The sequence below is a fragment of the Zalophus californianus genome, chromosome 16, assembly GCF_009762305.2.
Source record: "Zalophus californianus isolate mZalCal1 chromosome 16, mZalCal1.pri.v2, whole genome shotgun sequence".
NCBI lineage: Eukaryota > Metazoa > Chordata > Mammalia > Carnivora > Otariidae > Zalophus > Zalophus californianus.
Window position 1 is genome coordinate 11,763,839 of NC_045610.1, and position 559,583 is coordinate 12,323,421.

The window sequence follows — 559,583 nt, forward strand, 5'->3', positions numbered from 1 at the left end:
CTGCTGCAGGAGGGCCCACGGCGCTCTGGGGAGCCCAGCAGATGTGGAGCGGGGTGGCTCAGAGCCCTGGGTCAGGTCCCATTCCTGTCCTGGATCCGACCACAGCAAGTCATGCAGCCTCTGCACCTAGGTCTCCTCGTCCGTAAATGTGGGTACTGATAGCACCTTCCCCGTGCAGGGCTGAGGCAAGCACTGAATTCGAGAGCCTAGCCTGGAGTTAACTGCCATCATGATGGCATCCTGTCTGCTCTGGGCAGGTGGTCTGGGTGACTGTGGGCAGCCCGGCCTGCTCCCATGGTCCTTTCTGGTCTCCGGGGCCCAGGCTTGCCCCTCGGCTATGGGGAGAGTGGCCCCAGTCAGCCAGGGCTGCCCCTTCTCCGGTGGCTGTGGGTCCCATCTCCCTCTCAGTGTCCCCTGCCTCAGCAGCACGCACGGAGGGGCTATCAGAGATCAAGTTTCTCACCCATGCATTCATTCCTCAATGTTGGTTGTGTATCTCGGGGCCAGCCACTGTGTTGGGTGCTAGGGGCCCCCACAGTTGAGTGGGACCAGCCACATTCTCTTGTGTTCGTGGAACTCCCTGGGTCACAGGGACACAGACTTGAAGCAAAGAGCCACCCTAAGGGGGACACTGCTAGCCATGAGCAGGGCTCTGGAGGCCAGGCCCACCACAAGCCAGGTGGGCGAACAGTGCATTGGAAGACCAGAAAGGTGCCCCTGAGTAGGTGACCCTGAGCCAAGATCTGAAGGATGAGAGGGAGTGACTCAAATGAAAGAGGGAATAGTGTTCCAGGCAGGTGGAACAGCATGTGCAAAGGCCAAGTGGTGAGAGGGGCAAAGGGATGCAGAGCATGTGGAGTGAGAAGCAGCCAGGATGGCAGGAGGCACCTGCCCCATGAGACCTGGAGGCTGGGGTGGGATTTTGGTCTCTATCCCTAAAGTAGTGGGGAGCCTCGGAAGGGTTTTAGGCTGTCAGGAGTGCCAAGACCACATATGCATTTTGAAAATAACAAAACCAACACTGGCAAGTTTTACTGTGGGCCAGGCTTGGTCCAGAATGCTTTGCTCTAGTATCTCACTAGATTCGCACGATAGGTAAGGTGGGCACTGCTCTTCCCATCGGGCCGGGGCAGGAGCTGTTTAGGCAGCATGTTGGGGACAGCTGGTGGGTGAGATTGATATGGGGGCGGGGTACTTGGAGGCGCTAAGCCACGAAAAGCAGGTGGCCACAGGGAATGACACGTCCAGGGGCTCATAATTTTTTCCGTGGACGAGGCGCACAGACAAAAGGCCGGATGAGGGTTGCCGTGAGCCTCTGAGTCAAGCAGAGAGGCCTCAGGAGAAACCAACCCTGCCATTTTGCTCGCAGACTTCCAGCCTCCAGAAAGGCGAGGGAATCAATTTCTATTGTCTAGGACCTCCAGTCCGCGATGCTTCGTTATGGCGGCACGAGCAGCAAACTAATACAGATTAGTTGGCAAATCAGTGGGACGGACCCAGGAGAGAGAGCGAGAAATTGAGAGAAACAGAGGGAGGCTGAGTCATCCACACAGTGTGAAGGTGTGAAGGTCAGAGGAGGTGGCCTGGACTCGGCCTCTCCATCATGGAGGTGTGGATGAGCCCGGAGCGTTTGGAGATGAGGAGTTTCCCAGCTGGGGTTCAAGGGGAGCAGAGGTGGTTAGAAGAGCTGCCGAGGGAGCACCTGAGGCAGGCCTTGCTGTGGGGAGACCCTCCCCAACAGACGGTACAAGCCCCCCAGCCCTGCTCCTGGGGCCAGGCCAGAGGGGATCTTGAGGGCAGATGAGCTTTAGTGGGAGGGATTCTTGCCAAAGGAGGTTTCTGAAATGAGGAGGCATGGAATCTAAGCAGAAGAGGAGGGACATGGAGAGAAACAACACAGATGTGAATGAATATTCATGCCCTGGGTTCCTTTGCCCCCGAGGCAAGCTGCAGGCTGGGCCCTCTGGGAATGCAGCCCTGTGGTCTGTGGATGGGCCTGAGTGAGGGCGTGGGTATCACTGACCTTCACGATCTTCTGAGCAGGAAGGGGCTTCGGATCAGCCTGGCTGGAAGGCTCAGGGAGGGTGAGCGGTGGCAACGGGGTGGCCGTCTGGGGTGGGGCCCAACGCTTGGCACTCACCCTGGTGGGGGGGGGAGGGGCAGGGACCTCAGGGGCTCTTAGAGGGGCTTCTCCAGCCCTAAGGACACTCCTCTGCAAGCCGTCAGTTCACACTGACCTGGGTGTGCACAGCATGTGGTTCCTTCGGCTCTCACTCGGGCCCAGACAGCATAACCATGCCAGCCACCCATCGAGAAAACCAAACGTTCAACACAGAGAAGCAGATTGCCCGGATCTACGGACACACAGACCTGGCCCAGGAAACAGCCCGTCCGTGGTAGGGAACACGGTGGCCCAGTGGCTGGAGACTCTTGGCAAAGCCTGCCCCAAACCCATACTGCCTGAGGACCTCTGGCCTCATCTCCCACCCTTTCCCAGCCAGCCTGGTGCACAGAATAGGCCTGGATCTGATGCTCTGTGAACACGGGGACCTTCCCTACCTGCAAGGCAAGAAGTGGCAGTGACCATCACCCAGACGGAAACCCTTACGTGGGACCTCACGGCTGGGCCTGGTGGCCGCGGGGAGAAGGGCTGAGGTAAGCCACAGAGCACTTGCCTGTCTTGGCATCCGACCTTCACTGAGAGGGGAACTGTGTGGGCATCATGCCCATTTTATGGATGAAGAAACCGAGGCCCAGGGAGTGCCTCACTGTGAGTTAGGGGGCAAGGCCCACTGCCCTCTCCCTTCTTCCCCTCCCTGCAACCCGGGGAGAGGTACTTGTGGCAGACCCCAAGGGCCCAGGGCTGGGCTCTCCTTACCTGGGTCCCGTGGCCTGCTCCCTGCCTGCATGCCGTCTAATGGGGGTCCTGTGGCTGGCCCCAGGAGCATGGCCAGCCCAGCAGAGCCGCTCAGTGTTGCGGGGAAGGGAGGCCCAGCCCACCACGCCGACCGCCTGGGGCCCCATGTATATTTAATGATGTCTATTATTCCTGTTTTGTCTCAGGAAAGGAGCCTGAGCAGCTGACAGAGGAGCCAGGAACAGCCTGGAAAGGGGGGCAGGGGGCCTGCTCCACAGCCCAGCTGGACCGGAAGACCCCCGGGGAAGCCCTCGCCGCCTCCTGCCAGCCCAGTGCCTGGGAGCCCCATAAAACCTGTTACGATTCACTCTCAAAAGGCCCACCTCCTCCAGGAAGCCTCCCCTGTGGCTCAGAAGCCCCAGCTGGGGTTCAAATCCCAGCTCTGCACTTACAAGCTGTAGAAGCCCAGGGCAAGTTGCTGTCCCTGGAGAACAGGCTGCTGGGATGGCCCTGCACCGACCCTGGCATGCAGGGGCTCAGTGACCACCTGCTGCCACTCCTTGGCACCACACCAAGGCCCGTCCAGCCCTGCCTGCTGAGGTAACAGATGATAGATCCGGCTACTTTGCTCTCACAGGGGAGCCTCCCTGCCACCCCGAAAGCCGCAAGGGCCTTCTGAGAATTCTGCCCACCTTGGCAGCCAGGCCTGGCCTCAGGAGGTGCCACATCTGGGGCCCACGGTCCCTGGCCAACCTTCCAGGGCAGAGACCACCCTGGAGGTCCCCCATATCTCCTTTGTACCCCAGACTTGGGCCTGCTCTCCGACAGCCCAGGCTCCAGCCATCCTCGGATCACCAGGCTCGTGGCTGGCCCTGACCCAGCCTGGCAACAGAGTTCAGCAAACTGACAGAACTGTCCTCAGTCTGAACAGGGATTGTTTCCACTCTTTATTGTAGAAAGGAGAGCCAAGACCAGGGGTTGGGGAAAAAGTACAGAAACCCAACACCAAAGCCACCACTCCAGGCGTCTGTGCAGGCCCCGGGTCCCGGGGTCGGTGCTGGGCAGGGGTGGCCCTGGGAGGGGGCAGTACATTAGGACTCCTCGGGCTGAGGAGGGCATGAACTGGGGCTTAAAGCCACCATGGAGCAGCCCTAGGGCGGGGCAGAGGCCTGGGAGGCCCCCTCCCTGAGTGTCAGACAGGCTGGGAGGAGCTGAAGGCCCAAGGTGCCCCAACAGAAACTAGAGCTTCCAGGGACCCGGGCAGGCTTGGCTCTGAGCCCCAGTACTGAGCAAGCCGTCTGCGTGAGGCCCTGGCTGCAGGGCAGGTGGGCAACCTGCCTCCTCAGTGCCTGAGGGGGGGGCCAGGGGTAGGGCGCAGGCCCAGGGTTCCAAACACAGAACCCCCACCCAAGGTGCCAGTCTCACAGCAAATGCCACCAGCCCAGCCCAAGTTCCCCAACCATGTCCCTCTGCCCCAGTACACTCTTCATCATCTGCCTACCGAAGAAACTTCCAGAAACAGCAGAGACTTGAGAGACCCCGTCCTGGGGGGTATGTATTTGTATGTATTTCCTGTCTGGGCTTTGGTGTGTCCAGCTGGGTCCGACTCCCCGGGGGAGACAGGGTGGGCAGGCAGGGGGCCCCGCAGGAGGCACTACTTCTTGACAATCTGGATGACGTCTTCGTGCTCCATGGTATGGGTCAGGCCCACCCGCTGCGGGCTGTACTTGGTGCTGGTGCCCTAGGCAGGGGACAAAGGGGCCACATCAGCCTCTGTCCTGAGCAGGGCCACGCCTGGTATAGCTATTACAGGAGGAAGGTGGGTGTGGCTGTACGTAAGTTGGGGGGGGTGTGAATGCTAGGGTCTGAAGTGGGGGCCCCAGCACTGGCAGACCGCCCGCAGACAGGAGGATGTCCCCAGGGGCCTGACCATCCCCGGATCCCAAAGTGGGAGAGGTCAGCAGGGGTCAGCACGCACGCCCCTGAACTGGGACACCGCACGGAGCAGCACGAACGCCGTGCTCCTGCCCAACCCGGGGGCGATGCTGGGCATGACCCCCGCCCATCTCCGGCCCAGAGACTCACCCACACCAGCGCGTACTTGAACTGGCTGGCGAGTGATCGGTGGATGCGGTGGCACTGGAGGGTGGGAGAGAGGAACAGTGAGAGGAATCTCTACCCGAGCCTACTGAGCTTGGCCACACACCCAAGCCCCAGGCAGGTGCCAAGAAGTAGCAATTCCCCAGGCAGACGCTCAGAGCTGTGGCCTGTGAACACCACTGGCTCGATCCAGTCTCATGTTCATGGCTGCAGGCTGTTCTGATGCTCCCACTTCCAGGCTGGCCCAAAGGTTGTGGTGCCCTTTAGAAATGTTCTCGAAACCTTGGGCGCCTGGATGGCTCAGTCGTTAAGTGTCTGCCTTCGGCTCAGGTCATGATCCCGGGGTCCTGGGATCAAGTCCCACATCGGGCTCCCTGCTCCGTGGGGAGCCTGCTTCTCCCTCTGCCTGCCGCCCCCCTGCTTGTGCTCCCTCTCTCTAATAAATAAATAAAATAAAATCCTTAAAAAAAAAATGTTCTCGAAGCCTTTAGAAGAAGATCTGGCTCTGGCTGTCAGCAGCCTTCCTGCCATCCTTCGGATGGGCAGGGGTGGTTTTCGGGACACCCCACCTCAGCCTGGAGTCACACCTGGTCACCGTCCTGGCCACGGCTGGCACCTGGGGCTGCCCGCCCAGGACATCATCCAGCCCCACCTCCGGAATCCCAGGGCTCCTAAAGGAAGCTGGAAGGAGGGGGCCTTGGAGGGGCGGGCAGCTGTTCCCCCTGGGATCAGGGGGGCAGGTGCAGTGGACGGGGGCCGGAGGGAAGGCCGTGTGGTGCTGCCTCTTCCCCCAGGTGCCCGCAAGCCTTATGGGTCCTGGCCAGAGCCCCGATGCCTCGGCCCCCGCTCCTGTGCGGATGCTGAGCCTGTGAGAACATTTCCCACCTGCTCTGGGCCTCCTCTGCCTTTCTCTGCACTTGTGTCTACCAGTGGGGGACAATGGAAGGTCATCCCAGGCCATCTTTTCTACGAGGGGAGAGAGCATACCGTTTGATGACGGCGACACTTCTGCTCCCCCGTGCCCACCGCGCCTCTCACTGCTGACAGCCCTGCGAGGCCCTCGCTGCTTTGGGGGCTTATGGCCCATGACCCTTTTGGAGGCAAGGCCTTCATCAGCTCTTACTGAATGCATACCAGGGCCGAGGCTGGGTGCATTACAGAGGCCCTGGGGCTGGGGCTCAGTTACGCCCAGAAAAGGAAACTGAGGCACAGGGAGGCTGACATAGTACGGGGGAACCAGGGTATGACCCTGAGTCTGCCTGGCTCCAGTGTCTACGTGGTTCCTTTACTTTGGGCCCCTGCTGTCGGCATCCAGGCAGGCCTTCTCATATACCTTGTGGCACCTGGGACAGTTGCATGTCCCAGGAGGGAGGCACCTGTGCGGAGAGCGAGCAGGGAGGAGGTGACCACTGAAGAGCAAGCCTCTCGCGGACAGAGTCCAGGCTCTGGAGCCGGGCCCCCCAAACCCCTCCCCACCCCCCTGGGCACTTCTCACCCTTAGGTCTAACCCCTCCTGCCTCTGGCCCTCCGTGCAGCTGATGGGAAACAGCCAGCATTCCCCACATTCGCTCCTGCCTCTGGGCCTTCGTACCTGCTATTCCCCCTGCCTAGAAAACCACTCTCCTGCCATCTCCCGCTTTTCTTCCTGGAGTGGCTGAAGTCCTATGTCCTCTTGGGCAAGCAGCCAGGGAGTGAGAGGGTAGAGGAAAGTACCCACAGGGGGTGTAGCGGAAACCCACAGAGGACCAGCACATGGGGGCCCCTGTACCAACAGCTGCTCAGTCCCCGGGACACACCTCTGCCACAGGTTTTGAAACAGGCTTTCAGGGACAGGGACTCCCCCACGGAGCTCCTTATGAGTCATCTAAGGGAGGTGGCTTCTGCCGGCCATGCCGGCCTTCAAGGCCGAACCCTGCCCGTTTGTATCCGGGCCCCTAGCTGGCGGGGGTCTCAGGCTGGGCTTGCTGAATGAATGAATGCGGGAGCATAGCCTGCCGGCCAGCCCACCACCCACCCACAGGACAGATCCTGAACAGAAATGAGCTAGACGGAAAACAAAACGCCCCAAAACCAAAGCCTTAAATTGTCTGTGTGACCTGGTACACCGTCCCAGGCTCTTGGGCTATCACCTGCTCCTGCAGGGCCCATATACCTTCGTAAAAAGTGGTGCAGGGTCACATTCTGGGACAGGTGACCTTTGAGCCTGCAACAAAACTCCAGATATGGAACCCACACTCCTCTCCCTGAGCCCACAGGCTCAGCCCAGCGCCCTTCTGCCTCAGGACCTTTGCATACCTCGCTGCCCTGCGTGGGAGGGTTTCCACCACCCCTAAATCTTCACAGTCAGATCCTCCTTGGTCTACAGGCCCAATCAGGTCCCCTCCCCTGAGACCATGTGGCCTCTCTGTGTAGACTCAGGGTCACTCCCCATTCCCTTACTTTGTTGCACTCCCCCTTAGGTGTGACCTCTTAGCTCTGCCATTGGGTGTTTGGCATCTGTTGCCCCTGAAGGACCCTTTCTGGCCGGAACCGGGGCTGTGTTGTTTACTGTTAATGCTCAGTAAATGTGTGTTGAGTGCAAAAAGCATTCAGAGCCATCTGGGGCTGGGGGCGGGGGCAGGATGTGGGAGCAGGGAGGGCTGCGGCGGGGGGGGGGGCTGACTGGGGGACAGGAAGCCAGGAGGGGCCAAGGGCATGGAGGCGGCTACTCTGAGCCATAGGCCGGCACACTGGGGAAACACAACTTGGAGTTAACAATACAGAAATGAATGCCCCAGGGCGGCAGCGTGTGACAGGATGCGGACGGAAGACCACCACTGGGGTGGGCGGTACACCCCTGCCTCTGGGGGAGGCCTGGGGGCTCGCTACGCAGCTGGGAATGGTGGCCGGGAGGCGACCCCAGGTCTAATTCCAGAGCCTGCCCACAGCCACTCTGCTACCACAGCGGGTCACCCACATCAGCGAAGGGCTGGCAGAGCCTTCGGCAAAACCCCGCAGCGGGCACGGAGACCTCCCTGACCCGCCGTCTGGACGCGTCTCGGCAACTCACCACATGCTCCACGGAGGCCCCTTTCCGGAGGATGATGGCATCCGTGAAGTCTGGCCTCTCTGCAAAGGTAGAGATTGGGGGTGGGGGGACACGGAGGCAACCAGTTATGGCCCCAAACTGCCCTGTGGTTGCCTTCCACCAGGGGACAGAGGCCCTTCCAGCCCCCAGCCTTGGCTTAGCCTTCTCCTCGCCATTCGGCACACCCTCCCTACAGATCCTTGTGCGGTGTTCTGCAACCTTGACTTTAACACAGGAAATCAACAGAAATCCACGTCCACGACTCAGGCGGCCTGCAACCCCATCAGCCACGAGAGCCCTAACTAAATGCAGCCACGCAGAGTCTCTGGACAGCACTGGCAAGACGTGACAGCTGCTGGTGACAAGTCAGGGGAAGCTGCACCTCCTCCCTTGCCGACAAGGTCAAGGCCCCGCAAACTGCCAGAACTCCGCCGCAAGGTCACAGGGTGTGAGACGTGTGCCACTGGGGGTGGGTGGGGGGGGGCATGGTGAAGGCTCCTCTGTATTCACGTGCTCAAGTGCTGACCCAGGGGGCGTGGGAGGGGGGTGATCACTATAGCCCGTGGGGAACCACGGGCCGGCCTCTAGCCCGCTGCCCTGCCCCCCACAGCCCCCCCCACCCCGGGGCATCCTCAAGACCAGCAGCCCCAAAGAGCGGCATTCTGTAAAGGCTCAGCCGAGGGCTCTAGCAGCCTGGGCCCGAGGGCACTGCCAGCTCTGAGATGGCAAAAGAGCTGCGGTCTGTACGGGACAAGCTGAGCCAGGGGCACTGGGACCTCTGGGTGCCACAGGCAGAGCCTGGCAGCCCCGCAGGGACGGCGACTCAGCCCAGGGCCACCCGCCGCCGAACTCACGTCCTCTCTTCTTGGTGTAGATGCAGGTCAGGGCCAGGTACTCCCAAAGCATCTCAAGCAAGTAGTCCAGGTTCAGCTTCATGCCGCAGCTGCCAGGGAGGAAGGCGGCCAGTCAGAGCAGCCCCCACGGGCTCAGAGACAAGGGCACTGGGGCCAGTGCGGCCCATCTGGCACCCATGGGGGACCAAGCCCACAGATCTGACGGCAGCTTGACACTTCAGCTGCCCACGCCTCTGGTCACAGCCACGGTCACGCCCAGAAGAGCTCGGCTGTCTTTCCTGGGGGTCTCCGCGGTGCTCTGGACGGGGGCTTCCCTCCTGCCAGCTGCTGGGAGGAGAGCGACGGGCACAGGGCAGCCCAGTGGGGATGTCAGTGATGGCGTGGCCCCTGGCTTCATCGTTTGCGGAGGCGAGACCTTGAGCGGGTACCCTGACCTCCGCTGACACGTTGTGAGCACAGCAGGTGAAGGTGTGGTGTGGAGGTGACCTCACGCCCAGAGGACCAGCCTGTCCTCGTGCAGCCCCTGAAGGGAGTCTGGGGCGCAGCAGCAGAGGAGGAACTGAGCTGTCCTTCGGGAAGGATGCCCACTCTCTGCCGCTCTTGGCAGTAGCCGGCAATGCCCGGGAGATGGTCCAGGACCCTTCCCCACCATTTGCACCAGTCACCCCACCTAGTCCCTCAGCATCCCGCTCCCCGTAAGCCTTGTCTGAGCTGCACCGCCAGCAGAGCAGAGCCCGAGGCTGCTCCAAAGGAGGAATTTGAAGGGATGGTGACTAGTGAACAAACAGCCCTCAGCCACACTGCAGGAGGCACCCCCAGGACCCACGCGTCCAAGCAGGGCCGGAGGGGCGGGGCCAGGATGGCCCCACCCACCTGACGACTTCGGTTCCCTTTACCGTCCACGCTGCCCGCGGTGCAGGCACGGAGGACGCTGAGGACACCGGGGAAGCCGCATCTTCCAGAGGACCAGGAGCAGCTGGCTCACACTCTTGGGCTTTCTGAGGCCTGCCTTTAATTACTAGGCTCTGTAGTCTCTTAGTGATTATCAACCATCTACATTGGTGGTACTATTTCCCTTCTGTTTTTTTTTTTAAGATTTATTTATTTATTTTGAGAGCATGAGAATGAGAGAGAGAGCGAGAGAGAGTACATGAGCACGGGGAGGGTCAGAGGGAGAAGCAGGCCCCTCGCCAAGCAGGGAGCCCGATGCGGGACTCAATCCCGGGACTCCAGGATCATGACCTGAGCTGAAGGCAGTTGCTCAACCAACTGAGCCACCCAGGCGCCCCTCCCTTCTGTTTTCTTAACCAGAGCCCACTGCACATCACCCACTCTGCCCAGGCCGATCCGGGGTAGGACCAGGTCAAATCCGTTACTGAGATGGTCTCCTCTGCCCCGGGCGCACATGGGAGGCTTGCCTGGCCCAAGGTGCCCGGAAGGCCTGACGAGCTCACATACACGAAGGATTCAGGGCAGCTGAGTGCTCACCTGATGACCACACTGTTGGGCTTCCGGGCCAGGCGGTCCACTTCCTCCATTGAGATCTGGTCGATTTTGTTATAAACCTGGGATTGAGACCAGGGAGGCAGGTGTTGGGGAAGGAATGGAACAAAGTAGTGCAGGAAATGGGTCCCCAAATGCCTCGGCTTGGCCCACAGTTCCTCCCTCTGCGGGCCTCGGCGCAATGCCAATGCCAATGTCCTCCCTTCCCTGCCGCCTCAAGGATGGGGAAAGGCTGCAGGGGCCTGGGGCCGCTGTCCACGCCCAGAAGGGAAGGCTGGACTAGAGCCCCGGTGTCAAGCTAGACAGGTCTGCGAGCCTCATGCAGCCCCCAGGGGAGAGGGGAGGCGAGGGTGGAGGCAGCCCCAGGCTCTTCCTGCTCCTCTGGGAAGCCTGCCTCGCATCCGGGTCAGCCCCTGGAGAGCTTCCCTCCTGCACGCGCACCCTGGGGGCCGGCGCCACTTACATACAGGCAGGGCATGTACACCCGGTTGCCCACAATCACATCAATGAACTCGTCTGGGGAGCAGTCTTCTCGGAAGAGCACCTCCGCATTGAAGATCTCTGAGGGGCTCGGATTAAGGGCCACTTGGGCACCAGTGGCTCCTCGTGTCCCCGTGCCAGAGGGGCCGGAAGGGCCACCCAAGAAACAGTGCCACAAGGGACCTCAGAGGGCATCTGCCTTGCAGATTTTACAAGATGGTAAAGTTTGGGGAGTGCCCTCATTTTTTTCTTTTTCTCCAAAAGGAACCAGAACATGTAAAGTTTCAATCAGTGGCTTCAATCTTCACAGTTAGGCAAGAAGAAAAATGTACTTGCCAGAATTCTCAGTGGAACCCCAGGCTTCAGTGCCAAGAGCACTGTCTGCAAGCACCGGTCTAACCCACCTTCCCCCATGCAAAGCTCTCCTCTGGAGGCCACTCTGCCTCTGCTTGCATACCTGTGGTGACAGGGGCCTCACGACCTTGCAGACAGCCTGTCCCATGGTTAGTTCTTCATATGCTGAGCTCCTCTACCTCTGGGGCTCTGCCCTGTCTTCCAGGGTCCTCCAGAGACTCACCTAGGCCCCCAACGTTACTTTAGCGGTGAACAGCCAGGCCCCTGGTTCTCCCTGAGGCTTCCCCAGGCCAGGAACCCTGTCCTTGGGGGCTGTTTCCCTCACCATCTCACCTTCCTTCCAGATGTGACTGGCTACCAGTGCCTAGAACCCGGCAGGGAGTCAGGAAGGCCCTGCTGAGTACACAGCTGTGGCCCAGCCAGCCTGCAGCCTGGTGAGCACAGAGGCGAAGGGGACAGGAAGTGCCCCATGTCACCGGGCTGTAGCCTTCCTGGTAGCTGCTCGGGTGGATCCAGGGTGGCTTGGGGTGTGGTCTGTTAGCATCCTGGGCCACAAGGCCTCCTGTCTCACGTTGCCCCTCCTTTGCTGCTTTTGGAAAGGATACTGTACTCATGCAGGATCAGCTGCACCAGCTTTTCTGAGCATTGGGTCAGCGTGACCGTTGAGTTGAAGGAGATGCCACCACCTTTCTTGGGCTGGAGAAGAGAGGAAGGGAGAGCTGCTCACAAAGGGGCAGCTGCAATCATCCCAAACCTGCCCAGGCCTGGAGAGGGGCCTCACCTTGAAGTAGATGTTGGGCTTGTGCTTGTTGAGGCGGATACCCACTGATTCCAGTTCCTTCTCCAGCAGAGACCTGAGTAGAGCCCCCATGAGCCTTCACAAGTGCCCAGAGGCAGGCCGGATGGCTTCCATGATCCACAGGAAGCCCCTGCCCAGCTGGAGAGAGACCAGTGCTCTCCTACCCACCACTAGGAACCCAGAATGTTCCTTCCCAACAAGCCAAAGCTGCAGAGGGGGAGCCTCTGGACCTTCTGGCCAGTCGGAGGGGAGACTGGCCGGGTCTGCGACTGGCACACAGAAGGAGGCCCGGTGTGCCCCTTAGCCAGCAGGTCAGGGCACGAATAAAGCTGCTGCTTGAGGCTGGGCTCCCGGTGGGTTCTGGGCAGCAACTGAGGCACCTCAGCCTCGGCAGGCAGGAGCCAGAGCCAGGACGGCCTGTGCCAGCTAGGGGCTGGTGGCCGAGGCTTCTGCCACCACGGCGCAGTCCTCAGCCTCCAGACGCCTCCATGCCAGATGCGAGCCTCTCTGGGAGGATGCTCCAGGCTGACCGCACGGGTTTAGCCTGTGGACAGGCCTGCTGCTGCTCCCATGTGGGAGAGGCCCCAGCAGCCCCTGGGTCACCCATCATGAGTTCAGGGACACAGCAGATGTAGCCACAGCATCCCACGAGCCCACCCAGGGACCTCCCCAGATGTATCAGTTCGCCCCCCGCCCCCTCCCCCCCCGCTGGCACACCACCCTGCGGACCTCTGCACTTCTCCCTTGGTGGCGTCCAGCATCATGATGACGACGTCAGCCGTGCGTGCCACAGCAATCACCTGCCGGCCACGGCCTTTCCCTGGACAGGTGGAAGAGATGGGGTCACACGGGGACAGAGGCACACCCTGCGTGACACACCCACCGCCCCCAGCCCACAGGGCCCCAGGCTCCTGTCCTTAACAGCTCCACCATGGTCTCTGGCACGTGCCAGCCCTGGGCTGGGATCTCCCCGGCGCTGTTGTTTAATCCACATTCTGTTTTACTCATGGAGACTTGTGGGGAGAAGGCAATCTGACATCGCCACCCTAGGAGAAGTAACATTCTCCCCCTGCCCCTACTGTGTGGCAGGCCTCATGAACATTTCCTCGCCTAATCCTCAAAACGATCCTGTATAGGCAGCATCACCACACCCATTTTACAGATGAGAAAACCGAGACCTTGTTTAGAGACACTCAATCACTTGCCTAAGGTCACAAAGCTACCATGGTGTGAGGATTTCCACGCATCTGCCCTTTCTGGAAACGGGCGCTATAACCCACCCCCCCTCCACAGGGCTGCAGAAAGGATCACACAGGACGCCACAGGAAGAGGAGCTCTAGGAACTGCCACATAAAGATCAGACGCTGTGGTTATGAGACCACCAGAGAAGCCAGGCACCTTGCCAAGGTCACAGCACTAGGATCTAGGTAGTATAGATTTCAGCCAGGACTGGCCTCCCTCTTTTGAGAAAGAGGGGCTTGGGCCTGGTGATCTTCATGGGCCAGCTACCTCCCGACACTCCCCGCACACTGCCCCCCACCGTGGCCAGACCACCTCCAGGCCCCACGATGCTAGCGGGGACAGCAGGTTCGTGGGGGACCATCGCCACTCCCCCTGCCCCGGTCCAAGCAGGCAGGACTTTGCCCCGATGACGGTGGGGTACAGGAGGGCACAGGGCAGAGATAGCAACTGGACCCGCAGGGAGGAGGCCCTGCTGCCCGGCCATGCCGGGGCTACAGAGCCAGAGAGGCGGGCGCCGACCCCAGCTCTGCCCCTTAGTCGGTCAACAGTCGTTCAGGGCAGACCCTTTACCTATCATCCCTGACGTCCCTCCCAGCTATGAAGAGGAAATGGTGACACTCGGTAACTCACAGGGCCAGCTGAGGATTGAGACCGCGGCTAGCACACAGCCCGGCGCTTGCCAGAGAACCATCTGTTGGTTCCCATCTCTGCGAGGCTGCGGGGCGCCCCCTGCGGGCCGCCCCCAGAAGCCATGGGCATGTTCCCATCTCAGAACACACAAAACCAAAACGACAAAGGATGGGGCTCCAGGACGAGCAGCACAGCTGATAGGTGTCCGCTCCCTGCAGGCTTCCCTGCGGGGCCGCGCTGGAACCCGTGGAGTGGAAGAGCGAATTCAAACCTGTCAGGCGAGCTATGTGATCTTGGGCAAGTCATTTCACCTCGAGGGGCCTCGGTTTCCTCGGCTTTCAGATGGGGCCAGCCACGACGGTACGAGGCCGGAGCAGTGTGAGAGGCTGCGAGCCTCCCCCTACCCGTCCAAGCCCTCAGCCATGTCTGATTTTAACAGTGAGGCCAGGACACCCAACACCCTCTGGAAGGGCGGGCCGGGATGCTGAGAGCCACCCTGTCTCCCACCCTCCTGTCCCCACCTCCTACCTTGTGCTGCACCCTCGATGATCCCAGGAAGGTCCAGGAGCTGGATATTGGCTCCTTTATACTAGGATGGGGAAGAGAAGTTCAGGAGAGGAGTCCCTGCAGGAAGGGCCTGCCTGACCCCAGGAGCCCTACAACAGTCTGCCCCGCAGGGGCTGTGGGAAACCCTGGGGTCAGCCTCCGGGGCCAGGCCTAAGCCTTGTCTTCTCACCGCTCCAGCCCCGCACAGACCCTCTCCCGCGAGCTGAGGAGCCGCCGGGGAGGGGCTCTCGAGGTGTTACGATCCCACCACGGTGGGATCTTCAGTGATGCGAAGAGCACTCCACAAAAACGTCCCTGCAGCACGGAGGCTCCAGGCCCCGGGACCCCAGCTGCCCCAGGCTCTGAAGCTTCAGGGGAGCCAGGGGGATCCGGCCAGCCAGCAACAAGTGACCCAAGCTGGGGTGGCGTGGGACAGCGGAGCACGACGGGGCGCCAGGGAGAGCTGCCATGGGCCGGCCCGACTCCCAGAACCAGTCAGGCATCTCTGGGGTCTCGGCAGCCAGAATCCTGAGGTGCCAGGGCTTTGGGGCAAAGCAGCTCAGTTCAGAGCCGTCTCCCTCCGCACAGACACCCACCCGCACACCACATCCCTCCACACCACTGCAAACCCGAGCACACACCCTTCCCCCTTCTGGAATCCAGCACACCCCAACTTACTTCGATGACCCCAGGGATACATGTCAGGGTGGTGAATTCATAGGACGCAGCTTCGCTGGCTGTGGAGGTCATCAGACTCAAGAAGGTGGACTAGGAGAAAAAGGAGCTCATTGCAGTGAGGAGTCTTGTCCCAGCCTCCTGGGAGGCTGCCCACAGGCCGGGAGCCTGCCGAATGCAGGCAGCACAGACTCCTCAGCCTCAGCGTGGGGACAGAAGACAGCCGGAAACGTCACCTCTGGCCCTGCCCAGGGTGGGTGGGGCACCAGAGGGCCAGTCCCTTCCTTGGAGGCCTCAAGGCCTGTCTCAGGTGGACACAGGGAACTGGTTTCTAAATCGGGGCCCCCTCCCTAGCTCCACCAAACCCGCCAGCCACTCCTGGGCCCCAGAGAACTTCAAGCAGGCAACAGCCCATGGCACTCAGAGCAGCTGCTCACCCAGGGAGGGGTGAGATGTGCAAGGGGACAGACGTGGTCTGAGACAGAGCCAGCTGGCAGGAGAAGGTGGTGTCAGGCAGGAAGGGGTGAGCTGGGAAGGATCTGGATGGGCAAGCTCATGCCACAGTGCACTGTGGGACCACAGCCGTGGCTTGGCTGGGGGTCTGAGAGACTGGGCTCCCCCGGGCAAGAAACTTCTTCCTCCGGAGCTTCCGAGTCCTTCGTATGCACGCTAGCCATCTGCTCGGTCCCCACTGTGGGGGGCTGCGTGGAGTGAAAGGAGATGAGAAGGCACACGGTACGCCAAGCCCAGAGTGTGGCGAGACCACAGCAATGGATGCAGTGGCCCAGAGGGCTGGCAAAGCAGTGGGCAGAGCCAGAGGGGGAAGAAACCCAGCCCTAGCCTCCTGCCCCGCCCCCCGCAGCCCAGTCAGCGGGGCATCGGGAACAAACACCCTGAGATGCAATTGTGACCAGGCCGCCTGGACCCTGCCTCTCCGGCAACCAGGAAGGCTGGGGGCACCTCTCACTCAAACTCTCACACCTCGAAAGAAACACTGGCCTCAAATCCAGAAACTCTCCGCCCTGGGGGCCTCTCAGAAACCTGAGGAGAGATAAAAACCTGGTGGGGCAGAGAGGTATGGGTAGGTGGGGTGGCCCTGAGAGCACTGGCTGCCAAGACCCTGAGTGACCATTGCTGCAGGCCCAAAGGAGGAAACTCCAACCCTGTCTGGCCTCTGCAGGGGGGGAGGCCTGGCCCTCCCATGGCTGGAGGGCCCAGATCCCCAGCAGGGCGGTGGGATCTGGCCACAGGGCCAGACCCTCAAGGGCGCAACCCTTGGTAAACAAAGCACTTCTCCCAGCCTGGGCTTGGAAAAGAAGCCCTTGGCAGGTTGGAAGTAAAATCCAGAACAGGCGAAAACTGATGATGTCCATAACAACGGCCCAAGAATTAAAGCCTAAAAATAGTTACCGGTCACGCTGTGGGACAGCTCTGACCCCAACATCTTTTGCTGGTCATTTAAGGGCAGCACATATGCACTTGTCCTGCCTTTCCAGGAACTCTTTCAGGCTAACCAAAGAGCCGACACCAATGAGAGAAAGCGCTACTCCCCAGAGGAACATCAGCTAATTAGTGAAGGAGGAGGAGGAGGAGAACTGGAAAATTGACATCATACTGCAGCTAACAAAACTCCCAGGCAAGGACAATTCACTGGCGTCAAGGTCACTAAGGAGATGCTGACAGGGCCTGATTTCCACGTGCCACGGTAGCAGCACCTTGCAGCGGACTTTCCAGTTGTCTGGGCTTGGGAGGGTAGGTAGGCTAACACGACCATGCAGAAGGGAGACAGGGCATCCCTCCCCCTAAGCCATTCTGGAGATGCAAACAGCAGTCAGGGGTTCTTTGGCATGGTACAAAATGAGGTCCACTCCAGCTCCTGTGTGGAACCTGGTCCCAAGTCCTGGGTTTCTACCTGACTCTAGGCTCACAGGAATACAACGAACAGACGAACAAGCTAAAGCACACCATGAGGAAGCAAGCGGAGAGCTCCAGAGCGTGGACTTTGTTGGACCACTGTCTGGTCTCTTCAGAATTAGGATCTTGACAAAAGGGACCGTTCTAGATTAGGGCAGGCGGAGAGATGACACCTACAGGGTCCTAGACAGCCTAGACCAGCCGCAAAGGTCACTTGGGGGTGAGTGCTGAAATCAGAATGCGGTCCAGGCGTTAGATCATTCCTAAATTACTGTTCATTTTGTTTGGTGTGATAGTTTGTGGCTAAGTAGGAATATATCCTTATTTTTTAGAGATACAAGCTTAAATATTTTGGGGTGAAAGGTCCTGAAGCATGATGTAATTTATTCTCAAATGGGTCAGTCAAAACAAAAACAAAACCCCATACACCCGCACACACACAAATCTGAAGAGATGGAGCAGTATGGCAAAATCGATGGATTCAGAGAGCGAGTACACTGTACTTGTTCTTTTACCTCTTCTATGTTTGGAAGTTCTAGTATACAGAATTGGGGAAAAATGAGAAAGGGCCAAAGAGACAGAGAGGGATCTGGAAACCCTGCCAGGACTGAAGACCATGAGGGGGTTCAGCCGGCAGAGGGCACACATGGGGACGGTCCCAGCTCTCCCGAGGGGCTCCTGCAGTGCGGGCATCAGCTCCTTCTGAGCAGGAGGCCCCTGCGCTGCTCCGTGTCCAGCTTTTGTCAAGTTGAGGGGTCATAAGCACCCCGTCACTACAGGGATCTGAGCACTGGCCAGGAAGCTGCGTGTCAAACGGGCACTCAGGTCTGACGCCGAGCGCTGCAAGGTGTCGGCTGGATGAACTGTTAGCGGTCCGGAGGAGGAAGGGCCACGGAGGGCAGTGGCTCGTTTCCAGCACCTGGCGTCACTTTCGCCTCCAGCAACTTTCCCCTGCTCATCCCACCTGGCTTGGATGGTAACTAAAAGGATGTTGTGTGTCCTGAGCCCACACAGACGGAGGGCAAGGGGACAGTGCATCCAGATGGGTATTGATGATAAAAGTCCAGCTGGGGTACGAGCGCTCCCAAAGAGTTAGAAGCACCTACAAGCCACCAGGAAGGAAGCCTTCTGCGGACCCTGACGCCGAGTCTGGGGTCTTCCTCTAACCTGTCCGTGGCCCAGCTCACTGCCCGGTGCTGACACAGCGTCCCGTGAGCAGATGCTCGGAGACATTCCTAACTGTCCTCACATGGAGTCAGCTAGAGCTTCTCCGGAGGGCAAATGGCAGTGCTGCTGGGCATTTTTAAAACCCACAACCTCGAGCCCCTGGGCTGACTTGGAGGAATGCGTCCTCCAGAAACAGCAGCTCCAGAACGGGCGATCGGCACGGGAGGGAAGGAGCAGACGGCTGATGACACTAGGACCACAGTGGGGGCTTCTAGGCAGGCATTACGAGGTGAGGGAACTCTAATGTATGAATGGGACAGACAGCCATGGAGAAGTAAACGTGCCAGTGGCCAGCGTAGCTATAATCCCACCTTCACTGTGTGTGTGTGTAAATAGAGAGCAGACTGATCCCCACCTCCTGTGATACACACACCCCTTATCCAGGCAAAGGGGAAAATAAAACCAGGGGCGCCTGGGTGGCTCAGTCAGTTAAGCGTCTGCCTTCGGCTCAGGTCATGATCCCAGGGTCCTGGGATCAAGCCCCACATTGGGCTCCCTGCTCAGCGGAGAGCCTGCTTCTCCCTCTCCCTCTGCTTGTTGCTCCCCCTGCTTGTGCTCTCTATCTCTCTCTCTGTCAAATAAAGAAATAAAATCTTAAAAATAAACAAAATAAATAAAAATAAAACCAAACCTGTACAAAACACAGCTATACCGCTCGGCCAACAATAAGCGCTCAAGAGGTGGTGGCTGCTACCAACTTCCCCTCACGCGTGGCCCAGAGTAATGGGCTTGACACGTTTTAGTTGAACTGGTTTAAAAGCTGCTCCACCAGCACCTGTCCAGGCCACCTGGTCATTGCTCCCTCAGCCTGTATCTGAGCAGCCTCTTCACTGGACAGAACTATCTTGGTCTCTGCCGTACCACCTGCGCCCGGCCCAGAGCCTGGCACAGGGTACGCACTCAGTAAACATTCGTACGTGATGGATGGGTCCGAGACTGAGTGGCAACACCTCTCCCCCACAGAGACAACGATGGTTGCCAAGGCAGGATGATAAAGGGGTGGGACCCGATCCTGGGGGAGGTTGGGTCTCCTCGGAGCCTGGAGCTAATTCAGAAAAGTAGCAAGAGGTGGCACTGGACAGTCGTGTTTGGAAGACAACCTGCTTCCTCCCCAGGGCCCATGCTGACCATCACTGACCTTACCCACAGAGGGAAATCCAATCAGTGCCACGCGGGCGTCACCCGACTTCATGACATCGAAACCCTCTCCTTTGGATGAGGCCGATTTGGACGGTTCCAGAAGCTGGGCCCGATACTTGGCAAGTTTTGCTTTCAGCAGGCCCAGGTGATACTCGGTGGCTACAGGACGTAAAGCAAGACGGAAGGTAAGTATCCAGGGTTTCCAAGCCCCATGGGTCAGGTGCGCCCCCACATACAACCAAATGCTGGCTGCAAACATCAGAACCAGATCAGGGAAGAAAACACCCCCCTGCTTAGAAGGTCCCCTTAGCCTCTCACTTCATTTAGGATAGAAGGTAGTCTCCTTATTGAGACTGTGCGATCCGAGGTCAGTGGTTCTCAACGGGGGGCGGGGGGGGGGGGCAGCGCAGCACCACTCCCTGGGGGATTCTGGGGGATGTTTTCTGTTGTCTGTGTGATGGCGAAGTCCCCATTGGCATTTATCAGGCAGGGACCAGGAAAGCCCACAGCCCTACAAAGTGTGAGTCAGTGAGGCACAACCATCAGCCCTCCTACGTTCCATATGACTTTTCACAGCCCTAAGACATCTGCAGAGGGAAAACCTGGGTTAGCATCACTGGAGCCTAGAGCCTCATTCTGTTTCACATAGAAACACAGGGCACTTTTTTTTTTTTTTTTTTTACAATGTCAATACACACTGAAATTTCCAGGAATGCAACTTCCGTGCATGTTAAGGAAAGATTCTAGCATGTGTTGTTGGAAACTTTACCTAGAGGTGCTCACCAGCTTGGGATCCCAGGCTATCACCAGTGATGCCTCTTGTAGGGTGCCTGAGTCACCAACACATCACACTGTGCGTGGGGCTGCCACATACCCAGTGATGCCACCGAGAGGTGCAACCATCTCACGCCCTCATTGTAACATCGCTGCAACCTGGCCATGCCCCAACATTTAAATATTGAAAAAAACACTATTTTAATTAAACTTTCTTTTTTCTCCTCCTTTGTATTCTGATTAGGGCATGGCATTGATTTTTCTCAAATTCTGTGTGTATAAAAGTTACGCTGTCGAAAGGGAGCTGCATTTCATGACAGTAAAGGGAGGTGTTACAAAATCTTCGCCACAAGAGCGGGCTGGGGCTAGGTAACCTGGTCCCTTGCTACTTCTCCGACATCTCCTTCTGCTCTGTTATGTACTACATTCCAGCCACAGTGGCTTTCTTGTTTCTTCAGGACAAGCTGCCACCATTCGTGCCCCAGGACCTTTGCATTTGCTATTCTTTCCGTTGCAACCTTATCTTCCCAGGGCTGGCTCCTTCTCAACATTCGAGGCTCAGCTCAAATGGCATCTCTTCAAAGAGGCCTCCCCTACCCAGCCGGAGGGGGCTGTGGGCAATGTCACGCCAAGGGAAGAACCAGGGCTGGAATCCCACCCGGCCATTCCTGGGCGTAACTTTGGAAAAATTATGTAATCTTCTTGTATATCAGTTTCTTAATCTGCAAAGCAGGGATGTTACCAGGAGAAACCACTCCACTGGATTTTCCTAAGGCTTACAGGAAGCACTAAGAACAATGACTAGCACACGGTAAGCACCCAATAACTGTTGGTTATTATTACGATCTACGGTAACCCCCACCCTTCCTCTTGGCTTCATGATCCTGTTTATTGTCTTCATGGCTTTGATCACCACTTGAAACTATCTTGTTTCTTTACTTCCCTCACTCAAATGGGGCAGGATCCCGGCTTCTGGTGGCACAGGGCAAGTACTCAGGAAATGTCTACCAAGTGAAGGAGTGAACTGATGGCAGTGACAAGTGGTCAAGAATGGGTTCAGCAAGCGTCAGGTTCATCTGATCTTTCCTGTCATCCCAGCTCGTAAGATTCTGAGCACCTCTGAAGGGAAGGACTAGGTCTTAATCCTTACATCATCTTTACATCCCCTCTTCTACCACTGCCAAAGGCTCCCTGCTACTCTCCTCAATCCTTGTAGATGATACTCCACAGGGCAGCCAGTGGGAACTTTTATTTTTTATTTTTTTTAAAGATTTTATTTATTTATTTGACAGAGATAGAGAGAGCACAAATAGGCAGAGAGGCAGGCAGAGGGAGAGAGAGAAGCAGGCTCTCCACTGAGCAGGGAGCCTGATGCGGGACTCGATCCCAGGACCCTGGGATCATGACCTGAGCTGAAGGCAGATGCTTAACCAACTGAGCCACCCAGGCGCCCAGGGGGAACTTTTAAAACAGAAATCAGAGGATGCCTGGGTGGCTCAGTCAGTTAAGCGGCTGCCTTCGGCTCAGGTCATGATCCCAGGATCTGGGATCAAGCCCCACGTCGGGCTCCCAGCTCGGTGGGGAGTCTGCTTCTCCCTCTTCCTGCCACTCCCCCTGCTTGTCCTCTCTCTCAAATAAGTAAATAAATAAAACAAAACAGAAATCAGACTATGTCTCTCCCCTGCTTAACACCCTCCACTAACTCCCACTGCCTGAGAACACAACTGCCACCTTCCCGTGACCTACAAGGCCCTCCATGATTGGCTCTTTCCTTTGCCATCACTGCACTCCAGCCCCAGACCTTCAGATCCCTGAACAAGCCAAGTCTGTTCCTGCCTCAGCGACGTCCCTTCCTCTGCCAGGTACAGTCTTGCCCCAGATCTTTGCATGGCTGGTTCCTTCTCATTCTGGTCTCAGCTCAGATGTCCCCACCTCATGGAGGTCTTCTCTACCTTATCATTCTACCTTAGTAGGCCCAGGTACCACCCCCCCACACTCTTGTTAGATCAACCTCATTTGTCTTCACAGCATTTATGGCTGGCTGAAACGATCTTGTTTATTTGGTTATTCGTTTAAAGACTATCCACTAGAAGGTCAGCTCCACGAGGGGAAGGATGTGCCTGCTGTCTCATGCCTAGAACATAGTAAGGGCTTGGGGAAGATTCACATAATGAATGAATGAATGAATGAGGTCCCCCAACTTCTCAGCCTCTAGAACTAAACAAGAGCCAAGGAAGGACAGACACTGAGACTAGCTACCTAGTATTCCCCGCTTCCTGCCTCTGCAACCCCACAGCAGGACTGCTTAGGCAACCGGCCTCACCCACCCGGGCCAATTACATCCCCCATTACTCCAGACCCTCCTTCTGATCTAGATTGTTCTAGATCTAGAACTGCCCCATAAACACACCACGCTCACCCAGACTGCCATGCTTTTGCCTCAGCAGTGCCCCTCACCGGGGGTGTCCTCCCCTTAACCAGTTCAAGTCCCACCTCCTCCTGGAAGCCTTCCTGGGTGTCATCATTTGTTTCTCCCCACTGCTCTTCTCCTGTGAGCTCCTCCAGCCCTTACAATCTGAACTCCAAATTTGATCCTTTATTATGTGCTATCTAAGCTGTGGGGGGGGGTACTTTTTTTTTTTAAGATTTTATTTATTTGACATAGAGAGACACAGCGAGAGAGGGAACACAAACAGGGAGAGCAGGAGAGGGAGAAGCAGCCTTCCCGCCGAGCAGGGAGCCTGACCCGGGGGCTCGATCCCAGGACTCTGGGATCCTGACCTGAGCCAAGGTAGATGCTTAACAACTGAGCCGCCCAGGCGCCCGGGGTTGGGGGGGGGGTTACTTTAAATACAGAGTGCTTACCATGTGCCTAGTACTTTGCACACACTATCTAGTTTAATTTAGCTGTGAGCTAAGATGAGATGGGGATTATGATCCCCATTTGCAGATGAGGACACTGAGGCTCAAAGAGGCGAAGTGACTTTCCAAGCTTTCACAGCAGGTACGGGTGGCGCTGGAGTTCAAACCCAGGCCCGCCAGGCTCGAGTCTTGATGGCCTCCGTTCCCGAGATGCTGGGTGAGGCTATACCCGTGAAAGGTCTCCTCCTGGGCTTTCCAGCACAAAAGGGGACCCGGGTTTGAAGCCCGACCATGCCTCTCTCTGGGTCACACGCTGGCTGCGCGCTGCGATTTCTCTATCGGGCACCTGGTCTGGCACCGAGCCGATCTCACAGCGACCGTCTGCAATCAGACCAGCGCGCTGGTACCAGGATCCCGCCTGGTCCTGCCTGCCTCCAGCGCGCTGCGAGACCTGGTCACGTCTCTGGCACTTCTCTGCTGCCTTCGAGCCCGATCCGCTCTATCGCTGGAGTTGTTCCCCCATTTTACAGACAGGAAAACTGAGGCGGGCAGAAAGGAAGGCCCCGCCGGGCCGGCCCTCACCCTTGTTCTTCTGCGTCCGAGCGATCTCCTTCTCGATCTCGGAGATCTTCTCCAGGATCCCCATGGTGGCGGCTGAACCCGGAGCACCGACAGACACTGCAGCGGCACCGGGAATTCCGCCCTCTCGGCGGCGGCAGAACTGCGTGCGCCCGGAAGCTCACGGAGAACAGCGTCCTCGTGCGCCCGGCGCTCCGGGATTCAGAGTCCGGACGGACGACGTCGAGCTGAGTGCCAGACACTATTGGTTCCGCCCGCTGGGCCGACGGGGCTGGGCCTCCCCCCGCCCCTCCCCGCTCTGGGCCGGGGCGGGGCCAGGATGGGCGGGACCGGGGCTGTGCCAGGATGGGCGGGGCCGGGGCGGGGCCATGCTGTACCCACCAGGGCGGAGCTGGGCCTGAGCTGAGCTTGGGAGACCCAGAGGGAATCCTGGGCAATGAACCCTGAACTTCGGGTTCCAAGCGCAGCTGACTCTGCAGGTGTCAAGAAGAGCTGAGTTGAAAGCCTGGTGGCTCTTATTTTGTGCAGAGGTTGAAAGCGGATCTCCATTACCGCATGGACGAAGTGTTCCAACTTAGCCTTACCACCTGCCGTCAGATGCCTCCTGATATGATGCATTATAAAGTAGACAGCATCTCCTACTGGAATTCTTGCCCCAAAATACTGTATCTGTGTTTAGACACGAGGAAACATCAGACAAATCTAGAAAGTGGTACATTTTATAAGTGGCCTGGACTCTTCACAATTGCCAAGGATGGGAAGGTGCGTTGGGAGGTGAGGCAGTGGGACTGTTCTAGATAAAAAGGTATTAAATATAATGTGTGGACTTCGCCTAGAATCTGGTTAACATTTTAAAAGCAGCTATAAAAAGACGTTCTTAAGACAACTGAGGAAAATTTGACTTTGGATAGGATATTAGATATTACCACATCATTGCTAGTTTTCTTGGGTGTGATTATGTAGGAGAATGTCTTTCATTCTCAGCGGATGTACCCGGTGGCATTTAGGGATTGTCTTAGTCTGCTTAGGCTGCCATAACAAAATACCACACACTGGATGGCTTGAACAACAGAACTTCGTTTTCTCACGTCTCTGGAGGCTGGAAGTCTGAGGTCAGGGGCCAGTATGGTTGGGTTCTTGGTGAGAGCCCTATTCCTGGATTGCAGACAGTTGCCTTCTCTCTGTGTCCTTACATGGCCTTTACTCAGTGCATGTACACAGAGAAAGAGAGAGAGAGCTCTCTGGTGTTTGTTCTTTTTTTTTTTTTTAATTTTTATTTATTTATTAGAGAGAGAGCAAGAGAGAGTATGAGTAGGGGGAGAGGGAGATGGAGAGAGAGAGGCAGAATTCCCCGCCTAGCAGGGATCCCCACGTGGGGCTCAGTCCCTGGATCCTGGGACTATGACCTGAACTGAAGGCAGCCGCTTAACAGACTGAGCCACTCAGGCGCCCCTCTGGTGTCTGTTCTTATAAGAGCACTGATCCCATTGTGACCTCATCTGACCCTACTAACCTTCCAAAGACATATCTCTAACTACCACCACACTGGGGGCTTAGGGCTTCAACATATGAATTTGGGGGGACATAAACATTCATTCCATCTCGGGGCTAAAGGACATGATGTTTGTATCTTACTCCAAGTAGTTCCAACCACGTATACATTTAAAGAAAGCATGCTAAAGTAGCCGTATGTTAACACTGTGTCGGTATGTATTGAATTATTCTTTCAACTCTTCTGTATGTTTTTAGTAAAAAGTTGGGGGGTAGAAAGTGGGTCCTTGGAAATGACCTGTGTTCAAATCTGAAGTTCCTAACAGTATGAGCTTGGTTAAATAACTTAACCTCTCCGAATCTGTTTCTGTATCTTAAAAATGGGAAAACACGGTTGCTAAGAAAATGTGCACCAGGCACATTGTTTGCCCATAAGTTCTCAAATACCAGGGCCATTGTAAGTGATTTTTCCTCTGTGGGTCTCACATCCTCCTCAGATCCCAACCACACTTATTGACTGTTTATTATGTACCAGGCTCTGAGCTAGAGAGGGGCTTTCCTAAGCTTTGAGCTTGCAGTTCTCATCCACCTTCTATAAAGAGAGATTACAAGCCACGCAAAGTGCCTGGCCTGACGGCTCAAGCTATTCAATGGCAGGGCTGAGAGTTGAGAGCAAAGCTTTCAATTCCAAGTCCAGTGCTTGCAAGGTGACATAACATGGTAGACTGTGGATAGGAATATCTATGTGTAAGGTTTTGGGGTTTTTTAAAGATTTTTATTTATTCATGAGAGACAGAGAGAAAGAGAGAGAGGCAGAGGGAGAAACAGGCTCCCCCCTGCTGAGCAGGGAGCCTGATGCGGGACTCGATCCCAGGACCCTGGGATCACAACCTGAGCCAAAGGCAGATGCTTAACCATCTGAGCCACTCAGGCGCCCTATGTGTAAGGTTTAAAGAAGATTCTGTGAAAGCCCTTTGGGACCTAGGGAGGCCCACACCAATGTGGAGGCCTGTAGGAGCCCTGGCCCAGGAGTGGGTCTCCAATACTTCTCTGCCTCCAGCTTCGACATGACGTGGCTCTCTAGGCTTCGTTTCCCACCATGCTTATGATGCCCACAGAGATGTATTTGCTTCCAGTTTACCCTTGGGGAAACACAAGTGTTCTGAACTATGACTCACCTCCCAAGAGTCTTGACATCTCTGTAGTTGTCACAATCCCCATGGGCCTCAGTTTCTTCCTAAATTACACGAGAATCATTCCTACTTCTGGGGTCAAGAGAGACAACCTGAATATCAGGTATTCTCTGGGCAACTGGCTTTTTCTGCTCTGGGTCCTCCAAACCCAAACGTGGCCATCCAAAGCTTGTTTGTTCATGTCACTTGAGGAATCTTTGAAATAGAGTTTACAGACTTCTAGAGAGGCCGCTACTAGAAATGTAGAAAAATTTGATTGCCTATTAAAAGATACTATCCACAGAGTAAAGGGGCAACCCATGAAATGGGAGAAAATATTTGCAAATCACATACCCGGATAAGCGGTTAATATCTAGAATGTAGAAAAAAGTCCTAAAAGTCAACAACAAAACAACCCAATTTTTAAAATGTACAAAGGACTTGAATAGACATTTCTCCAAAGAAGATCTACAGATGGTCAACAAGCACATGAGAAAATGCTCCACATCACTGGTCATTAGGGAAATGTAAATCAAAACCACGATAGGGGTGCCTGGGTGGCTCAGTCGGTTAAGCGTCTGCCTTCGGCTCAGGTCATGATCCGGGGGTCCTGGGGTCGAGCCCTGCATCGGCTCCCTGTTCAGAGGGGAGTCTGCTTCTCTCTCTCCCTCTGCCCCTCCCCCCTGCTTGTGCTCGCTGTCTCTCTCTCAAATGAATAAATAAAATCTTTAAAAAAAAATAGTATGGAGTTTCGTCAAAAAAATTAAAAATAGAATTACCATGTGCTGTATTGACTCCCCTTCTGGGTAGTAGATGTTAGCTATCTACCAGAAGAATTGAAAGTAGGATCTCAAAGACATAGTCGTACACCCATGTTCATAGCAGCATGATTCACAGTAGCCAAAAGGTAGAAGTAGTTCAAGTGTCCATTGACGAATGAATAAACAAAATGTGGTGTAGACATCCACTGAAGGGTTGTTTAGCCTTAAATACAAGGAAATTCTGACCTGTTAAGTGAAATAAGCCAGTCACAAAAGGACCAGTACTATATGATTCCACTTTGAGGTACCTAGAGTTGTCAGATTCATAACCACAGAAAGTAGATCAGAGGTTACCAGGGGCCAAGAGGGAGGGAGCGGGGAGAAGCTTTGTTTCATGAGTACAGAATTTCTCTTTGGGATGATGAGAAAGTTCCAGAGATGGGTGGTGGTGATGGTTGCCCAACATTGTGAATGTACTTAATGCCACTGAATTGTATATTTTAAAGTGGCCGAAGGGGTAAATTTTAGATTTTGTATATTTTACTTCAATAAAAAGAAGTCATTATATATGATAGCATAAAATAATTTGCCCCCCCCATGGAATAATTATAAGTCACGGGGAGGAAAGGTACAGCACGGGGAATATAGTCCATAGTATCGTAATAGTGTTGTATGGTGATGGATGGTAACTAGTGGTGAGCACAGAACAACGGATAGACTTGCCAAATCACCACGTTGTACACCTGAAATTAATGTAGTATTGTGTGTCAATTATGCTTCAATTAAAAATTAACTAAAATGGGGCACCTGGGTGGCTCAGATGGTTAAGCGTCTGCCTTCGGCTCAGGTCATGATCCCAGGGTCCTGGGATCGAGTCCCGCATCGGGCTCCCTGCTCCTTGGGAGCCTGCTTCTCCCTCTGCCTCTCTCTCTCTCTCTCTCTCTCTTTCTGTCATGAATGGATGAATAAAATCTTTTAAAAAAAATTAACTAAAATGGGGCGCCTGGGTGATTCCATCGGTTAAGCGTCTGCCTTCGGCACAGGTCATGATCTCAGGGTCCTGGGATCGAGCCCCAAGTCAGACTCTCTGCTCAGCAGGGAGGAGTTTGCTTCTCCTTCTCCCTCCCCTGCCCCCCCCATGCTCTCTCTCTCCCTCTCAAATAAATAAAATCTTTAAAAATAAACTTGTCCCTCACAAAATCCAAACCTTTCAACCACTTTCCCTTACCACGACTTCCTATTTATTTGCTGCTTTCCCTGGGCAGCAAACAACTCTCCAAGCTACCTATACTTGCTGTCTGCGTTCTCATCCCTTCTCTTCTGAACCTGCTCTGATCCCAATTTGCCACTACCATTCCCCGAAAGCTGCTCTCATCAGGGTCAGAAAAGTGACCTTCACATACCTGTGCCCCATGGTCAACCCTCAATGCCACGGACATAGCTGGTCCCTCCTCCAGAAGGCACCGTCATCACGTGACTTGAGGGACACCCGTTTGCTGGCTCGCCTCTGGCCTCGTTGGCTGTCCCTTCCGTCTCCAGTCTTCCTCTTGTGCATGAGCTTTTTGTGTTGGAGGGTCCCTCCCCTTTTGGGGAGCTCTTGGCATCTCATGGTTTTAAGCACCACATCCAGATGCTGACAGCTCTCACAGTTTTAACTCCAGTCCAGACCTTACCCTGAGTTTCTGATCCACACGCATCCATCACCAGTTGGAAGCCTAATGCATGTTTATTTAGACTTACCTCATCCAAAGCCGAACCCCAGCTCTTGCACCCCAGAATGACCCGTTGGTCACCCAGTTGATCTCCGTGTCCCCTCAGGCACCCAGTGAGGCCACCTTTCCCCTCTTGCAGTTGGGTGTGGCCACTGAACAGGTAGAAGAAATGGAAGACCCTTCTAGATCCGGCCCATGGAAGCCTGTCATTTGATCCTCTGCCCACCCAGGACAATTGCAGAAGGCACGGGTCAAAGATGGCACAGCCTTGGGGCACCTGGGTGGCTCAGTTGGTTAGGCTTCTGACTCTTGATTTTGGCTCAGGTCATGATCTCAGGGTCCTGGGATCGAGCCCTACGTCGGGCTCCGCGCTGCGGAGTCTGCTTCAGATTCTTTCCCTCTCCCTTTCCCTCTGCCCCTCCCCTCACTTGCTTGAACTCTCTCTCTCTCTCTCAAAGAAAAAAATAAAAAGATGGCACAGCCTCTGCTGGGCGCGACCCTGATGAGTGGTGGAGCAGAACCCACACCCCAACTTGTGCCAAGTGGACTTGTTGTGAATGAGTAACAAATGTCCATTAGGTCAAGCCACTGGGAGTTCAGGGTGTCCCTTTCTAGCAGCTGGAATACAAATACATAACTGTTGTGTTTTCTTAGATCCGTCCCTTTGGCGCTTCTCTCAACACAGGGCCAAGTATATTAACTATGTATTTTCTTATTTTATTCCTGATGCTCTGGCATTTGTGGCCTTGCTGACTGAGGACACACTGTCTCTCCCAGGGCCAGCCACTTCTTTTTTTTTTTTTTCCTTTAAAGATTTATTTATTTATTTTAGACGAAGAGGAGGGGCAGAGGAAGGGGGAGAGAGAGAGTCTCAAGCACAGGCCACACTGAGTCCAACGCCCCGTTCGTAAGATCCTGAGATCATGACCTGAGCCGAAATCAAGAGTCCAGTGCTTAACCCACTGAGCCACCCAGGCACCCCAGGGCCGGCCAATTCTTTTTTTTTTTTTTTAAAGATTATTTATTTATTTATTTAATTGACAGAGAGAGGGAGAGACAGCGAGAGAGGGAACACAAGCAGGGGGAGTGGGAAAGGGAGAAGCAGGCTTCCCGCCGAGCAGGGAGCCCGATGCGGGGCTCGATCCCAGGACCCTGGGATCATGACCTGAGCCGAAGGCAGTCGCTTAACCCACTGAGCCACCCAGGCGCCCCAGGGCCAGCCAATTCTTAAAGATAACAAAGAGCTCCCCATTTCCCAGTATGCGTTCATATGCAAACAACCCATACAGAGCCCCGGGCCTCCAGCCAACTCCTTATCAATGGCTCACACACCAAGCCAATATCCCTCTCCCTGATTACCCCAGGGCCAGGTAGCAGACAGCTAGCGACCGCCTCAGGCCCCAAAGACCACTGGAATTATTTAGCCAATCCTAAATTCTTTGCCAGGTCCTGACTAGCCATTCCCTCGGAAACCCCAACAAAGACTCTTGGCCTTGGCTTCCCTTCCCTCCTCCTGCCTCCTAGCCCAAACCTGGTGCTCCCCATGTGGCCCCGTGTAACCTGGCATGCCTTTTCCTCCTGGGAAATACAAGTAATAAAAGCCTTTCAATGGCATTGGCCTTTCTCTTGTCACTCAGTCACCTCTGTAGATTGAAATCCCACAGAGGGGGGCGCCTGGGTGGCTCCGTCGGTTAAGCGGCTGCCTTCGGCTCAGGTCATGATCCTGGGGTCCTGGGATCGAGCCCCACATCAGGGTCCTTGCTCAGTGGGGAGCCTGCTTCTCCCTCTGCCTGCTCTGCCTGCCACTCCCCCTGCTTGTGCTCTCTCTCGAACAAATAAATAAAGAAAGAAAACCCCACAGAGAGAGGTGCCTGGCTGGTTCAGGCGGAAGGGCTATGCGACTCTTGATTTCGGGGTCGCAAGTCCGAGCCCCACGTTGGGTGTAGAGATTACTAAAATAACTAAAACTTGAATAAAATGCAAAATAATAAAATTCCTCAGGGAAGAAATGATAAGGTGACTTCTTTTTTTTTTTTTTAAGATTTTATTTATTTGACAGAGAGAGACACAGCAAGAGAGGGAACACAAGCAGGGGGAGAGGGAGAGGGAGAAGCAGGCTTCCCGCCGAGCAGGGAACCTGATGCGGGGCTCCATCCCAGGACCCTGGGATCATGACCTGAGCCGAAGGCAGACGCTTAACCATCTGAGCCACCCAGGCGCCCAAATAAGGTGACTTCTGACTACACGGTGGCCACTCCATGCTTTGCAACACCTTGGAGTCACCCTGAACTGCTGTCTTGCTGTTACCATCAGCAAATCCTTTTGGCTCTACCGTCACAACCTACGCAGACGAAGACCTCTCCTCACTTCCCTGCTTTGGCACCACGGCCTCTCCCAGGGCTGCAGTGGCCTCTGCACCGCCGTTTCTGCTTGCACGCCTGCCCCTTCGGTCTGCCCGCCAGCCAGCAAAATCCTTTAAAACCGAAACCAGGTCATGTCCCTCCTCGGCTCCCAACCTCCAGCGACTCCTAAGAAAAAAAAGCCAGAATCCTTATCACGACGATGATCCACGAGGTCCCACAGGGGCTGACGCTCCTACACAGCCCCCACCCCTCCATGGCCATGCCCTTGTCACCTCTGTCCTCACCTCCTCTGGCTCAGCTCCTTGTTGTTTCTCTAGCACAGCTGGCTCACTCCCTGGGGACCCCTGCCCCCCAGGGAATGCTCATCCTCACGCATCTGCTTGGCTCACACTGGCCCCCTCCCAGGTCTTTGCTCAAATGTTACCTGCTCAATGGGGGCCAACCTGCCCATCTTTTAAACAACTGCAATCCACCACTTCCCCTGGCTGGCACTCCCAGTGCCGCCCCCCCCCCCCCCCGACCAAGGCTCAGCTTTTTCTTTTCTGTAAGGCTTATCATTTAATACCACATCTGACATTACGTGAGCTCTTTCTTATGCTGTTATGTATCCCTCCCCTCAAGAACGCAGGCCGTTCTTGGGATCTGTTGTGCAAGGATGCATCCCAGGCGCACAGAATGGTGGTTGGCACACAGCGAGGGCTCCGAAGTGTTTGCCCATGAATGAAGGCCCTGATGAAGGTAAGCCCTGACCTCCTAAGAAATGATACCATCGCCCCTTCTCCTTATTTTCTCAGAGCCTGAGCTTCTAGGTGGAGTGACATTTTCACTGGCTCTGCCGCACACAACAGGCTAGCATTTCCTATTCTTTTTTTTTTTAAATTTTTTAAAGATTTTATTCATTTATTTGAGAGAGCATGAGGAGGGGGAGGGTCAGAGGGAGAAGCAGACTCCCCGCTAGAGCCCGAGTGGGACTCGATCCTGGGACCCCGGGATCATGATCTGAGCAGAAGGCAGACGCTTCACTGACTGAGCCCCCCAGGCGCCCCTGGCATTTGCTATTCTGACGTCGTGACGCTAAACACTTTGTGTTGCCTCCACCCAGTAGGGACCATGCTCAGTAAACCCACACCTCGAGCCGGAAAGCCCTTCTCTCATTTCTGTGGGAAACCCAATCCTCCCTGCACACCGGAATCACCTGAGAACTTCAAGGCACTCGGCAGGTTGTGAGAGAACAGGTCTGGGGTGCTGCTGGGCAAAAGGACTGTAAGTGAATTGGGGGATTCTAAGGTGCAACCGGGGTTGAGAAGCAGCGCTCCAAGTCAGTGCCAGTTGGAGAAAGCGTGGAGAGAGGGGGCTATTCAATGAGCAAAAAGGGAGAGGAAAACGAGTACCAATGCTGCGAATGATGAGGCCAGGTGAAGAATCAGAAGGACCAAAAAAAAAAAAAAAAAGAAAAAAGAAAAGAAAAAGAAACGCAAAAATGAACTTGAATTTCAGCCTATGCTTCTCTACAAATGAAAATCCTTCCAAGTTTCGCTTGCTGTGCGCAAGTAGGGAGTTTCGATCTTTATAGATGTTTGGAAGAAAAACCTAGAAGAAAAAGCTGCTCAATTGCAATCCAATCTTCAGACACTTCTCTGTGTCACAGCCAGCTGCCTATTTCAGTCCTGGGCCATTTTAACGCTTTCCTCCTCGGGTGCAGTTGAGATTGATGCAGGCAGCGTTGATATTTCTAATTTCCCCTTTGTCCTGTCCTGCTGTGGGTTTCACGCTTCACACGGTCCACGCACTTTCCACCGTTCCAACGGATGGCTTAAAAGAAAAGCCAACTAAGGTTTCAACGTGGGGCTCTAACACTGAGATAAGAAAGAGGGTTTTGCCAGCTTTGGGGATCAGAATGCCAATTTCCACTCTATTGCAGTTCCTCGAGGCCCGGGAGTGTAGCGCGTTTCTGCATTGCCCCAACTTGGAATGGCACAGTGCACACGGCGTTTCTGCATTGCCCCAACTTAGAATGGCACAGTGCACACGGCAAGCCTCGGCAAATATTCCGTACTATTATTATCCGGCAAGAATGACGTGTGACATGTGTGGGGTGTTTCTACAGTTTCAAAAGTGCTTCCAGGAGCACCTCCCAGAACTCTCTGACCTACGTAGATTGTTCCTTCCGCCCTCCAGGCTCAGAGGGTTTGGCTGGTACATGGGAAGTCCCATGAGGACTTAAAGGGAGATCTGGGAGCGAGAACCCAGGCGTCCCACAGCTTTCTCCCCCTGCAAAACCACCAGTAAGTGGTGTCTTCAGTTGTATCAGTTCGGCCTTGTGAACAGCCTATTCCTTTCCTGACACACCTCGGGAGAAAGGAGTTTATTAGCACTGTTGCTCAAACAACGGGAGATCGGATGATACTTTATACACACGCTGGAACTTGGCCCCGACATGGATGTAAGTTCCCTTAGCATTTCCAACTCGCTCATCATTAAACCTTTTCAACACTGTAAACATTTTCTCAAAAATTCACAGGGCATTTCCAGCCGTGTTCCTTCCCTGCCTAGGGAGGTGGTTCAGAAACCTAACACGGTTAACAAGAGAACCAAGGTCCTGCCTGGCACACCAGTCAGGGTCCTGTGTCAAAATCAAAGTCAGGCTTTAACGGGCTGGGCTAGGGCCCTCGGCCACAGGGTGCAGAGAAGTCAAGGGCCTGAACTTGGCTGCAGGAGGCCGCTGGTGCAGCTGCTGGGGAGCCCGAGAGCTTTGGGGCTCGGGCATTTCCTCCGAGGACCGGTCCCCCCGTCCACATTGCCTGTGCCGGCACCCGACTGAGTAGCAGTGAACAGAGTTTTGTTTGTGAATTTTCTGTGTGGGAAGTAAAAGTATGGATCCTGAACACATGCAAAACAAAACAAAACACAAAAGCTTCCACATTTTTAAAGAAATCCAGAAATTTACAAAATGGAGCTCAAACGTCAGTGTGGAGAGGTGGATAGCACTGGAATGAGAAGGAATAAGGACATGGGGGGGCGTCTCTTCTAACAGAACAGTTTTGATTTAGAAATAGGACAAAGTCACTGCTTAAATACCTTTATTATTTTTTTAAAAATTATTTGGACATCGATAGCTCTGCAAAATACTTCTCCCATCCCAAACCCTCAAACCTTTTCCACATGTCCTCCCTAAAAGAACAAAATAGTCATACTTTGTGCCCATTCAAATCTAATTTTTAAAAACATGTAAGATTCAAAATCAAATATTTTTCCTTTCCCAGAACTTGTTAGTAATTTTAAACCACAATGCAATATACTTAATGGCATTTTTTTTTAAATTAGCTTATCAGACTATTTTATGAGAAAAAAAACAACACCCCTCAATTCAAGGCCTTAGAATATAAATTCCCTGTTTCTGAAAGCAAAAGACATTGAAAAGCCCCTTTGCTCCCCCGGAGTTTGTGATTTCCACATTGCCAACAGAACCAGCACACAGAGGGGACTTTCTACTTCATATTAGGCATTGCTTACTTTTGGACTGCAGCTGAAATGCTGTATAGTTTGAAAGGATGGGCGGGATCGTTCCAGCAAAGAAGAGAGACAAGGCTGGAAGCGCAGAATGGAAGCTTTCTGAGCAAAGAAGGGCTGGATCCCTAAGATCCCACCTCACGGCAGGTTGGTTTGGAGTGGAGGAAGACGGTAGAAAATCTGCAACCCGCACTGATTTCTTACCGGTGAATACAAGCGTCAACCAAAACTATTGCACATAGTACCAGAGGCACGTAAACCACTGAGGAGGGTCAGGAAAGGATCATCACAGATGGGGGATGAAAGAAAAGGGTTGATGTTGATTGTTTGGGAATTACTAAGAGGAGGTGGGCAGAATAATGCCTTTCCCTGTCCTCAGCCGGGCAGATTTTTATGCAAACAAATCTTCATCACAGATGCACCCGAAAGATCTAGCAAAGGTATCACTTCTTCATTTTCCCCAATATAACTGGTACACTTCATTACCTCGCTAAAAAAAAAAAAAAAAAAAAAAGGAAGGAAGAAATCCTACAATAGAACCTGGCCCATCTGGCTAGCTGAACAGCAGCAATGTTTGCAAATGTCCTTTCCTGCCCGCTCGACTCACCGACTGACCTCCAGAGCCACATGGACGGGGTCCTGATGAGCTCCAGGGGGGTGAGCTTGCCCCTTGGGTTCCGAGTGTGGCCACTAGGCTTCAAAGGGCTTGCAAAATGCAGATGAGACTGACGAGCTTGGTGTGAGAAGGGAACGGGTCGGGGGGGGGGGGGGGGGGGGGGGGGGGAGGGGGGGATGGATGGCTCGTGCAGCCCAGGGAAGCCAGCACGGTCGCCCACTGTCTCCTCTACTCACGTGACACCCACCAGCCACACGGCAGCCGTGTGAACGCGGTCTCCTCGGTACCGTGCCATCGGCTGGTGTGACCAGAGCAAGCCATCCGGATGGCTTGAAGTTTCAGAATAAAACACCGGGCTCAGCTCCGCCAATGGATGTGAATCCTTTTTCCACTGCAGTCACTGGGGCAACGTTCTGGGGGCTCCAAGACCCTGGCCTCCCTAGATGGGTCGGTCTCACCTCTGTCCAAAGCCTTAGGACTACACCGCCTCGGTGTCCTGGCGCCCTCTGACTAGTTTCCTGCGTCTCTCTCCTTTAAGGCTTCCCCGACATTCAGTCTCAGTCCTGTACAGTACATAGGTCGTCAAAAGGAAAGTCACTTTTTAAGAATACACCATGTCCCTAACGCTCATCTAGACCGAAGGGCCGCGCGTTTTCTTACACCGACCCTGGAAAGGCGGCTTTCAGCCTGTTTTGCTCCTGTGGGTTATAGATCTCTCCCTCCTGTATTCTGAGCAAGTCTCCTAAACCGCCAGCTGATGCGACACCCCAACTGATACCAACCTATTCAGCTTTTTAGAACGTTAAACAACAACAACAACCCCCCCCAAACTACACCCCGCCCACACACACCCACACACACACTTTGGCACATGAGCCTTGAGTTATTCGAGCGTGTTCACGTTCCCACCCCCTCCCCCGTCCCAACATTTCCGAGTCGCTGTTTCAGGAGAACGACGGGCCCCGTCTGCTTTTGATGGAGAAGGTCATCTCGGAGCACTGCTGTTGTGAGTAGCAAAAGGAGGAGATACAAATGCTAAACTGGCCCCAAAAACAGCTCTCAGGTTTAGCACTAGAATGGATGCAATGCTGCAAAACTTTTGTACCAGGATGACTAGTTTGAAACTGCTGGTTGATTAAATATACATTTACATATAGATATAGGTATAAAAATTACTAAGTCAACATTTGTTGTTTTCAATGTGAAAACGATAAAATGTAATTCTGAATAATTGTGCATTTGCCATAGGGTCCTTGTTAAAGGGACCATAAAAATAATTTTGTAATAAAAAAACTCTTTTTTTTTCTTTTTTTTCTTTTCTTTCTTTTTTTTTTTTTTTTTTTTTTAAGTTTAGTATTGCCCTCAAGTTCAAAAAGTTTGGAGCAAACGTGCTGAGTAAAGCAGGATTGGAATCTATTCCTGCCAGGGATCCGGAAGCCTTAAATTCAGTGATCCCCGATGGCGGGCCCAGGGAAACCTGCCAGCCACTGACTAACGTGGTGGGGCTGGGCAGCGCCAGGTGACCCCGTGAAGCAGCCTCTGCCTCCTGTTTCATTGGCGGATGCTGCTGCAGCGCCCTGATTCCCTGCACAGAGCTCGGGGTGGGGGGCACACATGTGCTGGGGCTCTGCCTTCTCTTGAGCTACCAGACTAAGCAACTGGGGATGGGGGAGGGGAGCGGCGCGCAAGGCTGGGGCCTGGGCAGAGACCACTGAGCACCAAGGCTGCGGGTGACTGGGGGGCGCTGACCTTCTACTTGGTTGGAGGTGGGGCTGGAGGGAGGAATGGGCCTTTCGGTGATACAGAAGTTAGCTGTGCAGCAAGGAAAAGTGCATTTAAGGTAGCTTAAAAACAGATTAAGACCAAACTGCCTCAGAGAGGGAGGAAGAACAGAGAACACTCCCTCCGCCTGCCCTGCTGGTTGGCCATGCTCCTTGGATTCTGTGGGTTAACATTCATGCCTTCTGATGCGAATCTGCTCATGAAGAAACAGGAACACACGTTCTCCTGGTTCTGGCAGGTACACAATTTTCTTGGCAAAGTTCTTTTTTTTTTTTTTTTTTTTTGCCAAGTTCAGTTTTATTTGGTTCCTGCTCTGAACCGCTGTCACCGGAATTCGTAGATGGGTGCGCTGTGTTCAGGAACATGAGTTAGGTTGAGGGACTGATACCTGCAGTGCGGGAAGAGAGAGAAAACGGGAGGTGGTCTAAGCAGCCTGAAAACCAAACAGAGGTGCAGAACCCCCTCCCCACCACCGGAGCGCCCAGCGAGCCCCAGGCTGGAACCGGATCGCGGGTGCATCTCAGACCTCTTCGGCTGCACCATGTTTGGTTCTCTTTCTAGTTCTTTGGTTAATCCTCCTGAGCTCTGTGTAAGAGGAGCTGCTTTTAGGGCTCGTGCTCTGACCATGAGGCAGTTATGGTACATCTTATGAAAGGAGAGGCAGAGTGAGCTCTGGGAGAAGATGCGACCGAAGCCCCGGGCCCTGGGCCTCACCCCTGCCCTCCACTCTGCCTCTCTATGACATCTAGCACCTCAGCTCCTCGGGGAACGTCAGGCTGGAACATCCTCAGGACTGCACGGGGAGCAGAGGCACACCCCACTTCTCACGGAATACAGAGACTTCCCAGCTAACCCCAAAGCTTATGTTACCATTCACCTTCATTTTCTCGCCTCCCTAGACATGGCTATGAGGCTTGAGAGCATCAGAGTTCTGAGGTATTTGTTTTTGCCCCGTTGGGAGGTGCTCTGAGGAGTTAAGCAGATGAAGGAGAAACAGAGGCGGGGACAATCCCCACACAGGGATGATAACCCCCCGGGGGACAATCAAGAGTTCATGGGGTAGATGCTAGCTCTCCCCTTACTTGTTTCACATGGGAGTGAGGAGGAGCACGGGAAAAAGCAGTTTATTTCTCAGCCCAAAAAAAATTTAAAAAAGAAAAATCAAGACAATGCATCAGCCATCAGAATATGCAAATCAAAACCATGAGACCCCACTTCATAACCACGAGGGTAGCTATAATTGTAAAGACATCATAACAAGCGTTGGAGAGGATGTGGAGAAACTGGAACCCTGGTGCATCACACACTTTGGCAGTTCCTTAAAAAGTCAGAGAATGACCATAGGACCCAGCAATTCCACTCCCGGGTATATGCCCGAAGGAATTGAAAGCAGAAACTCAAACAGATACTTATACAATCAGCAGCATTAATTACAATAGGCAGAAGGTAGAAATAACACATCAATTGATGAATGGATAAATAAAATGTGGTACAGCAGTCCCCCCTTATCTGTGGGGGATACGTTCAAGTACCCCCAGTGGATGCCAAAAACCGTGCATAGTACTGAACCCTATAGACGCTTTGTGCGTAAGCTTGTGATAAAGTGTAATTTATAAGTTAGGCACAGTAGGAGATGAACAATAGTAACTAATAATAAAACAGAATAGTTATAACAATATTCGGCAATAAAAGTTACGTGAATGTGGTCTCTCTCTGTCTCAAAAGACCTTCTTGTGCTGTAGTCACCCTTCCTGCTGTGAGGATGGGAGGTGAGAACACGCCTGCGTGAGGAGATGAGGTGAGGTGAGTGAGGCAGGCGTGTGACCAAGTGGTGGGCTACCACGGACTACCATCCGCTTCTGGACTACGGCCGACTGCGGGTAACTGAAACAGCGGAAGGCAAAACCGCAGATAAGGAGGGGCTACTGTACATCCATACGAAGGAAAATTATTCAGCAATAAAAATGAAGGGCTGATCCATGCTGCCACATGGCCGAACCTTCTGAGCATTAGGCTGAGGGTAAGAAAGCTGACACAAAGGAGCTTCATAGTGTGTGTGGTTCCCTTTATAGAAAATATCCAGAATAGGCACGTCTTTATAGAAGTCGGCTGGCTGCCTCGGGCCAAGAGGGCATGGGGCTCAGGGGAACGGGGTTTCTCGTGGTGGTGGGGGGAGCATTTTAAAATTGATTGGGGCGATGGCCGCACAACCGTGAATATTCAGGATGACCGAACTGCATGCTTTCAATGAGCGAATTGTATGGTATGTGAATTCTCTCAATAACGCTGTTATTTAAAAAAGCATATAACAGGTTTTAAAAACTCCTTTGAAAACAGAGCAATTACTGAAATCCTGGTAATTGTGGCTCTCAGGGGAGCGGACACTGTGCTGAGCCCAAGGGCGTTTATTTGCAGATGTCATTTTGCTGCCACTGAACAAGGAACTTGAGTCAAGCCAGGGAAGCATCACTCGCAAGTCACCGAACTACAAAACATCTGGAAGGGAATACGGTGTTTCTACGTTCAGAGAGGAAATCAGGTATTTTGTGATAGGGTTCCTTCTTCAGGTATAGCAAGGCGCTTGGAGCAGCAGTGACAGGGCAGGAGAGTCCCCAGAAAGGTGACAAAAGCTAGCGCTTGCAGTGGCACTCAGTCTTTCACCTCAGATGAAACACAGGGCAGGACCGTCAGCTCCCATGGGGGCCCCTGGTCACCAGACTGAGATCAAGAGTGCGTGGGGCCGGCATCTAAGGAATGTGACCACAAAAGTAGAAAGGCTGCTAACAGCAAAACTCACCCTGTCCATAGCTGGAGCTTACATTGCAGTTACTGATTAAATTTGGGAGGAAATATAAGAGCAGCCAAGATTGGGAGAAACACTGCTGATAATACAGAACTGCTTGAAAGCTTTGAGCAGTGAGTTCCTTTATTGAGCACTTTGGTTTCATCTTATTTACTCTGCTCTGTGGTTAGGGATAGGAGCCCCTCCATGGGCAGCTGAGATCATTCAAAGAGGCCCTCCACATGCAGATAGAGCATAAAAGCTACTCAGAGACAGGGGGAGAGGTTTTCTTTTGGATTCGGCAAGCGAAGGGAGAGCCCGGGCAGCAACCCGCCCCCTCCGCCTCCGGGGTGCCTTACCATTCTGAACTCCTATGGTAATAGTAGCCTTCTATGGAGGCTGCCGACTTCTGGAAGCAGATGTAATAGAACCCAGCAAAGGAGGCACCGCTGATGTCTTTGATCGTGTGATCTGGGACCAGGAACTGTTCCTGCACACAGACAGAGGAGGTCAGTAACAGACGGCGTGCTCCCGCCACATCTGGGGCTCCCCGTTAGCCTTCAGGTGGTTCTCGGGTTCCAGTGTCACATGGCCTTGCCCAGGCTTGCTGGACGATGGCGGACATCTGCGTTTCAACCCCATCTGTCAACAGCATTCTAGATACTAATGCAGTAGCCTGGGTCTTGAGCTCACTGAGATCGGCAATGAAGAGAAGGTTCTATGGTCCACACGTCTCAAAAGTGAATCGATACCTACCTACCTTTCAGAGCCCACAGACAGAACGACCCAGGAAGAGGAAGTTTCTGCTCCACCCCAGGAACTGGTGCTGGGTTCCTGATCACCTCTGCATTCTGAGGGCAGACCAAGCACCAACTGCCCCCATAACAGCCCCTCAAAAAGCTCGACACCTCATCCACAGCCATCAGAACGGTATTAATCTTGCTCGGGCACCTTGGGAAGAGGCGAACTTATGATCTCTGGCTACGGCCAAGCTGAAAGGCCACGTCTGGGCACCTACTCTTCCAGGAAGATGAGGTCAGTGGCCTCAGGGCCCCAAGAGGTCCACTGAGAGCCCACAGTGAGTCATGCTGAGAAGGTCTTTGGAGACCAAACAACTCCACTGTTTTGTTTTGTTTTGTTTTTTAAGACACTCTCCCCGTCCCTTTCTTCAACCTCTGAAATGCTAGTTTTTAAAAATTAATTTTAAAATTAGAACCTTGCAAGATACTTCCTTTAGTACTTTATTAGCCGGCACGTTTCCAAACACCAGGCGGCAAGCTCGCAAGGGTGGACTCAGCTTTTACTCTTTGCACCTGGCCAGCATCTCTGCAAAAAGTGACGACCCCCGCCCTGCCCCCCCAAATTATTAGCCGTACAAACTAAAGATTGGGAATAACTCCTCTAAATGATTTGCCTGCATGAAAGCTGGCAAGGTTTCAAGATAAAACAGCTTTTTCCTGCAGGCTGGGGACCAGGGGTTGGAAGTGGGTGTCTGTTCACAGCATGATGTCACAAACCCACTTCATGATTTTGCTAGCCTGCGGCTGGAACACAGTAAATACCAGGCTATCAAAAGAGGGAACACAAAAGCCTTGTCAGCCCAAAGCCAATCTCGCAAGTCCAGCCAGATGGAGTTCTCTGAGGGCTGGTGAGTGGAAAACCCAAATTCCATTCCTGGTCCCTCATTTCCTGCTGGAGGGAACCAGACAAGCTGAGATGGCACTGAAGCTTGGTGGCTAGGACGTGGTGAGGGAAGAGCCACTTAAGACGGGTTCTCTGTTGAGAGTAGGAAATGACGGAGCCCGACTCTGGTCCTCCCCTGAGTCCAGAGAACACCGGAGGTGACTCAACCTGGAGAGTCGATGGTGCTGAGGGCGACCACGCCGCCCCCGCCCCCAGTCATGAATTCATCTGCTAACCACCAAACGGTGTTACCAAAGACAAACCGTCTACCATGGCAGCAGTTGATCAGTGTGGCCTGGAGCCGTGCCTGCTTTTTATGAGCGTGTAAAGGCACTCCATGGAGACAAACTGTAATGAAGCACTGGACCCGGGGAGCAGATGGGGTGCTGGATACAATGCAGGCTCTGGCTGGGCTGGGACCTTACCTTCCACCTCATGAAGACATAATCCCCATTCTTCAGTTCTTCATAATCAAAGTCATCTGAATTAAATGATTTTGCATACTGATAAAAAGCCAGAAACTTGCCCTGAAAGCAAAAAAATTGAGCATGAGGACCGATCGACAGAGGGGAAGGCTGGGGTCACCACTGCCCTTCTGCGCCCAGCAGCAACCACCTTCTCAAAGGTCTGATGGCTGCTGGATGCGGCCCACAAGAGCAGCAAACGCTGAGGATCGGAGAAGGGAGCCTGAGGTCCCCACCAGTGAACTCGGGCCTGGCCTCCAGCCGAGGCACCATAGGGCTACGCCTGCCTAGTTAATGTGGTCCAGGAAAAGGCCCGGGGTTGGGAACGGATGATATTCCGGGAGGCTTTTCTCAGGACACCTTACCACAAGCAAAGCCAGGAAGGATTAGTGAGAAGATCTCTATAAGTGAATCAACACTAGGCATGCAGAACAACTTAGAGCCAGCACATCACCCCGAAGGGAGAGAGGGGTTTACTAAAGCGGGGTCCTCTGACACAGGAGCGTGGCTTGGGGCCAGCCAGTGAAGTGGAAACAGGAAATGGGTAACATATGATTAAGTCCTTTTAAAAAAGGAGACCAGAAATAGGTTACAAAACTGTGTTTCATGATCCTATTTTTGTAAAAAAAAAAAAAAGAAAGAAAGAAAGAAAGAAGGTTAATATCTGTTTTAACTTCGGATATTGTTATTACAGATGATCTTTTTCCCTTTGCTTTTCTGTTTACTCAAATATTTAAAAATAAGTGCATTATTTTATAAAAAATAAATAGAGTTTAGGATACAGAGGTGTTAACTCAGAATTTGTCACACGTTTATCTCTATTCTAACTGGATTAAGTATATAGAATCTTGACTTTAGGGTACCACCATGATACCAGCTTTAAATATCACTCAGGAAAACTTGAAGGTGAAAAACAATGTCTCCGATTCTAATTTATAAGCAGTCCTGATTTTATTGTACTTCACTTTACTGCTCTTTGCAGATACTGCATTTTTTAAAAAAGATTCATTTATTTATTTGGCAGGGTGGCAGAGGGAGAGGGAGAAAGAAACTCAAGCAGACTCCACGCTGAGCGTGGAACCCCATGCGGGGCTCGATCTCATGACCCTGAGATCATGACCTGAGCCGAAACCAAGAGTTGGATGCTTAACCAACTGAGCCACGTAGGCGCCCCCAGATAGTGCATTTTTTTTTTTATAAATTGAAGGTTCGTGGCAACCCTGTGTCGAGTAAGTCGACTGGCACAATTTTTCCAACAGCATTTGTTCACCTCGTGTCTCTGTGTCACATTTTGGTAATCCTCGCAACGTTTCAAACTTTTTCATTACTCTTATATCTGTTACGGTGATCTGTGATCAGTGATCTTTGATGTTACTAATGCCATTGTTTTGGGGCACCACAAACTGCCCCCATATAAGATAGGAAACTCCATCAATAAATGTCTGTGTTCTCACTGCTCCACTGACTGGCCATTCCCCCATCTCTCTCCTTCTCCTCAGGCCTCCCTCTTCCCTGAGACACAGCAATATTGAAATGAGGCCAATTAATAACCACACCATGGCCTCGGTGTGTTCAAGAGAAAGGAAGAGTCCCATGTCTCTCACTTGAAATCAAAAGCTAGAAATGATTGAGCTTAGTGAGGAAGACCTCTCAGAAGCTGAGAGAGGGCTGAAGGTAAGGCCTCCTGGCCCAGTGAGCCAAGTTGTGAATGCAAAGGAAAAGTTCCTGAAGGAAAGGAAAAGTGCCACTCCAGTGAACACATGAATGATAACAAAGCAGGCTTTGATGTGGAGAAAGGTTTAGTGGTCTGGAGAAAAGGTCAAACCGGCCCCAACATTCCCTTAAGCCAAAGCCTAACCCAGAGCAAGGCCCTGACTCCCTTTAATTCTGCGAAGGCTGAGAGGTGAGGAAGCTGCAGGAGAAGAGTCTGAAGCTAGGGAGGTTGGTTCAGGAGGATTGAGGAAGGAAGCCGTCTCCATAATGCAAATGTGCAGGGTGAAGTCGCAAGTGCTGATGTAGAAGCTGCAGCAAGTTCTCCAGAAGATTCTAGATCTTCATTAAGATAATGAATACGCTACACTAAACAACTACACTACACCAAATAACAGATTTTCAGTGTAGATGAAACCGCTTGGTATTGGATGAAGATGCCACCTAGAACTTCTATAGCTAGAGAGGAGCAGTCAACGCCTGGCTTCAAAGCTTCAAAGGTCAGGCTGACTCTCTTGCTAGGGAGCTCATGCAGCTGGGTGACTTTAAGTTGAAGCCAATGCTCATTCACCATTCTGAAAATCCTAGGACCCTTAAGAATTATGCTAGATGTACTCTGCCCGTGCTCTACAAATGGAACAAAGTCTGGATGACAACACATCTGTTTACAATATGATTTACTCAATATTTAAAGCCCAACATTGAGACTTCTCAGAAAAAAAGATTCCTTTCAAAATACTGTTTGGGGGGTGGGGGGATGGGGTAGCCAGGTGATGGATATTAAGGAGGGCACATGTTGTGATGAGCACTGGGTGTTATACACAACTAATGAATCACTGAATGCTACATCAAAAACTAATGATGTACTATACAGTAGCTAACGGAACATAATAAAAAAATATATTATTGTTCCGTAACAAGGCACCTGGTCACCCAAGAGCTCCGATGGAGATGGACAGTGAGATTTATGTTGTGTTCAGGCCTAACACAACATCTACTCTGCAGCCTGTGGATCAAAGAGTCATTTCAACTTCCAAGTCATCTTATTTAAGAAATACACTGCATAAGACTGTAGCTGCCATAGATAGTGACTCCTCTGATGGGTCTGGTCAAAGTAAACTGAAGACCTGGAAAGGATTCATCATTCTAGGTGCCATTAGCAATATTTGTGATTCGTGGGAGGAGGTCGAAGTATCAACATGAACAGGAGTTTGGAAGAAGTTGATTCCAACCCTATAGATGACTTTGAGGGGTTCAAGACTTCAGTGGAGGAAGTCACTGAAGATGTGGTGGAAACAGCAAGAGAACTAGAACCAAAGTGGAGCCTGAATATTATGCAGCCATCAAAAGGAATGAGATCTTGCCATTTGCAACGACGTGGATGGAACTGGAGGGTGTTATGCTGAGTGAAATAAGTCAATCAGAGAAAGACATGTATCATATGACCTCACTGATATGAGGAATTCTTAATCTCAGGAAACAAACGGAGGGTTGCTGGAGTGGTGGGGGGTGGGAGGGATGGGGTGGCTGGGTGATAGACATTGGGGAGGGTATGTGCTATGGTGAGCGCTGTGAATTGTGCAAGACTGTTGAATCACAGATCTGTACTTCTGAAACAAATAATGCAACATATGTTATGAAAAAAGAAAAAGAAGAAGATAACAGGAGGGGAAGAATGAAGGGGAGTAAGTCGGAGGGGGAGACGAACCATGAGAGACGATGGACTCTGAAAAACAAACTGAGGGTTCTAGAGGGGAGGGGGTAGGGGGATGGGTTAGCCTGGTGATGGGTATTAAAGAGGGCATATTCTGCGTGGAGCACTGCGTGTTATGCACAAACAATGAATCATGGAAGCCTACATCAAAAACTAATGATGTAATGTATGGCGATTAATATAACAATAAAAAAATTTTAAAAAAAGTGGAGCCTGAACATGGGACTGAATGGCTGCAATCTCATGATAAAACTTGAACGGATGAGGAGCTGCTTCTCATGGATGAGCCAAGAATGTGGTTTCTTGAGATAAAATCTACTCCTAGTGAAGATGCTGTGAGGACTGTTGAAATGACAACAAAGGATTTAGAAAATCACATGAACCTAGTTGATAAAGCAGCAGCAGGGTTTGAGAGGATGGACTCCAATTTGGAAAGAAGTTCTACTGGGGCCAAAATGCTATCAAACAGCACCTCGTGCTACAGAGAAATCGTTTGTGAAACAAAGAGCTGATCAATGTGGTCAACTTCATTGTTGTCTTATTTTGAGAAATTGCCACTGCCAAATGAACCTCCGGCAACCACCCCCCGAGATCAGTCAGCAGCCATCGACACTGAGGCAAGACCCTCCACCAGCAAAAAGATTAGGAGTTGCTGAAAGCTTAGAGGATGCTGAGCATTTTTTAGTTATAAAGTATTTTAAAATTAAGGTGTGTACGTTGTTGTTTTAGACCTAATGCTATTGCACCCTTCATAGACTACAGTATCACATAAACATAAGTTTTATATGCACTGGGAAACCAAAAAAATTCATTTGACTCACTTTATTGCAATATTCACTTTATTGTGGTGGTCTGGAACGGAAGCCACAATATCTCCGGGGCATGCCTGTATCAGGCACTGCGAGTTCCTGACAAACAGGGATCCCACAGGGGATTCTGGGACTCCGGAGTGGGCTGGGAAAGTTATGGGAACCTGAGTACTGCAAAGGGGACCGGACTGTTGAATGAGGAAGGGCCCAGAGGCCAAGCTCCTCATCCTACCGTATCAAGGGTGGCCTTCTTTGTCCTTCTGTCACTCAAAATCTTTCAATTCAGCCTAGCAAAGGAGAACCAGATATTTTCTGGTGTTCTGGTGGAAGTCTGGAACACTAACAGCTGGTTTCCAGGTATTTGATTTGCAGCAGACCTAGCTTAGAATTGACTTTTCATTGAGTCTCAAAGACCTTGCTTTTTTTGTAGAACCAATTTGAGATGGACAACCAAGTTGGATGGGAGACAGGCTGTGGTTCAGTACAAGAAGAGCTTTCCCACTGGGGCCATCCAAGAGAGAAAGGAGCCATCTTGTGAGGCTTCGAGCAGCATGGGAAGAGCCGGCATCGGGCAGGGCGGGACCAGATGGCAGCCGGGAGACCTCCAACTCTGCTCCCTGATGCCGGCACCACCGTGCCCCACTCGAGCTCCCCAACTGAGCAGCCTAAGAGACTCAGATCTTGTTCATTCCCTCGAAAGTCAAATGGCTGACTTTCGGTGTCTATTTGCAACAACAGCCAAAACATGTAGCTTACAAAAAATGGCTTTAAAAGCTCAAGTTTAAATTTAATTAATTAAATAATTTAAATTAAATTAATTGAAACTCAGCATCTGAAAGATGTTCCTTTCTTATGTCAAGTAGAAAACATTAACAAGCAAAGTGGCTAATCTACTGTAAGGTTAACTAGGACGAGGGTCTATAATAGGGAGTCCTGTCCAAGGACTATTGTGCCAGAATCAGGAGAGAGCTTGAACAGCCAGGTGAGAGGGGCAGTGGGAAGCAGGAGGAGTTCTAGAGGCTTCATTACTGATGCAATCACTTTGGGTGGGTTTAGAGGGTGAGCACATTAGACTTCTTCAATGTTAAACCAAAATTCATCGGGGCGCCTGGCTAGCTCAGTCGGTGGAGTGTGTGGCTCTTGATCTCAGGGCTGCAGGTTCGAGCCCCACGTTGGATATAGAGATTACTTAAAGATAAAATCTTAAAAAAAAACTAAAAACTAAAAAAATAATAATAAAATAAACCAAAATTCATCATCGCCATGGTCAACTAAGTCAGAAGGCTATTATGACAGGTTGAGTAATGGATTTTTGAAGACATACAGTTGTGTGAAAGCCAATGAAAAGACTTGAGGACAGTGACTCTAAGTTGTCTCAAAATGTTCACTACTGGTGAGTGAGAACACATCCCACACTTGACAGTTAAAAGTGGGGGAGCTGGAATTTTCAGTGGCATCCTGATGATGCTGAAGTTGAGACCATGCGTGTCAGTGTGGAGCTGGGTGAGAAGCTCCCCCGGGGCTCTCCCCATACGGAGATGCCGGCAGGAGAAGCAGCTTTCTGGAAACTGCATCTCCACCTCGTGCTAACCCTGAAAACAGAGGCCTCTGCGGTATGTTTCCCAGGGCTCCCCCGCAGACAGGAGATGAGAAGGAACAGTGGACAGGTGACAGAACAGGGGACAGTGATAAGACCCTGAGAGCTAAGTTCCTTGGCTTTCCAGCAGCGCCTGGGGGGCCCAGAGGAGACAAATATCTACTTACCCAGTGTTTCCGATCAACGTCTTCGTCTGCGTCCCACTTCCGCGTTAAGAAAGGGTGTTTTTTGCTGATTATTTCTCCTTCAAAAAAAGTCGTAAGGGTTGGATACTCCTATGGTAAAAATCCAAATATCAAAATAAGATGTCAAACGGGAGTTTTTACCTTTCTCAAAGGAAAAATCAACCTGGTTTTAACTTCTTCCTGGGACTCTGAAAAAATGATCACACTGCTAAGCAATGACCCAAACTGAGTTAGGTCCAGTGATCTGTTAATGGCTGCAGAGTCAATGTGAATTGAAGGTGCCCAGAAAGTCTCTTGGACTTTATGGAGTTTGCCGGAAGCAGAGAACCCTTCTTCGACTTCACTTGTTACATACTGATCACTCAGAAAAGAATTTAGACAAGTAAATTCTGGGTATTCTAGGATACAAAGCAGATAGTAACTGTAGATGTTACTTTCCAAGGAAAACACCCAAAAAGGCTCCCAAATCACAGCATTCACAGCTAAGTCTTCCCTTACGCCTGGCCTGGCCACTGGTTCTCAAACTAGCTCAGTCATTTGTCTCTTTTGTGCCCATTCTTCAAGTTTCCAGGGGTGGGTTTTTGGGTTTTTGTTTTTTTTTCTTCAGAATACCTTGGTATATTAGGATACATTTCTTATATGAACTAAGGCCATCTACACTAGGGAAAATATATGTAAATCACATCTACAATGGAAAATCAGAAACACATGGGGAAAAAATAACAGAAACACATGGGGAAAAAATAAGCTGTCATCCTAACTGGGTGCTTAGAATACTCTTGTCAATTTTATTTGCTATTTGTTCACCTGCTAATAAGGAGGCCCCAAAGATTTTGAAAGAAACTAATGGAAGAAAAAGTTAGCACTGTAAGAAGTCTACCATTTCTCTGCATTTATAAAAAACCAACCAACTAATAGACCAACTGGACAACCCCTCAGCCCAGCCTGCCAGCCCCTGGTGTTTCTTGGAAACGTGATAATGATGGTCCCTGGCCTGGCAAACTGTGGATTACAGCCCTAATGTCCCTGGGACCACAGAGGTACCACTTTCTGTTTCAGGCCCTATGTAGGCCCCTCTTATTCTGCATCAAACATTTACACATGTTTAAAGTAAATCTGTTTGGCTTTGCTCCGTCTCTCAGCTTGACCTGCCACGTAGCTGGGGACGCCCCTAGCAGATACTGCCATGCTGGTTCAGCAGCTTCCAGGAAACAGCACAACCACAGGCACTCCACTCTGGACTGGAGGGGCCTGCTTCACCACACACCACCGAGGCCATCCGTGGTCTTAACAGTGAACTCTAAAATATATAGCACCCTCCTCGACAAACCACAATCCCTTTCCCCAACTCAGGGTCTGGGTTCCTCGTACAGACATTTACATATACAGAGCGAAGAAATTAAAGGGGAGATTTCCTAAATGGAAACCTGATTTTAAAGGTACAAACTACGGGCGTCTGGCTGGCTCAGTCAGTAGAACGTGACTCTTGATCTCAGGGTCGTGAGTGTGAGCCCCACATTGGGTGTCGAGAGTACTTAAAAATAAATAAATAGGGGTGCCTGGGTGGCTCAGTCAGTTAAGTGTCTGCTCAGGTCAGGTGGAACCCCGCATCAGGCTCCCTACTCAGTGTGGAGCCTGCTTCTCCCTCTCTCTGTCCCTCCCCGTTCGTGCGTGCTCTCCCTCTCTCTCTCTCTCATAAATAGATAAAATCTTTTAAAAATAAATAAATAAATAAATAAATAAACAAAATAAAAGTATAAACTAAATTATGCTTATCTGTTTTAGGAAGAACTACTAAGAGAGAAAGTTCTGTATCAGTGAGTACCTGCCTTGAGATTTTAAATGGAAAGCTAGATGTATGGATTTTCTGAGGTTTGGGCTTTAACATTTTTTTTTAAAACTTCCACAAAAAAGACAGAAAAGAAGAAAATGATAAAGTGGTTCTCTTACAATACAAAGAAGATACTATGGCTCAAATCACAAGTTTTCCTAATGAATTGATTCTGCACTGAAAACGTTTCAGGCAATATATCAGGGTGACTGCAAGGTACCCCCAAGTTCTGAGAATTAAAATAAAAGAAATACTGCCTGATGAATGAGAGTCAATAGGTACAGAAGTTACCAAAAAGATGAAATATCTCTCAGGGCAGGACCAGGAAATTCAAGCACTTGACTATAGCCAGACTGGCGGTAATTTTTATTTACTTTTATTTTTATTTTTTTTAAAGATTTTATTTATTTATTTGAGAGAGAGAGAATGAGAGAGAGAGAGCACGAGAGGGAAGAGGGTCAGGGGGAGAAGCAGACTCCCTGCCGAGCAGGGAGCCCGATGTGGGACTCGATCCCGCGACTCCAGGATCCCATGACCCGAGCCGAAGGCAATCGCTTAACCGACTGAGCCACCCAGGCGCCCCCTGGCGGTAATTTTTAGAGCCAGAGGAAAAACTATCTGCAGGAGGGATATCAAGGCAACGAGCGAGAGAGGAAGAGACGTAGCCAGCAACCCCCACCCCCAAAGCAGGCAAAGGCTTCCTACAGTGGGTCTAGCTGTTCTCAGCCATTTCAGTTGTCCAAATCACTCCCCACACGGATTCCAGGCCCACCAAAAACTCTCCAGTGATGGGTCTGGCTTTCCATGTAGACCCACCTCCTGGGGGATTAACACCCGATTGGCTACTAAGTCAGAGGGAACTTCTGGAACATGCACGTACCTCATTTTAGAAATGAGTAAACGAGCACTCTTGTGTATACATCGGTTTCGGTGAGTTTGGTTAGTGTGACCTATCTCCTTGGTTCAGACAAGTCTAGCCCAACCTCAGCAGAAGCTTCCAAATCCGTCTAGTGAGTGCGTGGAGGGCCGGGCCATGACTCCCCGAAGGCTGGGCTCCTAGACCCTGTGCCAGCCACGGGGCCTCCCTAGAAATGTGCCCTCTCTCCACTGGTGGCTGGCTCAGAATTACAAAGAAAATGTTACCTGACACCCATTCTTCACAATTCTGGGATTTCATTTCCAGAAGGCACAGAAACTTTTTAAAAACTGTGTTCATTTGTGAATGTGAGGTAGCTAAGAGACAAAAATTACCTCCAATTTAATAGTTCATTTTCTTTATTGTAGGCACGAGGAAGACTAGGGCTAAAATCCAATCATTTAAATGATCTTATTTTATTTTTTTTTAAAGATTTTATTTATTTATTTGACAGACAGAGACAGAGCGAGAGAGGGAACACAAGCAGGGGGAGTGGGAGAGGGAGAGGCAGGCTTCCCGTGGAGCAGGGAGCCTGATGCGGGGCTCAATCCCAGGACCCTGGGACCATGACCTGAGCTGCAGGCAGACGCTTAACGACTGAGCCACCCAGGCGCCCCCGTTTCAGGATTCTTAATGCTACTTGCCGTTTCTGTGCACCTTCCTACGACCAGTGTGGCTGATTTCAGAGTCAGTGGTAGCATTCCACGTGCCAGATTCTGCTGGTTTCCTCATGAAGCCAACTGTTTATGTTCTGCCTTCAGTAGGTACATCTGGCTGCCTATGGGTTGAGCATATTCTGTGTATTTCCTGCTACCGTAAATTCAAAGGCTGAAATCCTTCATTCTGCTCTCATTTTCTACCCCTTCTCTACTGGATAAGTTTCTGGAGCCGAGGAACAGGTTACCTTTTCATCTCAACAACAAACTTCACAGACAATTCTCAACCTTCTAATAGGGAAGTTGGAGAACCAGAGTGAATCAAAGAGATGGAAACAATTGTTTCAAGACAGAGGATGTTCAGGGCCTTCGTTAGTATCCCTCAGTTTGTATCACATTGGAGTCCCCTCTTGCTCTTACATTGTTTCTTCCCCTCTAGACAAGCCCCCGGAGTAAACAGCGCAGGCTTATTTTATTCTGTTCTATTCTTTTTTTTTTTTAATTTTTAAATTTTTTTTAAAGATTTAATTTATTTATTTGAGAGAGAGAGAACGAGAGAGAGCACGAGAGGGAAGAGGGTCAGAGGGAGAAGCAGACTCCCCGCCGAGCAGGGAGCCCGATGTGGGACTCGACTCCGGGACTCCAGGATCATGACCCGAGCCGAAGGCAGTCGCTTAACCAACTGAGCCACCCAGGCGCCCTCTATTAGCCAAGTCTAGTTGATGCCACCATTACATGGGTTTCGGGCCAGTGTAGTGATTCGACAACGCTACACGTTGTGCTGTGTTCACCACAACGGTAGCAGAGAGGGTATTTTTCATTCTCATTTTACAGATGAAGAAAGAGAAAGAAAGCTCTTTCCTTGCTTTGCCCCGGCACCAGCAAGGGGCAAAGCAGGGACGTCCTTCCGGCCCTCTCTAAGCCTCAGTGGAGCCAGGCCATTGACACGGAGGAATGATCAGGTCAACAGGGCCCGGCAGCCAGGTCAGGCCCAGGCCCTCATGGAGGAGTTAGGCGGCCAGCTCCGTCCCCTCCTCCCTCTTCCTATTTGCTCACTAGCAGGGAAAGAAAGGATGCTCTTTCTTGCTTTCCATATTCCCAGAAGTTCTGAGATTTAAAAAGTTGGTTCAGAGAAAGGAAAACAGCCTACATTTTCCACAGCAGCTCCTTCAGCTAGGAACTAGATGATCACCTTTCATTGTTCCAGTGAGCTAAGGGGTTTAAGGGATGCCAAAGTCTTCAGTTCTGGACGGATTCATGCGTATCCCAGAAACCATTAAACTTATGACAATGGGTAGCCATATTCCTACTCTATTTTTTCCCCACCAAAGGATTAAAAAGAAAATCAACAGTGTTGGTAACATTGTGACTTATTTATAAACTTTAAAGTTTTGTGTATCCATACACTTTCCAACAGGGCACATCAAAACTACATGCTTTGTGTGTGAAATACAATAACAACACTTCTCAGGGCGCTGCAATCAGGCCTCACAATGCTCCTGGCCCTTCACACCCTGCGAATGCCAGGCATGCGGCCCACCATCTAGTTCTAGTTCTAGTTCATTTGAAGGAGTGCTTACCTCAGTAAGGCCTTTTATCTTCAGGTATCCACAAAGGTAAGAGTTCCCTGTGTCCACATGCTGGAAAGAAAGGACACACAATCTTGTTACAAATGGAGGAACCCCTGGGAGACAAGCTGGGGGTACTGTGGAAATCCACGCATCCTGAGGTCACAGGCCAGGCAGGCTAAGGGAGGCCTGGAGATTGGTGCCCGCCGGGCTTGGCCAGGGCTCACCGGCCTTTGAGAGCTTCGTGAGTCCTCCCTACCCACGGGCCTGTTCAGACGAAGCAAGTTGATCCCAGGACCTTCTCAACCTCCTTTAGCTGAGTATCTTGAGACCGAAGTGCCTTTCTGGAGCAGCGAGCTCGCTCAACACAGGCCTCCCGTGGGTCTCAGAAGTGTACTCCTCCCCTATATTTACACTAAGCACAATCCTGCATTAGTTCTTTATGAAATGGGCAGCACATTCAGGAAAGGCATCGTATGAAGACTGCCCGAGCAAAAATTTCAGTTATAAACCAAAATGCTGACCCTAGATCGGAATATATCGTTAAGTGTTCACTCTGCCCACTTCACAGACGAATGCCTATTTCTTGGTGAAGAGTTGGGAGGCTAAAATAAACAGGGGTAACAGGCATGGGAGATTTTGAGGCTGAGTATCCACCAATTATGGGCTGCTGAGACACTGCAGCGTGCCTACCCAACATCCAATTTCCTACTTTTCCATGCTGCCAGGGCCCAGATCCTGTTCTGGCACCCACCCTGGCCCCTACAAGACCTGGTCAGCCCTGATGGATCCAAGGCAGATGTGCGCCCCTGACCCCTTGTGAGTCATCGGTTTAGGGGTGAGTGACCCAGTTCTGACCAATCAGATATGTGTGTCAGTCTCCTGGGTGCCTCTGGGCAAGATGCTGGCTTTTGAGGAGGCCTTCTTTCTTCCCTTGGTGGTGGCAGGACTTGCACATGGTGCCCAGGCCCATGGCAGCCATCTAGAGACCAAGAGGACAAACAGGCCAGGAAATGCTAAGGATGGCAGCAGAGAAACATGGAAGGAAATGGGGCCCCTAAATGAGCCAGTCTGGAACCAAGCCACCTCCAAGCTTCTTGTAATCTGAGATGCTGGATTCACTCATTCTTTAAACTAATTTGAAGTAGGTATGGTTACTTGCAGCTGAGTGCACCTGGACTGATACATTTCACCCAAATCTACACAGATCGATCCTGAAGAGGCAGATTTTCAGATTTCATGATAAATTGGGCTCCCTTACAAAGCAGACCCCTGGAATGAAAGCAAACCCAAGTACCATGCTACTTCGGCATGTTGAGATTTTAACACGTTAAGTGAGGTCTCGTTTTAAGAGACTAGCAAAGTTTTGTGGTATTTATCAGATTCGGGGACTTAACTACTTTCATCTACACCATAAATCACTCAGGCAATCCTTAAAAACTGTAATAAACACAATCGGCCAGATGAGGTCAGCACCAAAGCAAACGGGCTTCAGTGAAGCTGAAATGCTCCCACAGTTTGGTGCTGGTGACAAAGGTAGTCCATGTAAAAACTGCCAAAACACTTAAAATATCCTCATCGGCTGGCCTTGGCGCTGGATGCGATCTTAAGTGGCTGATCTGCACTAACATGGTTCAGCAAAGAACTTTATTTAAAGGACACACAGCTCTAACCTGAGGCCTTAAATTTCATGTATGCAATTCTCACTGAATTCAATATAGTTTGGGGTTTCACAGCTGCTGGAAAGGGTATCAGGTGGCCAGGATACCTGCTAATAAGATTAAAAACTGAACTGGAAATTGGCTAACATTTTGCATAGATTATCACACGCTCAAGAATCAGACTTTCAATTTGGCCTCTGTTCAACCATGTGCCTCTCCCATTCTGCCCAAACTCATCTCCATGACGGTTGGTGAACTCAAATACACTACAATGCAGAGAACTTGAACTGAATGCCAGGCCAGCATCTCGATGAGAAAGATAGCAAGGCAAATGTTTAGCAAGAAAGTCTCACAGCACAGCTGTGTCCAACAGCTGCTCTTTCTAGTACCCCTTCACTGTGACCCTGGCCTTCACTTTGGTCTTGGCTCCCTGGATGGCAGAGGAGAAACAGAGTAGTTACAGTAACAATGGCAACAAGGAAAACCCAGCCAGAATCTCACAAAGGTTTGGGGAACTCTCTAAACTGGAAATTCCAAAAAAAAAAAAAAAAAAAAAAAAAAAGTGCTCCAGAAAGCCCACAGAAAGAGGTGCAACATCGTGAGTCATTAAGGAGATTCTAATCAAAACCACAATGAGATACCACTTCACACCCACTAGCATGACTGCGATCAAAAAGACAGGCAATAAGTTGCAAGTGTCCACAAGGCTGTGGAGAAACTGGACCCTCACACACAGTTGGTGGGAATGAAAAATGGGGTAGGTGCTTTGGAAATTGGTGTAGCAGTTGCTCAAAATGGTAAGGATAGAGCTGCCACAGGACCCAGGATTCCACTCCCAGGTATCTACCGAGGACGCATGAAGATGTGTCCACATAAAAGCTCATACAGGAATGTTCACGGCATCATTACTCAATAGCCCCAAAGTGGAAACCACCCAAATATTCACCGAGTGCTCAAAGGATCAACAAAATGCTATATATCCATACAATGGATTATTATGCAACAATAAAAAATAACGAAGCACGGCCACTCGCTATGACGTGGGCAAACCTTGAAAATGTGACGATCAGCGACAGAAGCTAGACATAAAAGGTCCCATATTGTATGACTCCATGTATATGAAATGGCCAGAATAAGCAAATCTTAGGGAAAATAAAATGAGTGGTTGCTGAGAGTTGGAGAGGGGTGACGACGAAGGGGTGGGGTTTCTCTCTGGGGTGATAAAAGGGTGCTAAAATTAGTTTGCAGTGATGCCTACCCAACTCTGTGACTATACTAAAAAATACTGACTTGTACACCTTCAGTGGGTGAATTGCATGGTAGGTGAATTATATTTCAATAAAGCTGTTAGGAAAAAAAGAAAGCAAGCAGCAAAGAAGGCTGAGTCCAAGAAACTGGTCCCAGCTGAAAAACCAGGGTGATGATGGGGCAATTCACATGCCACTGACTGTCTCAATGATGAACAAACAGCTCACCAATCCAGATGTAGGGCAGCATTCCTGCGCATGACCACGGCTTCCACCAGCAGACATCCTACTGAAGTTTCTGCCAGGCTTCTGCTCTGGGCTGCCCTGAGACCAGTCAGTCCTGCACCAACTCAATCACCACTTCAACTGGTTCACAAGGAAGTGGGCACCTGACAGGACGTCAGAAACAACACACCAACGACAGAATGGGGGAGTTGCTGAAGAAGCCAAAGACGACTTCTCTTTGACACTTAGCGACCCTGCCAGGAGTCCACTACCACATCAGAAACCGTCAAATTAAACAATGGGCACAAATTCGAGATCATTCCAAACATGACCCACACCAAGATCTCACTGCCAAAATTTTATGATGTTGCCCCCCACAAAAAAAGGAAAGAAAAAGCAAAAGCCTTTACCTTCACACTAAACTCTCACATTTTAAACAAAAGAGAAGAGGGATCACCACATTAGGCATATAATTATGAAGACTGAGTGAATCAGTCACAACAGTTTTCCAGTTATTATAAATACCACGGCTCATGAGAGAAAGTTAAGTTTACAGACCAAAGATACAATTAACGTGAAGATGCAGTTTTCCAAACCGAAAAAAGATGAAACTATTGATTCCCCCAAAACAGTGAGAAAAAAGAGGCCAACGATGCTCTGCTGTTAGCAGAAAGAAAATGTATCCCCATTGTCTTTTGGGTGGGAGACCTCGCTCAGAAGAGAGGCTGTTCAAGGTTTAACATTTTTGAAGAGCTGAGGGCACATAAGGGAAAGACAATCTTAGGTTCTGTCCTCACACATGGGAGAGGTAAGGTGGCACACTAGGTCCTCAAAACTTCTGTAAGGCCTTTCAAGGGGGCAGATGGGGAGGGGTTCTGGGGAACAGCCTAGGAGGTGGGGCATCAGGCTAAGGAAAAATAGGAGCAAAGGGAGGAGGAAAGTGGGTCCTGAGGCAGGCAAGGGTAGCTACACAGGAAGGTTTTGCAAGGAAGGGAGAGAGAAGTATGAACTACTGTTGATCACTGACTGGGGAAAAAAAATGTCAAGTGTGTTACTATTTGCACGAAGGGGGTGAGATGCAGAAGAGCCAGAGTAGGTAAAGCAGCAGCTCCAAAGCTATCAGGGGCTGGCAGCAGGTACATAGAAATCCAGGTCAAATGGGGGGGGGGGTGGGGGGTGGTACCCAGACAGCAAGAAAATACCTTGTGAGAGATAATACTGGGTGAGTTCGATTTCCCAGCACATGGGTATCAGAGACTGGGAGGAAGCCCTGGCAGTACAGATAAAAGTTAAGAACACAGAAAGAGGGTCCCCTGGAGCCAAGGAGGAGGAAGATGAAGGTATGGGTTGGGGAGGTAGGCTGGGGAGACTGGGAGGGGACTGGAGGTGGCCAGATAATGGAGGTAGGGAGCATGAGAAGCCTAGAGCAGGAGGCCTGGGGCTGGGGGCAGCTGGGTGCCTGGGCCAGGAAGAGACTGGGGCAGCTCCGGGTTGGGGGCGGGGGAGGGGGGCAGGAGGCAAGATCCCAACAGACTGGGAGGAGCTCCACCCAGCAGCACCCAGGATGTGAGTGCCTGGTCTTCAGAGTGTAAGTACCAAAGGCTAGGAATCAGTTGTGGGTTGAGGAGGTTCTCAGGGCTCAGGGGCTAATGGAGGGAGTGTGATCCCGGGTCGGAGGGGACTAACTAGGCTCTCCCAAGGAAGAAATCCTGGCAGGAGGGCCCCAGGGTTTGAGGATCCCTGGGACAGAGGAAACGGGAGGCGGGGGAGGACTGTCTCAGGTCTGGGATAATTTGACATGGGCCCAGCCACGGGTAGAGTCCCGAGTCAGGAGAAACCAAAGGAGAGTTCTTCAGGGTCTGAGAGGGACTGGAGGGAGAGCTGATCTCGGGGCGACAGGTCCTGGGGAGGAAGGACTCAGGTCTGAGGGTGGCCAGTCACGGGGGGCTTCCGGATCCCAGCCAGGCCGGTCACGGTCTGGGAGAGTGTTCAGGGTCGGCCAGGAGCTGCTCACGACAGGCTCCGGTGTGAGGGGCAGGTCAGGGTTGGGGCTTGGAGAGTGTGAGACACCAGCTGGGCAGGTCCCAGGGGGTGAAGCGCCTGGTGCAGGAGGCCCGGCGGCGAGGGCCTGGTCCGCGGCTGCGGGCTCGAGGAGCCGGCGGCGGGCACGGCCCGTGAGCGCCGCGAGGAGGCCCTCGGGCCCCGGCCCGGCCCGGCCCGGCGCTCACCTGCAGCACCACCTCTACGTCGTACGAGTTCCCCTTGCTCTTCTGGTGGCCGCGGAACTTGGAGCCGCTGTAGAGCAGGCTGGTGGCCACGCCGGGCTGCTGGGTGTTGATGGGCGGCGGCGGGATGAGCGAGGCCGCGGAGGCGGCCGAGGCACCGGCCGGCGGGGGACACTCGGTGCGGACCGGCATCGCGGGGTCCCCCGGAGCCAGGGCTGGGGGGAGGGGGGAGAGGAACCGCCGCCGCCGCGCGGGAGCCGAGGGGGGTGGCAGGGAGGGAGGGGCCGGGGCGCGCACGCGCGGGGTGGGGGCGGAGGGGGGACCACCCGCCTGCTGCCTGCGGACCAAGCGCTCCGGCTGCCACCGGGACCCCGGGACCTGCGAGCAGGGCCTCCCTGTCCTGAGCTGAGTCCCCCTCCCCACTTGCCCTCGCACACACACCACCTTTTCGATTGGCTCAGGCACGCCGGGGGGGGCGGGAACAGGCTCACGCGGCGCTTCCACTCATTGGCGGGCGGAGAAAACACGTGGCGGGGTGCGCGAGAGGCCCTCTGGGACTTGTAGTCTTCTTCCCGAGGCGCAGCGTGGAGGGGGCGGGGCGAGGTGCGTTTGTGATGCTGATCGAAGGGGGTGTGCGCAGGAGGCGCGCAGGAGCGACGGCGCGCCGCTGGTGTCATGCGGAAGATGGCGGCGTCCAGGGGAGGCTGAGGGCGCTGGGGAGGTAGAGGCAGGTTTCCGTACAGCCTGAGCGTGCGGCTTTGGGGATCCCTTCGCTCCGTTTCCTGCTCTCAGGTTTCGCGCCGGTCGTCCTCCCAGGCTCTCGGGCGCGATGTGGAGGAGCTGCCTCCGGCTGCGGCACGCCGGGCGCCGCCTCCTGAACCCGCCCCGGGGTGCCCTCACCGCCTCCGTGCGGCCGGGGCCAAACCCCCTGATCCCTGCCCGGGCCTACGCGCCCCCAACAGGTGAGGGAGGCCAGGGCACATTCTCTTTTGGCCAGGGCCCGAGCCGGGCTAAGGTGGGCTGAGGGGTTCGGCTGTGCAGGGCGGGGTAACCGAGGCAGGGCTCAAGCTCGTGAGGTTACGCAGTTCAATCGGGTCCCCCTGTGGATCGGGGAAAATAGAAGCCCAGGCAAGGGCAGACCACCCGAGGGCACACATCGCGTCACTGCGTGAGACGGTAGTTGCCATTTGGCACGTGCAGCTTTTCTCAAAGCTTATGGTTTTCTTTTCCAATAAGGAAAGCAGATGGCATTCTTGTTCTCAGACAGGGAAACTCGGGTTCTCGATCAGTACTACACCTAGGTCACAGAGCACACTCAGAAATTTGTGGAGGGCATCAGTCGGCCTGACCTTTTCCTGTGTCCCCATGGCTGGGCACAGAAGGGTCCTGGAACCGGGGCATTCAGTGGCCATTCAGTCTTCCATCCTGGCCAGTTTCTCTGCAGGTTTCCTGGCCCTCCCTCCCACTGTCCTACCACAATACCTGCCGTTTCTTCTCAGGAGTTGACCCTGGTGCCTCCTTTCTCTCATTCTGACTGATAAGGCCTAGAAGAAGGTAGTGACTCTTTCACTGATTCTGGGGAGAGTTTTAGGGTAAGAGTGGGAATGACTCTCTTAAATGAGTGAAGAGTAGTAACACTCTTTTCATTCAGTTTTTCTGTGCTGAGAGCTGGAGGCAGGGTGGTCTTCAAGGCAGGCATGGTCCTACCTAACTATCACTGTCATAGATCACTGCAGGTTATACTAGTCTCATTAAACAACAGCGTATAATATCCTGCAATAAGGGAAGTACAAAGAAGCTGTGAGAACATAAGGAAGCACGTGCTCCCATCTTGGAGGTTTTGAGGGTCAGGAAAGGGTCTTGAATGAAAGGACATTTCAGCTGAGTCTTGATAGATGAGTTGGAGTTCAGTGGAGAGGAGGAGGAAGAGTATTTGGCGGCCAGAACAAGTTCAGAGGTGACTGCAGGCTGTGAGGGACTTTGCTGTAACACTACTTACTTTAAAAAATCTAGAACTCTCCAGGTAGTTTGACATTGTGGCAGAAGTACAGATCTGGGGTCTAACGCTGGCTGAACCTCTGAGGTACTGTGTGATCTTGGGCGCCGGACTGCTTCCTTTGGGCCTCATTTTCCTTCATGAGTTGAAGGACTAGGTTGCCTCTGAGGGTCCTTCTGTTAAGTTTCATAATTTTATACAAATGGGGGAGAGAGCTGGATACAGCAAGTAGCCTGAGCTTTCACCTGTCAGGGTCCAAGTTGAAGGGCCTGAAAGTGGGCCATGAAGAGCCAGTAAAGAAGAAGAAGGAGGGGCATTTGTGATATTGTGAGTTATAAGAAGAAATATCCCGTTGACTCGTCGAACAACATAAGGGTTGGGGGCACCACTACCAGCCCCCCACATCGAAAATTCACATATAACTTTTGACTCCCCCAAAACTTAATTACTAATAACCTACTGTTGACCAGAAGTGTTACCGATAGCAGTCGAGTAACACACATTTTGTATGTTACATGTATTATATTCAATATTCTTAACGTAAGCTAGATAAAAGAAGATGTTATTGAGAAGATTAGAATCATAAGGAAAAGATCAGGAGGAAGAGAAAATAACATTTACCGTACTGTAAAAAATCCAGGTGTGAGTGGACCTGTGCAGTTCCAACCCACATTGTTCAAGGGTCAACTGTCTATATTTGTTCTCCCTTCAGTTCCTGGCACACATCTCTTAAAACCCTTGTAATTTACTAAGCAATAAGAGCTATGGAAGAGGCTTTTGTTATATTTGATCTTTTGTCCTAAAGTAGCTCCAGAGATATAAAGTTGAAAGCAGTATGTTATTCATAAGCTCCTTTCAACCACACCTGAGGTTATGTTAATGAGGTGGCTTTTGGAAAATACCTAAAGATGGGGGCTGGTTGCCAGGGGAACCAACCGCAAGATTAGAGGTTTGGTACTTTCAGTCCCACCCCCTGGCCCTTGGGGAGGGGAGAAGGGCTGGAGAGATGGACTTGATTGCTAATGGCCTGTGATTTAATCAACAATGCCTGTATAATGAAGCCTCCATAGAATCCCTGAACTGTGGGGTTCAGAGAGCTTCAGGGGTGGTGAACACTTGGAGATGCTGGAAGAATAGCATGCTCAGAGAAGGCATGGAAGCTCCACACCCTTTCCCCTAAACCTTGCCCTGTGCATCTCTTCATGTGGCTGATCCTGAGTTATATCCTTTTATAATGAGCTGGTAATCTAGTAAGTTAAATCTTTATCTAGAGTTCTATGAGCTGCTCTGGCAAATTCATCAAATCTGAGGAGGGGTCCTGGGAACCTCTGATGTATAGCCAGCGGTCAGAAGCATGGGAGACAACCTGGGCTTGCAGTTGGCATCTGAAGGAAGCGGGGAATGCAGTCTTGTGGGACTCATGAGTCCTTAACTTCTGGGATCCAATGCTATCTCCAGGCAGATAGTGTCAGAACTTCTTTGAATTGTAGGGCACCCAGCTGATGTCACAGAGTTGATTGGTGGCAAACCCCACAGGCATTTGGAGCAGAGAGGGTCTGTGTGAATCTGTAAAGGAAAACGAGAGTTTCCTTTACAACATCCCGGGAAGGTTCAACATGACCGAAGCGGACATGTATGGCGTTCACTGAAACTGGCACAGGCAGATTGTTCTTTTGGATTAGCGGTGCCATTTCCCATTATGGTGGCAAGTGATCTACCATCTCTGTTTCCTTTCTACTGCAGACTTTACTGGTTTAGGCTCTTGCAAGTAGCTGGCACATGAAAGAGAATAGGAATGAAAAAACGAGGCCCAGTGGGAGAGAGGTCCATGAGACCAGGCCTGTGAGTGCACTGCAAAGACATTACCACTTTGAGTCTTAGAAATGGTGCAATATTAAACCCAAGTGGGGGCCTTCTCCATGAAGACTCTGGCAAGCAGATTGAACTTGGCTCCTTAGGAATGGCCATGCCAGGGAAGGTTGTCAGGAGAGGAGGGGGCTGGGAAAGGATAACTGGGGTTTTAGAGGAGATTTTGCAGCAAGGAGGCCTGTGTGAGGGTATGTGGTGGTCCGGCTCTGTGCCAGTTGTCAGAGATCCATCAGCTGTTGAGAGGGGAAGGTGTTCTGGAGAGGCTGCATGCCTGGCTGAGTGCAACACCCAGTGAAGTCAAGGCTGAAAGTCTTGTCTCCTCTGTTTTCAAATTGTCACCTGGACAAGTCATTTAGCTTCTCACGGTCTACCACTTCAGAGGCATTACTTGGCCTGTCTTCATAGAATGGTTGTGTTGGGTTGAGGGAGATTCTGTAGATAAATCCCAGCCTGCCACCTGTTTTTTAAATAAAGTTTTATTGGAACACAGCCATGCCCATTCATTTTCGTATAATCTAAGGCTACTTTAACTACTGAGTTGACTGGTTGCAACAGAGACCATATGGCCTGCCAAGGCTAAAATATTTACTCTAGCTCTTTATGGAAGAAGTTGGCCAACCCCTCCCCAGGCTGGTAGAGCAATTTGGAAAAAAACTGTCTTTAGATAATTTAGCTCATTTACATTACTTGCTGTGGCAGATGCATTTGCCCTGAAGATTTTTTTAACAGCTTTATTGAGATTCAATTCACTTATAGTTCACTTATTTAAAATGTATAATTCAGTGGTTTTTAGTATACTCACAGAGTTGTACAACTATCAACAAAGTTCTAGAACACTTTTGTCACCCCAAAAGAAGCCCTGTACCCTCTAGCTATCATCTTCTTCCCTGCCTTTCCCATTCTCCCTAGACAACCACTATTTTACTTTCTGTCTGTATAGATTTCCCTAGTTTGGACATTTCATAAATGGAATGTGGTCTTTTCTGGCTGGCTTTTTTACATTTAGTCTATTTTCAAGGTTTATCCAAGTTGTAGCATTTATCAGTACTCCATTGTCTTTCATAGCTGAGTAATATTCCATTGTATGGCCTTATATCTTACTTATCCATTCATCCACTGATGAACATTTGGGTTGTTTCCCTCTTTTGGCTATTCTGAATGCTGCTTATAAACACTTGGCTATAAGTTTTTATGTGGGCATATGTTTTTTTTTGTTTGTGGTTTTTTGTTTGGGTATATGTTTTCATTTCTCATAGGTACAGATCTAAGAGTAGACTTGCTGGTCACATGGCAACTGTTTGACTTTTTGAGAACTGCCACACTCTTCCACGGTTTAACTGCCACGCTTTTTCAGTTTACATTTCCACCAGCAGTGTATGAAGGTCCCACTTTGTCCACATCCTTGCCAACACTAGTTATTATCTGTTTTTTTTTTTTTTTTATTTATAGCCATCCCAGTGGGTGTGAAATAGTTTCTCCTCGTTTTGTTTTGCGTTTCCCTGATGATGATGACGTCCAGCATCTTTTCATGTACTTATTTTGTATATTTTCTTTGGAGAAGTCTCTATTCAGATTCTTCGGCCAGTTTTTAATTGGGTTGTCTTTTTATCATTGAGTTGTAAGAGTTCTTAAATAGTTGGTCTGAAGAATTTTGATACCTGAAAACGGTTGGAGCCGCCCTAGGATTATGGATGGAGGGATGCCCTAAGTCAAATGTAGCTTTAAGGCTTAAGGACCGCCAGATGGCACTGTTTAAAAAGATAAAAGGTGTTGAGACCTCTGGCAGAGGGCACTTCCTCTGTTCTTGGTGCACTGTGGGAGTCGTAGTCCTGAGGCTTTGAGTCTTTCCAAAGCAAAGGCCCGGTGAAAATTGAGTCTGGTAGAAAGATCACTCACTAGTCTGTGAGGCCTGGGACAGGAGGAGGAATGTAGGGGAAGTGACACAGAAACACCCTGTTTCTTTATATGGATTGAAAAAACCCCATAGGAAAAAGGGACCTGCTGATGGACATTAATTTCCAATTCAGCACTACACATGAGTAGTTTTTTAAGTTCTCTGCTTAAATAGCCTGTTTTCTTGTGGCCAGCTTTTAATTCAACACTTTTTCACGTACCTATTTCTTTGTATCTGCATAATCCACACCTAAAAGGCACTGAGTGTGTTTTTGCCACTGAAACAGATGTTCTGTAAAGGGAGCGATTCATACTCAGAATAGACCGGAGTTCTGTGTGAGCTCAAAGGCTAGGCTGTTAATTTCATCTTTAAAGATGAGGTTCCTGTTGCTGTCAGTTCGTCCCGTGTTCACTGAGAACATGGGTGCTTCAGGGTTCCGGGTCTCATCATTTATTTTCTGTGACTCAAGGCCATTGAGGGCCCAGGTGAAGAACATTGTTGGGGGGGCGCCTGGGTGGCTCAGTTGGTTAAGCGACTGCCTTCGGCTCAGGTCATGATCCTGGAGTCCCAGGATCGAGTCCCACATCGGGCTCCCTGCTCAGCGGGGAGTCTGCTTCTCCCTCTGACCCTCTTCCCTCTCATGCTATCTCTTTCACTCTCTCTCAAATAAATAAATAAATAAAATCTTAAAAAAAAAAAAAAAAGAACATTGTTGGGGGTCATGGATTCCACCAAATGATTTTCTAGATCCTGGCTTTGTTTGCTTATGTGAATCCCTAACTTGGCTCCCTATGCCTCCACACTGTGACCTACCCAACCCCCTCCCCCAGATCTGGCACAGATCAGTCTTGTCCTTTCGTCCATGGTTTTAGTTCTCCAAACTCTCATGCGGCTGAGGCTGAGGACCTTCGTGTAAGCTGTTTCTTCTGCTAGAAATGCCTTCCACCCCCCCACCCCACCCCAAGAAACGAATCCATCCGTGCAGATTGGGTAACTCCTTCCTCACCATCAGGTCTCGGAGGAAATCTGACCGCTTGGAGGTCTTCCTTTATCCCATGATGAGATTAGGCTCTCCTGGTGTGTGTCTCCAGTGATCCTTGGCCTTTGGCCATCAGTGACTGTTTGGCTGGTTTAGTGTTTGGCTTCCCAGTAGACAGGAAGTGCCTGAGGGCAGGGCAAGCTTTGATTTCGATCCCCAAGACTTACCCCGCTTCCTGGAACAGGATTAGTACTCACCGAAGTTTGTTCCAAGGTGAGTTTGCCCCTCCACGTATCCACTGCATTCAGGAGAGCACCTGTCTAAAACACGCTGCACGGGGGGTGCCTGCCCTCTTCAGAGGCCCGGCAGCCTTTGTGCTCCTTTTGCCTGGAGCTGTCCTGTCTTTCTGCAGGGTTTACTGCTGTTACGAGCAATTTTGGTTGACCCAGCCTCGCCCTTCTATCCTTCCCACTCCCTTCCATTTTTTTCTTCTTAATCAGGCACAGAGGGGGACCTGGCCAGGACAGAGGAAGCAAGGCCTGACCACCAAAGCAGAGGGGAAAAAAAGACTTCCCTCATGGGAAACCTCGCCATCCTGGCAGCTTTAGGTTCAGCCCTTGCTGTCAGTTTCTGTCCGGAATCCAGGTCTCTTGGGCCCATCTCCCAGGGCTGTGTCCAGCCATGTGCTAGAATGCTCTCTGCTGGCACTTCCTGCTGATGAGGGCAGATCCTTCCCCCAGTGATGATGAATCAGCTTTCACAGCTCTTCCCACTTCCTGCCTGGTCTGGCTCTGGACATGTTGCCCAGCTCAGGCATTGGAGAACATACTGGATGTGGTCCGGGTGCCTCAATCCAGGCCTCCAGACCTACACAAGGAGGCCTCCAGATTCGTGTCTCATCCACTCTCTGAATGTGACCGGATGGCACGTGAACTTGGGGCATTCAAAAGCACCAGCATGGGGTAAACATTCCATTTTGGTGTTAAACGCGTGAGAGAATCGCTATTATGATTTCAGATAGAGGTGGCAATTCATGCCCTGATAATACAGCATCATCTTGGTGGCCAGATCCTATCACTTTTTTTTTTTAACTATTTAAACTACATAAAGACAGTGATTTTTGGCATTTTTATTTGTTGTTTGATCCCACATACCTAGAATGGTACCTGGCACATGGTAGACGTGCAATTTTTTTTGGTTGGTAAACAGTTTGGGCCTTTGTTGAGTAACACACAGCTGTGGAAATGCAATTTGGCGCCCTTTTTGGGAAAGCGTCAACGATAGAGCACGAGACTGATGAAAAAACTGATGTGATGTGGAAAACCGAAAAACACCACGTTTGGAGGCCAGACACCCTCCCTCCACCAACCCTCCCCCCCCCCCCCCCCCCCCCCGCACAAATGAAGTTTTCCTGATTTTCATTGTCTGTTTGACTTAATTTTAACTTAAGCGTGGTTTTTGTTCTTTGGGTTTTTTTTTTTCCTAAAGCATTCAAAGTGAATGAATCTCCTCCTCCCCATGCTGCATCAGTGTGTCCAACAAGTGACTTTAGTCAGGGACTCTGAAGGCTCTTAACCCCAGTGATTTTTGTGACAGAACGAACAAGCAAATGAGGCAAGGTTTTGTGTTTATTTATTTATTTTTAAAGATTTATTTATTTATTTGAGAGAACGAGAATGAGAGAGAGAGAGAGCACATGAGAGGGGGGAGGGTTAGAGGGAGAAGCAGGCTCCTCACTGAGCAGGGAGCGTGATGTGGGACTCGATCCCGGGACTCCAGGATCATGACCTGAGCTGAAGGCAGTCACTTAACCAACTGAGCCACCCAGGCGCCCCAAGGTTTTGTGTTTATTGCAAATGTTACAGCTAGGTTATGGTTTTTAGCTTCCAAAATGTGACCTATTTGTTCTTTATTAGTAAACGGAGTCTGCATAATTCCTTAGGAGGCACTCTTAGTTTTAAGAGGGGGGATTTGTTTACATTTTCTTTTTTTTTTAAGATTTTATTTATTTATTAATTTGAGAGAGAGAATGAGAGGGAGAGCATGAGAGAGGGGAGGGTCAGAGGGAGAAGCAGACTCCCCGCTGAGCAGGGAGGCCGATGTGGTACTCGATCCCGGGACTCCAGGATCATGACCTGAGCCGAAGGCAGTCGCTTAACCAACTGAGCCACCCAGGCGCCCTTGTTTACATTTTCATAGAAGGTTATATTCAAGTTATTTTCAGATCTAACAGGTCGCATATTCTCCCCACTTTTTAAAAAATTTTTAAAAAAGATTTTACTTATTTGAGAGAGAGCATGAGAGGGCAGAAGGTCAGAGGGAGAAGCAGACTCCCTGCCAAGCAGGGAGCCCGATGCGGGACTCGATCCTGTGACTCTGGGATCATGACCTGAGCCGAAGGCAGTTGCTTAACTGACTGAGCCACCCAGGCGCCCTATTTTCCCCTTTCTTAAAGGAACGTTTGGAGTTCCCGTTGAATACGCAGGCATGCTGGTTAATTAGGTTAATTAATTGGATAGAGAGGTTGAGAGATGCTCCTGGGATCTCTCCTCACTTCCTGTGTGCCACACACATGCACGCGCATGTCCATACCGCTTTTCCTCTTTTGCCGTCTTAGAGGCATCAGACTCTTGCCCAAAATAGGTCTCTGGCTTTATCGCATTCAGACACCATCTTTGGACTGGGGCACATTGTTCTGGCATGGGGGCAGTGCTGGCGGGGGTGGTGTGTGTGTGGGGGGCCTGCCTAGAAATTAAAGCAGAAGGTGCTAGAAGAATCTGTCGCATCAGATAGTTCGCGGCTTCGAGATGCTTTGCGATCAGACTGTCTGTCCCTGGGCTCGGGGGCTGGTGGGGGCCTGACCAGTGTGTCCCGTCCTTCCCTCATCCCTGGAGAGTGAATGCCCTCCTCCCCGCCCCCCCCCCCGCCCCAGCTTTAATCAGGAGCCGTTGATTACACCACGTAGAGTAGGGCAGACCTTGAATAGCGATATGAAAATCAAGCCAATCAATCAGCATTAGCAGTAATGACACAAGCCGGTCTTGTCACTTCCTGAGCCGTCTCGATGTTATTTTAAACTGCCTTTTTGAAAAATCTCTTTTACAGAAAGGAAGAGGTTTTATCAGAATGTCAGCATCACACAGGGTGAAGGTGAGTGTCTGAAATTTTGACTGCCTCTTTTTCTTTTTCTTTTCCTTTTTTTCCCCTGTGAATGGGTAGAAACATTTTTCATCTCTGGCCGGTTTCAGTGGTGAGATTACCCTTCGTGCTTTTGTTGGGGAGGTTTCTGTAAGCCCTCCATGAAGGGACTCACAGTTGTCTTTGTCTGCACTGATTCAAGTAGCTAAATATAGGAATGGTCACTTGATTCCACTTAACAATCCCTGAGAGCTTTTCATTTGATCTTTCAAGGTGGCTTTGAGATAAACCTGGACCACAGGAAGCTGAAAACTCCCCAAGCCAAGCTCTTTACTGTCCCCAGCGAGGCCTTGGCCATCGCGGTGGCCACTGAATGGGACTCCCAGCAGGACACCATCAAGTTCTACACCATGCACCTGGTAACAAGTTCCCGAACCTCTACCCCAATGCCCGCGGCTGGCTTCCTAGGGTAGCTGGCAAAAATCGAGACTCCTTTCCAAATTCGGATAAGGCCCTCGGGGGTGGACTTCTGCCACACTCACCTCCTTGAACGTGCTGACTGTTCCCCGCCTGGCCCCCTGTGGTTCCCGTGCTCAGAACACCATCCTGGATGACTGGTTCCTCCTCTGGTCTCAGGACAGGTGTCACCTTCCCTCGATGCCCAGCTCTCTTATTTTCTGTCACGCCACCTGCTCATTTATTTTGCCAGCACATATGCAATTGATAATTGTCCATTCGATGTTTGCACTCTCAGAGTCTGTCTCTTCCACTGCCTGGTGAGCCCAGAGGGGCAGGGCCATGTTTGTCTCACCAGTCCATAGCCAGCCCTGCGCTTGAGGCTCAGTTGGCACTCAGTGGGTATTGGTTGAGTGTAGGAACGCACGGGGCCAGGTGGGTGAGGTGGGACAGCTCCCCTTGGAGCGCGCCCTCCATCCACACATGGTGGCTCGCTGAGACGCTAGAACAGACCGGGACAGGGGCTGGCTAAACTCTTCAGGTCTGGGCTCTGCGGCTTCCAAACCGTCACCTTGGGCAAGCTACTGGCCCTTCTCAGCCCCGTGGTCCCCATCTGTGAAAGGTGATGAGGACGGGATGATGTGATGCTGGAACATCTTTGGTATGGTTCTTGGCACAGGGAGAACACTCAGTCAGCACGGGAAACGGTGCTGTTGTCCTGGTCATTCACGTGCTTGGCCTTGACTTACAGACCCAGGCGGGCGTCCTCAGCATCTTCACAGCCTGCCGTGGGGCTGGCCTGCTCCTTTGGCTATCTGAGGAAATGAGGGTGACACGGCTACAAACTAATTGTCCTAGTACCGAAGCCACCTAGCTGGGAAAGTCACCCTGCTTCTGGTTTGGCTCATTTGTTTCCCTGCTTCCTGAGGTGGTCAGGGAGCCAGCTTGGGGCTTCTCAGTCAGATCTGAGTTCTAGTAACTGACCTCTCTAGGCCTCAGTTTCTACATCTCTGAAATGGTTGTGATAGTAGTACCTACTCCAGAGGGTGTCATGAGGATTCATTGAAATATAGCAGAGCCTGGTAGTGGGATCGTGAGACCTGGGGGAGGTTTGTAACTCCTGGGGTGACTATGAGTCTCCCCTGGGCCCACGGGCTGTCACGCTGCGTTCGGCTCCGAGCCTGGCGGACAAAGGCGCTCAGTAGATGGGCTGCAGCTGAGGTTGTGGAGATACCAGGGGTCTAGGGCTTCCATTTGGCTCTGGCACTCCCTGGGTGGTGCTGTCTGGGTTCTCCGTGTTGCTCTGGGTCAGCAGCAGTATCCTTCTGGAGCGCAGTGCATTTGCCTGGGCCCAGCGGTGGTGACAGTGCTTCTTGCCTCTTGCTTCAGACCACACTGTGCAACACGTCTTTAGACAACCCTACCCAGCGGAACAAGGACCAGCTGATCCGGGCAGCTGTGAAGTTTCTGGACACTGACACCATCTGGTAATTGACATTTAGATGGGCCTTCCCCTGGGACTGAGCGGGCCCCCTGGGCTGTTTGCCTCATTTGCCCAGACCGTTATCAGCGGAAGGAGAGGCAGACCCTTCCTTTGCCAGGGCAGGGAGGTGGTCTGCCTGACATCACCACTTAGCTGCCCTGCGGATCCCTGGGGGGGAGGGCTCCTCAGGCTGCTGCCTTACAAGAGCACCGGGTGCTCCTCTCCTGCGGCCCAGCAGCTATCCCTGGGTCTGGGCTGGGGTGCGGGGGTAGCATATGCAGCTCTTGCAGGCTCCAGGACCAAGGGGGTCACTTTTCAACCCCCAGCGGGGCCTCCGATCCTGGACTTCCACCCATCCTCATGTAGGCATCCTTGTCGTCACTCATCCGCTTGGACACAGGGATGGTTGGTGGTTGATGTCAGGGGCTTCTTCCACTTCTGAATTCTCCCCTCGTGTCTAGGTTCTTTAGCTAACTGGCCAGTGGTGTTGAAGGAAAGTTCGAGAAACAGCAGACCTGGTCAAGCTGCACTCTCCTCTCAGCCGCCCATTTTCCTGTGCACTCATGACCTCTCTTCTCCCTGCTGCTCACACTGCACTGTGGCTTTCCCCGGTGCCCCCTCATCTTCTGGTCCCCAGGGGCCTTTCCCCTCAGCTCCCCACACCTGACTCCCATTTCTGTGTCTCTTGGTCGAAACAAGTGGGATAGCCTGGCACCAGGTGGGGACCCAAGCCAGCAGCTGCGTCGGGAGCCGTTCAGGCTCATGCAGTGTGCACAGGCAGTTTGTGGCCAAGGGGCGCAGTCTCTTAGAAGGATTAGGGGAGGTAGAGGTGCAGTGACTTGAGCTGGCGCAGCATCCTAGGGTCAGGTGGGTGTGGATCTGGGGGTGCAGTATTAGTGTTTAGAATCGCATTGACCTAGTGCTGCAAGCCTTGGCCTGTGAAGTAACAAGGGACGTTTAGGACAGTAGTTCTCAAACTCAAGCCTGTGGTAGAATCCCCTGGAGGGCTCGTTAAAACACAGATTGCTGGTCTCCACCCCCAGAGGTTCTGCTTTCCGTAGGTGTGGGGTGGGACCTGGGAACTGGCCTTTGTAGCAAGTTCCTAGGGGACTCTCTGTTGCTGGCCCCGAGGCTACCTTCTGAGAACTGCTGCTTTAGGGAAGGACTTGTAGAGCTTGGCCGGGGCGGGGGCAGTTGAGAAGTTTTATTTTACTCTTGCCTTTTAGGTTTTTCCATTGTCTGTCACTGAGTGAAGGAATTATACCTTTTTTATTAATGAAGGTGATTTTTGCAATGAATTAGCTACAGGGTGGAAGAGCCGGCGACGTTAGTCGAACTGCAAAAGAACGAGTGGGACCCAATCATGGAATGGGCCGAGAAGAGGTGAGATGCACAGCCCCGCAGGCTTGGGCAGGCTGGTGGGGTCAGGGGTCACACTGGACCGCTGAAGCCCTTAGCTGCTTGACTTTCTGAGTTCAGAGCACCCATGGGATTCAACAGCTCCCGGATGTTGAGGGATAGGGCCGGCCCCCTTGGAAAAAAATCCTCCTCAAATTAGCATCAGTCACCACGCACCAAGTGCGTGCTGCGTGGGGATGGAGCCCCAGCTCTGCCATGATTGGCTGTGTGATCTGGGGCTAGTGCCTTGAGCTCTCTGAGCTTCCTCGTCTGTGAGTGGGCCTCATCATCCCCACCCTTTAGCGTGTTGTGAGAGGTAAACTAAGTGATGACTAGCATCCTGCTTGGCACACGGTAAAGGCACAGATCTGGGCACTGATCATCTCTGTCATTGTCAAAATCGTTGTCCTTTTTTTAAACTGAATCCCAAAACAGTGTGTATGATATATACACACATGAGGACAAGTCTGGGAACACCGATCCTGTGGACGTAAGGCTTCTAGAAGTGGATGATACTCAGTATTTTTCCCTAGTGGAAAGATTCTTCTGTGCAAAATTGCACAAACTATTGATATGGTGGCGAAATAAACTCAATTTCATTTCATTCCAGGGGGGTTTGGGAGGGTTGCTGCCGTGGTACCACCTTGACCTCAGTATTCTGTAAGCTGATACAAGTAGTTTTTGGCATAACATTTTGCACAGAAGCGCTCTCCGCCTGTGTCATTTGTCCACGTTTCCCAAGTGCCCACAACGTGCCAGATATCCATTGGTTTTACAGTAAAACGCATAGCTGGTGCACTGAAGGACCAAATAAAATGTCACAACGACAATACTGCGTAAGAGCTGTGAAGATGCAGTGTCATTTCAGAGTCTAATGAAACGTAACACTAGTGTAGGTGCCTGGAGATCTCTGCCATGGGACAAAATTGTCCACTTTCTGTGGCACTCAAGATTCTCATCCTTGAGAGTTTACAAAACAGCTTGGCCATTTGCTGTGCTCCATTTGTACCATTAGAAATTTCAGCAAGAATATTTCTAAACCAATGGGAAAAATGAGTTACATAGGAAAGAAAATTACAAAAATTGCTTTTAGTGTATTACATTTTTCCTATTCTTTATGTAGTTACTGTTGCTCTTGAAAATGTGTCATTCTTAAAGCCAGCTCATGTTCCAGACCAAAAGCAAAGGCTTGTATGCAGTAGAGGCTTAATAAATATTTGAAAAAGTGATTGGATGGTATAAGACACATAAAAGATCATTGTAAGAAAACGTGGGGCGCCTGGCTGGCTCAGTCGGTAGAGCGTGTGACTCTTGATCTCAGGGTTGTGGGTTTGGGCCCCATGTTGAGTGTAGAGATGACTTAAAAATAAAATCTTTAAAAAAAAAAATCTTTAAAAAATATTATTGTAGGGAAAATAATTTTTTTTTAAGATTTTATTTATTTATTTGACAGAGAGAGACACAGCCAGAGAGGGAACAGAAGCAGGGGGAGTGGGAGAGGGAGAAGCAGGCTTCCCATGGTGCAAGGAGCCCGATGTAGGACTTGATCCCAGGACCCTGGGATCGTGACCCGAGCCGAAGGCAGATGCCCAATGACTGAGCCACCCAGGCACCCAGGAAAATAATTTTTAAGAGGGGGAGGGGCAGAGGGAGAGAGAATCTTTTTTTTTAATTTAAATTCAATTAATTAACATATAGTGTTTTGTTAGTTTCAGAGGTAGAGTTCAGTGATTTATCAGTCTTATATAACACCCAGTGCTCATTACGTCACGTGCCCTCCTTAACGCCCATCACCCAGTTACCCCATCCCCCCCCACATCCCTTCCAGCAACCCTCAGTTTCCTGTGATTAAGAGTCTCTTATGACAATAGCCAAACTGTGGAAAGAGCCAAGATGTCCGTCGACAGATGAATGGATAAAGAAGATGTGGTATATATACACAATGGAATATTATGCAGCCATCAAAAGGAATGAGAGCTTGCCATTTGCAACGATGTGGATGGAACTGGAGGGTGTTATGCTGAGTGAAATAGGTCAATCAGAGAAAGACATGTATCATATGACCTCACTGATATGAGGAATTCTTAATCTCAGGAAACAAACTGAGGGTTGCTGGAGTGGTGGGGGGTGGGAGGGATGGGGTGGCTGGGTGATAGACATTGGGGAGGGTATGTGCTATGGTGAGCGCTGTGAATTGTGCAAGACTTGAATCACAGATCTGTACCTCTGAAACAAATAATGCAATACATGTTAAGAAAAGAAAGATAGCAGGAGGGGAAGAATGAAGGGGAGTAAATCGGAGGGGGAGACGAACCATGAGAGACGATGGACTCTGAAAAACAAACTGAGGGTTCTAGAGGGGAGGGGGGTGGGGGGATGGGTTAGCCTGGTGATGGGTATTAAAGAGGGCACGTTCTGCGTGGAGCACTGGGTGTTATGCACAAACAATGAATCATGGAACACTACATCATAAACTAATGATGTATGGTGATTAACATAACTAACAAAATTTAAAGAAAAAAAAAGTCTTAATGGTTTGTCTTTCTCTCTGATTTCGTCTTTTATTTTTCCCTCTCTTCCCCTATAATCCTCTGTTTTGTTTCTTAAATTCCACATAGGAGTGAGATCATATGATAATTGTCTTTCTCTAATTGATTTATTTCACTTAGTATAATACTCTAGTTCTATCCACGTCATTGTAAATGGCAAGATTTTATTTTTTGATGGCTGAATAGTATTCCACTATATATATAAACCACATCTTCTTTATCCATTCATCTGTTGATGGACATCTGGGCTCTTGCCGTAGTTTGGCTATTATGGACATTGCTGCTATAAACATTGGGTGCAGGTGCCCCTTCGGATCACTACATTTGTATCTTTGGGGTACATACCCAGTAGTGCAATTGCTGGGTCGTAGGGTAGCTCTATTTTCAACTTTTTGAGGAACCTCCATACTATTTTCCAGAGTGGCTGCACCAGCTTGCATTCCCACCAACAGTATAAGAGAGTTCACCCTTCTCTGCATCCTCACCAAGAGGAGAGAGAGAATCTTAAGCAGGCTCCATGCCCAGTGCAGACCCCAAGGCAGGGCTCAATCTCACAACCCTAACATTGTGACCTGAGCTGAAATCAAGAGTCAGATGCTTAACTGACTGAGCCACCCAGGCACCCCAGGAAAATAACTCTTTTTTTTTTTAAGATTTTATTTATTTATTTGAGAGAGAGAGGCAGAGAAACAGCATGAGAGGGGAGAAGGTCAGAGGGAGAAGCAGGCTCCCCGCTGAGCCGGGAGCCTGATGTGGGACTCAATCCCAGGACTCCGGGATCATGACCTGAGCTGAAGGCAGTCGCTTAACCAACTGAGCCACCCAGGTGCCCCCAGGAAAATAACTTTTTAAAGAAATCTTTTTGTGGTCTCAAATATGAAAAGTTTTCTTAAAAGGTTTAAAAAGAAGGCACCCCATGCTTTTGATGGAGATTCTAGGCAAAGGAGTTAGAATTTCAGGCAGCTGTGTGGACTCTGGCTCTGCTCTGGGGAGGCCACTGGCCATCGTGATAGATGCTCCCAGAATCCCTAAGACTAGCCGTCACAGGGCACGTGCATGCTTAGCAGTTGAGGACTTTACTTCTGGGTGAAAGCTGGGCCACACAGCACCACAGGGACATGCCGAAGCCTTTTCCTTTCAGATACGACGTGGAGATCGGCTCCTCCACCAGCATAATGGGGCCCAGCATCCCAGCCAGGACTCGGGAGGTGCTCGTCAGCCACCTGGCATCTTACAACATGTGGGCCCTACAAGGTATGCGTGGTGTTTCCCATGGCCTGGGAGGGTGGCATGACGGATATAGGCATCACCAGAACACTTGAGGGGCTGGCTCTGATGCTAACTAACCCTTCCACTCAGTCCCAGGAGGACAGCAGGCTCCTACCCTTGCAGGGGATAGTTGGCTCTGCCTTCTTCTTCAGGCGTCTTGACTTCAAGTCTCATTGGCCTGGCTTGAGTCACATGCCCATCTGCCAACCAGTCCCTGGACCAGGGGCTGGAGTCCTCTGACATGTCCGGTTCAAGTCATGTGCCCCCCCCTTCCCCCCCTCCCCGGGCAGGAGCAGAAAAGGGATTACACCCCCAGTGGAAATCGGAGTACTCTTTGAGAAGAATGGGGAATGGATACAGAGCCGGCCAGAAAGCGCACATCCCCTGTGACCATCGGTCCCCCACCGAGCACTTCTGTACCTCTCCAGGGCTGCAGGGGCTCGCAAGGAGAAGGTCTGGCAACTGCCCTGTCTTGGCGTGGGGGTGCCCTGGATCCTGATGTGGCTTGTGTCCCTGCAGGGATTGAGTTTGTAGTGACCCAGCTCAAGTCCCTGGTGCTGACCTTGGGCCTGATGGACCTGCACCTGACCGTGGAGCAGGCCGTGCTGCTGTCCCGCCTGGAGGAGGAGTACCAGGTGAGGAGCGTCCGCGGCCCGAGTCCCCGCTTCTCCCCTCCCTGGTTCAGACTGAGGGAGGGGGTGGGGGTGGGGTGGGCTAGCTAGCCCATCAAAAATGTTTTTATGTAGATTTGGCCTTTTGTGACTTTCACGTACATCCAGAAACCAAAACTCAGGGCCCACAAAAGTATTGTCAAGAAGCAGTGATATAACAGTAGTAAGTGCCACCATGTTCCAACATGTTTAGCTCTCCCCTCATCGCCTCACCTCTTCTGAACAGCCTGGCCAGGTGGGAGCTGTTGTTATCCCCATTTTGCACAGGGGGAAACTGAGGTCCGGGGTCACACCCCTGGAAAATGCTGGAGCCAGGGTTTGGAGCCAGGTCTGGGCAACTCCAGACTGAGGCGGTCACGGCACTTGGCAGATAGGGGTTCATGGGCGGGTCAAGATTGTCTGCTTGCACAACTGCACGGTGGGCCCCACTGACACGAAGAGCCCAGGCGCCCTCGCACTGCGGGTCATCTGGATGGCAGAGCAACCAGGGGGCTGCTATTTGTACAGAAGCTTTCATTTAGTGGGTTTGAAATTAATACGGTTTTGCTACACTGTCATTTGCATTTTTTAACTCTGAGAATTATGGCGTTCTCTGCAGTCTTTTTACTGTTTTTTTCTCCAACCTCAGAAGGTTAATTGCTATTACAAATTGGCTCCTAGCATGATGAAAACTCTTTTGTAATGACATTATTTCCTGAGTCCATCTAGTCATCTGCTCAGAAAAATGCCAGGGGGAAAAACTGTTTCTCTACCGCGAAAGGGGCTTGCTAGAGACATGGAATGGGCAGGGGTGATTTGTTGGGGGTGGGGGGCCAAGAAACCCGCTCTTAGGTTCGAGCCGCCATAAAACAGGGACTTACCTGTTCCCTCAAAGTATAAAATGCTCCTCGGACGACATATTAACAGTCGTCCATGTGGGGACGGTGGCTTGTGTGACGTGGCAGATCCCAGGTGCCCGGATGGGCTGGGGCGGCTGGGCCTCTGGCCAGGGAGGGGGCACTGCAGCCCAGCCTGGTGAGGCAGCTCACAGAGGATGACATTTTGCAGGTGGCCTCACACCAGCCTCCCTGTGGGAGGAGGACGGCATGCGGGTGGCGCCCCCTCGGGGAAGATGCACATGTGGTTTTGGGGCCAGGCCCACCCGGCAGTCTGGGTGCTCACGGGCCCTGGGCCTGGACTGCACCCCTCCCAAGCTGTCTGCACCCCATCAGCATGGGTGCCTGCTCTGCCCACCAGGGGGTTCTCCCCTGCTGCCTCCCCTGCGTGGGTCTCCTGTTTTGGCAAGATTGGGGCCTGGGCCCCCGAGCCCGGCTATGGGGATGGAATGTGGCTCTGGCCGGGAGGCAGCTGGGCACCTGCCAGCCACGCAGCAGCCTGTCCTGTCCTCTGCTCAGATCCAGAAGTGGGGCAACATCGAGTGGGCCCACGAGTACGAGCTGCAGGAGCTGCGGGCACGCACGGCCGCCGGCACCCTGTTCGTCCACCTCTGTTCCGAGAGCACCACGGTGAAGCACAAACTCCTGCAGCAGTGAGGCCTGGCCGGGTGCGTCCCCCGGCCCGCGGGGCCCCTGCTCGGCGTCGCTCTGCCATGCCCCCCGGGACCCAGCGTGACTGTGGAGGTCAGCCCGCGCCCCGGCCGGGCGCCCCTGGCCCAGTTGGCAGCGAGCGAGCGGGACAAGCGAACGAGCGACTTCCTCTCAAGCTGGTTTTATTAAATACCTGTCTGCCCTGGGAACGCGTGGAGGCCTGTTCTCATTTGCGCCTCTGCTTTCCTCCATTCCTCTTGCTACGTCTGGGCTTCACCAAGGTCAGACGGCTTCCCTCCCACGACACGTCCTGCTCTCTGCTGCCCGTGGCCGGGAGCCTCACGCAGCTCTGTGCGGCCCTCAGCTGGGAGACGTTTTTCCCCTGGTTTTTTAATCAGTCTTTCGAAAGTGAGTCCTTTTTGTCCTACACTGGTTATTTCTATTTGTTCCTAGTATTTTAGAAGAAAGCATTTACTCTTGAAAATAGAAAGCATGCATTGTTTGTGGGTTAAAAGCCCAGGTGGGCAGGGCAAGGCCGGCTGACTTGTAAGTGTCCTGCTCAGGGAGCCCCGACTGTCCTTCCTACTTGGCCACTCGCCGCACCCTGGGTGCCCTGTGCGGTCTCCTGGGGCCACAGGCCAGGTGCTCTCCCTGAGGCCCTGACTGTACTCAGACGAGGTACCGTCACCTCCCCACTTCTCATTCCTGAGATGGAGCTCAGGCTGCAGAGGTGACATGGGAGGCCCAGCCTGTGCTCTTCACCTCTGGAGGGTCGTGTGGCCCCTGCGACCAACCTTAGAGACGCAGGGAGCCATGGCCTCCACCCTGATGGGCCGGCCCAGGTCCCACGGCTATGCCGGGGCTCCGGCCTCTCCCGTGTCCCTCCTCAACACACGGAGAAGAGAAGGACTCAGTCCACGTCAGCCTCGTCCGCCTGCCGCTGGAGGCCTGCCCTGGGCGCATCAGCAGAGATGGTGGGCACGCAGCTGACGTTAGGCCGTGGCCAAGGGTGTAGCAGCCACCTTGGAAGCTGCTCTGCGGCTGGCCAGCTGCAAGGCCAACTGATCATCTTGGACTTTTCCTCCTGCACGTGTGTGAATAGGAGTTCTGATGTTGTTTTTTTTTTAAAGAATGGAGAAAAGAAGGGGGTGCCTGGGTGGCTCAGTCGGTTAAGCAACTGACTCTTGGTTGCGGCTCAGGTCATGATCTCGGGTCATGAGATTGAGCCCCACATCGGTCTCTGTGTTCAGTGGGGGGGGGGGTCTGCTTTCTCTCCTTCTGCTTCTCCCCCCTGCTCATGCTCTCCCAAATCACTAAGTAAATCTTAAAAAAAAAAAAAAAAAAGAATGGAGAAAAGAGACATGGTCCTTTATTTTTCTCTACATTTGGAGGTTTCCCCAGGGGTGGGAGAAGAATGGTACTGGGGGGAAGGGTTGTGCTGTGGGTTGAGAGACTCCCAGTAACGCTTGTGAGGCGGTCAGGGAGACTTGTGTGGTGTGTGTGCGCACTGGGAGGGCCGATGACTGTGTTCTGAAGAACTGTCTGGGCTGGCGCAGCCCTAATCTATGACGTCACTGCATTCCAGGTTGTCCAGTTCGTTCTGCATGTGGTCGATGTACTGATTGATCTCCTTCACTCGCCTGCGGTTCCTCATGATCTCATCCTTGTGGATCTGAGGGGTGAAAGCAAAGCCCGAGGTCCTAAAGTCAGAGAATTTGCTGGTATTCTTTTACTGAGCACAGTTTGGGGAGAAGGAAGTTGTTCTTTGAAATTTGCGTAGTTGCATCCCTCATTTACTTTAAAGTCTCCGCGTTCTGCTCATCTCTTCGAGGGAGGAGTTAGGGTGGGTTAGCATGTGGGTTCTAAAGTCTGTCTTCAGTGTGGAATTCTACCATCCTTAATTGTACTGTATTTTGGGGCGCCTGGATGGCTCAGTTGGTTAAGAGGCTGCCTTTGGCTCAGGTCATGATCCCAGGGTCCTGGGGTCGAGTCCTGCATGGGGCTTGCCCAGCGGGAGCCTGCTTCTCCCTCTCCCTCTACTGTTCCCCCGGCTTGTACGTGCACTCTCTCTCTCTGACAAATAAGATCTTTAAAAAAATTTTTTTAACTGTATTTCATATTGCCAAAAGTATATGCTCCCAGGGACAGATGTCCCCTTTCTCTCCGGCTGGTAGCTGGAGAAATGGGTGCAGCCTCCTAGACCAGGGTAGTGCCCACTCACCGTGTCCACCAAGTGCGTACACCAAGAGTTGGTCCTGGTCACCAGCTCATCTTCTCGATTGTCGATCTTCAGGAGATGGATGTCATGTGACGCCCCGACAGCATTAACAATCGTGTCTTTGTCGACGAAAAGCTGGTGAGCAAGAAAGATCAAATGAGCGTGTGTGTCACGTTCCCTGCCCCCGAGCACTCAGTCAGAGGGCCAAAGAGAAAGGGAACAGCCGAGTGTCCTCTGGCTGGTGGAGGCAGCTGCCCGGCGCCCAGTGGAGCGCCCACCTTTGTATCAGAGCGTTCTTCCAGCTCATCTTCCGGGGACAACGCCTCCCAGACCCGCGCCACGGCAAGCGCCATGGGGAAGGGGCCCACCGAGGTGTCAACTTTGCAGTACTAGTTGGGAGTGTGTTTCCTTCAGGGAGGAGGCAGGTGGTTGTTCCAGAGGTGACCTCACTCACGACGTCTGCTCCCACAGTGGTTCTCTATCGTTGGCCCTCAAGTCTGATTTGCCTGACACCTGCCGGCTGGGTGGGAAGTGCGAGGCTGGCTGAGGGTCTCGGGGCTGCTCTGAGGACAGAAGGCCCTATAAATCGATGGCTGCTCACCCCACCTTGTCTCTCCACTGCCCCTCACGTTAACCCAATTGAACTCTGGATTATGCTTGGCGTCTCCTGCCTTCTTGCTCCTGAGCTCATTTTCTGCCTTGTAAAAAGTTGTTGAGAATGACCACCCTCTACCAGGCCTGGCTGGTTCTAGGTGCCCACACTATGGCTGTTGTTTAGCTGGCTCAGTTGGAAATCAAGTGGAATCATTCCCCAGAACAGGGCAAGGCTGCGGGCGCACTTCGAAAGCGCTGCTTACGCTTTGAAGGAAAGGCAGAAGACCCGAATGTTCCATTTGTTGTGAGGACTGCAAGCAGATAAATACTTGTTTTTATTCTTTAGTATAGTAGTGGTTAACTTAATAGTCTCCAAAATATGTTCTATGGGATCTTGAGATATTAGTATTTCTGCAGAAAAATCCCCAAAAATGTTTTCTTTGGTCAAATACATTTGGGAAAGCCTTGCATAACAGGGCATAAAACAGAGAAGGCTCTGGAAAGTGTAAACTCTTTTAACTTTGTCTCTCTTGGTTTGCCAGTTTATTTGGCCACAGACTTCTTTTCAGAGTAATGCCTGTAATGCCTGTGAGTACCTCGCGGGATGGTGGTTTTCCACAGAATCCCATGAAGACAAGCCAGGCTAGCTGATGCAGCTGATGCTAGCACGGCCACATGGGAGAAATGACAAGAAGTCATGAAGATCTCTGTGAGAAGGTCCCGGGCCAGACTCTGGGAAGGGCTTCGGGCAGCCTGCTCGGGAGCGAGTCCCGGTAATCTAAAAGTAGCCAGAGCCACTCATCACGAGAAGGTCCTGGTTCTTTACTTTTTTTTTCCTTTTTAAAGATTTTATTTTTTCATTTGAGAAATAGAGAGCACGAGAGGGAAGAGGGTCAGAGGGAGAAGCAGACTCCCTGCTGAGCAGGGAGCCCGACCTGGGACTCGATCCCAGGACTCCAGGATCATGACCTGAGCCGAAGGCAGTCGCTTAACCAACTGAGCCACCCGGGCGCCCTGGTTCTTTACTTTTAAAAAGGGTCATAGCAGGTCTCCTAAGCTCCTGGCTCCCTGAGGGTCTTGCTGGACCTCACGGAGGTGAAGACACAGCCCTCAAGACACATTTGTTTCAAAGCAACTTCTTGGGGTGGGGGCGGCATGACTTTTGTCACTTGAGCACAGTCTCTGGGGACTTGCAGGTCCTCTCTGTGGCCTGGGCCTGAGCGCGGGCCCCACCACTGCGGCGGGACGCCCACGTGGCTGCTCAGAGCACCCAGGGAGCAAGTGTGCCCTCCCTCGGCCCCCTGCACATGGCAGCGGCTCGTGGCAGCACGAGGCTTGCGGCCCGCGGCCCCCGGCCCCAGTGGAGGGGCCCTTGCCAGGGGCCACTGGGGATGCCAGCGCCGCTCCTGCCCCCTCCCTCCGCGCCACAGCTTCCTCCTGGAGCACGCGCCTTCTGCTTTTCCTTCCAAAGCACCGAAGGACTTCGAAAGACAGATTTGGCCCCACCTGTGGCGGGAGCTGATCACAATCACTGGACTGAATGAGAGGAGTTTTAAGGAGATAAACAATCTCCTCCGTGAGACGTTTTATCGCGATCCCGCTCCTTGATAATTAGATGAGAGAAACTGGATTTTTTTTTTTCTTCACTGAGGGCCCTATTCACTCATCTGAACATCCCTGTCTTGCCACAGGCTCTGAGTCTGAGTCAAACTGCCTGTGTTCAAATCGCAGCTCTACCACGTATATGCTGTGTCTTTGGCGGGTTACTCTCGTCTCGTGCCTCGGGTTTCTCGTCTGTAAAAGGGAACCATAATGGTACCTGTTTTACTGTGTTGATATGAAGATTAAAAAAGAACTAATACGTGTCCGGGGCTCCTGGGTGGCTCAGTCGGTTAAGCGGCTGCCTTCGGCTCAGGTCATGATCCCAGGGTCCTGGGATCGAGCCCCACGTCTGGCTCCCTGCTCAGAGGGGAGCCTGCTTCTTCCTCTCCCTCTGCCTGCCACTCCACCTACTTGTGCTCGCTCTCTGTCAAATAAATAAAAATCTTAAAAAAAAAAAACAAAGAACTAATACGTGTCCGGTGCTTCTGCTTCTCAGACGGCTGGCCCTCAGGAGGCCCTCAGTAAATGCTATAGCTGTTTGTTGGTACAATTACTTCTTACAGTGAAGGCATCCTCCCCCCCCCGCCCTGAGAACAATGTGCTCCATCTTGTTGCTTAAATGTAAGGAGAACTCGGGGTGCCTGGGTGGCTCTGTCAGTTAAGCGTCTGACTCTTGATCTCAGCTCAGGTCTCGATCTCAGGGTTGGGAGTTCAAGCCCTGCGTTGGGCTCCGTGCTGGGTGTGGAGCCTACTTAAAAAATAACTAGGGAGACCTAAACCACAGTATTAAGGTTCTGGTGATGTCTTTCCATGCAACTGCAGGCGTTCGCCAAAGGACAGAGCTCACCCTGGCCCACAGAGGGCAGGCTGTCCAGTGGGCTCAGCTGGCTGCCCCCATGAGGCCTTGAGGGTGGCACTCGACACCAGTCCTACCAGCAAGCCCAAGGCAGAGCCCCATTACCCTAGGGCCTGGGGCCCTGGGAAAACCCAGAACACCAGCTTGTAGTCTACAGGGAGAGTTTACAATCTCTCAGGCTTGGGGTTTGATTCCAGACTCTAGTCCTCCCAAGCGCTGTCACCTTGCGCGGCTTACCAGACTTCTCTGAAACGCAGTCTTACCCAGTTTTCCTATCTGTAAACTGCGAATGATAACAGTACCGCCTTTGTAGGGTTGTTTGCGGAGATAAAGGAGATCCTACGTGAGCCTCAGGCTTCCATGCCCGGACAGTGGCGAGCCTACGGCAAGTGGAGCTCTGTGTCGCCAGCCACTGTGGCCGGCCCCCACCCAGTCGGCAGGTACTGAGCGTTCCCGGAGCCACAGGAACAGGTGACAGATGGCGTCAGGCAGAGTCATTCTGGCAGGAGAGAGGGCTGGCCACTGGAAGCACCAGTCCAGCCTGCTTGTCTGCCACTGAGTTTCGGGGCCCATATTTTTCTGTGTCCCAGTTATTAGGGAGGGATGTGTCAGTCCTGTGCCCGCTGAGTGTCACAGACTGGGAGGCGTGCTGTGGGGGAACTCCATGACCCCTCGATGGTCCCTCTGGGGCACAGCAGAGTGGGCTCTTAGAGGCGGCCTTATTTCAGGGCTCAGGGGAAGTGACATCTTATATCTGGTCACAGCAGCTTTGGCAGGGGTTGAGGGAGGGAGGGCCGGCAACACATCGGGCCGGCCACCACACTGCTGCCCTAGGCGTCTGTCTCGGCCCCCGACAGAGGCCGTGGGAGCTGGGACTGCTTGTCTCTGTGCGGGGACTTAGCCAGCACCTGACGAAGTGGGCCTTCGAGAACTCAGGGCACTTCAGCTGGACTGTGGCAGTGCCACGCACCATTGCTGGCACTGGCGAGGGACCTGGCCGCGAAGAGGCCATCCCTGCCTTCCCCCTGAGCCTGGATGCGGTGTGAATAGTCACATAAGCAAATCAACACACGCATGAGAGCTTGAAATTGTAATACGGGCTGTGACAGCGATAAATGGGGTGTGTGATCGAGACGCAGTGGCTTTCCAGGAAACTGATGTCTCCCAGGAGCTGCCATTTGAGCTGAGAGCTGAACAAGGACGAGCCAGACACCCGGAGAGCTTAGGGAAGGGCATGTCTGCTAGGTGGAATATCAAATGAAAGGAGCAAGCCTGGGAGTTTGGGAAATGGCTCCGAGGCTGGGGCGACGGGGCAGGCGGCTGAGGTAGGCAGGCCAGGCACGGGGGTCTGGTGGACTATGGTAAAGTGAAGTGCTTACTCCACGGGTCACCGGAGGCCATTACTATGTGTTGTGCAGAGGCACAGAATGCTGAGGTTTTCTAAGGATCTCTGGCTGCTGTGTGGGGAATAATAGCCTACCGAAGGGTAGCAAGGAGGCCAGTGGTCCAGGCAGACAGTGTGGCTTGATCTCATGCTAACATGGAGGTGAGAGAAGCTGAGAAGTGGGGAGTGGGATGAAGGATGAAGGAATGAAAGCAGGCTCCTGACAAGGATCTGGCCTGCATCCCTCCCCGGAGACACAACACACATCGCCACTGGACCACAGCACAGGAGACCCGGACAGCCTCCCCGGGTGAGCAGCCTCAGGAGCTAGGGCTGACTGCTGATGCGGGACCACCCGTCACTGGACGTGCTGACAGAAGGTGCGGGACAGCAACAGGCCAGGCAGCCCAGGTGCTTGGGCCGTTCCAAACACCACACTAGTGCAGCCCACCACAGACACGCAAGGGTTAGGAAGACTTGCTGGGGGTGGGGGGGGGGGGAAGTCTCAGAACTTAACCTCTATTTGTAACTGCCTCTCTCAGAAACTTCCAGAAGCCCCACAGAAATGACCTTTTGCAAACCAACCTGTTGGTAAGTTGAAACCACTTAATTATCATGAGCTCCTCTTCAGTTGCTCCCCACTGAGTGCCCACCAGGTGTTTTATTTGTTGATCTACGTCATCTGCCAACCGCCCTGCAAAGGGGGTTACCGTCCGTCCCTTTTGCAGGTGGTGAAACAGGCGGTAGGAGGCTTTCAGGCTTACTAGAGCCACAGAGGGTGGGGGGCGGGCACTGCGTCCGACCCTCCGGCTCCTGAGCCCGCCCGCCTCGCCCCCAGCCCCTCCCACCGCCCTCGGCCCGGCCCACTGGGCCCGAGCCCCGCCCACCGCGCCCACGGCCCCGCCCACAATGCTCACAGCGCGCACGTCATCCGGCAGGTCCTCGTTGAGCTCGCCCTTCACTATCCTCTCCAGAGTATTGATGGAGATCTCCAGGAGCTTCTCGTGGTGGTGGTTCTCCAGGTCCCGGCACTGAGCCATCGTGCAGCCGAGTTAAGCAAAGGCCAGGGGCGGAGCAGGCCAGGTGCCCCTGCAGCCCCTCAGAGGGTCGGGCCATTTCCTCCAGACAAGAACAGACTTTTCAGGGCGGAAGGGCACCCCTCAGCCGGTTGTACACATGCACGAAACCCCAGAGCCACACACACACACACACACACACACACACACACACACACACACACCACACACCCCGAGTCTCACACACACACACACACACACACCCCGACATCACTGCCCCCTGGTGCTGGGTCCCCGCAGAGCTCCTCTATCCTCCACCTCTATTCCTGCCACCGCCTCCTGCCTGGACAGCAAACCAAGTCCTGGTCTCCCCATTCTAGCCCTTTCTCCCCACAGCAGCCAGTGAGCTCTTAATCATGTAGCTAGGCTAGACTGGATCTCATCCGTCCCATCCTCATGGCTCTCCAGGAGCTTCCCACTCTCTATCGCAGCCTCTCTCGGAACTGAATCTCTCTCAGGACCTCAGGGCCTTTGCACGGGGCTGCCTCTCCTGCCTGGAATGTCCTCCCCACTTTTTTGCCTTGTCCCTCTGGCTCACATTCAGGTTCTCAGAGGACCCTCCCTCAGGGAGGCTCCGGGCCCTGGCCTCTGCTTACTTCTGCCTCCATAACTTGTCTCCTTGCAGGACTGTGGGCCCAGGAAGGCAGGACGAAGAGGTTACTTCTGGGGTAGAGCAGAGCAGTTGCCCCCACCCCCACCCCCCATGCAGGGCCCCGAATTCAGGTAGCAGAAGGGTTGGTCATGCCCCAAATGTTGGCTCCTAACCCTGACATTTAACCGGACAATCTCATTATAAAGGATTGGTCAGTGTCTGCACCATGGATGTGGCCCCGCTCCCAGGGCGCCGTGTACTTGCAACTCGGGAGGCAGGCAGGGATTCTGGGGGTTGGTCTCCCTGTGAACATCACTCATTTGACAACAAATATGCCAGGGCTTCGACCGCAAACAGGGCCCCACGCAGTAACCTGGCTAGGCTAGGCATCCAAACCTTTACTCTAAACAAGGCACCATTGTTCTGAGGGTCGGGAAACTCCCTCAGACCCTGCAGAACATTCTTTGAACATTCCAAGGGGTTGCCAAATCTCCATCTTTTGAAGGTGAGCTTTTTCCTTGGTGAAAAATGGGAGGTTTTACATGCCTCTAATCTCAAAGGTGGAGAGTCCCACGACATGGGATCCTGTGATGGGTCTGATAGCACCTTGGTGCAAGTAGAGATCTTTCTGTACATCAAACTGGGGCTCAGGTATTTCTGGTAAAAAGTGAAGAATGCTTATAAAGCCCTGCCTTTTTACTATCTCTCCCAACCTGTTTAGGGTATTGGTGGTAGTGGGAGGGGGTAGGTGTGATCCCAAAGGTGGCCCCCTGGAAGGGGACTACACTGATTTGCATCCTGCTTAGTTCGTGAAGGAGCTGTACCCTTCTCTGTGTTTTGTTAAAAATGCAAGTATCGGTCGGGGTCCATTTCTGTATCAGTTAGGGAGGACGTTAGGTTTGAGGTTGGTGTTGAGGAGAATAACTACCATGACTTCCAGTGCTTTGATGAAATCTCAGATGCAAGGCCTTCTGGCCAAGCGTCTGCGATTTCATATTGTTGGAGCGTTCGCTGCGTCCCTGGGGATTGCAGCTTTTCTGTAAGTCTGCCATGGCCGAACCAAGAAAGAAGGCGTACGCAGATTTCTGCAGAAATTACGATTCCATGAAAGAGTTTGAGGAGGTGAAGAAGGCTGGTATCTTTCAGAGTGCAAAGTGATTTGGGAATGTAAAGAATTTCTTTGGGTTGAGTTCCACTGAAGTCTGTCACTGACCTGTGTTCCTGAACTCTGAAATACGAATATTGGCTTATGGCATAGTTTGTCTTGATAAATAAACAACTAACAAATAAAAAAAAATGCAAGTGTCGGGGAGCCTGGGTGCCTCAGGTCATGATCCCAGGGTCCTGGGACTGAGCCCCACTTTGGGCTCCCTGCTCAGAAGGGAGTCTGCTTTTCCCTCTCCCTCTGCTCCTCCCCCACCCCACTCATGCTCTCTCTCTGAAATAAATGAATAAAATCTTAAAAAAAAAAAAATGCAAGCGCCTCTCCCCTGGTTCCCCTGGAGGTACGAGGAGCACTGCTATGGGCCAGTAGCACCTTGCCGTGGAGGGTCATCAAGGAAAGGATATAGGCTCTGGACATTTTCAATAAAGAGTGCCACCAAGTCCGTGATGTTCCTTTCAAACATGTTTATAGTCTCCTGGAAATGATAACGAACACAGTTAACATGAATATTTAGACATGAACTCGACTGACCTAGTATCAGAGCAAAAGGTGATCTTGTGAAACTTAGCAGGTACCTCCTCTAATCCCAGACCTTCAGGGTAAAGACCAACCACTCTGACCTTCCCAGGTAGATGTCTGTGAACTGGCCCTCTCTCCTGATCTCTTTCTCACAGCTGTGGTACTCTCCAGCCACTTCAGCTTACTCACCACCCCGACAGTTTAACTCAAAGCTTCTTTCAGGCCTTTGAACCTGCTGGTCCCTCTGCCAGGAAGGTTTGTCCCACAAGCCCCACATACACACACAGAGCTAACCCCCTTCCATTGGGCTTCTCACTGGCATCTGTCCATCACCTCCAGAGAAACAGGGGAGAAAGTCGCTAAGAGCCAGACTGCCTGGATCAGTATCCCAGCTCTACCACCGTGTTTAATTTCCTTGGGCCTCAACGTCCTCATCCATGAAATGGGTTTCCTTTGTAATAACTGTCTTGTGGAATTGCGGTGAAGTTAGAATGAGTTACTTCACACAAAATGCCTTGCAAGGTGCCTCAGTAATGCTGGCCGTGACCCCTGACCTCTCGCTGTGAGTACAGGTGCGAGCCTGGCTTCCACCTCCCCCCAGTGCACCCCTGCATTGCTGCATCCCAGCGCTTAGCTGGGCACCCAGGGCCTAAATGGGACTTGAGTGAGGGAACCATGGGAAATGTGATGGTGAGGCCTGCTCCCCTGTGACCCCCGCCCCCCCGCCCCAGGATGGGTCATGCCCCTGATCAACCTTGGACTCCAGGGGCTGCAGGGTGTGCCAAGGGCACCGGGAATCTGCCCGAGTCTGATGACTGACTGCAGGCTGAGCTGCACATTTTTCCAATGTGTGTAAACACTGTCGTAATGAATAAACATGGGGTTGTTGAAAAGCACGAGTGCACCTGACAGCTTCTTGGCTCCTGGTGATACCAGTACGCCCGAGCATGCACAGGTTCTGGGGAGCTTCTGGATGTCAGAAAGGGGCTCTCCCTGCAGGAAGAGGTCAGGAGCCACTGCCTGAGCGTCCGCTGATGCTCCGTGAGTGGCTTTCCACAGCACTCGAGCCTTCCCCAGCGGGGAGCGAGCATCTGCCCTGTGCTGAGATGGGCAGATCTATCCGTGTCTGAGCTGTCACTTGACACGTGAGGAACTGATTAGGCGCTATCTCTTGGCCCAGCCACGGCAGCATCCAATGAGGTTCGATTCATCACGGCCCCTCAGACTCCCAGCCTCGGCTGCCTTGTGAACACGCGAGTCACTCGGGCTATAAGGAATTCTAGATAGCAGCGCGCTGTGCTTCCCCGACTTAGTGCTGAATTGCAGGCTTCTCGCCTGGCTCTGGGATGCGGCAAAGCAGGCTGCAATGCGGAGGAGCTTTTGTTCTATCCTAGAGCGGGGGCCCACTGTGTTTTTCAAGCACCCAGACAGCTCCTTGGGTCTAATAAAAAAAGGGGGGGGGGCGCTTGGGTGGCTCAGTCATTAAGCATCTGCCTTCGGCTCAGGTCATGATCCCAGGGTCCTGGGATCGAGCCCCACATCAGGCTCCCCGCTCCGCAGGAAGCCTGCTTCTCCCTCTCCCACTCCCCCTGCTTGTGTTCCCTCTCTCGCTGTGTCTCTCTCTGTCAGATAAATAAAATCTTAAAAAAAAACCCCAAAAACAAAAAAAAAAGCCACCTCTCCCTGCTGAGGCTCTGGGGTCTTCCAGGATAGGGGGTGCATTCCAGAGGAATGAGCTCACCTCTCATGTGGCACAAGAATCACTTGCACTCTGAATGATTGAAATATATTAAAAGCAAACACAGGACTGATGAGCAAAAAAAGCTTTAGTCGGCCGCGCTGAGTCGCACTGGACGTTTCCAGCAGAGGAGTGCCCGGGAAGGTTCCAGCTCGAGTACGGTTTTGCAGCTGAATTACTGCGTTCTTGCAAATGGGACGGGCAGGGCACGATCGCGCCACGTCTGTGCCCCAGGGGCCTGGCCTCACCTCCAGCTGTTCTACCAAGTGCATCTCCAGTGTCATGAGCACGTTGAACAGCTCCGTGATGTCCTCGCCATATTCCACTATCTTTATCTCGATGTTGGTCAGGTTGGACTGCTCTCGAATGGCATTTAGACTCTGGAAATAAAAACCTGTGCTTTAGGAATCCATGACCAAGTGTAATTAGTTAATGACAGGCGACAGTTGGTTTTGTGGCTAAGAACTTAGACTCGGGTTGGACTGTCCACGTTCAAGTGTCAGCTCCGCCACTTGGCAGTTTCGTGGGCTTGTGGAAGCTATTCATGCTCCCCGTGCCTGGAGGCAGTTAGAGCGGATGCTAGTACTGGTTAGTGAGTGCTCCATCCACGTTAGCTCTGGTTTCCATTAGAGGTGGCTGGGCTGGGCGGAAGGAGCAATGGCTTCAGAGTCAAGTGAACCTGAATTTGAATCCGCCTGTCTGTCTGGGTCACTTATTAGCAGTGTGACCTCGAGTGTGCCCCCTTTGTTCTCGAAGCTTTGCTTTCCTCATGTAAAGGGGGAGAGAAGTGTGTGTGTCACAGAGTCCTGGGGATTAGGCAGTATATATGAGCTCTTGACTCTCAGCAGGGGCTCGGCAAACAGTCTCCAATAAAAGGTCCACAGCAGGCATGGGTAGGGAGAGACACTGGAAAGATGTCCAGTCCTTAGGAAACCAGTTGGGCCCACAGAGCACCCCAGAGCTGGACTGTTTGGAATGAGAGGATGCTCATGGGCTAGAGAGCACCCTGGGGTCCAAACCTGGCAGTGAATTCCAGCCATTCACTAACAAACATCCTGGGGACTTGGCCATCAGATGCGTTGTCAACTTGTTTCTGTTGCTATATGGTATTAGCTGGGAAGGAGGACAGAGTAACTTGACACAATTCAGTGTGATGAATGATATTTATAATAATGGCTACCCTGTATGGAGAAAAATCAGGTTCAATCCCTACCTCGAACCTACATGAAAACAAATTTCCCCACAGAGTGAAGATTTAAATGTACCAAGTAAAGTCATAAAAGTACTAGAAGGAAAAATGGGTGGGTTTTAATAAATAATCTCAGAGAGAAGAAGTCCTTTGTAAGTATAACAAGGAAAAAAAAAAGACTTGATAAATTATATAACCATATTTGCAACTCATTGCACTGACCCAGGGCTAACTTCTCAATCTATAAAGAGCTCCTACAAAGTAATGATTAAAAAAAAAAAAAAAAAAAGATCCAGACCAAAAACCAAGTAGAAAAAATGGGTTAGGGCATGTTATAAGAACAAACAGTTCACGGAGTAAGACGTACAAATGTTTGTGAAACATGCAGTATGTACCCTCACTGAAGAGAAACCAAATGCACTCCAAGTGTACCAGATCAGCAGAGACGAGGAAGCCTGGGAACAGTGGTCTGACAAGGAGCCGGCAGCACGGGTCCGGCCTCCACCGAACACAGCTGAGCCGTAACTAGCAAAAGGAGCAACACCCAGTTCTACCTGCAGGACTTCGTCCTACAGATCAAACCTGCGCCAACCTACCCACGGCGACACGGGTGGGAAGAGCAGAAGATCGGAAAAAACCGGCTTGTCCATCAACAGGGACTGGCTTTAATAAATCACGGCTCATCCACGCAATGAGAGATTTTACAACTATGAAAAAAGGAAGGGCGCCTGGGTGGCTCAGTCGATTAAGCAACTGCCTTCGGCTCAGGTCATGATCCTGGAGTCCCGGGATTGAGTCCCACATCGGGCTCCCTGCTCAGCAGGGAGTCTGCTTCTCCCTCTGACCCTCTTCCCTCTCGTGCTCTCTCTCAAATAAATAAATAAAATCTTTAAAAAAGAAAAAAGGAAGCGACTCAAGTTTTGGAAGGATCTCTAAGCTGCATAAAGAAGCAAGGTGCGGAAGAGCGCATGCCACATTTTCGTGCGTGCGCACGTGCACAGGGACGGGAGGCCGGCGGACCGTACGCCCCTGCCTGCGGGGGTCCTTCTGTGCCCATGCTCACTATGCTAATCAGCATGTACCGCCTGTCCAGTGCTGCCAACTACACACACTGCTGCTCACAGTCCCCAGCACGGTTCTAGGAGGCAGTTACCCCCATTTCTCTAATGAGGAAATGGAGGCTAGCAGAGGGTCACCAGCGAGGGGTCCACATGAGCATTGTGCCCACCTGCCTGCTGACCCCAAGCCGTGCCCCCCTGGGCACCGGGAGGGGGCACTGCGGGAGTCCTGGGCTAGTGGGGGTTGGGGGGGAGAGTACAGGACAAGCTCAGAGAGGTCCCCTGAGGAACCTCAGGCTCATGGAGTCCTGTGACCTTCTAAGCCAGCGAGCGGGCTCAGCTGGGGCTGAGCATTGGAGGCCCCTGGAGAGCTCTGGAAAATCCCAGTGCCAGGCTGCACCCCCTGGGCTGGGGCATGAGCCCCTTGTCGGGCCCCTGCAGACTCTTGTGTGGGGGCTGCATGAGACCACTACTTTCGGCCCTAGGAGGATGAGCTTAGTTTGCTCATCCCAGGCGGCCTCTGGGAGTGTCGCCATGATGAGTCTGTGGGGACCGGCGCCTCAGAAGCAGGAGGAGCAGGCGTGCTTTGAAGACCTCCGCCCTGGACGTCAGGGAGTCAGGCTTGGCGCCAGCAGGAGAACTGACAGTAGCCTGGCCCATGTCCTGCTTCTCCAGGGGGGGGATTTGTTGCTGAGGAGGCTGGGCCCAGGCCTAGGGCTTCAGGAGGAGCCAGCTGGCTGGCGTCCAGACATCCCGAATCCAGTGGCTTTGGGGGCCAGATAAATGTCATGGAGGATGTGCCAGACAGGGATCGGGGGACTGGAAATGTGGCTTGTCCAGAGGGGACAACCGCCACTGAGACCCTGCTGACAACTGCCTCCAGAGAAGCTGGCAACCACAATTTTTCTGTGAAATCTTCCCGTTTAGAATGTCAGTAGGATGTTCAAAACGTTTTAAAAGCCTCTGCAGGCCAAACAAAACACACATGTGAGCCAAATGTGTTCCTCTGCTGACAGGCTTGAACTTCCGCTTGAACGCAGTAACACCCCTGCCCATAACCTGAGGAGGAGGGTCTCGAGGCTTAAATCACACAGAATGTGGGGTCACTGGCGAGGCCAACCAGACAAGACCAGGGACAAGAACAGGGCCTGCGGAGTGAGGAGGTGAGGAGGGCGGGGAAGCACACGGGGGCCCATCGCCGGCCGCCTTATATCTGAACGTGCCTTATCAGGGGGTTTTGCTTGACTTCAAACTAAGTTCCCAACCAGGACTGGCTTTGTGGGTATCTTGAAGCCCCTGACACTGCAGGCAAGTGCTCACAGACTTGGTGTGCGTGGACAGTTGGGTTTTTTTTTTTCTTTTTTAATAATTTTTTTAAAAATTTATTTTGAGAGAGAGAGGAGAGGGCAGAGGGAGAGAGAGAAGCACGCCTCCCGCGGAGCAGGGAGCCTGACGACGCGGGGCTCCATCCTAGGACCCTGGGATCAGGACCTGAGCTGAAGGCAGACGCTTAACCGACTGAACCACCCAGGTGCCCTGCGTGGACAGTTTTTTGAGGAGAAAGAAGGTCCACAGCTTTCCTTAGAGTCTCACGAAGATCTGTGATTTAGAACAAGAATTGGTCTCTAAAAATAATGCTAACTACGGGTGCCCGGGTGGCTCAGTCGGTTAAGTGTCCGACTTTTGATTTCGGCTCAGGTCATGACCTCAGGGTGGTGAGACCGAGCCCCGTGCGGGGCTCTGCCCTAGTGGGCGTGAAGCCTACTTAAGATTCTCTCTCTCTCTCTCTCTCCTTTTGCCCCGCCACCCCACTCACACCTGAGCATGCTCTCTCGCTCTCGCTCTCTAAAATAATAATGCTAACTGCAAGAAACAAGTCCCACGAAGCACACATGGCCGCTGCTTGGGTTGGGCCGAGTGGCCTGGGGTCAGCAGGTCCTGAACACCTGGGCCTGCTCCCTCGGCTGGAATGCCCTTCCTCCACCATCCGTGGCCCATTTCTCTTTGTCCTGTGAGCCTCAGCCTGAGTTAAGGTCCCTCCAGGAACCCTCAAGGCTCCCCGGGCTCCCCACTGCAGTAGGGAGGGCCTGGGTCTGCACCCCGCACAGGTGGGAGCTCACTAAGGGCAAGAGCCATGTCCAGCAGGGGTCCAGCTTCCCAGGACAAGACACTGAGCGGGGTGGGGGTGGGGGCTCAGAAAATGTCTACTAAATGAACAAATGACCAAAAGAGAAGTAGTAGTTATTGTCCTTGTCATTGTTAACAGGAGTGGTAACAGTAACACTGTTGTTAACGGTAATGATGACGTGTTTTAGGTGAAGGAGGCCCACAGGCCTCTCACCCTGGGCTCAGCCCTGGTGTGGTGTTGGAGCTGTGGCTGGTGGTGGGGGAAGGCTAAACTTGCATCTGCCACTGAGCTGCATGACTGCCAGCAAATGGGGACAATGACCACGGGTCTTAGGGCTCATCAGAGGTAGGTGGTGCGTATCCCCAGCAGTGGGGCCAGGCCCGTGGGGTGGGGTCAGCGTCTGGAGCAGGGGGTAGGGAGAGGACAGGGAGGGGCAGAGCCTACCAGCAAGTGCTTCTCCTCGAACTTGGCAATCCTGCGTTTGCCCTGCTCCTGGTTTTCCTGGATGGCCTCCTGGATACACTCATTGAAGGTGTCAAGCTCCAGTTTCCGCTTTTCCTGCTGTTTCAGGCCATATTCAAAAATGTTCAGGCAGATGATGACGAATTTGTCCTTGTAGGTGAGTGGCCGTTAAGGAGGCTGCTGGCCGTCTTGGGGGCAGACTGGTGGCAGGGTGCAAGACGGAGGTGGTGGTAGCTCCTGGCGAGGGGGCCAGGAGTTGAGATTCGGAGTCTAGTGTGGTGCTGGGGCATCTCCATCCCCAGCCTGAAGGATTCAGGAGTGGGACTGGCCTCGGGGAAGGAAGCAGGGGCCTCGGGGTGGGGGTGGGGGTGGGGGTGGGGGGGACTACAGAGCAGAGGAGAGGCATCCTGGGGGACCTAAAGGGGCCGGGGCGAGGCTAGGAGCCCAGGGCGAGCCAGCCCCAGCCAGTGTAGTTCTATCTCTGGTGTGTTCTCCAGGGGCACCTTTGTTGGGGGCCTGTCTCCGTGCTCAGCTGCTGCAGACACGCTGAGGGAGCCTGCAGGGGTCAGGGGACCTCAGGCCTGAAGCAGAGAGATCCAGGTTCAAGTCCCAGCTCTGCTGCTGCTTCTCCCTGGCAAGCCACTTCACCTGCCCTGGGCCTCGGCTTCCTCACCTGCAGCACAGAGCCCTTGAGATCAGGCAGGCGCGACAGCCCAGATGTGAGCCCAGCTCACCCAGCTCGCCCAGCTGGTGGGTGGCATAGCCTGGCCGGGAGCCCATGTAGCTGGCCCAGAGTCCTGGCTCGTCACCTTCTGCTTAGCCTCACACCCTCCCCTCCCCCACCCTTTCTAAAATGTTGAGGTTTCAAGAGAGAGTTTCTTTCTACCCAGGGATGGCGCTATTATCCTGCCCGTAGCCAGGATGACAAGTGCCAATCCCGTCCTCTGGGCAGCAGCCAACTGGGGGAAAGGATGTAGGCTCTTAGCCCCACAGACAAGGGCTCAAATCCCAGCTTCTAGCTGCATGACCTTGGACAAATCACCCTCTCCAAGTCTAGCTTCCCCAACTATAAAATGGGATTAATCACAGGACCCATCTAGTGGGCAGTTGGGAAATTATAAACACGGTATGCAAACCACACAGCAGAACCCAGTAAATATAGGTACTGAGGCTTAGTACCACAGCCACACACGTCAATTTCCCCTCCTTGACAACCTGGCTTGTGTAGCACAGCAGACCCCGTGCCACGCTGATCAGAGACTCAGTGAGTCCCCTGAAATCTAGACAGCCTTTTCCCCCATGCCGCTCAGCTGACCTGGTGCTTCACTGCTCCTTGGGTAACCGCTGTGAAGGAGGGGTTTTATGTTCTAGGGTTTGGGGGAAATGGGGAAACAGAGGCCCGAGCAGAAGTGGACCTGCCCTTTGCCGGCTGCTGGTGCGGGGCCCAGGCTCTGCCAGAGGGGGTGGACATGACCTTGGGAGGATATGCCTGCAGGAGCTCGCCGACGCCAGGCAGGTATGCCAGCTTGTTGCCTTCTACGTCTTCGGCGTACATGCTGTCAAACAGGAAGGAGCCGTTCAGGTGCTCGACGAACGCGACCTACGGTCAGAAGCACAGCAGGGCTCGGGGGGTGGGGACTCAGATTCATCTCACGGGCCCTGGCGAGGGCTCAGTGGGCCGGGCCCTGCGCTGGGCACCGGGGGCACTGGACACTGTGCAGAGAGTGGAGGAGGGGATGCTGCCCTAGGGCTTCAGCCCTTGAAGAAGGCAGGGCAGGGAAGGGCACGTGCGGAGGTGCAGGGGCATCAAGGTTGCGCAGGGCTCGGTCTGGCTGGAGGAAGGGGTGCCGGCTATCGGGAGGAAGGGGTCCGGGGCCGTGCTGAGGAAGGACTTGAACCTTCCTGGCCACCAGGGAGCTGCCCAGGGGCCGTTCAAAAGAAAGAGCTGCTCTATCAGATCGTGTCTGCAGGGCCTCGCGCCAGCAGCCGGCACGCTGGTGAGGACACGGGACAGGTGGTGTCTAGGCTGAGCTGCGGCTGGCTCCGGGGGCAGGTGGCCAGCAGAGCAAGGCGGGGACGGGGCACTGGCCTCTGGATGACGGACATGCTCCGTCGGGGCGTTCTCAATCAAGACAGGTTTCCGGGGTTTCCGGGGCCTGGGCCCTGCAAATGTTCGTCACATGGGGCCCACAAGCTGTGGCCGGCGTCCTGGCGCCAGGGCAGCGTGAGGCAGGCGGCAGGGCCCCTGCCAGCAGAGTACCTTGTGCTTCTTCAGCTCCTCCTGCCGGGCCCGCTCATCGTCCAGCCGGGCCTGGGTCAGGTGCTCTTGTTGCTTCAGCCCGTCAATGCTGTACTGGTGCTTACTCCTTGCCAGATCTTTCTGGGGGGGGGGCGGGAAGTGGCATTGTTCCCGGGGCCTGTTCGGTGCCTCTGGGCGGCGGCGTCCTGTGGTCCCCTTAAGCCTGGGCGGGGTGTGGACAGCCCCCTAGTGAGGGCTGCGGGCACAAGAATGGCTTGCTTCCTCGGGGCCTTTTCCAAGTATTCTGAGTTTAAGGGAAATTAGAGAAGGACCCCGAAGATGGGGGAAGGCAGCACAGGCAGACGCAGGATCTGTGGGACACGCCCTGGGGCCACAGTGACTTGTGCCCCCAGCTCTCCACAGTGGCTGTTCTGGCTCTGGGATGCACCATGGGAGAGAGGTCAAATGAGTTGCCTGAATCACAGGCCTGGTGACAAGGGCCTCGGACCTTGGCTCTGTGCCCTGCCGCCTCTTGGCTCTCCTCCCGCCCCTCCTGCACATCCCCCTATAGGCACCAGAGACTGCTGGAGCCCCTGGGGCTCAGTCCTCACCCCTCTAGGCTCACTCTACACACCCCGGGTGTGTTGGCATCACGTACAAGCACGTCTGATTGCTCCGTCCTCAGAGGACACTCTGTGGTCTTTACCCTCAGCCCAGACCCTACCTCTGAGAGCCAGACGGGAGCTTCTGAATCCTTCTCTCCCCTGGCTGCCTCAAGAGCACTGCCAACTCACCATGTCCAAGATGGACCTCTGTCTTCTCATAGTCCCACTGAGGTGGGCAGCCCCCCAGCCATCCAGCACCCCAGCCGGAGACCCGGGAGACGTCCTGGACCCTCCCCTGCCCATCAGACCCAGGCTGCGCCCAGGCCCGGTCATGCTAGCTCCTGATCACGTCTCACCATCCTCTCTGGCCAGGACCCCTGCCTCCGCCTCCTGGGCGGCCTCCCCCTCGCACCCTGGCCCCCCACCGAGTCTGCCCACTGCTCCCCAGGAAACAGCCAGAGCAATCTCTGTGAGCTGCAAACCTGATCTTGTCAGTCAGTCGCTTGCTTCCCTTGTAGGACTTCCTCTTGGGCACAGGGTAATGACAAGCTCCTGCCGTAGCCTGCAAGGCCCCGCCTGCCACCCTCCTGCTCCGGCTCTCTGAGCTCCAGCCACTGGCCCCCTCCCCGTGCTACCTCCTGCCACAGGCCTCTGCATGTGCTCTGCCTCCGGCCCAGGCCATTCCTTCACCAGCCAACCCCTGCCCACCCTACAGATCCCAGCTCAGAACCACTGCCTTGGGGAAGCCATCCCCAAACCACAGACCCCACCTTGTACATCTCAGCCTGTGTCCTTCCCTCTTGGCATGTTCACGTATCTGTGGGATATGTGTGTTGGTGCCACCAAGGAAGGTAGGGGCATCCCCCGCGTCTGTCTGATTCCACATCCTGAGCTTTCTTTCCACTGTCCTGCGCTGCCTGAAGCCCATCCCAGCCTCACTCCTGAGCACGAGGTCAGTATATGGATCATTGTAGTTTTGTGCCTTAACTTGGGCCTTGGCTGCAAAGGGCTTATACTGCAGAGTTAAAATCCTTCTAAAGATCTGCTGTTCAGGGGCGCCTGGGTGGCCCAGTCAGTTAAGCGTCTGCCTTAAGGCTCAGGTCATGATCCCAGGGTCCTGGGATTGAGCCCCAGTTTGCATGGGGCTCCCCTCTCAGCAGGGAGCCTGCTTCTCCCTCTGCCCCTCCCCATCCCCCTCCCCCTGCTCCTGCAGGCTTGTACTCTCTCGTTCTCTCTCACATAAATAAAATCTTTTAAAAAGATGTTATTCGGGGCGCCTGGGTGGCTCAGTCGGTTAAGTGTCTGCCTTAAGGCTCAGGTCATGATCCTGGGCTCCTGGGATCGAGCCCCGAGTCGGGCTCCCTATTCAGCAGGAAGCCTGCTTCTCCCTCTGCCCTTCACCCCGCTCGTGCTCTCTCAAATAAATAAAATCTTTCAAAAAAAAAAAAAAGATGTTATTCATTGAGCTGTATGCTTATATTGTCTTCTTACATATTGATACTTTAATAAGGACATTTGAATTTTTTTTTAAAGATTTTATTTATTTATTCGACAGAGAGAGAGACAGCACAAGCAGAGTGGCAGGCAGAGGGAGAGGGAGAAGCAGGCTCTCCGCCAAGCAGGGAGCCCGATGCGGGGCTCGATCCCGGGACCCTGGGATCATGACCTGAGCCGAAGGCAGACGCTTAACCGACTGAGCCACCCAGACGCCCCAAGGACATTTGAATTTTTAAGAGTCTCTAGTATCTGAGCCCTCCTTTCTCCTCCATTCCCCCAGCCCTGCCCTCTGCCTCTCTCTGCAACCCCCCCCATCCCACATCTCTCCCCTGTTCTGCACACCAGTCACCAGATCCCCGAACTGCTGACCACATCAGGAAATCTGCCGAAAACTGCTCCATCTTCCCCACAGGCCTCCACCTTCACCTGGATAAGTCCTAAACCCCAACACAGCCCTGCTTCCTGGCCCCCCTCCCCACACAAAGCAAACTCACAGCCCCTGCCCGTTCTGTGTGCTTTGTGGGGACTGTGCTCTGTTCCCCTACATTGAGGGGAGGGCCAGCCTTCAGGCACAGTCCAGGGCCTCGACTTAAAAGTGGCGTGCTGAAAACAGGGGGAGCCCTCCAGGAGAGCGCCACAGAGCTGAGGGGTACCTCAAGAGCCTGCCCTTGCACCTCTGTCCTCCCACAGTCCTGCTGAGGCGAGCGGCCCCCCAGCCATCCAGCACTCCAGCTGGAGACCCGGGAGACATCCTGGCCCCTCCCCTGGTGGCCTGTGTCCCGGCCCAGCTGTTCTGGGGCCCAAGCCCTGCAGCACCAAGTGACAGGGAGTTTCAGGTGCTCTTGCTTTGCAGAACTCTGCTCTGCTTTTCTCTGACTCATTATTTATCTTGATGCTTCTAGGCAAGTCTCGGAATTGTGAAAAGAGACTTTGTTTCCTTATAGCACAATGGGGATGCCCAGGCTCGGCTATCTGCCCTTTACGGAAACTTCTGGGGGCCGGGGAGTGAATGCCTTTGGAGCCGTGCTGTGTTAGGCTGTCCCCTGGTTCTATAATGAGCTTTGGGAAACACACCCCAACAGCTCTGTGGCCTGTTCCGAGGACTGGAGCCCATGCTGACTTTCAAATTATTGTCTAAATGAAAAAAAAAAAAATACTTGAGAGGATTAGAGTTCAAGCCGCAGGTTCTGGTACTGTCATGGGACAAGAGAAAGCCAAGGTCTGAGGAGGGGCAGCTCTCTGACCCCACCCCATCTCTGTGGACCTTCCAGAAGGCCCTGGCAGGCAGAGGGCCCCACACTCAGAAGCTGGCGCAGTCCACCCAGGCGCTGTGCTCTGCTCCGGGACCGAAGCCGGGCAGGGCCAGCACTGAGACCTGTGGGCCAGTCCTCCCCGCTTCTGCTGGGCTCTCCCGGGCACTCCCTGTCACTTCAGTGCCCCCCAGGCATGGACTCCATTCCTCTCAGGAAAGGCAGCAGAGCTGGGAGACCCCGAGGGAGACACTTGCCATGTGGTCGTCAATGCGCCGGAAGTCCAGGTACCCGAGGTCAGGAAGGTAGGCACAGATGAACATCTTGTAATCCTCTGACTCTGCGATGGGGTTCCCAGAGAGGCTGAGCGTCCGCAGGGCCTTGAACCGCCGCAGGTAGATGATCTGGGGAGAAGGGGGGGGAGCAACGCATTTGCCTGACTGCCGCAAGGCGGACACCAGCCCCGGTGGCCTCTCCCCTCGGCCCTCTGCCAGTGTCCACAGACTGGCCAGGACACCATCAGTGTGGCTGGAGCGACAAGCGAGGAGTGGGCTGGGGGTTCCAGGCTGGACGGCTGTCCTGATCAGCAGACCTGGGTTCAAAGGTCGGCTGTGGGACCTTGGGCAAGTTGCCTAACATCTGTGAGCCTCCGTCTCCTCATCTGTAGTATGGGTATAAGGATGCTATTACGTGTGTCATAGGTGTGGAGGGACCAAAGGAAATGAGCTCCAGAAAGCATTTAGAGGTGGGCCTCTCGCCCGCTCCGTAAATGGTGGTGGTGGTCGTTGTTACTATTGGTCACACAGAGCAGGTGTGCCTTTTCCCTTGTAAACCCTGTGTCAGGGCCAGATCTGTTAAAATAAATGGAACCCTATTCGTAGTAACCTTGGATTAACTGGATGACAGAGGAACATTCGCCACCTGCCATTTATTCTTCCTATATTCTATTTCAGTAAAGGGGGAGAAAAGTCAACAATGTAGCTAATGCTTCCCTTGGCAGCATGTTCTGAACACCCAGACACTGTACTATGCAAAAGAAGAAACCCAGCATGCTTTCCGAAGGAGTTTCTCTCGGTTCTGTGTTTATGTGTTCCACAAACACTATTAAGCACCTGCCAGGCCTCAGGCATGTGCTAGGCCTTGGGGACACAGTGGGAACAAAGCTCACGCGGTCCCTCCCCTTGCAGCAAGGGCTCACATTTGAGTGGCAGGGAAGAGGAATGGTGTAGAAAGTAAATAAAATTGTTCCCGCTTGGGGGTAAGTGCTGTAAGGATATACAGATGGGGACTGAGAGAACAGACCAGTCAGGGGACCCAGAGGTCAGCTCACCTGTTCTAGGGGCGTGCAGGGGGGTCACCTTGCCTTCCCCCACACTGCCAATGTCCTGGGCTGACGCTGGCTTCTTGTCACCTCGTGCCTTGATTATATGGGTGTGTGCTGGGCACCCCCAAAGGGACCAGACCTTTGTCTCTGTACCCTTGAGCTCAGGCCCAAGGCCCCACATCCAGTAGGTCCTCACCGCAGCAAATGTTCGAGTGAGTGTGGGGCTCAGGGGAAGAGGCAGAGAGGTATGAACTGGCCTCCACCGGTGGGCTAAGCATGGGTTAAACATGGTGTTTAAACATGATCCAATCTCTGGTAGAGCAGTCTGGATTTCTGGCTTTTCTAGGAGAAGGGGGTGATCTGGGTGGCTAAGTCTACCTTTCTCCTGGCCTCAGATCCCCCTCCCCTGTCCCCGGCTACTCTGATGATCTAGAGGGCCCGGCCGGCAGGACAGCAGGAACGGCAGGGGCGGCCACTCCAGTCCCGGGCCCGAGAGCTCACATTCATCATGTTGCCGATCTGGTTGTTGCCCAACGACAACACCTGCAGCTTGACCAGGGCATCCAGAGAGTCAATCTTGGAGATCCGGTTGTTGAACAAGCTCAGGTCCTCCAGGTTCACCAGCGTGTCCAGCCCCTCGATGGCCTCGATGTTGTTGAAGGACAGGTCTGGGAGGAAGAGGGCTGTGAGGGTCCAGTGGGTGGACTGTCTTGAAACAGACCCATCGGGGCTACTCACGCCCTGGGAGATAGCACCAAGCCGACAGGCCAGTAACAGACTCACTGTCTGACAGCTTGTGGTTTTCTAGAAGCCATGCCTGGATTCTTTCCTGTGCTCTCCAACTATTACCGCCCTCTCCTGTTCTACCGCTTGTCTTCCTGGCTGGGCACATGAGGGCACATACTCCTGCCTGTGCTCTGTGGTTGTTCTGGGATGGAAATGATGAATGGCAGGTCCCAAACGGTGCATCTTTGAGTGGGAGGAGGCTGTTTGGAGGGCCTCCTTCACTCACATCTATGGGCATTTTAAGAATAATGCTACCTGGGGCGCCTGGCTGGCTCAGTCGGTTAAGCAGTCCGTTAAGCGTCCGACTCTTGATTTCAGCTCTCATGATCTTGGGGTTGTGGGATCGAGCCCTGCATCAGGCTCTGGGCTCAGCACTGAGTCTGCTGGAGATTCTCTCTCCCTCACTGGCCCTTCCCCCATTCTCTCTAAAAATAAATAAAATCTTTAAAAAAATATTATCACCTATCTGCTTAGCATTTACCAGTTTATCAAGTTCATCCTCTGACAATAGCCCTGAGTGCCAGTCTGGAATTTCTCTCCCCATGTGATCGTCGGGAAGCTGCAGCTCAGAAAGGCTCAGTGATTTGCTCAAAGCCACCCAGCTAAGCTCGGTGGTGCCAGACTTCATCCGGGGCTCCTCCCTGGACAGGCCCGATCTTCCAGCTACATCACAGATGACTCAGGCTCCTCCAAAACCCTAACTCCGCCCACCAACGGAGATGCTAGGCCCTCTCTAGCCCAAACTTGCTTGTACCCCCGACTGTGGGTTTTCGGGGTCGGTTGGGGTTGGAGCTTAAAGCCTGTCGTGGAACACCAATGGCCCATAGGCACAAACTGGAAATTCTTCATGAGCTCTGAAACACACTCATGATAGCTGCATGCTGTCACATGCAAATGGTGGTTTGGGAATTCAGTCTATCCGCATCTGAATTCAGCACCCCCCTGGCCTACCAGGGCATGCTCACCTGCTGACAGTTGAAACTACTGGTAACTTATTGTCTCTTTGGCTCTTAAGTGCATCACCTTATTTAACTCCCACAGCAAAGGTCTCATCATCCGCGTTTGATGCATGAAGAAACAGAGATTCTAGGGGCCTGGTGGCATATGCCCACAATCAGCCAGCACAGAGAGGTCCAGAGGGCTGCAGGAACTGGTGTAAAGTCAGTGTATGGCCAGAGCTGGCATTGAACTGGGGTCTGCCAAATGCCAGGGCTGCCCACTCCCTTTCTCACCATGCAGCCTGTTCTGTTCTTTGGAGGCCTGGCCCCACCGCACTGGAACTGGCTGTGTTCTGGGAAGTGTTTAACAAGGGCGCTGGGAGCCCGGGGGTGGGGTGGGAGGGGTTTGCCGTGAATTGCAGTGCTTGCCATCTCTGTGGTGTAAATCCTCCCATGGTGGCCAATTTCAAGCTAGCAGCCTGACATCCCTGAATGCACAGCTGGGACAAGATGTGCATAATCAGCCTTGGAGAGCCACTTCTAGTTGGCTCCAGCACAGCCTCAGCCCTGGGACAGCCAACACCGTGGGCCACCAGCCAGGCCTCATGTGAGGTGGAGGCTGCTGAACCCCGGGCGGGGGGGGGCACCATCTCCCCCACCCCTGTGCACCTGAGGGACTCAGCTCTTCCTGGTTGTTGTGGGGTCCCTGGATGACTGGCACTGTGGCCGGACAAAGGCCAGCTTCTGACTCTTTGAGGGGGATAACCTGACCTCTTTCCAGAAATTTCCCCTCTGCTCTCTCACCCCCACGGAACCCTGGGTATCGCAGGAGTAGCTCATGGGGCCTGCGGCACTCGTTTGATGTCAGAGACAGCTGGGCCTAGTAGCTCTCGCCTCCAAGCCTGCCGTTGAGACAGCTGGAACCTGGCAGGACTTCCGGAGGGGGCACGGCTCAGGGTCTGGGCTGACCCGGCACCTTCTTCACCCCTTCATCTCCTATAGACACAAGGACTCCTGGCAATGCAGGTGGGCTGCCACGCCCAGACTCAGCGTTAATGGGTGCTGGGGTACCAGGAGGGCTTGCCTGGGGCAAAAGACCTGGCTGTGGGCCGCCTCTGCCTCCCCCAGCATCTGCTGCTGGGTCTGTGAGGCAACGTGATCCTGTCCGTGGGGCTGCTGTGGGCTGGGCACCGTCAGAACCAGCGTAGCTGGGAGTATTTTGGCAACTCGGAGTTGCCGGTGAAGGAGAGCAGACAGACAGGATGGAGGGAGTCAGGCTTTGGGGTCAGGCAGATGGGGGCTTGCACGCCCCCTCTGCTGGAGCTTTGGGCAAGTGCCTTGGCCTCGGAGAGCCTCATTTCCTCTTCTGCACTTTGGGATCGTAACACTCACCTGTTAGGATTGCTCTGAGGGCCACATCAGACCACCAGGTAAAGAGCTCTCCGGCCAGCTCCTTCTCCTGGGTCATCAAAACCCCGTGAGGCCTCAGCCATGCGGGCCAGGGCTCCGGAGTGAGACTGAGAGCCTGATGCCCCCACTAATCCCTGTGACCTCAGTTTGCTCAGCTCCACACTGGGGATGCTGTATGGATTAACAGGCCTCATGTGGAAAGCACACAGGCCCGTGCTTAGCAGGTGGTAAGTGCTCCAAGCACGTTAGCAGCTGCGATGCTTGTTTCTGGTTTGCTCTGGGCCCCCTGGCTGGCAGGGCCCACTGAGTCTAGAATAACTAGAAGGAGTCTAAGGCTGCTCCCCAGACCCTCCCCCAGCTGGAGAGGTTTGGCAGGTGGATCAGAATATTCTGGCCTGGCGCGTCCAAACACATCTTTGCTGGCTCTGCCCAGCCAAGGCCCCAGGCTTTTAAAAAGAGTGGCTTTCTTGTTCCCAGTAGATGGGCCTTCTACTGTACCCTGGCTGATGCTGGGCCGCCAGCAGAAAATCGCCAGCGAGGCAATAACCTTGGCCGGGCGTCACCTTGGATTAGCTTGGACACCCAGGCAGGAGGGGCCCTTACCCAGCCAGACCAGGTGCACGAGATGCTCCAGGCCCTCGATCTTCTCAATGATGTTGTTGTCCAGCTGTAGCTTCCTCAAGTTCTCAAACTGCCAGAGGCTGTCTATGTGGAGGATATCTGAAACAATTGGAGGAGGTGCCTTGGCTGGTCCCAAGCCTCGGGTTAGAGTTCAGTGCCAGCATACTGGAGAATCCAGATGGCCAATGCTAACCATACAAAAGGCCCCCCAACTCCACCACCTTGCCCTGGAGGACTCGGGTGCCCTGGGGATGTGGGCCAAGCGCCCAGGAGTCTCCATTAGTGCATGGAGGGCAGTGATGGGGGCTCCTGCTCAGGACCTCGGCAGGACCGAGAGGGCCTCGGGGGTGAGGGGAGGTGTAGCGGGGTCCTTGTGAAGGTGGGCCGGACCTGCCCCGGGCATGGGACTCAGTCGTGCTGCCTCTAGGCCCAGCTGGGGGGCTGCCCAGGAGGCTGTAACACCTTGGGACAGTGTCCTTCCTTCCACAGTGTGACAAATAGAATCAGGGCTGCGGGGTGAAAGCCTGTACCACCCACCCTTTGTGCGCTGGTGGTGAGGGCGTCAACCAACTCGTTCAGCCATCTCGGAGGGCAATTTGGCCAAGTTTCCTGAAATAGGTAATGTCTGTGCCCTCTGACGTGCAAAATTTCTCTATTTGGAATCTGTAAAGACACACTTGGGTATGTTGCCCAAAGAAACACCTATAGGCACATGAGAGGCAGAAAGGTGGGGGGACCCCAATGTCCATCAGTGGGGAATGGGCTAAGTCACCCATACAACAGACAGGCAGGTTCCTGATGTCACTGAAGCACCTGACCTGTGGTCCCTTCAGGGCATACAACCAACTCACTCCTTTTGCTCCTTGTGCCAGGCCGAGTTCGGTTTCTGTTACTGACAGTCCGAGAAGTTCTGAATTACGCTTAAGTAAAAATACGTATACACCGTGTAACGTAAAATTCTGGAGGCCTAAATTTGTCCCGTTTTTTTTCTAGAAGCCATAATAGCCCTGTTGTGTATCTGCCCCTTTTTTTCTCTATTTGCTTCTGTAATGATTTCAAAAACTTAAAAAATTAGACTACACTTACGAAAAGAACTGAAAAAAATATAGAAGTGAAAGGGGTAAAAGAAAAGAAAAGGTACATTTAATAACCACACACTGGGGGTAGAGGTTTCAATATTCATTCAGAGGGGCAGGGTTTACCATGGGGTTGTGAGGGCCTGGGGGAGGAAAGATGTCCCTCCTGGGTGCCCTCCCCAAGCCAGGTGTGGGTAGGGATGGGTGGACAGCATTACTCTGACCCAGGGCCCTGCCTCCGCCGGGTTCCTGGGGCCAGGTGAGACTGGTGTCTGTTCCCAGCTCTCTGAGGCCAGATTTCCCAGAATGATACCAGCCACCATCTCCACCTACGCTCTCAGATGCCTCTGGATTTTCCAGAAGGCTTTCTGGCCCTGGTCTGACTGACAGCTCTTGGCTATGGCTATGGCCGACTTCCACGGCTCCCACACGCTGGGTGCTTTGCCTTGCACACGTATGTGCGGGCTTTTCCCAAGGCATCAGCCATTCACGTGGAAAAGCCAAACAACACAACAAAACCTGGATGTATTTGATAGCTCTAAATGAGTTACCAGCACGACAGGACTGCCCAAAGAGTCCATTTAATCTTCAACATAGACATGGGATCCGCCTTCACTGTGCCCGGCTTGGTCTCAGCCCGTTGTCATTATTCCCTGGATCACAACTGTCTCACTAGTCTCTCTGCTCTGGCCCTGAGGCCCCCCACTCTATCCTCCTGCAGCAGTGGGATCTTATAGAAACCTAAGTCCCAGCCTGTCCCTCCTCTGCTCAGGACCCTCCCAGGGCTCTCACCTCACTCACCATAAAAGTGAAACACCAGCTCTTGGCCCCCAAGGCTGATGCTAGCTGACCCCACCACCTCTCTGACAAGTCTCCATACAGGACTGCCTGCCTCAGGGCCTTTGCACTGGCTGCTCCCTCTGCCTGGAATGCTTTCCCCCAGATCTCCACGTGGCTCTTTCCCTCACTTCCTTCTAGTCTTTGCTCAGTTGTCACGTTGTTTGTTTGTTTTTTTTAATATTTTATTTATTTATTTGAGAGAGAGAGAGAGAGAGAGTAGGAACATAAGCAGGGGGAGTGGGAGAGGGAGAAATAGGCTTCCCGCCGAGCAGGGAGCCTGATGTGGGGCTCGATCCAGGACCCCGGGATCATGACCTGAGCTGAAGGCAGACACTTAACTGACTGAGCCACCCAGGCGCCCCAACTGTCACGTTCTTCATAAGGCCTCTGACCACCCAATAAAACATGGCACCCTACCCTCACCCCTTTTCTCCTCTCCTTGATTTTCCTCCATAGCACATATTTTTAGCATACCCTATTATTTCCCTTCTTTATTTTTCCCATCACCTGAATGTCAGTTCCATGAGGACAGGGTTTTTTTGTCCTTTTTGTTCACCGTTGAATCCCTAGTGCCCAGAACAGCACCTGGCATATAACGATCATTTGGTAAATACCAGGGCAATGAACCTTCGGCAGGGGAGGGGATAAGCCAAAGGAGGCTAACGCCCCTCAGGTGACAGCCCTTCTGCAATCCTTTTAACCCTCCCCCACTGCTGAGGTGGCTGAGGCCCAGGGTCCCTCCCTGCTCTGGGTGGTCGGCCGTGGAGGCCGCGGTCTGGGGAGGCCTGTGGGTTTCGTGAGGCTTAGGCCAGGGCTCGGCCTGCCTTGCCCACTGCTGTGTCCCCATGGTCTGCCCAGGCTGCTGTGTTCTTTGTTGTCTCCCGGCTGACCCGGCAGGCCAGGGGAGAAACCCAGGACAGAGCAGGCCTGCGAATCAGCCCGGGTGACTCCGCTGTGGCCCACCTGCCCGAGAAGCGCAGGCCTCTGGCCACCTTTCTCGCTCCCTCTCGCACCCCCTCTGTCCTGACTCACAGGCCCCCTCGAGTGAGCCAGGCGCTGTGTTGCCCTGTTTTCTCCTTCCCACCAGCGCTTGAGACATGGACTCTAATCTTCCCATTTTACAGATCAGGACACTGGGCGCTCAGGACCGCTTTGGTCCTGAGCCGTATCTTCCCACTAGGCTGTCCTGCTTCTGCTGAGGTGCCCCTCCTGTCTCCTGCCCCAGCACACAGCCCCCTACTCCCCATGGCTCCTCCCTGGCCGCGTGGAGCCACCTTCCTGGGTTCTACCTGCCAGGGACCCTGCTCCAAAGAATCCAGTGGAGTCTGACGGAAGCAGCGTGGCCTTTGGGTTCACCTAGATTTAGAGGGGGGGAATTTGATCTCTTGTCTTATTATTCAGAATCAGGGGTGCTGTGGATATGTAAGTGCTAATGACATGCCGTATTAAGCCTTAAAACACTCTGTGTCACCCCTACGCCTTCTCACCCAGGCAGGCCCAAATGCCCATGGGGGTCCCGAGATCACGGACCCTGCGTGGAATTCTGGGGCAGAGAAGCCCGGGGCGGGATGCTGGGCTGCCTGGTGCCCCCACCCTAGCCCAGGATACGCACTTTGGAAGTCCAGCCGCAGTGACAGGACATCCTTGAAGAGGATGCCCTCCTGCCTGGCCAGCGGCCCAGCCTCCTCCTGCGGGCCTTGTTCCTCCACAGCCAGCTTGAGCATGTGCTCGTCCATCACTCTCGGCTCCACGGAGTCGTACAGCCTCTGCATTTTCCCTAAAAGACACCACATTCCTCTTCCACCATCTGCTTCTCCCTTTGTCTGAGGACAGGGTCTGGCTGGGGTCTCTTTAAGGCACTGTGGAGCATGGTGACAGTCACTGATGCTCCAGGGCCGCCTCCTCCCACTCCCTGGCCCCGCTGCACCTAGGGGCTAGTACTTTTGCACCAAGGCTGCTCCAGGCCTTTTCCAGCAACCATCTGCCCCCGTTCTGCCTGGCACCCACCTGCAGGGGTGCACCCCTCGGTCCCACAAGCACGGCTGTGACCCTACCCCCCCCCCCCACCCAGAAGACTGATGCCCATGCTGGTCTCTCTGGAGCTCAGCTGGAGCTCAGCTCCCCTTATGGCTGTGGTCGTCTTCGGCCTCTGGCTTTCCTCAGCCAGCCTCATTCGGTGTCTTGCCACCAGCTGCTGCCCAGGATCCTTGGCAGCCCCTACCAGGCAGAGCAGCCTGCTGCTCTCCTTCCCTGAGAGACTCCCCACGTCTCCCCACAAGCTGCTCAGTGCGTGGAGATTGGTGGACACGGACCCAAGCTGGCCATTCCTATTCTCCCCCCGAGAAATGTGAACTTGGGGCAGCAGGATGAAAGTCCCATCAGAGCCGGCTGTGTGAGCCGGGGGGGAGCCGGGGGGGGGGTCACCGGCTAGCCAGACATGCGGTTAAGCAGAGAGAACCAAGAGGAAGATGAGGCAGATGGACAGAGAGAAACAGAAATGGGAACCGAGGTGAAGCAGAAAATAAGACAAAAGGGCCGACAGACTGACCCAGTCTTTGCTGACTTTCCTGCCCCTCATGACCCTAACTCCATGCCCCGTGAGAGTTTCCTGACTTCTCACATTAAATCCGATTTTACTTAAACTGAGTCCAGTAGGTTTCTGCTGCTAATGGGCCAAAAGATCTGGCTGAGACTCTGCAGGCAAACGGCTGACCTCAGGATGCTGTTCCGGGCCGGACAGAGCCACAGCCCCGGGAAGCCTAGGCACCGTGACCTCATTCCCAGCCTTACCAACCGAAGAGTGAGAACATCCAGAAGGGTTGGACCCTTCTGGGAAGGCACACTCTATGGGAGGCTCCCAGATTCGGCCTCCTGAACCCTCTGGAAACTCCGTCCTCCCTCCTACTTCCCACCCGTTTCTCTCCTCCCTGCTGCTTCACCATCTACCGTTGCCTTCTTGGTCCCCGACGCCCAGGCCTCTTCCCTGATGCTGGGCAGTCCCTGTATTATTCCACTGAGCGCTGCTGGAGAGACTTCTGGTGTTGGGGTGATGATGTCCACAGCAGACTGGGGTGGGCCCAGCAATCCTGCCACCTGGTCTTAGAAACTGCCACTGCCCTCCTCCGCCCTCCCCCACCATCCACTTGGATGCAGCTTATATAAATATGCATCTGCCACTTCTGGGCTGTCCGTGATCAAATGTCCCTGTGCGTCCAACTGTCGTGTGTCCTTTCCTTCTGCCCCTGAGGAGCCAAAGCCTCCCCTAGCCCCACTCCCACTCCCAAGTGCTACCCCCACCTTGCTGCTTCTCCACCTGCGCCTTCCGCCTTCCCACTCTCTCCAGTCTCTCAACACTGGCTCTGACTCCTTAAGAGTGAATGAGTCAACTCCCAAAGACGTTTCCAGTCCTCTCCCCCTCTTTCCATCTCCCCGCTCTTTTGAAACATTTTTTCCTACGATTTCCCATACCCTGACACCAACTTGCCTTTGGGGAAATTTTAATGTGCAGTGTTTGGCAGATGTTACCTGCAAAAGTGTTTGTGCTTTCTCAAAGAAAAGTGCTGTACTTTGGGAAATGCTTCTTAATTCCGATTTCAAAACCGTAACTGACTTCTCATCACTCCCACTTCATCTAGGCCTGGCACCTGGGACGGATCAGGCTTGCTTTCCGTCAAGCCCACAATCACTACTCAATGTGGACTGGTTGTGAGGCAAGCTCTTTGTTAAGCACACGAGGGCAGGATCTGGAACCTGGGTGTGCATCCTTTGGCAACTAACCTCACCTGTCTCAGTCTTTAATTTCTCGTCTGTAAAAATGGGTAAGTCCTCCCTCCTACATTTGTTTAAGATCATTTATTCAGCCCACACACGTCATGAATAGCTACTACATGCCGTGAATAAAACAGATCTCCTTCCCTCTGTTTCAGACGTGAATCAGATCATCATACAAATATTTAATGACAGACCATGACAAGTTTGTAGATGTACGGAACGAGGACAGCATACATTAGGGGCACCTGGCCTGGCCAGGGGAGACAGGGCTGGGATCTGAAGGAGGAGTAGAAAAGAAGGAAGAGGGAACTGCACAGCGAGGGCCCGGAGGTAGGAGAGAACAAGCCATATTCCATTTGGGCTGAAGTTAAACAAGGTTGGAGGGGCCTACGGGAGTTTATTATCCTAGGATCCCTCCTGGGGCTTAATAAGGGCAGTGACGTGATGATCAGCTTTTACTTTTTTTTTTTTTTAAAGGTTTTATTTATTCATTTGACAGAAACAGAGATAGCGAGAGCAGGAACACAAGCAGGAGTGGGAGAGGGAGAAGCAGGCTTCCCCCCCCGCCCCGAGGAGGGAGCCCGACGTGGGACTCGATCCCAGGACCCTGGAATCATGACCTGAGCTGAAGGCAGACGCTTAACGACTGAGCCACCCAGGCGCCCTCAGCTTTTACTTTTAAGAGGCTCACTCTGGCTGTCATACTGAGATCAGCAAGAGTCGTAAGCAGGGTGGCAGTAAGATGTGGCTGTGAGAGATCTCCAGGAACTTGACTTATATGTAGGACTAATCATCTGCAGTTTCCAGATTAAAACAAACCAACCAACCAACCAACCAACCAACCAACCAACCAACCCAGAAGCTAGTTAGAAAGGTTAAGTAAGATGCCTAAGTCAATACATCTATATGGCATATGGCAGAGGCAGGGGACCATGACTCCAGAGCCCATTCTCGTAATCATGACTCAACCGTACCCAGGGCACTGTGGATTTTCATTGTCACAACGCACAACATTTCTCACAGCTGTTCTGGGCCAGGGCCAAGGCCCGACCACTCTTCCCCTAAAGGGGCTTTTATCAATAATTTACCACCCAGTTTGGGTTCCTGTTGACTTGCCTGACAACAGTATTGGTGGTGAAGACCAGAGGTAGGAGACGGGGAAAGCAGCAGAGAGTTCTACACCACTGCCAATGGAGCAGGCTCCTCACGGGGAAACAAGACCAGAATTGTCCTGGGAAGCAAGAACTTGCGATCAATTGAATCTGAAAAACATAGCCCCTACTGGCCATGGGTTACTAAGAGAAAATCACCTATTAACTGCGTGCTTACTGGGTACTTAGTGCATCTTCATTACTTAATTGCATGTCGGCTCTGGAAGCCACTGGAGAAAGGAGTCCTAATTGCCTCATTTCCCAGAGAGGGAAACTGAGGCCCGGGAGGGGAAGGAAATTGTCCAAAGTCGTACAATGAGCTACCGAGAAGAGAGAGGAACGGAACTCTCTACAGCACCAGGTGAAGAATACAAATAAAGAAGAGAAACAATTTTGTAACAGTTTAAGAGGACGGATATGAGGGTTAAATACTCGAAGAGCTTATCAGTGGACCGGGTACCTTTGTTTCGATAAAAGAGATCAGGACAGGAAGTCGGCGGATGGAGCCCCTAAAAAAAAAAACCTCTTCGGGCTCTGCTCCCCGAGGAAATGCGTCCTTAGCATCTCTTTCTCATCCACAGGCCCGAAAGCCCAGTGTCTCAGCGCGGCCGTGAAGTGGCTGGCCAAGAACCTGTGTGTTTGTTTTACAGGTGAGGAAGGCCGGGCCGACTCCCAGGAAAAAAGGTCAGAGGAAAGCGTTAAATCGATGATCTGTCTGCCCCTGCGAGTCCTCCCGCGGTCTCCGCTCCAAGGTCTCACAGTCTCAAGCGCCCGCCGCCCGACTGCTTCCACGCAGGGGACGCTTCGCCCGGTTACTAAGGGAACCAAGCGCGGCCAGTCGGTTGCTAAGGGGAAGTCGCGTGGTAGAGGCACTCTGGGTGAAAGTTGACGGTCACGTGATAACATTTCTTGGGTGGGGAAATACTCCTACCACCAACCAGCAGAAGAAAAAACAAACGTTTCTCCAATCCGCACTTTCTATGGGCAGGGATATTAGTAGCCCCGCCTCTTCTCCAGCCCCTCCCCCCCGCTTGAGTGATTGACTCGTCTCTTGCCCAGTAATAGTAAGGATTCGCTAGATTGACCAAAATATAACTGAATCAAAACACACAGAGTCTCGTTCGGAGGCGGGCCAGGGAAGGTGCCGCTACGCCTGACGGAGATTCCTGTGACCTAGCTCGCCGCTCCGCCCAATCGGGCGCCGCGGAGTAGGCGGGGCTTCGCGAGGGAGGCGTAGGGGCCAATCGGAGAACGGCTAGGCAGACTCTGCCCAATAGGGACGCGACGAGGGGTGGGGTCAGGGGCCGGGCGTTCTGCGTTCGGGAGGGTGGGGCGGGGGCAAGTGTCAGTCAGGTCGGGAGCGCGACGGGGGACGCCGGGGACCCGGGCGGCTGACAGGGGGCCCGGGCCGCTGCCGCGTTGTCCGCTCAAGATGGAGTTCCTCCTGGGGAACCCGTTCAGCACCCCGGTGGGGCAGTGCCTCGGTAAGGCCGCGCGAAGGGTGGGCCATCTGGGTGGGCGACGGTGGCGGCTGACGGGGCTGGTGAGGACCGCGGGCCCTCGCCGGGCACCGGTGCCACCCCACGGGCCGCCCGGGCATCCTTTACGTCGGGTGTCTGCCCACGGGCTGCCTGGGCCCTGCTCACGGCGCCGGTGCCAGTCTGCCAGGCGGCTCCCCGAGGCCCTGCTTGGACTCGGAGATGCTCCACGCGTCCCTCCCGATCCGGGCCCAGCCCCTCCCGATCCGGGCCCAGCCCCTCCCGGCTCGTGGAGGTGGTGCGGGCTGCCGGGGTCGGCTTGCCTCCTCGCCTGGTGGGAGATGCCACCGAGTGCGCCCTCATTCAGGCTGCCGGTCTCGCTGCCACTGCCGCCAGGACCCAGTTCTCTCACACCCTTCTTCCCCCATCCTTGTCCTTCTTTTCAGTACCAGCAGCCCTCAGACCGGGCACCCTCCCAGAGAATACTCCCTGCTCTGAGACTTGCTAATTAGAGCTGCAACTCAGCTAGGCTGTGGGAGGGACTGGGATGGGGGGAAGGGTTCCCCGAGGGTGATTATCTTGCCAGGGGGGTGGCATCCCTGCACTGCCTCTGGGAAAGAAGGGAGGCCGTGTTATTTAACGATAAGAGCCCAGGACTGGGAGTCAGGAAGCCTGGGCTCCAGAAGGGGCTTTGCCAGTGACTCTTCCTATATGACCTTGTGCAAGTCACTGCTCTCTCTGGTTTGACGTTTTCCCTGTCTGTCAGAATGAGGTGTTTGGAGGTGAGATGCGCTAGGTTCATGTCCCTTCAAGTCCTAAAGTTTTGATATTCCTTAGTCTCTGCACATTGACTATTGCTTCCCTGCTGTACTAAATTTGCCCAAAGCTGAAGTCTTTTGGTGACAGCGTAGAGAGAGGGGTACTCCTTAGTACCTGGTAATCCTATATGGGGGCTCTGGGCACCTGGAAAAGGGCACCAGAGATGACTGGTATCCTGGGTAAGGAAAAACCCAAGGCTATGTGAATGAAAACCAGAATGACCCCACTCTATGGGGTTTCTCTACTAAAAAAGCAACTTGCCTTTTCACCCAAGACAGGAACTTTCGCCAACCGATGAGCCGAGAATGTTGACTGGTTTCTTTTAAAACTGGGTTCCTCCTGGTTGGTGGATGGACCGGTAAAACGTCTTTGGAGTGGGGACCTTTGGTGTCCTTCTGGGCCTGGCTGGTTTAGGCTGTAGTGATTTGTTTATTTCCTGATTTACTTATTACTTTCTAGCTTACTTTGCAGCTGTTAGTGGGGTCTGGAAAATTATCGAGGCCTCTTCTGTTAGCTCACTGCCATTTGGGAGCCTTGCTTTTCTTTGTGGTGTAAGGTCTTTGATAGGGGATGATGGAACTGGGCCTGGGGTAAGTCTCTTCCCACCTTTACGGACTACCGTGTCTATGTAGATTTTCTTCCTCCTTTCCTTTCCTCAGGTGCTCTTTCTTTTCCGAAACCTCATTGCTCAGTTGGGTATTGAATCCCAATCAGTTATTGGAGGGAGCTGGTAAACTTGAGGGGATTTGTTTTCTTTTCTGTCTCCTTTAAAATAGGAAGCGCCACACCTTGGAAATGCCGGGGTAGCTGGTGAGGGGTAGAAGTTAGAGGACATTTAAAAATATACAAATATTAGGGATATGGGGGTACATATGAGTGGAAAGAGCATGATGCTTGTCAGGAAGGCCTGAGTTGAGTTTTGCCTTACCCATTTTTTGGCTGCGTGACCCTAGAAAATTGTGTGACCCTTCTGAACCTTAGTGTGCTGAGAGAGAGAGAAAAAGAGAGATTTCATACTCAGAGTAGTACAGTTTAAGTGAGATGACAGTTGCCGGGGACATAGTAGAGGCTCAATAAATTGTAGCTGTCACCGTTAACAACAGAAGAGTTAAGTTAGGGAGAGAGTATGGGGGGTAACTGGCCCATCTGTGACCTGTGAAGGAACAGGCCCCGGCAGCGCCAGCCCTTAGACAAGACACTTGACCCATGAAGAGAATGAAGCCTCCTGATTGCCAGTTGGTCATCAGGCAAGGCCCAGCTGATTTCACGGTTCAGATAAATTAGAGGATAGAAGGAGGTTCTAATGTATATTCTGTACTGTTGTGACGAAGTGTAAAAGTGATTTTCATGGCATTTAGTATTGTTAGTATTCTTTTAAAAGTATTGCCAGGCGATTCACGGGAGAGAAGGGAGACAGAAATAAAACAAAGCTGATGAGTAAAAGCAGCAGCTCCAGCTTACACAGGGCAGATCTACAGCTATTACTTGCTTCATACAGCTGCTCTGTGGAGTTAAGTTTTGTTGTCCTCCCCACTTTAGAGATAGGGAAACTGAGGCTCAGAGGAGTAAAGCCACTGCTCATCTGGGAAGAGGGAGAGCTGAGATTTCGTAGCTATCCTGGTCCTCAAGGGATTTCTGGTGTCGGGAGAGAGAGAGCAGAGATGCTTGGAGTAACGATCACTAATAGAAGGCCACTGCCTAGTTGAGTGCTCAGTTGAGTAGGGGGGATGGTCAGTGCTCTTCGGAATCCAGAATTCAGAAGAGCTGGGGAGATAGGACTGGCTTCCTGGAGTCTGAGGGCTGCTCACGAGGGTGGCCGGGAATTCCACAGGCAGAGAGGAGGACACCCTGTGCCTGGGGACAGGTACATGAGGCAGGGAAGGGGGGGTGTGGGCACATCTGTGTTCACCAGTCTGAGTGGAACAGAGGTGGCGGTGGGGACAGTGGCAAGCTGGGTTTGGGCCCAGGATAAAGCCCTGGTCTTGGGGGCGGGGAGTGATGTCAAAGATGACATTGCTTAGCTGACTCCAACTTTTAGCTTCTCTGGTCCTCATTTTACCCGCTTGTAAAATAATACCTCTCAACGGCTGCATAGGCCTTGCACTGAAACAATCCCACCAGCCCAGTTCAGTCGGCCTTCTGAGTGCCTGTGGGTGCCAGGCTCTGGGATACAGATGTTTAAAAGCTGCTCTCAGGGAGCCTTCATAGAGGTAACATGTTCACCAAAGGTGTGCTAGAGCTGCAAAGTGTTAGGCTGGTAGTCTCAGGGCTTGGTCATTATTACTATTACCATTTTGTTGTGGTTTTATATCTTTATCTGACAGTCGGGTTGGTTCTCATCCGCATTAACTGTCTGTAGATTTTTGAAAGGGATGACAGGTACATAGGTAACGAATGTACAGAGCTTATTTGGTGAATCTTCATCTTCATTACGTTTTTCTGGACAGCCACACACACTTACGGTATGGGACTTTCCTTATTCCTTTGGCCCAGACAGCTTTGTTGAGCCTGGTGTCAGTGTGCACATCTGGAGTTCTCACTTCCTTCCTGGCAAATTTCTGGATCTTTTTGAGTGACCGAGGGCACACTACTTGAAACCCATTGCACGGATGTGCTTGTGAAGGTCGATGGCGTTTTCTCAGGTCAATGCCTCGTTCATGGCCGAACGGCCCTTCTCATCTGCTTTGTGGGAACCATTCTGCTGGGCCCAGGTTGGAAAGAGGGAGGGTAATTATTACTCTCATGCTTGGGGCCTCACACGGACATTCTGACCTGGTGCTGTTAGGTTGAAGGTGCAGCTAAGCCCCCATAGTTTGACATAGTGACCTGTGTATTCTTGTAGCCATCCTCGCTGTCCTTCTGGAAGGTGGTTCCCAAGGAGAATGCATGATTTTGAGCAGAATGAACAGTAGTATGAGAGGCTAAGAAGTGTGGAGGAAGAAAAAGTACGGACTTTTATTTCTGGGTTTTCTCTTCTGAAACAAATTTCAAAAGGTTACTGCCTTAATCTAAACCCTCCATGACCACTGTGGGTTGCGTATCACATACTAGGGTTTCCCTAAGTCCGTTCCATGGTGCTCTGCAAGTGGTGACAGTTCCTTGTATTGGCTAGAAAACGGTTTCAGATTATCCTTTTTCCAAGAGTAAAGTTTGGATTCACTTAAATGAAAAAGATTAGTGAGTAGTTCCTCAATTCTGATGGGAATACTGTGCAGGGGGTGAGGTGGGTGCAGGGAGGACCATCTATTATTCTCTTCCTAGTTGAGCTTTCACAAGCAGGTAAAAAGCAGATACTCTGTTGCAGAGTTTGTGCTTGTAGCTCCGATGGAGTTGGACATAAACTGCTTCCCAGTGTTCTGGGAATGCTAAGTGTTCCACACCCTGGCTGTTTGTTCCAAGAATAATTAGTTGTCCCTCAGATTGCTATTGCACTTGGCAATTCGCCAAGCCCTTTGACCTGGGTCATTTTGTGTTTGCAGCCCCGTGTGATACAAAGGAAGACAACTGAAAGCAGCTTAAAATTATTAAGCACCTACTGTATGCAACTTCTGTGCGGGATCTCATGTAATACTCAACAGTATTTAATTATCTGAGTGTTACTGTTGTCCTCTCTTGCTTTGAAGGAGGCTGAGGGTCTGAGAAGTTAGGAGACCGGTGTAAGGTCTTGTGCCAGAGTTAAGCCTGGAATCTTCTCCTGAGCCAGTGCTCCTCCTTTGCTGCCATGTTGCTTCTTGCTCTGCAGACCTCATGATTCAGGGTCTGCAGAATCACCTGGAGGGCTTGTTAAAACAGATTGCTGGGCCCTACTTTCAGAGTTTCTGATTCGGGAGCTGTAGGCTGGGGCCTAGCATTCTACCTTTCTAGGTTCCCAAGTGATACTGCTGCTGCTGGTCCAGGGACCAAACTTCGAGAACTGTTGTTCCAGATGAAAAGTTCTGCTCCCTTAATCTCTTCTTTATCTTTCTTCAAACACTAAATGTGGGTTTTCTTTTCTTTTTTTTTAAGATTTTTTTTCTTTTTAATTTATTAGAGAATGAGCGAGAGAGAGTACCAGCTGGGGGTGGGGCAGAGGGAGAGGGAGGAGCAGACTCCCTGTTGAGCAGGGAGCCTGATGCAGGACTCGATCCCAGGACCTGAGCTGAGGGCAGACACTTAACTGACTGAGCCATCCAGGCGCCCAGATGTGGGTTTTCTTATGGATAGACTATAAGCGGGGTTATTTAGAAATCTGTCATTCATTGAATGGCTCTATATCACCTCTCTGTATACATCAGGCTAAGTGTTTACCGGGATGCTCAGTTTAATAAGGGAGCTAAGACAGGTACCTAAATCAGATATGATAAAATGTGGGGGCATTAGATTGGACAGATAAATGAAGTAAGAGAGTGGAGGATGGAAGGGGTTATTACCTCCAGTAGTAACAGTAAAAGTGTACTGTGTGCTGGGTGCCTGGGTAGCTCAGTCGTTAAGCGTCTGCCTTCAGCTCAGGTCATGATCTCAGGGTCCTGGGATCGAGCCCCGCATCTTAGGGCACGTTGTTCTGCGGGAAGCCTGCTTCTCCCTCTCCCACTCCCCCTGCTTGTGTTCCCTCTCTCGCTGTGTCTCTCTCTGTCAAATAAATAAAATCTTAAAAATATATATATATATTTAAAAAAAAAGTTTACCGTGTGCTACAGACTGAAGTAGGTGCTTTCTAGATCTTGCAGTCTTTTAATCCCCACAAGAATACAGTGAGTAAGGTACTGTGTGATCTCCATTTTGCAGACAGGGACCCTGAGGCAGAGAGAGAAGGTCCCACAGCTAGTAGGAAGGGAGCTGGAGTAGAATTCAGCATTCTGGCTCTGGGACTGGTGTGTTGTTATGCTGTGCTCCTCCCCCTCAGCCAGGGAGGAGGAGCAGCTGAGGAAGGAAGGAAGAACTCAGGAAGACTCAGGAGGCCGCCACGGCCACTGAGCACGGCTTTGATGGATGGGTAGGGATGGAGGAGGAGGCTTGGAGGGCTCTCTCTCGGCAGAGACAGCAAGCAGCTTGAACGAAGGCTGCTATTAAGTGAGGGGAGGGCATAACAGGATCAGTTCTATTGGCCTAGCAAGGGAGAGTGGTGGAAGGTAAGACTGGAAAGGCAGGGTTAGATCTAATGGTGGGAGGCTTCAAATGTTGGCCAAGTAGTTGGGGCTCTTTCATTGGTGGCCCTGGGGAGTCAGGAAGGATTTCTAGAGAGGAGAGTAGCAGGGATATCGTTACAGAGACAGGAAGGTTTCCTCTTGGAAGTCACCGAAAGGTCATTCTTCTCTCTTCTCATCAAAGCCAGCCCCCATCTGCGTGCAGCGGGGAGTCCTCCAGGGAAGTCAGGAGCGGGCACTGACATTCCTGCGAGGTCTGAGGCAGGGCCCTTCCTATGCGCCCTGATCAGAGAGAAGTGCTGAGGCAGGTTGGTGGACCACGGGAAGAGGCCTGAGGTTCTGAGAGCATTTGTCCTTAACGGCCTGGACAGCTTATGAAATTCCGGTCACGTGGTGCAGGTCAGCCTGCTCCTTGTCCTGCCCTGCTTTCCATGTGCAGGAACAGGAGCGCACTCACAAGGGCTTTGCTGAAGGGCTGTCCTTGCTTAGAGTGGGCTATTTGGGCTATTAAAAGTTCTCCTAGAATTGCCATGTAGACAGTTGGAAAAATGCACAAAAAACTGCAAAGGAGAAAAAAAATCACTATAAAAGGCTCTCTTACAAACTCTTTGAGATTATTTCTTGTAGTAAATGGAAGGGGTGGAGTCCTGGTATATTTCACCCTCCATTTTTCTCTTGGATGGCAACATCGTATAAGTTCTCTTAGCATATTTCTGTGTAATCTACCTGTTTTTTTCCTGGTAGATTTCCTGGTAGGGGGATAAACAGTGAAGAAGAGAATGTAGGTAAAGTACCCAGAGGAGCTTTAGTTAAAGATTGTTGCTCTTGACCTAGCGGGTACATCACTCAGAATTTTTAGGCTAACCTAGTAGTCTGAAAAGATATAAATAACATTCAGGCTTTTTTTTTTTTTTCCTGACCCAGCTTGTTGTGGCTAAGAGAGGGGCTTTTAAAAAAAACATTTTCCTGGGCACCTGGGTGGCTCAGTCAGTTACGCGTCTGCCTTCAGCTCAGGTCATGATCCTGGGGTCCTGGGATTGAGCCCCGCATCCGAGCTCCCTGCTTAGCAGGGAGTCTGCTTCTCCTTCTCCCTCTGCCCCCCGCCCCCGCTGTCCTCTGGCTCACACTTTCTCTCAAATGAATAAATAAAAAATCTTTAAAAAATAAAAAAAAAATCATTTTCAGACTTGGTGCCAATTTTAGTGCTCCCACCAATCCTTCTGACCTGGCAGAATGTCTTTGATCTTCTCCCTCCAGTCAGCATGCCTGCTCTCTGGCAGCATGTGCTGCCTCCTTCTCCGGGAAGCTTTCCCAGACCACCCTGTTTATGGTCTTCTGTGAACTCACAATGTTTGTTATCTCTCTTGGCTCTTTCCTCACCTATAAAATAGCAAATTCCTTAACTTTACAGGTTTTTGTGGCAATTAAATGAGAGAATGTGTGTGAAGTCCCCAACACAGTGTCTGGCATTCAGCTGCGATACTCAGACCTGTTGATTGCTTCCATCCTGCCTGGTACAGTTTCCTGAGGTTATTTATTGTACGTCTTGTCATGTGTTTATTGCCTTATCTTCCGAATGAGACCGGAGGCTCCGCACGGCAGGATGCGTACTTTCTATTTCCTTATGACCTTCACAGAAAGTGGCAGAGTATGCTCTGCCCAGGGGCTCACTCCAAAGGTTCTTTTCTATCAATCTTATTTTTTAGCATCTTTCAAAGCTCAGAAATACTGGGCATCATTTACTGATCCTTCAGCATCCTCCAGACATCCTGTCACACAGATTATCTCATTAAAATATTTTTTTTTCTGAAAACTCCTCTAAGTCAGTGGTATTATCTCTATTTTACAGACGAAGAAATGGCTCAGAGGAGCCAAGAAACTTGCCCAAGTTTCAGTGGTTCAGGGTCATGCGAGCCATGTTCCACATGCAGGGAGTCAAGCTCTAGGGCTTTTGTTGGCATTGCCTTGCAGACAGCAAGCCTGGTCTGTTTCCATTTAGACAAGAAGGGCCCTTAACTGATTCCACGTGGGAATTCCACGGAACTAGCATCAGTTCCATCAAGGAATTCTAGAGCAGTAGGGATGCCTGCGGGGCTCTCTCTGTTCTCTTCCAACATGTGGCACTTTTTTGTTTTGGAGTGGAGTCTCTGTCTCTGTCTCCAGTATGACTTCCCTATGTGAATTCATTAACTGTTGTAATACTCACTTCCCTGATCTGTAAACAGGGAAGGGGTGTGTATGTGACAAGAATACTCGCTCTGTCACATCTTACAGGGCTGTTAAGAGGAGTGAGATACCGTGCATGAGAGCTTCCCCTGCATCATCTAGACTAAGTTCCATGAGGGTACCTGTTTTTATCTGTACTTATTTATTGACTGACTTTTAAAAAACTGTGGTAAAATATGCATAACCCGAAATTTACCATTCTGTCCATTTTAAAGTTCAGTGACATTAAGCACATTCAAACTGGTGTGCAGCCATCACCACCATCCATTTCCAGAACTTTCTTCATTTTGCCTAGCTGAAACTCTGCTTGAAATGATAGCTCCCATTCTCCCCACCTCCAGCCCCTGGCAACAACCATTCTACTTTCTGTCTCTCTGAATTTGACGACTTGCAGTATCCTCACCTCACTTAAGTGGAATCACACAGTATGTGTTTTTTTGGTGACTGGCTTATTTTACTTAGCACAGTACTTTTAAGATTCATTCATGTTGGAACATGTTTCAGGATCTCCTTTCTTCTTAAGGCTGAATAATAATCCATCATATGTATATACTTTTATTTTTTTAAGATTTTATTTATTTGAGAGGAAGAGGGAGAAGCCCAGGTGCGCACGAGCCGGGGGGGGGGTGCAGAGGGAGGGGGGGGAAGCAGATGCCCCCCTGAGCAGGGAGCCAGACGTGGGACTCAATCCCAGGACCCTGGGATCGTGACCTGAGCCGAAGGCAGATGCTTAACTGACTGAGCCACCCATGCGCCCCTGTCTATACCATATTTTATTTATCCATTCATCCGTCCTTGGATACTTGGGCTGCTTCCATCTTTTGGCTTTTGTGAATAATGCTGCTGTGAACATGGGTACACAGATAGCCATTTGTGTCCCCGCTTTCAGTTGTTTTGGATATATACCCAGAGGCGGAATTACTGGATCATATGGTAATTCTGTTTTTACTATTTTGAGGAAGACCCACCATACTATTTTTCACAGTGGTTTTACATCCCACCATTTTTTACATTCCCACCAGCAGTGTGTAGGGCCCCAATTTCTCCACATCATCGCCGAAATTTGTTAGTTACTTGTTTCTTTATGGTAGCTGTCTCAGTGTGTGTGAAGTGGTACCTCATTGTGGTTTTGATTTGCGTTTCCCTAGTCATTAGTGACAATGAGCATCTTTTCATGTGCGTATTGGCCATTTGTATAGCTTTGGAGGAATGTGGGTTCAAGTCCTTTTGGCGGGTTTTTAATCTGGTTGGTTTTTGTTGTGGTTATATTGTTGTTGAGTTTTAGGAGCTCCCCTGATTGTCAGATGTTAATTAGTACCTGCATGATTTGCAAATAGTTTTCTCCCATTCTCTGGGTTGCCTTTTTACTCTGTGGATTGGGTTCAGAACAGAACTTTTTCATCTTGATGAAGTCCAGTTTGTTTTTCCTTCTGTCACCTGTGGCGTCATGCCCTGATTTTTCTGGAGAGTCTTAACACGTGCCTTCAGAACAGTGACGCCAACAGTACTAGTCAGCATGACTCTGCACCAAGAACTGGGCTAAGTACGTACATGCATCATTTCCTTTCATACCTGCAGCAGCCCTGCAGGTGCCATCATTCACATTTTCTAGAGCAGGGAACCAGGACTTTGAAACTAAGTACCTTCCCCAAGGTCTGTGCGTAAGAAGTGGCGGAGCAGGGACTTGAACCCAGGTCTGTGGACTCTAGAGCCTGTGCTCCTAACCACTAAGCTGGAAAGCTCGGTAATTATTTGTGGAACTGAATGAACACAGAACGAACTTGGAGGCTGAAACTCTGGGCAGGAGTTGTCCCCAATTCAGATGTGCCTTCATGTTAGAAATGATTCACCCAGTTCAGTCCTAGTGGGATTCAGTGCACAAGTGTCCTCATCATCCCAGCACGTTTTCTGAGAGTTCTGTTAAAGGATGTGCCTTCTTCCAGCTCAGTGAGGCTCTTCTCGGTCCTGGAAGATCTGTGTATACTTGTGTATTTACTTTCTCTTTGGATTTGCTTTGGAACCGTGGTCTTGAGGGGGGAGGGGAGAGGGGATTTAAACAGATGTTAAGTTGTCTAACTGACCAACTTGCTTTTAAGACATTACCAGCTGCTGTTTTATCATTCATGAAGCACCAGCCTTGTAGTCTGGAAGGCACGTCAAAAATTCTGTTTCAGGTTTTGGCTTAAAATTGAGTGTAATGGAGAGAGACTGCCCTCTTCATCTCAGAGAATTGGGCTGCACATCTTTGAGAGCTGGGGACAAGGACAGGGCCCTATAATAGGACACCGTTGAGTTTTTTTGCCACTTCTCAAAGGAGAAATCACAGAGTTCTGGCATGTCATTAGTCAAAATAGGAAATGAGGCCTGAGAAATGATGTTGCTTGGCGTTGGAAAGCAGAATTTGCTAGTGGTTTCCAGAGAGTGAGAATCCCTCATGTTAACTCTGGAAATTCTTAAACCGGCCATTCAAAGACTCACTGAATTCAAGCTAGAGGGGCGTTAGCGGCATTTGGTCCAAACCCCCCATTTTTACAGGTGAGGAAGCTGAGGCCCAGGGAGGGTGGGCCTGTGCTGTTTTTACCCTGACAACACTTTGGACACCAAATGTGTGGGTGTTTTTTTTTTTTTTTTTTCCTGACCGCAGCCAATTCTGACACCAACTCCGTGTCCTACAATTGAATTCAGTTCTAACCTAACTACCTGGAGTTGTTGCAGACCCTGTTGGTTAAGGGCTCAGTCCCACAAGACTTGTCCCCGATTGAGACACCAGTCCCTAGTTCCACGTTGCTCCCCGTACTTTAGACCAGCTGGCTGTAAATTGGGGGTTCCTATGACCCCCTCCTCAGGTTAAAGAATTTGCTAGAAAGGCTCACAAAACACAGGATAAACACTTCATTTACATTTATGAGTTTATTATAAAGGATACCACTCAGGAACAGCCAAGTGGAAGAGGTGCATGGGGTGAGGGATGAGGGGAGGGGGCGCAGAGCTTCCGTCCCCTAACTGGGTGTATCACCCTCCCAACACCTCAGTGCGTTCATTAACTCGGAAGCTTCTTGAACCCCATTGCATAGGCATGATTGATTAAGTCATTGGCTGTTGGTGATTAACTCATTCTCCAGCCCCCCTCTCATCCTGGAGATTGGAGGTGGAGTTGGGGCTGAAAGTTCCCAATCCTCTGATGTCCAGCCCCCATTGTGGAGTTATCTACGGGCCCCAGCCTCTGGTCATCTAATTAGCATACAAAAGACATCACTCTGGAGAGTCCCAAGGATTTTCAGAGCTGTGTGCCAGGAATTAGGGACAAAGATCAAATATAAATTTCTTATTGTATCACAGTAGGTGACTTGCCAAGGTCCCATGGAGTCAGTGGTAAAACTGGGGCCATCTCTTTATTCTTACCTCAGGGCCCTTGCCCAGTTAAGGATATTTGTATTTGGGCAGGGACACTAGGGAAAGTAGTAGCAGCCTGCCATTTGATGATGAGGCACTTCTGTTTTTTCCCTAAGATTTTATTTTATTTTATTTATTTATTTTTAAAGATTTTATTTGACAGAGAGACACAGCGAGAGAGGGAACACAAGCAGGGGGAGAAGGAGAGGAAGAAGCAGGCTTCCCGTGGAGCAGGGAGCCCGACGCGGGGCTCGATCCCAGGACCCTGGGATCATGACCTGAGCCGAAGGCAGACGCTTAACAACTGAGCCACCCAGGCACCCCTTGTTTTGTTTTATTTATTTAGTTTTAAAAAAGATTTTACTTATTAGAGAGAGAGAGAGACAGTGAGAGAGGGAACACAAGCAGGGGGAGTGGGAGAGGGAGAAGCAGGCCTCCTGCCGAGCAGGGAGCCCATCCCAGGACCCTGGGATCATGACCCCAGCGGAAGGCAGACGCTCGACTGAGCCACCCAGGTGCCCCCCTAAGATTTTATTTTTAATAATCTCTGCACCCAGTGTGGGGCTCAAACTCACAACCCTGAGATCAAGACTCGCACGCTCCACTTACTGAGCCAGCCAGGCATGCCCAGAAGGGGTAGTTCTTGACCTAGACTCATGAAGGCAAAGATTTTTTTATTGTCTGAAAGTTAATCACATTCACACATAATTTGGTGGGGGTGACTAGCTCTGGGTTTGAAGGTTGAAATGAAATTAGTTCATAAAATCACCTTTGGCATTCTGTTTCGGCTGCTTTTTCTGGCACTCATCCAGAACAGACAAATGAATCCCAGGCTAGCACTTGGGAGGCCTGGGACTGGTCAGCAGTCTGTGGCTGATTTGCTGTGTGATTGTGGGTAGGTCACATTCTACTTCTTTGCTCATTTGAAGACGGTGAATTGTACAAGAGTCTCCGAGTTCATTTCCATGCCTAAGGCTTAAGGCCCGAATCAAAGTGGCTTTTAATTTTTCTGAAGTAAGACCTTTAGCCTTCATAGAAGATTCTTTTGAATGTAATTTATATATATTTGTGTGGATTTTTAATTTTATGTATGTATTGCGCACACACACATTTTCTAACACATTTTTCCTTGAGAGATAATTTACTTATGGTTGAACTACACAAATCTTAATTGTTACAGTTTTCACAAATGCATTTGCAGTTGTAACCCATACCTCTGCTAAGATAAAGAATTTCACCATCACCCGAGAAAGTTCTCTCCTGCTCCTATCCAGTCAGCCCCCCCTCCAACACACCCCTTGCACAGGTAACCACTGATCTCAACTCTGTCACCAGAGTTGAGTATGTCTGTTCTAGAAGTTTCTGTGCATGGAGTTGTACAGTATGTGCACTTTTGTTTGAACCCGAGTGGTATTTTGAAGAGGCTTTCTGCTTTCTCCCATAAGAAGTCATGTGCATTCTTTTCTCCAGCTGCTGGATTGAAAGGTCATGTGGTCTGGGGTCCTGCTGGTCCCCATGAGCTGCTGTGGTTTGAGAAGTGAGGGCCCTCTGCCAGGGGGCCGCCATATTGTCTGCTGAGTGTGAGGGAAGACATGGAGAGAACAGCTTGACTTCCAGATAGTGGGTTGGGTTTGTTTCTATAATTATTGGTGTCACAGTCTTCTCACTTGTCAACTGGGCAAATTGGATCTACCAGCAGACGAAAGAGACTAACTCTGACACCCGAAAATGTCATTCGTAATGGCACGTTTCTGACAAGGTGCCCATGAGATACACTCATTTCAATTTCATAAATACTTTTGAACATAAAGGCAGATTGCTCCAGGGAGCAAGAGCAAAAGGAAGGGAGGTCCAGAAGGGCCAAGCAGATGGACCGGGAAGCCAGACTGTGATGGCGGTTCCGGGGGCCTCTCGTGGCTGCGGAGCTTCACGTCAGCGGGAGGGGATTTGTTTGTTTGCTTTTCTTCATAAGGTCTTTTTTTTTTTTAAAGATTTTATTTATTTGTGAGAGAGAGAGAGAGAGAGAAACAGCATGAGAGGGGAGAAGGTCAGAGGGAGAAGCAGGCTCCCTGCTGAGCCGGGAGCCTGATGTGGGACTCGATCCCAGGACCCTGGGATCATGACCTGAGCCAAAGGCAGTCGCTTAACCAACGGAGCCACCCAGGCGCCCCTTCATAAGGTCTTTAGCCTTTGCTTCCTTTTCTTGGTTTATACCGCCTCTAACTTAGTCCCGCCCTGCTCCTCCCTGGGCCATTGCAGATACCTTCCATCCGGTCCCCTTCATTCCATTCTCTCTTCTTTGTACACGTCGACCACTCAAAACTTGGGACAAATCTACCAGAACCCTCCTGGAACCCTGTCTCCTTGTGAATGGATTACAAACATAGCCTGGCATTCAAGGCCTCACTGATGGGGCTGCTTCCTGTCTATTCTCTACCAGACCTTTGCACGCACCCTCCCTGCCTGTGCTCCTCGGGCTCCTTCCCCCATCTATCCTCCCTTCCTATCTCATTGAACCCTCTTGACCTTGTGAGCTGGGCATTTTCACCCCCGCCCCCCCGTGGTGACTTTCTCAGAATCACACGACCAACAGGACTGAAACCCCGTGGGGCCTACAACAGCCTGTGTGCTTCCTACCACCCCACCTGGGCTCCCATGCTGTTGGGTGGAGGTGAGGGCAGCTCACTGGGTCAGGAATTGGCTGGCTCCATACCCTATTTGTGCATATCCTAGCGGGTGGGACTTTCCTCCTGGGTTGAGGCCAGGCGATGCTAGGGCTGTGCCCTCATGTTAGTCCTTGTTTGGGACCTTTTCTGTTCCCCAAATAAATGGTGATCCTCTTTGGGGGGACTGTGGTTCTTCGTTCTCCTGGAGCCAGGGAACGGGGCCTGCCTGCTTGTCTCCAGCAATTTTTAGGAAGATTTCTGAAACCGGATTGCTGCTTCTGATTACTTCACTCTCAGGGGCGTAGAACAACTCTTTGCATACTTTTTATTTATTTTTTATTTTTTTAAAATATTTTATTTATTTATTTCACAGAGAGAGATAGCAAGAGCAGGAACACAAGCAGGGGGAGTGGGAGAGGGAGAAGCAGGCTTCCCGCTGAGCAGGGAGTCCGATGTGGGGCTCGATCCCAAGACCCCAGGACCATGACCTGAGCCAAAGGCAGACACTTAACGACTGAGCCACCCAGGTGCCCCTCTTTGCATACTTTAAAAAAAAAATTATGGTAAAATGCATATAACACACAATTTATCATCTTAACCATTTTTTTCTTCTTTCTTCTAAAGATTTTTATTTATTTGAGAGAGAGAATGAGATAGAGCATGAGAGGGGGGAGGGTCAGAGGGAGAAGTAGACTCTTCCCCGCTGAGCAGGGAGCCCGATGCGGGACCCGATCCCGGGACTCCAGGGTCATGACCTGAGCCGAAGGCAGTCGCTTAACCAACTGAGCCACCCAGGCGCCCCTATCATCTTAACCATTTTAAAGTGTACGATTCAGGTACATTGGCATTATTGTGCAACCATCATGAACATCAAACTCCAGAAGATTTTTCGTCCTGCCAGATTGAAACACTGTACCTAATAAACAACTCCCATTTCCCCCTGTACACCCCCGCCCCATTCCCTGGAACCCTCTCTCTCTGAATTTGATGACCCTAAGTACCTCATGTGAATGGAATCATACAGCATTTGTCATTTTGTGACTGGCTTATTTCACTTGACATAATCAAGATTTATCTATTTTGGAGCATGTGTCACATTTTTTTTCTTTCTTTTAAGATTTATTTATCTATTTTAGGGTCCCCTGGGTGGGTAAGTCAGTTAAGCGGCTGCCTTCAGCTCAGGTCATGATCCCAGGGTCCTGGGATCAAGCCCCACATCAGGGAGCCTCCTTCTCCCTCTCTCTCTGCCTGCCACTCCTCCTGCTTATGCTCTCTCTCTTCCTCTCAAATAAGTGATCAAATAAGTAAATAAATCTTAAAAAAGATTTATTTATTTTAGAGAGAGAGTGAGAGAGAGCATGCGAGCAGGGGGAGAGGTGGAGGGAGAAGGGAGAAGAGAGCATCTCCAGCAGATTCCCCACTGAGCACGGAGTCTGATCTGGGCTTGATCCCACAACCCTGAGATCATGACCCGAGCCGAAACCAAGAATCAAATAAATAAAATCTTAAAAAAGATTTATTTATTTATTTTAGAGAGAGAGTGAGAGAGAGAGCATGCGAGTAGGTGGAGGGGTGGAGGGAGAGGGAGAAAGAGAATCTCTAGCAGATTCCCCACTGAGCATGGAGTCTGATGTGGGGCTCGATCCCACAACCCTGAGATCATGACCCGAGCCAAAATCAAGAATCAGATGCTCAACCGACGGAGCCACCCAGGCACCCCATAATTTTTTTCCTTTTTTAAGCCTGAATAATATTCCATTGTATGGATAGACCACATTTGTTCCATTCGTCCATCTTTGAACCCTTGCGTTGCTTCCACCTTTTGGCAATTGTAAATAATGCTACTATGAACAGGGGTGTGCAAATACTTATTTGTGTCCCTGCTTTTAGTTATTTTGAGTATATACTGAGAAGTGGAATTGCTGGTTATGGTACCAATATTTTTAATATTTTTGAGGAACCTCCATACTGTTTCCTGCAGTGGCTGCACCATTTTACCTTCCTAACAATAGTGCCCAAGGGTTCGTTTCCCCACATCCTTGCTGACATCGTTGTATTGATAGCAGCCCATCCTAATAGGTGTGAGGTGGTTGCACAGTTTTTGGGGGTCTGTCATTAAGTACCCCCATAAATTCAGGACTGTTCAGAGCCAAAGTGAAGGATGTGTATCTGGAGTAAGGCAGAACATCAGCACCGGGGAGAGTGTTCATTTTTCAGCAGGTTATATCTGCTAAATGACGCTGTATGGTTGTTGTTAAACAAAATTGCTTTGTTGGTGGCCACCTGGTCTTCCGGATTTCGAGGCAATGGTGAAACAGAGGGCCTTGAGGGGTCACTTGTGGCTTCAGTGACAGAGGAGAAATCAGAGCCCTTGGTGGGCTGGTAGCATTATCGTGGCCCCTGGTGGATTGAGGTCCTCCAGGAGAAGATACCTCCTATCTTGGGGGAAGCTCACTGCCCTGGGTGCACAGTCAGGATGCAGTGTGATGGGGTGGGAGGGGAGTGGGACAGCCCCCCCAGGGTCTCTGAGTGCCTGCCCTGCTTGGTACTGGTGAGACACAGTCACCACCCTCAGTGAGTTCCACTGAGAGGGAGAGAAACACACCATTTCAGTGCCCAGGGGAGCCTGTGATAGAAGTGGGGACAAGGCCCACGGGGGGCTCAGAGGAGAGCCGAAGGAAGATTCCTGAGAAGCGCTGGCTGAACCTGGTTTTGAAGGATGAGTAGGAGCTGGCCTGAAAGAGAGAGAAGGTAGTTGGAGGAGGGAACAAGCCATTGGGCTTGTCATTGAACTTCATCAAATGTGTGCTTGTGTTTGAGAGAATGTCCCACGTGCTCTTTGTTTTCCAAATCTGATAGACTTAGGGAGAAGGGTGTGGGAGGGTACCTGCCTCCGAGCCCCACCAGGGGCAGGACGGAGGTGGGTAAAGGCGAGGAGAGCAGCCTTTTGAGTAGGTCTCCCAGAAGCCCCATTGCAGTCCCATTGTGGCGGTGGGAAGGCTGCCTCGGAGAAAGGCGCACCCGCCCTCCCAGCCTTCCTGTAGTGCAGGCCCAGGGGGAAGCGATGCCTCGGGGTGGCCATGGGCCTCCCCCAGGCTCCACGGCTCCTCTACCCCAGAGGCTGCCGGGTCTTGGTTTTTTTGGTGCCCACTGTTTGTTTGTTTGCCTTTCAGCGAATGGGCATTGACCCACGTGCTCGTTCTTGTTGCAAAATGAGACAATAAGAAGTGTATTCTGTATGAAGTGCGAGTCCCGGCTTTCCCACCCCCACCCGGCTCCCCAGAGGTAACCCCGTCGGCTGCTTAGTGTGTGGTCCTTGTGCCACGAAGTTTCTTTTGTACAGTCGGATCCTGCTCTAGGTTTCATTCTGTAGCTTGCTTTTGTCATGCCATTGTGTATTTGGGAGCTCTTTCCCCGGCAGCGTATTCAGATGTACTTCATTGTGCAGAGCGCCCCATAGAATGGATATGCAATTTATTCGGCCATGCTCCTACTAGGAGGCAGTGGGGTTTTGTTCTTAGAAACAATGCTGCAGCAACGTATTTTTGTACACTTACACATTTCTTTGGTTTAGCTTCCCAGAAGTAAAAACCTGGGTCAGACTCTAGAAGCATTGGAAGCTTTGGGAGAGACTGCCAGACTCCAAAACGATGTTCCGCATTAGACTCTCACCAGCAGAGCCCGAGTTCCTGTTTTCCCTTCACCCTCGTCAGTGCTGGGTATCTCCTACATTTCTGCACGTCTGCGGAGGGAAAAGGCATTTGGTTGGTGGTGGTCCACGCTTCGTAAAGGAAAACCAGCTCTGAGACGTGTGCATTAAAGCTTGCGGCCTTTGGCTAACTCCCTTCCTGAGCGCCACGTCGTCGTATGGAAATGCCGAGAACGGGCCTGCTGGCCCAGCTGCGGAGACGCTCTGTTCCTCCTGCCTCCTTGGCCTCCCTCTGCCTCCTATCAGGCCAGCCAGGACCTTTGCTTTTCTTGTTGAAGGGTTTGCTTCCAAGAACCCTTTGGGTCAGCATTTTTTAGTTGGCTTTCCTCTGAACTATATCAAGTGCTTCCCTTCTTTGTGCTGCCTGCATGCCAGCCGTGAGGGGTCCGCAGCTCTCCGCCGCCGCCGTGCCAGGGTAGTGACTCTGCTGCCCGCACTCACGGTCCCTGCACGTTACTGCTCACACGCTAGCCTTGAGAATCCACGGGGTCTCCCTCCTCGTCGCTAACCCGATGCAGTACACTAAATTAGTCAGGCGTTTTGCACATCCTTTAATTAGGGGCAGAACAGAGGAGTAAAATTCTGTTTCCTCCAAATCTGAGGAACACTGTCAAAGGCTGGACTGCAGATTTGGGTCCCTGCCAGAGAGCCAGAAAGGGAGTGAGGGGAGGAGGGAACTGCCGTTTATCGAAGGTTGCTGGTCATTCTCCTTGCAGCAGCCTCTAAGGCAGTGGTGTGATTTTTCTCTGATTTATAGCGAGGCTGAGTCACATGCCAGCGACCTCCCAGGGAGTAAGTGACAGAGCCCAGAGGTGAACCTAGGTTTGCCATAAAGCGCTACTGCTGCTCATGGATTGGCTCCAAGCGGATCCCAAGAGATGCCATCCCGGAGATCCTCCCCCTAGAGGCGGAGATGAACTAGGACCTCCTTCCTAGTGGGCCTTCCAGGTCTGTTGGTCACCTGGAAAAAGAAACTGCAATTTCTCCTCCTGAACTTTTCTGCGTGTCCAGGCCCTGGCCTGGGGTGGTTTCCCAGATACCGTGGTTTCCATGAACTCCTGGGGACCACCTTCGTGAATCTCTTGTATCCAGGAGTCACCCGTGCTGCTGTGTACAGAATATGTGTATTTTTAATATTGAGTCACTTTTTTTTACTTTGAGCAAATTTGCTTTCAGAGGACCTTTATCACTACTGTAAATTGAAAACCAGTTTCACTTGGCAGTGATCTAAAATAACATAAAAATAAATAAATACAGTGAGATCAAAATGAAGTTATTCTAGCTAGGTCCTCTTGCTCTCCTAGGGCTCCCAGCTGAGGCCCACTCCTGCTGAGAACAGGGAGCATTCGTAGTGTTGGAACAGCCAAACTAGGGCAGAAGCAGGAGAATCTCAGGAGGATGATTTCAGTGTTTGAATAGCACCGCCCTGGCCCGCTTAAAGTCACCCACTGGTGCTCCAGCCCACTCTTTGGGGAGTGCTCCACTAGCTTCTGGCTACCCAGGATCATGCCTGTTTTCGAGGCACACTGGGCCTGTCTCTGAGCCTTCGCTTCTGCCTTTGCCTCCACCAGGATGGCTCCTCTCTCTGTCTCCCTTGCTCTTGTGGTCAGGTTCTGCCCTTCCTGCAAGGTGTGGCTCAAATGCCACACTCACTAAGCCATGGCCTCTGATCACAGAGCGACTGTCGTCCTCACCCCAGATGTCCAGATTCCTCCAATTACATTTTTCATAGATCCATCCTGGCACAGGTCAGGTTACAGAGTGGGTTGAGTGTGTGTGCATGTTTATCCTGTGCGACTCTGAGCTGTGGGAAAGGGTGCTTTTGTAGCCTTTATTCTCCAACCCAGCGGGGAGCCCCTGTGGGCCAGGACAGGCTCTTATTATAAGAACTGAAGTGTCAGGATGTGCTCTTCCCTGCACTGAGCCCTCTGTTCTGCCATGCTAGATGTTCAGACAGTGTTGCTGGTGAGCTGGGTCTCCCTGGCCAGTGTTCCCCACTCTGGAGCAGCACCTGCCACCGGGAAGAGGTGGGCTTGGGGACCCTGAGCAGCAGGTGGCACGTATATGACAAATGGATGGCATGAAGCCCCCGTGGGGGGACAGTGTCCCAGCGGTACCAAATAGTATCAGAGCCAGGTCTTCTGTGGATGCCCAGGGGCCCTGATGTTCTCTTGGCTTTGACCTGCTTTGGCTTTCTGGCTCCAGCTCCCCCCCCCGCCACTGTTCACCTAGTCTTTGGGACAGTCTGCTCCCCAAGTGGTCCCCTCTGGCATTTTGACCCCTGCTTGGCACTGTCACTTTCTGGCGTTGCCCATGACCCACTGTGAATAGGCCTGGCTCTGTACCCAACCCCGCCCCCAGAGTCAGCATGCCCACATCTCATGGCCTGGCTGGCTTTGGTTCAGAGGGGTATGGGAGGGAGGCTGTGTGGCTAGTGAGGGAGTGAGAACTAAAGGCTCCATCCCTCTCCATCCTCTGCTGCTCTCACTTTTGCAAGAGCAGGTGTGGACGGCGGAGAGGGGCACAAGGCTGCTGAGCAGGTTGTGCTCTGGGGCTGTTCCTGCTTTGAGAATGGGGAGCCTTTTTCTCATTTGCTCGAAGCTCTGTGTGGGCCGGCAGCAGCCTTGAAGAGCTGTGGCCTTCCCCTGCTGGGCTCCACACCCCCTCCTAGGTAGGGACCAGGCGGCATTCATCTTAGTATCCAGAGGGCCCAACGCTGCTGGTTTCGGTGCAAGGTCAGTGCATAGAATTTACTTCAGAATTTACTTGGTCTACACCAGCTTCAGTTGGTCTTTCAAAATGAAACTATTAGACTGGGGAACTTAATGAAAGATAAAGGCAGTGCCAGGATACAGGCATTTAATGGCTCTGTGCCTCAGTTGCCTTGGTTATGACTACTGCATATCTCTTCGTTCAAATTGGATAAAGCATATAAAGCGCATGACTCACTAAACGGTCTTTTCCTCCATCAAAAATGTTTTCGAGGGCGCACCTGGCTGGCTCAGTCGGTGGAGCATGTGATTCTTGATCTTGGGGTCGTGAGTTCGAGCCCCATGTCAGATGTAGAGATTATTTAAAAATAAAATCTTTAAAAAATAACTGTTTCTGAAATGAATGAATTTTTTAAAAAAAATATTTATTTTTTTGACAGAGAGAGACACAGAGAGAACGCAAGCAGGGGGAGTGGGAGAGGGAGAAGCAGGCTTCCCGCCGAGCAGGGAGCCTGGTGCAGAGCTCGATCCCAGGACCCTGGGATCATGACCCGAGCGGAAGGCAGACGCTTAACAACTGAGCCACCCAGGCGCCCCTGAAATGAATGAATTTTGAATTTGGAAGGTGTGTGCTGGGAAGAATACATACTGGGTTTTTAAAAATAGAACAGACATTTTACTTTATCTTAATAGTCTGACCCATTGTGCTACAGAAAATTTAAAAATAGATCACGATATGTGTATTTTCTGGAAAGAACAAAAACTTTGAAATCAGTCAGATTTCAGCTTGAGCCTCAGCTTCCTTATCTGTAAAATGGGGTTACTGATACTACTTTTTAGAGAGTGGGGGCTAAAGAGGAGACGTTTGATAGAGCGCCCATAACAAAATACCACAGACCTAGTGGCTTAAACAACATTTATTTTCTCGCGGTTCTGGAGGTGACAAGTTAAAGATCAAGGTGTCTCCAGGTTTGCTTTCTCTTGAGGCCTCTCTCCTTGGCTTACAGATGGCTGCCTTCTTGCTGTGTCCTCACATGGCCTAACTCTGTTTGCGCGCATCCCTGGTATCTCCTGGTGTGTCCACATTTCCTTTTAGAAGGATAGCAGTCAATTTGGATTAGGGCCCACTCTAGTGGCTTCATTTTACCTTTAAAATTTCTTTAAAAGACCTACCTCCGAATGTAGTCCCATTCAACATCTGAATTTCAGGGAGTGTTGGGCAGGGGGCTAGTGCACATCCAATTTAACCCATGACATTTGCAAAAGAGCTCAGTGCATGGTGGCTAGCTCTTCCTATTTAACTCTGTGTTCTTGAATTCTGGACTCTTTCTTGCCACAGATTGTATCTAGTGTGTGTGGTCATCCTGAGGGCCGGTAGTGCTATTCAGTATCTTCCTAACCCCCGGGTACTTTCTGTTAAAAGTAGACCAATATCGTTGGCTCACATTTAGAGACCAAACAGGCTTCCTTCAGTTTCTGGACCAGCTAAGGGTCAGTATACTCATTGTTCAGCAAAACCCAGGCTTGACTTTATAAAGTTAGCAAAGGATTATGCTTTAAGTGTATAAAAATTAAGATAGGAAGGAACAAAGTGCTAATAAAAATTGAATCAGGTGAAACATGGTGAGTAAAAGAAGCCAGACCCAAAAGGCCACATGCTACATGATTCCACTTATATGAAATGTCCAGGATAGGCCAATTTATACAGAGGGAGAGCGAGCAGATTAGTGGTTGTGAGGGCCTGGCATGAGGCGGGGCAATAGGCAGCAAGTGCCCATGGGTATAGCCATTTGTTTTTGGGTTGAGGAAAGTATTCTGGAATTAGATGGTGGTGATGGTTGCACAACTCTGTGCATATACCAAAACCTGCTGAATTGTACCCCTTTTAAAGGGTGAATTTTATAGCATGTGAATTATATCTCAATAAAGCTGCTATTAAAGAATTGGGGTGGTGGCAGGCTTCTGCGAATGGCTTTCCTTTTTTCCTCTGTTCCTCAAGTCTTCTGTAATTACTTTTTTTAAGTGGAGAAACCCAGAGTCCTACATTTCACGAAGATTACCTGGGATCCAATTTTGTGTGGTGCTGAACGCCCTCAATGCAAAGAAAATCCCTGTGAAATATTAAGGGGTCACTTTGGCTCCTAAAATTCAACCATCGACTAGGATTTACAGGTCTATAAATAGAAAGTGGGTGTGTATATGATGAAGCTTAATAATGAACTTGATGAGCTGTAATGAGGGTCTCCTAAGAGAGGGTCTGTCTTCTCATCAGTAGCAGACCTGTGGGTCATAGCCACGCTAGCTTTTTATTGTCTCATGGAGTCCCAACTGATGTCAGGTGTTCAAATCCAGTTTTGTTTCCTTGTGTGCGGATTCTCTTAGAGAACTGCTAGCTCCCAGTGTGACAGTGTTTTCAATCCACGAGATTTCTGAGCCATATATATTTTTAATATATGTTAAATAATTCAACAAGGAACGTGTGTGTGTGTGTGTGTATGTGTGTTGAAACGTTGGTGGCTGCCTCACTTCCAATGTGCCGGTTTCTACCCCATTTTTAACCTCGCTGGTCCTAGAGGCAGGCTGCTCCTTGGTTAATGACATAAAATCATCTCTGAAAGAAAAGCTAAAGACTTGCATTCTCTTTTGCCAGCTTTGGCTTTAAATCCACCCTTTGGTATTTGCAAAGGTCAGATGAGCTATTTTGGTGTCCGCGGCCCTGATTAATGGGAAATCATACATTTCCATCGGCCCCCGAGGATGAAGGATTAGTGCGGCGGCGGCGGCATCTGCTGTAATGTCAGAAGCGTGGTGTTGGGAATTGCAGGAGCAGCAGGCCCATGAAAAATGGAGGAGGAGGGAAGCTCCTCTAGCGCTAGCCCCTGACGCATTTTTCTCCGTTTGCAATCATGCAAACATCTCCAGGAGCATTCGTTCTCCTCCGTTAAGCCTTGTCGCTAGGAATTTAATATGGAGAGCACAAGTACCCCGTTCCTGAGAGGGCTCTGGGCCCTGTGTGGAGGTCTCTTGCTGCCCTGCCAGAAGGTTCCTCTGTTCCCTGAGAGTCGGCATGTTTGTGTTCGGCTTCTTACTCCTCCTCGTAGGAGACGTCGGTTTTATTCCAAGTTAAATAAAAATTGTTGTGTTGGCTCCCGGATTTTTGCAAGAAAAGCAGGTGCCTGGTGCACTGTGGGGGAAATAACTGAATCGGGGGATCTCTGTCCCCACCCAGGAGCAGATGGTCTGCGTCAGTTCATCTTGTGACCTTTCTTTGCTTCTAAGACACCAAATCTCTGAGCCCACGGATCATAAATATTCTTTAGGTTTGCAGCCATGGAGGTAAGGGGAGTGTCAAGCTGTCATTATCACTTTCCTTCGTTCGTCTGGAACCTTTGTAAGGAAACCGTTACAGCGTTTTTAGGCACTAAATAAGCGTCCCGCAGCTGTGGGCTTTACAGACGCATGAAAGGCACTGCAGCAAGGCTGCTTCAGCCAAGGTCAGGAAGGGGCCCTCTGCTCAGTGTCCTGCTGTCTTCCCCTGTCCAGGCACTGGGCAGTCTGCTCCAGAAGCCACTTTGTGCCAGGCACTGGGATGGCTGGCATAGCCTCTGCCTGTGTGCCCAGGGTCCCAGTTTTTAAGACACGACTAGCGATGATAGCCACCTTGTATTGGTCACCTGCTGTATTGATGGAGAGGAAGGAGAGGGGTGTCCTCTCCCTGCCCTGGAGCCTAATTCTCATCAAGAGGCAGACCCACAAACGAGTGCAGCATGGGGTATCATGATAACAGGGCTGTGCTGGGGCAGCGTGAAGAGGTGACATCTGAGCTGGTCTGCAGGAGCTTATAAGGAGGGGGGGTGGGGCACACCAGGAAGAGGGGACATTAGAGAAAAGGTCCTGGGGTCGGGGGGGGGAAGGCAGCTTGACCCCAGGCTCTGGTGTCTGCATGGGGACCTGGTGAGGGCAGAGGCTGCAGTGAGGGCTGGTAAATGACAGTTACCCTGAGAATCAGGTTGAGGAGAGCAGACGTCATCTGGAGTTAATGCGGGGGGGCCTCAGGGAGGTTTTTCATGTGCAGGGGGAGCATGCGATCAGATTTTTGTTGGGGGAAGACCCATCTTGGGATAGCGTGGAGGGCGGGCTGTAAGAAGGGAGACTGTGGCTGCGGGAGCAGCCCCCCAAAGAGAGCTGAGTAGGCTGCCTGAGCCACTCACTGCTCCTTCCTCCTCTTTCTTAGTCCTCCGTTCTCCTTCACATCATCCAAATCCTCTCCACGCCCTGGTCCTGCTTCTTTTCTTTTCTGGACTCGCTGGGAAGTCAGGCTCCCCTGCCCCCCAACAGCAGCGTGGGCTGCCACCATTTGACCCTCAGTGAAGAATACCTGCCTTTCGGAACTCCCCGATTCAGGTTAGCAGCACTGGGGCTCTCTGAGCGATGCCCATGTGTGGACCATGTGGTACTGGAGGGAAGGAGGAGGGTTTTGCAACCATTATTATAGTGGGTCGGAGAGGACTCAAGCTGGGGACGGACACACTTCAGGTTCAGACCCACCTCTGCCTTTCACGTTCTCTAGGAGAAGAGGTGATTTTTTTTTCCTTGTACTTTTTGTTGTGGATAACTTCAAACATAAATGGGAATAGGGAAAACAGGATAATGAACTTCTGTGTACCCATGACTCCACTCCAAGGGTTCTCTACGTCTGGCCCCTCCGATCTTGTTTGATCTAACCGCCACTCCCACCCCATTATTCTGACATTCCAGACCTCATGTAATTTTATCCATGAACACTGAAGTGTATGTTTCTAAAGATAAGGGCTTTCTGTTGTACTGTCTGAGCCCCAGCCTTGTTGCCTGTGCAGTGGGAATGACAATGCTGTCATCCAGGGCTCTTGTGAAGGCCTTCACCAGGATCTTAAGGGCTGTCTCTTGTTTACAACCTGCTGGGTGCCAGGCACCATGCGGGCACCAAGAGTACAGCCTCAGGGGCAGACAATCCCAGGGTCCTTCCTCGGCCCCAGCATTTACCTCCCATGTCTTTGGGGCACGTTACTTAGTCTGAGCCTCAGTGTCCTCGCCTTTCAAAATGGGGGCGTAGTAACCGCCTCATAGGATAGTTTTAAGGTTGAAATGAGCCTGTGTATCAATACATAATAAGCTTTATTTTTTTTTTTTTAAGATTTTATTTATTTGACAGAGACACAGTGGGAGAGGGAACACAAGCAGGGGCAGGGGGAGAGGGAGGGAGAAGCAGGCCTCGCGCTGAACAAGGAGCCCGATGTGGGGCTCGATCCCAGGACCCTGGGATCATGACCTGAGCCGAAGGCATACACTTAACTGACTGAGCCACCCAGGCGCCCCTAAGCTTTATTTCTTTTTAAGATTTTATTTATTTGACAGAGAGAGCACAAGCAGGGGGAGTGCCAGGCAGACGGAGAGGGAGAAGCAGGCTTCCCGCAGAACAGGGAGCCTGATGCGGGACTCAGTCCCAGGACCCAGGGATCATGACCTGAGCCGAAGGCAGATGCCCAACCGACTGAGCCACCCAGGCGTCCCATAATAAGCTTTAATACACAGTAGTTGTTACCTTAAATATTCTTCAAGTATAGATATTATTTCTGATTCTCATAGTAATCCTGCCAAGTTTTAGTTACTATTCCCCATTTGACAAATGAAATGACAGAGGATTAAAAACCAAGATGAAGTAAGGGTGTGTGGGTGGCTCAGTTGCTTAAGCGTCTGACTCTTAGTTTTGGCTCAGATTGTGATCTCATGGATTGTGGGATCGAGCCCCGCAGGGAACTTGCTTAAGATTCTTTCTCTCCCTCTCCCTCTGCACCCCTCACCCACCCTTGCTCACTCGCTCGCTCTCTAAAAAAAAAAAGAAAGAAAAGAAACTTGCTCTGTAGCCCTCTAAAAAAGAACATGCTGAGCTTGGGTCAGGCAGACCCAAGGTCATGTGGTCCTTACCTTGGTCTGTTTTATTTTTATTTTTATTTTTATTTTTTTTAAGATTTTTATTTATTTATTTGAGAGAGAGAATGAGATAGAGAGCATGAGAGGGGAGAGGGTCAGAGGGAGAAGCAGACTCCCTGCTGAGCAGGGAGCCCAATGTGGACTCGATCCCGGGACTCCAGGATCATGACCTGAGCGGAAGGCAGTTGCTTAACCAACTGAGCCACCCAGGCGCCCCCTTGGTCTGTTTTAAACCAGTCCTGGTTTTACAGAGGCTGATGATCCGTGTTGCAAATTTTCCCTATGCTCCTCTGTCCGCATCTCCTGCCTTTTTCCTGCTTCTCATTTTAGGAGCTGTTAGGGCTCATCAGCACCTGCGCTGGAAAGAAATAACGAGAGCAGGGTAAGGAAGAAAATTCATATAAAAATGTTCACTTCACATCAGCCCTTATGTGCTAAGTTTGAGTGAAAAGAGGCCAAAACTCTAAGGCAAATTGAGGTTCACAGGTTATCTGTAGATTTTTGTTTTCCCATCAGCCAAGATAGTGAGGAGTGGACAGGGCTTATTTATCCATTTCAACTATAAAATTGCTCAGAATGGAAAATGGAGATAGTGTGGCCAAGGCGGAAATCAAACCCAGACCTGACCAGCTCACTGCCTGGCTGGTCCTGTTGTTCCATATCGCCTCTGGGGCAGACAGGTTCCAGACCCGCGGGCAAGGAGTGGAGGCCTGCCCTCCGAGATGACCCATTGGCTCAGAATCCCTACTCTGAAAGATCTGATCTGGTCTGGTTCTGGCTTAATGGGAGTGAGCGTCATCATCCCAGTAGTCAGCATTTTGTCTGGCTTCACATATGTGTTTCATTTTCACGATGTCGTGAGGTTCTCCTTTATCTGACTTCACAAACAAGGAAGCCAAGCAGATAAGTGAGTTGTCTGTGGCCATCGGGGCAGAGAGAGGACTTGAATGGCAAGTTTAGACCACAGCCAGTCCCCTTTCCGCCCCACCACAGAAGCCTCTGGAACGTGCTTGTCCGCGGTGCCGCCTCAAGCATGCGAACAGCAGCATTGCCCGGGTCGGAACAGGAACTTGGGGGGCCTGCGGCTCCTCCCCAAGGTGCTCGGCGAGCTGTGCTAGGAGTTGTGGCAGTTAGCAAACATACAAGTGTTTGCTAGTGAGATGACCTCTGTCCACCTGTTTACTGGAGAAATGGTCTTCTCCTGGGGGAGGGTGGCGGGGGGGTGTTCTGGGGTATCCTGTCTGGACAGCCTCTTCAATGATGTAGTTAATCCCCCCAAAGATAACCACCAGAACAGATTTCAGGGGCAGGTTGAGAGTCCCCGTGGCATAGATCTTACAGGTATGATTTGCAGGCTCCGTGGAGAAGCCTCCCTCCCTTTTGGGTAGGAATGCAAAACCGATCACCTCACTGCTGGAATGACAGCCTGGCTTGCTTGGGATTCAGCCAAGAAAACAATTTATGAGACTGACCCACACACTTAACTAGCTAAAGCTTTGGGCTGTAATCCAGAATCCTTATTATGGAAAGCAGAGTTAAAATTGTTCCCTCTGAAGCCCTGTGGCTATTTATTTGAATTAGTGAGGTCACCTCAATGACAGCTGTGGAGACCAGTCTTTAATTAGAAGAAGAATTTGCCCTGAACTTCATCAGAATGGCATTTCTGAGGGTCTTGAGTGTTTTTCTTCCTTTCTTCTTTCGGCCTTACCTTATTCCTAGTCTTTGTTCAAAGAGCTCATTTTTTTTCCCTTGACACTTTCATTCCACACGTTCTCCAGCAATCACAGGGCTCTTTCCTGCCAATGGCATGCTCAGGGGAGCCCAGCCAGAAGCCTGCCTCTGAAACCCAGACTCGCCCTCTTCTTGGCAAGCATGACTTTCTGGACAAGCTACCTCACTTTTCTGAGCCTCACTTTCCTCAGCTGTAAAATGGGTCAAAGAATATTGATTGCATAGCATTAGATGAAGCTACCATTTATTGAGTACCTTTGCTGTGGGCCAGGCACTATTCTCCGTGCTTGATATATATAAGCTCATCTCATCTTAGTAACAACCAGATGTAGCCTAATTCTTAACATCCCCATTTTATGGAGGAGGAAGTTGAGGTGCAGAGATCACACAGCTGGTGAAAACTGCATGCTGCAGGGCCTACAATGTAATAGGCACTAAATAAATTTTTATTGAGTCTAAATGCCTCCCTCGCCTAAATGTCCAAGAAATTTATGATCTATGCCCTGTAATTTTTACTTTAACTTTTCTCTGAGAACATTGAATGTATCAATCTTACCTTCAAAATTTGGGCTTACTTTTTATTTTATTTTTTTAAAAGATTTTATTTAATTAATTTATTTATTTTTAAAGATTTTTATTTATTTATTGAGAGCAAGAATGGTACAGAGAGAGCAGGAGAGGGAAGAAGGTCAGAGGGAGAAGCAGACTCCCCGCTGAGCAGGGAGCCCGACGCGGGACTCGATCCTGGGACTCCAGGATCATGACCTGAGCTGAAGGCAGTCGCTCAACCAACTGAGCCACCCAGGCACCCGGAAAGATTTTATTTTTAAGTAATCTCTGCACCCTGCGTGGGGCCGGATCTCACGACCCAGAGATCAAGAGTCGTACGCTCCTCCGACTGAGCCAGCCAGCCACCCCTGGGTTTACTTTTTAGACTTCGTGTTATGGAAAATTTCAAACACATACAAAAATAGAATAGTATAATGAGTCTCCACTTACCCTTTCTGTAATTTCAACAGTTTCAACTCATAGTCCATTATATTTTGTGAATATGCTTATCTGTTTCTTCTCCTGGTCTATATTTTTTTGAAGTAAATTCCTCAAATCAGATTAGTTCTGCCATATATTTCCGTGTGTATCTTGAAAAGGAAATGAACTCTTTATTTTTTTATTTTTATTTTATTTATTTTTTAAAGATTTTATTTATTTATTTGACAGAGAGAGACACAGTGAGAGAAGGAACACAAGCAGGGGGAGTGGGAGAGGGAGAAGCAGGCCTCCTGCTGAGCAGGGAAGTCCGGTGCGGGCTCAGTCCCAGGACCCTGGGATCATGACCTGAGCTGAAGGCAGACGCCTAACAACTGAGCCACCCAGGTGCCCCATAATGTCTTTTTAAAAATTTTTATTTATTTATTTGACAGAAAGAAACACAGCGAGAGAGAGAACACAAGCAGGGGGAGTGGGAGAGGAAGAAGCAGGCTTCCCGCGGAGCGGGGAGCTCCATGTGGGGCTCGATCCCAGGACCCTGGGATCATGACCTGAGTCGAAGGCAGACGCCTAACGACTGAGCCACCCAGGCGCCCCCATAATGTCTTTTTAAAAAAGAGATTTATTTGAGAGAGAGAGAGTGAGCGCACGAATGGGGGAGGGGCAGGGGGAGAGGGAGAGACTCCCCGCTAAACACGGAGCCCCATGGACTTAGGGCTCCATCTCTTTTTTTTTTTTTTTTAAAGATTTTATTTATTTATTTGAGAGGGAGAGAATGAGAGACAGCACAAGAGGGAAGAGGGTCAGAGGGAGAAGCAGACTCCCCGCCGAGCAGGGAGCCCGATGCGGGACTCGATCCCGGGACTCCAGGATCATGACCTGAGCCGAAGGCAGTCGCTTAACCAACTGAGCCACCCAGGTGCCCCTTAGGGCTCCATCTCATGACCCCGAGACTATGACCCAAGCTGAAACCAAGAGTCGAACTCTCTCTCTTTTTTTTTTTTAAGTTTGTTTGAATAGGATCTAATAAGGTCCACCATTACAATTAGTTGATATGTGTCTTATGTCTCTTTTCATCTAATTTGCTCCTCCTCCATATTTATTTCATATGCATTTTATTTGTGGGAGAAACCACGTCATTTATCCTATAGAGTTTCCCATAGCTTGGATTTTGCTGATTGTATCTCCATGGTATCATTGAATATGTTCACATGTTTCTTCGTTTTCCATATTTCGTGGAAACGAAGTTGGATCTCCAGCCTGATTGAATTCAGGTTTAGGTTTTTGACAAGACTACATAGAGGTGCTGCTTTTCTCTTTCGGGAGGCTCAGGGAAGTCAGGTTGTGGTTCTCTCTGTGATGTCCGTACCCATTGTTGATCAGTGCCTAGATCCATTGATTCTTTAGGGATTATGGAATGGTTTCCAAACTGGATTTTAATTACCTAGAGGGCCTGTTCCTCATGATGTCTCTCCCAGGGCTGGGCATAAAATAGACTTCAGTAAGAATTAGTAGTAATTAAGGAATTCTTGCCCCTCTTCAACATTCTTTCTCACTGGTTGGTTATTAAAATAGCCCTCCTGGGGGCGCCTGGCTGGCTCAGTTGGAAGAGCATGTGACTCTTAATCTCAGGGTCGTGAGTTTGAGTCCCACGTTGGGTATAATGATTACTTAAATAAATAAATCAATCTTTAAAAAAAACAAAAGAAAGAAAGAAATAGCCTTCCCTGCGAGAAGGAATTAAATTGTCTCACCGACTTGGAGGCCCCACCACAGACTTAGTGCTCTTTGTGATTTTCCTTCAACCTTCAGTCATTCAGAGGGCACTTAATGTGTGGCATGATGGGAAGGGCACTGAGGGGGTGTCAGGCAGCCTAGGGGCTCACCTGGGCTCTGCCTAAAGTGCAGTGTGGTGATCGCAGGCCTTGAGCTGTTACAGCCCTTCTCAGAGGCCTCCGCCCAAGTGACAGTTAAGATTCCTTCCAGCTCTAAAAACCCGCTGCCAACTTTTTGCCTGGCATCAGTCTCAACACCAAAAGGAAGGCAGTGTTAAGGATGGAGAAGTCACCCCAGAGAGGGCTGGCTTCACTTTGCACACCTAGGGAACGGTTTAATTCAGATGGAAGATGCTTTTTTTTTTTTTTCTTAAGTTTATTAAGTAATCTCTACACCCAGTGTGGAGCCCTAACTCACGAAGTCACGAAGGGGGTGACTTGGGTGATGGTCTCTGCTCTTGGGGGCCCTGTGTTCTTTTTCTAAAGATTTTTATTTATTTATTTATTTGAGAGAGAATGAGAGATAGAGAGCACGAGAGGGAAGAGGGTCAGAGGGAGAAGCAGACTCCCTGCTGAGCAGGGAGCCCCATGTGGGACTCGATCCCGGGACTCCCAGGATCACGACCTGAGCCGAAGGCAGTCGTTTAACCAACTGAGCCACCCAGGTGCCCCGTGGCCCTGTGTTCTTGAGAGAGCCCCCTCAGAGCAGATGTGCCAAGCCTGTGGCACCCTTATCCACACAAAACTGCCTTTGTGTGGATAAGGGTGGAGACCTTTCTGTGTCAGGAATGGAGTGTAATTCTCTGTTAGGCAGTGTCAGATGCAGGTGGATTGGTGAGACATGAAGGGGACTGATGTGGGAATGGCTTGAAGCTTAAGGGCTATGATTTGGAGCCTGGTGTGGAGTGTTAACCTTTCCACACGCCCCCTCCACCCAGTGGCTCTCTCAAATGTCCTTTGTTATGCTCCTGTGTGAGTGGTGCTCACCCCTGCATTATTTAGTGCCATTCATCCTTGCACTCGCCCATTCCTACAGCCCGCAGGAAAAGACACTGCAGCATGGGGGCTGTGTGTCAATGCCGGGCAGTCTGTCAGCCTCGGAGAGCTGCTGGTGAGCTGAGAGCCCACGACACCAGCCGGTGATGCACGGAGCCTATGTGTTTTGGGCTCCTCCATCACCGGGAAAGGCCCTCCCACAGTGGTGACACAAAAAAGCAGGAAGGAATCTTTGTTTCATGGGGTTGGTGTGTACCAGCCCCCACTTGCTAAAGACCCTGGGCCCGCACCATTCACACTTACGAAATTCCCCTAATTCCAAACCCGATGGGACCAGATGCCATGCATGGAATGGGCTGGTTATTCATTGGGGGTGGATGTTGACATATGGGCTGCCATTTCCTTGTTGGTTGACTCTTATCAAAGATAAAAGTAAAAAGTCTGGTATTTCTTGAAGGGGATTATAGTAGAATGCTTGTTCTAAAGGTAGAACAATAAATCAGACATTTCTGTGGGAGGAGAAGGTCCTATTGAACAGCCTGCTTTGAGGTGACCAGATAACTCTGGGAATATGTCCCACTGGCTGGGGGGGGTGGACACCTTGGTGGCTCAGTTGGTTGGGCGTCTGCCTTCGGCTCAGGTCGTGATCCCGGGGTCCTGGAATTGAGCCCCGTGTTGGGCTCTCCCTGCTTGTGCTCACGCTATTTCTCTCCCTCTCTCTGTCAAATAAATAAATATAATCTTAAAAAAAAAATGTCCCAACTGGATAGGGACAATCTGCCAGGCATTGCTGTCCTTCATCTTTGGGGTGCAGGGACTGGTGGCCTCAGCCCTCCTTCTGCTCCCCTGGCATTTGCCAAAACATGATGTGGGTCAGGAGAACCCTAAGTGAAGAGTCCTAGGAGGTCAGCACTGCAGTGGATGAGAGGTGCGGTGCCTTAACTCGAGCTGACCCTGCATTACAAGGCCGCTTTAGAGCAAGGTTGGAGAATTGGAGAGGTTGAATTTAGGCTCTTATGCCTCCCCCCCCCCAGAAAATTTAAAAGCATAAAGAAATGTAGAGAAGTAGAGAGAAATATTCATTATCCTACTATCCAGAGGTCGCTACTATAAGCATTTTGGCATATTTCCTTGTATTGTTAATGCATTTTTCTTTGCAGAGATTATACTGTAAATACAATTTTGTGCCCTGTTTTTTCATTCACTTAACATATAATAAGCATTTTTAATCCCAATTAATAAGTATCACTTTAAAATGACTACATAACGTTCCATCATATGGATATATTCTAATTTACTTTACCATTCCCTTAATGTTTAACATTTAGATTTGTTTCTTTTGTCCTTGTTGCTATAATTAACTCAGCAATAAACATGGTAGGGCTTAAATCTTTGTCGGCATTTTACTTACTTTTTTTTATAATTTCATGGATGAGTTTATTACTTTTTATTTATTTTTAAATTTTTATTTATTTTTTTTGTCTAAGTAAGCTCTGCACCCAGTGTGGGGCTCAAACTCATAACCCTGAGATCAAGAGTTGCATGCTCAACTGACTGAGCCAGCCAGGTGCCCTAGATTATTTAATTATAATAAATTACTTTAGGGGCGCCTGGATGGCCCAGTCGTTAAGCATCTGCCTTCGGCTCGGGTCATGATCCCAGGGTCCTGGGATTGAGCCCCGCGTTGGGCTCCCTGCTAGGCGGGAAGCCTGCTTCTCCCTCTCTCACTCCCCCTGCTTGTGTTCCCTCTCTTGCTGTGTCTCTCTGTCAAATAAATAAATAAATAAAATCTTTTAAAGAAAAGAAAATAAAGAGAATTAACATGTCAAAGGGTATGCTCATTTTTAAGGTTTTTTTTTTTTCTTTTTAAAGATTTTATTTATTTGTCAGCGCAAGCAGGGAGAACTGCAGGTAGAGGGAGAAGCAGGCTCCCCGCTGAGCAGGGTACCCGATGCGGGACTCGATCCCAGGACTCTGGGATCGTGACCCGAGCTGAAGGCAGATGCTCAACTGACTGAGCCACCCAGTTGCCCCATTTTTAAGATTCTTACTCCAAGAAATTTGTACTGCTTTTTATTTGCTCAGCATTTATGGGGCCCAGCCTAACCTGGTCTGGTTTGGGATGGAAGGACAAGTATGTGGAATGGGGTTGGGGAAGGCTTCCTCGAAGATGGGTTTTTTGGCCATGTTCTCAAGGTATTGAACATTAACTGAGGTGGAAGCAGATGGCGACAGTGGGGAGAGAATGTCCTAGAAATTCTAGACAGAGGGAACAGAATGTGCAGATGCCCCAGAGCTGCTAATGGGCACAGGCCTAGAAGAGCCGAGGCCAGAGGACAGGGAGGGTGCCGTGAGATGGGCTAGTGATGACGGCAGGGCATGAGTCAGCAAGGCCTGGTGACAGACTGTAAAGGTTACCCTAACAGCAGCGGGAAACCATCAGGGGCTTTAAGCAGGCCGGTGACATGATGGGGTCTGTACTCTAGAAGAGTCACTCTGGCTGCTGTATAGAGGATGGACAGGTCAGGGCAGAAGGGGATTCCGGGAGACCAGTTAGGACTGCTGCACAAGAGGGGCTTCTCAGAATTTGCTAAACTGGCAGGGCAAAGGACATTTCATGTGAATTTCCATTCCTTTAGTCCCTACTGAGGTTGGATGCTTTTATGTTGATTTGGCAGCTGTTCTTCATCATTGCTGACCTAACGGCTCCTGGAGCATTGCACACTTGGAGATGGTGTGGTCAGACTCAGGATTCAGCTTTGCATGGGAGCCCTTGAAGATCCCGCAAGGGGAGGCCATGCCCTGGGTCCCTGGGACCAGGACTGTGGCTTCCAAGGCACACCAACCATCCTCTGCTCTCTCCAGCCCTCCCAAAGCAGGCACCGGGACTGGAGCATTGGAAAACACTGCGCAGCAAGCTCAGGGCCTGTTGACCACAAAGAGGTCCCTTTTCTGCCATCAGAGTTGGAGGAAGAGGCCCAGAATGCAGCAGACTCCATTTAAATCAGGACATCCTCAGTGGTTGGGGCAGTTTTGTTTTAGAAGAACCCAGCCAGGGTTGTTTATTGACAGCAGGCTATAAGCATTTGCTCGAGTGGAAAGGATGAGTAGAGAATAGAGCCTTAGGTGTGAAGTTTACCTCCCCAGACCCGACTCACAGTTCAGCTGCCTCCCCAAAGTGAACAGCATCCAACTTGCAGATCTTGCCTATTAATACATTTATTAGCTTGCTCGTTTGATAGCCACAGGCTTCCTGAGGAAATTGCAGGCAGGGGTTTACGAAGAACGTAGCCCGATTGGAAAAACTTTTCTTACTAGCTGGATGCTTGCCATGCTTTGGGTCTTGTGCCTTTTGGTTCCTCCCAGAGGGTGGCCGGCTTTCTATGCAGTGTGCATGGCACCTCAAGTTCTACCCCAATTGCTATGTGTAGGATAGCTGAGTGCAGCACGGTGGCTGAGTAATGACCCTGCATTTCTCTTTGCAGCTTCTCGATTAGGAAGTCACAGGGACCTTGAGCCGTGTTTCATTCCAGAGTGTTTTCCCCTGTTAAATCAGAATGGTTGCGGATTGTTAAAATGCTTCCATTATAGCCAACGGCCTTGTCATGGCACCCTACACATGGTCATGCCCTTGCTTTGGCTAAAGTCCTTCTCATCTGCCATTTAATTTTACACAAAGACCAGATATGGCATAGAGTTAGGTGAGCTGACCCACCAGAGGCCTTCCAGAAGTTATTTTATCATTCCTGGTGACTGTATAGGTTGACACATTTTTTAAAATCATAAATCTGGTTACAAAAGAAATATGTGTTTTTTGTAGAAATTTTTGGAAAGTTACCATCCCTCCCTTCAAAGGCCCGAATGGAATAAAACATAATTACTCTCACCAATAAGGTGTTCCCTGCTGTTACCAATTAGTATTAGCTTTCCAGGCTTTTTTCTTTTGCATAACTGTATACTTTTTGTTTTTTTTGAGATTTATTTATTTGAGAGAGAGAGAAAGTGTGTGAGCGGGCGCCTGGGTGGCTCAGTTGGTTAAGCGACTGCCTTCGGCTCAGGTCATGATCCTGGAGTCCCTGGATCGAGTCCCGCATCGGGCTCCCTGCTCAGCAGGGAGTCTGCTTCTCCCTCTGACCCTCCCCCCATCTCATGTGCTTTCTCTCTCATTCTCTCTGTCTCTCAAATAAATAAATAAAATCTTAAAAAAAAAAAAAAGAAAGTGTGTGAGCACGGGGAGAGGCAGAGGCACAGGGAGAGAGAGAATCTTAAGCGGACTCTGTGCTGAGCATGGAGCCCAATGTGGGGCTTGATCCCACAACCTGAGCTCTTGACCTGGGCCGAAATCAAGAATCGGACGCTTAACCAACTGAGCCACCCAGTCACCCATTCAGCTGTATACTTTTTATTTATTTATTTATTTTTTTTTTTATTTGAGAAGAGAGAGAGCGAGAGAGCACAAGAGGGGGTAGGGTCAGAGGGAGAAGCAGACTCCCTGCCGAGCAGGGAGCCCGATGCGGGACTCGATCCCGGGACTCCAGGATCATGACCTGAGCCGAAGGCAGTCGCTTAACCAACTGAGCCACCCAGGCGCCCAGCTGTATACTTTTTAATATGTAGTTGTATGTACTATTTTTTTTAAGATATTATTTATTTATTGAGAGAGAGAGAGAGAGCATGAGAGGGAAGAAGGTCAGAGGGAGAAGCAGACTCCCCGCTGAGCAGGGAGCCCGAGGCGGGACTCGATCCCGGGACTCCAGGATCATGACCTGAGCCGAAGGCAGTCCCTTAACCGACTGAGCCACCCAGGCGCCCATATATACTATTTTTATCTTGATTTTTTTTTTCACTACTGTGAGCACTTGGCCACCATCACTTTTTCCCCTAAGCCAGTGCTGAGAGTGTCAGTAGAGGGCAAGCAAACCTTTCTAGGCAGTGAGTCACTTTGTGGGATAATGCTAACATCTCAGTCAGGGTCTCCTGGCTTCAGCCAGAACTTCAGCCAGTTCTGAGCACCCAAGTCACGTTCTTTAAATATTGCCAGAGGTGGTAGATTATCATGCTTTGAAGGATGGATTTGATATTTTTAAAGATTTTATTTATTTATTTAATAAAGTCAGAGAGAGAGTGTGTGCACACAAGCAGGGGGAGCGGCAGGCAGAGGGAGAAGCAGGCTCCCCACTCAGCAGGGAGCCTGATGTGGGACTTGATCCCACATCCCCACACTCTGGGATCATGACCTGAGCCGAAGGCAGACGCCTACCCAACTGAGCCATTCAGGTGGCCCAGATGGATTTGATTTTTTTTTTTTTTAATTTGAGAGAGAGAGAGAGTGCACAGCAGGGAGGGGCAGAGGGAGAGGGAGAGAGAAACTTTAGCAGACTTCAGGCTGAGCTTGGAGCCTGATGCGGGGCTCAATCTTCCAATCCTGAAATCAGGATCTGAGCTGAATCCAAGAGTCGGACGCTTAACCGACCACACCACCCAGGCATCCAGGGGGATTTGATTTTTAAAACAAGCCAATAACTTACCACACCCCAGTGTCGTATGTATGCTGAGCAAAGCCAAACTTGAGATGTGGCTGTAGCAAATGAGATTAGGTTTTTCTGGGTGACTTGGCAGGGGGAGGAAAAAGGAGGGGTGGATGTTCATTGGACACCTGGATGGCCCCACCAGGCTGAGCACTTGAAAGCCAGATCTGAATATCTGCAGGAGCACTGCGTGTGTGGCGGGGGTCCTCAAGCCATGCGGGGCCTTCAGAATCTCCTCAGGAGGGGCGCCTGGGTGGCTCAGTTGTTAAGCATCTGCCTTCGACTCAGGTCATGATCCCGGGGTCCTGGGATCGAGCCCCGCGTCAGGCTCCCTCCTCAGCGGGAAGCCCGCTTCTCCCTCTCCCACTCCCCCTGCTTGTGTTCCTGCTCTCGCTGTGTCTCTCTCTGTCAAATAAATAAATAAAATCTTAAAAAAAAAAAGAATCTCCTCAGGAGCTTGGTGCAGGTGCCCACCAGGCCAGCATTGATTGGGGCACAAGGAAGAGAGCGTCAAAGGGACACGGACCTAAGTACTGTAACTAGTAGGCACTGCTCCTTTCCTATTCAACACCCATGCCTCACCTCCCCTTTACTGACAGAGGCTTGATTTTTGTTTGGGGTGGCTGTGTGCCTAGCTAAAACATTCTCTCAGCCAGTCCCCTGGCGCCCTAGCACGGCCCCAGGACGCAGTTCTGGGCCATGAGGTGGAGGCAGAAGCTCCTATAGAGAGCGTGCTCCTTCATAAATAAAATGGCAAAGCCCTCGGCCCTTGTATCTTCTGCCTCTGTCTCACAGCTATAAGCACGGAAGCCCCAGGCCAGCGATGGCAGAGCAAGAAACACAAAGATCCCGGGCCCTTCGTGTAATCCTCGGTGGCTTCTCCAGCCTCCGTGCTGCCTGCTTCTAGATTTCTTCTTGTTCCATGAGAAAAATAACCCCCCATCTGTTTAAGCGACTGTTAGTTTTTTTAATTGCTTGCAGCTGAATGCAATCATAACTGATAAGGTAATGTTTTAATATTTTACAAGGGGGAAATGTATTTACATATTGTGTAATTAAAAATGAAAAATAATTTAAATCCCCACAGATTTCTGGGCCCCACATCAGATGCACCGAAACAGAATCTTTGGGGATGGGACTCGCGTATGTATTTTTAGCAAACTCTCCAAGTGATTCTGGTGCACAATAAAATGTGGGGATCATTTCCGCATTCATTAATACCGTTATCCCCATTTTATATATGAGAGGATTAAGGCCCAACAAGGTTAAACAACTTATCTCAGTATTATTTTTTTTTTTAAGATTTATTTATTTGAGAGAGAGAACAAGCAGGAGGGGCAGAGAGAGGGGGAGAGAGAATCTTGAGATTCTGAGAACAGAGACCAACTCGGGGCTCGATCCCAGGACCCTGAGATCATGACCTGAGCCGAAACCAAGAGTCACACTTAACCGACTGTACTACCCAGATGATCCTATCCCAGTATTAAGTGAGCTTTACGTACAGGTCTGTCTGGTTCCAGAGTGAGCCCCCCCATCCTTCCACCCTGGCCCGCTCCAGGGAGGCCTGGCTTTTGCCCCCACAACAGAGCCACACTGCCTCTGAAAGGAACTTCCAAAATAGAAAATTCTGAATGGTTTTTGACATAGTTTTACAGCGGTTTGCTGTCAAGGGACAGTGTCACTGCAATAATATATATCCCCAGGAAATGGAGGGATGTATGGTTTCTGGCATGTTTGTTAAAAAGTGGACTCATATGTTCTTGGTCTTATCTTCAGCTCTGGAAACAAAAATTCTTTGAATTAGCTTTTTCCATAGACTTTCTAGGGTTAAGTCACTTAGGAATTACTAGAACATCTCACCCATGAAAGGTAATTATGGTTGTTTTATGAGTGTGGAAGACATATAGCTTGTAAGTGCTAGAGTAGTCTCCTGTGAGTTATTAGAACTCACAGTATTCATGTTATACCAAATTAGCCATCAAGGGCTGATAGATTTTATCTCTAGTTCATCAAGGCATTGGTCAGTGCTATACATTCATAACAATTAAATACACACCGGCTCTCCTCAAATAGGATCTTTGGATAAGGTGGCCACTTCAGGTTGTAATAATGTGATTTGCATGGGTATTTGGAGACCTGTATGATAAAAATGACTTTCTGATGGAGAGGGTTTTCACTGTGGGCAACAGGAAGTCAAGAGTGCTTGAAACCAAGGGGCTGGCAGCATTGTGTGGATAAAGTATGGCCCGGGAGTTAGGAGCTTTGTGTTTGGACCTGTGTCTGGCACCAGTCCACCACGTTATCAGCACCTCTGATGTAATTCCAGATAGACTTCCAGAAAGCACTCTTACTGAGGTCCTCCTATGTGGAAGACATTTTGGGAGATGCTTCTCCCTGTCACCTTTAAGCAGCTCCCGTTCTGGTGCAGGAAAGAAGACAGATACCCAAGTCTCTACAAAAGCAGCCATGGCCATCCCCCTCCTCCTCCCGAGGGCTGCTGTGCCCCAGGCACCCTTGCAGGCCTTTATAGATGTTCAGTTCGTTCTTACAAAGCTTGGCAAGGTGTAGCTATTATTATTCCTGATCTGTAGACAGGCAAATGGAGGCTCAGAGAGGGCTAGATACTTGCGCAGTCACACAGCCTGGAAATATAAATATCCGTGTCACATTTGAGTTCAGGTCAGCCTGACTTCAAAGACCCTGGCCACCGGCCACGCCCATGTGACTGCCTCCGTGGGGCTCCACCCTGCTGTGGGGCAGGGTGAGGAAAGTGTGATAGGAGGAGACCTCTTTGACCCAGAGAATTGGGGAAGTCTTTGCACAAGTGGCAGGATTTAAAGAGTTAGGGTGGGAGCACCTGGCTGGCTCAGTCTGTAGAGCATGCAACTCTTGATCTCAGGGCTCTGAGTTCAAGCCTCACATTGGGCATGGAGCCTGTTTAAAAAAACAACAACAAAAAAACCCAAGAGTTTAGGGGGAGTAAAGGTAAGTCAGGAGAATGTTGGGTGTGTTCTGGGGATGAGAAGTCTGGTTGGATTGAAATGTATAGTTCCTTGTGGAGGTGGGAGGAGCAGAAAGAAGGAAATGAGGCTGGGAAAGTAATTGGGACAGATTGTGAAGGGTACTCAGCACCAGACTAAGTTACAGGAAGAACATTTTGTATTTTATGTAAAACTGTCATTGAAGGGGCACTTGGCTGGCTCAGTCGGTTAAGTGTCTGCCTTCGGCTTGGGTCATGATCTCAGGGTCCTGGGATCGAGCCCCATGTCGGGCTCTCTGCTCAGCGGGGAGTCTGCTTCTCCCTCTCCCTCTCTGTCTCTCTCAAATAAATAAATAAATAGATCTTAAAAAAAAAAAACTATTGTTGAGGGCAATTGGTATTATGCTACTTATTTTTCTTTAATATAAGGATGAATTTCATCTCAGAACTTAGTGTCAGCAAAAACAATTACCATCTTCCCTAGTAGAATGTCTTCTATTCTGCCTTTAATCAGCAAGTGAGAGTAGGCCACGAGGAAGCCCAGACCTGATTTATTGTCTAATCGTAATTACTGTCTTATTTCTCCAGTGCTTGGTAAAAATTTTATCTTTTATTCCATGTGATTTCCAGTCTTCTGTTTTTTTTTTTTTGCCTTGGGTATAAATTATTATTTAAAACTACCTTAAATTCCTTTTGGAAGCAGGCAGGATATATTCTTTGAATCTATTTTAATGCTAAGTGAGAAGAAACTAGACTGACTTGTTGCACTGTCATAAGGCAACAAAGAGCTGGAACAGGACAGTGAGTGATGCATACTTTTGTGGCATATTGATGAGCTGCTTGCAAGGGGCAGCTGGGAAGGGTTAGGGTTAGGGACAGCAGATGGAATTAGTCCGTTCCTGGGAACCCCAGGAGGCCCCGATGGTCCTTGGTTCGTCAGGAGGGGCCTGCCGGGTGTGTGTCTGCCGTGGGGGCTCCCTCCAGCCCTCCTTGTCCGTGCCACGTTTGAAGTCCTGTGCCTTAACCAGCTCTTCCTCCATGTTCACAGCAGTCTCTGATTTGGTCGTTCCCCAGGACCACCTGGGCCGATTTTTTGGCTCTAATTAGGAGAATGGATGAAAAGTTTGTGTGTTGGCAATTCTGTGTACCCCACTTTACGAAACCCTCAGTAAAATGACACTATGTGTAATGAGTAAGCAGAGTGTCAGCATCCCAGGCCCACATAAAGAGGCATTCTCAAGGTCCACAGGCCTTGACGATGTCAGGCTGGGCGGTCTCATTTCTGAAGATCCAGAGTGGAGGGTCTTAGCTATATGTCGCCTTCCTCTGTGTGCCCAGGCTTGGGCTTTGTATACCTCTCCTGATGGTCTTTGTGAAGCCACAGGACCTTCCCCAGAGAGCTGCCGCACATCGCTTTCTGAAGGCCCCTCACACATCACAGCTGCCTTGCTGGTGTGGAAATTCATGTGGTTGGTTTTCTAAAGTGTTCTTGTTAGCAGCGGCTGAAGCACCTGAGACACTCTAGGGCAGGAGTGGCATTTGATTGGGGTCAGGGGATCTTGAGGAACCTGTTGAAAGTTGTGTGGAATTGTGTGTGTGTGCTTTTCTGGAAAGGTCTTACCAGATCCTCGGAGGGAATATATTCTTCCTTTAACATTTGATCCAAAAAGAGTTCAGAACCACTGCGATGAAAAATGACCTTCTGTGGATTTCTTCCCGACATTCTTGAGTATCCCTATCAAACCACGTCCCACCCCCAGAGCCTGGTGCTCAAAGCAGCTCGGAGCAGAAGGGATGGAGAAACACCGAGACTGGGGGAGGCGGGGGGGGGGGGGGGGCGGCCCTGGCAGGTTATGGGGCTGGCTGTGCAGCCACCTGCAGAGCCCTCGAAACGCCAGGGTCATCTCCAGCCTGGATGGGCAGCTCTTGTCCACAGCTTTTATGTTTCGTGGCTGCACACTTGATCTTGCCCTTCACTGCTGCACCAGCCACGCAGCATTCCTCTTTCCAGTGGCCGAGGAAAGGCCTGTGCTCCAAGCTATACTTGGGGAGCCTCTCCGGACTTGGCATTAGGAACCATAGCCATGAGACCTCTGACAAGCTCGCCAGACAAAATGAGGCTTTTCTCTGTGGTCCAGGGAGGCCCCGGACCGGAAGTCACTGGATTTTGTTTTGCCTTGCTCTCTCCACAAGCCTATGGTCGCAGAAGCACTATGTGAATCAGAAATGGAAGCTTTGTTCTCTGGGAATCACTGAGGAATGCCTTTCCTGAATGGTTACTGTGGGTATGAATAGCTCTACAGAAAAAAACAACAAACAGCAAAACCTAAGACACTGACGGCAGCGATTGATATTCTATTCTGATGGATGAGCATTTATTGAATACCTACTGTGTGCTGATAGAATTCCAGGTCTGTTCGGGAAGGCAGGTCCAGGAGGAGCCACTGCATGGTGGTAGGGGCTGGAGGAGAATCAGCGAGCGAGGGCTGCGGGTCCCAGAAGAGCGCAATTAATTCAGCTGGTGTGTGCATGTGTGTGCGGGGTGTCCGGGCCTCCGAGAGAGGAGGCAGTGAAGCTGGAAGTTAAAGGAAGGAGGGAGCCTCCTGTGTTCTCTTTTGACCCTTTCCATTATGTGAGCATGCATTTTACCTTGTGGTGATTAGTATGCGCATAATACGTTATGCTGCCTGTTTTTCACTTAGCATTCCTGTACCGATTTCCACTTAGCGACTAGGCCAAAGTATTTATCATTTTAAAAAGCCACCTAGCATTTTTGCCTTACTGATGTACCCTTGTTGTTCAGCCATCTCTCATTTGTTGGGAGTAACAGAGTTTTTCCGCAATTAGGCAACTTTGCTGAATCAGCTCTCCCCTCCCCCTTACTTATTTCCTTAGGGGTGTACTGCTGGGTCAAAGTTATGAATGGTTTTATGCCTTTCCTACTGAATGTTTTTTTCTTTTTATTATGGAAAAGTTCCAACATGTACAAAAAGGGAAAGACCATTACGATGAACTCGCATGTATCTATCAGCGAGTTTCAACAATTATCAACTCATGGCTGTTTCAGGTCATCCACACCACCCTCCCCCCCCCATCTCCTTTCCTGGATTATCTTGCAGTGAACCCCAGACATCATATAATTTCATTTATAAATACCTAAGTGTGTATTTATTCCTAAAGGATAAGGCGTCTTTTAAAAGTATGGCCTTGGCTTCATTATCACATCTAAAAAAAATGAATTCTTAATATCATAAAATACTCAGTCATCAACTGAAAGTTTAAGATTGCCGTCATTTTCTGTGGCCATTCTTGGGAGACCAAATAAATGGTTGTTTGCACCAGCGTGTGCTCTAGGGAAGGGTTCACTTGCCCTGCCATTCCAGGTGGGAATTTCTTCATGGAAAAGGGTGCTCTGTCTGCAGGTCCTGGCCTCAGAGAGGGAGGGAGGGAGGCCTCTTTCCAGGGCCTCTGCTACTTGTCTGCTGTGATTTGTGATGCACGGGGTGGTGGGTACTATTTACCCGTTGCTCAGGCTTCCTCGAGTAAATCTGTGCCACTACATCCACATACCAGCTTGCCTTGGTGTGATGTGTGGGAACCGTCAGGCTCATTTCTCCCCTTGGACTCCACTCCATTGAAGAATGAAATGCTGTCATGCTGTTTCTTCAGTGCTGAGGAAGCTAGATAGATACTATCTTTCTTTTTCTACAATAAAAATTCCAAGATGCTAGGAAAATGCCCATTCTCTACTGGATTCCCCACATGATCATCTTATTTGCATGTTTCCCTTGGCAAGCTTTGTTTGGTATTATTCAAGGTGACCCAGTTAGAACCACTGTTTAAAGTCACGTTGTCATTAATAAGTTATACAACCTGTGTGTGATAAGTCTGTTAGCTCTGAATATTGTACAAGTAGGAATACATGCTGTGTCTGGTCTCTTCTTCATATTTAAATATGGTTACATTTAAATGTAATCTCCCTGTTTGTTCTCACTGTTGATATTCCCGATTTTTCTATGTTGATGGATAGGAGCAATTTCCCAGATGATTCAGAACCCTGTTGTATTTGTCTTTGGAATGCTAATCACATGTGTATATTATGTCTGCCTCTCCCCGTACCAGCCCAGACTGGCTCTTGGTTTGCTCCTTCCTGACTAGCTGGGGACCCTACCAGGTGGTGAAAAAAACAAGTCATGAGTAACCCACTCTAGGGCAAGGGGGAGTTAATATTAATAGGGAGGCCTGGTCAGGATGAAAATGCCTTTTGGAAGATACGGGGGTAAGAGGGCTTTTATTCTTGGAGAAAATAGTCTTTAGAGTCAATAAAAAGGCTTACTTATGTTCAGGACAGCCTTATGCCTGGTGCCTGGCTCTTTTTGATGGAAGAACTTAAACAACTGGATTTTAGTTTTGATTATGAATTTGCCATTTTATTTCTTAGTCGGTTGCAATACAATATTCCCATTCTTTGTTTATAAAACAATAACAAATTTGTAAAGATTTGCCTCTGTGTCAAATGCTTCAACACATTATTTTCATTTTTTTCTGTTTCTCTTCCAGGCATTATCCATATGCATCCTTTTTTTTTCTTTATGCCATCACAAAATGTTTCTATATGACTTTAATAATGGCTGTATAATATTCAGTGGAGTTGATAAATATACCATAATTTACTTAACCATCCTTTTGCTATTTCATATTTGAGAAGTTTTGTGAATTTTAAATAATACTGTATTGAACATGTTGCTGTGGGTAGCTTTCCTCCCTTTTTTCAACAGCTTTGGTGAGACATAATTCACAATACTATGCAATTCATCCATTTAAAGTGTACAATTCAGTGGTTTTTAGTGTATTTTCAGGGTTGGGTACCCATCACTACTAACAATTTTAGAACATTATCATCATCCCATACCCAGTAGCGATCACTTCCCGTCTCTCTCGACCGTAGGCAACTGCTAATTTACTTTCTGCCTCTATAGATTTGCCCCTTCTGGACATTTCGTATAAATGTAATCATACAACCTGTGGTCTTTTCTTTCCATTAAAAATATTGTGATAAAATATACATAACATAAAATTTACCATTTTAGCTCTTTTTAAGTGTATAGTTTAGTGACATTAAGTACATTCACATTATTGTACAACCACTTCTGCCATCCATCTCCAGAACTGCCTCATCTTCCCCACCTGAAATCCTGTCCCCACTCAACAATGACTCCCGTTCCCCTCCCCGCTGCCCCTGGCAGCCACCCTTCTGCTTTCTGTCTCTATGAATTTGACTACCCTAGATACCTCCCATAGGTGTAGTCATACAGTATTTGTCCTTCTCTGTTTGGCTTCTCTCACTTGGCATTATGTTTTGAAAGTTCATCAGTGTTGTAGCACATACCCAAATTTCATTCCTTTGTATTGCCAAATACTCCATTGTATGGATATACCGTAGTTTGTTTATCTATGCATCACTTGATGGACATTTGGGTGGTTCCAACTTTTTGGCTACTAGAATAATGCTGCTGTGAACATGTAATGTGCAAGTTTTTGTGTGGATATACGTTTTTACCTCTCTTGGGTGTGTATACCTATGAGGGGAATTGCTGGGTTGTGTAGCTTTTTCCTTTGCAATGTTTCTTTAAGCGGGGTTCTAAAGAGATTATGAGGTCAAAGGATAAGAAGTAAGAACCTTTTACAGCATAGCCGTTGATATCTGTTGCCCTAGTTGTTTTTCCAAAGAGTTCTTTAATGTATGCTACCTTCAGTAATGTCATGATCTGGTTTCACATCAGCTTTCCCAGCAGTGGGTATTATTCTGTTAAAAGTGTGTTCATTTAAGAGTAAGAATTTCACTTCATTTATTGTTTTACCATGGGCATTTTTTAGTAGCTGCTCTTCCTCCTAAGACGAGGCCTGCAGATGGGAAAACCAGCTAATAGTTGAGCCTTACTCTGATGGGTTACTTTTCACTGCTCCCCACAAATGCCTTTGAATACTGCAAACGCTATATGGTGGCAAGGAGAGTGTTTCTCTTTACCTAGTTCTGAAGGACAGCTCTTTGCAGGAGTTAGTCAAAGCACTCTGGCTTCACTGAGCACAGCAGGTGTGAGCCTGGGGGAACTTTGGGGAGTCTTTCTCCCGGCTTGGAATTTTGTAAATGCTCTTTGAGGCAGAAAGGAGACCTTGCTTTTTAGCTTGGCTCAGGGTGATGCCTGTGGTCTCTGGCTGATCTCCTAGGCTGATTGGTGCCTCGCCAACAGAATGCAGCCCTGTCATGGTCCCTCTAGGAAGGACTTAGGATGACCTCCTCACCCTCTGTCTGGAGGCTGCTGGAAAAGCCTGGGAGATAGTGACCCCCCCCCCGCCCTCCCCACACGAAATCAGTCTTTCCTAAGGTCCAGTCCGCTTAAGGCATGTGTTAAAAATCATAGTTCATATATGTCACACAGTTACTGTGTGCCGGGGTCCCCATTTCGTGTTTTATATCATTCACTCCTTTCATCTTCACGACCATCCTATTGAGGAGGAACAACTGTTTGGCCCATTTCATGGATGACTAAACCGTAGTTCAGAGAGTTCAAGAAATTTGCCCAGGGTCAAATGAGCCAGGACTGACCCCTCGAACATCGACTTCATGACCATGCCCTTGACCAGATGCTGTCCTGTCTCCCTTCTCCGCCAAGCAGCTCTGGTGACCTGGCCCTGCTTCCTTCCTGCAGTCTCTTCTCGGCTCCAGTACAGCCCCCACGCTGTTACCAGAGTGATCTGGGTCAGGTGCAAATATTCTCGTCACTCCTGTTGAAAAGCCCTGTCCGTTGCCTCCCGCAGAAAGCCCAGACCCCTTACAGAAAATGAAAGGGCTCTCCCAGCTGGCCTCTCTCCCCTGCTTCCCTTCACCACATCCCGGCGTTTCCATCCAGGCCCTGGCAGGCCTTCACATATCTGTGCACCCCACTCGCGCTGCCTGCAAGGACCCCTTCTCCTCCTCCAAAGTTCTGCTCTTTCATTTCACCAGGTCCTTTCTGTAGGGTTCACAGACCCTTCCTCCCCCCTCCCCAGCGTGATTAACTGTTCTTCATCATCTGTTGCCTATCATTCTTTCTCCCCGCCCCCCTCCCTCCTGTTATAACACTCATCATATTCTGTACTGGCTGCTTGTTTGCCTGTCTCCTGCCTTGTGACCTCCTTCAGGGCTGGGGCTCCGTCTTGCTTATTTTTCTGGCCCACTCTAGCACAGTGCCTGGCACGGAGAGACCTCTCAGTTGTTTGAATTAAACCTGGAAGCCTTTGGATGGCCTTGCGTGTCCCCGCTCCCCAAGGACTGGCATAATCAGTGATCAGGAGTAGCTAGAGCAGGGGCTCGGGCTGGGGCCGTGCACAGGGACGTTTGCAGGTGCACCTCTCTGCTCGCAGAGTGGCATGTGAACAAGGTGAACAGCCCCCTCTGAGGCACTCGGGGGAAGAACAAATCGGCAACGTATCCGCTCTGCTTTAAAGAAGCTCTGACCTGAGCACCAGTGCCCTGGGAATCTTTTATCTTCCCGGTGGACTGGCCCACCTGCCTGGCTGTCAGAGAGAGCAGCCGGTGGGGCTGGCCAGGCGAGGCCGGGCCCACCACCACACACCCTCCTCCTGGCCTGGGCCTGGCTTCTGCAGAGACCTCTCCTCAGGCCCCGGTTGCCCAGTGCCATCCCAGCCCTAAATCCAAGTCTTCCTCCGGCTCCTTTCTCGCACACTCATTTACTCCACACGTAAAATATTCCAGTAAGTACAAAGAAGAGAATACATCAAACCAGTGGCTCTGTTTCTAGAGAACACACCCCAAATGCATTTTAAATCTGTAGATCCCTCTCAAGGGAATTCCAGTTAAAAAAGAACTTGGATCAGCAGCCCGGGGCCTGTGTGGCTAACAAGCTTCTATTTTCTCTGTTGTTTGGCTGGCCTGAAGGACTTCTTTGTTTGGGGAGTGGGAGGATGCAGTGTCCTAATTAGGCCAGGGTGTGGAATTGGGGCTCGTACAGAGCTGCCCTTTGGAGTTGAGCTCCCCAGACAGGAGAGTAAGTGCGTGATTTTGTGAGTTTGTCGGTCTTTCAAGAAAACAGAAGACTAAAAAGCGGGGGAACCAAAGGCAGTATGGTATTCTGGGTTGGATCAGGGACAAAAAGGGGCGTGAGTGGAGAAACCGGAGAAATCCGAGTCAAGGCTGGAGTTTAGGCCACAGTACTGTACCAATGGTAATTTTTTAGTTTTGACAAATGACCAGTGGTTATGTAAGATGTGAACATTAGCAGAAACCCAGAGAAGGGCATATGGGGACCCTTGGTACGATCTTTGCGACTTTTCACTACGTCTACAATCATGCCGGTATTAAAAGTTTATTAACGAGAAAAGAAGAACAAGGGAGAAGGCTGATCCAGCAGCTAATTTGACCTGCCCTTTCATCAGCACTGTTTTACACTTCTGCCTGCAGACTCGGGGGGGGGGGGGGGGGGGGGAGTGGTCAGCATCCAAGAACTCCGGACCCATCTGCTCTTGAGGCTGGGGTCCTCTTTGCCCCGCCATTCTCTGTTTGGGGATGGGTCCGAGTCCAAGGCTGGGTCTACCAAGAAGACGAGGGTCATGTGGTATGTGCACTCCGGGGCCACTCACCAAACTGGGCTTCATATTCCTCCCCTATTAGAATGGGGGTAACCTGCCGAGAGAGGGAAGATAGGGTTAAATAAGGTAATGTAAGTGAAGAACCTGGCCCAAACAGAAAGTTGTGCTTGGTAGACTTTGGTTTTCATTCTTCCTTCTGCTTCTCCGTTTTTATTTTTTATTTTATTTTACTTTTTTAAAATTTTATTTATTTATTTGACAAGAGAGAGACACAGCGAGAGAGGGAACACAAGCAGGGGGAGTGGGAGAGGGAGAAGCAGGCTCCCCGCGGAGCAGGGAGCCCAATGCAGGGCTCAATCCTGGGACCCTGAGATCATGACCTGAGCCGAGGGCAGATGCTTAATGACTGAGCCACCCAGGTGCCCCTGCTTCTCCATTTTTTTAAAAAAATATTTATTTATAGGGCGCCTGGGTGGCTCAGTTGGTTAAGCGACTGCCTTTGGAGCGACTGCCTTCGGCTCAGGTCATGATCCTGGAGTCCCGGGATCGAGTCCCACATCGGGCTCCCTGCACAGCAGGGAGTCTGCTTCGCCCTCTGACCCTACCCCCTCTCATGTGCTCGCTCTCTCATTCTCGCTCTCTCAAATAAATAAATAAAATCTTTTTAAAAAAATATTTATTTATATATTTGTTTGTTTGTTTGTTTGTTTATTAGTGAAAGAAACGGACTTGAAGACTTGATCAGTCGTTCCATGGTAGCTTGGAGGGCAAGAAGCTGTCGGTGGGAAGCTAGCAGCAGCATGGTGCCCTCTCTCCCCTCCCCTCAGACCCCACTTCCAGAAGTCCAGGAAACATGACATCTGTTTTGAGCAATTCATGGGGAATCTTCGTACTAGTGGTGCTCTAACACTCTTGGAGTTTTAACATTCGGACTCCTCAGGAAATTGTGCGTGGCTCTTTCTTTACCTTGTAGTGGGGCCAGGCTGTTTGCGGGCTTCCTTCTGGAACGGGAGCCCCTTGCGGCTTCTGGGCATGGGGCTCTCCTGGCTCAGAAACACAGAAATCAGAAAGGCTCTAGATAGTCGTAGGATCCTAGGGCACTGGGCCGGCCGGGCACAGCCTGTGGTAGCTACTTACCTGTAGGTGGCAGTGGTGATGCAGGAATGCTGAAGGAAGGGGCCAGGGGAGCACTGGCAGAATCTCTTTCATAGGAGCTGTAGTCATAATAAAAGTAACAGCGATTACCATGGCCTGTGGAGGAATGTAACTCAGTATTACAGGCTCTGTCAAGTGCTTTGTTGTGTGTTGTGCAGTTTAGTCACAACAACTGTGTGAGAAAAGGGCTATTATTATCATCACATTTTACAGATGACAGAAAAGGCTTGGACAGGTCAAATGACTGCCCTGGGGTCACACGGTAATTGGCAGAAGTAGGATTCACCAAAGTATGAGTTCAGACCCCCCTGTTCATACTCTCCGCTAAGATGTCCTTTCCTCCTGCTTCTGAGTCCAAAGGGAGAACATGGTGTGGGGGGGGGAACAGCTGGGAACCTAGTCAACTCTTGCCAGAATGCCCAGTGCCTATCACCCAGGGACCTCCGTCATCATCTTACTTCTAAAACCCAGGGTTTACCGTCATCATCTTACTTCTTTTTTTTTTTTTTTTTTAAAGATTTTATTTATTTGGGCACCTGGGTGGCTCAGATGGTTAAGCATCTGCCTTCGGCTCAGGTCATGATCCCAGGGTCCTGGGATCGAGTCCTGCATCGGGCTCCCTGGTCCTTGGGAGCCTGCTTCTCCCTCTGCTTCTCTCTCTCTCTCTCTCCCACTGTCTCTCATGAATAAATAAATAAAATCTTAAAAAAAAAAGATTTTATTTATTTATTTGACAGAGAGAGACACAGTGAGAGAGGGAACACAAGCAGGGGGAGTGGGAGGGGGAGAAGCAGGCTTCCCGTGGGTCTTCTCTTCGGTTATGTTTGCTCTTAACAGTGTATGATCAGGTTTCATAAAAGTGTATGTTAGCCCAAGGATGCCCGCTTTTACCACTTCTCTTTCACACAGTACTGGACATTCTAACCAGAGCAATTAGGGAGGAAAAAGTAAGAAAAGGCATCCAGATGGGATGCCTGGCTGGCTCAATTGGTTAAGCATCTGACTCTTGATCTCAGCTCAGGTCTTGATCTCACAGTTGTGACTTTAAGCCCCTCACTGGGCTCCATGCTGGGTGTGGAAGCCTACTTAAACAAACAAAAAAAAGCATCCAAATGGGAAAGGAAAAAAATAATATCTCTGTTTGCAGATGACATGACCTAGTGTGTAGAAAACCCTAAAGATTTCATGAAAAAAATATATTAGAACTGATACAGATTCAGAAGTAAAAGGGTACAAAATCAACACTCATAAATCAGCTGTTTCTATATAACGAATCTGAAAAGGAAATTAAAACAATTCCATTTATAATAGCATGAAAAAGAATAAAATTCTTAGGAATTATCAGAGAGGCAAAAATCTTGTACACTGAAAACTATAAAACAGTGCTGAGAGAAATTAAAGAAGACATAAATAAATGGAAAGACATCCCATATTCATGGATAGAAGACTTAATATTTTGAAGTTGACAGTACTACCCGAAATGGTCTACAGATTCAATGTGGCCCCAATCAGAATCCAACGACATTTTTTGCAGAAATAGAAAAATCCATCCTAAAATTCTTATAGAATCTCAAGGGACTCCAATAGTTAAAAAAAAAAACCTTGAAGAGGAAAGGCAGTTGGAGGACTCACACTTCCTGATTTCAAAACTTACAGTAATCAAAACAGTGAACAGTGTGGTTCTGGCATAAGGACAGACATAGACCAGTGGAACAGAATAGAAAGCCCAGAAATTAACCCTCTCACATATGGTCAATTGATTTTCAGCAAGGGTGCCAAGACCTTTCAGTGGGGAAAGGACAGTCTTTTCAACAGATGGTGCTGGGAAAACTGGATATCCACGCCACACAAGAATGAAGTTGGACCTTTACCTTATTCTGTAGGAAAATTCAAATAGATCAAAGACTTAAACACAGGGAGGGGTGCCTGGGTGGCTCAGTCAATTAAGCATCCGAGTCTTGGTGTCTGCTCAGGTCAAGATCTCATGGATGGTGTGATCGAGCCCCGAGTCAGGCTCCATGCTCGATGGGGAGTCTGCTTGAAGATTCTCTCCCTCTATCCCTCCTTCCACTGGTGCCCCTTCCCTTTCTCTTTCTCTCCCTCAAATAAATAAATAACATCTTTTTTTAAAAAAGGAAGAAAACACAGGGAAAAAGTGTCATGATGTTGGATATAGCAGTGATTTCTTGGCTATCACACCAAAAGCATAGGCAACAAAATAAAAAAATAGGTAAATTGGACTTAATTAAAATTAGGAACTTTTATGCATCAAAGGACATTATCAAAAGTGAAAAGACAACCTATAGAATGGGAGAAGACATTTACAAAATACACATCTGATAAAGGATTAATATCCAGAGTAATAAAGAACTTTTGCAGTTAAATAACAAGATGACATGACCTTATATGTGGAAAACCCTCAAGATTTCATGGAAAAAAAAAAACCACCCGTCAGAACCAATAAACAGATTCAGCAATGACTCATTCAAAAATTCACTCGAATAAGCATTCATCCAAAGAAGATACATAGAAGACCAATAAACATGTAAAAAGATGCTCAACAGCACTAAGTCTTTAGGAAGCGCACATCAGAACCATAGTGAGATATAAAATAACAGGTGTTGGTGAGGACGTGGAGAAGTTGGAACCCTTGTCTCTTGCTGGTGGGAGTGTAAGATGCTTCAGCCTCTGTGGAGCGCAGTTTGGTGGTTTTTAAAGTTAAACATAGTATTACCATAAGATCCAGTAATTCCACTTCTGGGTATATACCCAAAAGAATAGAAAGAAGGGACTTGGAGGCGCCTGGGTGGCTCAGTCTGTTAAGCATCTGTCCTCAGCTCAGGTCATGATCTCAGGGTCCTGGGAATCAAGCCCTGCATCAGGCTCCCTGCTCAGGCAGGAGTCTGCTTCTCCCTCTCCCTCTGCCCCTCTCCCCTGCTCCTGCTCTCTCTCTCTCTCTCAAACAAATAAATAAAAGCTTAAGAAAAAAAAAAAAGAAAGAAGAGACTCAAACAGCTATTTGTACACCCATGTTCCTAGCAGCATTCACAGGAGGCAAAAGGTGGGAACAAGCCATGTGTCCATCCACAGGTGAATAGATAAACAGAATGTGGTATATACTTGTGGCAGAATATTATTCAGCCTTAAAGGAATGAAATTCTGACACCTGCTACAAGGCGGATGAGGCTTGAGGACATTATACTAAGTGGAAAAAGCTGGACACAAAAAGAAATACTGTATATTTCCATTTATGTGAGGTTCCTAGAGTCATCACATTTATGGAGACAGAAAGTACAGTGGTTGTCGCCAGGGGCTGGTGGGGAGGGGAATGGGCAGTTAGTGTTGAATGGGGACAGAGTTTCAGTTTGGGAAGATGAAAAGTTCTATGGATGGTTGGTGGGTTGCACAGCAAATGTATTTCACGCCACTGAGCTGTACACTTGAAAATGACTCAGATGGGGGCGCCTGGGTGGCTCAGTCGGTTAAGCGTCTGCCTTTGGCTCAGGTTGTGATCCCAGGGTGCTGGGATGGAGTCCTGCATTGAGTCCCGAGTCGAGCTCCTTGCTCAGCAGGGAGTCTGCTTCTCCCTCTGCCTGCCACTCCCCCTGCTTGTGCGCGCTCTCTCTCTGTCTCTCTCTCTGGCAAGTAAATAGATAAAATATTTTTTTTTTAATGGCTCAAATGGTAAATTTTATGTTACGTACATCTTACCACAATGAAAAAAAATCACCATTGCCAAAAAAAAAGTACATATATGCCAACAAGCTGTCAGAGTGGGGTGGGGGATGAGGAGGGTGAGGATCAGAGCTCATCTGGGCCCATTAGCTCATTTGTCAGGAAACCTACGCCCAGGGAAGAAACGGCCATAAGGAGTCCCAAGAGCTCAGAAGCAACAGCAGCCGAGCCAGGACTGGAACCAGGGTCACTTGATTCCCTGTCCTCCTGTGGCCCAGGAGCTTCATGAGGGCGGGGACTAGACTGTCTGGCCTTCCACTGTGTCCCCAGGGTTCAGCACTTCATAGCCCTGCGGTCCACTTGTGTCAGCTGGATGACCATGTTGGCGCTCCTTCTCCCGTGTTCTCAGCCCTGGCTGCACATGGAGCTGCCCGGGGAGCTGTTAGAGCATATCGGTACCTGGCCTTGTGTCCTGGAGGTTCTGATCAGAAGGTAGGGGGTGGGACCAAAGCAGGAATACTTTTTTTTTTTTAGGATTTTTTATTTATTTATTTGACAGAGAGAGACATAGCAAGAGAGGGAACACAAGCAGGGGGAGTGGGGGAGGGAGAAGCAGGCTTCCCGCGGAGCAGGGAGCCCGATGCGGGGCTCGATTCCAGGACCCTGGGATCATGACCTGAGTTGAAGGCAGACGCTTAACAACTGCCACCCAGGCGCCCCAAGGCAGGAATACTTTTAAAAAAGCTTCCTGGTGAGGGGCTGCTGGGTTGGCGCAGTCGGTTAAGCATCCGATTCTAGGTTTCAGGTCAGGTCGTGGTCTCAGGGTCGTGAGATCAAGCCCCGGTCAAGCTCTGCGCTCAGTGCGGAGTCCACTTGGGTTTCTCTCTCCCGCTCCCTCCGCGCCGCCCCCCCCCCCCCGCCTCTCAAATAAATAAATCTTTAAAATTTATTTTTTTAAAAGATTTTATTTATTTATTTGACAGAGAGAATGAGAGATAGAAAGCACGAGAGGGAAGAGGGTCAGAGGGAGGAGACTCCCCGCCGAGCAGGGAGCCCAATGTGGCTCTCAATCCCGGGACTCCAGGATCATGACCTGAGCTGAAGGCACTTAACCAGCTGAGCCACCCAGGCGCCCTCTCAAATAAATAAATCTTAAAAAACAAATCTTCCTGGTGATTCTAACCTGCAGCCAAGTTTGGGAAGCACTCTTCTACCTCATGCCTTCCCTTGGTGCTCTCTAGCTGGGGAGTGAGAGACAGGCTTAGTAGCTTCCTCTGGGACTTCACGCTGTCACTGGCTGGTTCCCTCTGGCTTATCTTGTCAACCTTTGTGTTCTGCTTAAAGAAGCATGCTGTTGTCTGTCACGGTGTGTGTGCGGGGGGCCATTAATTTCCTCCCTGCTCCTTGGCACCAGGGCACAGGTATCAAAGCCACCCAGAGTGCTGTGCTTGCTCAGGCTGGCCCGTTTCTTAACTGACTGCCTATCTGCCTCTCCCATTAGACTGACCTCTTAAGGTAGGGTCTTAATCATCTCCCTCTCCATCCGCAAGGGCAGTGCATGGCCCATGCCAGGCTCTGCCAGTCTCGAGTAAAGGGCATGGGGACCGTGGGGCTCTACTGTGAGCTCCCTCACAGTAGTCCACACGCTGGCCAGACATACTTTGTCTATCTTCTTGTCCTGTTATCTTCCTTTGAGGAGGGGTGAAAGAGGAGCAGGGACAGCTGTCAGAGAAAAGGACATCCTATAAAATAGGGTTGAGTACTTGGAATTCATTCTCTTGTCTCTCCAGTGGAAGGAGAGTAGCTGCAATTAACATTCACAAAGCATGTTAGGAATTTGAAGCAATAGACAATAATGGCTCTGTGTAGAATGTCAGGATTGATTTTTCTTTCCACCTGAGTGGTATATGCCAACCTGCCTCACTAGCGTGTAGTAATCCAGAAGGCTCATCTCCTCTTATTGGTGCATATTATCAGATGAGCTTCCTGCCCACCCAAACCCCCTTCTCTTCTTCCCCTACACCTGGCATGAAGCAACCCTGTGCTGTTCCTTTCTGCCACTGCCTCTGGGCGCCTACCCACACCCTTGATTGTTGGGGAGGGAGAGCATTTGGCTATTTTTTCTCCATTCTCACCGAAAGGATGTTGCTGAATGCAAAATGCTAAAGCCAGCCCTCTTTTGCCTTCTGGTGCTGGCGGCTCTGAAGTCACTATATTTAACATCAAAGTGTAGACAGTAGCAAGCAAGAAACCATGCCCCTGGATTGTGAGGCTCCTCCCAGCAGGGCTGCCTGGGATTTCAGGCTGTAGGGGTAGGGGTGGGGGCACCGAGAAACCAAGCCTGAGAGAGCGTGCTTCTTGCTGGCAGGGTCCAGGCAGGCTTCAGGGCACCCCCGGCCTCCACCAGGCGGGAGGCAGCCTTTTCTGAATGGGGAAAATGCCATGGCAACAGCATTAAGCTAGCATACTGTCTTGTACGGAAGGTTTAATGGGAGCTGTGTCTGCCCTGCTGATCCTAGTCCAGCCCAGTCGAGCCCAGCCCTGCCCGGTCTTGCCCCCCTGCCCTGCTCAGCCCAGTTCAGCCCTGCCCTGCCCAGTCCAACCCAGCCCTGTCCAGTTCTGCCCTGCCCTGCCCAGTCCTGCCCTGCCCTGCCCAGCCCTGCCCTGCCCAACCCTGCCCTGCTCAGCCCAGTCCAGCCCAGCCCTGTCTAGTCCTGCCCTGTCCTGTCCAGTCCTGCCCTGCCCTGCCCAGCCCTGCCCTGCTCAGCCCCTGGCCATTAGCATTTCACCAGAGAACTCCCGAAAGGTCAGCTTTTGCAGCCAGGGTCACAGGCGTTTTGATCTTTATCCGTCCCGAGGGCTGGCTGGTGGGAATGACTTGCCCCATAGCTCCCTAGAGCATTGTGTTTCTGCTGTTGCACCAGGATTTATCTTAGGTTTTGACGATTTACGTGACAAAAGAAATGAGATTGAATTTTGCTTCCTCTGGAGTGAGGGAGCCCGCATTGAGTGGCCACAGTTCCAGGGGCAATCAGATACAACTTTGTTCCCATTGCTGGGAATTCTTTTATGAGGAGAGAAAAATCAGAACTGATTTGAGCTCCTTTGTCAGCCTGACTTCCCTCATCTGTTTCAGCCGAGCCAAATACCCATGGTTGTATTTATGTGGCATTTCCAGCAAAATTAAGAGAGAGCAGCATTCTTTTTGGGTTGATTCTTTATAATCAAAACGAGTATATATCTTTTAGCTTGGAAACTCAGAATCCCGGTAATTGAATAGAATGCGCTACCCGGAGGATAAGTTATCATGCCTTTGAACCCCTTCCTGGTATTATTAGAGGAAGGGAGCAGGTGAATATAAGGTTAATGGATTCTGCTGCTAAACCGAACTTGGAAATGAGGTTTCATTGATTTAATATTTCCTCCATTAAGCCTCCCAAGACAGTGTCCCTATGGCCCTACAAAGTGCAGTCACAGACTTTCTTCCTCGTGAGAGTCTGGGCCGCAGCAGGTGCTGTGACAGGGACAGATGACCAGCTCCGAAGGCCCTTGGGCCTTCGTGGAGGGGTGGAAAGCCTGCCACCCGCCGCCTGCAGGCCGAGTGGCTTTATCTTGAGGATGCGCTCTGCGTTTGTGGCCACAGACACTCCCCTGCTGTGTGGGACCTTTTGGGGAGTCGCCTCTTTTGGGAGTGGACACCTTGAAGGGGAGACAGCTGAGTGTGTCAGGGAGCGCGGTGGGCTGGAGACGCGAGCCGTTTCACCCACACACTTAGCCTCTCCGCACCCTGGCTGAAGCCCGGTGCCAAGGGAGCATGCTGCTGGGCCCGTTCCAGAGGCTTCCTCCTGCCTCTCCCCTGAGCCTTCCTATGGCCTCTGCCCTTAGTCTTTGCTTCTCCGGGCGAAGCTGACTGGTGCTTGGAGCCATCCATCCTGGGGCCCTCCCCCCCCCCTTCCCACCATGGCTCTTGTCCCCACCCCCGAAGTGGCTCTCCTGACGTGGCCCCTCTTTTCCACACGCATGCCGTGCACGGGGCAGGGGAGCAGTGTCTCTGGGGCCTGTGTGCCTCTGCACAGTCTCCGACATGGGTTCTCATCCCTGCCTCTCCCTCTCCGCACACAACTCCCTCTTCTTTACAAGGCACTCACCAAATACTACCTCTGTCCCCACCAGCCTGGCACCCTCGTGGACTTTGGTGATGGGCTCCTCCAATCTCCCAGTGCCCTGCCCAGTCTGCTGCATGCCTGGCATTCGCCTGACGCAGGTCCTCCTTGTTTGTGGCGGGGGGGGGGGGGTTTGCTTGTTCCAGTGGGTCTAGGGTCTTTGGGTGCTATGGTTGAGGAATAAAGATGGCGGAAAAGTTGGGGATATGCCTTTTTTTTTGGCAAAAAGTAAAACAACGAGGCTTTTAAATGCAGACCGAAGCTGTCGCACAAATGTTTTGAGCAACAGCTATATTTTTGGAGTGTGTTGTCACTGCCTGTAAGTACAGGCTTTGTTTGGATGTGTGAGTTCTGGTATGTTATGTAAAGAACAAGGACACTTCCAGCATGTACGGAGGTCATCTGTTTTATTATTTGAGCACCAGTGCAAGTCTGGGTTGTATGAACAAAATGGTGGCTATATTCTCCCTCTCATGGAGTACACAGTTGGGATGGGGCAGGGTTAGAATTGGTCTGAGCTACAACCTCAGATCCGAAGTCCAGCTTGGTTAGCAGGTGGGCTGGTGCCATGCAACTCTCTAGGTTTCAGAGGTGGGCAGACCTGACATTGAATGCATGTCAGCCCCAATCCCCTGGTGAGATCCTGGCCAAGTACCCAACCTTTTCGAGCCTGTTTCCTTCCTTCTAAATGCAGGAAGGAATAATACCTATCTTAAGGGGGCTGTGGGGTTTTTTTAATTTAATTTTTGAACATTGTAATTGTGTTACAACACATGTCACGTAAAGATTGCCGTCTTAACCATGTTTTAAGTGTTAAGCACCTTCTTGCTGTCATGCAGCCAATCTCTAGAACTTTTCATCTTGCAAAACTCAGGCCCAGATCCCCCCCCTGCCCCGGATGTTCCCTGGTGAAACAGCACCCCTAGAACTGCTCTGTTGGCTCAGCCCATCTGCTTGGGAGGAGAACGTGGTGGTTCTGGGCCCTTCCTGTTTCCTGCCAGGGCCCCCTTATTCTGGGAGAAATGTAAATCCGTCTTCTCTCTGACTTTACAGAAAAGGCAACAGATGGCTCCCTCCAGAGCGAGGACTGGACGTTGAACATGGAGATCTGCGACATTATCAATGAGACAGAGGAAGGGTATGTGTGCCCCCCTGCCAGCCCGCCATATTCCATGAAGCTGGTCAGCTCCTGGAGGGTCACTCAGAGCCTTGTCAGGGCTTAAGGGTGGGGTGTTTTACTTTGTGTTTTGTTTCCAGTCTGTTTGCTTTGGCATTTAATAAACGGATACTCTTCATTATCTTTCCTCTTGCTGCCTGCCCCCCCCCCCGGCCCCACCATCAGTGACGCCCTCTTTTAATGACCTGCTTTGAATCACCGTGACAATGACATCTTCCTGGTTATTTGGTCCCCCGTGGTCGTCACCTCCTGCCCTCCTCCCTGGCTCTATTCTCCTTCACCAACATGAGGCTGTCTCTGTCCTGCTTTGCTGGACTGGAGCCGCAAGAGGGAGAGGGCCCATGGTGTCCATAGAGGGAGAGGTCCGCGTGAGGCACAGAGCAGCGGTGTGTCTGGCAGGGCTTCCTCCCCGCCCCCCATCCCTGCCCTGCCAGGTCGGTTCTTCTGGCTGTTCACTGTGTATCCTCTTCGTCATTCCAGCTACGTTCTGTTTACGCTTCTTCCAGATTGGTGTGTCTTCGGCCCTCTGTGCACACCACACAGAATGGTATTTACTGTAGCCACGCTCTCTCCAGCCATCCCCGAGGGGGACAGACCCAGGGGGACAGGTCGGACTTTGGCAGCCCTGGGCTTGCAGCTTGGCACTGGTCCTGCTCTCAGTGAACAGATACTTAGTGAGTGGCTACCTCATGCTGGGCCCTAGTGTGAGTGCCCAAGGCACAGCAGGGAGCAGGACAGACGCCCTGGAAGCCATTACATGTTACGTTACATGGTCAGCTGGTGACGAGTCTGGAGTGAAATGAAGCGAGGGACGGGTGCCTGGGTGGCTCAGTCGTTAAGCATCTGCCTTCAGCTCAGGTCATGATCTCAGGGTCTTGGGGATTGAGTCCCACATTGGGCTCCCTGCTCGGCAGGAAGCCTGCCTCTCCCTCTCCCACTCCCCCTGCTTGTGTTCCTGCTCTCGCTCTGTCTCTCTCTGTCAAATAAATAAATAAATTCTTAAAAAGAAATGAAGCGAGGGAGGGTGAAGGCTGGGACTTAGCATTTTTTTAAAGGTTTTATTTATTTATTTAAAGAGTGTGCACACTTGAGCAGGGGCGGGGGCTGAGGCAGAGGGAGAGGGAGAGAGAATCCCAAGCAGAACTTGCGCTGAGCACAGAGGCTGACTCGGGACTCCGTCTCGCATCCTGAGATCATGACCTGAGCCGAAATCAAGAGTCAGCCACTTAACCGACTGAGTCACCCAGGCGCCCCCGGGAGTCAGCAATTTTAAGTGGAGGAATCAAGGAAAGCCTCACTTGAGAAGGTGACATTGAAGAGCGACTTGAAGGAGATGAGGGGGTGATGTGTGAGGATGACAGCAGAGAAGAACCTTCCAAGCAGAGGGAGCAGCAAGCACAGCAGTCCTGGGACAGAGGGCCGATAGTATGTTTGAGGAATAGCAAGAGGCTCGTGGGGCTAGCGTGGAGAGAGCAAGGAGGGGTCAGACATGTGCCCATCCAAACAGTGCAGGGATTTGAGCAGAGAGGGACATGGTCTAATGCTCATTTTTATTTATTTATTTATTTGAAGATTTTATTTCTTTATTTGACAGAGAGAGACACAGTGAGAGAGGGAACACAAGCAGGGGGAGTGGGAGAGGGAGAAGCAGACTCCCCACTGAGCAGGGAGCCCGATGTGGGGCTCAAATCCCAGGACCCCGAGATCATGACCTGAGCCGAAAGCAGATGCTTAATGACTGAGCCACCCAGGCGCCCCTATTTATTTATTTATTTGAGAGAGAGAGAGAGTGAGAGCACGAGCGGGGCTGGGGGGCAGCAAAGGGAGAGGGAGAAGCAGACTCCCCGCTGAGTGGGGAGCCTGATGCAGGGCTGGATCCCAGGACTCTGGAATCATGACCCGAACCAAAGGCAGACACCCAACCGACTGAGCCACCCAGGTGCCCCAAGTCTAACGCTCATTTTATTTATTTTTTCTTAAGATTTTATTTATTTATTTGACAGAGAGAGAAGGAGAGCAGGAACACAAGCGGGGGGGGGGGGCGGTGGGAGAGGGAGAAGCGGACGCCCCGCCGAGCAGGGAGCCCAATGCGGGGCTCGATCCCAGGACCCTGGGATCATGACCCGAGCCAAAGGCAGCCGCTCAGCGACTGAGCCACCTAGGCGCCCCATCTAACGTTCATTTTAAAGAGATCACTCTGGCTACCGTTATCAGAATGGCCTGGCTGGGGGTGGGAAGGGCAGAGGGCAGAAAGAGGGAAGCGAGTTAGGAGGTGTGGGATGATGGCCATTTTGACATGGACGAAAGTGGGGAGGAGGGAGAAATGCTCAGCTTCAGAATATATTTAGAAGGTGGAGCCAGTGGGGTGTGCAGAGGTGGATGTGGGCATGAGAGAAGAGTCAGGAAGACGTCAGTGTTCAGGGCTGAGCCACCACAGGGAGGGAGCAGGCTGAGGAGCAGAGATCAGAAGGTCAGCTAAAATCCTTCCGCTCTGAGCTGCCCGCTAGGCCCCAGGTGCATTGCTCCCCGTCCTGGCAGGCATGGCTATGGAGCTGGGGGCAGGACCCTGCGCTGGAGGCGTAAGTTTGGGCATCTTGGGTCAAAGATGGCATATTGCTGCCTCTAAATATAGGTGGTCAGCTTGGCGCCCAGCACACATCCGGGTCACAGAGTGGTTGGGGGCTGTGCATTTCTGACGCCAGAGTCACGGGCTCCCTTCTTTCTCATGTCCCCCTCTCATGCCCTCCTTTCTCTGGTTGTCCAGCCACATTGGATCCCACAGATGGAGGTGCAGCTGGTTCCAGGATGCCAAGGCTAGTGCTCCCCAGATACTCTTGAGGGGCTCACGTGGTGGGCCCTGGTGGGCTGTGGCCGAGGCATGTGCACATGGCAGCAGACACAGGGCGCAGGCTTTGGGCTGGGCCTCAGTGGGGCAGGAAGAGAAAGTGGAATATAGATAAGAGCATGAAAGGGCAGTGTGTTTGGGGCCACAAACGGTCTGGGCGAGCAGGGAGAGTGGGGAAGTGTGAGAGCCGGGCTTTCTCCTTCCAGGGCCTAGGAGGTGGGTCACCTTCCTTTCCCAACACTCAGTTTGCCTTCCTCCTAAAGTGGCCCACACTCAGTCCTGCAGTTCTGAGCGAGAGCATCTCAGGGATGTGCGGCGATTTTCTGTCTTAGCCTCCACAGTGAGGTGATCTGTCAAATCTCTTCCTACGCGGGAGCAAAGCTCTGAAGTTCAGCTAACGGTTGGGCGCCCATTCAGCTCCTTCCTGCTTCAGGGCTTCGGTCCCCGTGTTCCTTCTGTTTCCCTCTCGCCTCTCCCTTTCACTGATCAGTTCTGTCTTTCACTGGAGCTCAGTTTGAAGTCCATTTCCCTGACATCCCTCTCTTCCTGATCTGGACGAGTCCCCCGTATGTGATTTCACAGTACCCTGTATGATACCAGGCCCATCACAGTGTAAATGTACATGTCTGTGTGATGTTCGTTAGAATGGCTGTCTCCCCTGCAGGCCCCCCTTGACCGTGCGCTCCATGAGGGCAGAATTCTGTTTCACGTGCCATTTTATGCCAACACCTAGCACAGCATATGTATAATTGACTCTTGACAAGCATTTCGTAAATAAGAATAAATGGATGGAGTCCCTAACGGGCTCCGTCTGATGGGGAATGCAGGACTTAACCGTAACACGCATGCCAAGAGATGCTGTCTCTTAACTGAGCGAGACCAGAGCAAAGCCTGCTTGGAGGAGGTGACACCCAAGTGGAGGCTTGCAGCAATAGGAGGGCATCCGCCTGGTGAGGTGGGTGGATGGCAGGCAGGAAGTTGGACACCCGGGCTGGTGGGCAGGAGTGGGAAGGGGGGTGTCTTGGGATTAGGGGTGTGGAGCCTGGAGCCACCTTCCTGGGCTGGAATTCTAGGCCCTCCACTCCCTTGCCGTGTGTCCCTGTGTCTCGGTGTCCTCATTTACAAAGTGTGGGTACCAGTAGTGCCTATCACATAGGCTTGTTAGAAGGTTCAAAGGAGTAAATATTATGAAGTCTCTGCCTATGTATGGATCCACATCTGTGCTCTGCATAGGGGTGTGCTCTTTCTCCATTAACGACTTGCACATTAAAGACTTAACACGGCACGGGACGTCCTCCACCACTTTCATCTGCAGTGTCATCTGGCCAGTCCTGGGTCGTGATCCCTGTGGGTTGACTGCCCTGCCCTTGTCTGCCGTGCTCTGAGCGCTTGCCATCTGTATGCCAGGCCACCATGCGAGCCCTGGATTGCACCAGCTCATGCGGCGCCCCAAGACAACCCTAGAAGGCAGGGGCAGCCTGTGTTGAGGAAACTGAGGTCCAGAGTGGTTTGGTCACTTGCCAGAGGTCTTTACAGCATGGCTGAAAAGGGCAGAGGCAGGATGCAAGCCCGCGCTGACCTGGCTCCAGCTGCCAAAACTCTGCCTACACTTACTTATTCAGAGCTTCACCTCTGGGGGGTTGTGGTCCTGGTGGGTACAGATTGGGTGAACTGCCCTAAAGGCCCCTCCTTGGGCTTTCCCTAAAGTGTCCAAGGCTGAGATGCTCTCCATCGTAAGGCCCTGTGGGGCAGTCCCTCGTCTCCTGAATCGTGGGTCATTAGCCAGGAGTGCCTGGCTCAAGAACCTACCTGGGAATGTTATAGGCCCTGTTTACCAGGCCTTGCCCAGGCCTACCTAGTTCAGGCCCAGGTGTGTGGATTGGGTATGTGCTCCCCAGGTGACTCTGATGTGTCTCTCTGAGAAGGATCCGCTAACCTGGATCATTTTCCTGACCCTGTCTGGACCTTCCCTTGCTCAGGGAGTCTGTGGGCCCCAGCCTCTAAGCCCAGAGTGAGCAGGGAGGAGTAAGCATGCAGCTGAGAAGAGGGGGAGGGAGGGAGGCCGGGAGGGAGAGGAAGAGTCCCAGGGGGAGGGGGAGGCGCGAGGTGCAGCTGTGTCCTCCTGGGAGGGAATAGGGAGAAAGCGGCTCCAGAGCAGGATTTCTGGAGCCAGAGGACGAGATGAGTTCAAGTGTGACTAGAAAGAAGGGTTCTTATGAGCCTGGGGTGGAGGAGACCTTGGGGAGGCCGAAGATGGCCCAGAGGCCAGATCCTGAGGCCCTGGGTGCTGACCTTCCTGCTGCAAGCTGCCAGGGCGGCGGGGCGTCTCACGGTGGTGGTGGGGGGCTCCCCTCCTGCTCCTCTCCCCTGCTCCATCTTGGCTCTTGACTCTTTCTTCTCTCCTTTTTCCCTGATTCCAGCCCCTTGCTGTCTAATCTGCAGCGGCTGCTTGAAACTTTGCAATTCCTCTGACATGACTTTGATCCTCCAGTTCTGAAGCTTCTCCCCCGGGGAGAGAGATAAATACTTGCTTTTGTGCTCACCCAGTCACTCTGAGGCAGTACTTCCCGCCACGGATGAATTTCCATTTTAACTCTAACCCAGGAGCCTGCTGACTCTCTGATTTTTCCACCACCACCATCACCCCCACACTGGGAGAACTCTGTGTGCGCTCTGCTCTGTGAGCTCTAAGTGATCGTGGCCCTTGGAGGCTGTTCTCATTTTTCTGCTCCGTACAAGTTCAAGAGGAGAGGGATGAAGCTGGCTCGAGGAGGATCGCAGCCGTGGGTCAGGGCTGACCGTGGCTTGGCAGAGCCTTGGAGAGAGAGGAAATCAATCCACGCTCCTGGCCAGCAGCCACTGACCTTCACCAGCTCAAGTCCACAAACAGTCCTCAAAGCCAGGAGCTTGTCGAGTCCCATATTTGCAGAAACCAGCATCCCTGTTTGGAAACTGCAGCCATGCTGCAAACACACTTGGCAGGGACCCATTCCCCAGAGAGCCTCATCCCATCAGCCTTTGGGCTCAGGAGCCAAGAATTCCTGCAGGCAGCCACGTTTCAAGTTGGGAATGGGAAATAGGTGACTCAGGGCGCTTTCAAATCTCTTCTAGAAGCCTTGGCTGGCTCCTGTGTATTTCTGACTACATAGGGCTGATTAGCAGACCTTCTACCGTCCCTTCCCCCAGCTGCCTCACACATATTTGAAAGGGCTTTTTCCTTTGGTAAAGAGATCATAAATGTTTCAGAGCTGTAGGAATAGGAGGAGGTCCCTGACTTACACACCTTCACCTTTCGAAAGACCCAGATATTCTGACACGTTGATCAGGGGAAGGCTGGAGCCCACTTGTGATAGCAAAAGGCCAATCTACAGGCGGACTGGGGACTCTCAGGAGTGCAGGTGATGGGGCGTCTGGGGGCGGGCTTCATGCTAGAGGTAGCTGTGAGTCCCGCAGCTTTGTTGGATCCTGGCTTAGAGTAAACGAAATAACTTGTTAGACTCAAGGGCTGCACCTTTTAGCTGCTTCTAGAGGGCTGGCTGGGGACCCTCACTCCCAGCTCTAACTGTGATTTAAGGAAGAACGTGTTCCAGGTTCCAAATAATCAGCTTATGATCATGCCTCTGGGAAACCTAAAAACACACAATTCTTTGGGTTTTGAGGAGACTTCAGTTTTCTTCCTTCCTTCCTTTCTTCCTTCCTTCCTTTCTTTCTTTCTTTCTCTTTTTCTTTCTTTCTTTCTTTCTTTCTTTCTTTCTTTCTTTCTTTCTTTCTTTCTTTCTTTCTTTCTTTCTTTCTTTCTTTCTCTTTCTTTCTTTCTTTCTTTCTTTTTCTTTTTCTTTCTTTCTTCTTTCTCTTTCTTTCTTTCTCTCTCTCTCTCTTTCTTTCAACTTTATTTATTTGAGAGAGAGAGCATGAGCAGGGGGAGAGGCAGAGGGAGAAGCAGACTCCCCACTAAGCAGGAGCTGAACATCCAAGCCTCAACCGGGAGCTGGCCATTCTTTTTTCTGTGTCTCTGTCTGTTGTCCCTTCGGTGTACCCCCACATCAGTGGGTTAGTTATTGTTCCGAATAAAGAATATTTGCATGTGATGCAAAATGCAAAAGGACTGCAAAAAAGCCCAGTGAAAAACCTCTCGCTCCCTCCTCTCTGCCACCCAGTTCTCCTCCTAAAGGGCAGCCAGAGTTACCAGCTTCTTGGGGCTCCTTCCAAGGATTCTCTTCCCTCTGCTGGCTTGTGTACTATGTATGTGTGTATGTATGTTGTCCTTTAATAAGCCAAAGAGGAGCTTATACACTGCTCTGCACACAACTCTATTCACATTTCTTTGAGTTGCCTCCATATTGGTGCATAAGGAGTGTCTTTATTTTTTCCCGCAGCTATATAGTGGGATAAACATGATTTAAATTAACCTGTTTCAGGGCGCCTGGCTGGCTCAGTCAGAAGAGCTATGGGACTCTAGATCTCGGGGTTGTGAGTTCGAGCCCCACGTTGGGTGTAGAGATTACTGAAAGAATAAATAAAACTTAAAAAAAATTTTTTTAAGTTAACCTGTTTCACAATGATGAAGATTTCATTTGTTTCTGATCTTTTATGTGTATAAACATGCCACCTAATACTTTGTGTGTAACAGACAACCTTGTATATATAGTGGTTCACACAAACAGGAGTGACTCTGTAGGGTAGCGGCCCCGAGTGGAACATGCAAGGATTTTAACATGTGCTTTTCTCTAGGCCAAAGGATGCCATTCGAGCCCTGAAGAAGCGGCTCAACGGGAACCGGAACTACAGAGAGGTCATGCTGGCATTGACTGTGAGTGCTGCCCTCGTTGGGGTGGGAAAGCATCTGGGGAAATCCACGTTCACGGCCCTGCCCCACCCCCAGGGCCTTCTCTCTGTCCACTCAGCACAGCCTCCAGCATCCACAGCCTGTGGATGGCTTGGTGCGAGCACCACTGGGTGTAGCAGAGCCTTCCCATAGTGCCCTTGGGTTTGCCTGCCTTCCCCCAAAGTAGTGGATGAGCTGCAAGCTGGTACATAGGAGCAAAGGATCAGGCACATGCAGCACTGACTAGTACAGAAACCCAGAGCGGAGAAGCTGAAGCGCCTGGCTGTGGATATCCTTCCGGCCACCAGCCTGCTGTGACCCAGCCTTGTTAGTTGCCTTCCTAGGTGTCAAGTCCCTCCTTACAAACCTGCCACCTTCACCCAGAATCTGCCTGGGACTGTGCTGAGCTTTTCAGGTGTTAAAGCGATTGCTTACAGTAACCTTCCCAAACAGATGTCATCACCCCCTCAATCTAGAGAGAGGTCTGGGGGTTTGCCCAGACTTTGGGCTAATGAGTGCCCAGCTGTAGATTATGTGGGTAAAAACTGGTGTTTGGTGCAGAGATTCTGGAAAAAGTCAGCCTAGTGACTCCTTTTGGGAAGAAACAGACCAGATTTTTGCCCTTTCTTAAAATGTCAGGAAACTCAAAGGGACAACTTCGGGTGTTATTTCTGTCTGGAAAGCTAACAGTTATTCAGATGTGGCCAAATCTGGGCCACAGTGAGTTCTTATAATGCAAGCTATAACAGGTCAGCACGTGGGCCTCTCTGCAGGTTTGAAGAGTTTATTGTTTATCCAAAACAGCTATAACATGTTTCCTTTCAAAGCAGAGAAACTGGATTTTTCACCCAAGTGAAATCCCAAGACTTATTAGGAGAATATTCTCTGCCAGGGAATTGAGGTATGAATAATAAAGACGAAAAAGACCAGCTGAGAAATAGTGACTTGAAAGCTGTTGGTTTATTCTCAGAAATTAAGCCATGGCATTCACTAAACCCAGAGTGATGCCCAAAATGAATTGTTTTCAGTAACTAAAATCACCAGAGAATGAACTAGAGATGTTGGGGCAGTTTCCTGGTATCTAAAACATATCCCTTTACATTCCCAACTTCATGGTCACCATGTTGGTTAGATGGAAATCTTTCTTTTTTTTAAGATTTTATTTATTTATTTTAGAGAGAGAGTCCACGAGAGTGGGGGCAGGGGGAGACGGAAAGGCAGAGAATCTCAAGCAGATTCTGCGCTGAGCATGGAGCCCAACACGGGGCTTGATCTCATGACCCTGAGATCACAACCGGAGCCAAAACCAAAGAGTTGGACATTTAACCCGACTGAGGCACCCAGGCGCCCAAGGATGGAAAACTCTCTAAAGTGGTCTCTGTCTTTACTTCCTTCTGGAAGAACATGGTGAACATCATTGAACCTTTCCTGATGGTTAGGTTTATTATTATTATTATTATTACTCCCCCAGCTTTATTGAGATATTGACATATTACATGTAGGTTTAAGTTATACAGTGTGATGAGATGATACACGTGTATATTGCAAAATGATTACCGTCATAAGGTTAGTAAACACCTCTGTCCGCTCACATAATTACCTTCGTTGGGGAAGGGGGGGATAGCATTTAAGATCTAATTTCTTGGAGCGCCTGGGTGGCTCAGTTGGTGGAGCGTCCAGCTCTTGATTTCTACTCAGGTCATGATCTCGGGGTCCTGGGATCAAGCCCCATGTCGGGCTCCCCGCTCAGAGGGGAGTCTGCTTGAGGATTCTCTCTCACTCCCTCTGCCACTTCCCCAGCTCTTGTGCATGTGCACACATGCGCACTCACTTGCTCGCTCTCAAATAAATAAATCTTTAAGAAAGAGATCTAATTCCTTAACTGTAAAGTATATACTACAGTATGGTTAATTATAGTCATTATGCTGTACATTAGATCCGTAGAGCTTACTCATCTTTTAGCTGGGAATTTGTACCCTTTGACCAGTATCTCTCCATTTCCCCTGCCCCACAGCTACCATTCTACTCTGTCGCTATGAGTTCAGCTTTTTTAGATTCCGCATATAAGTTGGAAAATTGGGTGTTTGTTTCTCTGTATTTGACTTGTTTCACTTAGTGTAATGACCTCAAGGTCCATCCATGTTGTCGCAAAAGGCAGGATTTACTTCCTTTTTATGGCTGAATAGTATTCCTGTGTGTGTGTTTGTATACATGGATAAAGAAATACCACACATGCATCACGTTTTCTTTATACATTCACCCCTCAGTGGATACTTTGATTGTGAATAATGCTGCAGTGAACATGGGGGTACAGATAGCTCTTTGATACCCTGTTTTCATTTCTTTTATTTATTTCTTTTATTTTTTAAAGATTTTATTTTATTTATTTGAGACAGAGGGAGAGAGAGAGCACAAGAGGGGGTAGGGTGAGAGGGAGAAGCAGACTCCCTGCCGAGCAGGGAGCCCGATGTGGGACTCGATCCCAGGACTCTGGGATCATGACCTGAGCTGAAGGCAGTCATTTAACCAATTGAGCCACCCAGGCGCCCTCATTTCTTTTAGACACATACCCGGAAGTGAGATTGCTGGATCATATGGTAGCTATGTTTTTAATTTTTTTTTTTTTTGAACCTCCACACTGTCTTCTATAGTGGCTGCACCAATTTGCATTCCCACAAACAGTGCACAAGGATTCCTTTTTCTCTACATCCTCCGCAACACTTGTCTCTTGTCTTTTTGATAATAGACATCCTAACAAGTGTGAAGTGATCTCTTATTGTGGTTTTGATTTGCATTTCCCTGATTAGTGATGTTGAGAATCTTTTCATGTACCTCTTGGCCATTTGTGCATCTTCCTTGAACACATGTCTGTTTAAAGTCCTTTGCCCATTTTCTTTAAGTTTATTTATTTATTTTTAGTAATCTCTGCACCCAGTATGGGGCTTGAACTCACAACCCTGAGATCAAGAGTCACACGCTCTGACTGAGCCAGCCAGGCGCCCTACCTTTGGCCGCTTTTAATTGGATTGGTTTTGGTTTTTTGTTGTTTTTTGGGGGGCTTTTTTGCTCTTGAGTTAAGTTCCTTATATTTTTTTGATATTAACCCCTTATTGGATAGATGGTTTGCAAATATTTTTTCCTATTCTGTAGAGTGCCTTTTAAATTTTGCTGATTGTTTCTTCTGTTCAAAAGCTTTTTAGTTTGACATAGTCCCACTTGTTCATTTTCATTTTTGTTGCCTTTGCTTTTGGTGTCACATCGAAAAAGTCTCTGCCAAGGGGCGCCTGGATGGCTCAGATTAGGTTAGCGTGCCTTCGGCTCAGGTCATGATCCCGGGGACCTGGGATCGAGCCCTACGTTGGGCTCCTGGCTCAGCGGGGAGCCTGCTTCTCCCTCTCCCCCTGCTCATGCTCTCTCTCTCTCTCTGTATCTCTGTGTCTCAGATGACTAAATAAAATCTTAAAAAAAAAAGTCTCTGCCAAGACCAGTGTCAAGGAACTTTTTTCATGTGTTATCTTTTGGTAGTTTTACAGTTTCAGGTCTTACATTTAAGTCTTTAGTCCATTTCGAGTTAATTTTTGTGAGTGGTGTAAGATAGGGGTGCAGTTTCATTCTTCTGCATGTGGTTAATCCAATTGTCCCAACACTGTTTATCAAAGAGACTTCCTTTCCCCATTGAACCCTCATATCTCTCTTATCAAATATTAGTTGACCATATATTGATGTATGGGTTTATTTCTGGGCTCTCAATTCTGTTCCATTGTCTTTTTTTATTCCAGTACCATACTGTTTTGATTATTATAGCCCTGTAATATAGTTTGAAATCAGGAACTATGATGTCTCCAGCTTTATTATTATTTCTCAAGATTGCTTTGGCTATTCAGGGTCTTTTATGGTTCCAGATGAATTTTAGGATTTTTCTCCAATTTCTGTGAAATCTGTAGATGGCTTTGGGTAGTATGGACATTTTAATAATATTAATTCTTCCAATCCATGAATATGGGATATCTTTCCATTTATTTGTGGCTTATTTAATTTCTCTCATCAGTGTCTTAAAATTTTCAGGGTATAGATCTTTCACTTCCTTGGTTAAATTTATGCCTAAGTTTTTTGTTTTTTGTTTGCTTGTTTGTTGATGTGGTCAGGTCTTCACTGCAAATCCAGAGATGTCTTTGGGAGCCTTCTGACATGGGCAGATCCCTTGTCCCCACACCAAAGGCTCCAGCCTGGTGCATGTTGTGGGATCTCATGTCTACCTTTATGGCTTCTCTGTCTTTGTCTTCCTTTACTGTATTAGCTGCTCTCAGTCCTCCTGCTCCTTGTGGGCCTTTGACAAGTTCATCAGAGGCCGAGAGAAGCTCTCTCTTTTGGTGTATAGACAGTGTATGGACTTGAAATAGACTTGAAACCACCATTTCTGATTGCTTAGAGGCACTTTTTGTCACTCTGTGGGCTTCGGCTGCTGGAAAATGGTCGCTGTGTGTTTCATGCCCTGCAACCCACAGGGACCCATTTACCAGGGGCATTTTTGGCAGAGTCCCTGAAGTGGCTGAGTGGCCCTTGCCAGCCAGGGAGGACCTCCTGCGTCTGCTGCTCTGCTAGGTTTCAGGGCTGCTCTGGAGCACACACCACCTCTATCCAGGGCACTTCCAAACCTGTATCTGAGCTGCAAGGGCCAGCTTAGGCCACAGTGACTTTATTTTTATTTATTTATTTGTTTGTTTATTTATTTATTTATTTAAAGATTTTATTTATTTGAGAGAGAGAATGAGATAGAAAGAGAGCATGAGAGGGGAGAGGGTCAGAGGGAGAAGCAGACTCCCCGCTGAGCAGGGAGCCCGATGCAGAGCTGGATCCCAGGACTCTAGGATCATGACCTGAGCCGAAGGCAGTCGCTTAACCACCTGAGCCACCCAGGCGCCCTGCCACACTGACTTTAAAGTCTGCTCTCCTGGAAGACATAAGGATGTGCTCTCCAAAGGTGAGATGGGCGTCCTCGCCCACTATTGGCCCTGAGTGTGGTGACAGAGCCACGATGGCCCTGCCATGTTGGCCTTCCTGCTCCCCTTTATGCCATGTTCTTCCCCACCACACCTGCTTTCTTCCCAGCCTCCTGCCCCTCCCTTCCTGCCTGCTCCTCGTAAAATAAACCATTCTCCCTGCCACCTGCCTTGGCCTCAGCAGCCCGAAGCCTGCATAGGCAAAGTTTGGAGAGGGTTTTAGAGGATGCTAGAAAGAAGGGAAGCTATGTGTTCCTGGAGGGCAAGAAGAACCCTTCTGGTTCCTCTCTGCAGTCCCTGCGGTCACTGTGAGGGTGAATGCTAGTTACCTTGTGGTCACCTGGAATCAGGCACACACAGAGGCTAAGAAAGACAATGCCCCCTTGGCTGAGGAAAAGCTCAGTGACCCGAGGATGCTGAGCTTTGGGGTCTTCTTGGGCAAGCCAAGCAGAACCCAGAGCCTCCCATGGTGCAGGCAGGCAGGCAGTGGGTAAAGGCACCGTTTTGACTGGCTCTGTGGCTCTCAGGCAGGGGGCACATGCCAGCTCTGGCCTCCTCGGGGAATTTACCAGCATCTCCAGGCCTCAGCTTCATCATCTTGAAAATGGGATAATACCCACCTTTCCGGGCAATTTCCAGGACCAGATGAAGGAACAAGAAATCTGTCACCCATTGCTTGTCATCTGAGGGACTCCCTGATCTCTTGAGGGGTGGGGGAGGTAGCCCTGTGGCCTCTTCGTGAGTGAGGAGGCAAGGGCTCCGGAGAAGGCTGATCCACTTAAAGAGAATTAATTCGTTGTGAGACTGGAATGAAATGGTATATAACGTGGAGGCTCCTGCATGGTGCCCAGCTTGTAGTCCACTCTCCATCAGTGTTAAGGGTGTGGGCCTTTCCTAATGGCCATGCTTTGTCAAGGCTCATTGTATGAACTCAGCCCTGTGGAATGGCTGCATAAGGTAACCAGTGGTCAGCTCCGTCTGGGCCACTGAAGATACTCAGGCAGCCAGAAATGTCCTCTGTTGCCGGGCACATTCCAGGGAGGCATTTCCCACTAGCTGACCGTGGCACTGGGGGGTGCTGGTGTGGGAAGGGCCAGGTGATTGTATGGGCTGGTTTACAGAGAGCTGAGAAGTTCATGGGGCGCCTGGGTGGCTCAGTCGGTTAAGCGTCTGCCTTCGGCTCAGGTCATGATCCCAGGGTCCTGGGATGGAGCCCCACATCGGGCTCCCTGCTCCACGGGAAGCCTGCCTCGCCCTCCCCCACTCCCCCTGCTTGTGTTCCTTTTCCTCCCACCATTGTGCTGTCTGTTTCTCTGTCAAATAAATAAATAAAATCTTAAAGAAAAAAAAGTTCCGGAAGCTGTGTTCAAGGTTGGAGAGACCCTTCAGTGGGTACCTCTGAATTCCAGGGGGCCTCTCCCCTGTACTGTGGGGACTGGGAAGTTTTTCCTTTCCTCAAGTGCGTACAGCAGCCTCCTGAATGGTAATCATAACATCATGGTCCTCATTTACTGCCCCCCACCCCCAACGCAGGGCACTGTGCTAGGTGCTTCAAACATACTCTGTCATCCTTACTACAGTCCTGCAAGGGAGGCACTCATGTGCCCACTTTACAGGTGAGGAAGCTGAGGCTCAGACAGGCTTGTCCTGGGCCATTTAGGGAGGAGGTGGCAGAGCTGAGATTCAAGCCCACACTGGCCATCCGGCCAGAACCCACGCGCACTGTGCTTTTGAGTGGCTAAGGCCTATGTACCTAATTTTTCCAGACAGGGGAAGAGTGAGCAGGGTTTGGAGTGAACATGGACCTGGGAGCTGACTGGCAGCAGAAGCCCACAAACCGTTTATTAAGAGTAGAAAATCCTTAGTCATTGCCAATTTGAGTTGCAGAGGCAGCGTTGTGTGGGGCGTGTACGTGTGTATGTGTGAGGGTGAGTGAGTGAGTGTGAGTGTGTGTGTGTGTGTGTGTGTTTGCTTGCTTCCTCACATCCAAGGGCCAATAATTCACGTGGCAATTCAGGCTGTCACGGCCGCCCTCTCTGTGACAGAGCCTGAGTCCCATTGGCTAATGTCTCACACCCAGGAGCCCGGAGAGAGGAGTTAAAATGCTAATTTTCAGGGGCCGCTCAGTCATTTTGATCTCATTAAAACACCAGCATCCTTCTCATGCAAAACTGGTGCCTCAATTACCAACTAATTGCCTGATTATTGTGCAGGGACAGGCGACTTTAGTCAGCAAGGGACGCCTGAATTAGAGTGGAGGGATGCAGTGCCATCCGTGTGTGACCCTGGAGGAGATGGTGGGGCCACGTGGGAGAAGCAAAGGGTGGGGTTAGGGTGGAAACTCGGCTGCCACGGTGGTGACCCTGCTTTCCTCTCCTCCCTCCCCAGGTGCTGGAGACGTGTGTGAAGAACTGTGGCCACCGCTTCCACATTCTCGTGGCCAACCGGGATTTCATCGACAGCGTCCTGGTCAAAATCATCTCTCCCAAGAACAACCCTCCCACCATTGTGCAGGACAAGGTGCTCGCTCTGATCCAGGTAGGCGAGCGCCCCTCGTGCAATCTGTTGGGACTGAGTGAGGTGGGGCCCCTCAGCAGGGGGTCCTCGTGCTTTCCCATCATTTGGAGGAAAGAATGGAGACCCTAGACCCTCCTGGGTTTAAATACCTGTTGCGAAATGCTTCTGCTTCTCCGCTCATCGCATTGGAATAAAACCCTGAGAGGTAGCTCTCAAGCCAGTTGACGGAGCCTTCACTGGTTTTCTGGGTGTCATGGCTCTCTGTTGCCCCCAGGGGCAGGTGGGGGGCCCTGCGAGGCTCCAGGCCATCAGGGACAGTGTGGAGTAGGAAGGGCCGTACTGGAGCCATATGCAGGGCTGGTGAGGCACTGGGTCGGGGCCAGCTCCGCGGCAGGCGGGCTGGGATCGGGGGAGACGGTGTTAAAAGAGTGATTCACTGAGGAGATGACATTTCTGTTGGACCCTGAAGGATGTGGGGAGCTTGGCGGAGATGTTGGAGTGTGAGAAGTAGCGAGGGCGAGGAGGATAGCATGTGCATCGAAAACACATGACACATGCGGGATGTATTCGGTATTAATGGCTCTGTAACAAATTATCCCAAAACTTAGAGGTTTAACACAGCAAATGTTTATTAGCTCATTGTTTCTGTGGGTCAGGAATTCAGGAGCAGCTTAGCTGAGTGATTCTGGCTCAGGAGCTCTCAGGAGGTTGTGGTCAAGACGTCAGCCAGAATTGCCTCATCTGCGAGCTCGGTGAGCTGGAGGAGCCGTGTCCAAGGTGGCTCACCACAGGGCTGTTGGCAGGAGGCCCCAGCTGCTCGCTGACTATTGGTAGGAGGCCTGAGTTTATTGCTGTGTGGACTCCTGAGTGTCCTCATAAAATGGCAGTGGGTTGTCCCTAGAGCAAGCGATCCAAGAGAGCTCGGGAAAGAAGCTGTGGTGCCCCTTGGGACTGACTCTCAGAAGTCATGCACCATCTCTTCTGTCCTATTCCATTTGTTAGAAGGGAAGTCCCCAGGTCCAGCCTTAAGAGTCGGGGAATGAAGCTGCACGTCTTGAAGAGAAGAGGCTGCTTTAAAGCCATCACATGGAGCATAGAGTGTGATGAAGAATATCTGAGGCCGGAAGGATGGTCAGTCAGGGGCTTGTGGGCCGTGCATCCCGTTAGTCGGTGTTCTGTCCTGGGGGCTGTGGGGAACCACTGCACATTTCTGAACTGGGTGTACACAGAGGGATCTGGATTCTAGACCGAGCCCCCTGGTGACAGGGTGGAAGGCACATTTGTCAGTGAGCACATTAGTGCTGTTGTCTGCAGGAGCCAAGAGGAGAGGGGGGTGGGCTGGGCTGGGCAGGAGGCACTGTGATCCGAGGTAGGCACGGGGTATCCGAGGTGGTGGTGGCACCTGAGCCTGGAGAGGAAAGTGGGGCCCTGGCTGAGGTTCTCTCGGGCGTCCTCTACCTACAAGTCTTCTCCGTCCTTCAGACGGCCCCCAGAGGCCTCCCCACCCCTAGGTTTACAGCATCCCCACTCTCCTGTCACCCTCTTCTTTGGTCTTCTCTACTTCCAAGCTGACTTTTCTCTCATCTGCCTCTGAGTTCCCTGAGTGTCCAGGGACATTATATCCCCGGGGTCTAGAGCAGTTGACTGTGTAGAGTAGGTGATAGGTAAGTTGTTTTTCTGAATGAATGGGTGACCATGGTTTGCTGAAGCTCTAGGAAGGGGAAGAGTGTGGGTGACCGCAGAGCCGCCTCCTTCCTAGGTGGTCCCCATCTCTTCATTCTGCCCACCTGGCATGTCTTCATGTCTCTTCCTCCCTCCCTCCCTCCCCTTTCTTTCACACCCATTCTCGTGCGCACACACATACACACAGAGGTGCAAACCACCTCACCCTCTACCCTCCCCACCCCTACTTCTGCCGTCGACTCCCCCATTCTGGGCCTTTCCAGTACACTCCCCTGCCTCAACACCCCCAGTATTTGATGTCAGGCCAGTAAATCGTGACTTTTTGCTCACAACAGAGGGGGCGCCCCAGCCTGAACCCCTTGTGCGGGCCCACAGTGGCCACAGGCAGGGTCTCTCTGGAGTCAGGCCTGGAAGAAGCACTTCCTGTGGCCAGGCCCGGTGGGTCGTTGGCCAGCCCCTGCCAGGCACAGCTGTGGCCAGGCTTGTGATCTGCGTTGCCCCTGTTGGCAAGGGCACTGGGGAGCCTAAAGCTGTGACTGTCCCCAGAGACGTCGGCCCAGCTTTCCCATCAGGGTCACCGCCTGCTCTCAGCACTGCTTCTCCCAGCTGTGTAACCTCCGCAGGTATTTGAGCCTCTCTGGGCTTCTACCTCCTTATTTGCAAAATGGGGGCCTATGTCCCTGCCTCCCTACTCCCGAGTCTGAGATCAGCCCCTTGCAGGGGCTCAGCGACCGGTGCCTGTGTCATGAGGACTCCCCCTGCCGGCTCGGTGGCGGCATGTGCGCCCACCCACAGGGGCAGGAGCAGGATGGGCCCCTGAGGGCCTTGCGGGCTCCTTGTCCAGCAAGGATGTGCTGGACGGTCAGCCTGGCCCAGCTGGGAAAATGCCAAGGGCTTTGGATAAGGGTACTCTCTGGTGGGCTTGCTTACCTGCCTGGGGATGGTTCTTCCTCTCCGGGTTTTAAAGCTTCCTGAGGAACTTTTGTCTTTGGTTATGGCCACCCAACAGAAAGCAGACAGCATTCAGAGCTGGCGGCTGGCTTGGCTTCTGGAATGGGGTGGACAAAAAGCCAAACAGGATCTTCAGCCTTTTCTTTTTACCGAATTCTAACATATGTACAGGAGATCACAGATTTAACTAGCACGTACAACTTGATAAGTTTTTTCAAACTGAACATACCCGGGTAGCCAGCCCCTGTGTCATGAGGAGAATATGACCCACACCCAAAGTGCCCCAACCTCCTGGGAGGACCCCCTCATCTCACAGCCTGGATGGAGTTCTCGTGTTCTTGAACTTCATCTATGTGGACTCTGCAGTCCACAGAGCCCCCTGGTGACAGGGGTCTGTTAGGTCTGTGTGTCCGGCCGCGCCTTCTTTGTGGGTCTCACCTTGTCACTGGGTATGACCGTCGGCCTCTGTTTCCATTGCTCACATCGCTGGCCAAGTCCCTGTGGGTGAATGCACCATGGTTTGTGTATCCTTCCCACTGATGGTGGGGACGTGCTGTTCCCCATTTGGGGAAGTGCTCCCCACCCCAGCCGTTACGAAAAGTGCTGCTGTTGACAGGTAGCAGGTGTCTTTGGGTGAGCATGCATATCCATTTATATTAGGTGTGAAACTGCCATCTTTTTGGTCAAAAACAGTAAAATATTAGCGATTCCGTAGGGGTCAGCCTCACAGCTGGGAGCGGAATTGCTGGGTGGTGGGGAATGGCCATGCTCCAGTTTAGTACTTACACCAGTAGGCCGTGCTGTTCCTTCCCACCAGCACCCGAGAGCTTTAGGTGCACAACGTTTTCACCAACGCATCCGCACTAAAGCCCATCCAATGAGTGTGTGGACGTATTGCATCTTGTCAACCTGTTCTTAATTCCCTGGAGAAAGAAGAGGACTTTATTTGCCTGTTGAATATACTTGAAAGAACTGGGCAGTCCTCCCTGAGAGTCTGATATCCCCCCAGGAAGGACAGGTGCTGCTCCCACCATGACACAAGGGTCGGGGCGGGGGCAATGGCAACGGATCCCCGGCCCTCTTGCCAGCGTGGGAGGAGGCAGCAGGCCATCGTAGAAACACAGGGAGACCGAAAAGAGGTGTGGTCAAATTGTGTGGGTGCCAGAGCCATGACAGCTTCTTCCTCACCATCCTCGCCATCCAGGCGTTTCTAAGTGCTCTTCGGAGCCCAGCTGCCAGGAAGTGGAACTGGGCCAATCCCAGCCCTGCCCGTGGGGAGCTGGTGGTTTTATGGAGAGACAGAGGCTTGCAGATGATAGAGGGCCAGGGCCTACCCAGGGAGGACTTGAGCTGGCTTTGGGATATTTGAGGGGCAGCCCTAAACTCTGAACATACCGACACTTGAAAAGCTTTTAAGGCCAAGGGGTTAGACGGAGAAGTGCTCCCCACCCCAGCCCAGGAAGCATGGTTGGAGCTCCTAGTGGAGGTGGGACCTGAGGCTCTGATGACCAGGTATCAGCCTGAGTCCATTGTTCCTCTGATTGCTCCCCTACGGTGGAAGCAGGGAGGGGGCCTGTCTCCAAACCAGCTTTTCTTTTTCTTTCCTTCCTTCCTTCCTTCCTTCCTTCCTTCCTTTCTTTCTCTCTCTCTTTCTTTCTTTCTTTCTTCCCTCCCTCCCTCCCTTCCTTTTTTCTTTCTTTCTTTCTTTCTTTCTTTTTCTTTCTCTTTCTTTTGCTTTCTTTCTCTCTCTTTTTCTTTCTTTCTTTCTCTCTCTTTTTCTTTCTTTCTTTTCTTTCTTTCTTTTTCTTCTTTCTTTCTCTCTTTCTTTCTTTGTCTCTCTTTTTCTTTCTTTTCTTTCTTTCTTCCTTTCTTTTTTTCTTTCTTTCTTTTCTTTCTTTCATCTTGCTTATTTATTTGACAGAGAGAGAGAGCAGGGGAAACAACAGGCAGAGGGAGAAGGAGAAGCAGACTCCCCACTGAGCAGGGAGCCCGATGCAGGGCTTGACCGCAGGACCCTGGGATCATGACCTGAGCCGAAGGCAGACACTTAACTGACTGAGCCACCCAGGCGCCCCTCCAAACCAGCTTTTCTGAGAGTCTCCCTGTGCCTGTAGGGAAATGGGTGCTTGTCCTCACATGTTTTGGCCCCCACCATGCCTTCCAGTTCCTTTCCTGGGATGCTGATCACAGGCATTGTCAGCCTGAGATTGGCCACCAGCACACGTTTGCTATCAGCAGCCCTCTAGGGGGATTTTTGAAGAGAACCAGTGGATGCCTATCTCTCGTTCCCACATTCTGTCCCTTCTCTCATCGAGGCATCTGTATCCTCTGGCTGTCCTCTAGCCCTCTGTAGCCACCCCATCTTCCCCAGGCCCCCCAAAAGAGACCCCCCCGCCTCAGGCTTATGTGCACCCAAGGCCCTGCCTTTCAGATTGCCCTCCATCTCCCCCAGCCCAAGCCCAGCGCATAAGCTGTAAGGCAGGGCAGTTGGAAGTGGTTACCTGACTCAGGTGTGAGGGCCCAGTGGGCTTCCCCGCCACAGGAGTTTGCCCTTTGGGAGGGGAGCTGGTCTCCCTGGCAGCAAGAGAGGAGAGATGTTGAGAGCAGGGCAGCCTTTGAACTGCCTGCTACCTTCAGCCCCCGCTCTGTTTCTCACCTGGTCCCTGGGTGGCCTTTGGCTGCGTGCCTTTCTGTTTCTTCATGTGAAGTCCCATTTGTTCATAAGACAAGAAGGACACTTGTACTCTGTGCCATCCCTCAGACTTTCCCTTGCAGTTGCTTTCAGGAACAGAAATGCTACCATCCTGGTAGGGTAACCTCATGGTGATCATAATTCTCCTGCCTCCCTCCTCCTCCCCCCTTCCCCCTCCCCCCCCCCTTACCTTGCCTCCCCACCCCCTGCCTCCTAGCAATCGAATCTAAAAATACCCTCTTTCCACTGAAGGTTTTTCTTTCCACTGAAGAACGTGAGAGGGTACGGGTGGGGGCGGGAGCTGGAGGTGTTGTGTTCTTGGAAGGTGTCAGAGACATGGTGGCCTGGCCTTTGGCCACATTCCATGTGGACTGGCAGCTCTCTGGAGACCCTGTCACTGGGACTAGGCAGTCTGGTCCAGGAGCAGAAGCAGAACATGGCAGAAGCCAGAGAACGGAACCCACAATCTAAGTCAGCAGTCATTCATTGATCTGAAATTGGATGATTTAAAACTTTGTCAAAACTTGAGGGATATAGAAACAAGTACAATACAGTTTGTGGTAGTATAAGGCCCCAGTCTGGCATTTGATGTACAATCCCGAGGAGCAAAGGAAATGAAAGCATGAAATTCTTTTTTTTCTCTCCCTATTTGACCTTCCTCTGGGTCTTTCAGCCCCCAACACTGTAGACATATGCCAGAAAAGCACTTTGCTTTCATATAGGGCACCACCCCTGTGGCTCCCTGGCTTTAGGTTGGGGACCCGGAGTGAACCAGACTTCCTGAGCTTTGCCACCTCTCCCCTAGAGCAGATTCTGAAATATCAGCTGGGTCAGCTGTCCAGTGGGGCTCCTGCTTTCTTTGTCACAGTCACCTCAGTCCGTGGACAGCCTAACTGGCCGTCTTCCTGTGTTCTCCCAAGTAGAACAATAAGGATGCTTAGTAACCGTGAGTTCTGAAGTCAGTCTAATTTGACAAATGGTGATTGACTGCCTTCTCTGTGCAAGGACGAGACTCGATGTGTGCCTTCACAGGTATGACCTGTTGGGGAACAAGACAGGAGCACAGGTATTTGAGCATGGTGCCAGGAAGATGCGAGAAGCCCAGCATCTCTGGATGTATCCCGATTCTGTGTTCCCACTTATGACTGTCCTTTAAAGGTGCCCCCCGCCTTGCTCCCTCTTGGCACCAGAATCTTGTTCAGTAGAGAATGCTTCCATGAACATATGCTCTGTTAGCAGCCAGCTGACCCCACACCACACAGGGGTCCCATACAGGGGTTGAAATGGTAGCAGGCGGGAAGGGAGTAGATGAGCCAAGACTGCTTGGCTGCAGGTCTCAAATGCCAATCCCAGCTTTTGCCTAGGCAAAGAGGACAGTTTGTCATGAGCAGGCAGGGCTTCCCAGAGCCCTGGGGTGTGACTGGACCTGGGGAGGAAGGGACAAGAAGAGATCAGGAAAACCCTCCAAATCCTCTCTTGGCTGCACCTTCCAACACATAGGCTGTCTCTGCTCCCTGGTCGCCAGTGGGCATGTCGCTGCCTCCCAGGGCCTGCATCTATAGAGGACAGTGTCACCTACCCAAGGAGAGCAATCCAGCTCTCCCCAGGCTCAGGGCCAAGCTCCTGGGAGGAGGGGAAGCTGACTGGCCCAACTTAGGCTGTGTATTCCCCTCCTGGTGCCACAGAAGACACAGACCCAGAGAAGGGGGCCTGTTGGCTCGCTGTCGGGGCAGGCGCCCCGAGAAGTCTCCACTGCCTGGAGAGCATAGTGATGGTTCTTTAATTTCCATTCTTCCTATCTCTGATCTAGCTGAGATGGAGAGCAAGGTAAATGAAAAGTGGTCCCCTGGAGTGGTTTGTCCTCCCATAGAAATAGAGGTAGGAAACGGCACCAGGAAGAACTGTCATGCTTTTTTCTTCCCAGCCTCCCACAGCAGGCTGTAAACCTGGTCTTCGACCTTAAATGAACATGCTAGCTGCGTTTTGAAGCTAGCCTCCCGCGGGGACTCAGCTGGATTTTGAGTCCGGTGGTGGCAGCCAAAGCAGCTGGTGGAGAACAGGGCTCTGGGGCACTCCCTAGGGGGGCAGGCCTTGGTGCTACGGCTCTCCAGCTGGCACTCCAGACAGGCCTCTGCAGGCACCTTGGACCCTACTCAGCCTCCAGAAGGAAGTGTTGGCCAAGAGGGGCCGTCCTCCCACGGGTACTAAATCCCCAAGTGTGCAGATCAAATAAGTGGATCAAGGAAGGCCGGCTGACAGTAACGTTTGTGGTGAGACGCATCAGTCAGAATGAGCGAGGCTTTTTGGAAACTGACCTTTTAACTTCAAACGGGTCTGTTGGTTAGAGATAGAGTTTCTGTGGCTGCGTCAGGATTGGTTGGAATGCATCGCTAGAGCCAGGGAGGCACTTAAAGGCTTGTGACAACAGCAGAATTGGCAACAGAACCGTGGGCGCGAGACACTGTGCCTCCTCCTCTGGGTATGTATGTGGTGACAGGACAGGGTGGTTCTGAAGAGCTGAGCTTTATTTGGCGGGGGAGCCCTTTGGAGATTGTGCTTGCTTGCCCTTTCTTTCTTTCTTTCTTCTTTCTCTCTCTCTCTCTTTCTTTCTTTCTGTCTTCTTTTTCTTTCTTTCTCTTTCTTTCTTTCTTTCTTCTTTCGTAACTTCCAAAGAACAAAATATTTTCTTTTTTCGTTTAATATTTTATTTATTTATTTCCCGAGTTAGAGTGAGAGCACAAGCAGGGGGAGCAGCAGGCCAAGGGAGAAGCAGGCTCCCCACTGAGCAGGGAGCCCGATGCGGGACTCGATCCCAGGACGCTGGGATTATGACCTGAGCCGAAGGCAGATGCTTAACTGACTGAGCCACCCAGGTGTCCCAAGAACAAAATATCTAAAAAAAATTTTTCGAGTTTCATGTATCAATGCAAAGTGAATCTATTGGAAGTACGTGTTCTTTTCAGACTCTCTGCGTGGTGTTTTCATCGAAGGGACTCTAGTGACTGTGCTTTGCGGTGGCATTTGCCATGTGGGCAGGTGTGCATTGAGACTGTGGGCGGCTCAGGCTCTGCCGCCCCTGGGCTACCGTCACGTTGCCTCTCTAGCTGGGCTAGGCGGTCTCCACTTTCGTGTGCTCCGATCCACTGAGGAAACCCCACGTTAGCCTTTATTTCCCGTCACACATCAATTTCGCCTTTCCTTTCTGTTCAGTTTGCCTACGGCTCCTGCCTCCGCCCCTGAGAGCTCTGCAGAGCCGAGTGGCACTGCGGTCCCCACGGTGTCCTGCGGGCATGGCAGCAGGGCCTGCATCTTCACGCCCTTCGGCTGAGCGCCACCAGGAATTGATTTCCTGGCGATTAGGGAAATGCCTGCATTTTAGGATGCGCCACAGTGCTTAGGTGTTATTTCTCTGCATCTTGTTTTGTGTTTTTGTTCCTGCTCAACAGCACCGTTAAAAACCCACATTTCGCCTGTCACGTCGTGGCAGCCCTGGGGTTGGTGAGGGGGACAGGAACAGAGTGGGTTTGGCCAGACAGCATAGGCCTCTGCGAGAGCGCCTGGGCTGCCATTGGTGAGAAATGCTTCCTAACAGGCCCTCTCTTTCCTCCCAGGCGTGGGCTGATGCCTTTCGAAGCAGCCCTGACCTCACCGGCGTGGTGCATATATATGAGGAACTGAAGAGGAAAGGGGTCGAGTTTCCCATGGCAGACTTGGACGCTCTGTCTCCCATCCACACACCACAGCGGGTAAGCTTCCAGCTGGCATTTTCTAGAAAGACCTATTGCAGAACGGGCCAGCCACTGCCACCACCCTTCTGCTGCTGCCTTTGAATTATTCAGCTTGTCATCACGCTTTCTTAAAGCTTGAGGGCATCTCTTTTTAATAACAAGGGGGACGCGGGAGTGAGACAGCTGGGTGACTGGTGACTAAGTGGCAGCAGTGATCTTCCCCCGCCACACGTTCATCTGCCTGTGGAAAGATATAATAGAGGGATCAGTTCCGACATTTTCGTGGAAATAGCTGCTTGGGCGGAGCCATCCTTCCCGTGAGGGCCACTAGCACCTACTTTTCGGAGGCCCCGGGAATCTGGTGTGGGGATACCGGCATCTCCCTGGGAGAACACTGAGGCACCTCAGTGTTGGCAATGTGGGGGAGCTGATGATGCCACTGATCGTGGGCAAAGGGCGGCTTTTGGTTTTTTCGGACTGTACAGTTGAAACAGACTGAAATTTTATTTTGACCCACGACTGTTCAGCATCCATCTAGACATCCTTGAATTCCACCAGCCTTGGGATTCAAAGCCCAGGGTTGGCCCGTTTAGGGGCCTGCCATGGAAGCTCTTACTTACATTGTGGGGCAGCTCTGTGCTTCTGAATGGATGCCGTTCATCCCAGGAAGCTGGTACCTCTACTGGCTGGGGATCAGCCCCTGGCCCCGGGGGAGAGCCCGGAAGCTCCAGGATCTGGGAGAGGCACCTTGTCCCAGCACACTCTGCCTTGCTGGCCTCCCATCTGCCCATCCCTGAAATGGGGGCAGGAAGTCTTTTGCGTGGATCACAGTTAACGTTCGAGAGGCTATCTGAGATGTTCAAAGGGAAAGCATAAGAAATTATACTTTGTGAAGCATTATTCTCATTATGATCCCTCCAAACCACTTATATGCTTTGTGGAATAAACGTAACCTGTTTTATTCTTCTAATAATGACACAGAACCATGTTGTTGTGCCTATAATTACAAAGAACATGCAGTAAATGACATAATTACTATTTATATTACTCTCCTCGTAAAGGCCAAAATATCATCTTCTGGTACCAAACGGGGATCCATGATTAGCAAAACTTCGTAGCAGGCCCCCTCCACTCAGTTTCTGAGGTGGTCCTAATAATGGGAACCCTGACCAAAGCTCTCACAGAGCGCCCTCAGTGCTACCTTTCTGAGTGGCTTTGGTTGTCGGCGAGGAGCTGTTGGTAGCCCCCTTCGTGGATGGAGAACCTGGGTGCGGAGGGGGCAGAGGGATTCCTCCAGCCTCAGAGTCAGCTGTAAAGCCGGGCTCCCCGCCTGCCTGCCGGCTGCTGTGACGGGAAGGGCTTCCCCGGGGTGGGGTAGGTGCCAGGGCTGGCCACACAGGCAGCCCGGGTGAACCGAGGACTTTGTTGTTGCTGTGCCAGAGCGTCCCCGAAGTGGATCCAGCCGCAGCCATGCCCAGGTCCCAGTCGCAGCAGAGGACGAGTACCAGCTCCTATACCTCGCCTCCTCCTGCCCCCTACTCCGCTCCGCAGGCCCCGGCTCTCAGTGTGACGGGCCCCATCACGGCCAATTCGGAACAGGTACTCACTCGCAGACTTCTGGGCCATAGGCAAGGTGGCTGCTTGGCCTCGTTCACCCTTTTGGGACACATACGGATGCCTTCCCTGACCAGGCTCTGTGCTAGGTGGCAGCAGCCCACAGATGGAAGGGCCCAGGTCCTCTCCCGAGGGCTCACCGTGTAGTGGGGAGACGGGGGCAAAGACAGTCCGGCAGACAGGGTGGTGGCGTGGTTGCGGGAGCGGGAGCCAGGAGTTGAGCCCAGAGTTGAGCGCTGCTTGGAGGGTCACCCCGGGAGCTGATGCTGCTGAGGCTCTTGAAACTGGTGGGGGGGCTTCATCGGACAAGGTGTGGGGCTGGAGGCACGGAGGAGCGGGGCATTCACGGGAACAGCAGCTGGAAGCTTTGGAGGATCGGTGCAGGATCCGAGAGGCAGAGGGGGAGGCCAAAGCACAGCGACCGAGTTGCATTGTGAATAGCCTTGTGAGTCACACAGAGAGGTTTGGATTGATCTTGTAAGAAGCGTCAGCCATCAGAGGCTGGGGACGCGATCAGCGAGGTCCCATGGAGGCGGAGGCCAGCATGAGGGAGGCCCTTAGGAAGCACCCTTCCTGCCTTTATTCCAAACACTGCCCACCTTCCCTGAGTTATTTCCTGAGAGGCCAATGCCGTTTTAATCCCAAACTGGAGTTTTTTTAGACAAGTTGCAGAAAATAGTGCTTAGATGAATCTCTAAAATGTCCATTAGTTAAAATTTGAGAATTGATCAGACTTGGGCGGGGGGGACCAAAACCCTCTTCCAGTGTTTATATTTTTTAAGTCCTTATTTAATATTTGTGATGGCGTCATTATTATGGAAACTCATTTAAACAGAGGGGCCAAGCGATGAGGTGTGGTTAACCAGAACATCGTGCCAGGGCCGCTCACGTTTCTGTTCTCTGCTGGCCCTGAGGCGGCGGGCCGGAGGAGGAGAGCCGGAGGTCAGACGGGTCTGGCCTGGAGTCCCCACTCCGCCACTCACTGTGTGGCTTCAGTCAGGTCATTCAACCCAGCCGGGGCGGTAGAACAGGGCGGTAGTCCATCCCTCCGACGCCATGGCGCCGGCGTAGATTTGACAGGCAGGTGGAGAGGCCTCGTGGTTGGTCCTCACTCAAGCCCCCCGGGGCAGAAAGTCTCCGGCGGCTGTGGGCTCTGCTTCCAGGGGCAGAACCGGGCCCCTTTCTGCTCCAAGGGGAGTCTGACATGTTTGGAGTTGGATGGTCCCATTGAGACCTTCCACTGACTCCTTGTCAGTTCTGTGGGAGCTTGGGAAGAGCCTTCCCATTGCAGCCAGAACAATCTGGAGGAGGGTCTAGAGTGGGCGAGAAGGCCTGGGTCCTGCCCCCGGGGGAAAATGGAAGCAGAGCCGGCAGGAGCCCAGCCTGGCCTAGAGGGACCCCAAGGGCTTCTGAGCCCGTGTGGTGTCTGTTGCACTCCTGAGCTTCCAGGGCCAGAAACCTGTTTTGGCTAAGACTCCGGAGGAGTTCACCCACCCGGCAGAACCAGAGGGGAGAAGAGCCTCTTGGGACCTAGGCCAGTACCCTCATTGACCATTGTCCATCTGTCCATCCAGTACACATTTATTGAGGCCCCTGTCCCTTTTCCTGTGCTGAGAGTACCGACCTCCACTGAGCACAGTCCCTGCCCCCAGGAGATCAGCAGTGGAGTGGAGGGGGGGGCAGAGTTGGGCCTGCTGTAGGAGGGGGGCTGGCTGGTTCTGCCTCAGGGAGAGGGGCAGGGGAGAGTCACTAAAGGCTTCAAGGAGGACAGAAGTTGTCATTTGAGCTAGGTCAAAGTGCAGTTGAGAGCCATAGCAAAATCCAGCGTTAACAGGTATTGTAGTAGGAAAGGGATCGGATCGGTACTGGGCGCATGGGTACCAGACCTGCACAGGGTCTTCACTTCAGTCGTTCCTAGCAGCCCCGAGGCGTGGGCAGCGTTTTCCCCTCTCCATAGGTGAGGAGACTGAGGCTCAGACAGGTTCAGGTCTGTCCCTTATGGTGTCCCTACTGCAGGAAAGATGGCCCAGGCTTTGGGGAGGTCTGTTGGATGGGCAGGTAGGGAGCTGGGGTGGGAGGGGGTCTCCCCCCGAGTCTTCTCTTGGTCCCTCTCCCTCATTCTTGCCACACCAGAAAAGTACAGCTAACACTGGCCAGCCCCTTGGAGGACCAAAGTGCTTCGACTGCAAACCCCTGGGGCCAGCATCTCTTAACGATGAGGGCCCTTGGGGATCCATCACACGCTCCACTACTTTCACTTGAAAGAGTAGGGACGGAGGCCTGAGAGATGAACTTCTCACTCAGGCTTCTGCGGTGGGAGGGCTGAGCTGCACACCAGCTCCGTCCGCGCCAGACGGCAGTGCTCTTTCCGCCGGAGGCACCCATGACAAACTCTCGGTAATCAGGGCCCTTGTGGGGTGGCCTCGCTGCCCCATTCAGGTCTCTCCCTCACCCTCACATACAGACCAGAGTGAGATAAGAAGCCTTTGAATGCCAAGCACATTCAGAGGTGTGACCTAGATGGCATGGTGAAGGGGACTGTCACCAGAGAGGTGCAGCTTGACTGACCTCTGCCTCCTGCTTTCCTCCCTACTCCCACCCCTCTGGCCCAACAGATTGCCAGGCTTCGGAGTGAACTGGACGTTGTTCGAGGCAACACAAAAGTCATGTCGGAGATGCTAACAGAAATGGTCCCCGGGCAGGAGGATTCGTCCGATCTGGAATTGCTGCAGGTGAGAGCAGGGAGGGCCTCGTCTTGTGGAAGCTCCGGACCTGGGCGCCCAGCAGTGAGGCCGGAGCGGGGCCCAGGGGGACTGTTGTGGGAAGGGACTGAGTCCCTGCAGGGTTTTCCTCAGCCTCATGCCTCCTGGGACCGGTCAGAAGCCAGTACCAGGCTCTCTCTTTTATTTTCCTTCGTGACTTTTTTTTATCACTGATTATAAAATGCCAATTACAGAACACATGCCCATCAAAAGTAAAAAGGAAGTATAAAGAAGAAAATACTCATTTTCTTTGATTCCAGCACCCACAAATAACCACTGTCGATGTTCTGATGCTTTTTCTTTCTGATTTTTTTTTCCGTGTTTGTTTTCATTTCAGATGTAATTGAGATCCTATTGTGTGTACAATGTTGTATGTCGCTTTGCTCCCTCAACATTATGTCATGAACACTTGTGACAGGCCCTCTTCAGCCTTCCCCGCACACAGGAGCCCTTCTAGCCACACTTTGCCCCCTGAGCCAGTCCTGAGACTGAGATGAGGTAGAAGCTTCCTTTCTTTTCCTGAACACTGAGGATTCCAGGCTGGGGTTGGCCACCTGATGGTTTGTGAGCATCTGTTGCTAACTGGTCTCCCCGCCCTCTTGGCCGCCCTCAGATCGGGGGGCACGGCAGAAAGGGGTCCGGGAGCAGGGCTGGCGCCCAGGGCCACCCTCAGACTAGCATCAGGGATCCTGGCCAGCCAGAGCCAGCAGCCGGCTCTCTGCCACACCCATCTCAGACGACTCTGGCATTTGTACCAAGTGGCATCTGTGCTGCCCTCAGAAGCAGTGACCTTCTGGAGTTGGGGAGAAAGGATGCTCTAAGCTGCAAGTGCCAGATCTTCTTGTCTGTCTTGCCCCCCCCCCCCCCCCGAGTATCATCCCTCCCACCCCGCTGTTGGCACACACTCGCAGCCTCTGAAGGCCCGGCTCGGGTGGCCCCGCCAGTCCGCAGTGCCCCGAGCCAAAGTGACCCTGCCTGCTCCTGGGCCTCTTCTTGTCGTGCCCTCTTCTTCCCATGAAGCCGTCAGCTCCCAAGCAGGTGAGGGTGGGTGGACACCTGCTCTGGGCCGACGCAGAGCAAAGCAGAGGTGCGTGGAGTGTGGTCTCTGCTCTGGAGGAGCGCCCGGCCTGGTGCAGGGAGGCCGACCAGAAACAGGTCATCTCCATGAAGCCGTGACATCAGGTTGCTCTTAAAGCTGAGCCGAGTACCCTCAGCCAGCCCTAACGAGGAGCCCCGAGTGGCCTCTCCCAGACCTCGCTTCTGATACCTGCAGCCTGCTAGGTTTGCTTTCGTTCAGCAGGGGCCAGCTGTTCACGTGCCACATGCTAGGGGACCCAGTGTCCCGTTAATGCACCATTGACCTCCATTCCCAGCCTGTAGGGGGAGTTCTTCCAGGCATTAGCTGCTACAGAGGAATCTGAGATCAGTCCAGAAACCGTCCAGAAACTGCGAGGGCCTCTTGAGGCAGCTTTGTGCTGTGTCAGCATCAGAATTCCTGCTGACAGGGGGTTTGCAGTGGACAGAACTGAGCTCCTGGCAGCAGGGGGTAGGCCGAACAAAGCCAACATGCTTCCAGACAGCAAGCATACTCTGTGCGTGTGCGTGTGTGCGCTTGCGTGTGTGTGTGCGTGTGTGTGTGTGTGTGTGTGTGTGTGTGTGTTTAAACAAGCCCATCAGCCAAGACAAACAGAACCTAATCTCCTGGCGTCAGCTCACAGTTTTCAAAAATAGGTTGCTTCCCATGACGTTTTCCTTCCCTCTGTTTTGTTCCAACTCCAAGCCTACCAGCCCTCCCTGCTATCTTATAAATCAAACAGAAAGAATGGTTCTGGGTGCCAGTGGGAGGCTGGCCTTTCAGCACGGGAGATTCAGGAGTCAGGCAGCTCTGTGTGAACAGCCACGCTCTCCTGGCTCCTGGCCTCGCTCCTCAGTCATCCCTGACATCTCCCCTCCTCTTCTTCCCTGGGCAGTTGGAGGCCGGCTGGGCAGGGCCTCCCAAGGGCTGGGGCCACCCCAAACAGTGAGACTTCCACATGGGAAAATGACACCAGCTACTTGGAAAGTGATGGGATCAGAATGTGCCCTGAGGACCCTCAGTTGAGCTGGAGGGCAGCCAGATTGCTCAGGGTAGAAGCTTTCCGGAGCTCACAGTGCTGGCCGGGGCCGTGGAAATAAACCCATTTGTCACCAACCCAAATGTTCACGCCAACAGACGCTGCTCCTGACTCGAGTGTAAATTACTGGGTAGGAGGCGGAGGAAATGCAAAGAGAGGAAATTGGAGGTGTCAGCCCCGGGATGCACCGGTGTGGCGGACCGCAGTCATGGGCGGTAATGTCCCCAATTGCTTCCTGTCTCCCTGAAGGGAGACTGAGGCCACTCCTTATGCTGTGTCGGCGGCTTAGCTGGAGACCCTGAGGAAAACTGAGGCAGGGTGCCCAGAGGGAACGCTGTGCGGGGGTGGAACCCTCCACTCCCTGAGCTGGGACAGACCTTCTGGGCAACTAGTCCAGCTCCACCCATGTGCTCAGATTAGTGCCCACCTCATGTTTCTTAGCATTTTCTTGATGAGACAGGCTGTTTGTGGGAGCCCACGGAAGGAAACACTGGTGTTTCCAAATGCATGTCCTGGTCAGACTTTGGGAAGCACCACAGGAGGGCAGAAAGAACCACTGGGTTCATGTCCCAACCACTGACCGGCTGGCTGATACTGGGTAGAGCCTGGAGTGATCACGCTCATCTTGGAAGGGTAGAAATCGTCCATTTGAGGGGTGCCTGCATGGTCCGGTCAGTTAAGTGTCCATCTCTCTTTTTTTTTTTTTTTTAAGATTTTATTTATTTACTTGAGAGACCGAGAGCAAGAGAGCACAGAGGGAGGAGAGGGGGAAGCAGACTCCCTGCTGAGCAGGGAGCCTGACATGGGGCTCGATCCCAGGACGCTGAGATCATGACCTGAGCCAAAAGGCAGCTGCCTAACCAACTGAGCTACACAGGTGTCCCTAGCATCCAGCTCTTGATTTTGACACAGGTTAATGAGATCGAGCCCCGCGTTGGGCCTCCACGCTCAGCTCGGAGTCTGCTTGAAATTCCCTCTCTCCCTCTCCCCCTTCCCCTCCCCCTGCTCTTGCTCTCCCCCCCCAATTAAATAAAATCTTTAAAAAAGTTGTCCATTTGAGGTGGCAGGCACAGTGCCAGGCACAGGCAACTCATCACAAGTCAGAGCTCCTGTGATTATTGTTAGTACATCCTTCTATACGGCAGGCTAAGGTCTGTCTCCTTAATAACTGCTACCCTGGTCTGTCTGCTTTAACCACAGAACAAAACAAAGTCCTCTTTCACAACGCTTAAATATTTGAAGACTGCCATGAGCCCTGCCACGGCCTGGTCTGTGCGGTACAGATGTGCCTGTTGGCAGCCCACCTTGTAGATGAGCTGGCAGTTCTTAGCAGGAGCCTATAAAATTGAGAGCTTCCATCAACCTAAAACCTTCCATCTCTCTCATGGAACTAGTAAGCTGTATCTTCCCTACCCTGTGTGTAGGCACTTGGGTTCAGGCCTGAAATTTGAGACTGCATCGCTGTCTGCTGAAGTTCATGTCCTTAGCTGCAGCCTGGGAGTCTGGTTTTGGAAATCTTTATCCTGAGGCTGTCATCCGGTACTCTCCGTCTCTCCCAAATTAGCCTCTTGAGCTTTGTCTTCAAATAATAATAACTTTTAATTAATCCAGTGATGCCCAAATTGGGCATTCCTGCATGGCCATCCATCAGGTAGTAAAAGAAGCTCTCTTTCACATTGTGTCTTCAAGTAGCAGATGGTATATCCCCTCTTGCTGCTTGCATCTCGTTTCAACAAAAACCGGGATGTCCAGGACCATTTTCTCTAGAGATCTAGTTTATTCTCCACATTTAGCTTCATTATTCCCCCTTCTCTTCAACAAAGAGTTTCTTCTTCTTCTCCCCGCACCCCCCCCCTTTGCTTGCTATAGAAAGTGGATCTTCAGGACCTTACTCTGTGTTCCTTAGAACTTGGAGAAGGTTCAGAGGAAACCCATAAAGATGATTAAAAGACTGTTTTGAGAGGTGGGGATGAGAATGTCCCTTGAAGAAAAGATAAAGGCATTGGGATTAATTAGACAGAAAGAGGCTATTTTAATATGTTCTGATAGATGGAGAGCTTTTGCACAAAGAACACTGAGCAGCTGTTCTCCCCCTCTGTTGAGAATCGGACATAGGAGGAGGCCGAAGCCAAAATCTTCCGCATGTAGGACATGCCTGTCCTGGCTGTTGCATGGTGGGAAGGGTGACCGGGGAAAGCTGCATGCTCTTGTGACTTAGGATCAGAAGAAAGTCACCCCGTGGGGCTGCTTTAGAGGGGGACGTAGGCAGTGGAAGGTCTCCCAACTGCACCTGCCATGGGTCTGGCTGCTGGTGACCCTACGGAGGTCTTGCAGGCAGCCTGCTGGTGTTTGGTGGCAGAAATCTCAACACGCTGCTTCTCCTCTCCCCTTCGATCCCTTTGTCTTTTTTCTGTTTAAATTTTTTTTTTTCAGATGATGACATAGGGGCAGGTGGCTCATTCAATGGAGTGTGTGACTCTTGATCTTGGGGTTGTAAGTGTAAGCCCCATGTTGGGTGTAGAGATTATTTAAAATAAAATCTTACAAAAAGGAGAAGATGAAGAAAATGGTAACTTAAAAGCTTGAAGGAAGGAGATAGCAAAACTTTCTGCAGAGACCCCAGGACATCCTTGATTTGGAAGTTCCAGGCTGGATTCTTTGGGCCAGTTTAGGCAAAGCTCTTTGAAAGACCCCTGGGTGCCCCTTTGGGATCAGAGCATTTGAGGCTCCGTCCATGGGGTCGGGGGCTGTCTCTCCCAGCGCCCCAGCTAGAGGCTGTGGGGAACGAGGCGGCGAGTACAAAGGGCAAAGCAGATGTTCTGGGGCTTACAGTCCGTGAGATCACCACACTGTGTGCCCTTGGGTCTCATTCTTCCTGCAAGCTGAAGTTACAATGTTAGAGCTAGCAGAGGTCTCAGAAATCATCTAGCACTTTCCAAACATTTCTGTAAAATAGGGGGACCCTTTTCTCCACAAATAAAATTCCACAGAGACCTGTAATGTTTCAGAGATAAAAACAGAGCCATGGGGTGGGATGTCCCAAACCCCATGCCATGGAGGCCCCTCAGTGGCCCTCTGCAGAGCTTTACCACTTCTCTGACCCCTCTTTCCTACCCGGGGAGAAACAGGCCCAGAGGGTGCTAGAGGCCTGGAGAGCGGACCTGGACATGGCTGCTTGCTACCTGCCACTTGGTTCCCAGCACCCAGGAGGCCCTGGGCTCCACTGGGGGAGACTGAATCCAGCCCTGCCCTTTTCTGTCTAGTGGTTCAGGTGCTTTGGACGTTTGGAGCCATGTTTCTGAGACACTCCCTGCAGTCTTCTGAACGATCTGGTTTGGTTCTGCTTTGACTCTGGTGGACCATCCTTGAGGCCTGCTCTTTCTTCCCAGGCTTCCACTGATTGGGGTGGGGGTAAGGGCTCTTGCTCATTTATTGGAGATACACACAAGCCAGAGGCACTGCTGGAGGACCTGTCACCACATGGGGCAGCAGTGCCGAGCAGAGGTATGTCCAGTCTTGAGGGAGGTAGAGGTTGGGGGAATCCCCAGGAAACATTCTGGGTGGATAGGGAGATGGGTAACTGGGTAGACAAATGGTAAGCTGGAATTGTAAAATGTTAATGGCAGGTAGAATCTAGGGGTTGGGTATATGGGGTCTACTCTAACACTTTAAAATCTTTTCTCTACATTTGAAAATTTTGTGACTAAGCGTTGGGGTGGGGAAACATTCTGGGGCCTTGAAGGATGAGTAGGAATTTGTTTGATAGAAAAGGAGGGAGGAACATGGCAGGCAGAGGGCTGCCTTCTCAGGGGCCCCTGAGCAGTAAGGGCTAGTGCCTGAGGGCCGTCTGCTATTCTAGAAAGTCTGAAGTGTGTTTGGAGAAGGCCCGTGGCTCTGGGAGGTGATGCCGCCAGCTTCTGCCAGGGTGGCCTAGGACCTCTTTCCATTTGGAATTGGCCTGCAGTTAGGATAGGAAGTCACTGACCTCTTCCCTGTCCTGGGCTTGCCTGGGGGTGGGAGTGGGGTCTGCCTTTGCTGGAGGGAGTGGGCCTGTAGCTGGGGCTCAAGATCCTTTTGCTCATCAGAGATTTTTTGCGGACACCTTGAGTGCTGGATATAGAGGAGTCTATACGAGGCACATACACGTCCAGGAAGGGATCCAGGCACTGCGCCTCTTCCCGCCACCCTGCTGCCTGTGTCCCCAGGCTCTGTCTTTCTTTTCCGTCCCCACGAGCTTTGGCTGGTCTCCAGGCTGTCTTCCAAAGCGCTAGGCAAGATCTGCTGCCCAAGAATGGCCAAATGTCTTTTTTCTTTTGGTTAATGGGGGCTGGTCTTTTAAAGTGAATCTGAATCCATGCTCCCTTATGGGCCCTAAGCAGGTGCTCCCTGCGGTCTAACGATGTATCGTAAATATGATTGTTTACGTTGTTGACTTCACTCCTGGCTGTTGGAATCCTTCCCGTGATCTAATGTGATTGCTCTTTTCAGAAGTTCATTTGTGTGGGCTTTTGTTTTGTTTTTCAGTTTTCATCTTAGCCCTCGCTCGTGAGCGCACTTTGTTTCTGTAATTGGGGTTTCCACTGGGCCCTTGGCTTTCCTGTGTACTGTGACTGTCCCAGTGGTGACTGGATTTGACCTGGGGGTGTGTACCAGCACCCATGGCTGGGATTGTGGCAACCCATCACTGAGTTCTCACCAGGCTCCAAGTCCCAGGCTGCTTCCCGAATGCCCCTCTTGTGGCCGGCCAGGGGATAGGAGCCGTTCACAGTGGTGGAGAGTGGACATTTCGTGGCATTTCACTCTTTCCTGGATATGATTAATTTTCAGTATTTGCCTGTTGTTATTCTAACACATGCGTGTATGTTTAAAAATGCTTACTGCTGGGTCACTGGGGTCTGGGACAAGTCCTGGCGAGGGAAAATTCGATTCTAGGTGAAGGAGAATTGCCCATTCTCTGAGTGGAGAGAGGGCCAGCAAGAAGGCTAAGCTGGTGTAGATCCTGAGCGAGGACAGTGATGGGGAGCAGGTGGTCTGCACGGACCAAGGGATCAGAGCTCCATAGAGTCGAGGTGTCCCCATCCTTCCTCCTCCAGCCTCAGCTTGCTTCTGACATCCGCCCCTCTGCATCACCTGCTGGTGGGAATGCTACTCCCCGGGCGCAGCTGGTCCCTGAAGCACCAGGTCAGAGGTTGGGAGAGAGCAGTTGTGAATCCCCGGTGATTTGCTGACGGCCCCTTGGTTCCAGGATCACTCTGCCTTCTCCCAAACCTAGAATGGGAGTCTTAGGAGAACCGAGTGGGACTGTCTTCATAGAAAAAACTGGAAGGTCCAGATACTGGGCTTGCTGGCCCTAGACCAAGAGAGACTGACAGCAGCATTCTGGTTTTACAGAGGGCCAGCAACAGGGTAGAATGAAGACAAGAGCAGTGTTTCCATAACCAGCCAGACAGGGCCCAGCAATCCAGAGGCTCTCCAGTGAAGCTTTTTTTTTTTCTTCTGGTGAACACCAGACTATTTTGTTCCCAGCTGCCTAAATCGAGAAACTTTCTGTCTTGACAACTACAGGTATAGTGGGGTGATTGTGGGATGACCCATGTGGGTTGGGCTTCTTTCCTCAGCTGCCCCTGCTGTTGGGGAGGGAGCCCCCCACAGGCTGAGCAGCCAGGGGAGGGGTGACGGCAGAAGCAGTTTCCAGACCTGGTGGCCGGCTGGTCATGATCTACTTATTCTGTGATTGGCAGGTCTGTCGAGGTCCATACTTCGGTCTGACCCACAGGATCAGGCCCAGGACACTCAACTGTCGTCCAGTAGTGAAGGGGGTGTGTGTGTACACACGAGTGTGTAAGGGAACACTATTTAGAGACCTTGGACTAGGTGTGGATGGAAGGAATGCAACTTGCCTTCATTAATTAATTCTTTCCAAAGCATTTAGGGAGTAGCTCCTGTGTGTTGGTCATGGATGCTGGAGAAATGGGGCCAAGAGATGCCAGCCCTGCCCTCAAGGAGCTTCGGTGTAGAGAGGAGGCAGATGAGGGGCCCAGCAGTAATGCCCCTGTGTGCTGAGCATAGTGTTGCAGGGCACTGCTGAGCCCTGGGATTCCCTGCTTTGTGTTTGGCCACGTCTGTGTTCGACTCAGCAGATGATTACTGGGCCTTTTCACCATGTGTAGCTCAGTGTAGGGTTCGAGGTCATCCCTGGGGGAAGAAATGATGGCACCTCCCTCGTGGAGTTTATGATCTAGTGGGAGAGGAAACCTAGTTCTAGCCAAGCTGGCCAGATTATGAGACAGAATACGGAGCTGAACAGAGATCACGTATGTGGGCAGTGTCCAGAGCAGTTACATCCATCAGAAACATTTCCAAAGGAGGTGGTTTTGAGGCTGAGCTGTGAGAAGGAAGGAAGGACCTCTGCTCCATCCCTCATCCCCTTCATCCAGTGGGTCATCGGCTGCCTCTGGTGTCCAGGGGGGGTGGGGACAGCTTCTCCCCTCTGCTTCACCCCCATTGGGACTCGGAGCTTTTTTCCATAGAATGTTCCTGTAGTCAGTTTGGCAAGTGGTTGAGGGAGCTTCACAGGCAGGCTTCAACGAGAGCACAGTTCAGGCTGCTATCTAGAGCAGGGAAAGCCTGTGGAAACCAGGCCAGAAAGTGGCAAGGGTCTGTCTTCAGGGGGACAGTCCTTCCAAGGGTAGAGCGGGCTCCAGTGGTGACTGGGGGTTCACTGGAGTCCTCTTTGGCCAGCCTGGAAGACATGTCAGAGCTTGCTGAGCTTCTCAGACTTCAGCGAGATATCACACATGCCACCAAAATGTACCTGATACAGTCATAAAATACACTCTTGCTGTTGCTGGGAGCGTAAATGATCTGGTCTCATCTTTTTGGAGGGTCTTCTGCAATTGCCAGTCCGTATTCTAAGTGACTGTATACCCTTTCACCCAGAAATTCCATTTTTAGAAGCTTGTCCTATGGAAGTGCTGGCACAAATGTACGAGCCTGTGTGTGTACGAATGGTCCTTGCCGCGTTTTTTGGGTTGGCCAGAAAGAGGCCTTAAGGCGGTGGAAGCACGGGGAGATGCTTCATGATACACACACACAGAGGTGGGGCCGGCCATATGAAAGCGATGGGGAGAGGTTGTCGAGCGTATTTTGTTGAAGAGAAAAAGCCAGCTGCAAAGGATCATATTCTTAGATGTAAAGGACGCTTTGTACAAACGCGTGCCGATGTACGTACAAGAGTACAGAGCTATGGACCCTTGTCCGTCCATTGAAAAAGAGCTTCCTTCCTCGGCAGTGAGAGAGGGGCCCTCCACTTTGCATCCCACCCGCGGCCGGCTTTCTTGGACAAGTGTGCGCTCCTTTGGTGACTTTAAGAATTGGCTCACATTTTGCCCGAGGAGGTAGAATGGGACACGCATCGTCCCCAGCAGGCTAGCCAGAGGCGTGTGTGTTCCCTAGGAGCTGAACAGGACCTGCCGGGCCATGCAACAGCGCATCGTGGAGCTCATCTCCCGCGTGTCCAACGAGGAGGTCACCGAGGAGCTGCTTCACGTCAATGATGACCTCAACAACGTCTTCCTCCGCTACGAGAGGTGGGGCGGGTGTCCCTTGTCGTCCCTCCCTGAGACTGTTGCCAGCTGAGGGATTTTTCTCCCAAACAATGTGGAGAGGGAGAGGGAGTGTAGGGTTGGAAAATGCTCATCAGAGATGCTAATTTGTTCCCGGCTGACAGGGAAAATGCTTCTTGTTCTCCTGGGAACCGAGCAGCAGGAAAGTGAGGGGCAGAATTAGGCTCTGCCCTTTGCAAGCCTCAGGCTGCCCTGCCTTCCCCACTATCCCCCCCCTGGGGCCCGGGAGCTTGCACCTGCTCCTTTGAAGATCTTTGAGTTTGAAAAGGATTAAAGGGGGAAAAAAATCTCTACTAAGGAAAAACGATTTCCTCTTCGCCATCTTTAAAGAAAGAAGAAAAAGAGATTTTTCCCTCACTTTGCAAATGTCAGGGTGTCTAGAGTATTCCAAAGAAGGCAGGGTGTAAGTGCCGGATGCTGCTGCTGTTTAGGGAAACACACACACCACACACACCACACACACACACACACCCACACACCCACACACACGTTCATTTGAGTTCTTTCTGCAGCCAAATCATTTTTGGATTTGAGGTAACCAGCTTGAAAATCCTTTTCCTTTTCCAAAGCCTCCCCTGGGAAGGAGTTGTCAATAGGAGGTAATGGCAGGCACGGCTCCCAGAGCGTCACTCAGGCGTGTGTGGCTCAGGCTTCTCCCAGCAAAGGCACCAGAAAGTGCCTTGACCAGGCCAACCTTCTCCCAAGTCTGAGGCCCTCCGCCCTCGGAGATTTGGGGCCCTGGTCCCTGCGCTGACTCACAGCGTGATGATCTGGCATCATTTAGGGTCAGTGTGATGGGGGGCTTAGAGGGAGATTTTGCCATGGGTATCACGACCCCAGGCCTTGTCTCAGCAGGGATGGGTGGTCCCAGGTCTATCCAACAAAGAAACCTCTGCAGTAAGAATGTGGGGCCATCCAGGGGCCCCGTGTGTCCTTTGGAGATTAGAAGCAGATCTGGGGTTCCTCAACTCCCAGCTCCAGACTCCTTGGTTTTGCCTTGTGGTTCCAGTTTCTCTACTTTAAATGGGCTTGGCCTTTTCACCTTAAACCCGTTTCAGCCCCTCTTGGGATAGGAAAACGGGCCAATGGGAGCATTTTCTCCTGAGTCTGCCACACCCGGCCTGACCACAAATTCAGAGACAAAGCCCTGAGGTGCCATTCTGGCTTCAGTGCTGTTGATAAGACTAATTGTCCCTCCGAGATGGTGTGAGAAAGGTACTCCAGGAGTAGAAACTTTTCATATGTGTTAACATTCTCCTTCTCCTTATGGGCCATGGTTCATAAAAACACACAAGTCTCTCTTGAAACCACAGCGGACACACATCGCCTAACCGATTGTCCCTCCTGGGGATCCCTACTTACCAGGTGCTGAGCTGAGCAGATCTCAGTAAAGGCTGGTTTCTCCAGCCTCTAGCTGTAGAAGGTCTCTTAGCTACCTCTTTGCCCACGGCATTTTGGAACTTTTAAACGCAAGGGCAGCCCACACAGGTGCCGCACAATTGCTTTTGTATTCCCCACCTGGTGGGTATGAGACAGCAGAGGCTGTCTGTGGTTGCTCCTAGCCAGGTCCCATCCGCAGCTACTGGGGAGCCTTTGGGCCAGGCCAAGGGCCTGTGCCTGTCTTCCTCCTCTGTGTGTGCCCCAGGCCCTCTCCTCCAGCACATTGAGCTGAGGGCATTTTAGTGACAGGCTAATCATGCCTAGCACAGCTCTATGAAATAGGGAGGGGGCTGCACTTCTTGCCTGGCTTTGGAGATCCGTATCTGAGCCACTCCCAAGGTCAAGTGGTTGGCCCAGTCCCTGTCCCCCAAGGAGCAAAAGGAGCACTCTGGGCCCAGAGCATGAGGGCACAGCTGGGAATGCTTATAATGACCTCCTTATGATGGGATGTGCCAACCAACACCTTCCTCCCCCCCCCTTCCGTGTGCTTGTGGGTGAGCCTGGAGGCTGATCCTCCAGAGGAAGGCACGGTAAAGTTGGGGGGTAGAGAGGGACCCACTCCCCCATGTCCCCCAAATGGCCCCGATTGGTTTCCTTTTCCTGGAGTCTCGGTGTCCACTGGCCTCACAGGGCCCTTTGTCCCCAGGAGCTCTTCACAGGACCAGTGAGCATCACTATACCGCGTTGTCCCTCCTCACTCTGCTTTCCCTTCCCCTATTAGGTTTGAACGATACAGGTCAGGCCGATCGGTGCAAAATGCCAGTAATGGAGTAAGTATTCCTTCAGAATTCTCTCCTCTCCGGATGCTGGGAGACCTACCTCTGTTAGGTCTCACCTCTGGTTTTTCTAACTGGGGCCTAAACATATGGGTAATGAGGGGCACCTGGCTGGCTCAGTCTGTAGAGCGTGCGACTCTTGATCTCGGGGTCGTGAGTTCAAGTCCCACGTTGGGGGTAGGGTTTTCTTCAAAAAAAAAAATGGGGGGTAATGAAGGAGCAAGCTCTGGCTGATGGGATACTGCAGAAGAACTAGCAGACACATTCCCGGTGGGAGCATGGCAAGCAAGCCCCAAGTTACAGGTCCAGGGACAGCGACTGTCCTGGTTGACTGCTTCAGCCCTGCCTCCTTTGGGGGCAGGGGGAGGAGCCAATGGCCTGAGGCCACCGTGGACCACCAAAATCCTGGGGAGGAAAACTGCTTTGTTCCTGGATTGGTGCAGCGTTGATGCTTTTTCTTGGGTACCCTGCACCGGGCCTGCTGGCTCTTACCTAGGAGCCCAAGGTGGGCGCTCTGGGGCTCACTGCTGTCTTCTCTGCTGGCAGGTACTGAACGAAGTGACCGAGGACAACTTAATAGACCTGGGCCCGGGATCTCCAGCTGTGGTGAGCCCAATGGTGGGGAACACGGCACCTCCATCTTCTCTCTCCTCTCAGCTTGCAGGCTTAGGTAAGTGTCTCACAGGTTTGTGTCAAGGGCCTTCTTTTCAGGCCACTTCCTGGTTGTGAGTCTGGGCTGAGGGCCCCTTTCTCTCTCTTGGTTGGAAGGCCCAAAGAGAGCCTTTAGAGGCATCCATGGGAAAGCATATTCCTGAGACCTGGCCAGTTGTACCACCTTTAGTTGATGACTTCTGTCCCTAAACTTAAAAGTTTAAACGTGTGTTGGAAAGAAGGGGTTGGGGGGAGTTCCAAGGAACTGGAAGTTGTTTGCTTTTAAAGAAAGGTAGCTGCTGTGTTTTTATCTGGAATAGTCTCTATGGTCCAAGTGATTGTCTTCTCAATATATACTAGGCCAAGGATGGCAAATAGGTTTCAGCTCATTGGCTGCAATAGGTTTCAGCTCATTGGCTGCTTGGGACACAGGTCTAAGAAGGATGCTGCTTGGGAGATGAGTCTGTGGTTGATTGGTAATGTCTGCCATGGGCTTGGAATCAGGAGGTGATGGCACGGGTGGATTTCCTCTCCTTGAACTAACATCAGCCTAAAGTGCTGCACTGTCTGAAGCCTGAAACAAAAGAAACTCACCACCTTCCCACTTTTCCGTTTGCAAGTGTGTATATGATTCTAGATGGTAACACCAATTTGTAACAGATAAAATTATAGTATTGAAATAATAATGCATGGCTCTCACAAAATTCTTTCTACGTTTTCCGTTTTCCTTTTTTTTTTCCTCTTAACATTTATCTTTATACCTTCATTCCATTACAGTTGAAATCGGGCTTTTATTTAGTGGCCTGTCCATTGCTGTGATTCTCTGGCTTCCCAGCATCTCATGAATCTGTGGCCACTGTTTCTCTTTTGGAACAGATTTCTCTGCCTTCAATCCATCCAGCATAAGGCCACCAGATTTAATATCCAAAAGTCAAATTGAATTCTGCTGCCTGCCTTCTTAAATGAAGGTCTAGTGTTGGGGCACCTGGGTGGTGCAGTCGGGTAAGCATCCGGCTTTTGATTTCGGCTCATGTCATGGTCTCAGAGTCCTAAGATTGAGCCCTGTGTCAGACTCTGTGCTGGGCATGGAGGCTGCTTAAGATTCTCTCTCTTCTTCTCCCTCTGCTCCTCCCCCCACCTCTGCACGTGCTCTCTGTCAATAAATAAATAAATCTTAAAAAAAAAAAAAAGTCTAGAGGTGCCCAGGTGGCTCAGTCAGTTAGCGTCTGTCTTCGGCTCAGGTCATGATCCCAGGGTCCTGGGACCAAGCCCTGTGTCAGGCTCCCTGCTCCGCGGAAAGCCTCCTTCTCCCTCTCCCTCTGCCCCTCCCCTCTGCTCGTGTTCTCTTTCTCTCTCAAATACGTTTTAAAAATCTTAAAAAAAAAAAAAGGTCTAGTGTTCTTCTCCTCGGCTCCTTTACCTGGCCTTTGAGGCTTTTCACACCCCAGCCGCCTCCCACATGCTTTTCCAGCCTTTTTGTTCATCAGCGTCTGCACAAGCGTTGTTCACTTCACACACCCTGGACTTCCCAGGCTCTGTGCCTTGGTACCTGCCTCTCCCCTTCTCCCCGCAGCAGAGTCCCCCTGGGCCTTTAATTCCTATTCTTGGGTCAGTTTTGAATCTCTTCCAATTATCTCAACCTAGGTACTGGTGGTATCTGTCTCCCACCTACTTCATGTGCTCCTTAAGGCCAAGGACCGCGTCAGATTCAGTTTGGTCCGCTCATGATCTAGCTTTGAACGTGGTGGGTGCCTGTGAAATGTTTATCAAGGAAATACATGACCCAGGCCCTTAGACGTATGACCGAGTCAGTGAAGAGTGTACTGATCAGAGCGTTGTGGGAAATCTGCAGAGGCACTGGCCCCAAGCCCCATCCCGCTGCCAGCAATCTCCCTCTTGTTCATCCTGATTCTTCCCCACCTTGAGCAGCTTCGGGGGCGGGGGGTCTATGGCTGTTCTGTCCCCCAGCTAGGCCCCAGTGTGACTCCTCCTGTACGTGGTGGGCCGGGGGTGCCGAGGAGAGCTGCCCAACCTCCCCCCATAGAACCCTAACCTGCCCACGGGCTTCTGAACTTTGGGACCCTTCCTGAAGTCCACGGCCACATTTTATTCTCATCCTCCCCTCATTTGTTTTGTTGCCACAGACTTGGGGACAGAGAGCGTCAGTGGTACCCTCAGTTCACTCCAGCAGTGTAATCCGCGTGATGGCTTTGACATGTTTGCCCAGACAAGAGGGAACTCCTTGGCCGAACAACGCAAGACGTATGTGGGGACCATTTCAGTGGCTTTCGGAAGACATTGGGGGAGGATTGATCCCGGCCTGGTCACAGGCCAACACAAAGACGCCTTTTGTTTACCAAGTCCAGGGCTGCCAAGAACGTTGAAATATGTCTGTGAGGACTTGGCAGTAGACACAGATTTTGAATGAACACCAACCTCCCCCCCTCCAACCCCCACCTCCCCGCCTTGGGGTTGATTGTGGTTGGATTTCTCCTATGAGTCACAAGAGAGTGCTTCCCGTGCTGCTGCTAAAGAAGAGCTGGGAGCTGGGGGGCAGCCAGGCAGGGCATGAAGTAGCTCTTATCAGTATGGTTTTCTTGCGCAAGGGTGTGGGCGGAGGCTTCCCTGACAGCAGCTCCTGCCAGGAGAAGCCATGTGAAATTGGGGACGTTGATCCCAAAATAGACCACCCCTTGCATCTCAGGGAGGCACAGGAACAGGCTTTGAGCTTCTTGTTCAACCTTAAGGCAGGCGAAGAACTCTGTCCTGCCTGTCCCTGGGGCCCGGCATCTTGAGGCATTTGGCTTTCTGGGTTCCCATGCTCAGGCATCAACAGGTTGACCAGAAACCCGACCCAAGGCCCTGTTCACGCTTCATGAGCTGTCACCACCTTCCTTGTCAAAGGCCACTGTGGCTGCCGCTTTTAAAAGAAGAATTAATGTTGCCTGGAGTTTCAGGGTGCTTTTGATCTCCTGTCAGTGGGCTTTGGAGATGCCCTGGTATTGTTACTTGAGAGGGACGTTGAGGGGCACAGTGTCCCAGACCCCAGAGGAAAGGAGGGGCTGAGCCTGTGCAGGAACCCTGGCCTCCTGGCTTTAGCTGCAGTCAGACAATGCATGAGCCCTTCGATGCCAGGGCTGCAGGGAACGTTTCTCCAAGTACGCGTGAGGGAGGTGAGACGGCTAGAAAGTGATTAGAGGTCACCACCCCATTCCCTGGGACCACTGCTGGGAACTGACTGACTGTGCTGCTTGTCTCCAGGGTAGCCTACGAGGACCCCCAGGCTGTCGGAGGACTGGCTTCTGCACCAGACAGCCGGAAACAGAGCTCTGAAGTGGTAGGTCTTTCAGCCTGTTTTTCTGCCTGGGCTCCTCTGGAGGGGAAGGCGGGCCGGGTGGCCAGCAGACGCCAGGGTGCGTGGAGGGCAGGGCCCACTGGGGGAGACCGGCATGAGAGCACTTGATCGCCTCATTGAGTCCTCGCCCCACCCCGCGGGTGATGTCCAGTCAGCCTGCCATGAACCCAAGAGCCGACAGGCCCTGAGAGGTGGCGGCATGCTCTGGGCACCCAGTGAGCAGAGAGCAAGCGGGGATCCCTGCTCTGGGAGGTCCGGCCCCAGAGCCCCTTCTCTTCCGACCTTGGTGGCCCCGAGCTCTCAGGGCACAGGTCTCCTACAGCCAGATAGGGGCTCTCCTCAGATGGTCCACTGCCTTGGGGTGGGCAGGACTCTGACAAAACACTGATCTGCACAAGGAAGGGAAAAGCTCATCTGAGCCACATCTGGGCTGATCATCTGCAGTCGGCCTTGCCAGGCAGTAACAACCCACTAGCAGGCAGCGGAGGGCCAGGATTTGTCTGGGGGTCTGGGGCTGGAGGGGTGGGAGGAACAGCGGGTGGAGGCCAGGAGGGTGTTCTGGAAGGAGCAGAGCTAAAGGCAGAGGTGCTTTGAAGTGGAGGGTGGTGCTTGTTAGAGCCCCAGATTGCAGCTGTGGATTCTGTGAGGTTTCAGGTCACTGCCGGGGAAAGGATTTGTGTCTTAATGCTTCTCATGGGATCGTCCCCCTTTTCACCTAAGGAATGTATGTGGCAGTGTGTGAATGAGTGTCTGTTTGCAGGGACCGGGGGGTGGGGGTGGGGAGGGTTATGGGGATAATGGCCCTGAACAGTGGGACCTCCTTTTAGGGTCCCCCAGCTGGGTTAGAAAGGAGCAGTGCTCATCTGCCCCCTGGACAGGGAGGTTTGCTTCCAGAACACAAGTTCGGGCCTCCTGCTGCCCGTGTCCAAATGGGCCCAGGCCAGCAGCAGTTTCCGTGAGAAGGCTTGCCTTGGGGAAGGCACTTACTCTGTCGTGGCTCAGCCAACTTGGTAGGAGACCTGTGCGGCCCTCTGCACTGGCCACTAGGGGGCACAGAAGAGCCAGCCCAACTGCCTTGTGTCTCAGCACCCTGCCTTTCCACCCCTCCCCGGGACCGGTACTCCCAAAATCTATGCAGTGGTCATGGCTCTGTTTCTCCCATTACTCGGAATGTCTCCTACCCAACTGAGAGAGGGCGTCAGGAAGCCGGGCTGAGGGCCCCCCCAGCATATCCCCTCCTCCTGGCCCACCTGACCTGGCCTGCAGCTCAGTCCCTCAGCCAGGCCCACCTGGTCTGCTTCCCCCTGTGCCTCCCAGACCGGCCGCCATCCATGCCAGGGTGTGTCCTACCACATCTCTGCCCTTAGCAGTGTCCAGGCCTGGGTCGGAGCGCAGGAGAGGTGGCCAGCTTCCCGCCCTTTGCCCTTTGGGGTGTGTGGCTTGGCACATCTCCCTGTTTTCAAAGATCTTGATGACTCCAGCATGTTTTCCACCTGATGGTAGGCAGATTGCTTTCATGTGTACTGCTCGATGGGGGAAGCAGGGTTTGTGGGGCGTGTGTGTGTGTGTCTGTCTGTCTCTGTCTGCATCTTGGTGTATGCGTGCCCACACACACTGACCCACATGCATCCTCAGGCCAGGATTTCAGCTTCTTTCGTTCCATATCCTAAACTGTACTGACCTGGAAATGAAAACCCGGCCACAGGAGACATGGAGAACACAGGCAAGGGGAGAAAATTGTATAGCCACACCTCCACGGTGCAACCAGATCCGAAGTCTTAACTTTACATGCTGTTATTTAAAAAAGGGCAATCTACCCAAATTCAGCATTCGAGTTAAGAGTTTGGAAAAAGAACACACAGATAACTGAGAAGGAGGAAAAAAGCAGAAGTAAGTTAGAAAAAAAGTGGAAATGACTTTGTAAGAGCTGGTTCTTTGAAAAAAATTGACCTCTGCCAACACCTGAGAGCCCTAATGAGGAGAAGCAGCCATGGGCAACCTTCCGTGACCTCCCGGAGATTTTCCAAGTGTACAGGGATAATTGGCAGGAGTATGTGGTACCCTGTCGGGATTCTCGGTTACTAAACTTCTCTTCTGTTTTTTCAGGCAGGTAAGGGGGAACGTGCTGGAGGGGGTGGGGGGCAACGGGTCACATCTCCTTCCATGACAACAGATCAACTCTAAACAGTGGCTTTTCCGTTCCCATGATATATACTGTTGCTTTCTTTATCTGGGTCTTGCTGTGACTTTTCTTTCTGGGACTTTTCTGTCCTCGGCCCAGAAGAGAGGTAAAGGTGGGGACTCTGACCTGGAGCCCATAGACAGCTGGCTCATGACCCAAGGAATGGTGAGAAGTCACCAGCTGAGCCAAGCCCCTGTCCACCCCAGCGCTTTCCTGTGTCACCTGCTGAGCCCTCGTGAGTCAGACAGTACAAGGCCGTTCTCTCCTTCTGACTGGGTGCCAAATTTTCCCCTCTTGCATTTATGCAATCTCCTGAAGCCACAGACTTCCAGCCTCAGAAATACCTTCTCTGGTTTTCTGCTGAGGTCCGTGCCCCTGGGTCTTAAGGGTCTGGGACATTGGTGGGAGTGAGGGGAGGGCTCCTTCCCTCCTTTTACTGTCTCTGGAGCTCCCGGCAGTATTCACTTTTCCAGGATAGAGCACAAGTTCCTGTGGCTTTTGCTTCAGAAGGGACATTTCTAAGAGAACAGACTCAAAAGCATCCTCTGATGCGTTGGAGAAGCCCCCTCCAGCCTATGAATTTGGCAGTCCTAGGCTGATTGGTTTTTATGATGGACTTATTTGTGTCCACTGTGTCCCCTAGAAGAATTTGAGACATCTTCAAGAAACACACAAACACAATGGGAACAGAGTGAAAAGAAGACAAAACCAGGGGAGGTTTTTTTCTTTTTTTTTTTAATTTAAATTCAGTAGCTAACATATAGTACCTCATTAGTTTTTAAGCCAGGGGAGTTCTAATATCATAAACACAGTTCTCTACATGAAGTAGAGCTTTTCTGCCACCGAGTCCTGAGTAGGCCTCTCCTGCCTCATCTGATCAGGTGGCCCTGAGTCTGGTACAGAGAGAGAGGGTGATCTCGTTCCAGGCTGTTTGCCTTGGAGTGATGATTTCATTCCTAATTGAAGCCACAGCCCTCACTGAGCACCTCTAACATAGAGACCAAAGGTCTGTGCGTGCGTGTGTGGTAGGACTGGAGCAGGAGAGGATACACAGAGGGAGATATGATAAAAAACAGTGAAGCGTCAGCCTCTGGGTAGAGCCTGGCAGACACTAGGCACACGCACCGGGGGGGACGCATAACTGAGCCCTGGAAACCATGCTAGCCTGTGGCCAGCGTGTCCAAGGTGGTAGGCAGCACAGTGGGGGTCACCTGCCTGAGCAAGGTGTGGCCAGCATGCAAGGCCACGGGCCACACGGAGCTGTCAGAACCGAGGGGGTGGGGAGATCGGCCTGCCACCCCGGCTTGGAGCCAGGGACCTTTGCACAGCTCTGTGTCTGTGCTAGACCCCACAGCCATTCTTAGAGACATAGGCTGCCTGGGCCCCTCATTTACTTCTTCAGGGACAGGCTGGGGTTCGGGTCCCCATGTGTGGGTGGCCTTCGAGCAGGACTCCTGGAGACCACATCCACGCCAGTTCCAAATTGGGAGGATCCAGCCATGTGTCCTTGTGCCTACTAATCCTGCAAAAAAGGATACTGTCCGTACAAACTACCCTGAATGTGGCCTTGGCAGCTGGTGGTGGTACCTGCCTCTGCCCACACAGAGCCTCCCTCCTCCGCCCTGTCCCCCACTAGAGCTCCAGTCTCCAACTTCCCAGAAACAAGCCCAACTAACAGCTAACCCAGTATCTCACCTGCCTTACTGCAGTGGTTTTTTTGTTCTTTTAAACAACGTATATTAATTGCTTTGCCTTATTTCCTGTAGTGTAGAAACCCTGAGTCTTTCTAAAACCCCCGAGTACAAATTCTTTACTTGGAAACTTTTTGTACTATTGAGTGAGACTGAAGAGCTTCCAGACTCTCCCTCATGTTTGGGTGGCAGTGGGATGCGTTGTAGGGAGGATTTCACAATTCTCTGGAAAGAACACACCTGAGCTTTTCAGAAACGGTTCCTGTTGCATCATAAAATCAGACTCGTGGGTTTCCTTTGTGGAATTGGGGCTTGGTCTCCTGGGACTCTGGATGCCTAGATTAACAATCCCAGATTCGTTACCCATCGAAGAGAACTCTGAGAGGCATCGTGAGCCAGCCTGCCCGGAGACTGCCAGTGCTCTGCGTCCCCCCCCCCACCCTCTAGCCTCTCCATATGCAGGGTGCAGCCAGAGGACCGAATGTAAGCCCCAACCAGAGCAGCAGTAGGTCAGTAGGAGTGCCCTGCTGCCGAAGCCCAGTTTGGGCCTGGGAGCAGTAGGGTGCCCTACTCAGGCCTGGAGGACCCCCCCCCCCCAGACACAGCAAGCCCAAAGCCACAAAGATCACTGGCTGTGGCCGGGGGAGGGGGGCCATCGAGGGACAGCGGACAACTCCCCCAGCGTTCATGTCCAAATCTGCCACTTCTGGTACTCAGCATGCCAGTTTCTCTTCAGACTCTGAAGATGGGCCGGGCACGTCTCCCCGATTGCCTCAGCCGAGCCAGCCCTGTGGGCGCTGGTCTGTACGGGGAGGGTGGTCCCGTGCCAGCTTCCTCTTTTTTTGTCTTCACATCTTTTTCCTTCTGTTCCCCTCGCCCAACATCCTCCTCTTCAGACCCTTGGACCAGTCTTCAGCTTTGGATCATTGCCCAAGAAGATGCTAAAACCATGGCGTGGCAGAGGCCACAGTCTCTTAGGGATCAGCTGGGTCCGTCCTCATTTGATGGATGAGAACACTGAGGCCTCCCAGGGGTCTGGTGACGTGCCCAAAGCCATGGGGCAGTGACAGAGTCCATTGCTCTCTTCCCTGGCTAAGGCCTCTCCCTTCCCTTCCATCGGCATGGCCGGGGGCGTTCCCTCTCCCCCGCTCCCTGTTTCCGCAGTTCCTGTTTGGGGAGCAGTGTGCGTGTTTAGTCTGTGTCTGGTAGCACCCACATTATTAGAAGGAACTTTACCCTGGCAGAATACTCAAGGCATTGACTTATCAGGGCGGGAGGTTTATATAGCTAAGGTATTGTGTCCAACCACAAGCAAGTCAACCCTTGCCCTGTGTTATATAAGCTTTACTGTTAGCTGCAGGGAGATTCCTGCCCGGAGGCCAAGTGCCTTTTGTACTGGAAGGAGTCAAGGCCAGCCGTGTCCAATATCCCTGGGTTTCGGAATTAGAAAACAGAACCCCTGACCTGGAAGTTAAGGGGTTCAGAGTCCTGAGTGGTGAAAACTAAATATGACCTAGCCATCACCCTATTTCACAGATAAGGAAACTGAGGCCAAGACTTGTCCAAGTTCCGTCCCCATCCCTCCTCTGCCTCTTCACCCGAAGCCCTGAGCTTTCTTAGGATAGGAGAGGTTCCAGGGCTCTTGAGTGAAGAAGCAAGTCCAGAGAAAAGTGATTTGCTCGGAAAGTGATCTGACAAGCCCAGCCAGAGGGACCCATCACCCAGTGCCCTAGCTCCCGGGGCTTCGCCTGGAGGATGCGCTTCCATAAGCACACTCTTTATTTGGAGATGTCTAAGAGGAGGAAGAAAAGTGTTCCCATGATCCAGTTTTTGGGAAAAAAAAAAATTTTTTTTTTGAGGGGGTGAGGAATTTCTCAAATGTCAATGTTTATTTTCTGAGTGTGCTGGCTTTCGAGATTAATCCTCAAAGAAGAAAACTGGAGCATGATACCTAGCCTCGAGGGGATGACTTTGGAACAGGAACAAAAATATTATAAGCCAGATCTGAAGGTTGAAGGCCTGTGACCCCTTCATGGCATTTTTTCAAGCTCCTGCCACACATTGGAAAGCTCTGCCCCTCGAACCTCCATTTCTCCTTGATAGGTTAATGTTGGGTAGGTATAAAAAAGCCCAGCGCACGCTCCCAACCCACCCTGGTTGGGCGTTTGTTTCTGTTTGGAGATGCCGCTAACTTTCCAACTTTCCACGCTAACTTGGCGTGGCACGCATCGTCCCAGATGCCAGATATTCTGACTTAGAGAAGCATCAAGATAATGAAAATTGGCATCTCCTGTCCCAGGAACATGTCAAGACAGAAGTCCTGCCAGCGAGCGTGAAATTAGCAGGTCGCGCCCTGCGTGCCCTACTGCTTTCTTTTTGATGGGGGGAGGTGGGTGCTGCCTTGGGTGCTTGTTAGCACATCCACTCCAGGCATCTGTGCCCTCTGGAGGGAGAATCACATGTTCCTTGTCCCTAGGAGCCCTTTCAGGGTGATTTGAACTCCTTGACATTTTTTCCATTGCAACGTTAAGTTCCCAGGAAGTCAAAGAAATAATAATGGCAACGTAAATAGAATCTTCCTAATCTGATCTGAGTGGTTGGGCCTGCACCTTAACGAAGATGCCTGTGGGCTGCCCACACTGGGTCTCTAGTTAGGCCCAGTATACATGAAGCTGCTCCAGGTGCCTGGAGCAAGGGGACAGCCAGCCTCACCAGCTGTGTGTGCGCACAGAGCCCCTCCAGGATCGCAGACCCCTGCACAGTGTGCTCTGGCAGGCTTAGAAGTCCTTGCTCTTCCTCACACCCCAAACCCCATCAGCAGCAGGTTTCCGCCTCCAGGAGCGGCTTGTCCCCATCAGGGCAGGGCTGGCGATGGGAAATCTTTGTTCTTTTCCTTTGTTAAGGTCATGTTATTTTTTAGATTTGGCAAACACTAAGGCAGTCCTCTGATTGCTTATTTTAACTGTATTCTTACCCTAGATTGTGACGCTGGGGGGAAACCAGCTATAGACACAGTGCTGGCGAACTTTCTGGAAATAGTGAACTTGTGAGCCACTCTTGCATTCTAGCCAAATGCAGGTTTCAGAATCACTCCCCCACACAGCCCCCGCCCCAAGCCTGGACACGGGTGAGCCAGGCATGGAGACGGCTCAGGAGCCCATGAGGCTTGTCTTTGTTGGCTCAGGACCCACTCACCCCCCTGGCCACTGCTCCCCAGTACTCTGTTCTTTCCCTGAAGTCTTTTTCTTTGGCCCCCGAAACCCAGCCAGCCATTGAGAGCTGGGAAGACGGGGTGAAACTAAAGGAGCCACCGCATTCCAGGCCCGCTTCGTGATTCTTCCCTGAAGAGACACAAAGCCCACTAAAGCCCTGCCGTCGCTTTGGTCATCAAAGCTCTAGCTTATGCCCGTTTCTGTTGGCAGTGAGATGGGCCTGCCTGCTGTAAGCCAGGCCCTACCCAGGCCCCGGCTCTCCCCTCCTCCCACTCAGAGAGATACACCAGGACACGGTCTGAAACACTTTCAGTGCCCGCCTGACCACCTGCACCCCCGCTCTGGGCGGACTGCCACCTGGCATCCCCAGTGGCATTGGAGGAGGGGCCCCTGGTATCTCCTCTGGTCACCTCCAGAGGCGAGGCCCGACAGCGGGTAGGCAGGACTCTTAAAAGGGTCCTAACCCGATGAGCTCAAGTTCAAGTTTAAAACCAGCCTGAAGGACCAGCACATTCCTGAGATGAGAAGGGACTTTGCAGCCCTGGGCTGAGAGTAGTCAAAAAGTTATCCATTTCAAGAACGCGTACCGCTGCCCTCCCATCCCCAACCCCCGGCACCTGCCGGTCAGCCCTGCTTCTTAGAACTGGCCACCTCATCGCTTCCCTCACCTGCCATTTCATATGTGGCTGCCTTGTGTTGCCCGCACCTGCTGTGCCAACGCGTTTTTTTGCTCTGTGTACGTTTTGGTTTCGTTTGGGGGTTGCTTTTGACGATTTCCTTTGTTCGGTGTTCTGTCTCCCCTCGCCTGGCTATGGGGCTGCCTGACCCGCTGCTTGCCGCCTCCATAGATCCCCGTTGCGCAGCCCTCTGTCATGGACGACATTGAAGTGTGGCTCAGGACGGACCTGGTGAGACTCGACTTTTCTCTTTCGCGTGCGGGCTGTGGCCAGGCAGAGCGCTTCTGACGACGGGCCCCAGGGCCACCGGCTGCTCCCGCCACAGGATGGCGGAGGGGGGTGGCGAGCCAGCTCTGCTCACTTGCCCTCCTGCCCACCCTGGGCTGTGGCTGCCCCAGGGCACCTGCTCCGGGCACAGCCCCTGAACCCCGGCCACCCCGAGGCCGCGGCAGGCAGGGCTCTGGCTAGCTCCGGAGCACACACTTGTCCCCCAGTTACTTTACTGTAGCAGCTGTGTGTGTGCTTGGGTTTTTTTGGTTTTTGTTTGTTTGTTTTTTGGTTTTTTGGTTCTTTTTGCTTTGGGTTTTTTGGATCCCAGTGGGGTTTATTTTTAATTTTTTTTCCTTTCCACTGTGAAATTATGCGGACATGAGTTGGGTGTTTTGTTTTTCAATTTACTGCCATTCCCACTTCCCCAGCATCTTCTGGTAGCTTGGATTTGAAAGAACCCTTGCCCTAGAGACTATTCTCTTTATCCACAGAGCTAGGACAGGAAGGTGAGGACATCATGCATCTGCAAGTGGTAGCAGGTCCCAAGAAAGGAGGGCTGCTGTGGCTGGTCCCTCTCTGCTGCTTATGAAGCACATCTACTGGCAGTGGCTGTGTGGGAGGCAGAATGGGGTTTGTTGGCCAGGGGCTGATGAAGAAATGCACTCTGGGAGGGGAAGCGGCCTGCCCAAGGGCATGGGCTGGGCAGAGTCTCCCTTAGTCCTGGAGACACCTCATCTCTACCTCCTCGCTGCTCCCTCTTCAGGGGACCCTGTCCCCAGAACAGAGCATCTTTAACCACAGGGTTGGCCTGGCTGGCAGGCGGCTGCAGGCTCGGCCCCCTTCTACATTAAGGTACAGCCCCCTAAGGGGACACCTCCACACAAGGCCAGGCTCTCTGAAGACACTCATTGCCCGGCAAGGCAGACATCCGGGTGCCGTGCCAGGGGAGGAAGAAAATGCCACCTGGCCTCTTTCCCAATGGAATGCCTGGAAAAGAAATAGCTCCTCTCACAGAAAGAAACAAAGCAGGAAGGACCAAGGCACTCAGCTCACAAGGCGGGGGGGCGGCCCAGGGTTCAGAAACAGGGAGGGACCCTTCCAGCAACGCTGAACAGCAGGTCATGGCAGAGCCAGGAAGGAAGCCAGGTCTCCTGGCTGAGCCCAAGGCCTTGTCCACTTCCCCGTCCAGCTCCCTTCCCTGTTCCCAGCGACCACTGCGTTCTCCAAACAAACTGCATTGTTATGAGCTCTTAGAGCGTCCATGGCTTCTCAGAAACCGGCAGCAGGTGACCAAATCTGGGCCAGGGGAGGCTGCGTTGACATAGCTTCTGGTGGGACGGCACTCAGCAGCCAAAGACTGCCTGGTATCAGCCCCGTGCCCGGGGCTTCATGGCTCCGTCCCTTCCAGGCCTCATGCAGTTCCCAGCTGTTGGCACGGACAGTGTGTTCCCAGAACCATGCATCTGCTGAGCGAATGGGCACCTGAGGGGGCCCTGGGCACGCTTTGGGCTCAGCTTCCCTGAGGCCCCTGCTCTGGGAGAGTTTCCATGGCTGGGCAGTGGCCTGCTGTGGTTCTGTCCGGAGCCCAACCCAGGGAACCAGCCTGTGCCTTTTTTTTTTTTTTTGGCCCTTCTGGAGGATCAAAGCCGAGAACTACTCGGTTTGGGGGTTTTGTTTTGTCTTGTTTTTGCTTTTTGAAAAACAAGGATTCCGGGTCTCCACAAGCAGTACTTGACTACTGCAGAACCCCAGGAAGGGGAGGTGAGAGGGTTTGCTCAGACAGTGTGGCCAGGGTGGGGCCCTAATGCTGCTCTCCTTGCTCCTCCCGCAGAAGGGCGATGACCTGGAGGAAGGCGTCACGAGTGAAGGTACGACTTGGCCAGCACCTTTCCAGCTCTCCACCTTCCGCTGGCTCCTCCTGCCCGGGGGTCTTGGGGTGCACAGGGACTGGTACCCCCTCCTCCTCAGGGCCTCTACTGCCAGAGCATCTCCTGGTGCCCATCCTTGCTTGGCCTGGCCTTCTCTGCTGGGGGCTTCTCTGCTCTGCCCCAGCCAGGCCCTGTGCTGACCAGGGAAGTGGCGGAAAGAACGTAGCACTTCAAGAAGGTCACAGAGCTAGTGATGAGTAGGTCCAGGCGGCCACCTGAGGTCAGCGTGGTCCCCAGATCTGCAGTCCTAACCAGTTTGTCCCTCCCCCCAAATTCTCAGTCCAGCAGAGAGACGAGATACACGCCATGTCCACGGGGCACGGAGGGCACTTCTCAGGCCTGGCGTCCTGTGACCTCATTTCTGGGGATGCCAGGGGATGATAGGTCGGGTCCTGTCATGCTCCTCCTGTGTCACCCCCACCCCCACCCCACTCTCCTCTGCACCGCCAGACCATCTGCTCAGCCCCCCTCCGCTGGCAGAACCTTGCGTGGTGGATGAGAGTTGGTGGGGGGATGTTCTCTGTCAAGTTTAAGTAGGAACTTGCCCCTCCGGCTTGCCCTGTGCTGCTGGGGAGAATGGAAAAGCTCCAGTTTGAAGGTGGGGCAGGAATCCTCACTCCCCCTTCCCCCAGTACCACCTGCTGGCAGCCAGGCTTCCCGCTTGCCTGGGAGGCAGCAGAGGAGGGAATCCAGGCGGGGTCTTGGGGCAGCAGAGGGCAGGCAGCCCAGGCCAGGGTGCTGAGGGTGGGAATTTGCACGGGGGCGGGGCACGACCCCTGTTGACACAAGTGAAGGGGGCTCCAAGGGGAGCAGGTGGGACGTGGTCATTTGAGCCTCGCTGCGGGCCTAACCCCCTACCAATCCTGGCCCTTGCCCGGGTTTTGTATTGCAGAATTCGATAAGTTCCTGGAAGAAAGAGCCAAAGCTGCCGAAATGGTCCCCAGCCTCCCCTCGCCCCCAGGGGACGCCCCAGCCCCAGCCTCAAACCCCTCCGGCCGGAAGAAGCCGGAGCGATCAGAGGACGCCCTCTTTGCCCTGTGAGCTGGTCTGCGGTTCGGCTCCCCAGACGGCAGGTCACCTCCTGTTCCCCCCCTCCCCCCGGTCCAAACGAGGCACTGGCCCTCCGCCCCCCATCTGCAGTCCCCTCTTGGTCCTGTACTGCTGCGTCTCCATGGAAGCACCCCTGTGTTTGCTCCCAGGCCTCCCATGTGGCAGGACCAACTTTAGCCACCTTCTTCCGTCTGGGTGGTGGGACAGCCCCGTTGCAACCAGAGGCTCTTGCCCCCACCCCCGCCCCTCGTGCCCATAGGCTCCCTCTGCCCATATGTCCTCCCCGGAAGGGCAGGCCATGGGACCGTTTCCCGAGGAGACACCTGGACTGTCTTTTCTCCGGTCCCCCCCCCCACAGAGAAGGGGCTCAGACCCCAGCCCCTTCCCCCGTGTGCCCCACCCCTGCCTGCCTCGGCGGGTCTTCTTGGACCGGCCTACCTTCCCGTGCCCCTGTTCAGAAAGGGCTTGTCTGCACCCGTGGACTTGGTCTCCCTCCCTGGAATGCTGCTCCCTGATGTGGGTCACCCTGCGGCACTGGGCGTGCTCGGCACTTGCGAAGGCTCTGTGCGCGCCTGTGTGTGAGGCCGCCTGTCCGCTTGACCCTCTCTCCGTCACTAAGCTGCTAGGCCGAGCGCCCGCCCAAGCCGGCTCAGAGCCTGGGACCAAGGGGTCCCTGCAGGCTCCTGGCATGCTGAGGGAGAGCCAAGGGCAGTTGCAAGGATGGCACGTGCCCCGCGGATGGTAGTTGAGAGGCACACGGCTTAGCCCCCACAGAGCTACACTACCGGAAACCAAACTGCCCCATGGCCGCCGCACGCTGCCCTCACATGGTCGGCCCCGTCTGGGGAGGAGTTGCTCTGGCTTGCTTGGGAAGGCTCGGTGGGTGTGTGAGCCATCGTGCGGCCAGCCCTTCCCGCCTGGCGGTTGGAGCAGGGAGCTCGTCGACACAGGCTGACACCAGTGCCTCGGGCTCTGGGAGAAGCATTTGGGACCGGGCCCTGGACACCTCCAATGGAGAGCGAGGCGCCACCCGGCCCAGAACCCCATGCCCAGTCGTGCGCCTCAGCTTCCCCGTGAGAGGCCTGGGGCCTGGCTGGGGGCCCGTCTGGCAGGACCAGCTGGGGAGGTCACACTCCAGGTCCTCGGAGGACATGCAGGAAGCGCCTTTCAGAGCTCAGCCAGCCTGACTCCAGCCCTGCCCTCCACTCTCCCCCCCCCGACCCCTGCCCCTCAGTCTGCCTGCACACCTCTCCTCGACGTGGTTCACAGGCAGAGCCCCGAGGCCTGCCTGGATGTTCAGAGGTCTGAAGTCCGCTGGCTTGACATGAGCTGCAGAGAAGGTGGCTGGGATGGTCCAGCTGGACCCAGCGACCCAGCTGTTGGCCCTGTGGCGCAGTCCCAAGCACTAGTCTCTGTGAGGGCCAGGGGCCCCCCTTTGTAGCTGGGCCTTGGGGGTCAGGCCTGCGGCAGTCGTGACCCCACAACCGCCAAGCCCAGCATCCTCTGAGGGAAGAGCCAGCCTCCCTGCCTTGTAGAGAGGGAAGTCCCCACGAGAAAGGGGTCCTGAGGGGACAGGAGGCTCCTGGCATGAGTGAAGCCGAGGCCTGCGTCTGCCTGGGGAGACCCCAGCACAGTTGCTCTCGACCCATGGTCCAGAGCTGCCCCCCAACTCCAGGCTGGCCTTGGAAAGACCAGGCCAGCCCTGGGCAGCAGGTGGTGGTGAACCCTGGGAGCTGATAGGAAGGTGCTGGCCCACGCAGGGAAGTGTCTCCTGCCTTCCTGGCCTGGAGCTGCCCCTCCTGCTGTCACCCACACACGTCAGGCCCAGAGGCAACCTGCCCCTACCTGGAGGCTGAGGGGGGGACACTTGCTTGAGGCCTGCCCAAAAAGCCAGGTAGGGGCCCAGGTGGCCTTAAGGGGGTGTTGCTCAGCCCTTCCTGTCCCCAGGGACCACATGACTGCTAGCTGCCTTCCATCTGGGGAGCACAGCCCCGGGGCTACATGCTTAGGGAGGGGAGCCAGAGCTGTGGCAGGCAAGCTGGCCAGTGCCTACACCCCAGGAGAGTGAGACCCTCGCGAGCCACCAGCCTCTGCACAAGTGTTAGAAATCACAGATACGGTATGTACTTAATTACACTAAATTATTGCTGGGATTCCTTATAAGCACTAATTATACCTGATTATAGGTTAAAATATTTATTTTGTCAAAATATTTTCTTGGGGATGTGTTGAACCTTTTCTGTGTTCATTGTGTGCTAAGATGAGAAAACTAACCATTGCTTCCTGCCTGCCTTTGGGGCCAGCAGGCAGCAGTGACCCAGGGCACGGGTGGGCTTCTGACCGGCCTGCCCCAAAGAGGTCCCTGTCCGGGAGCCCAAGGCACCAAGCAGGCCGACTGGGGCCAGGCCAAGAGGTGACCCACCTGCTTAGCACGCACGGGACAAGGGCTTTCTGAGCTGACAGGGCATGTTGCTGGCGTGGGTCAGAGGGAAGGGTGACTGTAGGTCCGTTGTCTGTCCTCCTGTCTTTGTTTGTCAGCCCCATCAGTGTGAGCGACCACACTGTCTGCCTTGGCTCACTGCCCTTCCCTTGCTCACCCAGGGGTCCAGAGCAAGGGAGCCTGGGGAGGTGTGGGGCCTGCACTGTCACTCAAGGCCCCCACCTGGGCGACTGGTGGCAAGGGCTCTGGATGGCCCCGGGGGCAGCAGGTACCTGGACGACTCCAGCATCGTGGGGTGGACGGCGGCTTGGTCTCCCACACACCTGCTCCTCCTCTTCCTTCCTGCCAGCCACCCCCACTCTGCCTCCACGTACACCCGTTTCTAACCCAGGCTGGCCCAGCCTTCTGGATGGTTTGAGGGGGGCTGTGGGCTTGCTGGGGAAAAGCTCCATGCAGGAGGCTTGCGTTCTCAGCTTGGCCTCCGTGGCTCAGGGCGTGTGTGCATCCAGAAGACGCCCCTTGCGGTGCCCGCCTTTCCCAGTGCCCACCTCCTGCCCTCCCTGTGCAGGGGGTTCCACGCCGGGCTTCCCCTGCAGCCAGCAGCCCCTGGGGACGGCTGTCCACCCCAGAGTTCCACTCCTCTCGTGTGGGGAACGGGGGGTGGAGATTTATTTCCTAAAGTTTGCACTTAATTTGCGAGGGTCTCAGGATCGTTGGGGGCTACCGCGGAGAGAACTGTGTCACGTCTGTTGTCCAGCTGTCCCCGGAGTCTGACGTTTTGTTGCTGTTGTGCGTTTCTGCGGGCAGAGCCAGGTCTGGAGGGCGGGTCAGTGCCCTCAAGGCTGAGCACGTCCATCCACCCACTGGCTCTCCTTCCAGATGTTGTCTCTCTAGTTTGGGTTCTTGCATGTAAAATACTCCACAATAAAGAAACGAACAAACTGTTCCTCTGTGATCTCTGTGGAGTCGGCTGCGACGGTCCAAAGGGCCTGCCCGTTCTGGCCCCCTGCTTTCTCTAAGCAGGGGGCCACCTGGGGGTGGGGCCTCTAGAAGGAGCAGCATGGGCAGCTTGCCCCACTCCCCGCCCCCCTCAAGTGTGCCCAGGCTGCGGGAGCAGGGCCAGGGGAGTCTGGGCTAGAGGAAAATCCCCATGCTGGTCCCGGTCCGGCTATCCTGGGGCACAGCCTGGTTTCGGGGTGTTGGTTGTAGCAGCTGGAAAGCTGCCACGGCCTCTGCCTGAGAGCTCTCCCAGGGCCTGTGCTGCCTCCTGGGTCTCCTCCTGGGTCCCAGGCACTCGGCCCCACCGCCTCAGCCCCCCTCAGCCGGGCTGCCCGAACTTGGCTGGGCATCCTCCGAATTATCTGTACAGCTTGTGCTGGGCACTGAATTTGAGACGTGCTGTTCTAAGAACCCCCCTCCCCGCCTCCCAGTCTTAGAAACAGCTTTCTCGAGATAGGATTCACATAGCGTAAAATGCACCCATTTAAGGTACACGATTTAAGTAGCTTTTATTTTTATTTTTTGCTTTTCTTAAGTAGGCTCCACACCCAGCACGGAGCCCAGTGTGAGCCTCACGACCCTGAGATCAAGAGTCCAAAGCTTCACCGACTGAGCCACCCAGGTGCTCCTGGGTAGTTTTTAGTTTTTCACAGAGTTGTGCAACAATCACCACAATCAACTTTAGAGCATTTCATCAGTAATCGCTCCCCCATCTCCCCACACCCTCCAACCCACTCTCCCTTTTAAAAAGGTTTCTGGGGGCGCCTGGCTGGCTCAGTCTATGGAACATGCGACTTGATCTTGGGGCCATGAGTTCGAGCCCCACGTTGGGTGTGGAGATAAACTTTAAAAATTTAAAAGGTTTCTGTCCTCTCCACCTGTCCTGCGAGCTGGCCACCCTGGGGTTGCTGCCAGACCCCATGGTCCTCTGGGATGCAGGCCTCAGCAGGCCCAGAGGCGCAGGGGTCCTTGAGGGGCGCATTGTGGGGGCTACATGGTGCCTGTGTCTTCAGTGGCTCAGAGGAGGCTGGGAGCCCTTTAATCCTTACAGGTTCCATGATTCGAGGATGGACCTCAAGCGTGGTGGGCTCAAAGCCCCCAGGTGAGCCTGGAAAAATTGCAGGGACATCTACCTAACCTGTCATGTGCAGGTGAAGAGACAGGGCTGGGAAGACCCACTTCCCTAAGTTTTCTCAAGGCTTGGCAATGGGGTCAGTGCTCCAACCCAGACCTTCGGCCTCCTAGGCCAGGGCCATGGAGGGGTGGGCAGCAGGGGAGGCCATCCCATCCACCTGGAACACCAGCCCTGTGGGGAGATAACTCAGGAGGGGGCTGCCCTGCCTCATGATAGGAGGCAGGTGGGACCCTGATTGGGGGCCACATTGGGACCATCACCAGCCCAGGTGATGCAGCAGCACCCAGCTCCCTTGAGCCTGTTGCCTCGATGGCGTCTAGGGACCTCTGTGAAGGCTATGCCTGTTTCTGGCCAGTCTGAATGAGATAGAGGCTCCCATAGCAGGGGGAGTGTGGGAGTGGGCCTCTGAAGTGTGGGAGACTCCCCAGTCCCCAGTCCCGGTGAATAGAAGGCATGGATCCTGAGCCCATTCTCTGCCCCTGGCCCTGTTCGAGGCACCGTGGGTGCCAAAAGAGGCCTGAGCTCTGTTCTTGCCCTGTGGACTTGCCAGGACACTCGGTCCACTTTCAGCACATGTTTCTGAGAGCCTGCTGTGTGCCGGGTTGGCGCTGGAGGGGAGGGGCTGCTCGAGTCCTCCCCTCAGAGAGCTCACGGCCTGGTTCAGTTCCCAGAATCAAGGACACTCTGCAGCCAGGAAGCACTGGAGCCCTCTTCCAGAGATTATGGGTGGGGGAGGTGGCTCTGGGGGAGCAGCCAAGGTCCAGAGTAACTGCCTGCATGAAGTTGCAATGGGCAGGCCAGCCATGGGAGGGAGAGGGTGGTGAGGCAACACTGACCTAAGGATAAGCCTCCTGGGAGGGACCGCAAGATCCCTGGTAGGCACTTGCCAAGATGCATTTCCCCTGTACATTAACAGCTGTTCCTAAAAAGGAGGGGTTCTGTGGAGAGAGATGTTTGGGAAACGCTGAAGTAAAGTTATGTAGTGTCAAGATCTCTTTGTCCAAGATAAAGGTAGTTTGTGGCCCAAATTCCTTGTTTAGAGATGCTGTACTGGAGCTTAAGTTGTGGTAGAAAGATGTTTGATTTAATCAGAAAGAATGTCTTAGCTTATGCAACAAAAGTTCTGATAGTTCAGCTTCAGGCATAGCTGGATCCAGGTGCTTAGGGATTTGGTTAGGAATCTGCTTTCTCTGGGTTGGCTCTTCCATGTGGTTGACTGAAGGCCACCTGCAGCTCCAGGCTGACTTTCCACTAGCAGAGAGAGGGTATTGCTCTCTCAGTAGTTCCAACAAAGTTCCAGAACCCACTCTGAAAAACGAGACTGTTCAGAGGGAAGATGAAATCTCAGGAGGCAGGGCACCTGGCTGGCTCAGTACGTGGAGCTTGTGACTCTTGATCTCAGGGTTGTCAGTTTGAGCCCCACGTTGGGTGTCGAGATTACTTAAAAATAAAGTCTTTAAATTTTTTTTTTTTTTTTTTTTTTTTTTTTTTTTTTTTTAGAAGGCATTAGACGGCCACCGCTGTGTGGGTGGAGAGGCCCAGAGATGGGAGTGCACACTGAGGGGCAGAGACTTGGACAGAGGCAAGCTTCTGGATTCCTCTCTCAGTGCTCCCTCATCAACATTTGGTTGCCTCCCCTCATTGGAGCCTGAGAGGAGCTGCTTTCCAGCGATAGCTGCCTTCTGCAGAGATCTGGAGGGGGCAATGTGGGAACACTGTGGGTCTTATCATGGCTCACAGTCCCCCGGCTCGCTAGTCCCACACTGAAGCACCTGAGGAGAGTCTTTTTCCAGCCCACCTCCTTTCCAAGAAAAAGGTCTCTTTAGGGTCCCCAGGGACCAGAGGTGGGCAGAACAAAAGGACTTGAATAGGCATGAGTCACCCAGAAATTCCAATTTGTTTCTGAGGAGCCCCTGCCCGGTCTTGCCCTCAGAGGAGTCTGGCCAGGGCGTCCAAGCCCAGGCCCTCGGCATCCCAGGACGCAAAATCTCTGCTCTCAGCACTAGGGGGTCAGTGGGATGTTTCTGGAAACCCGAGTGGACTCCTCTGCCTGGCATCTCCTCCCCAACCCCGTGTCCACTCTAAGAGCACCCTACCAGGGGTGGCAGGCTCCCCTGCAGGTGTCTGAACAAGTCACTGCTCCTCTCTGGTGTATACTCCCTTGATCTATAAAGTGGGATCACGGGTGGTAAGCCCAACGCCTGCAGGGGCCTTTTTCTTATACTCGTTTACGAGTGGAGTGGTCCAGGTGTGATACCCGGGGACTGATGGGGACAGCGGGGATGCCCACAACCCTGGCTAAAGGGGCACTCCAGTTGCTGAGCCCAGTGTTGCTCCATACTCCCATTTTCCAAGAAAAGCCAGAAATCCAGCCTTCGGGTCGAATCTTCTGTATTTGACAATTAATTCAAAATCAGAACACATGTAGAGTTGGATTTGGCATGTAGGGGCCAGGGGATGTCTGAGGTCCCCATTCTCCCTGCCGCCAATTCAACCCACCCCATTCTGTGACTCCCCCTCAATCTACACCTGGCCTCAGCCCAGAGAGCCGGTTAACACCCAGGGGACAGATGTCCCCCCTCCTTCTTCATTGCTGTCAGCTTCACCCCTCACAGAGGAGAACTGGTGACCAGCAGATCTTCGGTGGAGTGTCTATTGAATTGACTCATTGATGAACCCGGAGGTAACCACCATGAGTGGCAACGCTGACCCAAAGAAGCTCAGAGAGGGCTAGAAACAATTTGCTCAGCACACAGCAGAGGCCAACCTGGAATGAGAATACAGGGTCATCTAGGCCCAGAATCATCCATGTCAACAGCCATCTGGTTCCATTAGCTCCAGAAGGGGGGAAACTGAGGCTCCAGCCTGGCTCTGTGCTGTTTTGGCCCCCTTGGCCATAACCTGGGCAGGTCCTAGCTTAGCTACCGCAGAAATGAAGGATAATTGGGGGCAGGCGGGGTTGCAAGGGGGCTCCTGGAGTGGCGAGGGGTCTCCGTATGGGAGGCCAAGCCCAGCCTTCCTGCCCGGTGCCAGCAGCCCTGGCAACTCCAGTGCCTGCCCCTCTACCCACCCCTGAGCTCCGCCAAGACGAGTAGCCTTGAAAGAGGCCCTGCCCGCCTCCGGGCTGGACACCCGCCCCAAATGTCTCGGAACGCACAGATGCCTGTCAGTCCCTAAGACGTCTGGGGAGGTAAGGGGGGAGATGCGTGCCCCTATTTCACAGTTGGGTGAGCTGGGCGCGCCTCTGGTCCCGAGAGCCAAGGGCCCACAGGGGCCCCGGCCAGGGGGCGGGGCCGTCCCACGTCAGCCCCGCCCCCATGCCCGGACGCACACCTGGCCGCGGTCCCAGCCAGGTGTCTGGCCTGGAGGCCTGGCCGAGAAGAGCAGGCCCAGCTGGTCCCAGGGGCCCAGGCCCTGCCAGCCCGCACCGCGGTCCCGCCCCACCCCCCGGGTCGAACGGGCGCGGCGCATGTGACCCAGGGCCCGGCTCCCGGGAGTTTCGCGCTGACGCCGCGTCACCCCACTCGGGGCCGGGCGCCCATTGGCTGCGCCGCGGCCCGCGGGGCGGGACTTGTCTGGCTCGGCGCCCCAGCTCCCCTGGGTCTCCGGCCGCTGCCAGGCCCTGGGTGAGGAGCCCACGCCTTGACGAAATCAGGGGCAACAGCGCTGTGAGGTCGTGGGCAAGTCGCTTTACCTCCCCGGGTCTCGGTGTCATCATCTGTCAAATGGGAATAGCAGCCCAGTCCTCCTGGGACTGTTGGGAGGAATATATGGGTTAATTCTGGTAAGCGCTCAAAGGTTGTTGCCGGGGCAGACACACACGGCCTGCCAGCATCACGGTTGGCCAGGCTGGGACCCCTGCCCCCTACTAGGCACACCGGGGCAGAGGGGGCACCTCCACCATGACTTGTGCCCCTCAGTGCCCTGGCACACACTCCTCTCCTTGTATGAGTTCGGATCACCCCGACCAAGAGGGGCCTGGGGGCCTTGTTTGGGGGTCTCAGGCTCTTTAGGGGGAGGAGCCACCAAGAGAAGGTTTCCCTGAAGAACTGTCGCCCCCATCCCATCTTTCCCCACTCTCACGTTGAGAATTGCCCTGGTAATCTGACGCTGCGAAGCAGAATTTTGTCTCTTTGGTTGCAAAGATTTAAAGCACCCCCCCACCCCAACTATGCCCCATGGCCGGGCTTCAGTTTCAATTGGCATTTCTAGTCTGGGCGGCAGGGCCCCTGTTGACTTTGCCTTACCCTCTTTCCCCTCACTCCTGCAGTTATGACATGCATATTTATTGAACCATGCTCTTTACATATATGGTAAACTCGTTTGTAAAGAACAGTGGGGCAGGTCTGCTGTGATGTTGACTCCAACACACCTTACCTGCCTCTGCAGAATGAATGCAGGAAGGGTTATTCTCATTTTCCAATCTAGTAGCTGAGACTCAGAAAAGGGAAGTAAGTGGTTGCAGGTCACACAGCAAAGGGGTGAAAAACCAGACCAGCTTCCCGACTCTGGAAAATGTGGTCTTTAGAGGCTCTACTCAGCACCTGCTCCTCTCCCCACTCCTATTCCTGAGAAGGGCTGTTAGGATTTTCAGGGAAGTCACCAGACTCCCGAGGCCTCCTGGGTGCTTGGCTCCTGCTTGGGCGATAGGGTCTGGGGTAGGGCGACAGGATGAAAGATGGCTGAGGCGAAGCCAGATCCCCCTGTGCTCCCCAGGAGAAGTTCATCTGGATCCCTGCGTGGATCCCAGAGCAGGGCCACTTGGGGGGGGCGGTGGAGATGTGGTTTGGAGACCCCCATGGCTCCTGGTCTGGGTGATTGTCCACAGCGGCCACTTCCAGGAGGGGAACAAAGACAGCTGCCCGTAGAGGCCGAGCCCTTGGAACTGGGGCCTCCCAAGTCCTCCCCTGGCCAAGGCACCTCCCTTTGAAAGTGCACCACTAATTTTACTCCCTCAGAAGGCATGGCCAGACAGGCTATATCTGGAGTCTGAGCAAGACAGTATTTGGGATGGCATGACTCACTGAGGCCCGGGGCTAGGAGAGACTGGGGGGTCTAGACCTCTGATGGGTCTTCTTGGCTGCCCTCCATGAAGGGTACCTTTGTCTGCTTGCATAATTCCAGAGACAGGAACCTCACTGCCTTTCCAGTTTCAAGATACTCAAATGTTCTAGTTTATCTCTATGCACCTCGGTGGGACCCCACCCCTGCCACCTAGCTCTGTACCCAGTCCACAGGGCCCAGGGTTCAGTCTCCAGCCATTTTCCCAGCCAAGCTGCCTCTTCCGACCCAGACCCAGCCTGTCATGATCCAGGGCAACCTGACTCAAGTCTAAAGCACAGCCCACCTCTTCCTTCTGTCCGCCATCCTGGCTGCTCCCAAGGGTTGCACGAAGGTTGAAGTCAGATAGCCCTGGGGCCCAACCCTGTCGTTGTTCCTGAGTAGCTCTGTGCTTGGGCAATTAGAACTCTGGGTCTTCCTGTCTTCCTGGGTACTGAGGCCAGCCTACTTCGGGGGGTGGACTGGGTCCACTGGCTCCCAAACCCCTCTATGGTCACCACAACTGGATCTGGGAAGAAAACCAGATTAAATCAGGAAGGGAAATTCAAGTCTCTTCCAGGCTCCCTTTGGGCTACCCCTTTATCAGGAGACCAATCTAAGGAAACTGGGGGGGGGGGCAGGCTGATCTCACAGGCCCAGCGGCACCCCCCATAATCACTAACATCCCAACCAGCCTGTGGAGAAGCATCACCAAGCTCCACTTACAGATGATGAAATAGGAGGACAGAGTTGGCCCGACAGCACACAGCTATCGCTTGCACAGATCTGTCTCGTTCTAAAGAGCTAAATCTAGGAAGTGAGGTCTGTCCAGACTCCACCCCCCTCCAGCCCCAAGTCCAGAGACCTCTGGGACAGGCCCTGTCCTGGAGCTTTCATTCCACCCAGCCCCCTTGCTTGGTGTTGGGAGAAACCGAGGTCCAGGGAAGGCTCATGGCCTGCCCGAGCGCTCCCGCAGCAGTAGGCCAGACGCTGCTGTGCCAGAGGCTGGATAAAATGAATGAGTGGAGGGCACACTTATAGAGGCGCCGATTCGGGGTAGGCTGGCGAGGCAGACCCTGCAACCGGGTCCCAGCTCTCTCCAGGTAGGGTGGGGCCGCCTCTACCCTGGAGGGCGGGGCCTCCCGGCAGGGCCCCGCCCCCGCCCCGCCCTCCCTGCAGAGCCACAGCGGGGGAACCCAGTTTCCGAGGAACTTTTCGCGGGCGCCGGGCCGCCACCGGGGCCAGGACGGGACGCGAACGCGCGCAGCGGCGACAGCGGGCCGGGGCCGGCGGACGCGGCGCTCCCTGCGAAGGTCCGTACGCGGCGGCGGGCCCGGCGGGCCGCCCGGAGGAGGTGACTGCGCCATGGACGAGCCGCCCTTCAGCGAAGCGGCCTTGGAGCAGGCGCTGGCTGAGCCGTGCGAGCTGGACGCGGCCCTCCTGACCGACATCGAAGGTACGTCAAGGGCCGGCCGGGCTCCGCGCGAGCGTGGCGCGCCGGCGGCGTCCCGCCTTTGTCTTCCGGGCCGGCTCGGGGCGCGGGGCGCGGGCACCGGCTCTGTGCGCGGGGACTTCCCCGCGCCTCTGGACAGTGCGCTGTGGGCCCCGTTGTCCAGACCGCGCCGAGCCTCCCTGCGCCCGCCCTGGCGTCTCGGGCCGCGCCTCGCCGGGTCCCCTGGAGGCTCCCGGCCGGGCACGTGCGCCTCTGGGCGTCCGGGGCCCCGAGCGGCGCGGCCAGTGAGTTCTCAGCCCAGTGGCGGTCGCCGCAAGCCTGGAGACCCGCCTGGGCGTCGCCGAGGCCCCGCCCCTGCCCCAGCCCTGACGTCAGCGCGGGGTTACTCACGGTCATTCCCTCCGGCCCGAGAGTTCAGCTCGGCGCGGAGCTCCTGCGCGTGCGCGCGGCGCTTTCTCTGGTCCCTCCTCCCTCTCTCTTCCCCTCCCGCCCCCGTCCGGTTTTCCTGGTCCTAGATGGGCATCGCTTGGGCAAACCTTTATTGAGCAGCTGCTTCATGCCGAGCCGCGTCCTCGGCACGGGCGGTTCACAGACCGACCTGGGCTCCCCCTTTTCTTGGGAGCACGGAAATCCTCCAGAAAACCCGCAAACGGATATTTAGTTGCGCGTTGGGGTGGAGCCGGGGTGGGGTGAGACCTCTTTGAGCCGACTTTTGAGCTGAGACTTGAGGGTCAGCCCCGGGACCGACGGGGAGGGATGTTTTCCCAGGCAGCCGCGGCGCGGGTTTACTCACGTCTTTGAAAGCATCTTGTTTGCTAGACGGAGGAGGGGTTTGGGGACGGGGCGGCAGGTACCAGTTGGGAGGCTGTTGCCCCACTGTGTAGACAGGGCAAACCACAGCCCCCAGCAAACGGCCCTCCACGGTTGCGCTGCAGTTTCGGCAACACTGGCTAAGTGGCACTTGGTCGACGGGGAACCCGAGGCCAAGACCACAGGACTTAAACCTCCCGCCACCTGGACAGACGTGTCCATGGAGCCCTGGCCACCTGGGGTTGGCAAAACAGACGCATCTAAGCCACTCGCTCCTTCCCTACTGCAGCCTTGCATGTTAGCCCAGCTGGCTGCTAGCCTGGGGCCTTATCAGCTCACCTTCCCGGTGGGCCAGGCAAGGGGAGGGCCCGGGAGGAGAGACCCTGGTTGTGGGGCTTTTCCAAAGCAGCCTTCGCCATCACTGTGCGCTGGAGTGAGGGTCCCCAAACCCCAGACCCTGGGGAGATCCGAGCCTGACTCCACTCACAGTTCCACAAGCCCCGGGCCCAGTAGTGCAGCCTGATAGGCACCGTGACCAGGTGGTGAGGACCTGGGCTTTGGGGTCAGCACTTGAATCTGGACCCTAGTCACTCAATTTGCCATAGTGCCCAAGCTCTCTCAACCTCTGAGCCTCAGTTTCCCACTCAGGATACGAATGCTTCCCTTCCTAGGGGAGTTGGGACAGTGGACTAAGGGCTGGTGTATCAGGGCCACGGCTCTGGCATAGACCTTTCTCACTGACTCATTTACAGAAGCATTATGTCCCGAGGCCCGAAGACTGGGCCCCTGCAGCCGTTGGGAGGTGGGGGCAATTAGGCTCCCGCTCTAATCTGGGAGAGAAGGGGGACGACTGGGGCCTCTTCCTGGGGTGGGCGTAACGTTTGCCCACCACAGCAGATTTCTCGGTTGTTATCCAAACTTTCCGTTTTCCCCCCAATTACACAACGAATCTCTTTGCGTTGTAAAAAAATTAGAAGGTGCAGGTGAGCAAAAAGAAGAAAATAAAATCTTCCTTAAACCAGTCATGCAGAGATAAGCTCTGTTAATTATGTGGGGGATTGTTTTCATGTGTGTGTCTGTTTTGTTTTGTTTTGTTTTGTTTTTTCTTGGAATGGCTGTATACTCGTGATCTGCTTTTTAAAAACAACACCATTGGGACGCCTGGGTGGCTCAGTCGGTTGAGCGTCTGCTTTCAGCTCAGGTCAGGATCCCACGGTCCCGGGATCGACTCCCACATTGGGCTCCCTGCTCGGAGAGCCTGCTTCTCCCTCTGACCCTCCCCCTTCTCATGTGCTCTCTCTCTCTCTCTCTCTCTCTCTCTCTTTCTCTCTGATAAATAAATAAATAAAACATTAAAAAAAAAAACACCATTGAGGTATAAATTACCTGCCATAAGATTTACCCATTTTAGGTGTACAGTAAGTTGTTACATTGACCAAGTTGTGTGGCCATCACCAGTTAATTCTAGAACATTTTCATCACCACTGTAAGATCCCTCTTGCCAACTTACAACTGCTCCCTGGTCCACACCCAGCCCCAGGCAACTGCTAATCTATACTTTTATAAATTAGAATAGGGTCCATTGGCTCACAGCAGATTGTAACCTGCTTTGTTCCGTGTCAACAGCCAGGCAACAATCAAGTTCCCTGGTTTATGCACCAAGTCCCCTACTGATGGACATCCACGTTGTTTTGTTCTCAGTAACTGTACTGCAGTGGACCCCCCCAGGCCAATCTTTGCTTGGTTGGATCCTTCTCCAATTCCATAGGTGGAGACTCTGGGAAGGGAATTTGATGCTCAGAGGCCAGGCCTACTTTTGAGGCTCTTCCCCTGCCCTTGGAGCGAGGCAGACTCAAGGTCTAGAGAGAGTGACGTGGGGGTGGGAAGGGCAGGCCCCGAAGGTCTCCAGGTCCCCTGAGAGGAAAGAGGGTTGAGAGGTGGGCCAAGCAGGCCTCGAGCTCCCGGACGGGTAGAGGGCCTGGGTCCTGGAGGCAGTGAGGAGTTTTGGGGGGATGGGAGCAGGGTAGTGCTATGCTTGGGTTGTATGTCGAAAGCCCTTCCCGGCAGCTGGGGTAGAGGATCACAACACAAACAGGGAACACTAATTGAGCCCAGGCTCCTAGCTGACCGGTGAGCCCTCCTGACAACCCTAAGTGGGTAGACTTAAGATCTTCATCTTACGGATGAGTGCCTTGAGGCGCACAGAGAGGTTAAGTGACTTGCCTGAGGTCACACAGCTAGAACATGGCAGGGCCAGGATTCAGACTCAGGCTGTGGACTCTGGAGCCCATGTTCTAAACTGCTGAGCTCCTAAGAGTGGGGGTAGGGGCAGGAAGCAAAAGAATGGGGAGCCCTGGGTACCAGTGGTACCTGGGTGGCTCAGTCAGTTGAGCATTGACTTTTTTTTTTTTTTTAAGATTTTATTTATTTACTTGAGAGAGAGCATGAGAGGCGGGAGGGTCAGAGGGAGAAGCAGACGCCCCGCTGAGCAGGGAGCCCGATGCGGGACTCGATCCGGGGACTCCGGGATCGTGACCTGAGCCAAAGGCAGCAGCTTAACCAACCGAGTCACACCCAGAGGCCCCTGACCATTGACTCTTGATTTTGGCTCAGGTTGTGATCTCAGGGTCGTGAGATGGAGCCCCGTGTCTGGTGTGCTCAGCAGGGAATCTGCTTCTCTCCCTTTCCCTCTGCCTGCCCTCCCCCCCCCCCCCCCCACTGGAGCTCTCTCTCTCTCAAATAAATAAATCTTAAAAAGAAGAAAGAACAGGGAACCCAGGAGGCTGCTCCACGTGGGGCTCCGCTGGGGGGCCTGGAAGTAGGTCAGAGAGGGTTCAGAGGCCAAGCGGCCACCTCCCCTTCCCAGCCTGGAGCGCGGCCTTTGAGTCAGGAGACCGAGGACCGTCGGCAGGGAGCTGGCCAAGGGCCTCGAGGCCCACCCAGCCCTGCTGCCTGCTTTTGCCAAGCCCTCTGTCATGTGAACGGGTTTTGGGGTAGAGCTGCCGGCACGAGCCCTTAGCTCTGTGGGTGAAGGCATTGGCCTGGCTACGGTGCACCGTAACCTCTGGTGAGCTTCGTCTCCCCGCCCGCCCCCCCGGCCTCCTGTAGTTGCTCTGTGCTTTGGGGTCCCTGGCGGCTGTGGGTGGTGGGGACAGGAGAGAGCGGTCCTGTGCCATGTTTGGGATTATTGGTAAGCCCGGGGCAGGCTTCACCTCTTTGCTGATTCACTGATCAGATCTTGCGCATGCTTTTAAGTGCAGAAGGGGCAAGTAGACTTGGCATTCCGGCTGGGGCCTCCCTGCCTACCGGGGGGTGCTGCGCCTGACTGAGGAGTCGTCCTGGGGGCTCTGGTTTGTCTGAAGCTTTTGGGGGTACAGTTCGTCTGTCCTCTGCCTGGATGCCTCCACCTTCCCTCTTTGTCATACCCCGGGAGTCCTCCAAGCCAGGGAAGCCTTCCTGGACCTCCTCCTCCCCAGCCCTGTGGTCCCTCCCAAGGTGCCTGGACAAACCACAGGAGGGCCTGCCTGCTCCTAGGCTGTTTTCTGGGTCCAGGCCAGTCCCCCACCCCACGCCCCTCCCCGTGGTGTCTCATGCCTGGTCCTTTCCCCGGTCCCACCAAGCTTGGGCCCTTCTTAGAAAACACAGCTCGAGGGGCGCCTGGGTGGCTCAGTCGGTTAAGCGTCCGACTCTTGGTTCTGGCTCAGGTCATGATCTCAGGGTCGTGAGATCGAGCCCTGCTTTGGGGCCCAGTGTGGAGCCTGCTTAAGATTTTCTCTCTCTCCCTTTCCCTCGGCCTCTGCTTGCACTGCCCTCCCCCCACCCCGCCAATTCCCGCACGCATGTGTGCTGCCTCTCTGCCTCTCAAATATAAAAAAATTAAACAAACAAAAAGAAAACACAGCTCAGGACTGCTTACCTCTCAGCTCCCAGCTCCGGGCATATCACGCCAGAGTTCTCAAACGACCATGGACCCCCAGTGCCCCCAGGATGCTGTTCCCTTGTCTCAGCACTGCATTCCAGACCTGCAGGGTTTGTGCAACCCGTCTCTTTGGGGGATGGAGAAAAGCATGCTGGCAGTGGGTTGAGGGGTCTGGGAGTTAGCTCCTGCCCAATGGTCACCTCGCTGGACACAAACATCCTGAGTGACCCGGTCAGCCCCAGGCAGGGGTCACCGCCAGGCAGAGGCCTGGGATCTAGACTTGGCCCCGCCAGCAGGTGCAGCTCTGGTGGGAACGGCAGCGCAGGCCAGAAGGAAGTATTTCTGGCTTTGTCTTCTGCCAGCCACAGGCCCTGTGGGTGTGCCCTTTGATCCCCAGACCTGACAGGGACGGCATACGTATGAGACCTCTGTCCCATGCAGCTCCACGGAGGGGAGCGGGGAGAGCCTTAGAAACGGGTTTGGGGATCCTGGGAAGGGCGGTGTTTGAAGCTGGATCCAGATGTGTGGGTCCCCTGCTGGGTTTGGAGCTTGGTGGGAGGTGGAGCAGGGATTGGGAGTCCATCCCCCCTGGAAGAGTTGGTGGCCTGGAAAAGCCCAACCTGACCTGGAACCCTGCCAAACCCACCCCCTTCCCCCAGCTGACCCTCCAGCTATCTCCCAGCAAGCCTGTCCCTCCCAGTCGCGTGCCAGCCCTACCCCTCCTGGGGCTTTGGGGTTCCCATTGGAGCCCGGGGGTCTTCAGATTCGACCAAGTGGCTTAACCTCTCTGAGCTTCAGGTTCTCGTCAGCGTACTAGGAATAATAATAGAACCATCTTCTTGGAGTTGTGGGCATCAGATGAGCTCGTTTAGGTCAAGGGCTTAAGCAGCACATAGTAGGCCCTCAACCAACTTTCATCATTTAGAGCACTTACCTAGGACCTGGCACCTAATACATATTTAGCTTAACAAATGTTAGCAGATTATCCAAGGAGACTGTGTTGGAAGTTTCTATGGGCTATGGTTTCAATTTCTCAGCAACCACCGTTGGATTCTGGGTCTCTGCTTGGGGAACAAGGTGCGGCTGGTCAAGGTTAGTGGGGGGGCCCTTCACCTCTCCCCCTGCCTGACCCCTAGGGGAGCAAGCACCCTGTCCTTAGCTACCATTAAAGATAGTGTATGGGACGCCTGGGTGGCTCAGTCGGTTTAGGCATCTGCCTTTGGCTCAGGTCATGATCGCAGGGTCCTGGGGTTGAGTCCGGTGTCAGGCGCCCTGCTCAGCGGGGAGTCTGCTTCTCCCTCTGCCCCTACCCCCACTCAAGCGCTCTCTCTCTCTCTCAAATAAATAAATAAAATATTTCTTTTTTTTTTTTTAAGATTTTATTTATTTATTTGACAGAGAGAGAGACAGCGAGAGAGGGAACACAAGCAGGGGGAGTGGGAGAGGGAGAAGCAGGCTTCCCGCAGAGCAGGGAGCCCGATGCGGGGCTCGATCCCAGGACCCCGGGATCATGACCCGAGCCGAAGGCAGTCTCGCCCAACCAGCTGAGCCACCCCGGCGCCCCAAATAAAATCTTTCTTTAAGAGCCAAGATGCCCATCGACAGATGAATGGATAAAGAAGATGTGGTATATATACACAATGGAATATTATGCAGCCATCAAAAGGAATGAGATCTTGCCATTTGCAACGACGTGGATGGAACTGGAGGGTGTTATGCTGAGTGAAATAAGTCAATCAGAGAAAAACATGTATCACATGACCTCACTGATATGAGGAATTCTTAATCTCAGGAAACAAACTGAGTGTTACTGGAGTGGTGGGGGTGGGAGGGATGGGGTGGCTGGGTGATAGACATTGGGGAGGGTATGTGCTTCGGTGAGCACTGTGAATTGTGCAAGACTGTTGAATCACAGATCTGTACTTCTGAAACAAATAACGCAACATATTTTAAGAAAAAAAAAGAAGAAGATAACAGGAGAGGAAGAAAAGGGGAGTATGTCAGAGGGGGAGACGACGAACCATGAGAGATGATGGACTCTGAAAAACAAACTGAGGGTTCTAGAGGGGAGGGGGTAGGGGGATGGGTTAGCCTGGTGATGGGTATTGAGAAGGGCACGTTCTGCGTGGAGCACTGGGTGTTATGAACAAACAATGAATCATGGAACACTGCACCAAAAAACTAATGATGTAATATATGGTGATTAACATAACAATAAAAAATTAAAAAAAAATCTTTCTTTAAAAAAAGGATAATATTGTTAATTAATTGAATTTAAATAAAAAATAAATAGATGGGTGCCTGTGTGGCTTAGTCAGTTAAGTGTCTGCCTTTGGCTCAGGTCATGATCCCAGGGTCCTGGGGTCAAGCCCCGCTTTAGGCTCCCTGCTCAGCGGGGAGTCTGCTTCTCCCTCTGCCTCTGCCTGCCGATCCCCCTGCTTATGCATGTGTCTTCTCTGTCTCTCTGGCAAATAAATGAATAAACAAATCTTTAAAAAAAAAAAACAAGATAAAGAGAGTAGAGCTGGAAGGAAACTTCGAAATGCCTTTGTCACCTCCTCACCCAATGCACAGATGAGGAATAGAGGCCTTGAAACACCTCACTCACCATAGCCCCCTAGCTGCCCAGCCTGTGTGGCTCAGGCCTGGTGGTAGTTGAGGCGGGGTGAAGGAGCTGGAGACCTGTGAGAAGCGGCCGGGGGCGGTAGATAGGCCACACCCAGCAGGGATTGCTTCCCAGGCAGAAGAATCTAGCTGGTGGAGGAGGACCAGAGCACAGCGGGTGGCTCTGAGCCTCTGGTCATCGTTGATAGTTGGGCCACACAAAACACCTCAACGCAGGCAGCCTTGGAAATACAAATTCAAGCACTTCGAGCTTCCAGTCACACACCTCTCTGGGCTAAGCAAAGCAACCAAAAGTAAATAAAAATGATAAAACCCCGTGCTGGTGATGCAATGAGGAAATGGGACACAGGGCAGGGGAGGTTGTAAAGGGGTTTCTCTTTTCCAGAGAGCAGCCCAGCAGCTCTAAAACAACATGTTCCCTTTGAACCCATACATCCATTTCAGGTTTAAAGCAGGCTGCAGGGAAGCAACCCCGAAGGGGGAAATAGATATAATTTATATAAAGAAATGTGCAGCACTACTATTTAGACTGGAAACAGTTGCTCAGCAGTCGGGCCCTGCTCCCAGATGGCCAGTGTCTCAGGCCTTTGGGTTGCTTTTCAGCTTCCAGAATAAGTATGTGCCCCGAGCCCCCACCTAGGATAAGATGTCTGAGTTGGTGCTGGCCAGCATCTTTGTTTAATGGCCCTCTTACAGGTCATGTCCAGGGTCATGTGGTCTGGGTAAATGGGACCTAGTGTGTGGGATGACACAGATGAGGGAAGAAGCTGAGAAGGTAACATCAGAGTGAGTTTTGAAAGAGGAACAGGAGTTTGCTAGGTAGACAGAGGATAGTGGGAAGGACATTCCTGGCAGAGGGAACAGCCTGGGGGAGAGCCTGCGGCTGGAGACCAGCAGTGGGGTGGTGGCCAGCTGGCTCTGGTCCCCTCTGGGCTCTTCCTTGTACTGAGCAATGCTGGGGTCACACGCTGGTTCAGGCCCCGGCCCTGCCTTGAGGGGCTCCCCGCCAAGGCCCGGCCGCTAACGGCGGCTGGGAAGGTCCCCAGGAAGGGGCAGTGCCCGAGCTGAGCCTTGCTGAGCTTCGTGCTGCCTCCTCTCCCGATCCTGCACTCCGCACACACCTCCTGAGTTGAGACCAGTGCCGCCAGCCGGTTGGGGCAGAGCCAGGCTGGAGCTGATGCGTGTGGGCTTGGGGGTTGCTGGACCTGGGTTTGAGTCCCAGATACTCTACTTGGCAGTGGTGGGCCCCTGTACACACGACCTCTCTCTGAGCCTTAGTTTCCTTGTCCCATCTAGAGGGCCCATGCCCAGGTACACCTGGGGCTCCCGCCATGGGCCCTTCCCATTCCGGGAAGAGCCGGCACACGCTCGCACCCTCAGCAGCCCTGGGTGCACAAAGGGCTGTCTGTCCCTGTTGCATACATGACTAGCTGAGGACATGCAACCCTGCTGACCTGAGTCCTCAGGAGGATCGCGGAGGCACTGGTAGGAGCAGCAGGGATGAATGGCAGGCAGGGTGTAGCCCTGGCTCCCTGGGATGCCGAGGGAGCGCCCCACCCCTGCCCTGTGCCCATCATGAAGAGGGCAGGGGTGGAACGCTCCAGGGGTCCCATAAGCCCTGTCGCATGCCCTCTCCTGTGCGGGTGCTGCTTTATACCCTTCACTCTTCTTCACACTCGTGACTGGACAGTGTGCAAACCCCTTTCCTGCCCATTTCCTGGAGTATTGGTGTCCTTGGCTCAGAGGACAGACAAACTTGTGTGGGATTCCCAGCTCCTTGGCTGCCTCCGTGACCTCTGTTCCCCCTTCGCTCCTTCTGCTCTGGCCACACTGGCCTCCTTGCTGTCTCATCATCCTCACACCAAGCTTGCTCCTACCTCAGGGCCTTTGCACTTGCTGTTCCTTCTGCCCTGGGCATTCTTCCTCCCTCCTGGCCCGCTGCCTCGTTTCATTCAGGCCTCCGCTCAGATGTTGCCTCCTCAGAGACACTTGCTGATCATCTCATCTGTAGTGGCCCCCCACACTCTCTTTCTACTGCCTCAGTTTCTTCGTGGTGCCCATCACCGTCTGCACCCACCTTCCTCCATGTATGTGCAGACCGTCGGTCACTAGAACATAAACTCCAGGAGGGAAGGTCTTTGTGCTGTGTCCCTGTACCCCAGTGCCTGGCACAGGCCTGACACACAGTGGACACTTAAGAAAAGACAGTAGAGAGGAGCCTGGATGGTCCAGTTGGTTAAACACCTGACTCTTGATTTCAGCTCAGGTCATGATCTCAGGGTCTTGAGATGGAGCCCTGCGTCCAGCTCTGTGCTCCCTGCAGTCTGCTTAGGACGCTGTCTCCCTCTGCCCCTCCCCCTCATGCTTTCTCTTTCTCTCAAATAAATAAATCTTAAAAAAAAAAAAGAAAAGAAAAAAAGAAAAGGCAGTAAATATTGTCAGAAAAACAAATCTGGGCCTGATGGACCAGGCCATGTGAAGGAAGTGGTGAGCTCCCTATCCCGAGAGGCATGTAAGCAGAGCTTGTTTGGGGTTCGAGGTCTCACACAGGTTGGATGGGCTAGAGGCTCCTGTGACGATCAGAGCGGGGCTCCTGCCCGTTCGTGGCGTTGGGTCCTCCCAAGATTTCCATCATGGCCTCACAGAATAAACAGGCCAGAGAATAAAAGGCTGCCCCACATCTGCCTTCCAAAGGAGGTGTGAAGGTAGAGCCAGGGAGGGAGGGGGGTTGCTCAGGTTTCCTTTTGGGCCCTGATAGGATCAGGGCAGGGATGGAAGGGAGAGGAAAAAGGAGAAATCCAGGCTTGGGGAGGAGGTGGGTAAGATGAAAGATTGGAGGGGGTGGAGGGAGGCCCACTGAGGCTGAGTCTATGCCTCCTAGTCCCCATATTCAAGGAGGGCCGGCAGGAGCCCCATGGGCCTTCTGAGAGTCTCTCTATGCTGGAAGCCCAGCGCTCAGCTCTCTGGAGAATGATCCACGAGTTGGGAGACGTGGCCAGTCTTTTGGGGCCCACTGTCCTGGCTCCCAGGGTTGGGAGTGGGTACCTCTCTTGCCTCACCCCAGTCCCAGCCCAATTTACTCTCCATAAAGCAATCCCCAGTTGCAGCTTGATCACTGCAAGTATTGGGCAATTCAGTACCTGACCTTTTTTTTTTTTTTTTAAAGATTTTATTTATTTGACAGAGAGAGACACAGCGAGAGAGGGAACACAAGCAGGGGGAGTGGGAGAGGGAGAGGCAGGCCTCCTGCGGAGCAGGGAGCCTGATGTGGGGCTCGATCCCAGGACCCTGGGATCATGACCTGGGCCGAAGGCAGACGCTTAATGACTAAGCCACCCAGGCGCCCCTGACCTTTTTTTTTTTTTTAAAGGTTTTATTTATTTATTTGAGAGAGAGAGAGAGAGCGTGAGAGCAGGGAGGGTCAAAGGGAGAAGCAGACCCCCCGCTGAGCAGGGAGCCCGATGTGGGACTCGATTCCGGGACTCCAGGATCATGACCTGAGCCGAAGGCAGTCTCTTAACCAACTGAGCCACCCAGGAGCCCAACTCACTACCTGACTTAATAGTTCTAGACCATTCCATTTGCTACAGAGGGACTAACCTTTATCAGCAATCTTGCTGAATTCTGGGTGCTTCAAACACTTGCGCTTTTTTTTGAGAGAGAGAGAGAGGGAGCGTGCACACGAGCAGGGGGGTGGGGGCAGAGGCAGAGGGCAGAGGGAGAGAATCTTAAGCCGGCTCCACGTCCAGCGCAGAGCCTGATGCTGGGCTCAGTCTCATGACCCTGAGGTCATGACCGGAGACGAAATCAAGAGTTGGATGCTTAATCTACTGAGCCACCCAGGTGCGCCCATATACTTGCTCTTTTATTATTTTTTATTTTCATTTTTTTTTTTTTAGTTCACATGCAGTGTTATATGAGTTTTTGGGTGTATAACATAGTGATTCAGCAATTCTCTACATTACAGGGGCGCCTGGGTGGCTCAGTTATTAAGCGTCTGCCTTCGGCTCAGGTCATAATCCCAGGGTCCTGGGATCGAGCCCCGCATCGGGCTCCCTGCTCCGCAGGAGGCCTGCCTCTCCCTCTCCCACTCCCCCTGCTTGTGTTCCCTCTCTCGTTGTCTCTCTCGCTCTGTCAAAATAAATAAATAAAGTCTTAAAAAATTTTTTTTCTGCATTACTCAGTGCTCATCATGCTCATAACAGCCCTTGGCTCTTAATCCCTGTCACCTACTTCACCCATCTCCCCTCTGGTCACCATCCGTTGATTCTCTAGAGTTAGAGTCTGTTTTTTTGGTTTGTCTCTTTTTTCCTGTTTGTTTGTTTTTTTCATTCCACGTATGAGTGAGATCATACGGCATTTGCCTTTCTCTGACTTATTTCACTTAGCATTATACTGTCTAGATCCACCCATGTTGTTACAAATGATAAGACTTCACTCTTTTTGATGGCTTAGTAATATTCCATTTTATATATATATATATATATATATTATACACACACACACCCCATTTTCATCCGTTCATCGTTGATGGACAACCTAGGCTGCTTCTATAGTTTGGCTGTCATAAATAATGCTGTAGTAAACACACTTGCCCTTCTAGAACCCCACTGCTCTTACCTCTGGAGACCAGGGGTGGAGGCTCAGAGAAGGGGAGTGATTTGCCTGGGATCACACGGCAAGTGAGACGCAGAGGGAAGGTCGGCCCCTGGGCTGTATGGGGGAAGAGGTGCACTGTGGGTTTTGATCTCGAATTTCTAACCCCACTCTTAGCTCTGACACCCAGCTTCTGCAGGAAGATTCAGCTCCAGAAGAGAGTGAGATGGGGGGTTACGGAAAGGCTGGCCCCTCCGATGCCACCAGGTGCCTCGTGGCGCCCAGACCCTCTTTCTTGCTGCATCTTAGCTTAAACTGTGTCCTCTGCCGCTTGGCCAGCCTCCCTCTCAGAAGACTTTCCAGACTCCTGCTACCCTCAGGGGGACATTGAGTGACCATTCTCCCTTCTCCGTCCTCAGGATGGAATGGGGGCAGAGCCCAAAGATGTGAGGAATGGAAAACAAAGGCGAGAAAATGTGGTGAAGGGAAGACATCCTAAGGATGAGACAGGAACGGGGCGGGGGGCGGGCTTGACACCCTCGGGGCTGCCTCTGACCGTGCTTGTCTGCCCTGCCACATTCAGGGCTCCACAACTGGGGAACACGGTAAGGGAGAACAGAGCCACCAGGGTCTGCTTTTGAAACTCGGGCCTGGAATTCAGGTCTCGGTGTCTAACCTGTCTCGGTTACTCGGGTGAGGTCAGAACCTTTCCAACAGCAATGCATTGTTTTGTTTTTGGGGGGATGAGGGAGAGTGTGAGCACCCACAGGCTGAGGAGAGAGGGAGATGGAGGTGCCAGAGGAGAAGTTCGTTATCCTTGGCACCTCCTACAAAGCCATGGAAAGTTCTAGAAAGATTGGGAACTGGATGTGTGTGAGGGAGATGGGGCTGTGTTTCCTTGTTTAGGCTGGTGGAGAGGGAGAGAGATTGGGGCTGGAGTCCCTCCTGGCCCACGCTGCTCAGTTGCCATGCCTGCCTGCCCAGGATTCAGCCCCCCACCGAGGCCACAGGAGATTGGGAGCCAGAGGAGGGGCAGGTTGAAGGCTGGGGCAGGACTTGCTGGTGGTCTGTTTGGCCACAAAAGCTCAAGCTGACAACCTGGGCAGCTGGCCATGCTTTGTTCATCTGTATGTGTGTCGAACTTTGACCTTCCTCAGCAGGGGAGGCAGTCCTAGGTACCTCCTCAAAAGACCCCCAGAGCCTGTCACCCTGTCACACCCTGCCTTCCTCACCTTGTGTCCCAGGGATTGGGTTGTCTCTTGGCCTCCCCGGACCCTACAGTGAACAAGTGAGTCAGGCTTGACCTGGGAGCCAGGGCAGACTTTGCTGACCCCCTTCCCCACATCCCAGACCCAGGTCTCTCTGCAAAAGGACATCTGTGCAGAGACAGAGGAATCAGGTTCAAGTATTATGTGTATGTGTATTTTGGAGTAAGGGTCTCCCTTCCTCACTCTGGGACTCAGTTTCCCGGCAGTGACCTGTTATTAGGCATCCATGTGGTGGGGGGTGGCCCCATGCTGGGGCAGCCCCAAGAAGGGGAGGTCCCTGCCCCCACTGCCAGGCAGCCCTTGGCCTTAATTCAGCGCTTCGTGGTATTGAGCGCCGCCCCCATTTTCTCTTTCACTTTTCCCTTTCTCGAGGCCAGGGAGACGTGATTGTCCCATTGTCTAGAGAAGTAAACTGAGGCCTAGAGATGGGGTCCCGCCGCACAGAGTGCCAGCGATTGGAAAGAGTGTTGGGTCGTCCCTGCCGGGGTTATCCCGGCCCCGCGACCACTCCGCCACCCTTCTCCGAGGTGCTGACGGAGGTGTTTGGAGCTGGGGGCGTAGGGGGGGCGGTGACCGTCAGTAACCCCGGCGGATGTCGGCGCCGAGTGGGTTAAGGGCCGGCGCCCGCGAGTAACCCCGGCCCCATTCAGCGCCGCGGGGTGAAACCCGAGCCCGAGCCGCCGTCGGGGGTGGGGCGGTGGCAGAGGCGGGGCCCTAGTGAGGCAGCGGCGCGGCCGGTGATTGGCCGCGCGCGCTCACCCCATGCCCGGCCCGCGGCCCCGGGGGGCGGGGCGGGGGCGGGGCCGGAGGGGGCGGGGCGGGGCGGGGGCGGGGCGCTCCGCGGGCTTTATAGCGCGGCCGAGCCCTGACAGGTGAAGTCGGCGCCGCGCGGAGACCGGCAGGCCAGCGGCCGGGACGCCCCGAAGGGGCGGCGGGCGCGGGCCGCGGAGCCATGGATTGCACGTTCGAAGGTATTTTTTTGGTGGACCCCCCACCCCTTTATCACAGAGCCTCTACTCCATTGCGGGGTCACCATCCCCGGTTTCCTCAGGGGGGGCGTGTGTGTGCAGTGGCCGTGGAACTCCCAGCCCCCCAGCGGGAAGAGCGGGTTCCCGAGGGGGCGGCGTGCCAGCTCCCGGCGCCCACTGGAGTTGGTGGGCCACCCCCACCCGCAGTAGTTCCCCCTACCCCGGCGTTTGGAGTGAGAGGGTGGCTTTCCCGCGTCCTCCGCCCCCGTCTAGGGCAGCAGGGGAAGAAGCAGGGAGGAGGCCAGTTGCCCCCCCCTCCCTGGAGCCAAATCCGGACCCCAGTCCTGGATTCACTCAGCTTTTCTTTCAGGGCCTCAGTTTCCCCATCTGTCAGAGGGGCTCATGAGGGCCGGGGTGAGGGATGGGGGGGGCGCTGCCAGTGAAAGTACTGTAAGCCTTTAGGGCCTGCACCAGCCGGGAGAGCCCATGAGGTGTTTCCCATGGAGGGCCCAGGGGGCCCGAGCCTGGCACCACCACCTCGGGCTGTTGGAGGCCAGAGGGAGGTCCCCTCCTGCAGGAACTGCCTTGCCGGGGCACCTGGCAGGAGGCAGGTAACGGTGAGGCCCGCTGTGCGCCACCTTCCTGCCCTGCCAAGCCTCGTAGCAGCCCTGCCATGTAGGGCTTCATCCTTTTTTGTTGTGCAGATGAGGAAACAGGCCCAGTGAGAGGAGGCTGTTGGCCCAGGCCGCATGTCCAGTGGGCAGGTGGGCAGGGCCAGGAGCTCAGGCTGCGGATCTTGCAGAGCACTTTAACCCAGTGGGTGACTGTCCCTAGTGGGTTAGAGGGCCCCAGGGCAACAGCCAGGCAGCTGGTGACCCGCCAGCTGGGGGAGAGGCTGGAGCTGTGGCAGGGAGTGTCCCAGTCTGTACGAGGAGGAGGGAGTCAGGACGGCCAGCATTGCCTTTATAGAGGGGAAACTGAAGCCCTGAATGGCCTGGTCCCGAGGCTGCTTGGCTGCAGGCATGGTCTGGGCTTGTGCCCAGAACACGCAGGGACACACTGGTTGGCACACACATGGCTGGCAGCTGGGTCAGCCCCAAGCCTCGGTCTCTGCCACGGAGGAATGGGTCGGGGTTGGCAGCTCTGCAGTCAGCCGTTTGGGGCCCAAACCCCAGTTCTGCCTCAGCATAGGTGTGGGGCACTGACCTTGCCCAGCCGTTGTACGGGCTGCTGGGTACATGAGCAGCACCAGGCATTGCTCCAGATGTCACAGGTGCCCAAGAAATGGCTGTGTGTCTCGGAGCCCGGGCTCATGTGGGTGGCCTTCTGTTTCTGCATCACTGCCCCCCACATCCAGCTGTGTGGACCGGAGGCATGAAGTGTGTGATGCCCTGTACAGGGGCCAGCCCCCGTCCCCCGGTCACTCACCCAGCCTCTTCTCCGTTCCCCAGACATGCTGCAGCTCATCAACAACCAAGACAGCGACTTCCCGGGCCTGTTCGACCCACCCTATGCCGGCGGCAGTGGGGCAGGGGGCACAGACCCTGCGAGTCCTGATGCCAACTCCCCGGGCAGCTTGTCCCCACCTCCTGCCACAATGAGCTCCCCACTCGAAGGCTTCCTGGGGGGACCCAAGGCGACACCTCCACCCTTGTCCCCTCCCCAGCCTGCGCCTACCTCCCTGAAGATGTACCCCCCCGGGCCTGCCTTCTCCCCCGGGCCTGGTATCAAGGAGGAGCCCCTGCCACTGACTATCCTGCAGGCCCCGACCCCACAGCCCCTGCCAGGGTCCCTTCTGCCCCAGAGCTTCCCGGCCCCTGCCCCACCACAGTTCAGCTCTGCCCCTGTGTTGGGCTACCCCAGCGCCACGGGAGGCTTCTCCACAGGTAAGGGGGGGTGTGGGGGGAAGGGACAACACGGGCACAGAGAGGAGGGTCTACCGTGGCCTTAGGAGAGGAGTTTGCGGGCTGTAGACATCGGGGCCTCTGCTGTTCTGCCTTAGGTGCCGCCCCTCCCCTGTTCCTAGCAGTACCTTGTGCGTTGGTGCTGGGTGAAGCCCTGCCTCTCACTGTGCCCGGGTGGCGACATCAACGCCACCCTTCCAGGGACAAATGCGTGGCTGGAAAGCTAGCACATTTGTATCGGAACTCCAGGCAGGGGTTGGCCACCCAGGAACCCAAAGCCATGAGGGCTGATGACTCATCCCAGGTCATAGGGTGATAGGGCCCTGAGGGGTGGGTTGAAAGTGGGTGAGGGTGGCCTGTGCCTGCAGCCCCAGCCTTTATCTCTGCAGGGACCCCTCCGGGGAGCACCCCGCAGCCGCTGCCTGGCCTACCTCTGGCTTCTCTGCCAGGGGTCCCGCCCGTCTCCTTGCACACCCAGGTCCAGAACGCAGCCCCCCAGCAGCTGTTGACGGCCACAGCCAACCCCTCAACAGTGCCCGGAACAACCACGGTGACCTCGCAGATCCAGCAGGTCCCGGTGAGGAGGTCTGGCCAGGCCTCGGGGAGATGGCAGGCCCCGGTCCAGACTCACAGCTCTTGGCTGAGACCGCATCCCCTCCCAGGTCCTGCTGCAGCCCCACTTTATCAAGGCAGACTCTCTGCTCCTGACGACCATGAAAACAGACATGGCAGCCACTGTGAAGGCGGCGGGTATCAGCTCCCTGGCCCCTGGCGCCGCTGTACAGACGGCGCCCTTGCAGGTGGGTGGCGTGGGGCCGAAGGCTGGGGCTCTGCGTGTGGGCAGGCCCGGCTGGTAACCTGCGCCTGGCCCCTCAGACCCTGGTGAGTGGAGGAACCATCCTGGCGACAGTGCCGCTGGTCATGGACGCAGAGAAGCTGCCCATCAACCGGCTGGCAGCTGGTGGCAAGGCCCCGGGCTCGGCGCAGAGCCGCGGGGAGAAGCGCACGGCCCACAACGCCATTGAAAAACGCTATCGTTCCTCCATCAACGACAAAATCGTCGAGCTCAAGGACCTGGTGGTGGGCACTGAGGCGAAGGTGCGGGCAACGGTGTTCAGAGGCACACTGTGGGGGTGACCCTGGGGAAGCAGGGGACCGGAAGACCCAGAGGTTGGGACTGAGCCTGGGCCCTGGGGACACTGCAGGGAACAGACAGACAAAAATCCTGCTGTCTGGAGACTGACGTTCTAGTGGGGGACAGGGGATGACAGTACACAGGATAAAGAAGGAAGTGTTAGAGTCGCCTGCTGGGGATAAGCGCCGTGAAGGAGGACAACCCAGGGAGAGGGACGATGAGGCTACACGTCCGAAGCACCTCACCAAGGTGACATGACAACAGCAAAGACCTGAAGGAGGGGAGGGAGTTAGCCGTTAGCCGGACACTGTTGGATGCCTTTGGGGTATGAATCCTCATGCCCAGCCTGGGAGATAGGTTCTACTAGGGGAAGAACGTTCCACGTAGAGAGAACAGCAAGTGCAACAGTCCTGAGGCAGCCGTGCTGTGGAGTAGCGCCACCCCCCACCCCGCCCTCTGCTTAGGTGCCCACTGGCCAGGCCTGACCGGCCCCTTGTGCCATCTCCCTCCTACCCCCTGCAGCTGAATAAGTCTGCCGTCTTGCGAAAGGCCATCGATTACATCCGCTTCCTACAACAGAGCAACCAGAAGCTCAAGCAGGAGAACCTGAGTCTCCGCACTGCAGCCCACAAAAGCAGTGAGTCCTGGCCTCCCCATGCCGCTGGCTCTGCGCTGCCCCACCCCCCAGCTCCCGCACCTGCCCCTTAAGCCCTAACCCTACAAGGGCCCTTAGCCTCTCCTTTGGCCCCAACTTGGCCCTCAAGAGCTAGACCAACTCCCATGCGCCCCTCTCCAGAGGGCCCTGAGCTGATTGGGGGTGGGGTATCTAGTCTTCACCCCCGGCCCTGCTCCTTTCCGGCCTCCAGAGTCTCTGAAGGACCTGGTCTCAGCCTGCGGCAGCGGAGGAAACACAGACGTGCCCATGGACGGCACGAAGCCTGAGCTGGTGGACACGCTGAGCCCGCCCCCCTCGGACGCCGGCTCGCCGTTTCAGAGCAGCCCCTTGTCCCTTGGAGGCAGGGGTAGCGGCGGCAGTGGCAGTGACTCGGAGCCCGACAGCCCGGTGTTTGAGGACAGCCAGGTTGGGCCCGGCCCTGTTCCCCACCCCCACCCCCGGTCCGTCTCCTCTGGATATCTGAGCCCCAGGACTTGGTCGGGAAGAGGCCCCTAACATAGCCCACCTCCCATTTGATAGAGAAACTGAGGCCTGTAGCCATGTGGGTTCCCACAGTAAGGCCGTGTGGAGGGCTGATCCCTCCTTCCCTGTCGCATCCCCCCGGGCCCACTCCCGCTCCGCCCTCGCCGACCTGCCCACCCCTGCCAGGTGAAGCCCGAGCAGCTGCTGTCCCCCCGCAGCCGGGGCATGCTGGACCGCTCCCGCCTGGCCCTGTGCACGCTCGTCTTCCTCTGCCTCTCCTGCAACCCCTTGGCTGCCCTGTTGGGCGGCCGGGCTCTCCCCAGCCCCTCGGATGCCGGCAGCACCTACCACCGTCCTGGCCGCAGCGTGCTGGGCACTGAGGGCAGAGGTAGGACAGACCCCCAGCATGGGTATCCTGGGGACGGAGGGGGCGCTGGCGGGGAGCTCGGGGGCGTGTAGCCGGGACTCTGGATTTCCAGGGCGCTGTGGTCCCAGCCCTTCGGTCTGCCCCCAGACGGCCCTGGCTGGGCCCCGTGGCTGCTGACCCCACTGGTCTGGCTGCCCAATGGGCTGCTGGCGCTGGCCTGCTTGGCGCTTCTCTTTGTCTACGGAGAGCCAGTCACGCGGCCCCACTCGGGCCCCGCCGTGCACTTCTGGAGGCACCGCAAGCAGGCTGACCTGGACCTGGCCCGGGTAAGGGGCCGGATCCCCGGGGGTGGGCTCGGGGGATGGGGCAGGGCCAGGACCTGAGCAGCGCCTGGGAAGGTGCTGGGTGGCCCTGCCCTGCCCTGCCCTGTCCTCCCCGCTCCTGTCGACCCCTCAGACTCGCACTGCCTGGGAGGGCGGGGGGAGCATACCAGCGTCATGGTGGGGGGCCCGAGGTGGGAGGGTCTTCGGAGTGGACGGGTATCGGGTGCTCACATACTCTGATCCCCCTTTGCTCACCTGGAAAACCCTCATCCCCAGGGGGACTTCGCCCAAGCTGCGCAGCAGCTGTGGCTGGCCCTGCGGGCCCTGGGCCGCCCGCTGCCCACCTCTCACCTGGACCTGGCCTGCAGCCTGCTCTGGAACCTCATCCGCCATCTGCTACAGCGTCTCTGGGTGGGCCGCTGGCTGGCAGGCCGGGCAGGGGGCCTGCAGAGGGACTGCGCCCTGCAGGCGGACGCCCGCACCAGCGCCCGGGATGCCGCATTCGTCTACCACAAGCTGCACCAGCTGCGCGCCATGGGTATGCAGGGCGAGGGGCTGGGCCTGGGGGGCTCCCGCCGCCGCACCCCTGCCTCACGTCCTGCCCGTTTTCCAGGGAAGTACACAGGCGGGCACCTCACTGCCGCCAATCTGGCACTGAGCGCCCTGAACCTGGCGGAATGTGCGGGGGACGCCGTGTCCGTGGCCACGCTGGCCGAGATCTATGTGGCCGCCGCGCTGAGGGTCAAGACCAGTTTCCCGCGGGCCTTGCATTTCCTGACAGTGAGTGTGGGTGCTGGGCCGATGGGCTGGGGGGCTTGTCTCTGCAGCTCTTTCCAGTGGCTCCCTGGGCACGGGGCTCACAGGAGGAGGCAGTCGGTTACTGGGGCGGGGGGGGGGGGACTCGAGGCCCAGCTGGGCCCTCAGACCTAGGGCTGGGTTTGAGTCCCTGTCTGGGTGCAGTGTGACAGCCCAGCTCCCCTCCCCCACAGCGCTTCTTCCTGAGTAGCGCCCGCCAGGCCTGCCTGGCACAGAGCGGCTCGGTGCCTCTTGCCATGCAGTGGCTGTGCCACCCCGTGGGCCACCGTTTCTTCGTGGATGGGGACTGGGCCGTGTGCAGTACCCCGAGGGAGAGCCTGTACAGCTTGGCCGGCAACCCAGGTGCTCTCTCAGCGCTGTGCCCATCCCGTCACCCGACATCCTTCGTGGCCCATTCCCATTCCTGTCCCGCCCCTTGTCCCTGCATCTCTGCATGTCCCTGCCCGCCCCGGTCTGTCTGTTGTTGCTGAGGCTGCAGGAGCAACAAGGCTGGGTCTGTCTCAGTTGGGGCACTTCAGAAGCAAAGAGGGAGACAGGAATTTGGGGGCAGGTGGTTGATTTGGGAGGTGATCCCAGGCAAGACCAGTGTTGAGTAAGGAGATCAGATGGAAGAAACAGAGCTGGTAGAGACGTGTTATTAAGCAGATGAACACTGTCCGGGGGTAGGTCACCCTATCCAAGGGCAGCCTGGGGTATCTATCCCACCCGCATGCCCAGGGGAGGGCCGTTGGTGTGGAGAGGTGCATGTGGGGAGGAGGGGTGGGGCCCTTCCTGCCGCCCCGCTCACCCGCTCCTCCCCACAGTGGACCCCTTGGCCCAGGTGACTCAGCTATTCCGCGAACATCTCTTGGAGCGAGCGCTGAATTGTGTGGCTCAGCCCAGTCCCAGCCCTGGATCGGCTGATGGGGACAGGTGAGTGGCCCTGCGCCCCCCGCCCCACACACCCCCACCAGGCAGGCACCCTCCACGGTAAGTCTGGGAGTGGCTGTGTCCAGGGCCGTGGGTGGGTGGCCAGAGCCAGGCTACTGCCCACCTGCTGTGCAGCCTCGGGCGCATCTCAGTTCCTCCCTGGGTCTGTCTCCCTAGCAGCTGGGCCAGGAAGGGAGCTGGGAGGTCCGGCTGGGCTCTGGTGGGAGGGGAGGAGGGCCGGGGCCTTCGCAGAAGCCCTGCCACCTGTCCTGACAGCGAGGTGTCTCTCCTGCCACAGGGAGTTCTTGGACGCCCTGGGGTACCTGCAGCTGCTCAACAGCTGTTCCGATGCTGCCGGGGTTCCCGCCTGTAGCTTTTCCATCAGCTCCAGCACGGCCACCACCACTGGTGAGTCCCCAGGCCCCCGCCCCGCGACCCCCGGCTCCGCCTCAGCTGCAGTGTGGCTGAGCTTCAGGGAGCCTCCCCCCACCCCCATGCTTCCTGCAGGCACAGACCCTGTGGCCAAGTGGTGGGCCTCCCTGACGGCCGTGGTGATCCACTGGCTGCGGCGTGATGAGGAGGCGGCTGAGCGGCTGTACCCGCTGGTGGAGCACCTGCCCCGTGCCCTGCAGGAGTCTGAGTGAGGATCCGCCAGATTCTCCCGGCACCCCCAGCGCGGTGCTGCCCCTCAGCCTTGGTTTTGTGCGGTTGGGGTCTCAGTGTGGGTCTGGGCCCGGTTTGACCATCGGTCCTCTGCCCTGGCCCCAACAGGAGACCCCTGCCCAGGGCGGCTCTGCACTCCTTCAAGGCAGCCCGGGCCGTGCTGGGCCGCGGGAAGGCAGAGTCTGGCCCGGCCAGCCTGGCCATCTGTGAGAAGGCCAGTGGGTACCTGCAGGACAGCCTGGCCACCACCCCAGCTGGCAGCTCCATCAACAAGGTGAGGGGTGGTGCTGGGGGCCTGGCAGGTCTTGGGGGGCTGTCACCGCCCTTTCCGTCCCTGGACCTTCCCCCTTGCGCTGCAGAAGACTGTGGGCTTATCCCCGCAGTACTGGACGGGGGGCGCACTCGCTAAGGCCCCAGTCGCCCCAGCCCCAGGAGGAGGGGTGGGGTGAGGGGTCTGGCAGAGCTCTCTTTGGAGGCTGCTCCTGTGGCAGGTGGCAGGCGTGGGGGCCTGGAGAGGCGGGCGGCCCCGCGGTGCATTGCTGTTGCATTGCACGTGAGTGACGCGGGTGCAGTGCCTCCGCAGTGCAGCCCGGAGCCGGCCCCTGGCACCGCGGGCCCCCACCCGTCCCCTCCCACAGCCGGAGCCCCCCACCCCCGTGACCCCTGCCCTGCCCTCCCCACCCCTCCAGGCCATGCAGCTGCTCCTGTGTGACTTGCTCCTCGTGGCGCGGACTAGCCTGTGGCGGCGGCAGCAGCTACCTGCACCCCCCCAGGCCTCGCAGGGCCCCGGCGCTGGAGCCCAGGCCTCCGCCCTCGAACTGCGTGGCTTCCAGCGGGACCTGAGTGGCCTGAGGCGTCTGGCACAGAGCTTCCGGCCCGCCATGCGGAGGGTGAGTGGCCACAGGGCCCTTCACCAGCAGGTGCGGGGAGAGTGGGGGCCCGGCCCGAACCCCGACTCTCCGGGCCCCCTCCTGCCCAGGTGTTTCTGCACGAGGCCACGGCCCGGCTGATGGCGGGGGCCAGCCCCACGCGGACACACCAGCTCCTGGACCGCAGTCTGCGGAGGAGGGCAGGCCCCTGTGGCAAAGGTGAGCGGGGCGCTGCCCTGGTAGGGGCGGGTTCGGGCCGCGCCCGGGGCTGGGAAGGCCCAGACGGTGTGACGGATGCCGAGCGCTGCTGTGTAAGAGGCAGAGACCGAGGGACTTCGTGCCGGTTGCCGGAGGGCGATATCCCACCTGCGAAATCCACTGGGGGCCACTGTCACCTGCAGGGAAAGGCGACTGTGCCGAGTCCATTGTACCGTACGGGCCCCGGGGAGGGGTCTGAGGCTCCAGGGGTGCGCCCGAGAAGGGCGTGGGGGGGCCGAGGGGGCGGGGCCAGGCTCGGAGCCCCGCCCCTGACGCCCGTGCGGTGTGCGCAGGCGCAGCGGCCGAGCTGGAGCCGCGGCCCACGCGGCGGGAGCACGCCGAGGCCTTGCTGCTGGCCTCCTGCTACTTACCGCCCGGCTTCCTTTCGGCGCCGGGGCAGCGCGTGGGCATGCTGGCCGAGGCGGCGCGCACGCTCGAGAAGCTCGGCGACCGCCGCCTGCTGCACGACTGCCAGCAAATGCTCATGCGCCTGGGCGGCGGGACCACCGTCACCTCCAGCTAGGTCCCCGTCGGCGGCCCCAGCGGGGCCTGTGTGCCGGGCCGGAGCCTCGACGGCCGAAGGCAGCGCTGGGGAACCCCAAATGTCCATGGTCCGCCCACGTACTGCTGTCTCTTGGGGGGATGGGAGGCACGCAGGGGCTTTTGCTGCCTCTTGACCTGGGAGGCCGGTGGGGGCGAGACCCCGCCCCGCCCCGCCCCGCCCCGCCCCGCCCCGCCGCGCCGTGCCCCAACCCGACGAGCGGCGGCCAGCATGTGCTGACCTCTGGTGGCCGATCGGGGGATTGCAGGGGCCGGGCGGCCGATGGGACCTCGCTCTGCAGGCGCCCAGTGGCTTTTCCCTCTCCCCTCTCACAGAGGGGTACATTTTACTGAGCTGAGGGGGGCCTACTTGGCTTTCCCAGCCAGCAAGGGGGGTCCTACTCCAAGGCGCCTCTCTCCCTTCTGGAGAGACTTGTACATACTGTAGATGAGGGCGCACCAGCCTCCTGGCCTCTGAGGCTCAAGTGTTACTTTGCCTTTTGCAGACTTTATTTTCATAGTTTGAGAAGTTTTGTACAGAGAATAAAAGATGAAATTATTTATAATCTGGGTTTTGTTCCTTTGGGGAGGAGGGTGTGTACTTTAGCTGATAGACCCCCACCAGAGGGGGTCCTTTGAGCCTCTCCCTCTCCTCCCACCCCAGCACCCAAAGGTTTCCCTCTCCCATCGGTCCTGAGACCAAAATTTCCCATTCGATGTGGGAGGCTTGTCGCTGTGGGAGACCTGTCGCTGTGACGTCCAGGTGACCTGGATTCCACCAATTTCCGTGCCACATGGTTGGGCTGTATCAACCCTTAATCCTTAAGGGCTGTTGTGGTCTCAGCTGTCCCTTCCTACCTCTCTGCTTCTACCCCTATCAGTTCCCAGGGTGACATGAGAGGGTGACTCCGTGTCCTTAAGGATCTGTTGTGATAGGAGCTACAGCCGTATCGCTGTTTGGGCTGTTCGTCTCACCTCCCCTACCCCTTCGCGGGTTCTCCCTCTCCCAAGCTTGGGGAAGTCTCCGGCCCCCATCATAACCTGAGACCCTGAGGCCGCGTGGGGTGTGGGGTGGCTGGGTGGATGTCTACGCAGCAGGGGCTTGTCTCCTGTTCCCGCCCTTACGGTACCGACTAGAACCCTTGCCTGTCCATGGGCGTCCCGCCGAGCCTTCCTCTCCACCCCCCCACCCCCACCCCCCCAGGCCTGGCCCCCTCTCCCAGCGGAATCTGGTTAGAATCCACGGGCTGCAAACTTCCAAAACAATCGTTGTATCTTTATTGACTTTTTTTTTTCTGAATGCAATGACTGTTTTTTACTCTTAAGGAAAATAAACATCTTTTAGAAACAGCTCGATACACACAATCTTCAGTGTGAAGCAATATACTAATAAGAACACTAGTCGTCTTAACATTTACAGTCTTCATATATATTATATATATGTATATGTATACATATATATACACTATATAACGAGGCCAGATATAATACACACGTTTACCATTTTACAGTCATATGTACAGGAAGTTGCTAGGGCGGCCCCAGTGTGGGGGCTGCGTCAGGCCTATCGAAGCGTGGACAGAGCTGAGGACACAGACGGACAGGCGGACGGACTGGCGGGGACTGGCTTGGGCCGGTGGTGGCTGCGCCGGGAGGGCGGGCATCGCCGTAGCCCCCTTCCCGGCAAGGGCCCCGTGCTGAGGGACGCACGACGCACGGCGGCGGCGACACACGGGAGAAGCGAGCATGTTCCCAACATATATACATTCTATGTAACATATATATAGAGGGGTACACAGGTTTGTACACGAATCTAGCGCTGTCTCTGCTCCCGTGCCGGGTGGGCGCTGCTGTCCCTGGAGACGGGTGGTCGTGCAGAGGGACGGTCACGCATCCACCGGAGGTGCGCTCTGGTCGCCACTCCCTTCCTTTGCCTTCCAGGCGGCGCTCCAGGGGTGGGGCGGAGGACTGGAAAGGGGACGACAGAGGCCAAAGGGCGGGGGCCAGTCCCGCCCACACCCGGGGAGCCCGCATCCCCTGAGCATGGGTCCCGGACTCCCCAGGCTCTGCCCCAAACCGCTCGAAAGTGTTGGCCGAGGCTGGGTGGGTGGGAAGGGCACTAGGACACGATTCGAAAGGTTCCTTCCAAAGCCTCCGGCCTCCTACCCCGCCGGCCTAGTCCTCTCCAGCAAGGCTTCGGCTCCCTCCCTACCCCCACCCCCAGCCCCCCCGCCTCGGAGCCTGGAGCCGCCCTGGCCACTTCCAGGGCCCTTTGGACCCCCACCCCCACCCCCAGGGCCCCTAGCTGCAAGCCGCGCCGGCTGCGGTGGCGGCAGCACCCACGTGGAATGTGTGCCACGTCCTCTTGGAACTACCAGGGGGAGAAGCGTGTCCCCAGGCTAAAGGCGTCTCCAATCCCCGCCGGGGCCTTGGTGCCCCAGGGAGTCTGGCCGCTCCGCGGGCTCCCCCTCTCCAAGCCTGGCCCTGGGGGGTGTGGGCGGGAACGTCCTGTGTCGTCCTGTTCCGGGAGCAGGCGGCTCCGGAACGTGTTTTCTTCCCAACCCGGGACCGCAAGTTTCAGCCCTAGGCGGCCAGATCCAAGATCCGGAGTCCGGATCAAGGATCGGCTCTGGACCCGCGCGGGGAGCAGCTCAAAGGCCCGGGGGCTGCGCAGGCGGCTCCTCTCCTTCGGCGGCGGGCGGGCAGGCGGGCTTCGGCGGCTTCTCCGGCCGCTGGGGTGGATTACAACGGCAGCCTCTGCAGGAGAAGAGACGCCCGAGCGCCCGTCATTGCCGGCGGTGGACACGTGCTAGGGAGTAATAAATCCCGGCCCCGCCCCTCCCGGCGTGGCCCCGCCCCCCGCGAGAGGCTCCGCCCTTGCCCGCACTGCTCGCACCGCGAGCCTCCCCTGCAGAACCCCCGGCCTCACCTTAGGCCTTAACATTTCTCTACCCCCACTCTGCCACCGCCACCTCCCTCCGCGCCCATCGTCCTGTGCCCCTGCCTGCCCTTCCTGTCGCCCACCTGGGATGGCTCCCTCCTTCAGGACCTGTCTCGTTATAAGGCGGTCTTTATGACCAGCGTGTGCCTACCTGCCCCAAAGGCTGCAGATACACCTCGAATAATAAGGTTTTGGAGGCGGACAGGTGGGGCCTGGGCCCTGCTGAGGGTCCGCAGGGCAAGGGGTGGGGAGAGGGGAGGGGCTCCCCTCCAGGGAAGGCTTGCGGGTTACCTACCTTATGTTTGGGACACTTCAAAGAAAAGTTCTCTTCGATGAATATGCAACCTGCCACCAAAAAGAAGTGTGGGTGGTTAGGATGGCTGCTGGTGCCTCGTCAGGGGGCCAGGCGGGGAGGGGGACCTAGCGCCCCTGGGACCCTAGGCTACAGGGCTTCTTTGCAAAAAGTAGAGCAGACCCTGCTTGAGATTCTCCAGGGTCTAAACTCCATCCCGGCTGAACTGGCCTCCATCTGCCTCCAGCCCTACTGGCCCGTGTGTCCCTGTTCTTCCCCCCACCTGGAAGGCCTTCTTGTCACTCGGGAGGACTTCCCTGACTCCCTGGCTATGGCAGAGACCCCCTATGCCCGTCTCTCCCCTGCCCCTGCTTCACTTCGCTTGGCCACACTTGTCACTTCCTCCTAGTGGTCTAAATACCGGTGACTTGCTCATGGTCTCTGCCCCACTGGAAGGCAAGCTCCGTGTGGCCGCTTGCCCTCTTCCCTGGATGCAGGCCCAGCCTCGAGAAGGCCTTGATAACGAGCGGGCTAATGGACTGGGTGGTGCGGTCCCAGGTCTGGATTCAAGTATCAGCTGCTTCTTTGAGCCTCGGTGTCCACATCTGTAAAACGGACCTTATGCCACCTACCGTGTCTGTCTCTATCATGGGGACTGATGAGGGCAATGTATATAAGCCACCTGCACGTGCGTGGCTCCGAGCAGGCACTCAGGATATGGGCTTGTCCTTGTGGGGGCCTTGAAGGGGAGGCAGACCTGAGTCTGGGGCCAGGGGGAAGACTGAGGTCTTGGATCTGGGTGAATCCCAGCAGGTATTTGGGTGCCCACAGCACTGGCCACCCTGGGGGGACAGAGGATGGCTGAGCATGGCTGGTTCCTGCTGCCCGGGGGTGCAATGGCATCTCAGCAAGTCCTCACTCCACTGCCCACTCTCACCTACGGAGGCCCTGGCTTCTCCCCCAGGAGTCCCCGTTCACAACACCCAGTCCCCTTCTGGGCTCACCCCCCTCCCTCCCATGCCCCGATGGCCATTGTTCTGAACAAACCCCAAACCCATAAATAGCCGGAGGCCTGAGCTGGCCAAGCAAGTCCTCTCCTTCCAGCACATTCCTCCTGCTCACGCTGTGGCTCTGTGCCGTGGCATCGCGACAGCGTGGTGGCTGGTAGGCAGGGCGGGGAGGCAAGGGCAGATCCGCAGGCCCGAGAGCAGGGTTGGGAAGGCTCCAGGCCTGCAGCTGGCTCCCCTTTTTTTCCGACCAGCCCCGGCCAGAAGCTGCAAACTCAGGCTGCAAAGTGCCCCTGAGTTTCTGCACTCGGAGCCAGCGTCTGGGGGGAGATCCTCAGTGTGTCGTCTTCCCTCTGCTCAGGCAAGCGAGACACGGTTCTGCAACTGAACGCACGCCTTCCAAAGAGCACTGAGCTCAAACCCCAGGCCGGCTGCACACGGGGTGTCCTCCCCGCCCCACATCCCACTGCAGGCCTGACGGTCAAGGGATGGGGTCTCCGCAAGTGAAGGGCAGGAGGTCACCACGTCCCAAACCAGCTTGCTCAGCCACCCCCCAGCATTCCCCGCCCCCGGACATGCAGAGGGGGACCATAAGGAAGGAGCCGGGTCATCGGTTCTTGGTGCCTCTCTTGGTGTCTGCACCTGGGGACCCCGGGCCCCCCCCGCAGCCTGAGTGTGGAAAGGCTCAGACAGGACCCGTGGTGCGCTGGCTTCTGCCAGCAATTTCGAGTCACTTAGCCCCAGGGAGGTGCTCGTTAATGGGGTTGAACGCACAGGGTTAGTGGGCCAGGGCAGCAGGGAAGGGCAGAGGGGGGCAGCCCCGGTGCCCTGCGGTCCGAGAGCCGACACCTGGAGACCCGGGGCCTGGGTAGGTGCATGGTGCACACGGAGGCCCGGGGCTCCCGTCTGCCAAACGCCGGATGGCCTGCCCAGCCCCCTGCCTCAGGTCCTCTGCCCTCCACCCCTCCTGCCTGGCCAGAGGTGCCCCGGCCAGCCCGCCCTTCTGGCCTCCGGGCTCACTTGTTCTCCCAGCTTCTTTGGCTGTCGCCCCCGCCCCCCGCAGCTGTGAAATGCTGGCGCCCACTCCCCCCATGCGGCCCCCTCCTGCGATCTGACGACCCCTTGGGCTGACGGCCAGTGGGTCTCTCTGTCCTGAGCCCGGCTGGGGACAGCTCCCCAACCTGTGCACAGGGAAGCAGCCACGTGTCATGGACAGATGGCCAAGAGTTTTGCTCCAAGCGCCCTCCCTGGGCCGCCAGCCTCGGCAAGGTGGCTCCGTAGCTCCGCCCATGCAGAAGAGGCCCCAGCCTGTGAATCTGGGCGGCCTGGGGGACTTGGTGGGCTCAACCGTGGGGGGCCGGGCCCGCTGGGCGGGAGAGCCTGCGTGGAGCAGGGCAGAGCTGACCGGACAGCCGACCACGGCCGTCCCCCTCCCGCCACCAGTGAGTGGTGCGGGGGTCCGCGAGCGGGCATAGCCCTCAGCACACCCCTGGCTGGCCTCACACCTGTCTCCCAACACGGGGAAGTTGGCCGCTGGCTCCGCACCTCCCTCTCCCTGCCCCTCCCCTAAGGCCTGTGCACTCAGCGCCATTGAGGTCTCTGCAAGCCCCTTCTCACTGAGTCAGAGTCTCCTCCTCCTGTGGCAATCCCCGGGGCTCTACAGACATCCCTATTATGTGGGGAATCCTCCGGAGACTTCATTCAGAACAGAACCTGTATTGCTCCAAGCCACTAACCAGCTGCTGCGCACCTCCCCTGACCTTGTGGGGCCTGGCGCCAATGCCACCTCCTCCAGGGAGTCCTCCTGCATTCCCTCCCAGCTCAGACAGGATGAATCTCTCCCACGGCACATACTCTCTCCACCGTATCTGGTCTCCGTAACTTTGGGCAAGGATCGTGCTTTTCCTGTCTGTCCCACTCACAGGGAGGCCCCAGGGGGCTGGACAGTACTGCGCTGAGAGCGAGCGAGCGAGCACGGGATGTGGAGCCAGACAGGCAAAGTCTGTCCGTGCTGCTGTGTGTGGCCTGGGGAAGGCAGCCTATCTGTAAAGATGCAAACGGGGACAGAGCCAGGGCCTGACGCCGGGCCTGGTGGGGAGTGGGTGTGAATTAATCCCCGCAGAAGGAGGGGGTGCAGCTCGTGCTCGCATTCCAGCCCTGGCCAAGGAACTGTCCCCACTCAGTCCTGTGTGTGCTCCTGCGGGTGGCTCAGCTGGGGCTGCTGCCGCCCCGGGAGCAGGCGGCGGGGGTGGGGGGGCGCAGAAGAGGGGGGGAGTGCAGGGGAGGCCTGATCCTGCCTCCAGGCCTCCGGGGCCTCCCTGTCCCCTGGGGCTGGCTCTTACCTGCATCCGTGGCACACGGGTAATGGTACGTGTGGGTACATCCTTTGTGGCAGCACCCGATGGTGGCCCCGGCTTCCTGGCAGCTGGAACAGGTCTGGCAAGGAGAGAGGGAAGCTGGGGTGAGTCTGCAGTGGGCCCCTCACGGACCCCACCTCCCCCCGCCCCGAAATCAGTCGGAAGGAGGTTGCAGGTGGCCCGAGGGCTGATTCTGTGGCAGCCCCGGGCTCGGATGAGGGGACCCTCTTGGGGCAGGGGCCTGTCGAACCCCACGGATAAATGTCGAACCTCATGGGTTCGCATCCCAGCTCTGCCATTCTGCACTGGGTGACCTCAGCCGGTCATCCAAAGTCTCCAGGCCCCACCTGGGCGAGGAGGGACGGGCCCCCCGCCCCGCTACAGGCCAGTCGTGTGAAGATCACACGGGAGACACCGCGTGCCCAGCAGACGACAAGAAGCGGTGAGGCCGCTGTGGGTGTGGCTACCGGCTGGTGCTGAGCAGGGCTTCGGTGCGCAGGGCACGGGGCGTGTCCTTACCCACTGGCTCCTCTCAGCCGCTCTGGACAGGGGCGGGGGGGGACTGTCATGAACCCCATTTTCTAGACGGTGAAACTGAGGCCTCCACTCCAGGCGAGCGTGAAGGCGATAAGCATCGTTTTCTACCCTGTCTGGCAGCCACACGAGCACGGAGCCCAGAATGGACCTGTCCCACCCTCCGAGGGCCCCCGCCCCCCGCTGCCCAGGTGCACAGAGGAGGGGACAGGCAGAGTTGCTTTAGATGCACGCGGTGTCCCACACCTGGCCCAGCTGTCTGAAGAGGGACGTGGCCGGGACAGCTGGGCCACTCCAAGAAGGCCCTCTGAAGAGCAAGAGAAGCTCTGCAGCCTGGAGAGGGACAGGCTGGGCCCCAAGTCCCGCAGACTCCAGAACTACAGCCCCGCTCTACCAGTCAGGGAGTACATACCACGGGGAAGCAGAGCAGTGGTAGGCCCAGGCCCCAGCGCTAAGCCACCGGGACGGGTCACTCATGCGGCGCCCCGTGGGCCTGGAAGCAGCCACCTCATAACCTTATGATGTTGATATTATCATAATTCTACCCAGGTTGCCGAGGAGAGCTCAGAGAGGCTGAGTAACCTGCTTGAGGGCACACAGCTCCCAAGTAGCTGAGCTGGGCTTTGAGCTGGCAAAAATCTCCCCATACTGCTCGGGGCCGGGGGTGGGCTCCATCCCACGTCCACGACTAAGAGAGGGACCCCACCTGCAGCATCTGGGAGAGACCAGGAGCGAGAAAGTCTTCTCCCACCTTCCCGGGGAATAAGGCCTGGGAAGGCTCCCTGCGGCATCAAGCTGGGAGGGGGTAGGTACAGGGAGATGGGCTGGGTATATTCTGGAACATCAGGTTTCCATACATGCCTTCAGATGGGCAGTTGCCTTCCGGTCAAGGCTGAGATCTCCTGGGGCTGTGGGACCCAAACAGTGCCTCAATTTCTGACCCACAAAGAGGTGACGGAGCAGGAGGGGGGCCCAGACCAGGGCCAGGCCCTCAGGTGTTTTGTTGGTTAAAGGGGAACAGCCAGAGGGGCGGCGCCTGCACTGAGGCCCACCCCCCCCCAAAAAACTGATGAGCGGCGTTCCAGACACGAAGAAACCGAGGTACAGAGAGACAGAGGTGTTGGGCCCTTCTGAGCCTAGCAACCGAGCTCTGACCCCCTGCTCCCCCAGCAGGGCTTGTGAACCTGCCAAAGGATCCCCGGTTGGTGGGGGGGGGCCCCAAACTGGGGTCTGAGCCCTTGCTAGCAGCTTCCAAGTAAAACCCAGTGAGAGGTGCATGCCCCCATCCTCGGCATCCACGGCCAGGCCTCACCTGGATAGGACATGGGGTCTGCAGTGGTTCTGGGCAGACTGAGAAACTGAGGTCCCAGGAGGTGGGCATGGGAGGGCTGAGGGACAACAGTTTGTGTGGGGGTCCTAGGGAGGGGTCGGAGAAGAAAGAGGCTATCCCTGAGGGGCCCCCACAGAACTTCCACCCCCCCCCCCCCGAGAGCGAGACTGAGGCCAAGGTACCAACAGGCATGCTGGGGCCTTCTGAAGCTCCCAGAGGGCAGTGACTTGCTGGGGTCACAGACCTCAGTCAGCAGAGCTGAGGTTTGAACCCGGGTCTGTGTGTCTCCGAGGGAGCCAAGGCAGTAAGAGGTCTTGGCCCGGGACAGCAGGCCTAGGCTGCAGGAGGTGAGGGCGTGGAGCCGGGACCCTCAAAGTCTCAGAGCCTGGCCATCTCTCCAGAGTGTTCTGAGCGTCTGGTGGGGGGACGCTGCTTTGGTGGGCCCCTGTGAGGCTCAGCCCGGCTGCCAGCTCGGGCCTGGCCCAGGGCCATCGGAGGCAGGGAGGGCTTTTAGACCCCATCTGAGCTGACTTGGGGGAGGTAGGAGGATGAGGCTGGGGCGCAGCGAAGGCCTGCTGGTGTGTGTCCTAACCCCCCCAGCACCGCCCCCCCGCCCCCGGCCTGACCTTCCCAGGGATGCCCCCAGTGGCAGGAGGCCAGCAGGCCATTTTGGGCATAGGGCGCAGCGGGCAGAGACTGGCGTAATTCCAGCCCAGCGCTCAAGAGCTGTGTGACAGCAGGGAAGCAGGGTGCCACTCTGACCCCCAGCTTTCTCGTCAGTCCAGCAGGACTTTAGTGCAGGTCCATGAGGCGAGACCAGAGCTCCCGGGACAGGCTCAGCCCATGTTTGATTAGCCCACCACCATGGAAAAGACTGGATCGGGCCCCAGCTCAGAGAAGGATGGAGAAGCAGCACAGCCTGGCCCAGAGCCGTGGAGGCAGGGGAGGCCTGGAGGGGGGGGGGGGGGCCTGGTGGGGCGTGGGTGTCAGAGGAAGGGATTGGTGATCTGAGGGTATTACTTTTTAATGATGGAAGAGACTTGAGCCTATTTCAGGATGGCTGGGAAGGAGCCAAGAGCCAGTGACAGAGAGAGAGACAGAGACAGAGAGAGAGAGGGAGGGAGGGAGGGAGGGGCACGGAAAGTGCAGGTGTCCTGTTGGAGGTGGGGTTTCCTCAGTCAGGTTGCAGGCCCCTGGGCAGGATGTCTGGGCCTGCAGAGGTCTCCCACCATGCCCCGCGGCAGTGGAAGGTGGGTGCAGGAACCCAGGTGAGGCCGAGGCCCTTGGGCACAGGAGGTTTGCATCCCAGGTGTGGCTGTCCGTGTGCGTGTGTGCGTGTGTGTGCATGTGTGTGAGCGCGTGTGTGCGCGTGTCGGGGGGAGGCGGGCAAGAGCACAGGCCCCGGGAAGAGACTGCTGACCCCGGCACCCCGTCTAGCTGCCTGCTCACTCTGGCCTCCTGCACCCCTCAGAAGGGAGCGTGAGGAGCAGGAAGCCCTGGTAGCTGGAGTGGTAGGAACACTGCTGGTGAGCCGAGGCCCCGGCCGACGTCCCTTGTCCTCGCAGGGGGCCGTCGGCGGGCGCTCAGACAGGCCTGGCGGCTTCACGGGCACGGACTCGCTCAGCCGTCACAGCCCTGCTGTGTGGCCCACGCCAGCCATGAGGACGCGGGGGTACGGAGGGGCGAAGCCCCAGGCCCCGAGTCCCACGGGGAGGGATGGGCCGTGCTGCGATCTGAACCGAGAAGGCAGCCTGAGTTCCTGCTCACAGACCTCAGGGACTGGAGGTCCTCCAGGAGCACGTTATGACCGTTGCGGAGAGGTCCCCAGACCACCCTGCCCGAGGGGACACGTGCCGACCCACCATGTGTGGAGAGGCTCCTTCCCAGAGCCCAAGGGGACAGGTAGGTGCCGGGACGGGGGGTGGGGGGGGTGGGGGGGAACCTGGAGCAGGAAGAGCAGGAAGGTGCCGCGTGCCGGGCTGGGCCGGGCAAGTCGGGGACCAGGGTGGGTGAGCGTGTCCTGTCTCGGCCTCAACTCCACCCCAAAACTCCCCGGAGAGGAATTGGTGACGGCAGGCAGGTTTGGCCCAAACCATGGCGCCGGCAAAGATGGGGTGGGGGGGGGCTTCCCGGTGGCCTGCCCGCCTGCCCGTCCTGTGCACCCCGGGCTCCCCGCCCCAGCCGGGCTGGCCTCTTACCATGTCCACGGCCACCTTCATGGCCTCCTGCAGCCCAAAGAGCTTCCCGGCTACCAGGTAGACCCCGGCCGTCCACACGGCGCAGGCCTCGTGCACCCAGTGTTCCTGGGTGTCCCCGCCAGGCTCGGCCGGTGGCTCCTTGCTGCACTCATGCTTGCGGCTCTTGTCAGCCGGGGCCGCCTCCTCGCCACCGTCCCCCCGACTGTCACAGCAGTAACAGCTCTGCAGCCGCCGGGACAGGCCCCGGGCGCTGGTGCGCAGCGAGCCCTGCTTGCCGGGGTCGGCCGGGCCCTCGGGCCTCGGGGGCTTGCCAGTGGCAACAGCGGCTGCGCACTCGAGGTCTTTGAGTGTTCTCTCGAGGGGCAGCGAGACCTCCTCGCAGGTGCCCTCCGGCCGCACCTTCTCCTTGAGTTTTGGCTTCTTTTTGGGGAGGCAGTGTTCGGGGTAGTAGGGCCCACAGAGGTCCCCGAGGTCCTTGAAGTTGGCCGGGTTTTGGCAGAGGCAGCAAACAAGGCAAGAGGTACTCAGGGCCTTGGAGACCACGGGCCCCAGATGCATGGTGGAGGAGAGGGGCAGGGAGGGCCGTGGCTGCAGGACAGAGCCTCCAGGGAGCGTGGCCAAGGAGGCCCCGGTCGCGTCCAAGGAGAATGAGCATGAGGACGAGGAAGAGGAGGCGGAGGAGGAAGGCTTCCTGTGGGGCTTGGGCTCCTCCCCAGGGGAGTTGACCACAGTGCATATGGTGGTGAACGCGTCTCGCTTCTCCACCCGCACAAAGGGCGAGAAGGCCGGGGTGCGGCTGTCTGCCCGAAGCCGCTTGCACGAGGAAATGTACTTGAGGCGGATTTCAGGCTCGGCGGGATCCAGGGGCAGCACCTGCTGCTGCCGCCGCCGCTTGGCACGCCCCTTACAGGGTGAGGAGGTGGAGTTCTTGGCCCGGCCCCGGGTGAGGCGCTTTCGCTTGGAATAGCTGCTGTAGTTGGTGTGGCCCGGCTGCTTCTGTGCCCTCGTCTGGGCCTGGCAGGGCCGGCCCTCAGGGGACTGGGAGGCCAGGCCCAGCTCCTCCGTCTTTGGCTTCTTGCCTCCTCCACCAGAGCTGTCCTCACCGCCCCCCTGAGTGCCATTGGCCCTGTCGCGGGGGGTCAGGAGCAGAGCCGGGCCTAGATGGGGCCGCTTCTCCAGGGGACCTCTGGGGAGTCCGAGGGCTCCAGCCCTGCCTTTCCGGCTTCTCTTCTTAGGTGCCAGGGCAGTCTCCCCGGGCAGCAGGGCCTCGGGCGATGTGAAGGCCTCAGTTTTGAAACAGTCAGTCGAGGACAGTTTCTTACTGTTTAGGAGTTTGCCTTTTAAGGATCTGTTGGTCGGATTTCTGCATAAGGGGTCGGCCCCCGGAGCTGCCGGGAGCTTCTGCCCGGGGCCCACATTTAAGAGACCTTCTCCTGCCCCAACTGGGCTGCCGCCCGCACTCTTGAGCCCACGGTCCTTCTCAGGGAGAGAGGGGCTCAGAGGGTTACCGGGAGGGGCCCCCGGCGCCTTGCACGCAAACTTCTTCAGGCTGGGCGAGGTGATCTTCTGCACGATGGCCTCCAGCTTCAGGCCCCTGCCTTTCCGGGGTGGAAGCACCTTGGTCTTCATGGCCCCCTGGAAGGCTGCCCGTGAGGCGAGCTTCAGGCAGGCGTCGGGGGTCTCTGGGGGCGGGGGCTTCACGGCAGGCTCGCCGCTGTTGCCCTTGGCGGGCTTGGCCTTCTTGGGCGAAGACACCCTCTTGAAGAGGGTGGAGGGGTCCTCGGCTCCCTCCTCCTTCACATCCTCCGCGCTGCTCCGTAGAACCAGGTTCCGCTTCTTGGTGGGGACGGGCGCCAGGAAGGCCGACTTCCTCTTGAGCGCGTGGAGGGGCCGGTCAGAGAGCTTGCTGCCTGCGCCCGGCTTGGGGAGCCGGGCCCGCTGGCTGGCCCTGCCCTCCTTCTGGGGGCTGCCGGAGACCTTGAACGAGGCAGGCAGGTGGTTGTTGGCCAGCAGCTTCTTGGCGGCACGGCAGTTGGGGAGGCGGCTCTCCGAGGGCCGCCGCCTCTTGGAGTGGAACGCCTCCTGGGTTTTCGTGCGGGACCGCAGGATCATAGAGCGCTGGTCCTTGCCCGGGGTGCCGGGCGAGTCTGTCTCCTTGGTCTTGGAGCCCATGGGGCTGCTGTCCGAGGCCACGGGCAGGGCGGCCGGGTTACTGGGGCTGGAGGCCGCCTTGGGTGACGGCTTGCCCACCCGCTTGCCGGACTTGAAGGCGGCTCGCTGCTTGCCCCCCAGTTTGTCCGGGGGGGCGGGGGTGGTGGTCAGGCCTGGCGGTCCAGGCGTGCGGGGCTCGCTCAGGGCCGTGAAGGAGCGCGTGCACATCCTGGGGAGCCCTTCTGAGGCCCCCCGGCCTGGGGCTCCCGCTCCTTCCATCTGTCCCTGCGGGGGCCCCGTGCAGGATTCGGGGAGCAAGAGGTCCTTGGGCAGCACGGGCGCCCGGCATGGGGAGTCCTCAGCCTCCGGCAGCCCCCGGTGCACCCGCCGGCTCCGTAAGCTTTTGCCGCGTGGCACGGGCTCCTTCTTAGCAATGGGCGCCTCGGGCACGGCCGGCTTGTTGGGCTTCTGCGCCAGGGAGGCATCTGGGGCCAGCGTGGCAGAGTCCCCGGGCGCCAGCACCCCGTCGGGGCCTCCTTCGCCCGGCTTCATGTGGGACAGGGAGGACTCAAACCAGCTCTGGACCTTTGACTCGGCGCCCACGGTGGGGCCCAGCAAGATGACGGAATCGCCGGACAGGTGGCACGGGGAGCCCCAGCCGGTCTTGGTGTCCAGCACCTCTTCCACCTCCTCCTTGGTGCACAGCAGGGGGGCCTTCGGCGACAGCGGGTCCGGCAGGCCGGGCCTCTGCTCGGGGCTGCCCAGGAGCTCACACAGGGAGGAGTACTCCTCCTCTGCCTCCAGGTCCTCTTTCCTGCCGGGCGGTGGCAGCAGGGGCAGGTCCCCGAAGTCCGCGGCGGAGCAGCAGTGCCGGCTGTCCTCCAGCCAGCGGTCGGCCTTGCCCACCTCGGGGCACTGCAGCAGCCCGCCCACCTCCTCCTTCACCCCGCCCGCCGCCTCCTGCGCCGAGTCCCGAGGCCCGGCGGCCTTGTCCCCGGGCGGCTCCCCCTCCTGGAAGCCCGGGCAGCCCGAAACCTCGTGGGCATTCTCCTTGCCCACGCCATCGGAGGCCTTCCCGCCCTGCTCCAGGCCCTTGGTGAGCTCGCCGGGGTGCAGGCCCCAGCGGGGACAAGCATCGCCCAGGTTTTCCTCGGGCCAGGCGAAGGGGTTGCCGCCATCCGCCGAGCTGGCGCTGGTCGTGTCCGGGAAGCAGTCAAAGGCTGCTGCGGCAGGGTCCGGCGTGGCGGCCCCGAGCGTGGTCTTGGGGCTAAAGGCGAGGGGACCGGCCGTCTTCTTGGGGTCCGGGGCGGCAAAGCCCACGGAAGGGTCTTCGAAGAGCCCCGGGCTGAAGTCCTTGGCACCGCCACCCTTGTCGAGCTGCAGGGCCTCGGGCAGGGCCTCCGGCTCCCCCGGCCGCGGCCATGCGTTCTTGGCCACGGCGTCCAGGCAGGCGCTGTGGTTCTCCAGTGAGAAGGGAGGCTTGCTGGCGTCCTTGGCCGGGCCAGGTGCCTCGGCCCAGGCCTTCTCGGCCTTCTCGCCGATGGCCTCCTGCAACCCGAGGATCTCGGAGGCCAGGTCCTCCTGCGCCAGGGCGCTGAGCAGGAGCCGCGGGCAGTCCCGCTCGGCTGCCACAAACTTGGAGAAGCTGTCGAGTGGCAGGCTGCCGTGCAGGCTCTGGAAGGAGTCGTCGGACTTGGTGGACATGTCGTCGGGCGAGGTCACCGAGCAGGTGGACACCGACTCGGGCTTGGCCTTGGAGTTGCCGTGCACCCTGGCGGGGCTGCCGCGAGCCTGGCTGCAGTAGAGGAAGCTGCGCTCCAGCGGGTCCTCGGAGCCGCTCAGGTAGTCGGCGTCCGGCGGCTCGGCGTGCGTGGACTGCGGCGTGCTGCTCGGCGGCTCGGACAGCGGCGTGCCGGCCGCCTCGGCCGAGTAGCCGCTGCCCTCGGGGCTGCAGTGCTGACTCCGGTGCTGCTCCGGCGTCCTGGACGCCAGGTTCTTGGTGCCCTTCTTCTGCGGCACGGCGGCCTTGGACAGTAGCAGCTGCTGCACTGTGTTGGAGATGTTCTCCACCTGGGACGTCAGGGCTGTGAGGCTCTGCAGGCTGAGGTCCGACAGCAGGTTCTCAGGCAGCTTGTCCTTCGGCGGCGGCTTGCCGTTGCCCGCCTGGCTGTCCACCGAGCCGGCGGCATCGGTCGGGGAGGGGTTGAGCAGGGGCATGAAGTGGCTGTGGTCCGTGATGCCTGCGGGGAAGGCGCCGGCGCCGAGTGGCTGCTGGTTGTAGGGGAAGTTCTCTAGGTTGGGCATCAGCGGCGACGGGGTGGAGCTGTAGGAGGGCGAGCGGCCCACGGAGCGCGCGGGCGAGTGGCCGGAGCTGGGGCTGAAGGTCTGGTAGTACTGCTCCGGAGTCCTGACGGCCGCGTCCGGCTGGCAGTAGCCCGGGCCCTGCTGCCCGTAGTGCTGGTACTTGGCGAGGTTTTGGTAATGGAGGGTCTCCTGCGCGTGGTGCCGGCTCTGAAGCGCCGCCTGCTGCTGCTTCTGCTGGTCGTAGCCGAGACGGCCGGACTGGTAGGCGTGAAGGTTCTGGACCCGCGGGCCCGGCGCCAGGGTGGCGCTGGCCGTTAGCGGCCGGTCGTGGGGCTGGGCGGACGGCGCGGTGCAACTCTTATAGGAGTGGGCGCCCTGGCCGCCGCCGCTGCCGCCCTGGGCGCCCTGGGCGCTGGAGGAGTAGCTGGAGGAAGCGGGGAAAGACTGGGAGTGCTGGGGGAAGTGGCTGCCCTGCGGGAAGGGCAGCGGCGAGGCCATGTCGTTCTGCAGCTTCTGCCTTTGCAGCTTGGGGTACGCCAGGGGCTGCTGGGGCTGCGGCAGCTGCTGCTGGACGTGCAGCGAGTGAGTCCGGAAGGGCAGCTGGGCGCCCTGCTCCGGGTACTGCCTGCCAGGGGGTACCGCCGCCTTTTTCATCAAGCTGTCGTCATATTTGCCCACGCCCCCTGGCAGGGGCTGCGGCTGCGGGGGTGGCGGCTGGGGGGCCCCCCAGGCCTGCAGGCTCTCCTCGCCCGAGTAGCGGCCGGGGTACGCGCTGCTGTCCTGCACGCTGTAGCCTGAGAAGGCCGGCCTGCCCTGCAGGGACTGCTGCGAGGCCAGGCCCTTGCCGCCCCGCGCGGGGCCGGCGGCCGTGCTGGCGCCTCCCTCGTAGGCCGGGTAGGGCTGCGGGCTGTAGTAGTCCTTGGCCAGCAGCCGCTGCCGGTCGCAGCTCAGCCCGGCCTGGTTCGGCTGCCTGTAATTCTCCAGGCGCGATGTCTCCTGTGAGGTCTGCTGGTAGTTCTGTTGTTTGCCATGGAAACCACACCTTTCTCGAAAAGACTGCATGACTCGGGCTGGTTATCTGTGAAAAGAGAAAAGGAGAGGGGGAGGGGAGGGGAGGGGGAGAGGGAGAGGGAGAGGGAGAGGGATTCAGACGGGCCATTTCCCCTCCCCTCGGAAAGCCGCCCGCCTCCCACCCCTCTCCCGCCCGGCCCTCTCCCCTGCAGCTCTTAATGGTCTCCCCTTTGCCCGAGCCTCCCCACCAGCTGTGCACATATTGACAACTTCTGTGTCAGGGGGGTGTGCTCTGTAATTCCCAGCCCGACATCGGCCCCGCGGCCCGCTGGGCCTGGCCCGGGATGGCCACCACTGCTGCAAGGCGAGGCGCAGACCCACTGCCCCACGCGCCCGCGGGGGGCACCCCACCCTGCTCAGGGTCAGCTCCTCCCCTCCACCCCACCCACCACTCCCAGCGCTTCCCTGCCAGCAGAACCATTTAGCAGAGCGCTTCCCGCTCTCCGGTCCCCAGGGGGCCGGCTGGGTCCCAGTGCGGCAGTGTTCGAGCAGGACCCAGCCATGCAGGGACCGGGGAAGGTCTGCCCCTGCCCAGAGGAGCCACTCACCAGGGCCTGCGGAGAGCGGGCGCGCATGTACACACACACACACACACACACACACACAAGCAAGCACGCGCACACGCGCGCGCGCGCACCTCCTCTATCACGGCCATGCCATCTGGAATCTGTCTGTTCCTCCTAGCAGACGTTGATTAGGGGCTGTGGAGCCACGTTAGGCATAAAGCGTCCCCTTCTCCGACTCCCAGTAACGCAGGACAGCGGCACCTGCCTCCTGGTTTTGATATCATAGGTGCGTAAACAGATTACGTGGCCCAGAGTGAGGGAGTGCATGCTAATGGGGGACAGAGCCGCAGTCCCTTGGCCACAGAGGAGCGCCCCACAGCTGGGCGTGAGGCAGCCCTGGCGGCCCCTCCCGTCTCCATCTCCACAGGGTCAGCACCGGGGCACGCCAGGCCAAGAGCCCATCTGTTTATGATTTCAGGGGCTCGGGCCCCTGGCGAGGTCTAACCAGCCCCAACGCAGGATCTGGGATCAGGAAATGACCCCGGAGAAGCGGTGGGCCCTTCAGGGCAGAGCAACTGGATTCACACAACAGCGTCCAGGCTAAAGGTCTCCCTGACTGGAGGCCAGGTCACCCCAGAAGCCCTCAAAGGAGGGAGGGGGAGGAGCAAGGAACGTTCCAGGCTCAGGAGAAATCCCATCGAGGAGTCTGGCAGTTAGCCAGACGCCCGCGGGGGGGGGGGGGGGGGCGTGGCTGGGGCGGGGGATCAAGATTTACCCAAAACCCTGCCACTGGTGGGGGGGGGGGCGCGCAAGAGGCAGAAAGAAAGGCCCGGGCCCCCAGGAGGGCACCGGGGGACAGTCCAGTTCCCAGCCATTCCCAAGGTGAAAGAGGAAGGGGTTCAAGGCTACAAGATTCCAGGGTTATAGGAGGGACCAGAAAGGAATAAAGAGGCACAGAAGAGAGAGAGACACACACAGACGTGAGAAAGGACAGAGATGTGGGGGGGGGGGAGCTCCCCCAGGAGGTCCAAGTCACTCTTCTATTCTCTGCCCAGATCCCCCTTAGACGCCTTTCTCAATGTTGGGGCTGATCAGGGAGGGGGCCAGGGGAGGGGCCCCATCCAGCGGAGCGGGGGCAGCCAGAAGCCCCCAGGAGCCCTGTTAGCACAGCCCGGGGCCCACCTCCCCTGAGCTCGGCAGTCAGCTGACCCTGACTCAGGGGTAGATGCGCCTGCCCGGGGCTGCTGTGAGCGATGGGATCGGCGTCCCACAGGGCGAGCCCCTGCCCACCAGGCCCTGTGACGAACACAGCCCGGCGGCCTCCTCTCCCACCTCCTCCCGGATTTTTCACAGGCATCCCCAACAAGGAGAAATGTGCCCGCCCTTCTGACCCACTTCAGTCCCATCCCTGGCGGCTGGGATCAAACATCACAGGAGGTGCCTGCCGCGATGCACCGGGACCATAGCGGCTGGAGGCGGCACTTGGTTCTGGCCTGGTGGCTGTCAGCCAGGCAGGCAGCCCTGGGCCTCCTCAGCTCTGCGGAGAAGGCTTAGGGGCCGTCCCCCTTCCACCCTTGGGCAGAGGAAATGAGCAGGCGCACAACCCGGCTGGCAGTGGAAGTCACTTTTATTAGGGTGTCACTGGCTGGCAGGCGGGGTCGGCAGCAGGCCCTGCCCAGGAGGCCCTGCTCCGGAGGACACGACACTGCGCTCCTCCTCCGTCCCCCCCCCCCCGCCCCCGCCTGTGTTTATGAGCCCGGAATGCGCAAACCCAGGCCTGCTCTGGAGGCACAGGAGCTGAGCTGCGCCTCGTATATCTGCACAAATTACATTTCGTCTTTTATTAGTCCCAGATCGCTCCCATTTCCTGCTGAGTGTCCTGTGGATATCATTAACATTTCTACAGCTTTATTTTTTATTTTTTATTTTTCTTCACATTCTCCAAAATGCATTACCGGAAACATTACTTAAAAAGAGAGACTGCTATGGCCGGTGTCCTCCGCCCCCCCCACCTTTAATCAGTCCAGCTGCTGTGTCTTTTAATTTAGCCGAGCTGTATTAAAGGCAGGTTTCCCAATACACACAAGCCCTGGATGCGGTGAAAGCATCTATCTCTAAGAAAAGACAGTTCAATTAAAATACGAGAAGCCCAGTGCCTGATGGAGAACGCAGGCAAAAATGCTCACCCCAACACCACCCTCCAACCCCAGGCGGCGGGAGGGGCAAGAGGGACGGTTGCAGGAACAAAGGCATGGCATCAAAGTCGGGCTCAAGGTCCGCCAGCTCAGCCAGGAGAAAATGGGGCTCTGCCTCTTTAAGAGCTGCCTCAGGCCTGCCACAGGCTCTGTTGTTATTAATTATTATGATTATGATTACTTTTCAAGAGCACTAGGACATGACAAGGAGGGGGAGAGAGGCAGGCACCAGGCAGGGTGGGCGGCAGCAGGAAGGGCCCCTTTGGCAGAGAGGGACACACCCGGGGTCTGGCCTCAGTGGGTTCAGCTGGAGGGAGAAGGGCACCCCCTAACACATCCTCGTGGGGCTCCTTCGGGTCCAGTCTAGCCTCCCCCCTCCTTGCTTCCCCCACCTGGGTCTTGGGGACACTGGGTCAAGGCCTGATCTCTGAAGTTCCTGAGGGGAGGGAGGAAGTCAGCCTTAAGCGTCCTCTAGGCACCAGATACGATGCTTAGGACAGAAGTACCTTATGACACCTCTTGGAAGGCAGTCTTCCCAGGACCCTGGACCGAGGGAGCAGGGGAGGACGGGGTGGGGGGTGGGGGGGACCCTTGGCATTGGCCAGGAATGCTCACTCTTGTGCAGGTTTGCTGGGTTAACACTTTGACTATTCTGCCCTTCCAGAGAAAAAAGGTGAGGTTCAGAGAGCAAGAGACTGACCTTTGAGCCCACCCACAGTGAAGTTCCTTTTGCTGGATGACCAGACCGAGGGTGCACGTTCCCTTCCCTGGACCCCACACCAAGAACTCCCACACAGGAAGGCGTGGCAGCAAGAAGGTGCTGGAAGGGGAGGGCGGAGGGCCCCTCTGCAGCCTCTCAGGCCCTGAAGACCAGGCCAGGACCCCCCCCCCTTATTCCGGGAGCCGGACCCACCTCAGGGAGGTCCACTCATGAGCAGTGCTGGTTACTGGCCACCTGCTGTCACCCCGTAACTGCTGTCCCTGGGCCCACAGCCCCTCCAGTGCCCCGGGCCAGGGAAATGGGCACAGCATGGGCCAGAGGTGCTGCAGCTCCCACAGGGGACCTGGTGGAGCCCAGCTGGGAGGCTGTGGCTGGAGGTTTTCCTGAGGGAGAGGGGTGGCGGGAGAGGGGCAGGGTGGGAGACGGAGGAAGAGAGAGGGAGGAAGAGAGAAGGAAGCTTTCTGTTCCCCAGCAGCGGCTGTGAGACTGCTGGTTCCATCCTACCCACTTATCCAAGGTTGTTTTATGACCCGGTTTCCTGATTTGTAGCTGCAGGGAAAAATGCAAAAAGCCAACCCACTCAAGGCCTGGGAACTAGGAAGAAGGAGAAAGTTCCCTGGAGCAGGAGGCTTGGGAGGCCGGGGGTGTCCAGCGAGGAGTGAAGAAGGTAGGACCACCCTGCACCTCCCCATCCGTCTGGGGTGAGTGATGAATACTAAGTAGGAAACCTCGATTAAAATGATAAATCACTAGCCAGCTTTCCTGCTGTCCTGTGGGGTCTACTTTGAATCCTAACGGCCTGGCTTGAATAGGGGAAGGGATGAGCTTCCAAGCAGTCCACGAGACAAACAACTCAGTCCCTGCAGGCCCCAGGGAAGGGTTAGGGTCCTTGGCCTAGGGGCTAGTGGGGAGGGAAGGACCCGAGCTAGAGGGGAGAGCCCTGCTGGGACAGAGGGGGGCAATCCTGGGGCATAAAGAATCCCAGAGAACAAGGCAGCCCCCACCTCAAAGGATGGCCTCTCAAGACCACTCCATGTGGGCAGCACCCCCAACACACTTGACGCGAACCCCTCCTCATTCACGGGTACCCACGCACGCTCCATGGGAGAACCCCACGGGAGCCCGGCATATGCCTCTGCAGGGCCTCGCTCGGATGGGAGGACCCGGGGGCCGGGGGTTCCGAATACTCAGAGGCAAGCTACGGGGTGAGAAGGGCAAGATGCTGGAAGACCGCCTTGCACTCTCTCCAGATGTGGGGTGGGCCCCCAGCCAGGCTCTGTGTCTGAGGACAGGAACCCCAGATGAGGCGGGATCTCGGGGCTCTTTGGACGAAGTCTGAATGGGGAGCAGAAGCTTCTGGACTCTCCAGACATTTGGAAAGCCTCCCCTCCAAGCCCACCGATGCTGTCTCCTCCCAGGCCCCAGCTGCAGAGGCCCCAGAGACCCCCCTAAGGCCCGTGCAGATCCTGTTCTCAGGGTCACACGCTGATGTTAACGCCCCGCTCCTGGGGCGTCACAGGGTGTGTGGAGCGTGGACTGTGCTAGTTTCTGGAAGCCCCAGGCCCAGTAAGGAAGCCACAACGCCATTTCCAGGAGCAGTAACCTGCGCGAGTCCCACAGCCCAGAGACAACAGGACCCAGATCTCCACCTGGGTGCCTGACTTCTAAAGGTGAGCCCCGCTCCGCAGCCACACCCCACTGCCCCACGGCGCGGTTTCCGGGATGCGGTGGTCAACGGGCCCCCAGACCTGGGCCGTCCAAGATGGAGGGGCCTGCAGTCCAGGTGACCAGCTGGGGTAGCTGTGGGGTAGCAAGAGGGGATTCAGCAGCAATGGTGCTGTTGGCATTCCAGAGCCCCCCACCCCCCGGGGCGGGGGGACACTCACCTATTATCAGTTCCATACTTACCAGTCTCTTGTGGACAGTAATTGTTTTTAGATCATTTTATTCACCATTCAACAAAACAGATATCACCACCTCTCCCCCTTGCTGTCAAAATGAGGATAAGAAGGGGGGCGGGGGGTTCCTGACTCCTGAGTTGTCATCAGCTAGGAGGGCTGGGGTCTGGTGGCCCACACATTCAGGGACCCCAGGTCCCAGCAAGTCAACGGGCTGGCTCAGAGGCTGCCGTGGGCATCTGAGGGGACCCACGGTGCGGGGAGGGGCTCCTGGTCTGCTCTGTGATCCTTCCCACCAAAGCCCCAGATGTTTCTGGCCCTGCGGGCCGCCGCGCAATGTGGATCAGACAGGATCTGTGTGTCCGCTGGCTCTGAGGGCAGGCAAAGGTGAGAGAGAGAGCCCAACTTCTCACCCCAGCCTGTCCTTGAGGGCCACCCCGCGTGCCCCGAGGGACCCTGACTTCCCTGCGGAAGTGGCTTCATCAGCTAGGGGCTTGTCTGGCTGCTTCCTGTGCTGGGAAGATTGTTCTGATCTCTGCACGCCTTACTCCCTCAGCTCCAACAGGACTTTGCTCATGTCACCTTCCCAGGGACCGCTCCCTGACCACTGTGCTTGGAAGAGCACCCCGTTTACGCCTCCTCTCCTACTTCTATCACGTGCTCACCTCCTTGTCCTAAGCCACGTGGCCCGCTGGCTTTACGGCTGGTCTCTCCTCTTTAGAACTACAGTTCCCCAAGCAGGCGTTTTGGCCGGTTTTGTTCACAGCTCTATCCCCATATCCCCGAACAATAAATATGTATTGAAAGAATAATGTATCAGTGTCACATTAACCCTATGGAAATATCCAGAACCAGCCGTCGATTGCAGCGAAGAGAACTGGGTGGACATGGCGGGGCGGGCGGGCGCGGGGGTGGGGGTGGGGGGAGTGCTTATCGCCACAACCGCTCATTCATTCCACAGAGAACAAGCTCCTTCTGGCCTGGCAGGTAATGCACCTGAGTGAAGCCAGCAGGTGGGGATGGAGGCACACTGAGGGTCCCCAGTCCCAAATAAAGTGAGGGGGCGCCTCACTGAACTCCAGCAGAGCTTTGGGAAGGAGAGCACCAGAGCTTCGGAGCTTTTTTTTTTTTAAATAAAAAGGGAAGTCTCTCGTTTTAATAAATGTTATCGACCAAGTAAAAAGTTTTAACACCCCAGAGTTGAAGAGGGCCCGTCTGTGGGCTGCAGCTCATCACAAGCCCCCGGGTGTCAAACGCTGATGTAACTGGTGCGCCACGGAACTTTGCAAGGGCAGAGCTAGCGGGAACAGAGTTCGGGCACCTAGCAGGTGGTCAAGGCACAGGCAGGCGCTCAGTGTGAAGGAATGAGAACAGGGGAGCACCCAGAACCTGCCCTGGGCCCTGGGAGAAGTCCTGAGACCAGAACGACCCAGGGAAGCGTGGAGTGGGGCTGCAGGGTGGGAGCGACTGGCGGAGGCAGGGCCTGAGCGGCTGGGGCCCCACGGGGAAGGTAAAGCTCAGAGGTGCAGCCAGGTGGGGGAGCCGCAAAGGCTCGGAGGCAGGAGGCCTGAGGCCCCCAGGGGTGGTAATAACCTTCGGAGCATTCCACCCCAGGCGCCAGATGAGGCCCTGCTGTCCGCCCCCCCCCTTTGCTGGGTCCCTGCAGGGCTCCTTGGTGGCACTTATCACAGTGGTAATCACATAATTAATGGTATAATGAGCTGCTTTACATGTGCCTCCCTGGGCAGAATGTAGCCTGATGAGGGCAGGGGCTTCTTCACCTGTTTGCTCCTACGCCCTAAGTGCAGAAACTGTCCCGACCAGGTGCCAATTAATATTGCTTGGATGGCTGAGCAGATGGGATGGTTGAGGGGCTCAGCGCTGGCTTGGGTGCATCATTTAACCTACCCACAGCTCTAAGGGATGATGATGATGGGCCTGAAGACCAGCCAGGACACGTGCCGTAGCCAATCAGGAAGGAAAGCCCACAGGCTTCCCCTGTGTCCTCCACACCCCCTGGGTCACAGCCCCTCCCTCAGCAAGCCCATTTCTGTTCAGCTTACAGTCGGGTGGGGTGGGCTGGAGTTGGGTGCTGAGGATACAGAGGGAAATGCAGCAGGGCCCCTGCCCTCCTGAGGCTGACAAGACACCCAGGAGGCTGTGGGGTGGGGAGTGAAGGTGGTCAGGGCAGGCTGGCAGGAGGGCGTAATTATGTGAGGAAGGGTAAGGGCTCACCGGATGGAAGGAGCGGCCTGAATGAGGCTGGAGGGAGAACACAGCAAGGGGGGGGCGGGGCGTATCTCCCCTCCCCCACCTCAGGGGGCCCGACTGCAGTCGGTCAGATGTCCTCTGTTCTCATGGCACCAATCCCTGGCAATCCTGCAAAGTCACCCGGATTTGTTAGCTGCCCCGTATGGCTGCTGGGGGGCCGGCACTCTCCTCTGTGCCTTTGGAAACCACTGGTCTGCGGCCCAGGCTGGAGAGGGGTCTCTGGCTCGTTTTTGACCTGGTGCTGCCTACCTCTCCCCCTGCCTCCAGCCCACAAGGCCAGCAGCTAGCAGCACTGAGCCACCAAAAGCCACTTTCTATAGAGCATATTCTAGGTCAAACTTCCCCCTCCTTTTGCAGAGGGATTAACAGAAGCCCAGAGAGGGACAGGGACTTGTCCAGGAGGCCCAGCAGGGCTGAGATCCCTCTACAGCTCTGGGCCCCTTGGTCCACCAGAAAATGAACCCGGAGCTGCAAGCCCAAAGGGGTAGGGGTCAAGGTCCTCCTGTTCGACACCCCTGCTTGCCGGAGGAGCCAGGGAATGTCCCCCCCCTTCCCCAGCCTGGGCGGGAACAACCCCTCCCTTCCCTGCCTTTGACACCCGCTCTGCGCAGCATCCTGACAGTCGGGGAGGCTCAGCAAGCCAGCCCCTCCCAGCCCCGTTCCACCTGGGGGAGCCAGGGAATTGGCGCCCCCCTCCCCCCCAGCCCCCAGGGGAGGAAGCCGCCTGTCAGGCCGCCACGGCGTGTCAAATCCTCTTGCTGCCTAATTGTGAGACGGCGGCGTTTAAAGAAACGCTTTTCTGGCCGTCTGCCACACCGCAAACTGCTTGGTATAATTTTATTATTAAGGAGAGAGAAAAAGAGGGAGGGGGGTTGGGGGAGGGAGGGAGGGAGAGAGAGAGGGAGAAAGGGAGGGAGAGAGAGAGAGAGAGAAAGGGAGAGAGGAGGAAATTGCTTAGTCCAAGTCAGCTGGTGGAGTATTCTGCTCAATGTGAAAGCGGGGACGGCTTTCCAGTTGGCAAGCTGACTTCGTTAATTGCGCATTCAGTCTCTACTTAGGGTAATTGAAACGAAGCGGGGCCCAGGTCTGACAATTAGGGTCTGCGACTAGGCCATTAACCCTTTCCGCCCCCGCCCCCCCGCCCCTGATGGATACCTCGCGGCCACTGAAAGTGGGGGGGGAGGGCCGCTGGGCACCCCCGCGAGAAGCCATTCTGAGCCCGGGGGCTGGAAGCCCCACGCGGAGGCGCCGACTGCGGCAAGGGGGCTGCGGGGCGGGCGCCCCAGCGCGAGCAGGGTTAACGCGGTGCCGCGAGTCCGGGAGCCCGGCGAGGGCCGAGCTGGGGATGGGGGGGAGCCGCGCAGGGTGTGTGGGGGTTGTTTGCGGCCTCGCCGCCCCTCTGCAACAGATGTTTCAGCCGTGTAAGACAAAGGCAGAGCGCCGGCTGCTGCCGGGAGAAAATCCGCAGGACTCCCTCAGGGGCAGGTAAAATTTCACCTTCTATTTGCGTTCCCCCCCTCACACCCCCGCTCGCCCCCGCCCGGTTTCCCGGCCTCTGCGCCAATCCGGAAAGCGCCACCAAAGACGCCGCGCCGCCTCCGCCGCAGCCCAACCCGCTGACCCCAGCAAGGTCACGGCGACCTCGGGCTCCGCCAGCAGCGCGCCCGCCCGTCCTCTGCCGCCGAGCGGTGCCTCTCCGCGCCCGGCCCCCTCCCGGGGCGCCTCCCCCCCACCCCCGTCCGCGAGCCGCGGTAATTGGAGGCGCCGGGAGAGACAGGAAGGGGGCGCTGCACTCGCCACGAGGCGGAGGCGGCGCTGGACGCTCCGCGCCTCCCTCCTGCCTGCACTGGGACCCCGGGGGGCTCTGCCCCCCCAGCCCCCATCATTCATCTCCCTGATTCCCGCTGTATCCGCCCTCGGAAGTCAGCCGAGTGAAGCAGCTGTTCCTTGCACACTCCACTTGACCAAAGATGATGATAAATGAGGCCCGGGCTGCGTCGGGGCCGCGGCGGCGGCCGCCAGGGGCGCGCAGGGCGGGGCGTACGGCCTGCAGCCCCCCTCCCCGCGCCTCGGAAAGGGCGAGGACGCGGCGGACAGAGGCCGAGGGGCACAATCAAAGGGCCGCACTTCCCTCCCGGCGCCCGGCGCAGCCCCCCCCTCCCGGCTGCGAGCCGGCGGCGGGCGGAGGTGCGCCCGGGACGCCCGGGCCGAGGCGGAGACCTCTTGCCCGCGGCCCCGCCCCCGCCCTGCCCACCCCTTCCCCTAAAGCCGCGGTCCCCAAGGCGCCGTCGCCCCCACCCCACCCCACCCCCACCCCGTGCCTCAAACCTATTAACGCTCGTAAATAATGAATAATGGAGCGCTTCCCTCCAGCCGCGCGGGGCTGCGGGCGGGGGCCGCTGCCAGCTGCGCCCCGGCCTGGGGAGGGGGCGCCCCCCCCACCCCGGCCGGGTGCAGGGGGCCCGGGCGCGCGGCCCCGCACACGTGCAGCCGCGGCGCGCAGGCGGGCACCCCGCCCCGCGGAGGAGGGGGAATCCCGCGCTGCCCTCCCCAACGCCACCTCCCCTGGAGTCCTCTGGCACCGAACGAGGCGAGAGAGCGCGCGCGAGCTTCCCAGCCGGAGAGGGTTATTTTTAACCTGCCCCCCTTTCTATATCTGCCTCTCGGGTTTGCGCGCCCGCCCGCCCGCTCCACCAGCCGAGGACGCGGGCTCCTCACCTCGCTCGGCGGCTCCGGCCTCTGAGCGCCTCCCCCGGCCCGCGGCCCCCGCCCCTGCGCGGGCATCGCGCGGCTAAATCTCAGCCTGGAAAGGACCGATTAGGAGCCGCGTGCCTTTCTGCGAAATATTGGAACCGGGTGGGGTGGGGGCGGGGAGCCCGGCGCTCTCGTCCCCTCGCCTCCCTCCTTGCTCGCCGTGACTGCGAGAGGCGGCTTCGGCGCTCCCTCCGCAAAACAGGGGGCGGCCAGGCCGGGGCGCCGAGCCCCCCTTTGCTTTTCGCCCTTCACTCCTCAACGCCCACCCTTCAGTCATCGACAAAGCTGGAGCTTCTAACACACCGACCCTCCGGCAGCGGCGGCGCCAAGTGGGGCGCTGCCTCCCCCATCTCGGCCTCCTCCCTGAGCCACTCCAAACAAACACACCATTTAAATAGCAGCGGGCTTGCACACCAACTTCAAGGCGGACCCCGCCCGTGCCCGTGCCAAAGGCGCACGGGGGGGGGGGGCGGGGGCTCTTTCCCCAGCCTTGTCTCCCTCCTCTCAGACTTGGCCTCCTTAGGGGTCCCCCTCGCCCCTCCCTCCCATTCCCTTCCCCTTGGCGCCCAGCAGCCCAGACCCCCCCACCCCCCTTCTTCAGGGGAATGAGGCAGCAGGAAGTTCATGTCCATTCCCATTACCTTGCTTTCCAAAAGGCCACCCACCCAAACCCCAGCCTGTCCTTACCCCCAAAGGAGGGGGCAGCGGAGGAGCTGGCTGAGCTCAGAAGCCCCCTCCAGCCTTTGACTGGATCATTCACTTGACATTTTCCAGACTCTGCTCACGCCCAATCCTGGAGACCCACAGGCACAGGGCCCCCTAAGGACCCCCCCTCCTGAATGAGGTGGGGTAAAAGACGACTGCTGCAAAATATAGGGGAAAACTGTGGAGGAAGTGGTGGGCTGAGGAGGGGGAAGGGCGTTTCAGCGGCAAGGAGCTGCCTGGCTTAGTGGCAGGAAAGAACGCAGCGTATCTGGGAATCTGAGCCGGATTTCTCTCCCCAGCTTAGCTGGAGGGTGGGGGAAGGGTCCGGCCCCCACCCCAAGCGAGCCACCTCTGGCTGGGATTATGGTAAGCCTGGCAGGCTGGAGCGGGTGTGTGTGTGTGTGAAGATGCATGTGGACTACAGATGTGAGGACAGCAGGTGCCACCAGGCTTATCTGATGACACCTTGGGGCCAGGAGCTGGAGCTGGGGGGCCCAGGTGGCCCTGCAGGTGACGCAGGTCCAGGAGGCAGGAGAGAGCAGGCCCCCTAGCACATGCAGGGCCTGGCAGGGCAGAGTGGGGGTTCTCCAGGGACTCCCCCCGCCCCCAGCCAGCCGAGATACTGAGCCTGGGGCCACCCTCAGATCTAGAAAGTTCTCAGTAACCTCAGACTATTAGAAGGGGTTTAACAGCAGCAGCGTCAGACAGCATGCTGTCTGGCCCCCTCCTACGGCCAAGGTGCCTTGATAGATTTTACTTCTAACCCTCAAATTGCCCTTCTAGGAGGTGACGTCACCTCTCAATTCACAGCGGTGGAAACTGAGCTCCAGAGCGCGGAAGAAACCATTCTGGAGGCCTTTGCCAGTGCCTCCCACCTGGGGCTGTGGGTAGGGCCTTGAGCTTTGCTTCCTGACAGCTGGGTATCCGGGAGGTGCCCAGGGGCTTGAGGGCGCAAGATAATGAGGTCCTGATTTGCTCCTTCGGAAATTTCAGAAAACTGGATTTCTTGGGAGAAAGAAAGCGCAAGGAGTTGGTGAGGTGGGGAACTGGAAAGAGAAGCCACAGTGCCCACCACCACCAACTCCTCGCAACCAATTCCTCCGGCAGATCTAGTTACCCACTGCCGCTCCGGGCCCCCTGTTGAGGGACCCCAGGTGGGGGTTTGGCTCCTGAGGCTGCAGAGTTATTGTAAGGGAAGCCTGGAGTCCACACTTAGGCCTCCTGTATTTGTCTGTAGCCCAAATAGAAATCTCACACACCATGTACCCCTGCCCCCAACAACACACTAACAGCTCCTATTTTGATATGAAAAGCATCTCTGGCCCAAGACTGGGTGTGGAGTGGGCTACCCTATGGATGAACGGCTGGGACCCTGTCCTCCTGGTTACCACTGTTTCCCGCCCCCCACTGCCCTGGCTGCACCCCCATTGCCAGAAAGGGAACTTCCATTTCTGGGCAAAGCTTGGATGGATGGCCTGCTGCCCCCCGCAATCCCTGGGTGGGGTGGGGGAATCCTGGCCAGCCCCCCAGACATGTAGCCCGGTGACCAGAAGCACTGACCTGTGGGGAAAGTGAACCACCAGCCACTGCCCCAGAGGCTGGGCCAGAGGTGGCCTGGGCCTGCTTGCCTCAGGACGGAAAATATTTGCCTTTGGTTTTCAGAGGCCACCTCCTCCTGCTTGATTTTCCTCTCTTCCACACAGTTGTGAAATGTGGAGGTGCTTAAAGGAAGGGAGGGTGAGGGCAACTGTCCGAGGCCAGTGGCTGGCCGTTTTGAACAGCACTATGTTTCTCCCAAGGTGAAGAGAATCCTTTCGGCCTGCTGGCCCGCACCCCGAGTTCCCTCTGCCCAGGTCCAGCCTCCTCGGGCCTCACCAGCCCCCCCCCACCAGAACCACCCCCTGCTGGCTTCCAGTCACTCGGCATCTGGGGGAGACGCCTGACCCCAATGCTGTCTTGTTCTGGAAAGTTGTTCCGGAGAATCTTTCCTGGCTGGTTCTGGGGTGCTGGTGACCGCATGGGGAGCGGCAGGCCTCTCCAGCTCCCGAGACATGTCCGATTCCCAAGGGCCAGGCCCGCCAACTGTGAGGACTCACAGGCGGCCAGCCATGTGGCTCTGGGGGGCAGGGAGGCAGCATCCTCCCCCAGCCCCATCCCGACCGTAAATGCCAGTGCCCCGATGGCACACGGCTCTGGGTTCAAATCCCACTTCTGCCCGTGATCTGCTGGCTGGCCCTGGGCAATTCACTGAACCGCTCTGCGTGTTCCTCAGCTGAAACCTTATTCACACCACACTTACAGGGTCAGCGCGAGATGGGAGGCTGTGCTGAGCTTTGCACCTGGTAGAGCCTCTGGCACTGTCCACGGGGGGCGAGGGCCAAGTGCTGTACTCTGCCTCCTGGGGAGCTGTGTGTGTCTGAGACAGAGCAGGTCTTCTGGAAAGTAGGGCTTTACGGGGGAGGATGGTGCCCCCCCCCCCAGCTGGGGAGGCTTCTGGGACTAAGAATTAAGGTCTGTCCCCAGACGGTGTCCTGTCCCCCATGGCAGGTGCATTATCTTCCCAGCTGGAGTTTCGGTGTTTCTCACACACTACCGTGCAGGTCGTAGGAAGATGGGAGATTCTGATGCTGGGGGCCAGGGGTGGGGCCCGGGACCCTGCAATCCGAAAGAATCATGGGCCAGTCCAGCTGGAGTGAGATCTCAGCCCTCGGACACTCCAGGTCCCACTGAGTCCTGGAGGCTGGGGTCGGTGAGGGGCTCCGGGTCCGGTCCTGTCCTGTCCTGAGGAACCAGGACCAGACTCTGGTTCTGCGGCTCTGGGCCCCAGGTCTCAGAGCTGAGTCCCCGCAAGTGGCGTGAGCAGCCCCCAGGACTCTGCATTTGGCATTGCCTCCGGGCAGCGACACACTGATAAAAGGCAGCTTCACTCTGCTAAGCTTGTGACCACTTCCAGGCTGGGCTTCCTGGGCCTCAGTGTCCCCATGGGCACAGTGGGAAGCCGGGATACAGTGATTCCACACTTTCCATTGGTGGTTCCCCACGCTTCTTCCGTTCCCTGGCCCTTTCCGAAGGTACAGCAAATCTCAACCCAAGCGCGGACCCCAGGGGCAGACCCTAGGGGGCTGCATTCCTTGGGATCCAAAGGTCACCCAGACTGACAATAAACAGCACCCAGTCTTGCTGTCTGCCCTTTGTGCCAGTCCCTGTCCCAATAAGCACTTTGCATCTACATACCTCATCCTCACGACACCCTCGGGGTGGGGGTGGGTGGGTACCATCATCACCCTTCTTTTAGCAAGAGCTGAAACCCACCACTTGAGGTCACACCATTGGTCAGGGGTGCAGGGCCTGCAGTGACTGGACTCCATTGTTTCCAGCCTGGGCCCCTCAGACATACATGGCCTTTGAGGATTTCCTTACGGGAAATAGCCGAGTTGATTTTCTAGGCCCGGAGCAGGTGTGGACGTGGCGCATTGCATCTACCCATACAGTGAGGGTGTGGGGCAAGAGCGGATGTGGGGAGCGAGCTGGTACAAGCTCTCCGGAGAGTTTTTTGGCAATACAGACCCAAATGGAAACTGCATGTGCCCTCTGGCCCCGCAGTCTTGCTCCCTGCCCGTCGCAGAGCCTTTTGCGCAGGGCGAGGACCCTGGTGTCCGCAGCAGTGAAAGCCTGGAGATCCCCTGCAGTGTCCATAGGAGGAGAATGAAGAACACACATTTGGGGAATTCCACACAGTGGAGTCTAGAGAGTAAGGAAGGGCTCTGTGCACAGATGGGGTGTAGTCTTCAAGTTGGGGAGAAAAACTGTAGAAAGTGTGCAGAGATGCTCTGCTGTATAAAAGGGGAAAGTATGTTCGATTTTTTTTTCCCCATGAGCATATAACCCTTACAGAAAGATTTTAAAGCTTATATGGATAAATCTCCATCCCCTGGGCTATGCGAGGCGGCTGAGGAAGGAGCCTGGTTTGGGGCTCCAGTCTGGCATGGCTCCGTTCCAGCTGTTGGATTATAGGCCAGAGGGTCCTGCGATCACAGCTTCATCAGTAGGATGGCACGAGGGGCGCCTGGGTGGCTCAGTCTGGAAAGCGTCTGCCTTCAGCTCGGGTCATGATCCCAGGATCCTGGGATCGATCCCTGTGTCAGGCTCCCTGCTCAGCAGGGAGTCTGCTTCTCCCTCTGCCTCTACCCCTCCCCGCCCCGCTCGTGCTGTCTCTCTCAAATAAATAAAATAAAAAATCTTAAAACACAAAAGTAGGATGGCACGAGGCCCTGCTGCCAAGAGCGGTCAGCACCCCTGTGTCCTGCACTGGGCAATGGGCATGATGGGGACCATGCCCCCACTTCACAGGTGGGGGAACTGAGGCCCCAAGTGGGGGGGGCGGCGAACCTGAATCTCCCTATAGTCTGTATCATCACTTCTGGGCGTACAGCCTTGGGGGGCACACAGACAGGACTGGCTTGAGATAAACCCCCGGCACACAACTCCCACGGGCTACTCCTGGCGCTACGTGTCGCCGAACATTCCAGTCCATTTCCACCCGCAGTGTGCTTCCTTCAATCATCAGAACAAAGGCAACACACATTGTAAAACTTAAAAGCACTGGCCAAGCTGGGCCTGGCTGAGACGGAGGGGGTCCAGGAGTGTCTGGGGCCAAATCCTGGCTTTGACACTACTGACCTGAGGGGCCTCGGCACGCAACTCCAGCACCGTGCCTCAGTTTCCTCATTGGTGAAACAGGAGGAAAAGTAAGTCCCTTGGAGGATGGGTAAGAATTGAGGGGCGCCTGGGTGGCTCAGACATTGGGCGTCTGCCTTCAGCTCGGGTCGTGATCCCAGGGTGCTGGGATCGAGCCCCACATCGGGCTCCCTGATCGGCAGGAAGCCTGCTTCTCCCTCTCCCACTCCCCCTGCTTGTGTTCCCTCTCTCATTGTGTCGCTCTCTATAAAATAAATAAATAAAATATTAAAAAAAAATTGAGAAAGTGGACAGTCGTCCAAGCCAGGCCTGGCAGAGGAGGGCCCAACAAGTGAGCTGTTATTTCTAAAGGGTAAATATTTATATAATTTTTTATAACAGAGGGAAAGTTCAGGAAAATCCCTGAAGGGTCCTAGCTGGCTTGGGAGGTGAGGCCAGGCGGGGGGGGGGGGGAGTGGGGGGTGGCGGCGGGAGCTCCTTGGAGCGACAGGAACCTAGCTCTGGCATCCCGGCCCCAGGAGGAGCTGGTCCCTGCCCTGGGTGGGCGGGCACGCGGTCTGGGCATAGGCAGGCAGCGCCCAGAGCAGGTTGGTGGGACAGACTTGGCCGGAGGCCCCTCCAGCCCCGGGCCCACGGAGAGAGGGCTCAGAAAGGGCCCTGTGTTCCACCCTGCTCCAGGGCTGGCTTTTTCCAGACCAGAGCCTCGTGAGCCTTTGGAAAGAACATTCAGTCCCTGAGGCCCTGCACCGACTTTCTGTGTGACCCCAGGTGAGTCACCCCACTTCTCTGGGCCTCTGTGCCTTCACCCGTTACATGTGGATCGTGATAAGCACCTTCCTCACAGGACCCGACGGGAAAATGGACATCAAGGTGCTCTGTCATCATCCCCTGCACAGTGAATTCTCACATGGTGCTTTTGTGTGCAGGGCCCTGGTTTAAGAAGCAGCTTACATATTTTAACCCCTCTTACAGATGAGGCAACAGAAGCACAGAGAGGTTAGGTCAGTTGTCCAAAGTCACACAGCTTATAAGGAGCCAGAAGCACTAATAGTAGGTCAATAATGAGAAGTCGAATACTATTATTAGAATCCATGGCTGTGAGGTCAGACCTAGGATCTGGAAGCTCTGAACTCAATTCCTGGAGGCAGCTTTGGCCAGGGTAGGAAGGCCCAGGAGGGAGCACTGTGTTGTGGTCGGCTATGATTTTCATGGCAGGGAGCTGCTGTCCCAGGCACTGGGATTTTTTTTTTTTTTTTAAGATTTTATTTATTTATTTGAGAGAGAGAATGAGATAGAGTGCATGAGATGGGGGAGGGTCAGAGAGAGAAGCAGACTCCCCGCTGAGCAGGGAGCCCGATGTGGGACTCGATCCCGGGACTCCAGGATCATGACCTGAGCCGAAGGCAGTCGCTTAACCAACTGAGCCACCCAGGCGCCCCCAGGCACTGGGATTTTAAGCCCCATACTTCCTGGGTGCCCTCCACAAGCTGGGAATCGACAGAAGTGCCTTCTTCCCTGCCACATCATTTTAATTCCAAGGGTAACTGTGCAAGCAACCTACGAGCACCCACATTTTGCAGACAGCACGATTAAGGCCTGGAGGCCAAGGGAATTTCTTGGTGAGCAGCAACATTTGGACTTCAACTCCGCTCATCTGGTTCCAAGTCTGCTACTCAGGGCGAGGATCCTGGGCACCAGCAAGAACCATGGGCACCAGAGATCCCCCTGAGGAGGGGAGACTTTTGGAACCTGCAGGGAGTCCCTGAAAGCTTGTTCTGCCCCCATGCACTGTCCTTGGAGCATGTGCTCTGCTGTCTCTGGGCCTGAGCCTCCTGACTAGCCCCAGGTGCTGGCTGGGTCATTTTACAGACAGGGAAATGGAGGCCCACTGAGGGGCAGGGATTTGCTCCATGGCTCAGAACTACGTCCTGGTACCTATGGGCTCCCCTCACAGACCGCCCCCCTTCATTTACCCGACACGTGCCAGGGACTGAGACAGCCGTACGCTTCAGAAGGCAGGTAAGTGCCAAAGCACAGGGAGGGCCCCTAAGTCATCCCTGAGTGGGAACAGGGGGTCAGAAAGGACTTCCCGAAGGAAAGGCCCCCGGAAGACAGGAGAGAGGGAGGGGAGGGTAATAAAAACGTGAGCATGGCTTGCAAGTTGAATGTGCATGAGGGGCAAGAGATGAGAAAGGGGCAGGGTCCACGTGCGATAGGCCCTGCGGGCCATGTGAAGATCTTGGACTTCGTGCCTAGGACAATAGGGAGCCACAGCAGGGAAGGAAGGGAGTGAGTGACACCATCGGACACATGCCGTAAGTTCCCAGAGCCGCAGTGACTGACGAAGGTGGGCACAGGAGGTCAGGAAGCTGGGACCGGTTCCCTGAGAGCAACGAGGGCAGCCAGACAGAGTGGGGGCACAGCTCGGGCCACGGCCCCTTGGCACCAGTGCTGGGGACTCAGGAGGGAGTGTGATTCCCATGGGAAAAGGGTGGCTCTGGGCCCTAGCCCCCTCCAGGCCAGCTTTACTGGCAGAGAAGTTAGGCATCTGCCCCTCACTGGGAAACAAAGGCGGGGGCCGTGGAAACATTTGCAGGGGAGACCCCCCCCAACCCCGCCAACCAAGCAGCCTGACATTGCCCTTCTTCTGCCGAGGCACTTCTTTATTCCTGTCCCTCCTTTTCAGGCCGGCACGCCCCTCTCGAGGACTGGATGGGCCATCGGGTCCACCCGACACCCACCCCCCCACCCCGAGCTCCTTTGTCCCTTCCCCTCCCCCCTCAGAGCCACCGCTGGAAAGATTTTGTCTTCTCAAACCAACGGTATTTAGAGATCACCCACTTGTTCTCTCTCACGGGGCTCCAACAGCTAATTGGGGCCTTTGACGGACGTGAGCAAGCCAGGGGTTCGTGGGCCGCGCGTTTGTCGAATGAATGAGCAAGTGGGTGGCTGGGTGGGTGTTGGATGGGTGGGTGGTGGGTGGAAGGCAATGCTAGCCCCAAGTAAAACCATTGCTACTTTTGTTAGCTTGAGCAAAATACGATTTCCCTAAGGCTTGTAAGAACGTGGCAGGTAATTCCCAGGGTCCTACAGGTCCCCTTTGCAGCCGCCTTTCAGGATACCTGGGCTGAGACACTCGGAGGGGAGCAGGCCTGCCAGGCCACACAGGAAGGGGCCACTGGATCCCTCCCCCCGGCTCCTGCCTCCCCATCTTGTGTCATCCCACCTCTTCCAAAGACCCCCTTTTTTGGCACCCTGCCCGCCCTGTGGCTCCCACAGACCCCCGGGGAATTCCCCTGACCTGTGAGTGTACCCCAGGTCCAGGGTCCCAGGGACCCTCTCCCGTAGGGGCCAGAAGGGCGTGTGAGAAAGGAGGGAAAGGTGCCCGCCAGAGCCCGCCTGGCAGCTTTGCAGAGCAGTCCGTTTGTCATCTGCTGAGGACAGTGGGGATGGTTTAAGGTGAAATTTAAGCCCATTAGTGCTTGGCTAATGACATCAGCAGAACGGCGAAAATGAAGGCAGGGTGTGTGAGCGCCCATAAATTGTCAGAGCTGGCGCCGCCTCGGTCTTTGGGCCTGGCTCCCGGGGCCCCTCCGCCGGCCTGGGCCAGGTCCCCACCCCCACCCCTGTCCCTGAGTCGCAGGGCGGGCCCTGCCCGGGGCCTGGCCAGGCCATGCAGGCCGGGGCCCCGGGGTCAACGTGCGGCTGGGGCCTCCGCCAGGGCGTGAGAAAGGAATCGGCCAGGGAGCCCAAGCGTGGAGGCAGCATCTTCTTAATCTCCCTCCTTTTATAACTTCTGTCTTTTTTATGCACACGCAAGAATCCCGGCTCAGCCGCTGGTATCTCTTCCCCGGGCTAATCCCTGACAGCTCTGTTTATGTCTCCCATAATTCTCCAGTTTTATGGTTTTTTTTCGGGGCCATTAAGCTCCCAGCCACAAGCTCCTTCCCCTGCCCCCGCCTGCCTTTGTCCTTGAGGCCTGGCAGCCCCACTGCCCTTTGGGAGACAGGCTGTCCTCCCCCAGCAGGTGGACACGGACCTCGGCCAGAGGACTTGCTCAGGACGGCCATGTGGATGCAGACTTCTGGTCCCCAGGCCCTCCTGACACCAACTCCCCTGTCCCTCCCATCACAGTCTGGTCCCTCCTGCCCACCCCAGGGGCCAGGAGGGCCTAGCAAAGTGCTCTGCACCTGGGCCACGCCCACCTCCCCAATGTCAGTCCTATCCCTTGGCCTCCCTTCCTGGCTGATCTCTTCTCCTCCCAGAGCCCTGGCCAGCTCCTGAGAACAAAGCTCCCCCACCTTCCCCCTGCCCCAACAACCCCTGCAGCTCCAGACCCCTGGATCCAATGCATCCATGGCATCCTGAGGCCCCCTCCGCTCCAAAGACCTTGCTTTCTGCCCCATGTCCTTCTGTGGCTTGTCTCTGAGGAGGCTTCAGAGTCCTGGCGGGGGCGGGGGGCGGCCCTGCCCCGAAGTCTTCTCATCAGACCCCTCCTTCCCATCCTCATAGCCACAGACTAGAATCTGGCCTCATCACCTCCTGCTGGGAATTCCGTGCCCATCTCCAAGCTGGGTTTCCAGGTTCCCAGCCTCAGCCCCGTATGGCCTCTCACAAGCTCTGCTCAGGGCATGATATCCCTTGCGATAAAGCCTTCAATGGCTCCTGAGTACTTTCACCTGCTCGAGTTCCCATTCCCAGTGTGGTGCTCAGACGTCTCCATCCCCGGCGCCCTGCGGAGAACCAGCTCCGGCTGCCCTGCAGTCTGAGATCAGACCTCAGCTGTCCCCAGCAGGGACTGTCCCAACGCCAGGCCAGTTCACGCCTCCTGGGCTACGCTTCCCCATCCCTGCAGGTCCACATGCAAGGCGGCAGGGACCACCGAGAGCCTTCCCCGGTTTCCTCACTAGAAGCAATTCTTCCCTTGCCTCTGGATCCACACAATTTCCTTCTAGGACTCCTACACCTTGTGGGGTGCCTCGTCCCCTCAGAACGGACACCTGGCTACCTGCATCAGCGTCACCCCACAAAGGCCGACATGGGACGTTCCAAGGCAGAGCCGCTCTTTGACTCCCTCTCCTTTCTGCGTACACCCCCTGCCACTCTCACTCTGGGGCCGGCACCCCCTGGGGGCGACCCGGCACCGAGACCGCAGGCACCCGCTCCGACACCCCGGCCCCTTCCCGGGGAGACCTGTGCCCCCTGTAAAAGCACAGGCGGAATTCCATCTCTGTCCTTCCTCCGCTTCCTCTTCTCCCTTCTGCTGAGCGGCCTCTGGCCGCCAGAGGCCCCAGGCCCCGCCGGCCCATGCACGGTGCCCTGGATGCCCCTTCCCTGCGCACGCGGGCAGCCCAAGTCCCACCTGTCCTGCAGCTGCTGCCCTGGCCTCTCACGCACCACGTGGCCCGTGCCCTGCTCCCTTCCTCGCTCCCCGCCCGGATGGGTGCTGGGGGGCGGCCTGGGGGGGGACTCAGGCCCGCCTCCACGAGAACGGAGGGAAGGAAACAGACCTCAGAGCGCCTTCACGCTGGGTGTGCCACCCTCTCCTGCTCATGGGCCCTTTAGCGGCCCGAGTGCCTGGCTCCGTTTCAATCGATTCCAATCTGAGTCGTCTGGCGTCTCCCCAGTGTGTCTGGCCGCAGCCCGGCAGGCCCCCCGCTCAGCCCTGCCTGCCTCGGGTGGCATTCCACCCAGACAACCTCCGGCCCTCAGCAGCCTTCCCCGCTGCACGAGCAGCCCCCGGCGTGACCCTTCTCGGTGCCTGCCTCCGGGTGTGCCCCGGGCACAGCCCCAGACCTCACGGGGCAGCGTCCTCCCCTGAACGGGGGGCTGTCCTGGCCTTTGCTTTTCCCTCGCCAAGAGCTCTGAGCACCGACGATGCACAGGGTGCCAAGCCAGGCGGGCCCCTGGCCTGGTGTGAGGAATCCCATGGAGAACAGGGCACGCTTCGTGATGAGCGGGGCCCCTGCTCCTAGAGTACGAATCTCAAGACACCGACAGCAGGGCATCAGCGCGAGCACAGGGTGTTTCTGAGCCCGGGCCCTGTGTGGCTGCACAGGTCACAGGCCCAGGAAGCCAGCCCTGGCTCTAGGAGAGGGTCACAGCACCTGCTGCCACCCCCTGACCATGTCCCCTAGGCCCCAAGCACCCTACAGAACACTGCGGGAAGATTATGACTTAATGCAGCAGTCACACCCGAGCGGTCCCAGATAATGTGCATCGTAGTATTTGTGATAGTTCCCACTGACCGAGCACTTACTATGTGCTAAGTGCTCGGCGCATATGAAGTCGACAAACTATCACAACTCCCCCATTCTAGCGCTTGGAGATGGAGATGGAGATTTGGAGAGGCAGTGTCATTTGCTCAAGACCACACAGTGGGAAAGTGCTGGAAGCAGCAGTGAGCCCAGGCGGCCAGGACTGCAGGGGCTGGCTCCCAGCTGCCCCACACGGCAGGCAGGAGGGCCAGCCCTGTGCCCACCCTGCCCCAGACATCACCGGGCTCTCCTGGGTGACAAGCCTGCAGCAGACAGCCCACCGCGGCAGGTAAAATGTCTACACTTCTGATGTTGGCTCTGAATGGAGCCTGATCCGCGCCGCCCTCAACCTCTCCTTGTAGAGATGCAGAAGCAGGCTCAGGGAGGGCGACCGACTCTTGCAAGGTCAGGGAGCACGGCAGCACCCCCAAGTCCCAGCCCCCAGCAGCCCTGTTTCCAAAGACCCTTTCCCGCCCCTCCGGCAAACGCTCACGATCTGATGCATAATGAAAACGGCAGGATGCAAAAGCGGATGTTCAACATGATCCTAATTTTGTTCCACAAACTGGGTGGAAATGCACAAAAATGCTTCTGTTTTCTTCTCTTTGCTCTTTGGTATTTTCTGTGTTTTCTTCAGTGAGATGAGATTTTTTTTTCAAAGACCAACAGCTCTGAGTTTTTTAGAATGAACAGGGACCAGGAGTCTGTGGAACCCAGTTCTGGTTAATAGAGAGTTGCCATAGATACCAAGCAGGGATTTACATACTCCCCAAGAACCAGAGCATAGCAGACTAGTTTTGGGCCCGTGCTGGTCTGGGTCTCTCTTCCCCTCCCTCTGGAGGGTTCAGAAGGTTCCTCAGGACCGGGAGGCCTGAGGTTATTCCTGGGTTGTCCCTGCCTGGCTCCCCAGGGAAGTCTGGGTGCCCTGGATGGCACAGGCTTCCGGGAGCTGGGCGTCTTGGCATCATCACCCTGGTTGGCTCTGAAGCGTGTCCCAGTGTGTACCTGGACCACGACTCTGGCCCTCACTGGTCCCCACCTCACTGTGTCCTATCCCAGACGCCTCCCTCAACCTCAAATCCCCCCGCATCCCAGCCAATCAGATCTCCATGATCCTGAGTCCCAGAAGACCAGACTCCTGCCCCCTCCCCCACAGCTGGCCTCAACCCCATGCCCCCAGTGTTCTCTGGCCCCTCGGAGACCATGGCTCGCTCCCTGTCTCCACACCTTTGCAGTCCCCCGTCTGGAACACCCTCCCTCGCGCCCCCTCCGCCCAGAGCAGGTGGCCGTGTCAGTCCTTCTAGGTTCCCAGCCCCCGGGGCCTCGTGCCGTTCTCGAAGAATCCATCAACAGTCCCCTGTGCCCTTCGGAGGTGGGGCCCCCAGCACACCCTCTGCTGAGGCGGGGCCTTCTGCAGACAGCGCCGAGCCACCTCCTGCCCGGAGAGCCCCCTGGGTCTCTGGCCTGAGAAGAGCTGACAGCTCCTTAATAGCAGCGGGCCACAGACGCGCCTGAGTGACATCGCGGCAGGCCGAGAGGCGGCGGCTTGCATCAAAGCCTCATTTTTCTCCTTCCCGTTAGGCAGTGAAACAATTTACATAAAGAGCCCCACATGTGTCTGTGACAAAGATCCATTTCTTCTCATGACTGGCCAGTGTCCCCCGCCCCCTGCTTCCCTGGGCGCCCCCCTTCAGCACCTTGGCCCACTTCCCCAGGAGTGGGGGGTCTCGGGGACCACCTCGTGCCTGGGTCACCCAGACCCGGGCCAGGGGGGAGGCCAGCCCAAAGAGTGACCGTGCCATATCTTTATTAAAACAAAAACAAAAGGAAAACCCACCAACCCTTCAGTGCCAACCAGCCGGGTCTGAGGATCTCAGTAGAGCCTTGTTCTGGTCTCAGAGGAATAAAGGGGTCTTGGCAGGACTAGGGCTGGCCACACACAGTGGCTTCACGTGCCCCTGTAAGTTCACATGTGACACGCCCCCCTGAGCAAGTCACCTGTCCAGCATCGCAGACCAGGCCGAGAAGCCAGGTCTTTCCAGCACGGAGGCCCAAGCTCGGAGCCCATGGCCTCCTCTGCACAGCTCTTGTGAATGCAGGCTGGCCAGGCAGAGAGGCCTGGGTGGGCTCCAGGTAAAGCTCCCAAACCGTCCTGTCTCCCAATGGCCGAAACCTAAAACCCCACTGTTCTCCTGGCTTCATTTTGGGCAAAGAATTAGCCTCTCTTGGCTCGTCTATTAAGAAATGTCACCCCAAGAAGTAACAGGGCAAGTCTCAGCACCCTGTGAGCAAATGACCCGGGACCCCTGGTCCTGCACAGCCCGGGGCAGGGAGCAGAGGGAGGTTCAACCAGCCGGGCTCCCCTGGGAGTCCCCTCTGCTGACTCACTGGATGGCCTCAGGCTTCCTGCGCGTCAGGTGGGTGAGGAGGCACAACTGGATGACTTGGGGGTGGGGGTGCTCCTCACACATGCGCCTGGCAGGTGTGAGCACCATGCATTAAAATATGATAGGATTCTTCTTGCCTGCGTACTAGAACGTGCTACGTCACCGCCTGACTCACACGGTTAAGGCCTGCAGGCTGTCGTTTGGGGCTGAGCACGCGGCCCCCTGTGTGTGGGCTTTGTTTTTTCTTTTTAACGGGATTTTAGGGGGTGCCGACTATATGTGATTTTCTTTCTTTTTTTTTAGTTTAAAGATCTTATTTATTTACTTGAGAGAGCAAAGAGAGCGAGAGCACGAGTGGGGGTGAGGGGCAGAAGGACAGGGAGAAGCAGACTCCCTGCTGAGCAGGGAGCCCGATGCGGGGCTCGATCCCAGGACCCTGGGATCACGACCTGAGCTGAGGGCAGATGCTTAACGACTGAGCCACCCAGGCGCCCCTACGCGATTTTCATCTTATGTTTACAATATAGGTGGCCCGGTCCTGTGGATGATGAGGCTGCACTGGGGATGCATCTGGATTCTGAAGTTGAGGGGGCTGAGGGCCTGGCCCCACCCTTCACCCATCTTCTGGCTCCTGGCCTGGCTCACTCTCTTGGTGTCTCCCCAGTGCCCACAGGGGCCCCCTTAAATACCATGAGACCATGACAATTCTACTTCCAGGCACACAGTGAGCGGGAACACAAACCATGTGTTCTAGAATGTTCGCGGCAGCTCTACTCCTAAGATCCTCAAACTGTAAACTAAACCAAACGTTCACCAAAGGTGGAAGGCACCCACTGGCGTATGCACACACTAGAATACTACACAGCAACGGGAAAAGACAAGTGCCATACACAACACGGGCAGAACCGCTTGCCGAGTAAAGAAATCAGGTCGCTGAGATTGCCTCGGGATGAAATTCGCAAGCTGACGGACGGATCCGGGGTGGGCGGTGCCCCGGGTGGGGGCACCTGGGACTTGGGGGGCTGGTGCTGCCCGTTCTGTCGCTCTGAGTGCCTGTTATATACAAGTGTGTTCAGTTGGTAACAATTCACGGGCTGTTTATTTGTGCCCTTCTCTGTACGCAAGTTAATCAAAAGTTCAAAATTAAAAGAGACCTCAGCCTCCTTTCCTCAGTGCCTCCCGAGGCTCCTCACTTGGCTTGGGGTGAAGTACAGAACCCGTCTTGGCCTGTGTGGTCAATGTCGGCACGCCACCAAATATTTCCTCGTCGTCTCGGCCATGGGTGGCACGTGTCTCCCCTTCCCCCACCGTCCCCCAAGAAGTCAGGGTACTGGGGGGGGCACCCGTGTTGGTCAATGGAATTCAAGTGACAGTGACAAGTGCTGGTTTAGGGAAGAACTGCACAAACCCATATGCCTCTGTCTCTTTCCCTCTGTGGCACGCAAGTGTTCCAGAAGGCTGCTGCACCGTCTGCTTGGATCCCTCGGTGACAGCAGTGAGCTGTCCCTCTGCTGTCTGGTCACAGACACGGCACCAACGAGGGATAAACCCTGTTTGAAGGTGCCGATCTTTCGGGGATGTTCGTTATGCGGCACGACTAGCCCATCCTGCCTAGTATACCGGGCATTCAAGGCTCTCTGTGGCCTGTTCCCTGACCTCTCCGGCTTTGCGAACTGGAAACATTCCGGCTGTGAGTGTGCTGGGACATCAGTTGTACAAACACACTGGGTTTTGTTGTTGCTTTTTGTTTTTCATGTCCTGTGTCTTTGGCACTCCCCGGCATGCCCCCCCACCCGCCCTGCCTCCCAGGCAGACTGCCGCATGTGGTGGCTCCCCCTCCTCGATCCCGTGGCCCCAGCCGAATCCCCCTCTCTTGCTGCTTTCCACGGCTCCTTGAAGGCAGGCGTTGAGTTGGTGAGCAATCATTATTTCCCACGAGAACAAGCAAGGAGGGGAATAAAGACACACAGACGTGACCTCCAGCTCCTCAGGGGGGACCTCAAAGGCAGCTCCCACTTGAGCGATCACAAAGCCAGGTGCAGCCGGGAGGCTGTGAGCCTGGTGGCTCTCCCCTGTAAGGGAGAGGCCCCTCCCAGCAGTGGCCAGGCTCCTGCGCCAACTCCTGCAGCTCCTGCAGCGGGTCTTACACCTCTCCTCCCTACTCACGGTTCTATGGGCCGCCACCCCCACCAGAGGACCTCCTGCTGGCTGGGGAAAGTTGGGGGGTACAAGGAAGGATCTGGGGGCCCCTGGGGGGAAACGGTGCTGCCAATTAACCTATTTTAGATGATATAGATTGGAACCCCACAGAAAGGATGTTTTTTTTCCCCCCGAAAGGCCTCCATTTGAGGCCACGTGATAAGTGATCCCAGCTCAGCACTGGCCTCGGATTCCCAGCTAGGAGTGCTGCCAGCGAACCTCCCAGGGCAGCAGAGTTTCAGAGTGGCCAATCATTGGGTAGCCCTGGGGGAACCTTGGCTGTTTTGCTCCAGCCCGGTGACAGGACAGGGCTGAATGGGAGACGCATGGGCAAGAGTCTGGGGGTGCATCAGGGAGCCAATCGGCCATGGAAGCAAAGGCCTCCTGGACCCCCTGTGTCCCTAGGACCCCTCTTAATTCCACTGAATTGTCTCTACCTGCTCCTCCCCACGAGTCCCAAATGCCCAGCCAGTCACAGCAGGGAGGGCTCCGAGTGCGTACTCCTCTTCCTCTGCACTGCCACGGGAGAGCTTGAAAGCTCAGAGAGGGTGGGCTGCTTGCTCAAAATCATACAGGAGAGCTGGTATGGTGGGCTAGCTTTCCTGCCTTGGTGTGGGGGGCTCCCTGGCTGCCAGGGGTGTAGAACTTCCCCTCGGGTCAGACTGAACCCCTTGGCTCAGCCTGCACTGTTCCATGTGAGGCCACCCCTCTCCAGCTCCCCGCCCCCACATGCTCTCCAGCCACTGGCTCCTTGTGCACATCAGGCCCTGACCTCCAGGCCTTTGCACACACACCCTTCCCTTTGCCTGGGCCCCCAAATCTCTGCCCAAAAGCCGCCTCTTCCTGGAAGCCCTCCCTGACTGCTCACCTAAGGGAGCCCTCCACCCCCACAGCCCTTCCCACTCTCTGAAATCACCTCCCTCACGTATTTGTTGACTCACCTTTTGTCAGTCTGCCCCAAGGATGGTAAGCTCCATGAGGCAGAGGGTCCCAGTCCTGAGCCAAGCACAGGGCCCGAGGCGGGGAGTGAAGCCTGTGGCTACTCCCAGGTTCCGGGACAGCCTTACGTTCACAAGTTCCTGGTTCAGCCTGCAGGCCCTTGGGCCCCGGGAGTCCTTCCTCCCTTCAGCCTGCACCTGCTGGCCCACCTCCTGAATCTGCTCTCCCTCCTCAGACTCTGCCATCTTTCTCCCAGCCCTGCCCCCTGCTCAGACCCCTCCCAGCCTCCTGGCACCCAGGAGACGGTGTCCCTACCTCATTGGCCTGGCATTCAGGGGTGACCTCCACCCACCTTCCCAGCTTCCAAACCTCGTGCCCCAGCAACTGGACACCCCGAGGAGCTCCGTGCACCTAGCAGCTCTTTCATTCCCCCCAACCTTCGAACACACCGGGCACGATCCTGGGGTGTGCCTCCCCCTCCTAGTCTGCCTGGCACAAGGCTAGCAGTAGCAGGTCTCCTTACCTCAGCTCAAGACCACCAACTCTCAACTCTCGCTGTGACTTCCCAACAGACACCTTCCCGGTCTCCCTCCCAGGCCCCCCCACCGTCCACTGTCTCATCGGTCACTTGCCCGTCGGGGTCTGACGGTATCTGCCTCCCAGCGAGCTGCCGCTTCTGCTTCCCTCACCGTGCCCCCCGCCCCATGCCGGGCACCCAGTAGGTGCTCAGAGAAAGCTAAGGAAGCGTGCTGGTGGATGTGGATGCTGAGCACAGAGGGGACAAGGAACTAGCCCAAGGTTATACAGAGAGGAAATGGGGGAGCTAGGACTTGAACCCAGGACTCCAAGACACAGGCTGGTTTCACTGCCATGGGCCACTGCCATCCAAGCACGCAGTTCGAGGACGCTCCAGGGGCTCTGGGGATGGGGCCATCTGTCGGGGCTCCTTCCCGGGCTCCTCTTGCCATCTCCCCACAGCCATGCCTTGTGGCCAAACTGCTCCTCCCATAAGCCAATCCCCAAATTCTGGGAGGTGAGGGCTTCTCCCTGGGGCCTTTCTCGGTGTGGCCCTGGGCGGCTGGGGCTGGGTGGACGGTGCCACCATTTGGCAGCTGAGGAAACCAAAGCTCAGAGAGGTTAAGGGATCTGCCCCCGGCCACACGGCTGGTTTCCACCTCTGGCTCTGAGAAGCTATCTGGCTTCTGGGTGGGGGCTCTGGGAGTGGGCAATGGGCTGCAGGGGCCCCTCTCCAAAGCAGGGAAACCTGGGGCCAGGGCTCCAACTGAGCTGCCATCAACCCCCAGCACCCAGAAGCTCCCAAAAGGCCAAGGGGTACTGGACTGAGCCAAACTTTTGGGTATAGTCTGGGTGACTTTGGCCTTGATGCCAAGCCTCCTCCGGATCTCTGGTTCCTGAAGCTTTCCTCAGGGTCGCTGGGCCCTCACTGTCTACCTTTTGATCACCATAGTGTTGAACATACACTCACATGTCCTGGGCACTCGTCCGTCTCTCCCCCAAACCTGGCAGCACTGTGGGGGCAGAACCTCGTCAAGATCTCCAGGCCTGCCCACACAGGGTTCTGACCAGGAGGGAGCCCTTAGCAAATGTCTGTGAAGTGAGTGAATGGACCGTTATGCGTTTCCTTCCCTTCTGTAATGGTCCACGGGCCGCCTCCTCCAGGATGCCCTCCCTGAACACCCTACCCTCTCTACCCTAATCAGTGGGAGCCCTTAGTAAGCACAGATCTCACCCCCAGACTCAATTTAACCCCAGAGCTAAATCACAGCATCCCTGTGGGCTCCACCCAACTTCTGCTCACTCACCTCTGGGGATGGAGTGCTCACCTCTTTCTAGAATTCTTCAGTCAGCACCTACTGGGTGCTAGCCTCTGTGCTGGGTGCTGGGTGCTAGGTGCAGCAGCAGGAAAGCTGAGGCTTCTGCCCCCGAAACAAGCACCGGACATTCTAGGTCAGCTGGGTCCCCTCCGGGTGGCTCAGCTCTTGGCAACCTTCACCCCTGGATACGTGAGGACATGGAGAACTATTCCCAATGCATTAAGTGAGAAAAGCAGGTCACCACAGGGATGCAGCAAGACTATGATGCCACTTCGGTCTTAAAAAAAAATCTGTAACTGCCTGGTTCTGGAGCAACTGGGCCCAAAATGTGACCCGGCCATCGGCAGGTGGTAAAGGTCCCAGGGGAGCCTTATTTTCCTGAGCCTCTTGTCTATTTGCTGAATTTTCCACAATGAACGTATATTATTCGTCACTAGGGGGGAAGTCTGCCAATTGACGCCTCCTCTTGGCTGGGCTGAAGTCTGCGTCCCCGTTTGTGTCCTGCTTTCTGGAGCACCACAGAGCAAGTGAGAGAACTTGTGGGAAGCACCCTGTAGGCTCCCTGCCCGGGGGGGGGGGGGCTTGCGCTTCTCCAGGTAACCCCCCAGACCCTCACCTGGGCCCTGGCCGGCCCCACGAGCAAAGGCCTCACACCCTGCCTACGCTTCGCTTCCCTTGTGGAGTCTGTACTGATCTGCGCCCCCCCGCCCCCGCCACTGTGATGACAAGTTCCCCATGGCAGAGACCGCAGGCCCAACACGGGGCTGGGCATACAGTAAGTGCCTCATAACAGCTTGCAGAGAGGGGCCTCTGCTTCATGCCTAGCAAGTGGTCTCCCCTCTCCAGGACGACGACGAGGGTGCTAACGGCAGCACCTGCAGGTGGTAGCGATTCACCCACCCCAGCGTCCCTGCACTGGAACCAGAGAGACGACATCTATGGCTCTTCTGCAGGCCCAGATCCGACTTTGTTCCTCCCTAGTCTAAAATCTTCCATAGCTCCCCAGTGTCCTGAAATAACCACCCCTACTCTGAGCTTTGCATCCAAGGTCTTGTACCCTCTGGCCCCTGGTCCCTCCCCCAGGTCCTCTCCTCCACCAAAACAGGTCAGCTTATAGTCCACCGGCCAACGGGTCTGCTTCATGCCCCTGGGCCTTTGCATATGTTAGTCCCTGTCTCCAGAACAGGCGGACCCACCCCTATTCATCCTTCAGAACCCTGCCCAGGTGCCGGCTCCTGGGAAGAGCTCTTCCTGATCCCTTACCCTCCCCCAGATCTGGTGAGTTGCCCCTCCCATTCCTGCTCTTCAAACACACATTGATTATCGCACTCAATGCAATTAAGGGTTGACAAGTCTGTCTCCTACCAAACCGGACGCGACGGGGACTGGGCCTTTTGTCTTTGTTTTAAATCCCCGGTGCCCAGATACCGCCTGCAGACAAACAGGCACTCAGGAGCGTCTCGCTGACAGGTGGGTGAGTCGGTAAACAACATCTGCACAGCCCTTTACAGTTTACGAAACCTTTTCCCGTCCTCCATCTCACTGGGTGCCTTTCACCAGGGCGGCAGGGAGGGGAGGCTCGGGCTGCCTTCGAAGGGCCTTCGGGGCCCCCTTCTCCCCGCCTGGGCAAGAGCTAAGTCTTGCCGGGCCCCTCCGCAGGGCTCCCCAAGAGCAGCCCGGACACCCTTTCAGCAGGAAGCCAACTGTTTCCCCTGCCGAGGGCTCCCCCCCGCCCCCTGGGGGAGCCGCTGGCTGGTGCCCAGGTGGCGGCCGGTTGGGTAGAGGCTGGGGTGAGGCCGCCATCCCGCCCGGAGCTGTGGGATGCGTTGGGCTGGAGCGGCATCTCCACCAGCGAGTCTTGGTAACAGTTGCTATGTAAAACGCTCGGAGGGGGAATTTACTGTCAGCGTTAATAATAGATGAAGGTTTCAGAATTTTTGATGCCTTACGTTCTAAGCTGTTTGATTTATAATGTCTCTGGAAAGGGAGAGAGGAGGGTGGGGGCGAGGGAGGAGGCCCAGAGGCGTGAGCTGGGAGCTCGTGCCTCGCCCCCTCCCCCACCTTTGACACACCAGGAGGGAAACTGAGGCCCGAGGGGAGAAGCCACGGAGCCATGTGACCCGGTGCCCGATGCCGCCTGGGTCCAACGGGAGGAGAAACTAAGTCCCGGCCCCTCCCGCCCTGCGCCCGGGGTTGTTTTGATGGATTACGGCTTCTCCTTTTAGCGTGAGCAGGTGTATCTCAAGTAGTCTCCGGAAGCGGTGCTGATGGGCGCCTGTGGCGGGGGCTGTGTGGGGCTGATTACAGGCGCTCGGAAGGCAAAATGCAAGTCGCAACTTCCCTTCTGCTTAGCTGCCAGTGGTGGTTATTGTTGAGTCGGGGGGGGGGGGGGGGGGGAAGTATCCTCCCTTGGAGAGCAGGCGGCCCGGCTGGGCAGGAAGCAGGGCCGTTGGCCCGGCTCCTCAGAGCCTGAGGGGCTGGAGCAGGGGGGGAGAGGGGGCAGGGGCGTGGGGCGCCGTCCTGGATGCAGGAGGCCCGGCCCCACGGTGGCCGCTGGGTCCCCTGTACACATGCCCGCACACACACCGGAGCTTGGGCTCAGGCCACCCCCACGAGTGGCAAAGCTGCTCCCCTGCGGAGGTGACCCCAAATTGAGCTGGTTTTAGAGGGGGTGCCTTCCCTTTGGGCTTTCCCACCAAGCCTTTGCCCATGCTGCTGTTTTCATCTGGGATTCTCTCCCGCCTCTTCCAACCCTCCTTGGCCTCTTAGGCCAGGCTAGGAAATCTTCCCTGAGTCAGCAGCCGGACGGGCTCTCTCCTCCCTGGATCCCCAAGACCCCAGTCTTTGGGCCAGAGAAACTGGGCCTGGGGGGGTGTCCCAACACCCAGATGACACCCCCTCACCTCCACAGCTCTGTCCCCAAAAGTCACGTCATCTCCCACTTACAAATGGGGGTGTGTCTGGGCTCATTCCTGCCTCATTCCTCAGGCCCTGAACGCATGCAGGAGCCCGCACGACCACCACTCCAAGCAGATGGGAGAACTCTGCCCCTCCCTGGCCTCCATTTGCCCCTGCAGGGATCCGCTGCCCAGCATTCGGCACAGGCCTGGTGCGGACCCACCAGTAGCTATGGGGCCCGTAGGAGGAGAGCGACACCCCGTCCCCCACAGACACCCTCTTGGGGCAGCACGTGAGGGCCCACAAACTCTGCAGAGCTGTTAATAACAGTGACCATAACCGTGACCAGAACACCATCCTTGCTGGCTAAGCCCCTCACCCCAGAGAGAGAGGCCTCCTCTGACCGACTCTACAGCAGCCCCCTCTCCCCGGCCGCCCATCCCACGTCCCTGCTTCATCACTGACTGGCTCACCTGCTTTTTTCAGGGTCCCCCATTCACACATCCGCTTCACAGACATGGGCTTTTGTATGTGCTGACCACCACTGTGCCCTTAGCACCTGGAACAGCCTGGCATACAGCAGGTGCTCGCCAGGCACTGAGCTGAATGCATAAAGGAAGGAAGGAAGGAATGAACACTGCCTCTGTGTGTTGTGTGGAGCCCTCCCTGAGCCCTCCCAGAAACCAGGGCGGCCTGAGGGCATGGGGCTCAGCAGCGGGGTGCGAGGCCATGGGTACAGTCACAGGCTTCATCCCCTCACTCATTCACTCCTGCTGCACCCAGGCGTCCCCGGGCACCCGCCACTTCAGTGCCTGCGCTGGGCTCTTAAGTGTGCTAGACTCCAGAGTGCCCTCAAGTGGGGACCCTGCAGCTCCCATCCCAAGGGGAGCCAGGACACACAGACCTACCCACAGGCTCTTAATCACCCATACCCCAAGGGGGCAGCCCTGGCCCTCCTGACACTCCAGAGCGGCTGGGGCTCAGGCAAGGACTGGGGGCATGGAGGGCTCTCCGGTGCTGACAGGGTGGCTGAGCCCCAAGGCAGAGGCTTCTCCCTGGAGGTAAGGAGACCTCCGGGGAGGTCTGCCTTGCCAGACCCCACCCCCTGTCCCACTCCTCCAGGAAGTCAGCCCCTGCAGGAACTGAGTATCGCTCACTCACCAAATACTCTAAGGCCCTCCTCTGAGGCAGGCCCCGTGGGGCACATGCTGGGGACACGGAAGAATGGGACATGGTCTCCAGCTGGAGGACACCCCAAGAGTCACACTGATTATATTATCTGCAAGAGAGGCTGGGGGGCACTGCGGAGTGCCAGGTGCCGGATTAGGAGCTGGGCTTTGTTCAGAGAGCCACGAAGTGACTCAGTCCTATCTGTGGGTGAAGGGCTCGGGGAGGGCATGGCTGGGCCCAGGCTAGGAGAGATGAGCAGGGAAGAAGAGGGGTGTGTGTGTGTGTGTGTGTGTGTGTGTGTGTGTGTGTGTGTGTGCCTGTGTGTGGGGGCGTGCCCCCTCTCCTGGCTCAGGAAAGCACCCCTGTTGGTGGGAACCCTGACTGATGGTGACTGAGAGTGCTGCCTGCGGAGGGGGCCTTAAGCGATCATGGACCCCCGACATCTTCAGTCCCCAGAGGGCGGGGATCCCTGAGGAGGCTGTGTGCAGCCTGTAGGCGGGGAGGGTCTGAGGGTCTCCAGGAGAGAGGACCCCGGCGTGGAGAGCTCTGCTTCAGGGGTGTGGCAGCCTCTGGCCTCCCCGAGCTTCCTGGTCTGGGCTCTGCTGCCCTCCGGCAGGCTGAGCTGGGATGGGAAGTCACTGAGGGTGGCCGCCGGGACCTGGGCAAACAGGAAATGCCAACTCACCCTTGCAGTCGGCTCCGGTGCCCGATGCTCCCCTTGGCCTGTGTAACCCCAAGTCTGAGCCTCTCCTTCCTGCTCCAGCTCCTCCCACCCCAGGCCTCCCCGTCTTGCCGCCCTCACCAACCCCGCTTGCCAGGCCTTCTCATACGATGGTCATGAAGCCAAGCTGCTAGGAGCCTTGAGCCCACTTCATCAGCCACTTATCACTCGTTCATTCAGCAAAGCTGCATTTTACACCGTGTGCCAAGGCCCTGTGTCTAGGGCTCTCAGATCAGCGCTGGGGTGCTGCCAGGCTGCTGGGGAGACAGTGCATAAACAGGCCTGCCAAACCAGGGTGGCAGCACTGTGACAGGAAAGCCCAGGCTGCACGAGCCCAGAGGAGGCCTCTAACCAGTCCAAAGGTCAGGGAAGGCTTCCAGAATGCCGGCTGCAGGGTGTGAGGTGTGGTCAGGCAGGGCCTGAGCGACTGCCTCTCCCCTTCCTTGGCTCCTTTCTGGCCCACTCCAGAGCTTTCGTTCATCAAGTCTCCCCAGATAGGTAGATCTTCTCCACCCTAAAAGACCACCTTCCGCAGAGCCTCAGTTTTCCTGATGTATAGAACGGACCCAATGAGTCCCTCAATGTCAACTGGGTGAATATTTACATGCTAGGTGCCCCCCTACCTACTATTCTCCTCCCCACTCTCTGCTGAGACACAGGCCCAGCTGCCCTGACCATTTTCCTATCCCAAGCGAAGCCTGTGGGCAGCTCTCAACCACTGCCCAGTAAAAGCCCAGGATTCTAGAAGCACCAGGAACCAAGTGTTAGTGGGTGAGGGCTGCTGGGTCATTTGCTGCGGCTTTTATGATGGGGCTTATGGAAGGTCTTCTAGTCAGCAGTGATGTGCATAATTTCTGTAACTTCATTAGTGCCACTAACCTGAATTGTCATGGGAGGCAGGAGGGCAAGCGAAGATGGGGGTTAGGGCATGCTATATGATGCCTTTGTACAAAATAGGGAAAGACACCCCAGGTGCCAGGCTGCACAGCTTAGCTAGTGGAGTGCAGGCTGGATTTCTGCCAGGAACCCTTGTGCAATGTACAACTCATACAACTGTGCTCTTTGGCCCTAAGTTCAGGTGTCATCATGGAGGCCTTTCCCCAAACAGGTCTCTCCTGCTTTTCAGACCACTCAAGCCAGGTGTGAGAACTTCCTGAAATCAAATACAAAGTGTGTGTGTATGTGGGTGCACAGGCACATTTTTTTCTGAAGACAATGCAGAACTTTTTTTCCAATTCCCAAAGGGTTCAGAGTTCGTGGAGTCTAGACTTGAATCTGGGCCCAGGGTCTGGGATAAAGAGTGGTAGAGGGGTCTCGCTAGAGCCTGGGGAAGGATTTGAATGTGTTCAGGGACACGAACATTCGCCATTCCATTTCTCAAAAACTGGACTTAAGATTCTATTTTTTTTTAAGGATTTCATCTTTCTTTGGAGGGGGGAGGGGTTGAGGAAGAGGGACAGAGGGAGAAGGAGAGAGAGAGAATCTTACGCAGGTTCCACGCCACGCCCAGGTCAGAGGCCAACTCTGAGATCAGGACCTGACCCAAAATCAAGAGACCCTTAAGTGACTGAGCCACCCAGGCACCCCTGGATTTAAGATTCTGAGCATCAAAACCACACAGGCTTGAAAAAGGGGTGATTCCCGGGCCCCACCCCTTAAGATATGTAAACGAACTTGCCCCTGATACACACTGCCAAGCTGCTGAAGCTCTGATTTAATACTATCTTGTGGCTGGCTCTGCTGCATGCTGTATTTTTTCTTTTGGTGTTGGTGGGGAACAACGTATATACCCCACAGTCCATCAAAACCCTAAAAAACATATCCATGGATAACTGTATAACTGATTTCATGACTTCAGCTCCCTTTCTGCTGTCAGAGTGCCGTGGGGGTAGAGCTGTGGAGGTTATGTCACACGCATCCCGTCAAGCCAGGGAAGGGCAGGGTGAGTGCTCCACAAAGCAGAAGTCAGAGTCTCTGGCCCTAACCCGAACGTGTGCTGAGCAGCCCTCACCAGCTCATTTCTGTTTCACGGCTGCCTGCTAGGGCCAGCCCCAGGGCTCCCCATCTGGCCAACACAGTGGGCCATTCACCAGGGGCACACACCAAACCAGGCTCCTCTGGCCTGGGGTCCAGGCCAGACACTCACCCCATGGCCTGGCCTTGGACACAAGCTCTTCTGTGTCTAAGGAGTGAAGGAGCATCTGTCTCCCTTTCTCCCAAGTCCCAGCATCCAGCACTGGGCCTGCCAAGGAGGCCTCCGGGGCAGCCTGATGAATGGATTCATTCAACAATACAAATTGAGCACCTACTGTGTGCCAGACCGCAGACAGCCCCCCTCGCCCACCCCATGGCACTCTGTCTGGTGCGGGAGGAGGAGGCGCAAATAAAGGTACAGTTGCAAGGGAGACGAGCTGTTAAGCAGAACAGGGCAAGCGGTCTACGTGGAAAGCTTCCTGAGGAGTGAGGAATGGGCCAGGGAAAGGGAAGTAGAGTGCCCAGGAACAGAGAATGGGGTGCGAAGGCCCTACGGTGGGAAGGGGCGGCAGAGGCCAGCGCGTTAAGTATGATGGTCAGCCCCTGGGGCAGGTTGGCCACTAGGGACAGGTCAGCGGGGGTGGACCACCAAGTGCTGGCCCAGTCGGGCCTCTCACTCTCAAGACCCCGGGGGGGCCAGAGAAAACTACAAGAGGCAGAGCCGCGGGCACCAGACGCCCTTTGTCGGGGGCCGCCATCATGGCGCACTCACCCCCCCAAACCAAGCTCCCAGGGCTGCTGTTCCGGAAGCCCCGCCCTTTTCCAGCCGCGCGCGGCCGCGCCGGCTTGTTAATCACGGGCCGCGCGCGGCTGAGGAGTGACACGCCTCGCCCAGGTGCCCCGCCCACACGGGTTAGCCCCGCCCATTTCCGGGGCCGGGCGGGGCTCCTGGGGCCGCCCCGCCCCTCCGCAGCGTGACGGCTAATCAGGGACGCCGGCCCGGGTTGGGGGCTGGGGCTCGTGCGAACACAAAAGGCAGGAAATACAAGGCGTCTCTGGCGCTGTAACCATGACTACCTGCGCCCTCGCGCCGCCCCGCGCCCTGTCGTGGGACCGGCCCTCCGACAATGAGAGCAGGATGCTAGAGATTGGCAGATATCCCTCCCGCACTACGCTGGGCCGCCCCCCACCACGTGGCCGCGAGACCCCGGGCCCCCACTCCTTCGTCATTGAAAAGGGGTCACAATTTGCCCAGGGCTGAACTCACTCATTAATTTCAACACTTATTGAGCGCCAATTGTGTTCAGGGGCTAGAGATCCACTACTGAACAAGAGAGATTAAAAACAAAAAATCCAGGGGCACCTGACTGGCTCCATCGGCGGAGCATGGGGCTCTTTATCTTGCGGTGGTGAGTTCCGGCCCCCACGTTGGGGGTAGAGTTTACTTAAAAAACAATCCGGCCCTGGGGTAGGATTATACTGTAGGGAGGTGGGGAAAGGGAGGCAGCCAACAAACAAAAACAAATATGTAAAGTGTACAGGACATTAGAAGGTGACCAAGTGCTTTGGAGAAAACAGTAAGGAGAGTGGAATGTGGGGGAGATGGTTTGTAGTTTTAAATAGGATGATCTGGTAGGTCTCGTTAAGAGGTGACATTTGAGGTAAGTCTGAAGGGGAGAGGAAATCAGCTGCATGGCTATCTGTGGTGAGAGCATTGGAGTCAGAGCCTGAGCAAACAGCCAGTGCAAAGGCCCTGAGGCATCAGTGTGCATGATGGAGAATAAGGAGGCCACCGTGTCCAATAGCTGAGTAAACCAAGGGGAGAAGAGGAGATGAGGCCCGAGGTGACAGCAAAAAGATCCAGGCCCCCTGAGGAACTCAGCAGGTGTTCAGCCTAGTCAATTATTTGCTCCTCACCTTCTTCCTTTCATGGTGTCCCCTCTCCTCCTCCTTCCTCTTCTTCTCTTCCCATGCCTCCTCTTCTCCTCCACAGACTAGGAGACATTTCCTCTTCAGCATTGGTTGGAAGGAACTGGGTCACTGGTCTGGGTAACAAACCTGGCTCTAGAGGGGAAGGCAGAGACAGGAGCCAAGAAGCCAGACTCCCTCAGCCTTTCTTTGCATGAGCTGTTACCTCCGCCTGGAATGCCCTTCCTATCTCTCAATCTGACAAACTACCACCTTCGCCTTCAAGGGACAATCGAATGTCACCTCCTCCGGGAAGCCTGGGCTCCCTGGCTTGGGAGGATGCCACTCCCCAGAGCTATCCTCCAAACAGACCGGATCACAGCCCTGACCAACATCCCCCTGCAGCTCTCCCACCAGGGCTATTTGTCCTTTCTCTGCACGGGGTGAGAGGCAGGGGACTGCTGCTAAGTGGCAGAAAGGCCAGCCGGAGAGCACCTGCAATTCATAAGGGGCTGGGAGACAAAACCCAGAGTGGACAGCCAAGAGTTGGTCTCCACGTGTGTGCCTTCCCGCTGTGCGCACAAACCTGTGCAAAGGCTTGGGAATGAGAGTCTCCCCCGGACACCGGTGGTGTGTTTCTCGGAGGGACTTCCGACAGGCAGACTTGAAGGAAGCAAGGCAGGGTCCTTGAATCCGCTCTGCCCCTTCACAGAGCATTTAAACCTCAGCCGCCTCATTTGTGAACAGGCACAGTAATAATGCCCGCCTGGCAGGGCTGTTAGGCAAACGAAATGAGCCAACGTGAGAAAAGCGCTTACGACCACGGTAAGGACTCAGTAAAGGTTGGCTCTGGTGGTTAAAGAGTAACCCAAACGGGAGGCCTTGGATTCGACAAAACCGACATCCTGCCGCAGAGCCACAGCTGGACTACATTTCCCACTCTCCTTTGCAACTGGGCATGGTCACATGACTTGAATTCCAGCCAATGGAATGTGAGTAGGAATGATGCACCCACTCCAGCCGTGAGGACCGTGATGAGGTCACAGGGGAAGGCTAAGAGCTCTCGCCCCATGGAGGAAACCGTCCACCAACCAGAAATTCTCGCTACCCTCACGCACGGAGAATAAACTAGAAATGTTAGGGTGTGTCTGTTACTGCAACTAGCCTTATCCTAACTAGCACATGGATTCACTTACCCATTTGCTCATTTACTCCTTCAATGAATATTTTTGAGGGCCTGTATGTCCCATACTGGGTGCTAGGGATGCAGAGGGGGTGAGTCCTGCCCTTCTGGAGACTACTTAGTGTGCAGAAGAAGGCCGTCCTTAGTAAATACCAAGGGCAGGGGTACTGGGACATGGAGGCTTCCCCGAGATGGGATCTAAAAGAGAGAGGAGGGAGTCTAGATAGAGCTCCAGGTAGAGAGACCAGTAGTGGTGAAGGTCCTGTGGGTCTGAGGGAACACGGGCCATTTCCTGGAACCAAGAGGAGGAAAGATGAGGTCCAAGTGATCTGTCATCATTGTGGCTCCCTTCTGAGCCTCAGTATTCTCATCTTTAAATGGAGGCCACACTAATAACTAATAACACTCCCTCACAGGGCATCTCCGGATCTCGGAGGAGAAAACCCCACAGGCAAGGTGCTGCTGGGTGCTTGTTCATTCGGGATATTGCCCAAAGTGGGCAGAAAGGCCTCTGATGCCTGGGGGGCAGGGAGGGGTGGTCAGCTCAGAAGGTGGGCAGGGCTGTCTCTGGGGCTCAGGAGGCAGGAGCAGGGAGGGAGAGTTGCTGCTATTAAGGCTCCTGACACGAGGGCTAAATATCAAGGATCGGCTCCAGCCGGGAGAGCCATTAGGCAGCAGCGGAAGTGCTGACTCTCTGGGGAGGCGGGCGGACCGTCCCTGGAGGCAGCTCAGCAAGCTGGTGCTAAGAGCGGAACTCTCTGCCGACGGGCAGATGCTGGCCACCATTCAATCTCTTTATGGACAGGGACAGTTGATATGGGCATTGCAGGATTTGTGGAGAGGTCCAGGAGGCCCCCGGGGGGCTGATGTGTTGGGCATTTCCCTGATGCTTGATGCCAGCCTGACTGCTGTCTCCTGAGGTCAGAAGCAGGAAAAAACATAGCAGATCTGGGACGTATGCCTGTCGCCAGGTAACTAAAAGGAGACAGGCAGGCAGGGGGTTGCAGGCAGGGGAGGTCTCCCTCGGAGCCGGAGGCCCCAGTGAGACCACTGGAGCCCCTTGCAGTGGGACGTTGCCCCAACTCACATATCTGCTGTGGCTCCCTAGCTCTCCGCTGCCAGTATTGAAGGCTCTCCATGACTCAAGCCCCCCTCTGCTTACTCTAGCATTACACACCTTCATGCCCCAGCAGCTCCCACTGCCATGCTTTTGCACTTGCTGTTGCTTCTGCCAGGCATGCCAGACTCACCTCCCATCCCCTAACTTCTTTTCTGTCATCTTTTAAGAACCACTTGGAGTTCTAATCCTGGCTGAGTGAGTTGGCCAAGCAACCTCCCCTCTGATACTTAGCTTACTCATCGAGAACATGCAGAAGCTATTTCCTACCTCACAGGGTTGTTGGTGCAAATTAAACACGACAACGTATGTGAAAAGCACCTAATGGCATGTGGCACAAAGCAGTTATTTAAAAAGCAGGACCCCCCCCCCCAAAAAAAAACCCAAAACTTAACCAATGGCACTTAGCAATAGCACCTCTTCTGGGAAGGCTTCCCTGACCACAAAGCCCGGTTTAGGTTAGGTGCCTTCTCGTTTGGTCCCTACCTTCCTGGGCAACCCGTGGCTTGACACCACATGAGCCAGCAATGACTTATTCGGGCATCTGCATGTATCCCCACTAGACTGTGAACACCTTGAGGTCAGGGACGTTTCGTGGTGGATGCCAGGCCATACAGTCGGTGTTGGATGAGAGGATAAAGAAGGGGTGGATGGCACTGGCCCGACCTCAGACTCCTCATGTATCCCATGAGCTAAAAACACAAGCTTGATTTGCCCCTGGGAGGTGAGAGGATAGCGCCTCAAATGCCCTGGAACCCCAAGATTCTCAGCCTCTGTGCCCAGGACCGGCTTGCCAGGGCAGTGCTCTGTCAGCTGCCCTCCAACTCTGCCCAGAGCAGTCCTGACCTCAGCCGAGGCTCCCATCTCCTTCCCGGGCTGCCACTAATGGCAGCTTCCAGGGACGGGGACAGGCCTACTCCTTTTCCCTCATCCTCTGCCAAGCCGTCGGTCAGCCAGTGGCCAAGTGCCAAGTAGCCAGCCTGAGCTCAGAGCTGGCTGGATAGGGGGTGATAAAACATCCCAGGTGGCCCCAGGGGCTCGGAGAAGCGATGTGTGTGGGGTCCATGAGCTGTCTCCATTTCTTCTAGAAACCTCAGGGGTACCGTGCATTTACCCAAACGAGGCCTCAGTGACACAAATCTAGCAGTGCCCCTGCTCTGGGCCAGAAGGCTGTCAGCTCGAGGCCCTGCTGGCTATCTCCCCCACCCAAAGCTCGGAAAGGCAGTTATGGATGTCTTTGATTAATAAGAAATGGGGGCAATGAATTAATCATTATGTAATAAATGCAGTTTGTTTGGCAGCCGTATCTTTCAAAAAAACATGGCTGTGTGTGTGAGAAATAATGAAGAGGTCCCTTGATAAACACATATGGCACTCTGGGGGAGGCCACGGTTCTTGCCCCAGGAGCCCCTGTACTTGAGGGGAGGCGGTGACAGCCACGGGCACCTAGGGGCTGGTGGAAGCACCTGACCAGAAGTGCACAGAGGGACAGAAGCAGGCGGGCAGGCCAGGTGGCGGCAGGTGGGTGGAAATCGGGCAGAGAACGGTGGTGGCTTGTTGTAAACCCCTTAGGACGGGGTCCTGGGCTCAGCCACGTCCTCCACCCTCCTGCCCAGCGCCAGGGACAAGCCCAGCGGCTTCCCTCGTCCTGGGTCGGCTGCCTGCCTCACTCTGAAAGGAGAGGCATGAACAGATGTTTCCTTGAATCAGGAAAATAACGTTGGCTCCCAGATGGGCTGCGTCGCGGAAGCGCGTCCTCGCCCTCCCTCCCTTTGTGACAAGGTCTTTCTTTCTGGGGAGCAGCTGAGCGTCAGAGGGTGGTGGGTGGCGGCAGTGGCACCAGCGGGGCATCTGCCGGCTCGGTCATCACCCGCGTCCCTGGAGGAGGACTTGGAAAGCACAAAGGCCTCCGCCCGCGGCTGTCGGCAGCGCGGGTCTGCCAGGTGCTGGTGGAGGGCAGGCTGCCCGGAAAGGGGGAACGGGGGGCCTGAGGGCCGGGCGCTCCCCGGGGCTGGGAGCCGATCCCGGCCGGGGAGGAAGGCGCCGCAGGCCCGGCCGCCCCACGTCGCGCCCGCCCACGTCAGGAGCCGCACGGCGTCCATTCCCGGTCCTCGCCCCAGACCCCGCCCTCCCCGCCCGCGTCCAATCGCCGCCGGCACAGCCGCTCCCACCCCCGCCGCCGGGCCCGCCCTCCCCTCCGGCCACGTCCCGGCCACCAGCGCTGCTCAGCGGCGCCCCGGACCACCGCACGAGCCTCCCGGGATGGGGGGCTCCCTGGCCCCCTCACCCTCCTGCAAGCTCTGCTGGATGGAGACCGTTTTCAAATACACACGCCGGACCAGGTCACTTCCCTGCTTAAAACCCTGCAGCGGCTCCTACTACTTACAGAAGAAAGCAGACACTCCGGCCCAGGCGTCCCGGGGCCCCGCGCCCCCCCGCGCCCCCGGCCAGTCTCCAGCATACACACGCTGCGCGCCGCCGCCAAGCTCTCACGGGTGGCTTCGCACGGAGGGGCCGACCCTGGCAGTCCTGCCGGGATCCCAAGGCCCGCGTGTCCCCAGCCACCTCCCTCCCTCTCCCCGAGGGCTTTTCCTGCTCCCCTCTGCTTTTCTGTGCCTAAACACTTCCAAGCGTTTGTGCAGGCCCCGCTCAGACCCCACGGCCTTGTCAAACCCTTCCTGCCCCCCCCACCCGACCCCGCCACCCACAGTGAACTCCTTCCTTTGTGCACCCCCTCTTACATACGGCGGGCTCCCCCTCAAAGGCTAATTTATCAGGTTCCAGTCTCCCCAACAGGACCCAGAGCGCCCCCTAAAGGCAGAGCCGGGCTCTGAGTCGTCTCTAAACGCTCCGGGTTCCACACACAGTAGGTGCTCTATGAAGATTTAAGTGTGTTTGTGCGTGTGTGCACAAATGCTCGCGCGCGCGCGCACACACACACACACACACACACACAATCCAAAGGCCCACATTAGACGAGGAAAAGTATTGGCCTCCAAGAAAATCTCTGTGCAGAGGGACTCTGACCTATTCCTGTACCTTTAACGTTTCTTCCTTTTCTAGTTACAACCATCATGTCTCTCCTTCCGTAATTAAAGAAATGATTTGGAATGAAAACCACACCAAGGCCACCCTGGGGAAATCACCTGGTATGGACCCTATTCTGAGCAGGGGCGCCTCCCTGGCTGCTACCACTCATGGCCACCTTGGCCAAGATGATTCGGCCCAGGTTACAGAACAGCCAACAGAGGCTCAGTGCAGGGCAGAGGGGCTGGCATTTGAACCATGGGGCACCTGAAACCCACAATACCCCAGACTGCAAGTGGGTCCCCCCACCCCAGACAAGTTGGCTGTCAGTGAGAAAGGGGCTGATCCTGGTGGTCCCACCGGGACCCCAAAGTCAACACGGACACAAGCGCCGCCATTCACAAAGTCACTCGTGTCTGTGAGCAAAGTCTCTTAAGCATTCACTGTACGCCAAGAACTGTGTAGGGGACACAAAGGTGACCTATCTCACTGCCCAAACCAGAATCTTAGGATAAACAACATCTCCCGCAGGTCCCCTCACTGGTTCCCACTTCCATCTCCCTTCCCCTCCCCACCCTGAGCCCATCAGCTCTCCCACTGCCCAGCTGCAGAAAGCACCAGGCCAGCCTCAGATGTCCCTGATATTGCTACGCCTTGTACTGGTTCTCGGTCCTGGCTGGTATACAGCAGTCCCCGAGGGGCTTGTTATAGTTCCGATTCCTGACCACGCCCAGGGGCTGGGATTCAGGCAGGCCCAAGGACAGAATGCTGGCCATTTCTGTGTCTCTTCCCAAGTGCCCCGCTGGATGAGCCCCAGGCTGCTCCCATGTCTGCTGGCTGAAGTGTGGTGGCACGGTGCCTGGGAGCTGGACATGGGGCAGTGAGCGGCGGGGCTGCCTCTACACCTCCACACTGGGGTTAGCCCCAGAAAGGATGCTGTGTGTGAGATCTGCTTGCCTACATGCCCTGGTATTTCCAGGGGCACAAATGAGTCTGACAGTGCCCAGGTGCCGACAGTGATGGGCTGCTGGGGGGCAGGGCAGCTGGGCTCCTGGATGTTGTTGCTCAGGGGGGTGGGGCTCCTCACCCCTCTGGAACCGTGGGGATCCCTGGCACACAGAGGGAGTACAAGAGATGGTTGGAGCATGGAACCAAGTCCAGATTCCTTCCAAATTACAAAGGCTACCATTTATCACGTGCCCACCTGTGGTAAGTATTCTGCCTACAGGAGCTTGTTTAAAACTGGGACTGGAATGAAGGTATTTGTAACAGCAAAAAATGCTGTCCCCATGTCCACCCTGCAGAGACAGGGCCCTTACATAAGGCCCTACTGTGTGCTTCCTGTGACCCAGGCCGGCGAGCGGGCGGGGGATGACTGAGGAGCCCCACAATGCTACAGAACAGTGTGTGCCGAAGGGTCCCCCTGGAGGAAACCCCAAAGTGGACCTAAGGCACAGAATTCCCAGTGACAGGAGAAGGGCTAAAGGATGGGCGTCCCTGCCTCTGACCCCAGGGATTGAAGCATGGAGCTGTGGGGACCCGAACTTCCAACTTTACACACTTCTGTTTTCTCTTTAAAAAAATAAACAAACATGTATTTTCAAAAAGATGATTTTTGGCAAGTTTCCAGTGAATTCAGTGCCAGGGGTGGTTGGGGGGAGGGTGCAGGGAAGCGGTACAGGGTTGGTAAGTCCTTCCAGATAGGTGACTTCAGACTCTGGGAGCATGGATTCATGCATGCACTCATGCGTTCATTCATTTGACAAAGATCCGGCCCCCCGAGCATCCTGCCAGGTTCCCCAGGTCTCAGCAATAAAAATTCATGCATTCATTCATGCCACAAATATTTATTAAGTGTCTGCTATGAGTCTTGGGGCCTTGGTGGTAAGCCTGGAACCATGGCTTGAGGCCAGCCCGGGGCAGGGTGGGCAGGGCAAAGCCACATGGCACTGCCTGCCATCTGCCCTAGTGTCCCTGCCCCTTGGCCCCTGTACAGCGCCACCTTTGGCCACAGGAGCCCACCCCCTCGCCCTGGGCCGGCAGGCACCCAAGACGGGAATTATGGTCTCTACGAAAGACACTGACACGAAGCTGGTTACTGCCTTTTCAGCAAGCGTAATTCCTTTTTATTAGAAAATTAAAGGGTAGGACCAGCTTGCCAAAAGCCAAAAGAGCTGAAATGTGCTTTCCTAAGATATGCAGCGTCTGATAAAACGGATTTGCTTGTCTCTCCTTTTCCACTGTCATCTCCCCTTGGCCAGCCTCGCCTCCATTCACGTCCCTTCTGCTGGCAGCGAAGCAATGGCCATGAGCTTGGCCGAGGCCAGCAGGCCCAGCACCCAGGGAAGGGATGCGGGGAGCGTGCCTTTGTTTCCCCCAGGTGCAGGACAGGGACCAGGTGCTCCATGCTCCCCAGGTTTAAGCCTTTTTAGCATCACCTTGGGGATTCTCTAGCTTTCCTGAGATGCAAAGGCTGCCCATGGCCTCTGCTAAGCTGAGGGTGTCAGGAGGGAAAGGCAGGAACAATGAAGGACCGGGCTCCCCGGGCTCCCGAGAAACAAGCTCATCCATCTGGAGACCCGGGAGCAGGCGGCTCCAGACGGAGCAGCGGAGGGAGGCGGGCAGGGCAGGGCGCCGAGGAGAGGACCAGTCCCTCGCTGCCACACAAAAAGCAACTATTCAAAACCACCCAGGGAGTTCTCTCTTATTGAAAAGTCCTTGATTCTTCCTTTTCTGCTGCAGAACTCATGAACAAGGGCCCCATCTTATTAATGGGGTGACGGAGGGGCCTGGGAGGGAGGGTCCTCTTGCACAGGAAGGTGGCTGAGCCTGCCCCACGAGTCATTAGAGCTGGTAACTAAGGTAACTCCAGAATCAGATTTTCTTCCCACTAATCTCTCTTTTTCTTTTTCCCTTTTTTTTTTTTCCTGTGCTTCCTGGCTTGGAGGGGACCTCAGAGGGTAGTGGGGAAAATGGGAGTGACACATGTGAGTGCATCCGAGTGTGTGTTATGTGTGAGAGCGCGCGTGTCTGTGTGTGTGCGTGTGCACGCTGAATACTAAAATGACCACCAGGCTCTTGGTGCCCTACCCCGCTAGGGAGAAGTCTGGTCTCAGGTATGTCTGCCCCTGCCCTATCCTTGAGCATGCCTGCCCCGCACCCTGGTCTCCCTCTCTCCCAGCTCAAGGGCAAATCCATTCCCTACCCTCCCTCCTTGAGTAACAAAAGGCCGAGATGGAGTTCCCTTCACCTTGCTCTGACTGAAGCCTCCGCTTTGGCATGTCTAGTAGAGGTCGTTTTGTTCCGGCGGGGGGGGGGGGGGGGGGGGGGTAACCAAGAGAGGGTCTGCCCTGAGGCCTGCCAAGGTGGGCCAAGGCGGGGAGGGGTCAGAAATAAATACAAAACAGAGCATTGTCCCACAGGCCTGTGCTACCTGGACCCCCTCTTCCCCGGGAGCTGTGGTCTGCAGAGGCCGGTTCGAATCCCGGCCCCACCACTGATGGGCCCATGTAGCCTGGTGCGAGTTCTTCCACTCTCTGGCCACAGTGTCAGGTCCCTCCCCAAGCTGGCCATCTCCAGGGCTGAGTGGGGACATCCCACTTTTCCAACAGGGTGGATGTGGAGCATCAGGGGGGACAGGAACCCCAGTTTTGTCCAGGGGCAGCCATGTTAGGAGGGCTCAGAGCCTCGGGGAGGTGTTTCAGAGGAAGAGAGCACAGCACTGGCCCCTGGGACCCAGGGTTTGTCTGGATGGAGGAGAACCCGGGAGCCCCTGGCCACCGGACTGCAAAGGTGTACCCCTGTGTGTCTGCACACCCCCTATGCTCCTAAACACGGGAGGTCCCGGAGGGTCTCCCAAGGCTCTAGGTGGACACCAGAGCAGCACGGGGTCTGACCCACCTAGGTGAGCGATCCCCATGTCCTCTGGGATGCTGGCGGCAGCCTCAGGAGGCTTCCTGCTTCCCCCCAGTGGGGAGAGGGAGTAGTCTGCACCCGTGAGGTGAGTCATGTCAGCAATGCTGGCTCTGGGCGCATGGGGGAGGGGCTGCCCTCTCTCTGGACCCAGGGTGACAGGTCGGCTCAGCAGCCGACTGACGGGGCTGGACTGGCGCCTGGGAGCCACCCCAGGTGGCCTCTGGGGTGCCCCCGCCCCCGCCGCTCCGGTCCCCTCCAACCCCCCACTGCCGGGAGAAGCCAGCCCAGCTCCTGGCCACTGGTGGCTTAAGGCCTCAAAATCCCCAAGCCGTGGGGCAAGGGGGGCCACTGTGGCGGCGGGAGGTCAGGGGAAGGGACAGGTATTGGAGATGTCTGGAGCTGAGCCAGAACAGAGCTCCCCAAGCGCTGCAGGCGGAGGGGGCCACAGCCCAGGCAAGCAGCAGACATTCCACAGCTGGGTCAAGCTCAGGCTCCAAGGGGCCCCCCCCTCCGCCCCTTGCTGCCAGATTGTCTCCTGCATCCTCAATCCCTCCCCATCTCTCCCCGTGTCTGTGCTCCTCCCCCTCTCGAAGCAAATGACCACAAGTGTGCTGGCACCTTCTTCCCTTCCCCAGCTCCCTTCCGTGCATCCACCTCTGTCCCGCTTCTCCTTGGAGGGCAGCCCCCAGCCCCCAAAGATGGGCTGTGAACTTTGCAATCCAGGGGTCAGGCGAGCTGCAGCGACAGGGCCTTGCTGAGTGTGTCTCTCACCTCAACGGGTTTTCTAGAGCGCTCTTAATGGATGTGTGTGATGCCCAGTGTGTGAGCGTGGGAGCTGCGTGCGTGGAGGAGGCAGCCACCTCCCGACCCCTCTCCCCACCCTGTCCTTTCTCCAAAAGACCTTAGTCTCCCTTGTCAGCAAACCTGCCCACCCGGGGGTGGAGAAGGCCGTGGGCAGGGAGCTCCCCTGACAGCCATTTCTGGGTGCCGGGAAAACACCATCTCAGTCACAACACTGATGACCACATCGCTGTCATTCCCTGAGCTCCTACTGCGTGCAGGGTGCCGGCCTGGGCCTGCTCAGGCTTCGGCACATTTCTTCATAACCACAGCGAGAGGGACAGCCTGGGCTTGCAGCCTTGAAAACTTCCACTGAGCTGACTGCAAATCCCATTTCCCAGTTGGGAAAGACTGAGACCCTGAGGGCAAGCACCAGGGCCTGGGGGCAGGGACAACCACAGTTGCTCCCTTGTGATGGGGCCTGCGTTGGCCTGAGTCTGGACAAATGTGGGTAGGAGCTGGAAGCCTGTACATTTAGCCTGAGCAACTCAGAGCCGCCCCTCAGAAGCTCAAGGAGGGGTGGACCCTTGGCCTGTCTGGAGCTCATGGCTTCCCCCCCCAACCCCCCACTTCCTACTGGGCCCCCAAGTCCTCTGCTTCCACCAGCAGACAGGCCTCAGGCCCTGTGGGGTAGCAGGGACCACCCAGGTAGAGAGGGGGGGGAGAGAGAGGGAGAGGGAGAAGGGGAAGGGGAGGGGGAGAGAGAGAGAGAGAGAGAGAGAGAGAGAGAGAGTGAGTGTGTGTGTGTGTGTGTGTGTGTGTGTGTGTGTGTGGTGACCCAGCGCCCAGCCCGGATGCTCCGCCCAGCCTGACCGCAGCTGGGAAAACAGCCTCCTCAGCTGCCCCCACCAGCCACAGCCCACCCCACCCCACCAGGCCAGCTGCCTCACCCAGCCCTGAACCAGGAACTGGGCCTGCCGCCATCATGGCCTGCTCGGCCTGAGTCACAGCCCCCCAGGCCACCCCCTCAGATCCCTGCCAGATCCGGGAGGAGGCAGTGGTTTCCCGACGTTGCCCACTCCCTCACATGCCCCTGGCTCAGAAGCCCTCCACACAGGCGGCCCCCGGCTGCATACCTGCCTCAGGCTAGCCTCCTCTTCGTCTCAGCCTTCTCCCCAGCCACCAGGGGAAAGCTTCAGCTTTCTAACTGCAGTGTGTGCCATAAGCAATGCCCAGCCCTGACACCCCTCTCCCTGAGCGGCAGCCCTCCACCCCATGCCCCCCACCAGAGCCTGGGGCCTGGATGCTGGCGCTGCCTCCTGCCTTCTGGGGGCAGGGGAGGGGGCTCCCCGCCCTCTCCCACCCCACCAGGCGCCCTCCCCCACCTCACACTTCTGAGGCAGGATCACTGAGGCTGAAATTTCAATTAAGGAAGAGAAATAATTACTCTGGGGCTCCAGGCCGGCTCAAGTGGCGACAAGGCCTCTCTAGCCGCTTCTTTGGGGGGGGGGGGAGGTGGCCTGGCACACCTCCCCCTCCCCCGCAACGGTCAGCCTAGGGCCAGAGCAGCGACCTGGGCCTTCACCCATGTTCAGCCTTGTACCCCGCCCCCCCAGTTTCCTTCTGCCGAAGCAAGGCCAACCTCAGGGCTGCTTCAAGGTGGGGGGCGGGGCGGATACTGGTTCGAGAGGGTGGAGGCTCCTGGCAGAGGGGGCTGGGGAGCAAGCCTCAGATGGCTCCAAAGAAATTGAATCAAATGAAATTTAACCATTCAGTCACTGCCTGTTCCTGCCAGGGCCCCACAACGATAGGGGCAGAGACCCCAAGAACAGAACTGAGAGGGCTCTGGCCTCCCTTGGGGAGGATTCCAGCACAGGCCTTGAGGAGGGGGTGGCTCTGGAATGGTCCCCAGAAGGCCTGCTCTGCCACTCATAGGAGGAGTGGGCCTGGGCAGGAGCCTCCCCTCCGGACCTCAGGCCCATCTCCTGCAAAACAAGGGTCACAGGTAGGGGGGTGTTCCTGGTCCCCCCGAGAGATGCTCCCCCATCGACTCCTCGAGAGGCAAGCAGCCAGCTTTAGCAATGGCCCCCTCATCTCCAGAAAACACCACCTCCAGAAATATCCCATCCTCGATCCTTTTCTGAGAATGACAAATTTCCTCTCCAGAAATGCTTGGTTTGAATCCAGAAAATTTCAGCTCCAGAACGTTCCATCTCCAGAAAGGTTCCAGCTCATCTCCAGAAATCCTCTCTCATCTTCAAATATAATCGAGCTCCACAAAGGCCAGTGTCCTCTATAAAGGCTCCATCTTAGCTCCAAGAATGTTCCACTTCCAGAAATATCACATCTCATCTCTAGAGATGTTCCATGTCAGCTCCAAAAATACCTCAAATCCAGAAATGCCCTATTTTATTCCCAGAAATACTCCTGCATCATCTTCAAAAACACTCCATTTCCAGAGGTACTACAGTTTATCTCTAGAAATAGTCCATTTCCAGAAATGTTTCATCTCTAGCAATGTCTGGAATCCAGAAAGGCTTCATCTTTACTCCAGAAAAGGCCCTCCCCTATCTCCAGAGATGTTCATGCTTCATCTCCCAAAATGCCACATCTTTAAAACTGTCCCTCCTCCAGAAATGCTTTCCGTCTCCTCTCTAGAAATGTCCTCACCCTGTCCCCAGAAGTGCCATGTCTCATGTTCTAAAAACATTCCATCTCTGGAGATGCCCATGGTAGCTCCAGAAAGGTCTCTGGCCCAGATGCTGCAGAAACTCAGAAACCCACCTCCTTCAGGACCTTCCGAGGAGGGGCTGAGCAGTGACCAGGAGGCCTCCTCTTGCTCTTTCTCCCTTGCCCCTATGGTCCCCTGGGGTCCCTCAGCCACATGCCGGGCCTGCACAAGAGATCAAGACCTGGGCTGGCAGGTGTCAAGTCCCCTGTAAGTGGAGGTGTGGATGGTCAGGGTTCGGGGCAACTGGGAGCTCCTGAGGTCTGACCTGGGGGCAAGGGTGGTGGGGGTCTGCGGTGGGATAAAAAAACAAACCATGGGCGCCTGGGTGGCTCAGTTGGTTAAGCGACTGCCTTCGGCTCAGGTCATGATCCTGCAGTCCCGGGATCGAGTCCCGCATCGGGCTCCCTGCTCAGCGGGGAGTCTGCTTCTCCCTCTGACCCTCTTCCCTCTCATGCTCTCTATCTCTCATTCTCTCTCTCTCAAATAAATAAATAAAATCTTTAAAAAAAAAAAAACAAAAAACAAACCAGAAGGAGCTGGCCGGGGAGAGGGCGCTCCGCACAGCACCCCCACAGACACACCCTGGCCACAAACAAATCCATCGCCACAAACGCATTCATGCGCATTTGATGGTCAATACCTGCAAAGTGCACAGAACACGTACCCCCAGCCCGCCTCCCTCGGCTCAGAGCCACGCACACTACACACTCCCTGCATGGACAGCCAGCCACACTCAACGCTTGCGGCCCTGCCCACCCAAGTGCACAGAACACATACAAATGCACACACACAACGCAGATACACACTCGCGTCCACCATCACACATACGCTGTGACAGACTATCGTCCTCAACCCTGCGCCCTGGGTCTCTCAGGGCCAAGTTCTGGGGACCCCAAGGGGCAGAAGCCCTTTGTTGGTCCCTCCGGCCAGTCTGGGTTGGCAAGATGGAGCAGCCTCGGGGACTGCTGTGTGTCAGCTGGGGGGGACGCCCCGTGCCAGGACTTGGGCTTAGAAGGGACTGCAAACGACAGGAAGGTACACATTTGGCCTCTGCTCGCAAAGCTGTTAAGATGGAACACTCCCAGGATGCCTGGGTGGCTCAGTTGGTTGAGCAACTGCCTTCGGCTCAGGTCATGATCCTGGAGTCCCGGGATCGAGTCCCACATCAGGCTCCCAGCTCCGCAGGGAGTCTGCTTCTCCCTCTGACCCTCTTCCCTCTCGAGCTTTCTATCTCTCATTCTCTCTCTCTCAAATAAATAAATAAAATCTTTAAAAAAAAAAAAAAGATGGAACACTCCCTGCCCCTTGGAGCAGCCAGGGCCCCCTCTGGGCCACTCTAAATGACAGAAGTTCCTCTTTGGGTGGGACCAAAACCGTGCGCTGTCACCTCTGTCCACACGGCGCCACTTTCTGGAGTCCCAAAGCCTGTGCCCTGCTGAGATTCCGCCTGGGAGAGTCCCTTCTCTCTGTCCCTTGACAGGTGGGCAGGTAAGGGGCCTGGAGGTGGCTGGGTGGAGGGTGGCCCAGTACCAGCACACACACACGCAAGCACGCAATACACCTCCATGCCCTGAACCCACACACAGGGAGGAGGCGGCCCCTGGTCTGTACCAGGTCTATCCCTGACACCTCTGTGGGTGGAAGTTCTCAGAGCCTCTAGGTGTGTGGGAGGGGAAAGGGGCCCTGAATCCATGATCTCTGTTCCCAGCAGCATTGGCAGCTCTGGTCTGCTCCCACAGGACGATAATTACCATTTATTAAGCCTCCTGATTTAGAATCAGCCTCAATTAACTGAAACCTCCCAAGCCCCTTTTGGGATCCTTTGGGACCAAGGGCAAATGCTGAATAGACCTTGAAGGTGCCTTTTGATCTGCCCTCAGCATGGGCCCCTCTGCCACCTCGCCAACTGGCCACCTCTTGCTGACAAATGGGGCTCCCGTGTCTGTCCCACCATCCCGCTCACAGTCCCTTTGGGTCCTGGACACTGTTCTCTCTACCTAGACCTCCTCCTCTAGGAACTGAGACCTTCACTCAAAACTGTGAGGGAATAAAGAAAGCCAAACAGTCCAACATGATCTGAACAAATATGTGGTCCCCGGGTGCAAAATGGGAGAGAGCTGGAGGCCTGGCCTCAGCATGGTGAGGTGAGCTCCCCCCCCCCGCCCCAGGTCTCCCAGCTCCCAGGAGCAGTGGGCCTCCTGGAGAGGTCTGCATTGGTATTCTCTGTCCCTCACAGCCCAAATTACACCAGCTCTCCTGGGACCCTTTTATAGCACGCTGTCGCTTCAGCAAAAGGTTATGTACGAGCACATCGAAATCCCTCCCGCATATTAACTAAAAGAGCATTTTTTAAAATGCACAGGAAAAGGCAGATCACCTAAGAGCCGATTTTTACAGTGTCTTAGATCAGAACGAGCCCCCGGGCCCGTCGTCGAGAATTAGGGCCCTTGTCCGAATCCCGCCCCTTGCTGGGACCCAGGGCAGGTCACCTCACCTCTCTGCCCTCCACTTTTCTCTGTCCAGCAAAAGTGAGGAGAAAAGGCCCCTCGGTGGTGCTCTGGTTAGGGATGCTGCGAGGGGCGTCTGAATGGCTGGAATGAATGAATCATGTTATGGAACCAACACAGTCCAACTGGCCTCAGTGTTCAGGCTTCACCAAGCACGTAGGTAGCAGGCGAGGAGAGCTCTGTATTTCTCAACTATTCTGTGCCCTTTGGGACCTCCCTATCTTTCCCCAGGCAGTTCCTGTACCTGCCCCCCCCTTTTTCCCCCCTGCCTGGAGAATTTCTGGAAAACACCTTCAAGACACAGTTTGGAATCAGTCCCCTGGTTCTGACATTTTACGGATGAGGTTCAAAGAGGTAATCTGCCCAAGATCAGTGAGAGCCGGGGTGCAGGATGGGAACCAAGGGCTACACAGGGGGGCAACTCTGCACGGAACCGGGCAGAAGGTGGCAGCCCATCTCAGCTCTGCCTGCAGCCAGCCCCCCCGTGGGCATGCGGGTTTCTAGTCCCAGAGAAGCAAAAAGTAGGATTTTTATGTGAAATCTCAAGTTATATTTAAAACCCTGGGGCGCCTGGGTGGCACGGTTGGGGTTGAGCGTGACTCTTGGTTTCGGCTCAGGTTGTGATCTCAGAGTCATGGGATCAAGCCCCCTATCGGGCTCCGTGCTCAGCGCAGAGTCTGCTTGAGATTCTCTCTCCCTCTCCTTCTCCCCCCTGCTCGTGCTCTCTCTCTCTCTCAAATAAATAAAGAAACTTTAAAACCCTGTGCTGGTCAAACAGCACCTGAGGGCATCACCAGCCAACAGTCTCTGGTCTGGGTTCTCAAGCCCTGGTCTCTCCACCTCTCCCTGGAGGAAGGGAGGTCTGCTCATAGAAGGGGGGGCAGTGAAGTGCAGAGTAGGGGAGTTAGGGCATGGGGCAAACGCTGGGCAGCAGGACTGTGGAAAGTGTGTCTTAATTTTCTAGGAGATAGCTCTCCCCAGAGCAGCTGTGACCTCTTTGGCTGTCACAGGATGCTAACAGAGCCCACCTTCCCATAGCATGTGAGAGCTGAAGCCCCCCTCACATGACAAAGGGCTCAGCAGGTACTGCTAGGATGAATGAGGGAGGGCGGGCGCAGGAATTCTCAAAGGTTACTACTTACCTCTGCTGTCAGGATCTGCCCTACTGGCCAATCCGACGGTTTGCGCTACAAGGAACCCCAAGATTATCCGAACCTTTTACAGATGAGGAGATGCCCCTGAGAAGAGCAGCTCTTGCCTGGCATCCCAGGGTGGGTGAGTGAGTGAATGACAGTGTCAGCCCGGAACGACCAACTAACTCCCTTCTGTCACCACAGTGTGACCCATGAGCCTCCTTCTCCTCCCACAGACAGAAGACCCCAAACACAGGGGGTATCTCAGAAGGGGTTGCAGGAAGGTCTGCCCTGCTGGGCCCCCCACCATAAATACCCAGCAAGGAGGGCCATGCTCAAACACGGCCCGGGGTTCGTCCCCGGCCCAGCTGCTTAGAGCCCAGAGGGCCTGGAGCCAGTTAACAGACTTCTCCAAGCCTCAATTTCTTCATCTGTGAAATGGGGATGGCAGGACGTTTCCCCTGCAGGAAGGGGCTGGAGATCGGAAATAATACAGTGCTCAGGGCCCAGCACTGGGGAGGCCTTGCTGAGTCAAAGGATTCCAGATTTCACTGGTATCACCCCAGACCCAGGCTGCCCTCATCCCCAACGTTTCTCCTCCCCCTGTCTTCTCTGGGGCTCTGGGTACCACTCCTCCCTCTCGGTGCCAAGCCTTCTTTTAGGGAATTACAATCTGTTGGGCTTTAATTACTGGTCCCCGAGGAGTTCCACCTCTTTCCCCAGCGAGAGGTAATAATCCCTCCCAGGGCTCAGACACCGCAGGGCTGGGTGGAGCGGCTCGGAACTGAGGCAGGAGTTTGGGAGCAGGGTCAGACCCCAGCTTCCCTTGGGAGCAGGTCCAGCAATAGCTCTGTGCAGGGAGGGAGGATGCTCTGGCCCTGTCAGGCCCCACCACTTAGAACGGGAGGCCTCAGTTCTGAGGGGGGACACTGAGGCCCAGAAAGGCTCACGGCAGGCCAAAGGTCACGCAGCCCCACAGTTGGGGGGGTGCTTTTCCTGATCCTCCCTGACTTTTCTCCTCATTGGCTCATTTTCCACCGCAAGCCTGGGTTCCAGCTGTGCTCCCTGCCTTCAGGATAAAACCCTTCACGGAAGTCAAGGCCTCAGACTCCTTTTCAGCCTCCGCTTCTACCTCTGCCTCCCACCTCTGACCTTCTAGAGCTCTCCTGGCTCTTTTGTGCCTCCAGGCCTCCCTGTGGTCAAATGCTTCCCCTTTCAGACCCAGGGCCCGTGTTCCCTCGGCTGGGAGGCCCACCCTGACTCTTCCTGGGCATGGCCTGAATGTGCCTCTTCTGGGCTGTCGGCAAACGTCTGCCAAACGCTGAATGAAGGACTGAAGGAAATGAAACTCGACTTATAAACCAGGTGCCCGTCAGATGCCTGCGGCCGCCCCTCCCCACTGAGACCCGTCAATGGCAACAGCTGCGGGAAGTCGGTCGTGCGTGTATAAGACGGGTCAGGCTGACCTGTTCCGGTCAGGTCCCGGCACCCCTGTGTGGGGGCCCTCTGCTCCCACACCCTCACCTCTAAGACCACTAACGAGGGCCAGGGCAAGTGTGGGATGTGCATGAGGCTGGACCGTGCACGGTTCGCAGGACCCTGCAGACTGAGGTTCAAGGCCAGGTACAGAGGGTGGGTATAGTGCCTCCTGGGTCAGAGCTGGGGCAGGGTGTGTGTGTGTGTGTGTGTGTGTGTGTGTGTGTGTGTGTCTAAAAGGTGTGATGTGTGTGTGTGTGTGTCTAAAAGGTGTGATGTGTGTGTGTGTGTGTGTCTAAAAGGTGTGATGTGTGTGTGTGTGTGTCTAAAAGGTGTGATGTGTGTGTGTGTGTGTGTCTCTAAAAGGTGTGATGTGAACACCTGAATCCTGGTTCCTAAGAAGGTGGGTGACAGGCACCCTGGGCTGCATCCCCATATGCTGCCCTGGCAGAGCTGAGCTGCTGCACCCCACAAAGGCCAGACGGCCCCCACCCCCTCATTAGCTTTGCCCACTGGCCCTGCGGGACTGAGAGGTTGCTGGCCCCTGCATTATGCAAACATGAGTTCAGCTTCTGATCACTCCTCCAAGGTAATAGGTTTGCATTTTAAGCAGGGCTTTCAATGCTTTGACCCTGGGCTGTGATGAAAGGAGTCATTTCAGGCCCTGGGAAAGGGTTTTTGGGGAAGGCAGATCTCTTATGGGTCAAGGTGCTCCTGGGAGGTGGCACCTTGCAGGGATGACCTGGGGGAGGCAGAGTGGCAACCTGCTTCAGCTCAAAGGGCTTTTTGTGGGATCAGCAGTATCTGCCTGCCTCTCTTCCAATTCTGACCTTGGGAACAGGTGGATGCTGACTTTTTGGGTCCGATCTGCCTCTCTAATTCCTCATGACATCATTTCTGGTCCCAGCACCCTCCCCTTGGTCAAGATCCCCCTAAGAATGTGGAACTTGGTCCAGGAGGACCATCACCTCCCTCTCACCAGACACTCTACCTTTGATAATGCTTTTGCGGGGGGGGGGGGCGGTCCTATGAAATTCTTAGCTCTCTGGAGGTTTCTACTGAGGTGACAGTCACCTCAACCCCAGAATGTCTGCTAGAAAGCGCGGAAAGAGTACAGCATGTCTCCCTCCCTAGAAGCCAGCAAACCCAAGGCCCCTGCCGTGTTAACACACAGGTGCCCTGAACAGACAGATGCACGGATGAACACTTAATGAGCCCCTCTGTGCGTCCCGATGCTGCTAGACGTTTGAACAAACTTGACCTGGATTTCCTTACTCTTCTGACAGTGCTGTCAGGAAATAACCATGATCCCCATTGCCCAAAGGGGAAACTGAGGCTCGAAGAAGAGGAAGAAGTCCTTGCTTGTGGCCAATGCTATCGTGCTTTTGGGTGTGGCTGACCTAAAGCGGGGTGTCCTCCTCTCCAAGAAGCCTGGCCTGGGCACACAGGAGTGTGTGGGACAGGAAGGGATAGGGCAGGGGGCCACCCTTATGGACAGCTGGATCCGCACACATGCTGAGCTAAACCAGTTTGCCCAAGCACCTATCACTTATGAACCATGACAACACTTGATTCTGGGGTGTAAGCTGAGGGTCACCTGGTTTATTATTACTATGGCTACTTTCTACTCCTGCAGGCTTTGCGAGGCTGACTGGGGTCAAGGTAACCGGGTAAGGCAGAGTGTGACAAGGCCCAGATTTTTTTTCCAGAAAGGTCTTGGTGGCACACACCCAGGAATATGGGTACACGGTGGCCAGCCACAGGGACTAAGGGGCACCTGTGGCTGCTCTTCTATGGAAATGTCAGCCACTTTATGGGGGACAGTGAGAGGGAGAGGAGGAGGCCCTGCCCAGGATGGCGAAGGTGACAAGAGCCAGACCAGAGCTGCCCAGGGCCAGTGAGTCATCTGGCTTCCCACATGAACAGACACCACAGCCTTATGCCCTGGGCAGCCTGGGCCTCAGAAAGGAACAATCTCAGGGTGCCAGGGAGGATAAGGAGGGCCGTCCTTGACATCTCAGCTCCCCAGAGGGAGGACCCCTCATCATGGGAGTTGGGGGCACCTGGGAGCTAGGAAGGGGGGGTGTCTGGGGCTTAGAGTCAGAGAACTGGGTCCAGCCTGGGGTCCCTAACTCCTGGCTCCGTGACCTCAAGCATGTCACTTCTCTATAAAATGGGAACCACAAACACAGACTTTCTGGATCCGTGTAAACAACAGGACCAGTGCCTAGCACTAGTGGGGATCTATGGAGCCTGGTGGCTGCCAACCAGCTCCCGGGACCTCACAGAGCACCACGTGGGGGCTGGAGGAGGTAGGGTGGGGGTGGTGGCCTTTAAAATTCGAAGGAGAAGCTCAAATCTGCCTTGGGCATATACCCTCAACACCTGGCCACTCAGCCTCCCCCCCCAGGCCCCCTCCCCCGCCCCCAGGTGCGCTCCCCTCCGTGGGCTGTGCCCTGCAGCCAGACCCTGCCCCATTCTCCACCCTCTGGTCTCAGTCTCAGCCTTCCCGGCCGGGGGATGTGAACAGGAATGGCTCAATCAGGATATAATCGTTTTTAATTAACGTGCGGATCATTTCACAGGCTGATCTCCTTGGAGACCAGAGGGAAGACGGTCTTTTAAGATTTTCTTTTGCCTTCCCCCCCTTTCCCAGTTGAAGGCCGCCCCCCCTTCACCCACCCAGCCGCAACCTTGAAAGCAGCACAAAAGCCTGCTGCCTGGATCTCTCTTGGGGCCATTAGGAGGAAAGTGTGTGCTCACACACAGACAAACACGCACGTGCCCAAGCTCAGGGGCGCACTCTCCCCCCACCGGAAATGCACAAATGGGATCAGAGACTCTCAGACATATGCACACACCCACAGACATGGCACACGCAGGGATACACACAGATTCGCACACACACAGAGACATGCATGCAGGCACATGTGCCCAAGCTGGAAGACACACAGACCCCTTCAGAAATATACAAACAGGGTCCAAGGCACACAGACACAGGCACACACAAGCACACACACACACACCCAGGCTGGCAGGCAAACCGACCCCCACACAAACAGGCTCAGACACACAGACATGGGCACACACAGGCACGCATGGACGTGTATGCATGCACAGGGACGTGTCCAAAGCACAGACACACACTGCAGAAATGTCCAAATAACCCACGCTCATGAGAGGGTTGCGCTTAACCTCGACGGCCAGCTGGTGTCCCGGCAGTGGGGAAACAGAAGGTCCCTATCTTGGGATGGGAAGTCCGAGCCACGATCACCTTGCCCCCTAGAAGCACCCAGGGCCCCAGCCCCCTCCCTGGGGGTGCCCGGCCACCTGCCCCACAGGGGAACCCAGGAACAGAAGCTTCAGAGCTCTTGCCTCCCTGCCACCCACCTGGTCTGGATTGTTCTGATCCCAGAGCCCAGCCAACAGCGGTTTTGCTCAGCCCTCACAGAGCCCACCCCGCGGACATCCAGCCTTTCTGGTCATCCAGCGTGGCCTACCCCTGACACCTGCAATGGGAGAGCTGTCCCCCAGCCTCTCCCCGGGGTGCCCAGTGAGGCTGGGGGGGGGCCGTGGAGGGGTCTAGCTCTCTCCTTTCTTCATTTGCATTTTCTTCCCTCCTGACCTCCCCTCCCTCTTTTCTAATCCCTCCCTATCTCCCCTTCCTCCCCTCCTTCCCTCTGTTTCCCCTTCCTCCCCAGGGGCCCTCCTGAGGTCAACCTAAGATCAGAAGAAGTTTAAGATGAAGCTGGTCCTTCCGCACTCCCTCACGGTGGATAGCTGGGCCAACACCTGCCCCCCAGCTCCTGAACAGACCCTGAGCTAGGTCTTTGGAAAAGTAAACTGAGGCACAGGGGTAAGGGCACAACCACGGGGATCCTCTGACATCTGCAGTCCCACCCCTCTTACTGCACCTGCTTTGGATCCTCAAATTCTCCTTCTGGAGAATGGGATGACAAAGAGGAAGGAGGAGTTTTGAGGAGGGGCAACAGAGCTTCCATGGCTGGTCAACCACAGGCTAGTAACTTCGGTAGCCCCAGAATCCGAGGACGGGGCCAGTATGCGTGACACAGAAAGCATGTGACAGGTTTAGGAGCCTATCTGGTGCTCCAGCTGGCGATGCCAGGGGCAAGCTGGGTGCTTCTCCTCTCTTGGCGTCTTAGGCCCCCCCCCCCACCTGTGAAATGGACAAGGTCAGCTTACAAGATCCCTAGGAACTCTTCCCACAAATAGAAACCAAAATGGCAGATCAGTAGCTGGTTCTTGGCTGCTGCAAGGCCCAGCAACTGCTGTGTGACCTTGGGACTCACTTCCCCTCTCTGGGCCCCGGTTTCCTCCTCTGTCAAAGGAAGGGGCTCAGACAGGTGATTCATTGCCAAGGCTCTTTTCAGCTGACAGAAGGTTCTAGATTGTGAAGAAGGAAGGAGAACAGTGCCCCACTTCTGGAAAAATGAGAAGCCCATTTCTTCCACCGCAGGCATGTCTGAGTCTTCAGCATCAGCAACATCATTTTGAGGAAATCATTCTTAAACATCACAAAAAAGTGCTCTGTGCAAAATATATTGGCTACCTCGTTCATCAGGAGCATCCAGAATGTTGAACAAAAGGGGAATAGTAAGTAAATGATGGCACATCCACCCGACTGGAAAAGCCTGAAGACATTAACCAGGGTGTTTATGAAGAGTTCGTTACAAAACAGGAAAAGGCTCCTGTTAGCGCCAACGAAGAAAGCAGGATATACATCTGAATACAGAGAATGGCCACAAAGTCTTTAAAAAACAAACCAACCCCCAGTCGAAAAAGACTGTGAAGAACAACATCAAAATATTAACATTGTCATAGCCTGCTGTCATTAACCTTGCTTCTTTCTCTCCGAGTCAGATTTTTCTCTGAACCATATTTTAAAATGTGTATGTCGGAAAGGGTTCTTTTTTTAAATGACTAAATGCCACCAATTGAGAAACTTTCCCCTATCTCATTCATTCATTTATTCATTCATTCATCACGGATTCATTCACTCCTGTGTTTGTCCAGCCAGAGCTGAGTGCCCATCGTGTGCCAGGCCCCAGGGCTCTAAGATCCGCAGGGAACACTTCTCACCTGCAGGAAAGAAATGCGTGGGGGGGGCGGGGGGGGGGTTGGGGGGAGGCCTCAGCCAGGCCCGCCCTCAGCTGCTAGGGTCTCATAGTCTAGTCTATGGATCAGACCAGACACTCACCCTTAACGGTCAAGCCTCCAGCTGTGGGTGGTTCAGGGTGGGAGGTGGGGAGCAGGGGCAAAGTGTAGAACGCACCCCCCCCAGCCCAAGGGTGATTCCACTCCAAGTTCCCTAACCCTGGCCCCTAACCCCTTTTCCCTCAGGGCCACAAGGCGGCTACCAGGCTGCTGTACCGTCCCTGGGTTCTGATTTCTGCTTCCCCCCAAGGCCCCTGAACAAGGCACCACCCAGCCAGGTCCTGTTCCGCTGCCTGGGGCTTGCTGCCGAGAAGAGAAGCACAGAGTATGGAATCTGCTAGCTCCTGTCAGCCAGTGTCACGCTGTTAGCACGTCAAAGGGTCCGACAGTGTGTCCCTGCTGTGTGGGGGCTGACAGATTTCTGGGGAGGGTTAACTCTTTATATTCCTGGACCCAGCCACAGAACTGCCTGAAAGCAGTCCCCCACCGCCCCCCAAGGTGCCTCCCCTCTCCCCCGCCAGGAATCCCCTTTTTAAGTAGGGAGAAGGATTTCCTCCCCCGGCCCGGGTTGCCAGCTTGGGGGTCCCCGGGCATGGCTCCCTACCCCGGGAAAGAGAAAGAGGAGGAGCCCCCTTTAGCTCCCTCCGATGCTCGCCTGGGAATCCAATTAAGGCTGATTTCCCTTGACTCTTCTCGGCCCCCACTCCTGTTCCAACTGGGCCTTCACCCGTTCCACACCTCCCACGCCCCCAAAGGAGCAAAAGGATCTAGGCGCTTAGAGTGCCGAGAAGCTTCTGACCCCGCGACCCCTACTTTGCGTTGAAGACGCCCCCCAGGACTGCGGTCCCCAGAAAAATCTCTGGTCTAGCAGTCCCCTCCCATGGCCCCAGTGGGAAAAGAAGTTCCCACAGCTCCCCTCCCCCTTTTCCCCCTCCCCCCCACCCCTGAGAGAGGGGGCGAGGCGTCCGGATCTCCGGGTCACCGGAGCAGCGTCTGCTGTGGATCGCAGGAGACAAACACTCCGTCACACACACACACATCACCCTCGGGATCACCTCTGAAGCCCGCATTGTACAGGAGGGGAGGAGGCCGAGTTGCGGGGAGGAGGCTGAGGTTGGGGGGGCCCCCCGACGTGCCTGAAGTCACCAGCCAATCAGCAAGCCCAAGAGGGGCTAGAATCCGCGACCCCCGGCCGAGAACCCCACCTTGCCCCCGCCCCCTCCCCCGCACAGCGCCATCCGACGTCAACGTCTCTAACCCAAACAAGCCCCTCCCCCAAGAAATCCTCCCTCCCCCTCCCCCCTGCTCTGGGTCAGCAGCCCCCAGAGAGACCCAGCTACGACCCCCACCCCCGACGGCAAGGCGCGAGATTTCATTGTCAGCCTGGCCACTCAGGCGCGCGTGAGGCGGGGGGGCGCAGGGCAGGGGGGCTGTGTGGCAGGCGATGGCGCGGGGAGTGGGGAGGGGTCTCCAGGGGAAGTGTTTGAAGCTGCTCCTCCAGCTCTGTCCAGATCCGGAAGCCGCCGGGGGAGGGAGGAAGGCGGGGGTGGGGAGAGCGCGACCTTAAGCGCTAGCAGGCGGCAAGGAGGGGCCGCGGCGGCCGGAGGAAGCGCCCGGAGGCGTCGGGGGCGCCGAGTCCCCGGGGAGGCAGCGCGCTCGGGAAGTTTCCCACCGGTTGCCTGGAGCAGGACAGGGTGCGCAGACGGCCCTCCCCGGCCTGACTGGCTCCAGCGCGCAGATTGCGAACTTGAGCAAAACTCCTTCAGTCTCCGGCGTCCCTCATCTTCCCATCAGCGGCCACCAGCCCCGCCATCTCAGCCCCCAGCCTTCCACCAGTGCCACAGTCGCCGAGACCTCTCACCAACGTATTGTGGAGGAAAGGGGAGGGGGAAGTCCCCAACACAACCAAACTGTGGCCACACACACACACACAAAGAAAAAAAAAAAAAGAAAAGAAACAAACAAACAAAAAAGAAAGAAAGAAATTCCTTCTCCTGAGACCGATTCCCTCAACCGGCGTGGAAAACCCCCAAACAGGCAAATCTGCAACTCCAGCCAAGATCGCGGCGCGGCGGGAGGGGTGCCCGCGGCCGGCGGCCACCACCGCCGGCAGCCCCCGGCTTTGGGGCAGGTCTGAGCGCGGCGGCGGCCCGGGGGCTCCGGGAGCCCTCGCGCCCCGGAACGGCCCCCCCGCCTCCCCGAAGACACAAAGCTCTGCCGCCAACAATACCTGCGGGCTCCTCCTGGATCTCCCGGGCGCCGGCGCTGCGCGTCTCGCCGTCTCCCTTTCCCCGCGCCGTCTCTCTCCTCCTCCTCTTGCGCGCGCTCTCCCCCTTGCCTCTTCCAGAACGCGGCGGCCAGATGAGATCCTTGGGAGAAAAAAATGTGAGCGCTCGCACGATTCCTTTCTCTCCGCCCGCCGCTCGCGGCGGCACCGGGCTCGCTCCTTTCTCCCTCGCGCTCCCGCGCGCGCCGCGCCTCTCGCGCCCCGCCGTTTCCTTCTCAGCAGCCCCTGCGAGCGCCCTCAGTAGCCATTATTCACGGGCCACCGGGGGACAGGAGGTAATTAGAGACCGCCCCGTGGCCGCATCCACTCGGCAAGCGCGATGCGGGCGCGGGGTGCGCGCGGGGAGGGGCGCGCGACGAGGGGGCTTGGCTGCGCGCAGCCCGCGCCCCAGACGCGGGGGAGGGGAGGAGGAGGAGGGGGCAGGGAGGGAGGAGGCGAGGGGAGGAGTGGTGAGCTCGGGTAGGGAGCGGGAGGAGGGGGCGCCGGGGAGACGCTCCCGCGGCTCTAACCGCGGGGGCTCAGGGTCACCGGCTAGTAGGCTCCGAGGCGCTTTGGGGGTGGGGGTGAGTGTCTCCGTGTGTGTGTGTATGTGTGTGTGTGTGTGTGTGTGTGTACGCGAGCGCGCGCCCGCGCGCGCGTGTGTGTCGGAGATAGAAGGGGAGGGAGGGAAACGCTTTAATATTTTTCCAGTGACTTACGAGCCAGTGGGTGAGCTCTTGGCTGCGCGATTAGGTCCGTGTGTGCATCGGTGTGGCTGTATTTTTCTGGTCTGTCCTACGTGTGAATGTCACGGGGTTTGGGGGTCTGGCTACGAGCTTGTGAGTGTGTTGCTGGGTCTCGGAGGAACTGAGTGATGCGGTGCTTGCGTGGAGTTGTGTTTGTGTGCGATCGTTTATAGAGGGTTGTGTGACTGCGTGGGTGGGACTGCGCCCATGTGGGGCTGCGTGTGTCCGAGGGGCTGTATGTCTGTGTAAGGTTGTGTGTGTAGGATTGTGTCTGCGTGGGCCCGAGTGTGTCTCAGGGGTGTTGTGTATCTGTGTGGGCTTGTTTGCGAGTGGGATTGCGGTTGTTGGGGTTGTGGGTCTGCGCGTGCAGGGGGCAGTACGCCTGTGCCGGGCTGTGGGTCGACGCGAGGCTGTGGTGCGTGTCTGCAGGCGGTCTTGTGTGTGGCTGCGTAGGGCTGTGTTCTGCGTGCCGGTCTGAGGCCTGGCGGGCGCGGGGGGCGGGAGGGGGGCTCCGCGTGGTGTCAGGGATGGCACCGCCGCAGAAGAGCCGCTTAAGGCGCGAACAGGCTGCGCTGGGGTCGGGGCGCAGCGCGAAGAGTAGTGGCGGAGGAGGGGCGGGGAGAGAAGGCGGAGACTAGGGGGCCTTCATCCCGCCGCCCCCCCCCCCCCCCCCCCGCCCCGCACCGGAGACGCAGCTTGCCGGAGATCCTGGTTCTTGCCGGCTCCGCGGTCCTAGAGGCACTGGGTTTGGGGGACCCTGCTGGGCGGGGGAGACGCCTATGGGCTGGGGGCAGCGGGAACTGAGACTCGGAGATCCGGAGCAGCCCAGAAGTGCGCGGCGAGGGCTGCCCGAAGAGGCGGGTGGCAGTCTGGAGACCGCGGAGGACTGGGCCAAGACAAAGAAGAGCGGGGCCGGGGCCTCGCGGCGGGACCGCACCTCCAGGTTCCCCCCGCGGCGGAGGGGCAGCCCAGCCTGCGCGCTGAAGGCTGTCGCGCGGAGCCCCGCGGCGGCGGTGGCGCAGGCCCTCTTCGCCCTGGTCCGGGAGCCGCCGCCGGGAGCGGCTCCAGAGCCCTTGGTTGGGGCACTGAATTACGCGCCCCGAGAGGGGCCGCGGTGTTGGGGTGGGGGGGCGTCCAGAGCGTAGCGGGCGGGCGCCGCGCCCCGGGGCTGTGATTGAGCGCTCGCCTGGCCCGCCCCTCGCCAGGCGGCTCACCGCCCACGCAGCCATTCATTCATTCATCTCTCCGTCTCTCCATCTCCCCACCCTTCTCTCCATACACGTGTCCGACCTATCGTCCGTTCGCCCAATTATCGCGCCAGGGATCACACAGACGTGTCAGCCCTGGCTCTCTCCACTTTCTCCTGCTTGCCAGTCTTGTTTGTCTCGCTCTCCTCGGCCCCCCACCTGTGCTCCCCGCTCAGGCCCCTCTCCGTTCTGCCAAGAGGGGAGGAGCGCACCCACGACCTCTGTCACACTTAGGTTTTGCTGTTCAGTGATTGCCCGACTTCCTCTATTAACCCCCCACCCTGCCGCTGCCAACCCCTCCATAACGTCCTACACTCCACTCCCGCAGCAATTAGGAGCCAACTGGGTGTGGGAAGCCTCCTCCCCACCCTGCCTGGCCCTCCCCGGGGCCTGGGGGCTCCTTAGAGAGGGCCGTGGCAGGCAACACATCTCTGCCCACTGCATGAGTGCTTCCCTCAGCCCAACCTCCTCCAGGCTGGGGTGAGGGAAGGGGGGCGGGAATGGGGACCAGAAGGGGTTTCATGGATTGCTGTGCCTCACGGTCTTTCGGTAAGGGCAGCTAAGGCTGTGCAGTGGCTTGAATAGTCACTCCCAAACCTACCATTGGTACAGAGTCAAATGGGAAACAAAAAACACAGATTCCTGGGCTCTGGCCCAGACCTAACCAACCCAAGTGCCCAGCGCCTTTGCACATGCTTTCCCCTCTGCCTAGGAATCAACAGCTTACAGCCAGGCTTGGCAATCACTGGCCATGAGCATCTTACAGCCTACCCAGACTCCGGAGTGCTGCTGTCCAGGGGCAAAGGGCAGGCCTCCCTCCCAGAAATGGACCCTAAGATGCCCTCTGGGCTGACCGCTAGCTCACCTCGTGCGGATGCAGCAGAAACAAGCCAATTGTGGGCACCCACTCCCAGCCAGCAAGCCCTGGGCAGCCCAGCTCCTCTGTGGGCTCTAGTCTTCCCATCTCTAGAATGCAGACTACTTGGTCCCTGTCTTCAGTGACCTGGCCTGGGAACCAGGGTCACTCAGTCCTGAGGCTGAGGAGAGGCCCACTGTGTGCACCATTAGACAAAAAAGCCCAAATCCCTGCTGGGGACCACCAACCCAGTCGCAGACTGGCCTCTAACCCCTATCATGGTGCTCCCTGACCCTCAGCCTCTCAAACTGTCCCTGTCACATCCTGATTGAGCCACCTCCTCCACACAGCTGGCCGAAAGGTCCAGATTGGCAGGTAGGGGTGTGACGATGGTAGCATGGGCCCCCTCCACCAGGGGGGGCAGGGACAGGCTCCCCTCCCCTCCCAGGTTTCAGAGTGATCAGAAGTGTCTGATGAGAGCCCATACAATCAGGCCCCCGCCACCTCTCTGACCTCCTGCCCTTCCCCCTGACTCACCACTTTGTCTTCTAGATGTTCCGTGAGGTTACCAGACACAGGGCCTTTGCATTTGCTTGTCCCTCCGCCTGGAATGCTCATCCCCACCTTCTAATGTACCATATAATGTATTTATTTGGTTATTTTGTGGTTATTTTTGTCTGTGTGCTCACTGGTGCTCCCTCCTGTACCTGGAACGGTGCCTGACATACATTAAGTGCGTGCGTGTTGAATGAATAAATGAGTAAATGAATGAATGAATGAATGAGGCTGACCCAGCCCAGGGCTTTCTCCTCTTTGAACCAACAGCCCCTTTGGAGAAGAATGGGGTAAGGGGCTGGAGAACATCAGGGCAAGGACAGGTCACGTGACAGACACATCGGCGGTCACTCAGGGAAGCACTCTTCACGGATTCTGGATTCTGGGCACAGGTACTAAGGGTTTGGAGGAATGACGTGGTAGTGGGATCGCTTGTCCCAAAGGAGAGCTGAGCCCTTCATCTGTTCCAGGGGCCTCTCTGTCATTCTGGGCACAGTGTGGCAGAGGGGTCCAGATGCACATCTGCCAAAGGCGGATGGAAACCCCTTCCAGAAGTGTTATCACAAAGGGGCATCGAGATAGCCCCCCAGGAGGGGATCTGCACATCTCCGAAAGGAGAACCCCAGGCTGTAGAGCCATCAAAGGACTCAGCAAGAGCACACAGGCAGACATTCTGATCCCCACCTGACTATGTTTCTAGAGAAATCTCGCTCACCTCCGCCTGGCACAGAGCAGGTGCTCCATATGCATTTAGCAAATGAGTGAATGAAGAAGACACAGTGTCAAGATTCAAACTTAGGTCTACATGGCCCCTGAGCCCTTGCTTGCTTGTTCCATCAGACCCTCCTGGCAGGATTCCATGGGGTCCTGGTGGTAGTACCCAGGACACAGCAGGAGCTCCATAAATGCAGAGGGAATGACTGGTAGGGGAGGCTGGGGTTTGACTCCACGGCTCGCCACGTGAGTCCCGCCCCAGGCTCCGTGGGGAGAGGGGTTCCCCATGCCTGGCTGGCGGGAGAGTTTTATGGGCCAGGGTGGGAGTGCTCACAGGTCTCAAAGGGCCAGATGCTTCCTGGTGAGGTGTGGCTGTGTTCAGGAGAGCCTGGCCTGGACAGGTCACTCTTTTGTTTGCCTAGCACCATCTGAATAGCTGCTCTCCTGCAAAGTGTGTGTCCAAATACCATTCCAGGGTCAAATAATAAACAGGGGCCAGGGAGGAGACCCCAGACAGGGGCCTGGGGAGTCGGTGGGGCAATGGGGGTCAGTGGAGCTGCCAGATGTTAGGCTCACTGACAGGCCACCAGGGACAGGGGGTAGCTGGGGGCCACCCAGGTGGGCACAAGAGGCAGAGAAGAGGGGTCTGGACTCCACCGACCAGGCCAGGCAGGTGCCATTAAGACAAAGAAGTCACGTTCAAGGTCAGCGCTGGTCTGGTAACCCCCCAGTCCCTCCTGGCCTTGAGATGCCCCAGGTTGGGGGGGGGGGGGGCAGGCAGGTTTCAACATCCCTCTTACACATATTTACAGAGTAGTCAGCCAGCGATTTCAAATCTCTATCTTTCCCTCACATCGGTCACACACCCCCATTTCAAAGACTGGGTCACTGAGTCCAAACAATCGACTTGCCCAAGGTCACAGAGCTTGCGTGTAGCAGAAGTCTTCATCCATTTGCCTGACAGATATTTATTGAGCACCTACTACGTTTGAGGCACTGTTCTATGTGTTGAGGATTCAGAGCAAGGAACAGGACAAAGCTTCTGTTCTTTGCGGTTGTGAGTCAGACAAGAAACAGAATGAATGGGTAAATTATATAGTATGTTACATTTAGGCGAAAAAATAAATAAAGCCAGGGAAGGGGACTGGGAGCATCTGGGAAAGGGCTGTGTTTTCACACTGGGTGGTCAGGGACCTTGCACTTGAAAACATTTGAGAACAGACTTGAAACGCTAAGGTGGTAGGGCGCGCAGCTCTGTGGGGGCGCGGGGGGGGGGGAAGGTGTGCAGGCAGAGGGAACAACAAGGGCAAAGGCCCTGAGGCAGAAGTAGGGTGAGAGTTTTCATGGAACAGCCGAGGCTGGTGTGGCTGGAGCTGAGTGAGCAGTGGGGCGAGTGGGAAGAGATGGGGAGCCACACCACAGGACCCTGTGCACCTTAGTAAGAGCTTTGGCTTTTATCGGGGGTAAGGTGAAGTATCTCTGCAGTGTTCTGAGCAGAAGAGGGACATGATCTCCCTGAGGTCCTCGCCATAGCCCCAGCTGCTGTGAAGAGAGCGGACATGGGGCCAGGGTGGGAGCAGGGAGGCCAGGGAGACGGCCCCTGCGCGGGGCCAGGGTGGGGGTCGTGGAGAGCTGAGAAGGCGTAGGATTCTGTATTTCTTTTGGAGGCAGGGCTAATACGACTAGCTGGTGCATCTGGCCTGGGCAACCAGAATGGTCTGGGGCAGGTTCCCCAGGGGAGGGGCGGGGGAGGGCAGGTCCTTAGGAAGGAACAAACCTGTCCCATCTTACAGGTTCATGAACTTCATGCCAACGTGCTGGTTTAAACAGCTGCTGAGAGGCCCCATTTTTATCGGATGGGCGGGGAGCAGTGCCCTGCCAAGTTACTTTCCCACACTGAGCCTCAGTTTTCCCCCCCTTTTTTTTTAAGTTTTTATTTTTTTATTTGGGAGAGAGAGAGCCCAAGAGGGGGGAGGGTCAGAGGGAGAAGCAGACCCCCCGCTGAGCGGGGAGCCCGATGTGGGACTCGATCCCGGGACTCCAGGATCATGACCTGAGCCGAAGGCAGTCGCTTAACCAACTGAGCCACCCAGGCGCCCTCAGTTTCCCCTTTTAATGAGCATGTCAGTCCAGGGCAGCAGCTGCCTTCCCTGCCCGCTGTGCCTTCTCTCCCCTGTGGCTCCTATTGCCCCCCCCCCCAGACCAACGGAGTGAATCTGCTCTGCAGATCTCTGCTCCGGGGTGCCTTTCTGGGGCACCCACCAAGTGCCAGGCATTGTTGGGGGCACAGGGGAGACAGCCGTGAGCCAAACAGACAGCCCCCCTGCCCTCGTGGGCTGGCATGGTCACTAAGCAATTCCGGTACTGTTACTTTCTGTCCCCACCCCACCCCCAAAACCCTCCACCGCCTAGCACGTCCTAAGAGCTGGGCCACCATGTGAGACCAAGAGCAAAACACTTGAGAAAATGTTTTTCTTTGTAAGCAAAGAACTTGATGTTTCAGCTGGGGGTGGGGGATCAGCATTCTACATCCCTTAAACTTTCGGAACATTTTCAAACACGCAGTGTGTCCCCCACCCCCACCCCCAGATGCCAGGGAGGGTAGTGGAGGTCAGAGGAAGATCTGGGGTTTCCCTCTTCAGGTTCTGGCCAGAGCCAGGGCAGGAGAAAGGCCTGGGAGCAGGGGGTGCGCACTTCACGATCTGCTTTGGGCTGGCCCTGCGGCCCTGTAAGGGGCTGGGCTGGGGTCTGCCCATCAGGGCCTGCAGAGACCCAAGCAGTTTCTGCCTTTGATCTGCACGACCTTTGATCTCTGCTGTCTGTGGCTTTTTCTGCCATCTGTCTGTCCATCCATCCTTCTTTACTAGGCTGTGGGAGGCCACCACCAGATGAGGTCATACAGCTTTAGACTCAGACAGGGGGCAGACCCACCCGCCATGGGATCCCCTTCCCTGGGTGTGGGCTTCAGAGGAGGAATGTCGTCGGCGGGGGGGAGGGGGGGGGACCGCATCCTCTCACCCTGGAGCCCCTTCAGCCTTACCCCCACGGGCAGTCACCTCCCTTTCTCAGCATCTGAGTGCACTAGAAGGTACCGAGCTTGTGTCCCTGAGCTTGGAGGAGGCAAGGAAGGCCCTGCGTTCAAAGGGTGGCGGCTAAAGGAAGGGCTGGGAGTGGGCGTGGGGCATACGTGGGGAAAAACAGAGGGTCGCATGGCTGGGAAGAGACAGAGGAGGGACGGAGGGAAGGAAGAAGGGAGGAGGCTGAGGAGTAGAAGATGAGTGCAGGCTACCAGAGCAAATGCAGGGGAGAGGGACGAAGGGATGACAGAGCAACAGGGATGAGGGGAGGGGAGGGCACCAGGACAGGCAGGCGGCGTCTCCTCAGCCCGGGGAGGGCCTGCCCTGCTCTGCATTCTCCCGTGCAGTCCTGGGTCCAGAGGACACCCCTTGGTTCCTGCCCAATGGTGCCAACTCCCCGCACATGTGGCCTGGCTGGGGTCCCGTCATGGCCATGGGAGCCTTCTTGCCTCTGAGCCCCCATCTCTCAAGTAGCTGCAGCCCAGGGCTCAAACCTGTCTTCTTGGCCAAGGAGCCCCAAGGGGCTGGGGGTCCTGTCCAGTCCTCTGTGTCAATACAGATGGCCCCCTGAGCCCAGCCACTGACTGACCCTTAGCCACAGCCACATTCTGACCCTTGACCTCAGTCACAGTGTGTGCCCCCTGCCCCGACCCCAGCCCTAGCCTGACCCCCGCACTCTGCCGTGAATGGACTTCTGACCCCAGCCACAGCCCCTAGCCACAGACCAATATCTGGCCCTTGCTATAGATTGACCTGTGACCCCAGCCCCAGCCTGAGCCTGAACCCTGATGCTGGCAGAGGCACTCTACCATGCTGGTGACCATCCCGTGGACACATTCCACCGGGCCACTGGGGACCATGTGGGAAGGAAAGAGGGGGCCCAGCTCAGAGCCCTCCCACCCCCGAGGTGAGGAGCAACATCAGCCCCAGACACGGCTCACGCTGAGGCCTCAGGGTCAGGCAGTGAGTGACACTTTCCCTGAGCAGAGGTGGCTGGCGCTGAGCAGGAGGCCTGCCTGGGCCAGAACGATAGGCCAGAGAACACACGGACGTACTCAGAGCCTGACAGACCTACACACACAGTCAGACCCACCAGCCCAGCCCCGAAACCCTCACACACAAAAACATACATGCAAAGACACACAGATGCAAACCAGAGACACACAACCAGACGTGCACATGCACACACAAACACACGGGCCCCACCCCTGCCCCTTTTCACTGGGCCACACAGCTCCTCCAGCCCAGGCTCAGGCGCTCCCCAGGGGCCCAAGAATGGGAATGACAATAGCTCACTCAGCTTTCTCTCCTTCCAAGAGAATGTGGAACCTACCCTGAGCCCCAGTGGCTTCCTCTGCCCCCCTCAACGAGAACTCGGCGAGACAGCAAGGATGACTCCCTCCCCTAAACTCAGGGCAGTCGCTGATGCCATTTTTTACAGAGAGGGCCCCCATGTCACACAGCAGATGGGGGGGGTGGTTCAGGACATGCATAAACCCACAGGCTCCCCTGGGTGGGAGTACACGGGCACACACATCCATGTGTACGCACACTCACAAACCCAGAGACCCACGTTTGTTTTAGATGCATGCAAGGAAAGGTTGACAGGGACACACACTGATGTGCCCACATAAGGACACACAGCGCCTCCTTGCTCATAGTCATACTTGCACACACACCTGGGTGGCAGCCACCTGCCTCTGCATATCCTTTGTTCCCGGACCCCAGAGCCCGTGAGTATCTCTGGGGGGCTCAACCACTCCTCAGCTGACCCCTCCAGCCCCTTCCCAGCTCAACTCAGAGCTCTGTGGGCCTCCGCCCTCACTCTGCCTGGCGGCCCTAGGGATGCTGCCCCCAGGCCTTCTCTTGGCCTCCAGTTCCGGATCCCAGCCAGGTGAGGACCCCCGAAGTCCTCCTGACCCCGTCCCATCTGATGGCCGCAGCTCCCGCCAGGACCTGGGTTGGCTATAGCGTGCCCTTTGTCTTTGGCACAAGTGGGCCAACTCCCTCCCTGCTAAGGGACAGCCCAGTCCTGTCGCCTTGGCCTGTCAGCCGCAGAATGGGGCAAGAGACCCAGGCCCAGCTTAGCTTCTCCCAGGGCAAGTGAGTCCCAAGGAACATTCGAATGGAAAGCCCTTTTCAGGGGTGCCTCAATCCGCAGAGATCACCTCTGGAAGCAGAGAGAAGAAACTGCTGATCAGAAGGAAAAGAGGGGTGGGAGGGTTGCTAATTGTGCTGTGTGAATTTTTTTTTACCACATGAGTGTATGAGGAGGAGGAGGAGGGAGAGCTGGGGGGGGAGGAGGGAGGGGAGGGAGGAGAAGGGATTATTGTTCTTAGGCTTTTCCTCCTAGTTTGGCTTCATCCCCACATTCCCAGGGAAAGCCAGGTGACTATGCCACGGGCAGGGGTGGCGTGCGGAGAGGGTGCTCACTCTGCCAAGCACCCCTGTGGAATCCTCCCAGAAATCCTCAGCGGGAGGTGTCTCTAGCCCATTTCGGAGATGTGGAAACAGCCTCAGAGAGTAGAAGAGGGAGCACAAGGTCTGAGTGACTTCGGGGGGAGCCTGAACCACTGACTGCCTGGTCTCGGGAGCTGTTCTCCTTCACCTGGCGCACCCCGGGGCCCAGCTCAGAGCAGTCTAGCCTGGGCACAAGTGGAGGAAGGGCATCAAACCCCTGGCTTCAGAAGCCCGCCTGGGCTCTGACCTCTAGGACAGTTACTAGGTGATGAAGTCACGGCTTCCATCCTCCCCACACACCCTAAACCAGGAAAGGTGCTGCTTCTGTCCTCCCCCAGGGCAAGCCTGGCCCTTCCACATCTTCGCTGTGTGTCTCTGGGCAGCTCTGCACCCTCTCTGGGAGGAGATGTGATGCTTCTGCTCCTGCTTCCCTCACCTGGGGGGAGGGGGTGATGTGGGCTGGAAAGGAGCCTTCTAAGTTGTAATCTTTCTCCCTAAATTTAGCACAAAGTTCACGGTCCGACACCAGGAAAATCCTCCCAAGCCCAGCCCCCCCCCAGACAAGGCAGCTATAAGGGGCCTTCACTCGACTGACTGACAGGGCCAAGAGCCAAGTCCAACCAACCACCAGTAGGATGTCCTTCCAGCCGTTTCCATACATTTCTGTGGTGGAGAATATTGCGGTCGACTTTCTCAGACAATCCATACCACTCCCAAAATGTGTGACGAGAGATTCACACCCAGCTGCTTTGCATTATGCTTCTGAGCCTCAGATTTTGTCACCTTTAAAATGGGAGACTGGCAAGGCCTGGGTTGTGTTGAGGATTAATGGAAATTTGTAGGTGAAAGTCACTATGGGGGTTTGCCTCATCGTGGACCTTTGACAAATGCTGCTTCTGACGGTTATTATTCCCTCCTGGTCTATGGAGAGATGTGAGTTTTCGATCACTGGGATAACTACCAAGTTTCAATTTTGTGGTGATCGTCTGAACATTTCATTCAGAAATCCTGCTTGGTTGTGCTGCTGGGGCCAAGGCCCGCCCATGCTTTGTCCCCAGTACTGAATGACCACTGACGTGTGCTCTGGGCTACTCATCCCCGGATCCCTTTACAATCTCCCAGCAGCCAAGTGAGGGGCCTGGGAACCCTGTGCTGCAGACCCAGAAAACTGGGGCTCAGAGAGGGAGCTTAGGAGGAGTAGAAGCAACAGGAAGACAGATTTCACCTCCATATAAGGAAGAGCTTGCTAACAGGCAGAGCTGCCCAGAAATGGAATGAGTGAGCTGCCTTGGGAGGTGGTGAGCGGCCTGTGGCTGAAGGCGTGCAAGCAGAGAAAGGGGGTCTCTGGGTGGAGGGGGCACGCAGGCAGCTCAGACACTAGACGGGGGAGGACCGTGGGTCTCTGGTCCTGTGACTTGACCAAGGCCATGTGAGCAGGAATGGAATTCCAGAAGGTCAGAGCTGGGGGCCAGAGCAAACGCTCTCCTGCTCCAAACCTGCCACGTGAACACCCGGCAGACAGAGCTCAACGGGGTGGAGCGAGAGGCCCAGGCCTCCGAACCAATTCTGTGCCCGCCCCCCAGATGACGCAGCATTGATTTCTCAGAAAGAAATACCTACTTTTAATTTTAAAAGTTGGAAAGTATACAAAAGTAGAAAGGAAAAAAACAAAACAAAACCCCGAGTCCCCCTGAGCCTGTGACAATTATTGTTACTATTTCCTTCCAGTCTTCTCCATGGGCATCCATTTTGGTTAGAAGTCCTGGTAGGCTCTGAAAAAATGTTTCCTTACTGAGATACAATCCTCAAACTGTGCAATTCACCCTGGAAAAGTGGTTTTTGGTGCATTCAGAGAGTCGGACCACTGTCCCCACTATTTAATTTCAGAACATTTTCTTGCTCCGCCCCCCAAGGAAACCCATCCCCATGAGCAGTCACTCCCCATCCCTCCACCATACCACAACCCCTGTCAACCGCTGTCTACTCTCTGTCTTTATGGACGAGTGTAGTGGCCTTTTCTCAGCCTCCCTGCGCCTACCCCCTGCCCCTTCAGCCCTTATGGCGGCCAGAGGGAGCCTGCGGAAACCTAGGTCAGATCCATCCCCCGCTCGTTTGGAACCCTCCAGGCCTCCCGCCTCACACAAGAGTCAAAACCAAACTTGTACCACAGCCTACAATCACTGACACAATCAGACCTCTACCACCTTGACCTCATCCCCTCCCATTCTCTCCCTTCTCCTTGTGCGCCAGCCACCAGGGCCTCCTCAAACGCCTCAAGCAAGGCCGGCCTCAGGGCCTTTGCACGGGCTGTTCCTTCTACCTAGAAAATGCTGCTCCTCGATGTCTGCTCTGCTTTTCCCACCACTAGCCCTGCAGCCCTGCTTTTTCTTCATAACACTTATGGTCTGGCATGTCTGTCTGTCTGTCCACTGTCTTCTCCTCCGCTAACACGGCAGCACCTTGCCTGGTGGTCTGTTTGCGCCTAGCATGGGGTTGCAGTTCAGTGAATAATTGGGCTGTCTCCAATAAAGCAAGGAACATAAGAGGAACAAATGCAAAAACCAAGCGCCCCACAGAGCAGACATTAGGAACGAGGCCCTCTGCCTGTGGACATGTGCGGTTTCAACCACACTGTGCCTTTTGTTAATTGAGCCAGGGGAGTTCACATAAAAATCCAAATTCCAGTTTCTCTTGAAAACACAGATCTGGTCATCTAGGGCCGCTCGCCCGCGTGACAACTGTCAGCAGCCACTGAGAGGTGGGGCCCAGGGGTGTCGGGGTCCTGGCTCCGAGGTCTGGGGCCGGGCCTGGGGCTGGGGGGAGGGGGCCCTCCCCAGGTCGGAGGCCGTGAGGTCCTGGGAGGTGAATGCCTTGTGGTGCCTCGGAGCTGCCCGGATGTGCTGCCTGGAGGCTGGCCTCCCTCCGCGAGAGGCACGAGTCCCTCCCCCGTGGCTGCTCCCCGGCATCTGGGGCCCTGAGTGACCCCAGCCTCATTTCCCACCCGCCTTCAACATCCCAGCCGTGTCAACTAGTAGCACCTGCCCAGGCTCCCCAAGCCCCATCACCCCTGGCAGCCACTGTGCCCTGTGCTTGCTCTCAACTTCATCCTTAGGTCTGTCTTGGGGCCTCGGCTGCCCCCAAAGGCCCATTGAGGTCACCCCTATGCACACCTCCCTCTTCAGACTCTGAGACGGAGCAACAGAGGGGTGACAGCCGCTCATTCCGGCCTCCCCAGCCCTGGCAGTGCCCAGCGCACAGTAGGCCCTCGGGAAGCTTGGCTAAAGGGCTAGATGACTAGCACCCACCCCTCGGGGCTGGAGGAGGACTTAAGGGATAACATGAGCACCCAGAGGGGTCCAGCTTGGGTCATGCTCTGGCAAGTGTGTGCTTGTTCATCAACTACTATGCGCTGGTGTGCAAAGACAGAAAACCTTGGGAAGGCCTGTGGTGGGGAGGCTGGTCCAGGGAGAAGGCGGCACAGCCGGAGCCTGGGTGTGCTGCTGCAAGTGTGCGTGTGCGTGCGAGCGCGTGCCTGTTCATGCTGACGAAGGAGGGCTCTGCAGCAGGCAGGGTCCAATGTTTTCCTGGGGCCTCAGTCTCCCCACCTGCACGCAGGGCTCCCGTGATCACCAGCCCCTCTGGCCCCATGGTTCAGTCCTGCCTCCCCACCCTGGGGAGGTTTCAGGGTACTGCAGCCCTGCCTTCCCATCCATCAGGATTTTGCTGCATTCCTGTGAGTCATTCTCCAAACAAACCCCTGCGTGCAAAGGAGAGAAGAGAGCAGGGGAGGGGGAGAGGGGAGGCTGGATGCAAACCCAGCCCCGCCTCCTCGCTCTTGCCTGCTCCCCCTGGATGCCCCCTCCCAGGCACGCTTGTGTCCCAGCCCCTGGTCCCAGGAGAGCTCTGGAATAAGAGTCCGGTCAGCTTGTGCCATGGACTTGCTGTGTGACCTTGGGCAAGACCCTGCCCTCTCTGGGCTTCGGAATACGATGACCCTGAAGGTCTCCACCTACAGGGTGCACAGACTTCCGAGGCAGCCTCTCTCAAACGAAGCAGGGTGTCGGGGAACGGTATGCCGTGGGTGTCCCCAAAGCAGCCTCTGCCCACTGCCTTGTCTCAGTTTCCCCACCTCTGAAATGAGGACAGGGCAAGTCCCTGGTAGGCACAGGGGCTAGGGGACCCATCTGACAGGTGCAGCTGGGCCGGGGGCCTCAGCATGGGCCCAGCAGCTTGTGCCAACCAATCATGGGGCCCAGGCCAGCCTCCAGCCCCAAAGCTGTGGGGCGGGGGGCTCCCACCAGAAGTCCCAATCTCCTGCACTGAGGCCTCACTGTGCAGGCATTTCCCTGGGGGGTGAGGGGGGGGCACTGGGCGTCTCTGAGTCACAGAGCCAGGGGCCAGGCCTGTAGGAATGTCTCTATGGGCGGACCCCAGCTCTGGGAGTGGGGGATGAGCCACTGCTGAAAAAAGGCAGAATAATTCCCCACACCAGCAGCGAGGAGCAAAATGGCTGAGGCCGTATGCCCGTGCATGTGCATGGGCGTGCATGCGTGTGTGTACACGGTGGGGGGGGGGGGGCAGGTCCGACAGGAGTCTGTGGCCATGCAGCTCAGGTGCTGGGACCTGGTGGTCCAAGTCAGTAAGGACTGTGTGCAAACATCTGTGTGCACGCATTACACGTGAGGGAAGGGTGGGGGGGTGCAGTGGGTCTCCCCGAAATGCTCTGTCTTGGGGCTAAAGCGTCCTCTGGGCTCAGTTTCTTGGTGAAAATCCGGATTCTCAGTCACTCTCACGGCAGCCATCATCTTTGCCAGGTGGCTGCGTACACCAGCCCGTGTGCCCCTCATCCGCGTGTCTGTGTGTGCCCACCCGTGTGCCCTCGGAGCCCCAGAGCCAGTGCTGGGAGTGGTCATGGCTGAGGGCCGGATGGCGGTGGAGAGCATGTCTGTGCCTGTGTGTGTGATGGATTTTGGAGGGTGTGACAAGGGGGTGTGAGCATCCACAAATGCGACAAGTGGCAGGGATGCGTGGGTGTGTATCCGTAGTGCCCCAGCGGGCTGGCATCTAGGGATGAGCGTGCGTGCAAGAGGATTTCCGCCTGAAATACCAGCGCCTGGAACTGCCCCAGTCAGTGCCCAGCTCTGCCTCTGCCCAGGCTGAGCCGCCTCCTCAGCGCGCTCGTTCCCTCTGGCTCCACGAAAAGCGGGTTTCCAAAGCCCCAGGAACTGGAAGTGCACCTGCACGTGCGCACACCCCGGCACAGGGCTCTTATCTGGGGGGTCCCCTTAAGATTCCGAGCAAAGCGCCAGCCCTCTGCCCAGACAAATGCCCCAACACACCTCACTTGGGACCTGGTACTGGGGTTCAGGGAGCCCGGGCAGGGGTTCCACCTTGACCGGGACCCAGCAGGCCTGGACGCCACACAGGAGGGATGTGAGGGCCGGAGTGAGGCCAGGGGCCCGGAAGGGCCTGCTGGGATGAGAAGGAAGGTAGGGCTGTGGGTGCCCGGGGGCAGGAGAGGGGGTGTGTGGGAGACAGAGAGGAGCCCGCCCGCGACGGTCATGCAGGACACAAGGGACACGGCAGACCTCATTGTAGGGAGCCCAGAGAGCCCCGGTGGCTCCCAGCTCTGCCTCTCAGCAGCCTGAGCCGCCTACTCAGCCTCAGCCGCCCCTCCCCGGAACATGGACCCGTCTTCCTGACAGGGCGCGGCAAGGGGCTGCCACACGTTAGACTCTCCAGAAGTGGTCACTGTTGTTACGGCAAGTGGTCCCCAGGGTGCTGCGAGGGCACGTGGGAAGGGCACTGGGCCGTGGGCTCCTCTCACGCACTGAGTGGACTTGCCCTAAGTCCCTTCCGCTCACTGGGACTCAGTCTTCCCACCTGTAAAGTGGGGTGACGCACCGCACCGCACACGAGGCTAGGAAAGACCTACAGAGGAGGACTCCAGGGCAAAGCGCCCCCTTTGTGCCTAGAGTGAGGGCAGCAGGGGCCCCCCAGCGCAGGGTTCCACCCGGCAGTTGTAAAGCCGGACAGCTCTGGGGGTGTCCAGTGGGGGTAAGCAGTTGCACGCCGAGCGAGAGAGGGTGAGCTCTGGTTCACAGGTGCCTGGGCCGAGGCAGGGACCTGGTCTTCAGCCTCTGGGCCCCTGCTCTGTGCCCTCACCATATACAGAATCCCTCAGTTGTCAGAAGGGGAGTACGGGTAAGGGATGGCCACCGCTGAGGGATGGGCCCATGGAGACATGGAGCGTCCCAGTCTCAAATGACAAGGGATGAGCTGCCCGGGGGCAGCACAGGAGGCGTGCAAGGAGGTGCAGGAGACAGTGACCCGCTCAGCCACCGAGTCCAGATCTCACCCAGGGAATGCAGGGGTTTCATGATTCCATCATGAGGGAGTCTTTCCACGTGGTCCCCCGGCCCCACCCACGAGAACAGCCCAGAGGGGAGGCCACCAGAGTCCATTCCTCGCTCGTTTGGTCTAGGCTGCTGAGCATTTGTGTTGCTGGAGAAAACAAGGGGCTTGCTAAGCGTTAAGGGGTCTCCTCCTGGGGAGGGGGCCAGCCCCCAGCCCTGCTGCCACCTCAAAGTCCATTTACGCTGGGAGAGGACCCAGAGCGACCCAGGCGCTGAGGACAGGGAAGCAGGTGGGTGGCAGAGGGAGCGGAGGAGGGTGCAGGGCCAGGGACAAGGATGGCAGGGGTGACAGCTGAGAGGCTGGGAGGTGGTGGTGGGGGGGAGATTAGCCCATAGGCTTGCAGCCTCGGAGGCCTGTGCCAGGCTGCGGCGCCTGGCAGATCCAGGTACCTTCTCCCACTCTCCATACTCTGTCTGGGCCCCTCGAGTGCTCAGGCAGCCTGTGAGCTCCTGAACCCGCTCAGGACTCGTCTCTGCTAGGACCTCTAGTGGCCCCCACCTCACTCAGAACGAAAGCTGAAGTCCCGGCCCTGGCCTGCAGATCACTCACGGGCCCTCTCCCTTCACACCACCCCAGTCACACCAGCCCCTTAGCCGTTTGTGCAACACGCGAAGCACGTTCGTGCCTCAGGTCTTTTGCACGGCCATTCCCTCTGCCCGCAGTGCCCTTCCCCCTGACATCCGCAAGGCTCACTTGCCTCCCTCACACATCGCCTGGTTGTGAGGCCTTTGCCGATTCCCGAATTTAAAACCGCAAACATCTCCCACTCCTGAGCCTCTTCTCGGCTCTACATTCTCGTCATTGCGTGTATTGCCTTCCAGCACACTCTACGGTACTGTCTCCCAATAGGAAAGAAGTTCCACCAGAGCAGGGATCTCTGCTTTGTTCACTGATGTGCATCTAGAACAGTGCCAGGCACATAGTAGGGGATCAATAACCGTGTGTGGAGGGAATACCACACCCTGTTATTCAAGAAAGAAAAGCCTCCATTTGAGTGCTGCTGAAATCTTTAAAAACCTTCCCCCTGTGGGAGTTTCAATTCTTTTTTTCTCCTGAGACAGTGCAGGGAGGAAACTTGCACCATCCGCTCACAGCTTAGGCCCCACCCCCAAATCAATGGTTTGCTCCTGACAAGAGGGGTGGTTCTCATTTTTCTTCAGTGTTTAGTCCACTAACCAACCCACTTCCTGGACAGGCTCCTCTGGATGTTGCTCGGGCACTGGCTCTGCAGTGAGCCTCCCAGACCCCTCCCTGTCGCTGTGTAGGGTGCCCCCTCCAGCCCGCAGCTGCTCCCTCAGGCTGCAGGGACTGCCCACAACCACTGGCCACCAGCCCCAGGCTCTCCCTGGCCCCGTGCTGCCTTTCCAGACCCCTGGTCAGCCCTCATCCACTTAGACCCTTGGCCTGACCTCCTTCCCTTCTACTGCTGGTCTTTCATTCTACCTACGTTTCGTCCTCATTCTTTAGCCCATAGTACTAGGCCAAAGTCTCCCTCTGGGGGTGTCCAGTGGGGGTAAGCATTTGCACACCGAGCGAGAGAGGCTCCAGCCTGGCCAGACCCAACCGCCACCCCCTCAGCCTTTTCTCAAGCAGAACCCACTGCCCGAATGCCAGTCCTTCCCTCTGCCTGGCTCTGCAAGTCTGACGCCCCCCTGGCCCCCTTGCAGCATTCCCTAGCTCTGAGCCCCACAGGGGACGCTGGCCGGGTTCCCTCCGGGCTATGTGCCATGGCTTTGCAGAGCCATCCCCAGCTCCCCCGGGGTCTACGGAACAGGTGCTCAAGAGAGCTTTGCCGAACGAATGAATGAGGTAAACAAATTAGCCAGAATGTGAATAAATGAGCGACAGTCTGAGTGGAACGCGTCTAGAAACAGGGCAGCAATAAAGTTCTGGTTTGTGGCAGGCCTCCTCCACAGTTCGTGGTTCTCTGGTGCAGACCCCTGGTGTGTGTGGGGATCGCATCTGAGTAATAATGATGACGTCTGTCGTCACAGCAGTCAGCCTAGGCCAGGCTACCTTGCTACACAACAAAACCCCCAAATCTCAAGAAGTTTATTTCTCGTTCACACCACACAGCCTCCCTGCCGGGCTGTCAGAGGGAGAGAGCGTTCTGGCATGTCACCCTCAGCAGCGAAGTGCTCAGCCTGGGAGGGACATGCGGGTCACCGGCCACACTTGCTCACGTGACCTGACACCACCGCAAGGCGTCCAGGAAGCTAGATCCTTACCACAGGCTTGGGAAGATGAGGAACTGGAAGTTTTGGCCAACAGCTCTAATGATACCTCCAAAAGGACCAACAGCGCTATGAACAGCGGAGGCCACTTATCAAGCAGTTCCTGTGTCCTGGACGCTGGGCTTAGGACATGAAGTAGAGTTTCACTGAATCCTCAGGGAATCATCCTGAGTTCTGAGGCCACTACTAGGAATATCCCCATTCTCTAGATGAGACAACAGAAGTCCAGACAGCGAAGTGACTCACCAAGGTCACACGGCTTGTAAGTGTTGACGTGGAGATCAGGACTCACATCTGTGATTCCAGGCCCCTATGCACCCCATTGCCTGGCGCGGGCTCCTAGCTTCCTCCACTGAGGCTGGCTGGGGGTCAAGGATGGCTCTCAGACCAGAGGTCCCTCATGCAGAGAGCCACACTGACCATCCCTACCAGAAAGAGCCTCTTCACCCTGCCCCATCCCATTCCCAGGCTTCTCCAATGTGAGAGGCTACTCCCAAATTTTACTGAGAGAGAAAAAGGTTCAGAGGGAGTAGCGACTGAACCAAGGTCACATTGTTGGGCTGCGCGGGGCTGAGACGAGATCACAAGTCTCTGCCCACCGTGCTCTGAGTGTCCCCAAGTGTCTTCACAGCACTGGGTGCCCTAGGGCACCCTCAGTCTCAGACACGGCCCCTCAGAAGTGAGGGTGGTCATGTGCCCTCCACTTTCCTGGCAGGCAGGTCCACTGAGGAAACGTCCACAGTTCCTAGCCCAGCAAGCCTGTGGCCCTGACCGCCCGGGCCACCCTCTGAGGAGCCAGGCTGAGTGGCCAGCCAGCACTGGCTGATCCCCGCTCCCAGGGTCAGTCCCCATAAGGGAGGCCAAAGAGGGATGGAGGTCTCTATGCCAAGGCTCCGCACCCAGGACTTCTGAAAACAAGGCCTTGGGCCTCTGAAGCCACTTGGGGGTCTGTGGAAAGGGTCACGGAACAAAAAATAAAGAGTTCAGTGGAGTATGAAAACGGACCTACCTGGAATCACATTCCAGCTCTGCTCTGTGATCTTAACCTCTCTGAGCCTTGGTCTTGTCATCTGTAAAATGGGTTGTGATCAAGATTACAGATGACATGGCCTGTACCTGACACCTAGTAGGTGCTCAATGAACACTGTGGCTCTTGTGATTGTAAATGGTATTATCATTATTTTTTTGCCCACCAAGTTCCTCCCCTCCCATCCCAAACCTGAGCCCCAGACCACGATTAATCCTTCCTGAGCTACAGCGGGGTCCCAGTACCAGAAAGGTTATGGCTGAAGACTCTTGCTCTGGCTGCCCTAAGAATGCATTTCCCTCACATAGTCAGTCCCTCCTCCCAAAGATTTTATGCCTAGTAGTTTGGTCACAATGAGCCCCCACCCTGCACCCAAACCCTGCTTCGTATCCATACCCCCGGCAGTGCCAGCGACTCACAGGGTGGTCAGCCCCAGCAGCCAGCCTTCAAGGGCAGCCGTCCTCCTAAAGTGGACAGGAAGTCAGGGCCTTCCCAGCCTCCTCTGAGCCCACCCTCCACTAGGAAGCCTGGAGTCTCCCAAGTCTCCTTACCCCTTACTCCTTACCCTCTCCTTACCCCCAGCTCCTGGAGCCTTCCCACTGCCTATGAATCCTATGCATAGTTCATGTTCCCAATTATCCAGTCCACAAGCATTTACTGAGCACCTACTCCATGCAGAGCATTGCCAACCACCATAAGGCGGAGTGGAAAGGGCATGGCCCCACCTCCCCGTGAGCCCAGACTGCAGCGGAAACATACGCGTTCATGATGTCCCACTGCCCAGCGGTTACTAACACCGGTTTTGAAGTTGCACAGAGCTGGTCTGAGGCCCAACCCTGCCGCCTCCCAGCCAAGAGACTTTGGACACTGCGTTGTGTCCACTAATCTCAGTGTGTCTATCTGCAGAATGAAATAGTAAGAGAATCTACCAGAATCATGGGTGAGAAGAGTTACTGAGCACCAAGACCTTTGTGCAGAGCCTGGCACACAGTAGGAGTATAACCCTTGTAAGCCTCATTCCTCGCCTTGACCGGGCAAGGGCAGAGTCCCGAGGCATGCTAGAATAGACCTCCCTCCAGGCTTCCACTACCTCATTAATCAGAAAGGACTGTCCACCCAGCTAGGATGCCACCTGACACCCCTGGCAGCCTGCCCATTCACCTCCATCTTGTCTGCAAGGACATCTGGGGATGGGAATGGACCATGCCAAGTTCTGGCTGAAGGCCAGGCATGCGGGGACCCCAGCAAACCAGAAGAGGCCCACCCAGCAGGCCCCACTGCCACTGAACTCACACAAGGTCATTGCCAACACAACACAACACAACACACACACACACACACACACACACACACACACACACACACACAGTAGGTCCACAGCAAACATCCTAGCTGGGGTGGGGAACGGGCTGAGGCTAAGCGGTGCCCAAAGGTGAGGTGGGTAGTACGAGCTTGCCATCTGAGGGACTGAATTTGATGTCTCGGCAGTAGGGAGCCACTGAAGGTTGCTGGCCAGCAGAGGGATCTCTGCCCACCCCCCCACCCTCTAACAAGCTCGAGTTTTTTGTGGTTGTCCCTTACTCCCCTCCACCCCCAATATGAGTTAATGTTCTGCCCCAGGCCTTTGCTCCCAATGTTTTTCCCACCTAGAAAACTCTTCCCACAGCCCCCTCTGATCAGCTCATTCTCCCTCCGGGTTGCGCTCAGAAGCCTCTCCAGACCTTCCCAGTCTGGGCTCAAATTCCGTTCTCTGCTTCCTGCGAAAATGACCCTTTTTACATTAGAGCCCAAGAATTCCTTTCTCAGGCCACCTGGCCCAGACAGGAGCCCACGCAGGGCAGAGTCCTGATCTGACTCCCCTCTGTGCCCCAGCACTGCCTGACACAGGGCAGGGCAGGGATCAGTGGACATCGCTTTAGGCTTTCGAATGCTGTCTCTGAGATAGCACAGAGGGAGGATGGAGGAGACCACTTGGGGAAACGATGTTGGTGCAGACCAGAGGGGAACAGAAATTGGGGGGTGGGCAGCAGAAAGGAGGGGCTGGTGTGCAAGGGGCAGTGGAGAAGAGAGGGGAGAAGGGGGTCATCTTGGAGGCACCACACGACCAGTACACCTGCTCCCCATCCCCTTTCTCCTGCCCTCTGCAGAGAGGTGAGAGGGAGAGAGGGGCAGGACTGGGGGACAGGCAAGGGGGTGCAGGTGCCTAGGCCACAGGCTCACCCGGTGGGGTGCAGAGGAGCATAGGCAGGTCCCACCGAGAACACCTGAAGTCTCAAGGTGTCCTGACCTTCCTATCGTTCCCTACAGCGCCCCCCCCCCCCCCCGCCAGGGACCCCAGTCTGGGCAGTGGGCTCAGGGCAACACTGCAGCCCACAACCCATGCCATCAGAGCGTTCTGACCTCAAGGAACTGTCCGTCTGGGGGAGCAGGACACACCAGGTCACCCGGCATCCTGCGCAGCCCCTTCCCCCAACAGAGGGGGCAGGAGGACACACTGCCTTGTTGGAGGGGACGGGGAGGGATTTCAGGGCGCGTGGGAGAGGTAGGAGAGGGGCCTTTGTTCCGGGCAGCGGGAACAGCTTCTGAAAGGCAAGGGAGGTGAGGCAGAGAGGCATGGGGCCGGGGGGGGGGGTGGCTCTGAGAGGTCACCCTGAACGCCCTCCGGGGCACCTGGCACACACTGAGCGATTGTTGGTGCAGAGCAGGTGGCGCGGGCCGGGTCAGGGGGCGGCGGCCGGCCCGAAGGGCCTTGAATGCCAAGCCAAAGATGGCCCCGGGCTGGGCGGCCGGCGGCGGCCGCGGGGCCGGAGGGAGCGCCGAGGCCGCGGGCCGAGCAGGTCCCCGCCGAGGCCGGGCGATAAATTAATTCAATGAACCTGCCACGCCAGCCTCTCCGACCTCGCGCGGCGCTGCGAGGATGAGCGGGGCCGGGCGGCGGGCCGACCGGGGCAGGCGCGCCCGCCGCTCCCTCCCTCCGTCCCCTCCCCGCCGGGCGCCGTTTTCCAGGTAATTAAGGCCGTCCGGGCGGGCGCGCAGCTGCTTCGGCGGCCGGCCGCGCCTCCGGCCCGGGCAGGTGCAATTAAACCCGCGCGTTCGCGGCCATTAAGCATTAATGCAGCTCATTAGCATAAGAACGAGAAGAGGCTTTGATGGCGGCAACCCCGCAGGGGCAGCGGGCGAGCGCCGGAGGGGCGGCGGGGTGCGGCCTCCCGAGCCCCGGCTACAGGGCGCTCCGCCTGGGAAGGGGCTTGGAGGCCTGGCCCCGCTCCCGCCCCGGGGTCCCAGGTTGGAGGGCTAGGGAGGAGGCCCACCAGCGAGGGTAGGGGGCTCCTTCCCAAAGGCACAGGTGGGTAAACTGAGGCCTGGAGGTGCCATGGGACGCACACAGGGGGTCCCACTACCTGGGAGCTAGGACCCAGGCCTCAGCCTGCAAGTGGTTCCTTTATTAATAATAATAGCAGTCAACACTTAAGCCCTGTTTCTAAGCACTTAGCGGAAGTTCCGCCCCCTCCGCCCGCCCCCCCCCAACCCCAGGAGCTAGTGGGTACTTATAATTGTGATCCCCCATTCTACAGAGGAGGGAACTAGGGCTTGGAGACGGACTGGAATTTACCTCCGGTCCCAGGGCTGGTAAAAAGCCAACGGGAGGGGGCGCCTGGGTGGCTCAGTTGGTTGGGTGTCTGCCTTCCGCTGGGGTCATGATCCCAGGATCCTGGGATCAAGCCGGGCATCAGGCTCCCTGCTCCTCCGGAGGCCTGCTTCTCCCTCTCCCACTCCCCCTGCTTGTGTTCCCTCTCTCGCTGTGTCTCTCTGTCAAATAGATAAAATCTTAAAAAAAAAAAAAAAGCCAACGGGAGTATTTGAACCTGGGCAGTCTGGCTCCTGAGGCTGGGCCCATGACCAGGAAACCACACCGCCACTGTGACACAGACAGAAGGGGTGACCAGGGAGGGGTGGGAACTGTGGCTAGGTGGAGGCTGTGTCATCCCACCCCAACTGGGTGTCAGACCGTAGAAGCCCGGGTCACCAGTCATGGCCTTGGGGGAAGCAGGTTGTAATAATCTGGAGGAGCGGTAAATTGGAAACTGGGGGTGAAACTCACTGGCAACTTGGTTTTCTTTCCCCCAAACACTGGTTGGGCCTTCAAAATGGGTCAGGGCCAGATGTGGCCAGACGACAACCAGTTTGCCACTCTGGTCTAACACCTGGCAATTCACAGGCATTCCAGCAACACTAGAGCTGAGCAAAGGAACGAGTGAATGCGGGGAAACATGCCTCCCTCCACAATGTGCGGGGGGAATCAGGGACTGATTCTCAGATTTCATCTCTTCCAGGCTTCCTTTGGCCCAGGAGGTGGCTCTGTGAGAGCAAAAGGGCTAAGACGAAATGGCAGGTGGGGCCCGAGGCAGCCTTGCTGTGCTGTGGCTCCCAGCGTCCCCTGGGGCAGTGCCTGGGGCATTCCAAAGTCAAGGTTGTTGCCGAAAGATGTCTTGAGGGCCCTGGTGGGGAAGGCAAAGAGCACAGGAAGAGGAGACACAGGCTGCCCGAGTTCCACTCAGAGGTGATGGAGCTAGAAGGAAACTTCTCGCCCCTGAGGAGCTCAGAGAACGGAGGCACTTGCCTGGGGCCACACAGCAGAACTCCCCTGACTCCTTCAGTCCTAGATGCGCCTTTAGCAGGTGTCCAGAGCAGCCTGCAGCCGAGGCACAGGACTCCTCTCTCCACGAGTAGCTCTTGCAACGTATTCTTCAAGCCTCTGTCTTGGCTTGTGATAAATGTGCATTCCCATACATGAATGTATAATGACACCAATAATTTGATTATTCGATTCCTGTCCTTTCCCCCTTGGCCACACATCCCCAGGGTAGGGATTACAAACACCCAGATCACGGCTGATTTCAGTCCTGGACTGCAGTAGGCTTGCAAACATATCCGTCGACCAGATTAAGTATTATTACCGCAAGTAGTCACAATGCCAAAGAGAAATGCATGCCCGAGTGGGGGCTTTCTTGCCTCCCCAAGCCCTCAGACATCCCCCAACCCCCCACACCCCCCACCACACAGCCGGCTCATGGATCTGGACAGGTCTCCATGCCTCCACAGGCAGGAGAGGGGCTCGGCCCCCTTCTTCCAACCTGACCCTGAGGCCAGCCCACCCTCTCAGCTGCCAGGCTGGCCTGCAAAGGTATCTGTCCCAGGGGACCCTCCGCTGCCTCATTAGGAAAGTAGTGACAGATGCATTAGCTGTTAAGGGTGTGTGTGTTGGGGGGGGTGCTGAGGGCTGTCACAAGGCTGAGGAAAACCAAACGCCTGCCACTTCCTGGGCCTCTGGGCCCCAACTGTGCCAGGGGCTGGGGCTGGGGAAGGGACAGAGACAATGGTCCAAGTACAAAATCTCCCCCTGGGACTCACCCTTGGGTCTCAGGGCCCAGAGCAGAGATCTTACAGTCATTCCTTGCTATTCTTGCTGCCTGCCTTCTGGCTGGACTCCACTCACTGACTGATCCTTGACAAAACCCTGCCTCCTCTGCCTGGGCCGTTACAGCTCCGAAGCTCTGTGTGAGAGGAACTCAGGGGCCTGGGAACCCACTCCCATGTAACAGAAGAGGAAACTGAGGCCCACAGAGCGGCTGCCCCAGAGCAGAGTACTAGAGCGGATGCTGGGCTCTGCATGAAGGTCCTGGCTTGGCCACTAACAGGCTGTGTGGCCTCTGGACCTCAGTTTCCCCATATGTGAAATGCAGGCCTGGACCACAGTGACCCTGGAGTTTCCTCTGACCTCTAAGCCAAGGTCAGGGAAGGCCCAGTTCTGCTGGAAGAGGGTCAGGGATTACCAGTGTCCCTTCAGCCGCCAAAGCCAGTCCTTCCTGGGGCCGGAGGAACAGCTACACACCGGGGTCACCGAACTCAGATTTCCCCGGGGCACTGAGTTCCGCCCAGCAACCCAGTCAGTGACCACTGCCTCTACCACTGATAAAAAGCAGGTGGGAAAAGTCCTATACCACACTGCACAGGCACACAAGAACAGGCCTCACACCACAGGATATACACACCAACAAGAAGACAGACACTCAGCCACATACGCAGGTCCCCTGCCCACAAACGCAGACATACAAACCACACACACAGGGGAGCACAGCCCCCCGCCCCCGTTGTACCACTACACACGGTACCCAAGATGTGCTCACACAAACCAGCCCCCTCAGCTCATTTCTCCAGCCCAGACACACACACACACACACCACACACACACGTTGGTCCCAGTCACAAACACAGACACCCCCACTCTACGCACAAATCACACACACGCAGGCACACACTTAGCAACCCAACACAGACAGACTCATACGCGTGCCCGGATGTAGCAGCCACGGGAGAACCATCCCCCCCCTCCAGGTGGAGTACCCCCCCATCAATGGACACGACCACATGCTGCCCACACAGGCCCCCAAGCCCAGGGACACACACAGATACACACCCATCTTGCCACTTGGTTAAATTCCACATGGCAGGCGGTGCCCAGCCCAGAAGAGAAAATCCAGATAAATAAATCATGTTCAGAGCGTCAATCTCGGCCCCAACCTGGCTGCCTCCTTGCTGCAGGTAAAGTGAAACGGGTCTTAAATATTTTATAAATGAATAAACCTGTTAAGAGATTATAATTTACAGGGCCACTGGCTGTAGGCTCACAACAGCCCTCCCACACCTTTTCATTTTGGAGAGCACGTGGTGGTGGGAGGGTGACCACTGGGGCATGATGTCTGGTGCCCCACCCGCTGCCCTTCTGCCAGGGGTGTTATTCCCAGGGAAAGGGGCATTCTGTGATTTTCCATCCACTAAATTCAGCTGCTGCTCGGAGACAGGGCCCTGCATTCTCTTGTCTCTTCAGCTCCCCCCCCCCCCGCCCCTCAAGCCTTGGATGCCTTTTAAATGCCAATCCATCCCTGGCAACTGTGATTTTTCCAAGGCCTGTTTCACACAGGCCTTGGATGTGTTAGAACTGAACCGTTCAGGAATGGGGAAGAAGAGAAGGCCTGGCAGCAGGGATGAGTGGGGGCAAGGAGAGTTTGTAGCTAGGCCTGAGGGGCACCTGGGCATAGGGAGGCTGTGCCTGGTGCCAGGCCCGCATGCCCCCAGGGAGAGGCAGAGGAGCTTAGAGCAGCAAAATGACTCCCAGGATGTAGAGAGGGAACAGAAGGTGGGTTCCAGGACCAACAAAGGGTTCTTGGGTCTGAGCATAGCTCAGGCAAAGGCGAAATGGAGGAATGGAATGAGGCTGAGGTCCGAGCCTTCACTGCAGCCCCAGGCAGCTGGGGCCAATTAAAGCCCCTTGCTGCCGGGACCTGAATCCCAGCTGGGGCCGCGAGTCTTCAGCGTCCCTGAGCAGGCTAGGTGACCCCCTGGCCCCAGCTGCTGCTTTTATCAGAGGTTAGTGGCAACGAGGAAGGGCTCCTGAGGGTCTACACGTGGAGAGAGGTTGAACAAAGTCAGAAAGGGATCTAGCCCTGCTCTTTTCTGAAGCTCTCACAAGAATGTGGTTCCGGTTCTCTCAAGACTCCCACAGACTCGGGGGGAAAAAGGAGAATGTTACACGACATTAAGTGAGAAAAGCAGGATATCAAAGGGTACACACAGGAGGAACGACGGCATGCTTAACAACAACAAAAAACCCCGTGAACAGGGGGCGAAGTCAAATGTGGCTGCCTTTGGAGACTGGGAGTATGGGTGAATTGTTTTTCTTTTAATTTGTCATATGTTCCAAAAGTCTGTAATAAGCCTGTCCTCCTTTTATAGTGAGAGAAAAACCCCACCAAGGGCCTTCCAAAACCAAATATATAGAATGGTCCCGTATTTTACATTTACTTATCATATATTCTTTATCATGTCTAGGAAAAAAATGTTGACAGTGGTTATGTAGGGGTAGGGGTAGAAACACGGGATTTTTACTTATTTGTTTAACCGTATATTTAGGTTTTTCTAAATTCAACATAGGAACATGATGATTTCGTTAAAAACAAAATGTTTAGGACGGGGAATGGATAGGGAGCCTGAGCCCCTTCCTGTTGCATCTGAAAGCCCCTTCTCACTCTCCCTGAGCGTGTGGGCACCGCGTGAGGCTTGAGAAAGGCCAAGGGATAGTTGCTCAACAGGCACACAGCCTCCCTTCCAAGACCTAAAGGCTGGCATTTACCTTTTGCTGTCTGCCCAATCCAGGTAGGAGGGGACAGAGGGTCAGCTGAGTCGGTGCCTCTGAAAAGACTGGGGGGACAGAAGGTGGCCCTGGAGTGACGGGTCCGGGACTTAAGGCACTAGAAGGAAGGAGGGGTGGAGGAAGGGCTGGGTCGGCAGCAAAGTTCCGGAAGGGGCTGCCCCCAGGGCAGGCGGGGTGCCCGGGCTCCGGAGGTAGGAATGTGTCTCCCGGCCAGACAGCCCGGTGGCTGCCAACTAGAGGAGCGCCGCGCTCCTGGGCTGGAGGGAGGCCGTCTGGGTGGCAGCGTCCAGGTTTGGACGCCGTGCTGTGTGGTGGGGGTGCCTTCCTGGCCCCTCCTCTCTCTGGCCCTTGGTCGGGAGGTAGGCCCGGCTGGCCCACGGGGAGCACCAGCGAAGGACAGAGTTGGAGGCCCCGAGCCTGCTGCTCCGGGACAGCGTGGCCTGGAGGCCCGGCCCTACTTTCAACGACTTCCCTGCCCAGGAGCCGGGCCCCAGGAGGCGCTTCCTGCCGCCGCTGATGTGCGGTTGCGGGACTCTGTGAGCAGAGCCCGTCCCGAGGCTAACCCGCACAGGATCCGGTCGCAGAGCGAGCCTCGAGCCGCAGCGCCCGGATTTGAAGCCAATGCCCACAGCCCCGGGTTCCCGGAAAGACACGGGCTCCGCGCGGGGGCGGGGCCTCGGCCGCCCCGCCCAGCGGCCCCGCGGAGCACGCCGGGACGGGGCGCTGCCATGGCGACGGGAGCGGGCCGCCCCGCCTCCCCCGCGCCCTCCACCCCCCCCCCCCCCCCCGGCGCGGCCTCCGCGCCGCGAGGCTCCCGACCCCTCCCGGCGTCGCCGGCCCGCCGGCCGGGGCTTGTCAGGCCGGACGCCGCGGAGGAGGCCCCGGCGCGGCCAAGATGGTGGGCGCCGCGGGAGGGGAGCGGAGGGGAGCGGAGGGGAGCGGAGGGGAGGGCAGGAAGCGCGGGCGTTTGCCCTCTCGCCGCCCCCTCTCGAGGTTGAGGAGAGGAGAGGAAATGGCCCCGGAGGCGATAATCGAGCTGCCAGTGTGTCTGGCCTGACAGCTCCTACCTAAGCCTCCCTCCCCCCGTGCCCCCCCCCAGGCCTGCCCTGCCCCCAGAGGCGGGCCGAGCCGGGGCTGCCCGCGCTAGGATCCAGAATTTGCCACCCCCACCAAACGCCCCCTCAGCCTGTCCGAAAGAAGGCCCTTCCCCCAGCCTAGTGCGCCTCCACCTCCCGGGCAGGGGGCAGCGTTTGGTTCCCCAGGCCTGGGGGCCTGCGATGCCAGCTCTACCCGCCTACACCCCAGGCATCTGTTACTGGACAGCAAGAACCTGTTTCCCCTCAGCATGGCTGCCTTCGAAGCCGTCAAAGCGCCCGAGGCTCTGAGCAGCCCTGCCGGCCCTCCCTGGAGACCCAGCTAAGCTGACAACTCCCCGGGGAGCCCCTGAGCCCCTCTTACCCTGTGTTCTCCCAGCAACAATAGGGGACAAGAGTAGGATGGGCACTCACACTGACTGGGCCCGGCCAGTCGGGCCAGATGACTTATCTTCCCGAGTCCTGCATGTGAGTGACTCTGCCCAGGTTCCGTGGGCAAACAAGCCCAGAGCTGTTAAGGAGTGAAGTGGCAGAGCTGGGACTCAGCCAGGCTGTGACTCCGGACGCCTGGCCACACACAGTGGCACTCCCTGCTCCCTGGCCGCCTAGCCTGGGCTGGTCCAGCCGCCTATCTCTGGCCCAGAGCAATGGCCTGGCCTCCCGGTCCCTCCTCCTCCCCACTACCACAGGCCTGGCTTCCCTTCTGAGACGCCAATCTGCAGCCACACAAAGCCCTGTTTGTTTGCTTTCTCTGCTGCTCCCCCTGGATCCGATGTCTTTCTCTGCTACCTGCCGGCCTGGCTTCCTCTCCAAGCTGCCCTCCCAGCCAGCTGAAGGGAAGGGGGTGGGGGGGCGGCCATTCCAGCAAGCCCTGCCTCACAGCCACCCCAGCATTCCTGGAATCCACCTCCCCGGTGCCAGGGCACCCAGCTGGGGCAGCCTAACCCACAATGGTTTTGCAGCCCCCTTGCTGCCTCTCAGAATGTAGGGTGCCAGCTAGGTGCAACAGGAAAGATGCCTGCAGCCAGGGGCTGGGGCAGGGGGAGGGGAGCCCCGGAGGCCCAGCCAACCTCCTCTCTCCTTTTGTGAGCAAGGCTTGTTTTGTTCGTCAATCAGGAAGGCAGCCCCTGACTTCCCAGCAGCCCACGGGCTGCCAGGAGATAAGGAGAGGAATGGGGCCAGGAGGGCTGAATTGGAGGAGGCAGAGGGACACCCTGGTTTTACGGCCCTCCCCCACCCCTCACTCTTTCTGGGGGTTCCTGGGTATCCCAGGCTCTGGGATGAGGGCTTACAGGCTGCCCTGGGAGCCTTACGTGGTAGGTGCCCTCTCAGTGCCCACCCTGGGCAGGTACCTGAGCAGATCCCTCTGCGTGGTGGGCACCCCAGAGTGTGTAGCCTCGGGCACCCTCTGCAGTGTCTTGGGAAGCCTCATCAGCCTGAGCTGAAACAGGGCTTTCACAGGCAAAGAAAAATAAACACCCGCATTCCACACCACCTTCTCTACCTGCAGAGTGGGGGCTGCCCTCTCTCCCCGTTCAAATAAAGAAACCCAATACTGATACTGCACAAGATCTAACAATCTCTCCCGGTTCCCTCTACCCAGGCCTCTTTTATTGTACCCTGCCACACTGGGTGGCCCTGGGCAGGTCCTAACCTCCCCGGGCCTCCCTCTTCCCCTTCCTGTCCCCTCCGTGCAGAGTTTAACCCCTACAGCAACTCAGGATAAAGGCATGATTGTGCCCGCTTGACAAATGGCAGGAGGCTCCAAGAGAGAAAGCCACAGAGACAAACTGCCCCAGACAGGACTTAAGTTCATTTCTGTCTGACTCCAAGCCCTAAAAACTTCCCACCGGGTTGCAGTACCATTTCACAGCCAGCGATTCTCTGCCGACTGGATGAGTGGCCACCATGAGGAGGTGAACGAGGAGCAGGTTAGAGCCAGCAGATGCCGTCTCCAATCTCAGTGTCGCCACTTGGTTGCTGTGTGACCTCAAGCAGGTCACTTAACCTCACTGAGCTTCAGCTTCCTTGAGAATCCGTACAAGGCAGTGGCTAAGGCTTAGAGAGGACAGACCACCCAATGCCCACGAAAATTGCAGGCACTCTTTAAATGATGGCTTTTCTCTGTGATCCCTTTCAGCATCCAGAGAGACAGGCGTCCATTTCTTAGAGGAACCAGACCTCTCCCACCTCTGCTCTCACCCATCCGGCCCTGCTGCCGGTCGTCCCCCCAGGTCACTGTCTCTGGCCCTCTGGCTAAGGCCAAGGGCTTCCAGGCTGAGCTCCCCAGGCTCCCGTCCTGCCCAGGAGACCAGGGCCTCTCTGTTTAATTAGCCAGGGCGAGGGCCCCAGGGGACAATGTCACCCTAAGGGAACAAAGCCAGCTCCGTCCACATCCTGCTGGACTCAAGAAAAGAGAACCACTCAATTAAGTCTGATTTGCCAAAACGTCTGTTTTTAGTGCTATTTTGGGCCATGGTGGGGATTTTCTGTGCTTGTCTCAAAGGTATCCTAAACCAGATTCCTTCCTACCTCCCCCACCCCTACTGTGTTTGAAATGAAAATACGTTCTTCCTCCTCTCTCTTTCCTTTTTCCTGCCTCTCTTTCCCACCTATCAGAGGGATGCAAATGAGAGAGAGGGTGGAGGCTGGGCCTCCGCGGGAGGACAGCTCTCCCGCCCCCCCCCCCCCCCCCGCCCCACTAGGCCTGGGCAGGCCCCCTCGGCTCAGACCCCAAAGTACAGTGCACTGGAGTTGTGGTTCCCTCAAACCAGGCTGCTGAAGGTGAGAGTTCCTATGGGCCTTTATCTTCTCCCCGCCTCTGGAGGCCCCCCCCCCCCCCCCCCCGCGGCTTGATCATTTTCTGCTGTCTCCGCAGACACACTCGGGTTGTCTGCCTCTGAGCTTTTGCTTGGGCTGTGCCCTGTGCCTGCAAAGACTTCCCCCAAGGTCTACTCCTCCCTGCACTTTACCTTCTTAGCTTGCAGCACAATGACGATTAACCCCACATCTATGCAATCATGTCTTTAACGGCTGCCCATCTACCAGACTGGAAGCTTCCAAAGGACAGGGGCGGCATCTGCTCGGCCGGTACCGATTCTCCAGGGCAGGTGGTCAACCTCCCTTGGCACCAGTGACATTTTGGGCCAGATAATGTGTTGTGGGGGTTATTTCCGTGCACCCCAGCATGTTCATCAGGATCCCGAGCCTCTACCCACTGGACACCAGTACCTCCCCAGCTGAGACAACCAAAAATGTCTCCGGACATGGCCCACCTGTCTCCAGAGGGTCAAACTCACCCCCAATGGAGAACCACTGCTTTAAGCCTGGCACAGTGCCCTCCCAAAGTGAATGAACGCAGGACTCCTCCTCCCTCCCCCCAAGAGAACAGGTGGTTTTTATTTTCTCTTTACCTCTTACCATCATCTTCTACAGATTTAATTTGCCCTATCAGACCAGAAGCTTCCAGAAGACAGGGCCATGTGACCTCAGCTGTATAGCAGTGCTGACTGCCCATAACTATTCGCTGGAAGAATAACTCTCAAAGCCTCAGAGAGCAGCAGCCTGAGGCCTAGTTCTGGCTCCCCCTTCCTCTGTGCCCTGGATTACTGTGTGACTTTGCTACGCTAGCTAAACTTCTCTGGGCGTCCGTGTCTCTCCAGTCACTGTAACAATTCTTTGTCCCATGGGGCTCGTGGAAGCCCCCCAGAAGAATCTTTCAGGAGGGTTTCAATTCACATTTACGTAATTTTCTGAGAATTTTTCTTATTACAAATAGGTGACACGGATTCACCATTTTGCAATGGTGAAGTTAAGTGCTTTAGGGGCACCATCTCATTTAAAACTCTTCTTAAAAACAAAACTATGGAGTAGGTACTATTATTTTCAGTTCTTGATCAGGGAGGAAATCGAGGCTCAGAGCGCTGGAGGGAGCTGCTTAAGGACACCCAGATGTGGTCTGGCGGCCTCTGGCGCCTGAGGATGCCTCAGTCAGCAAACGCTGTTAGCTTCCATACTTGACCCTGAAATCTTTCTTAGTCTGCAGCCTGCCTTTCCCGGTGAAGAAGGCCCTTGCAGGGCCTCCCTACCCTTAGGCCTTACCCGCTGAGCTCCCCTGACAGAGAAAGAGCTCTGGGTCACCATGGAAGGGTCCAGCAAGGCCCAGAGGTGGCAAGCACTGATTCAAGCAGTCGGCCTGTCTCGGTGGGGCTGGGAGGGGCGCCTGCCACTCCCTTTCCTTTCCTTCCCTTCCAGGGTGTCATCCCTCCCAGGAAAGCCCTGGCTGGGACACACTTCCCTCAGCACAGAGTCCTTCTCTGAGATTCTTCAGGGCATGAAGCAAAACCAGTAAGGAGGATCCATTCTCTAGCACCTTCTCTGTACCAGGCGCTGGTGTCAGTCTTTTATGAGCATTAACTCATTAACTTGCCCAACGATCCTCTGGGCTAGGTGCTATCACTTTCTCCATCTCACAGGTGAGGCAACTGAGCAAAGGAAATCAGGAACTCGTCCAGGTTAGTAAGCGGCCGAGCCGGGATCTGAACCCAGGCGGCTAAGCTCCAGGTACCAGTGCTCAGCCACAATGCCACGGTTATCAGAGATGCCGCGGCTGTGTTCCCAGCCCCCTGCGGGGCCACAGGGCCTCCATCTGTGATTTGGGAAGGAGCGTGTGGTGACCCGGCCACATCCGCTGCCGCCGAAGTCACGAGGTGCCGGAGGCCTTCTTGGGGGTCCACCCCCCAGCACTGGGACAGAAGCTCTGGCCAGGAAACTCTCCTTCTCACCTGCCCCGCTTGGCTTTGGCCCGTGTGCCGGCCGGGAAGGCTTAGAGGTACAAAGCTGCCATCGATTCCATGTGCTAGGCCCCGTCAGCAAGAAGAGGAACGGCCACGTGTGGTGTGTGTGATCCGGAGGGGCCGCGGATGGTGCCCATTTGAAAGGTGGGGGTATGGAGCCTCAGAGAGGGCAGTCCGTAGCCGGACTGTACCCAGGCTGGCCTAACCCCAAGTCCAGAAACTCCTCGCTTCCCAGATCCTAAAACACCCCGACCCCGGCACCACAGTTAATGCGTGCAGAAGTGAATGCTCCCACCTCCGACGGGACAGGGAGGTGACAGGCCTTGAGCAGCAGTTGGAGCTAAACCTTTTCCTGATTCTGGACCGGTGCTTCTCCTCCCCCGTGGTGTTGCCCTGTGCACAGTCTCCAAGAAGGGGACTCGAGGAAAGGGGGCCCACGCTCCGCTCCAGTCTGCAGGTCCTCCCTCAAGACCCCCAGCCTGGGGCCTGTCCCTGTTCTGTCAGCTCTCTCCACTCAGTCCCCTACTTTCTTAGCCCTGAGCTGGTGACGCCCCCAATTTACAGCTGAGACCGAAGCCTAAGGGCGGAGGGGAGATGTCCCCACGACTCCTAACGGGTGGCTCGCAGTGTCCCCCCCCCCGACCCTGGCTCGCTGCCTCCGTTTCCCCACACAGGACTCGCTCCTGCCCCTCCATGGCACCCCAGGAGCCTGCTCCCGAGCCTGATCACTTCGTAGACAAAGTGGATGTTCACTGCCCACCTGGCCCTTGGACTTCGAGGGCCCGGAAGGCCAGACCACATGTGGGTTTGTCTCTGGGGCCCAGGGTGAGCATGGGGCTGAGGGCGAAAACCCGAGGGGGTGTCTGCTGAGGGAAGGAAGGAATGTTCAGTGTCAGAGCCCTAGTACTCCTGGGTATTTCCTTTCCTGATTCTCAGCATACTATTTAGCAAGAAGAGCATCTCCTTCCCTCCTCCCTCCGCGTTTCCCTCTCCACCTCCCTTCTCTCTTCTGCCTCACCTCCCTTTCGCTCCGTCCCTCCCTCCCTCCGTCCTACCACCACGCAGGCACTGTTCCCTTGGGTTCAAGAACCAGCAGAACAAAATCTCTCCTTTGCCAGCAGAGCCCCAGTCTTTGCCTCCAGCCCCTGGCACTCACCCTCCCTGTCCCCTCCCCTCCCGCCGTGTCACATTCCAATCTCGGATCCCCAGTGACCCACCCAGGCACAGGGCACAGCTCTGCCTCACACAGTCTCTTCAATCCCCGGGGAAACAGGATGAGCCAGTTTCTCCCCAGCCCCCTCGGGGAGCAGCCTGGGGGTGCTGGGCCCCTCTCTGGCCTCACTTGTCTCTCAGAAGTCGGCCAGAACAGAATCCTCTGAGCAGGGCCCTGAGAATCTGCAAAGATCCCCCCGGCGGGCAGCTGCCCGGGGATCTCAGGGGCCCGCACAGGGGCCCGCAGAAACCGTGTCGGGGCTCTCACCCGGCCCCGCGCACCTAGCCCTCCCTGCCAGGAAGCATTTTCAAGCGTCTCCCTAGTTCCAGGCCTCGCCCTTGGCACTGGGGCCAGGAGAGGAGGGAGGTGTGCTCTCGGGCCTAGATGCTCCAGCCTTGTGGGCAGGACAGACACTGACAGAATTACCGATAATGTCATGATAAACGCTATGGCTAGGCCGCGGGTATAGACAAAGGGAGATGACTCAGTCTGCCTCACAGGTCAGAGCAGGAGGACACAGGACGTCTGTTTTGGTCTTGGGAGGCCGGGAGGAAGGTGAAGGGCATCCTAGGTGGAAGCGGCAGGCACACGTACACACGGCCGAATGCTGGGGAGAAGGCTTCCGTGGGACCCAAGGGGAAAGCAGGGGCTTGAATGGGGCAGGGCAGGTGGAGGGCACCAGAAGGGGCCCCTGCCGTGGGGGAGGGACCACGGGCTGGACCTGTATTCAGAAGGTAGCAGGAGCCCCTGGAAGCATCTGCTATGGTTAAGAAAGATCACTCTGGTAGTGATCCCAAAAGATCGCTCTGGCCCACGCTGGGAGGGGGCAGGATGGAGGCAGGGAGGCCAGGGAGGCCCCAGTAACAGCCCAGCCTCTTCCGTCATCATTCTTTCTGAGGTAGTTCCTCCCCTCTTGGCCACGGGACACGCGCCACGTCCGTTCCAGCCTCCAAACACTTGCTGGAGTGTTCCCTCCACCAGGAATGCACCTCTTGTTCTTACTTGCCGGTGCTTGAAGCACCTGCTCCAAGCCCCCTCTTCCACGAAGCCCCTGCCTCTCGACTCTGGTCGAGACGGAATCCTAAAGCTCAAGTCATCTGTCCCACCCGTAATGGAAGGGAATTATACACAGTCTCCCTCTGCTCTTCTCCGCCTGGACGAGTCTTCCCAAAGATGCTGCCCTACACTCATGCCCTTATCATCTCCGTAACACCTACGTGGTGCCTTCACAGGGGTGACCTGTTTCCTGCCCGAAACCTGGCTCAAGCTCCCATGACAATGCTGGTTCCCTTGGGTATTATCTGGCTCTCAGTCACCCACTGGGCTGTGACCTTTCTGGAGGCAGGTGCACGAAGCACAGGAGCTCAGAAAATATGGGTCCTTGGAAAATACCTGTTCCCTTGGGGCCAATGAGCCCAGGTACCTCTCCCACAGAAACCCTGCCCAGCGTCCATTGCTCCACCCTGTCCCTCCCTGTGGAGTCACACATTCGAAAGTGGGGGGGGCGGCATTCACCTCACAGCCACAGGTGGCCATTAAAAGCAACAAGATGGGCTGCCTGGGTGGCTCAGTTGGTTGAGCGTCTGGGTCGTGGGATTGGGCTCCACACCCAGTGGGGGAATCTGAGGATTCTCCCTCTCCCTCTCCCCCTTCCCCTGCTTGCACGCTCTCTCTCAAATAAATAAGTAAAAGCAACACGATGCATGCATGGACTGCCATGGAAATAAACTAGTGCTAATAATGTTGATAGTGCCAACCGGCATTTAGCGGGACAAGTACTGTTCTAAGCTTTATGTGTTTACATGGAATAACTCATTAAACCTTCACTAGAGTCCTGTGAGGCCAGTACCCTCATTATGCCTCTGGGCAGACAGCACACAGAGACACAGAGAGGTAAGTAACCCATTCAGTGTGTGGCAGAGCCAGGAGCCCTGCCCTGGAGCACCTCACCCTGTGGCCTCCCCAAGACAAATGGAAAGGAGAAAAGAGTAAGAGCCCCCCCCCAAAAAAAAGAGTAAGAGCCTGAGATGTATTCTCATTTGGGGTAAAAGAAAACTAAGTATGGGCATATATGATATATATATATATATATGTAAGCAAGTAGCAAAACCGTCTAGGAGAATACATTCAAACTCTTAACTGGGGTTACCTGTGGGGGGGGGTTGAAGAAGACACTTTTACTTTTACTCTCTATACTTCCGGGTTATTTGCATTTTTCACAATAAGAATGAATCCATGTGTTACTTGAGTAATAAAAAAGAGAGAACTTGTCAGGGCCTCAATTAATGTTTGTGGAATGAATAGAAGCCAGATTCATTTTGTAGACTGTTTTTTTCAAACTCTGGGTATGACCCATTAGTGGATTGTGAAATCAATTTAGTGGGTTGCAACCAGTATTTTATTTTTTTTTAAGATTTTATTTATTTATTTGACAGAGACAGACACAACGAGAGAGGGAACACAAGCAGGGGGAGTGGGAGAGGGAGAAGCAGGCTTCCCGTGGAGCGGGGAGCCCAATGCGGCGCTCAATCCCAGGACCCTGGGATCATGACCTGAGCCCAAGGCAGACGCTTAAGGACTGAGCCACCCAGGCGCCCCCACAACCAGTATTTAAAAAAAAAAAAAAAACCAAATAGGCTAGAACAGAAAGTATCAGCTCAGCAGACAAAGTAGAGGAAAGAGTTATTTCACTAAACTTTTGTTTCAGTTTTATATAGTGGTGGTGAAGAGAATTGTGACCTAAAATGTATTTCTTACTACAGGTTTCTGGCAGAGTTTGAAAGCCATCGGTCTAGACTGGGGAGTCTAAAAGGAATGGGGTGGGGGGAGGGCGCCTGCAAGGGCCTCCTGGTCCAGGGGAAGAGAGATGGTGTTTCGGAGTGGGTGAGTTCCCTCCGTTTAGGAAGAAGCCAGAGGGGCCCCTGGCTCTTGGGATAAGTCCTATTCAGCTCACTCTAGAGTTGGCTTCTGGGGCCTGGGTCATCTCTTGATAACTCTGCTTCCTTCCAAACCTTTTTGCCTTTGAGAGCCTTCACCAGAGTTCTGGAATGGAGCCTCTCCCAGCCCAGAAGGTCTGTGCTCACTCTTCTGTGTCACCCAAAGCTCCTAGGGATGCTCCTGGGGTCCCATATACCCCCTCCGCTGTCAAAGGGTTGGGGTGAGAAACAAGATTCCTTTCCAGCTTCCATATCCCCAAAGCCACAACCCAGGGAAGCCTCTGGAAACACAGCTGTGTGGTCAATCGGGAGGGGCCTCCACGGAGTCCGCAGCGAGAGCTGCCCCCACCCTGGCTGAGCCTGACCTAGGCAGGGCAAGGTCTGTATGGAGGATGGGGTGGAGGAAGAGAAGCAGAGCCCCCAGCCTGGGGCTCCCACGGCGCCGGCGGCGCCTCCACTTCGGAGCTCGCCTAACCCACCCCCGCCTCCCCTCCCAGGGCAGCAGACAACTAAAAAAAGATAAAATAAAAAGAAGTAATTCCCCTGCTCTGACGTCAGCGCGAGGTTTTAACAGCCCGGCAGCGGCCTGAAACCGGATTGCAACCAGATGTAATGCCCTTGAATCCTCCACACACCGCTGCGTTGGAAAGAGAAATGAAGCGGGAGGGGGGTGGGGGGGGGCGGCACTTTGGGTGGGAGGGAGCCGTGCGGGTCCCGCGTGGGTTCTTGAATCAGAGCCTGCTGAAAGCATGGCAAAGGCGCTGCGGGAGGGAGTGCTGCGAGCGGGGAAGCTCAGGGCCCGGGTCCGCCATTCAGGCGCGCTGCCTCCCCTCCCCCAGCCCCCCAATAGCGCATTGTTACACTCGGTTTTGTCCATTCGGAGCCGAAACCCCAGCGCTCCCCCCCCCCCGCCCCACCGCCGCCCGATCGCGGGCTCCCATGAGGGCCCGGCTCGGGTCCGCACTCCGGCCCTCGGCGTGGATTTGAGGAGGACTAAGAGCCCCAAGAAGGGAAACGGGCTCGCTGGGAAGACGGGCGTCCCAGGAAGCTGGGGCCGCAGCGGCCTCGGGCCTGACTGATGTTTCGCTTCCCCTCCGCCCCTCCTCCGAGGTCCCCCGGCGCGACCGAGGCTCCAAATGTCACCCCCCGCGTCCTGACACCCCCTCGCCCCCGCCGCGCTCCGCGACGCCGCCCGACGCCCGGCCCCCGCGCCCTCCTCCCGGGACCCCTGCCTCCAAGGCGCGGGGGCCAGGGAGCTGGCCGGCTCGCCACGGTGCGGGGACTCGGGGCTCGCGTGTCCGGCGCCCCCGACCGTGACGTCACCCCCGAAGGGCCCGTGCGCCCGGGGCCTGGCCGCGTCGGAGCTGCCCGGGCCTCCGGGGCCGCTTCCTGCCGGGTCGCGGGGCCTGCGCACAGGCCCGGGCGCCGCTGCCCGCGTGGGGGGCACCGCAGAGAGCCCCGCGCGCCCCATCTCCCCACGCCGGGCCCTCACCGCCCCTGGCGCCCTGCCTCCCGCGCGGTGCCGCACGCCAGGCCCCGAGTCCTACTCGCACAAGTCGGCTCCCCGCCCCCCCACCCCGGGCGCACTCACAAAGCTCCCCTCCCGCCCAGGCGCCGGGCGAGTGCCCCCCGCGTCCCTACGCCCCGCGCGGCAGCACTCCGGGCCACCGCGAACGCACAGCCCCCGGGCCACACGGACCGTCGCCGCTCGCGCCCCCCAGACGGCCATCCGGTGACCTCGCGCACCCCCACACCACACAAAGCCGTGACCTCGCGGACCCCCAAATCCCCGGCCCGCGGCGCACTCGGCCCCCGAGCCCGCCTCCATTCCTCACCCTGCCTCGGATCCCGACGCCTCGCGCCGCCCCTGCCCCGGCAGCGCCCCCCGCGCCCCAGCGCTCGGTGCTCACCTCGGCGCCCGCGCTCACTCGGGGGCCCTGGGTCTGGCGCTGCGACTTCGCGGCCCGCAGGCCCGGGCGGCCATGGGGGTCAGGGCGCGGCGGCCCGGCCGGCCCGCGGCCAGGCAGGAAGGAGGGTGGGCCGCGGCGCCCCCTCCTCGCGCCGGCGCTCCGGCGGCGGGCAGGGCGGCCTGTTCGGCTCGCCTCTCGCCCTCGCCGCCGCCTCGCTCTCCGACTCGACTCTCCGAGCCCAGCCGCGGCGGGGGCGGCGCCCGGGGGCGCGGGGAGCCGGCGGCGCGGGGAGCGGGCCCTGGCCGCGCACCCGGCCGGGCCTGCCTGGTGTCCGCGGGTGCCGCGGGGAAATGCGATCCCCTCCGCACAGGAAGAGCCAACGGGCGGGCGGGCGGGCGACGCGCGGGGGGAGAAGGAGAGCGAGAGCGGGAGGAAAAAAGTTCCCGGGCGGCCTGGCTGCGCTCGCTCGAGGCCCCAGGCGCCAGGTGGGCCGTGCGCGCCCCGACAGCACCCCCTGGCGGCCCGCGCGCCCCACTGCGCGTCCCCCCGCCCGCCCGCCTGCCCCGAGGTGGCGGGGCGGGGCGGGGCGGGGCGGGGGGGCGCCTTGCGTGCGATCCAGGTGGAGCCCTCCCGGACTCGCACGCCCCGCCCGGGGCCGGGGGACGCGGTGGGACCCGGGGACTGGGTGGGGGCTGGAACCTCGGGCGGAGGATTTGGACTGGCATCCTGCCCTCAGATGCTTCCAGTCTCTGGCCTGGTTCCTAGGCCAGGCTCCCACGTTCACTCCACCATCAGCCGTCACTATTACCTCGTCTTTACGGTTTGGGAAACATTTTTTCAACTTCTAAACTCAATAGGCTGGACAGAAATTTCTCCACGTACTGGGTTCCCGGCACCTTGCTGGACGCTGGGGAATGAACAGAGACAAACGGTCTCTGCTGTCATGCTGACATCCTGTTGCGGACAGACAGACAGCAAACAAATGCTTACATACATAAAGAAGGTAATTTCAGGGAGTTAGGAGTTCTAGGAAGCAAATTAGCAGGTGAAGTGGCGGGTAGGGGCTATTTAGCTGGAAGTGAGAGAAGGAGGCCTATCTGAGCAGAGAACTGAATAGCAGGAAGGAAGCCTGCGGGGCGCAGAGCCCGGAGAAGAGCATTCCCAGCAGAAGGAACAGAAGTGCAGCGTGGAGAGGCCGTGAGACAGGGGAGAGCTTGGTGGATAAGGAGCCAGGCGAGGGCGCCTGGGTGGCTCAGTTGGTTAAGCGACTGCCTTCGGCTCAGGTCATGATCCTGGAGTCCCGGGATCGAGTCCCGCATCGGGCTCCCTGCTCGGCAGGGAGTCTGCTTCTCCCTCTGACCCTCTTCTCTCTCGTGCTATCTCTCATTCTCTCTCTCTCAAATAAATAAATAAAATCTTCAAAAAAAAAAAAAAAAAAAGAGCCAGGTGACCAGCCGACCAGCCGTAGGCACACTGAAGGCAGAACCGTAAGGGAAGACCTCCCTCTTCAAGGCTACAGAGGGCCTGGTGAGGAATTTGGATGCAAAGTTCTGGAGCTATGGGAAGGAAGCCATTGGCAGAGGGTACAAAAAGGAATATTGAATAAATGAGTGAGTGAATTAGTCTATGAACTTATAGGTTCCCTAAGCAATTGCTGCTCCAAGGCTTTGACTCACCAGGGCTCAGGCAGAAACCCACAGCCACCTGCTCTGGGAGCCTGCCCGCCCCCAGCCCCCCACCCTCTGGGGTCTGTTGGTCCTATGGAGGGGAGAGCGAAGCATCAGAGCTCCCAGGTGACCTGGGACTAGTGAGGTCTCCTATCAAACCTCAGCTTCGTCATTGGTAAAAGAGGGACTGGGGTAGGTAAGGTGCCCTTCCTCTGTACTAGACACTGTCCCTCTTTCTGTGGGTTGTCTCCCTTGATCCTGGCAGCTTCTCTGTGAGGCAGGCTCACAGAGGAAACTGAGGCACAGGGTGGTGAGGTCACCTGCCCAGGTTCTCAAGCTAAAGTGACAGAGCCCAGACCTGCAGCCCGGGCCCTTGACTGAGCTCAGCCACCTGTCTCCCACGGAGAATGGCAAATGGTGGGAGCAAGGCAGAGGCTGGGTCACAAGGTGAGCCGCGCTGTTTTAAGCTAGTTCTAAGCTAGTTCTAAGCACATGTTCTTGGGTGGTTGGCGGTGGGGAGACAGACCTGGTTTCTAAGTCTGCCTCATTTGCGCCAGCTTTGAGCAAACCTCTCAACTTGCTGGGTCTCTGTTTCCTCATCTGTAAAATGGGGATAACAGCGGTGCCGACTTCCTGGGGTTGTTGAGAGGATTGAGTTAAGTCAGGTGTGTGAAGCGTTTAGCCCCGAGCCTGGCATGCAGGGGACGCTGTTACTGTTTTAGGTCAAATACTAGCTGAATGGGAATGGCCCCTTTCATCCAGCCAGCGACTTCCTAGCCCCCACTATGTCCAGTCTCCTGCCCTCACGCAGCCTCAACCTACTTCTGGGAGAGCCGAGGGGAAGGCCTGACACCAGGAACCCCAGTGGGCTGCTAGAAGAGCAGGCCTCCCCGGGGAGAAGGAGATTGTGGCGGAGGGGGGGGGGTCCAACTACCAACCCCTGCCATTGTTGAGCACCCACAATAACAATAACAAATGTAAGTGCGGCAGATGACCACAACTTCAGTGGCTTAAAACAACACACATTTATTCTGTACAGTTCTAGAGGTCAGAAAAGCCTGAAATCAGTTCCTCAGGGCTCCAGGCGAGGTGCTGGCAGGGCTAGCTCCTTCTGGAGACTCTGGGGAAGAATCTGTTCCCTGCCTTTTCTAGCTTCTGGAGGCCACCTGCATTTCAGGGCTTGTGACAGCTTGGTGACCTCTAGAAGCTAGAAAACGCAAGAAGACCATAGATTCTGTTGTCCCACCTCCTACTTCCTCCCTTGACCTTCTCTGCCTCCTCTTATAGGGACCTATGTGATGACATTAGGGACACCGGGATAATCTGGGATAATCTCCCATCTCAAGACCCTTAATTTAATCACAGCTGCAAGGACACCTCTCCCCACCCGCACCCCCCACCTTTTTTTTTGTTTGTTTGCCATGCACAAGAACAGTCAGTTTCCAGGGCTTAAGACCTGGATTTCTTTGTGAACCATTATTCAACCTCACATTCCGTAGCTTCTCTGAATGCTCCCTCATTATAACACATTTTACGGATAAGAAAATCGAGGCTCAGAAGAGATGAAGTCACTTGTCCGAGGTTGTACAGCTGGTGAGTTTATTCACCTATTCCATGTGTATTTACTTGAGTGCCCACTGTGGTTCCGACATCAGGTAAGACTCTGGGTTGCAATGTAAAAGTTTCCTGGGAAGAGTGTGCTATGGAACACAGGCCTGGTCCTGTCGAGGAATTCAGGGAAGGCTTCCTGGAGGAGGTGACCTGTGAGCTGGGATCTGAAGAGTGATTTGCCCCGGGGCTGCTTTCGTCAGGGGAGGGCCTGGGGCTTCTCAGAAGAGAACCGGGAACTGATCAGGGGTCACTGTCAGCAAAGCCCAAGAGATTTCTGCTGAGAGCTTGCTTGTCATTCTTAGCCGGATGCCAGGAAGAGGGCCGGGAGGGAGGTGGCCCACTGTGCCACAGACCCCAGTAAAGACAGTGTTGGTACAAAAGTCTCAAACTTGCTGCTTGAACGTGGAATCCAGGGTGCTGGGTTTGCGTTGACTAGAGGGCAGAGCAAAGTGTTTGAAAATTTGGAGTTCAATACCTTTAAGGAATCTAAGTTCTCGCTGAACTGAAATACCTTTAAGGAATGTAAATTGTACCTATTGTTCTATGCCCACATTTAAATCACCCAGCTGACCCCCCCCCCCCCCAAAGCATTCGAGTTTGAGATATCCTCCCTCTCCCGAGGGCTTTTGAGACCCAGTTCTGCATCTGTGTGACCTTGACCTTGAGCTCCCCCTGGTTTTCTCTTAGGTTGAAAGGAGACAAAGACCTCTATTAGGGAGAGAGAGACCCTTGTGGGCTGGAGGACAGGGGAAGGGGAAGGATCTATCTCAAGATAGGATCGAGTTTCCTGAGAGAGTAGGCTTATCATCTGCTCACTCAATAGAATACGAAGGGAGCATTTCACTAAGCCTCCACCTGGTTGGGTAGGCATCCCCGTTCCAATAACCCCCTGGTTCACACCAGGAAACGGAGGCCACGGAGGTGAAGTACCTAGAGCCGGAAAGCGCAGGTGTGTCCATGTGCCCAGCCGGAGCTCCCCCACACTGCCAGCTTGCCTTCTCTGGGACCAAAGCTCCTGGGGTCTCCGGGCTGTTCTTCTGCAGCCCCTGCGGAGTGTGAAACGTGCAGCAGGCCTCCCGTTAGCGAGGACTCAGCCAGCACATACTGAGCCCTGTGCATTTTGGTCTGTGGGGTAGAGACTCACTATCCGCATTTTGCAGAGGAGAAAATAGAGGCTCAGAGAGGGGAGGAAATGTTCCCGGAGTTGGTCGGTTCAGTGTTTGTAGCTGGTAGTCCGGCCGGTTGCTTAGTCAGTAACCAGAGGAGCCAGATGGAGAAGCAGAGGGGAAGGCCCGTCCCAGCTCCATCATATCCACAGGGACAGTGCAGCGATGCCCACCTCAAGGGCTTATCGTGAGAAGTTTAAAAAAGCTGGGTGCTGTGAGCTCCACATGGCCACCGAGGCTCTCTTTCCACTCCCAGCCTCTGTGAAGTGGGCCCACCATGCTGCGCCACCCCTATCTGAAGGCAAAAGGGAACGGAGCCATTTATTTGCAAAGGTCTTGCCAGTGCTCAGAGCTCTTGAGAAGGAAGGCAGGCCAGGAAGAGAGATGGGCCCATCCATTTCAGAGAGGAAGGGGTCAATGCTGGGGGCCACATAGCAGTGAGAGACCCCTGGGCTTCTCGCAAGGCCTCTGACCTCCAACAGAAAGACCAGAAGGAGGAAGTACCAGCCATGCTTAGCTCCAGGTGAGTCTGAGCACTGTAGGGTCAGGAGGAATCTGTCCAGTCCCAGGATGTCCTTTAAAGGGTCCCAGAGTCAAATAGGCATCACTTGGATCCTCCATTCACTCGCTCGCTCATTCACTCTCACTCACTCACTCATTAATTAATTAATTCAATACACATTAGTTGAGTGAAAGCCCTGTTCTAGATTCCATCTCCAGGATAAGGCAATGCAACCCCCATACCCCCACCCCAACACCCATGGCTGCTGAGCAACACAGACATTGGACCTATTCTGGAGGCCTTGTTATCTCAAGAAAAAGGCCATTTTGACCACATATTCCCTTATTTGGGAACGCACGCTTCTTAATAATTGGAGGAAAAAAGTTTCATTTAAATTTTATTTTGAAAGAAATGAAATTAGGGACGCCCGGCTGGCTCAGTCGGAAGAGAGTTCGACTCTTGATCTCAGGGTCGTGAGTTCAAGCCCTGCATTGGGCTCCACGCTGAGTGTGGCGCCTACCTAAAAAAAAAAAAAAAAAAAAATCCTATCCTGAAACACTTCTTCACATTTGGGGTTTTCTTTGTTTAGATGGGGCCGACCCAGCCAGATGGAGCCTTGATTTGTCAGCCACAGTGCCTGGGACACTAGGAATTCTCCAGCACCCCCGTGACCAACTTTGTGAAATTCTACAGTTTGGGTTAAGATTTGAAGATTTCCTTCACCATCAACTTGCGTAAGTGAACCTGCCAGAAAAGATACTAGTGACAGGGGTGGGAGAGGAGCTGGTGCAAACGGGTGGGATGTTTGAATGGCGACTAAGTTTGTAAGTGGCCAGGACAGTAGCAAATCTGGTCACATTTTTAACAACCTTTACTTCCAATGCAGATAACAAATGCTCAGCTGCCCAGGACCCCCATCATCAGGATTAGCTGGATCCGTCTGGGATTTGTTGCATCCAGAATCCCATGAAGGAGGGATAAAATTCCATCTTGTCTCAGCCATTGTGGATCTCTTTCCAGAATCTTTGTCCTACCCAATACAACCTGTCTTTTGGTGGTAATAACACATCGATTTTGATTTTCCCATGGGGAACATTCTTTCCCACTTTCAGCCCATGTGGTTCAGCTTGGGCTGACCCTACCTCTGGGATACAGAGATGGTCCTATGACTCAGATTTACTAATCAAAGTGCCCCATTTGCCTGGCCACAGTGATTGGTTCTGGAATGGCCACAGGACCCAAGCCCTCTGGGAGTTTTGCTGGAGCTGTTGAGCTTTGCAGGCCCCTCCAGGGGTTGTTAAGCTGATTGGCTGTGGGCCTGAGAATAAAGCCAATATGGAGAAAAGCTGTATGGAGACACACCTAGAGATACCATCTGGGCACCTGGATCCAGCTATGCCTGAAGCTCAGGAACTCCTCGACCTTTAGTTATACAACCAGTAAATTCACCTGTTTGTATAAATAAATCAGTTTGAGTTGATTTTCTGTCACTTGTCTCAAAGGGAACCGAAGCTGCTTTACCTGGAGAAGGAAAATGAGGAACGTGAGAATGGGAGCATGACCATTATCCGCAAAGATCTGAAGGCCTGCCCTGGCCTTGTAGACTGGCATACAGATCGTGTGGTTCCAGTGGGTAGGAGGACCTGGAGCAGGATGTTGACTCCATGAGGAAGAACTCTCCCACAGTTAGAGTTGTTCAACGAGGACCATGAGAGGACCACCTTGAGAGAGAGTAAGCTTCCTGTCTCTGGGGTTATGCAAACAGAAGCAGGATGTGATGAAGGGACTCAGGCTGGCTAAGACAGCAGTCCTGTAATTGAATATGACTCAGGACCTCAGACCAGCGTTAGCGGAGAGCTGGAGAATAACACTCACCCCCAGTTTTTCATTGTAAAGTATTTAAAATATTCAAGAAGGTAAAGGAGTAATTCAGTGATGGAATCCTGAGTCCCCTGAATCCATTCTTGTCAGCTCAAGAAATAGACCTTCGCCAATACAGCCGCGTTCCTGATCATAGACTCCCACCCCTGCTGCCCCCTTGCTGGTCTTTAAGCTTTTACTACACATGCACCATCCCAAGGGATATGTGGGTCACGGGTCTCTCTTAAATAGGAGGGTTGGAATTGCCATACTTTCGGGCCCTCCAGATTTTTTGTTATTGTCAGTGGTGAAAATAAAAGTGCTTAGCTACCCATAAAACATGTATTTTCCTTCTTCCTTTTTTTAATAATAGAAAAGTATTACAAAATCAGTCCCCAAACAGTGTTTCATCTTGTTTTTATAAAAGCAACTCCATTACCTCCTGTCTCCACCTCCGATGCCCCAGCCTCGCCCCCCTCCCTTGGTTCGGGTGTTCTGAGCTCCAGTCTGTTCCTCTGCACTGTGAGCCGTGGGGGTTGAGACTGAGAGAGGGCGTAGCAAGCCCTTTGCTCGTCCCCAGGCATGTAGTAAGTGCTCAGTTATAGCTCTAGAGTTATTACTTTTATGCAGGGAATGGCTTCCTGCCACCACCCCCACCCCCCCGCACTCCCTTCATGGAGAAACTGTCCCGCTCCTCTCTCTGCTCCCTCCCCACCCAGGTTGTCATGAAACCCTGACGGTTTTACCCTTTGGTCCTTCCCCAATGACAGCTTCTGTGACTGGTCTCTTGCCTTTGGTTTCAAGCCCCCACATCCATGCTCCTTGCGGTGGCCCCAACGATTGTTCCCTTCCAGTGTGTTACTCCCTGGTTTGCCCCATCCCCCAAAACGCACCCCAAGCCTGGCCTGGCCCTTACGTGTCCTTCCCTGCAGAATGACTTGCAGGTCCCTCAAATGCGTCATCCCTTAGTCCTCTGAGCATCCCCGCATGCTATTCTCTCTGCCTGAGGCACCTGTCTCTTTTGCTCTGTCTGGCTGCTCCCTCCACACCCTTGTAGGCTCAACTCAAGAGCGGACTCCTCCAGGGCGCCCTCCCAGAGCTCCCGGGGCAGATCGGGTCTGCTCCCTCGACCGTGAGCCTGGACACTACGGTCCCATAGCATTCTCGGTGACCAGCGTGCGTTACGAGTCTCTCATGCTCCAGGTGGAGAGTTTCTTGAGGGCAGGCGTGCTGTCCTCTTCAGGGCTTGGCGGATGGTTTTTGGCATAGCAGTGATTAAAAACAGTACCAGCCCTCTGCACCCACCAACTCATTTAAACCTCACACGAGCCCTGGAAGAGAAGTACCGGATCAGCCCATTTTGCAGGGGAGGAGGCTAGGCATGGGGAGGGTGTTACTGGTTGCCTGTGGCTGCCCCAGCGAGTCACTGCCAACCTGGTGGCTGAAAATGACACAGATTTGTTCTCTGACTGTCCTGGAGGTCAGGAGTCCAGCATCAGTAACTCCGGGCAGAACTGGTTCCTTCTGGAGGCTCCAGGGGAGAGCCCATGTCCTTGCCTTTCCAGATTCCGGGGGCTGCCTGCACTCCTCAGCCTGTGGCCCCTTCCTCTCATCACTGCTGCCTCTTGCTTCTGTTCCCCTCTCCTGCTCTTTGTCACGTCTCCCGCCTCTGTCTTCTACGACACTTGTGATGACCTTGAGCCCACCACATCAGCACTTCCTCTCCCATCTCAAGATCCTTGCCTTAACCACACCTGCAGAGTCCTTTTGCCATCTAAGGTCACAGGCACAGGGTCCGGGGATTGGGACGGTCTTTGGGGGCCATTATTCAGCTGACGCAGAAGTGCCCCCGAGTGGCAGGGCTAAGATGCAGACCCCAGAGTTCGGGCTCCAGTTCGGGGAGGTTCGCTGACTGGCTGACTGACCACACGAGGCATAGCATTCCCGGCAGAAGGAAGAGGGTGAGTCCTGGCCCAGGGACAGAGAAGGAGAGGTGGCGTGGGAGGGAAGTTCACACAGCCCTGCGGCCGGACGGGGAGGGCACGACTTACTTGGACCCTGATGAGGCCACCACCACAAGAGTCCCCAGAGGGCAGGGTACCGCTGTTCCTCCCACCTCCTCCCCATCTCCCCGCCGCCGGTGGTGGGCAGGGGCCAGACCAGGGTCCTTCCTGCAAGCAAATTCAGTGTCTAGAATGTGCCGGGCAGTGGGCCAAACTGTTCCCATCTCTCCTTTAATCTTTATTCATTTATTTTTCTATTTATCTATCTATTCGTTCATTTATTTATTGAGAGAGAGAGAGAGCGCAGGGGGAGGGCAAAGGGAGAGAGAGAATCTTAAGCAGGCTCCATGTCCAGCACTGAGCCCAGTGAGGTGCTTGATCTCATGACCCTGAGGTCATGACCTGAGCCGAAATCAGCGTGGGACGCTCAACCGACTGAGCCACCCAGGTGCTCCAACTCATTTAGTCTTTACAACCATAATCCCTCATATACCCATTCTATGGATGTGCAGAGTGAGGCTTACCAATGATGGCTGGGGGCGCCTGGGTGGCTCAGTCGTTAAGCGTCTGCCTTCGGCTCAGGTCAAGATCCCAGGGTCCTGGGATCGAGCCCCGCGTCGGGCGCCCTGCTCGGCGGGGAGCCTGCTTCTCCCTCTCCCACTCCCCCTGCTTGTGTTCCCTCTCCCGTTGTGTCTCTTTCTGTCAAATAAATAAATAAAATATTTTTAAAAAACCAATAATGGCTGGTATTTCTTGAGCATTGACTGTCGACCGTGGCCGTGGCCCTGCCCACGCCCTGTGCACTGTACTTCCCAGGTTCATGCTCAGCTGGTGCTCACAGCGGCCCTATAATGGAGGTACTGTGATCCCTGTGATCGTACAGAGAGGAAACTGAGTAATAGTACAGTGACTAATCACAGAACACTGAGGACGTTTCGGGGACGAGGCTGAGCTGGGCTCCAGAGCTGCAGTTTGGAGTGGAAATGGAGGGCCAGCAAGGTCTGGTCTGGGTAGACAGCCCCCAGGCCCCTCCCTCTCAGGCTTACAGAATAATTATGCTGCAGCCAAGAGGTATATGGGCTCCGTCCAGCTACCAGGCAGGGGTGGGAGAGAATGCTGGTCTTGGGCTGTGGGGTGGGGGCAAGAGGAATGTGGCCGGTGGGGGGGTAAGTAATGGGGGGATGGGGGTAGGAGGGAGTGGGGAGCGGGGGTACAGAGGGATGGGAAGTGGGCAGTGGGGCGGATGGAGGAGGGGGGTGGGGAAGGAGTGGGGAGTGAGGGCATAGAGGCAGGGAGAGGGGGAGAAGTAAGGTGGTGGGGAGTGGGGGAGGGAGGAAGGGGAGGAATTAGGAAGTGGGGAGTGGGGGATGGGGAGGGGGAGATGTGGGGAGGGAGTGGGAGGGACTCAGGGAGGTCCAGGAGGGTCGCCATAGTAACGGGAGCCCGCACTGCTCTGAGGCTGAGCTGCCCCTGGGGAAGGAGATAAAATGTTTTCTATCGATCTCTGTCGGGAAAGTCATCAGTGATAAGCTCCTCCAGCCAACAGAGGGCTGGAGGGGCCCGGCTGGTGGGAGTGTGCCTGGCAGTGCACACCCCTGTGCCCGTGGTACCCAGGGTGACCGCCAGGACTGGGGTCAGATCGGGAAGTGACAGCCCCGGCCAGGGTGGGGCTGGGCAGGGGACCACATTCATCTGCTTTGGCCTCCTGCCTTAGTCCCCCCTTCTGCTCAGTGGGGACAGTGACACCTGGGCTGTCTTCATCTCTCTCGGGGCTGGGATGAGTCAGGGATGGAGAGGCAGGAGGAGAGGCTGGGGATCTGGTTGGCGTGTTGAACACTGTGATGCTGTTCTCTGTCCTGAAGGTCCAGCCGCAGGGAGCTTGTCTTTTCTCTTCCAGGGAACTGGCGAGATCAGTCGGGTGTCCCCCTGGGGCATCGGCAGCCAAGGCTGGGGCCAGACTCAATGGCCTCTGGTGGGGACAGATACTCCAGCCGCCTATGCTGCCAGGGCCAGGCCCACGGTCCAGGGACTTACCGGACCAGGAGCAGCTTCAGCTCAGGATCCGTCTGCGTTGTGTATGTGTGTGCGTGTGTGCGCACGTGTGTGGGGGTCGTCGGGCCTCACTGTCCCATGTGCACAGGCATGCACGGGTCACCTGTCCCTATGGGGTCTCCACCAGTGTCCACCTATGTCTATCTGTGGGGTTTCTTCACTCCGCGGATGTTAGCGCCTGCCATGCCCAGGGGCTGGGCTGGGCAGAGGGACAACGGTGACCAATGCATACACAGGCTATGGATGATGATGTGGCACGGGTGGGGGGCGCATAGAAGGGGGCAGGAGAGTGGGGAAGCGGCTTCTTGGTTATGTAAGGGATGGCGGAGAGCGAAAGAAGGGCATGGCCCGGGGAAATAGCAAGTGCAAAGGCCCTGAGGCAGAGAGTGTGCCGGGACCATTAGCCCCTGTGGGGCTGGAGTGGGCGCGGGGGCTCTGACTCTGAATGAGGGGCGTGATCTCCCCGAGGCCCTCATAGCAGCAGAGGGGTGCTGTGCAGAGAACAGATGGGCCAGGGCAGCAGCAGGGAGGCCGGCGAGGCAGCCACCGCCTGAGTCCAGATGGGCCTCGACAGGGCCCGGTTGGGGCACGAGCCACGACCGTGTGAAAAGTTGCCAATCCCAAATATATTTTGAAGGTGAGATTGTCAGGATTTGCTGATGTGGGGAGCGAAAGAGGGGAGTCCTAGATGCCCCAGAGTTTTGGCCTCAGTAATGGGCCCTGCGCTGACCCGAGGCAACGGGCTCGTGGCTCTTTGTGGGGGTCTGATCGTTGCTCTGGGGCCCTGGTGCATGGGGGCGGGTGTGTGGGGCTGTGGCTGCGCACGTGGGCCGTGGGCCTGTGTGCATGTGCGCCTGCGTGTGCCCTCAGAGTGTGGGCGCGGGGGCTCAGCCTGACCCCGTTCTGACGGCACTGGCTCCCAGCCCCTTGCTCCTCCCGGCCTTCCTCACCCCTCCCGCTGGCTGGCCCGGATGCGTGGGCAGGTGGAGGCTCTCAGCCAAGCCAGCCCCTCTGTCTCCATCCCTGCTGTTCCTCTCCAGGGAGCAGACCGGAGGGAGAGGAAACACAGGAATGCAGGGGCCATGGCAGGCCCTTGAGAGACATTTATGGGTAAGAATGGGCCCTTTCGATCTACCTCCTCCCTGGGGACTGCCCGCTGGTAGCGTCTGTCTGTCGTGGAGGCCCTGAGAGGAGGCACCTGCCCAATAGCAGAGACATTGGTCCCCACCCTGCATGTGTCCTTCCGGAAGCCAGAGAGAATCCCACAGGCCCATTCAGCTCTCAGAAGTCATTCACCTTCCTTCTCCACTCCCCCAAATCCTGTCCATCCTCTAAGACCGGCTCAAACTCTGGCTTCAAGGAGTCTGCTGGGACACCAGGAAGGTGGGTACTTGGGTCAGCCAGAGGGTACTTAAGCCTGTGCGACCTGGGGCAAGTCACTTGGCCTCTCTGAGCTGACATTCTTCCCTGTACAACTTGGAGCTGATAGTGCCTGTTCCATGGGGTTTTTCAGTCTTTTTATTTTATTTTATTTTATTTTATTTTATTTTATTTTATTTATTTGACAGGGAGAGACACAGCAAGAGAGGGAACACAAGCAGGGGGAGTGGGAGAGGGAGAAGCAGGCTTCCCGCGGAGCAGGGAGCCCGATGTGGGGCTCGATCCCAGGACCCTGGGATCATGACCTGAGCCGAAGGAAGACACTTAATGACTGAGCCACCCAGGCGCCTCAGTTGTTCAGTCTTTATCTCTGTGAGCCCTAGTTTCCTACTCTGTCAAGGAAGGCTGAGGGAAGATAAAATGAGACACCGCGGAGACCCCCACTCAGTGCCTGGGCCACGGGACACCTGTCCCCGCATTCATTCCTTTCTCCTCCCCTGGAACCCAGTCCCGTCTCCCTGTCTCTCCACTCTGCTTCTCTGGAGCTTCTGCCCCCCCCCAATTCTAGGGAGCTCTCAGTAGGTTGTGACCACAGCCCACGAGGCGCATGGCGTCAGCACCAGACAGGGTCTCCAAAGGCTGTCGCTCTACATGGCCCCACTTGGTCACCCAGCCGGTCAAACCCAGAGCTGGCTCTAGGAGCTGGCCACAGAGTGTTGGGGGCTCCGGCTTGGACCCCATGGGGCTCACTGTGGCAGCCTGAAAACGGCCCCCCAAAGATACCTATATCCTAACCCCTGGAACTTGTGGCCCCAGAAAGGGTCTTTGCAGGTGTGACTGAGTTAAGGACCCTGAGATGGGGAGATTGTCCAGCATTATCTGCATGGACCCTAATGCCATCACAAGTGTCCTTCTAAGAGAGGTAGAGGGAGATGTGACATTCGCAGGGGAGGCGGTGACATGTGAGGTCACACACACGGCATGGGCCCCGAGCCAAGGGAGACCGCAGCCAGCAGAAACTGGCAGAGGGAAGGAATGAATTCTCCCCCCCGGAGCCTCCGGAGGGAGCGTGCCCTGCCCACACCTCCACGTCAGCCCACAGCTACTGCTTTCAGACATCTGGCCTCCAGAGCCGGCAGAATCAATGTGTGCGCTTTAAGCCACCAAATTTGTGGTGAGTGCTTACAGCGGCTCCAGGAAACTCATCCACGTACATTTTAGGATGTCCTGACGACCGCCCTGAACCCCCTCCCTGCCCACCGCTCACCCAGAGCTGGGACATGAGTGGGTAGGGCCGGTGGGTAGGTTTTCCCTCACGCCTGCAGGCCAGCAGCAGCCCAGGGGATGGTGGGGGGCAGGGCAGCTGGAGGGGAGGGAGGTGGCGGGGCTCCGGGAGTCCGGACCGCGTGGGTGTTCTGTGAGCTGCTAGTCCCTCAGCTCTGCTTGGGCTCCCTGGAGATACTGGGAGTAGTGGCTGCACTGGACCGCCCTGGCCTGGCTCCGTCCGATCTCTCCACAGCTCCTTTGTGGGTTGGAGTGGAGCTGAGATCTTCTCTGGAGAGGCCACAGGTTCCCTTTAGCCTCAGACCAGAAGGCACAGAAAGTCATTACCTATGGACGTAGATGCACGTGGGGAGCCTGGGGGGCAAAAGTCCACAACGCAGGTGGTGGCTGCTTGTGTGTCCACACGCATCTGTATGAGTATGTGGGGGTGGGGGTTGGTGCAGGTACACATGCCCAGACGCAGCCCTCCCTGCCTGGTAAGGAGCAGGTCTGTGTGCACGTGGTATAGACCCAGCTGAGAACCCAGGTGTTCCAGAAGCAGCCTGCTTCTGTATTTTCTTTAATCTTTTTTTTTTATTTTATTAAGATTTTTTTTTTTTATTTGAGAGAGAGAGAATGAGAGATAGAGAGCTCGAGAGGGAAGAGGGTCAGAGGGAGAAGCAGACTCCCCGCTGAGCAGGGAGCCCGATGTGGGACTCGATCCTGGGACTCCAGGATCATGACCTGAGCCGAAGGCAGTCGCTCAACCAACTGAGCCACCCAGGCGCCCTGTATTTTCTTTAAATCAACTGAAATCCTATTCTAAGCCCCCATCCTGCTGACTGGTGGAAATTTGCATCTCAGCCATTACTGGGACTCTTTTTCCCCCTCCAGAGTGATGCAAAAGTCCTGGGACCCTACAGTCTGGGTGCCACCTCTGGCAGGGCTATGGGTCAGCACAGGCCACCGACACTTCCCGGCTGGCAGAGAGACCAGTGAAACTCCCTTAGAAAGGAAATGCAAGGAGCCTGCTTGGAATTGGAGCGTGGGGTAGGGTTGGGTAAAAATAGAATAAAATCCAAATTAATATCTGGTATTCATCTAGAACCCTCGAGCTGCACTGCTCAGTATGGGCGTTGTCAACCACGTGTGGCTATTTGAATTTCAGTTAATTAAAATGAAACAAAAAATGTAACGTAGTTCCTCAGTCACGTAGCTATATATTCCGAATTTTCAGTAGCTCCGTGTGGCTATGATCACAGAAGTTTCTACCACTGACTTGAGTACTCCCCTTTCGAATGGAGTAATCCGCCCATCTTATACTAGGGCTAGGGCTAGACGGGCCACTCAGAGCGGCTGGAAACTTCGAGCTCCATCATGCATGCACCCATGGTGTCAGGGTTGGTGGCTTTAGTAAGCCCAGGGCTGCCTGGCAAAGTGAGCACTAATCAGTGCTCAGTGATGCCCTTGGGCCATCCTCTGCATTCCTGGGGGAAAGCTGGCTTCAGTCCTGTCTTTGTTTAGAGGTAGAGCCTCCTGAGCTTGGCTTGTCAAGGAGCTGTGTGGCTCTAAGCCCTGTCTCAGGCGTGATGCCTCACTGTTTTTGTGACTCAGTTTCCCCATTCATGAGATAGAGATTGTGACTGCCTCATAGGGCTGCCGTGTAATTTCTGTGACTTAATATTTGCAAAGTGCTCAGGACACCGCTGGGTGCACAGTATTGGCCAAGTCAGAGTGCGTCTGAGTGACCACTGGATGCCTGGGATCCTCTCCCAGAGGCACGGGCTGGGATTCACTTAGACTTAGACCCCCAGTCTTATTTGTGCTTCCAGCATTCACTTGACAAACACTCACTGAGCTTGCTTTTGGGGGCTGATAGGCTTGTATGATGCAAATCTGCAGCCTGTGGGGGCCACCCTGGGGGGAGGGAAAGCTGGTCGGAGAATAAAGTGAACCCAGAGGAAGGTTCCTGTTGATATCTGAGAGCTGGATCCAGCTGTTCCTAAAGCTAGTCACTTTCCCCTTATGTTTGCCAATAATTTTTTTCCTGTCATTTGCAACTCAAAGACGAGCGTGAGGTCATCCCATCTAACTCCTTGCTCCCTAATAACTGATCCTTCACAGCAACTCTGACAGCTTCTTCTTGAATGAGACTGCTCCCAGGGGGCATTTCACTACCTATCAAGCTCCGCAAGGGTAGTACCAATTCTGGCACTAGCGAGGGCTGATAGTGGATTGCTCCTGTCTGGAAAGCGTGTGTGTGAAAAGACAGAGGAGGGCTCAGATACAGTGTAGGGCAGTGGAAAGAAGACCCTTCACAGTCTGGCAAACCTGGGTTCAAGTTTTCGCTCTTGCCCTCTCTGATCCTCGGTTTCACCCCCTGCGAAATGGGTTCCCTGGCAGCATTCATCTGGTAGGACAGTGTGAGAATCGGGGGTGGGGGGTGGAATGTGCGTGAAGCCGCTGGGCAGACGTCTGAGCCTGGCACAGGCAGACACTCAGGAGTGGGAGCTGCGTCTTTTATGTGGATGACGACAGTGCGCGTTCTACGCATGTCTGCGAGGGTCTGCTCTGTGCGCATGCGGGGCTGGCACTAGGGGTCTGCGAGGAGGCCCGAGCTGCCCCTGCTCCGGAAGCATCCACCGCCGTGATGCCCACCCTTCCCCTGGCTGCCTGCGTGCAGCCCGAGATGCAGGAGCTGCTTGTTGTCATGGCGACGGAGGCCCATTGGCGTCCCGGGCCCGTCAGTCACCCAGGCCTGCTGCTGTGGGCGCGTGGGCACGAGGGTGTGGGAGGCAGGGTGCGCGTAATTCGTGTGCCTGTGTGAAGGGAATTTCTGAGTGTGCAAGGCTGCGTGCCTGTGTACATGGGTGTGTGAAGACAATTCCTGCCTGTGTGCGGCTGGGCGCATCTGCGTTGCGGGCGACTCTTCGTGTGGGTGGCATTTGAGTTGTGAGCAGTCTGTGTGTCTGCGGGGTGTGTCTCGGCGACGCTGGCTCCAAGGCAGGGTGGGCGGGAGGGTGGCTCGGGGTGGGGGGGGGGCTGTGGGCTCAGGTGTCCTCCGCTCTGACCGTGTGGCCCCGCTGGGTCCCTGCGCCTTTCTGAGCCTTGGGATCCTCCTCTGGTGGCACAGCAGGCTGTGAAGGGCAATCACACTTGGTATTTCACGTAATCCTCCTGAGTGCTCCACTAGCAAATGTGTTCATCCAACACATGTTGATTGAGGGCTGACGGTGCACCAGGCCCTGGGGTTACAGGGTGATCAGAGTTCCTTCCCTGAGGAATCTCCAGCTTGGCGGAAGATGGACAATACACAACGGAAGCAAAGAGAAACCCAGCGATGTTGGGTATTTGTTGTGAGCAAGAGCCAGATGAGGGCTCAGAGAGGTGGGGGTGAATTCTGAAGATGACGTGGCCAGGGAGATGACCTTTGAGCAGAGAGCTGATGGAAGGAGGGACAAAGGCATGGGAAGAGTGTTGCAAGCAGAGGGAATAGCAAGTGCAAAGGTCCTGAGGCAGGGCCGAGGTTCGGGTGTCTGGGAGAGTAGATGTGCTGGAACCACGTGGGCATGGGAAGAGGCTCAACATCGTTAGTCATCAGGGAAATCAAGTCGAAACCACTATGACATACCACCACAGCCCCACTAGGCTGGCTAAAATGTAAAAAATGGATAATACCAAGTACTGGTAAAGATACGGGACAATGGGAACTCTCAGACATTGCTGTGACCATGTGAAATAGCACAGTCACTTTGGGAAGCAGTCTGGCAGTTTCTTATGCAGTTAAATATTCACTTGCCATATGATGCAGCCTTTCCGCTCCTAGGTGTTTACCCAAGAGAAATGAAAACAGACATCCATGCATATGCTCATGGAGCTTTTATTCATAATTGCCCCAAACTGAAAACAACCGAAATGTGCATCGGCTGATGAGTGGAGAAGCAAAATGTGATATACTCATACCATGAAATATTATTTGGTAATAAAAAGGAATGAGCTCTTTGTGTAACTACGGGCACATGCAAAAACAGTGGCGAATCTCAGATGCGTTGTGCTGAGTGAAAGAACCCAGATCATAAGGCTACGTACTATAATTCCCTTTGTGTGACATTCTTGGAGCATCAGGATTACAGGGACAGAAAACTGATCAGCGGTTGCCAGGGGCTGGGGGTGGGGAAAAGGTTGACCGCGAGGGGGCATGAAGGAACTTTTTTGGGGGTGATGGGAGTGTTCAATGTCGTAATAGTGGCTGTGGTTACGTGGTTGTATACATTTGTCAAAACCCATTAAACAGTACGTTAAAAATTGGTGCCTGTAACTGGGCGTAAATTATACTTCACTGTGTCTGGCCACAAACCATGGTATCTGGCTCTGCTGTGCATAGAGTAGTTTCTCAATAAATATATTTTTAAAATATATTATTTATTTATTTGACAGAGAGAGCACAAGCGGGGGAGAGAGGGAGAAGCAGGCTCCCCGCTGAGCAGGGAGCCCAATGAGGGACTCCATCCCAGGACCCTGGGATCATGACCTGAGCCGAAGGCTGATGCTTAAAGGACTGAGCCACCCAAGAGCCCTCTCAAGAAATATTTGGTTGACTGATTTGGAAATGATTCCCTCCCAACAGCGAGGCTCCTTGCCCTTGACAGCCGAGGAAGGAGTGAAAAAGAACCTCGGGGGTTGCCGAGGAGGAGTGTGTGCGTGTGGGAGAGAGAGGGAGGGTTCCTGGCGGATCACTGCAGAATATGGCGATGGGTGGCCGTCAGAGCACCTGGTTCTCTCCCTGGCATTAGGCAAGATAGGACGCACTCCTTGCTTGCTTTGGTGTCAGCGGTGGTTGATGACTTGCTCTGGCCAATGAAATGTGAGCAAAAGTGAGGATGTCACTTTTAGGAATCAGCTTTGAGGGCTGGTGTGCAATTCTTCCTTTTTCCTTTGCCCTAACCTGCTGACCCCCTGGCAAGACTGAGTCTTGGTCAGCCTGGACCCCGGAGTGACTCTGACACGTGGTGTCTTCCCGCTCCTCTGGGTCAGGCATGGGGCATGAGTGAGACAATCCACTCTTTTCTCCCTTCCTGACTTTTTTTTTTTTAGAGCGGTTTTATTAATTTTTTCATTTGTAAATGATTTATTTATTAATCTGAAAAAGAGAGAGCATGAGCAGGAGAGGGGCAGAGGGAGAGGGAGAAAGAGACTCTCAAGCAGATTCCCTGCTAAGCTGAGCGTGGAACCCAATGCGCGATGCGGGAGGGGCTCAATCTCACGACCCTGAGATCACGATCTGAACCGAAACCTGGAATCAGACGCTTAACCGACTGCACCACCCAGGTGCTGCTAGAGCAGTTCTGGATTCACAGCAAAATTGAATGGAAAGTACAGAGACTTCCCAGGTAGCCCCCCCCCCCCCGCCCCCAGCATCCACATCCCTCACCACACGGCATGTGTTACAGCTGATGAACATGTATTCACACAGTGTTATCACCCGGAAGTCCCTACTTCACATTAGCGTTCACTCTTGGTGGTGCCCATTCTAAGGGTTTTGAGAAATGCAGAATGGCATGGATCCACTATGATAGAATAGTTTCACAGAAGAGTTTCACTGCCCTGAAAATCCTCCGTGCTCTGCCGATCATCCCTCCCTTCCCTCAAAGCCCTGGCAACCGCTGATCTTTTTACTGCTCCGTAGTTTTGTCTTTTCCAGAATGTCATGCAGTTGGAATCATAGAATATGTAGCCTTTCCAGATTGGCTTCTTTCACTTAGTGATCTGCATTTAACTTTTCCCCATGTCTTTTCATGGCTTGATAGCTCATTTCCATTTAGAGCTGAATCATATTCTACTGGATGCATGGACCACAGTTTGTTTATCTATTCACCTACTGAAGGACATCTTGGTTGCAATTATGAATAAAGCTCCTACAGCCATCTGTGTTCAGGTTTCTGGGTGGGCCTGTTTTCAAGTCATGTGGATAAATACCAAGAAACGTGATGGCTGGGTTGCACGGTGAGATTATGTTGTGTTTGGTTAAGAAACTGCCTGTCTTAGTCAGCTAGGGCCACCATAACGCAATACCACAGACTGGGTGGCTTATAAAACAGCAATTTATTTTTCTTTGTTTTTTAAGATGTTATTTATTTATTTGACAGAGAGAGACACAGCGAGAGAGGGAACGCAAGCAGGGGGAGTGGGAGAGGGAGAAGCAGGCTTCCCGCCGAGCAGGGAGCCCAACGCGGGGCTCGAGCCCAGGATCCTGGGATCATGACCTGAGCTGAAGGCAGATGCTTAACGACTGAGCCACCAGGTGCCCCCAGCAACTTATTGTTCAAAGTTCTGCAGGCACACCTTCTTCTTGGTGTGACTTAATATGGTAGGGGCGGGAAAGAGAGAGAGAGAGGGAGAGAGAGAAAGGGAGCACTATGTAGTGTCTCTCTCTTTTTTTTTTAAAGATTTTATTTATTTATTTGAGAGAGAGAGAGAATGAGAGAGAGCACGAGAGGAAAGAGGGTCAGAGGGACAAGCAGACTCCCCGCTGAGCAGGGAGCCCGATGCGGGACTCGATCCCGGGACTCCAGGATCATGACCTGAGCCGAAGGCAGTCGCTTAACCAACTGAGCCACCCAGGCGCCCTGTAGTGTCTCTTCTTAAAGGATATGAATCGGGGCCCTTTCCCTGATTACCTCATTTAATCTTAATTATCTCCATAAAGGCTCTATTTCCAAATATAGTCACATTGCGGGTCGGTGCTTCCATGTATGAATTTTGGGAGGACACAAATATCCAATCCATAACCCGCCAAACTCTTTCCAGAGTGGCTGTCCCGTGTTGCATTCCCACGGGCGGAGAATGACAGTTCCCACTGCCCCACCCCCTTGCCGGCATCTGGTGCCTGCGCTGTAGATTAGCTATTTGTTTGTCTGTTCATTTGTTTATTTAAAGATTTCATTTTTTAAAAAGATTTATTTATTTATTTGAGGAAGAGAGAGAGAGAGAGAGAGTGGTGGGAGGGGCAGAGAGGGAGAGACTCTGCAAGCAGACTCTCCGCTGAGCGTGGAGCCCGACGCCGGGACTGATCTCACGAGCCTGAGATCACGACCTGAGCGGAAATCAGGAGTTGGACGCCTAACAGCCTGAACCACCGAGGCGCCCCCAAGATTTCACTTTTTAAGTGATCTCTAGCCCCAACGTGGGGCTGGAACCTACAGCCCCCAGAACAAGAGTTATGCTCTCCACCGACGGAGCCAGCCAGCGCCCCCGTGCCGTGCATTTTAGCCATTCTAACGGGTGTGTTGTTTTAATTTGCATTCCCCTAATGATGTATGGTATGGAACATCTTTGCGCATGTTTATTTTCCATCTGTGTGCCTTTGGAGAGGTGTCTGTTCAGACCTCTTGACCATTGTTTTTTATTGTTGAGTGTTAAGAATTCCTTGTGTGTGTGTATATACCTTTTTTAAAGAGTTCCTTGTATATTTCTGATAATAGTCCTTTGTCAGATATTTGTGTTGTAAATATCTTCTCCCAGCCTGTGGCTTGTCTTCTCATTCCCTTGACCATGTCTTCTGTAGAGCAGAAAGGTTAAATTTTCACAAGGTCCAACCTATTGACTCTTTGCCTGATGGATCATGCTTCTAGTGTTGTACGTAAAAAGTCGTCGCTCCGTTGTTGTTCTTTTAAGGCTTAAAAACCGGTGATTTGTGGGAAATGCTTGCTAGTGCAGCATCACCTTGCCGGTCCCGACTAATGCAACAAAGAACAACAGAGTTGTTGCTTGGCCGGCAGAATCAGGCTGCAGGACTGAGCGTCCGGGAGAGCTGCTTGCTCTGCAAAGGTCTGGACGGTGGGGAATCGGGAGCTAGCCCCGTAGCCAAGTCAGGGCGCCAGAGCCTGTGAGGGTGTGGCACCAAAACAGCTCCCCAGCAGGGAGACACCCCTGTCTCACTTCCTCCCTCCTGGTCTTGTGTGTCAGTGCACTGAAAGGCCATCCTAGCTGCAAGGGATCCAGGAACATGGTTTCAGCTTTCCAGCCTCACCGTCCAGAGAGACGTGGGAGAAGGGGGTGGGCATGGGTACTAAGGGCCACCCGACCATGACCCACACAGTGGGGGGTGGGAAGGGGGGCACCACTGGAGAATGAGAAGAGGCAGAGAAAGAGGCTGGGGGCGAGGAGGCTCGGGGCGGGCAGAGGGGCAAAAAGAAGGGGGTGCCAAGGGGAAGGGAGAGGGAGAGAAGATTGGGGAGGGGACGCGAGATGGAGGAGAGGTTGGCTCTGCTTTGATCTCGGCTATAGTGAGTTGAATAGTCTCTGCCAAAATTCACAGCTACTGGGCCCCTCAGAATGTGACCTTATCGGGAGGTAAAGTCTTTGCAGATGCAATGAGTTAAGGATCTCAAGGCAACATCATTCTGGATTTAGCGTGGGCCCTAAATCCGGTGACTGGTGTCCTCAGAGGACAAGGAGAGGACACAGAGGCACACGGAAGGTGGCCATGTGAAGACGGGGGCAGAGATCGGAGGGATGCGTCCACAGGTCCAGGAATGGCGGGAGCCTGCAGGATGAGGTGAGGTAAGGAGGCACCCTCCCCTAGAGCCTCCGGAGGGAGCACAGCCCTGCAGACACCTTGAGTTCAGACTTCCCAGCTCCAGGAGTGCGAGAGAAAACATGGCTGCCGTTTGAAGCCCCCCAGCTGGCGTCACTTTGGGACAGAAGCACAGGGAATACAAACACTGGACCCCCAGCTTCCTTTCCCAGGAGGCTGGGAGGACGGGAGGGCAGGCCCCGGATGGCCTGGGGAAGGAGAAGGGGCGTGGAGGGGAGATTGTGAGCATCTGCCTGGGCCCTGGGGGTAGAGAGCCAGGGATCTCAGGACCCACCTGGGTGACTGGGTTTGAATGTGGGGCCAGGTCATCTTTCTCCCGGTGGCACCTCCAGCCTTGGCCCCTCCTGGGATTCTCCTAACCCAACATCTGTCAACCTGTGCAGGGGGGTGAGTTTGGACACCCATGAGGTGGGATCTGAGGTCTGCCATGAGCTGGGGGGTTTACGTGCAGGACCAATCCTGGGGATTGATGTGTCTGTCCTTAAGGGGTTGGCCTGGCCGGGGGTCTGCCCATCTTGGCTTCTCCTAACTTGCCGTGTGCAGGTAGACAAGTCACAGCCCTTCGGGCCACTGGGAAGACCCAGTATGATAAGGGCTGGACAGGCCTTTAGAAGCCCCGAGGGCGAGGCAGGGCTGAGGGACATGGTCACTGTCATTCCCGAGGGGAGGATGAGGGAAAACGTATGGCCAACATGGTGGAATGTAGGGGAAACTCGGGAATTCTTCCAGAATCCTGGCTTCCAAAGCCTGGCAATTTTTTTTTTTTTTTTTTAAGATTTTATTTATTTATTTGACACAGAGAGAGAGAGACAGCGAGAGAGGGAACACAAGCAGGGGGAGTGGGAGAGGGAGAAGCAGGCTTCCCGTGGAGCAGGGAGCCCGATGCGGGGCTCGATCCCAGGACCCCGGGATCATGACCTGAGCCGAAGGCAGACGCTTAACGACTGAGCCACCCAGGCGCCCAGGCTTTGGGAAAGCCTGGACATTCTTGTAAGGGAAGAGAACGCTTGCTTCCTCAGTCCCAGTTGGGGGTTAAGTAGGGTCACCACTTAATCCAGGGGTTGGCAAACTATGGCCTACCATCAGAATTCAGCCTGCCACCTCTTTTTGTGAATAGGGTTTTATTGGCACCAGCCACACTCACTCGTTTCCACATGATATGGTGGTCTTAGCACCATGATCACAGGCCCAGGGAGAGGAGGCTCAGCTGCTGTGCATAAACTGGGCTGTCCCACTCAGGCCTCTGGCTTCCTGTTAGTGACATCCATCGCTGGCTGTCAGTGCCGAGGCGGGGTGAGGAGGCTGCATGGGACCCACCGGTCAAAGGCACCGCGGGGCTCACCAGCCCTGCCCAGACTGCGACTGAGGCCTTGGGACCCGGGGGGTGGCCACATCCGGATAGAGGCCCCGGAAGCCCCATTAGGAGGAAGGAGACAGAAAATGGAACTTACCAGTGTCTGTGGGCCTGAGTGGCAGGGCCTGGGCACAGGTCTGGGTGAGGCCCTGGGGGTTTGGAGTCTCTGATGCCTCTCTCCGCACCCCCGGTGCCATGTTTGTCCTTGAAGTTCTGCCCACTTACCTGCAAAGAGGTCCCTAACCTTGTCCCCCACCCTGCTGCCATCACCATCCACACCCCCAGGATTGTGGTGTTTCTATCTTTCCCTAAAAATCCACACAACAGCCAAAGTGCTTGAGAATTCAAACAGGCCACATCATTCCCGTACTCAAAACCTCACACTGCCCACCCCATTTCCTATCATCCTTAAAATAAAATCCCCATCTCTCCTGTGGTCAGTAGAGACCTGCACGACCCAGCCCACTTACTCTCTCACCTCATTACCCCCTACAATCCCCCTTTCTTTACTACATTCATTGCTGGGTTGTTTTTTTTTTTTTTTTTTTTTTGAGATTTTATTTATTTGTGAGAGAGAGAGAGAGGACGAGCAGGGGGGAGGAGCAGAGGGAGAAGGGGAAGCAGGTCCTTTGCTGAGCAGGGAGCCTGACACAGGACTCGATCCCAGGACCCTGGGATCATGACCTGAGCCGAAGGCAGACGCTTAACCCACTGAGCCACCCAGGCGTCCCTCATTGCTGGTTCTGTAAGTTGCCAAGCTTGTTCCTGCCCCAGGCCATTTGCACAGATGGTTCCCTCTGCCTTCCTATATGCTGGCTCCTTCTCAGCCTTCACTTCTCAGCTCAGATGCCATCTCTTCAGAGTGATTTTCCTGACTAACTTTGCTAAAGCTCCTGGAATTCCTTTTTTTTTTTTTTATTTAAGGATTTTATTTATTTGGGGCACCCTAAACTTTAACTTTTATTTCAAAATTATGCATGCTTATAGTTTAGGGAGTACAATAGTTTTAAAGGTTTATTGGGAACAAGGGCAGTCTCCCTTCCCTTCCCCCAATTGCCTCCTTCCCCAGAGGAAGCCACTCCCAGCACTTTTTAGCAGGTTCTTTTGCTGTTTATCTCCATGCCTCCAAATAACCTGTTCATCTTGCGGCTTCTTGGCTTTTCAACCTTCTGTATTACCTATTGACTTCCCACCTCAGAAGATGAAGATATGGGGCTCTCCCTCCTCCCCATCGACACCCACATGGGCTCTCCTGACCCCCCACCTTCTATTAGAATGAGTCGTGACTTGGATCAAAGTGTCAGCCTGGGTGGGGGGCACCGCTTGCTTTGCCCTTCAAATTGCCCTTCAAGAAAAAGCGTCTTCCACCACAAGGAGCATGGTCCTGCTGTGGCGCCCCAAGGATGCAGGGCAGCACTGGGGCTGAAACAACGTTCTCCAGGAAAGCCCTTGGCCGGTTCCTGAGCATGGGGGGCGGGGGGGCGGGGGGGGTGGAATGCACCGAAGCCAGTTCTGCCCAACGTGGGGCTCCTGAAACGGGCAGTCTTTGCTCTGGAGCCCCTGATTGGGTTGGCCAAGACTTTTGCAGATTTGCATTGCAGTCCAGTGGCCTCCCTGCCCGGTTCTGCTTTCCTCCGTTTTATCTCTCCCAGGTGTGACTCACCAACACACTTCTGTGCTCACATCACCTCGGCGGCTGCCCCCTTGGAGAACCTGAGCCCACACAAGCCATAGTCGGCGTGGCTGTTATCATGCCCAAGGAAAGCCCACTCCCAGCCGAACCGTGCAGTCTACCCAGATGAAATGTGCTTTCCTGCACAGCACTTTGCTCTCTCCGGCAGCTAGAATGAAGCACTTTTGTTTTGTTTTGTGTTTCCTCATCATGAACTCAACCTCCAGCCTCTGCCATTTGTCTAAACCAACTTTCACTTCTTATATGTCATGGGTACCATCAGTTTTATTTCAAAGAAATCCCTCCAGAGTCGTCTGCCCTGCCCCGATCTGGTCTGGCCACCCTCTCTGTCTGATGCACAACTTTAGATAACCTTCAGGTCACTTCTTCTCTCTCTCACCAGGTGGTTTTCCTGTTTCCTGTATCCATGATTTCCTCTTTCTTGTTTTTTTTTTTCCCCTCTTATTTTGATAGAACATATCTTTCACCCGTCCCAAGAAAGAGCATGTGAGAAGTATATTTATTGAGATTTTTCATGTCTGAAAGTGCCTTTATTTTTTATTTATTTATATTTTTGGGGAGGGGCAGAGGGAGAGAGAGAGAGAGAGAGAATCTTAGGCAGGCTCCATGCCCAGCGCGGAGCCTGACGTGGGGCTCGATCTCACAACCCTGAGATCATGACCTGAGCTGAAATCAAGAGTCGGACGCTTAACCTACTGAGCCACCCAGATGCCCCGAAAGTGCCTTTAATCTATGTTGCTGGGGCGCCTGGGTGGCTCAGTCAGTTAGGCGTCTGCCTTCGGCTCAGGTCATGATCCCAGGGTCCTGGGATCGAGCCCTGCATCAGGCTCCCTGTTCTGCGGAGAGCGTGCTTCTCCCTCTCCTGCTTGCTGCTCCCCCTGCTTGTGCTTTCTATCTCCCTCTTTCTCTCTGTCAGATAAATAAGTACAATCAAAAACAATAATAATCTAAGTTGCTACTTGGTTTCTAGTTTAGCTGGGTTTAAAATCGGTGGTTGGAAGTAGTTCATCTTCAAGCACTGGGGCACTATTTCATCGCCCTTGGGTTTTCAGTGCTGCTCTTGAGAAGTCTGAAGTGAGTGTGATTTCTGATCCTTTGTATGTGGCCAGCTCCCCCTCTTTTTTTTTTTTTTAAAGATTTTATTTATTTATTTGAGAGAGCGAGGGAGAGAGAGTACAAGTGGGGAGAGAGAGGAAGCAGGGGAAGCAGGCTCCCCCATTGAGGCCGAGCTCGACCTTGGAATCTTTATGGGCCTTGCTCACTCAGCTCCCACAGTAGCCCCCTGGGCCCCCGTAACACAGTGCCACACACCGGGAGCTTCCGCAACAGACATTTATCTCTCACAGTTCTGAGCTCGGACTGAAGACTGAGATCAAGATATCGGCAGGGCTGGTTTCTCCTGCGGCTCCCCCCCCCCCCGCCCCCTTGCCTTGTAGAGAGCCAGCTTCTCTCTGTCTTCGCATGGTCCTCCCTCTGTCACGTTTGTGTCCAAATGTCCTCTCCTAAGGACGCCCGTCAGACTGGGTAGGAATGAACTCTAACGGGCTCCTTTTACCTGACTCACCTCTGTAAAGATGACCCCCAAATGCAGTCTTATTCTGAAGTACTGAGGTTTAGCACCTCAGCATTCCGGAGTGGGGTGGGCGCCACAACTTAGCCCAGAATACCTCCCAAGCTCCTGAACCCCAGAACTTGGCCCAGTTCCCACCACTTCGTGGAAACAGCTTCCCCCAGAGTCGCCAACCATCCGCTTGTTATCTGTCCCCTGGGAAGAGGCCGCTCTGTCTCCATCCAGCTGGGCCTTTCTGCAGCATATGATTCTTTAGCTCATATGCTTCTTCTTGAAATTCCATGCTCCCCCCCCGCCCCCACCTCAGGCTTTGGTTTTCTTTCTTGCCCTGTGTACTTTGGGCAACCCCCCGGCTCTTTCATCCTCCTTCAGCACTGCCAGGGCCTTGAGGCCCAGTGACCACCTGCATTGGGAAGACACGGGGGTGGGGGGAGGGGCAGGTGGGATGCTAGTTGAAAAGCTGGATTGACAGGTCTCATCAGAAACTGTCTAAACTGGAACCTGTGGGCATGGAGTCCAGGAAGTTTCTTCTTTAATCAGCTCCCTAAATGACTGTCTGGTGCACAGCACTGTAGCCTCCATTTCCTGCATGATCCGCGGGCGCCCGTCTAAGCCCTTGGCCAACGTTAGCTCGTGGGGTCCTCACAAGCCTGGGACAGGAGCTCCGACTGCCTCCACTTCCCAGGCGGGGAAGGAGTTTCGGAGAGATTAAGGCCTCACGGCTCATAAATAGCAGCGTTCAATGTTAACTCTACTGGAATTCCAAAAAAAAAAAAAAAAAAAGGCAGGGCTGAGATTTGAGCTCAGACCATGTGGTTTCAGAGCTCATGACGAATGTGCCCCTGTGAGTTGTCGCAAAGGTTTCAGAGCCACTGTCCTAGGTAATCTCTTCCATCCAGTGGTCTTATTCTCTAAGCAGGTTCTCCTGGGCTGCCGTCCTCTGCCCAGACCTTCCTGGATGTTTCATGGGCATCTCCGAGCCAACACATTCGGGACCTATTCATCTTCCTCCCAGAGTGCTCCTGCTTTGGTGCTCCCCACCCTGGTGGGTCCCGGGGTACGGTCACCCATCCTACAACTTGGCTGGCAGCCCGAGTCCTCTCTCTCTGTTGCCTCTCCCCGAGCTCTCCTCCCGGCCCTGGCCTCCGACAGACCTCACCTCTCCTGCGGTCCTGCCGCCCTCCCCTCAGGCTTGCGGTCCCTCACCCCTGCAGCCCCTGACCCTCTCCTACCTCCAAGCCCCAGCAGCTTCCCTGCCTAAGACCCACTGTGGCTGCCCACCGGTGTCCGACTCAACCCTAAACCCCTTTCTTGGCTCTTGCCCTTTGCTCTGCCCCTTTAAACTGCTGGAGGACAACCTGCAGCTTCAGGTCTCAAGGCCTTTGATGTCACCGTTTCCCTTGCTTGCTAGGCCCTTTCTGCCTTTATATTCTTTAAAAAATTTTTATTCAGGGGTGCCTGGGTGGCTCAGTCATTAAGCGTCTGCCTTCGGCTCAGGGAACGATCCCAGGGTCCTGGGATCGAGCCCAGCATCGGGCTCCCTGCTCAGCAGGGAGCCTGCTTCTCCCTCTCCCTCTGCTGCTCCCTCGCTCTTGCTCTCTCTCTCTGACAAATAAATAAATAAAATCTTAAAAAAAATACTTTTTTTCTGTGGTGTTTAGTATATTCACGATGTACAACCACCCCTATCTAGTTCGAGAACATTTTCATCACCCTTCAAAGAAAGTCCGTGCCTCCCCATGGCCCCTCCCATCCACATCCTGGGAACCACTAACCCACTTTCAGTCTCTACGCATTTGCCTGTTCTGGACATTTCACATAAATGGAATCATGCATTATGTGACTTTTTGTGTCTGCTTCTTCTGCTTAGGATGGTGTTTTTGTTTTTAAAGATTTATTTATTTATTTATTTGAGAGAGAGAGAGAGAGAGAGAGAGAGTGAGCAAGCATGCAGGGGGAGGGGCAGAGGGAGAGGGAGAGGGAGAAGCTCAAGCAGACTCCCCACTGAGCATGGAGCCTGATGTGGGCCTCGATCCCAGGACCCTGAGATCACGACCTGAGCTGAAACGAAGAGTCAGACACCCAGCCTACTGAACCACCCAGGCACCCCCACCCCCACCCTGCCCAGGACAGTGATTTTCAGGTTCATCCCTGTTGTAGTGCGTGTCAGTACTCGATTCCTCTTTATGGCTGAAGAATATCCCGCTTACGGATGCGCCACATTTCGTTTATCCATTCATCCACTGATGGACACTTGGGTTGTTGCAAACGGTGCTGCCAAGAACAGTCACGTATGTTTTTGTGTGGATACTAGTTTCAGTTCTCTTGAGTACACACTTAGGAGTCGAATTGCTGGATCACGTGGTAACGCCATCATTCAGGCCACTGTTGTCGGGGTCTTGGGATGGGGGCTTGTTCTAACCTGGTCTTGAGTTCAGAGACTTGAGTCCTTGGCCTGGTTGTGGGTGGCCAGGGACAAGTCCCCACCACCTCCAGGCTTGGCTTTCTCCCCTGTAACTGGGGATCCAAACTCCTGCTTCTGGTAGTTTCTGTGGATGCCCATGATAGCTTCCGAGGCCCGCCGTAACGAACCACCCCAGGCTGGGGCTTAGACCACAGAAGCGTCCGGTCTCACCGTTATGGTGGCCGGAAGTCCCATCAAGGGGCCGGCGGACTGGTTCCTTCTGAGGTTGTGAGGGAGGGGCCCGTTCCAGGCCTCTCCCCTTAGTTGGCTGTCTTCTCCCTGTGTTTCTTCATATTGTCTTCTGCCAGTGCATGTCCATCTCTGTGTCCAAATTTCTTTTTATAAGGACACCAGTCATATTGGAGTAGGGCCTGCCTTCATGACCTCATTATGACTAATGAAATTATGACTAATGACTTACCTTGATCACCTCTATAAAGAGACCCTGTCTCCGAATAAGGTCTCATTCTGAGGTGCTGGGGGTTAGGACTTCAACATATGAATTTTGGGGGGCATCATGCAACCCATAATGACCTCAAAAAATAACTATTTGCCCTCAGATCCTTGTCTTGGGGTCTACTTCTGGGACACCCCATTGGAGCCATAGCCCGGCTTTGCTCCCAGACTTGGAGAGACTCAAGTGAGCAAACGCAGTGTTTATGGATCATCTGCTGTCCCCAGGGCCTCAGACTTAGCACCTAACACAGCAGACAAAGCCCTTGACATTGTGAGGTTCATGGCCCAGGATGGAGGCGGGCTATGTGATTGTAGATAGCAAGAAGGCTCTGCAGAATATCAAGCAGGGAATTGGCAGAAGTGTGACTAGGGAGGCTGTTTTAGCCTGCGGAGGTCGGGGAAGGCCTTGCCGAGTAGGTGACATCTGAGTTGAGACCGGCGTGGTGAAGATTCTAGCCTTGGGAGGTGTTGGGGAAAGCGCATGCCCGCTAGAAGAAAGAGCCAAAGGGTGGTGTGCCTGCCCTTCACTTCTCACCCCCTAAAAATATCAGCACTTAAAACGAGGAGAGCAATGTTGGGGAGAAGAGCCAGGTTCAGGACCCTGGAGTGATGATGGAGGAAGCCCAGCCTAAGTGGAGATTCTTCTGGACTTCTGAGGGGCTGTCAGAGGGGAGAGGGGTAAGATGAACTCTATGAAGGTAGGAGGAGGAGAAAACAGGGGATGTTATCAGGAGAGAAGAGAAGAATTTTGTGAAGAAGACACGCAGAGAGTGAGCACCTCATCCCTGGAGGTATTTAAGCCCAGGCGGGATGATCTCTCGGCAGGATACTCTGGACGGAACTCAAGAGTTGGCGTTGGATGCTTGAGCACCGCGAAAATTCGGCTTCGCTGTCAGAAGCACCCAGGAGGGACCAGCCCTCTGATTTTCATCTGTGATAATACACTGGGCCTTCTCTCCTCTCCCTTTTATGAATTCAAAGAGGACAACTCTGCCCTTGGCTTTGAATCTCATGGCCCCCTGGACCAGTGCCCACGGCGCACGCAGTGCCTGTGGTGTCTTTGTCATCCACCAGGTGGCACTATTCGCCCGATGTTAGGGCCGAATTGCCAACCCTTTCCCGTTTTTTTGGAGCACTGGCAACAAACGGGGAGAGGCCAGGGTTTCAGTTCTCAGAAATGGCCCGAGCGTGGAAAATCCTGCAGACGCCAGCCATGCGCTCAGCTGGGGAGGACACAGCATGGCTTCGTGAGAAGGGTCAGAGCCCATCCGAAGGCCAGCGCCAGCTCTGCGAGCTTCCAGGGCGTGACATTGAGTCTGTTTCCTCCCCCATAAGTCAGGAACTGGTACCATCTTGAAATCCTGCCGTGAGGACTGGAATCAGTCCACAGTGCCTGGCCGGGAGCAGGCGGTCAATGAAACATGCCTGCGCTCCGAAAGGGGTAAGGTGTGCTCCCTGAGAATTCGCTGCTGCCCTTCCGAGTTCACCAGAGTCTACTTCTTACGTGTAAATGATTCCCGAGGGCCTCTGGGGGCCCCTTCTCTTATCTGAGTCCCTCAGTCCCATAGCGGGACCTTAGATTGCCTAAAATAAACAATATAAATTCCTTAAATTCCTCAAAGTGCTTACCGTTAGACCGTGGAGCCTTCCATACAGAGTTAGTTCTGTCATGGTGGTACATGCTGTTAGGAGGTTGCTGCAGATGCCCTCAGGATTTTTTTTTTTTTAATTTATTTATTTCAGAGAGAGAGAGAGAGAGAGAGAGAGCGCACGAGCGGGAGGGGCAGAAGGAGAGGGAGAGAGAATCCCAAGCAGACTCCTCGCCGAGCGCCCAGCCCGACGTGGGGCTCGATCTCACAACCCTGAGACCATGACCTGAGCCGAAACCAAGAGTCAGATACTTTACCGAATGCGCCACCCAGGTGTCCCCTCAGGATGTTTTAGGTTTTTTTTCCCTAAGCATGCACCTAAGCACACATTTCTTTTTTTTTTAATAATTTTATTGTTATGTTAATCACCATACATTACATCATTAGTTTTTGATGTAGTGTTCCACGATTCATTGTTTGTGCATAACACCCGGTGCTCCACGCAGAACGTGCCCTCTTTAATACCCATCACCAGGCTAACCCATCCCCCCACCCCCCTCCCCTCTAGAACCCTCAGTTTGTTTTTCAGAGTCCATCATCTCTCATGGTTCGTCTCCCCCTCCGACTTACTCCCCTTCATTCTTCCCCTCCTGCTATCTTCTTCTTCTTTTTTTTTCTTAACATATATTGCATTATTTGTTTCAGAAGTACAGACCCGTGATTCATCAGTCTTGTACAATTCACAGCGCTCACCATAGCACATACCCTCCCCAATGTCTATCACCCAGCCACCCCCTCCCTCGCACCCCCCACCACTCCAGCAACCTTCACTTTGTTTCCTGAGATTAAGAATTCCTCCTATCAGTGAGGTCATATGATACCTGTCTTTCTCTGATTGACTTATTTCACTCAGCAGAACACCCTCCAGTTCCATCCATGTCATTGCAAATGGCAAGATCTCATTCCTTTTGATGGCTGCATAATATTCCATTGTGTATATATACCACATCTTCTTTATCCATTCATCTGTTGATGGACATCTTGGCTCTTTCCACAGTTTGGCTATGGTGGACATTGCTGCTATACACATTGGGGTGCACGTACCCCTTCGGATCCCTACATTTGTATCTTTGGGGTAAATACCCAGTAGTGCAATTGCTGGATCGTATGGTAGCTCTATTTTCAACCTAAGCACACATTTCTATAAAAATGATTATTCCACGTGGGACGTGAAAACATACTGGTTAATTCACTCAGGCATCCAGGCATCCGTCCTGGGCCGGCCAGTGCTAGCCCTGGGGCTCAGCAGAAAACAAGGCGCTCACCATCCTGCCCTCGTGGAGCTCCCATTCTCTTCGGGAATGACGTACACTCGATGAAGAATAGCATGTGACGGCGGTTGGTAAAGCAGAATAAGGGGTGAGAGGGTGTGTTTGCTCCTAGTATAACACACTGCTCCAAGCCACAGAAATGTATCCTGTTGCAGGTCTGGAGGCCAGAAGTCCAAATCGCTGTCTCCAGGCCAAACAAGGAGCCGGCAGGGCTGTGCTCCCCCCTCCCCCCCCAGGCACTAGGGGAGAATCCGCCCCTCGCCTCTTCCAGCTTCTGGTGACCCCGGCCTTCCTTGGCCAGTGGCCGCATCACCCAAGCCAGTGTCTTCTCATCTCCCTCTGCCTCCCTCTTATAAGGACACACGTGGCTGCAATGAGGGCCCACCCCAATAATCCAGGACAACCTCCCCACACACCCGCAAAGCCTCCCTCCCTCCTTTTTTTGGCCATACCAGGTGACCTTCACACGTTCCCAGGATGAGGATGGGGACATCTTTTGAGGGCCATTCTTCAGCCTGTCTGGAGTGTCCAAGAGGGTGGAGGGGCTATTTCAGGAAGGGGGACATTGAGGCAGAGGCCCGAGAGAGATGGCAGGCGGCTGTGTGAGCTCGGCCTCAGCCTGACACAGATGACCAGCTCATACATTGTTCAGTCGCCCGGAGAGCGAACGGGACGCTGACAGATCTCGCTCTGAGGACAGACGTGTGTGCCGTGATGAGTGTCGAATACTGGCTCACGTCCCCCAAGCAAGGCAGGAACAGCAAGGATTTGGCGGCTGCTTCTGTTTTTCTGGCTAAAGCTGTGCATCCGACAGCTCGGGGAAGAAGCCGGTGTTGGCCAGTGAGCGGCTCCCGTCCTGGCTGTCTGCACCCCCGTGTTAATCCTACACGCTCACCAGTACGTAAGGACGCCCCCCAGTGGGCGGGGGCGCTGGGCGGGGAAGGAAGTGGGGCCGTGGTGTCGGCAGGGCCTGGCTTCTGTCCTCGCTGCGCGGCCCCTTCCCCTCGGGTCACCGAATGCCCACAACTTCCCAGGCGGGGCTCTCATGAAGCAGCAGAATCAGGAATCGGGCCGGGCCTGCCCGCATCCGGAGCGGCCCTCCCCGCGCACCTGCCCCCTGGCCTTTGCACTGCCTGGGGTTCTCTCAGCCGGTGAGAGGGGCAGGCTCGGATGCCAGGAGCTCTAAGGGGGCGGGGATGGGGGGAGGTCCCCACCCACATAAATGACTGCTCAGGCATCCTCGTTTTAGTGTCTGCTTCTGAGAGGACTCAGCCCGACACACCGCCGAGCCCCCGGGGCCGGACCCAGTGCCAGGCCCCTTGCATACGTGGTGTCATTTACTCCTCCCACGGTCCCTGAGGCATTCCCAGCCCCGTCCCCCAGTCCAGAACAGGTGTTGGCCACCTGTTCACACAGCTACAAAGCAGCAGGCTGGACCCCAAAAAGCTGCAAGGTGGCTCATGTCACCACCCCCCCCGGGCCGTGTCCTTAGTCCTTGCAGCGGATCTCCCCAAATGTGCTCAGGTTGCATGGGCTCAGCAGGACAAGTGCTCGGGGTGGGCTGGGCTGGACAGTGACCGTGGACCCTCCTGAGGGCCAGACCCAGCGGAGCGAGGTGCCCCAGGGCACAGAGGGGACAGGGAGCCACGCACTGTTCCGGGCCTGGGAGCCCGAGGCCGACTCTTTTCCCAGAAGTGGCTCTTCTTGACAGGCGCCGGGAACCAGGGGCAGCTCGAGCTATTCCACCCTGGAGGCCCCTTTTGAGGGCCAGCTGAGGCCCACCGTGCCTGTCCCCGGCACACAGTGCTTCAGCGGAGAGTGCTGGCCTCCGGCGCAGCTGGTATGCTGCTAAGTGCTTTCCCGAGGGCACCCCCCCCCCCCCCCCCCCCCCCCCCCCCCCCCCCCGCTCAGCCACGCTGGGGCCGCGGCAAGGCCAGACCCAAGGGCCCCTCCTGCGCGCCCCCCGCCCCCCGTGCTCTCTCCCGCAGTGCAGGCCGCCCGCCAATGTGAGCTGTGCAGTCACGGCTCCGGAGGGGTGAGGGCGGGGCGCGGGCAGGGGGGAGAGATCCGCCGTGGGACCCCTGATTCTCCCGTGTGCCGTGGGGGGGTGATTTTCACTGATGTAAGAGGACCCACTTGCAGAATTAGGTGTCTCTCTCTCTCTCTAAGAGTTTATTTATTTGAGAAAGAGAAAGAGAGGGAGACCGAGCACGAGCAGGGGGAGAGGCAGAGGGAGAGGGAGAAGTAGACTCTCTGTTGAGCAGGGAGCCTGATGCGGGGCTCGATCCCAGGACCCCGGGATCATGACCTGAGCTGGAGGCAGATGCTTAACCCACTGAGCCCCCCAGGCGCCCCTCGGCGTCTCTTTTTATATGTGTTAGGAAAAAAATATATGTATCTAGTATCAAAGGTGATCATATGGATGCAATAGCTAGGGAGGAGGCTCAATTTTAAGAAATGAATCAGATGAAAAGAGGATTACGTGACTACAGGACCATTTTCTCTGTGCTAGATCGGAAAAGATTAAGAAGTCTGATGATGCCCAGCGTCGGCGAGGATGCTGAGCCACGGGGACTCCCTTCTGCTCCTGGTGGGGGTGCACATTGGTGTAGCCACTTGGGAAGACAACTTGGCCTTATTTAGTAGAGTCAAAGATGTGCAGCTCAGCCTCAAGGAATGGACCTCAGAGCTGAGCTTCTGGAACTTTGATGTGCACACGGGTCACCTGGGGAATCTTATCAGGAGACAAAGTCGGCCTCAGGAGGTACCGTGAGCCCAGAGCCCATGGACTTCCGCGCGCGTGCTCTAGAATGTTCTCAGCTAGCGCCGTGGGTGATAACATGGGTTATAACAAGGCAAGCGGCAGTGTTGGGGGGCCTGGAGAGGGAAATCGTGGCAGAGCTTCCCAACGGAATACCACACGGCCCAGAAGGGGGCCTGGACCTGCCCTGGGAGCTCTGCGGAGTCGGGACAGAGCCAGATTCGGGCCGGGTCTCCCACCCCAAGGCTGGAACTTTCCGAGTCCCTTGCTGGAGGGGAGGAAGGTGGAAAGCCCCGCCCTGCCAGCCAGGCTCCTGGTCACATTTGCATTTAGAACCTCACTGTGTGCTGTGGGCTAGTGTCCAGTTCCTGAGTGGAGAGAGCGTGTCGCTGCTGGTCGGAGGCTGACTGTGAGGTCTCCTAGGCCCCAGCCCAAGTGCTGAGAGAATCGTCCCTGAGGAACTCACGTGTGAATCCCAGCTCTGCTGTGTGACCATCTGCAAACCGCAGGATGTCTCTGAGCCTTAGTTACCTCATCTGTAAAATAGGATAATAGGAGCTCCTAACCTCAGAAGGGCTGAATGGTGACCATCCTCAGCAGGTCCCCGATTTCCCGCCCCCGCCCCAGCCACCCTGCCCTGCAGTGGGGCCTCCATGCCTTCTCTGGCCAAGTCTGGGGAGCACTAAAGGGCTTGGGCATTCCCTCCAGGTTCCTGGGATGCCTCGTCCTGACAACCCAGGCTCTGCATTGGCACAGCCCCAGTGCCTGGGGGCTCGTGGAGACGGCTCACCCCGGAAAGTAGATGGCCCTGAACTCTGGGCTTGGCCCAGGCATGGGCGGGTCAGGGTTCATCGGGGGCAGACGCCCCCTCTTCACTAGCTTGCCCTCTCCCTGCCACCCTTCTCTGGCCTCAGTCTGGGGCTCAGCCCTGGCCCTTGGCTTTGCCCACTTGCCCCCTTCCTGTGCCACCACCCTGTGTCTCTCTCACAGCCCCGCAGCCACAATGGGCTCCTCGAGATTCCTCAGAAGATCTTTGTTCCTGCCTCCAGGCCTCTGGGCCCACTCCTCCCCCATCTGAGATCTCTGCCCCACCATCTCTGCAAAGCTGGTTTTCCGGCCTGCAGGTCTCAGGGAGGAAGAGAGGTCGTGAGAGAGAGCGGGCATTCACACACCGAGGGGGAGGAGAAGGGGAGAGGACTGTGTATCTGAAAACCCAATACATGTGGAGAAGCAGGGGGCCATTGAGGCGCCAGAGAACGTGGGGTGAAGCTCTGGAGCCACTTTCAGATCCGTAGAAGGCAAGGGGCAGCTGCTTGGTCCTGTAGCCGTGGCAGGGCTGGGCTGAGCCTGGGCGTTGGGCCAGAGCGGCCAGAGGGGATGGTAGCTGCCGGCCAAGGTCTTCGGATCTGGAGCTGCTGCACCCGGGCAGGCCCAGGCTGGTCTGCAGGGAGAGGCCCGGGCTGGGGCGGGAGGTGTGGCTCCAGGCCAGCTCACTGGGGTCAGCCTTTCTGTGGCCTTAATTTCCAACATCTGTAAAATGGTCAGTTCTCTAAGGGTCCTTCTTCAGCCACAAAATAGATCCCCTGGTGTGATTTCTTGGAGGCAAGTTGAGCCTTGGGCCTGTGACTGCTCTGGTTGGGAAGACACAGGCTTCGTCCACCTCCTGCCCCAGGAGAGCCCAAAGTCCCGCATTTGGGGCCCTCAGACTCAGGCCGTGGTCTCTCCGGACCTCCTCGTGCTGACCGGGGCCATCTGTCCCGTCCTTTGGATTTCTTGCCATGCAGGAGTTAAGTCTTGGCGTGTTAGCATCGCTGGTCCGTGGGAGGCCACCTCTCATTTCATTTCATTGTGTGATGTGTCCCCTCGTCTCCCCAGCCCCCACTCCCGTTCCCCCCCAACCCAAGGCTCTCGCTTAAGAAAACTGATCTTTCATCTGTAGATGTATTTCTGTACCTGGAAAAATAGACCATTGGGTTTTCAAGCAGTGCTGGGTCAGGTCACATCTCATGCTGGTGCTTATCACTTTAACCGAGCACCATGATCTGTCCCCAGTGCTAGGAGTGCTCCTAGTTCACTGCTTTTCCGGGCCACAAACCGGCACATCCATTCCAAAGCAAAGGAATGTTATGGGCATCTAGGTGGGATCACCGAGTGGGGAGAAAGGCCACGTGCTTAATGAAGGGTGATGGTTCAGCCTATGGAATGAGGTGGATCGCACCTCCCAGCAAAGCAAAGGAGGGGCCCAGTACATTAAAGATCCAACTCTGTAAGGCACACTGCATATACTGTATATAAAAGGGGAAGCTAATAGGAGGAAATGTTGGTTGATAGCTTTGTGACCATGGGATGGGAAAATGAATCTCCAATGTCCCAAACATAAAGTGTGTTCTTATGCATGAGAGAGAGAGAGAGAGAGAGAGAGAACACATCTGTGCAAAGGAGAGAGCAGAGAATCTGACGACGTAAGAACGAAGGATTTCGGGCGCCTGGGTGGCTCAGTTGGTTAAGCAACTGCCTTCAGCTCAGGTCATGATCCTGGAGTCCCAGGATCGAGTCCCGCATCGGGCTCCCTGCTCAGCAGGGAGTCTGCTTCTCCCTCTGCCCCTCCCCCCTCTCATGTGCTCGCTCTCTCTCTCTCTCATTCTCTCTCTCAAATAAATAAAATCTTTAAAAAAAAAAAAGAACGAAGGATTTCTGCCTCATGAAGGACAATACATAAAAAAATTAACAGACAAATGATGGACTGGCAGAAAAAGAAAATTTTTTTTAAGTTTTATTTATTTAAGTGACCTCTACACCCAATGTGGGGCTCAAGCCCATGACCCTGAGATCAAAAGATGCATACTTCTGGGCGCCTGGGTGGCTCAGTTGGTTAAGCGACTGCCTTTGGCTCAGGTCATGATCCTGGAGTCCCGGGATCGAGTCCCACATCAGGCTCCCTGCTCGGCGGGGAGTCTGCTTCTCCCTCTGACTCTCTTCCCTCTTGTGCTCTCTAACTCTCATTCTATCTCTCTCAAATAAATAAATAAAATCTTTAAAAAAAACAAAACAAAACAACAACAAAAAAAACAAAAGATGCACACTTCTGACTGAGGCAGCCAGATGCCCCGAGAAAATATTTTTGGTAATTGAAAACAACAAGGACAAATGCTGTGGAAAGAAATTGAAGAAGACATAAATGGAAATCGGGTGTTAATGGGTTGGGAGGCTTAGTATTGTCAGGATGACAATCTACAGATTTGATGCAAACCCGATTCACATCCCAAAAGCCTTTCTTGCAGAAATGGAAAAGCCAGTCCTCAAAGCCATAGGGAGATGCAAGTGGAGCTGAATGGCCAAAAATAATCTTGGAAAAGGAGTGTAAAGTCAAAGGGCTCACACTTCTTGATTTTAAAACTGACAACAAAGCTACAGTAATCACCACAGTGTGGTATTGCCACAGGATAGTCATGTAGACCAACAGAATAGAATTGAGAGTCTGTGGCCAATTGATTTTTTTTAAAAAGATTTATTTATTTATTTTAGAGAGAGAGAGAGAGAGAGAGAGAGAGAGCAGTGGGGAGAGGGAGAGAGAGTCCTAGGCAGACTCCCCACTGAGCATGGAGCCCGCGGTGGGGCTCGATCTCACGACCCCAGGATCATGAACTGAGCCAAAACCAAGAGTCAGACACTCAACTGACTGCACCACCCACATGCCCCCAGTTGATTTTTGACAAAGTGACAAGACCACTCCATAGATGAAGGAACAGTTTCTTTAACAAATGGTGTGGGGACCACCGGATAGCCACATGCGAAAGAATGAAGATGGGCCCCTACCTCACACCATAGGCATAATCCAGCTTAAAACAGATAACAGATCTAAACCTAAAAGCTAAAACTATAAAACTCTTAGAGGAAAATATAGGAATAAATCTTCATGACCTTGGACTTGGCAAAGGATTCTTAGATATGACACCAAAAGCACAAGTAACAAAAGGACAAATAGACAAATTTAATTTCATCAAAATTAAAAGTTTTGTACATTGAAGAACAGTATCAAGAAAGTAAAAAGACAAAAAAAGAAAAGAAAATGAAAAGACAGCCTACATAATGGGAGAAAATATCTTAAAGTATATTTCTGATAAGGGCCTAGAATCTAGAATACATACAGAACTCCTACACCACATGAGCAAAAAGTCAATCCAATTTAACGATGGGCAAATGACCCCAAAGCAGATATACAAATAGACAACAAGCATATGAAAAGATGCTCAACATCATTATTCATTAAGGAAACACAAATCAGGGGCACCTGGGTGGCTCGGTTGGTAAGCGCTGTCTGCCTTCGGCTCAGGTCATGATCCCAGGGTCTTGGGATAGAGCCCCTCGTGGGCTGCCTGCTCCCTGCCCTGCTTTTCCCTCTCCCTCTGCCCCTCTGCCCACTTGTGCGCACTCTCTCTCTCTCAAATAAATAAATAAATAAAATAAAATAAAATCCAAAAAACAGTAAGACATGGGAAATAGTAAGTGTTGGTGAGGATGTGGAAAACCTGGAGCCCTCATACATGGCTGGTGGGGTTGTTGTAAAATGCTGTAGCCACTGGGGAAAAGCTTGGCCAGTTGGTGAGAAAGTTAAACATAGAATTACTATATGAATCAGCAATTCCACACCGAGATGTACGCTCCGAAGAACTGACAAGTACTCAAACAAATCCTTGTCTGTGAATATTCATAGAGCACAATTCACAATAACCAAAAGGTAAAGACAACCCATACGCCCATCAGTGGAATAATGGAGGCAGGAAATGTGGTGTGTATATACGATGAATATTATTCAACCATAAAAAGGAATGAGCACTGACTCATGCTACAATACGAATAAACCTCAAAAATGTTGTGCTAAGTGAAAGAAGCCAGGCATGAAAGACCTCACTTTCTGTGGTTCTATTTACAGAAAATATCCAGAAGAGGAGAATCCAGAGGGACAGAAAGCTGGTGGGTGGTTGCCAGGGGTCGGGGTAAGAAGGGAATGAGGACTGAAGTGAATGGGGTTTTCTTTTGGGGTGATGAAAGTATTTTGGAAGTAGATAGAGGTCGTAGTCCTACAGCACTGCGAAGGTACTAAATGCCACTGACTGTTACACTTTCAAATGGTTAATTTCATTGTACGTAAACTTCACAGCAAACCCTTCCAATAAGAAATCTGTATCCAGCACTTTCAAAGGACGCCTGCAAGCCAACAAGAAAAAAGCTGGAAACCCAACAGAAAAATGGGCAAGGTTCATAGACGGGAACTCAAACTGACCGATGAGGGTATGCGGAGGTGCTGGAGCTCATTAATAACCAGAGAAGGGCCAGCTAAGATGACAGTGGGGCCCTCCTTCCTCCCACCAGACTGGAGCGAGCAGGAGTGGATGACAGCCGTTCTTAGTGGGGGTGAGGGAAACGGGAGTCACCTTCCACGCCAGGCCCGGACTCGCCTCCCACCAGGCACTCCGCCGCCGCTGCTCGCCCCTGAACAGAGAGAGAGAGAGAGAGAGAGAGAGAGAGAGAGAAGCAACGATGAACAAATATAGACGTTGTCACTTCAGGTTTGCTTTTTTGTTTTTTCCTTCCATTTTTCTGTATTTTAGAAATTTCTAGAAGGAAAGATGGAAGGGAGGAAGGAATGAAGGAAAGGAGGGAGGGAGGGAGGGAGGAAAGACAATCTGCTCTCGGATTTCTTTGGCCACAGTGGGGATGGGAAGAGGCCCCGGGCACAGGAGGGCTCAGAGTTTCCCGGGAGGGGCCTGGGCCGGGATCAGGGCGGGGGGCGGGGGAGAACGAGGCAGTGGGGAGCCCAAGGGCACCACCCTGTTGGCAAAGACTGAGGCAGAGGCAGGAAGGCAGGGAAGCTGAGGCTTTCCAGAGAACAGCAACGGCCACACTGTCTCCAGCTTCTCGTGAACTGTCGTGGGACAGCCGTGGGGTGTCAGGGAGGCCCCAGGGGTCAGCAGGGTGAGGAGCGAGGTGGGGCGGGAGGGCGCTGCCTCTGGCCAAGCTCATTCCCACCATCCACGGATGCCTGCCTGGCAGGACTTCGCTGCAGGATAGCAAAGGGCTGCTTATTATTCTTTCCACTGTTCTGTATGTTAGAGATCTTTCTTAAAAAAAGGAAGAACAAAAAAGTCAGTAAGCCTTCCTGGCTTAGGATGGGTATTTGGAGGATTCTGAAACCTGGCTAGGATTCTGTGTGTGAATGTGTGAGTGTGCAAGGGGGTGTACGTTAGTGTCTCCCCAAGAATGGGTATAGGGATCATGACAGGGTTATCAGAGCCCAGACCCTAGGATTGGCCAGGGACCCTCCACACACCCCTCTGTCCCTTCCAGTTGCCCCAACAGGTCCCCATTTTGCAGAAGAAAAAAACTGAGGCTCAGGGAAGTGAAGTGACTTGTCTAAGGTCACACAGCCAGCCAGGGGTGGAGCTGGGATTTGAGTCCCGATCTGGGGGCTCTCCTGACCTGCACCACAAAGCTGCCGGAGGGCAGGTCCCATCTGCACGGCTTCCCCTACAGATCCCCAACAAGCAGCGCACAGCCTGCGTGGCCCAGCATGGCAGCCCAGCCCTGGGAGGTTCTGTCTGTTGGTCCCAAGACTGAACAAAGCAGGGGTCCTCCCTGACCTGACAGGAGGCAGGTCCTACGTGCGCGACTTGGGGAGCCTCCCGCTGCCCCAGAGAACAAGGTGACATAGCGCAGCTCATCAGTGGCAGGCCTGTGTAAGCCAGCTGGGTCTACCTCAGAGTTGACATTTCCCTGGCCAAGCTTTTCCTCTTAGAAAGAAAACACAGGATCTAGGGCAACTCCAGCAGCTGTGTTTAAATGCCAGAGTTCATTTGACCTTCAGAAGCAGAGAAAATTGTCATGTTTCTCACGAACCTTCCCATCTCTTCTCAAGGGAGCCCTGTTATTTACAAACCCAGCAATTCCACAATGATCATGACTGCCAGGCAGCACTGTGCAGGTTGGGCACTACCTAACTCTAGGGAGAATGCCAGTCTGTGTAAAAGTACCCTTTTGGTGTTGCACAGTGCCCAACCTGTGCAACAGTGCATGGTGGCCCTAAGCCTCCAAAAACATTTCCTCTAAGTAGACAGGTGAGTGGGTCCCCTGAAGCTTTGAGAGGGTGGGTGTGCTTACCTTCTTGTTGATATACATCCTATTAAGCAGGAGAAACTGACCAGTTCCACACAAGGGACCTGGAGGTGGATGGCTCACTGTCATCGATGAGCATTGTGCATGTCCTCAGCACAATATCTCACTTAGCTCCCCCTCCTCCCACTGCACTCTGATGTTCACATTCCAGACTTGGCTTGTGTTAAAAGTTTCTGCAGCAACCCTTCCCCTGTACGTGACTCTAAAATTCTTGAAGGGACTTTTGATTTACTTGGCCCCTGTGTCTCCCCGTCCCAGTCTCTGCCACCCCACTCTGCCACCACCATGGTCCCAGCTGCTCAGGCCCCGAACCCTGAGTCCTCCCTGAGTCCTCAGTGTCCCTCTCTGCCATGGTCCAGGTGCAGGAAGTCCCGTTGGCTGTGCCTCCAAGATGCACCTGGGTCCCCTCCTTTTTCACCAGCCTACCTCCCACCTCTCTGGGCCACCAGCATCCCTCACTGATGGGGCCTCCAGCCCCCTTCTGGCCTCCCTGCCTCATCCATGCCCCACTATGGACCCTCCTTCTCCTGTGGCAACTAGAGGGGCCTCTAAGAAATTAAATTGAGAGACACCAGACACCAAAGACCACCTACTGTGTGATTCTGCGCATGTGAAATGTCCAACAGAGGCAAGTCTGCAGAGACAGAGCAGGTTGCTGGTTGCCAGGGGCCGGGGCGAGAGAGGATGGGGAGGGACCGCCCAGTGGCTTCAGGGTTTCCTTTTGGGGGTGGGTGACAGCGTTGTGGAACCAGACAGAGGTAGAGATTGTACGACACCGGAAGTACCAAATGCCACTGCATCTGTATATCGAAAACGTGGCCGCAGTGAATTTTATGGTATGTGGATTCTACCACAGTAAAACCAAAATTAAATCAGCCCACTGATTAAAACCCTCACCCAGATGCCCTCACAATAACCCCGAATTCCTGAATCCAGCATCCCCTGCCCCCCAGCGGACTCCTCCTTTGCATATTCCCGGGCTCCCCCCTCTGACCTGGGCGTGGCAGGTCCCTCCCCTCCTCTCAGACCTTCTGGGGCTGCGTCTTCCCCACCTCTGAGCCTGCACCCCCGTCTCCTCCTCACACTGGCCTTCCTGGTCCACAGTCTACACTTCCCTTCGCCCCACTTCCCGGTCCTGGGCCCTGTTTTATTCGGAGCTCTCAACATCACTTTGAAAGGACCGTGTTATTTATAGCTTGACTTGCCAATTCTCTCTCTCCTGCTAGAGAGAGAGACTCATCCACGAGGGGCAGGGGATTTCTTTGCATCTCTGGTGCTGACTCCTGAGTGCCGGGGACCGAGTCGTCGCCTTTGTGGGCTAGCTGATGGGAACATGCCAGCCGCGTGCGCGGCTCCCTCCCAGGGGCCTCCGGCCGGCCCGTCAGCCCTCGTCTTCCTGGGGGCCTGCCAGAGCCCGGCGGCTTCCTCTCTGCCCTTCCGAATCCTTTCTTCTTCCAACGATTCAGCCCTTTGGGGTGAGCAGTGTTGGTTTCGGCCTCGCTGCGTTCCGCTTCCGAAAATCCCCTGGGCTTGCTCGCCCCTCCCTGCGTATACCTGCGCCCTTGAACTCGCGACTTCCTCCGGCTTCGGGGAGGGGCTGTGCAGAGCACTGGAACCGCACCCACGCCCGGCACAGGCCGAGGGCTAGGTGGTGGGGAAGGGAATGAGCACCGGGATTTGTTCTGAAATGTCCCTGCCTGCGTACCCAGGATGGTTCCCAAGTTGAAGGTCAGGAACGTCTGTACAGATGCTATGTCCCCCTCTATATGCCCTCAAGACTGGACCCAAAGTCACCTTCTCAGTGACGGGACCTCCTTACTTAGCACTGCACCCCCACATCTCCCTCGTGCCTCATTTTTTTCCAGAGCCCTCCTCACCATCTGATGCCCCGACGTTTTGGCCATTCATCTCTTTGGGGCGTGCCAGTCCCACGAAAGCAGGGACTCGGTGCCCCCACAGCCTAGAGCCCGGGGCAGCGCCAGTTCAATCCATCCGTGAAGGGGGTGGAGGATTTCCCAGTCTGTCACGGCCTTGTCTGAATTGTTGGGGTGATGCTCAGAAAAGGTCAGAGAACGGCCAGACGCCATCCACTGGCTCGTCCAGGGCGCAGTCCTGGCTGGGCCTCGACTGCCTTGTCCCTTGCCCAGGTACCTGCTCTGGCTTCCCGCTTCCAGACCTTCCTCAAGAGGGGCTGCCCAAACGCAGAAGTTGGGTGCTCCCACTCCTCAGCTTAATGCTGACTGGGGGCTTCTCAACCTCTGCACCATAGGCACTTGGGGTGGATAATCCTTTATTGTGGGGGCTGTTCTGAGCCTTGTAGGATGTTCAGCCGCATCCCTGACCGCAGCCAGCGGCACCACCCACCCGCCTTGTGACCACTTAGAATGTCTCCAGATGTTGCCAAACATCCCCTAGCGGGCAGAACCGCCCTCACTCGAGACATCACCCTTTCTCTTATGGATAATTTCAAGCAGATACAAAGCAGGGAGAGCAGTGTGAAGAACCGCCCCCCCAGCCCCCCGGAACCTGGCGGCTGTACAGTTATCAACCCCTGGTCAATCTTGTTTCCTCCCGGAACCTACCCAAAGCAAATCCCAGACATCATAGTATTTCATTTGTAATTATTTTAACATTTACCTCTAAAAGACAAAGGCTCAGGCCCCCTGGCTGCTTAAGTCGGTAGAGCATGTGACTCTTGATCTTGGGGTTGTGAGTTTGAGCCCCATGTTGGGTGCAGACTTACTTAAAATAAATAAATAAATAAATAAAAGACAAAGACTCTGCTTTTATCAAAATGACTACATACACGATTGCTGTCGTTGCTTGGTTTGTTTGGATTGGGGTCCAAATAAGGGCCAGCATTGTAATCAGTTGGTATCAGTGTGGTTTTTTTTTTTTTTTTTTTTAGAGAGCGGGGAAGTGGGGGGTGAGGGGAGGCTGTTGAGTGAGAGGGAGAGAGAGAATCCCAAGCACGCTCCACGTTCAGCGGGACTTGATCTCACGACCCAGAGGTCATAACCTGAGCGGAAATAAGAGTCAGATGCTTAACGGACTGAGCCACCCAGGCGCCCCTGGGTGCGTCTCTTCTAATCTATGGGCTCCTCATCCATCTCTTTTTGATCCATTGCAATTTATTTGTTGGAGAAACCAGCTATTGATCCCCCGGAGTCTCCATAGCCTGGATTTTTCCCGACTGCATGCCTGTGGTAGCGTTTGTATGTTCTTCTGTCTCTAGTCTTTCCTAAAATTTGATGCTTGGGTCTAGCGCTTGGGCAGATTGAGGTTGGATTGTTTTGGGTGAGAATGGTTCAGAGGCGATGCTGTGCTCCCCATCAGAAGATGGGCAGTGTCTGGTTTTCCCATCTGATGTTAGCAGCTGCCTGCCGTAATTCCTGGCTGCCCCGCACCTGCCTCGGCCTGCCCCTGGCTTGTTGCAGGACCATGACGCTGAGTTTGAGTTTGCACTCCCTGCTTTGGTGGGAGGCAACACAAACACAAGGGTGATCTGGGTGCCGTGAGATCAGAGAAGATGGGAGAGCTCATCTGGGCTGGGTGTCATCAGGGGGGACCTCTCAGAGCCAGTGACATCTTCCAGGACAGCCCTCTTCGGACACGTGGTCCATGGGCATGGGGGCCCACAACAGAGGTGTGCTTAAATGCTTTTGTCTCCCCAAGGCGGTCAGCCTAGAGCTGCGACTTATCATATGGGAGTGGTTTGGGAAGGTCAAAGGGAAGAGGAAGCCACTGTGGGAGTCGGTGACTCATAACACCGGCTACTGCGCGTTATGCTAAGCACTTTACATTGGTTATCTTATCACAACCACCCTATGAGGATGGAAATGTTATTGACATTTAACAGATAAGCAAACTGAGGCTTAGAGTGATCAGTGATTTACTCTAGTCACGTACGCGGTAGAGGCGTAATTCGAACCCAGTTCTGGGTGATTCTAAAGGTGATGCTCGTTAAGATAGAAAATGTAATTGTCAGTCAGTAAGAGATAGCTGACTGTAGTCCCTTAAACAGATTAGGGATTAATTTTCACATTAAAGATGACTGGAGGTAGGGTCGGGGGCTGGCTTGGCAGTGCCACGAAATCATCAGAGACCCAGGGTCCACCATCCTCAGTTTATGACTTCCATCTCCAAAGTCACCTCATGATCCAACATGGCTGCTGGAGCACCAGCCATCTCATCTGTTTATAGGCAAGAAGAAGAAGAAAGGAAAAGGAGCAAAAAGACCTGGCTCCTAGTTTAATTGGCTTTTTAAAGAGGGTCTTTCTTAGTCCCACTCAAAGGCTTCCAGATCATTGGCCACCCCAACCACGAAGGAGGCTGGGAAATACAGTCTTTTAGTTGGGCCACATTGCAGGGCAAAGACCAGAGCTCCATGAGTGAGGAAGAGGAAGATTATGTTACAGACCAGCCCCCCAACTCATTGCCCCCCAGAGGAGCCATTTTCCATGCCTTCCAGTCTCTCCAGAGACACGCGTATTCCAGGCCCTCTGATGGGAGTAACTCGAGGCTTTGAAAGTCAATCAACCACTCTTTTCTGGACTGCTTTGCTGGGGGACACAGGCACAGAGAGGCACATCCTGGGCCGCGTGCTGCAAAATGAAGTGTTACAGTCTTATTGCTCACCCTTGGCTGTGACTGTGGTCTCCTAAGGGGACCTGATGTATGTAGAACCTGCTATCTTGTTAATCATGCCAGTAGCTCATGCTCTTTGGCATCAGGCTGACTGGTTGGTGGTTTAGAGTGTGTGTGCTGGTGTCGGAGAGACCTGGCTTTGACCCTCGGCTCCACTTTTTACTGGTTGCGTGACCATGGGCAAATGCATAATTGTTCATGAATTTCCATCCCCTCACCTGTCAAATGGGCATCACAATACTTGCACACATGCATCCAGGGTTTACTTTGTGCCTGCCCTTCCGGATATTCCGCACCCACTAATATATCGAGCTTTCCCAGTGAGCCTATGAGATAGGTACTACTATCATTCCCATTGTATAGATGCAGGAACTGAGGCACAAGGCGTTTAAGTACAGCTAGGGAATGACCCAGCTGGGAAAGAGAGCTGATCTGGCCGGAACTCACATTCTGGACAGTACTGCAGGCAACTCTGTGAGCCTCAGTTTCCTTACGTGTAGAATAAAATGGGGGTGATAACAGTACTTCCTTGGGTTGACCTGAAGACCCAATAAGAGACCGATGTCTGTGATGTACTCAATTTAGTACCTGGTGCATAGTAGGTGCTGGGCACATGTTGGCTGATACCACCCTGTTCCCAGTGCCCTGGACTCCTCTCCTGGATTCCCACATTTGGCTAAACGTTGTCTGCCCGGCCCTTCATGGTTCCATTTCCTCCTCTGGCTATTTTTATTTCTATTTCCTTGGAATCCCTCTAGATTCAATATGTGAGCCTCGGTGGTTCTTTGCGTCTTGCATGGAAAGACCAGGGCTTTGGGGAGATGAGACAGCTTCCCAGATGGGAGTAACTGGGAATGCATGTTTATCCTGCGTTAAGCACGGATGGGAGAGTGACCTGTGGCCTCTCCTTCCATCTCCTGGGGACAGAGTCGAGCTTTGCCAGAGTGACCCAGCTGGTCTCCGCTGGGAGAGGCCGTCTGGACGGGGTGCGGCGTTTCTGCTGAAGGCTTGCGGGGAGGAAGCACCGGGACAGAGCGGCCGGCAGGTACGGGGCAACAGGCAAAGGAGCCGTGAACCCTCCTGCCATCTTATCCTCACAGAGCCTCAGGCCTGGAGAAGCCACAGAGCCCTGTGTTTTGTTCCACTCTGTCCCAGTGCCTTCCACGCAGTAGCTGCTCGGGCAATTGCACGAATGCAGGAGCTGACTCGGGAAGGGTGTCCTCTACCAGCCCGAGAGGATCGGATTCTGGTCTGTGCAGGAAGGAGCCATTGCAGGGTTTTGAGCAGGGGAGTCACCTGCTGTTGGGGTGGAGGCTGCCCTGCAAAGGGTGGAGGCAGGGAGGCCAGCCGTGGTGACTGTCCTGCTGGGAGCTGATGAGGCCCGAGCAGAGCTCTTTCAGAGGAACAATTATGGTTGTTGATGACTGATTCGTCGCGGCAGGGAGGGAGAGCGGAGGGAGGAGTCTGGGTGGTGCAGGGAGGGCCAGCCTCGGGGCCACGGACTAGGGGTGGAGGGGGCTGGGGGCGAGGTATCTGGAAGACCACCCCTCCCCTCCCGCCGTGAGGTGGGGAGGGGTTCAGCAGGTGGAAGGAATCTGAAGCCTGAAAGGGAAGTTTAACTGAGAAATAGAAAATTAGGAGTCATTCATGTGTAGTGCCTGGAAGAAAAAAAATCACGTAATTCTATTTTGCAGAAGCCGGCTGTAGCTATTTATGCATACACACGAGGCGGGGACCGCACTGGTGCTTAGAGAAAGAGCAGCTTTTGTCTGGAAAAACACTCTAAAGAGCTCTTGATTGGGTGAAAGGTCTTGGGCTTGCCTGGAAGCAAGCTCGCAGGGGAAGGGGTGCTCCATTTTCCCCAGAGATGGGGATTGGGGGTGCGTGAAAGCGCTGGAGGGCTGGGGCAGGACCTTAGGACAGGGGCAGGGGTTTCCTCCGGAGACAGGGCTGACACCCTTGAGAAGCAGAGATGGCCAACATTCCATTTTAAATGAGTGTGTCATGACCCTTTATCTTAGAACTCAACAATAGAAAGGCAAATCACCCAAATAAAAATGGGCAAAGGATCCGAACAGACATTTCTCCCAAGGAGACAGATGGCCAATCGCACAAGAAAAGACGCTCAACATCACTAACCGTCAGGGAAATGCAAATCAAAACCACCATGAGACACGGCTTCATATCTATGAGGATGGCTAGTATCAAAAAGACAGGAAAGAACAAGTGTTGTTGAGGCTCTGGAGAAGTTGGAGCGCCTATGAGCTCCTGGTGGGAGTGTGAAATGGCTCAGCCACTGTGGAAAACAGTCTGGAAGTTTCTCAAAAGGCTAAGTATAGAGTTATTCTATGACTCAACAATTTCACTGCTAGAGAACATCCAAGAGAAATGAAAAGTGAATCCATTAAAAAACAAAAACAACAGCAACCCGGCAGGCGACTGGCTGGCTCAGTCGGTAGAACATGTGACCTTTGATCTCAAGGTCGTGTGTTCAAGCCCCACATTGGGTGGGGAGCCTACTTAAAAAATATAAGTTTAAAAAGAAAAACCCGACCTGTACACGAAATGTCCACAGCAGCATTATTCACAACAGCCAAAATATGCAAACAACCCAAGTATCCATCAACAGACGAGCGGATGGACCAAATGGGCTATGACCAGATGATGGAATATCACTCAGTCATAGAAAGGCACGAGGTACTGATACGTGCTGCAACGTGGATGGACCCTGAAAACATTATGCTAAGTGAAAGAAGCCAGACACAAAAGGTCACACTAACTGCATGATTCTTCCAGAAGACGCAAATCCATGGAGACAGAAAGTAGGTTCGTAGTTGCCAGGGGCTGGGGTGGCAGGGTGCAGAGCAACACCTAATGGGTACAGGGGTTCTCTGTGGGGTGATGGAGATGTCCTGGAATTAGATCATGATGACGGTCACACGACATCGTGAATGTGACCAAAAACCACTGAGCGGTACACTTTAAAATGGTTAGAATAGCTCTTTGGGGAAGGCTCGGTGGCAGCTGTACGGCGGCGGGGGGGGGGGGAGGAGGTTGCCTTCTCCTGCCACCCTGCTGAGGAACGAGGAACCAGTCGGTCAGAAGGCCACTCCGCTTCTTAATATACCTGAAGGACAGTCATGGGACCCGAGGTGGTGGGTCACTGAATTAGAATGACTCTAAGTAGCCGCAAAGGAAAATCTTTGGAGAAGGTACGCGCTGACTTTATCAGAGGCTCCAAGGCAAAGAATCGCAACGTGAAGAAACCAGTTCGGATGCCTGCTGAGACTGTGAGAATCACTACAAGGAAAACTCCCAGTGCTGAATGTTCTAAGACTTGGGATCTTTGCCAGAAGAGGACCCACAAGGGACTCATGGATTGGCACCGTCCTTCTGTGGTTGCTCAGCAGATGACCCCCGCTCCGTAGTGAGCCAGCGGTCAAGGTCGACATCATCATCAGATGCTTCAAGCGACCTTTCTCAAACATTGATTACCAATTGTTAAAAAATAAAAGAAGATAAGATGGTTAAAATGATGAAATTTATCTCAATACAATTTTTTTTTTTTTTAAGTAGGCTCCATGTCCAACGTGGGGCTCAAGCTCATGACCCTGAGATCAAGAGTTGCATGCTCTATCGATTGAGCCAGCCAGGCGCCGCCCCCCCATTTTTTTTTAAGTATCTGGGAACTCTGTGTACTCCCTGCTCACTTTACCTAGAAAGCTAAAGAACTCTAAAGTGTATTAATTAGCAAAACAAAACACGAAAAACATGGAGTGGCCATGAGGAGATGAAATCCCTGACCCTGGGTCCTCCGGTGCCAACTGCAAGCTGCTGCTAGGCGTTGGGACCCCTTCCTGTGATTTCACCATTGTCCCTGCCAGCCTGCACCTCCCTGGCCCCTCCACAGTTCATCTCTTCCTCTTTCTGAATGACTGAGCTTCCCATGAGGTCAGCAGACGCCGCCCACAGAGAGCCGGTCAAAGGGCTTGTTGCCTTTGACCCTCATGACAAGCCCATGAGGAACTGGGGGCTCAAGGAGGTCGGGACATTTGCCCAGGATGCATTCGTGGGTAAGTGGCAGAGCCGGGATGGGACCTCAGGTGTTTCTGGTCCTAGTGTGTGCAGGAGAGTGGTGTCACTGTGGGGTCCCAGGCAACCTCTGTCAGCAATGCTCTGAGTCTGGAGACAACACATCCACGGCTCTGGAAACGCAGACGCGTGCTCACACATACTGAAACATGGACATATACTTCCCCCTACACAGATCACACATACACACACCCACTGGCGCCCAAACACAGGCAAACACACAGAGACACACTCCCCCCCCCACACTGAAACATTCACACACACACACTGTAAACTAGACACACACACTCACATGGATGCTGAAGCATGCTTGCACACACCTGGAAACACACACACTCAGAAACACAGATCCAGACACTAACACTCACACGCCCATGAGGGACTGGGTTCTGTAGCTAGCCTGTAATTTCAAAGTGCTGGTTATTGAAGTCTTGGGCTGAAGGAGGGGGAAACAGCCTGGCTCTGAGTTTTCCATGGTCCGTGGGTCACTTTGACCTGGCCAGGCCTCACCGGTAGGCACTTAGCCATCTGGTCCCTGAGCAGCCTGCTCCAGATGCTCACTGGGGGAGTACGGGTCAGGGAGGGGGCAACTCGGGGACCAGGGCAGAATGCTCCTGGGGGCTACTCCCCTTCACCTAGGGCCAACTCTCCTTGCAATTCATTAACCTCAAACTGTCCAAGTGCTTGCGGGTGGAGGTTAGGGCTCCTTACTGGATCCTGCTGGTCACTGCTAATGGTAAGAGCAGCCATTGTGGTGAGAGTGTAATAATAATGAACATTGACTAAATACTTTCTATGCCCTAAGCACTGTGTGGAGAGCATTATCACTTCTGATCCTCACAACAAGCCTATAAGATCAGTACCAGGACGGTACCATTATACTGATGAGGAAGCAAAGGCCTGCAGATGCCCCTAGGACCTGGCCACCCTGGTCCTCGAACCCAGATTCTATCAGTCAGCTCTCCCTATGATAATGCTGCATAACAAACCACCCCAGACTTGGGGGCTTACAGCAGGTGTTTATGCTCAAGAACAGGTCTGTGGGGTGAGGGTGGGTTGGCCGGTCTAGTCTGAATTTGGCTGGTGGCTCTGCTTCAGTCTGCGGTCAGCGGGGCCGAACTGAGTTCAGGTCTCCCCCATGTGTGTTGGTTCTGGGGCCCAGGCTAAAGGGGCAGCAGTTACCCAGGATGTGTGCTTCTCAGGGTAGCTCACCAGAGCACAAGAAATCGAAGCAAACCACACCAGCACATATGAGGCCTCTGCTTCTGTTATGCCCATTCTCATGCCAGCAACCAAAGCAGGTTACATAGGCCCAAAGTCAATGGCACAGGGCAGTCTGCTCTACCCACAATGGGAGGGGAGGAGAGGGGGGAACACTTGCTGAGCAACAATTCAATCTCTTGTTCAGGTTTAACCCAGACACCTGAGCTCACAACCAACGTGTGACGTTGCCTCCATCGGCGGAGAGCCTTGAACAGGATGGGATGTTAAGGGTCTGGCCTCCTGGGATGGAGGTCCTGGCCCCAACACTTCCTGACTGTCCCTCAAGCTTTCTGGGCCTCGTTTTTCTCATCTGTGAAATGAATTGTTTGCAGTATCAGTGGGATAAAGTATATCAAGTGCTTGGTACAAGGCCAGCACGTGGGAAGTCCTCAATACATAGTAGCTAATATGAATAGCTGTTTTCAACGGGAAGCCACAGCCCCTTTCTCGGAGCCATTTGCACATGTTTTGGGGGTGTTTCGGGTTGGGGATGTATTTCAAGGTGAGGGTCAGGGACACCCACACCACAAAACATGGTCCCACTCCAATGCTGAGCGTCCTTACCAGGAAAGGTAAAAGGTTCTAGCCCTGTCACTTCCTGTTGCAGATGGGGAGGCGGAGGCCCGGGGAGGGATGGAGGTTAGACCAGGAGGTGGCCGTGGGGTCCTCTATAAACACAGCTGGGGTGCCAGGACACAAGCCCTCGGGGACCAGGCAGCAGGGCCCGTTGGCCAGGGGCTGGGAGGACAGCTCACCTGCTGTCCCCCTGGGTACCGTGGAAGCCGGCTGCGCCTGAGCTGCCCTCCCGAGCTGGGCTGTGAAGCCCCAGGTTTATGAAAGCAAGAGCAACCCGCCAGAAGGCAATGGCAGACCAGTAATTCAGAAGAAAGAACACAGCTGAACCCCACACACCTCTGAGGAGGAGAGATTTGACGCTCGCGGGGATCAAAGCTCCTGCACCAGGATGGACAGCAGGACCTCACATCATACTCTGGAGGAGGAAGCAGCATTTTGGTGACGTTCCAGCCCCTTGAGGCACAGCCTGTGGGGGGTGGGAGGGGATTGTGGGTGACAAAACCTACTTGAGGGGCAGGCTGCAAAATCCCCTGTGCTCTCCCCAAATGTCAATGCTGTGAAAGACAGAGTAAGGAAAAACTTCCAGATTTAGGTCATTGTTTGAGGTTTTGGAGGAAAACATCTTAGTTCTTAGGAAATATCCCCTGAAGTATTTAGGGGCAAAGAGTCTGCAACTTACTTTCAAATGGTCGATAAAAAAAAAAAAAAAAAAAATTACAGGGGTGCCCGGGTGGTTAAGCATCTGCCTTCGGCTCAGGTCATGATCCTGGGGTCCTGGGATCGAGCCCCTCATCAGGCTCTTTGCTCTTCCCCCTGCTCCCGCTCTCTCGCTCTCTTGCTCTCTGTCAAATAAAGAAATAAAATCCTAAAAAAAAATAATTACATATAAACAGATAAAGCAAACACTGGGAAATGGTCATCGGTAAACCTAAGTGGAGCATATATGGGTTTATGGTACAATTCTTGCAAGTTTTTGGTGGGTTGGAAAATTCTGCAGGTAAAAAAAGTTTTTAGTCACGTAAAACTGACAACAGCCTGATTCATTTCATTAAGTAAGTTCAAGAGACGACTGAGTCAGGCTTATGAGTCTTCTTGAAAGAAGGCACAGGAAGTACATTGGTAAATAGGGCAAATAAAACACTATTCCAATCAAAAAGGAAAGCACACGGGAAAATGTCCAACATCACAAATAATGGGGTGGGGGGGGGGACGCCAAATTAAATAAAGTATAATTATTCAACTATTAAATTAATGTTAACCCTGTTTGGAATAATCATACTCCAGGTTGATGAGTCAGGGAAATGGGAACTTCACCCTTCTGCGGAGGCAAGAACCTTTGTTGATTTATTTTTTATTGACGTGTAGCTGACACACAGTGTCACATTAGTTTCGGAGGTACAACACAGCGATTGGACAAGTGTGTACATTGTGCTGTGCTCACCCCAAGTGTAGCTCTGATCGGTCACCCCATAGTGCTATGAAAATAACCTTGAGTATATGCCCCAGGCTGTGCCTTTTATCCCCGTGACTTATTTACTCCAGGGCTGGAAGCCTGGTCCTCCCTCTTCCCTTCACCCCTTTTGGCTCATCACCCCCCTTCTCCTCCTCCCCTCTGGCAACTATCAATTTGCTCTCTGTCTTTATGGATCTGTTTCTGTTTCCGGTTTTTGTTGGTTTGTTCCTCTGTTTTGTTTTTTAGAGTCCACCTATGAGTGAAATCATATGGTACTTGCCTTTCTTTGTCTCGCTCGGTTCCCTTAGCCCAATGCCTTCTAGGTCCATCCGTGGCATACCCCGCGGTGCGGAGGCAGAAACGTTCAGGGAGCAGTGTGGCTGTCTGGATCCTTTGCCTCTGGGGTCGATCCTAAGATGATCCTACACGAGACTGCACACATTAAGGTGACCCACGTGCCACAAGAGGCAATGTCTTTGCTGGGACCTCCAATCCTTAGTTCTGCGTGGGGAGAGGCAGAGGGAGAAGCAGACTCCCCGCTGAGCAGGGAGCCCGACATGAGACTCGATCCCTGGACCCCGGGATCATGACCCGAGCTGAAGGCAGACGCTTAACCGACTGAGCCACCCAGGCGTCCCCAGTCCTTAGTTCTGATTGCTTCTGGCCCTTGCTTCCCTGCCTCCTTCCTGGGCACAGCCCTGCTGTGCAGTTTTCACGGTATTGTAAAGAGCTGCTGAGATTCTGGTCACCTCTGAGTGTCTGGGGCAGGGACTGCTTGGTACTGCTCGGCCGGCAGCCCCATTAGCCCCTGCGGCACTCAGTGGGCTCAAGGCGCCGCCCCCACCCCACCAGTGTGGGAAATGGGAAATGCCATATTCTCCTAGAGTCCAGACAGACACTCGCCGCTCCCCGGCTGCTGTGGCTTGACCAGGGTTGGTCACCTGATCTAGTCTAGTAGTGCTCATACCCTCAGCTGCCCTTGCTGGTCCGTGGATGGACACCTGGCCCATGTGGAGCCAACTGGATCTCATGTCTGGGGGTTATTTATTATTATTATTATTATTTAAGATTTTATTTTTATTTTTTTAAAGATTTTATTTATTTATTCATGAGAGACAGAGGGAGAGAGAGAGAGAGAAGCAGAGGGAGAAGCAGGCTCCCAAGGAGCAGGGAGCCCGATGTGGGACTCGATCCCAGGACCCTGGGATCATGACCTGAGCCGAAGGCGGACGCTTAACCATCTGAGCCACCCAGGCGCCCTAAGATTTTATTTTTAAGCAATCTCTACATCCACCGTGGGGCTTGAATTTACGACCCGGAGATCAAGTCACATGCTCCACCGACTGAGCCAGCCAGGCGCACCTCATCTCTGGGGTTTCAAAAACAAACGTATTGTCTCATTTCCAAACATTGGGAGACGTTTTAGCCATCTTCTTGCTTGCTAGCTTAATCCCAGTGTTTAGAAGGATAAACTATGTGATCTCAATCCCTTGAAATCTTTTGAGATTTGCTTTACGCCCCAGCATATGGTCGATTTTGGCAAATGTCATCTTTGACCTTGGAAAGAATGTATGTTCTGCACTTTCTGGGTGGAGAGTTCTGAGGAGATCGTGGTAGAGATTTGGTTCATCATGTCATTCAAATCTCTGGCCCTACAGGGTTTTTCCTACCGTTTCCCTCAGTTACCAAGATAAACCTTTTAACCCCCACGAGATATTTTTATTCTTATAAACATCTAATACTCATTGGGATTTAACTTTTCCAGCGCTCTTCATTCCTTCCTGTGTTCCTGAGCTTCTGACTGGGGTCATTTTCCTCTTACCTGCTGGTGATGAGTTCTCTCAGCCTTTGTTTGTCTGAAAATATTGTTACTTTGTTTCCAGTTTTGAGGGATAACTTCGCTGGGCTAAAATTCAGTCTTGGCCTTCCTTCACTCATCGATTCCTTTGGTAAATTCGATGGGTGCCTGGCACAGGTGCCGGGTGTGTGCCAGGTGCCAGAGATGCGATGGTGGCCAAAGCAGGAAACGCCCTTGCTCTTTAAGAAGAGAAGGGAAGACTGTGTCAGACAGGGAACCGGAGGTGCAAAGGCCCTGTGGCTGGAAGCAATTGAGACGAGGTCAGTGTGGGTGGAGAACAGAGGGTAAGAGCTGGAATGGCAGGCTGCTCCTGGGCCATATGGGACCTCGTGGGGCCATGGTGAGGAAGAATGCTTTGCCTTCATCCTTATAGGAATTGTCAGGCATCTTGAAGCTTACCTGGACCTTGAAGGATGGAGGTGATGAAAAGAAGCAGAGAATGGAGCAGAAACATGATGTGTTTTGGAACATTGAATATTTGAGTAAGTGCTGAGCCTGCACTGGGCCACTTTTATGTCATTTCCCCCTTCCTAGGGAAGCGGGATTGCACAGCGGTAAAAGGCCATGCATGACTTTGGGCTGGCCAGCTTGAAGCACCTCGCTTACTCAGCTGTCTGACTATGGGCTGGTCCCTTCCACAGAAGTCAGTTCCCTCACCCGGGAAAGCAGAATAACACTTCCCACCTCACAGGGCACTTCGAGGGCTTATAAAGGGAACCGGTGCTGAGACCTGAGCCTCCAGCTTTGCAAGAGCCCACATAGCTTAGCGCTTTGTTTCTATGGGTAGAATTTTCTCTTCTGCTGAGCGACAGGGAGGGTAAATCACTTACCCCAGACCCCCAGCCAGAGAGTGGTGGGGTGAAGACTTCACGGCTCACGGGTTGCTTTGATTTCGTGTTCAAGGATCCTGTTCCCCTCCCCTTTCCTTAGGCAGGGTCACTGAGGCCCAGAGAGGTGGTTTGCCCATGGATACCCCAAATTTGGGAGTGGTAGAACAATTTATTCATCCATTCACTCACTCATTCATTCATTCATTCATTCATTCATTCCTTACTTATTGAGTGCCTCCTTTATGTCAGGCATGATCCAGGTGCCACAGAGAGAGTTGTGTATAAAGGGATAAAAAAGCCCCATCCTCAAGCTCACATTCTACCTGGGGGAGACTGACACCACACTGCATGAATAAATAAGCTAAATCAATTTGTTAGATGACTCTAAGGGCTGTGGAGGGGAATAAAGGGGGGAGGGGATGGGGAGTGGGGGTGGGGGGAGGTTGACGTGTTCCACAGGGCAGAAAGCTGATACTGGACCTGAAGGAGGTGAGGGAGGGAGCTGTGAGGACTTTGGAGGGAAGAGCATTCCAGGCAGCAGGCACAGCGTGCACAAAGGCCCTGAGGTGAGGGTGTGCCTGAAGTGTTCTGGGAACAGCAAAGAGGCCAGCAGGAAGGCAGGGGTTGGCTGCTCTGTGCACTGCGGAGGGCTCAGGGAGGTTGGCCAGTCCCCACTCCTTGCTGGAGTTGCTCGGTCCTTAAATGGCTGGATTCAGGTGAGTCTACCGCTGAGCCCTCTTGCCAGCAATGGGGAGGAGGGAGGCTCCTTCCTGAGTCTGGGGAGGAAGAGAGGGTTTACTCATGATCCACAGCACTGCCCTGCCCCAGCTCTCTCCCCAGCTCCTGCTGAACCTGCTTTTCTCCCATTCCTGGACCCTCCTTGGGCCAAGCGGGGGCAGTGGGGCCTGAATATAGGAGGGAGGCACTGGGCATTGGGCTGCAACCCCTCCTTACCCTCCTGGTTTTAAAAAAACTCCTGATAATGGGTTTCTGGTGACCCGCAGTGCAGGCTGCCCAGCCTCCCCCTGCTCCCTGCACACCGCCTCCCCCCGCCCGCCCCAGCCCCCCAAGCCCAAGCTGTCTCCTCACGCTGGCTTCTCACTCCCTCTCTTCCCAGGAACTCAGTGGGCCCCTGAGCTGGGCTGGCCCTAGACCCCAGCGTACCCATGAGTGTTATCAGTGTGATCGTAACTGCTGAGTCTCAGTTACATACAAGAGAGGGAGACAAACATTGATTGGGAACCCACTGGGTGCTGGGCACGTTTGTGCATATTGCTAACTCTAATCCTTATTTCAGCCTTGCTCAAGAGCTATTATTATACCTATTTTATGAACAGTAAATGGATTCAGAGTAGGGAAAGGTGTAGGTTTTACCCAAAGGCCCCCAATAAGCAGATGCTAATTTTTGTAATAAAAGCCCATTTTAGTGATTGCTGGGAGCCAGGTAGCCAGATCCAGTACCTGTGGAGGCTGGGGAAGAGGAAGCTGAAGGCAATGAAGAAATGGCTTTTAGTTTTGCCTTCCTGTCAAACTCCTGGCCAGAGAGGTCATTGGGAAACGTTTGCCCTGGAGCCACCTGGGAGATAGTCTGCGATAATGGCTTCCCATTATCTGAAGAATAATCAAGGGGAAAAGAGAGATAACCCCGAGGGTAGAAAGGAGCTCTATTTGTTAAAACTTCATGAAGGGTGGCGTTGGGTCTGTTTCATGAATAAAACACCCTGTCCAAGACTGGAGCAGGCTACCTCCCGAAGTGGTGAGCCTCCCATCACTTGAGGCATGTAAACAGAAAATGACTTGTCTACTTGCTAGGGATGCTGAAAAAGGAATATCCCAGCGTGAGAGGTTGGCCTGGATGATTTCTGCAAGCTCTCAGACCTGGGAGTTTTCAAACGGCCCTGGCAGAGACTTCTGCCGCAAACTATCTTGGGCAGGAGGCTTTTGATCTGAACCACTCCCATCACACTTGAAGCTGCAGTCTGGCTTCTCCATGTCTTTTCACAGAAAGGGGCAGGGGGTGGATTTGGGCTGGAGGAGTGGATTCCTCTAGTTGCATCAGCTCTGGTGTGACCTCTGACGTTTACCTTTCTTTGTTCCCAGATACACCAAACACACAACAAACTCATTTTTCTGGCTTAAAAAACAATGGGAGCAGCCAGGTAGGTCAGGAGAAAATTGGGGCTTCGGGAAGGTAGACATGGGGTGGGGGTAGGGGGGAGTGCCCTTTGGAGCACTCTGACTTGGGGTCCGGCAGTCCTTGCCTGGACACCCTGAGGAGGGGAGCATGTCTGACTCTTGGGCAACTGTAGGCAAACCAGCTTTTGAGCACCTATTGTGTACTCAGCCCTGTTGTGGCCAGTGGTAATTAACTTCCTGTGGGTCAGATCATGTGTACTGAGTTTTACCGATGTGTATTTCCCTTTTACTTTTTTTTTTTTTTAAGGTTTTATTTATTTGACAGAGCACAAGCAGGGAGAGCAGCAGGGGAGAGGGAGAAGCAGACTCCCCGCTGAGCAGGGAGATCAATGCGGGGCTCTGTCTGATCCCAGGACCTGAGCTGAAGGCAGATGCCTAGCCAACTGAGCCACCTAGGCGCCCCTTCCCTTTTACATTTGAGGACACTGAAATTTGCCTGTAGGTATAGACCTGGTGCATGCTCCAAAGCCAGTGTCCTTCCTCCGCCCTGTCTGGTTGGTGGGCCTGCCCCACGCTAGGGATGTTGTAAAGGTTGGGGCTGTCTGTAAAGCGGTCAGCGCAGGGACAGCGCAGGGACAGGCACACAGTGGCTGCTCAGCAGATGCTCAAGACCGTAGGTGCTCAGGGCTAAGCGCAGGAGAAGCGAGAAGCAGGCCACCTGAATCAGGAAGCAGCTGGCTTGGCAAAAGTCCCGCTTGGGCTCACAGCTGGCTGCGAGACTGCGAAAATCTGGGACTCTGAGTCTGTTTCCCCATATATATTAACACCTGGCTGCAAAAGGGGCTCTCTTGGACCTGACCATCTAAAATCCCACCTGCTTTCCTAAACTCCTTCCCTCCCACTCTGTCTCCTCCACCACTACTCCACAGATCATCAGCCTTTTCTGGATTCCTGAAGTACCCCTAATTCTGCCCTGTCTCCTGGCCTTTGCACACATGGTTTCTCTTCGGAATTGTCCTGCCCCTACACTTCACCTGTCTTGCACCTTCTTTTGTGTTCGGGCCTCCCGCAAGGGATCCTAAGGCACTTTGGCTTATTATCATCGGACCTCGCCCCCAGTTGCTTTCCATCACAGTACTTCTCCAGGTTATAATCCTTTATTCATGTTTTGTCTCTTCTATTAGGAGACAGTGAGGGCGGGGACCTGTGCTGTTCCCTACTGTACCCGCAGCACACAGACGAGTTCAGCAAGTACCCGGTGAGTGAACCAGAGAATGAATGAACAAAGGAGTGGAGGAGGTGTCTCCGGCCGAGCCAAAGAATAGGGAGGCCGTGGGGGCGGGGGCCCAGGGTCCCGGGGAGTAGCCTCTGCAGGAGACTACAGGGTGTGCTCGGCCTGCACCGCCTCTGGGCAAAAGCAAATCTCGGAGGGGGGCGGGGGACCCCGAGCCCGGGCCAAAGTCCAAGTCCGCAGGGGGCTGCGCAGGAAGCTACTTATACCTAGGACCCGCAGCCGCCGGCTCCGAGCCCCACCGCCAGCCAAGGACAGGGAGGCCAGGTCAGTTGGCGGGCAGGGTGTGGGAGCCGGGGACCGAAGGGTCCAGGGGAGAGCCGCCCCGGAACTGGCGGTCACCGCAGCGTACGACCCCGGGGCTACCAGCTCTCGGCTCCTCGAGATGCCGTCGCGAGTCCCAGGGGCAGTGGCGCCTCGCGGGGACGGGGAACTACATTTCCCAGAAGGCTGAGAGAACTTGGGGTCACAGGGAAAGCGCCCCGGGCGGCACAGCTTCCCGGTACGACAGGGTGCTTTTGGGGGGTGAGTCGGCGGCCGCGAGGCCCCGGTGGAAGCCCCCTAGAGGAGGCCCGGCTGAGGGGATGTGACGGCGGGGAGCAGAGCCGATGAGCAGCTCTGTGGCGGGGCCCGACTGCTGCGGAGGCCTCGGCAATGTTGACTTTAGGCAGGTACGGACCGGGCGGCGCGGCTGGGGAAGCAGAGAGAGGACTCGCGGGGCCGGGTGGGTCCTGCGGCCCGCAGTCCCGGCGGCCGTCGCCGCCGCCGCCAACGCCCACTGGGCGGGGCCCCTGTTGCCCAGGCAACGGGGGGCGGGGCGTGGTGGGGGCGGGGCTGCGCGTTCGAGGGCGTGGCGCGCGCGTGTGCGCGTGTAAGAGGGATTGCGTGTGTCGGAGAAAGAGTTCCTGAGTGTGTGTGTGTGTGTGTGTGTGTGTGTGTGTGTGTGTGTGTGTGTTTGCCTCTGGGATTGTGTGGTCAGAGTTGCTCCGAGAGTGTTTGTTCTGAGTGGGAGTGTGTCCTACTGGAACGGGGCGTTGGAGGCGTGTGAAGCAGGCCGACCAGGTGTGTTCGGGAGTGTGCGTGGTGGCAGCATGTGGATGCGTGGGAACTGGGAGGCCCCCCTGCCGCAGTTCCGTCCCCCTCCCCGGGCTTGAGGCCAGCTCTGCGGAGGAGGCGAGAGGAAGGTTTGCGCCCTCCCCCTGGCCTGAGCTGGCCGCAGAACATCACCTCCTTCTCGGGTGGATGGGTGGAAAGAGTTGACAGCCTGTAAGCATTGTGCCAGGACGGGGTGGGACGGGCCCCGCCGGCTGGAGAACCCGGCTACCTCGGGCGCCAGCCCCTTTACAAAGTCATAGGCCAGAGAGTTTGTCTTTTCCTGGTGTCTCTCCCCAGGTTCCCCCTCCCAATGGCTGTTCCTCTCCTGCATTCTCCCTTCTGTCAGAGCTTCCTTTTTTCCCACCTTTCCACCTTTTTCATCAGTCAGCCACTCTTCGTGGAGCCTGGGAGCTCCATCTCTGCCTGGGGCAGACTTTCTTTAATCTAGAGCATTTCCCCGCTTTATGCATTTACTAATAACAGCCAGTCTTTGAGACAATAAGCCTGGGAGCATAGAACATTCACTGAAGGGGATAAAACTGGCCAATGTTTTAGAGAGTAGTTGGTGGAGAGGTGGGATTGAAATCCCTGTATCTGTGAGGAGGTGACCCGCGATCTGAGACCCAGTGATAAGCTCTGGTCAGCAGGGACAGGGCAAAGGCCTTAAATGGGGGAGTATTTGTCCAAGGAACAAAGAGAAGGCTAGCATCTGACCCTGAGAGAGTGCAGGATGAGTTGACATTGGTAAGTGGGAAGCAGAAGAGAGGAAGAACAGCCTCCCTCATGAGGATGATGGTATCCCATGGAATCCTTAGAATCTTTTTTTTTTTTTTAAAGATTTTATTTATTTATTTGACAGAGAGAGACATAGCGAGAGCAGGAACACAAGCAGGGGGTGTGGGAGAGGGAGAGGGAGAAGCAGGCTTCCCGCTGAGGAGGGAGCCCGATGTGGGGCTCTATCCCAGGACCTTGGGATCATGACCTGAGCCGAAGGCAGATGCTTAATGACTGAGCCACCCAGGCGCCCGGAATCCTTAGAATCTTAAACTGCAAATGGCAATTAGAGAATCTCTGGGCCCACGTGGTCAGTGGTGGGACTTTTCCTGTTTTCTACCAGAGCAAATCTCGGATGAAAGGGCACTTGCAATGCCAAGGGTGCCCTTGGCATTGCCTGGCTTAGGGGGTGGATGCTTCCTGGACGAATGACTCCGTGGGGAAGGGTAGGTCACCATTAACTTGAGGTGGGATGTCTTTGAGCCAGAGGCCACAATGCAAGGGGGGCAGTGGCCCAGCACAGGCCCAGTGGAGTTTTAGGGTGCTGCCGGGTCATCTGAGCAAGGCCCGTTTTTCTAGACCTGGCAGCAGGAGTAAGAATCAGCCATGGGGAGGGGAAGGTTAACTGGGTGTGTGGGGGATGGGCTTTTCTGCTCTCTTCCTTACTCCAGAGTCTGAGGGGGCTATGGAGTTGGAGAGAACTGGGAGCACTTCTGGGGACAGGTCAGGGTGACCCTAGTTGACTAAGATTCAGGTTGTTCCACTGCTGCCTTTGTTGGCACAGCTAAGCTTCCTGTTAGCAGAGGATTTTTTCTTAACAACAACAACAACAACAACAACACAACATTAGTTATGTATTTGTCTTGTGATCATTCTCCTCCTTCTTCAATCAAAATCTCTGCTTTTTAAAAGAAGCCCGTCAGTCCCTGGCCCAAGTGAGCACCAAGGTTTCTTTTTACCCTATGGGTATCTGAGCTGCAGGATCTCAGCCTGCGAGTCCAGCACCATCTGATAGGAATGCAATGTGTCCCATTTATCATTTAAACTTTTCTAGTAGCCGCATTTTAAAAAGTAAAAAGAAATCGGTGACATTCCTTTTTTTTTTTTTTAAGACTTATTTATTTGTGGGGCGCCTGGGTGGCTCAGTCGGTTAAGCGACTGCCTTCGGCTCGGGTCATGATCCCGGAGTCCCGGAATCGAGTCCCACATCGGGCTCCCTGCTCAGCAGGGAGTCTGCTTCTCCCTCTGACCCTTCCCCCTTTCATGTGCTCTCTCTCTCTCTCTCTCTCATTCTCGCTCTCTCAAATAAATAAATAAATAAAATCTTAAAAAAAAAAAAAAAGACTTATTTATTTGTTCCAGAGAGCGAGCGAGCACAGGAGTGGGGGGACAGGGGTAGAGGGAGAGAGAATCTCCGGCAGACTCCCCACTGAGCACGGAGCCCCACTCGGGGCTCGATCCCATGACCTTGAGATCAGGACCTGAGCTGAAACCAATAGTCGGACGCTCAACCGACTGCCACCCAGGCGCCCTGGCATTACTTTTTTTTTTTTTAAAGATTATTTATTTATTTATTTATTTGAGAGAATGAGATAGAGAGAGAGCATGAGAAGGGAGAGGGTCAGAGGGAGAAGCAGATTCCCTGCTGAGCAGGGAGCCCGATGCGGGACTCGATCCTGGGACTCCAGGATCATGACCTGAGCCGAAGGCAGTCGCTTAACCAACTGAGCCACCCAGGCGCCCCCTGGCATTACTTTTAAGACTATTCCGAACAGTGCAGCCCTTGGGTACAATGCCCTTAACCAGCCATTTTCTGTGTCTGTTCCAGCTGATATGGAATTTTGGTTTTGTTTTTGATTAAAAAAAAAATTAACCCTTTGGGTTGAGGAGTGTACCTGCTATGGCCTCGCTGACAATGGCCCTTTGTAGCCCTTTGCCCTCCACACCCTGGGATTCCAGAGCCTCGCTCCTCAGCCTCCCAGTGGCATGAAGCAAGCTGGCTGGTGGGTGGATGGCAGCAGGGACTGCCAGTTTGCTGACCATGGTCAGGGGTGCCTCCAGGACTCAGAAGATGGCTCCAGTGGGGCCTAGGGGTGCTGGCTTCTTGGAGAACCCAGTCTGCCAGGGCATAGTCATGTGGGCCCCTTTCATGCCCTTTTCATATGGACTCACCTGCTCTCATGAGCAGATGGGTGGTTTCACTTAGTGTAGGTGTCAAGAGGTGCCCTTCAGTTTCCTGATCTGTAAATCAGGGAGAGTAAGTGGGGCTTATAAGGAAGACCAGGATGAAATAAGGGTGTAGAGGAGCTTTACAAGTTGTCAAGGGTAGCCCACCGAAGGGTGGTCTTCAGAAGGCAAAAGCCTCTGTGTTCAGGAAGCTTCAAGGCCATGATGGGGGACAGGCCTCTTGATTTTTTGTGCTACGGGAGCCTGACTAAACCCTTGGAGGCAGAATCCCGGTGGCAGATGCAGGAGGTCTTGACTGCCTTGTGCGGGAAGATGTTTGCCTGCTATACAAATTGTTTTGAAAAATCTTTGGTTACTATTACTTTGTTAGAATAAGTATCAGTCCATTTGATTGGATGACTGATTTTGGGAAGTTCTCAAGGACCTAATTTTTATTGTCAGTATTTTGGGTCAGTCAGGGCAGCAGGGTAGGGGCTTTCCTCTGCCCCTCATTGTAACCTTGGGCAAGTCACTGAACCTCCTAGAACCTCAGTTTCTTCTGCTTCTGTTGAGACGATCACGTGGCTTTTCCTTATTTGGCTGTTAATGTGGTGAATTACATTGATGTTTTGATTACCGAACCAGCCTTGCATTCCTGGGACGACGCAGGATCCTGAGGTGGTATCCTTTGTATATATTGCTAGATTTGCTTTGCTTTTGTTGCTGTTGAGGATTTGGATGGCTGTGCTCATGAGGATAGGGTTTGTAGTTTTCTTGACCTGTCATTTTCTGGTTTTGGTATTAAGGTAATGCTGGCCTCTTTGTGTGAATTACAAAGTCGTCTCTCCTGTTCTGTATTCTAGGAGAGATTGTGTGGAATTGGTGTCATTTCTTCCTTAAATGTTGGTAGAGTTCATCCAGTGAAATCTTCAGGGCCTGGAGCTTTCTGCTCTGGAAGATTTTTAACTGTGAACTCATTTAAAAAAAAATAGATATAGGATTATATGTTGAAGGAATTTTGTTAGCTTATGTCTTTCCATGATTGGACCATTTCATCTGAGTTGTTGGCTTGTGGTCATAAGCCCCTTTATTACCCCTGTAATGTTTGTGAGGTCAGTGGGGAGATACTGGCAATTTGTGTCTTCTTTTTCCCTTGGTCAGTGTGACTAGAGGTTTATCTCTTTTATTTTTTTCCCAAAGAACATGTTTTGGATTTGATTTTTCTCCCCACTCTGGTTTTCTGCTTTCAGTTTGATTGATTTTTGCTTTTATTTTTTCCTTCTGCTTCCTTTGGGCTTAATTTACTTCTCTTTCCCTAATTTCTTTCTTTCTTTCTTTTTTTTTTTTTAAGATTTTATTTATTTATTTGACAGAGAGAGACAACAGCGAGAGAGGGAACACAAGCAAGGGGAGTGGGAGAGGGAGAAGCAGGCTCTCCGTGGAGCAGGGAGCCCGCTGCGGGGCTTGATCTCGACCCTGGGATCATGACCTGAGCCGAAGGCAGACACCCAACGACTGAGCCCCCCAGGTGCCTCTCTTTCCCTAATTTCTGAAGGCAGATGCTTAACCAGCTGAGCCACCCAAGCACCCCCTCTTTCCCCAATTTCTTAAGGGCAAAGCTTATATTACTGTTTGGAGCCTTTTCTTTTTCATTAATATAGCTCTTACCGCTTAGTCCCGCATCCCACAATTTCTGATATGTTGTATTTTCATTTTCATTCAGTTCAAGATACGTTAAAATTTCCCTTCAGACTTCCCCTTTGACCCATGGGTCATTTGGAAGTGTGTTCTTTAGCAGGTATCTTTCTGTTATTGATGTCTAGTTTAATTCTCTTATGATCTGAGAACATATTTCATGCGTTCTGATTCTTTTACATTTAAGATTTGTTTGGGGCACCTGGGTGGCTCAGCCAGTTGAGCGTCTGACTTTTGATCTCAGCTCAGGTCTGCATCTCAGGTCTTGGTCTCCGGGTTGTGAGTTCAGGTGTGGAGCCTACTTAAAAAACAAAAAATTTGTTTTATGGTCTGGACTGTGGTCTGTCTTGGTGGATATGTGCACCTGGGAAGAATGTGTCATTTGCTGTTATCGTAGGACGTTCTATGAACGTCAGTCAGGCCAAGTGCTTGGTGGTGGTGTTCAGGTCATCTCCGTTCTTACTGATTTTCTGCCTACCTACTCTGTCAGTTCTGAGAGACGAGTGTGGAGGTCCCCAGCTGTCGTCATGGATTTGTCTGTTTCACCTTTTAGTTCTGTTGGGTTTTTCTTCATGTGTTGGCCTCAGTTTTTTAATCTGAAAGATGAGCATGCCCCATGGTGCTGTTGTGTGGACTGAATAACACCGTAATCCTAGCTAACATTTATCAAACGTTGCTAGGTGCCAGACACTGTGCTAAGCGTTTTCCTTGCATGATCTCATTTAATCCACCTGACAATCCAGTGAAGGAGATGCCACTATCATTCAAAGCCTTGGGAGTGTACGTTGACTTGCCCAAGCTTACACGGGGGGGGGGGGGGGGTTTGTCAAGCCTGACCAGGCTGGGGTGTATCGTGTCTCAGGACTGCGTTCTGCCCTGCCTCATTAAAGCCAGGGCTTGGTGTCCGGTAACTTCCCAGGGAAGGTCAGCTGGCTTACTGTTATTGCTTTTAATATATAACATGTAATTAAATAAATGTACGCAGTAGCATCACCCTAGTGGGGTGTGTCCTGGGCCCTCGAGGGTGAGTGTAAAGAAAAGGGGTCTGCAGCTCACCATCACACAGAGGAAGTGAGAGAGGGGACCCAAGGCGGAAGAGATGGGGACCTTGAGAAGCACGGGACCTGCCTGTGGACGCCCCTCCCAGGAAAGGGGCTCACTCTGGCCCTACTGATTAGGGTGCACAAGCTGCCAGAGGCTTTTTGCACCTGGTCCAGGACGTGCTCGTTGAGTGAAGAGTGAATGAACGTCTTCCCCTTTCCTGAAAGGAGTTCTAGATTTGGGGAATTAGAGCAGCTACTGGCCATTTCTTTTTATTGTGGGACGTAGGAATGCTTCAAAGCAGTGTTTTTCCAGATTTGCCTGTGGCTGACCACCATCGCGCTGTGACATTCCCACAACGCTCCTGTCTTGAGATGGTTTCGAGGGCTTGCGTGCCCTCAGGTTCCAGCATGCGGGCTACAGTCCTTGGATCAGTGTCCTCTTGCCTTTCCCTTAGGATGCCTGTATTCCCAGAGCGCCCCTCTAGAAAGAGCTGAGATGCCTGTCCACGCTAGTTGGCTTTAAGCAAACAGAGGGAGGGGGCGGAAGAGCCTCAGGCCTGGAAGCACCCTGTGCACTTGTACTTTCATGCCTGTTCTCCCCTCCGTCCAGAATGTCCCCTGGGGGGCGGGGGGAGGGGTGCAGTCTCATCACCCTCGCTTCATCAAAAGGAAACCCTGGGCTGAGCCTGGTCACGGCAGGCCTGCCTGTGGTCCTCCCGGGAAGGTGGGAGTGATCCGACCCCAGCTCAGATTGTGAGCTGCCCAGAGACCTTCTTCTGAGCCAGATGCCCCCCCACCCCCACTCCCATGCAGAGTAGAAAAAATGAAGTTGGGGACCTGCCTTAGCCTAAAACTCTGAGGAAAAAGACTCTGGCACATTCATTCTTGTGTCTGTGTCCTGTGTCAGACACCGAGCTCTACCTAAAAGTTGCTCAATCAGTATTGCCTGAATCAGCTGAGAACGCCAAGGGCACTTGGGGGTCCCCTGGGAAAGGTGGAAGAGGCTGCGGGTCCAAAGACATATTTTGCAGTGATGGAGGGTGGCGCCGGAGGACCCCAGCCCCTCTGGCCCCCACCTGGTTCCTCCTGCCCTTTGCCGTATGTGATGTGTGGATCCCACTTGGCGATCGATGTGACTTTGACTCTCTGGGCCCCTACTGTTTGTTTGGATGTCACAATGTGACCCTGGGTGCTGTTGACCCGCAGCAAATCATCCCCTGAAGTGTCCTCAAAGCCTGCAGTAAAGTAAATTGCTATGAGCCGCTTCCTCACCAACCCGTAGCGTTTCTGTGGCCGAGTCCATTCATCGGTGACCTGAGTGGAATTATTCCTGGTTTCGGTAGGTAGCGCCTGTCCTCTTTTCAAACACAGAACTCTGCCATCTGTGACCTTGGAGCGGGATTCCGTTCTTAGAATGACCTGGGAGAGAAAGCCAGGACTTCTGCTGCTTTAATAAGGTTGGGGGTGGTTGGGGGGGGGAGCGGGGGAGGACGCTCCCCTTAGTCAAGGCAGCCCACTGGTGTGCAGGTGTGACTGACGGACCCAGGATCCGGGGCCCTCCTGATCTGCTCAAGGGGGACCTGGGTCTTTTGTTCTTTTCGGCTGATCCACTTTCAGGAGGGAGGTCTGCCCTTTCAGGTGAGTTTTGGGAGGTGACAGGAAAGGACGGTCAGGTCTCTGGAGGAATACCACTGTGGACCATTAGTCATTCTTTCCTGCCAAGCAGGCCCTTCTCCTGGCAACGCAGATCCCCCACTCTCAAGGTGACCCGGGTGACTGGATACTTTCCTCCCACCAAGACAGTTTGACCCGAGGGCACTGGGACCTGGTGGGGGCTGAGGTTCCAGTTTTAACCATCTCAGTCCTAATTGGGAGACTCTGCTGGATGAGCCTTGGCTGCCCGCTTTGGCAGCCCCAGTTTCTGGCAGGAATCGGGAAGGGCTGGGCTGGCCGTGGCCTGCCTCTGCCCCCCACCCCTGCCTGTGATCTGGGGGTTTCTCTGAGCCTTTGGCTTTCCTTTTTTTTTTTTAAGATTTTTATTTATTTATTTGACAGAGAGAGAGACAGCGAGAGAGGGAACACAAGCAGGGGGAGTGGGAGAGGGAGAGGCAGGCTCCCTGCCGAGCAGGGAGCCCGATGCGGGGCTCGATCCCAGGACTCTGGAATCATGACCTGAGCCGAAGGCAGACGCTTAACGACTGAGCCACCCAGGCGCCCCAGCCTTTGGCTTTCTTATCTGCAAAGTAGGCATAGCCATAGTGCTTGCCAAGATGGGGTATGTGAACCTGAAATAAAGGCTCTTTGATCTTGTGATCTGCACTGGGAAGTTTCCTGCAGGTGGGTCTTAGTCCTCAGACCCACCCCTCCTCCCCTAGAGTGTCACCTCCCTAGTGGATTGCTCAGAATGACTTTGAGTTGAATCCTTAACAACACCTGCAGCATTTCCAGAGGATATTGCTTCCCCCCAAGGCCGGTGGGGAAATAGGGGACACAGTTCCCAGTTCCCAGTGCTGAGGCTCTGGGGAGGTGTCATTTACATACAGTGAAACTCAGAGACCTTTGTGTCCAGTTGGAAGGTCTAACGTGCAAGCTCCTGGCTAGCCAGGCTCCAACTGAGATGGGGAATACTTCCATCGCCCCCGAAAATTCCCTGTGCTCCTCCCGGCCAGTGCCCCACCTTACTTCCCATCCAGGTACCCACGCCTTCTTAGGAATGCCCTGAACCGTCCCCAGGCCTGGGTTGCCAGCCGCGACCCTCTGGCCATCACCTGCACCCTTTCTCACACTTTACCCCCTTTCCTCCGGCTTGGTCCCGCCAGTGTAGGGTCAGCCTGTGAGATAGGAGGCATAACATTGAGGGCACGCCGGTTTCACCTGGGATTTGGGATTTCCTGTCCTCGGGAAGGTGTGTATCCCCTGAGGCAAAAGTGATGGAGACCTGGGGATCCTGAGACAGGGCAGGCCGTGTGGGCATGGAGGGGGGCCTTGAGAATCAGGCCCACAGATAACTCTGTTTGCCTATGGGTAAGATGAGGATGCTGATGACCATGGGAGGATAGGGCCGGTGGGAGGCTCTTGAGTGTGTGTGGGGGGAGGATTCCGTGCTCCAGGCGTACTGGCCCTGTGCTCCACTACCTGATGATCCAGAGGGCAAGGCTGGGTCTCAGAGGGCCTTTTGTGGGCAGCTTCTGGTGGACGGTTGGTGAGGATGCCTGGTTTGTGGAGTTGCTGAAGGGGGCAGGGAGGATCTGGAGGGGATGATGGGTAGTGGAATTCGGGGGCGGGGCAGGGCTTCAGGACTGCTAGTACCCCCCTGGTGCTCCACCCCCTTCTCCTTCCACGCAGCTTTACACCCTGGGGACTGACCTGCCTTGAAGAGATCCCAGCCCCGGGGTTTCTAAGAACCTGCGAGAGCCCTGTCCCGTCCCCAGTCTGGCCGTCCTACCTCCCGTCAGCGCTTGTGAACACTACTTGATTTCTCAGCCTAAAAGGTGCCATAAAAATATTGATGGAGTACAGCGCCTGGGCAGCTAGTGAATCTGTTGCCTCAGAAGCGGAGGGATCTGCTGGCCACTCACTGCTGGCCGCCCACCTGCAGAATCTCCACGGCGGCCGCTTGGGCAATTTCCTGCCTCCAGTTTGAAGCCAGAAGGGAGGGGATCAGAGTCCCAGCAGCACGGCTGGCTGAGCTGGAGGGCCCTTCAGAGGTGTACCTTTAGCCTCTGCTTTTTACTGATGATGAAACAAGGGCCACTGTCCACTCCGCAAACATTTACTCTTTGTGCCAGGTGGAAGACGCAAAGATGGAGGGAAAAAATGGCCCCTAGCCTGGAGGGATGAGTATGAGACAGGGACAGAGAACCAAATAATCGTAATAGGGTGTGCACTAAGGACACAAAAGAGAGTGCCGTGGGTGATGGTAGAGGAGATTCTCCCACTGGGTCTTGAGGGGTGAATAGGAGTTTGTCTGGAGGTGTCAGAGGGATAGAGAGTATTTCAGACATGGGCAGAGCCATCGTAGCAGGGTCTAGAGCATGTTTGGTGTGAGTGGTAGGGTGGGGCAGGAAGGATGGCCGGTAAGGTGGGTACAGGTGAGTTCATCGCCTGTCAGTGAGTGCTGGGGTGGGTGGGCCCTGGGCCGGCGGGGAGGCCTGGGGTCCAGAGTGTGGCAGGAAGTGAGGCATGGGAGGCTGGCTGGGGCTAGAGCGCCTGGGCAGTGGGAACAATGGGGTCAACAGACAGATTGGACTCCTGGATGAGAAGGGTGAAGGGTCAATGGCAGGCAAGCTTTGACTGGGTGTTGAGGGTTGAGATGGGGACTGGGGAGCAGGGGCAGTGAGGCAGGCACCACTCTGGAAGTGGCCGAGCAGGACCAGAGCAGCAGTCTGGTGGCTCCCCAAGTCGGCTCTCCTTGCACCCCTCCCGGGGGCTCCTGTTGCAACAGCCCCATTGCAGCCTCTCAATGGGGCCTTGCAATCGGGTGCTTAATAAACGTTTCTTTTCTTTTTAAAGATTTTATTTATTTATTTGACAGAGAGAGAGACAGTGAGAGAGGGAACACAAGCAGGGAGAGTAGAGAGGGAGAAGCAGGCTTCCCGTCAAGCAGGGAGCCCGATGCGGGGCTCGATCCCAGAACCCTGGGATCATGACCTGAGCCGAAGGCAGACGCTTAACGACTGAGCCACCCAGGCGCCCCTAAACGTTTCTTTTCAAACAGAAGATAGAACGTCCTTTGGTTCAGTCCCAGGCTCTCGAGTCTTTGGGGCTGAGGTGTGTGCTCGTCTCCCTCCAGGGTGGACAGCCTGTTTTGAAGCCTGTTCCAGCTGTTTGGTCCTTTGTGAGTGGCCTCACTTCTCTGGGTGTGTTCTCCAGGGCAACTTGGAATTTCCTGTCACAGCCCCAGGCTTTGTGAGGTGCCCGTCCCGAGAGCTGCCGAGCCTCCACTGCGCTGCCTGATGCACGGGGGACCTGGGGGGGGGGTGGTATCTGATCTGGGACCTGAAGACGAGGAGGCTGGAAGGCAGGGTGTGGGGTTGCCTGCCTGGTGGGTGTTGGCAGCGCCCACTGGGTGCCCAGAGGCTGCGGTCAGCGTGGGGCAAAGCTGTGCTTTCAGTGTCACTCTTCCCTGTTTGCTGAGTGGTTGGCCCCCTTTGTCATTTGTTTATTAATAATGCACTCGGGGTGCTCATGTGGCCATTCTGTCCCTCAGCCATTTCATCCACATGTTCACGTAGCAGTGCCTTTGTTGGCTCATTCGTTCTTAGCTCTGCCCTTGGCCCCTCAGAGGTGAAGGTTGCCCTTGACCGGGACAGGAGGCCCACACATGCAAAGGACACGCCGGGCCACATCTTGCGTGCTCCGTGACTTTCCAGAGTCTTCCCACCATCTCTACAAGCAGGATGTCTCAATGCTGCCCCTGGGGGACATTGGGGCCATGTGTGGAGACATTTTTGGTGCCGCTGGCCCCGAGTGGGTGGCGGCCAGGGGTGCAGGGGACGGTGCCGCCACAGGGAGCGCTCCAGCGCCAAGTGTGGACCGTGGAGGGCAGGAAACCGTGCTGTCGATGCGGCAAGGAGCATGAATCCGGTAGGTTGCTAGCCAGTCTCTTTTTTAAATACACACAGAAAGAACATTTAGTACAATGTGGCTATGTGTTATTTTCCAAAAATGTATATATGTGTATATGCTGCGGGAAGTCTGCCGCTTGCTCTGTTCGTTTGACATTTTTTTAAAGACTATCACAAGTTGACACATATGGCTAGTTTGTTTAAATTCTGTAGCTTAGCTGCTTTAGGAATGGGCTCTCTTCTGTGTAGCCTAGCCATTCTTCCATGCCTCTTTTTCTTTGCCAGCACAGGAGCTTTGCACGCTCAGGTGAGTTTCTCTGGGACAGGCGCTTGGGAGTGAAATTACTGACAAGTACGAGCACGCGTTTCAGTTCACACCCTCCCCAGCCCTCAAGCCTGGGTTGGCGAGGGGAGCCACAGCACTGCTGTTTTAGTTTGCATTTACCTGATTACTAGTGAGGTTGAGCGTGTCTCCCCACGAATGCCAGCCCCTTGGGTTTGCTCCGGGGCCTCCGGAGCCCTCTGCATGCACGGTCCCAGTCACAGCACCTGGTGACCCAGACCTTGGTCCCGGTGGGGTCACTTCCCCGTCAGGGTGCTGGCCGCTCGTGACTTCCTCACCCAGCATCCCCGCACGCTGTTCCCCTGCCACTAGCCCGGCCATTCTCGGACAGGGCTCGACGTGGCTGATTGGGTTTCGGCTTTTTATCTTCAGTTTTATGGTTACACTGTAGTAACCTTTGCTGGACTTGCTTGTGCCCGAGCCTCCCGGCATGTTCCCAGAGGGAAACTTTGTTTCTGAGTTCTGGGGGCTTGGCACTCCATGTCCCCACGGCTTGCAGGGGGGCCGTCAGGGGGACTGGGCGTGTCTCCCGCTGACGCTGGCTCTGTCCCTGCAGGCAGACCTCTGCGTTATGACCCGGCTGCTGGGCTACGTGGACCCCTCGGATCCCTGCTTCGTGGCTGCCATCCTCACCATCGCTTTCAATCCGCTCTTCTGGAATGTGGTAAGTGCCCTAGCATGACCCTGTCTGGGTTGGACGGACAGACGGATGGCTCTTCCCTCCCCGTGTCAATCTCTGGCCAGTGTGGAATCGTCCTTACTGTTTCCCCTGCGAGGTCAGAGCCCAGTTAGGGGATGCTGGCCAGGGAAGCCCCTCATTCTGGGGATCCCACCACATGCTGGCCGCGACAGTCCTGGACTGCAGGGCTGTCCTGTGATGTGGCTGCGAACGTGCGCCCGAAGGTCTCAGTCTCCGAGAGGTGGAAGTAGATGGCCTCGGCTTAGGGGCCCCTTCCCTTCTGTGCCACGTTGCACAGTCCGGCGGCGGCTTCCTTGTGAACCCCCGCCCCCTGCCATGTGCTCTAGAAACATGGTGAGTTTTTCCTGAACGAGGCTCCCAGCGAAGCGGTTTGCACAGGGCTGGGCAAGTGTGCCGGGGAGCAAGAACGAGCTAGCAGGAAGGGAACACAGGAGCAGGCAGAACAGCACCCAGCTTTTCTGTGGGTATGGGGTTACTCAGGACCAAGAGCTGGGGGGGGGCAGGCTGTGTGGGAAGGGGGCCCTGAGCCCTATGGGGAAGGTGTGGGAATGGCCGACGGGCCCTCCTCCTACCCTGTCTCTCTGTGACCCCAGGATGTGGGGGGAGCTCTTGGGGTTTCTGCAGGGATGGAAGGGAGTGGCAGTGCTGTCCCCAGGGCTGCTTCCCGAGGCTCCTGCCCTGTGCCTGTGCTTGGGTTTGCTGATGCAGAGCCGCGGGCGTCCTGTGATCACCCTTGAGGGTAGCCTGAGGAAGGCCAACCTCAGCTTTAGCAACACACACTGTTCCAGACTGTTTTCATTTCGGGTGACCACTTGGTCCCAGGGGCGGAACACGACATGTTCTTCCTCTGGTTTATGAGTTAAGAGTCTTTTCTCTATCTGGGGAGATGGTGGTGGGTGGGCGTGGGGGTGGGGGTGGGCCTGCGCATCTCGAAGAGGCCGCATTCCGAATGTGCCACCACTCCTGTCCTGAACACGCAGGACCCACCCCGAGATGGTTGGTACCGGCCTCCGGCTGGAGGGGACCAGAAGAGAGGGAGGAGCTCTGAGGGCTTCTTTGTCTAAAACCCTTCTTGAGGGCGCCTGGGTGGCTCAGTTGGTTAAGCGACTGCCTCGGCTCAGGTCATGATCCTGGAGTCCCGGGATCGAGTCCCGCATCGGGCTCCCTGCTCGGCGGGGAGTCTGCTTCTCCCTCTGACCCTCCCCCCTCTCATGTGCGCTCTCTCTCAAATAAATAAAATCTTAAAATAAATAAATAAATAAATAAAACCCTTCTTGAAGCCTCCTGGGACCCCCGCCTTAGTCCACACAGGAACCCCAACAGCCCCCCACCCCCCTGTCTGACCTGCCCCTGACCTGGCAGAAGCCTCCCAGCAAGAGCTGGTGTCCCGCAGGGCCTGCCCGCCTCCCTGTCCCTTTCTACTCTCCATTCCTTCTCCCCCATCCCCGCTCCCCAGCCCCCACCCTTGCTCCTGCGGCCTGAGACCACGGGGGGGGGGGGGGGGGGGGGGCAGTAAGACGGGTATGTGGCAGGCGGGAAAATTTGCCCCCATGGAACCTGGGACAGCAAAAAAGGGGAGCTTTGCAGGTGTTAGGGTTCTCAGGATGGGGAGATTGTCCTGGATTATTGGGGTGGGCCCTCAGCGCAGTCACGTGTCCTCATAAGAGGGAGGCAGAGGGACGTGAGAAGACACTGGCTTGGAAGACGGGGATGATGCGGCCGCCGGCCAAGGAAGGCCGGGGTCACCAGAAGCTGGAAGAGGTGAGGGACGGATTCCCCCCTAGCGCCTGGGGGTGGGGGGGGAGGGGGGAAGCGCGGCCCTGCCGGCTCCTTGATTTGGCCTAGAGACACTGATTTTGGGCTTCAGGCCATTAGAACTGGGGGAGCAGAAATTCCGTTGTTCTAAACCACCTAGTCTGTGGAAATTGGCTACAGCAGCCACAGAGACCGGGTGCAGGGTCTCCGAGAGGCTGTTAATCCATGCTGGAATGGCTGGCCGTCTGCTGGGAGTGTGCAGTGCTCCCCGCAGTCCACGGTCCATGCCCTGTGGGCCTGGCTGGTCTCCCAGCGCTGGGGGCTCGCCTTGCCGAGTGCACGGCAGGTCCCGGGGACACTTCTTCGTGCACAAGCCCCTTCTGTTATTTCCTGCAGGCCCTTCCAATGGTGTGTCCAAGTTCATTTTGTTTGTTTTAAGGTTTTATTTATTTATTTGAGAGAGAGAGAGAGAGAGAGAGAGCATGAGCTCACAAGCAGGGGGGCAGGCAGAGGGAGAGGGAGAAGCAGACTCCCCCCTGAGCAGGGAGCCCGATGCTTGATCCCAGGACCCAGGGATCATGACCTGAGCCAAAGGCAGATGCTTAACTGACGGAGCCACCCAGGTGCCCCTGCAAGTTCATGCTGAAGTCGTGCCATCGCCCACAGCCACGGGGTCAAGGTGTTTAAGATTTGGGAGACGGGCAACTCATAATCTGTGCATCTGTCGTGAGGTTTTTTTCTTTTGTTATAGTGTTTGATTTGCTTTGCTTTTGAAAAAGTTATTCACTGGAACAGTCTGTGATCATCCGTGGGAGAGAGAGCTCTTCAGCGGGTTCAGAATGGCAGCCCTTAGGGCAACCTCTGTGGTTTAGGGGGCTGCTGCTGGCCAGACGGTGGGTGGTGGAACAGGAAAAACTGGTCTGGGTGGGCCTGCCCCCCCTCCCCCCACTCTGTGCGGGGGACAAGATCCTAGCCCGGGAGCAGTAAGGGAGGGGGCACCTGTGAAAGTGCTTGCTGAGCATTGATTCAATGGTCGTGAGAGCTGATACTTGGCAGGACATGCCATGCTTGGGCATTGTGCTGAGTGTTTCACACAGCATTTTAGTTGATGGGTGGGGCGAAGGCTGTTACTGACCCCTTTGGAAACAGGGCCCCTGAAGAGGTTCACTCATGATGGCCTACCACATGCCAGGTACCGGGGGCACAGTGCTTGGGTTCCAAAGGAGCTGATGTCCTAGGAAGGGGACACTGTGAATAAACACACATTCCACCATCGCACGGGATGAGGTTGGGGGGCGGTGAAGCTGGGAAGGGGGGGAGCAGCTGCTCAGGGCAGGGGTGACCTCTGAGCAGAAACCTGCCTCCACGTGGGAGGGAGCCCTCGGGTATCTGGAGAAGAGGAAGCGACAAGTGCAAAATTCTGGGTGATTTCAAGGAAGGGCCGTTGGCTGGAATCAGACGGAGCTAGAAGGGAGGGCGGCAGGTCAGAGATGGGGCTGGAGTAACAGTACTGACCTTGTAGGCTGTGGGGAGCGCGGGGGGGCGGGTTTCTGAGGGGAGAGCCATGGAATGAGTGGCCTGATCTGACTCAGGTCCAGGCTGCCGTGGGCTGATGAGAGCAGACAAGGGGTGAGGGTGGGGCTGGAGGCTGTCACAGTGCTGGAGGCCCAATGGTGGCTTGGACCAGAGTGGCACCAGCGGAAGTAGAAGAAGTGGTCAGAGTCTGGGCACAGTTTGAAAGCCGGAAGAGTCAACAGGATTTACCATAGTTTGGTGGGGAAGTGTTGGAGAGAGGAGGCATGGCCAGCTCCAAATGGGACCTCAGTGACTTATAAGAAACATGGATTTGGGGCGCCTGGGTGGCTCAGTTGTTAAGCGTCTGCCTTCGGCTCAGGTCATGATCCCAGGGTCCTGGGATGGAGCCCCGCATCGGGCTCCCTGCTCGGCGGGAAGCCTGCTTCTCCCTCTCCCACTCCCCCTGCTTGTGTTCCCTCTCTGGCTGTGTCTCTGTCAAATAAATAAATAAAATCTTTTTTTTTTAAAGATTTTATTTATTTATTTGAGAGAGAGAGAATGAGAGATAGAGAGCACGAGAGGGAAGAGGGTCAGAGGGAGAAGCCGACTCCCTGCTGAGCAGGGAGCCCGATGCGGGACTCGATCCCGGGACTCCAGGATCATGACCTGAGCCGAAGGCAGTCGCTTAACCAACTGAGCCACCCAGGCGCCCTAAATAAATAAAATCTTAAAAAAAAAAAAGAAATACAGATTTGGTCTTCAGTCTGGCACACAGCTCCTTCTTAGGTGTTGAGTGCCGGCAGGGTGTCTCTTGTTATGTTAATGAGGTGACTTTCGACCCCTTCCCCACCTAAGGATGGGGGCAGGACATGTTGCCAGAGGAACCAACCACGTGATGGGGAGGGGAGAGGAGCTGAACGTTAAGTTCAGAAGCCAAGGGCCAACGATTTAATCAGTCACCTCTGTAATGCAGCCTCCTTAAACCCCACAAGGATGGGGTTCGGAGATGGCGCGCCTGGGTGACTCAGTAGGATGGGCGTCTGCCTTCGGCTCAGGTCATGATCTCAGGGTCCTGGGATCAAGCCCCGCAGCGGGCTCCCTGCTTGGTGGGGAGTCTGCTTCTCCCTCTGCCCTTCCCCCTGCTTGGGCGCACACTCTTTCTCTCTCTCTCTCTCTCTCTCTCAGTCGAAAATAAATAAATAAAGTCTTTAAAAATAAAAAAAAAGTATGGGGTTTGGAGAACTTCTGGGTTGGGGGACACATGGAGATGTGGAGAGGGCGTGCCCAGAGAGCACGGGCACTCTCACCCCTTCCCCGTCCCTTACCCTGTTCATCTTTTCAACTGGGTGATGATTCCTAGCCTTTAAGATCCTTTGTCATAAGCTGGTAATCAAGCAAGTAAGCAGGTTCCCTGAGTTCTGTGAGTTGGGCAGATAGAGTCAGAATTGAGTTGAATTGTGGGACACCCAGCGGGTGTCAGAGAATTGGCTGGGTGTGTGACAAAATCCACATGTCAGAATTGGGTGCAGAATTGTAGAGGGTGTGGCCACGTGGGACAACGTAGGGGCTGAGGGAACAGAGCTCCGTTCTGCGAGCATCTGGGAGATTCCGGGTGGAGACCTTGCCAGTCTGGAATTGAGGGGGGCGCGATGGCTGGGGTTGGTGATGATGTGTGAGGCCATGGAGAGTGGCCCAGGCTGAGTCTGGCCTTGGACCAGCACCTTCTGATTGCTCCAGGGCCCACTGTCTGCTTCCCCGGGGCTGTAGCTCTTTGAAGAAGCTACAGTGTTGGCTGGAGGGGCCTGCCGCCCTGTCAGAGCCAACATGTGGGTGTGTGTTACCCCCTCCCCATCAGCACCCGGGCCCCGCCTCTCTCTTCTTCCTTCCCCCTCTGTCCCCAAAGCCGGTTTTGATCCCCTCCATTCTGTTAGAATCCTAGAGCTTCAGAGAGCTTTGTTGCCTTCTGCTGCCCTCTTGTCGGATCTTTGGGGAAACTGGTGACCCTCACAGTTTCTTGTAACCCTGTTCTCCTTGGGCCTCACCCTGGTCTTCTGGCTTGGTTTGCTGCTCCTTGTGAACAGCTTTTCCTCATTCATTCGTTCACTCACTCATTCATTCATTCAACAAAGGTTCATCGAGGGCGCCTGGGTGATGCTGTCGGTTAAGCGTCCGACTCTCTCTCTCTCTCTTTTTTTTAAGATTGTATTTATTTATTTGAGAGACAGGGTAAGTGAGAGAGGGAACACATGAGCAGGGGCAGAGGGAGAGGGAGGAGCAGGTTCCCTGCTGATGCGGGGCTCGAAATCCCAGGACTCTGAGATCATGACCCAGGCCAAAGGCAGCCGCTTAACCAACCGAGCCACCCAGGCACCCCTAAGTGTCCGACTCTTGATTTCGGCTCAGGTCATGGGGTCCTGAGATCAAGCCCCATGTCGGGCTCCGCGCTGAGCGTGGAGCCTGCTTAAGTCTCTCTCCTTCTCCTTCTGTGCTCCGCCCGTCTCCCCCCCACCTTCACACTCTCTAAAAACAAAACAAACAAAACAACGAATGCTTGTTGGTCGAGAACACTCTGTGTGCCAGGCACTGTGTGAGCCCACAGGAGCCAGGGAATAAAGCTGCGTGGTCTCCTTGTTAGAGATCACAAATAGGTTTGTAATTAAAGTGGTGAAAAGGTCAGTCGCTACCCCGAGGGACAAATTGGGGATTTTCCCTTTGTCATCCTGTCTCAGTCTCAGGCCCAGAATCTTCTCAGGGTGCTAGGGCCTCGGGTCCAGGTCCCCACCTGGGCATGTCCAGGCCCCCAAGGGAGCTTGCTGTTTGAGCCCTGGCCAAGACGGGGGTGTGGGCTGTGTGCTCCCCTTCCAGGGGCCCGGGGCAGAGATCCAGGGGCCAGCCCTTACTCTTCCCTCTCACCAACCCCCAGGCCCTGTCCTCACCAGTCCACCTGCTCAGTGGCGGGGCGGGGTGGGCACCTGCTCACCTGGTCAGCACTGCAGCCTTCTAGCCAGGCCCCCAGCACTCCCTGCACCTGTCCACTCATCCACACGGTGCGCTCACTCCTTCACACGTGACCGCGGGCCAGGGCCAGACCGTCCAGTGTCCCAGCACACTCTCGGTTGCTTAAAGGCGCCCAAGCCTTCCAGCAGAAGGTGTGAGCCCTTTCCCCGGCCCCTGAGGCCCCTCTGCCGGGCATCCTGTTGCCTGCAAGCTCCGGGTCCTGGTCCCTGCCTTTCCCTTCCCCCTTGCCGAGGGTGTCCTACGTACCCGTGCCGCCTCTTCCAGGCAGTCACCCCTGCTCCTCACAACCCCCCTTCCCAGCCCACTGTCCAGGCCCAGGTCGCCAGCGTTGGCATTGTTGACATTTCGGGCCATCCTGTTCACTGCAGGGTGTTTAACTATGTCACCTGCCTCTACCCACCAGGTGTCCAGTCTCAAAGGTCTCCAGATGTTGCCAGGACCCCTGAGGGGCACAGTTGCCCTGGTTGGTCTGAGCGAGGCAGCCCTTTGTGCCCACTGCATGTGTCCCGTGTTCCCTTTGGCGTCACTGCTTGCCCCTTGGCCTTCCCCTTAGCTCGGGTGTTCCAAGCGAGCCCCTGCCTTGTGCCCCTGTACCCCCAACCCTGGCCCGTGCCGGGCACTGTGTGTTGTTAGGAAGGGCAGAGCCTCTGCCTCACCCCTCCTTGGTCATGCCCTGTGCCCCGTGTCTACTGGGTTCTCAACAGTTGGCCTCTTCCGCAGTTTTCTGGGGTGGTATCCGTGGAGGGGCCCATCTCCATCTGTGCCACTGGCGTGTGCATACTCTGACTCTGCAAAGGAAGGGAGCCACGGGGAGGTGAAGCCTAGCGGGCCCAGCTATTTGTGGCAGCCCAGTAAAGATAAGATAGACGCGGCCCTGCGCCATTCCAGCTCTGGGCACGCCCTCCAGTGTCAGGATCACAGTGAGCCCTCGCCAGGCTATTATGATGTAGCCTTGAGCTCTCCTGTTGTTTATGGAAGAAAATTGGCCTGCTTTGGTGTCTTAACTATTATTGAAGGCAAATTGCTTGTTAGGACGTCAAAGCTGATTGAGACTATCAGCGCGTTTGGACACCCTGCTAAGCTGGATGCGTTTATGGACAGTGACCATATTGTTAATCGTCACGTGGGGCCCCCCCTTGGGAGAGCGAAGGGCTGCTTCTCATGATCCAGCCGGGATGGCAGCTGTCTGCGGGGACAGTCCCGGCCAGCAGGTTTCTTCTGCGTGGAGTGTGCTTCTGAGTTGTGCGTTCTTGCCCCAGCTCCCTGCTCCCCCCAGCCCCCCCCCCAGGGTGCCTGCTCTCTCACACCCTTACCGGCTTGCGTGGTGTCTTCTACCTGAGACTCATCCTTCCAGACTGTGCGTACAGCGGCCCCCACCGCCCCCAGCCCTCCATGACCCACTGCCCCACGCTGTGTCCCAGCCTCAGACTCTTCTCTCCGAGGGTGGGATCTACAGCTGGTGTCCGGGCAGCCCACATCTGCAGCAGGATGGCCAACCTGCTTCTTGGCCGGGGCTTTTGGGGTTAGTCCTGCATCCCCAGAGCCGCTCGTTCCTGGGTTGGTCACCCTATCGGTGGGGAGACACAGCCTCCCAGAGGGTGAGCTGGGAGGAGGCAGCTCTTTCCATCCATGAAGAAGGGGCACTCGCTGCCTGGCTTGGGGGGCCGGTCCCTCAGCAGAGGGATCTTTCGCCGGCTGAGTGCCTGAGGGCCCTGGGCTTTGGTGGGAGCCAGGAAGGCAGGACAGTAGATGGCGCTGTGGGTAAGACCAGGACCGCCAGGGGCAGGTGAGCTGACACCTTTACTGTGCACTTGCGGTGCGGCCCCATTTTCTGGTTTCAGATCCCCAGCCAGCAATCCGTTGGCTAATTTCAGGTGCCCCAGAGGACCCCCCCCCCCGCCGCCCCAGGTGCCAGGAAGCTGACCCTGCAGGTGTTATTGGGCTGAAGCAAGGGAACCAGCCTGGCACTTGGGAGGGAGTCCCGGGTCCCATTCCCTGTGTTCACACTCCCTCTGGGCCTTGGTTTCTCCATCTGTGAGGTGAGGACACCCATCGAGCTGTGAAACACAGGGACCCACTCACTTTGCCACGCGCTGCCCTGGGATGGTGGCCCTTTGCTGGGTCCAGGGGAAGAGGACGGCCCTTGCCCTCCTGGCACTGGTGCTTGGGCCTCCAAGGTAAGGTTGGGTCTCACGAGTGCAATGTGCAAGTCGGGGCTTGACTAACAATAAAGCTTGCAAGTAGAGGACACGTCCAGAAGACAGGAGACAAGAGAGGGGCTGTGAGTCTTCTAGGCTTGCAAGGCTGCACAGGGCCTGCTGAGGTATGGCCGGGCTTTCTGGAGGAGCAGCAGGGGGCAGGATGGGGGGCAAGAGTCGAGAAGGCCAAAGATAGGGGAGGTGTGTGGAGAGAAGGTGGACTGGTGGGCCTGAGGCCCCGGAGGGAGGGCCCTGAACATTGGCCTGCACCCGATTGTCTGCTACAAGCTGGTGGTGTGTGTGTGTGAGCATGGAAGTGTATGGCTGCACGTGAGATTGTGCGAGTGTACCTGAGCATGCACCTGTGTGTGTGTGTGTGTGAGCATGGAAATGTATGGCTGCACATGCGAGTGTGCGAGTGTACCCGAGCACGCACGTGTGTGTGAGCATGGAAGTGTATGGCTGCATGTGAGAGTGTGCGAGTGTACCCGAGCACGCACGTGTGTGTGTGAGAGCATGGAAGTGTATGGGTGCACATGGGAGTGTACCCGAGCACACGTGTGTGTGAGCATGGAATGTGTGTGAGCATGGAAGTGTATGGCTGCACGTGAGAGTGTGCAAGTGTACCCGAGCATGCACGTGGGTGTGTGTGTGTGAGAGCATGGAAGTGTATGGCTGCACGTGAGAGTGTGCGAGTGTACCTGAGCATGCACGTGGGTGTGTGTGTGTGAGAGCATGGAAATGTATGGCTGCACATGCGAGTGTGCGAGTGTACCCGAGCACGCACGTGTGTGTGAGCATGGAAATGTATGGCTGCATGTGAGAGTGTGCGAGTGTACCCGAGCACGCACGTGTGTGTGTGAGAGCATGGAAGTGTATGGGTGCACATGGGAGTGTACCCGAGCACACGTGTGTGTGAGCATGGAATGTGTGTGAGCATGGAAGTGTATGGCTGCACGTGAGAGTGTGCAAGTGTACCCGAGCATGCACGTGGGTGTGTGTGTGTGAGAGCATGGAAGTGTATGGCTGCATGTGAGAGTGTGCGAGTGTACCCGAGCACGCACGTGTGTGTGTGAGAGCATGGAAGTGTATGGCTGCACGTGAGAGTGTGCGAGTGTACCCGAGCACGCACGTGTGTGTGTGAGAGCATGGAAGTGTATGGGTGCACATGGGAGTGTGGGAGTGTACCCGAGCACGCACGTGTGTGTGAGCATGGAAGTGTATGGCTGCACGTGAGAGTGTGCGAGTGTACCTGAGCATGCACCTGTGTGTGTGTGTGTGTGTGAGCATGGAAATGTATGGCTGCACATGCGAGTGTGCGAGTGTACCCGAGCACGCACGTGTGTGTGAGCATGGAAATGTATGGCTGCATGTGAGAGTGTGCGAGTGTACCCGAGCACGCACGTGTGTGTGAGAGCATGGAAGTGTATGGGTGCACATGGGAGTGTACCCGAGCACACGTGTGTGTGAGCATGGAATGTGTGTGAGCATGGAAGTGTATGGCTGCATGTGAGAGTGTGCGAGTGTACCCGAGCACGCACGTGTGTGTGAGCATGGAAATGTATGGCTGCATGTGAGAGTGTGCGAGTGTACCCGAGCACGCACGTGTGTGTGAGCATGGAAATGTATGGCTGCATGTGAGAGTGTGCGAGTGTACCCGAGCACGCACGTGTGTGTGTGAGAGCATGGAAGTGTATGGGTGCACATGGGAGTGTACCCGAGCACGCACGTGTGTGTGTGAGAGCATGGAAGTGTATGGGTGCACATGGGAGTGTACCCGAGCACACACACGTGTGTGTGTGTGTGTGTGTGTGTGTGTGTGGTTCAGACAGGCTGGGCAATTGGGACGGGCGTGAACCCAAACCGTCTGAGACCCTGGCTCCCATCTGGCTTAAGAAATCTGGCTCCCAGGTCATGGCCATGGACCCACTGGGCTCTGAGGCGGTGTTTCTGGTTGAGAAAACATCCTCCTCTGCCGGGGGTGCATCTTGCCACTGCGGGAATGCTGAGCTGGGCTTGCTGGTATAGCTTGGGGCACGAGCAGGGTTTTTCACTGAGCGGGCGGGCTGGTGGGCTGGGCATGACTGAGACCTTGGTTCCTAGAGCCAAGAGAGCACAGAACCCTGGCTGGCCAGCCACTTAACGTGTCTCTAACGACTGATGTCACCTAGGACACCATAGCCCTCCCTCGGCCCCAGGCTTCCTCCCTGTCCCGGCCCAAGTGGTGCTCAGAGCCGGATTCGACAGAACTAATGGCATGTCTGCTCTCAGCTTCCCGGCTGGGGACAGTCAGCTCCTTGTTACCAGGGACCCACACTTGCTCCTCTGGTATTTCCATGTCGGCTCAAGGGCCAGATGCTCCGTGTGTGTGTGTGTGTGTGTGTGTGTGTGTGTGCTTTTCTGAGCCAGGGAGTACTCGTGCGTTTTTAGCTGGAAGCAGCTCTCGTTGTCCTGCAGCCCCATCGCTATCCGAATGGAGAGCTATACTGGCCAGCGCGTCGCTCCGTGGGGCTGTGGCACTGGCCTGGCGGGGGGAGCATCGTGCCATCAGCCGGGGCTAACTTTAGACTCTCCGTGTCTGAGCACCGTGGTGATTGAGTGTCCACGGCGCCTCGAACTGGGTCAGCTCACAGTCTTTGCCAGGAGCCCTCGGAGTGACACAGTTAAGAATAAAAGGGCGGGAAGCAGAAGGAGACTGTCTCCCACCAGAAGCCCAGGCCAAACCGTGACGTCATCCTTCCGCTCAGCATCCTGACTTTCTGGAGATGCGATTTGAGTTTTCTTAGAAAGTCTGAGCTGGGTGGGGGTGAGGCGCGGTGGTGATGGTGGGGGGGTGTCCAAGCACTTCTTCCTGTGATGATTTATTTTTGGTTCTGGCCTCTGTGGCCTCGTGAGGACATCAGGTACCGTCAGCACGTGTGGGATTGAAATGCACATGTTGGAAAGGGCTCCTGGCTGAGTGGTTTGGTGAAGGTGACCTCTTGGGATCCTTCCCGCATGGAGGGGGCCAGGGCGGAGTTTTGTTACCCCAGGTTTTCATGGGGATTCTGAGCAGATCAGGTCCTCCTACGTCAACCTTTCCGTAGACCCTGCTGGCCTTCGGGTTAGATGTGTGGCTTGGGGCTCATTCATCACCTGGACCCAACCACCTGCTTCCATAGGGTCTGTCTCCTTGTGACTCCCTCCCCTCCGCCATTCTGCAGACCAGATCTCTTGCCTCCTTGTATCTTCTTGGTGTGTTCCCTCTTGCCGGAGGGGCCTCCCTTCCTCTCCTGTTTCCTCCACAAGCCTGTGCTTGTTCTTTAGCCAGCCTGCCCTGAGCCCTACGCCCAAGCGGACATGGGCCAGCATCCCCCGCGTGCCTCCCCGACTGTGCAGCATTGCTAACCCACAGCTCCGTGGACCCTGTTCATGTTTCGCCTCCTCCCTCAGACTGAGTGCTCCCGGAAGCTAAGGATGGGACCTCGCCCAGTGTTCGAAGGGGTGGATGGAAAGGTGTCCTTCCTTCATTGGGGGCGAGCCTGAGTAGCCTGGGGAGCGGTGGGCCAGGCAAGGTCGCCCCTTCCTTTCTCCGTCTGCGAGAACGAAGCCAGGTCCTCCCGCAGACCCCCAGTGCTGCCGTGAGGGCGCTGTCAGGGATTAACGAGTCGCCGCCGGGAGTGTTTAGCAGCCTGGGAGTCCGCCTGGTTGTGTTGTTGGCTTTGCCCCATTCCTGGGTCTGCTTTTGAGGCCAGCTGAGATTCCATGGACAATTTCCAGGGCTTGAGGTTTTGTCTCACTTTACCTCTCACTTGCTCTGTGACCTGAGCCAGTCCCTTCCCTTTCCTAGCTCTCACTTGCCTCATCGGAGGTCTGTCGGGGCGCCTTTGCCCGATTTCCTCACTGTGTGGCAGCGAGGCTGTTGGAGAGGGAATGGGTGCAAAAGGGTTTGGAAGCGTGAAGTGCCCAGTGTCATCTTTGGCTCGAGGGAGGAGCAGCTGCGGGAGCCGTCTGGTTACAGGCACGTCCAGAAGAGCTCTTGCATCAGTGGAAACTCCTAGAGCCTTTATCCTCCCTGCCACCTCCCTAAGCTTTAGGCCAAGTGTTTTCACTTGTTCCAGAATCTCCTGCCCCTGAAATTTCCATGGCCCCCAGATACATCTTGAAGAGTAGTTGCTGTAGCTGGCGACCCCTCACTTGTCCCCAAGAGTCAGGAATGAGCCAGGGAGAGACTTTGACTCAGGAGATGATGGGCGCGCATGGGGTCGGCCAATGCCGTGCTTAGGGGCATGCATCACCAGGCGGTATTTTCAGGCTCTCCAGTGTCATCGGGCACCGTGCCAGGTTCTGGAGTTCTGGTCCACCAGTTGCCCAAGAGGCAGCCCCCTTCTTTTGCCACCTTTGTCTCCGATTCCTGCCCTCCTCGTTCCCTGCCTTGGAGAAGTCATACTCAGGAGGGCCAAGGTGGGGGATGGTCACCTGGAGGTCCTGGGTGGAGAGGAGTGGGGAATCCAGGCCACGTGATAGAAAATGGGGAATTGGGGGGAGTCTGCGGCGGGGGGGGGGAGGTAGAGCCTATACAGATTTCCCCAGGGTAGCTTCCAAAGTCAAGTGCTTACTGTCCAGGGCTCCGGCCCAGCCTCGGAGGCCAGCCCCTGTACTTGGGTATAAGGTTCTGCTAACACACCTCTGCTGCTTTCACTTTGTCCGATGCCCCTGCTCCTGGGTGGGCCCACTCGTGCTGTCTGGGTGTGTAGTGCAGTGGGGGAGGGTGTGCAGAGAGGCCCCGGCCCCTGAGGAGCCCAGCCTGCCCTCTCTGCCACTGCAGCGTGACATTTGAATTGACCCCAACTGGTCACGAGATGGCACACATAGCAGGTGCGACGTTCTCTAGCCTTCCAGGGCTGTGCTCGTGGGCAGAGGGGCCTGCGCTGAGGACAGTGTGGATGCCAGCCCTTTGGCTTCGTGACTGCCTGGGTTTATCCGTCTTCAGGGCTCTCCTGTGGCTTAGATGGGGATACGGCATGGACGGTGGGTGGTGTGCCCCGGGCACGTGAGAGGCGGCAGCCCTTTGCCTTGAGCCCCCATCCGTCCACCCACGCAGTGGGTGGCACTGGCAGGACATCGCAGGAATAGCAGGCATGAAGCAGCTTTGTAAGCAATAAAGCCAAGCATGACATGAGTGGAAGGAGTTGTGTGATTTATAATAAACGTGTATTTTGTCTTCAATCTATTCCTGGCACAGGCTTCCTAAAACCCTTGGAATTTCCTAAGTGATGAGAGCCAGAAAAGTGTCTTTTGTTATTTTGTTATGTTAACAAATGACTTTTGGGAAGCCTCTAAGTCACCTAAGTCTGGGTGCCAAGGGAGCCAACCTCGTGTAGACAGTTGGAACTTTCAGTCCCATCCCCGCACCTTCCCCCAGCCTGGGCAGCTCCAGAGGCTGGATGCCACCAGCACCGTGACTTGTGACCAGCAGCCGATTCCCAAGGGCCCCTTCAGAGTTCTATGTGTCTAGCACAGGCTAGGGGAGTGGGTGGGTGTCTTGGGAGGTGCAGTTCCAGGGTCCGATTTGTGCTGACGACCCCAGGATCCCCCCTAGGAAGTGCTGTCCCGGTAAAGGCAGCTCGGGCTGTGCGGTGGCTGGGCTCACTGCTGAGGAAGGGCACGCGTCTGAGCCTGAGTTATGTTCCCCATGAAGGGACCCTCTTGCTGCCTCAGCTAGTGGAGCATGGAGCCCCCTCCCCACTTGTGCCCCGCAGGGGGTGGAGGCGACCTTGGCAAGCACCTGGGAGCCCTTCCGGGTGCGCCCCATCTCCTGGCAGGATGGGAGGCTGAGTCCACCCCTGGTCCTGTGCCCTCAGCTTCCCCCTGTTACTGCAAGAAACACCGCTCGGCTGTCCTTTTACAAGCATCAGAGGCCTTGTTCAGTGAAGAACATTGGAGAAGGGGGTGCTCAGGGAAAGGGGTGATGGTGGTGCTGTCCCACAGAGACTCCTCTGTTACCTGTTCTGTAGACTCTCTCTTGTGTAGGTAGGAATCTGGGACACGGTCACAGATGAAGTGGCTGGGTGGGGGCAGCCTGCCCCAGTCGCCAGCTGGTTGGGTGCGGAGGCATGGCTCCGTATCTCCCCACCAGTCTTTGAGGGTAGGGACCAAGGGCTGGTGGCCTGCAGTGAAGGGGCAGAGCAGCCCTAGGTAGGAGCAGTGCTGTCCGTGGAGGGCACCACCCCAGATTCTTCGGAAGCAGCTGCTGAGGACCAGAGAGGTTGTTTGACCTGCCCCAGTCACACAGCTGTGGGAGCAGAACTGGGCCTGGCGGCCGGAGCTTCTGCTCCTGAGCATTACCCCGCTCCCCCATCCCATCCCTGCAGGGCCTGTGTGGTGCAAACACAGCCCTAAGTGGCAGCCTGGCCTGGATGAGGCAGAACACTGGGGGCCCACTGGCGGAAAGAGGCTCTTGAAACGCGCACTGGGGCTCTTGCCCTGGGGCCCTCTCCCCCTGGAGCTGGGGGTGCACGAGTGTGTCCTGCCCTGACTGCCCAGCAGCTTGGCTTCCTGGCTGGTGTGCATCCTGCCTGTGTCAATATTATGACTGCACATGGACTTCCTGGGGGCTGGGCTGCAAGTAGGTGGTCACGAAGGCCAGTGACCTGGAAAGGATGCCTCTGCTGGGGTAGGGCAGGCACAGGTGTCCTCATGACCCGTCCTTGGCCTGCTTGGCCTCAGGAGCCCAGTGTAGCCATGTGCGCCTGAGCCCCCAAGTCCCCCTGCCCCATCTTGCTGGGCCGGGCTTCTCAGCATTTGAACCTGTCTCGCTGATGATACCTCTCAGCCGAGGGACCTGGGCAAGATTTTGGGCCTCTCTGAGCCTCAGTTTGGTCATCTGTAAAAAAAGCACGGTAGTCAGGGCCTGAAGGGTTGGAAAAATTTGGTGACTGGGCTGCATGCTGGTCCTGCCAATCACGTGATATGACTGGGGGCTGGAGGAAGGGGCAGGGAAAGAGACGGGAAAGGTTGCACATGGCTGCACATGGCCTCACATTGCTCATGGCCGCTGGGTCATGCCCAGCGGGTGCCCGGCGGGACCCAGGTGTCAGGGCCCAGGGAGATGGCCGGTGACAGGGCCGATCCAGAGCGGGGGAGGGAGCACAAGGGTGGTTTCAGTGGAAGAGAGGGTAGGAGGAAAGCGGGCCATCCCTCATCAGAAGTTCAGGAAGGTCGGGGGTGGTAGTGGGAGTTGAGGCTGGGTGGGTGGTCTCGGGGGCCTTCTGGGGAGTTTGCTCCTGCTGCTGGGGTGGCAGGGAGCCAGCGGAGGCAGTGGCTCCGACTGGACCTGTGGGCACATCAGACAGCCCAGCCCAGCTCCTGTGTTGTTCCCTGGCTGTGTGTGGCTTTGTGCCAGGGCCCACGTGGTCACAAGGCCTGCGCCTGGGGTCTCTGCACAGCGGTCCCCCTCCCAGTGCTCAGACCTGCTTCGGGCAAGTGCAGTGTGGTCGAGAGCAGGCCCATGGGGCTGCCTAGACCCGCCTCTGCTCCTCAGTTTCCTTGGCTTTTGTTTGGGGGTGAAAGTGGATCACGTGTGCCAAGGGTAGGGTGCCAAGGGTAGGGCGGGGCTAAGGGCTGTCACTCAGGGCTTGCCCCACCCAGGCAGAGCCAGGCCATGTGATCAGGGTGGGATGTTGGAGCCTTTCCCTGTGGCATCCAGTGCCTGCTTGCTGGCCTCCGTCAGATACCTGCTGGTCACCCGTTTGGACCTGGGGCGGTGGTGTGGGGGGCATTGCGCAGGGATCCCGCCCCAGCCCTGGCCACCTGGGAGCCTCTGGCCCAGTCCAGCCATGTCTTTGTGGTCATTGGCCAAGAGGCCGGGTCTTGGCGGGCCTGGTGAGACCTCATGTGGGTCAAGAGTGGCAGGTGGGGCTCAGAGGCTCTGATCATCCAGGAGGGCCCCTTGGGCCCCGGGAGAGCGTGGGTGACGGAGCCTTGCCGTGTGGCTCTAGTCCAGCCTGACCAACTGGCAGCCGGGGCAGGCCATGTCATCCGCTCTGAGCCTCAGTTTCCCTATGCAGAAACCGGGGAAAGTGGAGTGTATAATGGTCTTTTCTGTTTCTGTGTATTTGAGGCTGTTCTGAGGCTCCAGCCTGTGCCCTGGGTTTCCTGAGAATCCCAGCCGTGACTTGCTGACAGCCCCGGATGTTCACCCCGATCCAGAGCTCCAAATATGCTACCCTACTGCCTCCCCGTCACCAGGATGGCCCGTCCACCCTTCATACCTGTGAGACCGTGGGACTGTTGTGTGAAGGCTCTGGGAGGTATTAGAGATGAACAGGAAGCCAGCTCTAGGGCCTGATAATGAACCCGTGGTCTGCTGTGCTCTGCTGGAGCATCCCTGTCACAGGACCGGAACGGGCTGTGAGCCACCTGAGACTCCGGGCAGTGCCTTACCCGTGGTCAGGGCCTTCAGGGCTTCTGGGCCAGCCCCCGGCTCTCTTCCTTCAGGCCTGCCTGTGTGCACCTGCAGCCTGGTCCAGGCACCTCCTGTCTGTCTGCTGCGTGCATTTTTGTAAGCCCTCCATGTCTTTTTCATAATGAAGCATGGGGTAAAGAGACAAAGGCAGTGGAGCCCAGTGGAGGGCAGCTGGGCTTGGCGCTCGGTCCGAGGTGTGGGCTCCCGGGAGGGGAAGCCACAGGAGGACCCATGCGTCCCCATGTGGCCTGGGCTGGGCAGGACGACAGGCCTCACAGAGGCCGGGAATCAGAGGGGGTTGGTGAGTGCCAAAGGCTCTGGGGGAAACCAGGGGTGCAGTGAGGTGGAGGACGGGATGAGGGGCAGCTATCTGACAAGGACCGAATCCTCTGGGGGCCCCAGTGGCAGCTCACCGATTCAAGAGAGATTCGAGGCAGAGAGACAAGTTATAACTGCCATGGGGCCCTGGGGACCTGCTGGGACCCGGAGCTTCCTGGCATCTTTACAGCATCCTGCTTCCTGCTGCAGACACAGAGCCTTGCTTTCCTTTTCCCCGTGAGAGGTGGCAGCCCACGGCCCCTGGGGACCTCAGTGGTCTACAGAGAGGCCCTGGCTGCCCCCATTAACAACAACACCAAGGGGCCTTCCCTGCAAATGAAGGGCGTTTCAGCTCTCTTCTTCATTCTTGTGCTTTGAGTGCTCATGAGGCCTCTGGAAGGAAGGAGGAGGCTTCGGCCAGCCCGCAGGAAGGAGGAATCCGGCGGAATCCACTGGAACTGACCCGGAATGGATCCGGCCGTGGCTGGCACCCCCGGCCAGGCCGTGCTCTCGGAACTCTCCTGTCTGGGCGATGGGGCTGCCGTGGCTGGCCGCTCCGAGGGCCAGATGCCTGTGTTGTTGAATTGAAACCCACGTGGCCCCATGTCTGGGGGATTCTCCCTACCCGCCTCTCACTCCCCTTGTCATTTCCCTGCCCCTCTGCCTGGGCAGGCCGTGTGATGTGATGCCCTGTGCCCTGTCTTCTCTCCGACAAGGAGCGTGGTGTTTGCTCGGGGCTGAGCCCCGGTTCCCCTGCAAAGTGGTGGCACTTGGAGGCCTCATCTGTGAAATGAGTAAAGCACCTGGATGCTAGAGGTCTGCCACCAGACGGGGCTGCATTCCAGGTGTCTCTGCGGTCGCTTATAGACACTCCACCCAGAGCATGTTTTCAGAGAGCCCAAGGCAGCAGAACACCCTTGCTTCAGCCATGGAGAACAAACATTTCTGGAGGGCAGCTCAAGGTCCCGGGGTCGTCATGACAGGCACTGGTGGTCAGCATGGACGGGCCACCCTCAGGGCTGATGCCACCAAATCAGCCCTCAGAGAAGCCAGGAACGCGCTCTGAATGGAACCCCAGTACGGGTCCTGCAGGGGCCAAAGGAAAGGGGAGATTCACACACTCAGTTCTAAAAGAATGTCTCCTCCTCCTAAGCAGGGAGACAGAGCCCCCACCCTCGTTTGTGATGCATGCCTAGACGATTGTGGTTCTGGAAAGTTCTTCCTCACTTGTCAGAAGAAGAAACTGTCCTGGGTGGAGGGTACTTGTCCAAAAGTGTGCCAACGGCCATTGACGAAAGGGTGCCTGGGCCTGGGTCAGGGCTGGGCTGTCATGGAGCTGGACGAGGTGGGGCCTTGCTGAGCTGCTGAATGGGCTTCCTGTGGGGGCAGAAGCGAGTGTGCAACAGCTCTGACCTCCAGCACATGTCCAGCCCATCTGCCTCTGCACTTGCATGTTCTGCTTTCTCTTTCTAGATGTCACCTTTCATCTTGGGGGGCTGGTGGGGGTGTACTCATTATGGGTCCTAGCTCTACTACTTAACCAGCGGGCCTCAGTTTCCTCCTCTGTGAAATGGGCATAATGCCTATGGGGTCCCTGTGAGAAGTCAGTGACTTGGTCCCCAGGCAGGGTTTGGAACGGTGCCCATTAGTACTCATGCAGACGTGTGCTGTGACCACTTTTAAGTCCCATCCCCAGAGGGCATAGAGGCCATGCACGGTCTGTAAATGTTGGTTGAATAAATGCATAGATATATGCCCCCCTTTCCACTGTGGGTTCTTTTAAAACATCTGCTGACACTGCCCTGGTCGATAGTGATACAGTCCTGCAGTGCAAGGGCTGCATTTGCTGGGGCCCAGCTGGAGGCTAGCTCCCCCCAGCCCTGCTGGCAGAGCGCCCCACCTGCCAGGATGTGCCCCTGCACAGTTAGCCATACTCAAGGTGCCATATTTATGCCTCTGAAGCCCATAACAGTTAGTTCAAAAGCAGGATGCGGGAGGAACGTAAATACCCGGAATGTTGACATCTGTCGGGGCCCTCATCGACCATCACGTGCTTTGCCTGTTTTCTGGAGGACGGAGGCCTGATCTCGCCGCATAGCTGATGGCAGAGGTGGAGGGGTCCAGGTCTCCTGATGCTCTGTCCTTATACTGAAGGCTGAACCTGAGTCATGGCTTCGAGAGAAACAGATAGGAGAGAAGAGGGAGATGCTGAAGGCCTCTGGGCTTGCTGTGGCTGGCAGGATCCTGCTACGAGGCCCCTTGGCTTGGCCTCTCAGCTTGAAGGTTTTAACGCCCCCTCCGTGAGGAGCCTCCGACCATCCAGCCTGGAGTCGCCCCCACCCCCTGGTGGAGTGTGTGCTGTGTGAAAGGGACAGAGGGAGGAAGAACCAATTCTCCCAAATGGCAGCCCATCCCCTGCTGTGGCTAGCATATGACATCTTTCAAGACAGGCAAAAGAAATAAAGGGGAACCGATAGTTATGCACAGAAGAAGTATCTAGATTTTGCTAGACTTTCCAAATAGATGCACAGAGCTGGAGGGATTCATGGGGCCTCACTTTGCTGAGTAGCTGACAGTGACAGATGCTATAGACAGCCCAGGAGGAGGCCACACAAGACGAGCTGAGGAGGGGCAGGGCCCTTCCTGTATCTGGAAGCATCCATGGGCTTAAAAAAAGATGCACTATTAAGGGGGCTCCGGAGGGTGCATGATTTCATCTGAGGCGTCCCTCTGACAGGAAGCCCAGATGGCAGCTGGGAGTGATGGTATCCTGTGCTCATCAGCCTTCTCTCTCTCTCCCTCTGATCCTCATGGCCTCCAGGGATAATTACAGGGATAATTATGAGCGAGAAAATGGAAAGTGCAGGCGCCTCCTGCATTCCAGAAGCCGGGCGCTGTCAGCCCCGCTGGAGCCCTGGGGGGCCCCCTCCCACCCGGGCTGCCAGGTGGTGGACAGAAAGAATTGGCAGGGTCTCCCTCTGCAGGGGCTGCCGGGGCCCGGGCCCTTGTTCTCCAGCTGCAGATCTGAGCCGTGGCCTGTGTGGGGGCTGGCTGCTGGGTCCCTGAGAGCCTGGTCTGGGGGCCCTGGCGAGGGGACCTCCCAGACTTTCTAGTCCCCAGCCCCCCATGCGCCTTCACATCTCGATGGAGCCCTGCATGCTGGCTACTTTGAACAATGGGTTGAGACTGGGGCTTCTGGAGGTGGTGAGTGGAGGAGCGGGACCCTGAGGCCTCCCAGGTGAGGGACCCTCGCATTGTCCCAGGTGCGTGGCGGGCCCGACCGTTCTCCAGGCTGGGCCTGGCCGGAGCAGTGTGTTCGGAAGACACTGTTCCCTGAGCGCGGATTTGACACCTTCCATGGTCGGCACTGACACAGCCACCCCTCTCCTGGGGAGCTTGGAAAGTCAGGTGTGAGATCCAGTGGCCTAATTTTAGACCTTGGGTCTCCATGTCAAAACAGCAGCAGGATAATTAAAAAAAAAAAAAAAAAAAAACCAACCCGAAAGAAAAGAACAATGACCGGCCGGGTTTGACCCCTTGTTAATTGTGAAGCAAGCCCATTTCCATTAGGATGGGAGCCCTCGGCCAGTAGCCGTGCATCCCTCCTGCCTGGGGGGGCCTCGGTGGCACCCAGACCCTTCAGCTGCGTGGGCATGGGTGGCTTCACGGCTGAGCCGCAGATGAGGGGTACGCAGGCAGTGACCCCCCACCCCGGGGCAGAGCTCAGACGGGGGTGCGGGAAGGGACCCTGCCCTTCGTTGTTAGACAGTGAGTGGTGGCCTTTATCCAGTACCTCCTGGGAGCAGTAGGTTTGACATCAGAAAACTTTGCAGTGTTTCGTGAAACTTGAAATGCCCTAAGGTTTGTTGTTACCCCCCCCTTTTTTTTTAAATCATGCATATGCTCTTTCTCAAGTCACCCATAGGTTCCCCTTCCCTGCTCACTAGCACAGATGGGCTCATGGAACTGTGGCATGAGGACGCGGGGCCCAGAGCTAGGATACGGGCCCCCTTGCCTCTGGTGGTGGCCCCAGATGCTACAGTGTTCCAGTATTTTTGACCCCTGACCCCTTGTCAGCTGCCGTGTCTCACTGCCCCCCGCCGCCCCGTGCTTGTCCGTCTCCCGCCTGGATCTGCCACTTCCCTGCTGTTTGGGGCAGCCCCGCAGTCAGGCTGGTTAGAATCTTGTGTAAAGTAAAAGCCTGTCAACCCCGAGCCGGGAGTAAATACTCCGCCCCACTGCCCCCCCCTCCCCCAGCCGATGGTTTGGATGGGTGACAGCCCTGGGAGCAGACACCTGTGAAAACCTTCATCACCTTGGTTGGCCTTGAAGATCAGCCATCTGGGGTCCCTACCTGGGGTCCCTGCCTTACTTGATGTAGCCATCTTCCCCTCACCCCTGGGGACATGTGAGTTTGTTGTGTTTAGCATCTCTGCAGTTATGATATTTACAGTTTTGAGTGTAGGTGATTCAGGCGCGAGATAACATTTCCAAACAGTGCCAAAAAGCATGGGGTGAAAATGTCTCCCTTGGACTCCTTTCCCCTGCACCCGCTCCTGAGGCCTTCTCCTCACGGAGGCGGTATCTTCCCTACACGGATGGCCAGCCCTGTATGCCCTACTTCTTGTCATTCCTAGAAGCGCAGCATGCTGATCTTAGAACAGTAATGGGGATAAGGTGCATGAGTGTTTGCTCAGACTAGACCCTGTTCTAACCAACCCTTCAGGTAGCTCTTGGTGGGCTTTGGAGATGTTCCCTTCCCGGGCCATAGATCTACTTTATTCTTTTCAACTGCTACGTAGTATCCCATTGTATGTGGCTGTCCGGTCATTTATTCATCTCACCCATGGACATTTAGTTTGCTGCAGACTTTGACCGCCATAAACAGTGCTACCGGAAACATGTCCCGGAAACATTCTTATCCTGCTCATTTGCACACGTGGGCAAATCCGTGTCGGATCCGCTTCTGGATCTCGAATCACTGGGTCAGAGAATCAGTGTGGTCCTGACTGTGCTGGAGATCCGCCCAAGACCTCGTGTCCGATAGCAGACCCCGGCCCCCCATCCCCGGGTGGCTGGTGCGCATGACCCTTGACCCCTGGGGGCCACAGGAGACCCTGAGCCCTGTCCCGGCTGTGCATCTGCAGAACCCTCTGGGGCCCCTGTTGAAGCTCAGTCTGGTAAGTGGCACAGGAAAGCTGTAGGAGATCATCCCCAGAGAGACCATGCTGTGCACAGAGTTGTGCTGTTCTGTCTTGCCGTCCCTTTGGGTGACAGAGAGCCACAAATGTCCCCATCCTCGAAGGTCACGGGAAATGTTCCTGCGGGGTAGGTGATTAGCACAGAACACAGTATTTTGAACCCAGGCTGTACCCAGCGAGAAGAGAGCGTCCTCATGCTCAGTGCTCTGTCAAGAGACCGTTTCGGGGACAGTCACACCACTCTGCGAAGGGGATTGGGTTTCCTCAGGACGCTGCTGCTTTCTGTTCCTCCCTGCTGTCGGGTGGGGTTAGCTCACCCCTATGAGCTCGCACTGTCCCCCACCCCACCCTGTTCACAGCCTCTGGGAGGGGGTGTGGGCATGGCTTGGGTGTGTGCGGGCTCCAGCATGGCTGGGTGGCAGGGACAAGGGCCTCCCTCCTTCCCGGTTGCTGGGAGGGAAAGCTGACCAGTGCTCATATCCAGCAGACTAGAACTGCTTTTGCCCCAAAGAATGGACAAATTGTCTCAGCTGCGCCTGTGACAAACAGACCATGGGTCCAGGAGGTGGCCACCTCAGAGGGGCTGGCCAGAGGTGCACGGGAGCTCCCTGTCCTGACTTTGTGACTTATCTAGGAATCTAAAAGGATTGCAGAATAAGATGCTATTTAAAAATGCCATGGCTGTTTGTCACTGCAAAGGGTCAGTCCCATTGCCAGTCAGTAAGCCTTGGGGACAAATGTCACTGAGCCCGGGCCTGTGCCACCTCTGCATTCCACTGCCTGACATGGACTCTGGGACACATCTGGACGCAGACCATGGAGCCTCTGGTCACCGGAGGGTAGGGCTGGGATGATCCCCAGTCCTGCTCAATGCCTCTTGGAATCCCACTCCTGCCCCCCGACCCCAGCCCCTGGGGCTCCTCCGTCCCGGGCACCGGCGGCCCCTGCAGAAGGCCTGGCGTTTGTGCAGCTCGGCCAACTCCTGCGTCTTCTGACTGTGGACTGTGGGCCCCGATCTACCTCACAGGGTTCTTATGAGGACGGGGGAGGTCGGGGGCACCCTCTGTGCCCATCTCCCTTTGGGTTTCGTTGCTTAGGCTCTTGCGTTGGTGCTCCTGATCCCACAACAGTCTGGATCGGCAAATATCCATCTTTCTCTTGGCCTCTTTGTTCTGCCTTCTCCACACCCCCAACCCTGCCCCCCTCCAGTTTCCTTGGTCACCGCGTTTGGAATTCTATCCTTCCGAGCTCGGTCACCGACTAGCGTGACTGGGATTTGCCCTGCCCCTCCCTAGTACCTCCGGCTTCTGAGGACAGAATGCCATATTTTCCTGCCCGGAGGAACCTTCTCTCTTGTGTTCCGTGTGGGTCTCGGTTTTGTGTTTCAGGCCTTGGCACGGAGGTCGGCCTGCCGGAGAGCCTTCCTCGACACCACTGCCCCAAGGTGTTCTTTCTGCCAGCCCCCATTCTTTGCTGATCGCATCTCTGGCACGTCCGCCCCACACTGGAGGCCTCCCCAGGGCCGTTCGCCTTGGTGCCCAGTGCCTGGCACCGGGAGATGCTCCGGGGCTGCCCCAGGAACAGGCACCCGCAGGCGTGAAGGTTAAGGCTGGCCTTTGCTTGCCGGTGAGTCTGGCCAGCTCTGTAAATACTTCCCTTGGCATCGGCAGGTGCGAGATAGCATAGTGGTGCTCCTCGCCTGCTGAATTGTTTTCTGCTGAATTCATTATCCTGAGTCTCTGCAGACGCTGCTTCTATCAACAGCGGAGCTGCTAATAGGGAACATTAGGTGCCGCCCGAGGAGGGGCCGTGCTTTGCTGTGAGGCCTGCTCGGAGCCAGAGAGCGGCGTCCAGCTCGGGCCCTTGAGAGGGGCACATGCTTCCCGAGCCTCTTCAACCCGATCACCCCGCCTCGCCCTGCAGGCCACCGAGACTCGTGTGGGCCCAGCCCCCCCGCCACCTCATTTCTGTCCTTTAAAAGGAGAGCGAAGAGAAACTGAGCCTGGTGGACAGAGGCCCGGGTCAGCGTGCAGCAAATGAAGGAATCCTAAACTTAGCTTTGATGCCAGCTGTGAGGATAATGGGATGGCCTTCGTCGGCACAGAAGCTCGGCAATTATCGGGAGCTAATTGGGGTTTTGTGGCCTGCTTCCAGATTGTGCACACTCTCAGGCCACCGAGGGCCACCCTGCCCCTTTGATCAGAGGCCAGTTGAGCCTTCCCCCTCTGAACAGTGGTCACTCCTCCCTCTCATGCCCGCCACCGGGGGTACAACTGTAACTGCTGCCCCTACCCCACCCCCAGGAGGAGAGTGACGTTCCTCTGGGGTTGGATGCAGGTTGGCTTTGGAGCCTCTTTGTGCTGCGTGCATGAGCCTGGGGGGCTGGACGGGGTGTGTGTGTGTGTGTGTGTGTGTGTGTGTGTGTGTGTGTGTGTGTGTCAAGGCTGCTTCTCATGTCTTTTTTCTCTGCGCCTTTAGCAGATTCAGCAAACGTTAGAAGTGCTCTGGCTTGTTTAAATCCTATTATGCCCAGCACCCCCTGGCCTTGGCCAAGTGAGGCTGCCACCAGCTTGAAGCCTGCTTCTGCAGGTGTCTTGGAGAAGGTCTTGCTGCGCCTGGGAGGGAGCCCAGGCTGTTTGGAGGTGCACCTGCTGGGTTCGGGACTGCTGAGCCAGTGCCGGGTGCTGGTGGTAGTGGTGGTGTCCGGCTCGTTCTTGCCCCCACCTTGGCTGTGGCACACGTTTTTCTCCCCCAGTGCGGTCATTTCCTTTCTTCCCCCACAACTGGGCCACTGCAAATGCAGGAGTGACACTAGGCCTGGGCACTTAGCATGTGGGGGATTCAGCCAGTGTCCACACACAGGGCCCCTGGGAGGTTTGGACGGGAAAAAGGCATGGCCCCCTTTGCCAGTGTTTAGAGGATGCTTGAGGAGGGAAGGTGGGTAGAGATTTCAGGGCCCAGAAGATGCTACACTGTGAGCAAGGCACAGGCCTTCGAGAAAGGACAGAGCAGAGCAGGCCGAAGGCATAGACCCCCTGAAGGAAGGGAGGCTTTATCAGGAAGAGACAGGCAGGAGAGGGTTAGGGTTCTCGGGCAGAGGGGACCTGTTGGTTTAAAATTGGCAAATTTTAAATGCATACAACAGTGAAGAGAATAAACCTCCCAACACTGTCACCTAGATTCTAGAACATCTTGCCATCTTTGCTGAAGTCCTGAATGCGGTCACATGTGCCCCCTCAACCCTTCGGGGTAGCGTCTCCGAAACAAAGAACATTTCCTACCTTAGCACAACTTCATTATCATAAGAGAGAACATTTTGAGCAAGTTTGGAAGCAGGCAGGAGTGGGGTTTGCTCTGGAATGGAGTGAGTGAATGAGTCATTGGATGTGCCCAGCCGCTAGGCCTTGCTGTCAAGAGTCTGGTCAAGGATCTGAGACCAAGACCCAGGACGCAGGACAAATGGGGCTGCTCCCCAGGCCACTGGGAATGGCTCCTGGGGACTGGACCCACCAGGGACCGGGTCACAAGAGGAGGGTCTTCAGCTTGGCTCAACAGCACAGGTGTGATGTTGGCAGGCCAAGGGCAGGGACAGCGCTTCTGGGTGGCCAGAGTGGTATGAGAAAGTCATAGAATCCAGGTGGAATGCATGTGCTGGGGACACGTGCAGGTGCATCGCTTCTCGGGGTGACCCGGGACACCAGGACTGTGCAGGGCTTTACAGGTGGCCTGCTTGCATCTGACCTTTTGAGGGTCACCTGCGTGGGCGGGTGAGGTCTCTCAAAATGTGGATTGAGCCGTAGCCTCATGGCCGGCATGCTGGCTGAGGTCCCGTCCGGCCTGCCCAGCGTGCCCGGGAGAGGTCAGGTTTTCCAGGGGTATGGGACGGGCGGGGAGCGGGGGACGTGTAGGCCAGATAGCCGCACTGTGCAAGCTGAGGACACCGAGTGGCCCTTCGGAGCGGGGGAGTGGGAAACTGCCCGTGGGGTTAATGAGGGCCTGGGGTCAGGAAGGAGTGGCATGGGAGTGGCCACCCAGCCCCCTTCAGTTGCAGCGTGGTAGCTCGAGCTGCCCGTTCGTGCCCCAGTGTCACGTGGCGGGGAGTTCCGGGCCCGGCGGGAGAATGCTCTCGGCACCCACGCCCACTGGCCAGAGTGAGGGAAGCAGCCCCACGCTGCCGTCGTTCACGGACCTGCGGGATGTTGCAGCTGGTGGGGATGTTAGAGTCTAACCCCCTGTCCCCTTTACACGCGGCGAAACTGAGGTCGGCCACTTGTCGAGGCTGGGCGTCGCAGTGCCAGGCGCCTGGTGGAGGGCCACCGCGCCAAGTTCAGTAGCGGGAAGTAACGCTCACACAGTCACGTGTGATTCCAAGGAAATCCAAGGAGGGATTATGACTTGTGGAGTTAATGACACTTGTAGAAAAACAAGAGCTGCCCCGGGTGGTTACGGGAGAGCTTTCTGGCAGTGAAAATAGTTTCAGGATTGAGTCAGTAACCGAGTGGGTGTGGGAGGCCCCTCAGAATGTCGTGCAACAGCATAGCCCTTCTCGGCAGTGCCCGGGGAGACAGTTCAAATGCAGACTGTGACTCAGCCGGCCTGAGGCGGGGCCTCAGAATCTGCATTTCTTTCTTTTCTTTTCTTTTTTAAGATTTTATTTATTTGAGAGAAAGAGAGTGAGCGAGAGAGGAAGAACAGAAGTGGGGTGAGGGGCAAAGGGAGGAGCAGACTCCCTGCTGAGCAGGGAGCCCGATGCGGGACTTGATCCCGATCCCGATCCCAGGACCCTGGGATCATAACCTTAGCTGCAGGCAGATGCTTCACCGACTGAGCCACCCAGGCGCCCCGAGAGTCTGCATTTCTAACAGGTTCCCAAGTGATGCCCGCACTGCTGGTCTGGGTTTGAGGGACTGGATCGGAGGTGCCGAGCCCAGCCTCCAAGGGAAGGCAGCTGGAGAGGAGCAGAAGTGCATGTCCAAACCCCTTCTGGCCTCAGGATGCTCCAGACAAGGTGGCATCTCCGAGGAATGGAGGCAGCACCCCCCGTCACCCTGTAGTGTGTGGTGCTGGCGGCCTCGGGCCCTGCTCCCCTTCCCTGGATGGCTGCACACGGGCTGGGCCTCAGCTCAGCCTTGGTTCCCGCTCACGGTCCCAGCCACCTCGAGGGCCTGCTGAGTGGTGGACCAGCCTCAGAAGCCCGAGAGATGCCACGCATGGCAGGATTGGGGTGTGTCCTGGCGAAAGGTTCACACAGTGCCCTTGCCTTCCTTCTATGAAAGACAATCCCACCAAAACATGAAGCCCCTGTCCTTGACCTGTTGTGTCCTTGTTGCAGTCCAGCCCGTTTTCCAGAAGGCTGACGATTGCCCTGAGGTAGGTCGGCCCTTTGCAGCTCTGGGCGCCCTGAAAGGCGGGTGGCGTTAGCCAGGTAGGTCACTGGAGGTGCGCCGGGGTGAGGCCCGGAGAGGTGATCTGGGACGGGGGTGAGGCGAGCGCCCTCAGCTGGGGTCACCTGAGCAGCCCAGGCTCTGCTGGCTGTGTCACGCCAGTCCACGGACATTGGGCCCCTGTTCCTGGATTAACTTCAAGGGAGCTCCATTAGGCAAACCACTTTCCTCAGCTCCGTGCTGGCCTTAAAGAATAACAAGATTAGCTGCACCTTTCTGGCGCAGACACTCTTATTCTAATATTCACTAATGGGGCTTCACTGGCCCTGGAGAACCTTCCTGAAGGCAGCGCGGGGTGGGGGGCTACCTGGGTGCTGGGCGCCCGTCTGGGTGGTCTTAGAGCCGTGGCTCGCAGCCCACTCCTCTTCGGGCAAGGGGCTCCGAAGACGTCCTTCTGTGCTTGCAGACCAAGCCGGTGGCCTTGGGCACCATCCTTGCCCCGTCGCTGTGTGCTTTTGGGCAGGTCACGGCCCCTCTCTGAACCTGAGTCCTCACCTGGAAAACGGACACGTTCACAGTTACGTCTGGAGGCCTTGAGAAACATGTGCTGGATGCTGCTTTTCCTGGGGCTGACTTTTCCAGACCAGTGAGGGGCCTCCTGCCCGATGCCACCTCTGTCCTGCTCACTGGAGCTGGGGGACCAGGCCCCTGGGGAGGCAAGCCTGCCCGCACCCTGCTGCTGCAGCCTTTTGCTGTGCGGCTTTCAAGTCTCAGCTCAGATTCTCTTCCATGAAGGGCTCTCTGCCCCCTCAGCCCCCCAGGCCTTGGCTCCTCGCTCTCTTGTGCCCCTGCTCTGCATCCTGGCTACCACCCCCCACGTTTATGGGCTTGACCCTGTACCTGCGCCTGGACCTTGGGCTGTGTGGTGTGGGAAGCGCTCTCCTGAGTGGCGGGGTGTGTGTGTGTGTGTGTGTGTGTGTGTGTGTGTGTGTGTGTGTGTGTGTGTGTGTGTGTGTGTGTGTGTGTGTGTGTGTGTGTGTGTGTGTGTGTGTGTGTGTGTGTGTTTTCCCTGTCATCCTGTGCCTGGTCTGTCAGTTTTTCCTGCCGCCCTCCTGGGGGCTCACGCCGCAGTGGTGGGGGGCACAAGCCCCGAGGGTCTCAGCTCCCCTGGGCTCTGACCCTTGAACTTCCCTCCAGGCCAGCGGGCCACAGGAGCAATGAACACAAAGGCACGTGCCCGCCAAGCCCTCGAAACACCTGTCTACGGCAGCTTTATTTACAGTAGCACAGTCCCGTGACATCCAAGTGTCCCTTAACTGGGGAGAGGATAAACCAACCGTGGTCTGTCCACCTGGCAGCCCTGGAGAGGTGTCCCCTACTGATGCACACGGCCCCCCAGGGACTGGTTGAAAAGGCTCCTGCTGAAGGGGGTGGGGGCCACAGATTGCAGGATGCCACGTGTAGGACAAGGGGGCAGAAAACAGGTCAGGGGTTGTTGGGGCGGGGCTGGGGGAGGAGCCTGGCTCGAAGGCCACTGGGAACTTTCCAGGGTGACCGAAGTGTCCTCTCTCTTCATTTGGCTGTGTCTGCCTGACTGGGTATGTTTGTCCCAACTCAGAACTCTGCCTTCAAAAGGGTACATTTCTATCGGATGTGAATTGTATGTTTTCCTCTATACGTCGGACCTCAGAAACATCTCTCTTCTAAAATAAACTAGTCGTATTTTGGAAAAAAAGAGGAAAAAAAGCTGGCTGACTGTAGCTGCTAATATTATAGCGATGGTGACAGTGATGGGGATGTTGTGTCTCGCACCTGGCCCCCCCTGAGATGCCCGGGAAAGGCCCGAGCGGCTGATTGAAACCCTGTGTATCCAGACAACCACTCTGGCCTCGAACCAAACACTTTCGAATTTCCTTTCTGAGTCGGGCTGAAGTCTATGTAAATATTGACCAAAGAGGGCAGACTAGATTTTGCACTATATTTGGTTAATAGTTGAAAAGCCACTCACTCCTGGCTATTTTTCCAGTGGCTTTGTACAGGTGGGCCTTGTTTTATTTAAAATACATTTTTAAAAAGATCCTATAAAGCTCCGTGTAAATCAAACATTGTACGTGCGGTAGGAAAGCCCACGTATTCAGACGAATCTCACAGCGAATCTTGTGATAAGACAATTACCTCTACCTACCCTTTTAAGTGTATGTATTAAGTACAACTTAAAAGTAGATACTTGGTCTGCTTAAGTGAGGACTGTGTTATGGAGAGACATCGTGCCACCTTTGCCCTGGCCTGGGGTGACCCTCTTCTTATGACAGGCCACATGGTGTGTCAGGTGAGTGACAAGAGTTCAGGGGCTGTCTTCTGGGGAACTGGGTGTCCTCCCTGCTTCCTGTTGAGGTGAGAACAGGTGGCACCCCTTTAGCATCCTCTGTCAGGGACAGGGAGAGCAGATCAGGCAGGATGGGCTTACCCTATGGGTCCCTACAGCCAAGCTGTCCCCTCCGAAAGGCATTTGTCCCCTGAGCGTTCCCTGGCTCTCTGCCTGGACCCCCTGCAGTTGCTGGTGGGGCGCCAGGGTGAGGTCCCACTCCCGTAGGGGCAGAGCCTCTGGGTCCTGGAGCCAACGGTGGTCCAGGCTTTCCTTCCCTTCCTCCCACGTGCCCCTTTTCCCAAGACGAATTATCAGGGACAGGAGAGGTGGCTATGAGGCAGAAGGTGGTGAGTTGTACAAACCGGGGTCTTACTGGGGGGCAGGGCAGGGGGAGGGCGCTGTAGCTCCTGGCACGTGGGGTGGCTTGTGGCTCCCATGTGCGGCTGGATGTGGTTGAGGGCAAGTGTGTTGGGTTAGGCCGTGTCCCTCTCTGGCCAGATGACTTCTGCCTTTGGCCATGGTCACCCTGTGCGCATGGGGTCTGGGGACCTACGGGGGTGGGGTCTGCCCCCCTGGGGGTGTCAGCAGCGGGGCTAGGGGAAGCAGGGGACCCAGGGCCCAGGAAAAGGATATTTTCAGAAAAATATTTTTTCTACATATCTTTTCTCTCTCTCTCTCTCTCTCTCTCTCTTTTTTTTAGGGGTGGGAAGGGGCAGAGGGAGAGGGAGAGAGAATCTCAAGCAGGCTCCACACCCAGAGGAGAGTCTGACCTGGGGCTCGATCTCACGACCCTGAGATCATGACCTGAGCCAAAATCAAGAGTTGGATGCTTAACCGACTGAGCCACCCAGGTGCCCCCCCTTCCCTTTATTTTCCCTAGTGTTAAGATGCACATAACATAAAGCTTACCATTTTAGCCACTTTTAAGTGTACAGTTCATGGTATTAAAAACATTCACGTTGGGGCTCCTGGGTGGCTCAGTTGGTGGGGCGACTGCCTTCGGCTCAGGTCGTGATCCTGGAGTCCCGGGGTCGAGTCCCGCATCGGGCTCCCTGCTCAGCGGGGAGTCTGCTTCTCCCTCTGACCCTCCCCCCCTCTCATGCTCTCTCTCTCTCATTCTCTCCCTCAAATAAATAAATAAAATCTTTTAAAAAACAAAACAAAACATTCATGTTGTTGTGCAGCAAGCACCATCGTCCATCCCCAGAGCTCTTCATCCCGTGACACTGAGACTCTGTCCCCATTCAGCGCTAACTCCCCATTCCCCTGCCGCCAGCCCTCGGCGACCACCCTTTTGCTGTCTCTGAATTTGATGACCCTGGGTATCTGAGATAAGTGGGATCATGTGGTATTTGTCTTTACGTGTCTGGCTTAGTCACGTAGCATAATGTCCTCAAGCATGTTCATCCACGTGGTAGCGTGGGTGAGAATTGCCTTCCTTGAGGATGAATCTGTTCCATTGTATGGACGTACCACATTTGCTCACCTGCTCACCTGCTCATTGGTCACCGTTGAGTTGCTTCCATGCGTTAGCTATTGTGAATAAGGTTACTATGAACATGGGTGACCAGATGGCTCTTCGAGGCCCTGCTTTAGAATTCCCTTGGGTGTATCCCTAGAAATGGAATTGCTGGGAATTCTGTTTTTAATTCGTAAAGGAAACACTCGAGTGGTTTCCATAGCACCTGCACCAATTTACATTCCAGCCAAAGGTGCACAAGGCTTCCGGTTTGTCCACATCCTCGTCAATACTAGTTGCTCTCGGATTTTTGATAGTCGCTGTCCTCATGGAGGAGGTGGTATCTCTTTGCGGTTTCGATTTCCTAATGATAAGGGATGTTGAGCATCTTTCCATGTGCTTTTGGGCCATTCTTTGGAGAAAGGTCTCTTCAAGTCCTTGCCCATTACGGAACCAAGTTGTCTGTTTGTTGTTGCTCCTTCCTTCTTTCAGGGGCAACAGTGGCCCAACGTCAGGATGTGGCCATCGTTGTAAATAGGCACTTCGAGACCTTGGTTTGGCCAGACCCAGGAAAAGTAGCCAAATAGAGTGTCCCTGTCCAGCCCTGAGCCACCCCCAGTTCTCTCTGTGGGCATCCCTGGCTGTGAAGGGCCTTGGAGGCTGGTCTCACCTGTGGCGTCAGAGTACCCACTCCCGGCCTGCAAGGGCCTGGTTTTAGCACTGCGAAGGGTGGATTGCCCACGGGTTTAGGGGTGCGGGTCTTGTGCTTCCCCCTCACGGGCAGAGAGACCATCAACACCGTGAATGAGCGCAGCTCCCAGGAGGAGCTGATCCTGCCCCATGCAGCCAGTACAGGGGCTGAGCTTTCCCCCCCGCTGCCCTCCACCCCCGGCCTGGGAATAGGCATCCATCTGTGCACCCCTCATAGGACTGCTGTGTGGACTCAGTGGCAGGAGACAAGAAAGCAAGCCTCAGCCACCTTCATGAGCGCTCGCCCCACAGAGGGAGACTGTGTTGTAGAGGCCACGGTCATGTGCGGAGAGAGGCTTCCAGGAACCACAGTCACTCACCGGGCCGGACCCGTCCCAAGGTCCCACAGAGCTCCAGGGAAGGGTGGGGTGGCCCTTGCCCCAGGAACCTCACCCACGGAGTTCCGTGTAGCAACTTTTTTTCTTTTACGAATCACGCTTTCATGTTGTATCTAAGAAATGATTGCATAACTCAAGGTCATAAAGATTTTCTACTATGTTTTCCTCTAAACGTGTTATAGCTTTGGGTTTTATGTCTAGATTTATAATCCATTTTGAGGTCATTTTTGTATATGGTCTGAGTTACCATATACAGGGTATATATACAGTTCACTCTCAAGTGTGACCTCCAGTGCCACTTGAAAAACTTTCTTTTTTCCACTGACTTGCCTTTGCACTTGGTCACAAATCAATTGGTCTTCATTGTGTGGGTTTATTTCTGGACTCTCTTCTGTTCCAGGGATCTGTTTGTCTGTTCTTACCACTAGCACCAGGCTGTCTTGGTTACTGTTGCCTTAGAATACAACTGGAAATCTGATCGTGTTAGTCCAACTTTATCCTTTTTTAGAGTTGTCTTGGCTATTCTAGGCAGTTCTATATGATTTAGAATCAGGCTGTCAATTTGCAACAAGAGGGTTGTTGGGATTTTGGGTCCGGGGGTGTGGGTAGCGTTGAACCTATAGACCAATCGAGAGACTTGACATCTTAATAATACTGAGCCTCTGGACCTGGGGCCACAGTATCTCTCTTCATTTATTTATGCCCTGAATTCTCACAGCAACGTCTTAACCACGTTCAGTCTGCCAGCCTTGCAACCATTTGTAGAGCCGTCAGATTTTCCACACGCGTGATCATGGGTCTGCCGGGAAGGATGTTTTACTCCTTCCTTTCTGATTTTGAAATTTCCTTTCCTGATCTGATTGAACGGGCTAGAACTGTCAGCACAGCGTTGAGTAGGTGGTGAAAGCAGACCCCACCGTCTTGTTCCTGATCAAAGGGGCCTGCTTTCAGCGTGGGGTTAGCTGCAGGCTTTCCGAAGATGCTCGTTGTCAGGACGTTGTCAGGACGAGGGAGCCCTTGTGTCCCTGGTGTGCTGAGTTTCTGTCGGGAATGTATGTTGGGTTTTTGTGTCTGTTAAGGTGGTCATTGTGTTTTTCTTATGTATTTTGTTTGTATGGTGAATTCCATTGATTGGTTTTCTTTCTTTTTTTTTTTTTAAATTTATTTAGTTGAGAGAGAGAAAGAGAGAGAGCACAAGCAGGGGGGAGGGTCAGAGGCAGAGGGAGAAGCAGACTCCCCGCTGAGCAGAGGCCCCGATGCAGGGACTCCATCCCAGGTCCCCAGGATCATGACCTGAGCTAAAGGCAGCTGCTTAACCGACTGAGCCATCCAGGCGCCCCCTTACTGACTGGTTTTCAACTGTTAAATCAACTTTTCATGCCTGGGATAAACCCCACTTGCTCATGGTGTGTTATTCTTTCAATCTCTCATGAGATTCCATTTGCTAATTTACTAACATTTTGTCTAGAATTTTTGCATCTCTGTTCAGAAGGGATACTTGTCCCTAGTTTTCTAGGGATGTCTTTGATTTTGGTATCAGGTAAGGCTGGCCTCATTGAATGAATTGGGAATTGTTCTCTCCTTTCAATTTTGGGGAAGAGTCTTTACATAATTCGTCTTATTTCTTCCTTAAATATTTGGTAGAAGTCTCCAGGGAAGCCATTCGGACCTGGAGTTTTCTTCATTCTTAAAGCTCTACTTTAAGGTATTTGGAAGGATACGGGGCTAGTCAGGTTATGTACTTTTTTCCCTTGAGTGAGCATTGTAATTTGTGTTTTTCAAGGATATATCCATTTTCTTCTAGGCTGTCAGACTTATTGGTGTAAAGCTGTTCACATGTTCTCTTATTTCCCTTTTAACTTATTTTATTATTTCTGCATACTCTGTAGTGATATCATCTTTGTCATTGTTGATATTGAGAATCTGTGTCTTTTTTTTCTTGATCAGTCTGGAGTGACATTTTATCCCTCTTCGCAGGGAACCAGTGCTTGGTTTCATTGACTTGTCTCTAGTGTTTTTCTAATTTCGATTTCATTCATTTCCACTGCAAACTAATGCTGACATGGGGTCCCATTTTCTCTCCTGTATCTAGCTTCTTTTCTTTCTTTCTTTTTTTAAAGATTTTATTTATTTGACACAGAGAGAGAGAGACAGCGAGAGAGGGAACACAAGCAGGGGGAGTGGAAGAGGGAGAAGCAGGCATCTAGTTTCTTAAGGTGGTTGAGACCAATGATTTTCAGACCTTTCTTCTCTTGCTTTTTTTTTCTTTTTTAGATTTATGTATTTATTAGAGAGAGACAGAGAGTGAGTGAGGGAGGGGCAGAGGGAGAGGGAGAGAATCTCAAGCACACTCCCCTCTGAGCGGGGAGCCCAACATGGGGCTTGATCTCACAACCTTGAGACTGTGACCTCAACCGAAATCAAGAGTCAGGCATTTAATTGACCGAGCCACCCAGGCGCCCCTCCTCCCTTTTCTAATGGGGGTGTTCAGCGCTATAAATTTGCCCCATGTCCAGCTTTAGTGCTGTCCCACAGGTTTTGATATATTGGGTTTTCATTTTCACTCAATGAAAAATCTTTCTAATTTCCCTTTTGATTTCTTACTTTTGCCATGTGTTTTTGTTTTTGTTTTTTTTTTTTTGAAATGTGTTACTTAGTTTCCAAACATTTGGGGATTTTTTTTTCAGAGATCTTTGTGTAATTAATTTCTAATTAATTCCATGTGGTCATAGAAGGTCATAGAACATACTTTGTGTAATTTGAATCCCCTTGAACTTACTGTGATTTGTTTTATTTTCCAGAATATGGTCTATTTTATGTGCACATTTTTTGTTGTCTGCTGCTGTTGGGTGAGGGATTTATAAAATAGGCTGAGTTGGTTGATAATATTCAAATCTCTGTCTTTACTTGTTCTATCAATATTGAGACAGAGGTATTGAAATACCTGAGTGTAATTGAAGGTTTATCTATTTCTTCTTGCAGCTTTATCAGTTTTTAACTTCACGTGAGCTCTGAGATTGGGTGCATGGATGTTTACGATTGTTATGTCCTCTTGGTTCATTCTGAAGAAATCTTTTATCCTGGTGACAATGTTTGCCCTGAAACTTACTTTGTCTGATATTAATATAATATGCTGGCTTCCTTTTTTAAAAAATCTTTATTTTTAAATATTTATTTATTTATTTATTTATTTTTAAAGATTTTATTTATTTATTCATGAGAGACAGAGAGAGAAAGAGAGAGAGAGAGAGAGAGAGGCAGAGGGAGAAGCAGGCTCCCAAGGAGCAGGGAGCCCGATGCGGGACTCGATCCCAGGACCCTGGGATCATGACCTGAGCCGAAGGCAGACGCTTAACCATCTGAGCCACCCAGGCGCCCTAAATATTTATTTTTAAAATGAGTATATTTTTAAAATTCCAGTAAAATTAACACATTGCGATGGGCACTGAGTAATGTACAGAACTGTTGAACCTCTGTATTATACACTTGAAACTAATATAAGACTCCAGCTTTCTTTTGACCCCTGTTAGCCTGTTGTCTCTTGTACCATCCTTTTACTTTTAACCAATCTGTATCCTATTAAGTAAAGTGTATTTCTTTGTAACCAGCATATGGTTAGATCTTGCCTTTTTTTTTTTTTTTTTTTTAACCCAATCCAACAATCTGTCTTTTAATTGTGATGTTTAGGCCATTAACATTTAGTGTGATTATTGACGTGGTTAAGTTTAAATCAGTGTCCTTCATTCCTTCATGTCTGGTGTCTGGAAAACTATTTGTCTGTTTTTGGTTGTTTCAGGTGAGAGGCTAACTCCATCCATCTTGGCTGGAAATTGAAAGGACAGCCCATGTTTAATACTCAGTCCATGTTCATTTGTCCCTGATGGTCGCAAAAGTATCTTTTTACAATTGGTGTGTTTGAATCGGGATCCAGATAAGAGATACGTTGCATGTGGTTGCATTCTTAAGTCCCTTTTAATCAGAGTAGTGTCCCATCCCTTCATTCCATGCCATTTATGTATTCAAGAAACTGAGTCATTTGTCCAGTGGAATTTTCTGGGTTTGGGTGATTATATATTTGTGATACTTTTTAACATATTCCTCTGTTCTGGTATATTTCCTGTAAACTGATAGATACAGAGAATGTTCATAGAATGTGCTGCATGTTCAGTTGAAATACATGAACTTGCCAATATTTGAGTATTTGCCCTAAGTGGCAGTTTCCTGCTGTTGAACCTCGTGCTTCCTGTTGCATCACTTCAGGAAGCCCCACTTTGAGTGACAGAAATTGGCCACTGGATTCCGGAGTTCAGCCTGACCCTCCATTGTCAAGTTCCCCACCTGTTCCCTGCTGGTTTTGGTCACTGATGCATGTGGCCTAGATCTGTATCTCATTTAGGAGTTGCGAAATGGTGATGTTTTCATTCTATCACTCTTCTTCCATATATCAGCTGTGATTCTTCTGTAAGTAGGAACTTTTCCTCGTTAGTGATTTGGTAACTCTGAGATACAGTTCATTTAGCAATGGCAGGATGAATGCTTAATTTTTCCCCTTTTAAAAACCAATTTTCAGAATACGGTGTCAGTATCCCAGCAACCTCCAAAGAGATTGATGATTTGTGTGTGTATATGTATGCTGTTTGTGTGTATGTGCATATATTTGACGTATTTCAATGTGTTGTCATTGCTTTTGTTGCTCAGCACCTGTTTTTAGCCAGCTGGGGACACTTGAAGTTTTCGTCACTATTCTGACATTTCCACATGCATCTTTGACAGCTTCTGTTCCCAGATTCAATGTCTTGTATGTTTCCTATTCTAGACCTGGAATTGGCCTTTGAACCAAGTAGCTCTGGAGACTTTTAGTTGAAAGTGACACTTAAGAGATCACGATCTGGTTGCTAGAGGTGCTCATTGCAACTGGAGAGGCCTCTTTTGTGGATCAGGCTAGGAAAAATGAATTTTTTAGAAAGAAAGAAATCATAAGTTCATACTGATATTTCCATTCTGAAAGTTCTTCTTTCACTTTATTATATTTATTTATTTTTTACATTTTTTTTTTTTTTTTAGAGGGGAGGCAGGGTGGGGCAGAGGGCGAGGGAGAGAGAATCTTAAGAAGACTCCGCACCCAGCTCAGAGCCCAATGTGGGGCTTCATCTCACAACCCTGAGGTCATGATCTGAGCCGAAATCAAGAGTCAGATGCTTAACTGACTGAGCCACCCAGGCACTCCAGTTTTTGCTTAACTTTAAAGATTTTATTTTTGTATCTCTTCTCTTATATGGGAAGTGTGGCTTCTAAATACATTAACGTACTTTATATATAGTCAAAATAACAATACCGGCATTATTACTAACAATATGCTTGCAGTTATTGTATTACTAACAATATGGGATGCAGTTTAGATCTAATTTCTTTCTAGGTTTGCTTTTTTGTTTTTTTGTTTTTGTTTTTTTTATCCTCAGGTTATATTATTGCATGAGGGAGGATTGGTCAAAATACTATGTTTAAAATTACTTGAAAACAATTTCATATATGGTTAAGTTCCTTTATTTGGTTTTTGGGTTTTTAGTGATTTTTAGTGTTTTTATAAAACAGTAAATGGTCTCACAGTCAACATTATCAAACAAAAGACATTCATAAATGTCTGGCATCTTTTCCCCCCTGCTGCTCCAGCCCTCACCTACAGATACTAGTTTTTATTAGTCTTTGGTCTCTCCTTCTGTTATTTCTTTCGTTTTTGAAAACATAAGCAGGTGTCGGTGCCCCCCTTTTTTACATAATAGGTAGGGCGCGTGTTCTCTTGCACTTGCCTTTTTTCACTTAATGGCATATTCTGGAGCTCATACCATAGCAGTACCACAGTTTTTTTCCCCTGTCCCCTGCTGATGGAGGCTGTGGTGGGTGCCCAGGTTAAAGGATATCATAGGTGGTGCTGAAGCCACAGTGTGAACCCAGAGCCTGTGTCCCTGACATCTCCTGGGACTCATTCCCTATGGCTCTTTCTCCTGCCCTGCATCTGGAAACAGTGAGAGCATGGCCTGCCCCCCATCTCCTCTTCCTGCTCTATTGCAGTTGGCCATTGCAGATGGGGGCAGGTGGGCTCAAGGCAGCCGAAGAAGCAGGAATGCCAAGTGCAGGCAGGAGACTCTCTGTGCACCATGGCCCCCTCGGGTGTGACGTGAGGTCATGCTGCTGGGCTGGAATCTTGCAGGTTGCCTGGGGGTGGGCGGCTGGTGTCAGGTGAACAACAGGCTTTGTGCCCCAGCTCCCAAAGTATGACTTGGGGACCCTCTCCCAGGCAATCAAGTCCAGAGGTGAATTCACTGCAAGCGGGACATCTTGGATGTACCTTGAAATTGATTTATTCACTGGACAAGCTGGTAGGAAGTGTCCAGTGAGCAGGTAATGACGGAGTGAGGTTGTGGGCAGCACTGAAGGGGCATGGAGCTGTGGAAGCCATTGGACACGGCCCTGTGCGGCTGGCTGGTTCTGTGTCATGAAAGGGTGGCTGGCCCAGCCTCAGGGCGCCAGGGGCTGAGAGGGCACTCTGGGCGGATCAGGACAGGTCTCACAAAGGAGCCGGGGCCATATGCACCCGAAGGACAGGGCAGAGCTGGGTGTCAGGGAAGGGCAGGTGGGAGCCAGCCTGCATACTTGCTCGGTGGCCCAGGGCTCTCTGGGGGAGGCAGTCTGGCTGGCTGAGCAGAGACATACACCTTGCCTTCCTCCAGGGCCTTTGGACCCCTCCCTTCTTCATGGAAGCCCAGTCAGTGGCTTCCTGCTCCTCTTGGCTCCTCCAAGCCCTTACTCACTTCTAAATGGAACCACCTGGGTGGGCCCCACTGAGTCTCCCTGTAGGGCGGGCAGAAGCAGAGGAGAGAAGTTCAGAGAAGGTACTCACTGGTTCTGTTGAGTTGGAGGCCTCTGAGCTTTCGTACGTTCATTCGAACATTCACTCATTCATGAAGCCCAGTGTTCTCTGAGATCGTCTTTCTTTGCTGGACACAAAGCTAGGTACACATAGAGGGAGATGCCATGTGAAGGGTGAAGCCAGGCCCAGAATCCATCAATGAGTGTGTGACAGGAGTTCAGAGGAGTGGAAAGGTTCTGGTTGTGGCTGGGATGATCTCGGACATAGGGGGGTGAGTAGTGGGTAGAATCAGTGGGGGGTGCTGGTGGGGCCCAGTTGCAGGCAAGACGAGCTTGAGGTACCAGCAAGAAGGCAGAGAGGTAACAGAGGCACCTGGGTGTGTCTGGGTGGGGAAGTGGACCATGTAATCTAAATGAAAGGAGAAAGGGGCTATATTGGTGGCTCTCATTGTGGAGCCTGTGAACCCCTTGGAAAAACTCATGGAAACTCTGGCTCCTTCTCAGCAAAAGTTAAAAAGGCATTTGCTGTATCATTTGCTTCAGCTTTGGGATGTTGCCTGAGCCCTGAAGTGTGCCTCTGGTCCCCAGGTGGAGAGGCCTAGACTAGATGCTGGGGCCTGACTCTGGCTATCGGAGACCCCCGTGGCTGCAGTCGGGCTCTGATGGGTTTCACTAGTGAAGCATGCAGAGAGCGAGACGGGGAGCCTCACTGAGCACTGACAGCTTGCCAGGGCAGAGAGGGACTGCCAGGTGAGTGGGCCTGGTGCCCAGTGTGACACAGGGTCTGTACATCTTCTCCCAGGGACGCTGGTCCACAACAGACTTTCTCCATCTGCGTTGCCTGGGCCTTCTCTATGCCTTTCAACTCCAACCCACTTGTCTACACCAAAACGAAAACAAACAGCATTGCTACCATCTGAAAGTTTGCCACACTCTAGGCGTGAGCTCTGAGCATTTTGTGTGCATGAACTCACTTCATCCTTACAGCAGTGCTATGAGATAGTGTTTACTAGCTCCATTTTACAGGTCAGGAAACTGAGGCAGAGAGAGGCACGTGAGCTGCCCTAGCTCGAGTTTGAACCCAGAACCCGATGCTCTTCACCAGCGTACCATCGTGCTGGCCACCAGGGTGGGTACCCAACAGTTAGTCGTTTAGTGAACGTGAAAGAGCCTCTGTCTCATTTCAAATGGGGTATTTCAAAAATCCACCCTTGGTGACCCTCTTTCTGAGGACATGGAGGAAATTTGAGAGACAAAGAGGAGTGTGTGTCCAGAAAAGGTCCTCATCAAGTTGGAGAGATGGCTCTTGAGGCCCCTGCCTGGACTCTGGTAGTCTCCTCCCCCACGGCCTTTGCTTTTGTCTTGCGGACACCCGGAGGGAGGGGGCTGGTGCTGGTGCTTTCAGTGACTGAGGCATCCTGGGCTTTAATTACTGTTATTAAATTACACATTTTACATGAGAACAAGCACCACTGTTATGAATGATTTTGTATGGTTTTCTCCCCATTTTCTTTTCAAAACATTCTCCTGTCTGACACAATATCTGGCCTATAGTAGATCCCCCAGGAAATGTTGGATGAATAGGTAGGTGGTTGGGTGAATGGGTGAACGAGTGGATAGATGGGGTGGAGAGGTGGGTGGATGGGTGGGTGGGTGGATGCATAGGTGGTTGGATGTGTGGCTGGTGGGTGAATGGGTGGATGAGCAGGTGGGTGGATGATGGGTAGGTGGATGGATGGATGGGTGGGTGGTGGATGGGTGGATGGTGGGTAGGTGGTTGGATGTGTGGATAGGTGGGTAGATTGAGCGGAAAGATATTTCTCATAGCCTTCCAGAGCCGAAGACTTTTCCGTGGTCTATCTGAAAAGACATCCCAGATATCCATCTCTCTATCACTTATGGCCACAGCCACATGCCTCCCATTTTCTCAGTTGCTGTCACCCACACTCACTGTGTTCCTAGTGAGCTACTCAGACAGTCACTAGGTGCTTGGCAAGTCCTGGCTCTCCCTGGTTCTAACAGGTGCCGCCGGCTTGCCAGCATCCCTGAGTAAGGATCTCCCAAGGACACCCTTATTCTTCTCCGGCCCTGGGCTGAGCACATCACGTAGATATCATATAATCTCACAACTCTCTGTGCTAGGTGTTACTCGTATTTCAAGCAGAGGAAGTGGCTCAAGGGCACATAGTCTGTAAAGACTAGGGGCCAGGATTCAAGCCTGGGCCTGTGGAGCCCATGGCTGTCAGGCCTGCTGAGCCTGGCAACGACCTTGATGGTTTCCACACAGGCGTTCCAGGTCGAGAGTCACCGACGTTACTAGTTACACCTTCCCGCCTCTGGTCCCTGGGCCTTAAGCCCAGCAGGACTTGGGTCTGAGTGGCAGGGACATGCTGCTGTGTGATGCTGTGGCTGTTTTGGGGACTTGCTGAAGGCACATTTCTCCTTCCCTGTGGACGCCGACGAGGCTTCCCTTTGCAGCTAGTGGGGCCGTCCAGCTCAGGGGCCCACGGTGTTCGGGGCTTACATGCTGGAGGCCTGGAGTTTGAAGCACTGCGGTGTGCCCGCTGGAGGCTATGTGAGCAGTCCTGACCTGCCCCTGGTGTAACTCTGCTCACACACACGCCCTGGCTGTCGGGAGCCCTCAGCTCACATGCATGCAGCCTGCTATCACGGGGACCCCTGCCACTGCCCCTTCTGCCAGGAGGCGGGCTCTGTAGCCGTGGGCTGCCAGGCAGGGTGGCGGGCCCACTGTGGCCTCATTGTCCAGATCCCCCCTCACACTGGATGCCAGGGTTTGGTTTTTAAAGATTTTATTCATTTATTTGACAGAGAGAGAGACAGCGAGAGAGGGAACACAAGCAGGGGGAGTGGGAGAGGGAGAAGCGGGCTTCCCGCTGAGCAGGGAGCCCGATGCGGGGCTCGATCCCAGGACCCGGGGATCATGACCCGAGCCGAAGGCAGACGCTTAACGACCGAGCCACCCAGGCGCCCCTGGATGCCAGGGTTTTAATGTGAAAACTCTCAGTGTTGAATTGTTGGGTCAGATATTTTTCAAGGGCCGTGAGTTTGACCAAAGCACTGCTTGGGCTCCCAGTTATGACCTCTGTCTGAGCAAAAGGGTGCAGTCCCAAGGGGAACCGAGAATAGAGCTCTGGAAAGTGCCAGAAAGAAGCGTACACCCTGTTGGGAGCTGTGGGTGCTTCCCTCTGGGGACAGACTGTGGAGCCACCTCCTTTAGGGTCAGACCCAGCACCTTCAGCATGATCAAGCGGGACCCAGAAGTAAAGAAGATGCAGAGCCTGCTCTGGGCACCAGGGACCCAAGGGAGAGACATTCTCCTCCACCCAGACAAGGCTGTAGGGCCGGCACGTTTTTGTCCCTATCAGCCCTGGTCTTACCCCCATACCGGGATGTGGAAAAGGGCTTTACTGCCTTAGTTTTCGGATTTTTACAGCCGAGTCAGCTGAGGTGGAACACAATGAAGTCATGTGCCTCCAGATGTACCGCTGGCTGCTGGTGGGTCAGGGATTGTGAATTGTGCCCCTGGGTCCCTGGATGCCCATCTATGCCTGCTCCACCAGCCGCCAGCCTGTCTCCTTTGCCCGAGCACAGAGCCTATGGGAGAGATTTGCAAAAAAAAAAAAAAAAAAAAGAAAGAAAAAAAAGAAAAAGAAAGAAAGAGAAGAAAATGAATCAGCGTTATGGAAGAAGAGACCTCCCCGTTACAGAGCTGAGCTGGGTGACCCTTGCTTGGCCACGGGTATGGGAGAGGCATGGTTGCCACATGTGGCAAACACAAATACGGAGCCCCGGTTCAGTGTGGGTTTGATGCAGATTGCAACATTTGGGACCACTTATACTAAAATGTATTTGTTATTGATGTGAAATTCAGGTTTACCTTGGGGGGGGGGCCCTGGATTTATGGGGCGGCCTCGGGGGGAGCGGAAGTCGGGCATGCGGTAGGGGAGGGCTGGGAATGCCCATCTCCATCTTGGGGATTCTGGGAATCTAGAAGGCGAGCAAAGCCAGGAGTGGCGACAGTGGGCTGTTTGGTCATTCTGCCTCCCACGCCTATGCCCGTACAGCCCGCGGGACAGTCACCTGCGTCATCCCACAGCTCGGCCCCTGGCGTCTAGCCCCCTGCGGGTGAGCTCTGCGGCCCGCTTCCGGCCCCTTAATTGGATGAAGTGTGCAGCTGGGCGCCTGAGGAAGGGGAGTTGGGGCTGCCTGGCAGGGAGGAAAATTAACCTTGGACTCAGCAAGGCCATTGGCTGCTGATTTATTGATTGCCTTGAAATAACAGCCCAATCTAATACAGGCTGACCGAAAGTCAGATAGATAGCAGTTACTCATAGGATTCCTTGTTTCCTCTTTCCCACACGGCCCATTCCCGGGCTCTGCCACCTTTTGTTATGAGATTACTCAGAAAGTACATTTGTCACCTCCCCCCCCCCGCCCCACCGTTCTCCAGGTGAAGGGACAGGGGTGTGGGGGGCCAGCTGGGAGGTCGGGGGTGGCAGAGTGGTCCCCAAAGGGCTGGAGCATGGGCCCCCTTCCTGGCCACCCAGGAGTGCACTGTGGCTACAGAAGTGGCGTGTCGGCTCTGGGCTGGGGTCTGCTGTGTATCCTTGGACACATCGGTCAGCCCCATGGACACAGGGCACAGGCCCCTCCTTTAGAGGGATGGGCTCAGGACTCCGGGGTGTCGCGTGTGGAGAGTCTGCCAGGGTACATGGCATTGGCAGCCATTCTGGCCCTAGAGCTCAGGTACAACAAGGATTGGATTTAAAAATCAGCTTTCTCGAGGTAAAGTGTACATACACTATAACGCACACATTTCAAGTGTACAGTTTGAGTGGCGACCAAGGTGTCTGCCCGTGTAGCCAACGCTCTGATCAAGGTATAGAGCATTTCCTTCCCACAACGTCCTCCCATGCTCCCCTCCTATTCAGCTCCCCTCCCTGCTACAGCCCCCAGCCCCTGCCCTGGCAGGCAGCCGATGCGCTGACCTCTGTCACTCTAGTGGGTTCTGCCCCGGCTAGAACTTCATGTAAATGGAATGAGGCGGAAGGCGCTCTTTTGCATCGGGCTCCTTTTGCTCAGCTATGGTCCATGACAGTTGTTCTGCAGGGTGGGACACATTTTGTCTCTGCGTCCCGGACGGTGGGGGGCGGGCTTCTGAGAGGCAGAGCCGTCCTCAGGAGCACCGAATGCTACCTGCTCTCACATCCACCTCGTTGGACAGCTGGACAAACAGCTCCAGAGAGAGAGAAAAACTGGCCTCCTCAAGCGTGGCGCATACACCGGGCAGGCCCGGGTCCAGCGTCTAGTGCTCTCAGTGACCCCCCCTCTATGCTTCCTGGACCGGGCCTGCTGGGACGGTCCCAAGCCCCTCGGGTGGAAGTAGGTGACACCTTATGTCCTTTCTAACCGATTTCAATGTCCTTTTGAAAGCATTATCCCATCAGCTGGGAGGGAAAAAAAATCAGTCGTCTTTAAAGCTCTATCTTAAAATCACCTACAAGGAACCAGGTGTGCTAAAGAGAGCTTATTTGAAAAACAACCGGCTCATTGGAAGGGTGGAGAGAGGGGCCTTCCCTGGACAGGGAGCACTGGATCTGGAGCCCAAAGTTCATCTTTCTCCTCCTCTTGCTGGCTGTGTGACCCCACCAGTCATTCTGAAAAGACTTGTGTTTACCCCTTCGTCTGGACCCCTTGGTCGACTGCTTTGGAGGGTGACCGTGGCTTCCCTGGGGACCTCTAGTGCAGGCCACACAATCTGACTACCCCAGACACCCTCCTGATTTAGGATCAGGCACACAGATGGAAAATCTACTCCATGTCTTATCTTGGTAGACTCTGAGGTCCCCGAGGGCAAGCCTGCTGGTTTACTGACTTTTTGAGCCTCCTACACACGTTAGTTGGTGGAGTTGGCTTGGCTGAATCCTACAAGCAAACAACATGGTTCAGCTACATAAAAAGCTTTTGTGCAGGGAGGGACATTAGAAAGAAAGTGAAGGCTATCCACAGAATGGGAGAAAATATTTGTGAATCAGATATCTGATAAAGATCTAGCATCTAGAATATGTAAAGAACTCGTACAGCTCATTAACAAAAAGATAATCAACCTAATAAAAAGAATGGCAAAGGATTCAAACAGACTCTTCTCCAAAGAAGACATACAAATGGACAGTAGGTGCGTGAAAAGATGTTTCATGTCACCCATTAGTTTGTGGGGACTCCAAATGAGGTGACTTGCCACATGTCATCCACTAGAATGGCTACAGTTTTGTTTTGTTTTTAATGGAAAATTCCAAGTGTTGGCGAGCATGTGGAGAAATCGGAACCACTTACACACTGCTGGCTGGCGTGAAAAACGGTGCAGCCACTGTGGAGAACGGTCTGGAAGTTCCTCAATAAGTTAAAAATGGATTTACCCTATGAGCCAGTAATTCCACTCCTGGATATACACCGAAGAGAAGTGAAAACCCATGTCCACACAGATTTAGACACGGGTGTTCATAGCAGTGTGATCCATAGTAGCCAAAGGACAGAAATAACCCGAATGTCCATCACCTGCCGAATGGGAAAATAAAATGGTCTCTGCACACGATGGGATATCGTTCGGTCATAAAATCACATGCGACAACGTGGATGAACCTCAAAAATATTATGCTAAGTGAAAGAAGCCAGCGATAGAAGGTCACAAGGTTCTGTTTGTACCCCTTCTGGAAGAGGGCAGTCCATAGACAGGGAAAGTAGATTAGAGGTTGCCAGGGGCTGGAGAGGGGAAGGCGGAGTGACAGCTAATGGGTACAGGGTTCCGGTGGGGGGTGATGGAAGTGTTCTGGAATTAGACCCTGCTGATGGTTGCGCAACGCAAAAACACTTTGACTTTTATCCCTAAACGTTTTTCGAAAATCTCGAATTGGCCTGGCCATGAGAAGCGTGCAGTCTGTGGCCCTGCCTCCCACCAGGCCACCTGCAGGCCACTGGGTGGAGCATTCGGAGCCCCTTGAATGCTCAACCCTCCCTTTCTGAGTGAGGCCTGAGCTTCCCACGGGGTCAGCAGAGGCCACCTGCCTGGAGCCGGACAAAGGACTTGTTTACCTTCCGGGAGAATTGAGCAGTGGGTCGTATCAATCGCAGATCTGCAATTGAGGGGAAGGCCCAGGAACCACCGCACTCACTCACCTCCTTCCCGTAAACTCCAGCCTGTACCCTCTACCACCCAGGGAATCTGGGCACAGGCACGGGAGCCGCCTCCTCCAGGGAGAGAGTCAGAGAGTCGATGGCCTTGAGCCAAATCACAGGTGGACCTGGAGCTGCCAGTCACTCTGTCACTGCTGAAGTGCTGGGAAGCGCAGGTTCGCTGGGCAAGTGGAGATGGGCAGCAGGTAGACTAATGGCTGGGGCCGGAGTGGAGATACTGGCCCCAGTGGCCCCCGGGACTTCGTCGTCCTGCCGTAATTCCAGGACCATAGAAGGCCGGTTGGGGCCTTGGAGACCCTCCGTATATTACACACAGACACATACATTCATGTTCAGGGCCCAGGTGGGTGTCCTGCTCACATGACCAGAGGGCGGCCACTTTGACTCCCAGCTGCCTCCCCTCCAGCACGCCCGGCTGTGTATTTGCCTTTTTGCACCGCCCCCCAGCCTCCGCCAGCAGGTGCAGCGGAACCCCAGCATGGCGGTCGTGCGCGTCAGGAAGCTGGGCTGGTGGAGACAAACAGAGCCGTCTGTTCACTATGCTCCGCTGTGAGCTGTTGAAGGTTGAAAGTCTAGATATGATTGGGGTGAAAAACGGAAATAAGGATTCTGTGGCTAAAATTAAAAACTTGGAAGTCTGTGCCTGGGCAGCAGGGGGGTGCTGGGGAAGCAGGGGTGAGGGTGCGGGTTGCCCCCTTCTTGGCCTCCCCCCTCCCCCGGGAGTAAGAGCGCCCTGCAGGCGGGATGTAGGCCCTGGGTCTGTGCTCTCCCCTTGGCAGCCCGTCTTCTCCAGCAGCTTCTCCTCCTCTGCCTCCTCGGGGTCCGGCGTGGCCGCTGGGGACACTTCCGGCGGGACGTGCTTCCAGAAGGACCTCGCGGTCCACGCAGACAGGACTAGAGGTGCGGAAATCCCTGCGGGGCTGGACCGAGATCCACACACAGCTGCTCCGTCTGACTCTCCCTGCCTGGAATGGGGACCTGCCCCCCCACTTCCACGTCGCCCCTGGATTCTCCCCAGCGAACATCTTATGTTGCCTTATTCTCTCTTCCGTGCTGTTTAGGTTGCGAGATGGGAACAGAAAACCCGAAAGCTGAGCAGGGCCTTCCGATCCCCCTACCTGGCCTGCTACTCCCTGGGCGCTGTCATTTTGCTCCTGAACGTTCTGCGCTCCCACTGGTAAGCACCCCCCGGGCTGCCTGGCCGGATCAAGTCTGTGTTCATCGTAGGCATCCGCGGTGTCCGAAGGGGTGGCCGCTGTTGCCAGTATTAGGTGGTCCAGCAAGACGCGGGGAGCCCTGGGTCTGCACCCAGGGAAGTCTGCTCTCCGAGGCTTCATGCCATGGCGAGTCACCCTTCCCTCTCTGGGCCATCAGACTCCTGTTGGCAGGGGAATCCTCGTGGCCCCAGGAGGGGGACTGTGCCTCGTGCTCGGGGTCCAGGCGTGGAGGAGCGGGGTGGACAAGGCCAGCTGGTCCCCAGGCTCAAGTGTGTAGACAAAACTGCTGCGGGAGTGCCCTCCGGGAAGGGCCGGAACAGGAGACAGGTGACGCTTGGGGCCTGGGCCTCACCCAGGCTTGGGCTGGTGCCAGCAAGCTGCTCAGCTCAACTCTGGACTTGACATGTTGTTACCTTCCTGCCGTCCAAGAAAGCGGAGAGAGCAGGCGAACTCCTAGATGATGAAGTGCCGCGCTTGGGCCAGCGGCGCGCACTCGTGCTCAGACGGGAGGCGCAGTGCCCTGCAGGCTGTGTGGCCCAGCCTGGCCTGGCCGTCCCTGAGCCTCGGGTCCTACCTCGGTTCTGTGGGCGGCTCGCTAGCTCGTGGACTGAGCATGGCTCACGCGGTGCTTTAGAAAACAGACGAGGCCCAGGAGAGTCCCCATCCCTGACTTGTCACGACGGATGAGGCGCTCTGGTGGCCCCGGCCCCCACCTGGGAGTGGTCATCGGGGAGCCAGGTGGCAGCTGGTCTCCATGTTCCCCTGTGGGCCCTGGGGTGGGCGGGTGAGGGCTGTGCTGGGTGCTCCGTCCCTCGCACGTGGGAAGCGGCCTCTGTCGATGCCAAGGGCAGGGGCGTGCATGTTGCCTGGGCCTTCGCACTCTCACCCCGCGAGAGCCAGGGCCCCGGCCTTCCGTCTCTGTGCCCGGGACATCTTTGCCCCACACCCCTGCGGGCTTGGCCTTCCCGGGAGTGAGGAGAGGGAGTGTGGCCAGGAGGGGCCCCGCCAAGGCCAGCCCCCCCCATGGACATTGCTTCTTGGCCTTTCAGGCGGCCTGCCTGTTGTCTCCTTACAGTGACAGGCCCAGCCGTGTCAGGCGGCTCTGGGTCACCTCCTCCCAGGCCCCTGGCAGGGCCCCTGCCCGGACTCTCTCTCTCTCTCTCTCTCTCGCCTCACCTCTGGCCGGGTCTGGCCTCTCCTCCCACGTTAGCCGTCGGCGTCCGCGGCACCTCCCAGAGCCCCCCTGACCGCACGGTGGGTGCAGAAGCCCCAGGGTGACCCCCCCACCCCCCACCCCGCTCCAGCCCAGCTCCCGCAGAGCCCCGAGGCCGTTCGTTGGTACAATGTAAGACCCACGTGACAGTGAGCCCCAGGAGGGTCAGGCTTTGCCTCTCCTGTGAGCCAGTCGATCACCAGGGCCAAATGCAGACATCAGTGAACACTCGGGCTAAATGCAGAGAGGACGGCGGTGGCTGCCCTGGATGCTGGGGGCGAGAGGGGCTGGCCCACACAGGCCTGTGCCTGTCCTGCCCACCGAGGCCCGCCGGGCCCGCCGTGGCCTCCCAGCCTCAGGGTCCTCAGCTGCTCAGCAGAAAAAGCCCCTCCTGGCAGGGCCGGCACAGGGGGGCTCTCGGCGCCGCCCTCCCGCCCTGGGCCTGGTCTGCCCCCACCCCTGGGACCTCGGTTCCCCGTTTCTTGGTGTCTCCTGGGAGGCTATCTGCACTTCAGCCCCGTACACACTTCCGTCCCTTTTGTGAGCAGGGCACGGGGCGGGGCTCTCTTAGCAGAACTGGGCGGAGGCCATCTCCGAGCAGGGGACCTGGGTCCGTCCCAGTCTTGTCACGTGTGCGACTCACGTGTGCGACTCACGTGTGCATGCACCGCTCTCGTCTCCTTTTGTTTCTGGACCCTGCCACTCTTGGCCCTGACCAAAGGGCTCCTATGAAGTGGGGAGGCTGCCTCCTTCCCTTGCTCACGCACCCCAGTGATCCTTCGGTGTCCCCAGCCTGGCGGGGCCCGGGCTGGACGGGGGTGGCCTGTGGGGTCAGGCCCCCCCTGCGATCTGGTAGGAAAGAAGGCGCCGCGGGCCTCTCAGAGCCGGGACAGTGAGTTCACGGACCAGGTCGGGTTTTCAGCTTGTAGGGCGCTACTCTGCCCTCCCGAGCGAACCGCCCTCACCGTGCGGCTGAGAGAAACCATCCCCTCGGGCTCCCGCGTGGAGGGGTGCCGAAGCTGAGGGAAGGGACAGGGAGGCACAAGGGTGTGGAGGAAGGGACCCTCCTGGCAGCCAGGCCCTTCGTGGCTGCTCTGGCTAAGAGGCCCACATCCCGGCTTGGCTGCTGGGCACCTTTGGGCCCCCTGTGCTGCGCACTAGCCTTCCAACCCCAACCCGTGGGGTCCCTCCCTCAATGACTCTGAAAACTCAGCTGGCCCGGAGACCCCGCCGGCCTCCTTCCCTCTTCCCCAGCCCCCGCCCTGGCCTGCAGCCCAGCCCTGTTAGCTCCCTTCCAGCTCAACGGATTCTTTTCCCTTTGTTTTCTTCCCTAAGGAGCCTGTGCCCACACGGCCTGCAGACACTCTCCCCCTGTGGAGTGAATGAATGAATGAATGAATGAATGAATGAATTCCTTACCCTTTCTGTTCTGTCTCCCAGCTGGGTGTTGAACTCCTCACGGGTTGGCAAACTGTACCCCCAAGGCCCAACGCTGCTAGCCACCTGCCTTTTTATGTCTCATGAGCTACGCTAGAATCTCGTATAAGTGGAATTACACGGTCTTTGTTCTTTTGCGTCTGGCTTATTTCATTTAGCATAATGTTGTCAGGGCTCATCCCTGTTGGAGCGCGTGTCAGAACTTGCTTCATAATGCTAAGTGAAGTAAGCTAGACAGAAGGACTAATCCTGTATGATGCCACTTATATGTGGGATCTAAAAAAAATCCAACTAATAGAAACAGAGAGTAGATTTGTGGTTGCCAGGGCCTGCGGGTGGGGGGGGCGGGGGGTGGTGCGGGAAACAGGGAGATGTTGGTCCAAGGGCACAAACTTCCAGTTAGAAGGTGAATAAGTTCTGGGGAATCTAATGCACAGCTTGGGGATAGTTAATCCTGTCTTGTATACTTGAAAGTTGCTGAGAGAGGAGAGCTTAGAATTTCTCACCACACGCACACACACACACGTTGAGTGTGTGAGGTGATGCACGCTAGCCAACCTTATTGTAATCATTTTATAATATATACGTACATCAAGTCATCACCGTGTATGCCTTAAACTCACCCAGAGTTCTACGTCAATTATATCTCTATAAAATGGGTAAAAAATAAAAGCACTTTGAATTTTTTTTTGTAAAGCTTGTCCTTCTGTAATTCTGCATGTAACTGGGGAACTGCCGTACTGTTTCCCACAGCCACTGTACCATTTTACCTTCCCACCCAGTGCCCGCAACCTCCTGTTTCTCCACATCCTTGCCAGGGCCTGCTGTTACTATTTTTTTTTTTTTTTTGGAGGGTGTGGGGGGTGCAGAGTGAGAAGGAGAGAGAGAATCCCAAGCCGGCTCCACGCTCAGCGCGGAGCTCGATGAGGGGCTCCATCCCACGGCCCTGAGTTCATGACCTGAGCCGAAATCAAGAGTCAGACCCTCAACCGACTGAGCCACCCAGGCTCATGTTATTATTTTTTGATAATGGCCATCCTCAAGGGTGTGAACTGTTTTGATTTGCGTTCCCCTGAGCACTTTTTTTCATGTGCTTATTGGCCATCTATCTTCCTTTGAGAAATGTCTATTCAAGTCCTTTGCTCATTTTTCATCAGGTTGTTTGTCATCGTTGAGTTGTGCAAATGGTTACGTTTTTAAATGGTTCTGTGAGCCTCTACATGATACCCCGGGTTTTGCCTCTCAGCCTTCAAAGCTGAAAATATTTATTTTCTGGCCTTTGGAGAAATAGTTTGTCAACCCCTGGGCTAGTCGGTGACTGAGGTCCCTTCTAGCTCATCTAGAAGCATAATTTTATGATCTTTCATATCGGGTGTCAGCAAACTTTTTCTGTAAGGGCCAGATAGCATTTCTGACTGTGAGGGCCACGTAATCTCTGTTGTGACTCCCAGAGACAGCACGTCAGTGTGTAAAGAAATGCGCGTGCCTGAGTTCCAATGAAACGGAATTTACTAGAACAGTCGGCAGGGCCAGATTTGGCCACAGGCTGTGGTTTGCCGGCCCCTAGGCTCCATGAAAGGAAAGTCGTCCCATGGCTGCCTTTGGATATCCAGGTCCCCCTGGTGGATGCCGTCCGGGACCCTGGGAGGGAGTGTGAGTCAGAGCAGCCTGGGGAAGGGGCAGGTGCCCCGGGCAGCCTCAGCTCTGCTCCCGACGGGCGGTCCTGGAGCAGGTGACTTGGGCTCTCTTGGTCTCCTGCCTGAAATGGAGCAGGGGTCCCTGGTCCTCTCCAGAAGGGGTCGTCCATCCTCAACTGACCAGCTCCTCACCGAGTGTGTGGCCATGCAGGGGATCCCGGGCTGAGCAGACGTGGCCCTGCCTCGGGCGACATTTTATAGCAACCTGGATGGGGCAGTGACGTGGTCACACCTCCATGCTCCCCTGGGGGACCAGTAGCAAGTGGGTAAAAGAGGGGCCCCTCTGCCTGGATTAGGCACTTCTCCTGCACAGGATGCCGGCAAGAGGCAAAACGCCAGAGGGCCCCGAGTCCCTGGTTCCCTGACAGGGGAGCTCCCTGGTTCACTCTTGTATCCGGGGCCTGGGGAGAGCTGGGAAGGAGACCCGCATGCCCAGCTTCTTATAGGTGATAGCTCCTCAGCTCGTCCTCCTCCCCGGCTTGCCGCTCTTGGTGTTGTCCTGGCCCGGTGTCTGCCTTCCGGCCCATGACTTTTCTCCTGGTGGGACCAGCCACCCCAGGAAGTTTCTGGGACGAGAGGGAAGATGCTCACAGGCAGGACTGCTTTCTCTGCTCACCTTTCGGATCAGCAGGCACTCCCCCCGCCTTCTCCCACTTGTCCATCCCTCTGCCGCAGGGAGTGATGGCGGGTGGGTGGGGCTTCTAGAAGGGCTTGTGAGAATCCCGGCAAGACCAATCAATTTTGCCAGACTAGCTGGCAAGACCTACTGCCTGTAGCCTTCTGCCTCCTCCCCCCGCCTCATATTTTCCCCGGTCCTTTCTCATACATGCCTTCATTTGATTCCTAGAGGTGTGTTTTCTTTTTCTTTTGTGGTAAAATATACATAACAGGAAATTCACCATTTAGCCATTTCTCTGAAATGGGTCAGTGACATTTAGAACGCTTGTAAGCAGCCCCTTGTGTCTAATTCCAGAACTTTTCTACCCCAGAGGAAAACCCTGTATCCATTAAGCACATGCTGCCCCCGCCCCCGTCCCCGGGCACTGGAAAATCCGAATTTGCTTTCTGTCCCTCTGGATTTGCCTGGTCTGGACATTTCCAGTGTGTCTGTTCTCTCTCTCTGTAAGCCACAACCTCCATGGCGGTGGGGGGGCAGCAGTTGGGGTGGTGGGCGGAGAACGCACACGTGCCCGTGCAGACAATTGAATGGAGCGCAGATCACGTGCCTGTTCAAGCCCTGGGCAGGGGTGTCAGGAGAGCGCTGGGCAGCAGGTCTGCCAGGCATGAAGCCAGGGGCCCACGGTCGCGGCCGGTACAAAGGGGCAGGGGCAGGGCCAGGCATCCGTGTCAGCTGGTCTGCACCAGCCAGGCAACCAGAGGTGGTCTGGGGGCTGCCGACAGGATGCGTAGCCTCCTTTTCTAGAGGCCATCAGCACACACCTGTTTGCTCTGGCTGTGGAGCATGGACAGGGAGGTATGAGGGGTCCCGGGCGGGGGGGGGACATCTGTTGAAGCCCCCTCCCTGATTGCTGCATCCGCTGCAAAGCCAGTCTCCTGGGGTGGGGGTGGGGGAGCCTGGTGGCCTGGAGCCAGCAACGGCACAGCATGGACAGCCAGGCAGAGCCCCGGCCCCCCCCATCTTTCCGTGGGGGGGAGATCGGCCTCAGGACACATGTACGGAGATGCACAGGGCACTGGGGAGCCTCTGCTGTATTGGTCAGTGACTCAGTGGAGCTGTGTTCCAGCGCACTGCAGCAGTGCCCGGGGTCGTGTGGAAACGGGGGGCATGCAGGTATGGGGGCGGGCACACAGGGGCAGGTAGCCTCCACGCACAGGCTGGGGTACACCTTCAGCAGAAACGGGGCTGTGGCCGCAGCAAGGGGGGCAAATCTTCTGCCCCTCCGGGTACTAGTTGCCTGGGCGCAGGCGCCCTCCGTGCGTGGACCCGCCCCATGGCTGGGGCATCCGCACATGTGGCTCTCTGTCCCGGTGGCATCTGTGTGCCAGTCATTGCTGTATCCAGGGCCCCGCGGGGACTGTCACAGGATGAGGTCAGGACAGGCCTTGATGGCCCAGTGGCCGCACCAAGGAGCCAGCAAACCAGGCGGATCACTGCCGAGGAGGGCTGTCGGAAGGGGCGGTGAGAGCCCGGCCCGAAAACAGGGTGGGGGTGGGCTCCCCCAGGCTCGAGGAATGTGGGAGGCCTCTGATCCTCGTTTGCTGTAGGCCCTTCGCTCCTAGTGTCTGCAGCGCTCCGAGGCATGTGGCTCAGCGTGGGGCTCGGCTTCCAGGCCAGCAGGAGAAAGGCTCTCTGACTTCTCTCTGACCTCCAGACCCTCTTTGGAAGGTTCCTCCAGTCCATCCCCACCTGGCCACCGTAAATCTCCTTTTCAATGAGCTGTAATTACATCTGGAAATGCCCTCACCTGTGTTTGCAGGGCAGCCCACACCCAGGGGGAGGGATTCTGCGGACCTGGGCTCTGGAGCCCCACGGAGGGCTGCCTGCCCCATGGTGGGAGGGAGTTCCAGGCGGAGGGAGCAGGAAGCACGGGTGGGGTCAGCCTTAACTCTGCAGGTCCTGCGGGCATGGGGGCTTTGCCTTGGGGAAGGGACGGACCCTCTCTCGGGCTGTGATGGGTTTTGGAAACACTTCGAAAAGGTGATGCGTTCATTCAGTGTACAGCATCCTAACCCTAAATTCTCATTAGGTGACGATTTTGTAGGGGGTTACATAGGTGAATATTTTTGTTTTCCGTTTTAGGACATATAGGTGTATTTTAACGTGGATTAGGAAAAAATAAGTCAGCCCACTGGAGGCCCCATAGTTTTGCCTCGTTGGGTTGAACCATGAGGCATGAGCTAACCTAAGCCTGAGAGGTAGAATCAAGTGAGTTGCTGCTCAGGTTCGCCTGGACAACCTGGTAAGGACGCCCTTGAAGGACTGAGGTTTGTCAGTGCCGGTCCGTTGCAGACAGACACGGGAACAGGCCTGTCGTGGGGCTGTGGGCGCCACGCGTGGCCGAGCCGGGTGCCTGGCGTGTGGCTGTCACATCCTCCCCTTCCCTTCACCCTGGGTTCCCGGATTTCAGGGGAGCAGAGCGCAGACAGCCTCAAGTCACACTGGTGACCGAAAGCTCAATCCCAGTTTTAAAAATAGAACTTGAGACAAATGGATGAGTCTCTCCACGCCCACCCCCAGTGCGGAATATTTCCAAAGGAAATTGCCTCCTATTACTTCATTCTATTACAGAGAGCGTGTCTCATAGAGCCACTCATCCCTCCATTAATTTTCCGTGGGGAATGGACTGTGCCTTCCTGGCTTTAATGGAGGAGCTAGAACACCACAGATCACCTGATTGGGGCCGGGCCCTGCCATTCCAGGAACCCTGACGCCTGTGGGGCCAGACGGTGCACAGGGCGTTGGAACAGAACCCCCGGGAAGGGCATGGCCTGCCTTCTCTGCTGACCCCAGACAGCAGCCCCATCGGGCTTTGTGGCCAGTGGGAAAGTGCTTCCCCTCGGCCCCTCCCTTCCTCTCCTCCCATTGGCGAAGGAATAGAAAAGGAGCCACAGGTGGATGGAGGCCCGGGTCGAGTCTGGGGCCGTCCCCCACACTTCAGGGCTTTCTCCTCGCCATCAGTGGCCCTAGATCTGCCTTTTCTTAGGATTCTCCATCTGCTTCCAACCAGATGGCTTTCACTGCAAGGCTGTTCCCCAGGGAAGCTACTTCCGGCACGCCAGAGGTCAGAGCGAGACCTTTCCCATTTTCATCTGCCGCCATGCCGTGTGCACTCAGGGTCAGGCGACTTGAGTGCTTCTTGGATGATGCGAGAGAATCCTGGCAGAGGAGCGTGCCACTCAGGCCGGCTTCTCTGGGACCCTGGATCTGGTCCCATCGGGGCTGTGGCTGGGCTCGGCGCCCCAGCCCTGGGCGCTGGACGCTCTCCCGCTCTGCGCCCCCGCAGCAGTGACTTCCCACTCAGCGTGCACGCGCGTGTGCACACACGCACACACGCACACACGTTTGGGGGCCAAACGACCCCAGGGCGAGGGCTCTGCTGCAGGCTACTTGCACCCCGGGCTCCTGTGCTGGGCTCTGTCCCCAGCCTCTGCCGGGGCTGTGCCTCTTTCTGGAATTCTCTCCCTGCGCAGCCCCTTCTCCTGGGGAACGTCTTCATCAGATCGCAGCTTAAGCCTGGCCGTGGCCTTCTGGGCCCCCTGTCCCGTGTGGTCATCGTGTGGCCCGTGGTGTCACCCTGCCTGCACACCTCTGTCCTTCCCGCTGTGCGCAAGCCCCACAGGCAGAGCCGGACGTGTTTCGTGCTTACCGGAGTGGGCACAGCCATTGGCCACGGCTCTGCACAGGGCCACGTGGGGTTACTGTCACTGTCACACAGAGGCAGAAACCAAGGCTCCGGGCACCCATGTCTGTCTGAACATTGATGCTGCTCTTCTGCCAGGAGCCCTTTCAGTGGGCCGCCATGAGGGGCCCCCCAGAGCACTCGAGGCAGATGGGTATGCTGTGCTGGCCAGAGGCTGCCCACCGTGCCTCATTTCCCTAGATTTGGGGGCCAGGGGTCAGCCCAGGCAGGGAGGAGCAGGTGCCAGGGCTATGTTGAGGGAGGTAGAGCCCAAGAGCCAGGCAGGGGGCGGGTACCCCAGTGCACAAGAGCACAGAGGCCTGAGCATCACCTCCGCCCACCCCCCCATACGCATTCTTTCTCTGCTGGGTGGTCCCTCGTGCCGCGGTTGCCAAGGAGCCAGGGGCCCGCAGGTGAGCCCCGCTCTGGGTGGGGCAGCCGGCCTTGCCAGGGCCTGCACCCTACTACAGACAGTAGAGGTGGGGAGGGTGCCCCGGCCGAGTGCTGAAGCTGCCTGCTCTGGGGCCTGAGCTGCTGGGTCAGCACGGTTGAAGGTGTGCCTGGGTCACAGGGCTGCCCCATGCGTGAGGGCCGGTGGTTAACCAGAAAGTCAGGTGAGGGCATAGAGGGGTGGGGCATGGGTGTGCGTGTGGGCAGGTACAACGGCAGGGTGTGCATGACCCTGAGCCCATCCCAGCAGCTCAGCCTGGATCTGCAGGGTGGCCCTGAGCCCGGGCCGCAGGAAAGCTGAAGGAGGTCAGTGGTGGGTGGAGAGCTGGGGGTGTGGGCAGCATGACCGGTGGCTGGGTGTACCTTGACATATGTGCCGCTCCTGGACAGGTCACCATGCTGGCCTCTGCCCACAGGCCGAGGGTAAGGCAGTGGATGGGGGGGTGCTGCTTTTCCTGCAGTTGATGAATATGTACTATAACCCATCCTGACTGGTGTGTGCCAGATACCCGGGAGATACCTGAGGAAAGGAGAAGCAGCCTCTGTTCTCCTAGAGCTAAAAGTAGTTGGAGAAGAACATTCTGGGGAGGTGGTTTTTAGCTTAACATTAGGATAGCTTTACAACAATTTGAATTTGCCAGTGGAATGAATGAGTGAGGATGGTGAATTTGTTCTGCTTGAAAGAGCCTTGCGAATAGAGGTACTTTGTGATGGATGGATGGATACATGGGTGGATGGACGGATGGAAGGACGGATGGAGGGTAGACTCATGGATGGGTAGGTGGATGGATAGAGGCTAGACAGACAGATGGCTGAGTGGGTGGGTAGGTAGACAGTGAGCTGCCCTGCTAAGACGTACCTGGTACAGAGTGAGTGCAAGCACTTGTCCTGTACGAGACAGCAGAGCTCCATGTCTCTTCTGAGTGTTACAATCGTGGGGAAATGGGAAGTGTAGGTTAGTGGTACACACATGCACTTGCTCCCACACACATCCTTTCCTTTGAGCGTGTCCCTCCCAGCAGTACCAGCTCTCCACTAGCGAGGCAGAGCCCGAACATGCTCCTGTGCGTTACCACGAGCCCAGCCACTCTGCCCCGCCAGCAGCATGCCTTCCCGTCTTCAGTAGCCACCCGGAGAACCTGAACCTCCAAACCCACGAGCATGCTCACCCTGCTTTTGTCACTTGCTGGTTGACAAGGCCTTCGATGGCTAGGCCCCAAAAGGAGCTTGCTGGGGCCATTTGGGAGGTTGGGGAAGACATAGGGAGCCTCTGTGGGGCCACCTAGGATGTGGCCAGCCCAGCGCAGGGACTATGGAGGCCGTGGAAGGGGCGAGCATGCCCCAGGCTTCCAGGGGGCACTGCATCTGCCAGGGGCCTGGAATGCCACCAGCACGTGCAGCATATGCCAAGTGCAGGGGCACACGGGCGCAGCCAGGGGCACGCATCTGTTCCTTTTGGAGCCACATTTTCCTGTGAAGTCTCGGTTGCTAACTGGACAGGAATCAGAGTTTGCAAACTGGTGGCCCCCTGGGCTGGATCTGGCTCACGGCCACGCGGAGTCTAACGTGGTTGTCCTTCTTGCCTATTTGTAATCATTAGGGGATTTTAAATACAAGTCCTGATGTCTGGCTTCTCGAAAACCAAAAACGTTAGCAGGGCCCAGGCCCCTCTCGCGGTCACTTCCCTGGTGGCAGTGGGGGGGGTGCTGGCACTGCAGGGCAGCCCCCCTTGGGCAGGGCCGTGCCCTCCAGGTCCCCTGCACCCCACCGGCAGCCGACTTTGCTCGTTGGCATCACCTGCCTGGCCCCAGCAGACACTGAGTTTGAGACCCCTGGACGGGCTGTTCTGGGGTCCCCCGGGGGACAGAGGGTGGGAAGGGGGAGGGTAGGGCAGCCCCTGTCCATGGCAATGATCATCTGACCTCCCGCCTGCCCCCCCCCCCCCCCCCCAGCTTCACACAGGCCATGCTGAGCCAGCCCAAGATGGAGAGCCTGGATAACCCCACGGCCTACCGCATGGGCCTCGCGCTCCTGGGAGTGGGCAGCACGTTTGTGCTCTCCAGCTTCTTTGCACTGGGCTTCACCGGGACCTTCCTAGGTAAGACCTCAAGGGCTGGGGGCCATGAGCAGATGCACTCTGGGTCCAGGCGGGAGCAGGCGCTGCCTGCCTGCCGTGCCATCTGCGACATCTTCGTGGGGAGCACTGGGGGACCCGGCTGGCTCGTTGCTCTGCCCCTAAGTCTGAGGCTCTGGGCACTTTCGTCCTCCAGGCCTCTGCCTGTCCGTGGTTAGCCTGGGAAGCCTGGGAGGTCCTAACTGTGTCTCATCCAGCTGGTTGGCTGCCGGGCCAGGTGGGATTGCCATTTGCTGCCCTTGGGCCGCAAGCCAGGGCTGGTGCGGGGCTGGTGCGGGGCTGGTGCGGGTCTGGATCGGGTGGGGGCGTGGGGGGACGATGCTGTCCCTGCTCTGCGTTCCCCACTGCCTATGGCTCAGGGGCTTTTGGGCGCAGGTCCTCATGACATCAGCAACTTCTAGCAACTAGGAAGCCCAAGAAGGAGCGCAGCTGGGGGAGGCTACAAGAGCAAGGCAGTCTTGGGGACAGGGACAGAACGGAGGAGGCAGCCCACAGAAGGAGCCCAGCAGGCAGGTTATGTGGGAGGTGCCCACGTCTCTGATGGGCTGGATCAGGGGCTCCCGCTCTCAGCCCCCAGCCAGCTTCGCAGACCTGGCCTCAGTTTCCTCCAGCGCCCAGGGCAGTCTCTGGGGCCCTCCCCATCTGCCTGGGGGCCTCTCTGTCCACAGTCGCTTGGGGCCTGGGGTACTGCAGGCTGCAGAGGGGAGCCAGGAGCTCAGAAGGCGCTGTGTTCACAGGCAGAGGACACGCGTGGGAGCAGCGCGTGCAGGGGGGCCTGAGCTGCGCCCGTCACCCACCTGCAGCAGCGGGGCCCCCAGGCGGCTTATGCCTCGTGCTCAGGCCGGAGCTTTAGGATGCCCAAGGCTCAGAGAGGGGCAGCGGGCGGGAAGGTGGGAAGAGACGTTGGGAGCTCCTGGGTCTGCCAGGTGGGAGCAGGGCACTGGGGTGGGCCCGGGAGCAAAGAGCAAGCTCCAGGGCAGGATGGTGGGCAGGTGGGCCGGTGTGCTGGGGGCCGGTCCGGCCAGGGCTGGAGGTCCGGTGGGGGCCACATCACACATGTCCCTGAAGAACATGCAGGGGCCTGAGGCCTCACTCCTGGGGAGGTGCGGGCCATAGGAGGGCTTGGAAAGATGTCCCAGCAACGAGGAGGTTGCACTAGTGGGGTCGTGAGGGAGGGGCGGGGATGAGGGCGGATCAGGTGTCTGTCGCGCAGAGCCGGGGGCCCAGGGACACAGAGGGAGGAGGGGCACTGTCCTGTCCTCCTCGGGTCCTCTGAAGACCAGGGTGAGTAGCCCAGCAGCCCTCAGGCGCGGCATAGATGTGGGCAGAGAACTGGGAAGGGGCCGCTGTGGGAGGTCAGGGCCATGGCGGGGAGCCAGTCAGGGTGGGCAGCTGGTGGGAAGAAACCAGAAAAATCCCAGGCACCACAGCCTAGCACCCCGCAGGAGAAGTGGCTGACAAAGGCCGCGGGGCTCTGGATGTAGGGCACGGCGGCCGCGCCCCTCCTGTGAGTCAGCCCCAAAGTGGGTTTCTGTGCCATCCGCCTCCAGGCCCACAGCCCCTTTCCTGCCTCCTGGGAAGAAAGCCTTCCGCAGCACCCCCAGCGGCTCCTGTACCCTCCGCACCCTTTGTCCCCAGACAACGGACTCCTCCCGCCCATGGCTGCCCTACTTCTGCCTCGGATGAAGCTCTGAGGCATTTCTGGGGAGAGGAGGCTGGGAGGATGCACCGGTGCCCTTCAGTGAGCAGCATGGAGCCCGTGGCCATGCGGGCCGCCTGGGGGCCCGTGCCACATTTCAGAGGGCTGGATGACGGGCCTGTCTGAGGTCGGCCGTCTCAACAGTCACACTCTCCACTGTGACCAGCTGCTCGGGGCTGGTCGCGGGGCCGGGGCTGTAATCCCAGGGCTGACCTCTTGGGTGGTGGGCGGTCCAGGGTGGAGGAGCAGAACAGGCGCCCTCGTTTCCCCCCAGGGGTTGGCAGGGGGAGGTGCTCACCCAGGCCACATGTTGGGTGAGAAGGAAGGATCTGGGGGCAGAAATAGTGGGGAGCAGACAGGCCTGCTTTCTTTCTTTTTTTTTTTTTTTTTTTTAAGATTTTATTTATTTGACAGAGAGAGACACAGCGAGAGAGGGAACACAAGCAGGGGGAGTGGGAGAGGGAGAAGCAGGCTTCCCGCGGAGCAGGGAGCCCGATGTGGGGCTCGATCCCAGGACGCTGGGATCATGACCTGAGCCAAAGGCAGATGCTTAACGACTGAGCCACGCAGGCGCGCCAACAGGCCTGCTTCCAATAGTGGAAGGGTCTCTTTCAGGAGGTGACGTGAGCTAAGGGAGAAACGCCAAAGGAGGAAAGCTGCTGGCTGGAGGGAAAGCAGGGACAAACGTCCTGAGCAGAGGGAACAGCATGTGCAAAGGCAGAGGAGAGGAGCAGATGGTGGGTGGGAAGGCCCTCTGAGGCGTCTGCATGCCTATGGCTTGAGTGGGCCCAGCGCCTGGCGTGTCCCTTGACGTGGTAAAACCAGCTCCGTGGCCGGCCTGGAGCCTCCTGGACGGCAGATCTCGTGGTTCTCCCCCGGCCCCCACCCACCGGGGGGCCTCCCTTAGGAACCGTTTGGCCAGGCTGTGAGCCTCCGGTCCTCTCTCTCCTCGTCCACAGGCGATTACTTTGGGATCCTCAAGGAGGCAAGGGTGACCACATTCCCATTCAACGTCCTGGACAACCCCATGTACTGGGGCAGCACGGCCAATTACCTGGGCTGGGCCGTCATGTGAGTATTGGGCCTGTCCCTTGGGCTGCCGCCTGGGGAGGCGAGGGCAGCCTTCTGTCATCTGCGGGGCCGAGGCGTTCCTGGGGACTTTGTTCTCTGGGGAGACAAGGCACATCCTAGAACAGGGTGTTAGCGAACTTCCTCTTGAAGGGCCGGAGAGGCGAGGCTCACAGGCTGCAGGCGGAGGTCTGCAGCTCCCGAGCAGCCGTGAGACAGTGGGTAAAGGAGAGGCTGTGGCCAGAGCTGGCACCGCATCATTCATGGACGCAGAAATTTGAATTTCATATACTTTGCATGTGTCATGTCATACTCTATTCTTTTTTTTTTTTTTTTTTTAAACCACTTAAAAATGTAAAAACCATTCTTGGCCTACAGACCGTAAGCTGCCAGTCATATACTAGAACGCGAGGGCTGGTAGGCCCCCAGCGCCTCTAGGGCTCACACTGTCCAGAGACCTCGGGCGAGGAGCCGGCCTCGGGAACGCTGTGGGCTCTGGGGTTCAAGCCATGCGCCCCTCCAGAGCACTTCCTGTTTGTCCATTTTGCATGTTAGGGCTCCTTCCATCGGAAGTTTTTCTGTAGGAAGTGTTCTGCTTTTATTGAATACTTGAAACCACGTGCCTAGGGTGTTACAGGTGCTCCCAGACTCCAGGAAGGTTATAGGACATAAAGGAATGAATCTCTAATGGTGGAATGTCAGGAACGAGCTGTTTCGGAAACCCCCACCTTTTGAGGCAGCCCAGGTCGGACCACTGGGCTTTGAGGGCAAGGAGCTAGAGGGGGATCTGTGGGTCTGGCCGGGCCCTCTCCCCCGCCCAAGTCCCACTTGCAGACCAGACAGTCCCCTCGCCTGGACTTGGGCAGTGGGATCCCAGGGGGAAGGTTCCATGCCCCGAGATTGACCCACTCCACAGAGCATCTCCCAGGGCCCACCCTGCAGCTTCTGGATTCTTCCTGCTGAACTCCTTTCCCCACCCCTGCCAGCACACCCATTGTTCTCTCTCATTCCCACCCCCATTTGGTCTTCCCAAACCCAACTGGAGTGTCCCCTCCTCCAGGAAGCCCTCCCTGACCCTTGGCTCCCCATCCCCCATACACAGGTGCCTCCTCTGTGCTCAGAGTGAGATGTCACCTCCGCCTCGGAGCTGTCAGGCCATGGCTTGCAGGAACATGAGACCCTAGGGAGGCCTGGGCTCCCAGAGGCCCCCTAAGGAGGCCATCAGCCACATGGTGATGAGAGAGGGCCTCCTCTGTGGCTCAGGACGCGGCCCGGCGCTGAGAGCTTATTAGAGATGGGCCGTTACCTGGGCTGCAAGACGCTGTCTTCCACCAGGGGCCCTGCGGATGGGGCTTCCCGGAGCAACCGGGTGTGCTGGAGCCCTGGCGGGCCTGGGCAGCAGGATTCCTGGGGGCACGAGGCACCGGGGCCTCCTGCTCCATCCAGGTCTCACCTTCCCAGCTCCCCAGCCCCAGTGGGACACCCCGTCCCCCAGGGTGCGCAGCCGGTTCCCTAGGACCAGCCCTGACGCCACCTCGGGCTCAGGGCCAGGCATGTGGGTCTCCCCATCCGCAGGAGATGATCCTTTCCACACCGGGTTGTTAGCATGTCAAGGGCAGGAGTGGGATAGCCCTTGGAAGGGGCGGAGGTTTCATGTGCATGGAATGGAGAGGGGGTGCCAGCTTGCCTCCCGGGCCAGGGCCCGGTGTGGGGGCGTCCCAGCGGTCAGTCTTAGCGACACTGTGGCTACAGAGCCCTGGCCCCATCCTCCTGAGCTGGCTGCCGGCAGATGTGGTGGTCCAGCCTGCTGCCTGCCTCCTCCCCAGCTCCTGGGGTGCCTGACTCGTGAGTGGGGACGCTCTGCTCACTCTAGAAAACCAAACCAGGGTCAGTGAGGAAAGCTCCAGGAGGGCAGATTTTACTTCAGCCCCAGAAGGGTCTCTGCTGGGTGCTGGCGTCTCCGCCTGGCCGTGGCGAGGGGCAGACAGCCCGCGCTGCCCCCAGAGGATGATTCGAACAGAGTCCACAGAATGGGGGAGGGGCCTTCGCTCTCCCTGCTGGGGTGCGCAAACGAAGGGACAGTGTGAGGTCCTGGGCGAAGGAGCGTGGACAGGGCAGAGGGTCCCCTCACGGTGCACACATGTCCTGGGGCCCCCAGCCTGAGGCTCCTGGATGCTGTGTGTCCCCCGTCTCTCCTCCCGGCCATCTAGATGCTGCAGCCCAGCCCCTGTGGAGCCTCGGGGATCCGAGGGGACTAAAAAACGTGGGACCAGCTGGACAGCAGGTGCCCCCAGGCTCTTCCAGCAGGTAGCCCACGAAGGGCCCACTGGACACTCCACATGCCTCTGGGGGCACTGGACCCATTTCGAGAAAACAGCCTGAGGACACTGTAGGTGGAGGGCAGGTCCCCTGGAACATCCTCCTTGTGCAGAAAAAGATCCGCTTGGCCACTCGGGCGATTCTGAGAGGCCATTCTTTCCTTCCTGATTCATCCCCGCTGTGTCCTGAGCTGGGGGGCCGGGCACATGGGAAAGGGAGTGTGGGCCCCCCTTTGAGGACTGAGCCAGCCCGGAGAGGTGGTCAGCGAGCAGCCAGCAGGTCAGGACCCGGACGGCGGGGGCCCTGGTCTGAGAGAGAAGGCTGGGCTCGGGACCTGAGAGCATCTTCCCCACAGGCACGCCAGCCCCACCGGCCTGCTGCTGACCGCGGTTGTGGCCCTCGTCTACATGGTCGCCATCCTGTACGAGGAGTGAGTAGACATCTGTCACACCCGAGGAGCGTGCCCGCCGAGCTGGGCCGGGCTGCCCGTCACCACCCGAGCGGCCCACGGGAAGCTTCGAGCCGGCCCACTGGGCCCTGGGGGGCCAGGCAGCTGGTGCTGAGGGAGCCCGGGCCTCCTGCCCCCACTGCGGACACCCCCTCCGTCCATGCTCCGGCAGCGGAGCAGGCCTGGGGTGGTGGCATCACCCCCGAGACCTGCTGACTGGAGCCTCTCTCCCTGTCCGCAGGCCCTTCACCACACAGATCTACCAGCAGCAAGCCTCCCCGTCCCACAAGAGGAGCTGACCGGGCCTTTGGCCATGTCGCGGAGCGTCTGCCACCTCCGGCCTGCCCCGAGTGCCAAGCCCTACAGCGGGGAGACGGGCCCCAGCCGCCGCTCGGTGTTGGTGCCCGGCGAGGGCCACTCCAGTGCCTTGGAAACCTCTGCCTTGGGGGCCCTGGACATGCTGTCGTCTGGCCACTGAGCCCCCCTGCCCTGCAGCCCCCAGTACATCCTAACTCACCAATAAAGGCACCCTGACGCCAGCATCCTCTCTGGCTCTCTGTCTGGCCGGCGGGGGCAAGGGGAGGGAGTTTGTGGCTGCGGGGAGTAGGGCATTCCCCTGAGGGCTCCAGGCCAGGCTGGTGTGGCCCTCCTTCTCACTGAAGCCTGTCAGCCCTGAGCTGGGCACCACCATCCACACGTGGCAGGGAAGGGACTTGCCTGGATGTTTGGGCTTCCTGTGCTGCCAGCCTCACCCCTGCCCCAGTACCCCCTCTTCTGTCCCTTTCCTTTGGGGAGCCAGCCCAGGCTCAGGGTAGGGGTATCATCATACCACCCAGTGGCCCAGCACCCCCACATGCCAAGGAGCTCCCAGCCTCTGTGAGCTGCCATCCGGGTAAATGATCAGAGAGTGAAAAATATGCCGAAAATTTAAAAGCCACATGAAAGTACCTGGTAGGGGTGGGAGCCCCATTAGCCATGGTGGTCGGGGACCCTCTGAGGAGGTGACATTTGAGCTGAGACCCAAATGAGATCTCAGAGGGAGCAAACTGGAGGATTCCAGGCAGTTGGAATAGCAAATGCAAAGTCCCTGTGCTGAGAACAAGCATGGGTGCCCAAAGCCGCAGGCTTCTGAGGGCCCAAGCGAGGAAGGAGCATCACCGGCTGGTGCCCCCTGGGGCATGACCGCATTTGCAGAAAGCTGGGCCGTGACACTCATGCTCTCTGAACCCCAGGCCACCAGGTCCAGCCTAGAGAAGCTGGCCCTGGAGACAGATCATCTTTGTGGAGTGATCTGAGTGTTATCAGAAAAGTCCAAACGTGGTCACATGGCAATCCCCTTGGGCCTATGAGGGGCCTGCATCTAGATGGGAATGTGCGCGGCCCTGAAGGCCGCCATGAGGTGGGCTTGGGAAGGCGCTGTGGCTGAGGAAAGAGTGAGGGCTCGTGTACCTCCCCAGATTTGCTAGCAATGCTTGACCTGCGGAGGGAGGGGAAGAGCTGGGCCCGGCTGGACTGCGGACATGTGGTGGTGTGCACGACGACCACGTGGGCCGGGGTCGCCCCTGTTTGCCACTGAGGCTGGGTGACTTGTCCTGGAGGCACAGGTCTGCCCCACCCCAAGCTCATGCTCCCTCTCTCCCACTGAGGGGGTTGGAATTGAAGAGAACTGGGGGCCCCCAGGGCCATGGGGTGGGGCTTCCTGGGTGGGACCAGAGGACCTGGGCCCTGCACCCAAGTCTCCCCCCAGACCCTGGGGCTGAACTTGGCATCTCTGGTTGACGCTGACATTTCTCTCCTAATTCTTCGCGGGCCTCAAATCGCCGGGAGGAACAGGCCCCGTAATCATCTGGGGCCTGTTGGTCAAGCCTGACTGCAGAGCCGAGTGCATAGGGCCTGGCCCTCCTCCAGGCCCCAACCTTCCCCTCGCCACACTGGGAGAGCGGCGTGAGCCCAGACTCCACCTGTGCACACAGCTCTCAGAGCCCCCGTCCCCCACCCTGTAAAAGGGCCGTGATATTCACGCCTGCCTTATGTATGCAGCCGGAGTCCAGGCGGTGCAGGCTGGGCCTCCCTCGTCACTCGGGGAGCTCCTTGAGCCCTTTTCTTGAATTTCTGGAATCCAGAGTCTTCTCCGGCCTTGACGGGCCACAAGAGGCATCTAGTCTGATCTTACCCAGTGCTTCAATCCCTGCGTCTGCTTGCACATCCCTAGGAACAGGGAGCTCGCTCCTTCACAAGGACTTCTGCACACATAGCGTTTGAGGCTACGCTGCTATCCTTCTGAAGGCTTTGTCAGGGCAGGATGGACAAGCTCCAGGCAGCCCAACCCATGGGTCCACATGGCGGTTTGGGGAATGAATGACACCTACACTCGGGACTTAACTTGGCTGACTTGGGAGGACATGTCTTATCAACGGACATGCCCAGAAGCTGCCAGGAATTGTGATTCAGAATGCAGGCTGGGCTCAGGACCAGCCACGGGCGCTCACCAGCTAGAGGGGGCCGGGGCCATGATGTCAGCGCCAATCTTGACCTTCTGACCTGGGGTGGGGGAGGGAGCCTCTGATTCCAGGCTAGGTCCCAGTTCACTGATCTCCCGAGGGAGAGCTGGGTTCAAATCCTTGGCCCTGCCACCCTTGGGCCTCTGCTCATCACGGTGGCCCTCCCGGGACCGGAGGCCACCTTCACTCCGACCCTCTAGCATGGGCCATCAGGAAGGAGCCAGGAGCCATCCTATTTCAGAGCCCAGCTGCCCATACTGTGCCTTCATGGGAGGCAGAGGGAGGGCCCCTCATCCGGGGATGATGCAGGCCCAGGCCATGACCAGCTTCTGCTCACATCCTTGTCTGGTCCCTTTCTGCAGTGAACGCCCCGCACCACTGTCCACAGCGGCCCTGTCTGCAGGGCACCCAGCTTGGTTCTTTCTCATCTCGGACAGGGAGGGCAGGGGAGAGCAGCCTCAGCAGGGTCAAGAGGGGTGGGGGGGACCCTCAGCAGGGTCAAGAGGGGTGGGGGGGACCCAGCCCAGCTGGTCTGTCACACAATGATACCCAGAATCAGAGCCGAGTGGTGAGCCCTTGGGTGCTCATCAAGTGATGTGAGTCTCTGAAACACCTCATCAATGGTAGACCCGAGGCTTGGGGACAGATGTGGAGGGGCAGGGAGATCTGAGGGGTGCGCTCTGAGAAACGGGGCACGGATGTCCCACAGTTGGGCCAGAGCTATAGGAGGGTCACAGTAGGTGGGTAAGAGCCAGGACTGCCGGCCCCCTGGGTTCAAGCCCCAGCCCTGCCGCTACTACCTGTGGACCCTGTCCAAGTCATGCCCCTGCCTCAGTTTCTCCATCTGTAAAATACCGAGAGAAATAGTTCCTACCCCTCAAGGTTGCCAGAAGGAAGGACCTAGAACAGTGCTTGGCACAAATAAAGCCTCCCCCGATGTCCCCTGCAGAGGGTGTACGATTCTGCGGGAATCCCTGTCATTGAGGGGCCGGATAAGATGGCCTCTGAGAGCCCGAGGTGCTGTGCCAACATCCGGGGGCTGCAGGTTGGTGCCCCTGACACTGCCCTGAGCACCCAGGCCTGTGCGGATAGGTGGGTGGCACCAGCTACCGGCTCCCTGGCTTTCTCCCAAACCCGACGCAGCCAGAGCAAAACCCTGCACGGCCTCGCTTGTTGCCGTGGGGAGCGCTGGCTTTTCCCTGGCTCCAGGCCCTTGAGCCCATCAGCCCCATCCGGGGTACTGATCAGCCTGCTGCCTCCTCTCTTCGCTCCCGCACCCCCCAGCCCCACCTCCAGGGCTGTGAGCCCAGAGGTCATTTACTATTGCTATTGTTACCACGTCCTGCCCCTTACGCTGCTTGTACTTTCTCATCCCCGATCAGAACCAGAACCGCTATTTTCCAGAAGAGGCACCCGAGACCCAGGGAAGGCAAGAGACTGCTTTAACCCCGGGGCTTTGAGGCCCAGCGCCCCCCTCCCTCTCCGCCCCCCCCGTTGCAAAATGAGAATGTTGGCCCAAGCGACTCTCAAGGCACAAAACGCTGTGGGGCAGGGAGGAGGGCACGTTGGCCCAGGCTTGAGCAAGGAAGGGCAAGTCTCTGGTCCTTCGGGTGCCACACAGGAAAAGGATGGGGACAGCCCCTGCCGGCTTCAGAGAGCATCCCTGGCTGGGCGAAAGGGGACGCCAAGGCCTACCGTAGAGCGCGGGGCGGGGGACGGCTCCTGCTGGGTCTCGGCCTGGAGCCCCAAGACCCGCGCCCCGCCCCTCGCCAGACCCCAACCTGGAGGCTCGCCCCGCACTCCAGCCCCGAGAGCGGTGCCCGCGGCTTCCCCGCGCCGCCGGCGGGGCCTCTGCTGCCCTCTGGCGGCCGGAGCGCGCGGCGCCGCCCTCGGCGCTAACACTGTCGCCGGGGACCAGGCACGCGCCCGCGGACGGCAAACAGGGCTGCCGCGGGGGCTCGCTCTCGGGACCGAGGAGAGAAGGGACGTACGCCAGGCTCGGTGCGCGGTGCCGAGCACTGGTAAGCAGCTGCGATTACGCTGCTGCTGGGCCGGGATTGCTGTTCTTATTCTCTGGGTAAACTGAGGCCCAAAGGAAGTGAGTGTGAGCGTGAGAGTGCGTGTGTGTGGGGTCCTTGCCCCAGGGCACAGAGGGTCAGAGGCACAGGCGGGACTACAAACCCGACGCCCTTGCGGCCGCCGAGCCCCGTGCCGTGAAGAACGGGGTCCGCGCGCCCCTAGCCCCAGCGGGCCCCGGGACTCAGTTGCTCCCCGCGCGCGGCGGGCAGAAGCAGCAGCGGCGGGCGGAGGTCGCGGGAGGGGGCGGCGGGGGCCCGCTGGGCGTGACGCACGGAGGCTGGGAGGGCGCGGGGCGGGGCGGCCGCGCAGGCTGCATATAAGGGCGGCCTCCGGGCGCCGAAAACCGGAGCGAGCGACTTTGTCCGAGAGTCGGAGCGGAGCTCGAGCCAGAGCCCTGCCCCAGCCGCAGCCGCAGCCGCAGCCGCAGCCGCAGCCGCAGCCGCAGCCGCAGCCCGAACGAGCGGACCCGCCTAGCCGCGCAGTCCCGCGCCAGCCCCGCACCAGCCCCGCGCCAGCCCCGCGCCAGCCCCGCGCCCCCGGCTGCCCTCCGCGCTTCTCTCGGCTCGGCGCCCGCCCCTGCGGCCCCTCCGCCCAATGAAACTGGCCGCGATGATCAAGAAGATGTGCCCGAGCGACTCGGAGCTGAGTATCCCGGCCAAGAACTGCTACCGCATGGTCATCCTCGGCTCGTCCAAGGTGGGCAAGACGGCCATCGTGTCGCGCTTCCTCACGGGCCGCTTCGAGGACGCCTACACGCCCACCATCGAGGACTTCCACCGCAAGTTCTACTCCATCCGCGGCGAGGTCTACCAGCTCGACATCCTCGACACGTCCGGCAACCACCCGTTCCCCGCCATGCGGCGCCTCTCCATCCTCACTGGTGAGCGGCAGGCCGGGCCCGGCGGCGGGCGGGGGGCGGGGAGGGAGCTGCGCCACCGGGAGGGCGGCGACCCCCGGTCCCAACGCCGCGCGCCACGGGGCGCGGGGAGAGTTCGGGGCGTCCCCCGCGCGCGGCGGCTGGAGCCCCGACGCCTGGCGGCGGGGCGCCCACTCCCCCGTCGGCCCCGCTTCGGCTGCCCCCTTGGCCGCCGCCCTCCCCGGCTCCTTTAACGCCCCCTCTGCCCCCTGTAGGAGACGTTTTCATCCTGGTGTTCAGCCTGGACAACCGCGACTCCTTCGAGGAGGTGCAGAGGCTCAAGCAGCAGATCCTGGACACCAAGTCTTGCCTCAAGAACAAAACCAAGGAGAACGTGGACGTGCCGCTGGTCATCTGCGGCAACAAGGGGGACCGGGACTTCTACCGCGAGGTGGAGCAGCGCGAGATCGAGCGGCTGGTGGGCGACGACCCCCAGCGCTGCGCCTACTTCGAGATCTCGGCCAAGAAGAACAGCAGCCTGGACCAGATGTTCCGGGCGCTCTTCGCCATGGCCAAGCTGCCCAGCGAGATGAGCCCGGACCTGCACCGCAAGGTGTCCGTGCAGTACTGCGACGTGCTGCACAAGAAGGCGCTGCGGAACAAGAAGCTGCTGCGAGCCGGCAGCGGCGGCGGGGACCCCGGCGACGCCTTCGGCATCGTGGCGCCCTTCGCGCGCCGGCCCAGCGTGCACAGCGACCTCATGTACATCCGCGAGAAGGCCAGCGGCGGCGGCCAGGCCAAGGACAAGGAGCGCTGCGTCATCAGCTAGGAGCCCCCACCCCCCCCACCCCCCCACCCCCCCGCGCGCCGGCGACAGAACCTAAGGAGGACCTTTTTGTTGAAAAGTCACGTCTGACGTCCGGGCCGGCTCCGGGCCGCGTGCGCGCGGACTGGCGTCTTCCTTCCCCGCGACCCGCGCCCGCGCGCACCCGGGAGGCACAAACGACGAAGGGACAGTCATCTGCTCTGGAAGGAAAGAGAACTGGCTCAGACCGGGACTACCCCCCACCCCCACCTCCCGTCCCCCATGGGCCCTGCCACCCCCACGGGTTGGGGGCACAGGCCCCGGCAGAAGGGGAATTTGTCTTGTTTCTGACAAAGACAAGAATGGGGGGGGGTGTATGTGTGTGTGTAAGTTAATCAGCCTCCGTTAGGCTTTGGGAAACCTGTCCTGCCCCCTGGAGGGTCAAGACGGGCAAATGGGGCATTAACTTGTCTGTGATTCTGGGTTGCCATGACAGCAAACGAAAGCCTCTGCCCTCCCGATACTAAAGGGGTGTGGGTCAGATCATAGCCAAGTGACTTGTTTACATGTGTGTGTGAAATTGCACAAAGGAAAACAAAACACACAACTTGCACTTTAATAGTAGTTCTGAGGTCATCATGGACATGAACAAACTCTTACCCAGCTGTTCCTACTGTGTGTGAAACAGTCTTTATAAAGTTATTGTTACTGTTTTTTTATAATACAAAATAAAATAATTTAAAACGGAAAGTCATATGGTTGCTTTGCTTTTAGAAATGGCTGGAAGGCCAAAGGGTCAGAAGGGAAGGGTGGGGTTTACTTCTGGGGTATTACTCACCCTCCCCAGACTGGCAGATGACCCCGGCATTCTGAAAAAAAAGCTGCAGATTTTTGGACCAAAGCCCTTCTTCTATTTGGGGACAGCTCTTCAGAAAGCCAGGACTAGAAAGGGGTCCCGGTCTTTCCTGGAGCTGCATCTTTCCGGCCACAAAGGGCCTCGGGGCTGTGCTCAGACTCACTCCAGGCGGAGGGCAGCGAAAGGGCCCCAACCCTGCGACTCACAGTCCGCTCGAGGTGTCACTAGGACCCTGCTGTCACAAGGGAAATGGAGCCTTGACTGACGAATCTGGTGTCGGCTCAAAATCACCTGGCCTCCTGTGCCCTCCAGCCTCGGGAAGCACTTGCTGCCCTGGGGGTAGGTCCGGCACCTTCTGTGCCTCAGTGTCTCCTTCTCTTCGGTGGTTGAGGGCCTGACTCGGGACCCAGCTCTCTCTGCCACTTGTAACTGAAAGCTCGGGGCAAGTGACACCTGCCAAGCCCCCCCCAATTCTTCACCCACGAAAGAGAGAGCACCCTCTGCGTGGGGGTGCTGTGAGGAGTGAAAAGTACTTAGCGCAAGTGCCCGCCAGCCAGGAATCCAACTAACTGGTGGCTTCGAGAGGGTGCTCGGCCCTGGGAGGGGCACCCAGTGTTGTCTCAGGGAGGGAATTCCACTCTGCTCTGTGAGGGCTGCTCCCTAGGGACTGAACTCACCTCCGGGCCCAAGGGGCCACAGGTGGGCAGGATGACCCACCAGGCCAACCGGGTCCTTGGGGATAGAAGTCGCTCCTTAGGGCAGTTATTCTGTTTTTTTATGGGGGCAGGACGGGTTTCCCAAAGCCTGTTTTTTTTACGCTGGTTTTACAGCATGCGCGCGCGCGTGTGTGTGTGTGTGTGTGTACGCGCGTGTGCTGAGGGGGAGGTGGTGCACGGTGGAGGCTCTCACAGTTTGTTCTGTCTCCTCTAAGAAAACAACATCTTTCTCTCAACTATGCAAGAGGGGCCTCCTATGATGAATTTCTCAGCACAAAACCCAAGAGGTCCTGAGAGCAGAGTACAAGTTCTTTTAATTATACTCTTAAAAAATGTTACAAGTCCAAACCCTGGAATACAGGGCAGGTTCTGTCTCCCTCTGCCCCAGGAAGAGGTCCTGTGCATTTCAGCCTTGCAGAAGGGCCCCGGTGGTCTTGATCTCTATGTGCTTTGTGTTTCGTGAAGTTTGGTCAGAGCCTTAAAACCGGCCCCCACAAGACTCTGAAATGTCAAGCACATAACTGATTCAGTTTATTAACAGTCCCAGGGTGGACTGGTCTACCAGGTGGCTGCCCACTTCAGCTCAGAGCCCGCTCTTCTGTCCAAAGCCACTGGAACCGGATGTCCCCCCTTCACACGTCCCCAGCTCCCCCTGCACCAGTCCTCTTCTGACTGCAGGTCAGCACACATGGAACGCCTGCGAAAAACACCTTCGACCAGTCTTGCTGCCAACGAGGTCAATCGGCAGGCATCTGTTAAGCCGCAGCGCAGGTTATGTGCCCATTTCTAAATCTAAACAACACGTGGTTACTTCTCAGCTCCTCGTGAAGAGGCAAGGGAAAGAGCTCGCCTCCAGCTGCTGTGCAGCGAGTGTTCACGGCTGGCTCTTTAGTGAGGCGGCCAGGGGGAAACTCATTTTTTAAAGCAGGAAAACACGTGGAGACAATGTTGCCCTCCAGCCCGGAGCTCCCTGGGAAGCAGGGCAGGGTGCCAGGGCTCTGGTCATCCTCCAGCATTAGATGGCTGGCCCAGCGGATGGAAGGAGGCAGGAGGCAAAGGGAGCAAGAAGTAACAAGAACGCGTAGGAGGCAGAGAACACGGAGAACAGGGGCCACCTGGCCGCCTGCGGGGTTCTGGGCTGATACCCCCAAAGCCACGGTTACATTCACTGGCTCAAACATAAAAAGGAAACAAAGTATTGAGGGGGGGCGGGGCGCGGGGAGGGAGGAAGCCACCCTGCCAATATTGTTTTCAAAACAATATGGGTCCTCAAGGTTTTCTTTTACCATTTGAAATACACACCACAGGAGTGCAGCCCCGGGTGGTCCAGTGAATTCTATGCAAATGTCTCATAACACCGCTGTCAACAGAACAGTGTGTACCTGATAGCACTGAGCATGCCCAGGGGTGGGAGCGCACGGAGAGGGGGGAGGGCAGGGAGCAAAGAGGAGTCGTCCCCTTTCCTCCTGTGCTCTGCCCAAGGACCCTGAATACACAGCAGATGGCCCCCTCCCCAGAAGCAGGGGCAGCATTGCTTGCCCCCTCCCCAGCCTCCAGGAACATTCTTCCTTCCACAGGGAGGCACCGCGGTTACTATGCATCTAGACATATGGATACATCCTCTACAAGGAGGCCCCAACCAAGCCAAGCCTCTGTAGCGCTGGCTCCCCACACAGTCAATGCCAAGTCTGGCCACTGAAGCAGCTCCAGCAGTGCCCCCCCCCTCAGTTACAGAGTTTGCAGCTGGAGTCCGAGGTGGTATGTGTGGGGCCGGGGGGGGGGGGGGGTCAGGGAGGCCGTGTGCACTTCCTGTTCTGTCTCGGGCATCCCTGGAAGCCGGCCTCCACTACTCCTTGGGGATCTCAAACATGCAGAGGCTCTTGTACTTTTGCAGAAGCTCGTTCTTGGTCCTGACTTGCTCCCGAAGGCTGTGCAGCTGTCGCTCCTGCTGCTCAGGGCTCAGGTGGGTGCCCGGCATGGTGCTCACGACCTTCCGCAGCTCTTGGAACTTGGTTTTGAGGGCGTTCAGGTCCTGGTGGATGTCTGGGCTGTCCTTGTCCATACTGCAGGGGCAGAGGGTGGGCGTTAGTTAGCGTTCACGGCTTCCCTCGTCTGTACTCCCACAGAACTCGCTCTCTTACTACCTTACCTTTCAGCATGTCCCCTTACGAGGCCGGGCGCCCCCAGGGCACCCCCGCCCAGCACTGACACTGCAGCCTCCGTCAGCCTGCCCGCGCCATTTGGGGCCGAAACCCCACTAGCTCAGAGGACAGGGACTGCGTCTGCCTTGTTCGGAGCCGCAGCCCCGGGCCCTGGGCACTGTGGGCACTCAAGTCCCCTTTGTTGCCAGAACAAATGCTTGGCAAATAAGTTCGTAAGTGTTTGCTGAATGAACGAACACACCATTACCACCGTGAGGTGACGAATGGCCGGCAAAACTGGTCCAAATCCTACATTTCTTCTAATTGGAGACATTTCCAGGCCAATCAGGAAACTTTATCAGCTAGCAAGAGCTAAGTTTAGCTGATGTTTTGATGCGTGAACCTGTTAATGCAAGCACTAATTTCCAAAGAGCTAATCATAAATTTTAAATTAGTTACAAGCTACTGGAAAATTTTCAGCAGGTACGAACTCTCCCCTACCAGTCCTGTAAATTCCTTGCCTTCAGGTCAGGCTTCTTTTAAAGGCAGGATCATTCACTTCATCCCACTGCTGGCTATTATTAGCTGCCCAGAGATCCATGCTCCCCTGGCACTGCTCAGTTAGAAATGAGAACAAAACCTTCACCTAAGATCAAAGAAACAGCTTGCCAGTTGCTCCCATACATTTTTTAAAAGTTAGCAAGTGGATGAGCTTTTGAAAACAAACAGTTGGGACTAAAACTAAAAGCCAATTCAAGTAGGCTGTTCTAAAAGTCACCCATTGAGGTGTGTGTGTGTGTGTGGGGGGGGAACTGTCAATGATCATTTATTTTTTTAAAATAAACGTCCATTCTTGACGGGAAATTTCAACCCAGATGGTGCTAATTCATGTTTATTGTTCATCGTTTCTCTGCTTACGCAGACAGAATATCCATCTTCCCTGGCAATCCATTGGTTACGCTCACACCTGGCAAATGAGATGGGCCCTGTTCCCTATTTATCATAGCGCTAACTGAGAGGCAAGATCTGGAGAATCACTCATTCTAGGGAATGTTAACCAGCCAAACATTTCTTGTTGTTATTTGATGCCCTCACTTTAAATATACAATCCATGGTATACCTTATCCCGGTTTCTAGAGAGGAGTAATTGGTATTTATGAGAACTGTAAATTCTTTAGAAGGAAGCAAATAGGGGCCATCTTTTATTTTAATGATTTTAGATCTCAGCTCCAATCTACAGCTCTGGATGGAAACCATCTGGATTTCTGAAACCATTATACTTGGATGCCATATGTGTTAACACATGGTACAAATACAAGTCCCCGGGGAGTTCTGAAATTACAATATAGTTTTAAGAACATGGATTCACATCACCAATCTGAAAGGACACAGTAAAAGCAAATGAAAATACATGAGAGAAGAATTTGGAAGGCAGGAATGATCATCCAGTTCTGGAAGCAAACATGACCTGGCCCCAAAGAAGATTGAATTCTGAAGGAAAAAGGGGGCCATGCTTAGGATGCTCACTTCTAAAAGCCCCCAAATCTCAAGGGTTGTCCATTCTTCCCCGGGGAACTTTCGGTAAAGGGGCCACATAAAAGCTTGCCTGGAGGGAAGCTACGGGGAAAGGGGGCCACGTCCCCCACAGCAAAGGCCCCCTTGGCAAGCCGCTCAGCCTGCCCTAGTTGGTGAAGATAAATAACTGGAACTCCCGGAGCGAGGAAAACACTGTATTCAGGAACTGGCTCGAACCAGGCGGGAACCTGCTAGGCTGGGATGACTGTGAAATACTCAAGCCAAAAGAAACGAGCCAGGCCCAAATACCGCGTGAATAAAAGCAGAAAGCTCCAAACGGGCCTGCCTTTGTGTTCAATGTTAGTCATCAGCCAACTTTAGAAGGGAAAAAAAAAAAAAAAAAAAAAAAAGGAGACTAGGCCAAGGTCGAGAGGCACGAAAATCGTACAAACAAGGGCCAGGTTAGGGCACTTCGGTCCTGCTTATAGTAGTTTCAAAAAGATGGACAAAAATATTACTGCTCTGGCTCGACTGACAGGCCACTTCTCCATCTTCTGTGCACATCCTGGCTGATACTCAGCATTCCGTGGACACAGACATTTGGTGTTACTGTTACCAGACCTGGGGCAAACATCACAGGCTTCTTAGGCGGGCGGGTTTAAGAGCGATGCCTGGTTCAGGTGCTAACTAAGGCACAGCTTCAGTTTTTACTACCGGTGCCTTGGGGCTCGAAGATGCCAACTGGCCTCAACTGGGCAAATGTGTCCACCGGTAACTTAGAAGCAAAAGGAACCCACCAGATTCCTGAAGCCAACTTCCTCCCAAACCCGAGACCACGCAATAGCAGGACTGTTTCCCATTTCTTCCTCCTCAGAATTTCCGTGACCCTCGGTCCCATGCCCCCACTGTCCTAGCTGACCCTCGTTGGGACCACTCCTTCCCCCACTCTCCTCCTTCCACGCTAACTTCAGTGGCCGGCATCTTTCTAAATTAGTGGTAGGGGTGAGGTGGGGGGCTGTTGCTTTTCCTGTCACCATAATAGGTGCCTGAGGGAAAAACATTTAAAAATAACAGACACCAAGGCTTAGAAAAGCAAGGTCCCTCTAATCCACGTCCCAAGAGACACCTCTGTTAACATGTGGTATATATTGCTTCACACCACTTCGAAATACACGGTTACAAACACACAGGTCCTTTTTTGTTATTTGATTTGACAAAAATGTGACCATTCTTGCTTTTTTCACTTACGTTGCACCTTGGATGTCTTTCCAGGTGAACACACATACAGTGATACAGCTAAATTATTTGGCTATTGATGGGTATTTGGAGATTTGCAACCTACCACTTGTAATCGGAATGGCAATGAACATTTTGTACCTATATCCGTAAGTACTTGTGCAAGTATTTTGGTAAGATGATTTCTCAGAAGTGAATTTCTAGGTTGAAGGTTATGTACATTCAAATTTTTGACAGCCTGCCAAAATGCCCTCCAAAAGCCTGTACTGGGGCCGCGGACGCGCTTGTCCCTCACGCCCTCGACAGCACGGGCCACTCTGGCACCCATCAGACAAGCTAGCAGCCTTGTGCATTTCTCCGCTCCAGTTCCGCCAGCATCTGAGACGGCCTCCGGAGAGGGGCTTTGAGCCTCGGGCCCTTGCTTTTATCTGCTCACAGGGTTACAAGTGAAAGACATTCCTTTTAGGGAGGGGCAACCAAAGGTTCTTCTGCTAAAAGAAGTTTGAAAAAAATACTGCTCTGCACAACCAGCCCAGAACATGTTCATCCACTTCTACTTCTTCAGAGGTCAACAACCCCCCAGCCTACCCTCCTTCCTGAATTTCAGGACCCAAGTGCCAACTGTTCCCACGTTATCTCCTCCCTGTAGCCTGGGGAGACCTGCCGACGTCCACGGTGGACTGCCTGCCTCCGCAGCATGCCACAGTTCGGACGGAGGGCGCTCCCATTCTCATGACTGAGCTGAGCTGTAACCCTGCGCCCCCAAAGATGCGTCCGTGTGCCCCGTTCCCTTGTGCCTGATGAGCACCCAGCCGCTGGTCCTGCCTCCTCCTCCCACTGGCCCCGATTTCCAGAGCCTTCCAGAGCCGGGTCCTCTCCTCCTCTGGACACCCTCTGCTCCGCCTACCTTTACAAAACCCAAGTCTGAGCTCCCAAACTCCCAGACAACACCTGCCAGGCCAATTCACACTTGAAGGGGGCCCCTCAGGGCCAGCCACCAGCAGCCTGTGACCCTTCTAGAGTCCACTTCCCACTCTTGCCCAGACTCCACTTAAATGCTGCACTGTGGCACTTCTCATGCTGCACTAAGTAACCGCTGAGCCGTGCGCCTGCTTTTGGGGAGCCTGTGTTCCAGCAGGTGCTCGATAAGTTCTGCCGAATGAGCAGAGATGAAGTGGCAGAGGAGGGAACAGGCTTGTAAGCTGGCCCAGAAATAATGCTTCCAACCAGTCTATAAATATTCCCTGTCTGGGCGCTCATCCTTTTCACTGGGATGCGGTTGAAGGAGAAGCCAAGGGCAGGGAGGACTACAGTCAAATGAGGGCAGACAAGCCCCACAGAGCCAGGCGGGTTCTTTCACAGACTTCTCCTCTGATGTGGGGGCCGCTGCCTGCTCCCCCCGAGGACAGGCCTCAGCTGCCATGGAGGGCTGGTCAGATTAAAATAGATGTGGTGTAGGAAGAAGCAGGTCAGTAATACCCTGTTCCCACGCAAGTGGTCTCGCCTGGGCTCTCAGGTCTTGCTGACCTGCCTGGACAAGAAAGGGACTTGCTGTCAAGTGTTACGGTACCGGCTCGAGAGGTAAAGGACACCGCCGTGTACTCATCACTTGAACAACCTCTGCAGTGTCAGAGATGGCTCCCCTTTACCTACCCAGCAACCTAGAACCTTTGGAGGAACTAAAAAAGTTAACCAAAAACAAAATAAACAAACAAAAAAACCATCTACGTACCCATGCTGACAGAATACTTTTACTGAGTGAGCCACAACCAGCAGGCAAGGCAGTGACAATGGCAACTCAGAACTCCTAGGCTGGGACGCCTAGTTCCAGACTCAGATTAGATTTGGCAACTTGGAGGGGGAAAGAAACAACTCAACTCTCTCTCGTCCAACAGGCCTCATTTCGTCCCTTTGTTCTACCCGTGATTTCTATACGTAACAGGAGAGGCCTCGAAGAGTTGGGAACTCTTCACGTTTCTTACACGCATAAAAATGACATTTTTCTTTCCCCTTTTCCTCATTCTTTAAATTAACACAAATACGTTGTTTGGATCATTCCTTCAACTAAGGGCCAGACAGCAGGAGGGAAGTGTGGTGGAGCTTCTCTCCAGCGCCAGGCAAGTTGCACCCTAGCCAGGACGACAAGAACCAGGAGCTCTCCTGGTGCGGGAGGTGGCCTCTGAGCAGGTCCACAAGCGTATGTGGCATTCCCCTGGGCCAAGACAGGGTGGAGGACGCATGCACCCTGGAGGACTCCTTGCACCCAAAGGGCACTGGCATCCAAATGACTCGCTCCGGGCTTTCTGTGGTGTGGTCCAGGCAGGCCTTTGAAGGTGGTCTGCACAGATCCCAGAATGCAGGGCTACCAGTGGGGAAGGATGCAATGGGAAGAATAGGGAGCCCTAGAGATTTTTGAGCAGAGAAAAATGCAACTGCTAACATGCACAGAATGAATTAGAGAGACGACAGGATAAAGGCAAAGAAACTATTTAAGAAGTGACTATAAGATTCCACAAGGAGGTTAGAAGACCTGGACCATGAGTGTTACCGACAGGCTTGGAAGTAAACGGGCAGATTAAAGCCTAAATGTTCCACTAACCCAATCTCAGCATCTCCGCACCTCCTAGCATCTCAGCCAGGCTACAGAAAACAGGCTGGGAGAGGTTAAGGTGCTACGGATAAATGCTGCCAAGAAGGAAGGCAGAGGGAAGACCAGCCTGGACAGATCATGAACTGTGCCAGGAAGATTTCCCAGTTTGGTGCTGGAGAAGAACAGAGTGTCCAGAAGTAGACGAGAAAACATACGGGAACTGCACGTATATAGTGAAGGCGGTGGCTCCAGCAGAGAAAACAATGAATGAAGTAGTAAGAGCGGGATGATAAGGCTCATGGAGGAAAAGTGGAGGTGCCCCCTTCCTCCTTCCATCAAAATACATTCCAGAAGCATCACAGAATTGAAAGTTAAAGGGGCACCTGGGTGGCTTAGTCAGTTAAGCATCAGACTCCTGATTTCGGCTCAGGTCATCATTTCGGGGTCCTGGGATCGAGCCCTGAGTCAGACGCCACGCTCAGCATGGAGCCTGCTTAGGATTCTCTCTCTCCCTCTGTCCCTCTGCCTTCACGGGCTCTCTCTCAAAAAAAACAGATAAATTTTAAGGGAAAAAAAAAAAAAAAAGAATTGGAAGTGAAAAATGAAACTATAAAAGTCCTAGGAAAAAGAGGTTGATGTTTGTCATTTTATTAGAGTGGCAAGGCCTTGCTAATAACTAGGACCGAAATCCAGAAGCCATTAAGGAAAAGCATAACAAATCTGCCTGCATAAAATGATATGCTTCCAAATGACAAAAACAAACAAAAGCACCCAGGAACAAAGTCAAAAGAAAAGCCACAACTTGGGGGAAATATTTATAATACACTAGCCCGGCAAAGGCACACTTTCCTTACTGTGCAAGGAGTTCATTAAAAGAGGGACGACCATGGGGCGCCTGGGTGGCTCAGTCGTTAAGCGTCTGCCTTCGGCTCAGGTCATGATCCCGGGGTCCTGGGATCGAGCCCCGCATCGGGCTCCCTGCTCGGCGGGAAGCCTGCTTCTCCCTCTCCCACTCCGCCTGCTTGTGTTCCCTCTCTCACTGTGTCTCTCTCTGTCAAATAAATAAATAAAATCTTTAAAAAAAAAAAAAAAGAGGGACGACCTTATAGAAAATGGGCAGTTTACAGGGGAAAAATAGAAATGACATAAGAAGATGCGTATGAGAAGATGCTTTACCTGATAAAACGAGACACAGATCAATACAGCACATCATTTCTGACCTATCAGATTAGCCTCAGTTACAAAGTTTAAAGGTGATGGCAGGGGTACGGGGAAACAGACGCAAACACACAGCTGCTAGCATACACTAGTGCATTCTTACTGATTTGCTAACAGCGAGACTGAAATTTTAAATTCACATATCCCTTTGCTAGAAATTTACTCAGAGTTTACAAGATGCCATTTACAAACAGGGTCACCGCAGCGCTGACTGCAGTGGCAAAATGCTAGAAACACTGCAAGTGTCCTTGAGCAGGGAAGTGTTGAAAGATGTGATGGCATAATCATGAAATGGAGTATGACGCAGTTTGGGGACAAGGGAGGGAGCTGAGAGGAGTGGAGGGAGAGGCTCACTTGCCACTGGGTATCTTTGGGGGCTCTTTGAATACATCTACAACTGAAATTTTTCATTTTATTTATATATTTTTTTACAACTGCAATTATTTTTCTTAAAGATTTTATTTATTTATTTATTTGAGAAGGCACAGGCAGGGGAAGCAGCAGGCAGAGGCAGAGGGAGAAGCAGGCGCCCCGCGGAGCAGGGAGCCCTGAGATGTGGGGCTCGATCCCAGGACCCTGGGATCATGACCTGACCCGAAGGCAGACACTTAACCGACTGAGCCACCCAGGCGCCCCAACAATTTTTAAAAAATATTTTCTGGATGGCAGATTTCTGGGTCATTTTGGGTTAATCAAAGCAGTCCAGGCCACAGGATTGTGTTCTGGAGAAAGCTAAAGCGATGCAGCACTCTACATTTAGCAACAGCTATGAAAATGAAAAATCCTGTACCCTCCACCCCAGCAATTCCACTGCTGAGGGTTTACCTCATCACAAACGTACTCAAATACAAGGATGCTTACCCCAGCACTGCTGGAAATAGCAAAAATTAGAACAGCATGTAAACGTCCACAGACAGAAGACTGGTTACATAACCCATGGTGCGGCCACCTTACTGAGGAAGACCTTCGTGTGTGAGAATGGGAAGGGGTCCAAAACAGACTCATAAGTGAAAAAAAAAAAAAAAAAACCCAAACTACAGTATCATCTCAAATTCTATAAATTTTTTAAAAGACATGCTTACCTAGCTCCTGGAAGGATACTTAAAACAGTAATAGCAGTTAGAATTGGTGAGGGAACTTCACTTTACAGGATTCTGAAGTTACAACTGTTACTTTTTTTTTTTTTAATAAAATTTTTCTACAAACCTAATGATGCAGTAGTCTGAATTCTTTATGAGAACAAGAAAGGCTACACTCCCTTCAGCTTCTTTCTTATTCATCCCCTGGGCAAGGAGTAAACAGATAATAAAAGGGCACCTGGGGAAGCTACAGGAGAGGAAGCGATCAAGGGCCTGCATGAGCCAGCAGGTCCTGGCCCTCATTCCCTCGGGCCAGGCCGGCCTGCCGGGACAGCGTCCTCACTGGTTTCCCCACCTGTGGGCAGAGATGCTACCACCAATCTCAAGCACGAACCTGACTGAGGCCCAGTGGCTGGAAGGTCTCACTAGCTCCCCACTCCTCAGAAGCCAGAATCTCGCTCCCTGTGGGGGATGTGCTGTCCTCTGTATGCTGGCTCTCTTGCCAGTTCTCCCTTACTACCTTGCACTTACGCCCCAGCCCCCACCAACCTTCGAGCTGGCGGCACGAGTTTGATGCTGTTTCTTGGCATCATGTCCTTGCCCATGCTCTTCCTACACCACTCCTCCTGCCATTTGGCATCAACCCTTAACAAGCCTTCTGACTCCTCCAGGCTTCCCCGGGGCCCCCTCTCTCGTCGCCATTCCTACCCCAGTCTGTCTCCTTCCCTCGGTAGCCTATAAACCCAAATACATACCTACACATATTTGAAAATCACATCCTAGCTTTTTTTCATGGTGATAGCATCTTTCCTTCCCTGGGTGACAGATTCCTCCGAGCTTGCGAGGGTTTTTCTTTCACATGCTTAGTGACCCTGGCTGCCCAGTCATATAGTTAAGAGTAAAATACTATTTGGATTATGTGCGTAATTCACTGCTTTCACCATACTAAATGAAAGAAAAAGATGTGATCCCCTGATAAAGGAAATGTTCATTATTTTGACTTGGATCAGATGTGGAGGAGGTAGCCGAATGCCAATAGAAAACGTAAATACTTTATATTCTGTTAGTAAAAAGCAAGGTATAAATAAAGAATGGAGAATATTAAAAAAAAACTGTAAAACACGAAAAGGCTTAGTGGAAACTTTTTTTTTTTTTTTTGGTGAAGATTTTATTATTTGAGAGAGAGAGAGAGGAGGAGGAGTGGCAGAGGGAGAGGGGGAGAGAATCCCAAGCAGACCCTGCTCTCAGTGCGGAGCCCGATCTCATGACCCTGAGATCATGACCTGAGCCGAAACCAAGAGTCACATGCTTAACTGGCTGAGCCACCCAGGTGCCCCCAACCCCCCTTAACGGAAACTCTTAATGATGCTTCTTTACTTTCTTAGGATGAACTAAGTTCTTTCTTGGGGAGCCCCCAGTGTCTTCTCTTTTGAGCTCATCACACACCCCAGAGAAGGTATCTCTGTCTCCTTGGCTGCCAGTCTCGAAGCCAGGTTGGGGAAGAAGGCTAGGGTTGGGTCTCGGCATTCAGTTTGTGAAGTTTCTCTTAATCCCTCTTTGTGAAGTTTCTCTTAATCCCTCTTTCCAGTATGGCTCCCTTTCTCCAATTCCTGCCATGTGCCTGGTGTTCTCCAGTCCAGAAACTCTCTTGACTTATCTTTAAAAATAAATCTTGGGAGAATAATCCTTTAATTGTCTGCCAAGATGGAAGAATAGTCACCCATCTGCTTGGAGTGGGGGAGAGGACTATGGGATCTGATTCTTAAACAGACTAAGTAATCCTCTTATTCTAGTCCCCCTCACCTCTATTTCCAGAAGTCCCTGGCACTGTCAATTGCTGAGATTTGAGGGGAAGCCATGGTCAAAGGCAGCTGCTTCTGGATGCTTCTTCGGGCTGGGAGATGGATTCGCCTTTGGCCATCTGCTTTGTGACAATTATCTCCTCTCCTTTCTGGTTTTATGCTTTAAAAAAACACTCTTCACTGTCCTTTCAGAGGGCAGAGAAATAAACACATGTGATCAACCCACCACCTTTCACAGAAGGCTGCTCTTGAGAATACCCTACAGCAATCTTATGATTTAAATACTGTTATTCCATTTCACAATTGAAAAGAGACTCAGAGAAGCTAGGTCGTTTGACCAAGATCACTTAACCCATACACTATAAAGCTGTAATTTGAACCCGCTCTTTGAGGTCCACTGCTGTTATTCACGTATTAGAAATAAGAAATTAAGGCCTAGAAAGCTTACATAATTTACTAAGATTACAAGGCAAGCAAGTATCAGTATGTGGATTTGAAACCAGGACTACCTGACTTCAAAGCCCATGTTCTTTGTAGTGTACCTTACTGCTCCATGTTTAAGGCCAGCCCAACCCAGCTGCTCTACTGGGGTGAAAGAATATACTCTCAGGGGGTCCAGGAACTGTCTCTGAGACTGTGTACATTTTATGTTTTCATTTTTCTGTATTTTTAAAACCAGTATATTCGGGTTAATTTGGATAACCCATTTATAATCCAGCACGGCCCTGGGATTTTGGGGTCTGCATTTGTGTTTGTTTGCTATCTCACTGCTGCCTAGAAGTGTTACTTGATGATCACAGGATAATGAGAACAGAACAGAGTCTGCCTTACCCTATAAACAGTATGTTCCCACCAAGTGAAGCCAAATGAAGGCAGGGTCTAATGTGAGAACAAAGGCTTCGCAGTTGTTTAAAAAGTGGTGGAAGCATGAGGTCATCCCACAGCAAGTGAATCTAGTCTGGCTAAACTCAAAAGAAGCTGGGCCACTAACAAAGACTTTCATGTTGTGGGTAGCAAGTTCATTTCAGCAAAACACCCAAGAGCACATTAATGCTCAGCTGAATGTTACTGCAAGAGTGAGTTCAATTTACTTTGTTTTGGTTTTTAACGGTTGAACAAGTTATAAGCCTAGTTTACCCCTGTAGATGTGGATATAAATAACATAACCGCACAAATGATTGACGCAAACATGGGGATCAAGGAGACTTTTGGTTGTACTATTTTTTCTTTTTCTTTTACAGGGTCAGTTTGAAAACTCAGGCTCGTCAAGAAGATTGGCCAAAAGAATGACAAATCCATCCGCCTGGGGGGCTCAGTGTGTTGAGTGCATGGGACTCTTGATTTCGGCTCAGGTCGTGATCTCAGGGTCATGGGATCCAGCCCCGCCACAAGCTCTGTGCTCAGCAGGGAGTCGGCTTCAGATTCTCTCTCCCTCTGCCCCTCCCTCCTGCTCCCAGCACCGCGCTCTCTCAAATGAATAAGTAAATCTTTTTAAAAAGAATGAGAAATCACCCTGTTTGGTACTGCCCAAGAACATGCTACTGCAGGGCAACTTGTATCTTTGTTTCTTTTAATATTTCCTACCATCAATCCTCCAATCTCTTTGAATTATGGGTTATTCCCAAACCTGTCTTTTTTCCCTTCAAACTGGTGAGCGATGTGGGGTTGAGAGGTTGGCCCTTTTTACTGTGTACATCCCACAGCACTTAGCAGTGTGCCACACAGGGAAGATGATCCATATCTGTGGGATATGTGGAAAAGACAGAATCCAAGTGTTACTCCTCTATGACAGGTGAGAAAACTGAGGCTCAGAGACGCTTGACTTGCTCCCGATCACTAAGATGCAAACTTGAGTAGTCTGACTGCAGAGCCTGTGCGGTCGGTCTCTACTCTGCCTCCATTTTTAAGAATATGGCCTGGCCACCATGAGGTCTGGCACTTCTCTCAGGGCTCAAACGTTTGCTGAACTCACGGTGCGACTAGGTGTGGTCTTGGGAAAGGCCTCCTCCCCCTGGTCTGTTTCCCCATCGGTAAAACGGGGGTGTACCCGACAGCACTTAGGCCTTTGCAGCTCTGAAACAGACGAGAAGCGGGAGGGCGTGTCGTGGCTGGTCCTCTCTTGGGCTCTTACCATTTGATGATGTTGTGAACCAAAGGTAAAAAGGAGTAATTCTCCTCCTCCTTCACGCCGGCGGGTGACTGAGGCCTCGGCGCCGGCGACTGCTGCGGCTGAGGCGCGGCGACCGGAGGCGGCGGCTGCGAAGGCGGAAGCGGCTTCGTCTCGGGCAGCGGCGGCTCGGCCGGCGGCGGTAACGCATCTTCGGCCTGTCGCCCGGCGGCCACCCCGGCGGAGGCCATGGCGCTCGGGAACGTGCCGGTAAGTCAGCGGGACCCCAGCGCTCAGCTTCTCAAAAGCGTCGCCGACCCCATACGTCACCACTGTGCGCCGGCGGGGCGGCGAGCCCTGGAGAAAGGTTGTGCGCGTGCGTACTGGGATATGGGGCGGGGCAACGGGGCGGGGCAATTACACAGGGGCGTGGTTGCTGTTACTAGGCAACGGGCGATTGACGGATTTGGTTGTAAATCGAGGCAGCTACATTATTAAATAGTCAGAAATAGATTCATTGCAGAAACAACATTTTATTCTGATTCACACGACGAAGAGGGTCCAAAAGTAACTAATACAGGAAGGCTGAGATACATAAGGTTCCGCATGGCTCCGCCCTCGGAGGCTTCCCAAAGAACCACCTTGAACCACATGCAGAGTCAACAACTTACCCAGTACTTGCTTTGTGTAAAGCACTGGGCTCCACGGGCATTAAGAATCCAGAGATGGAGGACCTACAGCTCCTCCACCATGCAGCTGCCTCCAGGAGGATAGGCAGCAAACCCTGAGCCAGTCTTAGTGTGTGAGACCTTGTTAGCCCAGCGAGTGCAGAGACAAAGAAATTGAGTCTCTAAAAGCGCCGCATGTAGATGGGAGGGACTAATAATTCGACATTTAATATGCATCTTCTGGATGACAGGTGCACTGTTAAATGTGGGGGTAGGCGGTGGGAAGGCCGTCCTGACTTCAATATTAGGCAGAAGGGGATTGACTAGTTCGAGGAATAGATATATCCTACAGGAAAGTCAACGGTCAGGTACTCTCCATATCTGCCGGCCAGTTCCTTGAGCACCTTGGTCTCAGTTTCCTTAACTGTAAAATCTTTAGTCCAGGGTCATGGCAGAGCCTAAACTGCTTTCTAACTTCAGATACGTGACTGACCTCCAAAGCTCTGGTTTGCCCCTGGGATCCTAGGCCAAAAACCTGGTGGTTTTGTAATTATATTTCTCAAAACAAGTGTGATATGGGAGTTGTATAATCAAATTCTGGGCAATGCGACACCCATCCTAAGCTTAGCTAGTGAGTGGGAGAGGACATGAGCTAGGAATGTCCCAGCCTTCCAAAGTCTACCATCAAGGGTCTCAAAGAGAAGCAAGGAGGCCCGTATTCAGGTAGCAAGATGAGCCTGAGCACAGAGGAGCAAGGTGGCTGATCGCAAGGAAAGCATCGATGCTACTATTTTCAGATACATCAGGAGAGGTTTATGGAGGCAGACCCTAGGGAAGCCAGACTGTAGAAGGAGGTAGGAAGTTGGAGACTATGCTAGTAGAGGCTCTTTAGTGATGGGCTTTAACACAGCCTGCTTCAGCAGGAACTGCCCAGAGCACCCCCGGGGGTGGGGGAGTGCGAGGGGAGGGAGAGGCTGCAGGGTTTTCTTCTTGTTACCCATGGACCTCTCCACTTCAGGGAAGAGTTTTAAGAGTCCTGGTAGAGAGCAGAGGAGAAAGGCCTGTTGGGATCAGACCAGGGATGCTTGAAGAGGTTATCCCCTTGGAGCCATCTGGGGAAATATTGATGGTGCAAGAATTAATAGTAATCACCACAACCGCTGTGGAATAAAAGTAGGTACCAGGAAGAGTCACAATCGTTATCACATTTAATCCACAAAAGAGCTCTAGAAGGCAGATGCTAGTATCTTCATTTCTTGGATGAGGAAACCGAGGCTTATGCTGGTTAAGGTACTGGCCCCAGGGTCACACAGCTTGCCTGATGCCAAATCTACGGTCTTGACCAACACCTAGGAGACCTCGGGTGTCTGCTGGTTCTGTAACTTTATGATTCAAAATGTTAAAGGGAGGTTTTTATTCAGAATTCGAAAAGCAATCTGACACTCATCAATAATATCCCCATGGCAATTACCCATCATCTTTTCCCTCCCGGTGTGTTTTATAACTTAATTACAAGTCTCAGCGTTATCGATGGCAGAATAATGAGGACATCTCTTTTTAAAAAATGAAAACGCACTTCAGGTATAAATAGCTGTGGCTTAAGAAAACAAATCGAAAGTGTAGGAAGCATGAACAAGTAGGTGCATTGACAGTTGGCCCTAAAAGTAGTTAATACGTTTAGTGGCACAGAGTGAAGCTGACTTCATAACATTGCAGGCAGATGTCAGAAAAATCTGCCTGTGCTGGATTCATTCAAGCTGAAATTGCCCCAACAAGAGTGTGCTTGGTTGTAACTGCTCTGTTCAGAGTCCAAAAAGGCAGATGCTCCACTGATAGATAAGGACTGTATTTTGTGAGGGACGTCACCAAGTTAAGCCACTGGGTCATTGCTTTCCTGCGCAGATTTACACTGTTTCTGGAAGTTCAGCCAGCCCACCTGCCTCCAGGCCCAGCTCAACCTCACTTTGTGCAGCCATGCAACCTCCTAGGAAGACTGAACGGTTATGCTATTTTCAATTTTGTAGTAGCCACGTTAAAACAAAAACAAAAACAAAAAGAGGCAGGTGAAATGAATTTCAATAATATATTTTATTTCACTCAATATCTCCAGAATATGATCATTTCAACTTGTGATCAATATTAAAAAGTATTAGAGGTGTTTTACTGTTTTTCATCCTGTTTTTGAAATCCACTATGCATTTTACACTGAGAATGGCCACATTTCAAGTGCTCATCGCCATATGTGGACAGCAGCTGCAGAACTGGATGGTGCAGACCAAGAGATCAATACGTATCAACCTAGACGGCTCATAATCATATAATCATAACGGTGGGAGGAAAACAGCAAGTTGTCCAAAGGAAACAGAGTGTATTACTCTTTATAAATGTTTGAAATGTGAAAACGAACACTATGTATTGTCCATAAATACTAGACACATAAGTAAAAGTGGTTTAAAAAAATTTTTTAAGATTTTATTTTATTTTTATTTTTTTAAAAGATTTTGTTTATTTATTTGACAGAGAGGGACACAGCGAGAGAGGGAACACAAGCAGGGGGAGCGGGAGAGGGAGAAGCAGGCTTCCCGCAGAGCAGGGAGCCCGATGCGGGGCTCGATCCCAGGACCCTGGGATCATGACCTGAGCCGAAGGCAGACGCCCAACGACTGAGCCACCCAGGCGCCCCGTCCGAGAGAGAGAGAGAGAGAGAGAGAGAGAGAGAGCGAGAGAGAGCGAGAGAGAGAGAGCTGACAAGCAGGGGGAGCTGCAGAAGTAGAGGGAGAAGCAGGCTCCCTGCTCGACGTGGGGCTCCATCCCAGGACCCCGGGATCATGACCTGAGCCGAAGGTCATAACAGACTGAGGCACCCAGGTACCCCTGTAAAAGTATTTTAAAAGGAGCTAAAGACTATACGTCACGTGCATGGGATGGGGGATGGGCATGTAACAGTTACTTTCTCTGTAGTGTTATATTTCTTTTATATAAGAGGATTTAAAGTGAATAGAAGTATGAACAATTGCCAAATATAGGAGTGGGCACATGGGAGTTTGGTATATTAGAATCCCAGCTCTGCTTCTTTCTGGCTGTGTGAACTTGGACAAGTCATGTCACTTCCCCGGGCCTCAGTTTCCTTATCTGCAAAATGGAATCATAACAGGACCTACTTAATAGGGCTAGTATAAGGGTTACTGGAATGAATGTATGTAAAGAGCTGTTTGAAGTGGCACATAGTAAGCTATTAAGTTTTAGCTAGAACTGCTACTGCTTTTTAAATTTTTCAAAAAAAAAAACCCTTATCATTATTTCTTATAATAATCACCACAAACTGCTACCACAAGAAAAAATACAAAAACCAGGCTGCATCCAAGAAGGGCACTTTGAGATGCTCTAAGTGGACCTACGCCACAAATACCTATGAATGTCCTTGTGATACGTTCCTTCTACGTGAAGTCCGAAAATAGTCATTCCTTTGTCAGACAGACATCATGGGAATTGTTAAACCGATCATGCCATTGAATGATTGAGGGCTTTTTCATCAAAGCTGTATTCTTACATCTGATTCATCCTATTCTCTCATTGCCTGGAGCCTTGGGCAGGTTGGAAAAGCTACATGATACTTTGAATTTGTGAGTTAAAAAAAAAAAAAAACAGGCAGCAAAATCATTGCTCAGGCCAAATGTAGTGTAGCATACAGAGAGAGGGAAGAGACTCCTTCAAGCCACAATTCACTGCTTCAAAGGCAGGACAAAAGCCCTTTCCTCGGGTCGTCCTGCAGATGGCCTTTCTTCCCTCTCTGCATGGAATGTGATTCTTTGTGTTCCTTCCAACCACGCTCTCCTTTACTCGGAGACACTCCATGATGCTCAGTTTCTCAAATCACTTATGGTAGTGGTTTCATTTCTTGGAAGCACTCATTTGGGGGCATTTCCACACACCAACCTGACTGTATCTCGTTCAGACTCAGAATTTTCTCTGTAAGACATTCCCTTTAGTCTTTATTCCTTCTTCTTAGTTTTCGTCAGACTGCCACCAGCTTTTGACAGAATAAAAATGAGAGGCAATCCATTCCCAGAACCCGTTTTTGTTTAAAATGGTCATTACTGTTCTGATACCCTATTCTTTCCAATCTCTTCGCTAAGTCATTCTCTGATTATTTGTTAGCCAAAGGGGTTTTTGTTTTTTTGGTTTGTTTTCTTTTTCCCCCATCAGCCAACTGCTTCTGCATAGCCTCAACTTTAACCCCCTCTGTTAATCTTTTTTTTTTTTTTTTTTTAATGTCCTTTTTCTCATGATGGCCTTTCTGGTTTTTCCTCACCCTTCTTTCTTTTTTCTTTTTTTCCTAGAAGTTACTTTGTTTCCCTCATTGGATTTTTTTTTTTTTTTAAGATTTTATTTATTTATTTGAGAGAAAGAATGAGAGAGAGAGAGAGCACATGAGAGGGGAGAGGGTCAGAGGGAGAAGCAGACTCCCTGCCGAGCAGGGAGCCCGATGCGGGACTCGATCCCAGGACTCCAGGATCATGACCTGAGCCGAAGGCAGTGGCTTAACCAACTGAGCCACCCAGGCGCCCTTCCCTCATTGGATTTGCTGTCAGTCTTTTGCCTCTTGGTTACTAACCCCAGTTGCAAAAGTATAGTTACAAATTATCCTGCAGCTGGAATGCTGAGGAGGATAAGATGTGTGGCTGGTCTTCATAGTCTGGCCCCGTGGCTGGGCTTCCAGACCTCCTGGCAGGGGAGGAGATAGTCTGTAACTACAGACATTTGGAACACCCTCAAACTACAGACTGCAACAAGTTCCAAGCTGAAAAATGCTTCGAAGAAGCATCGAGAGGGAACAGGATTCGTCCCCTTGTCCTTCATCCTCTACTTACAACGTGACTTTGAAAATGTGGTTCTGTGAGCCGTGGACATTTCCTGCCAGGTCTTTGGCTCAAGCAAACTGTGCAATCCTGGGAGTTGTCAGGAAACAGCCGTGGCCTGTCCACGTGCTATGTTTTGGGCACCAGCTTTGTGCCGAGGGCTGTGCCAGGATGCATGAGACAGACGGGAGGCAAGAGAAGGCTCCAGGCCAAACCGCAGGGGAACAGTCGTGTCAGCTCAGAGCTAGAAGGGTCCCGGGGCTTGTCTCCCGTGATCCCCTTGTTTTGCAGATGAGGAAGCAGGAGCCTGGGGAGACAGGGTGACTCCCTTCAGGCCGTGCAGCCAGTTGGTGGAAGAACCGGGACACAGACACGGGAATAAGTGTGTGATACTGACATTAGGAAGAAACCGGGAAGCGGAGGACAGATGTAACGTTGGAATTTCCAGCCTATTTATGCTAGAAACTCCCCAGCATCTTAACTGGCATTAAGTCTGCAGAAAATACATAGTTATTGTTGTTCCAGCTATGGACAAATCCAGGGCTGGTAGTAAGAAGAGGGCTCGATTGTAGCTCCCGAGCAGCCAGGAACAAGCACACAAGGGTGTCGCGCCTCTGGCAAGCCATTGCTGGTTTGCGTAAGTCTTGATTTTCCAGGTGGCCTTGGTGACAGTTGGCAAGGGGGCCTGCTTACGTAACCGCCTGACTAGGGATTGCAGCAACCGCAGGGAGAGAAGCAAGTGTGGGAAGAGCCAGCCCCAATCCAGGGAGCCAAGGAGCTTCCTATAGGTGAAGTTCACTGGTGGCTTATGAAAAGTTTCTTGGCCGCCAAGCGTGTGAGCAAGCCAGCAGTGGTCTGAGTGCTCCCAGGAGGCAGCAATATCCTCCAGGTCAGCCCCGGGACCGCGTGCTGGAGCCACGCTAGCTTCCTGGCTCAGAGCTTGGTTTTCTTGTAGCGTGATTCAGTGCAGAAGGCATAAAGGTGCAAAATTAATTTATGGAGCAGCAAGAGGAGGGCCAGGGGGCCACGCAGCGATCATCAGTAACAGGGAAGCCCCTCGCCTCGTAGTCTCAGGCTGCTCACGAGGGCAGATCTGGGGAAGAGGCCAAAACCCACCTCTGCCAAGTTCTAGCTCCGTGAGCTCGGGCGAGTAATTCACCCACCTTGTCCTTGGGCGTCTCCGTGGTAAGATGTCCCCGCCTGGGCATCCAGGGATGAGAGACCACTCTTGTCCGGTGTCAGGTACTGTGCCTGGAGCTCCGGGGGCTCCGGGGAACTGAGTCCAAGGTGGGATTCCCATCCATTTCTTCAGGCGGCTTCCTGCTCGTTCCTCTTGTGTCTGTGGTTTCCACATCTCGGGAGTTGTCTACGCACAGCTCTGAATCAGCCAGGAGTACAGGAAAAGAAAATTGGAAATCAGAGCAGATCAAAGTCTTGTTGGCATGTCTTTCCCCCCCCCCCCCCCGCACCTTCGAATTTCAGCCCTGTTTTGATGACCTGCAGGCTCAAGCATTGTTATCGGTCTAACACTGCCCTGATGATGAGGTTAGGTGTTCCTCAATATTGACTGATGCCCTGCCCTGTGCCAGGCCATTGATTAGGTGCTATGAGGAGGTGAGGGCTGCAAGGAGTGGTGTGGGCCTCGGGAAGCTTTTAATCATGTGGGAGAAACAATATTGCACAAGCGACAGGCTCTCTGGCGTTAGCCAAGAATGCATTTCCCGACGGAGACGTTTGCTTACCTTCTTTCAGCTCCTCTGATGGGCAGATGCCACCGAGCCTCTTCTGAATGATGTGCTCCAGGGTCGGGGAAGACAAATGTGCACAGAAAACACTCTTAAAATGGCCTTTGTGGGAATATAGACAGGAAGACAACTGCAGATTGTTTTCTAAGGAAAAGGGAGTCCACACCAGATGGCAGGATGCAGCTCAAGCAGATTTGGGGATTGGCACAGCTCATTTTGAGAAACTAAAAGCACATGGGTGACAAAAGGAAATCTTCCAAAAGCTAAAGTTGAAATCCCAACTGGTTCAGCCTGCCCGCCCCCCCACACCCACCCCAGATCTAAACTTCTAAAAAGCAAATCAAATTGGAATGAGAAAACCTGTAAGTGAAGGAAGCTATCTCAGAGTGGTAAAGAAATCTGTGAGAAAAACTAGTAAAACCAGAGAGGAGAGCACATCCTTCAGGATGCCACTTCTTCCCTCCCCCAAATTCCTGCTGGACACTCGGCACACAAGGGCTCTCTCCCTTTTCAAAACTTGCCATTTGTCTGCAACTGTATTTGGCCCTTGCGCCAGCCAGTAACCCATCCGCCCGTCCTTCATGCACCCAACTATCATTCCCGAAGAATCTGCCTCATGCGGTGTTCGTGAGTGAGACATGCTTGCTGCTCCTGGAGATCTTGCAGTGGGCAGGGGCAGGGGGCAGGGATGGAGGCGTAAGCAGGTGGAGAAGAGAGATTTGAAATAATCTACAGTGCAAGGTGAACACTTCTTGCAAAAAACGTGTTTTTTTGGTCAAATATTATCCATTGCCTATACATGCTCTACCCGGCCTTCACTCCAGCCCTGGGAGATAAAACGTGATGGAGCTGAACTGGTCTAGGGAAATGATCACCTCATTCCCCTTGGCCAGTGACTGGTCTGGAACTGGCCATGTGACCTCGTTCTGACCATTGATATATCAGCAGAAATCGGTTGAGTGGGGTTTCCAGAAAAACTTGCATTCTTGTGGAAAAGGGGATGAGGAAACGTGACTGGGGTTGCTAGTTTCTCCCTTCTTTCTTGATGGAATGTGAATGCAATGCCTGGAGATGTGTAGTTATTTTGAGATCATGAGGCCACAACATGCAAGAGTGGCAGAACGCATATAGAGAAAGAGTTTGGGTCTCTGACAGCATCATTGTGGTGTTGCAAAGGCCAATCTCCAGGCTTCTTAGGTGTGAAAAAGAGGCCATTCTGTTACTGGCCCCTAGATTCATCCTTAATGGTAATTTCCTTAAGTAGTTTTTTAACTTATAAAAATATCTATTATTTTATAATCTATTAACAAAAAGTATATTCAATGGAGGAACTTCTGAAAAGTGCAAAAAATGAACAGAAAAGAAAACAAAAACTTTCTTCAAACACCTAAAGACATCCACAATGAATATTCTGTTGTCTCTCTTTTCCTACAATATAAATGTGTATGTGTGCTTTTAAAACAAATTTGGGGTCATATTGTTTTATAATATGTTTTTTTCCTCTTAATAATTTGCCATGAATGGCTTCCCATATCAGCTTGTATTTATTTACAACATGGTTTTCAATAAAAGGATTTATGAGGAAAAAAAAACCCTAAACCAAAGAGAAAAAACAGCAAATTCCTACAAAAAGCCAATGCTACTCAGAATTGTTTGTGGGACCAGGCATCTGGAGCACACTTGCAGGATTTGGGGAATCAGAGCGATGCAGGTGATCTTGGGGACCATTTTTTATTGAAATGAATCAATTTTTAGTTCCTCTGAGAGTCTTCTTTTTTAAGTTGTCCTGAAATCACATTTTAGTCTCTTAAAATTTTTTTTTAAAGATTTTATTTATTCATTCATGAGAGACAGAGGGATAGAGAGAGAGAGAGAGAGAGAGAGAGAGAGAGAAGCAGAGGGAGAAGCAGGCTCCCAAGGAGTAGGGAGCCCGATGTGGGACTCGATCCCAGGACCCTGAGATCATGACCTGAGCCGAAGGCAGACGCTTAACCATCTGAGCCACCCAGGCGCCCTAGTCTCTTAAAATTTTTAAAAAGGGAAATTGTTTATTATTGGTTCCTTATTATCTCTTTCTGCCAAAGGGCAAATGTATTAGATCTTCAAAATTAAATATATTTCTATACACATGCCTGCATGCAAACCAACGTGTTGTGCATGGTTCTCTCTCAGAGACACGGCTGGGTTACAGACCTCGAGCAGGCTCTGAGCAGGTACCACCCTTTGGCAGCCTGACCTCATGGCCTCCTTCTGACTAGTGGTGTTTCCATCGAGTACGGACCTGGCCAGTCCTTGCTTTCACCCCTTCCTCTACCATGGCTTCATCCAAGTTCAAGCAGTAGGCAACGGAGTAGTACCTTGAAAAGGTGTTGGAAAGGGATGCCGCTCCTCCCTCTGCCCTCTGCCTGGCTCCAATACCCGTGTTTACGTCACTGCCGTGGGCACCCTATGAAGCCTTGTGCAAGCAGCAAAACACAAGCCTTTCTTTGGGGGAGGGGGGACTTTGAAGGGCGTCTTTGTCTCACCTGCATCTGCCCCACGAAACAGAGCTGTAAACACAGCTCCTACCAGGTGAGTTTGTAATCTAAATACACACCCACATACGACAAGGGGGAGATTAGAAATTACAGTCAAGGGCAGGATTTATGTTTTTTTTTTTTTTTTTCCTGGAATTAAAAAAACAAGGCATTAGAATTCCCAACTAGGCTTCCAAGAGGTCAGTTACCAGGGTTACCAGATAAAATTCTACGTTTTGAAATGTGAAAATGAGGTCCAGCAGAGGGGAGGGAGGGAAGAAGGGAGGGGAAAGCAGAGAGAGAGAGGGAGAGAGGGAGGAAGACAGGGAGAAAGAGAGGGCAGAGAGCAGGAGGGAGAGAAAGAGGGAGGGAAGGGGGGGTGAGGAGGGGGCGATGGGAGGTTTAGCTCAGCGAAGAATGGTAACTGGTGTATCCATTCCATGAATTTGACGGACAGCTCCTGAGTGTCGCTGGATGCCAGGACACAGCAGTAAACAGGACAAAGCCCCGCACTCATGCAACATTTGTGCTAGGCCAAAGACACATTCTATTCGGCTCCCACAATTAAAAAAAAAAAAATCACCACTTAAAAATCAACAGATTTTACGGAAAAACTTCCATATTTCCAGCTTCTCTGGAAAAATCTCAGGATGTCACCACCAGCCTCCTATTGCACGTGGCCAGAGCAGCCTGGAAGGGGACGCGGTGCCTTGTTTAGAGGGGCAAGGGCTGGCCACATCTCAGGCCCCCACTGCATGCCCCGTGTGTGTGTGTGTGTGTGTGCATGTGCATGTGCGTGTGCGTGTGTGTGTGTGTGTGTGTGTGTGTGTGTGTGTGTGTGTGTGTTTGCCTGGCCTGCTGCTCCCTTCAGGGACCCCGAGGACATGGGATTTGATGGCCCCTGCACCAGCACATCAGAGCAGTGTGAAGGCACACATCCCATCCTGGCCGCTAGATGGGAAGAAGCTTGGGCAGAAGGGCAACGTCCACGTGTCCTCAGCGGGCTCCGCGTGGGACCTCTCAGCCCCGCCCGACTGCACTGCCCAGCTGGGCACCAGCTCGCCCGTCCAGCCTGCTCCTGCCGGCCACTCCGGCCTGCCCAGCGAGGCGCCAGGCGCTGTGGTCCCACCAACATCTTGGTGCAGGGCGTGCGGGAGTCCACTCTGCACTCACACGTGTGCCGCCCGAAGTGCAAGCCAGTGAACATGAGTGAGGATGCGCCTGGCCACCTACTTCTCTTAGAGGAAGAGTTCCGAGGTGCAGGTCATAAGGCTTCACCGCAGTCCGGTGGGTAGGGCCCCCAGTCCCCGGTAGAATGGCCAGCTTGATCATGTGTCCTTGCATCCTGCTCTGCCTCCTTCCCGGTCCTCTCCCTCCCTGTCACCCACTCACCCCTGTCCAAATGAATCCTCAGGCTCTCCTCTTTGGGGAACCCAGGCTAAGAAAGAGGACCCCAAGCTTGGCCCTGGAAAGTAGGCCCTCAGGATGGGCCCCCATTACTGACTACGTGTGGGGAGGTGACGGGTGTGAGGGGCAGGGACAGAGCAGTTAAGAAGACCCTGCCTCTTGCTCGGCTCTGGAGCCGAGTTCATGCAAAGTGTTGAGGAGGCTGCAGTCAGTGGCGCTGGAATGGTCTGGAGGCAGTGATACTAGCCACGATTATAGCATCGGATCGTTGCTGTTAGCTGCTTTGGAGACCCTAGAAAGGCACGGCTGGCCCAGGTCAGCTGCTCATCAAGGAAAGTGTGCCATCGTGGGGGCTATGAGCCTCCAGGGACGGCGCAAGGAGGCCTGGTTTCCCACAGCTGGGGCCAGGACTTGATGGTGGGGTGACAGGAGCTGCAGAGGAGACAGACTGCCAGCCTCAGGGGGTCTCCCGTGGGCAAGGCAAGGCTCTGGCGGGAACAGGGCGCACCTCTGAATCCTGGAGGGGAGATGTTGTGGGCAAGCCTGGGAATCTTGGGAATCTCCCGTATGTCTCTGAACCCTCCCACAGCAGCAGCCCCTCTGTCTTGTCGGGAGGGAGCGGCCAGGCTTCCACGGTGCTGAGGCCCTGCATGGACGCCGCCCGAGGCAGGTGTCTCACAGGACGGCTGTGTCCTCCTCGACACTCAGGGCTGCTATCCTTTATTGGGTCCCTCCTCGCAGCCGGCCGGGGCCAGGTGCCAGCGCGGTGTGAGGGGATGCAGACCCCGCTCCGGGAAGGAAGAGCCTCCACACTGATGGGATCGTGCACCAAGAAGCGTGACCAACAGGGACTTGGAGGACAGAGGTGGAGTTAGGTCAGCTGGAGAGGAGAGGGTGAGTGACGCAGAGATACACATCTGTGACTGGGGATCCCTGTGACGAGAAAGTCCCCTGGAGCCCGTTCTCGTACCCTGCCGAGATGTCCCTAGTCATAACCTACAGGAAATAAGGCGCAGATGCCAGAAACACCTTGGCACAGGATGGAGGAAGGACACTTGAAGGTCAGGGTCATGGGTATATGAACGTGCATGTATTAGGTGAGACCAGAGGCCCCGTTCCCTGACTATGGTCCTCAGGAAGGCCTCAGGGGACACTACCTTCACTAATGCAAAAGGGTGAGGGCGCACCCGCATCTTTTTTTTTTTTTTGAGATTTTATTTATTTATTTATTTGACAGAGAGAGAGAGAGCACAAGCAGGGGGGAGTGGCAGGCAGAGGGAGAGAGAGAAGCAGACAACCCGCTGAGCAGAGAGCCCGGCTTGGGGCTCCATCCAGGGCTCCCGGGATCATGACCTGAGCCGAAGGCAGGCGCTTAACCGACTGAGCCACCCAGGTGTCCTGGCACCTGCATCTTTTTTTTTTTTTTTTGTATTTTTTATTGTTATGTTAATCACCATACATTACATCATTAGTTTTTGATGTAGTGTTCCATGATTCATTGTTTGTGCATAACACCCAGTGCTCCACGCAGAACGTGCCCTCTTTAATACCCATCACCAGGCTAACCCATCCCCCCACCCCCCTCCCCTCTAGAACCCTCAGTTTGTTTTTCAGAGTCCATTGTCTCTCATGGTTCGTCTCCCCCTCCGATTTACTCCCCTTCATTCTTCCCCTCCTGCTATCTTCTTCTTTTTTTTCTTAACATATATTGCATTATTTGTTTCAGAGGTACAGATCTGTGATTCAACAGTCTTGCACAATTCACAGGGCTCACTATAGCATATACCCTCCCCAATGTCTATCACCCAGCCACCCCATCCCTCCCACCCCCCACCACTCCAGCAACCCTCAGTTTGTTTCCTGAGATTAAGAATTCCTCATATCAGCGAGGTCATATGATACATCTCTTTCTCTGATTGACTTATTTCACTCAGCATAACACCTTCCAGTTCCATCCATGTCGTTGCAAATGGCAAGATCTCATTCCTTTTGATGGCTGCATAATATTCCATTGTGTATATATACCACCTCTTCTTTATCCATTCATCTGTCAATGGACATCTTGGCTCTTTCCACAGTTTGGCTATTGTGGACATTGCTGCTATACACATTGGGGTGCACGTACCCCTTCGGATCCCTACATTTGTATCTTTATGGTAAATACCCAGTAGCGGCACCTGCATCTTTGAGAAGCTTGGTGGCAGGTGTCCTCTGTAAGCTGGGGCTGACACTGTGAGTCTCTACCATGAACCTGGGCTCCCTGGTATGGATGGGGATGATGGGGTAGAGACTAGGAGGCAGTCCTTCCCTGTCAGGCAAGGAGGATGTCATTCTCTAGTCAGTGACAAGGCTGGAATGACGATGGTGGGGTATGTGATGAAGGCCAGCAGAGCAGGGTATTCCAAGGACCAAGATTAAGGGAAGCCACACTGGTGTTACTTGACTTGTATAATTAAAAAATAAATGAATAATTAAAACCAGAAGAAAGAGGGATGCCTGGGTGGCTCAGTTGGCTAAGTCTCTGCCTTCGGCTCAGGTCATGATCCCAGGAGCCTTGGAGGGAGCCCCAAGTCGGGCTCCCTGCTCAGCCGGGAGCCTGCTTCTCCCTCTCCCTCTGCCCTCCCTCCCCCTATTCGTGCTCTAGCTCTCTCTTACTCTCTCTCAAATAAATAAAATCTTTAAAAATATCTTAAAAAAGAAAGATAATGGCTGTGAGGGATGGGGGGACAATTTTAAAACAGCAAGGTTTTTTTTCTTTCAAATATCAAAGACATTAAAGAGTCAAGTTCACGTGTGAAAAAGATTTCGTTAGTAGACGCTCATGCTACCTGAAATCTAGATAAAATGACTTAATAGAACCCCAAATAGATGTGATTTAAATGAGAGGACGGAAATTCCTTGAGCTAATTTATGCCAAGAGATGACACAGGAGGAAAAATTATTTCTAATTCATAAATGATTTAAGTAAATTTCTCTTTGCTTCTTCCATGTGGTAAGGGAATATAGAACGTTTAGAGTAAGACTTTGAACTTTGTGCGTGTAGGTTGGAAAGACTAGTTTGGAAATCATCACAATAATATATTTCTGTATCATTTTAGAGTTCACAGCCAGCTTCGACTAACCCGCCACGGCCCATGCGTACTTGTCTTACGACTTTTGCTCCCTCTCTCCCTCTGACAGTGATTTCTCTCCAGCGCATACACTCTGTTCTGTCCCATGGTACCAAGCACAGGCTTGCACACAGGGTGGGCAGGGGGGCTGATTAACGTTCAGCGAACAAATGATGTCCCTTGATCTTCACTCATGATTCCGTCTCCTTGTAGGACAGCCAGGCTCTCCCACAAAATTTTTTTTTTTTTTTATCCTGCAGTATCACACACACACAGAAAGGTGAAGAAGACATGAAGTGTACAATTTGGTCCGTTTTCACTTGGCAAACACACCCATGTACCTGACACCTAGATCAAGAAACACAACTTGGCGAGCATCTGAGAAGCCACTCATGTCTCCGTCTAGTCACTCCTGTCCCCAAGAGTAATCAGTCGCTCTCCTGACTTCTGACACCATCCTATATTAGTTTTGTCTGCTTCTTTTTTTTTTAATATGTTCCATTTCTTTTTTTAAAAGATTTTATTTATTTATTTGAGAGAGAGAATGAGATAGAGAGACAGCATGAGAGGGGAGAGGGTCAGAGGGAGAAGCAGACTCCCTGCCGAGCAGGGAGCCCGATGCGGGACCCGATCCCGGGACTCCAGGATCATGACCTGAGCCGAAGGCAGTCGCTTAACCAACTGAGCCACCCAGGCGCCCTAGTTTTGTCTGCTTCTAAGTGGAATCCTATGGCAGGTACTTTTTTCTAGCTTCTTTGACTACATTTTGTTTGTGAGATTAAACCCTATCGGGACAAGTGGTTATAATTTTCATTGATGTAAAGTAACCTATTATGTGAATATCTATCCATCTTACTGTGGCTGGACATTTTGGAAGTTTTGAGGTTTGGGGCTAGAGAGTGCTACTGTAAACATTCTTATATATGGCTTTTGGTGCCCATTTGTAGGCCCGGGGATGTGATCACTGGGCCCCCGATTTGCATGTGCTCAGCTTTAGTGGATACTGCCAGACAATTTCCCAAATTGGCTATTCCAACTTAACACTCACGTGAGCAGTTTATGAGAGTTCCAGTTGCTCCACATCCTCACCAGCACTTGACATTGCCTTTTTTTTTTCATGCTAACCATTTTGGGGGTATGTATTTGCATTGCCTTCCACAACCTTTTACAAGACAAATTGGGTAACAAGAGAAAGATGTTATGACAGTCTGTGATTTCCAAACATGGTTACCACAATCTCTCTTGTCCCATAGAGTTTTTATCATGACTTTGACCCTCCTCCCATCAAGTGATGAGATCTGTGCTCTCTCCCTTAAGTCTGGGTGGGCTCAGGATTATGGCCTACATGATACTGTGTAGCCTCAGAGGCTGTCATAAATGTGAGACAGCCCCAGAAATGAGTCTTCATGTGTATGTTCACATGGTCTTGGATAGGGGGACAAGACCGTTCAAATGGAAAAGGAGAGTCTCTTCAGCACAATGGTATTAGGAAAATGGGATATTCACATGCAAAAGAATGAAGTTGAACCCTCTTCTTACATCATCTACAAAAAATAACTCCAAATGGAGTAAAGACCTACAAATAAGACCTACAACCATGGAAGGAATTTGGAAGAAAACATATAGGAAAAGTTTCACGACATTGGATTTGGCATAATTTCTTGAATATGACACCAAATGCACAAGCAACAAACACAAAAATAGACAAATAGGACTATACCAAACTTAAATTTTTGTGCACTGATTTTGTGCATTTGTGCAAAGGACACAATCAACAGAATGAAAAATCGATAGAAAAGGAAAAAATATTTGCATATCGTATGTCTGATTAAGGTTTAATATCTAGAATATATAAAGAGCTTGTACCATTCAACAAGTGATTAAAAAATGGACAAAGGGTTCAAATACACATTTCCCCAAAGATGATATGCAAATGGCCAACAAGCATATGAAACAGTGTTCAACATCTCTAGTCATCAGAGAAATGCAATATAAAATACCCACTAGGATGACTACTGTTTTTTAAAAAACTTGAGGGACGCCTGGGTGGCTCAGTTGGTTAAGCGTCTGCCTTTGGCTCAGGTCATTATATTGGGGTCCTGGGATTGAGCCCCGTGTCAGGCTCCCAGCTCAGTGGAGAGCCTGCTTCTCCCTCTGCCTCTGCCCCTGCCCCCCCTGCTTATGCCCCCCTAAATGAATAAATAAAGTCTTTATAAATAACTTGAAAATGAGTGTTGGCAAGGATGTGTAGAAATTGGAACCCCTGTGCACTGTTGGTGGGATTGTAAAATGGTGCAGCCGCTATGAGAAACAGTACCACATGAGGCTCCTTGAAAAAAAAATTAGAAATTGAACTACCATATGATCCATCAATTCCACTTCTGGGTATATATCCAAAATAATTGAAAATGGAGTCTTGAAGAAGTATCTGCCCACCTCTCTTCATTAGTATTATTATTGTGGCATTATTGAAAATAGTCAAGAGGCAGAAGCAGCCCAAATGTCCATCTACGATGAGTGGATAAACAAAACTATGTAAACAATGAAATATTATTCAGCCTTAAAAAGGAAGGAAATCACATGGAGGAACTTGAAATGCATGTTCCCAAGTGAAAGAAACCAGTCTGAAAACACTACATACTGTATGATTCCAGCTATATGACATTCACTATCGAGACAGTAATAGGACCAGTAGTTGGCAGGGGTGGGCGGGGAGAGGGAGAGGGATGACTGAGTGGAGCATGGAGGATCTTTAGGGCAGTGAAAATACTCCATATGATACCATAATGATGGCTACATGTCACTACACATTTGTCCAAACCCAAAGAATATACAAAACCAAGAGTGAACTGTAATAGAAACTCTGTATTTGGGGAGATTACGATGGGTCAATGTAGGGTCATCAATTGTAAGAATTGTACCACTCTGCTGGGGGATGTTAATAATTGGGGGCGCTGTGCATGTGTGAGGGGATAGGGAGTATTTGAGAAATCTCTGTACCTTCCCCTCAACGTTGCTGTGAGCCTAAAAGGGCTCCCCCTAAAAATCTTGATAAAACAAAAGAAATCAACTTTGTCACATGCTACAACACATATGAACTTGAAGACATTATGCTAGGTAAAATAAACTAGTCACAAAAGCCACATGCTATGTGGTTCCACTTATACGCAGGAGTATCTAGAGAAGTCAAAGTCAAAGAGACAGGAAATAGAATGGTAGTCACCGGGGGCTGCAGGGAGGGGAGAAAGGGAAGCTGTTGTTCAATCGGTATAGAGTTTCAGGTTTGCAAGATATAGAACTGCTGGAGATCTATTTCACATCGATGTGAAGATCCTTAACATTAGTGAACGGAACACTTAAAAATGGTTACAATAGGTAATTTTATGTCATGTGTTTTTTTTTTTTTACCACAATTTAAAAAGGTGATACAGCTTCTGTCTTGTTCTCTTGGGACCCTAATTCTCAGCATCCCGCAGTCCCATTGTGAGGAAGCCCAGACTAATGCTGGCAAAAAGACCACACAGGAAAAAAAAAAAAAAAAAAAAGACCACACAGAAAGACCCCAGGTGTGGGTTCCAGCCCACAGCCTTGCTGAGGTCCCAGCTACTGACCGGTGTCAACCCCCAGACTGTGAGTTAAGGCAACA

At 54.6% G+C, this 559,583-nt stretch overlaps 11 protein-coding genes and 1 long non-coding RNA gene across 38 annotated transcripts; 6 read left to right on the forward strand and 6 right to left on the reverse strand.

The window, feature by feature from the left end:
- Window positions 1-4,386: 4,386 nt before the first annotated feature.
- On the reverse strand, window positions 4,387-23,786 carry DRG2 (developmentally regulated GTP binding protein 2). Its single transcript, XM_027568109.2, has 13 exons — window positions 23,607-23,786; window positions 19,387-19,547; window positions 15,111-15,200; window positions 14,415-14,475; window positions 12,744-12,834; window positions 11,997-12,069; window positions 11,821-11,911; window positions 10,845-10,942; window positions 10,367-10,443; window positions 8,879-8,967; window positions 8,007-8,065; window positions 4,943-4,996; window positions 4,387-4,598 (listed from the first exon to the last, which is right to left on the reverse strand). Exons 1-13 carry the CDS (start codon window positions 23,668-23,670, stop codon window positions 4,512-4,514), a joined length of 1,095 nt encoding a protein of 364 aa, XP_027423910.1. The 5' UTR covers window positions 23,671-23,786; the 3' UTR covers window positions 4,387-4,511.
- A 13,447-nt stretch (window positions 23,787-37,233) lies between these two features.
- On the reverse strand, window positions 37,234-58,717 carry GID4 (GID complex subunit 4 homolog). Its single transcript, XM_027567889.1, has 6 exons — window positions 58,287-58,717; window positions 52,938-52,997; window positions 47,937-48,044; window positions 41,901-42,002; window positions 40,152-40,282; window positions 37,234-37,398 (listed from the first exon to the last, which is right to left on the reverse strand). The coding sequence occupies exons 1-6, from the start codon at window positions 58,473-58,475 to the stop codon at window positions 37,335-37,337; spliced, it is 654 nt and encodes a 217-aa protein (XP_027423690.1). The 5' UTR covers window positions 58,476-58,717; the 3' UTR covers window positions 37,234-37,334.
- Window positions 58,718-58,940: 223 nt separating this feature from the next.
- ATPAF2 (ATP synthase mitochondrial F1 complex assembly factor 2) lies at window positions 58,941-78,668 on the forward strand. Its single transcript, XM_027567888.2, has 8 exons — window positions 58,941-59,245; window positions 68,127-68,171; window positions 68,433-68,578; window positions 70,005-70,102; window positions 71,401-71,481; window positions 75,187-75,299; window positions 75,834-75,949; window positions 77,380-78,668. The coding sequence occupies exons 1-8, from the start codon at window positions 59,113-59,115 to the stop codon at window positions 77,515-77,517; spliced, it is 870 nt and encodes a 289-aa protein (XP_027423689.2). The 5' UTR covers window positions 58,941-59,112; the 3' UTR covers window positions 77,518-78,668.
- A 171-nt stretch (window positions 78,669-78,839) lies between these two features.
- Window positions 78,840-112,484, reverse strand: DRC3 (dynein regulatory complex subunit 3). 3 transcript variants are annotated; one of them, XM_027568619.2, is made up of 14 exons: window positions 112,061-112,482; window positions 111,566-111,680; window positions 108,291-108,455; window positions 104,745-104,861; window positions 101,509-101,675; window positions 99,941-100,087; window positions 96,353-96,472; window positions 95,580-95,692; window positions 94,075-94,249; window positions 89,504-89,635; window positions 87,403-87,473; window positions 85,083-85,206; window positions 79,733-79,864; window positions 78,840-79,183 (listed from the first exon to the last, which is right to left on the reverse strand). In XM_027568619.2, the coding sequence occupies exons 3-14, from the start codon at window positions 108,448-108,450 to the stop codon at window positions 79,070-79,072; spliced, it is 1,572 nt and encodes a 523-aa protein (XP_027424420.1). In that variant the 5' UTR covers window positions 108,451-108,455; window positions 111,566-111,680; window positions 112,061-112,482; the 3' UTR covers window positions 78,840-79,069. The 3 variants fall into 3 exon arrangements, with proteins under 3 accessions (XP_027424420.1, XP_027424419.1, XP_027424421.1); XM_027568618.2 differs by lacking the exon at window positions 111,566-111,680 and having other exon boundaries at window positions 112,061-112,480; XM_027568620.2 differs by lacking the exons at window positions 104,745-104,861; window positions 111,566-111,680 and having other exon boundaries at window positions 112,061-112,484.
- Window positions 112,485-112,928: 444 nt separating this feature from the next.
- Window positions 112,929-228,051, forward strand: TOM1L2 (target of myb1 like 2 membrane trafficking protein). 5 transcript variants are annotated; one of them, XR_003525225.1, is made up of 16 exons: window positions 112,929-113,084; window positions 172,328-172,412; window positions 180,028-180,106; window positions 187,510-187,659; window positions 196,576-196,710; window positions 198,133-198,291; window positions 200,922-201,038; window positions 210,638-210,771; window positions 212,969-213,017; window positions 213,570-213,693; window positions 215,819-215,936; window positions 216,936-217,011; window positions 219,311-219,446; window positions 224,963-225,022; window positions 226,893-226,929; window positions 227,882-228,026. XR_003525225.1 is itself a non-coding variant. In XM_027625443.2 (16 exons), the coding sequence occupies exons 1-16, from the start codon at window positions 113,033-113,035 to the stop codon at window positions 228,028-228,030; spliced, it is 1,590 nt and encodes a 529-aa protein (XP_027481244.1). In that variant the 5' UTR covers window positions 112,929-113,032; the 3' UTR covers window positions 228,031-228,051. The 5 variants fall into 5 exon arrangements, 4 of the variants coding, with proteins under 4 accessions (XP_027481244.1, XP_027481245.1, XP_027481246.1 ...); XM_027625443.2 differs by having other exon boundaries at window positions 219,311-219,376; window positions 227,882-228,051; XM_027625444.2 differs by having other exon boundaries at window positions 219,314-219,376; window positions 227,882-228,051.
- A 6,913-nt stretch (window positions 228,052-234,964) lies between these two features.
- On the reverse strand, window positions 234,965-238,547 carry LOC113939030. The gene is made up of 3 exons (XR_003525106.2): window positions 237,961-238,547; window positions 236,308-237,266; window positions 234,965-235,380 (listed from the first exon to the last, which is right to left on the reverse strand). It is a non-coding gene; the product is annotated as an uncharacterized LOC113939030 (long non-coding RNA).
- Window positions 238,548-238,691: 144 nt separating this feature from the next.
- Window positions 238,692-262,780, forward strand: SREBF1 (sterol regulatory element binding transcription factor 1). 4 transcript variants are annotated; one of them, XM_027624623.2, is made up of 20 exons: window positions 238,693-239,109; window positions 253,197-253,295; window positions 254,744-255,178; window positions 255,586-255,773; window positions 255,859-255,996; window positions 256,073-256,294; window positions 256,854-256,968; window positions 257,198-257,412; window positions 257,656-257,857; window positions 257,984-258,162; window positions 258,436-258,697; window positions 258,773-258,939; window positions 259,149-259,317; window positions 259,779-259,887; window positions 260,183-260,292; window positions 260,392-260,524; window positions 260,656-260,821; window positions 261,237-261,437; window positions 261,527-261,635; window positions 261,968-262,780. In XM_027624623.2, exons 1-20 carry the CDS (start codon window positions 239,019-239,021, stop codon window positions 262,195-262,197), a joined length of 3,540 nt encoding a protein of 1,179 aa, XP_027480424.2. In that variant the 5' UTR covers window positions 238,693-239,018; the 3' UTR covers window positions 262,198-262,780. The 4 variants fall into 4 exon arrangements, with proteins under 4 accessions (XP_027480421.2, XP_027480424.2, XP_027480422.2 ...); XM_027624621.2 differs by lacking the exon at window positions 253,197-253,295 and having other exon boundaries at window positions 238,695-239,109; XM_027624622.2 differs by lacking the exon at window positions 238,693-239,109 and having other exon boundaries at window positions 253,194-253,295.
- Window positions 262,781-263,469: 689 nt separating this feature from the next.
- On the reverse strand, window positions 263,470-381,529 carry RAI1 (retinoic acid induced 1). 6 transcript variants are annotated; one of them, XM_027624615.2, is made up of 8 exons: window positions 370,749-370,816; window positions 361,061-361,121; window positions 341,710-341,848; window positions 272,874-278,406; window positions 268,797-268,890; window positions 266,570-266,807; window positions 265,451-265,500; window positions 263,470-264,971 (listed from the first exon to the last, which is right to left on the reverse strand). In XM_027624615.2, the coding sequence occupies exons 4-7, from the start codon at window positions 278,388-278,390 to the stop codon at window positions 265,452-265,454; spliced, it is 5,898 nt and encodes a 1,965-aa protein (XP_027480416.1). In that variant the 5' UTR covers window positions 278,391-278,406; window positions 341,710-341,848; window positions 361,061-361,121; window positions 370,749-370,816; the 3' UTR covers window positions 263,470-264,971; window position 265,451. The 6 variants fall into 6 exon arrangements, 5 of the variants coding, with proteins under 5 accessions (XP_027480416.1, XP_027480415.1, XP_027480417.1 ...); XR_003525105.2 differs by lacking the exons at window positions 361,061-361,121; window positions 370,749-370,816 and adding an exon at window positions 381,240-381,529 and having other exon boundaries at window positions 266,495-266,807; XM_027624614.2 differs by lacking the exons at window positions 361,061-361,121; window positions 370,749-370,816 and adding an exon at window positions 381,240-381,529.
- On the forward strand, window positions 282,251-284,531 carry LOC113939119. The gene is made up of 2 exons (XM_027624690.2): window positions 282,251-282,522; window positions 283,341-284,531. Exon 2 carries the CDS (start codon window positions 283,584-283,586, stop codon window positions 284,529-284,531), a length of 948 nt encoding a protein of 315 aa, XP_027480491.2. The 5' UTR covers window positions 282,251-282,522; window positions 283,341-283,583.
- Window positions 381,530-432,416: 50,887 nt separating the features above from the next.
- PEMT (phosphatidylethanolamine N-methyltransferase) lies at window positions 432,417-520,691 on the forward strand. Of its 13 annotated transcripts, XM_027568273.2 has the most exons (10): window positions 432,417-432,450; window positions 437,993-438,101; window positions 441,770-441,843; window positions 455,116-455,223; window positions 503,150-503,265; window positions 514,416-514,561; window positions 517,256-517,367; window positions 519,575-519,671; window positions 520,039-520,113; window positions 520,373-520,691. In XM_027568273.2, the coding sequence occupies exons 1-10, from the start codon at window positions 432,439-432,441 to the stop codon at window positions 520,607-520,609; spliced, it is 1,086 nt and encodes a 361-aa protein (XP_027424074.1). In that variant the 5' UTR covers window positions 432,417-432,438; the 3' UTR covers window positions 520,610-520,691. The 13 variants fall into 13 exon arrangements, 12 of the variants coding, with proteins under 12 accessions (XP_027424074.1, XP_027424080.1, XP_027424081.1 ...); XR_003515380.2 differs by lacking the exon at window positions 432,417-432,450 and having other exon boundaries at window positions 519,575-519,753; window positions 520,373-520,428; XM_027568276.2 differs by lacking the exons at window positions 432,417-432,450; window positions 437,993-438,101 and adding an exon at window positions 440,557-440,608.
- Window positions 520,692-525,170: 4,479 nt separating this feature from the next.
- Window positions 525,171-527,122, forward strand: RASD1 (ras related dexamethasone induced 1). The gene is made up of 2 exons (XM_027626013.2): window positions 525,171-525,591; window positions 525,843-527,122. The coding sequence occupies exons 1-2, from the start codon at window positions 525,306-525,308 to the stop codon at window positions 526,394-526,396; spliced, it is 840 nt and encodes a 279-aa protein (XP_027481814.1). The 5' UTR covers window positions 525,171-525,305; the 3' UTR covers window positions 526,397-527,122.
- A 1,092-nt stretch (window positions 527,123-528,214) lies between these two features.
- MED9 (mediator complex subunit 9) lies at window positions 528,215-541,956 on the reverse strand. Its single transcript, XM_027568548.2, has 2 exons — window positions 541,657-541,956; window positions 528,215-530,007 (listed from the first exon to the last, which is right to left on the reverse strand). Exons 1-2 carry the CDS (start codon window positions 541,881-541,883, stop codon window positions 529,791-529,793), a joined length of 444 nt encoding a protein of 147 aa, XP_027424349.1. The 5' UTR covers window positions 541,884-541,956; the 3' UTR covers window positions 528,215-529,790.
- Window positions 541,957-559,583: the final 17,627 nt, after the last annotated feature.

Excerpts from the sequence above, each read along its gene's own strand:
- DRG2 (XM_027568109.2), bottom strand. The coding sequence starts at position 23,670 with ATGGGGATCCTGGAGAAGATCTCCGAGATCGAGAAGGAGATCGCTCGG. Across the intron at positions 10,943-11,820 it reads GCTGATCCTGCATGAGTACA|AGATCTTCAATGCGGAGGTG; the intron begins GTATCCTTTCCA and ends CGAGCCCCTCAG. Across the intron at positions 4,599-4,942 it reads TCAAGTACGCGCTGGTGTGG|GGCACCAGCACCAAGTACAG; the intron begins GTGAGTCTCTGG and ends TCCCCTGCCTAG.
- GID4 (XM_027567889.1), bottom strand. The coding sequence starts at position 58,475 with ATGCCGGTCCGCACCGAGTGTCCCCCGCCGGCCGGTGCCTCGGCCGCC. Across the intron at positions 48,045-52,937 it reads AGATAAAAGGCCTTACTGAG|GAGTATCCAACCCTTACGAC; the intron begins GTAAGCACTCCT and ends TTTTTACCATAG. Across the intron at positions 37,399-40,151 it reads TACCATAGGAGTTCAGAATG|GTATCAGTCCCTCAACCTAA; the intron begins GTAAGGCACCCC and ends CCCGCACTGCAG.
- ATPAF2 (XM_027567888.2), top strand. The coding sequence starts at position 59,113 with ATGTGGAGGAGCTGCCTCCGGCTGCGGCACGCCGGGCGCCGCCTCCTG. Across the intron at positions 59,246-68,126 it reads GGCCTACGCGCCCCCAACAG|AAAGGAAGAGGTTTTATCAG; the intron begins GTGAGGGAGGCC and ends TCTCTTTTACAG. Across the intron at positions 68,579-70,004 it reads AGTTCTACACCATGCACCTG|ACCACACTGTGCAACACGTC; the intron begins GTAACAAGTTCC and ends CTCTTGCTTCAG.
- DRC3 (XM_027568619.2), bottom strand. The coding sequence starts at position 108,450 with ATGCAGAGGCTGTACGACTCCGTGGAGCCGAGAGTGATGGACGAGCAC. Across the intron at positions 96,473-99,940 it reads GGCGCATTGACGACCACATG|AAAGATCTGGCAAGGAGTAA; the intron begins GCAAGTGTCTCC and ends CCCCCCCCCCAG. Across the intron at positions 95,693-96,352 it reads AGGAGCTGAAGAAGCACAAG|GTCGCGTTCGTCGAGCACCT; the intron begins GTACTCTGCTGG and ends TTCTGACCGTAG.
- TOM1L2 (XM_027625443.2), top strand. The coding sequence starts at position 113,033 with ATGGAGTTCCTCCTGGGGAACCCGTTCAGCACCCCGGTGGGGCAGTGC. Across the intron at positions 213,018-213,569 it reads TGCAAAATGCCAGTAATGGA|GTACTGAACGAAGTGACCGA; the intron begins GTAAGTATTCCT and ends CTCTGCTGGCAG. Across the intron at positions 226,930-227,881 it reads GGAAGGCGTCACGAGTGAAG|AATTCGATAAGTTCCTGGAA; the intron begins GTACGACTTGGC and ends TTTGTATTGCAG.
- SREBF1 (XM_027624623.2), top strand. The coding sequence starts at position 239,019 with ATGGACGAGCCGCCCTTCAGCGAAGCGGCCTTGGAGCAGGCGCTGGCT. Across the intron at positions 239,110-253,196 it reads CCTCCTGACCGACATCGAAG|GTGAAGTCGGCGCCGCGCGG; the intron begins GTACGTCAAGGG and ends GAGCCCTGACAG. Across the intron at positions 256,295-256,853 it reads TGGTGGGCACTGAGGCGAAG|CTGAATAAGTCTGCCGTCTT; the intron begins GTGCGGGCAACG and ends TACCCCCTGCAG.
- RAI1 (XM_027624614.2), bottom strand. The coding sequence starts at position 278,390 with ATGCAGTCTTTTCGAGAAAGGTGTGGTTTCCATGGCAAACAACAGAAC. Across the intron at positions 268,891-272,873 it reads TGAAGGTGGCCGTGGACATG|ACCTGTTCCAGCTGCCAGGA; the intron begins GTAAGAGGCCAG and ends TCTCCTTGCCAG. Across the intron at positions 266,808-268,796 it reads CCCGTGTGCCACGGATGCAG|AGGGAAGACGACACACTGAG; the intron begins GTAAGAGCCAGC and ends TTGCCTGAGCAG.
- LOC113939119 (XM_027624690.2), top strand. The coding sequence starts at position 283,584 with ATGGAGGGGCCTGCAGTCCAGGTGACCAGCTGGGGTAGCTGTGGGGTA.
- PEMT (XM_027568273.2), top strand. Across the intron at positions 455,224-503,149 it reads ATCCGCTCTTCTGGAATGTG|GTTGCGAGATGGGAACAGAA; the intron begins GTAAGTGCCCTA and ends CGTGCTGTTTAG. Across the intron at positions 517,368-519,574 it reads TACCTGGGCTGGGCCGTCAT|ATGCTGCAGCCCAGCCCCTG; the intron begins GTGAGTATTGGG and ends CCGGCCATCTAG.
- RASD1 (XM_027626013.2), top strand. The coding sequence starts at position 525,306 with ATGAAACTGGCCGCGATGATCAAGAAGATGTGCCCGAGCGACTCGGAG. Across the intron at positions 525,592-525,842 it reads GCGCCTCTCCATCCTCACTG|GAGACGTTTTCATCCTGGTG; the intron begins GTGAGCGGCAGG and ends TGCCCCCTGTAG.
- MED9 (XM_027568548.2), bottom strand. The coding sequence starts at position 541,883 with ATGGCCTCCGCCGGGGTGGCCGCCGGGCGACAGGCCGAAGATGCGTTA. Across the intron at positions 530,008-541,656 it reads GTTCACAACATCATCAAATG|TATGGACAAGGACAGCCCAG; the intron begins GTAAGAGCCCAA and ends CTGCCCCTGCAG.